Genomic DNA, 513188 nt, shown 5'->3' on the forward strand with positions numbered 1-513188 from the left:
CTCTTCCCGTTTGCGGCTCGTCAGGCTGAGAAATCCGAAGCTATGAAGGCCCGATAAATATTGCGCGGGGTCGAATGGGGCCACGATGTGTTACACTCACACCGATCAGGAAGGATCATTCGCTGTGTTGCATGCGTTTGGGATACGAATATGTTGTGTGCCATAAGAGTCGGGTTGATGGGGTTGTGCCAAGTGAGCCGCATTGGTAGAGCTTCGCTTGACGTAAGCGTGCGGCTCTGCGCAAGTAGAGTATGGACCCACACAACCTTGCTCTTTCTTGTAGTCTCAGCCTAGGACGCACCCCGCACAATTGCGAACTAAGAGTCTACCCCTCGGTGCTAGATGACCAGCTGACGGGTCGATGTGCTTTGCAAAGTTGCTTCAACATCGCTGGGTAGTTTCGGCCCCTATCATGCCGTGTGTATCAATGTACGCCTTGAGAAGTGCTCAGCCTTGCCATCGAGCCTTCAAGGATCCAACTGGAGTACTTCACCCGCCAGGCTAATTCTAAAACAGGTCAAGACCACTCCCTATACGTCCAGTGCCGCAATTATGCATGCTGAGGCACAGGCTCGGGCATGTAGACTTGATGCATGTTGATTGCCCTTGGCCCTGCTCGAGCATAATGTGGAAGTATCGGGGAAGCGGGACTATACGAGGCTATCTGCAATTTGTTGGGACCGTTTCACAGGACGTTGTGCGTTATAGCCCGAGAATGAAGGAGACTACCAATGGGCCTAACCGATAGTGGGCCATGTAGTACGCCATGGGGCAGAAACTACACGCGATTCCTCATGTGATCGATCCTCGCGATGTATTGTGCCCTTCCTGGCTGGCGCAGAAGATATTGAAAACCTGATTGCGGGAATCGATTGCGAGGGGACTATTCGAATGAGGTTTGAGTGGCCGTCCTTGCAGCTAGTTGGGCCCCATACCGACGAAGGGATGTGTGCCTCGTTGTTTCGACCGCGTCCAAACGGTGCTGGGAAATCGCGTCAGTCCATAGAGATTGTTGCACCTCTCGAAATTGTATGGCCTAACCAGCTCTTACAGCGCCCAACTGATGGGCTCAGAGCCTCGTGGCACGTAGCAACGTGTACAGCCGCGCAGGACTGATCGTCACGGTTGCTCATGTGTTCCGTCGCATCGGGCTAAGGCAATCAGTCGGCCCATGGAAACGGAAGCGGGAAAGTGAAGCGACGCGGCGGGGTCCAGTCTGTAGGTGTGGATGTTCGTCCTCCAGAGCAACGGGAACACGATAGCTCAGAGATAGCCACGCGCATCCACTCACTGCTCCGGACCGGCGCGTTGGCGTTCTTGACCTTCCCATCCGATGTATGGCCAGCCTTTTGGGAGACTCGAGTAGGGCGGCAAAGTGTATCGTCCTTTACAGCTTCCCGCATCCGGACATTCCAAGTCGCATAAGCCGAAGGTCTTGCAGTAGCAGTCTTTCGCGGTTGGGCAATGAACGGGAGGCTTGCCAAAGATCACTATCAAGCTTGTTAGCACACGATACGCGCCACTTGAAGAAGCAAAAAGCGCGCAGAGCCTCGTCACGGGCGGGGTCGTGGGGTAGGGCGCGAAATGCCAGCGGATGTCGACTTACTGTGCCAGGAGTATTCAAACACCCTCCCACTGATAGCATCCCCCAGTTCAGTCCCCATAATCCAATCGCGATACTTCTCATACTGCTCCTTGCTTCTCTCCCTAATTTTGTCCCTCGTCGCCGCAAACTGCGCACAGCAGCTCACCCCAACAGCATCTGGCACCTTCTCCCCCGGGAACAGGCTCTCAAAGGCCTTCTTATACTGTCCGCCTGCATGCACGGCCTCTCTGTGTTCGCCCGCTTCGGCCAGCGGCTTGATCTCGTTGGGGCAGCCGAGGGACCAGGCGCAGCGGATGTTGACGTAGCCTTCTTTCTCGAGGTAGGGCAGCTGGAAATGGCGCAGCATGGGGAGGCCGTCGTAGTCGGGGTCGTCGTTGTGCCATTGGTAGCGGTTGGGGTGGATGAAGAGGACGTTGTCGGGGAGGGACGCGTAGTGGTCGATTATGTAGCTGCGCGCGTATCCGTCGTTAGCATGCTGGACATGGGACGAAAGATAGTATAGATGGGGACGTACGTCAGATAGACCATGCTCTCTCGGCCCTTGTTCTTCGGCACCGTGAGCTCCGCGCTCGGATCGTCGACATGGTAGATATTCTTCTCCCAGTGCGGAAAGTACTCCTCGAGCCACGTTGCGTTCTCGGAACTCTGGCTGGCGACCACAAAGGCGGTCCGACGCGCTTTGATGCCATCGTTTGCTTTTAGCGGCTTCCCTTTCGGGTTGTGCGATGACTCGTCTGGCTGCTGCTCATCGTAGAGTTCGTCGGGAAGGTGCGACTTGGCCGATCCAGCTGAGGCCGCCGTCTTGTCCCAGAGCGCGAACTTCAGATGGACGAAGAGGGCGGTGAGTAGGACGATATTGACGAGTATGACCACATTGCGAGCAGTGATTAGACGAGGCATGGCGCCACAAAACAAAGTGCCCACGATGTTTGCACGACGGTTTCCAGGAACCTGGGGCATCGCATATCACATGCGAACACCAGGGGTGATCGGCGCTAGCCCGGTTCAAGCTCACATTAGCGTGGTAGCGTAGAAGAAGCCAAGAATACAAAGGACTATCACAACTCTTTTCTATTCTCTATGGCATACTATGCTCGAAACCGTTCTACACACTGCGTACTATCCGCTCCGCCAACGCCGTAATACTCGTGCGCGAATCCAATAGATCCACCATGCCAACCTTGTACCCCAGCGCAACGTGGAACCAATTCCGTAACTCGGCTGCAATCAAACTATCGACGCCATGGTCCGACACAGCACGCGCGCAATTCACAGTCGTTGGATCAAGCAAGAGCATAGTCGCAACTGCGTTGGATATGGCTGATGTGACGAGTGCGAGGGCTTCCGCGTGGCACGCGAGTTGATCTGGGCCAGGGGCAGCGTTGCGAGCCTTTTGCACAGCAGCACCGAATGCGTCGCGGACCTGCGCTGTGGATGAGCGTGCAGTGTCCTTTTGTGGAGAGTCGGCACCGCTCTCTTCCTGGTGCAAAGCATCTTCGAATGCACGGATTACGTGGGAGACGCGAGCGTCGCCATGCCAGCGAGGTGTTGCGACGCTTCGGATACCCATCTCAGCGTCGTCGCGCTCTTTCACGAGCATGTGTGCCGGATCCATGTACGTTACGTAGGTAGCGGCGGCGAGGGGGTCAGTGGCAGGTACATTGGAAGGGGGAAGAAATGCTGGCTCGAGAAGGCGGAGGAAGCAGCTTTCAGATTCAGTCAGGACTTTGTTGCGTGCCATCAAATCCAGTGTCGTGGTGTCGGTGCTTAGGTGGCCAACGTCGTTGACAAGGCCAAACTGGGCAGCCGTAGCAGGCAGACCTAGACGGCGGCGGTAGCGTGCGAACTGGTCCTGGAAGTTGTTGGCGGCCGTGTACGCAGCCTGAGTCGCAAAGCTCAGTACCGAGAGGATGGAAGTGGTCATGACGAAGAATTCCAACGGCAAGTGCTTGGTAGTGTCGTGTAGGTTCTGCGTGCCAAGTACCTTCGCGGCGAGGCCATCCTGCCAGCCAGGGGCTGTCACCTTGTCGAAAGAGATATCTTGGTAGGAAACGGCGCAGTGGACGATGCCCTTGAGTTTGCCAATGGTGGACGCGTACTCAACGGCTTTTGCGACACTCTCTCGAATACCGAGATCGCACGCAACGGGATGTACACGAATACCAGATTCGGCGAGCCTGTCCACAAGTGTCTGCGCTTCGGGCGCGCCCCCACCACGGCGGGACAAGATAACGAGCTCTCGTGCACCGCGATCACCCATCCACTGAATAATAGACCGTCCTAGACCGCTCAGTCCACCAGTGATGATGTAGCAGGCTGCTGGGTCGAAGGTGACGGCTGGTGGTGCCTGTACCATGCGTACCAGTGAGTTTGATGCGAATGTCACAACTAGCTTGCCAATATGTTTGCCTTTGGAGAAAGCCAGCAACGTCTGGTGGAGTTGGGAGATGTCCGAGGTAGCCAGAGGTTGGATGGGACTGATGCGCCCCGCACGGTAGTGAGCGTCCACCGCGGTCATAAGCTCGGCACCTAGTTTAGGGTCGCGATCTACGACACGGGCAAGATCGAAAGATGAGAAGCTGGCGCTCTTCTGAAACAGCTCAAGGCCGATTGCACGGGCATCCTCGACGTCTGCGCGGCCAATGTCGATTATATGGCCGAGTGGAGCGAGTGCTTTGGCTGTCTCATGGAGCATATCACCCTGAGCAGTGCTGAGAATGACATCGAAGCCCCCGTTGCGCGTGGCAGCCGCAGCACGATTCATTCTGGCCTTTTCACGTGCCGAAAACACATTCGCAGGGGGTAGGCCAATGGTGTCTACAAGGAATTGCAGCTTTTCTTGCGAACCAGCCATAGCAAAAACTTGGGCGCCCTTGGCACGGGCGAATTGGATGGTAGCCAGGCCGACACCGCCTGAGGCTGACTGAATTAAGACACTCTGGCCCTGACGCAGACGGGTAAGGTGTTCAAATGCGTAGACTGCTGTCATGTAGACAACAGGCATGGTGGCCATGTGAACAAGATCATCGGTAGGTCTTACTTTGCAAGCGAAAGCTGAAGGTACGCGAGCATAGTTGCCGAAATGGCCTTTCCCTAGGCCGTAGACTGGGTCTCCCACCGCGAAAGAGCTCGCAGCATCAGTGCCGACCTGAGTGACGATACCAGCGTACTCAGATGACAAGTTATTGCCGTCGAAGCGGCCAGTAGCCAAGACCAGGTCCTTCCAGTTGAGACCGACGGCAGTAACCTTAATCTCAATGTAGTCACATGGCAGGGGTTGTTTGCGCAGCTCTGTGTAGGGACGGAAGTACAAGGAGCTGAGGATACCCGGTGTTTCAAAGGCAGCGCGGACAGGGCCTTGCGTATCCAGTGGTAGAAGCTCAGCGCCATGAGTAGCTGGTGTAACGAGAGGCTCCGCATAAGCAGACAACGTAGGCTCGGGCAGCAGGCGACTTACCCACAGGCAGCCGCCATGCCAGGCAAACTCGCGATCTTCGCTCGTCTCACTATTAATGGGTCGCTGCAAGGCTAGCTCGCAGTCGGCCAGGACGCGAATGAGTTCGTCACTCTGCTGCAGATCGTCCAGGACAAAGTGGTCGGCGTCTATATCGACTGAGCAGAAGCGGCCTGTAGGTGCCTCAGTTGAGATGGTGCGTAGTAGGCCGCCAGCGATAGCGCCGTTGGGACTATGGCCGACTGCCATGCCCGTCGAGGTGAGCCATAGCATGCTACTGGTGTGATGAGTAAGGTGCTGGAAGAGCTCTAGCTGGCGCTCATCGGCAGCGAGCAATAGATGGTCATCATCCAGGAAAGCCACTACACGAGCGTCGACAGGCAATTCACGGACTGAGCTGTCAAGTCGTACCGTCGTCGTCGATTCTCCGCGATATTCCAGCAAACGGGCTAGTTGAGCGAGCAAAGGCGGTGGTTGTGCTGTGCTATGGAGAAGATGCACAGGCTGAACAGCCACACGCGCCGCATTCGCAGCCTTTTCAGTCATATCGACCACGCCGGCCACGACAACACTCGACTGGGTCCAAGGCGCGGGATAGTCGTCCAGCACGATTTCGGCTCCTGTAAACCCGACCGAACGCAGCGTCGCGTCCCAGCCGGCCACATCGAGAAAAGGCCGCTGCATGCGTCCGTCATCCACGCCGTGCCAGTATCCTTCTTGTGCACCGCCAACCATGTCGACCCACGCACTGCTGCCCGTCACTTCGGCCAGCACCAGTTTTCCCCCAGTCTTGAGTAGCTTGCGCGCCGTCTGCAACGCTTTTGCGACCGATGCAGCCGTGTGCACGGCCTGCGACGCAAACACCACATCGTACGCCGCCTCGAAGCCCGCTGGCAGCGTGTCTTGTTCCATGTCCAGCACCGAAAAGTGCACATCGCCGTAATCGCTGAGCTGCGACCGCGCCGCCTGCAGCGCATCTTCACTCGTATCTGCTACTGTGTAGTCGCGGTATCGCTTGATGCTGTTCCCACTGTTGAGCGTCTCGAGCACTAAGCGCGCCGTCTGACCCTTCCCGCCCTTGAGTTCCAATATCCGAAGGCTCGGATTGGCATGAGCCATTGAGTCGAAAACAGTAGATAAGTGAGTGTGAACCCCCGTTACGAACAGGCTCTTCTCAAAAAAGTCAGTCAGCAGCCCGCCTTCAGCCAGGACCGCTTCGCCACTTCTGCGCCTGTCCACGATATCAACCATGTGTGCGTGAAGCCGCTGCATACACCTGACTTCGACAAGATGACCGTGGCCTTCATATGCCTCTCGCAGACGTCGCTTGCGATCCTCCGCCGAGAGTTCTGTCGACTGCTCAGCTTGACCTCTCTTGGCCAACTGTCGAAGCTTTGCGATATAGCGATCCGTTGTTCCCAAACCATCGATTTCCATTGAGTCAGTGTCATTCAAAAGCGTCTCAGTCACGTCGATGGCGATGAGCGATGCCATACTATCGAGCTGAGCAAGCACTGGTCCTTGAGTGACATTCTCCGACGGTGTTGGGAATAGTAAACGAGCCTGCTCGTTACTGAGACTTCCGAAGTCTGGCTTGTACACCATACGTGTGAACGGGCTCGAAAAGCCCCTGGCTCCGGTCTTGTCTGGAGACGTTGCCTCTAAGCTGTAACTAACGCAACGGAGGTCCTCAATGTCCACAAGAACATCGCCTGCCTCATCCTGAAGCTGTAGCTGGAGGTACGCAGATCGGAGGCCCATGAAGTCGCCGTATGCGACCGCTGTACCCGATGCTTCGTCAATATTACTCTTGACACGCAGCTCAGATAAGTGAATGGGAACGAATGCTGTCGTCGTTTTGTCCGTTTGGCCTCCATGGGATGCGAGGAGGCCAAGTTGGATCATGGCGTCTAATGAGGTGGGATGGATAACATATTCAGATTCTCCACCTCTAACCATGCCCGCCGTAGTCTGTAGATTGAGTCTGGCAGCGGCATGATTCTTGGTCGGGTCGGCGCGTATCTCAGACAAGGCTTGGAACGCAGGGCCGTAGCCAAGACCTATCGCAGCGAACTTCTTGTACCAGCTGCGCGCATTCACCGCTCGAGATTCGGAAGCTACACTCATCGTTTCAACTTGCGAGTGCTCAGAGATGTCCACCTTGACCATTCCGGTGCAGTGTTCCGTCCATTGCTCCGTTTCACGTGTAACGGAGCTGACTGAGAAACTGACCCAAGCCGGCTCTTGTGCAGTAGCTTTATCGTCAAGCACCAGGCTGAGCATGATCTCGATACCATACTGATCCTCGGGGATGTTCAGTGCTGACTTGATATTGACGTTGCGAAGTGAGTGCCCAAGAATTGGCTGTGCGTCCTCGGTTGCCTGGTAGAGCTGCGTTGCCGCCACCATTGCCATACACATATATCCAGCAGCCGGGAATACAACATTGGGCAGCAGACGATGATCACTCAACCAGGGGAGGTCTTTCAAACGTAGCACGTTGCGGTATTGCGGTCGAAGTTTCGCGTTGCCAGCTACCCTTGATCCGATAAGGTCATGCCTGGGGATGGTACGAAGACGATATTCCTTGCTAGCCCGGCTCTCATAGTAAGCGACTGGTCCGTACGTGAACTGATATGGCGGAAGATCAATAGCGGTAGTGCCATGTTCTAGCGCCCCAGCACCTGCATCTACCGCGTTCACGGCAGCCAAGTCGATCTTAGCGTTGAGACCAAATAGTGACCCGGCGAGCTGTAGCAAAGATCTTGCATTGTCTTCTCCTCGCTTCAATGCGTACGCATATGGAAGTGGCTTGCCGATGCTCTTTAGAATCTGGTCAAGCGGGCTTCTCAGCGCCGGGTGCGGTCCGATTTCCACGAACGCCTTGACATCGAGTTCTTCCTGCCCTGCCAGGCTGGCGACTGCGTCTGAGAATTGGACGGGTGACTCAAGATTGGCTCTCCAGTATGAAACCGGAAGGTTCGCTCCTGCAAGACTCTTCCAAGGAGTGACCGACGAAGACCAAGGGATATGAGGGTACTTTGGGCGCTGGTCTTTCAGCCCGGACTTCTCGAGGTACGCCATGCCATCGGTGAGCAGTGTCTCATACGCATGGCCAAGCGCAATCATGTGATGTGAGTGATATGCATTTCCACCCGTCTTCAGAAGTCGGTTGAAGACGCCGTCGTGCGTGAGGGTCGTAGCGAGCCGCTTCACAGCCTCCTCGTCTCCAGAGAGCGTCAGGCTGCCGGGCGAGTTGACAGCTGCAATCTTGATGTATTGCTCGAGCCCCTCAAGGTACTCACTGGCCTGCTCACGATCTAGACTGACAGCCAGCATGACGCCCTTCTTCTTATTCTGCGCCACAGCTTGCCCGCGGAAGAAACTCGCAGCAATCGCTTCGGCGGCAGTAATGCGACCGGCCGCGTAAGCAGCTGCCATCTCGCCAGAGGAGTGACCCACGACACCTGCAGGGCTGACAGACCATGAGGCAAGGAGGTCAACGAGACCGATCTGTACCGCTGTGCAGACTGTCTGCGAGACATCCGGCATCTGCACGCGGTCCGGTTCGCAGTTTCCAGAAAGTATGTCTGCAATATTCCAGGACGGCGCTCCAGGTAGAGATTCGAGTACACGGTCCAGATAGTCGATTGACGTGCGGAAGACATTGTAGTCGAAGAGTTGGGCGCCCATGGCATGCCACTGGGCGCCCTGCCCGGTGAAGACGAAAGCTAGACGAGACTCATCGGGCGGACTTGAGAAGGTCTTTTCCACATTCTTCATCAGTCCCTGCGCAACGTCGTGTTTGCTAACGATGCGGAAAGTCCGCTGTGCAAGTTTGGAACGTCGCGTCGCGAGTGTGTATGCCACGTCTCCTAGTGAATGTTTATCGATGACACGAGCGAGTACGTCTATGTTGGCATTGAGGGAAGTGTCGCTGTGAGCAGCGAAAGGTAACAGCACTAGTTCACGTGTGCTGACATCTGCTTTTCTAGTTTTCGTAGGAGGTTGAGGCGTAGAGGGCTGAGATACCGCCAAGCCATTCCCATGGCTGTGAGTCGAGCCGTTCGCATGCCCATTCGCATGCCCATTGACTGGTCTGGTTCTGTTGACGATACCCGGCTTGACATAGTCCGGATACACGACTTCCACGTGGTCGAGAATGCAGTGCCCGATAGAACCGCCAAATCCAGCAGACGTAACACTGGCGCGTCGCAGCTTGTCTTCTGGCCATGGCATGACTTCGGTAACGACCCTGGCTTTGGCCTTGTCAAAATCGATCCTGGGGTTCAACGTCGTCACACCGATGCTAGGCGGAATCACCCCTGCTTCAAGGGCGAGTACGACTTTGAAGATGCTCGCAAGAGCTGCAGCGCCTTCAGTATGTCCAAGATTGGTCTTGACGGATCCAATCAACAAACGATCCTCCTCTGAGCTGGATCGTCCCGGCCCGAACACCTTACCAGCAGCCTCTACCTCGAGTGGATCGCCGACCCGTGTGCCCGTCCCATGGCACTCGAGAAATGGGGTTTCGGAAGGAGACAAGTTACCGGCATTGTGGTACGCCTTCCGGATGATGTCCTCCTGAGCAGTCCCACTTGGGTGCGTTATCCCGCTGGAGCGACCGTTGGCGCCAATAGCGCTGCCGCGGACGAGTGCACGAATCGGATTTCCGTCCTGCATGGCCTGTTGCGGCTTCTTCACGTAAATAGCTGCGAAGCCCTCGCCACGAGCGTAGCCATCAGCTGCGGCATCAAACGCATGGCTCATGGATGTACCAGACAGGGCTCCCAACTTGTCCATGGCGATCTGCATGCTTGGATCCATGATGTAGTTCGCTGTCGCCACAATCGCCGAGTCGCAGTCTCCATCGCGGATCGCCTGGATCGCCATATGGAGTCCGTACATGGCAGACGTGCAGGCACTGTCCAGCGTAACGCTTGGCCCGCGCAAGTTGAACACGTAGTTGATGCGGTTGCTGAGGATGTTGTGACACACCCCTGTGGTAGCATGTGGCCTGGCATACTCCCAGTCACGTGTCTGCGCATACGAGTTGTCGTAGGATATATCGGCGACATAGACACCCGTGCGTGTCCCATTAACACTTTCCCACGTCTCGCCTGCGCTCTCCAATGACTCGTACACCACTTCCAGTAGCTTGCGTTGAGAAGGGTCGATAGTCTCTGCTTCGAGGCCTGAGATCCCGAAGAAAGATGGATCGAATAGTCGTGGGTCTTCAGTCACCACGTAGCCTCCCTTTGCTGCCGTGGTGCCTGGTCTCTCTGGGTTCGGATGATAAAAGCCCTCTGCCGAAAAGCGTGGCGCCGCCCAATCATGGTAGCCGGAGCGTTTGTTTAGCAAAAGTTCCCACAAGTCCGTAGGATTACGGACGCCTCCAGCCCAGCGGCAACCTGAACTGCGTCAGCACAAGCTCATGTTATACAGGTTTTGCTCGATCACATACCCATCCCGACTATCGCCATAGGCTCAGGGTCTTCTGATCTAGCCATCTTCAATCGTCTAATAGTTGTTGTAAAAGTGCGAAGCTACAAACAGCAAAACGATACTGAACTATTGCAATGGTTCAAGCAAGCTAATGCACTTCAATTTGAGAGGATATATGTGTTGAATGGTCCTATCCATTCCAAGGCTGCCTCTCGGGAAACCCACACTCCGGTCTCTACAATCGATCAGCTACATGAACGGGCAGAAGATCGTGTGTAATCCGCTGATGTTGCGCCGATAGGCCTCATTACCAAAGAACGAGATAAGCCCATGCCAAGACAGCCTTCGCAGCTGAATCCCGTCAGCTTACTAGCCGTCAAAATTCGGCCGAAACCGGCTATGCAAACCGTCAGCATTTCTGCACAGATGTGGGGAGCATACGGGGGAGAAAGGCCATCCCTTGCGCATGAGCTCGAAAGGTGAGTATCGCCAACATCATAGACCGCTGCGGGTGGGGGTACGTATTGTAGTCGGCGATCAGCTGGCGGTACTTCCGAAGGAGAGAATAGCCAGGTCACTTGAACCGTAGTCCGTCGGGCGGAACAGCATAAATTCTCGGTGCAGATATCGGTTGAGCAGTTGGTTGTGTGCCAAATTGGCTATCGTGATAGCTGTGCCGAGGTGGCGTTTGCCCATGGAAGCCGCTGTGTTGAGCCGGTATTTGATAGACGTCTGGCTTGAACACTGGAACGCTTTGCAGACCGTGAACACGAATCCGAATACTACCTATCTTTCAATCTGTGCAAGCTGCGACCGCTTCTTGAAGTCATGATATTCCTTCAATCAATTGACGTCTCTGGACATGGGCTATTGTCAACCTCGTTCGGGGTCGCCGCTTGCCTGGGAGCTTTGTACGCCATCTATCGCAGCCTCCTCCCTCGACCACTCCCAGGAATCCCCTACAACCAGACGTCAGCACGTAGACTGCTGGGCGATGCACCAGACATGCTATGTGAAGTCAGCGTCACTCGGGAACTTAATGTGTGGCTGGTCAAGCAGGTCAACAAGCTCCAGGCCCCGCTATGTCAGGTCTTCGTGGAGCCGTTCTCAAAGCCTTGGGTCCTGCTCGCTGACCCTATCGAAGCGTACGACATCATGACCCGGCGACCAGATTTTGATCGGTCGAATTTCATCACGGACGGGTTGAGTCCCATGGACAACTTCCATGCGCGAATGAAGACAGGCCCCCAATGGAGAACGACGCGAGCGTGGCTGCAGGATCTGATGAGCCCGACTTTTCTCAATAACGTGGTTGGGCCCGTCATGTTCGATAATACGATGAATCTCATCAGGTTCTGGGATACCAAGACAAGGCTCGCCAACGGTTCCGCGTTCGATGTCAACGATGACTTGGATCATAGTGCGCTGGATGGGATGTTGTCATTCGTATTCGATCGCCATTTCAAGCACACCGCACTCGGCCCACAAATCGAGACACTGTCACGGATAGCCCCAAGCAGTTTGGCAGTAGGGCCCAAAGGGGAAGTGCGGTTTCCAAGGGCTCCAGTCCACGAGTTCATCTCCGCGCTGTATGAGACGGTCGACAAGATCGATGTTGTGACCAAAGCCATGTCGCCCAAACTCGCGATGTGGTTCATTCGTCAGACACCCAGCTATAAGAGAGTGACGGCTGTAAAGAGACAAGTTGTGAAGGAACAAATCCAGGGAGCTCTTCAACGCCTTGAAGCTACGGACGAGCCAAGAACCGCAATCGAGCACATGCTGGTGCGTGAAAAGAAGGCCGCTGAGAAGCATAACCGGAAGGCCGATTTCGGTAATCCTATCATGATGGACGAGGTAAGTCATGGATAGCCTAAATCTCTTTCAGGGTTGGATCTTAGCTAAAGCATCATGCTTCAGATCGCAGGACAATTCATAGCTGGTCTGCATACGACCAGCACGACACTTGCCTGGACATTCATCTACCTCACGCGTCTTCAGCACGTGCAGAGTAAGCTGCGGGATGCACTGCATCAGGCATGCAGCGATGCGCATGCGGAGAAGCGCGTCCCGACACTCGCAGAACTGACCGCGTCGCGCGTTCCTTATCTCGAAGCCGTGCTGGAGGAAACTCTGAGACTCCACGCGACGAGTGTCGCCCGGCAGGCCAAGCGCGACACGGAAGTTCTTGGCCACCGCATCCCCAAAGGAACAAATGTTGTTATGATTGCCAACGGGCCAGGCTTTCACGCGCCAGCTTTCGATATGGAGAGTGCGCGTCGTAGTGCAACGGTCGTCAAGTCGAGAGGATGGCGGGAGACGAGCGACATGCGGGTTTTCGATCCAGAGCGCTGGCTAATCCACAAAGCGGGTGCTGCTGCTGAGGTTGAGTTCGACGCAAACGCGGTACCGCAGATTGCTTTTGGCATGGGCCCTCGCAGCTGCTGGGGGCGAAGAATGGCGTATCTGGAGCTGCGCTTAGTGGTCTGCTTGGTGGTCTGGAATTTCGACTTGTTGGATGTGTCTCCCGACTTGGCTGACCCGAAGGCTAGCTACGGCATCGTCCATCGGGCGGACCAGTGTCATTTGCGATTGAGAGGCAGAAGAACTCTGTGAGTTGTCTAGATAGTTGGTCATTGTATGGGCACCTTGTACTCGATGGAAAGGTGATGGTCTTCGTGTCTTTGCTCCTGCGCGCTGTGCCGGCTGATGACGCGGGCGACCGGGCTGACTTCGGAACGCCATCTCACACGTGACTGAGCGTCATTCCCCGACCTCGGGAGGCCCTACAATCGCGCAAAAGGGATAGACCTCGGTGTGCATCATCGCGCATCACTGACCAACAAATCCATTCATTCCTCTGTTCGCATAAATACAGTATGTTCATCCCAATAGCAATCATTTCTACCTTGGCGCAATGTCCGACAGAGGACTATACAAGAAATCGTTAAGCGCACCCGCATCCAGAATTGAGGGAGACGCATCAGACGCCGGCCACGAAGAAGTGTCGCCCGTCGGCTGATGTGCCTGAATCAGATTCGCGATGTCCAGTGGTGATGATGCGTTTTCTGCGCTGAGGCTGGAAATATGCTGCACCATGCTTGTGGAACTGGACGCGCTTCTCTCATTCAGAAGGCAGGACAACGCATTTGCACCTTCTTCAGCCATGACGCTGACTTCAGCTAGGGTGCGTAGACGACCGAGTGCATCGCTAGTAGCCTGAATACACCGTTGACGACTGAGATGTGGCGTGCCTGACCCGAGAGGGTCGATCTTGGATGTATGACACGGGCCATCTACCCTACCAGCCGGGAACTCGGTGTCCTCACACACGCCGACCAGAATTACTGCAGCTTCGAATGTCGGTAATATAATGCCCGGAAATCTGGTATGAGACCCTCCCAGCTTCGCGTGCAGCTTTGAGACTCCGTCCAGCACCTTGAGTGCTGCCATCGCTAGTGCCTTCTTCTGCGAGGCTAGCAGGACTTGCTTGTACGCAGGAAGTCTTTGAACTTGAGCAGCTGTACAGAGCAATAAGTCACGATAGTTTTGGCATAGACTCTCGTATATGGCGATATGCAGAATCTGCCGCTGAATGGGTAAGCGTCGCGATTGTTCGTCCCACTGCTCGCTTGGCTCAAGAGCGAACGCGGCAGGCATATTGGCAAGGAACTCAGAGCAGAACTGCTCATACTTTTCCTCGGTCGCAGTCGCGTCATACTCTGTATACGATGTCGAGGGGAATTTCCGCCAGAAAGCGGCCAAGCGAGCCTGCAACATTCGTTCCGAGAATGCTTCTGGAGCACTGTCGTCGTCCAGAATGGGTGTAAGATGCATTCGCGGAAGATTGTCCGCATCTAGAGCGGCGGGAAGAAACGGGATGCGATCGAGTTGGCGTGAGAGCATACTACGGTTTGACCTTGTCAGAATAACAAAACGGACATGCGATCACTTCCACTGATAACAGTAAGATATTGTCGTACCTGTCCCAAATGTAGAGGTTACAAAACACTCTCCGTCGCATCTCCTGTTCCAGCCCATGCATCTCTGGCATATGAACTGTGTGATTTCGATGGAGGCCGGCCCTCTGAGCTACCAAAGCAGCTTTGTTGAGCGTTTCCCAGAAAGCCATGTTTTGCCCTTCACATTGAAGTCGCAGCCCCAAGAACGCCAGATGCTGCACGCGTAGTAAAGAGCCTCTGGCATCAAGTCCCGCACATAGACTAGATAGCTTCTCCGCGATGTCATCGCACAACGTGCGGATCTCAGACAAAGACATTCTGCGAATGCGGTCGATGGGATGTGACGGTGAAGGAAGGAACTGGGATGCGTACGAACACATTCGCATGATTAGTACCACGAACTCTACGTAGAAGACTGATGACACAGTTTCCAGGCTCCACAGTTGTTGATACTGTGCTAAGAACCATGGTGGGTGCACAAGCTGCTCCTTCCTATATTTATACATCAGCTTTAGCAAAAGTTTCCCTCATGTAGTGACAAAGATAAGGACATGAAATACTCCTCCTCGCAACTCATGGTTACGATTTCCGTACGATCGACGAAGAAAATACGAGCGGATACTTACCAGTGAATTTCGTCGATATAATACTGGACCAGGAAGTCGCAGATTTGACGATCAGGCAATCCTTTCATTTGTTGTTCGACCTCCGAGGACGCCTCTCGGGTAATGTCCTGATTGCCGTGGTGTTCGCCGCTATTCAGTCCTAGCTGTTTATACCAGTGCTGGTTAGATGGATGATGAATTGATCGGTTGCCTTATTTGTTCAGGTACAGTAACCACCTCATACAAGGAGAAAGTGGAACAGGTCTAGAGCTTGCACCAACACTAGGCCACTTACTTTGCGTGTGTCCATGTTAATGTAGGCTTTAGACCTGTCCAGTCTTTTCCTAGGTTGACGTGCAGTTGGAGGTGCGATCGACTTACCTTACGAATCAAGGCGATTGTATTGCGTTCGCTGTACTCGAAGTATCCAAAAGACTCCGCAACAGAGTTGCTGCTTGGGCCAGGTGTGGAACTTCGCGGTCTTGCGTTGTTCCAATTCGTTGGGGCGTTAGTGGCAGACCCACTGGCATTGCTGTCATGCGGCTGGAGATCGCCATCCGCGGTGAGTTGCTCATGTTCGTTCCCACGATTCTCTACTCTCTGGGTCCGCAGCGACGTGTGATCAGCCTGCAATGCCTGCGAGGGGTAGTATGCGCACTCCTCCGGGCGTCGGCGACGAGAACAATGATCGCAGGGATAGCGACGGTTGCACTACATATTAGCGATACTGAGTTAGCCTAAATTGCCCTCGTGCGTTTTGGTACGTCCTTCACCGGCCCAAAGTTGTGGTTCAAGGCACGTGAGAACAACAAAAGACGGTCGCACCTTTTGTTTCCGTGTGTAGCACGGAATGCACGACGAGACGATGCGTTTCTTTCCAGTGCTCTGCATCATAGAGACAGAAAAAGATGAGAAATGACCAGCAAGCGCGGAGAATCGAGGTCGAGTGTGGGGTGGTGGTGTTTCTTGTGGTCACTCCAGGGCCTGGCGCGGTACCCTTGCACCTGCCAAGCAAGGGAACGGCAAGGGAACGGCACGCATTGCAGCGGAAGTACTGGCGCTGACGGAAGGCGCACATCAAGCCCGTTATGGTGAATGGCTAGAGATAAGATGCACTACAGCGGCAGTCTAAAGATCCGAAAGCATTCATATCCAATAATCAATGCATAAGTATACAGTAGGGCTGACTACATACTGATGGTTGCGTACTCGCGTCATCAGCAGTGGTATGATCTTTTGAACCGGCTTCGTCAAACGTTACACACTATATCTAAATGGGACCACAGTACATGATTCACCGGAAGCAAGCAAGCAATTTTAGCGGTGGATATTCCAATTTTAAACTACCGCGACGCGCATGTATACCAAATCTACCTGACCCTGCAACTGCATTGCTTAGCGTTGCAAGTACACTTCAAGCAGCCCCATTAGACCTTCCGGACGGAAGCTGCGAACCTCGTATCTATCATCCGCTTGTTTCAACAAAGCCTCAAATTCATCCCGAGTGCGCACCTTGCCACCAAAGCTCACCAACATGATGAGGTCAATCTGACGCAGGCCACGCTCAAAGTCGCGTGTTACCGAACCCTGGGCCGGGAGAATCAGGTCATTGATGAGCAGTGGAGTGTTGGGCTCGCAGCGTTCGAGTCCAGGGACTAGAGAGCGCAACATGGTGACAACGTCCTGGTCGCACCAGTTGAGCGCGCACGCCCGCAAGATGTAAGCAGCTGCGTTGCCCACCGGCTGCGGCTCGAAGAAGCTATGCTGCATGAAAGAAACCCGCTTCTTGGTCTCATCAGTGAGCAAAGACTGACCCGCTAGGTGCATGTCGGCGAAGTCTTGCACCACAAAATTGAGAGCTGGAAAATGCTCAGCAAGGGTGACGGAGACTTTGCCGCTACCACCACCCACGTCCACTACAGTGCCCTTGAGGTTGCCCCAGGGAAAGGCTTCCTTAAGGACGTTGATGTTCAGATTCACTGGACACACATCAGCGTCAGACTCTGAGATTGATCAAGAGCAAAGATGACCTACGCTTAGCCCACCCAGCCATGGCTTTAGCAAAGCGAATGGAACGTTGGGTATCCTTCTCGTAGAACTCGAAGATGGGCAGGCCGTGTCGAGTGGTAAACGGCGTGAATGCACTGTTGTACTCAAGCGGCGATGCTTTCACATTATCAGCTGTAGAAGATGCAGCCTTGAGCATCTCATCGACCCTGTATTGAAGAGGGTCAGTGTGCGGACGAATATACCACAGCTGCGATTTCCGACATACGTGTAATGCACCGTCGAACGAATCTCTTCGTCATGGTGTAGAAGATATGAGCTGGGGCTGTGGGCGACATAGCCATGGGCGGGTTCTCGGAAGATGGACTCGGTGATCAGGAGGCGGACGATGCGGCTGGTCCTGTCCAGGTCAACACCTGCGTGTTTCGCCAAGTCTTCCAGCGAGATATTGCCATGCGCGGGAACTATGCTGAAGAAGTTGAAGTCCAGTGCCACTTGGATGGCTGCGAGCTCGTAGCCCTGGCAGCAAAGTGCGCGGAAGTGTCGTTTGGGCCCCTCGACAAGATATTGGAGGTCTTCCAGGGAACGCTTCAAGTTACCATGAAGCTCAGCGTACTCAATCGTTTCTGGGCGGTCGATGCAGTCTGATGCAAACGTAGGCGATGCATGTTTGTTTGCTACCAAATAGTCGGCGATTGCCTGCGTATGCTGAGTAACCTGTTGAGCAAGGGCGAGCAAGTCGACCGTTTCGGAGTTAGGAGCGGATTTAACGCCGACATCGTTTGCTTGTGTTGACATGATGGCGCTGCGCGTGTCGTGTTGATCAAAATGAATTACTGTCCCTCATGCTTTGAGAACGCATTCTCAAATTATACAAGTCGCCAGTCATCATTTCGGCCATCATGCTCTTGCTTGAGGTTGTGCAGCTGCCGCATCATGTCGGGCCCGGTTTGTTGTCAGACATCGGGCGCGTAATGTTTGTCGCTTGTCCGGGCCAGTCAGCCGATCGCTGCTGGTCGTCGGGTGGGAGTCGTGGGAGTGAAAGGGGGAAATTGGTAATCCCGCTGCTTACCTACATGACCGACGTTTTCGGCCGACATTTTACGGTCCTTGGCACTTTCTCATGTTGTGCATTACCAACCCCGACGCTGCTTGCTCTATTTGGGGGACAAAACATCTGAAAGAAACATGTAGTTACAGTACTCTAGCCGGCAAAATCACACTCGACCTACATCTCTGTTCCTATCTCTTTCTCATGGATTCCAACACCTCTTCGACACCAGTCGCGCGTTCAATCAACGACGAGAAGCCAGCGGAGCCGACCCTTGGCACTCTCGGCGATGCAGCGGAACCGGAGAAGCCTCCGCGCGACATCTCTGGCTGGAAATGGTACCTGACTGTAGTGTCTATCCTGTTCTCCACCTTTCTCTACGCACTTGACGCTACGGTTGTCGCGGACCTCCAGTCTGTCATTGTCGAGGAATTCGGCGGCATCCAGCAGCTGTCGTGGCTGAGTGTTGGCTTCCTGCTTTGCGCTACAGTAACCACTCTTTTTTGGGGACGCGTCTACGGCCAATTCGATGCCAAGTGGCTCTACATTTTCCATGTTGCGATCTTCGAGATTGGCTCCGCCATCTGCGGCGCTGCGCCGTCGATGAACGTGATGATTCTCGGCCGTGCCATTACGGGCTTAGGAGGATCTGGTCTGTACGTCGGCTGCATGACGCTTATTGCGAGCACTACCACCATGTCTGAACGTCCGGTCTACGTTTCTGGTACCGGCTTTACCTGGGGTCTCGGTATCGTCCTGGGCCCAGTCATCGGAGGTGCCTTCAGCGAGTCTGCTGTGGGATGGCGATGGGCGTTCTATATCAACCTACTCATCGGCGCGGCGTGCGCTCCAGTCTACCTGTTCCTCATTCCCAGCAAGGATCCTCGGCCCGGTGTCTCGTTCCGCTCGCGAATTACCGACATGGACTATCCAGGCACTATACTGCAGGCCGGCGCACTGACGACTTTCATCGTTGCCATCAACATGGGTGGTATCTCGTATCCGTGGGACTCAGGCCGGATTATCGCACTGTTTGTCGTATCCGGTGTTCTGTTCATCGTTCTGGGCATACAACAGTATTGGAACATACTCACAACGGAAGCGCGTCGCATCATCCCTGTGCAGTTCTTCCGATCACGGATGGTGCTCATTCTCTTCAGTATCACCGCTGCCGGTGGAGCGTGCTCTTTTGTGCCCATCTACATGGTCCCAATCTTCTTCCAGTTCACCCAGGGCGACGGTCCCCTCGATGCCGGAGTGCGGTTACTCCCTTATATCGTCGTCATGGTCGTTACCGTCTTCATCAATGGTGGCTTGATGTCCAAGTTGGGATACGTCATGCCTTGGTTCCTTGGTGGTGGCGCCCTGGTCGTGATCGGCTCCGCCCTCATGTACACAATCGATCTGGACACTGCTACGGCTCGCGTGTACGGCTTCACAATCCTGATGGGTGTTGGAGTCGGTATGTTCCTCCAGGCGCCATTTTCAGTTGCCCAGGCAGTCGTCGAGCTGGAAAACATTGCGCCAGCGATCAGCTTCATCACTCTGGCTCAGTCTGTGGGCATCACCTTTGCTCTAGCCATCGCCAACGCTATCCTTCTTAACCAAAGCCAGAACAGGATCGAGGGCATTTTGACTGACGTCTCTTCGGCCGATATCCAGGCCGCTATCCTCGGTGCTCGGTCGGATATCGTACAAAACCTATCCCCAGAGTTGAAGACTCGCGTTCTTGCTGCCATTGTCAGTGCCATCAGCAAGACCTACAGCCTTACTATTGCCGGTGGCGCTCTTGTCCTGGTCTTGAGCATCTTCATGCCTCGCAAGCGACTCTTCCAGAAGAATGCTGATAGCACTGCTCCCTAAGCTGGCTTTGGTCACCTACCGTTCCTGTCCTGCTTCTCCAATGTCAGTTTGCATTGCCAGCAGCACACAGCTAGCCTCTGTAGATCAGGGGCGGAAGAAAACGCGCGGATACTACAACACCAACACGGATGCAAGCATGCCTTGCACCGGTTAAAATGTACAATTACCTAATAGATTAATCAACAACCTTCCCTTCATACCACCCAGCTTGCTCCTCAGTGACACATCATGAGCACCAAATCTGAACTGTGTCTGTGACTGATGCTGAGTGTGGCGATACGGAGCACAAGCGTACAAGTAGAGTTCCAAGGTTGGTGATATGCCGGTTGGCCATGTGGGAGAAAAAGAGCGCTGACATCCATGGATGACATCACCAGACGCAGCGCCGAGACACTAGCCCGATTGGGCATCGGCCTTCCGCAACTGGTCCCCCGGCACCTGGGCGTTCAAGTTCGTGGGCCGTGCCACGGACGCACATCCACACGCGCCAATTACAGTCTATAGCATACGACGTGCGATAATTCAAGCTGTGCTCAACCCCCGTATCCTTCCCGACCTCAGGACTCTGTCAATGTCAATTCGACGCATCGTCTAAACTCACCTAGGTACCTAGGTATTTAGATTGTTGGTACATTCTCCATTCGGAGAAGGAATGGATGGACAACCACCTTGTGGTAGGCACTCCCCCGGCGTTGAACCGACAGGAACGCATTGTAAACAATTGTACTCATAACAATCGTCGCGCTCGTTGCAGATGGCACCTTCCACACATTCTGGTCGGCTTGCGATTAACGTCTTAGGCACTTTTAGGTTCTCAGATGTTCTAGCATTCGGTGTGCGTGCGACGACGCCGGCTGGAACAGCCCAGAGCTGAGCATCGGACGTCACTGCGCGGCCATCACTTCGTATGACATTAGTGCCTAGCCAGTTCACGGGACAGACACGGAGGAGGTCATGTTACTTACACGCCTGTGGCAGAACAGTTCCACAGGAATAAGTGCGCACAACTGAATATGTAAACGTTAGCTGACTCTCGATGCGATGGTGCCTAGACAGTGGTGGAACCCACCACCTGGCATTATTTTCCCTATGAAATCGAAGAATACGCGCGATGAGGAGATGAGGGTGTACCGTGAGGAGAGGAAGGCAAAGGAAGAGAAGATTGCAAGGGGGGAAATCGAAGCGGAAGTGCCTGTAGCGTGTAACAGTATCAAGAGTGACTATGATCTCAGCCCTCGCTAGGGGTGGGCTGCGGCTATGACCAGGGCGCTAGAGTTGCTGCTTGCTGGATGGTGAGGAACGAGCGTAGTTGATACAGAGATATCATTCTCATCCTACCTAATCATCAAAGCACAGGCCGTTACTCTCCACGAACCTAAGTGTAAAGCTCCTCAGTAAGCGCATTCAACCCCATTCCCTCCTGCGCAATATCCTCTTCCTTCAAGAAAAGCAACGGCATCTCCACCAGATTCCCCTTAATCGTGCTCAGCACCTCCTTGACCTCCCTGACGCCCTGTTCGCCCTGGGGAAAGTTCTCCGCAACAACGTGACCCCACTTGTACAAACTCGGCTTCTTGTTCTCCTTGGCCTTTTGGTCCTGGCCGAAGAAGCGCGAGTAGTACTCGTCGTATTGCTTCCAGTTCTTGACTTCGTCGCTGGGGACGGGGTGGAAGATTTTGCCAAAGGCTTGCGTGTTGGTGTGGGCACGCCAGTTCCAGAGGGCCTGAAATTCGTCGGAGATGGGGTCGGCGACTTGGAGGTCTTCGGGGGAGCCCCAGTCGTACTGATTGGGGACGCCGATGGGCTGGTAGTTGGCGTCTGGGCGTTCCATGTCCTGGGGCTTGAGTAGACCGAGGTGCTTCCTGAAAAGCTCTCTGCGGAGACTGGCTGCGAACTCAGATGCGCGGTAGGGTCGGCCATCCATGTATGAATCGACGGTCTTGGGGTCTTGGATGATGATTGCAATCTCGGAGTCGTGGTCGCCGAGCTGGGAGCGGTCGTTGAGGTTGGCAGAACCGCAGATGACGATCTGGTCGTCGGCAATGAGAAGCTTGCTGTGGATGTATAGCTCCTCAGATACGAAGGCGTCCATCTCATTTTCAGCAGAGCCCTCCCAAGGTACGCGGCGGATGTCCTCTCCACCAAGCATGTAGCACTCGCTGACGGTGTCCCAGCGCCCATCGCCAAGGCCTTGTCGGCCACCGATCTTGACAGCTTCCTGCTGGTAGCGGTCATAATCACCCGGTCTGCCCTGACTCTGGGGGCCACCGTCATACTGCTGGTGTCCAGAGGGAGGACGACCGGAGCCATCCATCTCATAGACGCCATACTCCTGGGTGGGTGGTGGACGGTAGGCTTCGTAGCCACGCGCGTTATCGTGTGCTGCATCGTAACCCTCTTGAGCTTGGTTGTAAGAGACACCGCTACGTTGCTCCGCCTCCTTCATGACCGAGCTGGAGTTGATACGATCGTAACTGCGGAGGTTGTAGAAGCGGATGTAATCCATCGGGTTGAATCCAGCCCTAGCAATCTCTTCATAGATGGAGTGACCGCCACGGTTGATGGAGTCGTACTGGACTGTGTGACATCATCGTCAGCATAACACATGCGGAAGAGACGAATCAAACTTACACTCCATGATGGCTCGAGTGCCCAATGCCTCGTCTAGCTTCAAGTCTCCAGCAAAAGCAGGCACTGCAGGAATCATAACGATCATCTTGTACTTCTCACCGTTTCGTGCAGCACGAACGATGCGCTCAACCATGGCCGCACCGATCTTGTTCTTGATCGGCTTCTGTTGATCGCCGGTAGCAGTGATGAAGAACTGGTTCTCAATGTAGATGAAGTGCTTGCTGTTTTTGATGATTTCACAGTAAGCATTTTGGATGGAATGCTAGCAAGCTTGTCAGTGTTTATCCTCTCACTCAGACGTACTACTAACCTCAGTAGTGACAAGGTTGTGGCTCCATTTGGAAGAACTGCGGGCAATCTGGCAGTCCACCCCACCCCTCTGAGAGCTGTGTTCTGCGTGCGACTGTTGTTGACCGTATTGTCCATGCTCTTGGCCACCGTACTGCTCGAATTTACTCTGCATCTTTTGGCGAAGATGCCCACCAGCGCCGTGTCCGAACAGTCCTCGCTCGCCCTCCTCTTCGTGACCAAATCCACGTTCACCCTCTTCTTCGCCTTCCAATCCTCGCTGTTGCATCGAAGGTGCCTGTTGAGCTCCGCTGCCGGTGTCCGGTAACCTGGTGTATCTGGAAGATTTGTGAGAATACTTCTCGTCATAGATGAAGTTCCAACGTTGGGCAAAGTGAGTACGAAGATCCTGTACTACAGGACCGGAGAGACACAGCGCTACATCAGACCATCCCATGCGAGAGCTTTGGGTCCTGTCGAGTTTGTTGTTCTCCCAGTGGGTCACGTCTTGGAAGTCTACCCAGTGTCAGCAAACATCACCGCCTCATGTAGGAAGAGACCGCCTATCTGCCGTCTGACAGCCCTAGAGTACGACGATGACTTACCTAGCATACGAGCGTTGTTGAAGTCTTGACCTGGGAACACGATTCGGTCGATGTTGCCGGGATGCGCGTCAGCAATTGCGTGCTGGTTAGTGTCCCAACGGCCGTAGCAAAGATCCAGTCCTCCCATGAATGCGATGTGACCATCAATGAGGCAAAGCTTCTCGTGATGAGCCCAGTACATGACAGTACCCTCATGAGCACCATAGATCGCCTTTAGGCCGTCTCCGGGAAGCTGGGCGAGCTTTGCTGGGGTGAAGGACATGTTCTTCATCGATGCGAAGAACGAAGACTGTAGTACCGCTGCATCTGGCAAATGGTCGGGGTGTCGGAAGACACCAATGTTGGGGTGGAGATCTTCCAAGTGGTGTTTGGTATGAGCTGAGGAGACTGTAATAGGAGGGGCAATCAGCGGATCTGTCTTTTCCCACTCTTCAAGACTTTTGAATATAACATCTAGGCCGACCCGCGTAAGGCCTTTGGTGAACCTATCCGTCGAACTCGGTAAAAGAGAATGAAGGTAGTCTGGTAACGTTGGATTCAAAAACTTACGAGTCAGAGCTTGCGTGACCTCCTTGTACACGATGATGTTGACCTTGACGCCACGTTCTGCTGCCGCATGTAGCAATCGGTCGACCCGGTACTGTTGGTTCTTGGCGGGCGGTCGGCGAAGATACAGCTCGGGAGAGAGCCACCAGTCGAGTATCCAGATAGACTCTTTGGCGCGCTCCAAAGCTATGGAGACAGCATACATGTAGCTACGGATGTCAATTGCCAACTCAAATATTCAATTGACCGCTCAAAACTTACCTGCACCCGTCAACATACCACTTGGTCTCGTTGCCATGTCGTTCAGGCGCGAAGCTCAAGAAGCGGTGTTGTTGATGGTACTCTTGCCCAGGCTGTGGCTGTCCACCCTGCTGGCCTTGCTGTTGATATGTACCCGGCGGGGGCTTCTGCGCGTTATCATCGCCGGATATGGCATCCTTGAGGTCGGAAACGAAGCCGTGGAGAGGGTCGTGGATCTTCTTGAAGAACGACATACCGCCGCTGCCCTGGTTTGAGGATGAAGAAGTGGGCTGATTGTTCTGCGATGCTAAAGTTAGGAATTTGTAGATCTAACACAAGCTTCTAGATACGCGTCCTGTCCCTGCAGCAAGCTAGGCGGTGTAGAATAGGAACGCAAGATACGCGAAGACAGTGAATGACGAGGCAGCCGGACGCTATGACTGTCGGGTAGTGGGGCAATTCCACTTCCTCAACAGCGCGATACACAGGGATCGTACAATGACAGCATGGCGTTTCAAAGGAATGTACTGACCTCTTTTCTGCCAAAGCCAAAACGCCGACCCATGTCACCTATAAGGCCGCGATCTCCCTCGTCGCCCTCCTGCCCATGGTAGTCGCCATATGCCAGATCATCGTCTCGGCGAGACATTGTGCCGGACTGGGGCTTCTGGTGGTTTGCCACTCAGCGCGAAGGATGTAAAGTGGACGGGGTGTGCTGGAGCTTCAGAGTTGGAGCTCGAGGCCGGATTGACCCCGCGTCATCATCTCAGCGCGACGGACCACGCACATGCAATGCAGGGAAGCCCGAGCGTGCGAGCTGAACATGTGAAACAGACACCAATGGTGTGCGCGCACCCTGATTTCCGTCTCTGCTGGCCAGGCGCGTACCGGCGCTAGGATGCAGCATGTAGCCCCTCATAGCCCTGGAGTACCCCACCATGTACGGAGCTTCCCCCTCTTTTGACAGCTTCGCCATGCTGCGCGACATGTGGTGGTAGCAGTTCAACCACAATATCGCATTGCAAACACCAAAGAGAACTGTAATAGAGGGTTCCTAGATGGTACAAAGCGCCCGCTCAAGAGTCCACACAACTTGTGGGCCGCATGGAGATGCGGCAGATGCACATGGATGACGTACCCTTGTATCATCGGCTGCTTGAGAGCGGTTCGGTAGCTGGAGAGCTCCTCCTCTTATCTGCCCACGTCGTTACACAACATCGTTGACATAGCCGTCTCCTCAATTTGCTATATCTTTCGCAATGGCTTTCTCATCTCGTCTTGCGCTTTCTGCCAGGTTGGCCTCTCGCACATTTGGATCTATACGACCTGCTGTCCCTCTCACAGCTACCCGCTGCTTCCACTCCACGCCTATCGCCATGGCGCAACACCCAATTGCTACTTTGAACGTAAGGAGAGAACGAATATTTGTCGGGCGACGCTAACAATCGCATAGGAAGAACTCATCCCTCGTCTGCCTCCCTCCTCCCCGACCCTCTTCGAGGCAAAGAAGAAGAAGAACCTATCTTTCGAAGCCATCGCAAAGCACGTCGGGCGCGATGAAGTAGCAATCGCCGCTCTCTTTTACGGTCAAGCCATGGCATCCGCCGAGGACATCAAGAAGCTGTCTGAAATTCTAGAGATTGACGCTGGGCTGATCGAATCGCTTGGAGGCTTCCCTAACCGAGGCAGCACGCTCGATATGCCACCAAAGGACCCGACCATCTACCGCCTATACGAGATTGTACAGAACTACGGACAGGCGTACAAGGCGGTCATGCACGAGAAGTTTGGTGACGGCATCATGAGTGCCATTTCCTTCAGCACCAAAGTAGAGAAGGAGACGGATGACAAGGGCGAATGGGCCAAGATTACGCTAAGGGGCAAATGGTACGTGATTGTGCATGTATCCTTAACGGTTACTGACAGAGTTCTAGGCTACCATATTCGCGATTCTAGTCGCATCGTGATAGCAATCAAAGATGTGATGCATGCCAAGTATAGTCTCTTGTTATGGTGATTCTTCGTGTCAATACCTGTAGTTATTGCTTCTTGTTCTATTCGAGTATCGTATCGTGTTTGGAGTGCTGCGATTCTTGCCGTGGGATCCATGCTTGTTGTCCATGGTGGGGTTGTTGTTGCTCTATGGTGCAGCTTTCTAGGTGAGAGCGCAAACCCACCGCTCTTGCCCATATTCTCCCTCACCTGCCATGCCTGCCTGATTCATCCTCACCCCGCTAGCTTTCCCCTCGCTACATAAACACCTCGAGCTACAAGAATCCATCCTTCCAACACCACCCTCTTTTCTGCACTCGCTCGGCCACGACCAAGCTCTCCCTTCAGCACACGGTCAATCGAAACAAACGTCTCTCACTCCTGGGAAAAACGCTTAGTCAACACACAATTCTCTACTGATATCTCGCGGCACGCTGCTCGTCCTCACAGCAGAGAAGCTTTGACGGCTGCGCACATACGTCACCTTTACTGGTACTACTATACACCCAGGGCTGCCCATCGAACCAGCGTAACCAAGGCGACAACCCACATTGCTCGCACACAGGTGAGCGCAGCTCTAATGCCGCGGTCTTTCATTGCCTTGAAACTAACTCCGCACATAGTAGGAGCGAGTCAAGCTCGTACATCCAAGAACCACCCCCACGAACTCACGAGAGTCGATCATAACCACGAAGCCAAGATGCCAGCAACACTTGAGCCAATCCGACGCGTCAAGTGTACTTACAAAGACTGCAACATGTCCTTCGAGACTGAGAAGATCATGAAGAATCATAAGAAGAACACTGATGAACACGAGTACTGTCACAAGTGTGACGAAGACTTCGATACCTTCGAGGACTACGCCATGCACAAGATCACGCGTCCAGAAGAGCACAACCTGGCATGCCGTGTCTGTGGTGATGAGTTCAAGAGCAAGTCAGGCCTGAAGCGCCACATCGAGCTCAACCACAAAGTCGACCAGAAGCTCACCTGCATCGGCTGCCAGAAGTCGTTCTACCGCGCATGCCTCTTCATCGAGCATCTTGAGTTCGGCCACTGCGACGTCATTCCAGCACAGCAGTTCCAAGGCCATATCGTCCACAAACATCTGATTGCGGATTTGCTGGACGGCGGCGAGCAGTACGTTCGCTTTCTGCAGAAGACATCCAAGTACGAGGCAGCCATCGACCATGATGATCCAACTGGAGTCGACCTCACTGATGATCATTTCGGCGACGAGTATGAGATTGGAGAAGTCAAGTACGAGGCGATCAAGCCGGATAAACCCGAACACGAGGATGTTCCAGTCTTCTACGGCCGGTATCCTCCTCTTCCCTCTCAAGCCAAATCCATTCCGGACGTAGATGCAGCAATCGCACCGATGATGGGCAGCATCTCTCTCAACGGAGCTGCTGATGACGACTCTGATGCTTCGACAGCCGTTGAATCCCCTGTCATAAGTGGCTTCCCACCAAGGTCCAGTTCTCATCCCGGACACTCTCATCAAGGCCAAAGTTGCTCTTCTGCACATGGCGAGTCCGCGGCTCAGAGCTCAAACACCCAGTCCTCCAGTCGCCAGACCAAGGTCTGGGGCTCTCGCAAGGGCAAGACAACGAGCTCAGTACTATTCCCCAACGCCAAGCCCAAGGCCCCTCCCAGCGACTTCTCCATCTCCGCCCACGACGAGATCATGGAAAAGGAACACGGTCGCAACATCTTCAGCTTTCGGTTCTGGGATCCCATGAGCGACGACTGGAATCCCGAGCGCTTCTGGGACCCCATCGTCAACAAGTACTACTGTCCCTTCATCTGCGAGTAAGTCCATCATGCCATCCTTAGCCCTCTTCCCTCGCTAACCCTTCCCCAGACAGTCTTTCCCCATATCCAGCGACCTCCACACGCACATCCTCGGCGACCATCGCATAACCCGCATGAAATGCCCAAAGTGCCTCAAATACTTCAAGTCCGCCACCGCGCTAATGGCGCACTGCGAGTCGCGTGGAGCCCGTTGCAACATCAACCAGACGGACAACTTCAACAATTTCCTCGACCGCATGTCTGGAGGCTTCCTTGGTGTCAATGAGAAGATTCGGCCTGATCACCTTAATACGCGTTCTGTTATGATCCAGAACTCGGAGACGGGCCATATGGAGCTGTACAAGCCGCCGGTTGCGAGCTATCTCCAGTATGAGGTTACGACGCCCCCGGATTGGAAGGATCCGGTTAGGCAGGGTGTGACGATTGGGGGCATGGGCGGGGGATCACGGTGGTGAAGTGAGGTGATGGTGGTGCGGTAGGGATGGGATGGAGTTTGTGTATGTGGCTTTGGTGACAAAAACCCTGGGACGAGCATGATTGCCTCAGGGACCAGTCGATATCTGCTGGATTGCACATGGCAATATCACGGTGGCACTAGATTTCATTTCTCATAATCGGAGTGCTTTACTGTGCTCTTCCGGCTCGATCAATCATGATGGTATATAGAGAAAAAGGTAACCAACTCAGCGGTAGAAAAATACAGTTCTCCAAAGCACCTCATACAAGAAAAAACCTAAACAGGTCTGGAGCCTACATCGACTCCAGGTCACCTATCTTGTATGCTTTCACGTTAATGTAGGCTGCAGGCCTGTTCAGCGTGTTTCTTGGTTGACGTGAAAATTGAATCTTTGGTATCTATGCTCCATCAATTCTGAATGCAGAGGCCGTTGATATGTAAACCACAAAATTCACATCTCATCTTGATCTCAGCTACCCACTTCCGCATCTACATAATCCGTCCCACCGCCATCTCCGCCATCATATTAGGCAAATGACTTGGATTCAGACTCCTCTTACTCGGCGCGTCCGTCGTCGTAAGATTGAGGCTTCCCATGTCGCACCATGAGACTCCGTTTGTGGTAATAGGCTGTTAAAAAGATGTCGTTAGCAAGCCGTACTTTCTGCCAGATACAACCCAAGATGGGGCATGGATAGAACGGGGGGTAAAACTTACCAAACAGCTTAAATGCTTGCACCAACTACACGTATTCCGCCACTCATAAAAGTTCCGCAGCAGCAGAATAAATCCGATAAACACTGCTACTAACCCCCCAGCACGGACAAGCCACCACGCCCACCAGAGCGGCTTCCTCCCCTTGAAGAACCCCACGGGCTGCTTCGCAAACGCCGTGATCTTGCTATTGCTAGTCTTTGGTTTACTGCCCTCATCTCCGTCCGCACCGAGCGATGCGGAATGAGCTAGAGGAGCCGTATCCACCGTCGCATACGGGGGTTCACTCTGGCCCGTGCGTGCGCGCAGAGATTCGGGAGAGTGGATAATACAGATACCTAGTACGATGCCCATGAGGAACCCGCCGATGTGGGAGAAATTGTCCAGGCCGGGGAGTAGACCGATGACGAAAGCGATGGCCATGTCGAGGAGGAGGAAGAGGAGGTCTTTGACGGGACTGCGGCGTGTAGACCAATTGTACAGCAAGTCCAGCATGGTGAGTGCGAGGACGCCGAAGAGGGATCCCGATGCGCCGACGGAGGTAATGCCGTCGGGGGCGTAGTTGCCGCCTAGTACGAAACCGAAGATGCCGGCGGAGAAGTATACGAGTGCGAAGCGGAGGGGACCGATTTCCTTCTCCATGTCGCGGCCTAGTGTCCACTGGAGGAGCATGTTGAAGCCGATGTGAATGAGTCCAGCGTGGAGGAAGATGGGCGTGATGAAGCGCCACCATTGGTTGGGTTCGTGGCTGCGGTCTTTGAAGTCTGTGACGGAGGTTTGGTCGGGGACGCCGCTGCCCATGCCGCAGAGTTCGGCGAGGGTGCATTTGTTGTCTGTGAGGGTGGTCGTGTTGGGGCAGGGCCAATCTACGACGGGGCCTGGCTGCGCTTCGATGACGCGCTTGATGTTGTGCATGCAGGGTGTGAAGCGCGCGCCCATGTTGATGAGGACGTAGGGCGAGGGGCCGATCATGATGTTGAAGTTGGGTTTCGTTTGGATGGGGCTGCCTGTTAACATGCCTGGGGGTTGTTAGTCTGTTTCCTATACTGACAGATGCCAGACGTACCATTCTTGATCAGTTCTCCCACGAATACACCAACTTGCACCGCCGTAAGAATATACACAACCCATGTCACCCGTCCACTAAACATGCCTTTCTTCTTTTTACTCTTTCTCCGCCTCGGTTCCACGCCCATGCCGTAGTACTCCGGGTCACCATTATACCGCGTCGGGCTGCTGCCATCCATCTTCGGTTGGTTCTGAAGCGGTATTGCGTTCTGGTCGGCAAACGGATCTGGTTGCCGCGCGTATGGGTCGTTGATGTGTGCCGTCGAGCTATATTGTGTGGGAGGTTGGTACGAGGTATTCGAATACGATGTATCGATGGGATAGCCGCCGAGGGCTCCGCTGCTTGCGGTTTGGGTTGGGTAGGGCCGGTCGCCAAAGGGCGTGCTGACGGGCGAGATGGAATGCTGGGTGTGGTTGCTGGGTATCGGTGGCAGAGGCCCATCGTTCCTGTCATGCGACTGCCCTTGGGTGTTGCCGTAGTAGTCGTTGGCCGCCATAATGGGCAGGCACTTGTGGTGGTATTAGGAAGGCGCAAAGGTGCACAACGTGATGCGCAACAGTAGCAGGTGTACGTCGTGTCGAAGGGCGCAATACAGGTGAGGTCGACTCTGTCGAACAATGAAGTTGTGGGGTAGACGAAGGGTTTGGCCTTGCTTAAGCTGGGGGGCGTGCGACGACTCGTCGTCTCCGGAACAAGCCTCGCGCAAGCCTTGTGTAAGTCCAGGGGTTCGTTCGGCGTCTCGGAAACACGAAAGAGGAACAGGAAGAACACGTTAACCCAAAAACCCAGGCACTCGCTGTTATATGACCAACGCCAGCACACAATGCAGCAACGAAGCGAATGTGGGAAACGAGAGGCTGAGGGTTGCGGTTTGCGTATGCAAAGACCGACCGGGGCTCAGAAAGCGAGTGATGCGCAACTCAGCCCCAGCTGTGGAACCGGTAAAGGATGCTGTACCCTACACCTAGCGTCTAAGCGGCGATCTGTGGCGTAGACGTGCTAATAATAACTGCCGCGCACCTTGGAGTCACTGACATACACTGAATTGACGTAGAAAGTGGCGATGTGAATGTACGATGTATCTAGTTTTAGTTGTCGCATGTTCGCGACTGCGCGCTGGCATGGAACCACGTGCAAACCCCTGGAGCTTGTGGCAGTTACCGTTGCGCTGCTGCTGCCACTGCGGAAAGTGGAGCTGGCATTCGCACTAACAGGTATAAGATCCACTTGTTTACGCGGACAGTGAGACATGCGTCACCTACATCATCAGGTATGCATGCTGATCCCAAGATCCTCTCCTGATGGTGCTGATGCAAGATCCGAAGAATATTACTGTATCCAATTCACTCTATCTAGCCTACAGCGGCGGTAAGCTCTCCCTACAATTCGGACACATAAGTCGATACCGCATCCACCCTTCCAGACACCCAGTATGGAATATGTGCCGACAAGGCGTAACCATGTACTGCCTTCTCTGTAGAATCATACTCGTCCCGCCCATGCCAGCCACGCTGCTCTCATCAGCGCCTGCGGGTATGACAGGGACTTCGATGTCGTTGGCGCAGATACTGCAGTCGAATACTTTTTTGCCTTTCGATTTGGATTCACCTGAGGCTTTCGAGGATTCGCCATCGGTGGCAGAAGCGTCGATCGTGGTGGGTGAGTCTGTGGAGGTGGTGATGTTGAGGGGCATTGTTGCGCCTTCTTCGTCTTCGCGCAGGATGGGGTGGTAATCGTATGCGGGGGGTGCCCATCCGTCTCTGATGAAGAAGCGCGGGCCTAGCATTTCCTGGCTCACCAGCACCACCACTTGGATCCACACCCACCCTGCCAGGAAACCCATAGCTCTCCAGTCTGTTCTTGAAAACAGTACATTGTCTTCTTTCATGTAAAAGTACGCTACAGGTGCGATGCGGGCCACGCTCGTTCCTACAACGTAGTCCCAGCGCAGTGCTCGCCGGCAGTTGCGCATGATGTTCCGGTAGATCTGCGGTGCCCAGAACGAGAGGTAGATGAAGGTGATGACGTCGAAGTAAATCGCGCGATACGTCGTGCGAGCTGTCCCGAAGTGTATAGTTACAAAGAACAGAACGATGAGCATAAGGCAAAAGCGGCTGTATAGTGCACCAAGCTCGGCCCGGGGATTCGCATTCGTTGTCGTAGCCCCGGCTGTAGTGGGCGTATTGTTTGGACTCGGAGTGAGGTCTTCGTCGGGGTCGTCCTGGTCTGGTGCGATGATGATGGGAGTAGGTGGACGTGGCGGTCGAGCGGCAGTAGCTGGCAAAGGCAAACCGCCATCGGTGGGCGGTGTTGGAGCTGCAGGCTCAGGAGCTGGAGTTGGGGTCGCAGTAGTAGTTGCAGGACTTCGTTGTCGCTCCTGACGGGCTCTCTCCGCTGCTTGCACAGACCAGATATCCATCAAGAAGCGTAGGTGTGTCAGTACAGAGAAAAGCGCTATGAACGCGATGCTGTACAGCGCCAACTGTGCCGTACCGAGGAAGAAGTACATGAAGATGAGAATTAAGAATGTGAAGCCATCTCCAAGGGCCATCATAGCAATTGTATAGAAGCTGACCCGGCTGCGCATGGACGGCGTTGCGGTCTCTTTCATCTGCTTAAGAGTGAAGGAAAGTTGGAACGCAAGACTGATGGCAAAAGCGAGGATGCCGTGTCTTGCGCGCACATTGAAATCTTCTGTCTTGGATCCAACCAGGTGCATGGCTTCTGATGGGGGGAAATCTGGAGGACCCTTTGACTCAATCACGAAACCACAATCTGGAGAGAAGCCCACCATAGACATGGCGTGAGGGATATCGTGTGGGATAGGAGCGCCAGTAGGAAAGCGGAGCTCGTGCTCGAGCCAGTCCATGTCGACGTTGGATTGGCTTGGAAACTCTTGAAGATACAAGACGAACTCGCAGTGGTGCCCTTGGAACATACCTTCATTGTTGCCCTCCGCAGCGGATGTCCAGGGGTTCCAGTTTGGGAAAGCTCTCTTCTCTTGCCGTTCTATAGCTTCGTGTATCGTCCGATTGAGGAACTCCTGGGACGTCGAGTAGAAGTATGGCGTAACCTGCAGGTGAGGCAAAGCGAAGATGCCCGCAAACCGATCACTCGTAGTAGTCAGAACAGCAGTTCCACTCTTCATAAAATGAACGCCGTGTGCCACGAACTCCCACCAGTTCCCCCCAAAGCTGTCTTTGTCTCCGATGACCACTTTCGCGCTGATCTCAGATATCGTCTTGTTCGCATTCCTCCGCATCCTGTCTTCCAGCTCTGTGACATGTATCCGCAACGGTCCACCTGCACCAGTCAGGTTCCTGTCGTATACCGCCATGTTTCCAAAGGGATCGTCGGGTATGGCTGAGGCGTTGCCCATATCGCTGGGATGCCGTATGCGACTCAGAGGCGAGCGCGTCCATTCTCCCTGCACGTAACCAGACAGGTTCTTGTATACCGGCATGCCAGCTTCCCCCTCCTGCAGCGGTCCATACAGCATACTCTTCCACCCATCTCCCAGTAGTCGCTCAGACTGCGCCTTTGCCTTCTGCCTCACTGGGTCCAGCAAGTCCCACGCAAAGCCATCCTCATCCCGCAGCCCAGTGACATTGAGCCACCTGTCCTTCCTTGGGTTGAAATCGCCGTATCGCGTCCGATTTAGGATATCGAGTTGGTAGTATTCGCGCTCGATGAGCTCTCGGTAACGGGTGCGCGCATTGAAGGTTGGCTGTTGCTGTTCGGGCGAGTTGATGAGCAGCAGCAGGATTATAAAGAAGAGAAAAGATCGGGGGTCTCTTCTAGTTTCCATCAGGGCGGCTTCGGTCGTGCGTGAGCCGCCATGGAGCGGGTGGATGCAGGCAGGCGGGAATGCAACGGTAGGTAGCGTTGGACGGATGACGTGCGCAGATCCGAGGTCTCGACTCACGCCTGTCTGCTATTAACGTGCAGGGTCCACGCACGACAGCTTGGCACAAGGTAGCTCTCACAATTATGATCACACCACATGTTCAGAGTTTGGATGTGTCTATCTATCGATTTCGGCCAAAGGGCAAGAGGGGTATTGGGTCAATTCTATGTACACCGAGAAAGCGGGCAAGATTACTTCATCATGGCCTATCCTAAACACCTGCAAACGCCTCCATGCTGATCCTTTTCTTCGTACGCGTAAGCCGTGACTCTTTCAAATAGCATAAGGGCATAACAACATCTACTGCATCGGGCTGCTAATCGCTGGTGGCGCAGCCTCCAAGTCAACACGCTGGACCGTCTGGCGCAGGTCGTTGCTGCTGCGGACGAGGTTGCCGAAGTACTTGCGAGCGATTTCGGTTTCCGCCTTGAGCTTCGTTGTCTCCTCCTTCTGCAACTGGAGCTTCTCGACGTTCCTCTGCAGACCGATGCGGACATCGTTAGCAGGGCCCTTGAGTGCGCGGCGAACCTCGGAGCTGATGCGAAGGGCATTAGAGTGCGTATAGTCGATCGCTGAGAGCTGTTGAGATAGCTTTGCGCTGAGGCGGTGAGGTAGCGACTTGGGCACGGAAGCCAGGACGTATGATACTCCGAGAGCAACTAGAGACGTTAGTATAGATCAAATAACAGCAAAAGGATGTGCTTACCACCAGCGATGAGACCGGGAATGATCAGTCTCCTCATGTTGCTCGTACCCATGACCTTTGCAGCACCAAGGGCACCGTCTAGCCAGCCGACGCCGCCGACTAACCTGCCACCTACTACACCGGCAACAGTCATGGCCATACCAGCACCGGCAGCCTTTTCTTGTCGTTCCCATAGACTGGCGACATCGAAGAAGTCCCATAGGTCGATGTCGATGTCCACTTGGCGCGCGAGAGCGTGCACTGACTTCCTAAACATCCTCTCTGGGCGGAACATGACATCGGCATACAGGTTGTTACCAAGATGTAAAACACCCAAGTTCTTGATGCCGTTGTAGCCTTGTACCGCTTGGGTTCGTGCATGTTCTTCGCACAAGCGAACCGCTTCGGTGATCTCGTGGAGCATGGAGTCTCTGATATCCTCGGCGTACTGGTAAGCTGAGAAGAGGCCTGGGTATTCGATGCCAAGATCCTGCTCCGCAACCCTAGCGATAGAGTTGTTGAGCGTGTCCCGGGTGTGGCCGTAGACGTCTGATGTTGTGTCTTCGACCATACGATCAACTGCCTCTCCGGCTTCTGTCCGTGACTTCTTTGACTCTTCGAACTCGGGCTCGAGCGCCTGGATCTCCTTGGTGACACGGTCCAATTCGCTCTGAGAGACATCCCGGTTGACAGTGGCAAGGTTGTTCATGTCTCCTAGCACGTTGAGGAGATAGGTCTTGGCGGGTGCCAGCTTGGATCGCGCCCTCTTCTCCAATACGAAACGTCTCAACGAGGCCTCGAGATCAGCAAAGTCGCGCTGCTTCTCTGCTTCCTTGCCCTTTCCTTTGTCAGAGGGGTCATCGTCACCGTCGTCATCCGGGGGGCTCCCTCCTCCACCCATGGGAATGGCGTTACTGGAGACGAAATGCACCAGTTCGCTGGACTCCTTGAATGTGGCGGGACTGAGATTGGCGACTTGCTTCAGGATCATTTCCTGGCAACGGTTCTGATCGCGGATGGTGTCGAAGCCGTTGACCACCATGAACATGTATGCCTTCTCTCGCGCAGCGGTGAAGATGAAGTTCTTGGCGGACTCGGTGAAGTGGTTGGCGGCAGAGACGACGAAGACGACAACGTCAATCTCTTCTTGGCGAGCGAAAACGGCGGTTGTCTTCAGAGAGTCGGCGTTCAGACCCGGGGCGTCAATGAGAGCGATGTCGACGACTCCGTTGTTGAGGAGAGACTCATCCACGTCCCGGATGTCCTTGACGTAGATCTTGCATTGTGAGAAGTGGTCGTTGTCGATGACGATCTTCTCAAGGTCCTTCAAGTCGAATACAACATAGGTGCTCTCGTCGTTGCGGTTGTATGTCGAGCCGATGGGAATCGCGTGGACCTCTTCTACTCCGCCGTTCTCTCTGAAGTCAAGCACCTCGCAGAATATGCTTGTGCAGGGCTGCTGGTCTTCGGGAAGGACCTTGCGTCGGAGGAGGGCGTTGCAGAAGGTTGACTTTCCGGCGTTGAGATCTCCGGTGACCAGGACCTTGCTCGATGTGTCCTCGATACGCTCTTTGAGAGAGAAGAGGTGGCGTATGCTCTGCTGGATCTGCCCGTCGAGGAGAGAGGCAACCGAGTTCTTCTCGAGCGAGTGTACCAGGTCTGTCTGGTTCCGGCCTCCCATGCGCAGTTCCAACTTCAGGACGGAGAAGTCGTGGGCCAGCTGTGGCGTGACCAGTCTGGGCTCCTCCTTGCGTTTCTGTTCGGCGGCTGAGCTCGATTCGCCGAAGTCGTCTCCAATCGTCGTGCCCGCCCGGCGGGGTCCTCGCGGTCGTTCGGGGGAGCGCATGTCGGGGTCGAAGTTGCCCATGGCCGACTGTGTGTGCTGCAGGCCGGGCCGTGATTCGTTGCGGAGATGTGCTTTTTGCTTTTCAGCCACCTGGACCGAGGGGTAGTGGGCCGGCCATTTCAGGTTCATCTCTTGGAAACTCTTCAGCGTCTCGATGGTGCCCGCAATGGCGCGGCCGAGGGCGTTCTTGTTCTGGTTGTAGCGCAGTTGCAGGACATGGCTGCGCTGGCGCTCGTGTTCGGCGTTCCCTGAGCCGGCAGACAGCATCGGTGATGGCCTGTCTTCGCCAATGTTAGACCGCCAATTCATGCCGCTGCCTTCGCCGTCTTGCATACTTCCGCCGTAGCCAGAGTCCTCGTCGAGCATCGAGACGAGGCGGGCGGCGGCGTCGCTCGTGGTGCTGCCGCCGCCGACCGTCATGTATCCGGGTCCAGCATTCCGGCGCGGGACGAAGTCGTCGGATTGGCCACGGCGGCCGCTGCTGGAGGACTCGCCGGGCGAGGAGGGGCGGCCGTTGCGTCGATCGGGATTCATCGAGGTGGTTCGGGTGGTTGCGCTATGAGGAGGGGCGCATGTCGTGATAGATGCGGAGGGGCGGGTGTGAAGTTGTGGAGAGAGGCGGTGTCGAGAAAGAATATGCTGAGACAACGTCAGAGTTGGTGTGCACACGCCACCTCGCACCCAAGCAGGGATTGGCTGTCGTGACAGCTACATACACGCCCACCAGGGCACTGCCGCGGCATACACGTGTGCAGCTATTTCACGTCAACCTTTGCACGTCTGGCTGGGCGCTGTTTAATGCGTGAATTGCTTGGGTGAATTGGTGTACTAGAATTGCGCTTGCGTACATGTGGGCAAGTGGTAGATAATTCCCTCGAGGCTCGGCATCGCCATACCTGCGTCTGCGTATCTTGCCCTCCACGCCTCAACCCGGCCGAACATCAAATGACATAATCGGGCAAGGCAGCCACTTTTGCAACTTGACGTCTCTGCCTCTTCCCGCACAAACACCCGCCTATCCAGAGCTGGTCTCTTCCTCTAGTCTTGTAATCTGAGCGAAGTGGTCGGTCGTATCGCGCTGCCCGCCGCACCCACATCTCCAAGTCTACCCCAGGATCCTCCACAAACCTCGCCCAATCTAGTCGCAACCATGAACGTATGTGTACCTGCTCTTATACATAGCGCATGCTAACAAACCTGCAAGATCGTAGAATGGGCCTTCGGAAAGCGCATGACGCCGGCGGAACGGTTGCGGAAACACCAGCGCGCACTCGAGAAGACGCAGCGAGAGCTAGACCGCGAGCGCGTGAAGCTTGAGAACCAGGAGAAGAAGCTAGTCGCAGACATCAAGAAGAGCGCAAAGAATGGGCAGATGGGGCCTCTGCGCATCCAGGCAAAGGACCTGGTGCGCACACGGCGGTATGCTGAGTCGCTGTCGCATTGCTGATAGGACATGGCTAACGTACGCCAGATACATCCAGAAGTTCTACCAGATGCGCACACAACTGCAGGCGATTTCGCTAAGGATACAGGTATGGCAGATACCTACTAGGGGCGGACATGGCTGACTCTAGGCAGACCGTACGCAGTAACGAGCAGATGATGCAGTCTATGAAGGGCGCGACAAGTGAGTATACATCTGCAAACTCTCGCTAGACTAGTCTAACATGCGCAGCACTGCTCGGAAGCATGAACAGGCAGATGAACCTGCCCGCGCTCCAACGCATTGCCATGGAGTTTGAGAAGGAGAACGACATCATGGACCAGCGGCAGGAGATGATGGACGACGCTATCGATGATGCCACTGGCATGGAAGACGAAGAAGAGAGCGAAGACGTCGTCAACCAGGTCTTGGATGAGATAGGCATCGATCTTGGCCAGGCTGTGAGTACTCTCTCACTACCAAGACCGCAATCGCTAACGTCGCATAGCTTGGCGAGACGCCCAGCGGACTGCAGAAGAACGCAGTACCTGAAGCTAGGGTGGCGCAGGCTGTTGGCGGCGGCGGAGCTGACCCTGATGACGACGACCTCCAGGCACGCTTGGACAGCCTGAGAAGGTGAGGTGAAGGGCTAGTACCAGAAGCAACTTCGCCATGCCCGCGCAGCATTCTTGGCTCGGTGTCAGCATGCATGTATATCAGGCCGACGGCTTGAATAGAGGTTCTTTCTTGATCACGTCAAGAGACAGTGCAATATGCGTATGAAGATCTGAAGATCTCAAATTTCCGCTGTTCATGTTGCGGGATAGTCATGGCCGGCGGTTGTACATAGACATGTTAGTCAATTCAAGCCGGCTCCACAGTACGCGCCGGTCTGCATGCGCGCGAGCCTAGATCGTGCTGATCCGCAGCCCAAAACCCTGGATTTGCTTTGGGTATGCTAGCCTTGGTTGATATAGCAGAGTCACAGGACCGTGTATTTGGCCTGCGCCGTCGCCTCCATTCACACCCGCGCAGTACCTAGCGGGGTCGCCTTCGTGAGTCGAGTACCTGCGCAATTGATCCCCGCACTTCCACAACAAGCAGTCGGGTTCCCACTGCGCACGCTGCCTGCAACTCACTACCTATCCGCCCACGCTATCTCGACGATCGTCCAATCTCAACCCTGGAACGTGCCCGCGCCTTGTCATCTTTTCGCAGTGTCAAGCCTTCTCTTGCGCCAATTGATATTTCCGGCTGCTCGCCCCGCCATACACCCTCGACGTCATTACACCTAGCACCGACGACTCTCACGACTCCTCCTCTTGCATCCGTCTACATCTTTCCTACATTCTTGTCCCTCGAGCCCCGCTTATCTCATCCGCGAATCCGCCGCCGCCTCGGCCGCCCCATCTGCATCGCCGCCACTGCCCAGTCACCAAACGCCAGCGCCATCCTCCAAGCTGGCAGGTAACAGGCGTCGGAGCGCCCAGGGAGGCTTGCTCTCGAAAATGTTTGGCAATGCAAAGGACGACGAGAGTCCCGCCGTCGACACCCCTGCCAACCATGACGCGCCCAAACCCGCAGCCCCAGTGGCGGACAACGCAGCTGCTGCACCTACAAACACAACCAGCAACGGCTCCGCTTCCATAGATCGCAAGCCCAGTGACGCTTCTGCCCCCACCGAGAGAAAACGACGGAGTAGTGGCGTATCGCGTGCCCGCGACATGTTCTCGAGCGCGAAACAGTCGCTGCACCTAGGCGGCTCTTCTCCCACCAACACGACCAACAACACCATGACCGAAAAGGCCGCCCCTCAGACGCCCATGCAGAAGCTGGGCAAGTCGGATGCTGCCCTCAGTGTCCCCCAGGGCTCCCTCAACAACTCGGCTGGCGAGTCGGCGCCCGGCCCACGATCTACCTTCCGCGTCGGTGTCACAGAGGATAAGAACAAGAAGTGCAGACGAACGATGGAGGATACCCACGCATACCTGTACAACTTCCTGAGCACCCCAGCGCCCTCGTATGCCGCCGACAAGGCCCGCGCCATCTCCGACGCCAGCTCCACTCAGTCGGACCCTCTGTCGCAAGCTGTAGTTGAAACAGACAACGGATACTTCGCCATCTTCGACGGACACGCCGGAACCTTCGCTGCCGACTGGTGTGGAAAGAAGCTTCACCTGATCCTGGAAGAGACAATCCGGAAGAACCCCAACACCCCGATACCCGAGCTGCTCGATCAGACCTTCACCGTCGTCGACCAGCAGTTGGAGAAGCTTCCTTTGAAGAACAGTGGTTGTACCGCGGTCATTGCAGTTCTGAGGTGGGAGGACCGAGTACCTAATGCGCAATCGTCCACCGGCTCAGTGCTCTTTGCACCCGCGGCTGTATCGGCTATCAAGCATGCAGGCGAAGGCGGCGAGGCTACCGATTCCGCTGTGGAGCCCGCAGCTGAACAGCAAGTCGAGGCGAGATTACGCAACGAGGCCAGCCGACAGCGCGTGCTGTACACCGCCAACGTAGGTGATGCGCGTATTGTCCTCTGCCGCAATGGCCGAGCGCTGCGCCTCTCCTACGACCACAAGGGCAGCGACGAGAACGAGGGACGCCGTGTTGCTAGTGCCGGCGGCTTGATTCTCAACAACCGCGTTAACGGCGTCCTTGCTGTCACACGAGCACTGGGCGATGCCTATATGAAGGACTTGGTCACCGGACACCCGTACACCACCGAGACTGTGATTCAGGCCGAGCAGGACGAGTTTCTCATTCTCGCTTGCGATGGTGTAAGTAATGCAGTCACGAGTTCATGACATTTGCTAACAGCTATAGCTCTGGGATGTCTGTTCTGACCAGGAAGCCGTCGACCTAGTCCGCCAAGTTCACGATCCGCAAGAAGCCTCCAAGAAGCTCGTCGACTACGCCCTCGCACGCTTTTCGACCGACAACCTCTCCTGTATGGTCGTTCGCTTCGACAACAAGGCTCTTCGGCAGCGCAAGAACGACGCCGCGATGGGTGTGGACGGTGACCAGTCGACCATGAAGGGCGGAATCACCGAGGCAGACGCCATCGTAGCACAAGCGAAGAAGTCAATTGGCGAGCCTGAGATACCGGTCGAAGCAGCGGCACAGGAAATTATTATGGAGGAGGCCGAGGCTGAGCCCGGTCCTGAGCTCAACTTGGACGCCGCAAAGGCAGCCAGGAAACACGACGCATAGTGTGGATGGGTCACGACTTGGCATATGGATACTATGAATGGAGGAATATCTTGGAAGGGCAGGCGGCGTGCAATGTTCATGGACAGATGGCGGCAGTGTATGATTTCTAGCGTACCTGAGGATCCTTTGGGACCAGGTTTCTTTCGGGTGCATTCCCTAAGGTTAGCCGTATCTCAGAACTGAGCGCTTCAATGTAATCAAAGCAAAGCAAGTAAAGATGAGCTTGTCACACGTATATGTTTGCTGTCTGTTGTATGCTGCATCATTGTTTGCCCCGCGTGTTTGCGCATTGACATTCCAGGTCCACGATGCGCTAATGACGATCGTGGGGCCTTTACCTGCACCGACTTTCACCGCATTCAAGAAATCCTGCGTCTACTAGCCCCCATTCCCGCTGCATCTACCCCCGAAGCTTGGATCACTGGAGTCACGCTCATGCGGCTCCGAGGAGCAACGCGATAATCATGTCGGGCGTCGACACGGCAGACTCTACGACCAACGCCCTCCCGAGCGATGCGCGACCCGCCTTTGTGACGCCGCGGGACCTGCTCCAACAGTCCCGAGCGCCTCTACCCCCGAAAGAGCAGCCGCGCCAACTTTCAGCTGTTGACCGCGAGCAACTGGACGGCCTGGTATGAAGTCTGGATCGCGGACAGTCGCTGCGGTAGCTGACAAGAGCTAGAGAACCATCAGAGCTTTCCTCAAGGCCAGGACGAGCTACGATGTCCTTCCTATAAGCTATCGCCTGATCGTCTTCGACACGGCGCTGCTCGTGAAGAAGAGTCTGAACATACTGAACCAGAATGGTGAGCTTGGACATTGTGTATGGAAGCACGAGCTGACGCTGTATGTAGGAATCGTTTCAGCGCCGCTATGGGATTCCAAGTCATCTACCTTTGCCGGACTCCTCACGACATCGGACTATATAAACGTCATCCAGTACTACTGGCAGAACCCAGACGCTTTGGCGCGGGTCGACCAGTTCCGCCTGAACAGTCTGCGAGGTAAGCGCTCGGCTTCGCATACCGGACACAAGCTCACACAGACAGACATCGAGAGATCTCTGGGCGTCAAACCCATAGAGACCATATCCATCCACCCCGACCGACCCGTATACGAAGCATGCCGCAAGATGCTCGAATCGCGCGCGCGGCGTATCCCCATTGTCGACAGCGATGACGAGACACGTAGAACCATGGTCGTTAGCGTCATCACCCAATACCGCATATTGAAGTTCATCGCCGTGAACGTCAAAGAAACACAGAAGCTGCGGAAGCCGCTGAAGGAGCTCAATGTCGGTACATACGAGGATCTCGCGACTGCATCGATGGACACACCGGTCATGGACGTCATCCACATGCTTGTTAAGAAGAGCATATCAAGTGTGCCCATTTTGGACAGAGCCGGTAGGTGGTAGTGTTGGATTACGGCAAACTTGGCTAATATCCACAGGTACCGTGCTGAACGTCTTCGAAGCCGTCGACGTCATTGCACTTATCAAGGGCGGTGTATACGACGACTTGAACCTTACAGTCGGTGACGCGCTACTAAAGCGCTCAGACGTACGTCTCTACATCCTCATTATTTACACTCCTCTAACAACGCCCAGGACTTTCCTGGCATCTTCACCTGTTCGCTCAACGACAACATGTCCACTCTATACGACACGATCCGCAGATCGCGCGTCCACCGCTTCGTCGTCATCGACGAAAACAGCAAGCTCAAGGGCATGGTGACGCTAAGCGACGTTCTCGAGCACACGCTACTGGAAGGCATGGAGGACGAGTAGAACGACGCTATCCTAGACCACTTGTCAGCGAGCCATGTTAAGAGTCTTAGACTGCATGAGCAGAGAATGAGGAGGTGCGATGATTGAGATGAGTGAACGTCTTGATAAGAGGACTGAGAGCATGTTTTAAGAATGATTCAAGATATCATATAAGGCGTCCTGGGAGGAAACAAGTTCGCGAATTCGAGTCATGAAGGAGGTCTAGCGAGTCAATATTAACATATTATAAATTCTTCTCGAGTCTCTAAAGTATCTTCGCGTCCAGCGCCCACTTTCTAATGGTATCTCGAGCAGCATAAACGCCGGGTATTCCCATAACAACAAAAACGAACTTTCCCCAGCCAGACGCCTCGAATCAATCACGATACCTCGACTCTACACACTCTCATCGTCATCGTCATCCCCATCCCCCACCCAACTAGTACTAGCCCCAACCAACTCCAATATCTGCGCTCCCCTCACCACACTAACCTCCCCCCTCTCCACACTTTCCTTTACAAACGCCTCAAACTCCTGCTTTCCCATGACGTCCTGCCCCTCCTCCGGAAACAGCTGCGCAGACACCTTTTCCGCAATGTCGGCTGGGATGCGGCCTGCGGCGCTTTGCACGGCGAGGCCGAGGACGAGGCGCGCAGTGCGGATTAGGTGCGTGTCTGTTTGGCTGGTGGTGGTTGAGGTCGAGAGGGCGCGGTGGAGGAGGAGGATTGTTGTGCGGGAGTCCGGGGAGGGGGGTGGACTAGTGGCGGTGGTGGTGGGGAGGGAGGAGTGGGTTGAAAGGGGGAAGTTGTCGATACATGAAAGAGGGTTTTCGAGTTCGGTTGTTGGTGTGGATAAGGGTGATGGTGAGTGACGAATAACAGTTGTCGTAGGCGAAGGTTGGGGTGTGATATCCGAAAGCGGGTTTTCGCTTTCAGTCACCGGTGTGGATAGAGGCGATGGTGATGGGGAAGGCCGTGAGTGCGAACTTCGGATGAAGAGAGTGGGTGTCGGTGTATCCGCGAGTGGGTCTCCAATCTCAGTTACTGGTGTGGATAAAGGTGATGGTGATGGAGTAGTCTGAATAGCGGTGCCAGGTCTTGAAAGAGGTTGCCGGATGTGGATAGTAGTTGGCGAGGCTTGCAGCATTGCTACGGCGGTTGCGGGGATATTCTCGCCTATGACTGAGGTGCTGGGTGTGATCTCGGAGCTTCTTGGAGATATGTATCTCGTGAAGCCGGTGAAGCCGGATGGGACGCGGGCACGGGATGGTGTTGCTGGACTGGTTGGGCGGGACGGTCGGTAGTAGGGGATGGGGAGGGAGTAGTTTATTGGACTTGTTGGAGGTGAGGGGCTCGCTGGGGTGTCTTGGGGGAGTGGCGTGGATTCGAAGAGGGATGGGGAGAAGGAGAAGCTGGAATGAGAGCTCGGTGTCGATGTAGATGTGGAGTCGCTGCCGGTATCAAGAGGATGAGGTCGGGTGGTGGAGATGGGGATGAAAGCGATTGGCTATAGCAAGTATATGTTAGTAATGTTCTAGGGCAAACGGATGAGGGTATAGGCAGACTTACATCAATCTGCGGTGCTTCATCCGAGATATCCAATGGTGAGGGTGCTCGCTCCGCCCAGTCTTCTTCCCGAAGTGACATATGCTTATCACTACATTCTTCACATCCAAAATCCCTGCAATGAAACCCCGATGTTAGCAATCCGCCATCAATGTACGGGAGTATAGCTTCGGGTAAATCGCACCTCTTGCACCGTCCGTGGTGGAACTTGTGACTGCAGCTCGTCCTCATCGAGGTCCTCGGGGTAGAGGCAGAAGACGAGGACTTGAGATCTAGGTGGAGAAGGTCGAGCAGAAATGTCTTGATGCGGCAATAACGACCGTGTGCTATGCAGTCTTGTAGTTCTAGGGGCGTCAGGGTGCAGTGAGATGCTGTCGCGTATGCCGGATGTGAAGCCTTGATTGGTGAAGGAGGGAGAGACGGTGAGTATAGGTCTAGGAAAGATTGCGAAGGCGATGTAGGGGTTGGCGGCTCCGAAGGTATCGAGCATAGTGTGTGTGCGCTTGCGACTGTGAAGACGCTGCTTCGATCCCGTCTATGTCGAGCATGTTTGCGGCGTGCGTCTTCTTTTGGCTCGAAGCCGTTGCCGAATCTGAAGTCGTATCGTAACTCGCCCTTCCTATGGTGTGGCCGGTATTTGGATTCTGGTGTAGTTGAGCCAGAAATTGTGCGACGAGGCCTCGTGGGTGTTGTGTTGATATGGTAGTTGTGATTCATAAAACTGTCTGAGCGTCGGAGTCGTTGTATGTCAACGTCAGACATACTCCGGATCTTAGGCTGCCGGTGATGATAATTAGTCTCTGAGATAGGTAGGGGGATGAGATGAGGGTATGTTGACAGCTGGTGGGTTGTGGCCTCCATGACTGCGGGGATAGAGGGTTCTGAGGTGGAAAGTAGCGTTGAGCTAGGAGTGTAGAGTAGAGTGTAAGTACCTTTGTTCGCCCGAGGTCGCAATGCTGGACTGAACTGATGGATGAATGAAGGCTCAGATGCCTTGTTTTGGTCCGATTGCACATCTGCTGACCCAAAACCACGGTAGAAAGGGCCCGAAAGAGGTCGAGACATTCACTGCCTTCATCCTGCTCCAAAGAGCACACATTGTTACCCTCACTAGCGTGTGAAAGATGTCCGCGTCCTAAGAAAATCATTTCAAAGTCGCTACCGTCGATTGTCGTTGTGAGCATGATGTCAAAGCAATAGCGTCTTTGTTGAGATACATCGCCTAGCCCATGGCGGCGGGACAATGACTTTATGAAGCGTACGTCGTTATTAAACTCGGTTCTGTCTTACTGCGGGAGCAGAATCTAAGGTTCGCGTCATTTTGCTGAAACCTGTCATCCTAAGAAGATTGATTGCGATCGTAACTTAGTTTGGGAGTAAGCTGAAGAGGCCGTGTTACAACACATTGCGCAGAGGAGTAAAGTTTACCGTTTGTTTCACCTCGTTCTGGAAGGCGGATGGAATCGGCGGCAAAGTTTGAACGTCGATGAAGCGATCGATTGCACCATTATGTGACGATAACCGTTGCTGTCACTGTCAAACTCAAGTGCTCGTTACTTCCTTGATGACCGGTTGGGTGGCTGGGTGGTTGAAACCCGACTGCCGCCTGCCGCCGGCAAACTGCCCGCCTCACTTCTCGAACACCCAACCACCGCTCCTCAAGCTTCACACGCTCAACCCTTATGTATATCTTGTATGTATACGCGTACAGTTCCCATCTTCTCTCATAGGCGAGATAAAAATGGAGATGGAGGGCGCGTTCTTTAGTGAGTGATGCCGCCCTTCGATGTGCGCGCGCCCTTCGCCTAGCAACTTCAACTCCTCACAGCCAACAATACCGACGGTGAATTTGCGCGAGCGGGATTGCTACGGTCAGTATCTAAAGTTCTTCGGGAAATTCTTGCTTCGAAACACACTACAATTCGTCGGCTTGTACTGCTCATCGATTAAACTTTACCGGTCGACACGTCGACAGCGCACGACAGCCACTAGACGTACGCTTGGACGTCTTTTCACCACCTGTCCGCCCTCCTCATCGCGACGCTTCGAAACACCAACACCGCCTCACCAAAATGAACGAACAAAACGAATCCCTCCTCTTCCGTCTCCCGCGGGAGTTGCGCGATGAGGTCTACCACTACTATGTTCTTGAGGAAGACGGTTACCACCACGATGCCACGTCTGACAAGCTTCGACAGGCTAGCGGACGTCCGATCAATTTAAGTTTGCAGTACACTTGCAAGAAGACTGCGACCGAGATGGAGGGTCTGGCTCTGCAGGTGAACAGGGTTACATTCCGTACAAAGCTCGAAGTACCCGAACCTGACAGCGAATGCTCGAACGCGCTTTTATGGAATCATCTTCTCTGTGAACGAGAACGACCTCTCCGACGTATGTTCGAGTGGTCCTATACTCTGATTACACTCGAAGCTATACAACGCCTACGAGAGCTGCACCCGGATAGTACCGCGGCGGAGCAGATCGAGAAAGCGTTCATCAGGATGGGCGACAGGATTCACTGGCTCAGCCCCGGTACACTGTTTAATGAAGGCGTAGTTTGGAGTATAGACTATACAGCGCACACAACTCTACTACAAGACTTGTTGCAAATCCTATCCACCCACCCAGAGTTCTGGCGGTTGACTTCCAAAGAGTATACCAAAGAGTCTGAAGAAAACGACAGTAGGCACGCTTCGGCTAGTCAAATTGAGCTGTTCTCTGACTTTGCACAGATGGTAGGATTGTACACGAAGATCCGGAGTACCCAAATCAGACGGTTCAGGCGTTGATGCTTGGATGGCGCCCGGACCCATGGCGAATGCCGGATCGCGCTGAGTTTGACACGATCTTCGAATTTCTTCCACGGCCTCCTGCAATAGTAGAGGACTTTGACCGAGGGTGGTATCTGGATGACACGTACTATTCGGCTACCGCGGTGACTATTCAATTCTTAGAGCGCTTGCCACCAGCCACTCGGACGCATCTACGCAATATTACCATCCAGGAAAACGAAATAAGCGAGGCACATAGGCAAACTCACGCTAGAGGCCTTATTCCTTTCTGCTGCGAAAACCTCAAGCTTCGGATTGAGAGGAGAGTAGACGTATTTCACCAGCACTTCTTGTCCGAGCGCATGGGTTTAGAAGACGGAATCGAGGAAATTGCGCCCTGGTTCGTTGAAACCAAGTTCCTCAAGAGGCTCGGGATGCCGCCCGAATCCTTTCGCTTGGTTCTTCACGGGCCCACACCTCGAGCGAGCCAACGGCTGAGCGACCTTCTCATCAAGCTTGCGATTTGGGACGAGGGCTGCACTGTACTCGAGCATAGATTAGGTCCCAGATCCGATTATGTCGTCTACCCAATGCGTAGAGGCTTTGCGGATGGTGTTAAGAAGATGGTTACAGGCGAGCTGCCTGCAAGAGTTGATGCCGATATGGGACATGTATGGGACATCAACCAGCTCCTGGACGACCATGTTGGCGAATGGCCTGCACTCAGCGAAGACGTATATGTGAAGACTGCCACTAGGCATGCTGGACACGAATTGTCACTTAAAGAGGAGGACTAGACAGAACGACGGGATGCTGCAGTCTTCTCATCATAAATCCCTCTGCGACTCAAAGAATTCGGCGTTCGTTATACCGCTCTTGGGGTTCGTGGTACCATGGTACGCCTCCGCCGTTGCGCCCTCGGCGGCGCCCTTGGCAGCGCCCTTCGCGTTTCCCCACGTAAAAGGTCTTGATGTCCCAGACCATCGTATTTCTAACACCCACTCGAAGCCTTTGCGTCGCCGCTTCTGTGTCTTGTCTTCAAAATCTCACCACAAGCGCTCAATCCAAAGAATACCTTCTCAATCATGGCAATGGACCCGACACCACAGAACGCGTTGGATCAGCACCAGTCTCTCCTCTTCCGCCTTCCACGAGAGCTGCGAGATGAGATCTACCACTACTACTCCCAAGCAACCGGCTATTACTACGACTCCACCTCTGGAAAACTTCGAATGGACGGCGGCGAGTGCATTGATCTCAGCCTTCAATATGCCTGCAAAAGGACTTTGGCAGAGATGAGGGGTATTGCCTTGGAGATCAACACAATAACCTTCCGTACGATGCTCGATCTCCCCAGGCCTTCCGACCAACTCATGAGATCCCAAATCTTCGGTCATTACATCGGTAAAGGAAGGCGTGCCATACTTAGTCGCATGCTCGAATGGACATATCCTCTAGTTACGGCCGAGGTCATGCGTAAGTTGTGCGAACGCCATCCAGCGAACCTGGCAGTCAAGAAGATGCGGGAATTGCATCGAGAGAGAGACAGTGATGGACCCCTAGCGGGCGGACACCTATGGGGTTCGTTCGAAGATGTTGTTACAGTCGACCATAACGAGTACTCAGCGGAAGCCATCGCAATTATCCGAGATTTACTGGATATCATATCCACCGATCCTGAATTCTGGCACATGACTGCGAGCGACTTCGATGTTAACGCGAGGAGGGCCTTTTTCCTGGCAACTCAGCATTGGGCTACCCGTTGGGAGGAATTCGAGGATTATCTCACGAAGCATGTTCCCGTATACACATCCAAGGCAGAACAGCAGCGAGTGCTACAGTGGCAACCTGACAGCTGGTTTATCCCAACAAATAATGACCTTGAGGAACTGGAAGAGCTTTTGCCTCACGACGGTGATTCTCATCCTTTCAACATGGCATATATACGGGGAGGAAAGCGATCCTACTTCTCTGCAGCCGCCGTCGCGATTCGGTTCCTTTCACGCCTTAGCGAGTCTACACGTAGCCATCTCCGCCAGATCACTATACTAGAAGATGAGCGCAGCGACCCCGAATCCTCCAGTCATGCAAGAGGCCTACTTCCCTTTTGCATCTCCAACACTCAGTTGAAAATCGAGAGAAGAGTAGACATGTGGCGTACCTCACTCATCCGTACTTCGAGAGCGATCCATTGTGGAGGGAACGAACTTACAATGAAGGAGATTGGGATGTGGGTTAGTGAGACAAAGGCACTATTTGTCTTGGGAATGCCGCCTGGTTCTTACAATCTAGTCTTACACGGCCCATCACCTCTTGCAAGCCAACAAATCTGCGATGCCACTGTCAGGGTAGCAATCTGGGAGGAAGGCTGTGCAACGATCGCAAAAGCCGACCCTTCCCACGGGTACTACTCTCTCCACGTGCTTGGTGAAGGCTTCGCAGATGCGATCAAGGGGGTCATTGAAGGGAATATTTCAGCTCGGTTCGACGCAGACATTGGAAAGATTTGGGATATCGATCAGCTGTTGAGAGATCAAGATGGCGATTGGCCTGAGGACTTGGATGATGTTTTCGAAATTCGCAACCTCGAAGAGCCAGCGGAAGGCTGGCGCGCTGCATATGAGGAGCGGTTTGGGGTGTGGAAACACAGAGACTCTGTTAGACTGGACTGGACAGAATACATGGAGGGGGTTGAGATGCTTTTTGAAGCAGAATGAGGTCAATGAATCCGACCAGGTAGAGAGGACGAATGGGTGGAATACACCAACATTGTCGGCGATGGCTTGATAACCTCATGGAAGGGGAAGTTGAGTGATCAGGAAGCTGTTTGGGCTGATGAATTCAGGACATCTCATCTTCGTTGTCCAGTCATTACACTCTACAATACTGTGTATCATCCATCTGAACTATATTACCTTCTTCTTCCAGATCTTCCTTGTACAATTTAATCAGTCACCGAGGTACTGTTGAGTCTTAGACTTACATGTATTGATATTCGCCGTACCGCTTCTGTGTTCCGGATAATTCTGGTACGCCATCGCCCTTGCGCCCTTGGCAGCGCCCTTTCGCTACCATGGGAGACACACTCTCAGCTTAACGTCAAAAGCTTCGCGCGACACATTTCTCCAACATACACAAACTTTCTCGCGCCAAGATGCAGTCGAAAAAGCCCATGATCATGGACCAGCATCAGTCGGTATTCTTTCGTCTTCCTCGAGAATTACGCGACGAGGTGTATTACTACTACGTCTGGGAAGATCAGGGATACAGTCATCGCACGACTTCAGAGACTCTTCGGGCGACTAATGGGGATGCGGTTAGGATTAGTCTACAGTATACGTGCAAAAGAATCGCGAAAGAGATGGATGGAGTGGCTTTCAGAACCAACAAGATCATCTTTCGTACGATTTGTGACTCATCGGACGTTGAAGAACAGCCATCGAACGCATGGCTGTATGAAGAACTTCTCGAAGATCGCGGATCACGACTGAGACACATGTTACTGTACGCATATAGCGTCGTCTCCACAGATGTCATGCAGGAACTAGGCTCGCGATACCCATCAAGCCCCTCGATACAACGGATGGTGGATATGATCTCGACGAATGGCAACACTGGACTACGAAGCGGATATTTACCCAAGGTGGAGACTCTCGACACCTACAATGACGAGTCGATGCTCCAGGACCTAGTCGAAATCATGTCGACTCAGGCAGACTTCGCCCACTTGAGTTCCAAGGAGTACGATTTGGAACTACGGGAAGCAACGAAGATCGAAGAGACTGACGAAGACTACTTCTCTGATGACTCTGACGACTCACCCGTCCCGCCTTGCTACACACCGGAAACACAGATGAATGTATTACGGTGGAGACCCAGACTGTGGTGGATTCCTGATCGCAAGGACCTTAAATCTGTCTTGGAGTTTCTCTACATATGGCCCACCGCACCTCCTGACCCGCCTGTTGACGACGCATGGATACCACGCATGTACTTCTCCGCAGCTGCAGTAGCTACCCGCTTTCTCGAAGGGCTCTCTCCGCACGTGTGCAAACACTTACGCAAGATCATCATCACGGAAGATCGACTGAGTGTAGCTTCTCCTATAGCCCATGGGCAGGCTTTTATACCGTTCTGCATCGCGAATCCTTCTCTCCGTGTAGAACGCAGGGTCGATATCTGGTATACCGAGTTCGTGCATAGAAGCGACTTTTTTCGGGAGGATACAAGCGGAACAATTGCGTGGATTGCTACATGGATCAACGAGGTTAAGATCTTGTACCAAAAGGGTATGCCCATCGGCTGCTTCAGTCTAGTTCTACACGGACCTTCCAAACGAGCCAGCCAATAGCTTAGCGATGCCGTTATACGAGCAGCGATATGGCAAGATGGCGCTATGGAGATTGCTCGGCGAGAACAGCGACAGTTTGATGACGATGACGGTGTGGCCGAAGACTTTGTCGACGTCATCAAAGATATGCTACGCGGGGAGATACCAGCGAGGTTCGATGCGGATATGGGGGAGCTATGGGATATCGAGAAGCTCTTACGCGAGAACGATGGCGATTGGCCTACTGATGTCAGAGATGTGTTCCGTCTTCAGGATTTCGATGAGCCCGATGGTGGATGGGAAGCGGCGCGCGAGGTATACACGGAAGACGTAGCCTGGATGGACAGAGTGAATGGGTGGAGACGTTTGGCTGGGGAAGAGCCGCTGTAGTGTAGGTCTGATCATGGCGGGCAGACCATTCCTTAGCAGAAGACATGGCATTATGCAGACTCAGTAATGCAGCAATGTGGTACCAGTAACCTGGCAGCCTGAGAACAATCCGCCGGTTACAAGTTCGGCTATTAGACCAAACGAGCCAATGACCTGCTACATGAGTCGTAGTGTGCATGCTCAACGAAATCATGCTACGCCACCACCTTACATCCTCCGCGGCGCCCTTGATCAGTCTAACACGTACCAACTTGCGCGTTTCCTCACACAAAAGCCTCCACCCTGCCCGGACGATAGTGCTTCAACATGATTCGGAGGCCTTTGCGACACCGGTCGCTTGCCTTCATGCTCTCAATGCAGACTTCCAACATCGCAGACCCTCTTCCTCATGGTGAGGGACCGAGCATAAACGATCAACATCAGTCTCTTCTCTTCCGGCTGCCACGAGAGCTGCGGGATAGAATCTATGAGTACTACACACATCAAGAGCAAGGGTATATCTACGATCCATCGGCTCAAAAGTTTCGGCTACATAACGGACAAAAGATTGATGTCGCGTTGATCTACACCTGCAAAAGAGCGGCACAAGAGATAGACGGTTTGGCGTTTGAATCGAACACGATCCGATTCAGCGTCCTTCCACAGATTCCTGGCACTGAGACTTCAAGCTCTGTAGCCTTTTTCTACCGCAGTCTCTTGGAAGGGCGCAACATGTGTCTCCGGATCATGTTGTCATATGCATATCCCCTTGTCACACGAGAAGCCTTGAGAGAGCTGCGATCGAGATATCCAGGTAACACGGCAGTGGAAGAGCTAGAGAAAACGATTATCAGGGAGGGTAGAGCGGGCTTGAAGGAAGGCCGCCTTTACCCTGTGTTTAGATTGGATTATCTCATCAAAGACGATATACTTCAGGATCTCATTCAGATTATTGCGAGGCATCCAGCGTTCGAACGCCTCGTTTTGGGAGAATACGATCCATCCGCCAAGACGAGTGCTCCATTGGACTATGACCCGGTTGCGGATGACGAGGACGAATCCGAGGACGAGGATAATGACAACGACCAGGGCAGAAGTCGCTCTCGGCCATCGGTATACACGAGAGACACCCTATACCAGATTATCGAGTGGAGGCCCACGTATTGGTGGATTCCGGAGAAAAAGGACCTTGATGAGGTCGCGAAATATGTTCCACAAGCACCAGAACTCGGGACTCGCCATAATGGTCGCGTCAAGAGATTCAAAAGATACTTCTCGGCAGCGGCAGCTGCCATTCAATTCCTTGAGCGCCTTACACCCAAAAAGCGCGCCCAAGTGCGCAAAATTGTTATCCAGGAAGATTACGCGAGCTTAGGAATCTCCCAGAACCACGCGAGCCACACGAACTTAGGACTCTCCCAGACCCACGCACGCGGGCTTGTTCCATATTTGCTCGAGAATCCTAGACTTCGGATAGAGCGACGCGTCGACATCTGGGGGACTGTGCTTATCCCTAATCGCGAACGTTCCTACGGTGTCGAGCGCTGTCTCTGGGATGTTGCAACGTGGATACACGAAGCAAGTATGCCATGGATCATGGACCTGCCAACGGGTTCTTTCTCCTTGGTCTTACATGGCCCTGACAAGAGAGCCAATGAGCTTCTCTGCAATGCCATGCGACAGGCTGCAATGTGGCAGGACGGCGCTGAAGAACTGACACGCCGGGGAACCATGCAGAGAATGACTTTTATAGCCGATGACTTCGTCGACGTTATAAAGGCGGTGGTGCGCGGCGATGTTCCGGTGCGTTTCGAGGCAGGTGTGCCCGAGCTATGGGATACAGACAAGATCTTGCGCGAGCAGTCCGACCAGTGGCCATGCGCAGTTGATAGATTGAGATGCGTTACTGTTTTCCATTTCGGTATGCATGATGGAGGCTGGGACTCGGTTCGCTCAGAGCAGATGGAGGAGATTGAGTGGACGGATGGAATGGTCGTTCGGGGTCTATTTGAAACGGAAGATTAGCAGGACAGAACTACAATGGGGGCAAGATTGCGATGTCGGCTGGCAGTTCGTCTAATCATGCGGAAATGTGTGTCTTCAATGTGAAAACGTCGAAACTCTTGCGTAGAGAATTGTATGGAAGGAGCGTTAGCCATGATCGCGGCACACGCGAAAACGCGCCAAGACCTAGGTTTCATGTGTTTGCAGTCAGCTATGACGTCAACCCAGCCGCGTCGCTTTCAACCCGCGCGGCCGAGATTTGAGCTTCCAGCATGGGCAGCAAGCTGATCACAATTACGAAGCCCAAGATCTAGGGTGGTACGCCTTGACCTAAATCCAGATTCCCGCACACGCCAGCCATTGGAGGCGCCTGGACGCTGCTCCGGGCCGCTGCAGTGCATGAGATTGATTGGTATGTTGGCGGCGTTGTCGAGCTTGATTGAGGTCAAATCAGGGTATACGCTTGAATTGAGCCCCACATCGTCGCTCGCTGTAGATTGTTCCGTTGGTGTTGATGTTGGCTGTGGCTTAATCCTGGGTAGAACAGGGACAAACGCAGGCACGGCAGGAACCTACGTCACTGCCCGCGTGCCTGCCTTCATAACGCGCCAACACGGACTCTTTGACTCCGCGCATACTCACGATACCCAGTTTCCCCCACTTCATCCTCTGTACTCTTACAATTGACCCTCATAAAACACAGTCAGAATGGAGACTATCACCAACCTCGCAAGCAATGCTGCTGGCGCAGCCTCCAAGCTCATCTACGGCGACCAGACCAAGGCGGACGAGGCAGTCGACCAGACCAAGAACAACGAAACTGCCGGCAAGGAGCCTATCTCCGGTGAGCAGGGTCAGGGCACCGTCACTCAGCCCTACGACCAGGGCAATCTTGGTGAGTCCCCTCCAACGCGCGCATTGGACGACATATGCTGACCCCGCTTCACAGCGACCCCTCTAGCAACTGCTGATAAGGGAACTTTCCTCGACTACTCGAACAACGAGACTGCGGGCAAAGAGCCAGTTTCTGGTGAGCTCGGTAAGGGCACTGTAACAGAGCCCTTTGACCAGGGCAACGATGGTAAGTATACGACAATGACGGCTAGTAGAACAGAATACTGATGTATCGCACAGCCAAGGCGACCGAGAAGGCAGCCGAAAAGACTTCTGGCACAGATGAGTTCTTGAAGCTCGACCCTACCACCAAGGGACCGACCGAGACCATGACCGAAACATCGACCGACCCCAAGATCTACTCGGATAGCAAGGACCCGTCCTACATTGGCATGCCCATCGTCCCCCTCAACCCCGACGCTGCTACGTCAAACACTGGCGCTACCTCCTCTACAACCCAGGCCACTGGCATCACGGACAAGGCTGGAGTAACGGATAAGCTTTGGAAGGACACTCCACTTGACGACATCAGTCGTTCAGGTGCGCCAGGTGCTGGTCCTACTGGTCCCAGCGATGTTACTCCTGCGGCTCCCAGTTCCACGGCAACCACAACTACCAGCCCTGATCCCGCCATTAAGACCACTGCTCCCGACTCTGTAACCGGTGCTTCAAGCACATACGCGGGTGGCGCTGATACCGACACTAAGACTGATGCCGAGAAGGCCTCTGCGAACCGCGACACTCCAGAGTGGACATCAACAGGCGTTCCTTCTGACAGCAGCAACTTCGAAGCGGCTGCTGCCAAACAGAACGCTGCCTCTGGTTTGTGGACACGGGAACCCGGACAAAGTCGGGGTAGTACTGACGGTGCCGCAGGTATGACTGGAGAGCACTCAGGTCGCAAGTCCGAGTCTGCCGATTTGACTACATCACCAAGCGGCGAGGAGAAGGGCGGAAAGATGTCGCACTTGAAGGAGAAGATGAAGAACAAGCTTCACATCGGCTCCAAGGACAAATAGGTGTAAGGCGGAGGAATGGACGATCTTAATGGATGATGGATGAGATATGATACCACGGCGATAATATGCCACCACGTACGAGGACTATACTCGTAGTCTACTCTTCAGATAGAAATCTACAGCGTTGAGCTCAAGTTTATCCATCTTCCATCTCGTCCAATCATGTGCCTGGTTCGGCCTCGTGGCACTAACCAAAGTTAGCGTCGCGCCTGCCGTTCGCGATCTGACGTGCATGACAGCGTACAACCGCGATCTTATCACACGCCTCACTTCTAACAGAATAGCATCACGTTGGCATTGCTTAGACAACTTATTGGCTTTTGAAACCGTCACAAGACCGATTTTGATGAGCCGCTTCCTCTTGCAGCCTGGACAAGATCCCAAGGTACGTGAACGGCTATCCGCGCTTAAAGGTACTGTGCCACCCAGTCTACCTTTTCTATAGTAGCCTTCTCGCCAACAAAAACACCTCTTCCAAACTTTCCCCCTGTCTTCTCTCTAGTTTTATCGGTTTGCAGCCAGCATAATACACTCTGCCGCACGATCTTCGCATTGCCACTAGCGCGGCAACCACACTGTACTTTCATTCTCGGAACAACGTTGCGCTGGAACTGATTTGGCAGCCTTGCTTGTGAAGATTGCCTTGGCTACTCCAAATCGCGTCATTCTCGGCCCCGTTCATCTTTCCTCAATACAGTCGTATCACTTTTGATTGCACACCACCAATATGGGAAACATTGGCAACGAGAACGCAGTTCGCAGGGCTGACATCGCGATTGTTAGAACAACGCCTGAAAGGCAGACTCGAATATCGAAAGACCTGTCTACTTCGCCACACAATCACGACTACATGGACGAGGCGAACATGATACGGAGTGCGGCGGGCAAGATACCGCATGTTTGCGTTGTGGGCGCTGGTGTCGCTGGACTAAGATGTGCGGATCTATTGCTGGAGCGGGGCGTTAAGGTGACAATACTGGAAGGCCGGAATCGGGTTGGTGGGAGGGTATGTCTAATCAGCTGTGTAAATTTTGACGCACACTAATTAGCTGCCAGCTATGCCAAAGCGATGAGCTCGGCCACAGGGTTGATCTGTAAGTTCGCAATTCTCGATGTAGCTTGTATGAACTTACCGTACTGGCAGCGGCCCGAACTGGATACATGGCACTGATGACAACCCTATCCTGGACTTGGCCAAAGAAACCAAGACTACTACCATGAACTGGGATGGTCGTCAATCAGTCTTCGACAGCCATGGAAACCACATGTCGGACAAAGACGCGGCAATGAACACCGAGCACGTCTGGACCATCATTGAGCGAGCTATGAAGCTGTCGAACGAGACCTCAGCTACGATTCCAGTGCACCAAAGCTTGTTTGACTACTTCCAAGAGCAGGTCGCCGAGATGTTTCCCAATAAGGACGATGAAGCAAAAAAGCAGCAGCAAACCATACTGCAAATGGCAGAGATGTGGGGCGCTTTCGTCGGCTCGCCCGTTCAGAGACAAAGCCTGAAGTTCTTCTGGCTTGAAGAGTGTATCGATGGCGAGAATCTCTTCGTCGCATCTACGTACGACAAGGTACTGAAGAAGATTGCTGAGCCGGCACTGAAAGACGCGACGATGCTGTTTGAGCATAAAGTGCAGCGGATCATATCAGGAGATAAGACCGAAGATACACGCGTCACCGTCGAAGTTGAAGGTCGGCAAAGCATGACCTTTGACGAGGTCATCATGACAGCTCCACCGGGCTGGTTAAAGCGTAATCTCGGGGCTTTCGTTCCAGAGTTACCGAAACGACTGACAGAGGCTGTTGGAAGTCTAGGGTATGGGCATCTAGACAAGGTGTACATCAGCTTCCCAAAAGCCTTCTGGAATGAGCCCATCACCAATGACTCAACCTCGCCATCCGCGTCCCGCGATCTCAGCAAACCAAACGTAACAGCAACTGCAGCACCCATCCACCAAGCGACAGACTCACCAGTCAACCCAGCTCACTACCCAGGCTTCACACACTGGACACATCCAACCTATGCATCTGAAACAAACCCCGAATTCTGGGACCAAGAAGCCGTCAACCTGGCCGCCTTACCGGAAGGCTCAGCACACCCAACCCTCCTCTTCTACACCTTTGGCCCAACCAGCCTGCACATCGCGCAACTCCTCGCCTCTAATCCCCAGACAAAGCACAACACCCTCCTAGACTCCTTCTTCGCACCCTACTACACCAAACTCCCCAACTACAACCCCAACGACCCCTCCTGCACCCCTACAGCCATCCTAGCAACAGCCTGGGCAAATGACGAACTCGCCGGGTACGGCTCCTACTGCAATTTCCAGGTAGGGCTTGAGAAGGGTGACGAAGATGTGGAGACGTTACGAAGAGGCGTGCCTGAACGCGGTGTTTGGTTGGCGGGAGAGCATTGCGCGCCGTTTGTTGCATTGGGGACGGTGACGGGGGCGTATTGGAGTGGGGAGGGCGTCGCAAAACGCGTATTGCAAGCTTATGGGCTTGATGGGAACTGAGATGGCAATCGATGGGGTTGCTTCAGGGTACTGTAGCCTCATTTTTTCGATATGCTTGCGATGGATGTGCTGGACCGTTTTTGCCTTTACTCGAAGCTAACACAACTTTCCTGCATACCAGATCTCTGTACATCTCCAATGATGAGCGCAAGCCAAGGCCAGACTCAAGTCTGAGTTTTAAGGCGCGCTCTTTTCTTCTCCAATACGAACAATCTCACCCAAAGTGCGAAGTTTTCCCCGACCAAGAATTATGCCGGTGGGTCATCTGCACGAGTCGTCGCAACCCAAGGCATCACCAAAGATCCTGATGATTAACTTCCGCTTCTGCGGACATTTCCATCCCCACTATTCCTCACCAGCTATTTCTCCATTCAGACAGACCTGCATATCCCCACTCTCGCATGCTACAGATGTACGCAAGCTAAACCGCGTTGTGGTCCTCGCACCGAATCCGAACTACAGACGGGGTAGGCCGTTGGCGCGCCATGCTCCGCGTTTCAGATTTTCCAGCTAGACGTGCTGGCCCTGGCCCCATCTGCATGTCCCTCTTTTGCTTTTTCGTTCGCGTGGAGGCGGAAAGGCGCGAAATACGGTTTCTAGCGGGTGATGCCGTTGGCGCGTTGGATGGATGTCGCGGTCGCGATTGGGTGGGTTGCTGACCCGAGGGTTGGAATAGAGTTTAAGGTTCAGAGAAATTTTGGTGCTGGTGGGTTGTAGATTGGTATCGCGACACGATAGGTGAGGATTGGCGCAGTCTGGGAGAGGCGATCAACCAAACTTGATGGCGAGTTGGGCTGAAGGTTTGGGTAGGTACTTGAGTATATATTCTGGGTTTGCGCAGTCAAGTTGAGGGAGTATCATCAAGTCATTCCTTCTTATACCACTATCCTTACTGCTGGACATACCGAGTCGTCTTTCCTTTTTTTGGACCGTTTCAAACACATACGAACTTATACACACGCGCATACTTAGTCGCCACACACAAGATGGAACGCACATCATCTCACGGTTCATCAACCTTCGGCTCATCGGCATTCTCATCAACATCGTCAAACAAGTCACGAATCTCGATAAGAGAACGCATGGGCAAGCCAAGCAAGGTATGTAAACTCGAAAATACGATGGTGATGGGGTACTGACGTTGAGCAGTATCTGTGGCAGACATTGCTGCAGTGCAAGATCCTATGATGGTTTGGCTGGGCTGAACTGTGGGAATATTGCATGTATAAAGCTGAAGTGCGAGAGGAATGCGATGGAGGAGAAAGAATGAACATAACAGCTGCTGGGCGGTCGGGCTATCAGCAGGCTGCTAGTCAAAACAGAATGAGTTCTGTCGTTACAGGAAGAATCAAATACTGTAACATCCTTTGCCACTTTACCCACATTATCGTCTTGATCTCTTCACTCCACTTCCATGATCACCTCACCCGTCGCAAACCTCCATCCACTGAACGGGCTGTCAGCGTAAGCATACAACTCTTCCTTCGTTACTTGATCCCCATACTTCCCCCAGACACCCTTCCATATTCCCTTCGCTTGGACTTTGTACTTCGCCGGCTTGCGCTCAGACATCCACGGCTTGTCAAATACAACCTCAACCTCTTCTTCCGTTCCAGGCGCAATCGTAACCAGTGACCCCTGCGGCGGTGGCATCTTGCGATTGACCTGCAAAACAGTCTGCTTCACCTCCTCCCCACTAACCGAATCGGTAACCGTGAAAATACCAGTGTTGAGTGCGGAGGCGTCCAGCGGCGTATTCCATTTCAAGATCGTGTAAGGAGTATCTGGACTCGTGTTTTTGAGCGTAACGAGCAGAGTAGGCGGAGACCGAGATATTTGGCTTAGTGTAAACTCTAATCCCGGTATGCTGCTTCGACTGGAACTTGGATGCGGCATACTGAAGTTGAGCGGCGTGGGAGACTGGTAGATGTAGAAAGCGCCGAGGAGGGAGATGACGAGGCCTGTTAAGAGAGCTGTACGAGTCGTCCAGATGTTTGCCATGTTAGCTTCTCATGTGGCTGGTTTGAGCAACGCGACACCAGTAGGGGGGGTTGGATGTATAAGGCTGCTGTCGCCGGGACAGATAACCGCAAGTCTGCATCCGCGACATCGCATTATGTTTACAGGCTGTCGCGTGACGACTGTGTTACGAGCGAATCATCTTGCCAGAGACAATATAAATTGCTATCAGCCTTTGTACCTCCTTGCTCGGTACCTGCCCTGCTGGGGAGCGGGGTGCGCGGCGCTATGCCGAACTTGGCTATCTGCCGGCGAGAACTCAATATATACTTCATTGCGTATCCGGGGTGAGACCGCCTATCGCTCAGAGGGATATCTTCGTTTTATATCGTGGAATGATGGAGGTTACTCGCAGCTTGATGACTTTCACGTCTCTCTGGTCCACGGGTGGGTACTGTGCTGTTAGTGCCTTGGCGTGAGGGTCTGCCTTCCCCGGGCCAGGTTGGCGGGCGTGCCAGGAGACTTTACAAGTCCTCTACCACGGCACTCGCATATGCGCCCACATGCCTATGCTCAAGTTTTGAGACAGGATTAACAGGAAACAGTTTCTGTACATGCGTGGGAACCCGTTCGGACAACCCAGCCGCCCAGCATGCTCGCTCTCCAAGATGATTGCACCGTTGCAGCTGCCTTTGTCGCCGGCGCCGCGATTTCATCAACAAGCTCTATGACGTACTCATCTCATCGACTTACTGCAACTGAATGAGACATACCGCCAGTTACTCAGCCCTTACGGAAAGAAAAGTTAATTTCGTTGGTAGGTATTTGGCCCCCAAATGCGGGCGCTGCGCCTTGCGCAAATCCCCGGACTGGCAGGACGCCTGAAAATACGCCCGATCTGCAAATCGTCTCAGATAAGGCTGATGTCGCCGCGTCCGCTCGTGATTTGTTTCCTTGGTATGCATCGCGCACTGCTTCGCTTCAGGGATGAAATCTACGACGCAATTTTCCGCCGTTCGCCAGGACGCTGATGACGATGCACGAAAGAGCGCCGAAATGCTCGCAATGACCGACCACCACAGCGACGCCAAGTCCGAATCGCCCCACGAATGGCCTCAAAAAGATCCCAGGACGACATTCTTCGAGAAGTGGTCACCTTTCCCTTGGCGAGTAACTATTATCTTGTTTGCACTCCCTCTTGCGCTCGCCTGCATTGTCGGCCTCGCTGCGGCGGCAGAAACGGTTTCGCAGGGCTACATCATGGGACGAGACTGTTACCCAAACGGCCTTTGGAAAGAAGCCACCGGGGCAACATGGCGCATCATGGATTCCTCCTACTTCTTTACACCGAACTTGAGCTTCGGTGCTCTCACTTTTACGCAGGTAAAGGTGATCGATGTCGCATGGGACCTGATTATTGGAAGAGGCGGACAGCTCTTACTAGCATGGGTGAATTACCGCGTTTTCAATGAATGGCTGGTGTATCACATGGAGATGCATCACACGTCTTACAAGTTATACGCTGCTGTAGCCTTCGAGACAACGACCATGGCCACCCTCGGTGTACTGGGAAAAGAGTTCTTGGCGTATGGGGCGGGCACCTGGAAGCGTTTCTTTCGTTGGCTCGCTATCCTTTCAATGCTGCTTTCCACCCTCTATGTCATCGCGTTCCCAACCTTGATGGCAGCCATGACGGGTTATGTTACAACTTACAAACCTTACATCGAAGATGTCGATGGTAATCTCATGGAGTGGAGCAAGGCCAAGGACGTGGCTTATATCATCCAGGACGCGGACAGGGTGGGCTTGAAAGCTCCTCTTATCGTCACAGCGGATGATCAGCCGCTTATTGATGCTATTCACCATTGTACGTATGCTGGAAGTGGCTCTGAGGCTCAGCTAACGTAGTATAGACAAAGGGCAATTTAGTAGTTGGAACGAGTCATATTTCCAGATATTCGGTGATGCAGTCGGAAAAACAATATCGGTTGAGCATAGTTCCGCCCACGGTTTCGGCATAACCAATGGAACCTTGCACAACATCACGGCAGACTTTATATTCGACGGCGAAAAGACATCTACGCCGTCGACATCTTACAGTTTGGATATCTTCAGCTTCAACACCACATTCTTTGGACTAAACTCAGGCAAAAAGGTCAGCGATTTTCTCGAGTTACAGTACGCCTTTGAGAAAAGACCAGATGCAAACCACTCTTACATGGGGTATTACTTACTGGACCACGGATCTTGCAAGCCCAGCGAAACGTACCAATGGGGCTTCTCATACATATTCCTCTTCATGGTATCGATATTCAACTTCGTCTGGGTTTGCATCATGGTCGGCATGTGGCTTGATACACGACGCGGATCCATGATGTATAGAAGCGGGAGGAGACCGGGGCTTTTGCGCAGTATCATGGATTACTCGGCTGCGATACGGGAGGAGTTGGGTGCAGAAGCGAATTACCTGGAGGAGGATGAGCTGAGGAAACGATTGATGCAGAGTAGAGGGGCGCTGGTCGTGGAGAAGAGGGAGCTTAGGGTGACGAGGACGAGTACGGGGGAGATGACGAAGAGAGGTTGGAAGCGGGGTTTTACGAGTGGCAGCACGTTTTGAAGAGCGAATAAGATAAGATTGCTATGAAGGCTTCATGGTATCATAAAAGATGTAACTAACTAACCCTCAATCTGCGGCGTTGCTCAGCCCCATTGATATCTCTCTTCGTCAATCATGGTGCTCTCTTTCCAGCACTTTTCAACCCAGGCGACGCCAACGATTCTGGCAAGTCCTGTGATTTTGTTCTTCGCGTCCCTCGTCGGAGATTGCTCATCCAGCACAACGACATGTGTGACGCCTTCCGCGTTTATGTCGTCAGTTACCACGCCGCCCCCAAATTGGATGTAGTTTCTCGCCAGCCGTACTCTCAGCATACCATCTGGTCGTTCCTGATCATTTCGAACGGCCGCTTTCACCGTACTAAACATATGTGTCTTGAGATGCGCAAACGACTCTCCGTGATCGTCCAGTTGATCCAGAAACCCCTCTCGTTCGAACGCCTCATTATCCTCCGGCACCGACACACCCTCCAACAACTTCCTCATCTCATCCACATCCGCTACATCGCGCGCATACGAATCCCCATGCTCATCAACATTATTCTCATAATCCAGTTGATCGTCGTCATGGAGATAAAACATGTGCCTGTTTGGCTCGAACGGGAGTAGGTATGGCAAGGGAGTGGCATCTATCTCGTTCTGCCTGATGCAATCCTGGATCCAGACAGGCTTGACGATGTTGTTCGTTGCGCGTTTCTCGAGCGAGGCCACTTTGATTAGTCGCTTGTCTGCGACGATGATGAGGTTCTTGTCCATGGAGTCGCGCTGTACGATTTTGCCGCCGTTGGCTTTGACTAGGGCTTCAAGATTGGCTTTGGACTTCTTTGATGGGGTGATTTGCTCGGTCATTATGAAGAAGCTTAGGCCTTCAAAGACTTTGGATGCTGGGCCTGCGTATGGTGTTGTGACGGTATCGTTGCCGACGACAGTCAGTGGCTTCTTTGTTGTCCTGACTTTCTTCCTTCGGGATTGTTCGATCTTGAACTCTTTTTCCTTCTCATTGACCTCTGTCTCCGCTCGGCTCTTTACTTCCAGCCACTCTTGTGTTGAGAGCGCCTGATCCCATCGCTTATCTTTCTTTAGTTTTTGGAAGCGGGGAAAGCGAAGCGTGTATCCCATGCTGAATTTGTCACTGTTCTCCACACTTGCTGCTTTGCACCCCAGGACGACGGAATTGCAGGGGTAAATATATTCATCTGGCCGCTCGTGTTGCCGATTCCAGTCGTCACCGCCCAGCTCGATGAACGGAGGCGGTTGTCGACGATCCCATTTACGCCACTTACCTTCCGTGCGACTCCTTATTTCAGCGTACTCTTCCTTAGAGAACCCACCACCGACCTTGAAAAAGGATTTACACAGTGGGTTTTTCGCCACTATCGTGTCCTTCTCCAACAATGCACAGAGGAAGGATGAGTGGGCGCCACCGCGATGCCCAGTGCCAAAATATCCGCCGATAACAATGCAGTCGAGCGACTCGCCGTACTCTGACATGTATTCTGGCTTCACTTTCATCCAGTCGTTGTTCCGTTGATTGAGAGAGTACATGGAGCGCGGATTCTTTAGCACCAGACCCTCGGATGACTCTGCAACGACCTTCCGTAACTCCGGTTCAATCTCGGTATGCGAGCGCGCCTCAATGTAAGGATGGATCTCCAGACGACGTTTTATGCCCTTGACGGCACTCTCAAGGGCGCGACGTCGATCGCGTAGCGTGTATTGTGTGAGTGATTTGTCGTTCAGATAGACGCAATCAAACACCCTAAACAGTGGCCGCTGACCAGTATCCTTGTCGGTTTTATTCTCTTTCTCAGATATAGCTGCCGTCTTGAGTGTACCGAAGTCCACGATGTGGTCCCTCGCCATATCCCAGGTAATCATCTCCCCATCAAGGATAATGTTCCGTACATTCTTTCCGAAGGCGTCCTCGATGAAACGTGTAAGTGCACCGGCCTCGTCGCCTTCGAAGTGTCTGCCGTAGAGGTATGCGTAGTCTTTGGCTTTACGTGACCAGAACCCAAAGGTCCTTCCGCCGGGTGCGTCGGGATCTTCAATCATATGGAGCTGCATGCGCTCCCCGTCGAGCTTCTCTTCAATCCAAAACGTGTCATCGTCCGGATTTGCTTGGAAACGGCTCACCAGTTTCTCAAAGTTGCCTACTTTGTCCTGAAACTGAGCTAGCTGTGGCTGGAAGCATTGCATCAAGCTCAGCTCAGTGCTCTCGCCCTCCAAACGAATCTCCGGGTCGAAGAGCTCCCAGCACACTCGCCGCAGGTTTGACGAGATATTGAACAGTGTCTCCGCGTCCGGATGCCAGATGTCGAGGAGTGTCTTCTCTGTAGCGCCGATCTTCATCTGACGGAGGATCATACGGATGAGCCAGGTCATCTCTTCCGCATTCATCCTTCGGTAGAACCGCTTGAAGATCTTGACTTGCTCCTCTTCGGCGCCAACCTGCGACAGCTTATCCAGAGCATTGTTGACTTCGGCGATGCTCATGTCGCTGTACTCGGTCTTCATCTGCCGCATTGACAAGACATCGTAACATCGTCCAGGAAAGTCGCCCGCAGATGCATTCGAAGCTGAGCTGAGCTGACTAGGTAGCTTCCATTCCGTTATGTGGTCGGCATCAATAGATTTGGGCTTCATGCTGGTGCACTTGATCAAAATCTTGGCAATTGCTTTCTCTTTCAGACCGTACATGGCTCGATCTCTGTCTTTTTCGGGAATCATGAGACGCATTGCGGGGTAGAAGTCGTTACCAACTTCCTTTCGCCAATTTGCAATATATCTTTCGATGATGTTGCGTTTCGCTTCATGGGGTGACAGGTTGGAGTGTCCGTGAGGCCCGACTCTTCGACGAGCTCCCACAGGCTGCTTCCTCTTCTGTGTTTCCATGAGCGGGTTGAAAAGGTCCGTGAACAGGGTATGGAAGCGGGGCGTCTTGTGGAGGTTCAGCGGCCGGGTAGGGTACTTGTCGTCGAGCTCATCGTCATGACCATACATGAGCGTGTTCTCCCTAACCGCCTCCTCATCCGGCATTGGTATATCTTCGGCCATTTTGGGTGCATTGGACGAGTGAGTCGACGGGTGTAAGGTTTGTTTGTATATGAAGGCAGGGTCGTGGTTGCCTGGAAGCCGCAATACGCGTGATCACGTGGCTGTCAGGCTGCAACGAGCTAGCGCATCTCCCAAGGCGTCACCCATGCCAGTGGGTACCTACGCCGTGATTCACAAGGCTGACGATACTAATCTTGGAAACTGGGGGAATTGCGACTCCACAACATTCGTTTTCCCTTTAGTCCTTCGTTTCTTTGCTTTCATGTCGCGCCAAAACACCTTTTCCAACCGCACTACTGTCCCCTAATTGTCCGTATACGTCATTATTACTCACCATCCAATGGACCGTAAATGAGCGCTGCACGTAAGCAGGGCTGGGTCCCGCAGTCGACCGGCGATACCCAACACAACGTACGAGATGCTGCGCTACAAGGTGCCGCTCGAGCCTTCTCCAAACCTCCCGCGAAACCGAAGCCTTTGGTGAACACGTATACTGGAGGAGACAATGGGGCTTTGCTCGCTGCAACCAAAGTCGGCACAGGCAATCCGGCATCCTTGCGGAGGGACCATACCGGTGGTTCCGTAGGCGTCGGTAGGCCGAACCTATCCCATTCGAACAGCACGACGTCGCTGAGCGTGCCTGACGATCACCCCGACCGCGTCTCGTCGCCTTCGAATATCGCGGCACGGCTTGCGGCAGCTCGACACAGCCCTCTGAGGCCTATACCCCAGGCCAAGGCCGTTGTTCCGCCCGCCATGAGCGAACAGCAGCCACACGAGCGGGATGCACTGCCTCCCTCGGGCAGCGTAGGGAATGTGCTTGCGAGACTCGAGTCTCAGAGGCCCACGCAACAGTCGCGGAAGAGGAGAGACAGCCTAGAGTCACCTGCAGCGGCGCGCAATGCCCGACGACCAGAGCCACAACACAAGGCTACTGACGAGACGCCCATACCGCCAACGAATTCGCTGGTGAAGATGTTTGAGCAGGCGCGACCCAGCACACCCACGAAGCAGCCTTCCGCACCGATACGCGTTGCGCAGAATTCACCACCCCCTGTGAAATCGCCCAAGCCACAACGTGCGTTCAAACTGCCTCCCGAGCCGAAAGATGATGCACCGCTGCAGAGAGTCAGAACGCAGACACCGCCGCCCGTCAAGCCGAAACCGAAGCACAAGATCCAGCTGCCCCCACAATATGCTGATGGCAGCAGCGACCAGGCATACTTCAATACACCCAAGAAGGACCCTCTCAAGTCTCCCCCAATCAAACAGAAGCCGGTGCAGTTGGCAAAAATCAACACATCCACGTCTCCGCCCTCGAAGCCGCCTCAGAGGGGTTCGCGGCAAACACGGCCAAAGTCGGAGGACACAACGCAGTCATCGTCCAAACAGCGCCGCAGAGTGTCTGCGTCTGTAGAAAGCTATCAGTCACCGTCGACACCCACGTCTTTCAAGTCAGCAAAAGAAGACCAGGAAGAGGAAGAGAAGCCTCGACCTGCTCTACCTCCGCCGCGACGATCGACCGCACGGAAAACCGACCCTGCGCCGGCTGCGAACAAACTCCAACCTTCAGCCCCGATACAAATCAAGCCTCGCACCCAGAGCCAGAACCCAGCCTCGATGGCTCCACTACAGAAGCTCTCGCCTCCGCGTCGACCAATGTCAGCTAACAGAACTGGGTCGCCTTCAGTGTACCATAACAACTACCAGCGAGAATCTGTCAAGCAGATCACGCAGCACATGACTGGCGAGTCTCTGTCGAGCGCCATAATGGGCGCCGCCCTAGCCTCCCATTCTCGCAACGTCTCGCCGGCCCCTCGACCTATGTCAGTCGAGCCTCTTTTCCCTCCGCGCAAACAGCATCATCACCACTCGCCCTTCCACCGATCGCCTTCGCCGCCCAAACAATCCCCTCCGAAGAGCGCCGGCAAGCTGCGAACTACAATGCGCAAAGAACCGTCATCCTCTGATGAGGAAGACAACAAGGTCGACAAGTACAAGAAGAAGGGCACACGCATTATGGGCATCAAAGGGCGGAAACACCCGAACAAGCACCATGAGGGGACACGAAAGCGATGGCGCGACCAGATAACCGAACGGGAGCGGAAACGTTATGAAGGTGTATGGGCTGCCAACAAGGGTCGTCACATACCCTCACCGGATAACGCTCCACCTGACGACGACCCATCAGCCGATGTGCTGAATCTCCTTGTCAAAGAGATCTGGACGAGAAGTCGACTGCCCACACACGTATTGGAGGAAGTTTGGGACCTCGTAGACAATAGAGGGGTGGGAAGGTTGAGCAGATACGAGTTCGTCGTGGGTTTGTGGTTGATAGACCAGAGACTCAAAGGACGGAAGTTGCCCGTCAAAGTTAGCGACAGTGTATGGCAGAGCGCCAGGGGCGTAGGGATTAAAGTCAAGATCAAGCATTGACAGTAGACGAAGATGAGAGTTAGAGAAGCATTGGCATGGCGTTGGACTTGATTGTCACTGTAGATCCTAGAGATACCCCTAATCGTAGTACAGTTTGTTTCTTTTGTTGATATACACACACCAATCATCTTTCGTCTTTTGTCTGCACTGCAGTCTTCTCTTCCATGCTCAGCAACCCGGCGTTCCGCACGAAATTCGCGGTACTCCAAAACCCGCCGCTGAAGTCGAGATCATACCAGTAGTTCACTGCGCAACAGATCCCTTCTTCGTTGCAGCTCTGGCTTACTTTGTGGTACCATAGTGCGGGTAAGTATAGCATGTCGCCTTCTTCCAGCGTGACTCGGAGTGGCTGCGAGTATTGGGAGTAAGGCGTGGTGTTGGCAGCAGGTTGATCCGGATCCCATGTCGCGAAAGGTACGTATTCCTCTGGCTCATCGACCTTGATAACCAGATCACCCTTCTCTAGCGCACTGTGAGACGCGCCATCCTCCCGTTTCGGAATGTAGGTCGCAGCTAAGACGCTCTTCTCATTAACACAACCCGCTTCTACAGGCGGCAAGAGAACGAAATGCTTCTGACCCAGAATCTGAACGTAAATGTTCTCGTAGTTGTCCTTGTGCAGAGCAGTCGTGGAATACGAGTTTCCAAGCCAGAAGTTGATGGCGTCTGGTTCTTGCTCAAGTGCTATGCGTGCGAACGGTATGCTCTTGGGTACATCGGCGAAGAGCGTGGAGTACTCGTTACGTAGATTGTCGTTTTGGGTTTGCGCGTAGCGTGTTGGACCGCTGTAGTCTTTTTCTTGCTCTTGCCGTTGGATCTTGTTGAGGACGTCTTCAAAGGGCTCTTCGGTCTCATACGGTTTGACGAATATCGCGCCGCCTGACGGGAGAGATACTACTGAATCGGCGTTTCCGTGGGGGGTGATTGCTACGTTGACGTTCTGGCCTTGCATCACGGTTTTTAGGTACGAGGCGTTCCATGTTTTTCTAGCTTTGAAGTCTTTGGCTCCGTTACGTATTACGAAGGGTCGGTTGTGGGCGACGTGGCGCATGAATTGGAGGGGTGAGGGTTCAGTGGTGAGAGTGTCGATTGTCGAGGGATTGAGGTCGTGGTAGGATGTTATTAGTTCTGATTGAGATTAGTATTAGTGGCAATGCAAGATCGCAAGATACATCGAAGTGCTCCATGTTCATTATGACATCTGGGACATATGGTATGAGATTGAGAAATCGTCAGAAGAACTAGCCGCGCGATTTGCATCGTGGTTTTAAGCACTGAGACAACAGAATGATATGGAATTTATAGTATGAAGAGGAAAAGGAAGCACCTCTTACAGCATCTTGCAATGTCCCTTCCGCATCGAGACCAGTTGGTGCAGGCCTTCGCACATGATCAGTACGAGAGAGCGCAATGATCTCATCCATGACACACTCACCGCAAAGCAGCCTGCTCGGGAAATTTCAATCCCATCACTTCATCTCTATTCTGACCCATGTTTGCGCGTTCATGCGAAATCGCGCAAAATTCGTGAAGTGGGATGCGTTATCAGGGTGCGTCTAATTTTATTAAGCAAAACACCAAATCTTGAGTTGTAACACCCAGGTAGCTGGAAAGCTAGTCCCAAAAGGGCAAGGATCCATTGCCAGTCCATGAGAGTTCATTTGGAGAGGTACAAGAACACGGCAAGAATAGGATAGTATGTATGCATTGCGGTTGAAACTAGGACCAGGTTGAGGCATTCAAAGGCTTAGAGAAGAGCTACTTAGTTCCCAATCGCCTGTGGATTCCAAAACACCTTGTTTGGATCTACTGATTCCTTAATCACACTGAGCTTTCCATAAGTCGCATCACCATAGTACAATTGATGCGCCTCCGCTGGTGTCAGCTCTGGATCCAGATAATTCGGGTATGCCAAAAAGTCGCCATCGGGCTGTGCGTCTGTCAAAGCAGTATTGAGTCCTTGTACGAACGCTTTGATGCTAGACTCGAAAGGTGGAAGCATATTGGCCGAGGAACCGATGTTCTATCAATAACGAGGTTAGCCAACTGCTTAGGGGATACTGCCCGATGAGTATTGTCTGAAGGGGAGGGGAGAGGAGAGGAGAGGAGTTTACCTGGAAAACCCAAAGCGAATCGCGATGCGAATATGCCGCACTGTCAGGCGATGGAACATTGATCTGGCTATCCCTCCCGCCATATAGCGAGATATAAGTCTCCCATGGGGACTCTGCGCTCAATCCCTTACTAATGACATACCCAGCAAAGCTCTCCAGTGCGCGCCGTGTAAGTGGCTTTGCCTCTCTCGTAACAATGGACTTGGTGTAGAAGGTCTGGTGGTTGTTGTAGCCAGTCAAAGGCTCAACAAGAGGTTCGCCTTCTGCGATATCCTGCAGCGCATCGAGCCACTTTCTGGTCGCTATCGTTGTGTTGTCGGCCTTGGGCAAACCCTCAAGCATGGCGGGAAGCACGGCGCTGGAGAAGTGTGTGCGGTCGCCAAAGTACCAGCCTCGGAGTTCGAAGGTGCCAAATATGTTCATGTAGATCTCAAGTGTGATGTTACGGTCCATGAGAGGAGAAGATTGGGCAAACTTCTGCAACTGGAGAAGGACATCGGCGACGGAAGATGAAGACTTCAGCGCGGAAGTGAAGTTCACGGAGTAGCTGACGATCTGTGCCGGGGCAGGCTGGGTCTGCAGATAGAAGGTAGTCACGACACCGATGCTATCTGCAGCTCCACGCAGCGCGTAGTACAGTTCGGGATGGGTAGTGCGTGTGACGTGAAGTTGAGTTCCATCGGCCAGTACGACGTCCATTGCCACGATCGTGTCGAGTGCAAGCCCTAAACAACATCAAGATTAGCTAGAGTCGTTACATATATTTGCAAAACAGCGGTACTTACCCCAGCGACGAGAAGAGTATCCGAAGCCTCCATGCGTATAGTGCCCTCCGATGCCAACGCCCGGGTATGTGCCATGAGGCAGTGCGGCCTGACCTTGTTTGTATACACCCAGTCCGAGGTTTCCGAGACGCACGCCGCCTCCCGCTCGAACGATACCACTACCTTGTGATCTGTTAGTAAAGATCATGAAGAAGCGAGTAAGCTGCCTGCCTTTGTCCAGAGATACCTCATTAAACTTCTGTAGATCGATCGTCAAGCTACCATTCTTGCCGCCGAGAGAGTAGCTCCCGTACGAATGTCCTCCAGACCGGGGCTGAACTTTGATGCCAGCTGCAGCTGCGCATGTTATCGAATCGGAAACTTGCTGCGGAGTTTCTGGTATTGTCACGGCCACTGGGGTGTACTGGAGACGGAGGTTGAATGCGGTGGTGAGAGAAGTCCAATCTGAGGAGGAATTGAGAGTAGTAGGGACGGCTTTTGCGTGAAGGCAGTCCTGTAAGGCTTGGTGTTGTCGATTGACCAGATGGTCTCGCGGATCAACGAAATCAGCGATGGCGTTCGATACGAACAGAAATAGTAGAGGTGTTGAAAGCATGTTTTCAGTCAGTTGCTCTTTTGCGACTATACCTCCAGCTTCCTCGTACTACATTTTATACAACCACTCCGCCAGCACTACATGCCAAGTCTACCGAAATCCGGAAACATAATGTTATACCAATATTATTCGGTCCTCATACTTGCGAAGCAAAAGAGCAAGCAATTGCCCGTTCCAATCTCGTAACAATTTCCGGGTGGAGCTATCTGCTAGGTTCGGCCAAGTGATAAACTTCTAACGAAAGCTAGCTAGAGCAACGCGTAAGACGATTGGTGAAATGCAGTGGCTTTGCCTGGGGCATTGCGACGCAAAATCCCTGTTATGACGCGGAATCGGTACTGACGATGAAGGCATGTCGGTTGATGCGATGCCAAGTCCTCCGACGGGAACTTCCGAAAACCCGATAGCTCTTTCCCATGCAAGACCAGCGCAAGTCAGCATCTCATACCTCGATGATGGTCTAACAACAACACCGCACCAGCATTGTGGATCACTGCGGGCACCACATCACAAACAAAAGATGCTAGAGCGATAGCAAAGCTCAGGATCCGATTGTAATGCCGCCACTATGGAGCACCCTCAACCGCTCCGGCTTTGTCCAAACCCTAGGCCGCAAGTACCTGCAACACTATGCTCCGAATCGATTTGCTAATACCCCAGTAGGTAGCGCGCTCACCGTCGCAAAAGGCTTTGTCTTCCTCCACGTATGCTCTTGTTACATTGGCGGCATATCCTCCACCAGCGGCATCTCTATGGTGCCTACGATCCCCCATCACTATAAGGGCCACCCGTGGATACTATACTCGTCGCTTCATCGTCGCGGTCGCAACCTCCGCGTTGGTGACATCATAACCTATAATCATCCCATATTTCCCAAACAGAGCGGGTGTAAGCGCATCATTGGGATGCCGGGCGACTTCGTCAGCATAGTCACGCCTGGTCGCGGGGAAGACGATGTGCACGCTGTGGATCATGAGGGGAAATGGGCGAGCGTAAGGGAAGAGGTCATAAGAGTGCCAGAAGGACATTGTTGGGTACAAGGGGATAATCTGGAGTGGAGTAGGGATAGTAGACTGTTTGGACCGCTGCCGTTGGCGTTGGTCAAGGCGAAGGTATTGGCTGTTGTGCGGCCGTTCGGGGAGGCAAAGTGGATTAAAAACGATCGTGATGTTGTGGATGTGAAGGAGGGGGAAAGAGAGTGGGTGTTGAAGTAGAAGGAAGTATCACGGGAGGAACAAAACAATACTGGGGGGTAGTATACAAGGGAAAGAGTTATTCAGTCGAGGCAAGCTATATACCCAAGGATCCATCTAAAGAGCAAAAGAAAAACCGACAACGCATCAATATGTCGAACAAGCTACATCATCAATTGTTGTCATTGGCTTGCCTTCCAGGCCAAAACAAGTTTCGAATCTCATCATCCTGTTCATTCATCATGTCCACAGTGGCCAGCTCAGCAGCAGCTTGAGCGCGAACGCGCATGCGCGCCAAGTTCGACATGCGTGTAAAAGTGGCTTCATCGTGCAGCTGAGTCAGACCAGGAAAGCCATAATACTCGGCGATCTCTTCTTCTGGGACATCGTCGCCACGACCGGCCAGCAATGCGACACGGCGGGCTCGTGCTAATCTACTCGGCGCGATATCGCGTGTTGGGGCGATAGGTTCGGTGGTGTTTCGAGGCGGATCCGGGTATACGGTTCTCCCAATGATAGGACCTCGAGCCGCAGACTGCGTAGGTTGTGGAGGAATGTTGTTGGTTGCTGAGGATCCTGGCGTCTGGCTGGTGTGTCCCCTTGAGGCTCCATCTAGCAGTGTCTGGATGTCTTGCTCTATTCGTGCTGTCCTCGCTCTGCTTAAATCCAAATCCGCAGCGGCACCAGCAAGTCGGCTGCTGAGGTTCGAATTATGTGGAGATCTGGCTTCTTCAGCGGCTCGTAAGTTCGCCATAGCTTCAATGCGTGTCATCCTGATGCTGGGGACATCTGACGAGGCATCCGACGAGCTGTCTTCTCTAGCAGCCTGTCTAGCTAACATGCGTTGGCGTATGCGTGCCCTGATATTGGGACTCGATTCATCTGACGAGCTGTCTTCTCCAGCAGCCCGTCTAGCTGCCATGCGTTGGCGTCTGGGCGTCCTGATACTGGGAACCGAATCATCCGACGAGCTGTCTTCTCCAGCTGCCCGTCTAGCTGCCATGCGTTGGCGTCTGCGCTCCCTGATAGTGGGAATCGAATCATCTGACGAACGGTCTTCCTCTGCGGCTCGTCTATCCAACTGTTGAAGCTCCTGTCTGCTGTCGCGCCTGATTCTGTTCAACTCTGCCAAGTTTCGCTCGAGGTGTACTGCTTCGGCACTGTCGTGTAGAAGCCCATCTTGAAGACGCGCCGCTTCCAGTTGTCTCATTTCTGCCACCGCTAAGTCATGCCTAGATTGCAGTCTAGCCCGTTCTTCTGCTCTTCCCGATGCCGTTGTCTGGTCGGCGGAGCTGGCTGCTGCTTCCAATTGTCTCATTTGAGCCACCGCTAAGTCTTGCCTAGATTGCAGACTAGCCCTTTCTTCTGCTCGTCCCGATGCTGACATCTGATCGGCGGAGCTGGCTGTTGGCCTACCACCTAAGGCGTGGTAAGCCGGTTGCCTACGAATTAGCTCTTCGATTTCTGGGGCTTCTCCATCCGCAACCATCTGTGACATTCTTTGCATAGTGTTCCTCCTATTTTCTGTGGGACGCTCAGGGTCCCCATCTTCAAGTGCCTCCTCCATACTACTTCTCCAGGTTGGTGTGCCCACAGACCGGAATAACATACGATCTGCACCGGGCGGGATCCTATCAAGCGCTGTGCGGGCCTCTTCATCCTCTCGTTCCTGCTCTCGTTCCTGAGCAGTCTGTCTCAGCCTTCGCATGAGTTCCCTATCTTCCGGAGTCATCTGTCTAGACATCTCAGCTTGGGTTCGCCTTGCCCATCCCCTGATGGACTCTGGTGTATTTGCAGAACGGATGTTGCGACGATCGAAGTTTACCGGTTCCGTATGAACCGATGTGCGGGTCGCGGCAGTCTGTCGTCCCAAAGCGAGCTGAGCCAATCTTAGGTCACCTTCCTCAACTCTTCCTGCACGCCTGAAGGCTTGGCGTTCTGCCTGCATTCTCCGCTCCATGATACCTTCTCGGGTGCGAGCATAGCTCGATGGTGCTGGAGCTGGCGCCGCATATAGCTCACAGCGGCAGTTGGGACAAGTGCGGTTTCGTCGTCCATCGCCTTGGAGCCAGGTGAGCAGGCAGACAGCATGGAACGTGTGGCCGCATGGGCGAGCTATCTGTACCACATCCTCGGCGAGGTGTTCGGCACAAATCGAGCAATCTGATTCTTCGGGCTGGGGCCCTGCTGGTACGATGCCAGTCATGAAGAACTCTCCTTGGCTGCGGAGAGCGGGCATGTTAGACGGCGGTGTGGTGTTGGTCTGTGGGACAGTACGCTCGTTAGAAGACGATGATGTATCACTAGGCTCCGGAATTCTACGCCCGACGTAGGAGTCCATGTTCACGGCTGGGCTGGTTGGAACTATCGGGTGGGACTGGAGAGTCAAGTGTGGGTTGAGGAAATTGTCTGTTGAAACCCGGCGGGGATCACACAATATAGGCTCCTCTTTATTAGACTGTGAACAGCATTGGACTGTGCCTGTACAGCACTGTGGCGAGGCAGACATTCACTGTGTAAGATCCCATGGACAAGATCTATGGCCTACTACTTTCACTGCTTCTGCTGTGGTCTTGGGTGAAATATATGCCACGATGATCTGGGCTTTCGCGTCCTCAGGCCTTCACTCCCGACATTAAATAGGAACCGGGGCTGACAAACAAGACATTTGATCAATGATTTCTATTGTATTTGTTCGATGTCTACATCAAACCGTTGAAGACCCGGTTAAGGTAAGCCCTGAATCAATGGCCAACTACCCATCATTAACACGAGCTGCATCATGAACATTCTCTTTTCACCCCACTTCAGAGCTCAAGGGGTCTTATGCATTGTCTCTTCGAACGCGCTCAAGCTTCAATCGTAACCAAATCGCCCAAACCGCGCTCATCTTTCTCCTCTTTCTAACACGCCTGATATCTCAACGGAACAAGTCTAGTTTGATTCCTCAGGGACTTCGGTGCTATTGTCATCTTCTTGGGGCGATGCAGACCGTGCTTCACGAGAACGAAAGCGCTGTGTTTCTGATGCAGCGGCCTCTTGTGCTCGCTGAAGAATAGAAGATGGCCTAGGACGCCCGGGGGGATGTTGCCTGAACGCAGTAGGATCTGTTGATGCGGCCCTGAAGGGTAGTGAGTCATCATGCACGTGCCTCACGATAGTGCTAGATACGCGACGTGGATTTTGTACTGACCTTGTGTCTTCCGCGGCTGCATTCTGGTTACCTTCAGAAGCAGGCGGAGCAGCAGCTACGGTATCAGAGCGTGTAGTCAAAGTAGGCAACGTAGGCAACGCAAATCGGTCATCGTTGAAGTTTCGTCCGTGAAGCATGTTGCTGTTCGTGGCGGTGCGGGGACCGTCTGGGGAGAAAGGAAAGAGTGGGCTATGGACTCTTGAGACGTCGCGGTGGAAACCTGGAGGGGAAGGATATACATAATCTGATGACCCTAACGATCCATCCGAAGCCGGATAGCGGTTGAGTATATACCGCATATCTGACGGTGGCGGATAGTCCGTCGACCATATAGTGTTACTATCCGTCGACCATATAGTATTTCCTGTGCCTATAGCTCTTGGATCAGGAGGCTCGCGAGATGACCGTAGGTCAGTAACCGATGGGTCGGCAAGTCGAGGAATCGCGATTGGCGGCGGCCGATGCGCAGTGTTATCCTGCGGCCCAGGCGCCGGCCCACCGTATAGATGGGCAGTTTGTGGGTTATTCCAGGCCATCGCTCGTATCTGTTCCCTTCGCTCAGCGGCGTTCATTGCACGCTCTCCAGATGCTTCTAGATTTCGGCCTATCTGTGTTTGTACCGCACGGAGACGATCCAACAACATGACCTGCTCGTCTCGGAGTTGATCAGTAGTGCGCGTAGCTAGATCAAGCCCTGACCCTGGTAACTCGCGGATTCTGACAAGGCGTGCAGCCTCTTGTGGCGAAAGAGGTGGGATAGCTGCAAATCCGGTGTTGAGGCCTGGTACTTCTGACAGGGGGCGACGCTCCGCGATAGCACGTGCTGCTAGATCGGCTCGAGACTCGCGTGGTTGATTGGAGAGTCCGTTAGATTGAAATGTTGATGTTGGAGGTCGTTCCGGGATGAATGTTGGAAAGGGAATATCATCAGCATCAGAATGTTCGTCCGACCGGTCTACATTTGCCGATCTATGTCCAGTTTCTGGTTCTCTAGCGGATGTAGTAGGCCGGCGCAACGCATCAGTCATTGCTATACCGGCCGCCGAACGAGCAAGTGTTTGGAATCGCGAGTTGTTGGATGCATCCCGTCGCTGTTGATTCAATTGCTGCTGGGCGAAAAGCTGGTCATGCGCCCTCACACGTTCTTCGAAATCAGCCATAGACTGCGCGAGACGGGACTCACGATCGGGACCACCAGTAACTCGGGGAGTATTCGTCTGTGGAGTCTCCGGAGGCACCAGTTCACGCTCTGAAGCACGTAGCAACGCATTCAACTGTTGAGGCGTCCGCTCTCCAGCAACAGGTTGCCGCGCACGTCCAAATCGCGCATCTGGCTCGTACAGCTCATGTCGACAGTTCGGGCAAGTACCTCGCTTCGCACCCGTACGCGGCGCGCTCTGATCGAACCAGCTCTGTACACAGACGGTATGAAACATGTGGCCGCAAGCGTGGAACTTGACCACGTCGTCTGAGAGAGGTTCAAGGCAAATCGTACATTCCGCGTTCTCGGGAAGAGGCTCTGCGGTAGCGTCGACGGCTATGACTCCGGTCATGTAGAACTCTGGTTGAGACCGCAGAGTGGGCATATGGCTTTTAGGCCGGGGAGTCTCAGCTGGCTCAGGGTTCAATATGTTCTGAATACGACTGACTGACGCTAGACGCGATTCCAAGGTTGGGTCTGACCATCTAGTTCGCTCTGTGACAGGTCGAATCTGAGGAACGTGTAGCTCATTGGCGTTCTCGGTTTGACCTACCGGCCTGTATCGTGGCGCAGGTAGAGGTGAATCTGGGCGCGGTGTAGTGGCGGCTCCTTGGCCCTCTGCTCCAGTGACGGTCGGATTACTGGGAGCGACGCGCGCAGTCTGACTACCGAGAGCGCGGCGAGCCTCGTAAGCGTCCCTTGCACGAATCAGGCGCGAGCTGTTCCGAAGCCTGGTATCTTGTTGCGAACGTTGCTGTATTTCGCCGGCGTCTGCTTCCGAAACCGACAATTCCCCACGACGGTGTTCAAGACCAGCCATAGCAGGCTGCAGAGGTAGGGGTACGAAGTCAGTATATGTCTCACATGCACTTCGTGTAGCCATAACTTACCATTCTAGCCCGAAGGTCCTCCCTTATCCGATCGTTTCGCTCCTCCTCGGTTTCATCTCGCGAATCACCTTGATCTTGCGGTGGAGGTGGCGACGCCATAGTCGCGGTGTAGTCAAGTCGAGTTGAACTGCGATAAAGATAGTCTTTGGTGCGTTCGTTCGCTCGTCAGTATTTGATGGTAGTACTCTCGGCCAAAGAATGTAGAGAGTAGATAGTGATGTGGTCGTTTATCAGTATTTTGTGGGGAGGTAAACAATCAAAGACCGACGAAGGTGGTGCAAGAGCAAGTGAGATACAGCCTAGCGCCTTGTAGCACAAACCGCCAAGCAACGAATGAAAGAGGGAGAAGGTGGGAGAGAGGTCGGCTGGAGCGTTTGTCCAAGTGCACGCTACTTCCTGAACAAGCGATACTTCTCATTTGATGGAGCTGATCGTACGGGTTGAAGTACGCGCTGCTTCCAGGGTTCTATGCAGAACTGTCAGCTACGCAAGGGGGGGCGGATTGTAAGGCACGAAAAGCAACACATACCATAGCGCAATCGCGCAGTCCCGCAATCTCAAGATCCAATATTCGCCACGAGCCATTCTGCCAATACAGATACTCCACGGTATGCAGCACTTATAAATTCGTAAGAAGGAGGTTACTTTACTCACAAAATTCCCAAGATGAAACCCATTCCCCATAACCTAAACGCCATTGGATGCATCCTCCCCTCTATCAACCCCCCAAACCCTCATCTAGTCCCAGCTCTTCTTCTCCACCGACGGCGTCCCCAGCACACCAACACCATCACCCCTCCTCCGTCTCTTCCCCATAACCTCACTTGCCCAATCAAACATCTGCCACGCCCAACTCCCCGCAACCATAACACCACTGACAACATTGACCAGCCTAACAATCAGTCTCCAGAAGCCACCCCACTCCTCCACCACCGCCAGCAGAATAGGCTCGATATCGAACTTGACGAAGATACCCGGTACGTAGGTTTCGGCGACCTTGTGGGACTGCGAAGTAACGGCGTATTGGTTGGTCTTGATGGCGTGGGTGGTGTGGAACATGTTTGAGAAGGGCGTGTCTTCTTCGGATGTGCTGGATGTGAGGTAGGGGATCATGGATGCGTCGTCGGTGTAGATGGTGGGAACGATGGAGACGTAGTATTGGAATTTGTAGAATTTGTCTTGGGGTGTTGGTGTCACAGCGATGGTGTTGTCGAGCGGGTTGACGAGCGAAGGGTAGTATGGGCCGAAGGACATTTCGCGGATGATGTGCGAGAAGTTGAATGCTGGTAGATGTTAGCAGGTGTTATCTTCGGGGTTCTTGATCCTTTGGACTTACTGGAATGGTCAAGATGCTCTCCAAACTCCATGTATCCGTGGCCCCTAGCCGTGATGTGGAAGTCGCCCTGTACCTTGTTTCCAATGATACTGCCGTAGATGCGGCAGCTGTCAGTCTGTCCGCGCACGCGCGGTGTCTTGCTGAACTTGCTCTTCCGCGCCTTGCCCAGCTGCTCATGTACGTCCTCGATATCATCCCATCCAACTTTTTTATCTTTGCCCAGTTCGTGTGTCCCACTCTCAGCGTTCTTGCCGGTCCATTGTGCCCATGATGTTGGGTCTTTGCGCAGAAGCTCGCCAGCCAGGGTGCGGTCACCGGCAGCATCTTGCATATTGACGTGAAGATCGGCGCAGCGCATGGCTACTATCAAGTCGAGGTTTATCCGCATGCCGTGGGCCACGCCCTTCTCGACGGCGAATGATTGTGTGGTTGTGCCGGCGAACCAGCGCGCGATCTCGGACCAGGCGAGGTAGATGCATGTTATGATGAGCGTCACTGTCCACGCGGAGGAGTTGCGACCTTGTACGAGGTACGTCTTCTTAGTTTTAGCTGTAGATATCCGTTAGCCTTGGGTTCATCTTGGATCGATCGCGGTGTCGCATGTGGCTGGGAAGTCGCATCACGACATGTATTGGCCATTCGAGACCTTCAAACTGCCTGCTATTCCTCCCTCCATCTCGACACCCGCACAAAGACACCACTTACGAAAAGCATCGAAACTGGACACAATGCCGCCCTTGGCTGGACCAAATGGGTCCTCGTCGTGCCCGTTGTCCCCGTAGCCGTTCATGGTGGGCAGTCAAACGAACAATCGGGGTGCTGCAGACCCAATTTCGATTCGGTGAACGGTTAGGTAAAAGAAAGAAGCGTGGGTGGGATAATGAACGACATTGATAGCTGGGGTTCATGCCGCGTCGCGAAAGGCCACCTTGAACTGCTGCAACGGCCCGCGTCCGTGCCCGCGGAAGAGGCCCGATTCGGAGGGCCCCGCCACGTGCTGCTTTTACATCACCAGAACATCGATAATAGCTTGCAGGTCATTATTTTTCTTTCATTAGGCTCATTACTCTATGGTGGATGTATATCGCCATGCATCATCAACACTTAAGCGTTGGTGTCACCCAAGTTGCTGAACTTGGAGTCGCCGCCTTGAGCCAGGTCCCTGTTCTCCACCGCAGCACTCGCCGCAGCCGCCTTCGCCAACTTAAGCTCCGCTTGCCTAGAAGGGTCATCCTTTGTACCGATCTCGCCAAACTTGGTGTTACCGCTCATGTTGGGGTCTTCTTTCAAGCTGGCACCCTTGGGCTGGAGAACACTGGGGTCAATGTTCTTTCCAGCAGCAACACCTGTAGGTGCTGTGCCAGCGCTGGCAGCGCCTCCTGATGAAGCACCTCCACCAGCAACTGCGTATGTAGGACCGACACCGGCCTCCTTACCCAGACCCTTGCCCGAGTTCATGATCTTCTCCTCGTTCCATCCTTGTTGCGCGTCGCGTGCCTCGGCATTGACGGCGGCGTCTAGCTTAGTGGCGTTTGATGTGTCGTGGGTGTTTGTGGTGGTTGATGCTGATGGCTGCTTGCTTGCTGCGGCTTTGGGGTTGCCCTCGCCGAATGAACCGTCGCCCTTCAGAGACTCGCCTGCTAGAGAGTCTGATGTGACGGTGCCGACACCCTCGTGGACGGGGATCTTAGACGCGGGGTCCGTGGTTACCTAGGAGCAGTAAGTTAGTGGGTGTTTCTGCGATTCCGTCATGGCAAATGAGGTCATGATTCAGTGATGAAGAATGAAGTATGAGAGCTCCAGACGGAAAACATACCTTCTGTCCGTGTGAAGCCGACATGTTGTTGTTAGGTAGAGTTCTTTTGTGTTGTGATTTTCGAGATTTTGAGTAAATCGATTGATTGGATTCGAAAAGTTGTGGTAGTTCAAGTGGTATGAGTACCAAAAGTCAAGTGCAAACTTGACCTATGTATACCGTCAGACTTCAAGCCCCGATATACTTGCGTCATGACGTCGTCACATTGAGACATCCCACCTTACTTCAGCCTTACCTAGGTGCTCAAAACAACCCCGCCTTTAGTCGAACGGCCGTAGCAGTGGTAGCTCGGAAAGCGGCAATTGGCCCACCCATACATATGCTAGAGTCGGGCATACGTGCATACTGCGGCTGACATGGCGTCAGGAACGGGCCATCCGGGCTGGTGCTGTTGGTGCGGCTGTAGCATGCGCGGTCCAATCCAGATCGCGTGAGGCGTTGGCACGAAGTCTAGCATGGTGCCATTAGATTCATTCATACATCATCATCTTCATCACGACATCACATTTCGATAGGTAGATGACATGTTTGTTTGTTCATTCATTTCATTCGTTGATCATCGTAAGACTGCTCTTGCAGTCTGCTACTAAGCGCAGTGATAGTAGCCATAATCATACAATCCCATGATGCTTCGGGTATCTCATTATTCTTCCTCCTGCAGTACTCTACTGCTTGGCGCCCGAGCTGGGGTCGTTCTTCTGTGGGTATCCGTAGTCCTTGTTGGTGGTGTCGGCAAGACCAGCCTTGTCCTTAGCCTCGCGCGAGACAGCGTCGTTGGGGATGCCACCAAGGCCATCCTTGGCCTCACGTCCGGAAACACCGCCAGCACCGACAGCGGGTTCGCGGATGGCACCACCGCCGGAGGCGAAAGAGGCTTCTTGACGACCGGAGCCGACGTTTACGGTGCTGGCATCGGCAGAGTTGAAGTCGGAGGCGACAGGGGGCTGCTCGGGGAGAGGGAGGTTGGACTGAACCTCGTTGACAGCTTGGGGGTTACCCTTCATGTCGACGGTGGTGGGAGCGTAGCCTTGCTGAGAAGAAACCATTTTGAATGTGTTTGTGCTGAAGATATGTTAGCAGCATGAACAGACGCGTGCTTGTGGATGGTTTGGGGGCGTCGCGCCAGGAACGGCAAACTGAACCCGTCCACCACACCACCTCTTGGAATGAAACTTACGTTGTGGGTATAGGAAGAAAGATAAAGTTTTCGAGAATGTGAATTTGGTCGTGAAGATGCAATTGAAGTTGTGGTTGTGATACTGAACAGAAAAGAGAGTTCAGGCGCGTCGTGGTTTTATTATGGCAGTGGGGAGCGGTTGCCCCACCGGTGACGTCGACCTGATGTAATTCCCCATCGAAGATTGCCATCAAACTCTGACAAGACCCTTCCTCACATCATCGCAGATCGGGTATGCTTCTGCAGAAATAGTTAGCGTTACTTGTGCTTCGGAACGAGCGAGCCGCTGCGTGTCGCGTGCGGTGTTGGCAGTGGAGGCGTTCCAGGTAGTGTCTCAGGCGTAAGCGACACAACCTTGATCAAAACCTCACAACTGCCAAACCCTTGTAAAATTGCAACGACTTGGGGATTGCAGACTTGGTAACATTACGAATATAACTGCATTGTAAGCTGCAAAGAGCATCCCATTGTCAACGCCTCGAAGCTTTGTTGCGACCCACAGACTTTAGTTCAATCGCCAACTCGATATTGGTACATAGAAGCAGTCTGAGAACGAAATCGAATCAGTATATAAGTGGAGAAGACGGAGCATGGAGCCCCATGAAATGTTGTCAAAATCCTAGGAACCGAACCCCTGTGCACGATCCAAGTATGACCAGTCCCGTGCGGATATTCTTCGGTCCCGGAAGTATCGTCATAGTACCGGATGATACTCCACAATGATATTGGTTCACGGTATCGAGGCCCAGTTGCGCAGGAACCAGTCTTGGAAACGAGTGACCTGCACGTCTGGGTAGACTGAGTTAAGGTAGGCGGGTACCGCAAAATCATAGCGCCCCTCCGCTGTCGCGAGGAGCGGTGCGAGCCGCCTCTGTCCGGCTGTGTCTCCTCCCAGTTGAGCCATCGTCATTTGGTACTCGAGATCTGCGTAGTCGGTCAGCAACTACATGAATGCTGTAAAGAATACCTGCGTACTGGCGGGGGCTTGGTAGTCAATGCTAGCCCATGGTCGGTCTAAGGACATGTTAGCAAAGTCCATTCATCAGACAGACAGTGATGATACTTACTACGGCACGCCTTGATAGCCTCGACCAAGGCATGGACGGTCATACGCTCACCACACATGCTCATCTCGGAAGGCCAAGTTGGCATGTCGAGGGCACGAACCACGAACTGTGCCACATCGTATGCGGATGTCAGGCAGATACAGGAGAGGTTTTGGTTTGCGTCGTAAATCGGTGCCATCGAAGTCATCTGCCGTGGGTCGGCGATGAAGTCTCCCTCGTTGCCATAGCCGCTATGAGTCCCAAGACGATGAGACATCATCCCGTTCACCGAGAAGCGCTCATAAAGTATGCCACAAACAAAGACCGTATACTGTATATTGGCGCGGTAGTGGTTCAGTAAGGCCAACGCAGAGTTGCGGCCACGATCGAGCAGCGCGTTCTGGCCTCGCTGAATTGGCTGACCTTCAAATTCCGCAGGTGCAAAGCGACGAACCCGGCACTGTACAGCCGCTTCTATTAGACGGAGTTGAGGGTTGCCCAGTACAGTCGAGATGACGGTATCGACACCCATCAATGCATGCTGCAGAGATGTAGGGCTGTTGTAGTCAACGACTTGACAGTTGTAACCAGAAGCGATCAGGCTCGTTTGATGCTGGTGATCGTTAGTTCATTACTTGGTACTCGGGAGATGAACTGTGTTCTTCCAAGGGGTGCTTACGGTTCGCGAGAGAATGATCAGCTGGTGGCTCGTCGAGTTGTTGATCTCTTGTGCTATCAGAAGCGCTAGACCAGAAGTGCCTAACAGTGTAAGAAGGTTGCCCGAGTGTAGTTTGCTTGGCTTTTGATAGCTGCCTTACCTGCTATTGCGACGCGCATGTTGCCAGACATTGCTTTGCTTGAGCTTGTTAAGTTAAAAGAAGATGCTGGGGCGTATGAGCTTATAAGTTCGATCCTGTATCTTGTGTAGCACAAAGCCGGACGTGAGTTGGGCTTTAAGACTGCCTCCGTCAACACCATCACATCGCTATGAAGGCCCGTGACTCACAAGGGTGGCACTGTATCGGTGAAAAGGGTGAATGTAACGCACAAGTTATCGTGGTCGGCCTGAAAGATTGCAAACAGGGGAAAGCTGCACATATGGGAACATCGCTTACAATACAGAGTTATGTGGAAGTGACGCTGCCAATGAGATTGACTTGTAGCGTAAAGAAACACAAACAAAGCCTGTTACATCAAGGAATTCCTGAAGCCCGGTCTAGTGCTAGCACGTAGGTAGAACGACTGCCACCGTCTTCTGCAACGTGCATGGGTGTTCGGAGGTTGGCGTGACAAGATATGATGAAGGGCTAACGGCGGCCCTCTTCGCCTCTTGGGTACAGTTGCCTGCTTTCGACGCCTTTCCCGCTGGGTCAAGTGTTCGCTAGTCAACAATCAGGGGCCGATTCGCTGGAGTGTTGTCCACGACAGCTCCCGTGACTCTTGGCTCAACATGTGATACAGTGGAAGAGATAGCACACTTGTTGCGGACGGCGGACAGAGACCGGGAAGAGAGGAATAGAGGCCTAAGCCCTGCATCCGATCAGAGGACTAGAGATGAAATCAACGGAAGAAACACCTGGCCCCGGCGAATCAAAGCCAAACGAGCATCGAGACCGTGCATAGTCATGTCCTGCGACAATAGCACTAGGCAGTGAGCTCCAACCAATTAAAGTGCTAGCTGAACGTTCAGTCACGGTCCGCGTTCCAGTGGTAGAGTGGCGGTTATATCGTGCGAAAGGATCTCAGACTCCAGAATCTTCGCGGCGGAAGCGGAGTTTGCGTACGAAAGTGGACCCATAGGGCTAGCCCTATACCACGATGCGACCGTATCTCTGACCGAAGTGTAGATTCTCGGGTGTGAAACCCTCATCCGAGGCTCGATGCAGTAGCTCGCCTACGCGAACAGGAACCTAGCGGTCGGGTTTTCTTGTTTCGTAGGGCTGTCAGAACAGCACACCGTTGGTAGCTGTGATTTGGGCAAGGGTGCCATCCGCCAATCATCCATCGTAATGGCAGGTTAGGAGGTAACTGGTGATGACGAGATAGGAAAATGGGGCCAAAACCGGTGAGGCTCAAGGATTGCACGAACGCCAGAAAGCCACAGGCACTCGGTCAGATCTCGATGGCCAATACGCGAATGTTGAAACTCCAGAAGTGCCGCACGCAGCACGTGGTTGCGGGATAGTAAGCTGTCTTACGAATATCTTCTGTCGGCTTCGGTCCGAGCAGTGCAACTCTCCTTGGCTCCTGAACACAGACATCGTCAGAGTGTACTGTACAAGGCAGAAAGACACCGATCAGTCTTGACGCGAAAGATCTGTATAATCAGGCCACGGAACCCTCCGACTCTTGCTCCAAAACCTTCTGCCTTGTATGGTTGTCTTCACCGGTGGATGTGGGGTACGAAGGTACGGAATAATGAGACCGCGACTAGACCAAAGTGCATGCAAAAGGTCAGATGCTAAGGAGGACAAGTGAGTATGCGCATCTGCGGGAACAGAGATGGAATGGTGGTTGAGCATCGTGCAAGCCCATCTGACGGTGAGAGTTACCGCCAAGAGAGTTAGACCGCAGGCCGGACTGGATAGTCGTTGAGTAGCGTGTCGCTGCCTAGATTGCAGTCGCAATGATGCGTACAGGCAGGGTAGGTCATCGGAGGATACCGATGGTAGAGAGTTTGTGTCAGAACGTTGTGATGAGCAGAACCGTGCATTGTTTGACTCGTGTTTCGCGGATGTGGCGGGGTGATTGGAAGGGTTAGCGCGTCACGTGCGGACGTGTTTCACCACTATCCTTTTTGAGTACTAGCTTTGTCAGTGCTACGCGTGTGGAAACAGAAGCATGGTTTTCGTCGCGACTCCTACGCGTCTTCATCCCGCGTGGAAGCAGATGATGTCGAGAAAGGGGCGGCAATACACCGCGGGCCAATACTGTTGGAGGAATCTGGTGCTCAATGGGCTCTGCTCACGCGCGTTCTTGGACGTGTTCCGAAATAGGGCTGAGAACCTTGGAAAAGCAAAACAGATAATTGTCGTCCCGCGTTCGCGTAGTTCCTTGCACGACGCCGAGATGAACCACGAAAGGCTATCGAAGTGATGAGATGCACGCGTTTTCGTCAGCGATGCTTAGATTGGGCGTGATAGAATGTGGAAATTTCTCAGCCTCATCATGCTCGTGCATGCGTGACCATCTGCCGCATGGATAATACAGGATATGAGGCTGGAGTGGTCGTGTGCACGGGCGGCAAGTTCAGTCAAGTGGTATGCACGACATAGGCAAGCGCTCGGCTCGGACCAATCTGATACGTACGCGACTGAAGACGCGCCTCGCACACTACTTTCCTGCCACCATATTGAACGCGTTATTCTTTCTACTATAACACTCTTTCATGGTAGCTCTTCTCTGATCGCCCCAAGTCCAATTACCAACATCCGTTGTTGTCATCCCATCATGTCCGCCTCATCGCCCTTGCCGTCGTTTTCCTCGCCTGCGTCATCGCGTCTTCCCACCGTCAGACGCGCCAGTTTTAGTGGTCAATTGGCCTTCCTCGTGCACTCGCAGGAAACTGTCGCAAACCACATGCCACCGGATGTCGACAACAAAGCTCTTGCTCGCCAGAAGAGAAGACGCACCAGGTATGCTCTCATTCCATCCAAGTTCTGCCTTTCCATCTCGACCGTGTCGACCCATGTTCAACGCGTTGGTTCGTGCGCAACCTACCATCGGGAGCTACTTCGGCCTACCCCGCGGGCACGACTCTCCATCACCCCATCAGCGCTGACCACGACATCTTGCAGCAAGGAAGACGAAGACGTGTTGAAATCGGAATATCTCAAGAACCCGAAGCCAGACAAGGCAGCACGACTAGAGATCGTCCGCAAAGTCGCGCTTGGCGAGAAAGAAGTTCAGGTAAGCGCCAATTTCTCCACGTCACGAGTGTGCGCGCCTTGCTAACATCGCGTCCTAGATTTGGTTTCAAAGTAAGTCAATCCATCTGTTGTGCGCGTCGATGGTGCTTGCTTTTCAATCGATCCGATTGAATCGCTCCGAAGTGTTGCGCGTGGCTTGGTTGTGCGCATGATTTTCGAAACACGTCCTGATCACGCTCTGCTTTAGATAAACGCCAAAACGACCGCCGTCGCTCACGGCCTCTCGAACCATCTTCCACGGCATCGCTGATGTCTTCTTCTTCCACCATGTCGGACCCGCCCACCGAGGACGAGACGGTAGCCATTGCGCGCAATATCGATAACGCGCCGGCGGACGAGTGCCCGAGGTCTGACCCACCCGAGCAGCCCGCAACGCCAGAACTCACTTCCGACGAAACGATCCCAGAGCCACGCACCATCGACACTGCCTTTTCTGCCAACGAACCAGAGAACGCGAATGAAGTTGTCGCAGAGCCATCTACCGAAACTCAACATACCGAAAATGCCTCCGCTGAAATAAGCAACTCGCAGCAGGCTGCACCATCTTCACAGGGCGCCGCGCAACAACGCACATCATGGATCTCCAACCGTCGCAGCGCGTCGTTCGTCCGCTATCTGGACGATTACACGCCCGAAGTCATCACCTTTCCGAACGCCCCTCCGAAGCCTTCAGTATCACCTGACCATGCGACCAAGACCCCTTCCCGGCCACTGAAGCGCAAGCACTCTTTCGTGCGGATAGCGACCAATGAGGACGGCACTGCGCGTATCGTCACCGACCTCGACAAGACGCCATCGCCGCCAAAGTCGAAGAAGACTCCATCTTCCTTCTCCCGTGCCGCTGCTGGCCTGCGACGAAGCTACAGTGCAGCTGGCTTGAACGACCGCCTAGCCGCCGCTGCGCGAGGCGAGCCGAGCCCCAAGGTACCAAGGACAACATCGAATATCGGAAGGAGCAGGGATTCGCGCGCATGGGAGTTCTGGTGTGATCCCGAGAGCCGGTCAACAACCAGCCTGACAACGCGTGCCGAACAAGAGGAGAGTGGCAGTGCAGCTGACGCGATTGGCATACTACGCGCGAACCGAAGGATATTGGCACAGAACCAGGCCCGCCAAAACAGCAGCCCGCTGATGGCACGCCACAGCTCACACAAAGTACAAAGCAGTCCACTCAAGAAGGCGCGCGGTTCCATGCAACGCGCGTCCACCATCAACGGCCGCTTCTCCAGCAAGGACTATGCCGACTACAAGAAGGGCGGCGAAAGCACCGAGTCGGACGAGTTCCCGCAAACGGAGAGCGATAAGGAGAACTGGGAGCCCAACGCGTCCAAGTCTGTACGAAGAGACCGCCAAGTCGCCGCTACGCCCCCTGCTTCACGAGCAGCTCGCAAGATACTGGGAGAGAACACAGATCTGATGTCGCAGACGTCAAGTCTCGGTGCCATGTTGGCCAAGGACAAGCGGAAAGCTGGCAAGGGTGTTGTCGACCCCGAGCAAGACGATGAGCTGCGACAGTTCATGCACGGTGACGACGCGAGTGGTCGCTCGAGTATAAACTCAGCAGAAGAAGCTGGATGCGTAGAGGGCCTGCTCAAGCTGAGCCAAGGTCAGTGGAAATGATCTTCCAAGCGCTGCATACATTCTTAACGTATCTTGACGACGGGTTGGCGCAATTTTGGTTCCTGGCTCTTCATCTTTATCGTTGCATTCTAGCGCTACGGCGTTTGTATTTGGTGTGGTTTAGATTAGGGAAGGCCTGCAATATGGCTAGAGGTGTTAGTGTAAGGGTCATCCAGTGTTGCATGTCAACGCTTCAGTACTATTTAGTCAAGCTTCCGAAAGGTTAAGCGACTTGTTTCAATAGAAGTCATGTCATTCTTCAGCTCTTCTCACTTAGTGCCATGCTAGCGAAATGCGAGTCTTATGGGGAGTTGCAATGGGTTTGCGGGTGAAACAGTCAATTGAGTAAGGAGATCTATGGGCAGAAAGCAGAGTCTATGGCAACGATGTAGGGAAACGCAACGACAGACGAAGGAAAGAAGGGAAATCCACAAAAGAGGAGAGAACGAAAGAAACCGGCCACCCCTATGGCACATGCCCATCCTCTTCCAGCAAACTCACACCTCACATCCAGTACATCGTGTCAAGGAACTCCCGTGCCCTGTCCTCACCGCCGATGCACTCTTTGTTGAAACGGTCCTCGTACTCCTCCTTCAACTTCTTGTTCAAGCGCTTCCTCACTTCCTCCTGGTCGGCATCTTGTTCCTTGACCTCTTCGGCAGTCTTCTTGTGACCTCGCGTGCGCTGCGGACGATTCGCTTTCTTGTTCGTCTTGTCTCGCTCAGCTTTGACGTCGTCTTCGATCTGACGCTTGAGTTTGCCCCAGTACTTCTTTGTGTCGGTGGTGGGATTGTACCAGGGGCGCATGTAGCAGCGACCTCGCTCGCACAGCCTGTCTGCATAGTAGGCTGGCGGTGCATACGATACACCCATAGTCGCGCGGACGTAGGTGTGACAGAGGCGATGGGTCTGTGAAGGGGAGTTGTAAGCACGGGTCAGGGCTTAAGGATAGGTCATGGGGTACTTACGAAGTCCTGAAGTTCTTTCATGGAAAGATTCATGCCGTTGTTCAACACATAGTAGTGGCAAGGACGTGCGGTGCCCTTGATCGCGTTGTGTGTCTGGAGGAAGAAATCGCTGAAGTAGGGATCCGTGATCGCGCTATCCACCAGTGTGCCGGGAAAACAATTTTCGTTCTTGTACATGGCATCTTCTGCGCGTGCTGGGAAGAGACGGGTGTTGTGACGCTTGGTGACGATGACCGTAGTCAGATTGAAGGACGGTGCTGGTACATCATATTCGGCAGCGTAATTCGTGAAGGCTCTCTGAATGGCAGGTATCTCTGTAGTTTCGAGCTCAGCGTATTGAGATTTAGAGACGCCGTCGCGGTAGTAAAGGACGTTCTTTGGGAACTCCTGGTGTTCGTCCCACCAAGCATTGAGTAGGTCTTTAACGGCAGCCTCGAAGTGTTCAATCATCTACAACGGTTAGCATGTCTTGTTGAGGCATGAAATCTCGAGACTTACGTCGACATTGTCCTGCAGATGCAGCACTCCACGAAACCTTCCAGCGTTGCTTTCGACGGAACCAACAACTGCTGCAATCGAAGGACAGGTCTCGATCGCACCACTTCCTGGATGCGTGATGTCCGCTCCAAGCACTAACGTGTTTTCGAACCATTGGTTCACTCCCACAACATTGTGGTTGATGCCTTGCACCTTGAGATTAGCTTTCATCGCGACATTTGCCATGTACTGCTCCATGGATTTATCGTTGTTCCAGCCACCGTCCTTGGGCTTGGGCTGGAAATTCTGCTCTGTCGCACATATCGCCTGAAAGCAAAAGATCTTGTCGGCAAGGTACTTGAAGTGGGAGTAGACTTGTTGATCCTTGCTGGGAAGCATCAAGACCACAATGTCTGGGACGCCAGCCTTCTGCTTATCCTCGTAGAGTCCTTGGAGCTTGTTGCGCAATTCAACCTCGGTCACGGCGTTCAACCTCAGAGCGTTGGGATCGATATGGGTAGCCGTGTTTGCGGGGCAGACACCCGTTGCTATCAACTGCTGCTTGAAATGCTCCATGAACTTGTTTGAAGCCTCATCGGTGACTTTTGGTGCTAGCAACAGCTTCCATTTGATGCCGTTACGAGAGCCGCGGACGAACTTCTGCTGTTCGAGATTCCATCTGCCGTTTTTCCACTTTGCCGAGTTGTTGTTCCCGTATTTGATGCTTGCGTATGGCAGCCGAGCCGCCGGAATTTGTAGCATAGTTGGGTTGATCTTAATCAATGGACATTTGATCTGGCAAAAAGTTAGTGGGGGTCATGCCTAGAAGAAAGAAGTCTCACCAGGGGTGCAAGCTGCGCATGAAGGTCGCTATCCGGAGGAAGAGCACTGACGTCACGCGCGAGCTGTGCGAGACCTTCATACTCTATCCGAGCTCGGTTTTGACGAGGCGACAGACAAGCCAGCTTGTGGAACTGATTGGCGACGGCATCTGGAATAATCCTGGCCCATATCTGATCGACGGGAATGACGAGGTGTTCCGGAGCGAACCACGACGGCTCACCGGTTGAGCTCAGATCAACTGCAAGTAGGTCCTTGTGTTTCAACTTCATGTGATAAGCTAAGTTTGTTAGTTTTCGTAATTAGATAGGTTCAAAAGAGGTACTTACTTTGCTCCAGATAATCGGCGACAGTAACACTTTTCGAGTTACCGGTCAGATTACCTTGCGCGTCCTTTTCGTGGAGAACGAAACGCTGCTTATCAATGCGTTTCCCGAATGCCCGAATCTTCTTGGTACGATTGTAGCCAGCATTGATGTCTGATGCTTGGGCCTTATCAATTCGACCTCGATTGTAGGTGATATAGACCTGTAAGCCTTTGAGCGCATAGGCATCACTTCCAAAGGTCGCAAGACCACGTAAGAGGATTTCGCTAACCACGTATGGGTTCCAGAATGCGCTATTCGCCGGGTTGACGTTTAACAGTATCTTGCCCATACCGGCCTTTATGGTGTAGTAGTAGCCTCTAAGAGCTCGGAGTGGATATTCGATATCTTTGTTTGCCTTCAAATCGTTCAGTGCATGCGATACGAAGAACTTATGCCCATTGAGTTGCAACGTTTCGCCGACATTGTCGAAACACTTCGCGAAAATGATGTTGAGGGCATTCTTCACTGGTTCTGGGTCGTATGCTGGCGGGTCTGGATGACTGCTAGCTATGTAGCTTTGGAAGGCTGCGATGTCCACTAATCCCATGAAACGGATGTTCAAGCTCAGTGTGACATTACGATCAACGACTTCCAATATGCGCCACTCATCCTTCGTATGGGGCGCATTGGGGTCGTGGGAGGCGATCTTTGGCGTTGTGACGAGACTGTGTATGTCTTTCCATGCGATGATAGTATCAACGTAGTTCGTTGCAAAGGAGTCTTGGTTGTTCTTCAGAAACGGAACGTTCTCCATGACAGTCTTCATAACTCGTCTCCTGGTGGCACGTTTTTCGTTGTCGGGAATACCAGTGATGCGATACTCATAGAATTTGGCATTCGTATCGATGTCAACTTCGAAATGATTTGTGAGCACGCTGTTCTTCTTGTCGTCTCGGAAGGCATCTCGGACAGGGTGCTTCATCTTGCCCTTCAGGCCGCTGAGGCGTGCGAGACTATTGCTGCCCGGATCATATTTGTTTCCTGCAGAATACGCGGTCTCTTCTGGCGCTTTCTCCGCTAGTTCATAATTGACAGGAGTCCATGAAACGCCTGGAGAGTCTTGAATCGGCACGGTAAGAACAGCTGACGGATTGCCGGCCTGGGTCGAGGTACGGGAGGTAGGATCCACTATGTCCTCACCAACCCCCGAGCTTTGGGCTGCGCCTGTTGTCTGAGTGGATGGAGGAGGGGTAAATACCACAGACGTGGGTGTAGAGGCGTTTGCCACAGGCGGTTGAGTAGACGTGCTTGTTACTGGAACAGGGGCAAGGACAGGAGCAGAGGCAACCGGTACAGGAGCAAGGAGAGCTGTAGGTGCAGCGGGCACTGGCACGACATACGCCCCCATCTGCGCCGGCGGCAGTCCAGCCATGAAAGTCGTAGCTCCATTAGCTCGAGGATGCTGCCTAAGCTGAGCATAGTGAATGTACGCAACTGCGGCGTCTTGTTGACCGGCGTTGAATACATCATTTGAGAGTGGGGTACGATCGTCGAGCGAGGGACGGGCGTTATGGCAGTCGATGAGAGCGTGGTTCTTCTTCTTGACTTGGCCCGATTTGCACCAGATGCATTTGTTGTACTTAATATCGGTGTTGATGTCGCGTTGGAATTGGTCATCGAGTGCGGTTTTGGCTGCGTCCAAGGTCATACCTGGGATCTGAGCCATGGTTGCGGTTTTGACGTGGAGGAGACCAGGAGTCGCGGGTGATGAATAGTGATAGGAAAGAGGCGTTGCGATGCCTTGAGGTTGAGTTCTTGTCTTGAGTAACCGGACAAGGTATCAGCTGCGTTCGCTGGTGTCCATCTCAACACTGTCCTCCAGCATCTTCATATACACATATCTAAGTGTCTCATTGCTTGTCAATACCTAAGACAAGCCAACACAATCGTGTTTGGGAGGCAGTTTTCGGAAGACAAAGAGTGCCCCTAAGCACTCTGAATTGTCTGATTGTGACGCCAAACCAAACAAGCCAGTCTTGGATGTCAGTGGAGCAACTTGGATATCGGCGAAATTAGCTAGACGTGAGTAAAGTGAGTTCGGAAGTGGATTACAGTCGTATACGGTACTGCACAGGCGGATTTCAAAGCGCTGCAGGGCCATCGGGACCGCTATGCTGATCTCCAAGCTTATGATGCTGTATCTCATAACAGTCAGCTCTCGTTCAGTCAAGAACACTCGGCTTGTTGAGGGCGCAACTCACCTCCATGCAAGCAATATGTGGAAGCTTGCTTGTCTAACATTCTTCAGCGCGTACACATCGCAGCAAGCGCTAGTACCCGCAAAGGAAGCATAGTGAGCTGTGATCATAACAAAGAAGTATCATAGGCGTATACCAGAGGAACGAGAAAGTTGCGGGGTCGATAGATCCGTAGGTTGTGAGTGCGGGGAAATGAAGTCGCAAGGACGGGTCCGGAAGGAGCATCAGAGGAGGTAGTCGCGGCCAACCTAGAAATTAGACGTCAAAAAGTCCACATCACCATTCACACCACCACCACCTCAACAAACACACAGACACGGAAATAAGTTCAGTATCGCTTACTTATAGACAGCCCAACCAGCCAACCAACCAGTCAGCCCAGCCAGGCACCCATCTGCGGACCGCAACAGGAAAAAAGATCTACACACAAGACAAAAAAAAAAGATTTGTACATATCTAATGTACAAGCCCCAATTAAGAAGATTACAAGACGATAAGAGTAAGTGCGACATTAAGTAAAGAGGACAAAACCGGGTATATGCAGGGAAGAGCATGCAAGTCGTTCAGGTATCGCGGACAGTGTGTGAGAGAGGGACGGGGATGCGCGGATCGCGGTGGGTAGGAAGACGTTTATTTGGCGCCGGGTGGTAGCTTGACGTTGTTGGAAAGCCAGGCCTAGATGGTCGTGTTAGTAGGGTATGCGCAAGTAATTGAGGCAGTTCGAACGTACCAATCCCTCAAAGATACCCTCTCCTGTTGTCGCGCAGCTGGGCTCCACCTTCCATACGTGGTCTTTGGCGATCTTGTCTAATTGCAGACGGTCCGAGACTTCCTTTGGTCGCATAGCTATGTCGTGTCAGCCCAATATCCTTCACATTGTACATCATTGTCTACGCACCTCCGCTGAGATCCTGCTTGTTCGCAAATACCAGCAACAGCGCATCCTTCATTTCTCGGTCCTGGATAATCCTTGTGAGTTCCTGCTTGGCCTCGTCGATACGGGTGCGGTCGTTGGAGTCGATGACGAAGATGAGACCTTGGGTGCCTGCGATTGCGATTAGCCACGTCGTTCAATTGATAGATGTCAGCAGGAGCCGGGCGAGGTAGAAGCCATGCGCATGCAGTCGCGTGCATGTCGACTCGCCTACCCGGAACCGTGCCTCCGCGGCCCAACATACCAGAGAAGTAGTGTCTCCAGAGGGGACGGATCTTGTCCTGGCCGCCGACGTCCCAGACGTTGAATTTGGTGTTCTTGTATGTGACGGTCTCGACGTTGAAGCCGACGGTAGGGATGGTGGTGACGTCCTGGTCGAGCTTGAGCTTGTAGAGGATGGCTGGGGGAGTTAGCGACAGTGTATGTGGTGTGATGGTGGTGCGTACTGGTCTTTCCGGCGGCGTCGAGGCCCAGCATCAGCAGGCGCATCTCCTTGGAGCCGAAGACCTTGGCCATCATCTTGGATATTGAACCCCCCATGGTGCTGATTTACGCGTTATGGACTGGGTGGTGGTGTCGAGTGGGCGGTATATCGGCGAAAGCGAGCTATAGCTAGTGCGCGCGACGGAGGACGGTAGACGGCAGGCGGTCGGGCGTGATAAGGCGTCGAGGTGAGATTCAATGGTGGTCGTGTGTGGGAGGAGACGTCAAGATGTAGACGGCACAGGAGATGCAAATGTGTAGCGACTCGGGACAGGGTCTCGCGTGGGCGCTGGCGCTGTTCATGAAATGAGGTTTCACGCTGCTCAGGAGTGAAACCGCAGCAGGCGCGTTGCAGATCGCAGCTGCCAAACGTCTGTGCTCCGCCCAACGGCTTGATCGTGACGGGTTCATCCTACACGCCAACCACACACCTCCATCACCGCCTCTCCTGCTTTTGCCTCAGTCGGCGAAAAGGGGCTCACAGCTCGACGACGCCCTTTGATTGCGAATCTTGGCTAAGATGAAGCAAAGGGTCTCCGCATGCGTTACTCGCTGCATCTGCATGCGCGTTGGCTGCACGATAGCTGCAGCTAGCCATATAGTTTCCAGCAGCCTTTCCTGCCGTGTGACTTTGCCGCCGCCGTTCGATTCACCGAATGCCGGCAAACGCAGGTACGCGGCGCTACTCCTGAGATTGATGAAGCCGTGGGGTCTGCGCCGTTCGCGTGGGAACTGGCAGCAGTTCACTCACTGCATCTTGCCTGTACACACGGCGTTACCGTGACGTATTCCGATCTTCCCGTTTGGCTAGCCCTCCTTCGGGATTTAGTCTCTGCTATAGTCGGCTCAAATATCGTCGAGGCCTGATGTCTCGGGCGAAATAAGCCGATGCAAGAAGTTTTCTGCGACTTGTTGCTCGAATCGTCCCTCCAACTGCCCGAGCATGACTGCTACAGTCGAATGTTGGTCCGCGTTACGAATAGTTCTTCACAAGGCCTGTACACTGACCACGCAGGGTTAGTACCGTCCACCATGACGTGGTACACCGTGCGGACCATGTGTTGAAAGAAGCATAACTACCGAGCTTGAGGGATTACTGAATCGGGGAGGAACCCTGGCGCCAAGCCTAAAGGAAACTTGAAAAACATCGTGTAGAAAGCCGTGCTACCGAAAAGGAAGGTGTTCGTGAGCCATACGTGAGCTGTTCAATAATCGGAACGTAATCTTCATTGGATGGAATGTATTCTTCCTCCATGGCTGCCATATACTTTTTATGCAGGGCATTATTCTCCCTACCCCACCGCTATGCAACGCCTCCAGGGCATCTCGTAAGATGCTCGCCCAAGTTTCTCGTACTACTCTACACCTCTACGCCGACCACTATGCAACAACCCCACTACATCGTGAGAGCTTAGAATCCATCATCAATCCCCCGGCTCTTCTCCTCCTTCCTCCTCTCGTTATTAACATCCCACCACCACTGATGCGTCTCCCACGTTGACTTCCCATCGTCCTCCTCCCAGGGCTTCGGACTAAGAATATAATGAATATTCTTGACATTCTCATCCCTCCAGATCACATCATGCACGCCCTTATTCCTCAGCGTCTTGAGCGCATTGTAGGTATACGGCAGCGTAACCCAGCGGCCGTTGAACAGATCGCCCAGCAGCGATTGGTCAGCGAAGTCGTAGTCGCCGGATGCCTCGTTGGAGAGCTGCTCGAGGATCAGGTTGTAGGTTGCGAGCGAGGGATTTACGACTTGGAGGCCGCCGTTGGGCATGCGGAGGCCGGCGGTTGAGGGGGCGCCTGTGTGTTGGGCGGTGGTGGGGTCGGCGTGTTGGGTTGTGAAGGCGCAGTTCTCTGGTATCCTGGAGTTGTGTTAGTCTATGTATCATATGTATGTATAAGGGAAGAGACATACCAGTCCTTGGGGTAGTGCGGCTTCTTGAGCGGATTGCACACGCATGCGTGGCTCGCTGCAAACACTCTATCGCCCTTGCCGCCTGTACTCGGTGCGTCCAGCTGCAAGTCCATGAGCTCGTCCATGTTCTGCAAGACCAACATGTCACTGTCTAGCTGTACCACCCTGTCATACTCCTCGAGCGAGAACGGCGTAAGCTTGCTCCAGCAGTCGTAGAAGCGCGGGTCTGCGGTGAAGTCCTTGGACTTGATTGGCAGCAGGTACTTGACATGCTGTTTTGGTATGCCGCGCTCATCGAGCGCCTTGTGGCCTTCTTCGGGGAAGGTATCCGTGTACAAAGCGATGAGCGGGTACTTTGTGCCATGCTTCTTGAGCGAGTAGTCGAGGGTAAGGAGACCGGTGAGGTATGCCGTGTTGGTGATGAGAGTCGTCCATACTGCGCCAACATTAGTATCTGGGTCTTCCAAACGCGCCCCGCCAAACATCCAACATACCTTTCTTCGACTCTACACCCGCAGCGGGCGCCGTCGTCGCACTCGTAGTCGCCGACATGGTTACCTAGAACACGTGTATCGAATGCGCGCGCGCCAACAAAGTTATCAAAAAGTTAGTGAGAGCGACAACAGTCGATTAGCAACAGAAAGATCAAACCGCGCCATCCTCGGTCGCACACGATCGCAAGTGCATATGGAGGGGCAGCCGCTAATCTATGAAGGAACCATCGTACCAATCTGGCAAGCCAATCTCAAGGGTCCAGCCCTGGAGAGAAGCTCAGAAGGCACTAAAACGCGACTTTCGGGGGTCCGAACACCGATCTCTCGGCCCTGTCGACATCGTCACCATATCGCGGGCGCTTGTACGTTTCCGATATGCGGAACCTGCAAGTTGCCTACTGACCGCTGCTGACAATTCCACCGAGAATAATGGCTTGAGTTGTTCGACGGCCCTGCTTCTCCCTACCTTCGCTTCTTCGTGATCTTTTTGACGTGTTGGGTGCCTTTTGTGCTTTTTCTTGGACGGGAGGCATGATTCCGATATTGTACCGAAGAACAGCGACGCGACAATGGCTACCTCAGCCCTGAACCTGAAAGCTAGCGACTCACAGCCGGCGGCCACCGCGCTGATAGCTACCTCTGATGAGCCGAAGAAGTCTCCCAAGCACTACCGCGGCTTTGTCGCTGGGGTGTTCAGCGGCATTGCGAAGTTGTCTGGTAAATTATCCCTCTCAAGCACATGCATTGAACAGGGCTAACAAAGATAGTTGGTCACCCCTTCGACACGGTGAAAGTCCGCCTCCAAACGACCGAGAAAAGCCATTTCCGCGGCCCGGTAGATTGTCTGATGCAGACACTCCGCAAAGAAGGCTTCGCGGGTTTGTACAAGGGCGCTACACCACCGCTTGTAGGATGGATGTTTATGGACTCGATGTACGCAGACATATACCCCTCCAAAAACTCACTGTACTAACACCACAAAGTATGCTAGGCTCCCTAAGCGTCTACCGCCGCGTCCTCAACGATCGCGTCTTCAATCCCCCCTCACACCTCCAATTCGGCGAACAACAGCGTAAACTGCCCGTATACGGTCACGCGTTAGCAGGCACAATGGCAGGATGGACGGTCTCCTTCATTGCCGCGCCCGTCGAACACATTAAAGCACGTCTGCAAGTCCAGTACGCCGCGGATAAGAAGTCGCGACTTTACTCCGGACCAATCGATTGCCTCAAGAAGATATACACTGGTCATGGAATGAGGGGTGTGTATCACGGTCTCAGCGCTACACTGCTCTTCCGCACGTTCTTCTGCTTCTGGTGGGGAACCTATGACCTTTTCACACGGCAGCTGCAACAGCGGACTTCGCTGTCTGCTCCCGCTGTCAATTTCTGGGCGGGAGGTTTGTCGGCGCAGGTTTTTTGGTTGACGAGCTACCCAAGCGATGTGATTAAGCAGCGTATCATGACGGATCCGCTGGCACAAAGAAAGTTTCCGAGGTGGAGAGATGCCGCGAAAGCGGTGTACAGGGAGCAAGGCTGGAAAGGGTACTGGCGGGGTTTTGTGCCATGCTTCCTGAGGGCGTTCCCGGCGAATGCCATGGCATTGGTAGCGTTTGAGAGTGTCATGAGGAGTTTGCCGGAGTAAGGCGACACTTCACTCCCCTTGTTGTTCTAGACTTAGCGACTCATAGCATTGTGATACCACTCATAGATGATAGATGTATTATGTAGCCAAACACAATATAGCAAGAAGACGTTTCTCTTGTCGTCATATCATCAAGTCGTTGTCGTACCCTTTTGTTCATATCTCATGTCTCATAGCTTGCCTTTGCCGTCTTCGAGCTCGCAGAATGCCTTGAATGTTACCAGGCCCTCTGCGCCCTCCTCGTCCTCGGCATCAACATCGCTCTTGATGACGACCTCAGCAGTGGCACCAACGAAGTAGACGTAGCCCTCCTTGATCTCCTCCTCCTTTGGTCCCACGCTAATCGTTCCTTTGCCCTTGGTGCAGAGGATGATGCTGGGCCCATCAATCGGATCAAACGTAGCCTTTCCTCCAACACGGTTGAGGGCCGTCCGTACTACGGCGAACTCGGGAATCGGTGGGTTGTACAGCTTGTTGCTGCTGTTGGAGCTATACGCCGGTGCGTTCAACCTGACCTGTGAGTAGTCTCTAGGCTCCATCTTTTGCTCGCTGATCGGCGCATAGCTGTAGGTCAGCATCTTTGTTAGGTTGTCCACGTCCTTAAACTTTGGTGTGAAGCCTGCGCGGACAACGTTGTCGGAGCTCGCCATGCACTCGATGATGTCGCCGGAGAGGTAGGCGTGAATGTCATCAGCCTTGAGGAACATGGCTTCGCCGATGTCGAGCTTGACGTAGTTGAGGAAGAACTGGACGAAGAGGCCAATGTCACCGGGGAATTGGGAGTTTAGGCGTACGACAAGGTCTGCGAGCTCTTTGCCGTCGTTGGAGGGTGGGCCGCCGTCCGCGAACTTGTCGCCCTCAGATTCCGCTGCCTTGACAAGCTCTTCGCTGGCAGAAGACAGCGCGTCCTTGTCCGTGTTCATGAGCTTTGTAAAGGCAGACTGCAGAGCCTTTTTGTTCTCCTGCATATCCTCTTCCTTGTCCGATGTCTCCTTGCCACTGATGGTGTTTTCAAACTTTTTTGCCTCTTCTTCGCCTACTAACTTTCGCAATGAAGGAACGGTCTTGAGGAAATGGGCGATTTCGGCGAGGGGTCGGAAGCCGCAGAGGCCGTCGAAGGGAGTGACCGCAATGGTCATTTCGGGCTTGTGGTTGTCATCTAGTGAGGTCAGTATTTCTGTTGGAAATTTCCGTAATTATGCTGACCTGGGTAGTTCTTAGGGTCGCTTGCATGCAGCTGTTCGGCAAGCTTCTTGTTCGGGTGTGCCTGGATGCTCAGGGCCTTATTGATCGACAGGACCTTGAACAGGAATGGGAGCTTGTTCTCATAGCGCTCGGCGATATCTGTTGATAGCAAGGCTTGGTTCTCTTGGAAGAGGTCGAGAAGTGTTCGCTGCGTTTCCTTGTCTTTGGAAGGGAGCGACGGGTGTGTGCCCATCCATAGCTAACCGTGTCAACGACGCGTCAATCGCAGACCGAAATTCCATACCTCGGCATATGGCTTCTCCTCTTCAATCGAGAAGTCTGAAGCATTTGCAGCGTGGAACTTGGCGGCTGCAGATTCTTTGCCGACTTTGCCTGGGTTGGTTCAGCATACTGCTGGGGCGAAGGTGAGTGATGACGCGGGGCACGCACCCCAGTCGTAGCTGTTAACACCTGGATTTAGTTAGCCAATGCTGGCTCAAATCAATTTCACTATCTTGACCTACCGCATTCTAGTCTGATAAGAGGGTTCCGCATCTTGAATATGGTTCGGTCGAGTGTGGAGGTTGCGTATGTATTGCGATGCTGCGAATTGGCGGAGGAGCTCTGGGCGGGGCCCACCCACTTGTTTGGTCCCGCACAATCGTCACCCTGCCGTTGGTTTAAGCTCATCCCCTCTCCCATGACTAGCGTACCCTACCCTGCATCCCGCCGACTACATGCCCCGACGTTGATCATCTGCAGCTACTTCCCTTCCTCCACCTCAGTCTGTCGCTTCCACACCACCACATGAACTACCTGCAGCGCCTTAGGTAACACGAAAAGAGCTGGGGAGTTGACGGGCCACAACTTCCTCAACATGGCAGCCCGCAGCAGGCCCCGTGGTCAGTTGAAGGAGGAGTTCGACGAGGAAAGAGCTCTCTGGAACTCGATCAAAGCTGACGGACGTCGCGTTGATCAACTCATGGTACGAATATACTTTCTTCATTAACACCAGCATTACAATTTGCATCTCCATATCTATCGCCAGCATTCCTCACCATGAGCGAAGTACCGCGTAATCTTCGCGATTCTAAAGGCTACGTGGGCCATAACCGAAATAAATATGGAAGAGATCCAGAGGAGGAGCGGGATCTCTGGAAACAGATCAAGACAGATGCCAGACGCGCCGACAAATGCGTGGTATTACACAGACCGTGCCTTGTCGCATGCATTACTTAAATCATCTACACATAGATCCGCTTCCTTGCTGACATGCCGCAGAAAGAGTCGGATGCCTTGCAAGAGAAAATCACCGCCCTCGTCGCAGAACAGTCTGCTCGTCAGCGTTCGTTGCCCAACTGACTACTACATATTCGTCCCACTGTGCTAACCCGGCTAGACCGCGGCGAGGAAACCTCAGCCCGTATTGATGACGAGCTTGAAGACCTTCTGCGCGAGAACATACGTAATCTAAACGAGGCACAGACCCTTCTCCAGCAGGTCGAAGGCGGCAATGATGTCTCCACCCAGATAGAACTCCTGGCTGCCCTCCGTCAGTCGGAAGAGGCCCCGCCCTCAGCATCACGAGCCACCAGTGTTGGGCACGGAAAGTCTGGACGCGACCGCCAAGGCAAGCGAAAGCACAACGACAACATCGACGACCGCGACAGCATGGCTGCGGACAGTCCTGGAGGTCCCAGCCCAAAGGTCGTTATCAGCAGTCAGAAAGATCGACTGGTAGCCAAGTCGGGCAGTAGCAGAGCAGGATCGGTACCTGTTGCGAGAGAGGGCAGTGTGAAGATGGACGAAGACGACTCGGGTAAGGGTAAGATGGTTCTTCCTCCTTCCAAAACCAAGCCCACAATCAAGTACAAGACCAAGCGTTGAGCTGTACTTTGCTATCGGCGTTCACCTTAGACGGCAGACGATACCCACTGGCATTTTTCCTTTCGGCTTGTTCGAGGTTTGTAGTCGGATAGGCAAGCTCATAATCTCACCTCATCTGATCTCATACTTCTTTTTATGTGCTCATGCCACCATGTACCATCTCTTCTATCACAGCGCCCTTTTTACACATCATCCCAAGTCCCTTCAGACACCACGTCAACTGACAATATTATTATAGAAATCCGACCACGTCTTTCGCCGCAGACAGAGGTCCTCTACCGAAACAACGCGAAGAATCGCTCTTCGGCGTCCTCCATGTCGTTCGAGGGCGAGGGCATCTTGTGCCGCGTGACATCCGTAATCGGCGAAGGAAAGCAACGTCGGTACGAGATCATCGATGCTGATCCGGACCCACCGACACCATCAGTACCATACCGTGCTTCCGTCAATCACCTGATACCCATCCCACCACCCTCATCAAACACCACATTACCAGACCTTAGCAAAGGCAAGAATGTTCTCGCTCTCTACCCAGGTACCACTACTTTCTACAAAGCGGAAGTGGTGGCTGTCTGGAAGCAGAGTGATGGTAAGGTTAAGAAAGAAGATGGTGGCAAAGAAGGAGATGGTGTGGACAATCTCGTTAGGTTGAGGTTTGAAGGTGAAGATGAGGCAGATCGCGAGATGAGTGTAGAAAGGAGGTATGTGCTGCCTGATAGATGAGCGGGCAATGCTCCAGCTCCCCAGGGAGGGATGGACTTTCGGTCATAGCAGGCTCGAATTGAGTCTCACTGTGGAGTGTTGGATACCATTGGGGGAGGTTGTTCTTTGGCATGGGTTGGCTGCGGATACCTCTTGTGGTGTATTTTTGCTTTTTATCCTCGCATACTTTAGTCACGCTTTCTTTACCTAGTACTATCGATACCTTATCACCAAAAAGTCATACCCATCTGCAATGGTTCGCTGTCTAGTCAAGCCATAGAGTGTGGCCAAGCCGCTAGCACCAAAGCAAGCAAGCGCCATCTGGACACGTCCCAGAGCGCATCGCCAACAAGCCTCAAGACTCCGCAACGCGAACCAACCTGACCCCGCACAAGACGCAGAAAAGCATTCTATACCCCGATCTAGTGTCGCGTCACTGAGAAGATCTTGGTAGGCGCCTACGATCCCACCCTCAGACTTCCAATCCAATCACAAGCCCGACTACCGAAGCCATCAAGCCCGCGCCGCACGCCAACTCCACCAATATCCGCAGCTACCTAATCTCCACCACCCACCCACACTACTGTCGCCATGAACAACTTCTCTTTCCTCGAGTCCTCCCAACAACAAGCCGCCCAGCAACAGCACAATCAAAATCGCCCTCCGCCCTCTCCCTCACATTCACAAGCCGGCAGTATTGCAGGATCGCAAGTTAACGGCGGCGGCCAAAACGGCGTTCCAATGGTTAATGGCCTACCCAGCGGCGGCCAGCAGACGGACATGAACCATCTGTGGGCGGTGGTGCAGCAGCTGAGTCAATTGCTAGAAGAGAACAAGGCGCAAACGAGGGGTATCGTGGAGGGTGTCGCTGCGATACAAGGGAGGGCTGCACAAGAAGAGGGAGGTGAGGTTGGTGGGCTCAATCCGAGAAGTGCAAGTGGAATGGGCATGAGGGAGGTCAATGGAGAGATCAATGGTATGTGGAGTCTGTATTGAGAGGGTTTGGACGGCGATATCTGTCTGGACTCGGATGAACACATACTAATACACATTACAGCAGCGACAGTAGCACACCTACAATCACAGCTCGCGAGCGCACAAACAACCATCGCATCCCTAACCTCAACCAACACATCGCTCTCCGCCCTCCTCACCGACTACGAATCCGCTTTGACCCTTCTCCTCGATAAACTTCGTCCGTACGCCTATTCGCAAACCTCCGCCATGCTTGCTCTGCACAAACACTACCAGGGGCTTCTTGACCAAGAACGCTCGACATCTATGGCGCTGCGGCTTGAACACGCTGACTGGCAGGCTGGGCTGAGTCGCGTGGCGGCGAACGCAAGGAGCGCATTAAGATGCCAGAGCGAAGTCGAACAAGGTTTGAGGGGCAGATGTAAAGAGTTGGGAGAAGAGAATCGCGTGTTGAGACGGATGGTGGGCTGGGAAGAGAGGGAAAGCAGCGATGATGAGGCCGAGGACAAAGCATAGTTGGGCTCCTGTGAGATGTCATAGGAGGTACATCTTTCACGCATTTTTGTTATGCATAGCGTTGGCGTTTGGGGATATCACAAGTCGGTCACGCTTTAGGAGGGGCATACCCACGGCTGGCGTATTCTTTCACCAATGGGCGACACTGGAAGACAGGAACGTCAAACATACTCAGTTGCAAGCTCCCACGTCACTTTCGAGCAAAGAAAACTCTGGATACATTTCCACACGAAAGTAATGACGTTCATCAATTCTTCCATTTGAACCCGCCCCGATATCTTACACAGGAAATTTAACTAAACAGGACGCAGCACCCGACCCCTGGAGCCACCAACATCTCCACCATGCTCTCCATAACGATAGAAAATCGCAATCCACCCCACGACATGATACGCATCCGCATCCCTCACAACTCCCAAAAAATCTCCTTCAAAACCATGCACGTCATAGGTACCATCGTCTTGATACACAACCGAGGCTACGTTGTGCATCTCGCAAAGGATGGTGTGGCCCTCTGATCGAAGCCAGGAGCGCGTGTCGGCCACGTCTTGTTGCGAGACTGTGGGATGGGCGGGAGGGAGGTCGGCTAGTTCCGTGGCCGGAGGGAGGGGAAAGAGAGAGTCTGTTGATGGAGATGTTGAGGGTGGAGATGGTGAAGATGGGGATGGAGATTGGGAGCGCGAATGACGGCGCTGTACTTCTCCATAGGGTAGTATTTCAGCGCTCCTGAAATCGTGTAATTCGTGCAAGGCTCCTACGACAATCTCTGCGTTTAATTCTTCCCGGAAACGTTGATGGATAGCATCGTTGCGTGCTATGATAGCTTGCTCGACTGTACTGCTATCCATTGGACTTGGTTCGGGATCGGAAACTTCGAAGCTTTCAGGATGGGGAAGCTCGGGGGGCTCTTGACTGGTTGCGTCCTCGAGGATTTCGCCTTCCTCTGAACCTTCCTGGTCCTCTTGGGAATGGCCAGATGCCCATCGCTCGTGAGTCTCTGAATCTTCGTCAGGCTGACGGTCGTCGTCGTGTTGCTCTTGCTGGTGATCCTCATTGTCCTCTGCATTCTCCGCGGCCCTCGCTTCAAATTCTTGCATATTCTGCGGGACCCAGACCTCGCCATTCATGTTGGCACCCCTAGTCATCCAGTTCACACAGTTCACTAGCCCAATGCGTCTCGTCTCAAGCTCCTGGCTTGCCCAAGAGTCAGCAAGACCGTCTTCGCTGAGCCTGTTCCGGATATGATTCGCTACGATAAGCTCAAGCCAGTTGTCCCCGATCTCTTCATGCCAGTCGCATATGAATTCGTACGCTTGGTGATGATGTTCACGATGCCATGCCCTCCTTGATTCGCATGGAATGTACACGAGATCCGGGTGATCAGTCCGGATTTCTCCATCGTAATATGAGTCAGCGTAAGCCATAAGCCAGTAGAAAGCCTCGCGGTTGTATACACCCTCGTTGTGCTCTTCTTCGTTATCGTGTATTTGTTCGGGTGTCAGAGCATTAAGGAGACAGAAGACCGTCCGGCACATGGGACAGGCGTTGCGGTTCTCACTGGCTGATTCCATCCAGTGGAGACAACATTCATTGTGGAAGATGTGGCCGCATGGAAGGCGCACTGCAACGCCATTGTCCCAGTTGAAGTCTTCCCAGCATATACTGCAGGACTCGGGAAGCTGCTCGGAGTACTGAACGGACCCATCCATGGTAGCTATGAATTGCCCCATTGCGGGCAAGTTTGGCATGACACCATCTTGTTGGTCAGGAACTGGAGCGGTAGTTTGCATCGACATGGTTGAGTTGAGTTAGGGGTTTTGCTTGCTTGACAGTTGGGGGCAAACGAGTGGAAGCTTATATACAGACTCCTTGGGGTTCATCGGGTCTTCCCCACAGGGAAAGCGATGCTCAGTACATGGCGCGGGTAGGGTATTTCACTTCGCGCATCGCCACGACTATATACCCCACATATACTGCTACCTATAGCCATTCACTATGAAGGCAATCACATGGCCATATATAAAGCACGACAATCTGAATCACCCACTGCTGCAGTTCACACTAAGAACACACTCGCACACCACACTCAACCAGCTCGCACACCCTGCGCTGACATGGCGTCCAACAACCTCCCCAGCCTCGAGCACTTCCTCGACGAGCGAATTCGTCAACAAGCACAAGACTTTGGGCTCACCGATGACACCAACTGCGCCATCTGTCTGGAGCTCCTGCAAGTAGACTCACAAGATCCGAGTACCCGCGTTGCTCAACTCCCCTGTCAACACACACTGCACCTCCACTGTCTACGAGACATGACAGAAGGCTACACCGACAACCGCAACAAGTGCCCGAGCTGTCGACAAGAGCTCTTCGAGCTAAACTTGCTACCACCAGCAAGGGAAGCGCTGGCGCGGAAAGAAAAGGAGACGTATTACGACCGTGATGCGTCTTTTGACACCAAGCGCTATACCGAGCTATTGACCATCACCGACAACCTTTTCGACGAGCAACTCAGACTCCATGGAACTGGTGCGGAGTGCTATGTCGGGATTCCAAAACGTGTATGCGCATCGCGGATCCAGGCGGGGCTTCGATGGGTTATGATATGTGAGATGCACGCTGCGGCTGAATCCGCATGGTTGGAGCTTGAGGTTGCTCGGCGTGTGGAGGACCAACTTAGACATGCTGATATGTTGGAGAGTTGGTCCGGCCGTATCTTCATGGGTGCGCTGGAGGTCATGCAGGATATGTTCGATGAACAGTTCCAGTGTTCGGATGATGAACGCGAGCTCGAGGACCGTGTTTCGGTAACGGACGACGAGGAGGGGAGTGAGGAAGACGAAGTAATGGAAGATGTTCGTGAACGACCAACCCCACAGCCGTTAAGAGGGTCCATGAACGAGATTTTCGGCGGAGCTCTTGCAGCGCCGTGGACTCCTACATCTCGAGATTATCGTCCGAACGAACAGTCTCCAAGCCCTCCGAGGGTTACACCACGGCGGTGGTCAACCCAGAGTCTCCCACTACCAAGCCCGGACACGACATTGATGGCTGAAGACTGGCACAGAGAGACGCAGTCAGCACCGTCAGCTGCAAGTTCACCTACGTTTTCACACACATCATCAGACGACATGTTCGCAGCCCACGTATTGAATAATGTCGGCCGACAAAACCAAAGCGCTCAGCAGCGTTTCCTCCAAACCCGTGAGAGACTTCGGCGAGATCGAGTCATCGTCCTTGAGATACGTAATGTGGCCTCGGCGGAAATACATGGGAACCGGGCGCGACGGATCAAACTGCTTTCTGGAATTGACATTGGGGTTGTGAGGGATGTTGACGGATATGACGTCGTGGGTAGTATGGCCATCTTTTGGCGTTGGAATGCGCAGGGTTGATGTGCTTCGAGTGCGTTTGGACGTCAGACTGTCGGGTGATAGGTTGGTTTGCGGGATACAAACGCTATTCATGCGTTCGAGTAGAGTAGTATCAATTGGTTTGTTGGCTTCGATCGTTTGAGGTCCGTGGCGCGTGACCTTCGCGCTGACTCTTCGGGACGACATGGTGTTTCGAGGAAGCTGATGGGGTCATCGACGAACGACGTTCACGCCGATAGCGCATGTTGGACGTCACGCTGATGGATACTTCGTCCCATGTACTCGCCCTTTAGCGCCATCTCAGATGTATAAGTATCTCTCCAATCCCCCCAACTTCTTCTTTCCTCATCACTCAGACATGGTCGGACCAAAAAATGACGATCCTCACATGGATGTCCGTCTAAAAACACGATTCTTACCTGGTCATGGGTTTGCTGGAGTTGAAAAGAAGATTGCGATGTCGATCGATATGACTTGAGATGGTCTATTGACATGGCGCACTAAGTTTTGATTTGAGAAGTGACTCTGAACATGACTTTCACATTGGACTTTTGTGACCAAGCATAAAAGATGACATGAATAAAAATGGGAGATTTTTGAATAAGCAATGATTAGAATAACGGACGAATAATCCAAACTCGCAACTGCATGCCCAGACGTCCGCTCGCTAACCCCCGTCCTTACCCCAGACTTCTACCTCGGCACAACTAGCAATCCCCCGCTTATCGCACCTCACCACTTTCACTTCCGTCCCCCGTCCGAGTCCACTTCTAACGCAATCGAGCTACCCGACGTGCTGTCTTAGACTAGTTGCCCCGTTTATGCAGCGGCGTCAGCAGAGATGCCTCGGGGTAGAGTAGAACCGGTGGATGGGTGCGCTGGGTTACACCATGCATGTATCGCGACTTCCCATCTCGAAAAGTGTCGTTGTTATATTTCAGACATTTTGATCACTAAGCAGAAGAAGGAGTCGGTAGAACGTAAGTTACTATTCCTGTGTGTACGTGTACTTGATTGAGTGGTCGCTGATGGATGCCGAGTAGGATTTCGCTGACGCCTATATCGCCGGGCGTCTGACTCTGCAAGCCATCAACAAGGGCTACGGCACAGAGCACATCGTGGATACCAATAGTGGGCCAAGAACCAAGAGTGATAAGAGTGGACCCCGTCATTACAAGTTGATTCTCCTCCTCGACATCTTTGCGACGTTTCCTCAGCCAGCACATTGAACCGCCACCATGGTGATCAAATCCCAGTACTCGGTCCCTATACCCCAGGTCTCACTACCAACGTACATCTTCGACTCGCCTACTGTGGAACTACCGAAAGAACCGTTTTATCTTTCAGCAAGCGAACCTGAAAAGTACAACATCTCCTTACACGATCTCCGTCTCTATGCGAAACGCTTCGCTTCAGGTCTGCGGCGCGCAGGCCTACAGCCAGGAGACCGCGTGCTACTCTACTCAGGAAACACGCTCTTCTTCCCAGCAGTGGTGATGGGTATCGTCATGGCAGAGGGTGTCTTTACCGGCGCAAATCCTACCTACATTGCCCGAGAGCTAGCGTACCAATTGAAAGACAGCGGAGCGCGCTTCATGGTATGCGCAGAGGGCAGTTTGGACACAGGAATCGCAGCTGCGAAAGAGATTGGCATGGGCTCTGAGCGCATCTTTGTCTTCGACGATGATGTTGCCACGTTCGAGGGCCGTAAAGTGGAGAAGAAGACGGAACTCGGAAATGTCCGCCACTGGACTGAACTCCTCGATACGCCAGATCGCGGCGACGCGTACTCATGGCCCGACTTGAAGACCCCAGAAGAGCTCGATCGCATAGTTGCGCTGAACTACTCCTCGGGTACGACTGGTGTCGCAAAGGGTGTCATGATAACGCACAGAAACTATGTCGCAAACTGCAGCCAACAGATACACATTCAGACCACCAGCCCCGACTACCATGAGAAGCTGAAGACGAAGAAGTACCTTTGCTTCCTGCCCATGTATCACGCTATGGCACAAGCGATCTTCTGTTTCGGTGCGGTAAAACAACGCGTACCGGTTTACATGATGCCCAAGTTCGACTTTGTCGAGATGCTACAGAACGTATCAAAGTACCGCATTACGGACATGGTTCTGGTACCTCCGGTCATCGTGGCCATGGCAAAGCACCCTGCGACGAAGAAATTCGATTTGAGCTCTGTAACGGGCGTCTCTTCCGGTGCTGCCCCACTCGGTCGGGAAGTCATTGAGGAATTCGAGCGCCTATGGCCAAATGGCCAGGTCAACGTCAAGCAAGGCTACGGCATGACGGAAGTTACCTGCGCAGCAACGACATTCCCTCCTTCAGCCTACTCGTCCAGCTTCTCTGTCGGCGAAGTTCTAGCAAACTGCGAAGCAAAGATCGTTGTAGACGATGACGGCAAGGTCGAAGCGCCACAAGGCGAGAGAGGCGAGATCTGGGTTCGCGGACCCAATATCATGAAGGGGTACTGGAACAAGCCCGACGCAACCAAGGAGACCCTCACAGAAGATGGGTGGTTGAAGACGGGAGACGTGGCCTACGTGGATGAACAGAACCACTTCTTCATAGTTGATAGGAAGAAGGAATTGATTAAGGTCAAGGGTCTACAGGTTGCACCGGCGGAGTTGGAAGCGCTGCTGCTGGACCACCCAGACGTGCAGGACGCTGCTGTTATTGGCGTTAAAGCGTAAGTTTACCCGCATTCTCTACAGTCTGTATCAACAGCTAACCTTTATCAGCAATGGCGATGAATTGCCTCGCGCGTACATTATGCCTCAGTCGCCCGACAAGGCGACTCCCGAAACTGCGGAGAATATCAAGAAGTGGCTGGCTGAGCGCGTTTCTAGACATAAGCGCTTGGAAGGTGGTGTGCATTTCATTGAGGCGATTCCGAAGAATCCCTCTGGCAAGATTTTGAGGAAGGAGTTGAGGGAGAAGGCTGCGCTGGAAGATACCAAGGCGAGGTTGTAGATTTGATAGAGGCGTTTATAGAGAGGTAGACCTTTAGCAAGACAGCGATTCAGCGTTCCGAGTCAGCCATCATCTGATCGGGTACGGGATCTAAGTCAGAGCTGGATTTCTTTCTTCAACGCCTTTCGTCCAGAATGTCAATTGGCCCCGAAACATGGATTTGATGTCTTCGTGATTCTTGCTGCTTTGATATATACATGCAGCATGCTCCACTCGTGACTGACACGTTCATCGACCATTCCCGCATAACACCTTAGTTGCTTCGCTGTCCGTTCTTGGCTGCCCTCAGCTCGTCCATCTTCTTGACCCGCTCCTTGAACTCGTCGTACTGGCACTTTTCGTATGAATGCCTCTCGTTCTAGATTTCTCGTCAGCCACCCGCTCTCGCCCTTCTTCATCCCATTCTCGCGTACCTCGCACTTCCATGGTAGGTAGTACTCCTCGTACCGACACCGGTTCAAGGGGATAAGAAGATGTGCGCATGAGTCTCGGTAGGAAAGCGGTAGTTTGGCGGCGCTCATTTCCTCGCGGGTAGCCTCTGCAGTCCCGTCAGTTTCTATTACTTGGATGCGTAGGATGCGTTAGCGGACGTACTCCTTGGCTCGCCGTCGAGGCCGACGGCATGCTTGATGGTTTCTGTGACAGTCATACTGGCGGCCCGGGGTGTTGTTTATCGTCAATGGCGCGCGGGGGGCTGGTGGGCGGAGGGTCGTCGGCGGGCGAGCTTGGTGAGGTTCACTTGGTGTCGGCAAAGGCAGCTGATGACCCCGACGCTTGGCAGGGCAGTCGCGAACGCGGACTCCAACGCGCCTTCCCCCAGGTCTGACGCGAACCGCAGACACGCCTTCACGAAATCACTTGACACGCCCCGAGACACCTTCTACAGCTAATCGAATGGTGAAGATGCCCCCCGCGCCCGATGGCAAGATTTACTCGGCAACATACAGTAATGTGCGCACTCCCCACTGCTTGCGACACCTCACCTTTGCGACGATGCACTGACAAAGCCCGCCTGCAGGTCCCCGTCTACGAGTGCAATGTCAACGGCAACCATGTCATGCGCCGCCGCGCCGACGACTGGATCAACGCGACCCACATCCTCAAGGTAGCCGACTACGACAAGCCTGCGCGGACCCGTATCCTCGAGCGCGAAGTCCAGAAGGGCGTGCATGAAAAGGTCCAGGGCGGCTATGGCAAATACCAGGGCACATGGATACCGCTGGAGGAGGGACGCCATCTGGCAGAGCGGAACGGCGTCCTGGACAAGATGCGCGCCATCTTCGACTATGTCCCTGGCGACCGCAGCCCTCCTCCTGCGCCCAAGCATGCGACTGCTGCGTCGAATCGCATGAAGCCGCCCAAGCAAACTGCGGCTGCGGCTGCTCGGAATGGTAAAAACGTCTATTCGCTTGAGTCTATGCAGTGTAGGAGGTCACTCTCATTGGTCGTCGTCAAGCTTGGATATGGGAGACAATGCTGACTGATATCGCAGCATTCGTAACCACCAGCGCGCAGTCGCAAGTTAGCGAGGAGCCGTACGAGGCCTCCCAGATCAGGTCGCAGATCTTCCGCGAAGAGACACCGGACAACGAGACTGTCATTTCCGAGTCGATGCTGGGCGACGCAGACATGCTGGATTCATACTCGACGGGCGGTAATAGGAAGCGCAAGAGGGGGATGGATCAGATGTCTCTGCTCGACCAGCAACACCAAATATGGGCCGATCAGCTGCTGGACTACTTCATGCTGTTGGACCACGAATCAGCCGTCTCATGGCCTGAACCACCGCAGAGCATAAATCTGGACCGACCAATCGACGAGAAGGGACATGCAGCCATGCATTGGGCGGCGGCTATGGGCGATGTGGGGGTCGTGAAGGAGTTGATACACCGGGGAGCGCGCATCGATTGTCTATCGAACAACCTAGAGACTCCCCTCATGCGCGCAGTCATGTTCACCAACAACTTTGACAAGGAGACTATGCCGAGCATGGTCAAGATCTTTCAGCAGACAGTTCACCGGACAGATTGGTTTGGAAGTACCGTATTCCACCACATCGCAGCGACAACGAGCAGCTCAAACAAGTACGTTTGCGCGAGGTGGTATCTCGACTGCATCATCAACAAGCTGTCGGAAACATGGATACCAGACGAGGTCACACGTTTACTGAATGCAGTAGACCAGAATGGCGACACGGCGATCATGATTGCTGCGCGGAACGGGGCGAGGAAATGCGTGCGAAGTTTGCTAGGACGTAATGTCTCCGTAGACATAATGAACAAAAAGGGCGAGACGGCAGACGATCTGATCAGGGAGCTCAACAGTCGACGACGAACGCATGGACGCCCGCGGCAAGCTTCATCGTCACCTTTCGCGCCACCACCAGAACACCGGCTCAACGGACACGTCCCGCATCTGGATGGAGGACCGCTAATCCCCGTGCCATTCCCCAGCATGGCTGTCCGAGAACCTATCCAGTACCGCTCACAGACCGCTTCAAATCTCATGAACAAAGTCGCGCCAACGCTGCTAGAAAAGTGCAAAGAGTTAGCCGAGGCATACGAATCCGAACTGCAAGAGAAGGAGGCAGAATCCTTCGACGCAGAACGCGTAGTCAAGCGACGCCAAGCCGAACTCGAAGCCGTACGAAAGCAAGTCGCCGAGCTCCAGCTCATGTCGAATGGCATACACATCGACCTCAACGACGATGAAGCAGATCGGCAGCAAGAAGAAGAACTACGGTTACTTGTGGAAGAAGCCGAGTCCCTACTTGAAATTGAGCAAAAAGCCGAGCTGCGTCGACTGTGCAGTAGTATGCCGCAGCAAAACGCTGATTCCTCACCTGTGGATGTAACAGAGAAGATGCGACTAGCCCTCCTACTCCACCGCGCGCAACTCGAGCGGCGGGAACTCGTCCGAGAAGTTGTGAGTAATCTCAGTGTGGCAGGTATGAGTGAGAAGCAGGGCACGTATAAGAAGCTTATCGCAAAAGCGCTGGGCGAGCGCGAGGAAGACGTCGAGTCCATGTTACCGGAGATTCTGCAGGAGTTGGAGGAAGCGGAGACACAGGAACGGGCTGAGGGGCTGGATGGGAGTCCGTTGTAGGGCTTTTTGGGGTGAGGTTTTGGGCTAGGTTGGTTCGGTGGATTAACGAGTATTTATGATCAAGATAGCGAGACATCTATCTCTTAATGTATACATGTATTCAAGTCTGGTCTACCGTTTGGCGATATGTCTTTCTCGCAAGCTGCTCGCCTTCATCAACATTGCCAAGAGGATGTCGTGTGCCAAGTTGGATCAACTTTCACGTGTCGCAAGCATGCCATGTGGGTACGCACCTGTCGGGGTGCATACGGCTGGAGTATCAAGACGAGGAAGGAACTAAACAGATGCGCTGAAGTCACAATGGTACAACAAACAGGTCTGTAGTTATCCGAAGACGATATAGCCTCCTTAGCTTTTTTCTATTGTTATACTTCGCGGGAGATACGTGCCCAGTCTTTTCCCTGAATGCAGTAATGGGTGCTTGCAAAGGCACGATCGCTTGCGAAGACATAGAGAGCCGAAAATGGACAAAGGCGGGCTGGACTGTAAGAGCATCACTCGTGTCTTATCTCTACAAGTCTTGTGCGCCTTCTATTCTGTTAGTTTTCAAGGCGCAACCACCACGTCTCTCCCCTCGACCAACGACGGCCCCCAGTTTCCAACCCAAAGTACCTAGGTTACCGCGTGTATCTCGAAAACATCCGGCCGCGCTCATGGTTCGTGAGTGTGGCGCTAATGCGAGACACTTGCTGGCACATGGGTGCCCAGGTGGTGTGCGTGGGGTTATTATCTCTCACATGACCCTAGATGCAAGGCGGCTCGCTCTCACGCATGAGGCTAAGCTATGACGTGCTCAGGCGGAACTGCGGTCGACACCCAACCTTGGTGACGGACGTGATGGAGCCGCAGAGGGTGTTTTTGGAGGATGGAGATGAAAGGGGGATCGTCTAAGTTTGTGGGCATGCTGGGACGCGTGGGCACGGAGGTAGCTGGCGCGCGATTGGACACTGGGCTCTTGGAGCGGAGTTCTCGCGGAGGTTACGGCACCTGGGGATGCAGGGGCCGCATCGCATTGTGAACACCTGGATATCGCCAGCTGCTTACCACGATCCAAGACAGCATAGTGTCCTGCCGCCCAAGACTATCACACGCGTGCAGCGGTCCCACTCACCTACCATCCGGTACTGTCATTCGCTTGCGCCTCCACTCACCTTATGCCTGCTGAGTCCATACCGCTGAGGAAGAAGCCTCCGCCGCATCCTCGCAAAACCCTCGTCCACACCCTCTCCGAAGACTTCACCCTCGAGCCCCCAAATAGAAGTACCTCGCCCGTCGTCGCTTCCGGCTCGAGTTCCCGCCAACTCTCTCGCACACGCTCTTCGTCGCGCCAACATCGCAAAGCCAACGGCAAGTCAGCGCTCCGAGAACCAGATAGCCCTGGCAATTCAGAACTCGAGTTCGACGACTGGGATGAACACGACGCGGCCATGCCGTCAGATCTGAGACCCTCATTGGACCATGCCGAGTATGGGCGCGCGAATGCGCCCTTGCTCGGGCGCAAGACGGAGGACGACAACATGGACGACGGGTTGCTGGGAAGGAGCACACATCACTTCCACGAGCGGGATCCCGAGATGCAAGCCAAGCATGAGACGCGGAAGAAGTACACTTACGCCGCGTTTCTGCTTGCGCTGAGTCTGGTGAGCTTCACAGTCCAGACCGAGACGGCGGTATACATCCAGCACCAGTTGAAATGGGAGAAGCCGTACTGCATGCTGTACATGACGCACGGCTCGTGGATAGTGCTCTGGCCCGCGACCCTCTTCCTGCTGCGACTCCAGCACTGGAACGAGCCGTGGCCGACCTTCTGGCGGCGCCACGTCCAGCTGCTGCGCCAAACCGCCCTCATGGTCCAGCACCAGAACCTACACCCCACGCCGCGTCAATCCCAAGTCTCGCCCGTCCGCTACATGCTCAAGATGACATCCTTCATCACATGCGCCCTCACCCTCGCAGGAGGAAGTTGGTACGTAGCCGTCAACCAGACGACAGCCAGCGACTTGACCGCAATCTACAACTGCTCCGCCTTCTTCGCCTACGCCTTCAGCATCCCCATCCTCCATGAGAAAGTACGCGCGAGCAAGGTCGTTGCCGTCGCCATCGCCATTGTGGGCGTCTTCGTCGTCGCATACGGCGACCAGTCCCCCGCAAAGCACGGTTCTAAATCCGGAGGCGGAGCCGGCGGCGACAAGGCGCCCCCGTCGCACGAAGCTGAGAACCGCGCTTTTGGCAACCTCGTCATTGGCATTGGCAGTGTCTTGTATGGCCTATACGAAGTGCTGTACAAGAGGCTGGCGTGCCCACCAGAAGGCGCCGCACCGAACAAAGGTGTTATCTTCGCGAATCTGTTTGGTAGTTTGATCGGCGCCTTCACTTTGAGCGTGCTGTGGATTCCGCTGCCGTTTTTGCATTACATGGGGTGGGAATTATTCGAGCTGCCGCATGGAGAGCAGGCGTGGATGATGGCAATCAGTGTTTTGGCCAATGCTAGTACGTTCCCCTCCTTCGCTCCTTCCCCAGCACACCGCAATACTGACTTCATATACAGCCTTCTCAGGAGCCTTCCTCGCGCTCATCTCCCTCACCTCGCCCGTCCTCTCCTCCGTCGCCGCCCTTCTCACCATCTTCATCGTCGCGCTCGTCGACCAGCTTCTACCCCCGCCGCTCAATTCGCCTCTTACACCCGCGGCTATTGTTGGAGGACTTCTCATCATCGGCGCGTTTAGTTTGCTGTCTTGGGCGAGTTACAAGGAGATGGATGAGGAGAGGAGACACAAGCTTGAGGAGGCGCCTAGTGAATTGGATGATTAGATGGGCGCGTCCAACCAACGACGATCCCGATTTCAAGCCTGTTTTCCAAGCCAAACGTACTACTGGAATTCCTCAATCTTTCTTGAAGAAAGTTGAAAAGCCAGTCGACGAAGAGGCTGCAAAGGGCATCATGTTGAACGCCGACGGAGAGTATGTTCAGGTCATGGCATGCTGGTGTTTTGTCGGCTTCGGCTGGGTAGAACTTCTTTTGTTCTTCTTTTTGGGAGAGTGCTTCGCACTTGCATTTTTTGGGTGGTTCATCTGGGATGATACATTTCGGACTTCGTTACGCGCCGCAGATGAGGCACCATATTGGTTTAGAATCTTCGGCATTGCCTGTCGTACTTTGGTTTGGCCATATTAGTATAGCATGCATAAATGGGCGTTCATTTAGGCGTTGCAGAGGGTAGACTATATCGTCACCCTGGATGTTAGAATGGAATTTTGGTTCGGTTTACTACGTTTGTTCTGTCGTGTTCACTTGTTTGTCCGAAGGAAACGGCATGACAGAAGCACTGTTTGGGTCGGAAGGGAACGATATCAGTATTATTACGAGTAGAAAGATGGAGAAGTAAAGGTGATGCAATGATAAGGGTGTCGTTGTAATATCGCTATCGGGATGTTGGGTGCGGCATTGGTTGACCCTTAACGCGAACCTGGGTAGGGAGGACTGGATGAGGAGAAAGGGTCTCTTTGGATAAGGACTTACGAGGGCAGAAGATGGTATATCAGTAGGTGTTCAGCCACTTTCTTGTCTTTTGAAAACATTTTTTGATATTTCAGCCAGTCCGTTGTGGTGGCCTGCGCTTACACTGTCGATCGCTGTTTCTTGTGAAGACGAGGCATGCGTCGTCCCTGAATTCCAAGGCTACATGAACTTTTGTGATCACGGACCGCCGCTGTCGGACGCATCAAGATGACTCAAAAGACTGCTTTCACATGCAAATGCACAGCATGGTCGACCCTGAGTCTCAACAGTACCAAATACATCAACACTGCAAGCGGAGAGCTGCTAACCTCCGGAGCTCAAAGACGATGCGATAGAGCATATACCTGCATCATGACTTGCTCGCCATTACAGCACGAGAACACCCTGGAGTATGTAAGCAGACTCAGTACAAGAGGGCCGGTGGACCTAGTACCTCAATTCCCCAAGATTCTCCTCTTTTGCCAGATACCCAGACGATTTCTTTGTCAACGACTCTCAACACCTTCTCTTCTTCATTGGCATGCGTTCAGCGACTTGATACCCATCTCCTCGTTCTAGCCATGCCTCTTCTACAGTCAGTACCAGATGCGAAGGATGTCGACGTACCCAGGCCGTTGCGTATCGACAGGTCAAGGTCAAGACGTTCGCCTCCTTCTTCGCCGTTGCCGGCGGCTCAGCAACAGTCTCGTCGGTTCGGGACGTATATCCCGCTGGGTGTTCCCCTTACTCCTTCACCACAGCCTCGTCCAGTATCAGAAGTTTCTGGCTCGCTGAGAGTAGCTCACAGTCCATCGCCACGAGTTCAGCCAGTGCCAGATCGTTCACCGCCGCCTTCTTCGATTCCGTCGCCGGTGGCTCAGCAGCAGCACCGCCGGGTAGAAGGCTCTGGCTCGCTGAGAATTTCCCAACCTCCATCATCACGGGCTTCGTCTTCTTCAAGTCAGCAGCAGCATCGTCTTGTAGAAGACCCAGCTTCGCTGAGAGCTCGTCAATATCCGTCTCCACAGGCTCAGCGGGTGCCAGTTCGTCAAGATGGCGAAGCACAGAACCGGTTGCGTGTCACCAACTCAGCAATTACTACGCCTTCGCCGTCACCATTTCCGCAACAACCTCGCCGATTAGAGCTGTCTACTCCGATACCCTCTCGCACAAACTCAACACCGTCACCACTTCTACAGCCGGTAGACACCCCTCATCGTGACTCTGAGACGAAGACTCCACTGTAAGTCCCCCTATACATCCTCCCCTTTCCCTACTACTGCTTTTCTCTTCCAGCTTGACTCTAACAACATTACTCCCCAGCAACACCCTAAACATCAGACGCAGACTCACAAGTCTCGCATTCAACGACCCAACCACGACCTCCACACCCCTAAGAAACTCCGTACCAGAACCCACCGTTGACACACCCAAGCCCTCCACCTCAGCCTCCACCTCATCCACCTCAACAGCCCAATCCGCCTTTCCACCCGACAAACAACCACCATCACCACCAGCAGCCCCAACAATAACCCTCACCCTCCCCGCCCCCCTAACAACCACACTCGCCAGCCCCCAAACCAGCACGCCCATCCCCCCCGACATCACAACCCCACCAGCACCACCCGGACCCAAACCGCGGCACCGCACCCCCCTCCAACTAACCCGCTCCCTAACGACCAAGCTCAAAAAACCGCTCGCCGCCCTCTCCCTCCTCACCACCCGCCGCTCCCCACCGGGTACCACAACCGTAAGCCGCGTAGCAGCCGCCACACAGAATTGGCTGTGCACCGCAACGGCCATGTCGCGGACTGGCGGCGGGTTTGGCATTGCGTTTGAGAGCAGTACGAGGAGTGCGTTGGGTGAGGTGTTGGATGAGAATGGGTATGTGGGACGGAGGGTGGAGAGTCCGGTTGGGGATAGGGTGGGGGATGGGGATGAGGAGGAGGAGGGGGAAGATGAGGAGACGGTGGTGCAGAGGGCGGTGCTGTTGGAGAGGTTTGCGTTGTTGAATTTGGAGGCGGGGACGAGGAGGAGGAGGGCTGCGACGGTTGGTCGGGTGGAATGATGGGCGTGAGGATGGGTAGAGATGGTGGATGGTGCGGGTGGAATTGTTGGGGGAGGTTTGGATGGTAGCTTTGGTTTGGGTTGTAGGTATGGATTTGTTGATTGTTAGACTACCTAGGTATACCCGACACCAGCAATGGAGTCTTACACCCATTTCTTCTTCTCGGATTTATAGTTTCTTAATGGAGTCTTTTTTTCTTTTTCTTTTAAAAAACACCCATCTGCATTCTTCAGGGTCTTTTTAAGACTCAATCAAATGGTACCCTCCTCAACCCCCTAGCACCGCCTTTCCTCGCCTCCCCCTCCGCGCCAACCGCAGCCGGCACGCGGATGCCACAGCAGTCTCCCCAACCCGCACTCGCATGTACATGTCTCTTCCCCGTCTCGTCGTCAAACACCTTGACCTCCCCACCCTCTTCTTCCTCTTCCTCCTTCTCCACACCCGCCTCCTCTTCCGTGCTCATACCCTCAACAGGGGGAACCAAGCTGCCAAACAGGAAATGTTGCATAACGGGTAGCTTCTCCAGAATCTCCTTGCGGAACATTTTCCGCATCCCAGATTCGATCTTCGCCCATGACTTCGCGGAGGATATGTCGTCGAGCATGGGTGAATGCCATCGCAGACCCTCGACGTTCTTGACGGAGTTGACGAAAGATATTTGATCCAGGTAGAGAAATTCCTTGCTCTCCTCTTCCAGTACCAACGCGTTGTGTATGCTCTTCGGTGTGATGTAGGGGTGATGAAGCAGTTGCGCTGCGCCGAACAGGAAGGGCAGGAACTGGTAGTCGTCCAGCCCCCAGACACCATGCGAACCCGCTGGCTCGAGGTAGTATGATTCCTGGACGCGACGCATCAGGCGGAGGTATGCGGGGAGGACGACGAGGGCGAGCGCAGGGAAGGTAGTGTCGGGGAGTATGCCGATGCGATTCAGACAGAGTAGCCAGAGGAAGAAGTTGAGTTCGTGGCCGGATCCGTAGTCTATTCTTCGCTTGTTTCCGAAGGAGTTGTGGAGGTACGTCGCTATCTCATCGACCTGCGCCTTGTCGCTCAACCCGAGCTTCTCGTGCCATAGCGGTAACACGGTCTCGACTTCATCGAGGAAGGTGCGGAAGACTGGGTTGCCGAAGCGCGAGCCTGTGTCTTCTGGTGGACATCTATCTAGCACTTTCTCCGCTTCTGCTAGTATCTGCACGACGGTCTTGACTGTGTCTGTGACTTCTTCATCTTTGATGCTCGAGATGCTGCGGTCGCGTACTGAGTCGGCGATGCCGAACACGAAGGCTTCGACTAGCGTGCATGTCTTGCTCTTGAGGAACAACTGGTGGTCTTCTGGGCTCAATATGCGCCTCGAGGGTCGCGTGTACGTATGTCTCTCTAGATTCGGGGGCGCGGGTAACGAGGGCGTCGGTGGGGGAGGGGCAGACGGCGGTTCTCGCGATGTGGGGGCGCGTTTGCGGGGGATAAGCTTGGGGAGTTTGGCGCTGAGGTCTGGCGGAGGCGACGGGATGGTTGGCGGTTGCGTCTGTGTCATCATGTTGTGTACTTTGTGTGTTGGTTGTTTAGGTGTGGATTGTTTAGGGTGCTCAGCGTCCGAGGCGCGTGGAAAGTGGAGGAACGGGCCGCGGCTCCGTGAGCGTCATTCGCGACTTTCATCGAAGGTTTGTTACACCAGACTAATCTATCGAAGCTTCCGTTGCATTCAGAGAACGGGATGTCCGACAGGACAAGATGACATCGCTGTATCACTACACATCCTCGCCATTTTCTCTGTTCAGATGAGATGCATATGCAGCCTTGTGAAAACCATGGATCTCACATCCTGAATTCGTCTCTACAGCACACAAGACGTCACTCATTACACAAAGTCTCGCACAAACGTCGTTACATGCGTCTTCGGAAGCAAGGGAACGCCTCCGTCGTACCAGCCTTATCGGCAGGGCGCAGCGTGATGTCAGGTCGTTGCAACCGACTCTATTGTGCAAAGTAAACGATGCACGTCTCGGCTTGATTGAGCATTATACAGGTTACAGTGAGCATGCTCTCATCATCTTCGGGAGCACTTCTGGTTTTTAAAGGAAAGACGATGTCATGTGGGGCTTGCGCATTCAAGTTCCATATGAGCTTGAGTTCTTCTCTGAGATTTCTCGGTGCGTTCGATTGCGCCGTTTCTTTCTTACTTTGAAATGGATTGCTATCAATTCATGTCAGTTACTCCATACCATCATCTGTTCCTGATGATGCTACTGTGTCTTTCTGTTTCCTTCGAGAAGTCCGCACGGCTTTTGTGTCTACATGGTGGATCTCTTTCTCATACGAAAGAGGTTCAGCTGGTGAGATGAGAAGTGAAAAGCAATGAACAAGGGAACGCGACATTTGAGCAGGACTTCATATACTCTTATCGTTTTGCTATATCCAAATATATACTTTCTATATACATCGAAATCGTCCCTATCCAAACTCGTCCTATCATCTAATCCGCGGGTATCAAACGTGCTCTGAACGTCTCTTCAGCCCTCCATATCACCCCTACAACCTACACAAGAGTAGATCAATGACAGCCTTACATAACCGTACAGCACCCAAGCTTCTTGAGCAACCTAGACAAGCCCTTCTTGGCCATCTGCTCAATCTCATCGTTCTGACCTTGCTGTTGTCCATGATGCTGCTGGCCACCGTGTTGCTGACCACCATGTTGCTGGCCGCCATGTTGTCCGCCATGCTGCCCACCATGTTGTCCGCCATGCTGCCCACCATGTTGTCCGCCATGCTGCCCACCATGTTGTCCGCCATGCTGTCCACCATGTTGACCACCATGTTGTCCAGGGTAACCACCATAGCTCGGAGCCTGAGGCGGTGGCGGCATCTCATGCACATCACCACCCTGCAAGTTCACAAAGATCCTACCCTCATTCTCCTCAGTGCGATACTGCAATCCCAATTCGCGGCACACCTGCTCGACTCGCGGCTTGATCTTCTGGACATGGTTCCTGCTGTGGTTTCCCTTGCCCACAATAACGTGTAGATGGCCTTCACCTCTCTGTCTTGCAACCCTAATCCTCTCTTCCAGAACATCCTCGGCCTCTTCTACGAACAAGCCGTGGAGATCGATGGTATCGCCTGCGACTCTGCCCTCGGCGTTGTTTTCACGGAAGATGTAGTCGCGCGCTTGATGGTTGTATTGGTCCATCTTCGCGGCGTGGGCTTTGCCTTCTTCGGAAAGCTCGTGGGCGCGCGCTCCATCGCCGGATTCGTACGCTTGGTGGGCTTTGTCGAAGCAGGAGGAGCGTTTTGCGGCTTCTTGGCGCGCGAGGTCGCGGAGACGGTCGTACTCGGCTTCGGTATCGGCGGACGCGTGGTTTAGGGCTGGAGATGTTTGTCAGGCAATGCGCATTGTAGGTTGTGAGCGGTAGTGATTGTTCGTCACGGCGTGTCAGGCTTCGAGTACGTACAGCGCGCGCCCAATGAGTGCATTTCCATGGCGGCCATCTTGTCGCGACACCAATTATAACAATAAAATTCGCGTGAGAAGCGTGGGTGGTGCTGTGTTATGTTGTTGTCGAGCGACAGCACACATTAAGATGAAGCTCGGAGCCGCTAAAGCGGGTACATGCAGATGCGCAGGGTCCAGATTTGACGTGGCTCAGCCGTGAAGATCGGGCAGCCCCATCGTGGAGTATCCAAGATTGAACCACTGACACGGTAACAATGCGTTGTACTGCATGTAGAGCGGTATGAATATGGACTCAATTGGATGGGTATAATAATCGTACGACGCTGCTTTGGTGCCGACAGACCCGCAGAGCTTGCGCTGTGATTCCGCCAACATATTCTAACCCCTGCAATGCGTATACGACTGTTCAAGGCTGATGGCTGCGACATGGATGGGCAGGATCGAGAGTCGCCCTAGAAACGAATCTTCGGCCCAACGAAGACGATCAGGAAGGCGACCACCCATAGCCCAGCGATCATGCCGTACAGCTTGATCCTGTCCCACCAACCCTTGCCTTCAGTCATCCGCCGCAGGGCACCCATCCTCCTGCTGGCAGCATCCATGTTCAACGTGTTCTTGTCTAGCCCTGCAAGTGCGCGATCCACTACGCCTTTGTCCCCTTCGAGCGTGTTCCCAAAGTGTATTGACTGCTCTTTCAATTGTCTTGCCATATCTAGCAAGTCCGTCGTGAGCTCTTCTTGTTCGTTGCGTTCGTGGGAGAGGAGCGCTTCTGTTTTCGCAAGCGAAGGGTTGGCTGTGCTTGAGGTAGATTTGGACGGAAACAAAGAGTTGCCGGATGCTGATTGAGTCCCTGCTGCGTTCGCCTCCGGCTTGCCTCTCCGGCGCAGTTCTGACGCGATGCCTTGTGCTGCATTCTGAAATGCTTCGTTGCCTTCTGTAGATGTCGACACATCGCGCCCGGCTTCCGTCTTTACTCTCGGTGCATACGAGGGAAACTGATCCGCGTCTTCTTCATCGGAGTCTACCGATCCCTCTGACTCCGTGTCATCTAGCTGATTAAGCTCGTATATCCGTTGGTTGAGTTGCTTTATGAGTTCGCGTTTCTGTTGTAGGTCGTTCTGTAGTTCGGCTTTCTTCGACTTGGAGGGTATCGTAGAGGCAGAGTGTTCGAGGCTGAGGAGTAGGGTGCGGGCATGTTCAATGTTCTATGATACCATCAGTGTATGCAATAGAATGTATAACTGTGTGAAGCTTACCGCGCTCACACGTGCGCGCTCGTAGGTGGACTTTCGCAACTGCGGTGACGGGTCGACCAGTACTAAACGGTCTAATCTGGACAACAAGCGATTTAGGTTGATGCTCGTGGTGTCGCCGAAGCCCGGAGAGCGAGTTCTTGTAGTCATCGTAAGGGTTGTGGTGGTGCGCTTCTAGGTGGATGCGGTTGAAAGCAGGCAAGAGTAATGAAGAGGTGACGTTGGCGGGGTAGGAACTGATACACGTTGTTTCTTAGGTCAAGGCGTGTGTATACAGCTTGTGTTTCTTCGAGGCTCTTGTTTCGTCAGGATAGTGTAGACTGGTAGCGCGTAGTTGGCGAAAGGTGTTGTTCATGTGAATTTACGTGTTCTCTCCGACGTCACCGACGCGAACACCAATCGTGACATGGTGGGTCACCCCGACACAAGCCTAAGCTTTTGCTAAGACAACATCACAACATCTGGTACAAGTCTCATGAGAACAATTGTTCATAATATGATACATCCTCTTGGTATAGTACAAGTCATGTGGTCGTCTAAAAACTGACCAATTCCATCGCTACGCTGTTTTTGCGCAAATGCGGCAATGCATGCTTCATCAAACTCCAGTCATCGCTATAACATGCTGAATGGATACACTCAAAGAAACAACAGAATGCTAATCAAGCTACTTCTGAGAAGGAGTAATGGGACCACGAGTGAAGCTGCAAATTGTTAGCAAGGTGTCATGGTTCATGGGAAAAGAGGCATGACGTACTTGTTCCAGAGAGTTCCAAGGAAACCTGGCTTTCCGTATGCGTCGTGGAATGACTGCCTGCGAGCCATGCTCTCTTCATCTTGACGACGCTTGAGGGCCTCTAGGTTGCCAAATCGCTGAGCTGCAGAAGACTGAGAGATGTTAGCAACTGTTGATTAAGGAGAATCCTAAGTATAAACCCAGAGAGGATGAACATACCCTACGACGGCCATCGTAATATGAAGAGCCAACTGAAGACTCAGAAGAACGACGGTCGGCCTCCTGCTTGGGTGCTTCGGGCATGGCTGGGGTGGTGTTGTCTCCAAAGACCTTGTGGTTCTGGGAAGAGTACTTCTGCTGGAATGGGGAAGGCATTGTGTGGTGGAGTTGGACTGATAGGGGTATTTGAGAAGGTTGGACTTGGTTGAACTTGTTGATTGAGGTTGACTGTATGTTTGAGCTGTGATACCGTCTTCTCAACGGACAGCAGCAGCTTCATATAGCCGTTGTTCAGCTGAATGTCTTCAAAGGTACGATCGCTCGTGGCCTGACCATTACGCAGACGATATATGATCGTACCAATCAGACGATGGTGGACTTCCCCCGCATTCCAAACGTGCAGCTTGGACCCTGATTTCTGTAACAATGACATGGAAAGAGCAGTTGCTGAACGCCAACCTGCTTACGAGCTCACTGATCAGAGCAAAGGGTCCTTATCCAGCGAATCAGGTCTTCATGATTCATACGCGTCATGTACGGCTCGGGGCTTCATGGGATGAACCCCCGCTATCATGTCCTCCACAACGTGACTTCGATCCAGGCTGACAGTCGTGGTCTCGAAGATAGTCTGGGAGATTCCAGAACCGGTTGGATTGTCGGCGGACCCTTGGGGGGCTGAGTCACGTGCTAGTACCATTCATAGTACATCGATCGCGCTAGCCTTTGGAAGTAGATCGGTCTTGTCCCGATCACTGCTTGATCCCGGGGTAAACTGGAACCATGACGGCGTGGTGGACGGTGTGTTTGAGAACAAGACCTAAAGCAGCCACGCGCGTTGCCCTGCTTCACGTCGAGCTCGACCAGCTCGACCAGACGGCTAACTCCGTTCAGCTGCAGAGCGCTGAAGCTGCCAAACCCTTATCGCCAGGTAGTACCTTGACATCTTGTGCATACTCCGGAGTACCGTATCGACCAGGTCATCGTTGTTTCTTTTTCTGCGAACGCTGTTGATGTCATCAGAGGACGTTGCTCGAACTACTCACCTTGCTTTGTGTTGCGTTCCACGGACCCTGTAAATCGTCCAGTTCACGGTCAACGGGCAGACGCGATCAAATCTCGCCCGGGCAGAGTCACTTGTATGACGTCAATGGCTTACTTGATGGCTGACTAAACACGACGCGTTACCCGATTAGATAAGCGAAGCTGGAAGAAAATGTCTTCCGCTCTTGCACTGCAGAACTTCTCCTCACCTACCAAGGTCACTCGCCTCTCCGATGCAGGCATCCACCAATCTTTTCGCGACACCGATGGCGACCGGCGCATCTTGAGTCAAAGGAACCGAGGTAGAAGCGACACGCGTCCTGAGCCGTGTCTTTAGAGTTTGAGGCTCCCCGCCGTTGGGTATCAGACTGGTTCTTACAGGTGAAGATTGGCAGGTACTGATGCAGATCTCTCGGCCACAGAAGAGCCGGGCCGATGAGAGAAAATCTCCCTCGTATCCAAGCTGTCCGAGTTTTGTCGCACAACACTCTCCTTTTCAATGCAGCCGCACACACATACACTCACACATGGCGCAAACTCAGTGCGTGTCATCGACTGCACTGCCTTGCCTCGACGTCCGCCTTGCCGTCGCCGGCCGAGGACCCTGACAACTGACAGGTCCACGAGGACGCCACCATGTACCTAGGTACCAAAGGTATGTTACATTCGTCCTTTGCCTCCCCCTTTCCTGATGATACCACAATTTTCAAAGCATAGTTCATCTTAGTCTTCGGACAGTGAGGAACGAAATCAGCAATGTCTTTCGCTCCTATCTGACACAAAAAACCCACAATTATTCACGTCTACCTTCTGGTCGAACACTTTCTAACAATGAATAGACTTTGCAGTATTCCCGCATCGCAGTGAGCATGCGCCACCAAGTAGGCCACAACCTGAGGCGCCTGCCAGACAACCGTCACCGGGTAAGCGATGTGTGGCCTGGTAACGTCTCAAGGCTAAATGCTGTGCGTGGTTTCTCAAAGCAGCCGCCGACGATGCCTGTGCCACAGCGCACGCTTGATAAGGCAATCTCAGTGGGATTGTATCACTGTGATGTATGCAGGTGCCGCCATGTCTGTCGTGAAGCGATGTCAGATCCGATTCAGAAGTCCGATTCAGAAGCAGCTCCCATCGCCGCATGTGTGCGCGCGCGCATCTCCTTCTCCTATGAATAAATAAGATTTCAAGGGGACAGTCAGTGCGGAACGTTGCGGGTGAGCCGGCTGAAGGGAGGGAGGGACACCGTTGTCCCATACACCACATGTTATCAATCAAACGCTATTGCTATTGCGCGTTCGCCGGGAGGTGCGCAACGCTCAGCCTCTCCATTTGCATTGTTGCCATGATTTGAGAGGATTATCCCCGGGGTAAAGTTTATTCATGTTGATCGCGGGACTACACGAGAATCACAACGATCTTGTGTACCTCCGGTGCAACAGGCCCTGATTTTGCAGGTTTGGCGGCGTTATCGAGCCGCCATCCGGCCTCGCGGTTGGTGGTTGGCAGCGGCGATCGCTTCCCACTATGCAAGCCCGGCAATCCCCCGGCAACAATTCAGTTTAGATTCCCACAATTCGTACCCATGAGCGACATCGATATTTCGCCGACTCGGAACGCTGTCCTTCCAATGTAAGTCGCGAGACGTGCAGGATAACTGGAGAACCGAGCGCCGTCTCTGTGACGTTAGCGTTTGACACAAATTGATAAGAAAGCCGCCTTCCCAGCCCGACCGCCGAAGGATTTTGGCCCATTGGTTTTTGTACCGCCGAAGCACCGCAACAAGATTTTACTCGTGGGATATGCTTGTGGGGCTGTCTCCTATGCGTTGGCAATCGAACTAAGCCACCAACCGGTCAGCACGCACGCCCTCCCACACATTATTGTCCCGCTCGTTTCCTCCCTCTCTTCTCAACTCAACATCACACACCTACCTACACACGACATCAGCAATCGCCTCTGCAAACCAGCACATTCGAGCGATTTTTCTGGCATAATTTGCTAGCAACGACCATCAAAGACGACACTCTCAAACAAGAGCCCTTGCTCAGGATGACAATTCGGAGCCCAGACGGAGCCCTATCCAGGTACTTACTGCCCAACGGTTCCCCCCCAACTCATGTTCTGCTTTACGCGTTTCTTACCTTTGACTACGACATCCTGTGTTGCTAGACTCATGTATTTCTTTCCTACTGTTTGTTTTTGTTTGCCGCCATTACAGCCCGCATGGATGCCCAAAGGATGCCACAGGATACCTTCCACTGGATGTGCCTCCCCGGTACAGGATCTCCACTTGGCCACTTTTCTTCAGTAACCCAATGCCGGATGCTTCCCAGGACAGCCTTGGATTCGAGAGACGTAGCGCACTGCCCTTGCAGTGTTTGTAGACACGACAACCACGAGGCCTCGCTGCCCCGACTTCAAAGCTATCATGCAGAGCTCTTGAATCGGCGGTCAACAGTCACGAGTGGATCCTCGCGCTAGTCACATGCACTACGACGCACTATCTGGAAGATGACCAACAACAACGGTATGCAACCCTGCACCGCCCCCAGGACAACGTAGGCAACTCTCAGCAATGTCGTTCATTTATGTTATGTTCGACTGCGCTCAGCGACACACGACTGGTAGTATCAATGTACGCAATCCACACCTACGGAGCCCACAAGGATGAAGCCATTATGGACCTGCCTTCAGCACCTCAAGCCACATGGACTTCTTATGGACCCTGCCACGGTTTTCCACTGGACGCTAACGAGGACCACCATGGTCATGGACTGATTTGGAAACATTTGGAGATACGAAGTACGTACTGTAGGCTGAAGCTTCAGCCTATCCACATCGACCTATTGATCCGAAACTAACTTGATTGTTGTTGAAGGAGCCTAAGATGTTCTGGATGATTTGCTCCGCTTTCATCTTTCCTGGCCTCATTGGACGTTACTGGACCTGACTGGATCATATACTGGATCACCAACTTCTCGCCAAAGGACTTGTGGATGTTTCAGCTCACCCACAATGCCCTCCCTACCTCTCCAGGAACCAGGTCGCTACCTCGCAGGCCATCCCAATCTTACTGGCTTCCTAAGGTGCGTGCTAACCACTGACGCCTCTGCGCTGCTTTGACTGACCTCTCTATAGGCATCCTCGGACATACTAACATGGCGTTTTCCTTTGTACATCTTCACGAACATGTTAGGTTTGCGCGTTTGGATACTAACTTTGGTGTCCAGCGACTCTTTCTTCGACTCACCACCGGAGAGTGCTTTCTACATCTCAAACATCACTGAGTGGAGGAAGGAAATCCCAGCCCCGGTCGTTTCCGCACCGGACTTTCCTTTCTCTTCAGACTTCCAGGACATGCACACAGCAGAATTCTTTGAAATCAAGGATACTGCTTCGGAGTGCAGCATGGACAGCGCATACCAGAGCCAGAGCGGCGCCAGCCGGCGCGGAGCCCAGAAGCCGGAGCTACACCACCAGGATAGCCGGATCAGCAGCCAGTTTGTTGGCAGCGACATCTACTCGCCGACAATGAGCTCGGAGAACTACAGCACATTCCCGGAGACCCTGGACATGAGCCACATGCAACCAGCCACATCCGGATCATGGAATGCCACAGAGGGACCCCTCACATATGCTAATTACTCTACAGCTCAGGACTACACACACTACTCGCCAGCGAACATGCCTCGCTTCGCACCGTCCACCATCGCCGACTCACCACAGTGGGCTACATCCGAGACCAACTTCCAGAACAACCCCTTCACCTTCACATCATGGCCAACAAACGACACCATGTTCAACTCGCCTCAGCGCAACTGGCACAGCGCCTCCTACGATGCCTCAGAGCGTCCCGCCACTCTACGCAACTCTTCATCATACTCTCTCCAAGAAGAGTCACGGCGAGCTTCAGCTCAAGATGCTGGCTTCGGCGCATTCGTCGGCACACCGACCAGCACCGCCAGCGTCCACTTCCCTCAGACAGTCAATGTTCTTGAGGACACCAAGCCCGCGTCTGTCGCCCACTCAGTGGAAGACAACGAGGACAGCCTCTCCCAGTCCGAGGCAGCTGAGACCAAGCTCGAAGAGGAGCGCACCAAGGTCGCCCGCAGCCACCCTCTCTACCAGCAGACACCAGACAAGGATGGAAAGTATCACTGCCCTGAAGAGGGCAAGGCCGGATGCACCCACAAGCCCACCGCTTTGAAGTGCAACTACGAGTATGTATCATTCTTGCACAACCCAACATGCACTAACACCTTCAACAGCAAGTACGTTGACTCTCACCTCAAGCCTTTCCGCTGCAACAAGAAGACCTGCGTCGGTGTGCAGTTCTCCTCTACTGCATGCCTCCTCCGTCACGAACGTGAGGCGCACGGTATGCACGGTCACGGCGCGAGGCCGCACCTTTGCCACTTCCGCGACTGTGAGCGCGCTGTGCCAGGTCACGGCTTCCCTCGTCGCTACAACCTCTTCGACCACATGAAGAGAGTACACCAGTACGATGGGCCCACTACTGAGCCATCGCCGCCTGTCCAAGGACAGGCTCCTCGCAAGTCAGCGTCTCGCAAGCGCAAGGCGTCGGCTGAGGAGACTGGTGAGAAGCGCGTCAAGGTTGTCAAGCTCACTGCCGAGCAACAACGCCAGCAGCGTCGCGAGGCCCTCACCAAGGAGTTCTTGAGCAAGAAGCAGCACATCATTGATGTTCTGACCAATCTCAGTGCCCCCAACGAGCTCGGCGACGACATCCAGTTGACGAAGGAGGTCGTTGGCCTTCACGACATCTGCACTCAGTACCGAGATGTCTTCGGCGGCTGAATGAAGCACACGTCTGGTAGACTCCGTCTGCAGAGACAACCGCCAGCAGGTTTGTCATCACAAAGCCGGACCCCTACCCTTGTTTTTTCAATGCATACACATCGCGTTTGATTTTCTGCGTTCTCCGAAAGCCGGATGGATTCCCGCATGCCTCGCGGATGAAGGACCATGACTTCCCACAAGTCTCGGATGGATGCCACTTGCCCTGGATGGCCACAAATCTCCGGAGAAAACCCAGGATACAGAGCCAAGGACATGTCCCAGCCGTGGACTCGGATGCCAAAGGATAGCTAGTCAGCTCTTGGAGCGACAGCAACCCCGCTGAGGGGGAGAAGGACTGAGGTCTACTCATTGCACTATGCATGGCATGAGTTGGTTGATGTATCAGATTGATCTAATGTTAACGGAGGAGTGTAATTAGTACAGTTGTATTTCTTTTGCTAGTTGTCAGTACTCGGAAGGATGACCATGGAGAAGAGGTCGGTCTTGTATAGCCATCATTACCCGCCGCGCGGACGTTGGTGGCTGGAGGAGAGATTGTTCTTGCTTTTGTACGTAGTTTTGCTATTTATATTGTTGTTGTTTTATCAAAATCACTCTTCATGTGCATGTGTGTGTGTGTGTGTGTGTGTGTGTGACCTTTGGTGTCGTTGATGGCAATAGAGTGCCTGAGCTGCTACGTCGTGGGCGCCCTCCCCAACTCCGGCATACTTCGGCAGCCCCTCATGCTTCCAAATACCTTCTACTCATCTAAAGAAGCCCATCGCGAGAAGTCCCAAATGTAGCAAGCAATCACCGAAGTCGTCAACGGCGCCCCACCGCCAGGTGCATTTTCGTCCGTAGTACGCAGTGGGTGGAACAAGCCGAGGTTGTATCTGACCTGTCAGGCCCGATGGCCAGAGCCAAAGATCGGGTCTCCATCAGGGTCTTATTGCGTAAGCCCAAACCGCCAGTCAAACAGTCGTGCCTGGCTAGACCGAATATTCGAGTAAGCAAAACACGGTCAACGGAGTTCCGCGTTTGCGTAGGATTTTAGGATTACGATTACGATCACATGCCATGATTCGATTGGGAGGGGCGACAAGCCGCACAGCCCCGCGTATCGCGACGAACTTCAGACCTGTTTTGCGACACGACTTAAAGCTCCGAAGCCTTACCACCACTTTTGCACCTTGCGCTTATACTACTTCTACACGCTCCTATATACCTGTTTTCGAGAAGAAGACTGTCTACGTAAAGAAAGAAGTACCAGGACGAACAGCACACTACACAACCATGGCCTCCGCAACGAGCTTCTTCGACTTCAAGCCCAAGGACAGTACGTCACACCTCTCTTTCCTCTCCCTCCCGCCCATCTCTCTTCGCAACAGCAACTAACACCCCCACGCAGAAAAGGGCACCCCCTACGACCTCTCCAAGCTCAACGGCAAAGTCGTCCTCGTTGTAAACACAGCCTCAAAATGCGGCTTCACCCCCCAATTCGAGGGCCTCGAGAAGCTCTACAAGGACGTCAAGGCCAAACACCCCAACGACTTTGAAATCATCGGCTTCCCGTGCAATCAGTTCGGAGGCCAGGACCCAGGCTCCAACGACGAGATTCAGGAGTTTTGCCAGTTGAACTACGGTGTTAGCTTCCCCGTGCTGGGAAAGATTGATGTAAGCAACGAAACGAACGAAACCACGGCTTATGCGATACAACGAACACACGCTAATTTACTTTCTTTCTGTTGCGCATAGGTCAACGGCGCATCCGCAGACCCCGCCTTCGAATGGCTCAAGAACGAGAAGCCTGGTCTCATGGGCCTTAAGCGTGTCAAGTGGAACTTTGAGAAGTTCCTTGTTGGCAAGGATGGAAAGGTCAAGGGCAGGTGGGCGAGCACTAAGAAGCCTGAGGATCTTAAGGCGGATATCGAGAAGGAGTTGGCTGGTAAATAAGCGCTGGATGATGGCGCGGCACATACAAGGACGGAGAGGTTTGATGCTGGGAAGGAGGGATATATGATGGAGTATTGATACCACTTGCATTGAATGGAATTGATGGCACTATGAATGGAGCGGCTGCGCGTAATTGTGGCCGGGCAAATAGCACGGTGCTCGGTGATGGCATTCTGCTGACCATAGGAAGGGCTGGAGTATACACCGAGTGTACTTCTTGCGTGCTCGTCGCATCACTGAAAAGACGTATCGAGCGCCAGCACCATACAAAGAGGACATTCTGAAAGCCATGATATCGACATGTACGAGCACGGTGCTGCAGCCGCTGACCGCACTCTAATTTTCCAAAACACACTTTTGCAAGCGCATGGGCGATACTTGCTGTTCTCCAGATGTCGCTAGCGGGTCTCGGCTGTAGGTATAAAACATCGCCAATCGACCTCCTCACTCACTTCCTTCATACCTTTCCACAAAAACTTTTTTTTACCAAAACAAAACATCAAAGGAAACATGTCGGTTCCTCCCTCTGGTTTCTTAATCACTGCATCGAAATCGGTGGTTCAAGACGACATGTCTGCGTCTCTGGCAAAGAAGCTGTTACCAACAATAATAAGTCGCAAGACATGTGTCGGTCTCGTCTGCATATATACCTTCGAAGATTCCCAAAACCGCGATTCTGCAATCTTATGAGTAGAGTGCCAGCCGACGGCACTTTCCAAAACAAAAGCAAGACTTGCTCTCATTCATGCGAGATCCAAAAACACAGAAATTGATTCGATGTTCTCGCTGTCCTTCCTCCTTTCCGATGCACTCATCTGCGCAAACTAGACTACTACTCGTTTATGTTTGGTCGTAGCCTAGGGAGCTAGATAATATATGGATAGTGTCTTCTAGACCTTTATTTCTTATTCTATGTTTTAGTATTAATAGTATTATGTACTTCGTATAGCTTATTGTTTGTATTGGATCGTGATCTGAGGAGCTAGATGGTGTGTAAATGATGTCTTCTACACCTTTATTCCTTCTTCTACAACCCCAACACCTTTTCAAAAGTTTATTCTTAAAGTTGCTACACTTGAGGACATGGGTGTGAGCACCCTCCGCTCGCGCGAGAGAACACCAAAACATGATACCTACACATGCACGATCAGACTGGCGACTCTCTGTCTTATCCAAATCAGAACACATTCCTATCTATGACTTCGGTTGTTTCAAAAAGTCCGCGGCCACACTCTTTCATGAGTTTTTCCTCGGTCCTGCACTTAGCAAGAGCGTGCATTCTACTGAGTTCAAGAATTCGCGTTCTAGACAGCAATGCTGCTACAAAACAACGTAAACCACTGCTCATGGAAGCAAGACCTTCGGCACTTCGCTACCCTCCTATACCAGAAAGAAATCGCAAACGTGTTGATGTGTCTTTGTCTGCGTCCCGCTCACTATAAAAGATGTGCGACTTCCCGCATAGTTCCTCCTAATCTATTACACAAAACTTCTGGTACTCTATTACAAAAAAACGATCGTGAGGCGTCAGATGGGCTTGTCGGTGCGTTGGTCCCTCCAAAACTTTTCCCAGGTTCCCTTATGCAACGAAAAAGAAGCCCCTTCCATCCTTTCCAGGATGCCGATGTCAAAATCGCCGAAAGTTCCAAAACAGCAACACTAAGGACTATTTTATGGGCGTTCTCTGAGTTGAAAGCAAGATGAGGAGCCCTCATGAAGCGGATGCACTGGCAGCCAAAGCGCATACCTTCAGTATCATGTGTCCACCAAAGACCACAACTGCGCAGATTTCCTTCGCCCAAATCAACACCAGCCTCTATATTTACCTTCACGCCTTACCCAGTTTCTGTGATGTACCGTCATTGCTCTTGGGAGGAAAACTGAAAATCAGAGGCTCAGCACGTATGTGTGGTGGGCTGGTCTACTGTTACGATTGCTGGGCCGGGGGCGCGGTGGTAACTATGCAGACGCCGGCGATCGACACCTTTCAAAAAGTTACCCGATTAGGAAAGTGCTCACCCACCAAAATCAAGAGAATGATGGTATATGAAAGCTGTTCTGGAGCACATGGAAGGTACTATACCAGAGACGAGTGGGTTGAAAATCGCAACGATCGCTCGTATGTGATCTTTTCCGCTGCCTGGCAATATAAACCTACCACAACCTGCTGTGTCTTCCCCCTTAATGTACACCTACCACCAGTTTTTCCAAATTACCGTATCACCTTATTATGTGGCGACTGCGGTCCTCCGCAGCGCTTCATCTCTACAAAAGCAACCTCCCACATTCCATGTCTGCCCTGGCGTTCGGGAGCAACAAAACATCCGCGAGAACAGATCATGTGTCTCCGTGACTACAACAAATATGGATTCACCGCCGTGATGTCTTCCTCGCCTCCACGAGCGTATAAATACCTGCTTCCCTCCTCCTGTCCTCACGCGTATCAACTAAAACACACCTTGGGTTCCTCGATTCTAAAAAGAAAATGGAGCTCGCCATGGTGTGAGTGCCTTTCTGGAACTACCTACGAAACGAAAATGCCTGAGATCAGCTACGTATGAAGATTTGGTGCAACTGCGTCCGTATTTGTCACTAAGACACCGTCACCGTGCAGGAACCTTCCACAATAGAGTTAATAGACAACGTATGTCTCTGTCTCGGATTGCAGGCAACATCAAAAGCCGCATTATTCCGTTGCATGCTTCGTGTGGAGTGACTTCCTCAAACAAGACATGATAACTTCAAAAGTGCTTCTTCTTTTCCCATGTCTCCTGCGTTCTTTCTTTTGGTCAGAACATCAGAACAGCTACTGAAAGCTGCAATAATTGTGCTCATGGCTTGTCCGGGTTGTCTTCTCGACATGATCCACTTCTACTCTTAAACCATGTGTCACGAGCTCACTCACACCATTTCATGTGCTAGATTTTGAGGTGGAGCGTAGTATAAATATCTACGCCAGCACATTATCTCTTGTGCTGTGCCTATTGTTTCTCTTCGCATTCCCATAAAAGAGATACCAAAAATCGCCATGTGTTCTTCGTCCTCCCTCGTTGTATTAAAAAGCCAAGCCGTTCGGAAAATGGAATGAGGAATCCTTACCTTAAAATCACCACGATACATCTCTCATCCAAAATCACTAAAGCAGTTGGCCATGAGTAGCAGTACCAACACTCGCGCAACATATTTAGCGCGAAACCAAGTCTACATAAATTTCGGGAATCTTTCTCTCTCCATCGCTATTACCCGAACTTTCCAAACAAAAACGAAATACAAGAGGTCCTATGTGTGCTGGAGTTCGGGTTAAACTTTACCTCCAACCGAAAGAATGAAAGGTCGCCAACGACGAATACTATGGGTGCTGTCGAGCGGGCTGTGATTCAACGGAACGAGAAGTGGCGATGATGATCACCGCCATCACCATTGATGACAGCATTCAAATGGACGGGCTATAGGTTTAAGCAGAGCCAGACATGCGACAGGTTTGTATGGATGCAAAGAAAACAGGAAGTATGACGAGAACTGACAGAGGGTAATGCAGGGTCAACAAGAATGTGACTGATCTAACAAACAGCGTGCCACATCATACCATCATTCGCAAGTCGCACTTCGACCACACGTATAGCTTCTCTTCATCAAGATCTTGCCAGCACAGCCTCGAGTCACCAACATCTGGCGTCGTCATAGAAAGGTCGACAGCTAGTATATATTCTGCTCTTTGGCACTTTTTCTTCTCCTCAACACACATTCCAGCTTCGCAAAGTAGCAACACTCACATTACCCTAACAAACTACTATCTAAGTCAATTAACAATGGCGAAGAAATCGAAAAAAAGACCAAGTCGGCAACACATATTAGACGGCGCCTTCGCAGCCAGTCCTCATGCTACTTCAGAAGGCCCATGGACACACCATTATGAGGACACAAATGGGCGCACATCCACGGCACAGTACTGGCTGCCAGGCCAAGATCCCCCAACGGGCGATATGCCACGCCACCCCAAAAAAGGATACAAGGCAGGCCGTGAGCGGGCTGAGAAGGCCGGCTGGGACCAACGTGGTATGAGAGAAGGATTCCCCATGGGGCATTTCCAGGGTTTTCATGATGCATATGATGACGTGGAAATGGGAGGGCAAGCTTATGCGAGGGGGTTTCAACGGGGAATGCCCGTTGGAGGAATGTTTGGGTATGATGATGGGTACGAGGACTATGCTCCTGGTGGGTATTTTGATGACTATGATGGAGGATTCGATGGGTATGGCGGATATGGCGGGTATGATGAAGGTTACGGTGGATATGGGGGAGGGTTTGACGGTGGATACGGAGGATACGATGGCGGATATGATGGATACGATGGGTATGGCGGGTACGATGATGGATACGGTGGGTACGGTGGTGGGTACGATGACGGATACGGAGGAGGATATGGCGGAGGATACGGTGGTTATGGCGGAGGATTTGGAGGCTATGGGTTTTACTAGGCATCTCGAAAAGCTCTAGCGCCCGAAGGCGATGGGTGCTTTATGTCGAAATTCGAATGACTCCTCCAGTTTGATACGACGTTATTGTCTGACAGTAGTCTCTCCAACTTGCTGTTTCTCCCCCACGTAGGGTTGCTTTGCTGAAATAGTTTCCGATCAAGAATGCTACCACCCAACGGTCATATCTGCAAAAAAGAACTTTCTGTACGTGAGCTGCTAACCTGACTGAATTAGTCAAGATGTGAGAATATTCGACTGCTGGTGTTTGCAGCGCATTCGGCCGAATGATAGGCTTTGCAAAGTCGCAACCTCGTGTACTTGCTCACGCTATGCAACCGGATCTCTTAATGCATCAACGCATGACTTGGTTCCATCGTCAAAACAACAATAAGCCATGAGATACCGGTGCACATATTCCAACCGGGCAATATCGATATCTTGAGGGCGTGCATCTCCCATTTCGATTATCGATTGCCACTTCGTGGCCCTACCGCGTCAACGGTGGCAATCTCCCGAACCAGGTGTATAGAGCGTGCCGTGCCGTGCCACCACATAAAATGCGGTATTCGAAGCCGTGATGCCGATCATGGCAACAAGCACGGTGGTAGTGTGGCAGGTGCGACATGCCAATAACTCGGGGCCTCGCGTTCAGCCTCGTTATCGTGCTAGTGCTCGGCTATACAGCAAGAATAGACATCGAGGTGCTTTTTGTCAAGATTGAGAGATGCGGAGACCGTGAGGCGCTGCTTGGCCGAGCTACAGCATTTGGCGAAGTGTTGATCAAAGATAGGAGGGGCACGAGCGAGGGACTGGCACGCAAGCATAAGCTTCGTAACTGGCGATCAGAGATAAGAGAACGCATGTTAAGGTAGTGTCAGGGTCTTGCGCAAGCGTTGGTGTTGCGTGCGGTTACAATGCGAGAAGACCGCAGTGTCAGGAGGAAGAGCAGCCAAAGAAAGCATTAGCGTTACCGCTTCAAGCCTAGACATCATCTGCACGCGGGAAGGGCCCACAGATCATCGTAGCTCCTTGTTCACGACATCAACTCGTGCGCCACGCTGTAATCGCACACCCAGCTCAAGTATTGAGTGATGGAGAACAGTATAGCGCTCTTCTCGTGTCTAGATCTAATGATGCCGACGACACTGACTACACTCTCGTGGTGTACCGCCGCAGAACCCCCTTGACTTTCTTTTTCTTCGCTTTTCTCAACTCAACTCAACGTGCAATCTTCGATGGCCCAACTCTCCTTAACTTCCTTTCCCAGGATGGTGGATCCTGGCTCGATTAGAGGAGTCACTACATACTGATCCGCATGCTTGGGAGTCAGCCACAACAGTCCCTGCGCCTGTCCTTCGTTTTGCGAGATACGCAGGATCTATCACATGGCCCATGCCTCATCAAACGATCGGTTCTGTTCTCATACGTCAACAACAATGTTTGATCGCTCTCTCCTTAAAGCATTCGAGATGCCTCGTCATCCGCGGAAGCAGGCTGGTCGAGTTTCCTTCCCAAGATGTATTCTCTCTTTGTCACTCGTTCATTTCTTTTCGTCGGCTGTTTGATACACAGCATACGTGCCACTCCTTTAGCCAACGTAACTCTGCCTTCACACATTCCAGTTCCTAGCCCGACCGGCGTACCACCATATGACACGATACCCTCAAACAATAAGACCGAAAGATGGGACAGCCCAGAATACACATGGATCTTCCAGTATCCCCTACCAGTACCTGCTGTGAAGGAGGCCAAATTGTAAGTACTCATCATGTTGGAAGTGGCCGAATGCTGACAGTGGGTAGCACCTACATCAATGAGACTACCGGTGCCGTTATCGACTACTACGAGGTGGAAGTCAAGGCTGCCACACAACAAATATACCCCAATCTACCAGCCACTACTCTATACACATATGATGGGTCGTCACCGGGACCGACATTTATGATGCGAAAAGGGCGAGGTAGGTCTCGGCTTACTTCTGTCTATGAAGTCAAAGCTGATTCAGTTATCAGAGGCAGTAGTGCGATACACAAACACCAGTCCAACAAACTCATCAGTCCATGTTCACGGCCAGTACAACCGTGCTCCGTTCGATGGCTGGGCCGCAGACTACGCATTCCCTGGTCAATACAAAGACTACTACTATCCGAACGCACAGAACGCTCGAACTATCTGGTACCATGTCAGTCTCCATTGATCTCTTTCTATCTTGTAAACCACATGTTGACTTTTAACAGGACCATACTGAGCGCCAGACCGGCGAAAATGTAGACAGGGGCCTCTCTGGCTTTTACATCATAACGGACGAAGACGAAAAAGCCCTCGGATTGCCAACCGGTGACCACGATATCCCGTTATCCTTGAGCGCGAAGACATACAATCCTGATGGCTCGCTACTTTTCGATACGAACAACAACACTGGACTGTGGGGTGATGTGATTCATGTGTATGTGTACATTACTCTGGATAGTTAATTCTTGAGCTGACCCAGAAACAGAAATGGTCAACCATGGCCGTACATGAATGTTGAGCCACGCAAATATCGCTTCCGCATCCTTGACGGTACTATCAGCCGTTGTAAGTCACCCCACAAATCCCCCAGTTGCAATCTTACTAACGGCATCTAGCCTTTGTCCTATACTTGCAAGACGATACGACTGAAGAGACCGTGGACTTCACCATGATCGGTTCGGATGGAGGACTTTTCTCCCACCCCGTGAACACATCGAACTTTGCTATCTCCGAAGGTGAACGCTACGAGATCGTCGTCGACTTCGCCGACTTCCAAGGCAAGAACATCACAATGCTCAACGAGCGCGGAATGGTAGGAAACCTCGACTTCGCCGCAACTGATCGCGTCATGCGCTTCGTAGTCGGCGACACCGTGACAGACTGCACCAACAACTACCCCATACCATCCGAGCTTCGCTACATCCCTCCACCTCCGGAGACGAACATCACCAAGAGCTTCAAATTCTCGCGAATCGACGGCGAGTGGCTCGTCAACGGTGTAGGCTGGGAAGACATCGAGAACCGCATCTTGACAAGACCTGTCCTGGGCGCGGACGAGATCTGGGAGTTGAGACACGGAGGTGGAAATGCCTCGCACCCTGTTCACATCCACCTGGTCGACTTCCAGGTGCTGTCTCGTACGGGGAATCGTAACGAGGTGATGCCATATGAAGCAGCGGGTACGAAGGACGTTGTGTGGATCGCTCCTGGTGAAGTCGTCAGGGTTGTGGCTCGCTACGCACCGTGGGCAGGTGTTTACATGTTTCATTGTCACAACCTCGTCCACGAAGACCACGAGTAAGTTTTCTCGGATACTGTAGTCACGAAGTTTCATACTAACAACACGCAGCATGATGGTGGCATTCAATGTCACGAACCTTGAGAAATGGGGCTACGACAACTCCACCATGTTCATCGATCCCATGGAGCCCAAGTTCCGACCGAAGAACGTTGATGACGCGGACTACACAGAAGAGGCTATACGAGACAAGCTGGACTGGTTCTACAGTCTCAACGCCTACGAAGAGCGCTCTGAGTGAGGAGACGTGGTTACATATCGCCAAGCCTTCCTCGTTGTCCAATCTTCTTCTTCCGTACATACCAATACCATCTATTTCTCTCATCTTCCGTGGCACTGAGACCTCCACAGTGGAGTGGTGTTTGAAACTAAACATCTGACGCGTGACAAAACAATCCACCGATGCACACGTGTATGGAATGTGATCTTTGTTTTCGTTGAGTCCTCTACACGCATGCTCGCCAATCGGATTCGAGAAGGGCAAGAAACCTACCATTCAGCCAAACCTTCACCAACATCTTGGCCTTGACTAGTGGTTCACACAGTACCACCCTCACGTACGACAATAATTTCCCAGCCCCAGCTTACCATCACATGGAACTCTGTACAAGAGCGTACACGTTGACTGCCGAGCGGACCATCGGCCATTTGCATTAGCGACCGCTTATCTGCAACCCTCAACTGCAGGGTCCAGCATACCTATCAGCGCAGGTCGAACAGCCTGCCGCAAGGCTTCATTACGGACCGACGAGAACCAAAACGCCTCAGCCAGCGGGGAGACGGTAAAATCTGCTCACTTGCCAGAAGGGGAAAATGAGACAGACGGGATCTTCAGTGTCAGATTGGCTGTCAATCAGGATCACTGGTCTCACGTTTGACCAGCTATCCCCAGCGTCTACATGCTTCAGCCTTGAAAGAACGCGCAAGGTAATTCCTCGTTATTTGACGTCCAGCATTGCCCGCAAGGCCACCCCAGATCGTCAGCGGCCGGCTGTTGTCAAACGAGTCGCGGGGTCCAGGGCCATGAGTCAAGGCGCGAACTTAGACTGTCAGTGTCGTGTCGGGCTCATGTCGAGAGTTTAGAATATAGCCGTATGTTTGTCTCAGAATTGTTTGTAACACAATTCCGCCGGTCGTCCCTCATCCACCCGTTGGAGAAACGATAAGATTGCGCGAAAGTGGGATGAGGATGGTTCATCCGTCGTGTGCCCCTCGCAATGAGGGGGGTCCACATGTGGCCCATGTTGCAACGTCGCCTCGTCGATCGATTCGAAACATGTCCGAGCTGCTGTGCTGTGCTCTACATACGGTACACCACGGCCGTTGGAAGATGTGTTATCCGTGCCGAGGACATGGTCCACCTATGCATGTCACATGCCGTCGTATCAGTATCTCGTAGTGGAGCCAGACACGAAATCGCGATGAGGGACCTAACCGTGTCTTTGCAACTTCCTCTTACAGTTGCGGAACACGTTCCGCCATTGACAGTCACGCAATCGACTCTCTCACAATCCTTCCAGCCCACAACGCCCACAATTAACTTCCCACAGTCTCACTCTACAGCTCTCTCTCATCGCGATCCCATCGGCAAGGCTGTTCTCGGCCGTTTCTCGTTGGTGACGTGGGCTGATATCATGGAGGCCGTCGTAATGCAAGTGGTCGCTGGTCGCACTAACCGGCGACTACGAGCGACCTCGGCCCGACTCAGGCGGTTCGCAATACAAGCTTCGCGGTGTTGAGCGCCGTGTGGAAAGTGCCGGGTAACGCGGCGTTGCGCTCCTCGTCATTCCGGGTGGGAATGATCGAATCGGAAGTTGCCGCCGACACTCGCTCGCTGCCTTTTGGTAGGATCTATCATTGAGGCATTTGTAGGCGAGGTGATGGGATGAATAAGGCCGGATCGACTTGCTTGCGAATGCAGACGTCGGTAGTTGATTCGTGTAGATAGTCATTTGGTTTGAAACACGCGATGCTCTTCGTTAGTGATCAAAGTGAGGATGTGCAATAGAGAGATTGGTTGATTGAAGTGACTAGGCAATTTGTGCCTGCCTTGTATGAATTGTGTTTGTGTCTACTATTGCGCGATCTAGCTATGTCTATCATCTATAGCGACTGCTGCAGTGACTCTTGCCGAAATCAGATGAGGTACTACCCAAACGCCGTGCTATGCAGAAAGGAAAGCAAAGAATAGAAAGAGAGAAGAGAGTCAAAAGACATCTACTCCTCGAGCACACCAGTCTCCATCATGCTCTCCCGGAGAGCCTTCTTGTACTCGCGCTCCATGCCGTGCCTGACGGCGTCGAGAACGTTCTTCACAATAGCCTTGGGCTCAAAGCGAGGTGTGGTGCCGCGCTGGTAGACACCAGTCTCGACTAAGATAGAGTACCAGTTTGCGGAGTCGGTGTGCTCGTTGTACTCGTTGGTACCCCTCACATCGGACTCGGGTGTGTCACCTACAAAGTAGACTGTTGAAGGAGCCGAGTTGATGCCGTGGGTGTCGCGACGCCACTCGGCAAGAAGGCGGGTGGCGAATTCGAAGGTGCCAATCTGAGGCTTGCCAAATGCGGTTGTCTTCAGCTCGCGGCCAGTGACAGCCTTGAACATGGCCTCGAGTGAAACACGGAGAGCGCCCATACCAATACGGGTAAGGTCATGCGAAGCACTCCAGACGACATCGTTGTGGGAGAAGAAGACTGGTGGGCCTTCGTCAAAGTTGGCAGATCGGGTTCCGAGACGACCGTTCTTCGACATCAGCAGGTCGAGGATGATCTGCTGATCCGATGCCCAATCGCGAGAATCGGCGAACACGAAAATGGCGTCAATGTCGACCTCAGCGAAGTTGCGGACTCGCGAGTTCTTGTATTCTTCCTCTGTGAGCTTGCGGAAGGGTGTAGTATCTTGGTTGTCTTTGATGATGTCTCCTGGAGTGACGCTGGAGCGGTGTTAGTCGATGTCATGAACAGGTGTTACGGGCGAACTTACACATCCTTAAAGCCGTAGCCCTCAGCGACAATGCGGCACTTCTCGCCCTCGCCTCCAACGACGAGGACGGTGTTGTACTTCTCTGCCATCTCCCTCATGGGTGTGTGGCCGCAAATGAATTGTCCAGGTGATACTTCCATCTCCATTTGCTTGCTGAGTTGCACGCATCGCTCGGCTTCAGTCTTGCCACCACCGTTTGTAACGAAGATGTATGGTACAACAATGCCGTACTCGTTCTCACCGTTGAGCATCTTCATGGCTTCAACGGCTTCTGGGATGGGTCGTCCACCTCGGATGAGGACACCATCGATATCTAGGATGCGTTAGAAAAGACATGCTTTACCATGGTGACTAACATACCAAAAGCGAAGGCGTATTTGTCCGTAACTGATGTCTCTGGGGGGGTGTAGCCAGGAGATCCAGGGGTGTTGGCAGCGTCAAGGTGATGTCTGGCGGTCTCGAAGGCACTGGCGATCTCTGATGCTTTTGATGAGGGAGCCATGAGATGTTGTGGGGGGACGACGACCGTTGGGCCCATCTTGATGTTGTCGCTGGTAGCCTCACTGGCAGAGAGGCGACGCACGCCCGTTGAAGGGGCTGCTAGAGAAGGTGCCGACATGGTGATGGAGTGTGTGGAGTTTGGGTTCGAGGAAGTTTGCAACGTGTGTTTGTTGCAAGAAGCTGTACAGTTGTGGTCTGAGCGAGTTCGAAAACGCTGGAAGTACAACAGCCTTTATAGTTTGCGAGCCCGATAGATAGGTAATGTCTCCAGAAAACCCCTCAAAGGAAGCGGAGAGAACTGTGGGTATGTGGGTAAGTGGATATGTGGAGGTGGGTTGATGGTTGGTTTACGCGCAGATACCCAGAGTTTTATACCGAAGAGACAAGGTAGTCTGTACTTCGCCCCCTACACTACTCAAACGTCCACTGCAACTCTAGCGGCACGGTACACTGCGCTTCTGCGTAAATGTGCCGGACCCTGAACGATAAGGGTATGGCTTGGGATTCTGTTGGATGGCATTGCGTAGATCTATGGCGTCACTCGGGCAGATTGAGGGCAAGGGACGGTTTTGCAACACCGGAATTCGATAGCGGTAGGGAGAGCCCAGGCGTGCGCTTTTGACATGTGGTGAGAGATTGTGGCATGTTTCTCGATGCCCATTCGACAAGTAGTCTGGTAATGTTGCAATAATAGTGGGTATGACAGTCACGGTACAGGGCCTCCTGCATCTCAGGCGGTCTCAAAGTATTGCCGTCCCATGCGCGCCATGTGGTAGACGGCCGCGGTTGGTGTTGCTGTGGAACTGTGTTGCAGAGTTTTGAGGGTCTTTTGCGCTAGTGATGTCATATCTGATTAGCTCGCATATCGCTTCGGCGCCTTGGAACAGCCATTCGAATCGGCTGGGGCATCCGCAAATGAAGAGCCTCAGGGACTCAGGGCAGGCGATGCTGATGAGTCCATCTGAAGTCTACCAGCTCCGATCGATAGCTCCTGGTTTCCGGCGAGAACCATCCGGCCGACAATTATCGCCAAGTATCGGAAGCTAGATGAGGCAACTTGAGGCTCAAACGTAGGCTATCTCGGCAGACATGCCAATCCGTCTTAGGCTCTTGGGCTCTTAGCCTTCGTCCGTCGTCACCATATTGAAAACCGACCTCGACTGAATAATACAGCATCGATAGAGACGAGACACAAGTGCGATTCCATGCGCGGGCCTTATCGCTACCTTTCACATGTCGAATGAGACGACTGACGCACCTCTCTTCCGAGTGTAGGCGCGTGCATTGAGCCATATCTCCCCAGCTTACATGCGGTGGGCCGCGAGTAGAACCAGTACCCACAGGCATAGTCTCAGGCCATAGCGCTTGACGTAACTGTACATGAATGTACACCGCAACTGGCGGCGCATGTGCAGTATGGACTGCGGCGCCAGGAAGCATGTATGCCATCATTCCGCATTATAGGATCGGGCTGCCATTGTGGATATGGGTGGTATTACCTCAAAACCAAGCTCAACACCTGGTATAGCAAATTACAAAAAGAACCCCTCGAGAACGAAAGCTGAACGACTGTTGACGATTAGTGGTTGGCGTAGTGGATGTAGATTGAGGCATTTGGGTGGGAACGCAACACGAGTGCCTGGTCAGTTTGGGAGAACACATTTAGCGGCCAGTCAAGTCACGCATCCTGTGCACATTGGCGCTTTCAGAATGCCGCAAGACCCGTTTAGGACCGGAATGCCCTCTGCAAGGGGCAATGATCTGAAGTAGCTCCAGCATTATGCAGGAAGCGCACTTATCGCGACCGGTGTTTTGGCTGCGAATTCTAAAGAGATGGATGAACGGGGTTTCGTTGGAGGTGGTGGACCTTTGTATGGGGCCATGGTCGTCGAGCACGTTCTTCTCCACCTCTCCACGATTTCCCCAGGAGTTGCCCCAAAGTTTTTGAGTTGTGGATAGCTCTAAAATCGGCTTTGCAGAACTCAAGGCCCTCGCATATGTTGCTGTATGTGTTGAAGATGGTGTAGCAGCGCGATGATCTTTTAGGTCCCTTCTCCACCACCCTCTGGCCATTAATGTAGAAGATTTTCTACACCCACGGGGTTCCCGTCGCAGGGTCTCGGCACATCTGCGGCGGTCCACTAGTTTTGCGGAGGGAAGATGGAAGAGGCGCTGATCGATCAGGAGATTGGACCCTCGCATCTGTAGTCGTTTTGCCGCCGGCACGACAGATCCGAGCATGAGTCGTGCAAGACACTCGAGCTGTACAGCTGAGTCTAACCGAGGAAGATGAGTAGGCCAGCGCTACGAGAGGCGGAGTGACGTGCTGCAGTTGTGTTGCAGCTTCGGGGTTCATGAGGGTGACGTGAGAGAGGAGCCGCTGAGGGGAAGGAGCAGCCCATCGCCAGTCGGCAAGCGCGCGCGCAGCACCTGGGCAACTGCAACGCGCAAAGTGCTCATCCCCCAAGCACAACCCAAGATATGCCCTCCATCGGCCCACACATATCCAGGACAGCGACAGGAAAACTTTTGACGCGTTCGAATATGAACTGGACAGGTGGCTCGCTACAGCGCACCAAGAAAGCCAACACGGGCGTGGTCCAACAGCAGAAAGCATACTTTGCCCGAGCGCGGACACAGCTTCAAAATGATACTAACTCTCCCGTCGCTCCATTTCGCCCTAGCTATTTGCAAGACGATGGAGACTCCTACCTTTTAGGCATAGCACCATCTGGCTCAGGCTCTCTGCGACACACGGGGCACGCAGCGAAACGTCGCAACGAGAGAAAGCAGCCTGAGCACACGCCAGGCAACTATCAGCCAACCGCAAAACGCCGTGAGACAACGCCCCATGGAGAATCACACCCAAACGATCGGCTTACTCATAAAGGTAGTAGTGACGGCTCGTCACTCTTGCCCAAGTGACCGCAGATACTAATAGATAGATAGACTTGCGTGACGGAAAACGCAAGGCCTCCGAAGCCGATACGGAACTGCACTTACTCGAAGCGAATAGGAAGAGGCTCTTAACACAGAAAGACTGGGTCGGCATCGACCCATCGAAGCCGGTCAGTCTGCGGTTCCGCTTGAGCAGAGAGAAGAGCAAGATCGGCAAGCGCAGAAGAACGACAAGAGGACGCGGTGCAGCCCCAAGACGAAAGAACAAGGATGAATTCAGGAATGAAGTCCATGACTTTGCAGACGATTCCTTTGCCCAAGTCCATGGAGATAGTGGTCCACGCCAGCGTCTAGATGATGTTCGAATCCGGATTGGCACAGATGCAATGACAAACACTTACTCTACACAATTGGACCAATATGCGCAGTCGCATGCTTCGTCTGAATCCATGCTTTTCGACCAGGAAGGACCGCTTGCACAGCTACGCTCAGCGAAGCCACCTGCCGACCTTGAGCTTCTTGCAGCAACTAGTGCTTTCGAGCAAGCTGATGTTGCTTCCCGTGCGCCATCGACCGGTGAACAACCTCAGCACTATGGCCTTGCTCGGCGCAGTGTAGCTAGTCCTTCTCCAGACGCTTCTGAGCAAAAGAGCTTTACGGGTGACCAGTTTGAGCTGCAGTGTCAACCTGCGACGATGACTTTCCGTGAAAACGAGAGCTCTACGCATGACTTCCGACTCACACATCATGCTTACGGGGAAGAGCGCGCATTTCGTCTCGCCTTCAGCGGCTCCAACTCTACTGCAGGTGCCCGTGGTCGCACTGCATCGGATGGCAACCAGATCGGTGAGACAAAGCCTTTTGACGATCCAGACTCGGTAGGTGAGTCCAAGACGGGATATGTGCATCAGCACAATATTGATAGGGAACGATCAGTCGGTGTTGACTTTTCTGCTGCCAATACAATCGTCGATGAGGGCCCCTGGAAGACGTATCTCGCAATCTCCGATGGTTCAAGCCACTCCGACAAATCCATTCAATCCAGAAGCAGCGTCCCGCATAATTACCCCGCCAAGAGACATAATAACGAAGCTGCAATGGACTGGTCACAGCATGCCACTCAAGGTCAGGGCAACGAGAGTCGCATTAGCTCGTCCTCCGTTTCCGCCTCTTTGCCGTCTTTGAAGAGAGGTGTAAGAAAACCAATATCGGCGCATGCCTCCGACATGGCCCTCATTCGTCGGGACAGACCGGTCAACGCTGCTGTGCAAAGTCTGGACGAAGACGAGAAGAATTGGCGAGCGTTTGTTTTTCAGACCGACGATAACGATCAAGGAATGCATGATCATGCATGCAAGACATCCCCGCTGGTTCCAAAGTACTCGGAGAATTCATCCTCAAGGTGTCTGCCACTATCTCGTGCCGTCAGCTCTGTGAGCCCTGCAACGTTCGAGTCTAGACCTCAAATTGCTTCTGGCACGGGCTATGACGCCTTGGAATCCAGAGCTTTAACGCCATCACCATTCCTCAACGACGATTCATTGGGACTTGGTGGATTTGTTGAGGGAGTGAGCGGGAATAAGCAGGGCGAGAAGATGTCGGGTCGCAAAGTGTTCGACGGGCAGTCCCATGCATCTCTGCAGAACCACGCTTCCTCAGACATCATCTCCTCAAGGGTCTTCAGTAGCACAAAAACGTCCCGGAACCTAGATGGACATGCCAGCGCCGTTGCACAGCATCCAACATGGTCGAACAGACGTATATTGCGCGGAAATTCGCAAGGGTCTTCCTCTGGCTGCGATATCCTGACGAGCGATGATGGGGCACTCCACCTCGTCGATCCTAACAAACGTTGACAAGGTACATGCTGGTTGGCTGTCTCAGTGCGGACGCGGGATGCCTGAGGCTGAAATTTGGTGGAACGTTTCGGCTCTTCCTGTAACATGGATTCGCCATTTCATGCCTATCGATATCGCAACGTAGTACCGTGGTAGGCTAACAATCGGCGTGCGACCTACTGCCATGAGCGAATCAAAATATTTTATGGGGCCTACATGTTCTCATTGGCGCAGAATGTGTACGATGGGCAGTTCATGCCGCAGTCCGGTAGCATGAGCTCAGCTCAGCTCATGGACACAATAAGATTCCGATCGTCCGCGCTGCTCAACATCCGGACAGCATCGGCAGCGCAAACATGGAGCAGCAGAGTGATGCAAAAGCTCAATGCAGAAAGCCATGTGAAGATAGCGATATGAATATGTGGAGGCACCCTTCGCACGGGGAATGGGTACAGGGCACTGGATGCATGGTATCTTGGCCAGAGATGCATGTCATCGTTGCAAATGTTTCGAGCAGGCTCAGAGCAGGTGGGGCTACGTGCAGCGCTATTTCGGGTGAGCCCTACGAGTTGTGACAACACAGTGCCGGCCATCCTTACTTAGCGAACGGCAACGACGACAACGGCGAGCCTACCGGATATGTGTCCGAAGGGCTACGAGAGGCCGCTGGTGCCCAAGGGCCGAATGCGGTGACACGACATCAGGGCATGAAAGGAATCAAGGCATGAAAGCGGCAGCTCAGAATACCTACTGCGCGTCAAAGAAACGATTGGACAAAGCGCAACGATGGACTTTGATGCATCACACCGCCCCAAGTCACATGGACAGAACGAAAGTGGAAAGCCCGGCACGTTGGCATCGTGTACTGTTGATGTGCGGGGGCGTCGTGGTTTGATTGGCAGCAGGGCGCCAGGGGCAGGAATCCTTCCTTCTCGAAGCTGTGGAAAGTTTGTGGAACAATCACGCGACTCGCAGTGGCAGGGCGATGCGGATACGAGCATTGGGCGCACCGCATTGTCGCGCCATTCTTTGTGAGGAGCGGGACGTGCTGGAATTGTGAAGCAGCCGAGTCGGCTGCAGCAAATTGAGGGGCCAGCAGAAGGTTGGAGGGCGTCGCCGGCGGATCCCTGACTCTGCGCCGGCCGTCAGAAGCCGGCTATGATGATGGAACCGTTGTGCCGGCTTCGCACTTGGGTTTCACTTGCCCGCGCGCCACGTGTGAGAGATGGGGGATTCCACCGCCACACATGGGGCGTTTGCACCGGCGATGCGACTGGCTGGCGGTTTGTTTCCAGCGACCGTGGGCGGAATGCAGTACACTCATTGCTTCGTGTGACTCGGACTCACCGTCTTGCTGTGCCAGGCCAGTCAGAGCTAGTATACCGCGCGCACACGATGTAGCAAACATGACGACGGCGCATCAAAGTTTTAACAGGCCAGCGCAACATACCGGTGAGTCAAAGTTGATCGACGACACACGAACCGAACAGCATCAGGGCCGCTGAGGTTGCTTCTTCGTGCAGCCATGCCATGCCCGCTCCGGAAGGCACGGCATCGTGACAATGGGCGATGGATCAGACTATGGAGCATGGCTCCCTGTGATGCAACTCGGTGGACAATGAACAAGAGCAGAACATGCACTGCCCTGTCATCGCATTGTGCCATGCTGCCGCGCTGGGTGCCTGTGGAATGCCGTGGCCGTGATCCTCAGGCGTCGAACGGTGAGACGTGATGATTGGCGGACCCCATAGTATAACCATGGGCTGCGTCATACAGGACACCGTTGCTCAGTGGGGCCTTAACCAGTGTCGCGGCTCTCGCAGTCGAGCGCTAGGCCAGGAGACAAACAGGGAAGTGCCCTCGGAGCCCGAATTGAGCGGAGGCGGATGGAAGCCCGAATGACTAGGAGTCAAGGGATAATCGTGTGCTTGTAAGATTTAGCTGAAAATTCGGTGAGCGCCTTGTCTGTTCCTGGCCCAAAGACGGCCGCCAAGCGCAGCCGTTGCCCATATACTACTACCTGTCTGCCCTACAGCCCACTCCTCTCGCACACTATCCACCAACTATCCACACTACGTCCAATTGCAGACGCACAAGACCCTCACACCACCGACAATTCACCACCTCACTCACGATACGCCGCCTCACCACACCCTTCTCCGCATTTCCTGCAGCGCCCACTCGCGCGCTGACTGATTTTCGCCCGCCCTGGTCTGCCGACGCGATTCGCTTGCAACCCCCACGACTGCTCCGGAGTACTCAGATCCTAAATTATCCATGCAGAGTGCATGCAAGTCAATTCTCCAGTAATCCCAGCTGACCTGCGTCTGCATCTTCGCGCAGCGCGCGCTTCCCAAGCCCGACTCGTCATAGCCCAAACGCATTCCGTCAGTCTCACGATGCGAAGCTGCTCCTAGCCTACGCTTTTCCACCAGGACCCAGCAGGCTGTTGATCCTGTCTGCTTTTATTACCCAGAGGCGCCCGCTCGCCGTTACGCTCCTTCTCCCTCACCACGGCCCGCGCCATGAAGATTTACTAGCCCGCCCCGTCACATCCTCTTGCTTGTTCCACACCACCAACCATGTCGCTGCTGCACGACGCCATCTCGCGACCGCGCATGCCCTCGCCCTCGCCCAGCTTCGGACGCGCCATCACCATACCCGCCCGCTCCAGTCCCGCGCTGACGGCCTCGTACCTCAATGGCTCTCTCAATGGCTCCCTGCAGTCCACGCCCGAGGGCATGGTGCCCGTCTCGTCCTCGCTGCCGGCCATTCCCTCCTACACCCTGCCCGAGTCGCTCCTGCCTCCACCACCCGTCCAGTCGCCGCCCACGTCCTCGCCGTCAGCCATGGCCGAGGCTCTAGGAAAGGGACCGGGCCTGATCCGCAGAGTGAGCCGCGGCGCGCAGGGCATTCCAGGTCGCTTCCGCCGAGGCAATGCGTCTGCGCAGCGCGACAAGAGCTCCGGCCCCGTCATCATGCGCCGCCGCAGCGACAGCAGGACTGCCGCCGACGCCGACACTGGCATCTCCGACTTCGACGCCTTTGAAGAGGAGGAAGCTGTAGAAGACCCCTTTGAGCCCATCCACGGCCTCGGCATCTCACACCCAACCCCCAGCTTCAGCTCGATACCAGACGCCGCCGTCGTCGCCCCCGTACGCAACTCGCGCCTTGAGCAAGGCACCGTTCTGAGAAAGATTACCAAGAAGGAGAAGAAGGAGATCAACCTGCGGCTCGATCTGGAATCGGCCAAGGTGTTCTGGGATTCCTCGCGCCCCTCCAAAGCCTTCTACATCGACGATGTCAAGGAGATCCGCTCAGGTCCGGAAGCTAAGCACTACCGCGAGGAGTGCAACCTATCCGAGAACTGGGCCCCCTACTGGTTTACCATTGTCTACACCGACACAACACGCTCCAAGGGCCGGATACGAACGATGCACTTGATTGCGCCTGACGTTGGCATCTTCAACATGTGGACCCAGACGCTCGAGTCTGTGTCGCGCAACCGCATCGACCTGATGGCCGGCCTCTTGGGCTTTGCCGACAAGAGCGCAAAGCTCGTCTGGCAACGCGCAATGAAGAAGCGTGGCGAGGGCGACGAGACACTTGACTTCCCCAGCACCGTCGAGCTGTGCCGAAGTCTACACATCAACTGCACCGAAGCCACCCTTCGCGCCTACTTCCAGAAAGCCGATACCCTCGACGCTGGAAAACTAAACCAATCGCAATTCTTGTACTTTGTGCGCCGCCTCAAGGAGCGCAAAGACATCAAGGCGATCTACAAGACCTACACGTCTGGCTCAAAAATTGAGATGGACAAGTACACTTTCTTCGACTTTCTGCAGCGCGAGCAAGGCGTAGACGTGAACGCCGATCTCGAATACTGGACCAACACCTTTGAGAAGTTTGCGCGTGCAACAAGACCCAGGATGGCTGCTACTCCGACCGAGGGCGGAGAGGTCCCATTGCCATTGGCCATGAACTTCCCCGCTTTCCAGACGTACCTGACTTCGGCTGCCAACTCCATCCTCAAGCCAGCCGGCCAGCCACAAGAACTCAACCGACCATTGAACGAGTACTACATCTCCAGCTCACACAACACTTACCTGCTCGGCCGTCAAGTTGCAGGCGAATCAAGCACTGAGGCGTACATTACTGCGCTTCAGAAGGGCTGCCGATGCCTTGAGATCGACTGCTGGGATGGCGCCGACAACATTCCGGTCGTCATGCACGGCCGCACTCTGACCAAGAGCATCCTCTTCCAAGACACCATCAAGGTCATCAACAAGTACGCCTTCACAGAATCACCCTACCCAGTCATCCTCTCGCTTGAGGTGCACTGCTCTCCGGTCCAGCAGTCTGCCATGGTCAAGATCATGATGCAGGAGTTTGGTGACAAATTGGTTCTCCAGCCACTAGACTTTGAGTCGCAGTCGCTACCCTCACCAGAAGAGCTGAAGCACCGCATTCTCATCAAGGTCAAGCGTGCTGCTGGCGATGAAATCGACACCAGGGCTCTCATGGGCGAGATCACCTCCCGAAGACAGCGCAGCTTCAGCTCTCCGTGGTCGAGACCCGTGATACTGAACGACAACCTCATCCCGAACTCGCCTCTTCTTTCCAGCCCGCCTTCAATGAGCCCACCAGAGCGAGCAGCATCCTTCTGGGCAACACCCCGAACTTCAAACAACACGCTACCCACCTCCGCAGCTGTGAGCTCAGCTGAAGACAGCGACAGCCCCAACGCAACCACTGCCGAGACTGCTGAGGTAGTAGATGATCGCCGTAAGCCGAAGAAGGCCAAGACCAGCAACATCACGAAAGAGCTCGGCAATCTTGGTGTCTACACAAGGGGAGTTAAGTTCACAGACTTTGGCAGCATTGACGCAAACACCTTCAACCACGTCTTCTCCATCAACGAGCGCGCCTTCGAGAAGCTCACCAAGCCTGGAGCCCGTGAGAAGCACTTGCTTGAGGAGCATAACATGCGTTGCCTCATGCGCGTCTACCCTCACGCCTTCCGCATCAACTCGTCCAACTTTGACCCCCTCAAGTTCTGGCGTCGCGGCGTCCAGATGGCTGCGCTGAACTGGCAAACTTATGATCTCGGTCAACAGTTGAACGAGGCCATGTTTGCTGGTGGAGAAGACCGCACCGGCTACGTGCTGAAGCCAGCAGCTCTTCGTCTTGAGTCACAGACCCCAGTCATCGGTCACAGGAAGGCACCTAAGAAGGAAGTCAAGTTCACTGTGCAAATCATCTCTGCTCAGCAGCTCCCGCGCCCCCGCGGTCTCGGACAGGAAGCCAACATCAACCCCTATGTTGAGTTTGAGATGTACTGTGCCGAAGACATGGGTGCGAATGCCACCGGTATCGGCGGACAGGACGCATCTGCTCGCAATGGCCACTCTGGCATCGGCAACCCCCTGCGCAAGCGAACACGCATCGTAGAGGGCAATGGTTACAACCCCGAGTTCGGCAACGAGATTGATATGACAGTTACGACCAGGTACCCCAGCCTTGTCTTCGTCCGCTGGACTGTCTGGAACTCGCTCGATGCCCGAACCACCAATCACGCCCCTCTTGCTACATTCACGGCCAAGCTCAACAGCATCCAGCAAGGCTACCGTCATCTCCCGCTTTACGACAGCAATGGCGAGCAATACCTGTTCTCCACTCTCTTCTGCAAGATCAAGAAGCAGGACATTGTCGACGCACCCGAGCCTGCCGCCAACGCTTCTTGCGGATCATCCATTGAGCCTGCCAGCCCGCTTCAAGAGCCCACCAACACCAAGGCAAGCCGCAGCTTCGTGAGGCGCTTGATCAGCCGTGCGCCCAGCGAGCGCAGGAAGCGCAAGGAAGAACAGCAACGCGCGGGTAGCGAGTCGCGCGAATCCGACCTAGACTCCATCAGTCGCTCAAGCACATTTGAGCGATAGCGTAGCATGACGCCACTGCTTGCAGCTGACGACGCGCCACGCGTCGATCCGGCTTGTATCATACATTCCATCCATACCGACCTCTACTCTGCTATCCTACGGCGTTCCGGTTCGGCATCTTCCATTGGTGCCTGGCGCCACGACAAGGGCCACGGCAAACAATTCCGACCGATCCTCAATCAAAATACCGCGCCCTGGCGCCACCGCATTGTGTTGGCAGGCCCGCTTCCGACGGCTATCAAAACTCCATCGAACCGCAACTTGGCCTCGGCACTCAAAAGTTATCGTTGATCATGTGTCCTCTTGGACACTGATCGCCTCGTCCCACTCTTCGCTTCTAGCATATACCCGTTTCTACAACCAATACTTTGTTTTCACATCGGTCATCGGCGCAACACTCAACCATGGGGGACCAACAAGGATAGTTTGCCGGCGAGCAAACTTTGACCTTAGTTACTGCATCTTGGCGATATCCCATAGACTTGCTTCTTGAGCTTCATCGCTCGATCATTACCTGTACAAAGCTTCTACTGTTCTCTCTTATTTCCTTTGTTAGCAAACTCTTAACGACGCTACGACAACATCAAAACTGCTTTGCATAGCATTGTTTTCAATTGCCGAGCCTGCGGTGCGGGGTTTTCGCATGGACGGTCGGCTGTTGACTTTTCGGGTTGTTTTCTTTCTTTCGTCTCCTCCTTCCGATAGAGGACGATCAATTTCGCTTCGATGCAGGACATGGTTTGGTGCAATCTTTTTCTCTTCACTTCTATACGTGGGCCGGCCCGGTCTTGCATGCTAGTCTTGCAAGGAAGAGGGGGTGGGCATTGGCGCATGTTCACTCTTTGGCTCTTTAGCTTGTTGTGGGTAATGGGCATGGCATTGGCGTGGGATAAGGTTAATCATCAGGAAGATACCACTCAACAAACATTTAGAAATGATACCACACGGCTTCAGCGCCACGATTGCGCAGATTTGGAAGTCAAATTTCCACACAACCCTCCTTCTCGATGCTTCCATGCTCTGACCACCGTGAATGATGACCACATAAAAAAAATTCCCGTTGCTCAGGAGACAGACTGGCTGGACTGGAACTGGCGGAAAGGGGCGATGGGTTGGGAGCGGGCTGGCCTTGCAGCCCGATCGACGCAGCCGTTCACGATCTTCGTCTCGAGAGCACGAGCTACGCTCCCTCTCAACCACTTCCTCGGAGCCGCACAAGGCCGCCGCAACGCATGGCGCACGGCAGACATGGTAATTTGAACAATGACATTTCCAGCTAACCTCTGCCTGCCACCACGGCCGTGGTTGACGTGGCTAGCTTCCGTCCTAACCTCGTGTTCTCTTCCAAGCTTTTAACCATCCGCACGCACACTACAGCTGCGCTTTACTATTGCAGTAGCTTCTTCGCGAAAATGAATGAATGACTTCTGTCTGCCAACACACCCCACACTCACTCTCCACATGCAGCACTAAACACGTCTTACTCCGCACCCCGGCTTCACTACATCATGACAACACCATGCACTTGCATCTGCAACCAACAGTACCGTACAGTACCGCTCTAATTAACGTGCGGAGAAATCCACAAGCCTAGCTACCTAATCCGTTGGCGATGACAAAAAAGAAAAAAGAGCAGCAAAAGCCGGTCGTCGATCTGGACCGCTGCTGTGGCGCACGGGTAGGGTTGATGAAAGCAAAAAAAGTGTAAACCTTGCGCGACGCCCGCTTGCCCGTAAACTGTTTTCGCTCGCTGGTTTCGTAGGTTCCCAGTGACGGCGGACGGAAGTGTGGGTTCAGAGTTCCCCGCAGAGCACGGGAACGCAAAAGCCACTATCCGGTCTTGCGGGTGTTGCGGATGTGGTTTGGGCGCAGAGGCTGGACTGGGCCATGGATTTGAGTGGGAGAGGTAGGCTGGCCAGCAGGAAGTGAGGCAAAGTGGTGAGGTAAGGGGAAAGAAGAGATTGGGTCTGGGCAGTGGGCCTTGCGCGAATGGATGGAGATGCGCGATGGTTGGTGTTTACTGTACTGATGATGTGATGATGCCTCCGTACCGAAAGTATGGAAGGAACCGTTCGAGGCTGGCTGCCTGCGCGTGGCAGTTGGGGACACGCGAAAAAGCAAAATCCAAGGGCGGAACCAGGACGGCACGATCCGATCACCGCGGTAACGTTGCACAACCTCCATGGCGTATTCAACCAAGTTCAAGCTCAAGTATACGAAGACGAGTCAAAATTCAATAGTCTTGCTGCCTGCCTGGCTGCGGCTGTGCCTGTGTGACGCGAACTCTGGTCTTTTGCGGCTGTGCGTGCGCTCTCCTCTTCGCATTCGTCCACCTTCCTTCGTTTCGTTCCTTCCCGTTTCTGACCTATGGCCGTGGATTACTACGGAGCAGTGTGCAGCATGCAGATGGGCTTGGATCATGTACCGAGTCATGAGCCATGTGTATATATGTATAGTATGTTACACAGCATGCACGCAATACGTAGTGTCCGAGCGCAACGCAGCGTTCCTTCGGCGTGAGGTGTTGCTAAGTCTCGCTGCACGTACGCACGCACGCAGGGCACGCATGTCGCGGGTAGGTAAACAAGGGCACGTGTTGGTTAGGTAAGTAGAGTTTCGGTTTCCCGCTGCTGGCGCTCTGCTCGCAACCTCTCGGAGGAGATCTTGGGCTTGAGGCACACATTGGGCATCGGAGATGGTGGATGCGAAAGCATGCAGAACATATGCGAGACATTTACGATGTGGATGTCACTGCCTCCGTACGTGAATGGCTCGCCTGGCAAGAGCTATCACGAATGCGACTGTCGCTTGAGCGAGAAAATCTTGGAAAGCATTGCGGGGCCGAGCTTTCATGTACGTGTTCATGTACGACTGCCCTGCGAGGCGGGTGGATGCGGAGCTGAGAACTGCCATGCGTGATTTGTTCGAATGTTTATTTGCTCGGATGGTGATCCGATGTGTTTTACATGTCACGAGTATGCTGTGTGATGGGTATGTAGCAGCGGGAAAGGCAGGTGGGTGTTGTGCCTTGCGTTTACGATGCTGTATGACCGTGGAGTAGGACCGATTACACTATCTATTGCGGAGGTTGCAGCATGCACGAGGCTGAGAGTGGATGTTCACTGCACCGAAAAAAGAAGATTCGAAAAGGTGAGGCATATCGGATTTGTGTCACCATGATTTCTGATCGGTGAAGATGATGCTCCGATTCTCTCGTAAGCATTAAGCTGAGTTCTGAGTTCGCACGAGCCTCGGGGCGTTTGGTATGGGTACCTCGCTTCTGCGGGGCGTAACTGTTCTATGTAAGGACTTTGCGAAATTGGTAAACTCCGCAATTTGTGAGATAAGCGCGCTCGACTCGGTGGTAGGTGCTGGGTATCCACTCTGTTCCTTGACTGCGAGGCTTGCAGCGTGGTGTTTACCGCACGTGGCGCCGTACTCCGATCGAACGTCAAGCCATTGACTTGAGGCTGGAATGTCCTTCCCGCGCCTTTCGCATTCGCCGATCAACTTGTGCAGGCGCAAGCCGCGGTTACTCAAGATTTCTTCATCAAAGTCTTCACCAAGCAGGGTCCCACAGTGGATATGCGAACCAGGCGCTGAACAACGTGGTACTTCTTGTGGGGGCGGCGCATGAACTGATAGCCGGTCAGATGTGAAATCTTCCGGTGGGCTGTTGATCTTGTGAATGAGGCGTCCTGCATGATGAAGGCGCAGGAAGTCGACGCCTGATGGAGTTGATGTGAGATCGTATATGCATGTGGAATTAAACATGAAGCTCAATGGTGCCGTGTCTCGCTTCGCATTGTCGGAAATATCGGATTGAGAGATGAGCGTAGTGCATAAGCTGCTGACTAGCAGGAGGCTTGCAGATGCGTGACATTATCATTGCGATAATGACGAGATGACCTACTTCGGATTGTTCTGCAGTACGGTGGTAGGGATCTTCGTGTCTCAATAGGCATTGTAGGTCAGAGAAGAGACTGCTTACTAACATATATCCAGGTAGCCGGTATATTTGTTCACCTCTTGAAGCCGCAAGTGCCGCGAGTAGGTGATCAATCAACATAGAGTGATTGATTCTGATGGCCCAAGTGTCGATCGACATTCTGAGTACGAAGCTCATTCGATGATGTTGATGTGGTTATCTATGACACGACTGTTCGAGCCGGCTGCATATGGCGTGGTTTTCAATGCGCCAGGTATCATTGGCGCGGTACAGTCGATCATGTTGCTTCACTCCTGTTACTTCAGCCCGCCGTAATATCGAATAGTCTGGGGCCTTATCCTTCAGCGAAGCGACGGAGTAAGCTGCGCGTGGACCATAACGTGTACACGTAGCCTCGCGGCATCATACGGAGAAGTTTCATGCCTCAGCCAAGACGTAACATGTGCTGTTTACGTATTTCGGGTCGCACGCCATTGTCGTTAGATATTGTGAATTTGCGATACACATGGACCGACGTACCTCGCAAAGTTTTCTGAGCCCATGCAGCCAAAGTCATGAAGTAGTGGCTTGCAGCTTGGAGGTAACGCCACCCCTGCTAAAACTATATCGCAGGCTGGCTGATACAGTGCGCGCATGCGGCTTGGAGGCAATGCCAGTGGTAGAAACGCATGCAAGTCGTGCCGCAAAATTGCACCCCGCATAAGGTAAAGAAGCGGTGATCGATTATTCGGCCAGTCCCGTGCGGCACGTTGTTGCCTTGTCTCCTGGAACCAACGAGTCTACCCGTGTGGATACTGCGGCTGCCGCCACTTCCAATGAGTAGGTGTGGGGCACTCGGATGCTCTCCGGCGATAGTGCTCGGCGGGTTGGCATCGTATCGCGTCGGCAGTACGCAGCATCGATGTAAAGAGACTGAATATATCGTCATGTATCAGTACATTGACGTTGTACCGTTACACAGACGTGGGGGTGGAAATGCTCGCTTCGTAGGAAAGGTGTCACTAGGGGTGGCTAGAATTCGTGTCGCATTTCCAAGTTGCTGGATACACACTATGATATCTTAGCAAGTAGGTAGTATGCAAGACGAGTTGTACTTCTACTTCGATTTTTTGTAGAATGCGACACGAACTGTGGTCGCACCTCGGGCTTTGTCGGAGTTGGCTAACGTCGTCGATGGTGTTCAATCGCTCTTGGGAATTGTTCTGCAAGCCGTGAAGACCTGTCTTTTCGAGTTGAATAGAGTATTCGGTTAACGTGAGCCGAGCACCATTACTCGACCATTGTGAAAGCCACATTTGGGTTGACTGGTAAGACCTCTGAGTTGGCGGATGGGGGAAGGCTATGATAGAATCTCGTAACTTACTGCCACATTTGACGTCATACAAGCGAATGAATGCGATAAATGTGAGTGATGTCTTCTGCAGCATGAGAAACCGGTCAAAGCCGTGAACCATTACTACAGACATGGTCGAGCAGCAATCACGGATTCCTCAGCTCGCACTGTATCGAACCTCGCAAGTAAGAAGTCCAAAGATGGCGTGCATGAGGGGCGTATGGTTTCGACACAACCGTACAAAAGACGTTGGCACTAGAATCAAGGGTCCATTAATGCGGCTCTGCTGCAGGTCATTCCAGTGACGATCAAAAGCCGTTGTGAAACCTAGCAGAGCGCCACTGCCACAGATGCAGGCCTTGAACTGACTGGATGTATGAAATGGCGGTATTGGGCGGTGGAAGGAGAAAGGAAAGAGACGAGGCTCGAGCTATGGTCTTGATGGCAGAGTGAGTGTATTGTGGAGGAAAGAGCGATGCCTCAGGTAAGAAACGCGCTAAGCCTTGTGCTCCGACGTTCCGACCCCGCTGAATTGCTGCAACCTTGAGACACAATCTTTCGCCGCCACCACCACTTGCGCGCGCAAACACGCCAAGCGCTACCACACAACCTCCCGCTGGAAATGGTGTGAGCAGTCGACCTGATCACAAACCACCCACGACATCCCCGGCAGCAACTGCGCCCGAAACTCTCAACCCGACCCCACAAATTTCGAATAAACCAGGGAGCCTTGGACGCGAACCTTCATCATGGAGGGCGCCTTCACGCACATGGGCAACCACCTGGTGTCCGACTCGGCTGCCACCATCAACGCGGGTGATGTAGACGAGGGCATCCTCGACGGCGATCTTGCACGCGGTGGTCTTTCGCGTAGGCGACGCGCTGATGATGACGAGGAGTACGATGAAGACGACCTGGAGAGCATGGCCAGCATGCCAGTCGGTGGACGCAACGGCCAGTCTGCTATGCGGGCGGAAGACGCAGAGGTCGAGCTACCAGCACACGCTTGTAGGTAATGATGGGTTGGGAGGGAATGAGAGGCATACTAATATCCCGACTAGGCGCATACTGTGGTATTCACAACGCCGGCAGCGTCGTTAAGTGTCTCGCCTGCAGCAAGTGGTTCTGCAGCGCCCGTGGCAACTCGTCGTCCTCGCATATCATCAACCATCTCGTCCGGGCCCGTCACAAGGAAGTCCAGCTCCACCCCGCCTCCTCGCTTGGCGACACGACGCTCGAATGCTACAACTGCGGTACCAAGAACGTCTTCCTTCTCGGTTTCATCCCCGCCAAATCAGACACCGTCGTCGTCCTTCTATGTCGCCAGCCATGCGCCTCCATGCCCTCGCAAAAGGACATGAACTGGGACGTGTCGCGTTGGCAGCCGCTCATTGAGGACCGCTCCTTCCTCCCTTGGCTCGTACCTGCCCCGACCGACCAGGAGCAGCTCCGCGCCCGCCACCTCAGCCCCCAGACGATCGCGAAACTCGAAGAGCTCTGGAAGGACAACGCGAATGCTACAATTGCCGATCTTGAGAAGGGCGCTGGTCAAGAGGAGGTTATCGCGAAGGTCCTGCTGCGCTACGATGACGCCTTCCAATACCAGAACGTCTTTGGTCCCCTAGTCAAGATCGAGGCCGACTATGATCGCAAGCTGAAGGAGTCGCAGTCGCAGGATAACCTCGTCGTTCGCTGGGACATGGCCCTGAACAACAAGCACACGGCTAGCTTCATCCTCCCCAAGCTCGAGCTGGGCGACGTCAAGCTCGCAGTCGGCGACGAGATGCGCTTGCGCTATACAGGAGAACTCCGTCCACACTGGGAAGGTGTTGGATACGTCATCAAGATCCCAAACAACCAGTCCGATGAGGTGACGATTGAGCTTCGCACCAAGGGCGACCACAAGTCCGTCCCTACCGAGTGCACCCACAACTTCAGCGCCGACTACGTCTGGAAGGCCACCTCTTTCGACCGTATGCAACACGCCATGAAGACTTTTGCCATCGACGAGATGAGCGTGTCGGGATACATCTTCCATCGTCTTCTCGGCCACGAGGTTGCTTCCGCACCCATGAAGATCCAGATTCCTCGCAAGTTCAGCGTTCCAGGTCTTCCTGAATTGAACGCCAGTCAGATCAATGCGGTAAAGAGCGTCCTACAAAAGCCACTCAGCTTGATCCAAGGTCCTCCCGGTACTGGAAAGACTGTCACCTCTGCCACTATCATTTACCATCTCTGCAAGATCAGTGGCAGTCAAGTTTTGGTTTGCGCGCCCTCCAACGTCGCTGTTGACCAGTTGTGCGAACGTATTCATCTTACTGGGTTGAAGACCGTTCGTGTGACCGCTAAGTCTAGGGAGGATGTTGAATCTCCCGTTGGATTCCTCTCCCTTCACGAGCAGGTCCGCATGAACGATACCAACGTCGAGCTCAACAAGTTGAACCAGTTGAAGAGCGATGTCGGTGAATTGTCAAGCCAGGATGAGAAGAAGTTCAAGCAGCTTACCCGAGCAGCGGAGCGCGAGATTCTGAACGCAGCCGATGTCATCTGCTGCACTTGCGTCGGTGCTGGTGATCCTCGTCTCTCCAAGTTGAAGTTCCGCACCGTCCTCATCGATGAGTCGACACAGTCAGCCGAGCCAGAGTGCATGATTCCCTTGGTACTAGGATGTAAGCAGGTCGTACTTGTTGGTGATCACCAGCAACTTGGACCTGTCATCATGAATAAGAAGGCCGCAACAGCTGGTCTCAACCAGTCTCTCTTCGAGCGTCTCGTCATTCTGGGATGCTCTCCTATTCGCCTTCAGGTTCAGTACCGTATGCATCCTTGTCTGTCCGAGTTCCCTTCGAACATGTTCTACGAGGGTTCTCTTCAGAACGGTGTCACCATGCAGGAGCGCATCCGTCGCGATGTCGACTTCCCCTGGCCCGTCGTCGACAGCCCCATGATGTTCTGGTCCAACCTCGGTGCCGAAGAAATCTCAGCTTCTGGAACATCCTACCTCAACCGTACCGAGGCTCAGAACGTCGAAAAGATTGTCACCCGCTTCTTCAAGGCTGGTGTACAACCTGGCGATATCGGTATCATCACTCCATACGAAGGTCAACGTAGTTACGTTGTCAGCTCCATGCAGGCAACAGGCAGCTTTAAGAAGGAAAACTACAAGGAAGTCGAAGTTGCCTCCGTCGACGCTTTCCAGGGTCGTGAGAAGGACTTCATCATCTTATCTTGTGTTCGTTCCAACGACCACCAGGGTATTGGTTTCTTGAGCGATCCTCGTCGTCTCAACGTCGCCTTGACCCGAGCCAAGTACGGTCTCGTTATTCTGGGCAACCCCAAGGTCCTGTCGAAGCATCCGCTATGGCACTACCTTCTTCTCCACTTTAAGGAGCGTAACTGCCTTGTTGAGGGTCCTTTGACCAACTTGCAGGTTTCGCTTCTGCAGTTCAGCCGCCCGAAGCAGACTTACCGTGGTCCTCAGCGCTACCAGATGGCCTACCAGCACGCCAATGCTATGACTTCCGGTCGTCAAGCTGGCTTCAACGGCAACAAGCCTCGCCAGGAGTACAACGACAACGGCTCAATCGTCGGCTACATCCCAGATGACGTCTCTTCGGTCCACTCTTCTGCTCTTGGTGGTGTCGGTGTTCCCTCCAACTACCCTCCCATGTTTTCCAACTTCCAGGAGTCATGGCCTCTTCCTGGTCGCCCCAACGGTAAGGGCAAGAATGGCGCGCCTGCAAGCGTGGCTGGTGAGTCGGTCGCCGCTAGCGAGCTTACCGATACTCGCAGCGATGCACCGGGCGGTATCAGCCTGTCTGGCCTGAGCTTGAACGACTACAACAAGCCGACCTCCCTTAGTCAGTCTGACCGTCTCAACCGCTACGTAGAGACTACCCGCCAGGGTCCCAACGTTGGCACTGGCTTCGGTGCTGGTCGCGGTCTGCGCAGTGGACTTGGTGGCTTTGAGGATGACGATGCTCGTAGCGTTTCTACGGCTTTCGCCAGTCAGATAGGCACTGGCAACAACGGATACGACTGATCTCTTGTCTTATGATACCGTAGGGATTATTCCTACTGAGTACGTACCACGTTTTGGCTGCGAGCCTCTCTTCCACCCAACGGGGCAAGATGCTTCACAAGGGGTCGCCCGACCCACAGTGCGCTCCGTCGGCAGGACCAAAGAAGGCGATCGCCAGTGCGTTAGCACAGATATCGATATTGGATCAGATTCGCCCTGCAACCTGGCTTGCCGTCTTACCTGCAGGTGCTATGTTGCATGCGTCTGCGCCAACACTCGGCCTTATGCCGATATCTGTGCCAGCAAAACATCGTACTTCAACGTCGGCCCGGCAGAGGTGTACAGAAGACGCAAAGCAGGATGAGGATTCCGGTCGCAGTGTAAAGGTCTTTATGGACTACATCGGAGAAGTAGCATTCGATTCTTCACACTCCTTGTTGCCCTCAGGGGCTTATCACGAAGCTTGCATGTAGAAAAAAAGGGAGAAAACCATACTACAGTCGTTGCTGGAGAATATAAAACATTGCTTTACTACACCTCAGTACCTGAGCTAAATGATGACAGATTCTGGAGATCAATGATTGACAACAATTGAGATCGCCCTGCTTATTAAATGAAGCTATGGATATCGAACAAGAATTTCGTGGGCTGTCTTTAACAGTCCAAACGCAGTACTTAACTATTCATATGAGATCTCAGTAATAGCTGTATCCGCCATATCCACCATGACCACCATGACCATCATGACCACCATAACCGCCAAACGCTCCATAACCGTCGTACCCATCATACCCTCCACCATAGTCATCATACCCCCCGTAGCCATACCCTTCATACCCCCCATATCCGCCGTGGAAGTCGTCATACCCACCATGCCCACCCATGCCACCATCAGTGAAGTCATCGTAGCCCCCATAACGACCATACATATCACCATGAAAAGCACCTTGCTGATACATGTTGTCGTATCCATAATCGGCACCCTCTTGATATCCATCGTACATCTCATCATAGTTTCCCTTCCTAAAGCCGTATTGTCCGCCTTGGACGTAGCCGCGGCCGTATCTAGTAAGATATACATGTCAGTATGGCAAGAAACAATGCGAAAGAAGAATCGAGATCACTCACCCAGCCGCCCTTCCGCCCATATGGTTCTCATAAGCCGCGTGTGCATACCCCATTTGACCGGCTTCGTCGTAGGTCGGCTGCCATTCTCCGCGACGACCACGGCGTGGTGCATCGATGTGGCCTGAAGAGTAGTCGTGGGTTCCGTCGTCGTGTGTTGTGTGACTCATTACATAGTCGCGGGGGTCGTTCGGGTCGTAGCCTGCGAAGGGGTCGGGGTGGTCTTCTGTGCGGCGGGATCTGCGAGAGCTTTTTCGGGGCATGATTGTTGATCTATGTAATTGATGGTTCTGGAGGTCGCTTGAGGGGTTGTGATGAAGAAAATAGTAGCTGTGAGAATGGGGGGAAGAGAGAGAAGACTCGACTTGACAATATAGACGATTTATATGCGCATTGCTACGATGTGTTCGCTGACGGCGATGTCGAGATCCTCTCGAGTGCGAATTATCGCCAATTCAACGACTAGTGACGACGTTGACATGTTGCAGAAGTGACTGACGCAAAGTGTTCCAGCGGATAAAGACGAACATCCTGGCGATGGCGCGCTTGTTGTACAATATAAAGCTGTACCTGGCCAGGGCATTGAGCAGACAAACTCATAGTGCTCGTCGCCAGGTGAGGCCACTGACGCACTCGCTGAGCAGAGTTCGGTGAAGCACACACGTTGCTGCCATCTGTTCGCAATGGCCGACACACCAAATCGACTTGAATGCAGAACACTCCAACACATTTTTTGTCACAACCGCCTCACCCGACCAGATGCTCATCGAAGTCCTTCGCCACCGCAACAGTACCCATACGCGGCTCGCTCGTCTACTCTTGAAGCCTCACAATTGTTCTACTCCTCCACATATGTCGTCTCCATATGTATCCATCAATATGGAGACCTCACCTCACCATCGAGCAACGATTACCCAGCCAACAAGCGAGCTTGCCGCAAACCAACGCGCGTCGCCATGGGCCTGTATCCTGCTATCCTCGAGGACCCCACGCAACCGTTGCAGCAAGGAAAGCGGGCATGCCCGACGGCCTGATCACCCAAAGGAAACTAATCCCGAGTCGCGTAGAAATTTGAGACGCTTGATCCCACGCGTGGTTGCCGCGAAGATATCCATGTCCCGTTCGTGCATGGCGGGTCCCTATACGGTCCGATAATAAAGGCCCGACGCGGCTGATCTATGCTGGCGATCGCGATCGTGGAGGAGCGGTACATGTGACTGTAGGAATACTGCGATCGAAGATTGCTCATTGATTTGTGTTGGGCTGTGGTTGGGTTTTCTTACTGTGGTCGTAAGCAAGGCTGTTAGTGCTGGTCAGGTTACTTTGACTATACCCACCTGGTGGATGAGGTACCTTGTCGGTTGCTCCCAATTCTTGGGTCAACATCCCACGCTGATGTTCTCGACGCTTGTCTCTTCATAATCCATGACGAAACAGTCTCCTGCGTGAGTTCATGCTATTGATGGGAGACCTGGCGCAGTTGCATATTGCAGGTTTCCCCGCTATGCCATGCCTAGACGAGAAAGGTTTCCATGCATGTAGTACTTGACCGCATCTAGGATGGACTCTTGAGCATGTGTCTTTTTCCATGCATTCCTTGTACCATTAATGGGAAGCCAGCGGTGAAGTGGCCCGCGCCCACCCGGGAAAACAACGGTGTTCCGTGATTGTACTTGTCCGCCTGTTGATGTCAACAATGACGCATAGGTGCAGGCGAAGATGACGATGCAATCTGAGCTTAACCTTCTGGATCAATCGTTGCATAAGTTGACTACGCACTGCGAGCCGACGGGTTGGTAAGACGAGAAGTCGGTGAGAGGATCTGACCACACCCTCCACAAAAGCCCACACGGCATTGCGGGGTCGCAGATGATGCGGCTCTCAAGTGGGGTTGTGGAAGATAGTTGTTGATGTGCGCACTGCATTTCCGTGGTCGTTATGATGTGGAGAAAGTTCAGCTGTGAGGCGGCTTAAGGGAGACTCCCGATGCATTGTTAAGATGACTTCGAGATTGTGTGGAGCGCCGCATCATCGAAGTGTATGTCCGGACTATCGCGATGGTAAGATTGTTGATGTTTACATGCTCTTGCATCTTGAGGTATCCATTATCTAAAGGAGCAGCGGAGAGCGGAGGGAGTCTAACTGCATGAGGACTAGCCTTGTTTGCGCATACCAGATCCCAGCGCGACCGCCGCTGACGTAGTTTTATTCAATCGTCATTTTGACTTTTCGATCCCCAGTGCCTTCCACATGCGAAATGATTGGCGTTCCTGAAACACATCCCCATCGCTCCCGGACGTTCCTGAATTATGTTCGACTTACAAATCGCGCAGACTGTGGAGTAAGATGTGGACCTGACTCTTTGCGACAATCGAGTCGACATTCTCCCAGACGAGGGTCCGACGACGACCCGATTCTTGGGCCTTCGATTCGTGTGTCGTCATATCATCCTGAAATAACACTAGCTACGGTTCGAACCAAATTTCGCAAGATTATGGCGTGAGAGGCGCAATGGGAGAGCAAGCGGTGAAAGAGCGGCAAACGTACGGCCACGTGCGTCGTACTTGGTATGCTAACAACTGACAGAGTTCAGCGGGTTGACTTGGGCAGCGTACGCTAATGCCTCTCGCGCCTCGTGAAGTGGAGGCAGAGTCGATACGAAATACCTATCGTGTGCCGTCTTGTGGAGTTTGAAAAATACCACCGGTTACTCATCATTACCTGGACATGCACGTACTACTGCACCAATCATGCTCTAACTCATTGTATAGTAACCGAACCCAAGGCATTGGACGATAGAGCAGCGACTTGCGACAAATGACGAGTAGCAGGCGCGGCTCTAATCTACCCTGGAGTACGAGCGATTGGCTCGAATGCAACTACTGCAATGTCGACTCAAGACGGACGACCAAGCGAGTAGTATCTTCGAGTTGATTTCCCTGATCTTCATGGACGCACGCACGTGATCTGCAATCATCTCGGCGGTCCACGAGTAAGAGGCTACAATCGCACCACTTCCTCTATCTCGAGGTTTCCCTGGCTCTCCCAGCATATACACGCGTCTCTCGCTGCATCACTTCCTTCATCACGCGTCATCAAGGTGCCACGACCGTTGCGCACCACATATTTACTGACAACAGCATCGATGCCCGGGAGCTCGCAAACAACCGATGCCGAATCCCTGCATAACTCTTGACCCACACACATGGCATTTACTCGGCATCTTAGATCCGTGAAGGAAGGCGCACGGGGCACAAGTCTACCACACCACACCAACCAACGGCTTTCGTATCAAAAGACGCAGGGAAGCCGGCCCCAAAACGAAATAACACGGCGATAAGAAAGACCCTTTTTTTTCTGTAGCATTCCTTTGCGATCTTGAGCGGGCTGTGCAAAAATAGCATGTGCTGGCAAACTAAACGCAGTCCAACTTTTATCTCTAGTGCAGCTTGCGTTGGGTAGATGTGGGTTTAGGACAACAAAGAGAAGGAGATTACCAGCACATTTGTTGTACAGCAAGGCCTTAACCTCAACAACACAAACAATATGCGCAACACATGCATATTCCCGCAGAAACAAGCACCCATGCGCAACATGCAACACATCAATCACGGTTCCCCTCGAAAGCATCACGTCCAAACCCCTTCCGGGCCAAGATCACCCACCCGGCACACTTCACCCCAAGCAGCAATCCACCATGAAGATCCTTCACAGCACTGCGGGGCACTTTGCGCTTGGCAAATCTCACATCCCCCATCACCCATTCAGAATAGAAGGATGATCTTTAGTTAGACCATCTTCCTTTGTTCGCAAACACATGCAGGTTTACGCGAACGGCGATGGCGGACCACGCCAATGTCGCCGTCGAATGATCAACATGAACAGCGATATCTCAGCTGATATATGGCCATGTGTTGGCGATGATCGAAACATGTGGTCAACGGGCCGTCTAAACCTGCTTTTCGACTATCCCTTTCCCTTGATTTTTCGAAATCACGATTGACCCGGAAATGTGGTGGTAAGTGCCGCTGGATGCGAAGCGAGAGTGCAACTGCAACCACAGCGGTAGCGGACCTTGGTCACATAGTAGTAGCCCATGATTAAAACTGCCAATGCAAAGCCGGATTGGATGCCTCCAGCAGATTAGGAGATTTCCAAACTGCAAAGAAAGAATCAGGGTCCGCTCGCACGGGTCTAGTGGACGCTACGATGCGTTGGCTTGCAACCTTAGTAACTATGGAGTTATGTGGGGAATATTCTGCATTTCTCATTGCCGTGGTTGATTACATTAGGAAAGTGCAGGGAATCACGTTAGCGGTGGTAACAGCGACTCAGTACACGTCTGTACACACGTCCGCTGGTTTCGGCGGCTAGCAGCTGATCGCGTGTTTCAGAGAGGCGAATGTGGCCGGCGCGCGCTGGCATGCTGGGTAAAAGGATACGGGGTGGGCAAGTGGAGGGGCGTGATTTTTTAATGGGGGCGAAAGAATGGGGAAGGGAGGACATGAGTCGGGTAGGTCGGCATGCTCGGGTTGTACCTCTGGATATGGCGGAGAGGGAGGGAGGAGGTGGCAGTGTTTCTTGGGTGAGATTTGTGAGATTGTAGATCAAGGCATTCTTGCATGCATCACGGAGGCGAAAAATGATATGATGAATGGGATAGAGTTGAATTGTCATTGCTAGCTACATGAGGAAACAAAAGAAGACCCGTCATCTGCCCAGCTCGACACCAACTGGTGGAGCGCTTACAGTGAAGCTATGGACAGGCGAGATGCATGCATGCGGTACGTTTGTATACTCCGAGGATGAAAAACGCATAGTTGGGTATTTGAGAAAAAGCGATCGGGTTGCCACGCTCCAGCACTTGGAGTGTGTGGTTGAAGAAGAAGAATGTTGCGAGTCCGTGTTTGCTAGAACGAGCCGTTCCATCCGTTCTCCGTCTATTGTTTGTGTACGATTCGTGTGCTGGTTTTTTATGTTTGTTTGTAATGGTGATGAGGATGATGAACGCCGTTGATGCTCCGTGCCGTAGGTGATATAACTCCGAAATTGCTTGACGAATAGAAAGGCGTAGAGCGGCTAGTTGTTTCGGTGCCGTGCCCGAGTGCCAGTGCTTGAGTGGTGGTGTGTTTGCTTTTGCTGGTGGCGGGATAGTCAATGGCCACCAACGGAGGTTGCACGGCCAGGAGAGTACTCTCCCCTTCGACGAGCCTCCTCGCGGATGTACTTCTCAACGTGCTGGTCGGCTTCGGCACGGCTCACACCGGCGGTAAGGTAACCACCAGCGTCTTCTTCGAGTTCCAAGGGAGTGACTACCCCAGGGCTGGCGAGTGGCTCCAGACGCGGGCTGGTAGGCTTCGGTCCAAAGCCCCTGTGTTGACGGCTGGTGTTGGCGAGGAGTTGTTGTTGGTAGAGGTACATCTGTCTCTGAACCTCGTACTGCCTGTTGGATGATCGAGGCGAAGCGGGCGAGTTGGGGCTGTCAGGACCAGCAGTAGGCGTGTTTGCATGACTTGAGCCTTGGGATGAAGCGTAGTTTGCTGGGTGGAAGCGGGGCAGAGAAGGAAGCCTCAGGTGTGCAGCGGGGCCGGTGTTGCTGGACTGTCGTGGGTTCATGGCTGGGCGACGTCGAGCCTGGGAAGGAATATCGAGAGGCTGTGATCTGGGCGAGAGAGGCGAGCTGATGGCAGGCATGCTGCGGTCGGCAGTTCGAGAAGACATGTTCTGGTGAGAGGTGTCGGATCTGAAGATGACTCGCGAAAGGGAAGGCGACGTTGGCGGAGATCGCATATGACGTGTGGCGAGTATATCTCGCGTTCACCTGGAGGAAGGAAGGGTGCGGCTCCGGTGAGTTGTTATATCAACTTCTCCTGAATGACAGCGAGGAGAGGGATAATCGAAAGATGGAGTACCGTGCTTGCAGGCAGCAAAGCACAGAGCAGCGGCGGTGTCTAATATATCTAGCAGCGGGAGGGTCCAGCAGAGGCTTGGGACTTGGTGGCAGGGCTCGGGGATGGTAGCCGATCTTAATGGAAAGGTACAGCGTTGATCTTCCGCTTGAAGGCGCACCGTCGTGCGGTAATCGTTCCTGAGAGGGTAACGAGCCTGATGCACGGCTCAAGTGGACCCCGTTTCAATGTGGTGGAAGCACAGGCGCCTGCTACTGGCAGCACACCAAGCCGGTGTCTATCAGTTGCAACAGGTGGCTGCGGGCCGGTTATGGCGGAGTACAGATGGCGCGTGTGTTTTCCCGAAACCTGGGTCCACAATAAAGTAAGATGGAGCAGTGCGTCGGCTAGTCTGAGGGCGGCGCAGAGGAGGGAGGGTTGAAAGCTAATCTAACAGTGAATAGGATAACTGGTACACAGCGGCCTTTACATAGCTAGTACCGACGGAGGACAAGGCCGCTACAGCGAGGCGCGCCATGATAGCAGGCGCTATAATCTCGTCATTTCACCGCGCAGGCCTTGGTTTCGCGGTTTGGGCGGGGCGCTGAATTCCTGCCTCGCTAGCCATGCGAATCGTCCAACACGCCTAAGCAGCTTGAGCAGCTTGTTCCGTTATGACGCAGTGCAGCATGCCCGGCTCATGATTAAGACCGAACACGTGCCCGCCTTAGAATGCCCGGCGCTAAACGCGTGGTGCGAAGACAGCATTGCAAACTGCCCTCCATTGCCCTGCAGCGCCGTGGAGGGTGTGATAGGGTACCGTTGCATCTGCAGCAGAGCCCTGCGCCAGGTTGCAGCAACGTCTTTTTTCTTTCACGTCCGCGCGCGTGCTCTCCAAAGTACGGTCTGATGAGACCAAACGGTAGCGCCTACAAGACATGACACCACCACATTGCGCGCAACGCCAAGCGCATTCCACCTGTGCAGCACAACTGCGACATTCTTCGCAAAAGGGCATGCACATATTGGCTGGATGTAACGACGTGAACCGATCGTGATCCATCATGCGCCTTTTTCTCTGTCTATCCCGAAGTTCACCCTAACATCGCCGAAGAATATACGTGCGATATTATCTGGAGGGAGAGCCGCTCGCACGGTACAAAGAACGCTGCACAATCCCATATTACCCAACATGCGGAAATACCGCCTGAAGGGACAGCCGCCGAAGCCGCTCCTACACACAATTCTTCCATGGTCTACTGAGCGCTGACCGATGACGCCAGCGCACGAACTTTAATGTATGTGATGTTCTTCTAGAGAGGGTCCGGCTTTGCTCGCCGCGATGCGATGCTGTCACGTAGTTTGGCTTGGGCACCAGAGGACAGAGCTTAGCGCGGCTATCAGAGCAGTTGTTTGGGTATCACGTCAATGCGTCAACTTGCGATGGAGAAGTTGTACTGTTGTACAGCTTGGTAGATCTCCCGCGTGCGGCTCAGGTAGATGAAGCAATGCAGCCGCCGGAGGAGCTCGGCCACAATGAGTCGGCGCACGCATTAGCATGGGAATAGGCAAAAGCAATGGAGATTGAGGCTGCTTATGGAACACCGAGGTAAATCGCGGCAAACAAGACCGCTTTGAGAAGGTGTGACAGGTAGTAAATCACCAGCGACATGTCTCGGGTCACTCATACTATTCGCGGTACGCAGGTCGTGTCGTGAGATATTTGGATTTGTTGGTTGATGTATGTCGCTGTATGCTTTCCCTAGTATCATCTCGCGCCCAGCTTCTCCAGTGCCTTCGCGCCCTGTTCCTCCCACTCTGCCTTTGATATCCACATGTTCTCTTTGTCGGCCATGATATGCGCGAGCACAGCTCCACCGAGGAACACCATGTGCCTTCGCCGTGGGGGATCTTCGATGCGGACCTTGAATTTCTGTATATGTGTTAGCAGAGTTTAGCCGGCATAGTAGGTGTGTACCCACGTTGAGTCGCTCCGGGTTTCCGCCCAAGACCTTGGTGAGCCACAGCTGCTTGAGCTCCTTCTCTAGCCGACTTGGCAGACCTGGGTACATGCTGCTACCGCCACTGAGCACGATGGCTTGGTATAAACTGCTCCTGACATCGACGTCGGCCGCTTGGATGGTGTTGAATAGGAACTCAGCGATACCGGGCTGCTCAACGTCCACAAGATGCGGCTGGAACAGACATTCGGGAGCCTCGAAGCGCTCGCTGCCAACCCGGATGACACGACCATCAGGTAGAGTGTAGGATTCCACCAGCACAGTTGTGTCTTCGCTAAGGCGCTGGTCCAACTCAAGATCGTATGAGACGTAGCAGAGCTTCTCCTTGATTTGACGGACGGTCTCGAAGTCGGCGGTTCGGTTGAGAGCGTAACCTCTCCGCAGGAGGAGGGCGATGAGGTTGCGGGTCACGTCGCGTCCAGCGACATCGAGACGGCGTGTGAGATGGTTTAGGACAGTGCTTTCGTATACAGGAACAATATGCGTGACACCATCTCCCGAGTCGACGACCACACCAGATGACAATCCCTGCGCGTATAGAGCTAAGACAGCCTGGATCGCCACGTATACACCTCCAAATCCGTATCGCTCGAACATGACTTCGCACATGGTCTCGCGGTTCTTGAGCGGGTTCATCGGCGGTTCGGTGAGGAGGATCTTGCGGCCGGTAGTGTCGAGCTTCATCTTGTCGTGGAAGGTGTAGTCCCAGACGTGTTGCATGTCATCCCAGCGCTTGACGATACCATTCTCCATCTACCGACAAGACAGCGTTAGCTCGGAGGCAGCGTGAGATCTCGACGATGCACATACAGGGTACGTGATCTGAAGCATTGAGCGCGCTGCCGCTGCTTCGTCACCGCACATTATGTCTTTGAGCTGGATGTCACCGCCATCTCGCTCTTCGGTTCGCAGGATGGGCCGGCCGACTATTGAGGGGAACTGGTGGTCGGGAAAGTTCTAAAGAGGGATCTGTTAGCTTTTGCCATGACCTGTCTGCCGCGTTGTATAGAACATACCTGTCCGGCGTAACCCGCCTTGAGGAAACCGGTACCGCCATCGAGGACTAATTGGAGGGTAAGTAGAGCTTCACATGTAGCTGAGGCAGCTGCGCATACCAATGGGAGCTTCAGCCATCCTGTGCAAAGCTCGAAAGGGTTGTTGGGGCTGAAGGAGTGGATGTTGGAAGCTGGCCGTAGCTCGGGGCTGCCTGCCTTGAGGTTGACGACGTTGGCGGGGCGCATGGTTGGCCAGGGGTCCGTGAGCACTCAAACGGGCATGCGAGGCTCACAACTTGAAATGCAGGCATTTGATGTCTTCAAGATTATAAGATCACTACATACAGGTAGTAGGAAGAAGATAGAAGTGATGCACACCATATAAGATATGCTACATACCGCATGGCGCTGCAGGTCTGGGGTACCAAAGAGGTTTCTTCCTCAACAGCTCATACATACGACGATTGACATCACTGCACTCGAAGATCATTCATAATCTAGGAACCCGGACACGTCTCTACAGCCACTATCTAGAACCAGCCTTGGAAGATGCTCAGGTGTGGTCACCCACCTCATGCTAGTCGCATGGTCACCCACCTGGGAACTTGGGGAAGTCGCGACTTGCGCATCGCTTAATGCATGGTCCAAGCGCCTCCTGCCCACTTCAATATCGTCGTTCTGCAACACCGAACTTTCTCTCCAGCCAGTTCAACTAACAGCAGGTCAAGATGCCTTTCGTAAGTACGCCCTGAATTGCGCCCGCAATGCACCCCTCCATTCCATTGCCATACGGCAACCCCGCTTCGACGAAAGTCGAGTGGAGTCTTTGCGAGATGCTTCGAATGCGGGTTTGAAGCGCCAATCGCTGACTCTGTCAAAAGTCCAAGCTCCAGAAGAACGATGCCTACTTCTCGCGGTACCAAGTCAAGTACAAGCGCCGCAGGCAGGGAAAGAGTACGTATCCAGTGAACTGTTCAAGCCGCGACTTCTCTGACAATCTGCAGCCGACTACTACGCCCGTAAGCGGTTGATCACCCAGGCCAAGAACAAGTACAATGCGCCCAAGTACCGCCTCGTCGTCCGTTTCACCAACAAGGACATCATCTGCCAAGTTGTCCACTCCGAGATTGGCGGTGACAAGGTCTTCATGGCTGCTTAGTACGTCCCGGCGACTCCGCTTCTGTAGACACTCGACTAACAACAATCCAGTGCCCACGAGCTCAAGGCTTACGGCATCACCCACGGTCTTACCAACTGGTCCGCCGCCTACGCCACCGGTCTTCTCCTTGCCCGCCGTGTCCTCAAGAAGCTCGAGCTTGACGAGGACTTCGTTGGTGTAGAGGAGGCTGACGGTGAGTTCACCCTCACCGAGGCCGCCGAGGTTGACGGCGAGGAGCGCCGCCCATTCAAGGTCTTCTTGGATGTCGGTCTCACCCGCACCTCCACCGGTGCCCGTGTCTTCGGTGCCATGAAGGGCTGCTCCGACGGTGGTGTCTTCGTCCCCCACTCCGAGAACCGCTTCCCCGGATACGACATGGAAGGCAAGGAGCTCGACGCCGAGACCCTCCGCAAGTACATCTTCGGTGGTCACGTCGCTGAGTACATGGAAACTCTCGCCGACGACGACGAGGAGCGCTACAAGTCTCAGTTCAGCGGCTACATCGATGACGACATCGAGGCTGACGGTCTTGAGGAGCTGTACCAGGACGCACACAAGCAGATCCGTGAGGACCCCTGGAAGAAGGAGGAGGGCGAGGCCCCCAAGAAGTCCAAGGACGAGTGGAAGGCCGAGTCGCAGAAGTACAGGAGCAAGAAGCTCACCAAGGCCGAGAAGGAGGAGCGCGTCAAGGCCAAGATCGCCGAGATCACTGCTTAGGCTGTTCCTTTCTCTTGTTCCTACTTTGTTCTATCATGACAAAAGCACGGCTCTGGCGTCTGGGGATGACATGGAAAGGATGCCTGCCTTTGCAGGATACATCTACTGTACTTAGCCTCACGACCTCAATGAGATGACGAGACGGCAAGCCGCGATTGGCTACCACAACAAGATACCCCCCAAACAATGTGCCCCTCCTGTTCAGCGTGTGTGAAGTGTTCTGAAATAGCAACATGTGACACGCGCGTGTGGTCGGTAGTGGCCGACACCACATGGCGTGCTGTCGCAGGTTTGACCATGTGGAATGACAAGCACGGGTTGCTGTTTTTGTGTGGCCATGACGGTCAGGTGTTTCAGCGGCACTGAGGGGACAGTCGGTAGTCAACGCTCTCCTCCGCGGAGGCATCAGCCAGCAGCAGAGTGAGGCATGTGGATATGTTGCGATTAGGTTCGTTTCAAGGAAGAGGGTGGACGGGTATATAGTCCATCCTCGCAGTCGATCATGATGTTCGGCAGGATTGAGTGCGCGATAGAGCTTGGTGTGGAGAGGAGAAGGAGACCCGAAGCGCAATCAGCCGACACCTTTCGTCATCGGCCGGCTCCCACAGCTTGCAGTGCACGTTCGCCATAACATCGCATCGGCCGAACTCGCACAGAGCAGCTCCCAGAAATCACGCAGCCGTCAGCCTTGAGTGCAGCGAGTCGTTGAAGTCGCACGAAACACGTTATCTGGAGAGTTTGCAGCATTTCCAATCGGCGGATTCTCGTGGAAGCAGAAACCCCGCTGACTTCCGTCCGCCTCACCGAGGCCGTCTGCAACCCTGACGCATGGCGAGAGGCCTATATACGCAATGACAGCCGTACAAACGCCCGGCGATACCGCGTCCGCCATGGAAGACATCCACGGTGTTGATGTATCATGGCTGCATCACTCGACTAGAGGTACGTGAGGCCCGCTTACCCTGCTGGGTGGAGACGTCTCGGCTTTGCGGCGCAACCCTGAGCTTGAGAGGCTACTAACATGTTGCGCCTGAGCAGACCATCACCATCGCCAGCAGGCGCCCTCGTCGCCCGGCCTGACCAGAGATGCGCCGCCCAAGACATCGTCGCATGGCGGCCTACCCGCCAGACCCCGCCACGACGAGCAGCAAAACAATGAGCCGACACCGGCGCCTGCGAGACCCGCATCGCCGCCGCGACCGCCCCCAGCTGCGGCCGCTGGCCCAACTCCTCCACAAAAGATACCGAAGCGTCCAGCGCTGCTTGGCCGCGGCAGTACCGACAAGAATGGCAGCGGCACGACGCCGCCCGACGCGAAGAACAGCTCGCGACGCAACTCGTGGATGAACAGCATCAGCTCCAAGTTCTCGTCGCAAAACTCGCCCGCCGCAACAACACACACCCAGGCCCAGGGCTCGCCCGCTGCTGCTAATGGCACAGCCAACGCGTCACCCTCGGCCAACGGCGCCCTGAACGGCATACAGGCAGCTTCGGGAGGCACTAATGGCGCCCCCGAGCCCTACATACCGCAGCAGCCTAAGAGCTCGTTCGTGGGGAACGTGTTGCGGCGCCTGTCATCCGGAACCCAGGTCGGCACCGCTGGCAAGGTCTACCCGAACGGCGGCGTGTGCCCGCGCAAGATCATGAACGTCGACCCCAACCGAGAACGATGTCTAGTCCCGGAGCTGGATCAGAACAAGTTGCGCAAGGTGGCATTCTGCGTGGACGTGGAGATTGCTGGTGGACCCAAGTACAAGGATGACGTCGAGACAGACGACAAGACCAAGCGCAAGGAAAAGAAGCTGAAAGAGCGCGGCGAGGGTGAGGCACTCAAAAACCCGGATGCCGTGGCGGAGGAAAAGGACAAAGACGGTGTGGTCTCCATCGCCCAAGAAGTCGTCGGCAACGATTCCGAGTCAAACCCAGAGGGCACAGTCGTGCACGAGGACAAGCAGGAGCCGAGCCGGAAGAAAGAGAAGAAGAAGCGATCTGAGGCTGAGCGCAAAGAGCGGAAAGAGAAGAAACGCAAGAAGGCCGAGGAGAATGGCACAATCCCCATGGAGCTTACTAGAGACGACGACAGCGCCAGCACTGAAGGCGTACCTGCTGCGACTGGAGCGCCGACCCCTCGCGCTCAAGACCGCCCGACGATCGACCCGCTGCGTATTTACCGAAGATGTTGCCAGCTCCGCGAATCTCCTATCCTCAAGCGCATTAGCGACCAACTCGCGGCACCGCGCGCATGTTCTGTTGTTCAACCGGGAGTTGTCACCTGTCTGGACCTGACAGGGTCGAGATTGCAGCTGGCTGACGTTTTGACGCTATCCGACTGGCTCGCCATCGTACCAGTGAAGAAATTATTCTTGGAGGACGCGGATCTGAATGACGAGAAGATACGGGTCATACTCGCTGGTCTCCTGGCTGCCAAGGTTCCTGAGCCGCCGAAGCGACGTGATCTATCCAACGACGGAACACAGGACGGGCTGTGCCAGCAAGGCTCATGCGCAGTCAAGAAGCTGGTTCTCAAGAACAACCCAAAGATCACCGCTGAAGGCTGGAAACACATCGCTCTGTTCCTATACATGTGCAAGTCCATCATGGCGGTCGACGTGTCGATGATACCGTTTCCCAAGTCTCGTCCGCAGGTGGCTTCCTCGCCCACGAACAGCACACAGGCGCCGTCACCCACCAAGGACGCTAAATCGGCAGATGTAGCCGAAATATTCTCCAAGGCCATTTCGGAACGACTGGGCGGTTCAGAACTTCAAGAGCTAGCCATGGCTGAATGTAACCTCACTTCGTCAAGCATCCGGAAAATCATTGACGGCTGCGTCATCAGCGGTATCACACGTCTTAGTCTGGCGACGAACGACATCGACGCCGAAGGCCTGGAACACGTCCTACACTACTTGCGCTCTGGTGTTTGTCAGGGTATTGACATTGGAGGGAACGACCTGAGATCATTGATGGACAAGATTTGCGAAAGTATCAAGGCCTGCCCGAACAGCCCACTCTGGGCGCTGTGCCTACAGGATACTAATCTCACTCCGGACGCTCTCAAGACACTTATTCCGACTCTCATCAATCTACCTTCCTTCAGATTCCTGGATCTCTCGCACAACAGAGGCCTCTTCATGGGCCAGACATCCCTGTCTCTCCTTAGGAAGTACATGCCTCAGTTCAAGGAGCTGAAACGCATACATCTCATGAATGTCGATATGAAGCCGGAAGATGCGATCGCTATCGCGGAGATTCTGCCGGATTGTCCACACATCGCACACATCAACATTCTCGAGAACCCTGAGATAACACGCGTCGCTAGTTCTACCGACGAGGAGACACAAGAAGAAGCTGCTGCGCTGTATGCATCACTCACTCTAGCGGCTAAGCTGTCCAAATCGCTCATTTGTGTCGATGTCGATATCCCAGCTCCAGAACAAGGCGAAGTCATCAAAGCTCTCGCCAAACAAGTCGTCGCATACTGCTTGCGCAACATCGAATCCATCAATGAAGTACCCGAGCTTCGAGCAGCACCTAAGGAAGTTGAGGTTCCAGACATCCTGCTGCATTTTGTCGGTACGGAAGACAATTACAAGGGTACTGACGACGTGTCAAATGCTGCAGATAATGACTACATTGTGGGAGGCACAGGAATTGCGAAGGCGCTTAGCTACTGTCTTTCACACAAAGAAAACGATCTCCGAAGGGTTTCAATGCCAGCAAGTGGCACTTCTACTCCTAGAAGCAGGAATAGGGTACCAGTGCTTGAAGAGCCAAGCAAGGCCAGAGCCATGTCCAAGGATCTTCTCGAGACTGCGCGAAACACACGGTCAAGGATTCAGCCTGCACTTATCAGAGAGGCGAAGAGTGACAATGACCTGAACTACCGTAAGTTACACAAACTTCCCAATGTGTCGATATGCTAACATCCTGACAGGTCGTTTACTTTTCCTGGACACAACACTCCAAGGCATGATCCAACGCTTCGAGGACGAATACCCAGAGACACGTCTCCAGCCATCCGATGCCGCTTCCACTACGAGCTCCAAACTCAGCAGCTCACCACCTACCTCCTTCGTACCGACACTCGAGAACAGCGTCTCAACAGACTTCACCGCCGATCAATCCGACGAAGACGAACCCTCCACCCTACGCTCACGCCACAACTCCGACGTCTCCCTCGCATCCCGCCACATGTCGCTCGAAGAAGGACGTCTACATCGCTTCGGCCACCGCGTCCGTACCGGTCTTTTCAACCCATCCCGCCCCACCACCCCTGACGTCTCCGAAAACCACGTCTCCTTCATCTCCGGTACGGCAGATGACCAAGGCCTTCCCGAACACCTTCGTACCCTGCGCGCATACTTCCAGAACTACAGCGGTGACGAGATGAGGCATATGATTGAGGGCAAAGGCTGGGAACAGGCCTTCAACAGCGTCGTGGAGAATGCGGAAGAGTTGAGGAATCTGGAGAAGGAAGACCCGGAGCAGTTTAAATTGTTCAAGGAGAGTCAGATTGCGGCGTTGAAGAATCGTAATCCTGATATTTTTGCGCCGGGCGAGAAGGGGAGGGAGAGTGTGGAGGCGGATGGTGGGGATGACTTTGCTATTGAGGATTGAGTTTTAGGGACGGGGCGTTGAGGTAGGGGTGGGAAGGCTGGGAGTATTAGGCGTGGAACTAGTGTAATATCCGAGTTCGCTGGCTTGAGCTGAGGTATAGTGGTTGAGGCGTTGAAGCGCGCTCGCCAGCAGCTCAAGTGTTCATTCTTTGTACATTTGTAACATAGAGCCGTGATGGCTAGCACAGCGTCTTCTATGGCGTCTCATTCGAATTTTCATTCTACATTACGATCACTCTAATTTCGTTTCAGACGTATACGATTGGAGATCTCTGAGCACAGCTTCTCGCCCGTTATGTGTGGATGGATGCATCTTCTCGCCCTCTATGTAAGTGTCCCGTGACGCAGTGTTGGGTATAAAAGCGTGCTCCTTCCTCCCAGATGCTTTCTTCTTCCCTCATCACACACTTCTTGCAATATTGCCAAAAAGTCAGAGGAACACCTTATGATTCTGCCGGCTGTCCTGCTCTTTCAAAACTTCATCCAGAAAGCTTGGAGATAACGTTCCCATGGTTTCTTCCTCGCCTTCCTCCGCTGTCTAACACCTACCACATCAAAAGACTATATTTAAGAGCTCATATGGCCACCAAAACTTATTTTCAAGCAACCTATGGACTTTGCTCGTTCGCAAAAAAAAAGAAGGGTGTCAACAAGAACATGAGAAGACTGCGGCTGTGCGGATCTTCGAGTAGGGATATATCAAAAGAGAAGCTACAAGTATGCCATGAGAGGTTCTCGGGTCTGAGAAAATCACGCTTGAAACCTGCATGTGCGGCTGCTCTTCTTGATTAAAATCGCCATGGAGAAGTATGATGAGAAGAGCTTCGGACCCGATCAAGCTACCAGCGAGCTAACTCAGGACGGGTATAAAAGCTGTCGTACGGCTGTTCTCTTCTTACTTCCTTCATCATCCTCCAGTCTGTTGTGGACACCAAAAATGATCCGACGCCTGTGCAATGTCCAGAGCGAGTCTGCGCTCTTTCTACACTCTCCAGAAAATCCTAACATGCGAACTGATGGACTCGGCTCTTGTGTGCGGATACGACGTCCAGGCGTGCTCTTCCCATTTTGAACACCAAAAGTACAAAACCAAGGAGTGACGCGTTATGAGCGACCTTCGGCTGCTGTTCCCAAAAACAGGTTTTGTCAGAGACATGTTGTTCTGGGTGGTGCTTTGCGACACCAAACCAGCTTCTGAAGTTTACATGGACTGTGCCGAATCCTCGAAAGAAAGTACGTATGTCGCCGAAGCAGTCTGGCCTGAACATCATTGGCTTGTCCGGCTTTCCCTGGTCTTCTCGTTGGGTATATAAACCCTCGATTTGGTTCTCTTCTTCTTCCTCATTACCTCACAGAAGAAGAAACCTTTACCAAAGATGTTTCACAACCACGAATGTCTGCGCGAGACTCTTTCCTCTCGACATAAGTCTTAAAACCAACGACAGATGCACGCATGACCTGTCCGTGCTGTTCGAGTCGGCAAAATGCGACTGCCGTTATGGATATGGGCAGAGAGGCCGAAAGAGCCGAATCGGACGCTATGGAGAGAAATCGCCGCGAATGATCAAAAGACCCATTGTCACTGCCCATGAAGTGTGGAGTGCTTTGGTGGTTTGACTTGCCCGTACACCTAAAACATAAACTCGGAATACCGATGGAGAAGACTTGTCAACGCTTCTATTGCGCACTTGCTCCCAAAACTTTCCTAGAAGATATCCATGTTGTGGGAGTCGCTTTCCCAAAATCGACACAAGATGGAGTCATGGGGTTGAGACCTTTTCCTACACTCTAAAAGATCCATATGTCGCCTTCATGTCGCTCCGCCTCAGACTCTGCCCACTCGCCATTTTGTTGTTAGCGCGAGCCGCTTATAAAAGAGTCTTGCTACCGCAAGTGCACTAAACTCTTCCTTTCCACCATCTTCAGCGAAAAGCTGGAACGCTACCAAAATAGCTGCCTTCTCGCCTTATGTTGTTCGGTGCTTTGGTTCTCTTCCCTGACCAGCACCCAAAATCAAGGATGTAGCAACACATGGTTCGCCTTTGCCAGTCGGCACATTCTTCAATATGTCAGAAAAGAAAAACTTGATACCGAATTATTCATGTTGAGGCCCAAGTGATCGGTCTTAAAGCGGTGATTGAATCGTTCATGATTTGAAGTGGACTGCGATTAAACCATGGAGAATATTTTGGGCATTCTGCAAAATTACACCACTTGAATGGAGTTTGAAAAGCCGCTAGCTCCAAAAACACCGAGTATGTAGATATAGACTGCGTCCACCAAAACATCGCTGACTAATTTCCATGTTGCGACTTCGAAATCAGCGACAACATTGATATGAACCCTTTTGGAGCACTGCGCAGGTGATGTATATACCCGAGTCGCTGATTTCCATGGATCTGAACGGTACTTCTACTTGAAGCATAGTCTGGCAAAGTCAGTGGGACTTACTATATAAGCCCAATTCTTTGCGCAGTCCTCTCTCCAACTTCAAAATCATCTTCTTTCTTTCCAAATACCAAAAACCTATCTCGACGCCCACTATGGAGCTTGCTTCTAGCTGGCGCAGTTCATGTGCTAGAATAGTGTTCTTTCTGCAGCAAAAAATCTCAGGAAACGTGTAAAATAGGAAGAAGATAGTGCCATGTTTGTTATGAATGATCTTTTGTAGCACCAGGATTAGGATTAGAGGCATGCAGGGACCTCATTCCGCTTTCACTGCTCTCCTTCTCGACACAACGAGCAACGTCCATGACATCGTATGCCTATTGCCCACCCTTCGCGCGCCTTTAGCTCTGGTCGGGACATGAATCTAGTCCGGGCTGGTTATCAAGAAGGAATCTTGGTATGCCGTACGATTGCGATAGCTTGGATAGGATTTTGTCATGGCTGGTTGAAGTGGGGATGTTGAAGCGCCGATGGGGTGTTGACAAATTCGCTGGACCGACTTGGTTGAACGTAGATCAGAACCACTGACGAAATGAACAGACAGATGAGGAATTCAAATTCAAATTGACGGTTCGTGAACGGGTCTACGCCTAGGTATAGTAGCATCAGGCACAGTCGTATTTCGTATTTCGCAAGACTCTTAGCATGGAGTAGTCGTTTGGTGGTGCTCAGGGTCTGACGAAAACACGAAATACGAAACACGAAGAACGCATCTGGTGATGGTAGTGAACGCGACTATACTTACCTTCACTGGCCTTCGGCGATTTATGCCGCGCCCAGTACATCGTTCTGGCGTCCTGGAAGACGGCCGCTAACGGGTTCTCAAATATTTAGCGACGGAAGCCGGAGTCTGGGTCCTTCAACGACTTCCTGTTTATTACGCCACCGATTGGTTTCCCTTCGTTCCAGGACGAATCAGCCACAGGCGGACATTTCTCCAGGATCTATCCGCATGCTCCAGCGCCACACTACGTTAGTGGGCTGCCTCTGGCGAGTCTCTACCACGTGAAACTCCAGGCACATACTGATTTGGACAGGGTTGACGTGCGTCCTGGAAGAAGACCCCGGATAGTGTCAGGCCGAGATGTGAGCCACCGTAGCGCGCCTCGGGGGTCCGATGGTGTACCTGATAATTGCTTTTCTGGTAGATTTTGAGCCTCAAAAGACTTTCAGGGGCCAGTGACTAGCAAAATGCATGATGATATCGTTGGGCTGCTGGGGAAAATAGCATGTTGCCCGGCTTTCCTATTGATGCCGAGTGACAGTTGAATGACGAGCGTTCAGGGTGGGAGCGGTCGAACAAGGCAACAGCAGCAGCAATAATATCATTATCAAGAGGTTTCTGACACGCCCCATCACTCAACTTCTCTGTTTGTTCCATTGCGCACCTCTAGGGTAGGTTGTAGGGTAGGAATGTAGACATTCATTCGACGGTGACGCTAGGCATTTGCCGACTGCCCAAGCCAAGGTCTCCAGCCACGTTGACCTGTCGTCATCTGGCAACTCCGACAATGTCCAATCTCTAGACTAATACCAGACTCGCGCCGGAGAACCCTCGATGCACTCATCAAAACTTTAAAGTCGTCCAGAGTACGCTCTAGACGTTCCCCAGCACGTGGCAGCGGATGTAGTTCCGATCGACGCTATATTGGCGAGATGCCGATTCCCGTCCACAGACACCATCATGATGGTGCATGTTTAAACTTCCCGCCCACAAATACCATCAAGATCGTGCATGGCCAAACTTTGTCGGAGCCAGGAACTCGGGAGCATCTCCGCAGGTGGTGTTTGAGATCCTTTAACTATGCCTCGCAGGCCAGCAGCTGTATTTTGAGCAGCACTCAGTCCAGTCTCGTGGTCGCAAACAACACTCATTTGCTACGAGAGCGCCTCCAGTACACGCCATGCTGAACGACCTTTACCGACCCGGCGTCGTGAGCGAGCCTTGGGGACCACTCATCTCACCCGATTACACAGAAGACGAGTTCACCAACCTCGATGTCCTTGTCGCTTCCATCCCATGGGCTCTCACATTGGCAAACGTCCTGCTCGCTTTGTGGCAGATCTACCACCAAACCAAATTGGCAAAAACCCCGGTCCGAAGTCCTTATTTATGGATGGCCTGGTTGGAGCTGGGGGCTTGTTTCGCGTTGGGTCTTGTTGGCTACCTGCATGTGCTAAAACACATTCCAGCGAGTGAGTATCATCCATGCCCTCGAAAAGACAGTGCTGATATTTTGCAGGCTTTGCTTTCTACTTTGGAATTTGTAAGTTGCATTTACCGAATTTATCCTTCCACTATTATACTAATGCTGCATAGTGGCCTGCTGGAGCTTCCAGGTCATGCTTCTTTTCCAGATTATCGTCAACCGCATCAGAGTTATTGATGTGAACCGCAAGCACGGTGACCATATCTTTATCGCAGTAACTGTCTACATCACGGTAGTGATCATCAGTGGCTTCATTATCTGGATCCCAGCCCGGATGCAAATTAGCCACTATTGGGAGTTCATCTCAGCGGCTTGGGATCGCACTGAGAAGTGCCTATTCCTCATTATCGATTTGGCACTCAACTGGTACTTCTTGAGAATGGTGAAGAACAATTTGATCCGCAACGGTCTCACAAAGTGTAAGCCAGTTCATGCGAATGTTATACTACAAGGTTAGCGCTGACAGTTATACTTACATGCAGACAACAAAATCGTTCAATTCAACCAGCGCATCATCGTTCTGTCGATTCTAATGGATGTTATGCTTATCGCCGCTACCGCTATACCCAAAGCCTTTGTGTAAGTCACTCTTCATCATTGCGTCTAGTCCTATCTTAACGATTTGCCATCTCAGCTACGTTCAATTCCATTCGCTGTGCTACCTCGTCAAACTCAACATCGAAATGGCCATGGCCAACCTGATCAGACGCATCGCCATCTCGAACTTCAACCGCACTGGTGCAGTACACGAGTTCAAGGACCCATCCACCCATGCATCGGAACCTTATAGCAATACTTTCGCCTCCACCCGGGGCAGCGTCCAGCTCGGCAACATCGGCAAGAGCGCCAATGCCTATGACTGCAACATCAAGGCCACAACACAATACACTGTGACTTCAGAGCCCAGTTTATCCCCAAAGGACAGTCGCCGGCCTTCACATGTCGAGGTGGAGATCTCGAAGGGGCACACGGACAACTATGGCGCGATGAACCGACCGGTGATTGTCATTGAAGAACCGGAAACGAAGAGCTTGGACGGCGCGACAGAGGTCGCAGAGAGTTACCATACTGACGATGAGGCTGTGCTCGTGAACAAGAGGGGCCATTGGTGATTCAGATCCTGTTGATCTCTTCGCAACACCTGCTCCAATGAGGATTGCAATACAACTCAACCTTGGAAACACTCGCATCGCGGCGAACGACCATACAGAAATACCTTCAATCGACTGGCTCTCCATGAAAACGTCCCTCGTACCAGTTGTGGCAGCTTTGAGCCTACTTTAGGGTTGCAGCATGAAGTATTTGTCCATAACTTCAATGAAACCAGTGGGTTGTGCCACCCCGAGGATGCTGGGATATGGTGTGCAGCGGATACAGGAGGAGCATTTTTGGTCATGTGATGAGGATGGCAGTGGTAAGACCATCGTGTTCTATAGTCTGACTAGAATGTCGTCTTATCTAATTGTAATGATAACGAGCGGTATCGCCAACGCATGATCATGCCCAAGTCTCATACTTTGACGAACAATATCCTACAGGTCCATGGCTCCATCGAGGACTGACATCATCGTTGTCAAACCGAACGATCGGAGATAATATTGAGTGCTTCTTGCCATACGCCGTATCGTTGAAAGTGACCATGTATCCATCACGGCGCAGAAGGTCCGAATGGCTTGACCAAGCCTCCCCAAGGATGTAGAGAAGATCTTCCACGTGCAGGTCTGGTGTCATGGGTTTGAAACCATACTTGTCCTGGATTCTCTTCACTGTATCCGGCGAATACAATCCAAATGCCTCTCCCAGTTGTATCACATCCACCGACGTTAGGACTGAGGTGGCGTGATACGATCCGCCCTTAGTTGCGCGATCACGTAGAGCAAGGAGAACGTTGACGACACCGACCGCGCCAGCTAGCATGTCGGCAACGGGAAGAGCAGGGAGCACACTGACACCGTCCTCGAATCCATAAGCTTTGCCACAGACATAAGAGCATCCAGAAGCGGCATCGGCAATCTGCTGGAATCCCGGGCGTTCTGCGTAGTAGCCGTCCGGTCCATAGGTATTGAGATCAATGTAGACGATTCCTTTGTTACGTTGCCTCGACATCTCAACCAAGTCCTGTAGCCCGAAGCCCTTCCGCTCGAGAGAGCGTAGCCTGAACGCTTGGATCATGACATCCGCATCCGCCATAAGGTCAGTCAAGGCTTGCCTGTCGTCCTCTTTCTGAAGGTCCAACGCATATGTACGTTTACCAGCGGTAAGCGTGATACTCAAAGGCTAGTGAATGTCAGATCGATGTAATTATAGAGCGTAGAGCGCCTCGTACCTGCAGATCGGGGAGGTCGGGGCTTTGAACTTTGATGACGTCCGCACCCAGGGCTGCAAGAGCCGCTCCCATTGCTGGACCAGCAATTACGCGGGCTAGCTCAACAACCTTGATGCCGGCCAACGGGCGAGCATCACCAGTCTGTGGAAAGGGTACAGGTGGCAATGCCGAAGTGCCCTTGACCTGCGCGTAGTCGATCAAAGGATGCGTAGCCAGTCGCTTGCCCATCGACGTTTCTTTCCAGTGTTGTGGTGTGAAGCAAGTCTGCCCGCAAAATCCGTTCTCCAAGTTTTTAATGTCAAGTTCAGCGGCTGAATACTTGGAGATGGTGGATTTGATCAGCTCATATGCCTCTTCTCTGGTACCAACGGGGGCTTCTCCGTCGATATCGTAGGCCTTGAAGAACGCTGGGGCGTTGAGGTTACTCATCACCTGATACCAGACGCGAGGATCCCGAGTCGGGTAGATGGCCCACGAGCGAATATACATGTGGTTCTTGCTGACGCAGCCCTTGTCAACATCCAGACTGGCTTTTGTAAGGGTGCCATCGGTCTTGACATCACCGAGTCCTTTACCGTCGATGTCGACGAGAGCTACGGTGGCAGGGTACAGACCACACTTGTCAGTGTCGATGTGAATTTTACCCGTTTGGATGCCTTTAAGTGCGCTGATCTCTTTGGCAACAATGCCGATCATGGCATGTAGAACGGCGGACTACGCAAAGAGAGTGAGCACATTGTGATTTTTGGAATTTAGGGAGGAATGAGTACGCACAAAGACCTGCGATTTCAAGGGTCCTGGGATGATGGGTAGTTCCCCCCCAGAGAATTCGACATCATTCAGGGCAGCCTCCTCGGTCGTGAAGCCAGGTGTGATACCAGCCAGGTGTTTCAGTAGCCTACTCGCATCGGCAGGCACACCAATGAAGTCGCGATCAACGAATGTTCCAGGGCCAAAGGTGTCCTTTGTCGTTTGATGCACAGCCATGACGAGGGTACAAGCGTGCTTGGAGAACGTTGATACTAGCTAAGCGGTGGAGGAAACGAAGAGAATGCTTCTCTGAGTGAGAAGTAAAAGGACGTGCAGGGAGGAAATCCGTAGACATTGATGACATTTATAGTGTATGGATGAACTGCTTTTTGAAGAAACCAGTGTGTAACGATGCCTGGAAGTCCGCAGCCAACCGTATTGGGAAGAGTAACAGTCCATTGGCTGCTGTGACTTACGCCCGTAGACGGTAGTAGCATCTTCGAACGCCGAAGTCTTGATGCCAGGTGCAGCGTCTAGGCTGCGCCTGCAGAACAGAATGTCGGCACGTTGGGTGAGGCCCGGGGGAGCCGATCGAACCACGTGAAGAGCTTTGGCCTCGGTTGGGCCTCTTTCCCGGCTCAACGTCCCATTGGCTGACGGCCAATCTTGCCTCGGCACCGCCAATTGGCTCTCATCCATGGATTGGTTGGGACGGTATTCAATCTGTTCTACTATCAAGTGATGATGATGTTTGGAGACCAAACCTTGCATGATGCAACGTGCAATGTCGTAGACTCTCTAACAGAACTCGGCCGACCTTTCGGGCGAGCCATGGGACCTCGGGAAGATCCGATGCGACACTGGTTGCAGCTCATTCGCAGGCAATACTCCTCAGTAGGTCTTTTGAGCGGATATACTATGTTGACGCTGTTGAACTTCGTGCGAAAAAGAAAGGCCTGTACTAACGCTGGTCGCAGCTTCCCGGCCCTCACCGTGTAGGCACACCATCTGAATGTACACCTCCATGTAACAGCCCGGCCGATGCGTACCAAAGTCGATTCAGTTCCTGCGATCGCATTAAAGGGACGACGGCCCCTATAAAGTAACCATCCAATCTTTCCTCACAGACCTTTGCAACCATCCTTCGCAGTCTTGGAACTCTGGTATCTTTCGAATATGTCCATTCGTACTGTCGGTATTGTTGGCACTGGCGTGATTGGAGCATCGTGGACCGGTCTCTTTCTCGCTCATGGCCTGCGTGTGATTGTTGCAGACCCGGCACCTGGCGCAGAGGAGAAACTGGCGTCCTATCTGGAGAGTATCTGGCCTGCGCTAGAGACCATGGGTCTTGATGAAAAGTAATTGCAACACTAGACTCATCCGGTGTGTCACAAGCTGATTCGAACTCTCCATCCAGCGCTTCGCTTTCGAACTACCAGTTTGTAGGCGCGACTTTAGGCAGACACTACAAAGACGTGGACTTTTTGCAAGAGGTGAGTGCATATAATCAGCTGCTCTCCAAGTTCACCAGCTAATAGGATGGCACAGAATGCGCCCGAAAGGCCAGATCTTAAAACTAAACTTCTTGCCGAGATCGACGCGGCTGTTCGACCAGATGTTGTCATCGCCTCTTCATCTTCAGGCATTCCAAGCTCGAAATTCATCAGCCAATGTCAGCACCCTGAACGAGTACTCATTGGCCACCCATTCAACCCACCTCATCTCATGCCACTTGTGGAAGTTGTCCCACATTCAAACACAAGTGCGTTAGCTGTCTCAAATGCGATGGTCTTTTACGAGTCCGTGGGACGGCGTCCTGTTCACATCAAGGAGGAAGTACCCGGCTTTGTCGCCAACCGTCTTCAAGCTGCCCTTTGTAATGAGGCATACAGCCTAGTGGCTCGTGGTATAGTCACCGCCCAGGACCTTGGTGAGTCTCTCGTTTTCCCCATGTCTTCCTTGGTTTGCTGACCACAGGTGGCCAGACGCTTGCGTTACTACTAGTCTGGGGCCTCGGTGGGCCATGGTTGGGCCATTCCTGGCGAATGCAATGGGAGGAGGCGGTGGCAGTGAAGGGTTCAAGCACCTTCTTGAGCATCTAGGACCTGCAAGCCGAGTCTGGGTTGAGGATATGCAGGAACACAAGTTCGACTGGTCACAGGATAGCATTGATGCCTTAGGTTCAAGTGTTTCCGATGAGCTTCAAGGTAAAGACGTCCAAGAGCTCGAGCAAAAGCGGGATGACGACCTCGTCAAGTTCTTCAAGATCAAGGGCGTGAGGCGTACAAGCTTCCATGGTATTGCGCTTTAATTACATCGATCCCGTAGCATGAGTACCATTTCTGTCCACATCACAATTGCGCAGGCAGCAGCGACCGTGCCGCATACCTCGCCCGTCCGGTGCTAACCCAGAGGCGAAATTGCAGGGATGCCCCCCATACTAGCGTCCTAATGTGCTGGACGAACTGCTTTATTTTACTACTTGGCACGGCCTTTCCAAAAGCCAATACCTCTACCAACGTTTACTCAAACTCATACGTACAAATCCACCCGAGCCACTCCTCACCTCTGCTCCCCCGACCGCTATGGAAAACATTTCAGATTTTCTCGACCACCTTTGCGAGGCGGAAGAGCATCGAGTACAGCTTCTGGTACGTTGGGGCTATACGATTTACAGAACATATTATGGCCCTGGCTCTGATGAGCAGTGGGAAAGGCTGCTGAAGAACATCACCGATGGTGTGGAACGAGGTCTCCCCAAGATGGAGGGGGCAGATAAGATGCCTGACGCTGTCGCAAAAGCAAGGGATCAGTTTCGACTTGATGCACGCTCACTTCCCACCACCTTGAACGACTTATCGATGGAAGACGTTCGTCAAGTCTATCGGGGAGGAAGTGGGGGTCAGCCGATGAGAGGGCTACAGTGTAACAACTGGCAGAACGCCATCTTCCTGTTGGCGGATGCTCAGGTGCTACAAGATCCTGATCTCAGCCTAGTTAAAGTTTTGGACGCGGACTACGACCCTATTCGTGCTGTGCCCACTAATCCACGGTATTGTTCACGGCGAAATTTTGAATGGTTGACTATCCCAACCACAGCCGTTTTGGACTTCTACAATTATGTGGACATGCCCTTCACGTTTGACGAGCTTGAAGGTCTGGCTGGGAAAGAGAGACATTGGGATCCATACGAACAGAAGTGATAGACTACATCTGTGTGCCGGAGACAGGTAAAAAAGAGAAAATGGAGTTATAGTCACTATGAGAGGGCAGTTGCAACGCTCACCAAGCGCAGGCATCCCTAGGGCAAAAGTGTATTTGAGTGAAGTGTATTAATGCAAGTCTACCAACCAATTCCACCACGACCACCGTCTTTACTGACTTCCATGTCTTGGTAGTCCCAATTAACATCTATATTACCACCTACTTCCATCTCTTCGCTCATAGCGATTCGAACAAGTACCATATCCCGATTGAATATATACCCAGTCCAAGCAAGACACAACGAAACGTCCAAAGATCCTGTCTCTCGTAGTCCATCTGTTTTATTTGCTTCTTCTGCCGTCCCTTCTCCCGCCGTTCCTGCAGCTGCGTCTGCTCGCGGACGCTTTCAACATCATGCACCAGACTCCGTACAACCTGTTTCGCCTCGCGCTCAGACACCTCATGTTTTGCAGCAAGTTGCTTGATGAGGAGTTTCTTTATCAAGTCCTCCCTTTCGCGGCGGGCAGCTTCGAGGCTTTGGGTACGAGCATTGTAGTTTTTCTCGCTGTCGGCGCCGGAGTAGTCTGTTGGCGGAGTGGCTGCGCGTGTGAGATAGTATTTTTCTATCGCTTTGACTAATTTGTCGTCTGGCAGGAATGGTCCTCCGGTAAGAGGCGCTTTGAGGTAGACCCGTTCGTGTGCCGTGAAGGGGCAGGTAGCGCAGTGAAGTGCTGGATTGTGGACGATGCGTTTTGCAACGGGTTTCGAGACGGGCGTTGCAAAAGAGGACGCCAGTCGTAGTTGTCGCGGAAGTAGGCTTAGAACAGGCACTGTAGAAGATGCCAGTAGTTGTCGCGAAAGTGGTCCTAAGGCGTTTAAGACGCGTGTGCGCATCATGGGTCGAAGAAGCGACATTTTGGTGAGGTTGAGTTGGTCTGATATTCAAGATGACCTCGTGAGATGATATGGCTATGTGAGTTATTTGAAAAGATTTTCTGCATGCCATGCAGGCAGCAGGATAGTATTTATCCGGTCGTGACAGTCATCTGGTTCTCTACGGTTTTCCGTTGTAGTACCACGGTTCCAGAGAAGACACTCCACCAATCTTGACACATCGGGAGGAACCGGCTTGAATACCGCCAACTCAGTCCCTCACACAGTCTTCTTGCTGAATAATTGCTGGTATTCACTTCTGTCTTCGCGACCTGTAGTTGCCACGGCGACTAGTCACTGTACTAGTAGAGATGTAAGAAGAAGCCAAGATAAGAACAGCCATTACGACTTGTCAAAGACTAGAGCGCGAATTTATCCAACGGAAGTAACAACAAGATGAACAGAAATAGGTTCCGGTAAGCCGCTTGCATCTACTTCTTCCCATCCATCGCTGACTCTACACCCAGCTTTCCCGAAGCCCCGGACGCAATCAAATTGTACATCATCGACGCCGCTTCTAAACCGATCGCGAGGTACATCGTCCGTCGCTCCAACCTAAATACTTCCGGCTTTCTTCTTGCGCTTCTACGAGAGACCAGCGATGGATCGATTCAAGTACCCTGGGACGGACCCGTACCACAATTTGAAATGTACTGGCTCTGGTCGATAAGCCATCAAGTTAAGACGACCTCGGAACTAAAGCGGACCATTACAAACAACCATACCGGAGGTCAGAGGACTGCGCCAGGCATCATCACGAAAGAAGACTACGCCGATCTGCTCCGCTGCTGGGAGATCGGCCTTACCTTCAAGGACACGTGCTTTATGGACATGGTCGCCTCCTCAATTATCGACCGGCTGAGGGCTTGGGCTGAAACTACTCCCTCTACTTCGTCGCCACCCTTCATTTACGCACTCTTCTCCGAACTCGTCCGTAGCGTCTACAGTCGTAGTAGTCCTAAGACGCCTATTCGCAGACTGATAGTCGACGCCGTGGCTTATTTTGGGCGAAACGGTGATTTTGTACATTTTGCTAGCGAAGTTGGGTATCCGATGGAGTTTGTCAAAGAGGTCATGCTTGCGTTGGGTAAGCGGAAGGAGATGCTAGAGACGCTGGCGCTTAGGGGTGGTGGGCAACCGAAGAGTATCTTGAAGCAGAGCTCTGGCGGTGGCGCGAAAGTGGTCAGGTTCGGGACCGAGCAGCAGGACGGCGGTGGTAGCAGTGGTCGCGTACGGAGAGAGGTCTTCGCGGAGAATGAGTGTGCGTATCATTTACACACAGAGACTGGGGCACCGTGTTGGCGGACGAGCGTATAGATGATGCGCTCAGAGACAAGGTCAGAAGTCAGATAGGCAAGATACGACACATATCAGAGCAATAGGAACATATCGTAGCCAACGGGCGGCAGGCAAACTCGCCAAACCAACCACATCTCCATTGATCACAACCACCACCGCTATCTTCTAACATCTACATGCTTTCTAAGGATATCATAGCTCTCGCAATATACGCTCACCAACAAACCAACGCAAGCGAATGACGTGAAAAAAATGCTGTGCGAAAGATGCATGCTTATGTGACTGACGTCTACTCAAACGGACCATCATATACACAGCCCAAAAAGGAAACCACCGGGACCCGCCCAAGCAGCAATGACGATGCGTGAGTGGATGACCAGTGGGAAGAGAATAGACAAACGTTCCCCTGTCATGTCATATACACATCCACCTCTTTCGCAGGCAGGCAAAGGGGATGACAAAGCCTACAAGAAAGGCAGCACCACGCCCTTCCTCATCGGACTACCCCTGCCATCCACCGTGCTGCCCTCAGCACTGTATCCAGAATCGCGATCGACGTCGTCGTTATCAAAGTCGATGTCGAAATCTGGTTCTTTTTCCTCCTCAGCCTCTTCGCCGTCCTCATCACCGTCCCACGCTTTCTGTGTCGCGCCACGCGAGTTCCAGCGTAGCGTGCGACTGATGCTATCGAACCACTCGGTGGGCTGGGAGAGGACGGTGGGGAAAGGGTATTGGGACGCGGCGATGGTGACGTGGTCGCCCTGGCGGAGCTCGACGCGGCCCTTGCCGTCGAAGGCGCAGTAGGCGGTTGCGCGCGACTTGAGGGGCACGGCGATGCGGAGGAGCATGCTGTCGTTGAGGAGCATGGGGCGGAAGGAGAGGGTGTGCGGGCAGATGGGGGTGAGGAGGATGGCGGGGATGTCTGGGTGCACGAGCGAGCCGCCTGCGGAGAGGGAGTAGGCGGTTGAGCCCGTGGGCGTGGAGAAGATGACGCCGTCGGCTTGGACTACGGTCAGCAGGTTGTTGTCGCCGTAGAGCTCGAGGTTCGAGACGTAGGGCGATGGGCCGCGGTCGATGACGAGCTCGTTGAGGACCTCGAATTGCTCGGCTTCAATGTGCGATGGTGAGCCTTGGGCCGCGGCGTTCTTCTGGTACCGGTACACAGTGCATGTGAAGCGCATGCGCAGGTTCACGCGCATACCCGTTTCGCACATGATCTTGTCGAGCGCGGGCCTGTACTGTGCGAACTCGAAGTTGGTGAGGAACCCGAGGCTGCCGAGCGAGAAGGAGAGGATCGGTGGCACGATGCGCTGGAAGAGCCATGAGGTGAAGAGGACGGTGCCGTCTCCACCGAGAGTAAGGACAAGGTCGAAGATCTCAGGGGTTTCCCAGCATAGATCTGGTGTCCACCAGCGGAGCATGTTCTCATAGCGCTTGTCCTTGGCCAACAATGAGGCTGCGTCGAAGCGCTTCGACTTGCGCAGCTTGTGGTCTACGTAGACGTTCACTCCCACGTCTGAGCCGTAGCGGGAGGTCGTCATGAGCCATTCTGCCAATTCGCGCGTGAGGTATACAAGGTTGTTATCGCGCGCCTTGGTGACAATCATGACATTGCGCACCGTCATCTTGATGGGTCGGCGCTGCAACTGCTTCGAGACCTCACGAACGCTGTTCGCGGTCTGCATGAGCCTCGAATGCGATATCGTGTCATCCTCGGCATCGCTCATCTCTTCCATAACCTTTCCTAGGTTCACGGCCTTGTCAAACTTCTTGTGGAAGAAGCATGGTGATGCGAGCGCAGCCATCTTGCTGGCGGAAAGGTCGGCCGAGTGCAGTTCCAGCTCATTGAGCGCCTTTGCGAGTTGCGAGTGCGTGATGCTCTTTGAGCGCGCACTCTTCCCTGCGCTCTCCATTATGGCGGTGTCCATGGACTGTGACGTCGACGATGGTGGTGGCCGAGACTGCAACGCCTTAAGAATGGTCTGGCGGGGGATCGCAGAGTCGATTGAGCAGGCGTTCTTGCGGTGCTTCCGGATGCGATGCTCGCCGAAAGAGGGCACGCGCGGGAGGACGGAGAGGTTCTCGATGGACGAGGACTTGGTGATAACGGTGGGGTCGTCGTTGCGGGAGGATTCGTCCGAGGTCAGACTGGCTGGATCTTGTGTTGCAGCGGGCGTACCGCCAATTTCTTGCGTTACTACCGATGCATTATACGGCGCGTCCTGGGGGCAGTGGACGCTGGTCTGCGGAGGCTGTGGAGACTCTGGGCGGGTGGGATTATTAAATGAGGCATCGGCATCGACGGGGTTAAGGTCGGAGAAACTTGAGTTGGGCGCCTGTGGGGACAGGAGCGGATGAACCTTGGCCGGACTAAACGGCTCCCCATTCTGGTATGTTGCCGATAACATCGTCGCTTGATTCTGTCTTAGTGATCGAGCTTCGTTAAGCGCGCTTGGTGTGCAGGCTGGCGAGTGCGATATTAATCGGCGTCGTTATTCGGTTGCGGCGGCAAGTATGTTCGCAAAGTATGTACAGCGAAAGATGAACGTATCCAGACGGTTCGGTCAAAGGTAATAAATGCTCCAGGCAAAATGAAAAGGAGAGGAAGGAAGCGAGGGATTGTACTACTGCATGGGCGCGAGTCGTAACGTGGTGTGATGGCTGCTAACGGTGATCGTGTAACCCGTCGTGGAAGTAAAGATTATATTGAAGGAAGAGCCCGGCTCGACCTTGTACAAAGAAGAAGAAGAAGAAGACGTGAAGTGTGCACGACAGTGTCGTGGCCGAAAGAGCGAAGGCGCAGGTGGGGAAAGAAGGTGGTGCAGCTTGAGGCAGGTATTAGGCACGATGCGAGACCTACTATATTCACTCTCCGTCTCAATGACATCTCTGCCACCGCCATTATGGAGCAGTGCCACATCACGATCCCATGCGCCAGCCTCAAACCAAAGATTCCGCTATCTGTAGCGGCTAGCCCGCCGGCAACGTTGTGACACTTCGCGTGTCACAAACTCGTGGGTCCACGCCGGAGCATCTGCCAAACATAGAACGACGCTTCACCCCAAACCGCGATCTTGACACAGATCACAACGGCCCAGAAGTTCCTGTCATCCTGTCTTCGCAGGCACGATCCACAGCATGGCCACACCGCTGGATTGACAGAATCCTTCGATGACCCTGAGGTTCATGGTCGAGAAGCGCTCGCTCACCGACGGGTCTCAGTTGTCGGATCATACCGACACCCTCCGTGTTTGATCCACACTTCGTTTACAAAGCCACAGCGGGTACTACGGTCAAGGGGAATTGTAATCGTGATTCAGTACGAATCGCATCACCGCAAAAGTTATGCCATCTGTCGGCTGTACTAGCGAAATCATTTGGAGGACGAAACGACCCAACATGGCCTAGTTCGCAGCCAACAGTAATCGGTTGCTTCGAATCTTCATCTGGTACAGGAGAGTTTTAGACGAGACAGCTCACTCCTCGCTAAATGTAGACCACTTTGACACGTCTACCGGGCGATTGCGGACTGCATAACATTGCTGCCGTTAGTACCGATGGCCCACAGACCTCATACGCCACGCATGGCTAAGACATGGAATGGAGATGTGGTAAGCGTGTAAGGCACATGTCGCGTGGAACATTGAGTGAAGTGGGCTCATAACCGCTACCGACATGGTTGCAGGGCCCGTCTCCGTGTCGTTCCCGTCCACTCACAGGCCAGCGACTGTGTGTTTGCCTCAGAGCTCAAGCTGGCTGCTGAAACTCGCGCATGATAACAGCCTGCCCAGGCACCATTTCTCACTAAGCGTCCGAGAACCTCAACTGCCGATGTCCTGGAAGCTGGACGCATTGTTGTGCGCTGGCAAGTGGGGTGCGGTCCGAAGCGCAAGAAGTAACCAGGCGCTTGTGGCTGTCATGTCGCCGGCTTGGTGTAAATGTTAGTAGTTAGCAGAACGATCATGCCTGAGCGTGTGCAGTCGGAAGTATCGATGTTTCGTTGGGTATGACTTTACAGTCTTTTGATATTCATCACATATCGTGGTATCTAGTGAGGTCGTAACGAAAAGAAATTCGACAAGCCAGACGCTTATTGGAGAGCCTTGCGAGCAAAGGTGGGCAGAACGAAAGCCGCCTCGTGGATCTCCTTGCTGTAGTACCTGCAAAGCTGCTCCTCCTCTTCGGTAGACCAGCTGCGAAGGGGCTTCTTGAGGTCGCGGTTGGCGTCCTTGCTGCAGACCATGAAACCGATCTGGCCGGAGGGGTAGGTGGGGATGGTGGTGTAACCGTACTCGACGTTGGGGAAGACCTCCTTGCAAGCCTTCTTGAGGTTGACAATGAGGGGCATGTGAAGCCATTGGTTCTCGGCTATACAAGAATGTTAGCCATTGACCAAAGCAGCACCTTTCCGGCGCATGGCGGTCGAAAAGTGGACGTGAACTGAGCGGACTAGGAGAGGGCTTACAACCTTGGGTGGTAATGACACCGCCTTCGCGGAGCGCACCGTTGAGCAGCTCGAAGTATGACTTCTGGAAGAGAGCCTCGGCGGGACCCTCTGGGTCGCTGGAGTCGGTGATGATAACGTCGAACTCGCCCTTCTTGTCCTCGAGGAACTTGAAGCCGTCGCCGACGATGGTGGTGGTCTTGGGGTGCTCGAAGCCGACAGACATGCCGGGGAGGTATTGCTTGGAGAGGCGGATGACAGCCTCGTCGATGTCGCAGAGGGTAGCCTCCTTGACACAGTCGTGCTTGACGACCTCACGGAGGACACCACCGTCACCACCGCCGATGACCAAGACCTTCTCAGGGTTGGGGTGGGCGTTCATGGCCAAGTGGGTGATCATCTCCTGGTATCTGCTCTACTATTAGCCATTGCCCGCGTTTTCCCATCCGGTTGTGACGTACGAGAACTCATCGCGCTCGGTGCATTGGATGACGTTGTCGAGGACGAGGACGGTGCCGTAGTTGGTCGACTCGAAGATGAGGACGTCCTGGTACTTGCTCTTCTCGTGGTGAAGAACCTCCTTGACCTGGAGGGTCATGGCCTGGCCGGGCCACATGCCGGAGATCTCGCGGAACCAGCCATCTATACCGAATGTCAGCAATTGAAAGGGCGTGGTTGTATGACTGCTGTAAAAGTCGAGTTTACTTACCCTTGATGGTAGGGTGTTCAATGGCAGGCATCTTGAAGGATTTGTGTGTAGAAAAAGGTGTATAGAGTAAAGGTGATCTACGGGAGTAAACAGAAGATTGACAGAGCTGTCGCCGGATATATATGGGGACCTTCAGGTTGGCGGAGTTTTTGCTGGTGTTTGCGTTGGGCACAATTTTCTAGGCCTATGCACGTCACTGGTCGCGCGCGCCGTACCTGCCCCGCCATCCCCCACCATCATCCCGGGAAGGTCCAGCCGCAAGGCATCTATATTGGGTAGCATTATCTCCATCTCACGTCTGCACTTCTTGCCTGCCATCCCACGTCCCTCCTTTGCGTGATTTTCGCGGGCAGACGGCGCAGATGCGACACCGAGTTGATGTAGAGGGTGGCTAAAGCAGTGCTGACAACGAGGGTGGTTGTCAGCCTGCAAGGTTCATACTAACACGCAAATGGGTGTAGACTGCAGGCAGGAGGAGCATAAAGAGCCGGGACGCAACGCTCACAATGAGATCAACACGTAGTTTCATTACCACTGGGTATCACTCAGAAGCGGCCCAAACATGACCGAAGTCGTCCCAGTGCAAGACCCAGCCCAGGAGGAGCGCAGCAGAGTAGAGCAAGTTGTCGCGACCAAGGCATATGTGAAGGATCCTGAGCTACTACCATGGTACACGAAGCAACTTGAAGAGCCCAGTCCAGAAACGCGAGATCTATTTGAAGGATACAGCAAAGTGCCATCAGCGGACGTCATCACGCACATTAAACGTGTGAGAGATGAAGCATTCTCGGTCGTGAGTCTAGTCTGCCATACATAACAAGAGCGAGCTGTACTAACCATCTTGTAGTTTCCGTATCCTTGCTTGGGAAATTGGGGCTTCTTGAACTTTTCCATCGAGAAGAACCCGGCCTACCAGGAAGTCCTCAGTCGCATCAAGGACGGGGAGCAGTTCCTCGACCTTGGATGTTGCATGGGCCAGGACATCCGCAAGCTGGTCCACAACGGCGCGCCCTCCGAGAACACGTACGCGTCCGATGTCAAAACAGACTTCTGGGGCTTTGGCTATGATCTGTTTCTCGACAAGTCAACTCTGCAGACACAGTTCATGGAAGCCGACATCTTCGACGCCAACTCGGAGCTGAAGCAGGTAGACGGTAAGATCGACATGATCAATGCCGCCTCGTTCTTCCACCTGTTCGATTGGGACGGTCAGGTCAAAGCAGCTAAGCGCGTGGTCCAACTGTTGAGGCCAGTGGCTGGAAGTCTCATCGTTGGACGCCAAGGTGGCAAGCCTGAAGCCGGCAGCTTTTCACACCTCATGAAAGAGCAGACTGCTTATTGGCACAATCCAGAGTCCTGGACGAGGATGTGGAAGCAGGTCGGTGAGGAAACTGGAACGGAATGGAAGGCTGAAGCCGTGCTTGGTGAAGAAGATCTATCGAAGAGGATGAAGACGACGCTTGTGCCTGCCGGTACAAGGTTCATGACCTTTACTGTACGTCGGGTGTAGCGGCTTGTCGTTAGGGGTAGTATTTGGTGTTGATAAATATAGTCATTGGTTCACATACATTGGTATGCATCTCCCTCTATATGATGACATGATGGTGGCTGCCACATGGGGATTGCGGAGCAGCAGCCAATGAGCGTCATTCAGGGTCCGAGCAGACAGGCCAAACTCAATCTGGCTTCAACACCATTGCATCTCCAATCCAAAGCCCATTAATACCATATCTTCCCGTCGCTCTCTCAATAAAGCCACCTCATACATACTTCAATCATGGACCCCTACTCGCCTGAAGGAGGTTCGTCAAAGCGCCGGCCACGCCAGCTCAAGCCCCGCTAACGACTGTCCAGAGCTCATAAGCATTCACTCGGCCTTCCATGCCGGCGCCTACCAGCAAGTCCTCGATTTCGACACGTCGTCCTTTTCCGCGTCAAATGCGCTCCCCGTTCGCGTCCTCAAACTCCGCAGCCAAATCGCGCTGGGCCAAGCACAAGCCGTTTCCAGCGAGCTTGCATCTGAGAAGACTCCAGATCTGGTCGCAGTAAAGCTACTGGCAGACTGTGAGCAGGGCAAAGACGTAGTGGACCAGGCGAAGAAGCTGGCAGAGCAACATGGACAGGAGAACCTGACAGTGCAGCTTTGCGCGGGCATCGTCTTGGAGAGGGCGGGCGAGACGGAGGCTGCGCTTGATGTGCTGAGCAAGCACCAGGGCAGCTTGGATGCGTACGTTGGAAATTCCCTCTACGTGGACAATTCTGGGAATCATGGCTAACATTCGGACAGCGTAGCACTCATTATACAGATTCACCTCCAACAAAACCGCACAGATCTGGCCGCAAAAGAGGCCCAACGCGCACGGAAATGGGCACAAGACAGTCTTCTAGTCAACATTGCCGAGAGCTGGGTTGGCATGCGCGAGGTAGGTCCCCTAATACATCGTTGTCACATGTCATGGCACTAACATCACTCAGGGCGGCGAGAAGTACCAATCCGCATTCTACGTCTTCGAAGAACTAGCCACAACCGCTCAATCCACCTCCCCACACTCGCTCGTCGCACAGGCCGTATCGGAAATCCACCTCGGCCGCCTCCCAGAAGCCGAAGCCGCTCTCCAACAAGCCATTTCTATCGACGGCACCTCAGCCGACACAATCGCAAACCTCATCGTCCTCAACACATTGCTTGGAAAGAAGGAAGAGACTGAGCAGCTGAAATCACAGCTGCAAACATCGGCCCCACAGCACAGGGCAGTCGCAGATTGGGCGAGCAAGAAGACCGAATTTGCCAGTGCCGCCGCAAAGTACACACCAAAGTTCGAGGTTGCTTCATAGGAGGACGACGCCTTTGCGCACTTGGTGTCTACAGGAGTGGCGTATCAAGACGTGGATGCTACTGAGCCCAAGATCAGGCCTGGAGAGACAACATTCGACGGCGCTACTTAGGATGAGCGGAATGCCACGACTGTGGAACGAAATATCACGAATATGTTCAAGCATCCGACGGTGCAAGACTTGAGGGCTGCCAGTACGTGGGCATCCGATAGCGATGATGAAAATGAGGAATATCGTAAAAAGAAATAGACGACATTACAAACATATTATATTCATACCTTCATGGGTTGAAGCGGTATAATGAACACAGAGAAGCACTCGTCGTGTCTTCAACGCGCTGATATTTCAAACAAAATAAGGTTGACGAAGTACAACTCGATGAGGATTTACACCTAGAAAAGATCGAGATCTACAACTGGCACAGAAGACGCACCCTCACCTAGCCCCTTCGTCATCTCACCATACATGATGCCATCGACATAAGTCTCGCCAATAAGCTGATACCCCTTCTCAAGCGGTCTCAACACCACCGGCACCTTACAACCCAGCAGCACAGCCACCTTATCCCCAGGCTCTACAGTAGAAGACCCAACCCCAAGATAACCCCCCTCAGTCGTATAAACAAACCTCTCATAGCAGACCTGCCCAGCACTATGCTCGAGCGCAGTCCACAACGGATGAAACGGCGCCGAGACCGAGAAATCAAATCCCCCTCTTTCTCCCGAGCCGTCTCGGGAACTCGACGCCTGCGCTTTCTTCTGTGCATCTACCAAACCAGCCTCGACGTGCTCATGTAACGAGACGCCATCCAGCTTCAGGTTTCGCATACTGCGCCACGCACGCTCGAAACCTGATGCTCGCATGTAGAAGGGAAGAGGCCGAACAAGAGATTCATCAGCTTCATACGGTGCCGTCGTGTCCCTCAGCTCATGCCACCGTTTCGCGAAGACGATTTTGAATTCAGGAGGAGGTGCGCCCCACGCACCCATGCGATTCGTATTCGCAGTCACTGTCCTGACCAACGCTTCAAACGCAGCGATTTGTGTTCCGTACGCGTTTTTCTTGCATCGAGATTGGCGGAGAGATGTTGGCTTTTCTGTCCACCATGGATCGCCTGCGACGCCATCTACCGTGTCGATGACGATTCCTTTACACCTCAGAAAGATGCCAGGTTCGATCCTATCGCTCGAAATAGTCGCAACAGCCGCCGCGCCACCCGCCGCATCGAAGAACGGCCACTGCTTCCCCGTGTACAGCGAAGTAAGCATATACTGCGGTTTCGAAGGCCCCCAATCCGGGAGCCAAGAAGGGAGCGCATGATACGCCCTCGGTTGCATACCCGCGAGGCAAACGACATAGAGATCTTGCTTCTGCTTGATAAACTCCTTGAGGAACATGAACCAGATGTCCTCGGCCTTGGCGTCGTAATCCGGCGGACACAACTCAATTAATTCGCGTCCACTGAGTCCAATCTTGGCAAATAGGTGATCCCGCGGGTCCGTCGCGTTGGTCAGTCTAGTCATCTGCAGTGTGGCCAAGGCGGAAAGCTGCTCCCCTTCTTGCAGACGCCGGCGTAGGTTCATTAGGTTTCGGGCTGGGTCGAGCACGCGCGGGTTGATGTCTACGGCTCGTGTGAGAGCGGTGACGCGCTCGTTCTTTGAGGGCGTGAATTCCATGAAGATGAGGTGGTCGGCTGCTTCTAGGGCGTCGGCGGAGAGGCGACGCGTGCCGCAGATGAAGACTACGTCTTTGGCTAGGGCGAACTCTTGTACTATCCTGAGGTGGGCGTACGAAGTCAGTCAATGTCTCATATGCTTTTCGTACAGAGATAGTACCAACCATGCTCTTTTCCACCAGTTTCGCGCCATTAGCGCCCGTAGGCCTTCCCATGTGGGGTATGTATCCGGATGCATGCCTTCGTTTCCAAGCCACGGTCCGATGCCCTCTTCTTCGGAACGACTAGCTAGGTTGGCGAGAAAGTCCATGGCCAGGTTACTGCCTTTAGCAGGCGGACCCAGCCACGCCCACACATTCGTCGCGTTGGAGAAGATTTGCCGCATGAGCGTGACTTGGATGTTGCGCTCAGGTATGTTGTTCTGGTCTATACACAGGGCGTCCGCCCAGATACACTGCGGGACTTCGAGACGGATAGACCGCAGTGCTTTGGCTAGGTTCTGGTGGAGGAACGTCTCGTGTCCGTCCACATCCACGGATTCGAGCAAATCATCGTTGTCGTCGTTGCCTTCTAGCTTGGACGCCCACGTGTACGAAAGTGCGGCGTAGGATGCTTCTGGGTGTTCCACATTGTCGTGGAAGACGTGCACTCGCAGTGGGGCGGTTATTGATACGGCAGGGATGAGGATTAGCAGCCGAAACTCTTTCTCCGCTAGAGGTCGGTACTCCAGTAGCGAAGACATGATGGCCGCCGCGGAGCTTGCGGTATGCTAGGGGTTGGTCATTGCTTCTAAACCCGGGTTTCTGGGAGGCCGGTCTTTAAACTAGGTCAAAGTCGTGGTATCGGCTAGCTGTTTGCGTAGGAATGCTCAAGTGCTGACGGGCGCAAGTGGTGTGATGTCACAAACTGGTGCAATACCAAGGACTGCCTGCGTTCAGCCTTACCAGCGTAGAAGGATCGTTGGATGAGAGAACACATGAAGCCACGGTTGCTATGACTAGGTACACCTAGTATTTTTCCGTTGGTTGACGTGAAGTTGATAGATTATGCTATCGTGATGTTTACCCCACAGTGACTGTGAAGGACCCTGGTGCACGAGCCACCCGGGTACGGATTAGACATCGCGCAAGGCTGAAGGATATCTTCGCCCCCACACTCTTCTTGTATCTGTATACAGTTTAGTAGGACGGGTTCAAGCTGCCGATGGAAGTGATTCGTCTCTTCAATTGGAGGGCTCGATACGAACACAGTCAAACAGCCTGCGCTCCATAGCTGTACGCGCGAGATGCTCCTCAGTCAGTACGAAGAGTACAAACTTCGATGGCTACCATTGCAGTCGGCTCTGAGGGCTAAACAGGCTTGACAAACTCAGACGATCAGTTCTTCTGTGAGCTGAGAGGCTCGCGTGATGCTTTGGAAGTAGTACCTGGGCAAGTTGAAAGCAAGATCTTAGCTGAACAATACATAATACACCAACACAATACGATGAGTGTACAAGGCCTTGGGACTATTTAGAGAGGTATCAGTAAGGCCACCTACTACTGGCCTATTTCCAAATTCCGCGCCCTCGCCTAAGATGGCCTCAGGCACGCCGCCAGAATACTAACATCACCACTCCATCGCGCGAACAAACACCGCATCGGCCCCGCGTCTGCGAAAAAAGGCGGATCCAGATAGACACACAAGATCCACGTGAAGCGATCAGATAGGTAATCTTAGAACATCCGCATGCCCGCGCCGCCACGCCCGAGCGGTCAACGGCATGCGCAATTTCTACCAAAACCCTTGCATACACAGGATGATATGTACGTGCCGTGCATACGGGAAAGTCATCTTCCTGACAGCAACCCGTGCGGCATGCGGCGTGCGCAGCTGCACGCAAGGCAAGCCAGCCAGGACCTGATCGACGCGCCACGCGCATTTAGCGGTAGATCAACCACGGCACCGGATCTGATGGAATTTCACCACCTTCGCCTCTATCACCGCAGTCCGAGAAGACCATTTCTCCGAGCGCTTGAAAGACGCATAAAGAGCGCGTAGGAAGGGATAATCCCACTTCTAATAACACATCATACAATCGCGTTATCTGACACGTATAACTTGCTGAGACAAGGGGGGTTGCATACCTGCAACTCCAACTGTTAGTGGCGCCCGGGAGCTGATACATCCGGAGCTCGACAGCTCCATCTTGGAACGAAGCTTAGCCTGGCCTGCCAGCCAATGCGGGACAGGCTGTGTCTCCATCCGTCTGCAATTTGCAGCTACCTATGCCCGTTGCGGTAATGTGGGTGGCTGATTCTGGGACGGATTCGGTATCCTGGAGTGCGGTTGTGTGGGTTGGGATGATGGGTCCTGCTGCACGGCGCATTTTTGCTGTGTGTTGCGGCCAGAGAGGGCGCGTTCGGCGGCCGAACGTAGGGAATGGGTCGTAGAGATCCCGCGCCGCAAATTTGCCTTGCGGGTGGATGTGTGGAGAGGGAGATTGTGTGTTTGTTTGCCGTTATAGATCTGTATCTTTTGTCCTCACGTTGAAGTCGCGCATACGTTCGTTCGTTGTCCTTCGCTGTACATTCCCCGAATACCACGCTACTCCAAAGTCTCCGCTCCGTCCGCTTTCGGAACCGCCACGCTAGAAGCATATCGTCATGTCTGAGGTCAGGATAGACACCGACTGCGCATTCGACGTGCAAACATCATTGCTCGAGAAGAAAAAGATGGTTGTAGGAGTACCGCCGGTGTTTGAGAGCCTCACGAAGCAGCTCGACAAGATTGTAGAGCAGCCACTACTCGGCCCGAAGACCAAGTTCCCCGCAGGTAGGAAACCTACTGAGTTCTGGTGGCGAATGTGAACTGACCAGCTGGATAGCTACGTTTGCGTTTGCGCGTAAAGATGTGTCAGGCAGGCGGCTACCTCAGGCTATTGCCCATCGAGGGTACATGGCTAAGCACCCCGAGAACACTATGGCCTCGTTAAGAGGAGCAGTCGAGGCGGGCGCAGATGCTCTTGAGACAGACATACATCTGACGAAAGATGGTGTAGTCGTATTGTCGCATGTGAGTTCATCAGATCTTACCCCGATCGTATACTGACCATTCTGTAGGACAGAAACTTGAGAAGATGCTTTGGCAGGCCCGAAAAAGTTATAGATTGCGACTATGAGTTTATAAGCAAGCTGAGAACGCTGCAAGCACCTCATGAGCCAATGCCTCGTCTTATTGATTTGCTCGAATATCTTGCGCAACCTGGATTGGAAGACATTTGGGTTTTGCTCGATATCAAGGTATGTTGTGCTAGCCCCGTTGTACAAGCACTTGCTGACGCGATACAGCTCGATAACGATGCCGACGATGTGATGCGCTTGATTGGTGAAACAATCAACAGCGTGCCTGCTGCTCCATCCAGACCGTGGAGTAAGCGCATTGTTCTCGGGTGCTGGGCAGCCAAATTTCTTCCGCTATGTTCGCGATATCTGCCCGGCTTCTCGATTTCGCATATTGGCTTCTCAACACTCATTGCGTCACATTTCTTCAGTGTGCCGAATGTCTCGTCCAATATGGCGCAGGCCATTCTCATGACGCCATGGGGCAGGATGTTCATTCGGCGAGCTCAGAGCGACGGTCGGCCCGTGTACGGATGGACGGTGAACTCGGAGAGCCGGATGCGTTGGGACATACGGCAGGGCCTTGACGGCGTGGTGACGGACGACCCGAAGCTATTTCTGGAGATTCGGAGGTCATGGCACGAGGGAACCAAGGACGGCGTGACGCTGCTGATGTGGCTGGATGTGCTGCGGTACAACTTCTTCTGCTTGATCTATACCTTCTTGTTCCAGTGTTATTTTGGATTTCAGGGCAAGTCGTTAGTCAGGATAAGGGAAGAAGAGGAGGAGCAATAGACAGCAGTATGTGAATATTGACAACTACCTTTACTATTGTGGGTAGTGGTAATGTGGTGATTATTCACAATCGTGGTGGCACCTCAACCTAGGGAAAACCTGGACAGGTCTAGAGCCTACATCGACGTTAGGCCACCTAATTTGCAGGTTTTCTTCTTAATGTAGCCTCTAGGGTGTTCAGTTTTTCCCTTGTATAAGGTGGTGGTGTCAGGGCAATGGTGTTGTGGAGAGAGCTATGACGGCAGGGTCCAAACATTTGGCGACCCGACGCGTGCACCCCGCCCAGAGCGCGTTCGCAGCCCACCACGTCGCTGACCACCACCACCATGCCCAGGTACGCGCGCGTATATCTCAGACTGCGGTCACATGGTGTAGCTAATCGGTAACAGAGAAATAATAACACTGCAGGCGGGCCAGTGCGGCAACAGCGTCGGGCAGCAGTTCTGGCAGCAGCTGTGCCAGGAACACGGCATCAACCGCGACGGCAACCTCGAGGACTTCGCGACCGAGGGCGGCGATCGCAAAGACGTATTCTTCTATCAGTCCGACGACACCCGCTACATCCCCCGCGCCATTCTTTTAGATCTCGAGCCCAGAGTGCTGCACTCGATCCAGTCGAGCGCCTACAAGAACATCTACAACCCCGAAAACTTCTACATACACAAGGATGGCACCGGCGCCGGCAACAACTGGGGCATGGGCTACAGTATGGGCGAGCAGGTGCACGAGGACATCCTGGACATGATTGACCGCGAGGCAGACGGCTCCGACTCGCTGGAGGGCTTCATGATGCTGCACTCCATCGCTGGCGGCACGGGATCCGGTCTCGGCTCCTACATGCTCGAACGCCTCAACGACAGGTTCCCCAAGAAGCTCATCCAGACCTACAGTGTCTTCCCCAACACGCAGGACGGCGACATAGTGGTCCAGCCATACAACAGTCTGCTGAGCATGAGAAGGCTGACGCAGAATGCTGACTCCGTGGTAAGCTGCCCAGTGTACTTGCATATACTCATACTGACCTCCCAGGTTGTCCTCGACAACGGAGCCTTGACCAGGATTGCTGCAGACCGACTGCACGTTATGAACCCGTCGTTCGAGCAGACCAACCAGCTGGTGTCCACCGTCATGTCCGCCAGTACCACGACCCTTCGCTACCCCGGATACATGCACAACGATCTCGTTGGAATCGTCGCATCGCTCATTCCCACACCGCGCTGCCACTTCCTCATGACTTCATACACCCCCTTCTCTGGCGAGAACGTAGAGCAGGCCAAGACCGTTCGCAAGACAACCGTCTTGGACGTCATGAGACGACTGTTGCAGCCTAAGAACCGCATGGTCTCCACCAACCCCACCAAGAAGAGCTGCTACATGTCTATCCTGAACATCATCCAGGGAGAAGCGGATCCCTCAGATGTATGTTCCTTCCTGTTGACCGCTTGAATCCAGCTCACTGACTATTCAGGTACACAAATCGCTTATGCGCATTCGCGAACGACGTCTCGCTACTTTTATACCCTGGGGCCCCGCCTCCATTCAAGTTGCGCTGACCAAGAAGTCGCCCTACGTGACCTCTTCGCACCGCGTCTCCGGACTCATGCTCGCAAATCACACGGGTATCGCCACGCTATTCAAGCGCATAGTCGCACAATACTCCACCCTCCGTAAACGTAACGCCTTCCTTGAAAGCTACAAGCGTGAAGTGCCCTTCAAGGATGGTCTCGGCGAGTTCGACGAAGCTAAGGAAGTCGTTCAAGGTCTGATTGCAGAATACGAAGAGGCCGAGGATGCCGACTACTTAACCAAAGAGACGGCGCCACCTGCAGACGAGGAAGCTGACAAGAGAGTCGGCTAGAAGTCACCTGAGCAATTATTGGATTTGGCATCGGCGTCATTGGATGGTGCAGTGGAGTCAAGGGTACCCGACTTTGAAATCTCTTTCGCGGCGTTGGCGGACACACGACGTAGGTCACAGATTTGCCGTCGGTGGGGAGTTCGTTCATCCCCGTTTTAAATCAATCGTTGTCCTGATCGTGGTCATCATAGCCGGATTTACCACTGGTATTGCAGTTTCTGTGAGCGCAGACTTTTAGGAGGAAGTACCCGGAGTTTGTACGTAAGAACTCTCATAAATCTATTCTATACAAAACTGATTACATTCCTCATGTTGTGACGCGCGCGGTTGGCCTTGAAATCCCCTTTGTACGGTAGCGAGCGCATGATAATCGATCCGTCGAGGTCTACCAAGGACCGCCTATTCAAGGCAGCCATTCACTGACTGTATGGTTGTAGGCGTGTAGCGAATGGACCGTGGTACCGTGACTGGAAAGCTGTGGTGATTGTCATTCTCTTGCATCTCTATCGCTGACCCAAATCACTTCAATGGGAACAACCACAGGTCATTGCGTTGAATCCCATGAGTGAACAGTAATGCTTCACTCCTACACGTATAAAGCGTACGCAGTTTTCTTCTCGCAAAAAAGACTGTTCGTAGCAAACCAACTGTACCTACCGATCTACGACAACGCTCACTACCAAGTCCACCAAGCACAAGCACACGCAACCCATAGTAGGAACAGCCCAAGCCACCAAAGCTTTCCCCCAAAATGTTCGCGTTAAGCATCCGCTCCATCACCAACTCCAGAGTCGTTGGCCCCCTAGCCATCTTCGCCCTCTCCACGCAAACCCGCACCCTTTACTTCTGCGGCCCCAAGCAAGGCGATCACGATGCAGACCTACCCATCTCCGAACACTACCACGCCCGTCTACGAGCATCATCGGATCTAAAACCAAGATCCACCGCAAACTCGGCACCAACCGCTACACCTACCCGTCCTACTACTCCTCCACCCACTCAGCCTACCACATCAACAGACACGATCCCCACTCTTCGCATCTCCGTCACGCACGCTCCACCACGAAACCTATCAGCTCGGCATACAATGCCGTCTGCCAACAAGCACGAGATCGAGAATTTTAGGAAGGCGTTTGGGCAGATGGAGGCGGCGACTCACGATGTGAACACAGACTACAACAACACCCTTGCCATTATCCAGGAGATTGCACGGTTACAGTTTGAGCTTCGGAGGGGCCAGGTGGAGGGGAAGCCTTTTGAGGAGTTGGAGAAGGTTAGGGGGGAGATTGAGGATTTGAGGTGTGTGTTTGAGAGGATTGGGAGGAGGTGGGGTATCTAGGCTTCACGTTGACCAAGGAAAGGACTTGAACAGGCCTGTAGTCTACATTGATATGTAAGCGTACAAAACAGATGACCTAGCGTTGATGTAGGCTCTAGACCTATTCAGTTATTTTCTTGTATGAGGTGGCTTGAGGAATGTAGGGCGGTGTTAGAGATTGTGGATATGTGTGGTTCTATAAAGATTAGTCGTACAGTAGCTTGGAGGGAGTCTTGAGATCACCATGAAAATTATATCTGAACAGGAATGAACGTTCTTCGAAACTAAACCAGAATACAAAACGATGAGTGGTATACAACACATTTCCCACGTCCTCCCAACGCAAGAACAACGCCTCTCCAAGCCTCACTGCCTCTCATATCCATGCAGCAATCATACATCCCCCTCACGCCCCATCCTTATAACCCAACCCCCCAGCCTTAACATCAAACTCAATCAGCTCATCCAACCCACAGACCTGAAACAACTCCCGCGGGCCATACCTCTTCCCATCCCCCTCCACACTCTCCACATGCCCCGCCTTCATCTGCTGCACCGCCTTCCTAACCGCGGGATACACAACCTCGCAAGCCAGCAGCGGGAAAATAGCAAGTTTATACCCCATAGCCTTGCATTCTTCGACTGAGAAATCAGGGGATACGCCGCCGGGGACGCTGTTGAAGAGACAAGGTGTGGGAGATAGATCGGAGCATATGCGCTGCGCGTCTGAGGCCGTTGTCACGCCTTCCAGGAACGCCATGTCTGCGCCCTGAGCGACTGCCGCACGGAGACGGCGCAGTGCTTCTTCGTACCCGAATCCTTGCAACGCGTCCGTTCGAGCGATGATGACGATGTCGCCGCCACTTGCCTCCCTCGCTAATCTCGCAGCCCGGATCCGCGCTTCAAACTCCTCGATGTCGACGAGTTGCTTGCCGTTGAGGTGTCCGCACCGCTTGCTCACGATTTGGTCTTCGAGGTGCAGGCCTGCGACGCCCGCGCGGATATACGACGTTACTGTGCGGCCGACCATGACGGGTCCGCCATAGCCGGTGTCTGCGTCGGCGATTAGGGGCGTCGAGGGCGAGAGCGAGGCGAGCATGCTGGCGTTGGTGAGCATGTCTGTGAAGGTGGCTATGCCCATGTCGGCGGCGCCGAGGCGGGACATTGTTGTTCCTGCGCCTGTCTGGACATGTGTTAGTTGGGTTGGTTTGGTGTAGTTTGATATCGTGAGGGGAATGTTGGTGGATATGGAGATGGGGAGTTGAGGGAGACGTACCATGTATAGACAGTCTACGCCTTCTTGGAGGGCTATCCGCGCTGTGAAGCCATCGTATACTCCGGGACAGGATAGGAACTTGTTTGGATCCGCAAGCATGCTTCGCAGTTTCTCGACGGCCGTCATCTTCCTTTCTGTTTGTCCTGCTTTGCTGGATCCCATATTGCCCTCTATTCTTTCGCTTTGATAATGCCGATAACAACGATAACCAGACTCTTTACTGTGTACGCGCAACCAACTCTTTCTTAATACCAAAAGCAGCAGATTCAATCAATTCAAGGGGTATAGTGTCCTCGTCAGGCATCAAAACGAGCAAGAAGGTACACCCGATAGCCTGACTTTAGCCCGCTGAGACTCGGCGTCTTGCGCATACACTGTGGCGGGCCGCAACAAGTAAGGCTGGGCTACCCACGAATAGTCGACCAGATGCGGAAGCGATGGCCTTACGTACCCGTCCTGCGAACTAGGATGCTGTCAACCCGAAAAGCGACCGCGGATTTGGGAACAGTATCTAATCATTACCAACCAACCGGACCTAACTCCTACAACCTTTATATAGAAAATCTAATAGCTAATCTCGAAATAAGCATGAAAGGGTAATAAGATAGTAACCACACCACTTCTTTTCAGTTGAGAAGAGGCTACGCCGCAGATAGACAGACCCGGGCATGCCCTCCGCCCGTCTTTCTCGGCCAAGTACTCCGTAGCCATCTGTTTTGATCAAAGATCTTCTTTTTTACGATGGCGAAAGCGAAAACACTTTCTCGGATGAACATTCAACCAACCCTATAACATTCAGAATAGTGAAAAGTGCACAACCCACAAACGTCATATCCACACCCCTCGAGACGACGCGCAAAACACCAAGCGAAAAGCCGCAGCCGTGGTGGTGACCACCCCCGCAACAAAGCCCTTGTTCCTGCTGCTGACGTAGTGTGGTGCCGATGTTCGCCGGCAGTTTGACCGGTAGGAGCACCATGCTTGTCCCTTCTCACTGGTCAGACAAGACTGCGAAATTCAGTTTCGCCGATATCCATGTTCGGCGCGTTGTAGGCGGGAGGCGATATCGTATGAGATAGGATTTGGAGGATGGAATGCCCCGTTGGGTATGCTGGCCGATGCCGAAGTCTCCTGGGTAGGCGAGCGAGCGCATGGGGGGTTGGTGAGAGGGGTAGACTGGGATTTAAAGTGAGCTGGCGGCCGGCATGGCGGTGTCTTTGGTGTTTTGTGTCGGTTCCTCTTTCCTCCTCCACCTGGGTACACGCCTTTGGATTGTGGTGCACAAGGCGCCGCTAGTGGCCCATCAGGGTCAGGCTGCGCGATGAAGGCACTACAGGTGATCGCACCCACGTTTTGCTTTTTGCTGCAAGGTTCGTCTTGTACCTGTCAGACTGTCCCCACTGGAAGAGAAGACCCTTTGTTATCATATACGCCTTGGTAATCCATCTCCATCGCGTTCGGAGTTCGTTCGGTCAGACTGGCACACCACCCCAGCGCTTTGGCGTCGCGCCTGTTCCCAGGAAGATGCAGCGTGCATCGAAGCGATCGAAAAATTTGCGCCACCGCGATCCGTTCCTGGACTATCGTCTAGCGGTGTTACCGATCCCGCGATCGCGATCCCGAATCCAGATGTCTACAATGGGGAGGTCTTCGTAGACCGTATGTGGCGTCTGCAATGGACGATCGGGGTAAAGTATATTCCATGGCATTGCGTATCTGAGTAGGTATACGGTATCTGAACGCTTCAACTCCCGCACCAGGCGAGAAACCGCTATTATTACTCGTCCATCGCGTCCGATTCATCCCCTCACGCGGACCCTACAACGTCTAACCGTAGGTGTATCCCATATTCGGTGCGCCTCCAGGCCCTGGTGCTGTCATCATTGGATTCATAGGGCCAACCGGCACATTGGGCATTTCCGCATTCGAGAATTCAAATCCGGCCGCCCAGTCGTAATCGGGAAATTGATCAAGCATTGGCGGCACTCCATAGTCTGGACCTTCCCAGGCATCGAAGCTCATCACGGACGGGTCCTGTTGCATCTGAGGATTCACCAAGCTAGGGTCGAATTTGGTCACTGGGAGTTGTTGTTGCTGTCTCATCGAAGGATCCGGAAGTTGCTGCTGGTGCTGCTGTGGGTGTTGTTGTTGTTGGGATGGATATTCTGACATGTTTGTTAATTAAGAGCCCGTCAGACTTGACGTAAGATGCTTACGAGGTGGGTTCTGCTGGACGTTCTCGTGCGAAAGAGTTACTTCGTCGCCGTACGGATTCTTCATGTTGCTGAACTCTTCTCGCCAGTACCAGAACATGTCGTAACTGATGCTCATGCTCAATCGTGTCCTCAGCCTCAGATATAGCGATTCCACACGGCCATCCTTCTTACGGAACACCTTGTCGCTACCCCACAAATCCTTCATGATGTGCGCAGTTCGGAAATGGATATCTCCTGGTTGTAAAGAGACGTTCTTAAGGAAATCATACGCCTGTGAGAAAGCTCGCTCGCCCGCAAGTACATCCAGATGTTGAGCAAGCGGACTTCGAACGAGTCTAAGAATGGTAAATCCAGCCAGAGTAATAGTTCGGTCAATGAATGATTGCGAGACGGAGGGTAGGAAGATCTTTTGTGTCGTCTGCATTGTCGAAGCGGACTGGATAACTGAGATGCAAAGGGAGTAGAATCGTGAAAGACCCTCGGCATCGGGTCCGGGGTTCGTGGGATGGGCGAAGAAATGGAACGCCATTACGTGAATACGTGCACAGCTGAGTTGCAGGGTATCTATTTCATTAGTTCAAGTTTTGAAAGAGTCGGGTCAAACTTACCGAGTTCACTTGGAGAAGATGGGGCCAAGCTGAGGAGTTGCGAGTCGAATATGCCAATCAATGATCGTAATACACGGACATCACAATGAATGGATTGTAAGTTAGTCTTGCCCATGGCAACCATGGCACGCATGAGGATGATGTAGACTTTGTGCAGGAACTGCAGGTCAGACGGGAGGTATGGAACCATGTCTTCACGATCTTGTTCATCGCCATCGAAGAATGACTCAGCAAGAGGTGGTATACCTTCAACACAGCTCGTTCTAGATACGGTTAGCGTATGTCGCAGTGTTACTTCTTTTGTGACCTCACCTTATGGAAACGATGACGCAACACAGCCAGAGCCTGGCGCGTTGCACCTTGAGCGACTGGTCCTTCTCAAGCGGCGTCCTAGCAAAATCCTGGCCAACACCTGCTATGTGCAGACCAATCTGTGTTGCTAGATGCACTGCCGATCCACACATGAGGTGTGTTGTATCTTTGTACATTGAGTTGGTGGGTAGTCGCCATGTGCACAGAATCAGTAGACCTTGGATGATCGGAACTTGTGAGGTGCGTAGCGCCATCGAAGAGAACGCGAGCTGGGTGATGGGCTGGCTCGTCCTCTCTAGGACTTCATGTTCAGAGTACCGCCGCGATCCCGTGACCACTATAGTCCAAAACAAGAACGGCGATTGGTCATAATAGTCATTCGGCCCTATTGAAGGGTCCAAGATAGGAAACAGTGGATGGTATTGGGTGAAGTAACTGCAGTCATGTTAGCATAGATAAGAATGATATCCTGAGTCAACGTACATGGTGAAGCAATCGTCGATTCTCTTTGAATCGAGCAGGTAGCCGTCAATCACACGCGGTACCGTGCCATGATGATCGGAACCTTTTCGCGTCGGTGGCCGCGAGTCGAAAGCTGGTGACATGGAATCTGATGCATCTGTCCTTCCGGAAGGATCAGAATATGTGCCCGAAGCGTGTTCGAGCGGACCGTAGTTTTGCATGTCGACGGTCGGTGATGCTGTCGATTGCGGGTAGTTTGCATCGCCAGGATTCTGCCCTTGCCTCATATTCCATCGCAACTCTTCCAATTCGCGTCGCATCTCTGCCTTTGTTTGGCGCAGGTTCCTGGTCGACGTGGGAAGAATGCGGCATTCGAGGCCCATCTTCTTGCAGCGGCCGCATGGGTCATGCGGTACCTTGTGCTGCTCGACATCACATCGGATCTGCCAAAGAAATGATCAGTAAACCATCTTCGCCATTGCGGACGTTGTCGCGATGCATTGAGGTGGGGAAGTACCTTTTGCTGTCGGCACTCGACACATGCCTTCCGTCGCGGAGTGGTCATGCTGGCCTGATTCATCTAGTAGGTATCCACAGGGAGTTGGCGAGCGGCAAGCATAGACTACTATAGTATTCCGCGTCTCAATCGGCGAAAAAAGGCATATAAGAAGGTGTAAGGTAGGAACTTCGCCATGAACTGAAGAACCACACTCGCGATTAGCACCTACGTCGTCATCAGGGCCTGTTGCAGCGGTGCGAATCGGATGGCGGGGGAATGGGACCGAGTAAAGGACCGATGGTGATCCTTTTCTCAGCAAGCACGTCTCAAAGTTTTTTCGCAGCGTCCCTTGGCTTCTCGCCCTGTGCTAAATGTTTCTCTTAATAATGTGCCATGCTAGACGACGCTCGTGCGCAATGAGGCTAACAGGCTTTGTTGTCTGTGTGGAAGGAATGCATGTCGAGACGCACGCGATTTTCATCGGGACCCACTTTGGCGCCTAAGCCCATGCGGACCTAGTGTTTTGCGTAATGCTGTCGGAGCACTGCACTACTTGCATGGCCGGCCGCCATGTCATGTCGAGTGAACGCATCTCTTACACTGTCACCCAAACAGTCCATCTGTTGGGCACTCAAGCTTTTGTGATCACCGTGGCGCAGCCGTTTTGCCACGCCTAGCGGGGGAGCCAGCCACCGCGGCCCTTCTCTCCGCCGCTGCTCTTCACCATCAACCACCTCACTCTGCCAGCCCTCAAACGTGTTTGGTGGGTCGAGTCAATGCAGTCGTACCTGATCCTCATCTTGGATGACACCCCTTGCCCAGATCGGGCCTAGCAGGCACGAACGTCCCAGTAGCTTCACTCCATGGGCGGGCGCTACCCATCCGGTGTCGACGGCTCAAGTTCGCGTTTAGAGTTCGTACGAAGCCACTTTGCCAGGCATTCGACTCCGGCATTGCACTCGTTGCGCCACATCGAAGCGAATGCGACGTGAGGAGGGTTGTGTGCCATGACAATGCGTCTGTGGCTGCCGCCTGATTCCGCCTCAAAAGCAATGAACGACAGCGGGATTTACTGACTCTAGCACCTTCACACGTGGACTACCGACGCTCATAGCTCTGCCTTGGCCTCCTGCAATTCCCAATGATCGTCCAACACATGATCGCTGTGCGCCGCCGCTTGCTCGGAACGGCAAAGCTGCCTCGCTATCATAACCAGCTCACAACACCCGTCTCGCTGTCCAAAACAGCTCATTCCACTTCACCGACTCCAAGCGCGCACATGGTTCCCCTGGTCCTGGCGAGACTCACCATCCCCACACACACTCCTTCCTTTCTTCCATACCTTCTAGCTCAGGGTCTCTCCGCAAGCCACTTCGCCTTCATAGGTAAGTCGAGCGTCCACCTCCACCAGCTCCGCGGAAGACAGATGCAGCGCAGATCGCAACGGACTTGCAGATCAGCTACACCAAGTAACCTCACCCTACCCATGGCCAATGAGCGTGTGACATCGCTATCTACCGCATATCGCGTACCAACAGCCAGCAGCGCATACAATTGCAAAGGCGGAGCAGGGCGGGGATGCCGGGGAGGATTCTCGGAACAGGATGTATCCATCCTGTCTGCATTAGATTAAGCACAGCCCGTGTGGTGAAGACGCTCGGTCGGGTTTTGCGTCCAAGTCCGCAAACAGAAGTCGTATCGTAGGACTTGCATGTACCTTGCAAGCTGCGACAACTCCAGACTCCGGAGATTTTCTCGTGACGTTGTCTGGCCACGTTCCTTTGTTTGCTTTTTTGAGGCGGAGTAACGGAACTCGGAGCCTCGATCGAACCCACATGGCACAATGTAGGGAACGGTACCGCTTGCTTTTCCCTCAGTTCTGGGCCACTACCTCGCCGTTCCTGGAGCTGTCGCGTGTCTACCGAAGTGAGGGTGTGGGTTAGGTCCCGTCGACCGAGGAGAAACACAGATACCGATAATCTCTCCCGTGGAGTAAGTGGTGCCACGAGACACACTCAGAGTGCAGCTACTTTCGCTACCACTGAACACACACATCCATTACATCTCGGAACATTTCAAAAGACTCCTGATCCACTGCAGTGGGAGCATTCTGCATGCGAATGCAAATCTCTACACAGCCTCCTCTAGATTGCATCTCGAGGTGCCTCCTACCACGATTATGGCACACGACGTTGTATGGAAATCTCCGCTTGCGCTGTTGTCCGGATGGCTCCATGAATCAGCTGCCAATGTAGGTGTACGTACATGGCGCAAAGAGCGCTTAGCGTACCCGGTGGGTCTACCCTTCAGCACCCAGATACTGCGGAAACAAGAAAACAAGTCCAGAACCACAACATGGTCGGCGTCCAGATAACGCCTCTCACTGCAAGATACTGCGCAGGCAAAGGAGGCAAATCTAGAGCCGACATATCGACCGTCTCGAATCAACGCCTCTCCCACTGGAATAAGAGTCTAGAACTATCAAGTCGGCGAAGGGAAACAGGAATATTGACAGTGTATCTCAAATACAGACCTCGTGATCCCTCAAGCTTTGCCTCCACCCAAGTAACGAGGAGAGGTTCGCTACCAGCAACCACAACGAGGCCACTCAAGACAAGGTATCTTACTGGAATCCGAGTCTAGAGCCACCAGGACGGCGAGGTAAAACATGAACATTAACAGGGTATCTCAAATTGCAGGTTTTAGCACCCTTCAACCTTTGCCTCCACCCAAGTATCGAGGAGACGCTCGCTACCAGCAACACAGCGAAGGACGTATGAACATCGGCGAGGTCTTTCGGAATGCAGACTTCAGCTTCCCTCAACTTTTGCCTCCACCAAGGCCACCGAACTACGTCTTCGATGACCAGCTCGAACCAAGGCTAGTCCCCAGTCTGGGTCAAATGCGCCTTCTCTTCTTCGCCTCCACCACGATGTTGAGGAGAGCCTCGGTACCAGCAACCGAATGAAGCCACTCAAGGAAAGCTTCAAGTATCCTCCAACAAACAGCCGATTGATACAAGGTAAAAGGACGTGCAAGAGGACTCAGAGAGACATAATTCGCACCTCACAAGCCAGCACCAGAGAAACAATAATCATCGTAACAGATTTGTTCGTCGATATCAATCTACTTGTCGTAAAACGCAAATGCAGTGGTATAAGAATACAGTATAAAAAAGAAAAAGGAAAAGTCGAGCCAACTTCTAACAACAGTAGACATCCAGCAAAGAAATGCGTACCGTTCACCCCTCCCTCGCATCTAGATTTCGTTTAGAGCACCACTCCCATCTTCTCTTCTCATACTCTTACTCATCTTCTATATCACAACCACCTTCCTACAACCTAAGACCACGGCGCATGCTCCTCGCCTTCGCCGCAGCACCAACATCCTCCGCACCACCATCCGGGTTGGTAACCGCACCAGCGAATCCAACAAGGCTGTTGAACTGATCGGCAAGCGCCTTGTTCCTGTCTCCGCCCTGAACAGCCGCAGCCGCGCTCTCGCAAGTAGCCACAGCAGCGTCGTTGGCTTCGCACACGTTGGTCAGCTGGTTGCAGAGCGCGTTGGTGATGATGTCCGGGTTGAGGGCTTCGCCTTGGCCGCCGCGCGCAAGGGGGTCCGCGATTTGGAAGGTGAATTCGTCAGCGGGGCGCCCGTTCTCGCCGCCTTGGAAGGTGATGGTGGGGGTGCAGAGACCGAAGTCTTCAGCGCCGCCGGCACCGCCTGCTGCTGCGTTGCCTGCGTCCGCTCCGGCGTCGGCACCAGCATCGGCTCCGGCGTTGTTGTTTCCGGCGGCGGCGTCTTGCTGGTTGTTTGCGTTGTTACCGGCGTTGGCGTTGTTGTTGTTGTTCTGGTTGCCGGCATTGGCGTTGTCGTTACCGGCGGCGGCATCTTGCTGGTTGTTGGCGTTGTTTCCAGCGTTGTTGTTGGCATTGCCAGCGTTGTCAGCTGCGTTGTCGTTGCCAGCGTTGGCATTGTTGTTCTGGTTCTGGTTGTTGTTGGCATTGCCAGCGTTGTTGTTACCAGCCGCAGCATCGTTGTTGTTACCGGCATTGGCGTTGTTGTCCTGGTTGTTCGCGTTGCCGTTACCAGCAGCGGCATCGGCACCAGCATCAGCAGTAGCGTTGCCAGCGTTGGCAGCTCCGTTACCAGCAGCGGCATCGTTACCAGCATTGGCGTTGTTACCAGCATTGGCGTTGTTACCAGCATTGGCGTTGTTACCAGCATTGGCGTTGTTACCAGCATTGGCGTTGTTACCAGCGTTGGCATTGCCGTTACCAGCAGCAGCCTGGTTGCCACCCTGAGCAGCACCGCCGGCGGCAGCACCACCAGCGGCAGCACCAGCACCACCAGCCGAAGCCTGGCTAACAACAAGGTCACCAAGACCAGCCTGGTCCATGAGATCAAAGACGCTCAGACCATCAGCAGCAAGAGGAGACGCAGCACTGCTAGCGCTAAGGGCAGCAGCATCACCGTTGACATCGACATCAGGGTCGATGAGAGGAGTGATACCACGAAGCTCAGCAGTAGCCGGAAGCGAAGCATCGCCACAGACGTTCTGTGCGTTGCCGCCAGCGAAGGGGTTGGTGTTCTTCTCCGCAGTCACCATGCCAATGGCAGCAGCAAGGGCATCAGCACCGCCACCGAGTTCGGTGAAGATCTGATCAGCACGGACGAGCTGGTGTGTTTGTTAGCCCGAGACCCGGAGATGTGGAGGTAAGGGTAAACAAGTGGAGAAGCACATACCTTATCGCAAGAGTTTGCTCCACCGAGAAGGTCAGAGATGGCCGCACCAGCAATGGTAGCAGCGGCACCACCATCACCACCCTGAACTTGACTGATAGCGTCGATGGGGACTTGCTCCTGACCGAAACGGGCCTGGACGTAGGCAATCATAGCCGCGATGATGAAAGTCTTGGAAACCATGTTTGCTGATTTGTTGTGGTTGTGATTTGGAATCGAAAGAACGATAATAGTAGTAATGCGTTAAACGTTAAAAGTGGAGGAAAACGAGAGACTAGCTCTTGCAATGAAAGAAGTAAGTAATAGGTAGATGGAAGTTGATATAAAGGCCGACCTGGGCGAAAGAATGGAAAAAGTGCTGTAAGAAGCGAAAGAAGGGGAGTTTGCTGGATGCTACTGTTGACTTTGCTGTTGTCGAAGTTGCTGGCCTTCCAATCTGTGGGCGAGGTATACCAGGCTTATATATCACATTCATCTGTGCCTCCGTTCCCGCCACTCTCTCTCCAAGGGACTCACCTCCAAGCGCCATGCCTGGGGGAAGGATCACTTGGACGTCTCAACCATGCGCCCAAGACGTGTATCCCGCCTTCGATCCGACGCCCAGAACACAGCGGGGTCGTGAAAACGCAGTGGAAAAATGACAGAGGGGTGTTCGTGCCAAGGCGTCATGCGCTCTTGAGCGTGCTGGAACGTATGATTGCCGGGCTGCGACTTCGCTACGCCTTAGGAGCCGTCTGTTAAGGCTTCCGTGCGGGGCATCGACTCAGTCGACTGACGTGCGTGCTGCCTGATGTTGGGGGTGTTGTGACGGCCTCAGTCGCGGTGGGGTTTCATGTGACTTTGCGACACGGGACTACGCCTAGAGCGTAGTATAGCCGCCGTCAACAAACGTCGCTTGACAGCGCCGATCATCAATGCGTTCGCATCTTGAACTTCCATTCGAATTCTCAGAGACTCTTTGCGATGCATGAAGAAACAGCGAGATGCTCGGGCAGAAACACAATGCAAGGGAAATGCACGTAATGGTGGTTATTGACGGTGGTATTTGGAAAGAAGAAGCGGCCCCGTCTGGCGTCATATGCGATCAAAACAAGCTGCTCAAAACACCAGGACAATGCGCGAGATTCGAGAAATGAGTCGAGTAAATTCGTAATGCCTTCTGTCAAACGAAGGACCGTAGGGAGGCGACCGTTAAGCCGCGGGTGTTATTCCTGGTCACTGCGACCGGTTTCGCACCTACGCAGGCGACATCGAAGTCCCAAGGCCAGCAGTCCGCGAGTCCATGAAGTGATTCTCTTCGACCTGGCCATGCATGTCTATAACGCCAACGCTATGTACTCACTACAACCTATCGAGCTTCCTCCGCAACAGCCTCGTCCTCTTCATGAGCTTCTTGTACTTGTGCTTCTTCATCTTGAGCTTCCGTTGCCTCTTTACACTAATCATGTACATGCCGTATCTTCGTCGCGCAACGTGTTGGCGAAATGTGCTTGGCTTCCTTTCTTGCGCGGGCAGCGGTACTTCGGTTATGCGCTGGTTGATGCTAGCGGAGAGGCCTTCAGCGGAGTGGGACTCGGCCTGAGGCGCGCTCGCTAGTGCATCGTACGGCTCGGGTGCCGCTGGTGCTCGGAAGGGAACAAGGCGAGACGCCCAGTCTTCTACGTTTTGCTGTGTGGGTTCAACATCGAGGTGGTATACCTCCTGCTCCGATTGTATCGCATCGGCTCGTTGCTCCTCTTGTGCATCGATCTCGGCGTTCACGCGGTCCAGGAAGCCAGCGAGGACGTTCTTGGTGGCTTCCATTCTTTCGACATCATTCGCCCGGGTTACGTCAAAGAAGGCGTCGAATTCGGCGGTCGACGTTGCGTTGGGGAAGGAGCGCGAGATGGAGATAGGGCGGTGGAGGCCGAAGAAGGCAGATAGTTTGACATCTACAGTACGTCAGCATATGCGTGGGAAGGTGCATCCCCGCGGCATCTTACCGTCTTCCCGAAGATGGTTTGTTGGCGGTACAAAAGGCACGTTGTTGCCTGTGGTAGCCGTCGAGGGCTCCTTCAGCTTCTTCGTCTCCTTGGACTTCTTGCCGGCGCCCTGGAGCTCTGCCGTCGCATTCTGATCTATTTCCGTGGGCTTCTTCTTGCTGTTCGGGGGTGTGGACGGCTTCGAGGACGAGTAGCGCCGCTGGTGACTGGGTCGGAAGGGTTGTTGCGGCGCCGTGCTGGTGCTCAGCGCAGAGCGGGCGCAGCGGGTGAAGACATATGACGTCGCCGGCGCAGTAGAGAAGGTATTTGCAGAGCGGGCGACTCTGCCAACAGCGGGCGAGAACATGGCCAGCTGGGTGGAGGGGTATTGGGTATGACGATGGTGTTGATGAGGCTCAAGGGCCGGCTATCAGGACTTGCTGCAGGTGCTCCACGCGCCGATGTTTCCCCGATGGCACTAGCACGGCACCCGTCACGGGAGCATTGCACATGTCAGAAGCGTGCAGCGATCGAGAGTACGGTGAACGTCCACGGATATTTACCTAGGTCTCGTGACAAGATGTCGGTGTGTGGTCTAGATCATATCCCCCATATATTCCAATGGTGTCTGTCGTTAGAGCATTGTGGCTAAGATGCATCCTCTGATACACGCCATCTGCAATGTACCTAGGTAGAATGAGTATTGTTCTGCCCATTATACAGCGCTGTTTGAACCGTCAAATCGATCTTGTCCACATACTTGCACAGCTTACAGTTTGCCTGGCTAGTCTTCTCTTACTTTCTCCCTAGACTAACACCATGTGTTAGCAAGCGCCCACTATTACCCTCTCACAGGCGTTATCCCCTCCTCAAAGCAAGGGATTCCCCCATCCGCACTACCTCACTTCGCATCCCTCCACAAACCACATTGCCCTCACCAACAGCACCCTTCTACTCACTCCGCCAACACTCTTCGCGTGACCTTACAATCCCATTGTGCGCGCCTGACCACCCACCCCGCATGTCCAATACATCGCACTGCACTGCACTGCACTACAATCCATCTCACCCTTTCTATACCTAGGTACACATCCACCCATCTCGTCTCTCTCCACCCCAAACCGACGCCACAAGTCCAGGCCAAGCCACCAGCTCAGCCACTCCCTCATTATGGAGGGATAGACCCTCCTCCCACTCTGCGACGCGACGTGCGAGTCAACGTCCCACGCCGGGTTGAAGCGGCACGGACCGAGAGCGACTGGTTCGGTCTGTAAGGCAACCACGCCGCAGAGGCGCATGATGCATGGGCGTTGACGAACCCCGCGGGATTGCGGCTTTTTACCATCCTGATCATATCTCCCTTCGCTTGCGGTGGGTAAATCAGGGTAAATATGATGTAAGTTGGGACATGGCTATGTAAGTGGCTGCATATGCAATGACACGGGAAACGGAAACTACGGGAACCGGAATACGTCAAGGTGAACATGTGTCTCGGAGGTGGGTAAGATGGTTTGTTGATATTACACTGCAGCAGCAAAATGTACCTCTTCTGCATTCCCCGCTGCACGTCCAATGCCATGTAATATGTTTTTTTGGACATGGCACTGCCCAACCCCAATCTATGATCCTGCCCACTCTCAGTGAGTAACTGCGCAGGATTACTAGGTACACAACACCCAATGAACGGTAGTTGTCCAAAGCCGAGATAGGGAGGGAGATTTTGTCAGCCTCTGTATCTTTCCACAGTCGAGTTCCAAGACATGCTCGTCTCCTCAGATCTGCAATACACTATGAATCTACAAAATGCGTTTATCCGCTTACTAAAACAAACCAAGAGAGAAGAAAAAGAGACCAAGATCAAGACTAGAATCAAGACCAAGAGATTAAGTCGTGAGATCGTCATGTACTGGCGAAGATGATGAAGAAGCGGAGAAAGAGGTATCGGGGGTATAAAATAGAAAAGGGCCGTGGAAGTCGTCTCTTCTCATCCACTAAAAGTCCGTTGCTACTCCGGTCCCGCCAGGCGGACTGTCCGTTTCTAGGGCAGGTGGGTCGACAGCGCGGGCGCGTGTGCGTTGTGCACCCCTGCTTTCGCGTGGGCGCGCGAGCGCTCTCGTGGGCTGTGTGTAAGACGGCGACGATCGCAACGCGACCATCCGTGATTACTATAGTATCAGTGCGTTGAGGTTGCGCTGGACGATCATGTCTTGTACAGACGCCATGGTGATCTTGAGCAGGTTGGTGTCGGTCGCGTTGGTGTAGTGGACGTAGACCTCCTTCTTGGGCTGGCGGACGAGGTTGCGGAATTTGTTGGCGAAGAACTCTTTGCCGGCCTCCACATCTCGGTCCCCGCCGGTGTAGTCGGAGAAGACCCTCCGGATTGGGCTCATGCCACTTGCTATCTTGTCGGTGAAGAGATCGATCTTGTTGAGGAAGAGGATAAGCGCCGACTTTTCGAAGTATTTGGAATTAGATATCGACTCAAATAGCATGAGAGCTTCGTGCATTTGGTTCTAGTGCTGTTAGTGGATGTAGCGTGTATGCTTAAAAGGCGACTTACGCCATTCCGGTCTTCTACTAGCACGTGGTCGTATCCGCTAATGGCCACGAGGAAGAGCACGACTTGCACGTTGTCAAAAACGTGGATCCACTTCTTACGCTCTGAGCGCTGGCCACCCACGTCGACCATCTTGTATGTCAGGTTGCCGAGCTCGAAGATGGTCTCGGAGATACCTGTGGTCCGTAATCGCGTGCGCAGGATGTCTTGGTCGGTGGGCAGGAAGTCCCGTTGGAACAGACGGTCGATGTTTTGGAAGAAGCTGAATTGTTAGCCTGGGAGTGGTAGAGATGGTGGAGGGGAACGTACTAGTTCAGGTTGTCGTGCAGCGCATACTGGTTGCCCTTGAGGATTGTGAGCTGCACGCCCTTGTCGGCCCAGAGCGAGTTGAAGGCTGTGTGGAACTCTTCGGGCATGGGCTCCTCGGTGCCAATGTCGGGCGCGGAGTTGACCATCTCGGAGTACCGCTGTCGTCGGTTAGTGGTGTTTGAGCAGGAGCCATTGGATGGGACATACAATGTTGTCGTCGTCCTCAAAGTCAATGTCGTCTTCCTGCATGGCCGCGTAGATGGTCTGGAAGGCCGAGACCAGGTTGTTGAAGATGGTGGCCCGCCATGTCTTGCGCTCGAGGCTCTGGAATCCGCCTGCGTTGATGATGCGCATCTGCTTGAGGACGGTCGACTTGCCGCTCTCTCCGGCACCTGCACTCTTGTCTCAGTCACGCTGTATCACCGGGGCCCGTTCAATGCATACCGAGTAGCAGCAGCTTCACCTCGCGCTCAGCCCGCTTCCGGTCGGCGCGGAGGTTCTTTTCGATCTCGACATTCTTCCTCGACTCGGGGTCGGTGGCAGAGGGTTTTCGTCCGAAGCACATGATTGCCGGTGCCATAAACTGCTATGGGTGACGTCGTGGAGGAGCTGAGGCAGCGGCGATGGAGAGGAGAAGTCGCGACACGCTAGGGATGGGCTACAGCATACAGCAGTAGCGAGGTAGCAGTCAAGGCCTACCATGTGTGTTAGCTGAGGTCCTAGCGGGCTGACTCGTGCAGCTAATTGGAATCTGAGGCGAGCGGGAGACGCTACCGGAGGTTGGGAGGGGTGCAGTAGAGCGGTGGTGGTGGTGGGTGGTGTACGGTGCTAGCAGTGGGCGACGCGACTGAACGAGGGACGAAGAAGCAAAAAAAGTATCTCAATGGACAGGCAGGAGGGCGCAAACGAGACACTATGCAGCACTAACAGACGACTGAACAGCCGGGACGGTATGCGACTGGCCTAAGAAATAACGTGTCGGCAAAGAATCCCTGATCTGCACCGTTCGCGATGAAGGCCCATGCTCGCAGCAGCAGCCGTGACCCAGCTGGGCGGGCAGGATGATATTAAATGTCTTCCCGCGACACGGCGGCCAAGGGCAGGTCAAGCGTGCACGCCCGACGTTCGGATGCCAGTCCCCCATGCGGACGCGATCGGCGCCCGCAACGTGATGGACGACGTGAAAGCCACGAGACACGGCAACCTGGCGCGACGATCGATTCCCGCTGCATCCAGTCCTACCACGGGCTAGGAAGCCTGCTGCCGCCGCTCGCCAACATGACTAGACATCTGCTCCCCAACCTGATGCTTCGGACCTGTACCGGTGCCTCCGCGTTTCACTCGTCCACCGTAGGGGGCTGCCTCTGTACGCTGCTGGCCCTGCCTCCGCTGCGAGTGCAACATCACTAGCTCCTTCTGCCGGCTCGTGCACTGCTTGCCCAACTTTCGCCTGCTTTCTTCTCCGTCATGATGCATTCCTGCGCGCCAGCTCGCCCGTACTGCTGCAGGACGGCCTAGGAGCAATCCCGACTATGTTTCAGACGCTGGATGGCGGCTCTTTCCGCGCCATACCTCCGAAAGTGGACCCACCCCATCACCTCCAATGCTTACCCAAGACGCCTCGTTTCGGCCTTTCTCTCTCGACATGTTTGTGATTGCTGCCTCTCCGGCCCTTTTCACCTCACTTCAACCACTTCAGCCACTGGAACCCGAGGTAACTCGCTGCGACCCCCACTCGCTTGGTTCAACGGCCGTTCCCCATGGCCACCTGGATAAATAGCGAGGAGCCTCTCAGGTCTAAGGGACCCACCGCAACATATTCCACGAGCGTCCAAAACCACAACGGACTAGCGCCGTTCCAACATCCTCAAAGGGGCGGACCGTCCTCTGCGCGGGTATTCGGCTGCCTGCGTGTCTGGAACTCTCCTGTTCCACACTGAACCCACTCGATGAAAATCAAAATGTGCCCTCTGCACGTCTGAACACGGCCAACGCGATCCATCGTGGTCCATCGCACGCCGACGTGACCGTCACACAGCATGCCGAATGGGAATCTGACCCGTCTTCCTGGTTTGACAGGCAAGCAGAATGGCGTGTCTTTTGCTTTTTGTGTTTCTGTCCCGTAACCGAGGCTTAAGCCGCGTTTTGCCATTGCCTTGTCAGCATTTCTTGTTCGTTTTGGAGGGGACGTTGATCCAACATCGTATCCTGAGTCAGCCAAGAGCCACGTTCCCGTTTCCAGGTCGCATGTCCAGCTTGGCGGGTTGTGGGGACCATGGGGAGCGCTGGAGTGGTTGACTTGTTCTCTCCACAAGTTACATCTTAAGTAATCAACATTCCGCGATCGCCCTGACAAAAAACTTGTATGACAATACTTCGGCGTGTAGGTAAGAGTTGCTATCGTCCGCGGGCTCTTGCTCAGCTTACGTTCCAATACCACGATGGACATTTGTTGCCCAGGTGGCAGCTCTAGTAACGACAAAGGTAACAGGTTCATGTCTCTTTCGAAGATCAATCTCTCGAATACTCCTGTAGTCATATCTCTTTGTTTTCATCTCATCGTCCACTTCTTCTGTCTTTCCTGCTTCCTTCCCGTTGAGGAAGAATGCAAAGAACTAGAAGTCTACATTATCTCAGGAAACTGTAAACTTTCGCTTCTAGCCGGGTGTGAATTGCGGCGTACTTGTTCATTTTCTCCTTTGTATGAGGCGTCTGCGTACTTCAGCATGCAGGCGACTGCCAATTACCCGTACCTCCTTCAGTCGCTGTTTTGGCGCGAGAAAAGGTGAAGGCAGCGACTCTCTCCGCGACCACGTGACCATATAGTCCATAATTATGATTTCTCACTTCACCGCGAACATGTCTTGATTGGATCCTGACTACCGCCATCACTCTCATCGGAAAGATTGACTCGGTTGGGTGGCGAGAGTACCTGCCTGCGTTGTTGCCCTGAGGCCGAGCGCGACTGCCCTCTACCTTCTGTCCACAAACACGGCGCCAGCTTCACCCCAACAACCAGAATACCGCACCCCCAACCCTCTCGAACAAAGCCATCCCGCACTCTCATAGTTGTCTACAGTCAATCGTAAGTCGTATTCCTCACTCATCGCATCCGACTGCATCGTGTGCGACAGCGACCTCACTTTTACACCCGATCGTAGTGATTGACAGCAACTCACATCAAGCACAGAACTCCGCGCTCTCTCCATCCACCACGCAACATGGCGTCCGCGAAGCCCTACATGGGCCCCGTTTCTCTCGGATACTCCAAGTATGCTGCTCCGCACTTGAAGAAGGCAGCTTTGGCCACGTCCATCAACCCATCTGCATCTATCGCTGCTGCTCCCCCCACTGTCGACAGCGTCATCGCCACCAAGGAGCAGATTACTACCCCAAACACCGGCAACTCCGATGTGGCCCTCAAAGACGCTCACCACAACGCTGACGCAGACAGTGGCGCTCACGTAGTCCTCAACACAGCCCAGAACAACCCCGATGCGCAGCTCGCCATCTCGCAAGGTAATGCTTTGAAGGAGCAAGTCGCCAAGCATGCCAAAAAGTTCACCAGGACTGTCTCGACCACGGTCACCAATACGCGCCGACTGTTGGAGCTGATCCGCGCAGAGTCACCGGATGCGACCAACCCAACTGTCGAAGCCCTGTGGAATGAACTGGAGGCGCTCTTTGCTGCGGCAAATGACGCCAAGGAGAAGCTGCCTGTGTTCCTCGAGAAGCAGCGTGACAACATGAGCTTATATCACAGCTCGATGGTGAACGAGGCCATCAAGGATTCGCAAGACGAACTCAACACTCAGCACAAGAAGGTGAGTCGCTCTCAAAAGGTCTTTCATACCGACGAATCAGTCACTAACTCTTTCACGTCATGTAGGTCAACATCCAGCACAACCTCATCCTCGAGCACCAGGAGGCTTTCCTTGCGCACAAGGAGCAGACTGCCGACAAGCTGAAGGAGCTCGAGGCCCTCCAAGAGCGCGTCTCACGCCTGACGCTGGAGAAGGGCAACTTCCGCAGCGAGATTGACAACTATGCGCACCTACTAGAGCAAGCGCGCTCTACAAAGGAGGAAGATCTTCGCAAAGTCGACGCTCTCGAAAAGGAGTTGGAGACTCTCGTGGAATCCAAGAAGCAGCTCCTTGCAGAAGCCGACACTCTGCGCAAAGCGCTCGAAGACGTCCAGGCTAAGACGAAGGCCGACGAGCAGGCGACAACCGATCGCTTTACCGACGAGCTCAAGTCGACCGCCGACCTTCTCGCGAAGGAGACACAGAAGAACACGGCTCTGAACACCATGATCAGCCAGTTGAAGGGAGGCGAGAGCACTGCTAGACTCGAGGCCGAAAAGGCAAAGAAGGAAAACAGGGCTCTGAACGAGCGCTACAGCAACCAGGCAACTGAACATGGAAAGGCATTCGCGGTAAGTGGCTTTGACATAGCAAGCAAGTCAAGTGCAGGTTGAACTAACATGGCTTTAGAAACTCAACGAGCAGACCAAGCAAGTTGAAGGCCTGAAGATCGACCTTGACAGTCGCCAGAAGGAGAACGCCGAGCTGAAGCAGCGTCTCACCAAGCTTGCCGACCTCGAGCCCCAGGTTACCGAACTCATGCGGGCAAAGTCGACTCTTTCCGAACAAGTCAGCACTCTCAGCGCCGATTTGGACGCCAGCAAGAAGGAAGAAACCAAGACCAAGACCCAGGTGGAGGGGCTTCTGAAGAAGCTCGAGGGTCTTGATGACGAGGTTGACCAGTTAGAATCGGAGAATACCGACCTTCTCGCCAAGCAGAAAGAGCACAGGATGGCCGTACAGACCTACGAGTCCCTCAAGGAGGAGAACGCCAAACTCAAGGCTGATATCAACGAGCTCAAGGCCTCTAAGAGCCCCACTTTCGCTGTTGGTGGCTCTCCGTCTTTCATGAACGAGGAGGAAGCACGTGCTCGGGAGGACAAGATCAAAGAGCTCGAGGGGACCGTGCTAGAATGGACTGAGCTGGCTAAGCGCTCCTACAGCGAGTACAAGGAGATGCTACCCACCTACAAGAAGGCCGATCAGTACCGCCAGGAGGTCGTTGACAGGGACGAAGTCATCCGGGGCCTGGAGCTCGAGCTTACTGAAGCCAAAGTTTCCAAGAAGACTAACGGTGTTGGAGCTGCTGCGCCTAGCAACGATGCTCTCTACTGGAAGAACAAGTATGAGGCTGTTCTGCTTGCCGTTGACAACTAGGCGCTAGCTCTGGTTCAAGCCCAACTGGAAAGTGGATGAGGTTTGCGACGGAAAGTGGACTGTCAGGGCATTTTGATATGCTCGACTGAGGTAGTCCCTTTATATGACATCAAAACATAGCTGCTATAAATACGAGATACTGCCATGATGGAATATCACAAGACGACACTGAAGACCACAGCAGAAGTGATGCAGTCTACATTAGTATTAGAGTGAACTTTTCTAAGATTCCAAGGCAATGTAGTCTCCGGGGTAAGTCCTTTTGGTACCCGATCGTAACGTACACCAAAACAGTTACAGGTGCGATGCCACTACGTTAGTATCAAGACGACGGTTGTTGAAGTACTAAGGCAATGCGGAGTCCTGGTATATTCTTATTGCGAGCTAACCACGACATGCACCTGAACAACAACAGGTGCGCTTCGGCATATATCAGCAGAAACGCAACCGTGCTCACAATGTCAAGGCAATGCAGACTCCTGGGTAACTCCCGTTGCTAGCTAATCATAAAATAGACTGAATATGACAACAGGTGCGCTGTAGACTACATTGGTATCAGAACCAAAGTTTACCAAATCCCAAGGCCATGTATACTTCTAGGTCATCCCTACTGTCTTTTAGAGAAGGAAGGTAGCGGCATACTCATATCAGAAAGCATACACACAGTGCAGGAATGTAAGCTGACTGTTGAGAGACCGGAGGTCTGATCTGCACTGCCAGGAGACCTCTTCCTTTTCAAAATGCAGTACGCGCCATTCCCGGGGTTTGGTATTGTATGTGAACGAGAGCTCGACGTGGATGTCGTTGTGGATGAATAAGGATTTCGTCTTTGGTGAGGTGTTGATAGTCTCCAGTCGGCGTTGTGGCCGCTTGGGTGATACCGGGTCCAGCCGCCGTGGGACAAAAACGGCGTATCGAAAAGTCTTCCAGAGTTTTTACTCCAAGCTTCCATAGATATACAAGCCGACGAGCCAGGGTTGCCAGGGTTGCCATGGCAAGGGTTGGCTGTAAGTATACACCCGGCATCCATCTTTCAATGCCCCTCCCGTTGCCTTTCCCACTTCTTTCCCCGTTGCTTCTCCCGTTTTCTCACCCCCTTGTTTGGAGGTCGGCTCGCTGAATCCATATCCGTATAACACTCCGACAGCTAGAAACGTTATACTGGGTGTGAACAGTAGAGCGAGGATTGAGTATCTGCGGATGTTGGACACGGGCTTCTTGTCCTTGGATGTGTGTCGATACCTAATCTTCCGTGGAGACGGAATAGAAGGGGTGATTCGAGGTATCGGTCTTTGGAAGCGGGGTGGTGGAACCTTTGGTGATGCTACGGTCTTCTTGTAGGGGCCCAAGGACTGGATAGACGATCGGAAGCCGCGAGATAGGGTGAGGCTCCTTCTTGAGAAGGTGGATGGCCTTGTAAGTGTATAGAAGAGTGCCATTCTTGTTGAACTGGTGGCATGACTGGTTTCGAAGCGCAGTGCGCTTGCCGGCGTTAGATATGGAGCCATCTTGCTGAACTGCGTATGCCGGGACCTGTTGTTGAATGTAGCTGTGAATAGTGTTCTCCTTTTTGAGGTGTGAGAAGAGGTTTGTTGTGCGATGGTAAACGCACAAAAATTCTAGGTTTTTCATGAAGAAATAGTACCGCCAAATCCATCCCTTGGTTCACCAGAAGGGCGCATTGGTAGTACCCATCATCGCGTAACCATGGGTAGCTTCGCGAACATCGTCGTATCCGCCAATGATGTCGCTCCTATTGCCAGACGGAGACAACAACTACTTGCTGAAGATCCACTCATGTCTGCGATGTGTTTTCACACCAAGTTGGATAGAGTCAGGCGATTACTGCGGATACCAAGGTACGATGAGGCCCAATTCCCGTAGGGCGTAGCTGCCTATGCGAACGTTGGTTCACAACCACTCCACCAATCTCGCTCACCCTTCTCAAGTCGCAAGGGCACGCGCCCTCAACCCCTTTAACAAGGGATGCTTGCTACATTGAAGATCATGTCCATCCACCCAAATCTACAACCAAGAGATCTGAGGTCGGCTAATAGACACGTTGTGCCGACAAAATTTTCCAAGCACGGACGAGCCAATCGCATCCGAGAACTTCGAGGAGGCACTGGCATGCCGCTTGGACGGCGATGCGCACCTGGCGAAACGGGTCTCTAACGGCGTCGAAGAAGGAGCGAGCCCTAGATCAACTCAAGATCTGGCGAACGGGATGAATGCAATTTCTCAATCTGAAATCGATATGCGCCTGAGTGTAGTTTGTTCTGATTCCTTTAGTCCTGGGTTCACGGCGGTTGCGCTACATCCAAACCTGAGATCGCGCGCCGTTGGAGCGTTACAGGATGTCGAACCATCGCGAAGTGGAGGGAGTAGGAAAAAAGGAACGAGCATCTTAAGAAATTACACAGAAAGTGAGATAAGAGCGAAAGAGAAGGAATGCCGCTATACATGCCCGATCATCTTCGCTCCAGGGTTTGGGTAATGAGGAAGTGTCATCGCGCAACCTTCATTTGTGAATGCTCTGAAGTCGTGTCCAGCATCACTCCTCCTATACTGCTAACCGATGTGTTTGTTATAGCATGGTATGTCGGAAATAGAGAAGGAAAAGGGAGGTGTTCGTCGCGCGCACGATCGAATGACGTCCTCGTTCATGCGCCCGGATATGCTTTACCCGTTTCGAAACAGCGCATCGGCTACTGACCCGGCGCTTCTCAATCTGAAACACTTCCTTCCACCCCCTTCCCTCGCGATTCATCGATTTCTTGTCCAATTCGTGTCCAACTCTGCGAAAAAACCCAACAGCAGAGTCTGCGCGCTGGGGATGCCAGTCGGTACCGGTCGGCATAACTGCGGCTTCCCGGGCCTACCCATTCCGTACCACACGCTCGGCGCAGCTGAGCTGATGTTTGCAATGCATCGATTAATATCGAGCCGTCCCCCAAGGATAATCGCAGTCGTAATTCTCCGCCAGTACACGGACGCAGTGGCGTCTCCAGCACGTGGCCTGTTTCGAACGACGTTGGAACGACTTTGGAACGTTGCGCACACCCAGGAGAAGCAAGCACGGTCGCGGCATTTGCCATGTTTCGCACATCTGTGCGACGTTGTCCCACTGTGTGGCAGCTATCTCAGTAGCCATGACCATCGCTGATCTGAATGTCGTCAAACCACCGCTTAAAGGGCACTGAGCAGCTTCTGCTTGCTTCTCCTAAGCGTACTAAATGACGGAGCCCTTCCGCGTCAGCACAAGCCATGGGAGGCTCGCCTACTAACGTCTATCTCAGTTAGCAAACACGAGCTTCCCCAGGATACATCGGAAGATACAGCTGTTATCGTGCGACGGCGCCCGGGGCTTGCCCACTACCGGCATAGTGGTTCCACCAACCACCCTTCGAGATGGGACTCATTTCAAAACCTCCGAGTCTGGAATGTCAAGCAGATTGTCGCTTGCTGGGCTGTGATCGATGCTAACAACAGGAAATCCCTGGAATCCTTGCACGGGGATGCGCAAATGTCATCTAGACCTCGTGCCGCTTCGCACTTTACGGCGTTTCTTGTTCGTCGTTTCTTCCACCCACCACCCCGGTCATTCAGTGTAGAGTGCCGGAGGCATTCGTTCGTTCGTTTCTTAACTTTGTCGGTCTGCGACTACATCTCACTCTTTACGGTTTCCTTCATTTCGCTTCTATGCCGCATCCCGTTCCGACCGCTGGGAAAACATGATCCGCCGGAACCACGATGATTCGCATCACCACTACGTGGATCCTTCGCTCGAGTTGAACATTGGGCTATGGGCGTTGTTTGCTGGTGCATCACTCTTCCTGGCGCTCCGGATATGGATCAAAGTCACTCGTCGCCACGGTCTCTGGTGGGATGACCACATCCTCCTCGTTGCATGGGTAAGACACCTGTTGGGCTTACAGATAGTCGTAGCTGACGATGTAACAGGTCTTACTTGCTGTCAACAATGCCATCATCACAACCGAGTATGCCACAGGCTATGTGACCGACACATGGGACGATCGAATGCACATACTCATCAACATTACTTCCTGTGGAACACTGATCAACCAATCGCTCACCAAAACTGCCTTCGCCGTCACTTTGCTCAAGCTGACTAAGAACTGGGGTCAATGGATATTATGGTTCATCATTGGCAGCATGAATGCATACATGATTGCCAAAGTCATTCTCCAATGGGCAAAAGTGTGTGGCAAAGAATCCTACGACGTCTGGTACCGCTTGGATTTCTGCCTGGACTCGAAGTTCAGGGACGACTTCAAGGAAGGCGGCAACGTGTACAACATCATTATGGACTTCATCCTCGCAGTCTTCCCCTGGGTCATCACGTGGAACCTCGACATGCGGAAGGTGGAAAAGATCGGGCTTTGTGTTGCCATGAGTCTGGTGCGTCGCTTCAAGTATGCCCCTATAATCCACCACTGACTTTGGAATAGGGAATGTTTGTTGCGATCGTATCTGCAGTACGCACAGGCTGGAAAGACGAGGGCAACGTGAAGGACGAGTGGTACTTCTGGCGCAACGCTCATTCCAACATTTGGTATTCTTCGGAGATCGTCGGCACCATCATCGTTCAGTGTATACCCGTGTTGCGACCTCTTCTCCGGGACATCAAGACTTCCCTTACATCGAAGAAGCTGGCGTCCACCGCGGAAGGAACAAGGCGACGCAGCCGGTACGTCCTCATCTTGTACTGTCGTTGTCGCAAAACGCTAACATCACACAGAGCTCCATCCCTTTTCGGCTTCGGTTTCGGCCCCGGCCCAACCATCGGCACCAAATCCACGCACAAAGCGCACATCTACTCCGATGGACGAACCACCCTCAACGATACGAAAAGCGAGAGCTCTCCCGATTCTTGGGACACGCAGGGTATCTACCAGAAAAGAGAGTTTGAGTTGACTACCATGGAGGTCAAAGCGCAGAAGGGGAACGAGATGGTGTAGATGGATGTAAATACGTTGGCCACCTACGGGCGGGTAATAGCTAGGATAGAGAATGGAGACGCTTCGCTGCGATCTATGTATACGTTTCATGGAGATTCTGAGTGATATGAACGCTACGGTTGGTACGGTCCATATGATGATTAGGTAGCGATATTCGAGGGCTGGCTTGGAAGTTACGATGCAGCGTCGTTGGTCGTCGCTGAGTTGCGCAAGTTCTGCGCTCGATTATCTGGCGCTTTTCGCCTTCTTTCTTGGTACATATTCGAGATGGGATCTGAACTACCTGTATCGTAGTTTGGTAGCTTCAATGAACCAGGAATAGCATTTCGCAATGTTCTGGAAGAATGCATCAACCCTCTCTGGATATCATCTCATTCCTCTCTTCGCCATGTTTCTCCTTCATGCCTATCTTCTCTCCACCCACGCGGAAATCCTACCATCATCTAATACTTCTAACCAGCTCTCTAAGATCGCCACCTTCCACCCACTTCTCTTCCCCTCCACCACCAACACCCAATCCACCACCACCACCTCCACTGACACCCCATCCCTCTCCTACGTCGCCTACTACCCTCGCCGGTTGACCGCCCACCACAGACCCCGACGCAATGACCATGTTCGCTGGTACAACGGTATGTGGTAATATCTTGACGTTTTCCTTAATAATAGCAAAAGGACCGATATTGCAGTGATGCCCGATGTGGACATGAGAAGAAATAGAAATAGCCTGAACAGTCGAGTTTGGTCCTGTTGTCACTCTTAGCATGACGTACACCACACCACACCACACGTCCTCTAATCCATTGTACCCCGACCCATCTTACAACATGACACGTGAAAAGAAAGAAAAATGAACAAAACGTACCAACAAACACATTATCCCCAATCTTCATCGGATAATAATGCACCTGGCCCCTACTAATCCTGCTCGGCGGCTTAATCACGCTTCCCTGGCTGATGACCGTACAGCGCCCTATGCTGATGCTCGTCGGCGTCACGTCCTTACCAGACGAAGAAGGTGCCGAGCGTGTGGGGTGCAGGTCGCCGCGCAGTTGCACGTCGGCCATGATGACAGTGCGCCCGCCGAGCGTAATGTTGGCAGTACCGGTGATCGCGCTGCGGCGGGAGACTTTGTTGCCGGAATCCTGGGGGTGGTGTTAGTGGGGAGGGCCATAGTTCGAGACTGTATTGTGATGAAGTGAGAAAGTGAGGAAGATTGTGATGGGGAGAGGAAGTGAAGTATGTCATGTTTTTCCGGTGTTTTGTCGATGCGGAAAGGGAGGAGAGACATACGGTCTCGATGTATTCGCCCTTAGGAGCGGCCTTACGCGCTGCTGGGCGTGACATTCTGACAACCGATACGCTTCTTATTATCTGCTATCCTTTCTGTGAATCGAGTGTGATGATAAATAGGCTATGTGCTGAAACAGAGACGCGAATGTGGTTGACGTGAAAGAGCGATCTGTAGCGGAAGGTGTACGCGACCCAAGCTCCGAATCTAGCCAATCAACGCGTCGCAGCCAGCTCTTCGCGTGCGCATGGCAGGTAGTCGCGAATGACAGCCCTTACACCTCGATTTTTCTGCCCATGTAGAATTCGTAAACGGAGGATAGCCAGGGCTGCAGATCCAGAGGGCTGAGTTTTCCGTAGAATTCCGTAGCCGACACCTACTCAAGTCTCTTGCACAACAAGTCCATGCTATCCATACATAGAAAGTACCGCGCTCTCACAGTATACACCAAAAACACACTCCATATCCCATGCCAGACTCCAATTCCCATCCACATATTCCTACTACCCCATCCTCACCCAATCGCAACCTCAGCCTCAGCCTCACCCCCATCTCACATCATCGGCCCTACCACCCCCAACACCATCGCTCAACATACTCAAAACGCAACACATCCCAAGACCGGCCTCTCACCCCAATCAACCTGCTCATCCTCTCAATCCAGGAACAGCAACACTCCCCCGATCCCTCCTTCCCCAGCCCACCCTGACCCTGACCCTGCCCACCATCCTTGATTGACCCGGTACCCTGCGCCGTCCCTCCATGTCATGTCCGCGCTATTCCCATCCACACCCAATCCCATGATCACTCCGGAGTTACCTCCGACACCGTACACGTTTTCTTGCGGCTGGCGCACCGGCTGCATCGCCGCCAATGGTGCCGGCCGTGTTCCATGTCATCCGAGCGCATCCGAGGGAAGGATGGAGATTTGCACGCTCGTATGTACACGTGGTTTGTGGTTGCATTTGGGTTAGTGCGTTGGTGCTTCGATCTGCGTACGAGTGGTTTTACGCGTAGGAGCTTGGCGAGGGCGGCGGCGGCGCTGCGTGGTGTGTTTGGGTTAGAGGTGTGAGGCTGTGAGGCTTAGTGTAGCTTGGGCTGGGCGCTGGGGTAGTGTGAGCATCGAGGTGTTGGTCATCGAGATGGCGGATTGGTTGGGGGGTTTGTGTGGTGTAGTATACCGTGGAGATGTGCGCGGGGATGAGGACATGTTCAAGTCACGCAATACATATTTTAGTAGCTAGATTTCATCTCGTTGAAGGGTCCAGATCTTGATCTTGCTCAGATGGCTTTTGGCTATCTTTAGGTACAAAACGGCGTCGCCGCTGCTTGGTTCGAGAACAACGCCGCAGTCGTAAGCCACCCGCTAAGATGGTGACACAGTACAACGAGCGAATCAGAATGCTTGGTGAACCTGAATCTCATTGTAGGGGTTGCACCGGAGAAGGCGGTTGAAGTATCAGCGGCACATCGCGGAGTCACAAGGCATAATGGAGTTTGGGGTGGTAGATTTTTCATTCGTGATGCAGGTATTCCCTAGCTGCGTGATCAAAATTGACTTTTTGACCCATTGTCCCATTTGCGCCGCCCATACCCTATACCCAGGTTGTCGTAAAGGATTGTTCGTAGTATCATCTTACTCTGCGCGTGTTACAGCCACCGCCGGGTCAGACACAATTGCTCACCAGCGATGTGCCTCGATACGTAGCGCCATGTGTACAAATTCCTAATAAAACCCGGAAAATCAAGAAGAGAAGGAACGCCCTGCGTCCTGTCCCTAACGCCTGAAGTGACAAAAACAGGAGTAGTATTGGCAGCGATGTCGTCAAAAGTGAGCAGACGGATGGTGACACCACGTATCTCTGGAACCATCCACACCGGGATAATATGTACCTGGAAGATGCGGTGCTCTAGCTGTCGCTAGGCGACCGAAGCAGTGCGTCTGATCCAGATCAACGAAGCAAGCTGTACAAGAAAGTCCATCAACGCATGAGGGTGTGGTCGTTGTTTGGGAATGTCGTAACCCGATGGAAAATGTGTGTAAAAAAGGGTATCCGAGAGGCACACGCGGTGCAGTGGGCATATCGACAGCCGAAGAAGTCTAGTACTGTACAAGCTCGAAGAAGGCAGATGGTTACTGGATATGAAGCGAGTTTTCTGCTCGTTGACTGATGTGCTGGGCATGCGCCTCGAGTGCACGAGCTTGGACGTGGGTTACTACTGTCATATTAGCAGACGTTGTACAAGTTTGAGCAGGCAGACTCACCAGGCCAGACAGCGGCCTTTGACAGCATGTAAGCCGTCACCATCAGCAACTTGGTTCCGTAACCGCAATGTCCGAGGTTGGAAAGACTACCCAGCATCGGTAGGTTGTTGGACGATATGTCGTAAGCCAGCTTCATATCAGCATGGTGGAGAATATCAGAGATCTTCTGTAGCAGCTTAATGTCTTCCTCTTCAAGGAGTACAACAGCTGGCACGCCCGCAAAATCGATTTCATCTCTACCGAGCACGCCCATATGACGGCCAACACGGTCTTGCACAGTTGCAACCCATTCAGCAAGGACCTGAGCGCAATCGAAAGTGCACAACGCGGATGAGTTGGGAAGCTCCCGGGCCGTGAAGTCAGCGTACGAGGCACCCAGTTTGTCTGCCATGGAAAGGGAGTCAGCAGCGTAGAAAGCGGCCTTTCGGAGATGCCTTTCGCGTTTGGACGATTGAGAGTTGGAGAAACCGTTTGCCGCATTTCCGGGACTGACGTGGTCCTGTGAGCCCATTTGGCCTGGAGAACCTGAGTTGAGATCCATCGATGCAAACCTCTCAGGTGTCCCGTCTGCTTGGCCGACGATGTCAATGCCTCTGGCAAGTTCGTTCGCCATGCCGTCAAAATCGCGCTGCCACAAGAGCTCCTTCGCGCGACCAAGGTTGACGAAGAGCCTGACATAGGCCAAGTCCAGTAATGGGATACAATCGGCGGAAAGAGGACCAAACGGGCTGGGGCGCTCAATACTGTGGTTCGGGTTGGCTCTCCACGCCACTTGCCAGGCCTTGAGAGCGGGCTCTACCTGAGCATGCATGGCCTCTGTCTCCTGGGCCTTCCACAAGCGACCGTTGTGTCTGTTCCGCGTTTCCCAAATGTAAACGTGCATGGCATTGATCAGCACATAGCAACCGAATGTGCTGGGCCTGATGTCGCTCTCAGAGGGTCCGTTCATTGGCTGCCCGCCTGCAAATGCCTGGGGGTAGGAGTTTCGCATCCGTGAGGTGGTATTCCGTGAACTGGCTTCGAGAAGGTATGTCATGGCCGAGATGAAAGACAAACCGCGTTGCTGAGCGATCATTGGTCCGCCCATAGCCACCCACGTCTGAGGGCTGTCAACAGACCAGAGATCCTCTTCGCAGGGTAGGTCTAGATGTATCTCTGAGTTCAGTATGCGTGGAGAATGTGCGTAAGCGGATACAAGCAGACTCGACATGGAGAAGATAGCAAAGTAAGTCCTCTTACGCTCTTCGATCTTCTTCCACTGGATCCACTGAGCATGCTCGTCCACACTATCTGCATGCTGGCCAAACTGCGAGCTCGATTCGTCGGACATGTCCACATTGTCGCCATTAGTATGATTGGGTGGACTGGAAGAAGTCTGCTCTGGAGCGGTTGGCTTATCCAAGCCAGCAGCTTTAGCAAGGCTTACAAGTGCTGCGCAATGGGTGCTCGCAACCTCAGCGGCCTGTCTATCGCCACAGCTGTGACCGAAGATCAGGTTGAGCAACATAGCTTGCACTAACCAGAGTGGTGGTTTGTTGATGTGGTCGTTTGCGGCATTCGACCCGTTGACAGCCGAGAGTCCAGCTTTGCGGCGCTCATCAAGGTAGAATAAAATCAGCTTCTTCGCAGCCTCAAACAATTCTTTTGCGACATTCTGCTCATATTCGTACAGAGCACCTATCGCGGCCATGGCAAGGATGAGACAGCCACCACCACCAACCATGGTATCTTGGCTGTAGTTTCCGGCCGAGCGAAGTTGGTATGTATACGCCGGGGTATCAAAAGAAAGTGTGGGGATGTGCAAGAAAGGTAAGTGCGGGTGGAAGTAGTGGATGTACGCATTGACGTAGCGCTGGATGTCGACAGTGCTAGGGAGTATACCAGCCTGGGCTGAAGGTTTCCCGGTACCATTGGACAGAGGCGAGCTTACTGCGGGTTGCGAGAATCTCCGTTGAGCTCCATGACCGTAGCCCATGGCTTGAGTCAAGTTGAACATCATAGCCTGCCGCGTAGAGTCTGTAATGGTTTCAGTGGAAAATGATGAGACAGAACTGTGCCTTGCGCTGCCGTTGAATGAGGAAGATGATATGCTGCGGGCATCAGAAGCGAAAGTCATGGGCGTCTGAAAGTACTGATTCGGCATACCGGGTATACCAGCTGAAGGGCTCATGGCCACTAAAGGAGGTGGAGTAGACGAGTAGAAATCGTTCTGAACACCCTGATCGCCTAGCTCTTGTGAAGTGTTGTTGTTCATCATAAGCTCAGGGAAGACGGGAGCCATGGCGTCGAGTGTGAAGGCGGTTGGGTTGATGCTGGTGTGCGCGACTAGAGGGTTGTGCCACATGGCTGCTGAGTTTTGCTGGCTTGAGCCGTCCAGCATCATGTCGTTGAAAGCACCCTGACTCGCAGTGCTGATGGCTGATGGCGAGGAGCCGTCAAGAGCCGACTCGTTGGCTCCGGTGAAGACCATGCTGCTGTCGATGCCCATGCCCCAGCCGAAATCGTCTTCCTCGATAGGGTTGTTGCCAGCGAAGGGGTTGGCGAATTGCTTGAAGGGCGATTGTGGAAGTGCGATGCCTGCATTGAAGTGGTGCAGCTGGTTCGGGTTAATCGTAGAGGCCGCTGACGAGCCGAAGAACTTCTCGAGCTCACGGTCATCAGAACCAGCCATGCCTGGGATGGGAGCCGTGCGAAGACCGCCCCCCATACCGAATCCCATATGGGTGTCTAGTCTTGGTAGACCGTGAGACTGGCCATGGTTGCCGGCAGCTGTCGACATGCCCCTGTAGTCGAACTGGCTAATTCCCGATAGGCTCGCATGGTGTGAATGACCTGGGTGGCCTCCCCTTCCGCCCGCTATCGAAGTTCCATGTGTGGCGAGAAAGCTGTTGAGGGCGGTCGGGTCGATGTGACTGATGGTGTTTGCGCGTGGCCTCATGACATTGCCCTTGGCGCCGCCCGCATTGCTTGAGACTGAGTTCTTGCGTACGCGGGCGGCAGGGTTGGGCGGCAGGCCGGTCGTGCTTTCCCTACGTCCATTGCGGGGTCTTGTGTTGGTCGCGCCTTGTTGGTGGAGCTTCTGCTGGTGACGTAGGAGGAGGTCGCGTCGCGCGAAGCATCTCGTACACTGGGGGCACTCAAAGGGCTTCTCTTTTGTGTGGGATCGTTCGTGGCGCTTGAGGTGCTCTAGGCGCGCGAATGAGCGTGTGCAAGTCGCGCATACGTGCGGCCGGGGCTTGTCGTTCTTGGGCGGAGGGAAGGTCTGGACGGTGGGCGAGGTTGCGGGCTTGGCTGTAGATGCGGAAGCTGCGATTAGCGATCTTTGTCAGCTATCATGGTGTTGTGCGGCAGTCGCTCCTACTTACAGTTGCTGGCGCTGCCTGAACCGTTGGAGTCGTCGCCCGGCGAGGTCGCGGGGCCTGGCAGGCTCGTGCTTTCCACTTTCGCCATGATCATGTATCGGATTGGCAAAACACCAATCACGTCCACAATCGAGTCGAAAATACACTTGCCTCAAGGTGACTGGAAGCGGACTACTGATGGTACTGCAATGAGAGCTGTCTTGGATCGAGCTCGTTGCAGCTCGCGGGGCAGCAAGCTCTCGGAGTAAACAAAGAATCTACTGAATCAGAGGCTGCCAACACACACAAATGTCAGCGAATGATGAGGTACGACCAGCTGGAGCAGACGAAAGTACCTTGTGTAGGCCTCTAAGGTGGAAAGAGCGTCTAAGAGCTTGTTTACGCAGCGTCTCGTGGCCGCAGCTCGTAGCAGTGGGATATCAAGATGGAATTGGATCTTGGGATGACAATGCTAATGTACAGCAAAAGCCAATTGATAGCTGCAGGGGACCTTGGTCGAAGTGGTCGGAGGTAGGCAAGCTGGGTACCTGGCAAGGGCTCGCAACAAGAGCAAGCCTACGCTGAGGGAAGAAAGGTACCAGGAAAACGGACGTGTGATGTAGTTGGATCGGTCCGTACATAGGTCGGCGTGCGTACGTGTCTACCGCTGGTCCCGGAGAGCGTGAAGCCAGTGCGGGAGGCCTGTGGTCAGCAGTAGCAGAGGCAGTGGCAGATGGTGGAGCTGGTTGAGCACGAGGGTCCAGCCTTGATGTAAGCGTCTGTACCAGCGGTGCTTGCTGGAGGCGCCGGCGGCTTTTGGCTGGTACGGCCCAAAAGGCTAGATTACAGCGCAGACACAACCTTCGGTCCCGGGCAGAGCAATTGGGCGACGACACAACGATTGGTCGGAGGTGCAGAGGGCAGGCCGAGTCTGGGGAATCGGGCACGGGCCAAGGTTCGCGGGACGATAGCTATTACAACGAGCAGCGAGAGTCAGGAAGCACGCAGAGCAAGTCGCACGCGGTCGAGCTGTGGCGAGGGAGCTGGAGGTGTCGAGATCAGGCACAGCGACGGCGACGGCGGCCTCGTCGAATTGTAAGCAGATCCCCAGACTTCACGGCTCGTAAAGCTTTGGAGCTAGGCGGCGAGTGTGTCATGCAACTGGCCAGCGCCCCAGGTTCTTCGACGGGCCTGCAAGCACCAGGGCTTCTCCCAAGTGGAGCCCCCAGCAAACGGCCATTCTGGCACAGGGGTCCTGTCCGGAGTACTTCCGTTGCGATGCCCTCGCCTCTACCTGCGCGTCTGAAGAGGCAGCGATGGGCGTCTGCGATCAGCAGCGCTGCTTTCAAGACTACTCGCGGCTTGGCTGCAGCAACTGCGCCAGGGGCCCACAGCTATGGCCTCGGCTCCCTGTAGCAATCGTCCTCGCTGCAGTACTGTACACTGCACACCACCCACCTCCGTTATTAGTGGAATCGGCCTCGAAGAGCAAGCCGCAGCATCTATAACATGCTCCCGACGAGGGCGGCTTCATTTCGCCTGGCGGAGATAGATTGTGGAGCTCCAATGGCCTGCCGGTTGCATATTAATTGGCGAGAGAGCTACTCGTCCCTGAGGATACCCAGAGTACCGCACGGGTCTAGAGGCACGACCATGCTCGGGCTTCCGAGAGCGAGTTTCAGCAGCCTGTCACCGATACTGGCGAACGATGCTGGGAGCTGCAAGATGCGCGCACAACAATGGGCCTCGCATACACGGCCCATGCAGCTGCGGCCGTCAAGCGCCTAACTATAGGAACGGGCAACTACTGACAGCACGCTATGCCGCCAGCGCTCCACTCAGCACCGCCGGGCGACTTCAATTGCTTTTACACAGGCGGATAGCTGCTTGCGCTGACATCGGTGAGGGCTGCAACACCTGCAAACTTCCCCAGGAAATCCAAGGTCGAGCCTGCAGAGCTTGGACGGCGGCAGCAAAGGCGGCTAGCCTGCTTCGAGATCTGGGGTAAAGCATGGACTGCCCAGAGACCCATGCCACATAGCGCCGCATGACCACGGCCTGCAAAGTTCCCATCGCCGTCGTCCTAGCCCTTGTCGCTGCTGCTCGACCCGCCCACCTATCACCGCCTCGCAGCGTTGATCCCGTCGTCTTTGGCCGTCTGTTGAGTACATACGCTTGCTGCGAGAACCGGTACTGCAACGTCGCGAACCACAGTTGCCCCGTCGTAGCAGCGGATGTGGAAAGAGCCGATGGCAGCGACGACAAAAAATCTCTCACGCCCTGTTTCATTCCGCAGGCCGCGGTGGGTATGCTACTGCACCTGACCTTCGGCAGCCCAGGACCCTGACGTTCTCGGTCTGTCGCGTCGCCCTCCTACGCGTACTGGAGCATCCACCGCGCATGACGGCATCGTCAGGCTACTGTCGTCTTTTCGGCCTCCCGCTACGCTCGCTTCGGCTTAAGCAACATGCTGCTTCGCCAGTCGGGTCTGCATTGCCAAATTCAAACTTCGGCTATGACCATGCTGCTATCTCGCAGTCGAAGTATTGCAAGAGACCCTAGCCAGTGACGTTGCGCTTTGTGGCAATGAAGATCGGCTGCTGGTGCACGACCACAGTAAGCTCGTGGCAGATCTACAATCGAACGGCCACATGGTGGAGCCACGGAGCAATCCTTCAGCGACACCAAAGCCATCTACGTCAATCGAAGCACTGTAGAAGATGTACCGAACGAGCAGGAGCAGCTTTCGACTTCCTACTGCTGATCGTGGCTGTAAATGTTCGCTGAGCCACTTAAGATCGTCTATGCAAATGCAGTTGTCAACGCACATACCACTCGATCTGCATCCCGGTCCTTGTCTATACTTTCTGACATCTCACGAGATTGCTCGCCAAAACGCAAGTATCGATGATCGATAAATTCCCCGGTGAAATAATTTGCATGGCTCTCCCGTCACTTCTGCCGACAAGCCCAGGTGGCTTGGCCATGGAATGAAACTTTAGGATTTGTACAATCCGTCGCGATTGGTGCGAGGAGAGCAAATAACCACTGCGCCATAGCTTGTGTAGGTACCAGATGTGCCATGTTCGCATCTGCCAATGCACGTCTTACCACCGAGCAGCATTCTCGCGGCCGCGTAACGACGACACGTTGGACTGCTCGTGCAGCATGACGTGCTTCCTTTGTGCAACCATCGGGACGAGTCTACAGCACAGTCGCGAACACGATGCCGACCGACCATGCAGATATCTAATGACGAGCGTCTGCTTCTTCCCGTTCGCTTGAAGCCCGCTCGAACCGATGACGCACGCCTAACCCGATAAGGTTATCCCGGCGCACTCCCCGGACAATGGCCCCTCGTACTTCATCTCGACGACTGCGAACCGCCAGCAGTGTTGCGCCCTGCAGCTCCACCTATCACACACCTGCATAAGGCACGTATGAGCCGTTTTCCGTTGCCATCCGCACTGGGAGCTGTTCGGAGTAACAGGTGCGAAAGCTGAGTCTGGAAGCATCACAAACACAAGCCCACAACAGATCAGCGTGCACGCAACGCAAAAGCATGGTGTTCCACTCAATCGCACGCAAGGTAACGGCACTACGTATTTTGCCTTAGGCGCACTGCCTCTCTTGTTCTAGTTCGCTTAACGCAGTCGAAAGATCACCCCATATTACTGCAGTCGTTTGAGCCTCGACGTTGAGCGCCCAAATACAACGCAGCATTGCTGACGCCCAGCAGTCTACCCACTGTATAGCACCAGGAGAAGCTAGACCAGGTGGGGCTTGACACACGATTTGAAGCGACGCTAGGATTCTAGTCTGCAGCTCACGTGCATGCTTGGTACGTACCTCGCCGCATCCTAGGATGCACTGCCGCTTCGCCACCTAGAGCTCTGTACCTGTGACCCTAAGCGCGAGCGACTACTTGACGCTCAACCCTTTCGATTGAGTTGTCAAAGAGTCAGACCCGACGTCATGCGCACAGCGACACGATCCTGCAGGAGCTGCGGTACTTTGCACCGTAGTCGATTATCACCTACCGCTTGGCTTTCATCGCCATCTCCCGATAGGTCGGACTAGACGTCTTCCGCGGTAGCCGATACAACCTCTTAAGTCCGCGAGTTGTTGTTCCTGTGACACCTCCGATTATGGTAAGCTTTCGGTCTTTCACTCACCCGGCTCCGCGACATCTTCAACATGATGTGTTGAGGCCGTGGGAGTACACTATTACGATTATGAGGCGTTTGTCCACACTCGAGCGCAAGGGTGGCTGTTCTTTCGAATGCAATCCTGCTGCAGCATGCAGATGAAGCCAAGCTCAGCGGTTCGTCGCAAGCTATCCCAGGTAAATGCGACTCGAGATCTAGGGTCTATCCTAGATGTCATTCCCGACCCTGTGGCTTGACACGTCCTCTTACCTGTTGAGTTCGTCTTTTGGCTTTATTCTCCCATTAAGTTGCGTAAGCACCGTTTAACTTTACGCATCCTTTCGGCTATTTGCGGTCGCCTCATCTTCTTCCAGAAACAAGTTCAGCCTCACGTGAATGAGGATTCCTTCACGGCGATGCCTATTTTCTCATCCCGCATCCCAACATCCCACGCCGCCGGGAAAAACCCTTTGCCTCCGCGCCCCAGAGTTCTCCACACAAGATCCACCCATCTATACCAGGAAAAGAAGCCCACTGCTCAACAGCGGCAGATGAACAGGCTACTAGCCATCCGCGAACCTACTAAGTGGATCGATCACGGTGGCTATGTAACGTCACGGCGTCCAGCTCCGCGCCTCCTATTGCGAACGGGAATTCGTTACGACGCGGATACTTACTCCGAGGTATTTTTGCTACAACCTATACTTGCATCGTGTGGCAAGTCAAGAAAGGACTCTTCACGGCAACAGGCAATCCGGTTACGGGATACCGTTCGCAGCTCCTGCATGCTGTTGTATGACCTGCATAATGTTACGCAGCCTGCTGACGCAACACCAAGTCCTTTTTTGCGCAGCCCTTTTCCAGTTTCACACGACCGTCATCTGGCATGCATGCGAGAATGTGTATACCGATGTTCGGGCGAGAGATAGGGTTTCGATCTGGGGTGTGAAGGCTAGGCCTGATTGATCGCTGTCGGGGCGGCAGGTGATGGTATGACGGCATGGCGCTGGGTGCGGAACTGGCCGCTCGCATCACGTACCGAGTTGCTCTCCCACCTTGCGATCTGGAGGGCTTGCGAAGATCTTCGGGACTTTATTCCGTTTCTTTGGGGACTAGTGATGTGGAGGTGGTGTGAGCGGGAAGTAAAGAAGATCACAGTGAGCTTAGATGACGCCGCATCACGAACAACGAGTGATGAATGCACCCTCATACACACCCCAGCATTAGTGTAGACACAGTCGTTTCGTTCCGACCTGGGTTCCTTTCTTCCACTTCTGCTTCTTCGTCTGACTTCTTCTCATACTACTTCACCGTAGTCAAACCAGACTTCTACAGTCGCGTTTATAACCATCAATCGGAGCGCAACAAGTATGCGCGAGTTCGTCACCATTCTCATTTTCAGTGTACTCCCTACCGAAATGTCCGCATGCAGTCTACATCTCGTTCTTGTCCTGTACGAAACACAACCGTCCGCCAAAACGATGGCTTGGCAGCTTAGAGTTCGCATATAAATTGATCGTTTCTACTCCTCTCTCTCTTGCTACTACAATTCATTTCTACGTTCCTCAAAAACAAACATGATTGAAGTAGATTTCATGGCTATCGGCGCGGTCTTGGGTTTTATAATAAAACTAACCTTTGGTTTCATTCGGTTGTCGCACCACCGCACTCTCAGCTTCTTGAAAACACGATCCCTACAGTGTTCAAAATTGTATGAACCTCAATCCATGTCTTCGCGTCTTTCCTCTGCTCCTCAAAACTTGAGAGGTCGGAATTTATGCGCTGCTGGCGAGCGCGAAAGCACTAGTGCATACACTCATGTGGACGACATCCATTCCGATTGTCCTTTATAGAATGATCTCAAAGTTCCTGTACAACTAAAAACCATAAGCGTCCCCTGTATGAGAAGCATCGGAAGTCTTCGCGTCTCTCGATGTCTCATGCCCCCTCTTCGCTTTACAACTCAGAACCAAAAACGCATTGAGCTTTTCCAAAAACAAGAAACCGGCTTCCCATGTGTGGTCTGTTCTGAGGCAGACCCACTACCAAAACCGCCATGTCGATTCCTCGATGGAAAGATCGTTTCCCAAATTTACATTCCCCGCGAGCCATGTGGCTCCTGCGAGTAACTGCGGCGATGCGAATGGCCAAAGAAAAGGACAACACTGATGCCTGATGTTGCGCAGGCGCAGGAAAACAAAACACATCTTCGCAACATGGGCTTGCTATGAATACCACAACAAGCTCCTCATGCTTCTCCCTTCCTCTTTCTCAAATCGTCTGGCTTGCGACTTCCAAAAAATGGATATTTGCCAAGATATGGTGCAGGAAATTCGAAAATACGCAGACATACTGAGAGTATCTTCCCGAGAACGCTATCAAACGACGACCCTCCACATGACATGTCTGCAGTCTGCGGTGGCTTTGAAAAACACCAAAAAGCTTATATCGACGATTTCATGACTGGAGAAGTGGTTCAAAAACGCACTCAAGATTCACTATGTGGTCGTTCTGCCTTTCTGAGATCACGAGGCGCTAAAAGTACCACGACATCCCCCTATGTCTGCGGAGAACGGCACCTCTGAGATGGCGTATATAAACCTTTTCATGGCGCTCCTTCTCTGCTATTCCTTGCATAGAGTTCCCCAAAATCTACATCCAAAAACAACCTAGGACAGCTTATGTTCTTGGGTTCTTCTTCCTTCTAAAATACCTTTTCTCTCTCGTGATGGTTCTGCGAAAAGTCGACGAGGATATCGCGATGCTCTCGGCGTAAATGCTGCCTACAGAAATACTGTACAATCTATCTTATGTTGCGCCAAATCTATGGCCTGCTGCTACATGGAAGCTAGCCATTTCGCCGCTCCGCACAGTGACAGCAATTGAGCTGTTTCCTACCTATATCGCATCAAAGGTCTACGCTTTCCGATACATGTGTGGGAAGGCTGCATGCGGATTTGATGCTATGCTCGTTAGTCCGGGTATATAATGCTCTTCCTCGCGGACTTCTTTCCCCTTTACTTCCTCTCAACCTTCGACACACTTATAGCGTTTCTTATCAAAACACCCAAACAGAAGTTGTATGTGTGTGTGTGTGTGTGTGTGTGTGTGAAATAGACAGCGTCCTTCACTCCAATAAAGTAGCTGTCTTACAGCTACACAAAACAGATATTCCACCGGAGTGTTTCTGCTCTGGTTTTACTCTCAAAACTACACGGTCGAACACCTGCCGAGTTTGTCCTCTTCTGGCCAATCACGATCAAAAGAATAAACCGTCGAGCCGTTGGCGAGCTTCGTCGCTGAGATACGGAGTTTCCATTTGAGTAACCAAATTGAGCGATGATCTCTGAATGACCGTAGGCTGGGCTGGAGCATATAAATACCTCCCTGCTGCTCGCTCTTCTTCCTTCCTCAACACACCAGGTCTTACCTAGGTAGCTTTATCAAAAACTTGAACTGGTCAAAGTTATGTTTCTGAAGTCCCAGAACCAAGAAATTATGTCTCTGGCTGTCCCCTCTTTCTGCTCTCTCAACCGAGCCTATTCAAAACCATCAAATGAATGCCGCATGGGAAGACAAGAGACAACAATTTCCTAACACACCACAAGACACATGGTGCCACCGGATGTCTTTCCGTCCTTCCACCTATAAATCTACCAGCCTTCCCGCGTCTTCTCTTGTCCTACTACAATCTGTTTGGCCAGCACTTCAAAAAGAGTTAAACGTCGTCTACATGTCTCCGGGCAAAGAGCACATAAACTTAACGTGGATCTTGGTTATTTCTTCCCCCTGAATTTACCCGCACCTTCAAACACTCAGACACGAAAGATAAGGACATACATCTCTGAACAACGACCAGCAGCCCCTATGAGAGACCTTCTTCTCTTCCTCTCAAACATTTGTAAAAAAAATATGACTACCTTTATGGACAGGCGGTACAAACGACAACTTTGGTATCTTCAAAATCCGAGGTCTATCGGCGATGCGAGCGAGAGGCGCGCGGCCTTCGTAGCAATTTCGGGCTACTCTCTAATGCTTCTTTACCTGATTACGCTTCTTTAGTTCCCAATCATCAGGACACGGCTGTCGCAGGATACAAATGTGATAAACAAAATTTAGTTGTCGCACCTTGGCTGTCAAGAACAAGAATCAAGAAGCTTTTCGCAGGCAGAAGTCGCGTCTCTGTTGTACCGGAAGCTACCAGTCGAGCATCAGACATGCACCCAATCTAGTCTAGCTCCTACTCGGGCTCGGTCGCCCGTCGCCGATTGTCTTTTCTCCACGTCGGTCAGCCCGCCCGATGCACCCCGCAAACCACTCCGCATCGTGAGCCGTCCACAATGACCAGACCCTTGCTCGGTAGATTTTGCAAATTCATTGCAATTTACTACTGACTCGTTGAAAAAGCTTTCGGTGATCGTCACCGACGCTTGTGCGTGTTGACATGCTACGGAAGTTACGATCGGGCCGAGAACCACGCGCCATAAAGAACAAATACTTCGCATGTTATCGTAAACGAGCGTCTCACTCCTTCTTACCATCCTGAAGTCTCTGTCATGCTGTACTTTGCTTACACACAGCTCACGTTTGCCGCGTTATTAGCGGCAGCACTTTCTAGTCCTGTGGACCATGACAGTTGTACTTCGTTACGACACGGTGTGGACTACGTTGTCAGCTCCAGTCGTGTAAACATTGGCGGAATTGCAGAAATATCAGCTGTGGCTGCTCAAAATATCACCGAGACAAACACAGCTTCCTTTTGCCGTGTTGTTGGACTCATGCCATATGGTCCAAATAACACACTAAATTTTGAAGTCTGGCTACCCGAAAACGAAAATTACAATGGGCGCTATTTGTCTGTCGGTACGTATTGAATCAGTCAGATCAGCGTTTGTGCCTCGTGGTTGCTGACATCGTCATGAAGGCAATGGCGGACTTGCCGGCGTGATAGATTACCAGGCAATGGCGACGAATCTCAACTCTGGCTTCGCTGTTGGAGGGTTTGTTTTTTGCCCCCTCTGTATCTTGCCATGTTGAGCTAACTTATAGGCCTCAAGGTGTGACTCTGGACATTTGGTTTCCGAGAACGGCGTTTCCGAGCCAGGAAGCTATGTTCCATTCCTTCACTCATATGCCCAGACCGCAGCGTGGATCCGGGATTCGATCGCCATGTTCACTGTACCAGCAAAAGCCATCACAGCGACGTTCTTCCGAAACCCGCCACGGAAATCTTACTTCTCAGGCTGTTCTACAGGCGGTGCTCAAGGGTATGCACTGGCCCAGTACCATCCCGATATCTTCGATGGTATTGTTGCAGGAAGTGCCGGCAACTGGTACTCGCACCTCATCCTTTCATTTCTTTGGAACGGCCTTCACGCACAGAAGCCTGGTGCATTTATAGCCCAGGACGTACTCACGTTTGCAAGGGATGCAGCACTGGAGAAGTGTGATGACATCGATGGCGTGAAAGACGGAGTGATCGACGATCCAAGCAAGTGCGACTTCGAAATTACATCACTACTGTGCCGGTCCGGGCAGGCTCAAGTTGAGAACAACAGAACGACATGTCTGAATGAGACGCAGCTTGCCACTTTTGAGGCGTTCTACTCTGGACCTGGGGCCGACATATACCCCGGGTTTGCAAAGGGATCGGAATCCGAATGGCTTCTGCTGGAAGAAACCCTCTACACCGCGTATGCAGTACCTATATTGCAGAACCTTGTCTTCAAGAACTTGAGCTATGATTACACAACTTTCGACTTCCAGAACGACGTCAAGATTGTGGACAAGGTTGCAGGTCCTTTAATCACTGCAACATCCCCAAGACTCGATGCATTCCGAGCTCGAGGTGGAAAGCTCGTCGCATCACAAGGTTTGTCGTCCACCAGATTCACGCAAGCACGAAATCAGACTGACGCGGATAGGCTGGGCTGACCCTTTTAACGCGCCTACTTGGCCTATCGATCAGCACAACGAAGCGAAAGCCATCTACGGCGAGGCACAACTTAACGATTTCTGGCGCTTGTTCATGGTCCCGGGTGGTGGTCACTGCGGCTCCGCTGCTAGTTATCCTCCGGTTCCTGGAAAGTACCACTCCCTCGAAGCTCTCATTCCATGGGTAGAGGATGGCGTAGCTCCTGAGTACGTTCTGGCTACGGAGCCTTCAGATGGAAGTAACAGGACAAGGAGGCTTTGCCCGTACCCACAGCATGCAGTGCTGGAAGGTCAAAACGCTGATCAATACGAAGCCTATGCTTGCATTGATTAGCGGAGCAGCCATGATCAAATAAAGGGGCATCGATGTGTTGATCAACGACCTTGTATATAGGAATAGTTGAGGCGCATCACTGTACTCGCGAATACATTTTGGAGATGGGAATCTTCCTCTCAATCGCTACACCAAAAATGCCGAACCTCTTTGTGATGTTCCTGGGAAAACAAAACCCCAAGAAGTCGTACATGTGGAAGTTTTGTCCTGTCTCCAAATTACTCTACCCTCCAGAGATAAGAGAAAGCTTGTGCAGATTGGCAATATGTCCTCGCCCACCAAGACACATCAGAGCTAGGTTATATCTTCCCGCTGTACGGTTGCGCTCACATATATAAATCGCCTCGGCTTCCTCCTACTTCGATTCTAGACATCACTCCTTCTTATCACTTCACCAAAACGAGATATGTGCGTATTGATGTTTGCGAAAAAAAAAAAAGGAATTCTACGAGCGCTATGTATCTCCTCCTGCTTCCAAGATACACCTACATGTCTTCCATGGAGATGGAGAAACAGACGCGTTAGCTCACCTGTCAAAATAATGCAGTCCGAAAAGATAGAAAGATTCATGACATGCTCTGGTTGAGAAATCTGTGTCTCTCTACTTGGACATATCAGCAGCGTCATCAGTATGGCGCTCGCTTGGCGGCTGCTGAGTATATAAACCTCTCCGACCCGCACTCTTTCTTCCCACTTCATTAACACATCTACACGCTTATTCTCTAAAATCAGATCAAGGAATTGGCATGTCTCCGAAAACTGTGGCATGAGTCACATCTACCGTCTTCCAACCGTCCCTCTTTCTAACAAACAAAATTCGCAACCTACGAAGTCATGAGTGCGGAGAAGAGTTGTCAAAAAGCCATTTTAGGGCTTATCATGGATACTAAAGTCAGTCTGGAATGATTTCATGTGAGAAAAGAGGACTGACATTCTTTCAAAACGGCAATCGACTTCCACATGGTCGACGAAACCTAAAAAAGTATGTTTGAAAAGGCATGTCTTCCGTTCCGGCGCGTACTGTGGAACCAAAAAGTGACAAAGAAAAATCAATGAAGAGTGAGCAGTGTCGCAAAATTCCAGGAGAGCTGTTCATGATTCTGTCAGAGAGAGCGAAGCCCCATACGCAAGTTCCGTTTCGGGGTTCTGAACACGTATATAAAGCCTTGTCCATCCGAGTCTTGAATACAACACCTCCTTCATCATTGATCGAAAAAGAAGTTCCCATCGGTGATGTGCCCAAAAAGACCGCTATCGCCACCATAGTGAGGGCGGTCTGTAGGGGAGTGGCTGGATGAACAAAATCGACAACGACGAATACCATGTGCTGTCTTTCGGTGCTGCGGAGTCTTAAATTAATGCACGTCTTGTCCCTGGTACATCACTTCAAAAGCACCGTTCATGGTGGTCATGTTGTTCATGTCTGCATTTCTCCTAAAGCCGACCGAAGTCTCGATCACACATAGTCTCCGTAACCATATATCTGTAATCTGGTGCTTATATCTCAAAGACACCACCCATCCCCACCCTGACGTCCACAAAGTCTGGTCGCCACCCCTTATACTGCACAAGCCCTCTCTTAACCTCCCTAACCCTCTCAAGTCTCTTCTTGCCCTCCTCTTCCTGCGCCTGCCTAAACGCATCCTCATCAATTTCGAACTCGTCCAAACTACCCAGGCTCTCTTGTCTCGGCTTCGGCTTGCTCGCTGCGTCGCTTCGTCGATGCGCGGGGTTCTGACCGGTGAAGGCTGAGATGCCAGACTGGATGACGTCTTGGAAGGACGAGTGTGTGCGGTTGGGGAGGGCTTGTCGGGATGGCGCGCCGGAGAGGTCGACGTCGTCGAAGCTGTTGGAGCTGTTGTAGGGGTGTGAGGCGTCCGCTTGGTCGTCGATGGGAGGTTGCATGTCGCGGCGGCGGTCGCGCCATACACCGCGGCGGAGTTCGAAGTTCTCCTCCTCAAGCTCGCGCACTTTGGCGAGGAGACGGTCGCGCTCTTCATCTAGGAGCTCTTGAACACTCGAGTCTTCGATAGAGCCGAGATCTGCCTTGCGACGCCGCTGCTCTGCCTCTCGAAGGCGCGCGTTCTCGTTGCTGAGGCCTGTTATGCGGGTTCGTAGCTCGGTGGCTTCGCGCTCGATCTTCTTGTGCTCTTGCAGACGCGTTTGGTTTCGTGAATCGTTGTCGCGGTGTAATTGTGTGAGGGTTTCGATCTTCTTCTCCAGTAGTTCTGCGCGCGAAACTGAGTCCGAAGCCTTGCGGTTCGCCGTGCCCAGCTCAGCCTCTAATTGTGCAATGCGTGTCTGCGCAGAGTCGCGATCCGAGCCATCCTTCTCTGCCTGGTCACCAGCCTTGTCCAGACTCGCCTTGAGATCCTGTAACTCAGTCTTCGTTGAGCTTGCTTCTTGTTCTGCCCTTTGTACTGCCGACTCCAAGCCCGTAATCTTCGACTGAAGCTCGTTGTTCTTGTTGGTTTGCTCTGACAGCTGTCTATTGACGTTCGATATCTCTAGCTCGAGTGACTCGATAGTCGCGGACTTTGAAGCGACTTGCGCATTCAGATCGTCGATGGATGCGCTTTGGCTGGGCGATGCGGTCGACGTACGGCGTATGGACTTGTTGCTCTGCGTTTGCGCCTGCGCAAGTTGTCTCTTGAGCGATTCGACTTCGGCCTTCTGTGCTGGATGTCAGTGACCTGTGCCCTATTCCTCTGTTCTCATATAGACATACCAGCTTATCAGCCTCCTTGCCTTTCTCTACCGCGAGTGCAACATCGCCTCTGCCTTCTCGCAGCTCCTCCAATTCTTCCTCACCCTTCTTCCATCTGGTCTGGTTCTCTTCAACTTCGCTTGCCAGTCGCTTGTTCTCTTTCTCGAGCTCCTCAATCTTCTGCGCTTGTTCCCGGTAAACCTCGCTTGCAACCCCTCCTCCAGGCGACAGAGGCCCACCAGCGGCTCCAGACCGGTAGAAAGATTCAGAGCGCTGTCGCGAATCAACAGCGACTGAAGGCTTGCGGCCGTGCGACGGCTTGGGTACGGCTAGCTCTGAGGGCTCGTCATCGTCCTCTGCTGGCGGCTCTGGCACGCTTGTGGCTTCTACGGGTTCTGGCGCGACCTGTTCGGGCTTCTCTTCGGGAGAAGTTGCTTCGGTCGGCGTTTCAGTCGAGGCTTCGGCTTCGGCGGGTTCCTCAGTCTTGTCTCCCTTCTTCTTTCCTCCACCTGCCTTCTTCGCCTTTTGCTTCTTCAATTGTTCGTACTATGCGTATTTGTCAGTTTCGTTCTAGCTGTGATGAGCCTTTTCAAACTTCAGCTACAGAAGACACTATTTCCGATTGCATCTGAGCAATGGCAGCCTTCAGGAAGTAATGAGACATGTAGAGGGAGGACGTACGCGTTTCTTCGCCGCTGCGATCTTCTCCGCCTTCTCCTTCTCTTCGTCTGCCATGTTTCTTCGCGACCGTGTTGACGGGGTTGAGGGTCTGGAGGTCGCTGTGGAGCTGTTGAGCTGTTGCGGGGAGCTCCAGTCGTCACTGCTCGGTGATGCCAACTTGCCCGCACCGCGAAAGCGCGCTAACACGAATCGAGACTAACTGCATTTCACGATGCTCGAGCCTGATGCGCATTCGAGGAAGGAACTTCACGATTGAGAGTCTTCTAATGTTTGATACCTCCCATGGACCTTGAGAAGTGTAGAACATTCACGCATCACCCAAGTCTGTTTTGACAGCGCTGACTGTAGTACTTCGGACCTACAAGGTATGTGTATCCCTCCAACATACCTGGAAACCGCTCTACATTGGGAGGCAGCCGTAAGATATGTTCTACCTCAACTGTACAATCTGATTTACATCAGGATTCATGGCAGCCCGTCCCACTTCATCTCCATGCTGCTCTAATCTTTCTCCTCGAGGTCATCAACCCCACATCAAAGCAAACCAAAGACACGTCCCGCCATCTCCCCTAGCAACGACCCCAAACACCATCGCCAACACAGCACAGCCTCAGCACCACCCTCGCTTCGCCATCCATCCCGCACCCCAGATTCTGAAACACCTCGCTTGACTCGTACCTGCATCGCGTCACTCACCTTGACTCACTAATCACCACCTGACACTCCCGAGGTCCATCTACAAATTAAATGATCACCGCCGCCCCTGCATATCCTGCCAACCCCACATGCACAACCTCCAACACAGATAAATGAAAGCACGGGAGCGAGACAGGAACAGGAAAAACGGTCGGTCCCCGGCCGTTCTAATTGATGAACGGCAGTCCTTCATACAACAGTGCGCAAACCTCGGCGCGGAGGTTTCAGCATGATGGGGGGCGGCTTTCGTAACGACGGTCGCATGTCCCTTCCCGCACTACTCTATGTCACTTTACACTTTACCGTTTAGACGGCGTGGTCTGACTAAGTCCCTGCCGTGCATGTGCGCCGTGGCGGCTCGCTCGGGGCAAGTGAGATGAAATCTTGGTTCTTGTCCCGCTGTCACGCGGGCGATGTGGTAGATTGTGAGGCCAGTGCGCGATAACGGCTTTGCATGAGCTGGTGGCCAGTTCGCGCTGGTTGTCCTGATAACGGATAGTGATGTGGACAGGCATGTTGGCGTCAGAGACATATTGCAGCGGCTCAAGGTAAGCGATGGATGAAGAAGCGAGATTTGCGTTGTCACGAACAAGCGGGAGACTCACTGCTGCAGTGATTTCGGGAGTCACGAGAGAACACAAGGCCATGTAGTTGATTCATAGTTTGATTGTTTTTCAAGATTGCAGCCATTCATCCAGCTCAACCCACTATCTATCCTTTCAAAAGTTCATGGTACAGATTGCCCAACGAGATTTGTGCTGCCATGTTCAAAATACATGTGTCCCGCCATCCTCAGCTTACTACAGCATACCGTGATGTATGTACTGCTTCATAATAAATGACTGTCAAGAAAAGGAAGTAAAGAAAGAGTCCTGTCGTGAAATGTCTGCCAAAGGGCAGATTCGACCGTCTCTGAGAGAGCGTGTGGATGGTATAAGCAAATATATACCTCCAATAGAGTGTGGAGCAAGGAAATTGTATGTGCGGTCGGTGTATGGCTACCGCCGCAGTGAAAACCAGTCAAAGTATGCCAGGTGAGGTCCCATGCAATGATGCAAACCACAGAAATCCTAGAAACTCGTCCTCCTAGTACTCATAAGGAAAGAGATGCTGTTCAATGAGAGTAAGAAAAAGTCCGGTTCGTGTATGCATCGCAGGTTGGTAATGCGCCATTAAATATTCATCGCTTGTAAACTCCGTGGTCATGCGAGAGGAAAGAGGTGATGTATGTGCTCATGGAAGCACAGCCATAATGTCATATGATGTGGAAACAGCTACTAGAAAGCAAACTGCAAATCGTCGGTTGAGGCAAGAGCCAAAGATGTACAAGTCGTGACAATGATGAACACTTCAGGTCTTTGATGGGGAGGAATCTCGGGTGTGCTGGAAGAACTTTTTCAGTCTGCTTCCGATGTTCTTCTTCTTCTTGTCCTTGGTGGGCTCGCGATGTTCTGACTGAGGACGCTGCTCAATGGAAAGCTTGCTGCGCTCGCTGAACGAGGAAGAAGAAGTTCCCATCAGCCTAGAGAGGCTAGCAATGCTAGAGCGCTTGCGACGGCGGGACTCAATCTCACTGGGATCAGAGGAGAGAGAAGAGGTGCGGTCGCCAAATCGACGGGGACTGACAAGCGGGAATGCGTTCTGCATTGCACTGGTCATCGTCGACCTGGAAGAAGTCAGAGACGGGACCTCCGTAGAGATGCGAACTTCAGGTCCAGGCTCGCCAAAGCGGGGAGAAGGCATCACGGGGTAGTCGGTCATCGAGGAAGCTGCAGTGCCTCCACGGCCATTATCGAACGAAATCTGACTGGATCGGCAGTCTGGCGAGGAAAACGAAGAAGTAACCGTGTCGGGTGTCATGAGACTTTGTTGACCCAGTGGGAGCGACAAGTTCATGGCAGGTTGATGATGCTTTGGCGAATCCTCCATTGGCTGAGCGGTGACAGTGGAGTCGGACGAATGTGTAAGTGATGATGTGCGGGGCTCCTCATGATCCTCCACAACTTCAAAGGGTTCCGAGGCCTGCGTTTGCTCAGAGACGTTCTCGCTGGACTCAGCAGGCACTGCTCGAGGAGACAGTGGCTCAGATGCATCAACGTCGTCGTGCTTCGCAGTACGCTTGATGCCAAGTCCGTCGTTGAAGTTCCAGTTGATAGCAGTGCCCTCCTGCTTCGCATCTGCCTCCACGACCGAGATCTTCGGCTCTTCAGGTTCTGCAGCAGTAGACTTTGCCTTTGCAGGAATCGCCAGAGTCAGGTCGTCTTCTGGTTCCTCCTCTTCGAACACATCGGCCATAGGCGAGGCATTAGCAACTGCTGATGGTCGGTTCTCAAAGGGTACCAATTCAGGTGCGCTCTCCGTCCTCCTGTGCGAAGGTGCAATGCCGCCAGCACTGTGCATGGCTCGTCGATGTGCCGAAAAGCCCCGCTGGTGGGTTCGAGGGCTCGTGCCGTTGGGAGTGTTGAAGGGTCCAAGTGCGGCATCAAGGTCGATCACCGGGCTCATGATGTCAGAATCAACCCGCTTCAGCTCACGTGGTTGCCACGAAGCGTAGTCGGTGTCAATCTTCGGCAGAGGTACTGAGTTCTCGGTGGGGGAGACGATGGTGACTGTGGTGTCATCATCAAAGTTGGGCTCAAAGTCCATCTCGTCTGATTCATCGGAGTCTTCGGTGTCCATGCCCGCATATGATGGTGGTGTGGGAGATCGTGCCTTTGCCTTTTTGCTGTGCTTTCCTTTCCTGGTGATAATGGAGTTTGCCCATGACTTGACTTTCCGGGGCTTGCGACCGCTTTTGCGCGACGCAGCTTTCGGCTTTTCGGCGACCTGTGCTGAGTCGTCATCTTTAGTGGGTGATGCTAGAGGTGTGTCGAAGGATTTGGAGAGGGCAGGATCGGAGGCACTGGTAGGAAGGGTAGGAACTGAGTTATCACTGCGATCCTTTTGGAAGAGACTGCGTCGCTTGGCTTGCACTTTCGGGATTGGCGCAGTTGGGGAGATGGGGGAAATGGCGGACGTGGGTCGCTTGCGTTCCATGACCTCACCATTTAGGCGGCTGCCCATGAACTTGTCGAGCACCATTCCAGCCGTGCTTGGTCGGTCCTCGTCTTCAACTGTGTTTAGGGTTGTGCTAGGGCGTCCTGGTCGCACAGGCGCCGGGCTGCTGCAACTGACAATCGAGGACAGGCTGTTGGCAGCTGAGTGTCCCCTGATGGTTGAGATTTCAGTCTCGGAGGAGATGGTGGAGAGCGGACGAATGGTCTCGATTCTATCGGAGAAGGTAACACGGGCCCTTGATGGTGGTCGCGCCTCATCGTCTGCGCCGTTTTCGCGTAGCGAGGGTTGCGAGACAGATCTGTTGAACTTGTGGCCGAAAGCGAACTGGTTGCCCTCGGAGGGTGTGTTGGGCGCACTGCCCGTTCGCGCTGGAGCAGGTGGGTTCATGATGGTTGTGAGGTCGTGAGAGGAGATGGCACCCGAGCGACGATGAGCGTGTCCGCGACGACCCGCTGGCGGACCCGGACGCAGTGTCGAACTTGGTGTAGGAAGGACATCTTCTCCCTTTGTCGGGCTGCTGCTCATCAGGGCGGTGCCGCCAGGTCGTACGTCACCGCCAATGAACTCGCTGCCCCCGCGTCTGTGGCCATGTGCCGGCTTTGACGGCGATACTGGTACAGGCAGTGTCGCCGGTGACTGTGGTGGTGAAGATTCGATGGTGGCTGGCTTTGCTGGTCCTGCCGGATTGAAGGAAAAGTCTGGTAGAGCGTTGATAGACTTCTGTCGGTAGTGCGGCATGGAGCCTCGACGACCAGCTGGATACGCTTGCAGGGACATTGGCCGCGAGTTTGTGGGTGCAGGCTCTGAAGAGGCGGTATCTGGTCCTCGCATGGGGAAGGAGAATTCCGGGTTGGGGATGAGCTCAATGGGGCCGGCATTGGAGTGTTGTCGACGCTGGTAGAGCGGTGAGCCGACACCAGCTTGCGACTGTGTAGCCCGGTGTCGTGGCAGGGCAATTTCGGCCATGGTGAACTACTAGCTGCCCTGTCGGACGCAGCGATCTGCGACGATGGGGCTTGACGAGATTAGAGATGGTACCGCCAACGGACGCGCAGCACAATGCTTAATGTGCGAGCTAGACGGGTGGTGCGTTCCAGGGACAGCTTGCCGGACGCGCGAGGACAGAGTGTGGTTGGACGGGTGGGGAATGGGGTGCTACAGGCGTGGGCACAGCGGGCGTGAGACGAAACAAGCGCTGTCGAGGTACAAGAGCTGACGCGATTACTACTGACACATAACAGTCAGCACGCGCAAGAGCAGATTGCAGGACCGGCTGTGAGGTTGTGCGAGGCGTACAGTATAGGTCGAGGTAGTGCTGCGGGTGGAGTGGGCAAGTCGGTAGGCTGCCGTGGTGGTAGTCGCAGTGAGTGAAGCCAGTACACCCAGGATTAAGGAATGACGGGGGAAATGAGCGGACAGATGCCTAGAGTCGCCTCAATTAGTGTGAGTAACGACAATGGGCTCCAGAGTGAGGTTCGGCAGGGCGCGACGGGGACGACGGCGAGGTGGTGACGGTGAATTGGCGGAGGTGGGTGGGAGACGAGCACCAGGGCAACTGTCGCTTTTGTCGGTCGTTCCTTCCCAGGCGGGCTCCACGCTAGCACGCACCACCACACCGCGCAGGGATCCCCGGTTCGTGCTTTACCCATGCTAATCGTTGTCTCCCTCGTAATTTCACGCCTGATCCACACGATGCCGCGACGCGCTGCCAGGTACCAGCCAGGCACCTGTCGCTGTACATTGCTTTTGCGCGCACGTCAGTCGACCTGTTCCCGCACAATACAACAGAGTGCGCCGTCGCAGGGCCATCCCTCCGCGGCAGCCTCACACGTGTAGGAGTCACGCCTCGATGCCGGGGCGACGTGGGAGCAAACCCTTCCAGCGCTCTGCACAACCATGATGTAGCAGTCCCATCGGTTAACCAATGCCTGCCGATAGTCTGCTAGAGTCGGCCGATAGCTGCTTAGCCTCGTGTAGTTTGCCAGTTCAGTTCCCACCAGGTTCCAAGGAATCAGCACTATCTGTACAGCGTCACGGCACTAGCGACAACCCGCTACAGTACAATCTCATAACGTGTGCGTGACAACTGTCCAATAGCTACGTGGTGCCTCGTGCAGTGCATGCGGCTCTCGACAAGTCTGCCGTTGCTGCCGTCGAGCTGCGCACCGCAGTCCTGGCTCATATCGTCGACCCTTAGGCGCTGCAGGACCCCTCTCCTTTGAGGCGGCTGCACGCGATATGCATCGTCTTCGCTCTGCTTGTCCATCTTCTCCCAGTGCGTCTTGGCTACATGCCGCCAGCCGACCCCTCTCCACTAACAGCCTGCCTTCCCGCAGCCAACCATCGGGCAGCGCGGCTAACAATCAAATCGCAGCGCTGCTGCTTCCGCTGCATGTACCGCAGCTGGCACTACCTGCCCACGCTCCCACTCTCCCCATCCGCACTGCCCGACGTGTTCACGCACACTCGGCCTCGAGACAGAAGGATGCGCACTCGATGTTTCACAGCACCCGTTCGAGGTGGGGCTGCGCACCCCGGCACATGTATGGCCAAGCGTGCATTTGATATGCAATTCGGACCAATTGACTAGACTACACCCGTTTGATCCTCGCTATGCAGGGGCAATGACGCCTCGCTATCCCCCTTTGGAGCCATGACGGACGCTCGTCCTCGCCACCATAAATAGGATGTGATAGACGAAATGCGGAGAAGCGGGATGCCAGAGGCAAGATGCAAGGCTTTGTCGCCGTCCGCCTGATGTCACGCTGCGGAAGACGTTAGGGCATGCCCGTAGGCTTATTAATTACTAGTCTACTTAATCTAATCTCTCTTATTATTTTACTCTTAAACTCTAACTAAAATATATCTTACTTAATCTTTAAACTTTTCTTAACTTTAGCTTTTAATATTAATAAGAAAGTTATTATTACTAGTAGTAGTAGTTTAAGTAAAAACTCTCTTATAAAGTTATCTAAAAGTGTTATATTTACTTTAAGTAAAAAATTTAATATTAGTACTAAGACTTATATTACTATAAATAAAATTAGCTACTACTATAAAGTAGAAATTTACTTATAAATTTACTTTTTTAAAGTAATTATAAGTAGTTTTAAAAAGTATAGTAAGATTAGTAAACTCTTACTACTTAATATAAAAGTTATTAATAAAATAAGTAGTATATATTAAATAACTAGAGTATATTTATAATATTAAGCTTACTTATTAAAAGATAGAGGTAGTTACTATCTTAGAGTATATAAATGTAAAAACACCTATACACTATAATTATTAGGTATATACCTCTATTATATAAGATATTATATATAAGTAGATCTACTTATATAGCTAAACTTTTAATATTCTACGTATAAGCTACTTACTAAGTAAGGTTATAGGTTTAATCTATAATACTACCTTTCTTTTTAAAAAAAGTAGGTTCTATTACTTAAAGTAAATATAGTATTCTTTTTAGCTTATATTATAAAGCTATAGTAAGCTTAAATATTAAGCGTAGTATAAAGAAAATTATATACTAAGTATATAGTATTATTATACTAAGTGTAGTCTTACTTACGTATATTATAATCTAGCTTATCTTATCTATATCTTTATATTACTATAGTTGTATAGAGTCTATAAGTTAGTAGAAAGAAAGTGTTTATAGAAGAGTATAAGTAATAATAGATAAGCGCTTAATAGCGCAATAGTTAGGTTTCTAACTATTAGTTTATTAACTTATAAGTATATTACTATTATAGTAATATATAATATATTAATATTAGGCGTATTAGTATTATTAACTAGGCGTAGCTAAAAGTCTCTAGTCTATATTACTAACTCTATATTCTTATATTATATATTACTTTTATAGTAATAGCTACTTACTATATAATTACTATACTATTATTAAACGCGTTTTTAAGAGAGGTTCTACTATAATAAATAGTAGAGGTATTCTACTTATTACTATAATATATATAATAAGGTATTACGTAAATACTTACTATATAATAGTTTAGGTAACTCTTAAGACTAACTACTAGAGTTAGACGCAGCACTTATTAGTAGTAAGTTCTACTTACTTATAAGTATTATAAACTTTTTATATAAGCCTAGCTTTATTAGCTTTAGCTTATAGAAGAAGTTAATAATATTAGTAAATTTTATAAGGTTTATATATAGTTTCTAGAATAGATTATTATTACTTTTAGAGTAGTTAGTCTACTTAATAAGGTACTAAAGAAAACTTTTATAAGTATAAGAGTTACGCTGTCTCTTATTAATATATAAGTCTAAAATAGCTTTAACTTTATAGTTTATACTATTCTTATTATTAGAGTCTATAAATTTAGTAAGTATAGTATTATAAGTCTAGTCTAGTAGTAGTACATTATTATATAAGTAAAGTAGCTATAAGTAGAAGATATTATATAGTTTACCTATTTCTAGTAGTAGTAATAGTTTATAGGCTATATTATTAATAACTTATATAATAGTAAAAAGTTTTTAGTTCTTATAATTAAGTAAAGAGCTTAGTTTTATTATATAGAAGTTCTTAGCATTAAGTATAACTTAGTTATCTACTTTAAACTCTAGTACTAGTAACTAACTATTATTTATATACTTAGCTTATTTAGCTTATAACTATTATAGTTCTAGTTAAAAAGCTTACTATAGTTAGTTAAGCTTCTCTATAAACTTATTAGTATTATTCTAGTCTTAGTAAGTAGAAGTAGTAAGTCTATTATTAGGTTTTAGTAGTTTAAGACTAGACTTTAGGTTATATCTCTTTATTAGATAGAAGGTAGTAGTACTAGTACTAGCGTTAATAGTGTTATTAGCTTTAAATTTAGCTATTAGTAAGAAAAGAGTCTAGTTATCTTATTTATAATTAATATATAATCTAAGATACTGCTTTAGCTAGATATTTATATTCTTAGTCTAGCTATTAGTTTCTAGATAATAGCCTATAAATAACTTTAGTTTTATTCTAAGACGTTAGTAAAGATAAGTCTAAAAATAAGAGAGAAACTAAGCTTTTCTATTACTAATAATATTATTTAAGTAACTTTTCTTATACTAAACGTACTTAATAAAAGCGTGTACTAGTATATTTACTTTTAGATTAATAATAGAAATAAACTTCTTCTTCTTACTAAGCTTATTTATAATAACTAAGACGTTAATATATATTTATTTATTATTAGTATATAGAGGTAAATAAGTTATATAATCTATACTAATACTACTCTAATATCTTTTAGAAACTAGTAAAGAGTAGAAAAGACTATATTTACTATTATAGTATAGTTTAAAGCGTTAATAAAATAGATAGTTCTTAGTATATTAAGTAATATTATTAATTATCTTTAGCTAGTAATTATTAGAAACCTATATTCTAGATAGTTAGATAACGTTATGTAACCTAACTTAGCGCGAGTATAAGTAGATCTAGAGAATTATTACCTAGAAGGTAATAATTTATCTATTCCTACTAGACAATATACTATTACTTTGCTATCTCTTACATTTTATATTAATTATTAGTTACTTATCTAATATTTAAATTATTTACTTTATAATACGCCTATGTTATATAATGTCTACTTGCAATACTTATAGTAATAGTTATACGCTAATAAATGTTAATAATAATGTAGAACTATTTAACGTAGTAGTATTAGCTACAAGTCTATTAGTACTAACTTCTATTAAGAAGAAAGTATATAAGCTAATACCTTTTATGTTTAAAATAAATAATAACGTTAGTAATAGCCTAATTTTACTACTATTACTATAAAATTATGTTCTTACTTCTAATAAAACTTAGAATGTTTTAGAAAAAGCTATTCTAGACTAGAAGCTATAACACTTTTATACTTAAAGAACTTTTTAACTAAAGCGTATTAAGCTAGCTAAGTTATAGAACTTTTACGCTAAGGTTACTATAGGTAACTTAACTACTCTTAAGAAGAATATAAAGACGCTATCTATAACTTACTTAGAGAATACTCTCTTTACTAGAGGCTTTCTAAGACCTAAACTTCTATAGTTATTCTTAAAGACTAACTAAGCATAATATAATTACTAGAAGTAGAATTATAAGTTATACTTTCTTTATATGCTATAAAGCTTTATAATAAAGATATAAAAAGTAGATTTTAGTACTATATATATCTCTAAGCTATTAAAGACTCTATAGTATATCTATTAGGTATTAAAGAAGTACTAGAACTCTACCTAGACACTATTATAAGTAGACTTTAAGTATATTATATTAAACTTACTTAGTTTCTTATAAAAGCGTAAATAATACACTTATAATTACCTTAAGCGTACTATATAGCGTAGTAATTAGAATTCTATAAACCTTTTAGATTATATAAGACTATTATAAAAGAAACTTAAATTAGACTAAATACTAAATATATAAGTACTAGAGTATACTATAGCCTTATAGAATAATATTAGAAAGAGCTTACTCTTACTTCTTATAAACTAACGTTCTACACTTCTATAAGTAGAAGAATATACTAACTTTATTTTCTAATAAAAGTTTTATATTATAAAAAATAAGCTATAACTACCTAAGAAGAATAGACCTTAATCTACCTAAGATTAATCTAATATTTAGAGTGCTAGTAAACTTCTAAAAAACGCTAAGTACGCTAGATTAGCCTAAAATAGATTAAAGAGAAGTAGTTTAGGTAATAATAATGTATTTAAAAAGTAAATTACATGCTATAAATATAGTAAAGTTAGTTATTATAAGAATAAATGTCTAAAGGCTAATAAGTCTAATACTATAGGTAAGTCTACTAATAAGTCTAAGTTAGAAAAAGACTAGAGGCAAAAGAATTAATCTTCTACCTTACTACTTATATCTCTTTAAATAAAAAAGACAAGAATATAGAAACGCTACGCAAGGCCTTATAGTCTACTTTATCTTAACTCTTAATAGTAAAGTTTACTCTTAAGACGTCTAAGCCTAAAGAGGTAATAATTAATAGTAGTTTATAACTAAACCTTATCTCTACTATATTAGTAAAGAAGTAAGAATTAGTTATTAATTCTTTACCTAACCTTCTTATAGAAGAAGTTAATAGTAGAAAGCTTACTATCTATAGAATAACTAAAGTAGATATTACTATTACTAATTTACAGAGCTGCGTAAAGACGCAGCGTATTCTATTTATAGTATCTAACTTAAATAGGTATACTATATATTTAGAATTACTATAGATTAATTACTATAACTCTAGGTTAAACTACGCTTTGTAGCGTATACTCTTTAGAGGTAATAAGGCTAAAGAGGTTAGCTCTTTTTAAAAGATTATAGTAGAAAACGCTTAATTATTTAAAAGAAGTATACGTAATTCTAGTATAAATATATATATCTATCTAGTAGGCGTAGTAGGTTAGAATAACCTATTCTTAGCTTAAATAAGTAATATGCCTCTACTATATATAGAGTTTATTAATATTTATTTTAAGAAGAACTTAGTAATTATTACTAAGTATAGCCTATAAGACCTAGCTCTAAACTTAGAACTTAGAATAAATCTACTATATATGCTGTTATATAATCTTTTTTAAACTAAGTTAGAGCTTCTTAGAAAGTACCTAGAAGAGTATATAGTATAAGAGTAGATAAGACGCTTAAAGTTACTAGCTAGCGCACTTATTCTCTTTGTTAAGAAGAAGAACAGCTTTATAAGGCTATATATTAACTATTATAGCTTAAATAAGATTATAATTAAGAATAGATACTTACTACTTCTAATTATAGAGTCTTTAGACTACTTAGTGTAAGCTAAGTACTATATTAAGCTAAATATATAAGAGGCTTACTATAGAATTTATATCTAGAAAGAAGATAAGTAGAAAACTATATTTTGCACCTAATATAGTTATTTTAAGTATACTATAATGCCTTTTAGCCTTATAAATGTACTTACCTAGTTTTAGGTATATATTAACTAGACTCTTATTAGTCTAATTAATATATTATATATTATTTACTTAGATAACATTTTTATCTTCTTAAATACTCTTAAAGAATATAAAGTATATATTAAGAAAGTCTTGTAGAAACTATGTAAGGCTAAGCTTTATTTAAAGCTTAGTAAGTGTAAGTAGTATACCTAACGCACTAAGTACCTTAGTTATATTATTATACTTAATAGAATTAAGATTAACTAAAACTATATTAAGACTATCTAGAATTAGCCTAAGCTGTGCATAGTTTGTAATATTTAAGTATTTATTAGCTTTATAAACTACTATTACTAATTTATTACTAGTTTTTCTAAATTAGCTCTACTATTAACTATTTTAACCTAGAAAAGCCTAGACGTAGCTAGAAGCGGCTACGCTATATAGAGAGAGAAGAGCTAGTTCTTAGATATTAGCAAAGCTGCTAGAAAAGCTTTTTATAAGCTTAAGAACTTTTTCTTAAAGAAACTAATCTTAGCTTACTTTAAAAGAGATTATAAAATAAAGGTTAAAGTTAATGTATTTAGAGGTGTAATATTAGGTATTCTAAGCTAATATATTATAGAATTACCTAAGCTAGACAACTAGTACTTAGTTAACTTCTATTTACGCAAGCTTATTATAGTAGAGTATAATTATAATATATATAACTAAGAACTATTAGCTATTATTAAAAGTTTAGAACATTAGTAATATTACTTTAAGAGTATCTATTTTAAGATCTTTACTAATTATACAAACTTTAAGTAGTTTATAGAAACTAAAGCTCTTAACTATTATTAAGTTTAGTCTTACTTAGTACTTATATAATATAATTTTAACTTAATTTATTATTCTAGAAGTACTAATCTAGTAGATAGCCTATTACGCTACTCTAATTATATAGCTAAGTTATAAAAGCTAGCCTAGAAGTATAATAAAGCCTTTATATAGCTTATAAGAGATATTATTCTTAATAAGAGTAAAAAGGCCTTCTTAGCTATAGCTGCGCTAATAAGGTCTAGTTCTAGGTTAGAACTACTAAATAAATTAAGTAAAGTGCTTAATAAGTTTAAGTAAGTTAATTAGACTAAACTAAGAGAGTAAGAGCTTATAGAAGATTAGAACACCTCTAATAAGGCTAGTAAATTCTTCTTAGAAGAATTAGACTTAGACATAGAATAGATAGACTTATTAGAACTTATTATAGGTTATAGTTACTTCTAAAAGCTTACTAATATAAAAAGTAAGTTAAAGGCACTTATAGAGTACTATAATAACTTACTAGTAGAATATTTTAGAGTAAGACGCACCTTAAAAAAGCTCTAACGTTAATATACTTAGAAAAGTATAAGAAAGAACGTTACTAAGTATTATTATAATTACTTAGCCTACTATAAGGTAACGCTAGCTTACTATAAACTATACAGCCTACTAGAACTTCTACCTCTTCTAGATTAACTTTAAAAGAAAGCTACTATAGATTTTATTATAAAGCTTTTTTCTAGTACTATATAAGGCTAAGTTTATAACGTAATACTAGTTATTATGTATAGACTTACTAAGATAGCCTATTATATTTTAGTAAGAGGTAATTAGAATAGCTTAGACTTTACTTAGGCCTAGATACGTAAGGTTATCTGCCTATATAGTGTTCTAAAGTAGATTATCTTAGATAGAGGCCTACTAATAAATATAAAGTATTAGAATATCTTTTAATACTATTTAAACTCTAGAAGAGTTCTTACGTTTATATTCTACCTCTAGATAGATAGTTAAACTAAGTAGTAGAACTAAACACTAGAATAGTACTTATAGTATTACTACACGCTAGAATAGAATAACTAGGCTCTATAGATATTTATTAGAGAATTTACGTATAATAATAGTATTTACGTAACTACTAGTATAACTCTCTTTTAAGTCTATTATAGTATAGACTTAAAAGAAGTAAACTAGCCTAGTATAGCCTAGAGTAATAAAGAAAGCTTTATAAAGCTCTCTACTATAGTAAAGGTACTTAGCTTATAAGCTAAGTGTAAAAAAAAAATTATTATAGCTAATACCTATTAGAAAGTATATACTAATAAGAAGAGAATACCTCTTCTATTTAAGGTAGAGAATTAAGTTTTAATCTCTAATTAGTATATACGTTTTACTAGGCTAAAGAAGAAGCTAGATTAGAAGTATATAGGCTCTAGGCGTATAATAGCCTAGATTAGCCTATCTACGTTTAAGATTAATATACCTAAACTAAAGATAGTTTATCTAGTCTTTTACGCATTACTTCTAGAACTATATAAGCTAACTAGATAATTATTACACCTACTAATGCAAAGTATTAACACTATATATAGATTTAGTAATAATATATATAATATTAACTAAATCTTAGATTAAAGGCGTAATAAGAATAATTAGTAGAAGTATCTTATTAAATAGCAAGGCTACTTTAATAAGAAAAACTTTTAGAAACTAGAACTAGAGATTAGCGTAGAAGCGCTATAGAAGTTTTAGAATAATAAGAGCATATAGCTCTAATATTAGTCTAAAAAGAAAAAACCTAAGTAGAGCTGTAAATAGTCTTCTAAAAAGAAGAGAGATAAGTTAAAATAATACTTAGAGAATAAAACTAAGTATATCTTTACTAGTTTTTTTTTAATTTAGATTTTTTAATATAGTGTTTAATAGTACTATAGCCTAATAGCTTACCTTAGCTATCTTTATAATAATTATATACTACTTATTATAAGTTATTATAACCTATTCTATGTTATAAGGCTTTACTTCTATTAGTTTTCTATAGATCTTAGACTTTAAAATAAAATATTACATTTCTATAAGTTACTTAGAAGATAGATTTTGTAAGACTTTAGTAATTCTTGCTAAGCTAGATATACGCTAGAGGATAAGCTATTAAAGCCTATTATAGGTTAGAATAACCTAAGATAAGCTAAAGGTTCTAAATATTATACTTAAAGGCTACTTTTCTGCTAGATTTACTACTAAATACCTAAACTAGTACCTAATACTTTAAAATTAAGCTATATACTACTAGAATAACTTAGAATAGCCTATTATAGAGTATTCTACCTATTCTTAGTATTATTATAGATTACGTTAGCTATCTTAATTTTCTTAGTAAAAACGCTTTTCTAACTTTAGACAGTATTAACTTTGCTATTCTTAAAAGTGTAGATTTTAGTAGCCTTATTTAATATAATCTTCTTAAGCTAAACCTTTTTAGAATTAATAACTATGTGCTATTATAGGTTAGAATAGCTTATAATAGCCTAGTATAAAGAAGACTTACCTTTTTAGAACTATTCTTTATTATGTTATTAAAGGTACGCTTTTACTTAGCTACGCGAACTTAATTAGAGGCTAAAACTAACTTTTTAAAGTAACTAGAAGTAGAGAAGTAAACTAAAGACGTAGTAGACTAATAATAATAAGTTTTACTATTATAAAGAAAGAGCTTCTTTATATAAGAATAATGTTACTTATTAGAGGTTAGAATAGCTTATAATAGCTTAAAATAGCTACTTACTTTTTAATAATCTTCTTAAAGGCTATAGCTATCTTTAGAAGTTTATTATTAAAGCTCTAAATTTCTTAAGTAGTATAATTATAAATAGATTTAATCTACTAAGCTAGAGCTAGAACCTTAGTGCTATTAGCATTAGTAGAAGGTATAATCTAGGCGCTCTAATTATTAACTTAATAGAGTAAATTATAGTTATAGATAGTAATAGTGCCTTAATTAATCTTCTGTAAAAGATTACTAATAGTATAATTAAAGTAACTATTATCTAATTCTACTTAAGAGAACTATATAATAAGTTAGTATAAGTTATAATAGTCTATTATAGAGTATTATAACTTACTATATAGTAATCTTAGTTAAGAATCTAGCACTTAAGGCACTTAAACTAATAGTAGGTCTTACTATTTATAACATAGAACTAGCTGCTTAGAAGACTAATATACTTAGCGTATTCTAGAATCTTTTTTTTATCTAGTAGGTAAATAAAGTAATAGCTAACTTTTTTAAAGTACTTAACACTACTAGTAAAGAAGAATATAATATAGTAGTAATAAGAGTTTACAGCCTACTTACTATATTCTATAAAAGTATTTAAAATATTAGTAGAGTTTATAGTAGGCTATTCTAGGCTATAATAGCCTTAGATAGGTTTTCTAGAAGCTAGATAAGGTAAAGTTATTAAGAGTAAGCGCAAACGTAAGTAGAATAAATAGTATAATATAGATAGTTGTCTACTAGTATTATATTAGCTTAGTTACGTCTTAGTAACTTATAATACCTTATAATAGCCTATAATAGGCTATTATAGGCTATCTAGGCTACTAGTAGAAAATATTAAGATTAGAAGTACTTACTTAATTATTATTAGTTAGTGTAGAAGTAATAGTTAAGAAATTTAAAAGATCTTAATATAATACTGCTAAGACGCTAGCTACTAGCGTAGGTAGTAGTATTTACTATAATATTCTATTATTGCCTATTTTAGTAGTAAGTAAGAAAATTACTAAGTAAAGGTAAAAGTAAGTCTAAAAAATAACTTTCTTATAAGATAGCGTATCTTATATCTACTAATATACGCCTTAATTACTAGGTAATAATAATCTATAAAACAGCCTACCTTAGCCTAGAATAACTTATTCTATCTAACTCTAGAAGATTAGAGCTAAAAAGAGAGATATTATTAGAAACCTATATTCTAGATAGTTAAACAATGTTATATAACTTAACCTAGCGCAAGTATAAGTAGATCTAAAGAATTATTACCTAAAAGGTAATAATTTGTCTATTCTTACTAGATAATATACTATTACTCTGCTATCTCTTGTATTTTGTATTAATTATTAGTTACTTATCTAATAGTAATACTATTAGTTAAGAATATTATAGCTTCTATACTTACTACTATACCTTTTATAAAAAGATTAGTAAGCTTATTTAATAACGTAGGTATATAATATATTAGAATTAGAAATATAAACTTTACTATATATATAAAGAACTCTATTATAAATAGAGTAGTTACTAAGCTTAAGATATATTTACTTTAGACTATAGATAAGATAATAGAAAATATATTACTATCTATTAGCTTTAGCCTTAAAGATATTATAAGTAATAAAGTTATCTTAGTATACGTAGCGTATAGTGTTAAGAATATTTACTTTATCTAGTAATATATCTTCTATAAAAGTGTTAGTTATAAGCGTATAGCTATTATTACTATCTATAAGTTCTAGAGTAAAAAGGTACTTATTACTAAAGTTATTAGCTTTATAGTCTTAGTATATTATTATAGTAAGACTAATAGGTAACTTACGTAGAACTTTAAAGAGAGCGTTAGCTAGGTATATAGCGTATTCTGCGCTACTATTAAAGTAAAACTATAGTACTAATACTTAGTATTTAGAGTTAACTTAAGAGAGCTTAAGTATAGTTTATATCTAATACTATTATTATTTATTATCTATACTAGTAGGTAGATTACTAGAACGCTAGGTAAGCGCGTTAGGCTTAGTGCTCTATTTCTCTAGCTAGTACTTAATCTTAAAGTTAAACTTTGCTAAAAACTTAGTCTAATATACTTATTATCTATTAAGTTATTTATTAGCTATAAACATTTATAATACTTAATAATTAGAAAGAATAAGAATAGAGTCTTTAGTTCTAGATAGCTTAAAGCGCTACTTCTTAAACGCTTAAATAATAGTAAAAAGCTCTTTATTATAAATTTTATAATTATACTCTACTAGGCTTATCTTATAAGATAGAAATACTACTAGACGTAGTATACTATTATATATCTAAGAGAGTATAGCAGCAGCTATAAAATTAGAAGTATTTATTTCTAACTAGATCTCTAAGTTAGCGTTAAAGTAGACTAGTACGCTAGCGTTTTTAAAGAATTACTTAAGGCGTTTAAAGGCCTTAGTAGTAGAACTATTAGTTACTAAAAAGAAGTATTATTAACTACTATTCTTTATAAGTTCTATAAGAGGTTTAGTAATATAGAAGAACTTTTTAATAAACTACTAATAAAAGTTATAAAAGCTAAGAAATAACTAAACGTTTTTTATAAAGCGCAGCATCTTCTAGTCTAGTATAGTAGATACCTTATCTAGATCTATTTTAATACTATTAGTAGTTAATATTAGTCTAAGATACTTAACTCTTTTAACTTTAAACTTATACTTAGTAGAATCTAATAAGAGCTTAGTATTTTATATCTTATAAAGTACTTAAAGAATATAAGTATAATAATACTAGGCGTTATTACTATAGATAAGAATGTTATCTAAGTAGACACTATAGATAATATTAAGATACTTATAAAGAATCTTATTAATAAAGTTCTAGAATGTTTTTAAAGTGTTATATAATCTAAATAGTATAATATTATACTTATATAGTCTATAGTAGATTAAGAATATAGTTTTCTTTTTATCTTTATTTTTAATTTAGACTATATTAAAAACTATAATAATATTAATAAGCGTTATTACTTATACCTTTACTATTCTTACTATTATTTTCTTAATAGTAGATAAAGCGTTTTAATTCTTTTTTATAACGTTATTAAGTACTTAGTAATCTATATAAATATAAAGACTTTTTTTTAGTTTTTAAATAATAAGTACTAAAAAAGCGTAAGGTAAATTACTAGTCTTAATAAGTCTTTTTTAAAGTATATTATTAATGTACTTTTTAACTACTTTAGTTTTAATATAAGTTAAACTATAGACGTAAAGCTTTAGAGTAGTAGTATCTAGTAATATATTAATTAGATAATCTACTTCTAGCTACTATAGTAGTAGTTAATAAGCTAAGTGTAGATTAAATAAGTTAGGTAACTTATTAAGCACCTATAATAGTACTATCTTACTAATCTAGTCTCTAGTTATAAGTAGTTACTTTATTTTATTTATATATTTCTTAAAGTTATTCTAAGAGATAGTAGCTATACTAATACCTTTATAGTTTTTATTAGAAGGTTTCTTACTCTTAGCCTAATAAATAAGGTCTACCTAGATAACTTATTTAGAGTATTTAGTAGCTATTACTACTACTATAGAGGTAGAGATTAGATAGATATCTACTATAGTCTCTTTGTTATTCTTGCTGTTAGCGCTAGGTTTAGTCTTATCTATTTTATATTCTTCTTTAATTAGATATACGTAACTATAGTATACTCTATTATTATATATAGTTTTAGGTAATCTTTTATAAAGGTAATTAAGCTTATAAGCTTTCTTAGAGAACGTAAGAGATTACTAATTACTAAAGTGTAAAGATAGTTAATAGTAATCTATCTAGTTTATCTCTAGAATTATATTATACTTACTAATATTTATAATATAATATAGAATATAGAATATATAACTTCTATATTAGATAGATAAGTTAACTACTTAAGTAAGCTTAGTAACTTCTCTACTATTAGCTAGAGATAAACAAATAGAGCGTAAAATAGATATAGTAAAGAGTAAATAGTTATTAGTTTATTCTTAGTTTATAAAGTAAGCGCTAGCTTTAGTGTTAATAAGAGAAAAGATTAGTTACTAATAATCTTATATAGTTATAGTAGAACCTAGAAACTCTAGCTATCTACTAAAATTCTTAGAAGGCTTTCTATTTAGAGTAGTAGCTAAGATAAAGTATACCTTCTTTATAGTTAGCGTCTAATAAGAAGTAAGTAGTAATACTATAGTAATCTTAGCTTATTAATAGAATTAATAGGTACGTTACTAGTAATAGCTTACTATACGCTAGTTAAGCTTCTATACGTAATTCTATATAAAAGTATCTAGTTTAAATACTAAAGAAAAGTATTATTATTAACGTAGAAGCTATTCTTATCTACTATATTATTATTATTAAAGTTCTTTTTATTCTTAGTTATAAGATTCTTATTAGACGCGTTAAGAGTGTTAATATAGATAGTAGTAAGAGTAGAGATCTATAAAGATAAAGTAAAGAGTTTACTATAATATAAAGTATTAGTGTAATATATCTAATAGTTATTCTTTCTATACTTAAAGCAAAGCTTTAGTTCTATAAAATACTTCTTATTCTTATCTAAATACTTAAAAGCTATCTTCTAGTAGGTATATAAGCTAGTAGTATTATTATATTCTCTCTAAGTCTTAGGTAAGGTAAAGAACACTAACTTAGAAGTGCAACCTATAGTAGAGAACTTTATAGTAGAAGTAACTTCTTTTTAACTAGTATTAATCTATTAATATTCTTAGTTAATATACTAGGCGTAGAGAAGAAAAAAGTTAATAGTTTTATTCTTATACAAACTAGTAGTTATAGTAATTACTAAACTAGAATATATAAACTTACGCGTGTAGTAAATCTATATAGTATCTTTATACTTAAGAATATATATATAGAATATAAACTTAGACTTCTATTTAATAAACTTTTACCTAAACTTATACTTTAATAATCTATTAGTAATTATTATCTTAGCGTTTGCCTTATAGTTATAGGTAAAGTACTAACTATCTAGAACTTTAAAAAGGTTAAGAAAGTACCTAGCCTTAATATTATAGATATATTTATATACTTCTTACTAGATATAGAACTTAAGGTAGTTTATAGCTTACTAATTCTTTAAGTATATTCTATACTTAGTAATAGCTATCTTGCGCTAATACTTATAGTTATTATTAACCTTACTCTTAAAGGTTTTAAGCTTAGATAGCTTATAGATATAACTACTACTACTAATAGTTAAAGTAGAAATAGATAGAGAATAAAGTAGTGCTACTATTTATATAGTTAGAGCGTAGAGATTAGAAGCCTATAAAGGTATTACTTATACTAATATCTTTTGCGTTAGTATATAACTACTACGTTAATAGTCTAAGCTAGTATAATTAGAGATAGATATTAGACGCTATAGTAGTAGTAGCGTAGAGTATAACCTAGTAGGTTTATATAAGCGCTCTTAGCAAAATAGAGTATATAGCTTATAGTGTAGATTAAACTAAAGAAGTTAATTAGTAATAGCTTTAGCTTTATAATAAGCTTTATTAAGAGTATTATTAAGATTATTATATACTTTATTCTTATTATTTATTATATTAGTATATTTAATATTATAGTTATAAAGCTTAATACTATACTAATCTACTTAAGTCTTATACTTGTCTTAGAATTTAGAAGTAGCTTTTACTTTATCTATCTACTAGTTAGCGCTCTTAGTTTTTTTCTAGAAGTTCTTTTTAAGCTATATATAAGTAGAGCTATTTTTAAGTTTATTACTATAATAGCTAAGGTCTTTAACTTATTACTTAAGGTTATTATATTTAGCATAAAGAGAGTTACGTTCTTAGATAATAGTCTTATAGGTAGAGTTACTATAGATATTAGATACACTAGAGAGTTTCTTAAGATAGCCTACTTTTAAAGTAAGGTAGTAGATCTTAGTAAGCTTCTTATAATAGACTATATTACTAATAGTACTAATAGACTAGCCTATAGTCTATAATACTTTATTAAGCGTAGCTTTTACTTTACTAAGTTAGACGCGCATATTCTTAATAGTCTTATTATACTTAGAGTTATAAAGTAGGTAGACGTAAATAGCGTTAGAATAATTACGTAAATTAATAAGCGTAGTAATAAAAAAGGTCTACTAGAAGTTAGATTATTATATAATATTCTTCTAGAGGTTTTTTATATTAGTAATAGTAATATTAGTTTTATTATTACAAATAATGTTACTCTTAGTATAATATTAGCCTATACTAATAGAATAAAAGAATATACTTATATTACTATTAGGCTTAGAGTCTTCTTAGAACTTATACTAGTTAGAGTTAGGTATAGTCTAGTAGAGATACACGTAGTTAGAATCTTATAAATATTCTAAAAGAGCGTTACTAATCTTAATAGTAATTAGATCTTATTTAGTAGTTATAGGCTCTTAGCTATTACTTTCTAATACTAAGAGTGTAGAAGAATAAGCTGCTAAAAGTAAGCTTTTCTATTAGAAGATGCGCGCTTATACTTATAGAGAAAGTAGTAGTAGATCTATTAATAATTAGGTTTATATATTAGTAAAAGTAGTACTAGTAATAGTAGTACCTTAAGTATTCTAGAATACGTACGCTATTATAATAGTCTTATAGTATTAGTTATAAGTTTTACTATAGAGTTACGCTTATTATAAAAGCTAGTCTTTACTTTCTATCTACTTATTCTTTTAGTAGATAGACCTATTCTCTACTAGCGTTAGAGATTACTCTTATAAGCTATACTTAATAAGCGTAGTATTTCTCTACTTATAGGCTTTTAGCGTAATACTTATATAATTTTTATTATTACATTAAAATACGTTATAGGCTATTCTAGTAAGTTACTTACTAACTTACTTAACTATTACGCGTAGGCTTAATACTTTATAGCTATTATAAGCGTTAGTAATAATAATCTTAGATATTCTACCTAATATAGTAAGCCTAAGGTAGCTATTACTCTATTAGTAGTAGTAGTAATAGTAATATTACGCGTAGACGTGTTACTAATAACTAAGCCTAATATAAAGTATTCTAGAGTTATAAAGTTAACGTAATATAGTATAAAAGTATCTATATACTATAATTATTAGGTATATACCTCTATTATATAAGATATTATATATAGATAGATCTACTTATATAGCTAAACTTTTAATATTTTATATATAAACTACTTACTAAGTAAGGTTATAAGTTTAATCTATAATAGTAAATAGAAATAGATATAGAAAGATTAACATACTAGTATAAAGATTTTATAATTCTATTCTTTTTAGGTATTAGTAGTATATAACTATAATAGTATACTTTAGTTATTAAGTTAAGATTTTTTTAAATTCCTATAGTTAAGATACTAAAGCTAAGGCTTACTTGGACACGTGATTGTCGCCGTCCGACGCCCACATCCTGCCGATGGGGAAGGTCGAGCGCAATAGAGTTGAGCAATGGTTTCCACGATACTGAACAGCTCAAGAAGTAAGCCATCTCGGATCCGGACCTGCGGACCTACTATAAGCACCTCCAAATGTGAGGAGACAAGGAGCAGATACAGATCTGCTCATCCCTACTGCCCCCATGCTGCACACACAACTTTCCCTCCATTACTGATAGGACTGATCTGGGCTTCGAGGGCGCAACAAGTTCAAGACCATGTGTGTCTCATGCCGCCACAATGGGGCTTGCAGACTCGGCTTCGTACCACATGGCCACTTCGTCCCGGTCTTCTTCAGATAAGAATCTGAAAACTCCCAGAGCTTCATTGCCTTCAGGTCAGGGCAATCTAGTCGACATGTCCCTGCATGCACGATACTGCATTGCTGCCCCATTCGACGCATCGACATTGCAACTCCTTGCGCTTTCTAGAAAATGTTCCGGCTCGCACCTGCATGTGGAGATAACGATGTTGCTTCGCACGCTCTAGGGTTTGTGTAATCTGGACATGCTCGGCCTCTCCACTCCTCATCGCTTCCCTTCCAACCAAGCAGACTTGCGAATCAGTCGCAATATCCTCCGACGTCATAAACATGGAGTCCCATGTCTCCCGCTGTCTGCATCATCTCCAATGATCTCCAGGGTCCATCTCTCATCGGCGCAATGCGCCGAGCTACGTCCCGCAATTGAAAAACTCGACTTCATTTTTCTTGATCCACGGCTTCCTGCCATTTGCAGACGGAAAACATTGCTGCCAAGGCCCCCATAGTGAGCATGTTTGCGAGGATACGACGATTCCAATCTTGAAACGAGTCCGAAGGTTACTACGTATCGCGCCGCTCGGTACTAACAACCCGATCTGTGGAGCGTAGTGCACACAACGGCTGTCCTTGTGACGACCATCGCAACGCTCATGCTGCGCCGTCGAATTTAGATCTGTCTTTCTTTTTCCCGATCGCGTGTCAAGTGGAGCGGTGAACGAAAAAGCATCGTGCAACAGAGGTCATACCCTCATTCTTGGGTACAGGACCCGATAGCTTCCTCAAGCATCCACGCACCGCGCCTCAGCTCTCCCGAAAACTCTACATACATGGAGTCGTTTGTATTATTCTTGGAATTGCGCAAGCGCGATCACTATTCAAGAGCTATGGCACTGCACAGCCACGGCGCTGCTCCACACCATGCGAACGTCTCCGGGTCAGCCCATTGGTTTGCACGCGCCAAACTCCCTGCACCAAACCTTCCGCTGGCGCCCGCCGACGCGTCGTTACTTGTCAGTGTCAAGCAGCGTCGTATCGTCAACAACGGCCTCTATGACGCGTAGCTACCAAACTGAAGTCAGGGGCAAGGTCGCGCCTGCCGATGTACGATGAGATGGACGACGGAGGTTGCTCCATCCGACCATCCACAATTCCCAGGCTACTCCGACTCTTGGAAGTATTGTTTTCGCTGGCCAGGTTGCGAGGCGTACGGAGACCCAAAATTGCGAATCTCGTTTCACGTCTGTTTTGATCCTCAGGAAGGACGAAATTGGCAATCTCCGGCCTGTCTTTTGCCCTCTTGCCCAAAGAGGGAAGCGCGCTGAGATTTGCCGGCACTACAGCCAATAAACATTCCGCCGCCACAGCTGCGCCTCCCCTGCTTGAACACCACCTGACAGCCACACAGACAAACTTCAGACCCGAGCGAAGCGAGCATTGTTTTTTTTATCCTGAGCAATCGTCATAATGCCACGAGCACCATCGGCACATTCGCTGGCTTGACGTAGCCCTGCAACCAAGGCAACGAGTACATGCGGGAAATTGCGCTGCTAGGTGGGCCGGGTAATTTGCTGGCTGTACACGAATGCAATCCCTCACCCAGCGACGTGTACACAACGAAGGAGCGCCGCCTGGGTCCGCAGAGCCGCACTCTCGATATGCTTACAGCCAACCACGCGCATTCCCAACAGAAAAAAGTTCATCGTGCTGTAAACCACTCAGATGGTCGTCCAACGTGATCTAAATGCCGTTCGTTGCCTCCCGCTCGCTTCCGGCTGTTCGACCGGTCCAAAGTCTAGGCCGCCATCTTCCCCAGACGAACCAGATGCTTCAACCCCACACCCTACTACCTCACCTGAAACCATCGCCTACGTACCGGCAGTTCCAGACGCAGAGAAAAGCATGGCTTCATATCTCCAGACCACTGCTCACCGGAATGGCGACTGAATTCCAACGATCAGCATCCTGCACTGCGGTACTAGCAGATCTAGACAACATCAGCATGCATGCAGTCTCTTCGCCCTATACCTGGCTATCGGAGCTCTGGTCAGTTATCGCAGGAGCTGATAGTTCAGCTTTAGCTACTACCACCGACCCCTCGATTGCGCGCCCCTCTTTCGCTAAGGCATACTGCAACGAGACGTGAGCGACAGCTGGTTGAGGCAGCGCCACTTCGTGACGACCTCTGACCTGGAACCCCGCAACGGAGTGACCGATGGTCGCCTCTGATGTTGTCCCGGTTAGGAACCTTATTGGTCGATTGTACACCTATACAGTTAGCAGGAAACCATCCGGCGCTCGATGTGAACTGCAATTCAGCTCACACCACCTGTTTGGTGATAAGCGCGATAGGTTTGTCGTTGGATCTGACTGTACGCTTCCGAAATGAATCCTTTACATGACAACTATGCAAGGGCAAAGCAGAGTTACCAGGACCCGCGCGCCAGTCAGCACCACGTTTCGTCCAGCTCTCGTCAGAAGTCTATCTTGCTTCCCACAGCTCGTCAGCCTGCATGAAGGATTGCAGCAAAGCGCCGAGCTCACTTGCGACGTGTACGAAGAACAATCCTTCATGCACATCCAACGTAGCGGGGGTGGGCAAGCATGCTTAGGCGAATTCAAGCATATTCAGCTAATTGGTTCTATTCATGGCTAGGTCACCCGACCCATCCTTCCCATCGTCACAATTTAAGGTTGACTCAGGGATCTTGCCCTAACTTTGCGCCTCTCTTTTCACGTCGTTCAGCTACTCGAAGAACAACGCGTGCCCGAACAATTACCGGATCTATTTGCTGGGCCCATCAGTAAGGCTTAACGAATGTCCACCCTATACCAGTTCTCTATTCGAGACGCGGGGCTCGCTGAAGGTGACGACTCCTTTATCATCTCAGTTTTTGATGCATCTCTCCCCTATCTGGAATCGATCGGGAGCCTAGCGCAATGGGGCTCAACTCCCTTTTCACAACGACCAGGTTGGGTTGAAGAAACGCAACGGCAGGTCCGAGAATCGAAGCACAGTCAAATCTCGGACACAACGGATGCCCTACGCATTCTTATTGTCGAAGCCGAACTCGTAGAGCAGGCAATTGCAGCTCCTGATCTGAAAGATATGCACTCGCGCGTCTCCGACGATGGGCGCTGTTTTGTGTCTGTCGGCTTTGCGTTCGTCCGCGGAAAGTGGTTCCCTACCTATCTTCCTGCAGCGACAATCCCACAAGCTGGACAATTCAAACTCGAAGAAAGTTTGTATGTTGAAGTCATGGTTAGCGATAGCCGTACGAAGGATCTATTTCGTGGGGTTGGAGCTGCACTTCTTCACGAGGTGCGGAACTATGGCCGTAGCCGGGGGAAGAAAGTTCTATACTTGGATGGCTGGGCAGGAAACGAGAGGAAGTTAATTCGGTTAGTCTCTCCTCCCTGTTGTCACTGGAGCGCACCATGTGGTACTGATTAGAGGTTCTTTTCTTAGGTACTACGAGCAACAGGGCTTTCACATAATTGCTGAGTTCAGCCTACCTCGACCGCACAAGGAGCCTTGGGTCGGTAACCTGATGCAATTGACGATCTAGTACGGAAGGATTATGGTACAACGCTGAATGACAGGCAACATAGGTCATAGCGAGTCACAATTCTTTTTCCTCTATGTGGTGGGTGGTTACGAGCACTCATTGGACCCTCGACCCCTTGCATCGAAAGCGCTCGGATGGGAACCAATAACCAACAGGGTCGTTGATCGTCCCCTGGACACTAAGGAACCGCACTCTGCTCAAGCTCCCGGATACCGGAGCGGGTCTCAGCGGTTGATGGGCTAGAAGACTTCGCTGCGACAAATTACATGTTTTGTTTGTATGCAAGTCGAAAGTCGGCGCGAACGTGGATTTGCGGTGAGGTAAACATCACTCTCGAATTTGGAGCATCAATCTCGATCCCCCCAATCAATAAAACTTGACTCTGCAAACCATTCAAAAAGTACGAATACGCTGCCGTCGGCTCCATGACGGCGATACTACCAGAAGGGTGTGTGGCACCTGACCATCACTGGCAGACGTTTTGGTCGCAGTAGCGCTGGGATGGGCGTCGCTTGTCCCATTCCATCGACCAAAAGAAAGCAGACATGCGGCACGGCAAACCTAATTCCTATCGATAAGGCGACCTCGTGGTTATACCTCCTAATCGGTGTACATCTTGACCCACGGTGGGACGTGTGCCTGGACTAGGGCGTTGCGCCACCAACTTTGAGTTTGCTGACACGAAAGACGATGATGAGGATATGCGTGTGATGAGCCGCTTCACGCTTAGCTGTCAACTTTGATGGCGCTAACGTATCTCGACATATGGGTACCAAACTTCTGGTGGCCTAACGATGTGCTATCGTACGCGAGGATGTCGACTTCGAAACGATGCGATAGCGTTGATAACATAGCGCCATGTTACTATCTGTCGTTGTCGTAAGCCTATACGCGCTGGCCAGACATAGCCAAGTCCCTATACCAAGATCCTCATCGGCGAAGACCAGAAGGAACACTTCATCTCAGACATGCGCATTCCTTCCAAAACCCTAAAACACGGTCTGATCACACCGGGAACTCTTTCTAGACCCTAACGGCCCGCATGGTTGGGGACAAAGGGATTTCCTCATGGGGATGTCGCTTGGATGAACGGCGTCTCTACCCAAGCGCTTGCTCCCGCTGGGTCCGCGCATCTAGTTCCAGCGGCCGTCCAACTGGGAATGAGGAGTTAAAGGGATGTCCTTTCTAGTCGTAGTCTGATATGACGAATTCCCGTTATATTGGCACCTAGGACACGGACTGGTGTCTACATCTTTGACCAGGTTCATGCGAATGATTAGACTACAACACATGTGGTTGTCATACTGCGGTAGACAGCACCATTCGTGATGCTTAGAGTCCAGAGACTGATATACCGTGCGCTTTGGGTCCATGACAGTATCTTAACGAGACATTAGAAAGACTTCCGAAGAGTCATCAAGATATGGGTAGACAGTACAACGAGTCAAACAATATCCATATACCTTGAATTGGTAGTCTCAAACTTCAACGGAGTACACCTCATCCATTGCCCTCGTGGCGCCGAATTCAATAAACAGAGGTCGCTACTACATACATGCAACATGCAAATCATCCTCGCGCACTACACAGCAATTACTTACACACATCCCACACATATCTCATCTCCCCAAAGTCTTCTTCACCGTGCTCTTCCTCTCATCCCTACTGAATCTCCCCACAATCCCGACAAATCAGCAGCCACGGGCCCTTAGTCGCCCACACCACATTCCCTCCGCAATCTTCACACGGGTCCTTTAGGATCATTACGTTCCCGTTCCTGTCTTTCTCTCCTTCGTCTCGGTAGTAGATGCCTTTGTCGGTTTGGACGTACATGCTGTGGTTGTGCATCTCGGGAGGAGAGGGAGAGTATTGCCCTGGATATGGTAAGGGTGTTGAGGCGCCGCTGGTTGATGCGAGTGGTGTTAGTTGTGAGGGTTTGGATGAGGGTGAGGGTGGAGATGGGGATGTGTACCTGGATGTGGGTATAGAAGGGGATTGAGGAGCAGGCATTGGGCATGTTGTACCAGAGATACTAAGTATAATCGGGTTTGTATGGGCAGAGCCGTAGACGGAGAAGTAAACTTCCAGCGGCTTGGATTGGCTTTGGGTGGACATGATGGGACTTTGATCTTGGTGGTGGAATTATTGGATCGTGCAAGCATGCGCGAGCTGGTTCGGGAGAACCCCCGAGTGATACGTTGATATAGACTACTGAAACCACGAAACGGGGTCTGAGGGTCCGCTGTGTGTTGGTCAAACACGGTTAGCTGACGATGCGGAAGAGTGAATGCGTAATGCTACTATCGTTTGAGTATGTTGACTAACCATGCGCGGATGCGTGTATGGGGAGTGAACCCCCTCTCCACACTTTCACCAGGATAACCACAAAGATCTCGAGAAGCAACTACTGGGGGCTAAACTGGCTGAATTAGACTACCGAGTCACTGTCGTAGCACAGACTGGATGAGAAATGGGTATCACTGCTAGGGTGATTTGGCTCATGGAGCAATACCTAGAATACTCTTGCATTGAAACAGAAACGTAAAAAGAAACCTAAATCACTGCGAATCTACCACCAGCATAGGTACACGTTCGATCTAGAATGCACTCTCGCGGCATATATTTCATAATGTCTCTTCTAAAGCGACACAAGGTCAATATTCAACGCCGCATCCCACTCCAATCATTCCGTGATTCCACTCAAGGTGGACCCAACCAGCCGCCGCATTGATAACCTAGCCAGATTAGTCGTTCGTCCGCCGCGCGAATTAGTTCGGAAACTGACATTCGAGACAGTCGACGTTGGTTTCATCTGAAGTGGGCAGAGGTAAGGGGGCATCGCAGTGCCAGCAGTGGCCGAAAGATCCAGCGTCGTTGTTGGAGTTTGCTTCGTCGTCGGAATCGTCGTCGTCGTCGGAGACATAAGGGATGAGAAGGTCGGTTTCGGATTCCGAGGTCTGCTCGTGTTCGTATGAGGTGTTTGGTGCAGTGTTGGCGGACTGTTTGGTTGGAGGGTTGGTTTGGGCTGTCATTGGAGGTTGTGTTCGCTTGTGTATACGGGATGTTTGTTAGAGAAGACTGGAGATATGGGGGCGGCATGACGGGCTACCGAAAAGCTTATGTATGTGGGTTTCGTGATGCACTCATGTATTCACAGTGGAGGCTTCGTGAAGCTGGAAGTCCAGCGAATAGCCGCATACACACTTCACTGTCGAAGTACTCACCAGTAGCGTAGCGTACGTAGCACTTCAGTCTGTCGAGGAAGCCCATGCTGTGGTGAAGCCTGGCGCCACTTTGATTCCATGAACGAGCAGCGTCCATAAGTTGAAGACGAATAATCAAGAGTCTTCTAGGAGGGTCATGTTGACATTCTACAACGCAGTAGAGTACTCGCAGTGAAGTGCACAGTATGGGTTTACATGGTGAATGGACATATTCTATTTAGCAAATACCCTCCGAAACCTTCCTCCCACCACCACCCGAATTAGCACACACGAAGACAACTCGACCAAACGCCGACTACCAAAGACACATACACTCATAGAAGCAAACGTCTACCACACCTACCGAACACTCGTACAACCCACAATGAACAATTACACTGAACCAAAGGGCAGGGCCAGCTCGGGCGCACCAGCGCAGTCATCAACAACATACCCCAAGGCAGAAGCTGGTGGAGTTGACCTGGCAAAATGTAAAAAGTGTGGAAAGCCACTGGTATGCTCGAACTTGGGACGCCGCGGAGAATTGCTGAACTGTAAAGTATGTGGCGCGCTTGCGCCGTTTCCATGATCGGTGCAAGGGACCAGGAGGCAGTAGCCAGTAGGTGAATACTAAGAGGCGAGGATGGGGTGATCTCTGTGCGCGTAATCTATGTATAATTATATCGTCATGGCCAGAGTCATCCGAACATTGTATTTGATTTGAGTGATTGCCTTTCTTCGTATGTTTATGAATCCCTCAGTTCCGCAACAGCAAAGTAGCCTTTACTTTCCACCACGCCTCTGTCTTTGACAACAGCCGTATATTTGACTACCCACTGCGGCTCTACATCGCCCTTAAGCCCATCTTGATTTCCTTCTCCTGCCAATACACCGGAGCCGTTCTCCCCTGAACCGAGTATTTGACGTAGCGTGCCACGGGGTAAGATGTTGGTGCAGTCATTATGTGTCAGAAGCTCGATTTGCTGTTGCTTCGCGTATAGTATTAACGGCTTTGGTACGACACAGCAATCCCGCACGTTGATCTGATTCACACTTGGTTTTATCTTGGTCTGCTCGAGGAACTTTGTCAAGCGCGCGACGCCGAATTCTGCGATTCCCAGTTTCGATACCAAACCCTCTGCGTGCAGTTTCTCGAGCGATCGCCATGTTGCTACCATGGTTTCTATGTCTTCTGGTGGCGCGCCGGCGTCGGGGCAGTCGCCCGTGGTGTTTTCGGTTGTGGATTGTGTCGCGGAGGGGGGCGAGGGCGGTTCGTCGTCGTCATCGAGGTCGGAATCTTCATCGTCGGCGTCGAAGGATACGCCGGGGAAGCTGACGATGAGGAGGTCTATCGAGGATGTGCCCAGCTCTTTCAGCACGAGTTCTATCGCTTCTCGTGTTTGTGCGCAGCGTCTGTCGGTGGGTATGTTGGGGAGGTAGAACAGTTTTACTGTGATGTCGTAGGACTCTCGCGGTTCGGTAAGGGGTGAGGGTGTGTGCGTGGGTACGTATAGGGCGGAGTCGGTCTTGGTAGTCCATGTTGTGTAGTCGGGTTTTGAGGGTGTTGGAGAGGGTTGGTGGGCAGCGAAGTTTGCGCGGAGGGAGGAAGTAAGTTCGGTGTTTGATTTCTCGAAGAAGGGTCGTCTTATCACGGAAGGACCACCGGACATGGTATTTCTGGGTTGTTAGGTAAGGCATTTGGAGAGATGGAGAGACATACGACGTCGATAGTACGAGCTTCATGATGGCGACCAGTCGTATCGCGCAATTATGACGCGAGATAGAACAGTTCTGACGAAAGAGCCTCCTATATTGTGTAGTGGTGACTCTTCGGGGGCATTCGAGATGCCGATGAAGGGTGAACGTTTGTCAGCGGGTGGGTCGTCTTAGGAGAGCAGTCGCGTCGGATGTGCAGTAGCGCAGATATTTCGAATCGCAAGGCTTTAGGCAATGATTACTAGGAATGGGCCGAGAGTAGAATTGCTGGCGCGCAAATGTCTACTGTCCAGACTTCGATGGTGATAGCGGGGATATGAGGGCGCATTGGCGTCTCAAAGTCGCGGGGCTGGCCTGTGACCGCCGATCGCCGAACCTAACATCTTTCCCCATTGCGCCAGACACAAGCTACCGCCATCTTCTCCTCACACGACACCATGACGATCAAGTAAGATGCACTTCCATACACTGCCCATAACGAAATATAGCGCTAACAGCTCAGGTACCTCATTCTGCTGTCCCGGCAGGGCAAAGTGGTTGGTCCCTCACCCTAGAATCCCTAGTCCCTTGCTGAAGCTCGCAGCGCCTAGCCAAGTGGTTCACCACCCTCGCCCCCAAAGACAAGGCCAAGATTGTCAAAGACGTCTCGCAACTCGTCCTCGCCCGCCGCACCCGCATGTGCAACTTCCTAGAGTACAAAGGTCAGTGGGTCCGGCAGGGGTAAGAGCTTCGCTAGCTCACACTTTCTCCAGACACCAAGATCGTATATCGCCGATATGCCTCGCTCTTCTTCATCGCCGGCTGCGACTCAACCGACAATGAGCTGATCACGCTCGAAATCGTCCACCGCTACGTCGAGCAGATGGACAAGTACTACGGCAACGTCTGCGAGCTCGACATCATCTTCAACTTCCAAAAGGCCTACTTCATCCTGGACGAGCTACTGCTTGCCGGTGAGATGCAAGAGAGCAGCAAAAAGAACGTGCTCCGGTGTATAGGACAGCAAGACAGCCTCGAAGATATGGAGGTGAGTGAGGTGTGATGACTTTCGGGTCTGTTTCGCCGCACGCACCCATAGCGCCAGCTGGCTGACACGCCCTGTCGTCAGGCTGAGGACGATATCGTTACCAAGATTATGTAAAAGTGTACGGAACGCACTGTCGCACCTCACCTTCTGGCCCTCCGTCACCGCCGTCCCAAGAGTTCCCACTGACCGCGCCTGATGGCTTCCAGAACGCGGATGAATTCAAAGGCCGACTTCGAGAGAGCGGCATCTTGTAGACCCGATCCGGCATCCGCATACGAACACACATTGTACGGCGTTATTGGAGTTTGGGGTAGGGCTACGGCACACAGTCGACTGTCACAGCACGGCTCATGCTAAACAACTTTCCAAGGGCAGGCGTCAAGAGCGAAACGATATCACACGGCGCAGGGGTTGGATCATCTGGAGAACGCACTACCTGCCATCCTGCCTTGTAGAGCGGATGGCGGTAGCTGTACTCTATCTACTACAATTCATACACCTCGGACTGGCGGGCTTGCTCGACACAGCTAGGTTTGACACAAGCGGTTCAAGGGCTCGAACGTGATCACACATCATGATATCGAGACTTCACCCTGATAGACTTGACAACTCTCTCTCCCTTTTTTCCTTTTTCCTCATGCTGGTACACTTACCTTATTCATCTAGCTACAGGTCTCCACACCGCCGAGACACTGCGCACCTGCACTTCGTGACAGCAATTGGTTCGGATCAGCGTTTGGTCCTTCATCCAGAACCTTGACATGCATTCATCAAATGATACGTTGCCGAATTCACGTGGATTCATCTCCAGGCATCTTCTATCCTTCACGTGCTCGACCATCAGATGACATGCCCCGCGTACCAGACACACTCGGTATGGCCGCGTACAACTAACATCAACACTCAACACCAGTCGCCTACCCATCCACTCTTATCGGCAGCTGTTGTTGGTTGAGAGGCAGGTTGCGCATCGACCAATCAGGAAGGACGACCCGACACACATGCCGCTGTTAGCTCGGCGACACCGCCAAGCTGACCTTCTCCGCAATCGCGACCACGTCGTTACAGCGACACCGACATCTCACACCACTGCCACGCCCAAGCCATACATATGTCCACTGCCTGCTAGACGATCGTCTGGCCGAACGACAGTACCCTCTCCTCTCCGCAGCCAGCCTAGAGTCGTGTTTACTTGTTGTATCGGTTCGCGCAGGCTACCCCCTCCCGACCACAGCCACACCCACGCCCAGCAGCCACGGCGCGCTGAATCATACCGTATCTCGAAGATTTCGGATCATACGCGAGATATTCTATAATAGGCACTCAGCCCAAACGAGTCCACATCAAGCGCAATGAAGGTAAGTGCTCGATGCGATAAGGCCAGAGTGACGACATAGCTGACCCGGTGGCACCGTAGTACCTCGATTTGTGCGCCCTCCACGAGGTCAACCTCGCCCTCAACTTCGACACACAAGACACAGCAATCATCGGCGGATGCGATCTCTGGACGATTAAAGCAGCGGGAAGCGACAAGAAGTTGTACAAGCGCATCGAGAGGACGCTCGAGGAGCGGCACAAGGACCTGCTATCAGCGGTTGCGGGGCTGTCCGAGCAGTCTGCAGCTCAGTTCGCAGACCAACTCGACATCTCCCGAGACACGCCGTTCGGATCCTTCAGCGAAGCAGCAAACCGTCACACCTTCGCATACCTCATCGCGACGCTCAATGCCACACACATCGATTACGACTTCGCGAACACGCTGAACCCCGATGAGTTCCGTCGCGAGACCATCCACAGCTTCATGCACAAGATCGACACTACAATGTACTATCTCCGCCCGCAAGTGTACTCCGCCGGACTACCAGCAGGCGCAGTCACACCGCTTGGGTCGCCGATATGGAGTCCGCGAAGTTGGCACCTGCTCGACACAGAGATGGACATGTCGAGCTGTGAATACTATGCATGGGAGCCGTCAGATGACCCCTTCGCTGATGACGGTGCGATTTGGAGTCACCACTTCTTCCTGTACAACAAGGAGCGGAAGCGAGTCGCATACTTCTATCTCCGTGGGATATCGGCTTTGTCGAACTCACCAAGTGTCGCCATGTCGCTCATGTCAAAATTCAAAGCATCGAAGTACGAGTCCAGTGCGAATGCGGGCAGTAGGAAGCGCGCGGAATACTGGCTCGGCGATCGTGCTAGGAAGGGACTTGAGGCATACGGAGACAGTGATGAGCTCGACAACATGGTCATTGATCACCCCGGTGATGTCGTCGACGCAGAACAACAGCGCTACCTGCCTGCCAGAGACATGAGCATGGACGCCGATTACTACGAGAGCGATGACGACAGCGACGTTGAGTCACTGGTAGACCGAGAGAGGGCCGTGAGTAAGATACGGACGATGAGCGAGGGCATCATTGAGAGGATGGACCTTTGAGCTCCCTGCATCGCCTTCGTAAGGCGTCCCCGCTAACAGCCCCCAAGTCTAGGTCTGCCACTATGATGGCACTCAACATGCCAGGCGGCTGATCACGAACTAATTTTCTTCTTACTTGTTTTGCATGCGGCATTTGAGGCGTTCTGTGGACTTTGCTGCCTGTTTCTACAGTTGTCTGGCATCTCTTCACCGGCTCGTGAGAAGACGACCCTGACTGACACAAGGCGTTACGGTCGGTGGGAGCGACGCGTTCTAACGTCCTTGTTGCATATCGTCTGAGCCTTGAGATACCCCTGATTGTTTTCCTGTTTTCGAGCGTTTTCGTCTGCTTTTGTATGCGTAATCGATAGATCGGGTGGTGATGAGCGGATGAGAGATGTGTTACGTGAGATGTGTGAGAAATCGAGGATATATTTTACATTCCATTACTCCATGTTCGTGTGCTGTTACTGACCAACATCCTTATCCACGCCATACAAAAAGAGTGTCCGTTTCTCCGCCTCAAGCGGAGTCGCTATCCGTCCCCACGCAAACGTCTGGTCCATCTTGCCCTTCCTTCCTACGAAAGCCTTACGATCCATCAGACGTCGCCCCTCCAACCCAAGGACACTGAAAGTAACAATCCATCTGCCTCTTCGAATCCTGAGCCGTACCGCTATCAAATTCATTACACAACGGCCCAGCCCTAGGGTCCCAGCCCCCAACCTTACAATACGTCGGCGCACTCTCATCGTTATCCTTGTTCGTCGCCCACGACTGGCCGCCCAGCGTGAACTGGATGTAATCCTTCTGGTTCTCCGGCGTTACCTCGAGCGTGTTTTCTAGCTTGCTCTTCATCATGAGTGGGTTTCCGGCTCCGGCGACGGTCCGGTCGACGTAGCCGATTTGGGCGCCGGAAACGTCCCTGCAGAAGTAGAAGTACGAAGTCAGTATATGTCTCACGGGCACTTTGTAAAGTCAAAACTTACCACATGGTGATTTCGACGCTGAGGTTTTCGTCGTGCGAGTCGCAGGTTTCGTACTCGTTGACGTGGATGTGGCATTGGCCCGGTTGGTCGGCGTAGGGGGCTACGGGTTCGGGAGTTGGGGTCGGTGTTGGCGTGGGAGTCGGTGTGGGAGTTTGCTCCGGACGCTTTACACCAGGGTCGGTGAAGTCTTTGTCTGGACATTTGTCGGACCAGTATTGCTCCTGGAAATATCTGCTTAGTTTGTGCTGTATATATTCAGGATGTCGAAAACTTACTGCACCGTTGAAGGCGTAACTCTGGGCATTATTGAGCTTGTCATCATCGTCAAGGTTGAAGCAATTGACAGAAGTTATGGCGTTATCAATGATACCACCGATCCTGTCGTCGGCCACAAAGTCGTAGTGCGTGAACTCGTGTAGCATGACAAAAGACAGCGTCCTCGCCGTGTTGTCGATGTAGTCTCGCTTGAAATCGGCACATTCAGTCTCCGAATTTTGCTTCAGGGCAATTGCTTTGGGACACAGGTGGAAGTGTCCATCCGTGGGAGTTGTGTACGCGAACCAACCGTCTTTCTCACAATGGTCGCCGAAGTCGGAACGCTCAAGGACCATTTTCTTAATGGTTTCCGTAGCCGAGTCTGCTGTGGTGTCGTACATGTTTGCCATGGTCTTTTGAATGGCTTCTGTGTCGTCTGCATCTTGCTTGCCGAAGAAGCGTTTGAAGTGCACGTTGTCGGGAGCGCCTCCGGCAGCCGTAATGCCTGCTTTGGCTAAGTCTGCCTAAATCGTCGAAGAGTTCTCAGCCATGCGCTCATTGTGAAATAGAGAAAAGTTGAAAAAAGAAACGGAGGTTGCTCTTCATGTGATAGATTACGTACCCATTGCTTGAAAGCTTCGTGTATCTTTTGCCCATCTTTCTTTTGGTCTTCATCGTCGGCGTCCCAGCCAAGCCACTGAAATTCGTTGGGGAGTGCATCGCCATAGGGGTAGGACACAGGATCTGCCCGCTTCACAGCGTGCACCTTTCTACGAAAGGTCAGTTCTGCATGATCGACAGATATGAAAGAGGTGTGACTGACCCATTGATGGGCTTAGCGGAGGTAAGTCCATTGATTGAGAGTACTATGGCAAGGATGCTCAGATTGCGGTACATTTTCGTGATGTCAGGATGTATTTAAGCTGGGTAGAAGTCGGTCTGTGGTATGATCAAGAGTCCAGTGTACAGAATGCCAGTGCTTTATACACATCCATTGGGGCTGTTTCGACTCCGTCAGATGGCGTACATCAACAACATACAACCTTCATAGAGACCAGAGTACGCCTGAATCCACGGAATAACACTGCCTTGCCTCAGGACTTTGGGGCCCTCTCGGGCCCTCGGAATTTCCGATCATGTAGAAGGATCTCGAGAGTGTCTTGAACGACTCCTCTCAATACATGGGAATGACGATTGTTAGAGACATTTGCCGTGGGGCTGGACAAGATGATCGACCGAGACGAGGGAACAGAGAGGATACAACGTCATGTCAATCTGCCTGATGCCTCTCTTGGGGCCAAGTGGCTATGACTTGGAATCCGCACAGATCGTCTTCGAACTTGAACCCGCAGCAGTTGCCCGGCATCTAGGTATAAAAAACCATCGTTGTTTCAGTTCGATCGTGATAGAACATGGTGTCCAAGGCAGAATCAAGGAACTATCGCCCCCCTGTACAACGCGGTCGTTTTGTTCTGGGGCGGCTTACTTTCTACATTGCCATGTAGCCTTAGTAATCGGTCCAACGAACTCTTCAGAAAACAGGCGGCCCGGGTCCTTTGACTACGTACAGCCATGATTACGGTACGGCGCGTAGAGACCTCGGGAGGTGATACTCCACGATGGCTAAGTCGTCACCTCGCCCCGTAAGCATCCCCATTTCGCCTTGCGCCTTCGTAAATGTTTCATTGGGGGGCGGAATGGAAAGAATTACTGCGCATGTTCAATGCGACGAACGAGAACAAGGTCTGGGGCGGTTTGGTGACGCCCGACCAGAGACTAGCGCCATTGACGTCACATCACCATGGGTGCCTGGGTAGGCAAAACCACCTACACATCGTTCCTTATATTCGTCGCGACTGCATCAAAAAACCGAGGAAGTTGATAGCAGAGATCTGGTAACGCGATTATCGTTATGGCTCCTTCCATATCTTTCACTCTTTACACCAGTGCGTTCTGCTACGTTGACTGCAACGATACGTTCGACATCAGCCTTGTACGCAATGTCGACTACCACTCTAAATTCACCATCGACACCAAACACACCATCTTTGATCCTGAGGCGGCATTTTCCAAGGACTTGTTCGAAATCGTCGATGCAGAGACTGGTGAAAGTGTGAACTACCTGCCTTCCAGCACTGCTAATCAAGACATTGAACGACGACTTTTCATATTGGACCCCGAAAAGCTCGACAGCTATACCATGTGGTCGACTCGTCCAGGCACTACCGTGTCGAATCCCATGCCCTATTCCTTCGATCCATCCTCGTTCGTAGCGGGGAAATCGTATACCATCCGTCTCCGGTCTCACGGCATAACGACATGGTACGCTGGTGAGCATCGTGACCCAGCCAATTTACCCGAGCCGGAAACAGAAAGCATACCGCAACCATCTCCGCCACTGCCTAGCTACACCTTCAAAGCCCTTGCGACGGTTCCAAAACCTCCGCCTATCCGACCGGCCATCCTCACTTCAACCGACACGATATCTGTCTCAGGCAACCCACCATGCACCATCACCCTCGCCTGGCGTCTAGATACTTCACGCTCCGACATCTCAATCACAAAAGGTATTGCCGTCCTACGCTCCATCCCCCACGGCCGCAACAAAGCCAGCGTCGAACTCCGGGACCTCAAAACCGGAAAGAAGCGCGGCCCCATGAAAGGCTACAGCCCTCCCGACGCAGACGTAGAAGGCGAAACTGATCCTTTCCCGCCCAACGAGACCGAACTTCTCGTTTTCGATGACAGCGAGACTGTGCATGAGAGGAGCTACACCCTGATTTCTGATCCCGAGGAAGCGGGGATTTGGGGGTCAGATACGAGGTTGTTGAAGGTGGGAGAGGAGGATGGGAGGTATGGGGTTGGCGTGCTGAAAGGGGATTGGGCTTGGGTTAGCAGGGAAGAGGTTGGGGAGGAGGTTTGGGGGGATCGGGAGAGGTTGAGGGGGGAGTTGGGGAAGGTGCCTATGAGGAAGTGGAGGGCGGATGAGGTTAAGGTTGTTGGGGTTGTTGAGTAAATGGATGATGGGCGATGAGCGGTGGGCTGTCGCGTTTGAGGTAAATGATTTTCAGAAGGTCAGCGGTTGTTGGTATGTATGTTCATAGTATAGACGACGAATTATCACATGTATTGGAGGACCGTGCCAAAGAGGTAGCCTTGAAAAATTATGAGACGGGCCTTCGACACTATCCGCAGCTAACCGATCTTTCTGACTCCATGAGAGCCACTATAGCCGTTTTTAGTTCCAGGAAGAAAACACACATCACGATAATGCATATGACTTTGAAAGGCTTGAGGGTGCAGGAGACTTGGTCTGCATAACTGATTTTGACATTCGCTTTGTGGTCTTTTATACCTCCCATACTCTTCAGGCAAGCGTCAAATCATCGAACTTGACGTTACCAGATTCCAGCAAATCCGTGATCGAGATTCCAATAACATATTCGATGTTATGCACAAAGATATTTGATTGCTTGTACCATCGAAATTGCGGCGACAAGATTTGAAGAAAAGAGCGGGAACTCAAATATCCTCATGGTGGTGGAGTGCAGTACTCTCATTTCGACCATATGCTTTGTTTCAAAAACAGGATAGCAGCATACTCGTAAGAGTGAAAGCTTAGGACTCTGAATAAAAAGAAATGCTTTGTTTCAAGTAGTTTGGAGGCAGCAATAACATGTCCTAGGAAGGTACAGTTTTTGATTCGAGCTTCAAAAGCAGACATTGAAGCGACACACATAGTTTTCATCTCGACGCCAGACGCATCGAATCTGCAGTCCTTTTTTTGTTGGTACTGTGAAGTAAGTGAGGGTAGAGAAGCATCAAGCTTCAAGCTTATATTTTATACAGCAGCCAGCAAACGTCGGTGCTCATGGGAATACCTAGTCATGACTTGAAGAACTTTCCACTTCGCCGACTCAGCAGAAACCAGCCATTCTGGTAATCCATGCTAGTTTCGGCAGGCCAACAACATAAAGGTGAGACTCTATCATTTTCTGGTGCAGCGGAAGGACATTCGACGGCTTTCATGACTTTTAGGTGGTATCGTATGAAAGATACGCTTTTCGTATTGGGAAGTTGTGGAAGCTCGGGAAGAGCCAGGACATGTAGAAAGCACCTTGTGTTTTTAAAACACATCAATGTCTTGCTGGTATGTTTTTGGTAAGAAGAAGATGGGTAGAGGTGGAAGGAAGTGAGAGCTCGCAGTCCTTGGACTTTATAGACGAGAGAGTACCAAGTGGTGGAACAGGCATTGCCATTATAGCGTGTAGTTTTAGAATTGCCGAAAGGCAGAACATCGAGCATGACTCAAGGCGTTTTGGTAAGCACCAGAAGAGATGTGCGGATAAAGAGGCAAGAAGAGAGTGAGCAACAGGAGCGTATTTATATGCCATCGGGTACTAGACACACTGCCGCCGCAGCCCATATTTTGCTGCAACGTTTGCTTTTTGGTAGCTGCAACGCATGGCGGCTTCATTATCTACGTTTGAGAATTTGCGCCAAACCAGTACAAATAGATTCGAGATCCGCGACTGTGTCGATCATATCCATATCTGGTAGAGGTTTCTTGGTGGTAATGTGTGAAAACATATGGTGATCGAGCGTATGTTTTAGTATGTCGCAACAGAAGACAGGACAGAACATAACGTATGCGATGGTTGATTTTGGTACCAGAATCTCCAGAGTCATATGTATACTCGAGGAGGATTTTGGGAGCGGAGAAGCGGCCATGACTCTGTCTCATACCTTTTTGGGTCAAAGCAGAGGAAGTGTTGGCGAAGGAGTAAAGGACAAAAGAGGGTTTATATAGTAGATCCGAGGTCTCAAGCCAGGAAAACCATCGAACAGTCGTGAGAGTATTTTGCAGGCAGCGCGCCACTTATCGAAAATAAAGGTCGGCAATGTCTGCGACATGAGGTGTATGCACTCGGCTTTTAGTAATGCCAGCGCAGAGGAGAAAGATCATGTAGACTATGAAGAATCTTTTTTTCTTGTTTCTCGAGGCAGACACAGTCATATACGCTTCGCTGATAGATTTTGGAGAAGAGCAGAGCAAGCCCACATGACTTTTTGAACCAGACTGTTTGATAAACACTCTTTTGAATAGGTAGAGAGTAGAATGATAGAAGTAGGAAGCCAGGAGGAAGACGGTTTATATATGACTACCCCGGCGAGGTGTCCGGAAAAGCATGGGAGCAGTAGATCGTCTTTTGGATGCATGCAACTCGCTAGTTGTGATTTTGTGAAGTAGCTCGGAGGCGAGAAAGAGACATGCCAACCAAGAATTGCTGGTTTTGAAGGAAAGCTGTCTCGCCGCTCATCTTTGGATTGATTGTTGCTTTTCAGAGGACAGACACATTGGCACTCTTGTATAGTGTTTTTGGAAATAGAAGCGGAATGTGTGATAGGGGAGAGGAGAAGAGCAGAAACAGAGTGGGAGACTTTATACACTCTCAGTCGCGTACCCGCTAATAGATCGCGAGCGCGGCCCCAGACACATGGCGTCTTCTTGTTGAGGATTCTGGACTTGCTTCACAGCACAACGATGCCGCATAGAATTTCCCCATCTTCTCTTGAGTATTTTCGAGAAAGCTCATGTAGCTGCTCAACCCAGTCCCATGACATCACAACATAGCCCACTCTTTTTGAACCTCGGAGCGAAGCAGCAGACCGCACATATGCCAGATAATTTGTCTTTTTGAGTGCTGGAGCCACAGAACCATCTATCGGTAGCCCGTTGTTTTTGGAAGAAAGAGCAAAGCAGGACCATAGGCCATAGCCTTCTGTTTTTGGTAAATGAAGAAGTAAGTTGGTGTACAAGAGACAAGTCCAGAAAGCGAAGTATTTATACGGCTTGATCGCCTCGAAAGCATGGGATTAAGTCTTGACGTCTTCCACCGCACATACTCCAGCTCGTTGTTAGTCTTGGAAAAGAGACACGCGCATATGCTTTGAAGTTGCGATTTTCGGAAGGAGAGAAACACCCATGGGTGTCGTGTTCTCAAATTTTTGGTAAAAACGAATGTAATTGTGTAGATAGCAAGACAACAACTCCGGCGTGAGAAAGGTGACTTTCATACCTCATCTCTCAGTCTTCTCGCGCCGCATAATGTTTTGATCAAGTCCACAGAGTCCGACGGAAAAAGACATGTAGTGAACATTGTAGTTTTTGGAAACGCACCGCACAGTCATGAAATGTTTGGAGTAGATTTTTGAAGAAGACGCAGAGCCATGTGGTTGTTGACAGTGTGTTTTTGGAGTAAAATGTAGAAAGGGTAGTTTTAGGCGCAACTCTCATACGATAGTCGAATCGAATTTTGAGAGGGCGCGCGACGACGGCTTGGAATCATAGCATTCCCATGCTGCGATTTGAACCGGCATTTTATAAGGGCGGGCAGCAGATGTGTTTTGGTAATGGTAGCTCAGAAGAAAGAGGCACACATGAGTCGCACCTTGTCGTTTTTAGGACAAAAGCGGAAACATGACACTCGAGGCGCGGGCATTTGGAAAAGCGAGCTGAGCTCGTGGATGTATAACGGAAGCAGGAGATCAGACCTTCGACATGAATTTATATGCAGACCATGGGGTCAGAGCGCCATGCCGACAACTTACCTTGCCCTAAGTCAACATCAAAGTACCAAGCGCATAACCATCTCAACCACCTTCACAACAAACCAACGTAGTTTTTTCAATGTGTTTGTATTTCCTGATATATACTGAGATACTTGAAACAAAGTGAACAACAAGAAAAAAACATGAGACGCCAGGCCGACAACAAAGTCAACCAACTCCCATCACAAAAGCGTTTCAAAGCCAATGCTACTTGGAAAGGAAGAACCAAATCTATCCCAATAACGTTGCCCGCGCTGGGTCGTTGCATTACATTGAAGAAACACACGCAGCTCTACTGGCAGACTCTTACAAGATGAGAGCACCACCGAAGAGCGAAGAGGCGAGGACAACGGCACCGCAGACGAGGGGAGCGAAGCTGAACTCGGGGCGGATGGAGGCGGCGGCGCCCTCGGAGCCGGAGGGGCTGCTGCCACCGGTAGCAGTGGGGACCTTGCCACCGGAGGTAACAGCACCAGAGCCGGCAGGAGCGAGGTTCTCGTCGGAAGAACCAGCCTGCTGGGAGCCAGAGCCAGAGAGACCAGGGCCGTCACCAGCACCCTTCTTCATGAGGTCGAGGGCACCGGAGGGGACGGCGGGGAGCTCGTCGCTCTTCATGGTGACGTCCCAGGTCTTGGACTGGTCGGGGCAGGTTGCGGGCTGGCCGTCCTTCTTGTAGCCACCGTCGCCGCTGGGGTTCTTGGTGGCGGAGAAAGCGTCCTTGAGGGCGGTGAAGTCAGCGAGCTCCTTGACGGAGTCGCCGTTGATCTCGACGAGACCGTAGTTGGAGTCTTCCTGGGAGTATTCGTAGACGAGACCGCCGGAGTAGACGCCGGTCATGTCGGTGCTGTAGAGCGACTTGACCTCCTCGAACTTTCGGGTTCCCTTGTTGCAACCGTACTCAGAGAGGCTGGGGATGTTAGCTAATAGCCATGTAGTGCGAAGGTGGGAGACTTACAAGATGGGGATGCTGTAGTTGGCAAACTTCTTGACCTTCTGGTCCCAACCAGAGGTGGTGTAGGAGGACGGGTCGCACCAGGAGTAGTCGTTGAAACCGAAGAAGTCGCTGCGGGCGGCATCGTCACCGCAGTTCATGTAGTCGGCCATCTCGTAGCGGTTGCTCTCAACGTCAGCGGCGGAGTAACCAACGGGGATCTTGCGGAGACCGCGGGCGTTCATGTAAGACTTGATGTCACGGGTGACAGCCTTGACGTAGGGAGCGCAGTTGGTGGTCTTGTCGTCGTTGATGACCTCGTTGGCAGAGAAGAACAACAGTGTGTTGTCGTACTTTGCGAACATCTCGACGGTAGCGAAGATGCTCTGGAGGTAGACCTTGTTGTACGACTTCTGGGGCTCGGCGCGGTTGATGGAGTACTTGGGGGTGTTGAGGTCGAGGGCGAGGTAGATACCAGCATCGGCAAGGAGACCCATGCAGGCGTCGTGGTTGGCGCTGTTGTCGACAGTGTAGATGCGGACGGTGTTGATGCCGAGCTCCTTGAACTTCTCAATGTCGCGCTTGCAGCCAGCCTCGTCGGCGATGGGGTCCTTTGCGTCGGAGGCGCCACCGGGCTGGTAGTCGACGCCGCGGATGTAGAAACGCTCGTTGCCAGCAAAGAAAGCTGTGGATGTTAGTACAGACTTGTATCTGTGATGGATGAGTTTACATACCATTTCCCTTGACAGTGACGGGGGTGATGTTGGCCCGCTTCTGGGTGGAGGCGGGGGTTGCAGCAGCGGAGGCCGCAAGGACGGCGGCAATGGCAAAGGTCTTCATGATGGTCGTGTGGGTGTTGATGATAATTACAGTTGAGCGATTGTTATAGCGACTGCGAGGCCGAAGTAAACAAGTAAAATACTTATAAATCCGAAGTAAAGAGCAACTCCCGTGAAACGAGTGTTAGAAGTTGCGATTAGAATAAAGGTGTAAGTAGCAAGAAGCACTTGGAGTCGTGAGATTGAAGAAGGAAGGATTCAACGGGGAACGCAGCAGGTTAAGCAGTCGACTGCGAGGGAGGCGACGCGTCCAATTCCCTAGTGGACTGCGCCTTCCGCCTGTGATAGGCTGCAACCCCGGTGGGGATCGGTCCTGGCTAGGAGACAAGCATGCAAGCAGCGCCAACCCCTGAACAAGCCGCACCAAGCCCACCTCCAAGCAGCCGCCAACGCGCATGAGCCCACCGTCAAGCCTAGCTAAGCAGACTGGCTCGCCGTGGCGATCATGCTTGGACCGACGGCAGTGAAGCGCGCTGAAACACGCGTCCGCCGTCAATCATTCACTGTTTTCTGCTGCGCAGACGCTGGCGATCGGTATCAAACGTCTCAACGCATGCCGCTGCCCATGTCGCGCAGGCGTGATGCCGAAATGACGGCCCACGGCTAAGATTGGATAGACGACGTCATGTGGAGGCATCGTGGGCTGCTGTTGCATCCATGGATCGCATGGCTGGCTGGTCGCTGCTCGCTTCCGAAACGGCGATACTGCCTACGCTGTGCTGTGAAACGAGGTAGTCGGTCCGCGCCTGGCACTGTTTTGACATCACGAGCGGTGAATTTTGGTGAGGCATTTCATTCATTGGCATTTCATCGGCTAATCATCAGCCTCCGTATCTCAAATGCTGGGAGGCGGTTTTCTGGCAGGCTAGTTCGCCATCGTATTATTAGAGCCCTGGCCAGCCTTCTCAACACAACATGTCCAGCCAGCACATCTGGGATCGAGTTCAAGAGCACGCCCTCTCCCCAAACGGATCCCCCGCTGTCTTGCCGCAGCTCTATCGATTATACCTGCGCCAGCCGGTCCAGAATCCCAGTAGCGGTCGAGACTTTCATGTTGGGAACGTAGTCTTTGTTTTACGGGCTTTTTGCCATCATACCACCAGCGCTAAGAACTATTCCTTGCCGACTTCCGTTCGCAAAGGCGCTCGTGTTTCTGGAACCGCCTCGTACCTCACGAACGGGTGTTCTAAAAGTAGACTTTATCTTGCATTGTGTTTACGGCTCGATAGAACCACGCGCATACCTTCAGATACAACCAAGAAAAACCTCCTTTGTATACACATTCGTCACTGCGGAGTGCAGCCCGGATCATTACTAATAATAAGAAAACAACGAGAAGTCATCCACTTCCCTATACAGAAACATAGTGCCAACATGATATCGCATCCTCCTCTTTTCACACCGCCACATGGTCATTACATCCTCTATTTGTCCTTGTTCTTCAATCCAAAGTATAGTCCAAGTACCAGCGCGATAACGGCCAGAATCAGGATGACGGTCAAGAGGATCCACCACTTGAGCCTGCGCGCGCGCCTGGCCGACTTGATGCCTTCGTCGAGCTGCTTGTTCGCATTCTCGGTATCGTCCTTGACTTGTACGGTTTGCTCCTCGGTCCGTTGGATGATCGGTTCTTGGTAGACGACCTGCTCGTTGAGCTGGGTGAAGAGGAGGGCAAGCTCGCCCATGGTCTTCTCGATGCGCTGGATGTCGTTGTGGCGGGCGCGCACGGCGCCAAGGACGCTCGAGGCTTGGCCGCTACGGTTGGACTTGAGCTGCGGATTGTTAGTGACGTATTTCCTGTTTCGTGCGATCTGTGTAAACTTACAGCTTGGGTGAAGATGCCCTCGTCACCCAGATCCGAGTTGGCAATCTCGTTGACCTCGGCATCCGTCGCATCCGGGTTGATGATGCGGTACTGGCGCCCGACAGCCTCGCGATACCTCATGGAGTAGTCTGCCTCCTCTTTCTGGAAGGCCTCGAGCTGTGTCTTAAACGTCCTCTTCAGCGCCTCCACCTGCGTCCTCTTGGTCCGGTCGTTGGGGTCGCGCACGGCATCCCTCTCGAGGAACTTGATCTCGTCCTTGATTTGGGTGTTCCTGATCTGCGTGGCGGTTACGATACTTTCGAGCTCGGCGGTGGAGCGGTTGTCGGGCGACGATAGCATGCGCTGGTGGACGCTTGCAATGGCTTGGATGTCGGATGTGAGCTGGCCGATGCGCCCCTTTGCGCCTTCGATGCGCGCGAAGAAGTCGTCGCGGCTGAGGGGCTGCGGTCCTGGCGCCTCCATGCCCGGGTTTCCGGTCGGCTCGCCGTACGCAGGCATGTTGTTCATGGGCACGTCGGTATGCGGTACGTTGGGTGGTTGTTGGTTTGCGCCGGGTTGCGAATATTGCGATGGCTGCGAATAGTTGGAGTCGCCATGACGTTGGAGGGGCGCCGGCGGGCTGAGCTGCTGGGCCTGGCCGTCATACTGTTTCGTCGCGTCAGTCTTTGAGTTCAGGCGGCGCGGTCGCGACTGCTTACTCCTCCGTCATAGGGGTTGGCTGAGCCGTAGCCGGTGCCTCCATATGGGTTTGATTGCGCGCCGTATCCAGCCTCGGCCTGGCCATACGGGTTGCCGCCGTATTGCTGATAGTTTTGCGACATGTTTGGTGTTGGCTGGGATGGATTGGCAGCGTTGGAGCGATGGTTTCGGAATGCCGCAGTGGAGCTTGAGATGAGCCGCGGAAGCTACGGAATCTTGCGCTGACCGACGGACGTGAGCGCGCGGCGATTAGTCCAACAATTGTTCCGCGCAACAAGACTAGTCTTGGTAAAATGAACAGCGGATGCTGGGTCGCTGGGACTGGCAGTGCTCAAAATCGATTAATTGAACCTTGCCGTGGCCTTGTTTTGATGTGGGCTGCGAGGGAAATTAAATGAAGGGACCCTGTTGAATCAGCGAGCTCTGAGCCGCGAAGACGCACGTCACCAACCGCACAAGAACGGGCAAGGCACGCCCTTAGTCATCGCTAGTGACGATCGCCCGGGCGTAGCGTGCAGTCCCGTGCGAGGCGCAGCATCACTGTCTCCATCGTCACGACAAGGCAGCATCGTTTTGATGGACCTCATTGTACACTCTCGTCATTTCAATACTGTGTGTTGTTCGCGCGATTGACCTGGAGTAGAAGTACAAGGCATGCAGCGTACTCAGGTCTAAATCTTGTCGCCCACGGTCATAACCCGAAAGAGGTAGTGTCCGATGCGATATCGATCCCGCCCTGCCGCCATCTTTGACTGGCCATGTTCAGAGACAACCGTGCAACCCGGAGAGCATGACTGCGCCCACAGCACTACTATGTCAGCGCCTACAACATAGAATATTGTTCTAAGGCACCCATTCGCAAGCACCACCCTTCTTGGCTAATATAGGATCTCGCTCGGCGTAACTCCTGGTGTAGACTGGGAACTATACAGGTTAGAGATGCACTTGTACACGGCGAAGCATATCAATGTCAATTCGCGACCAACACGTTTTCTACCACCATATACAAGGGAAAAGCTGAACACTCTAGAGCCTACGTTAACGTCAGGCTCCCTACTTTGCATGTCTTTATCTCAACATAGGCTCTAGGATCATCCCAAGGATTGAGCTAAGTTGCTAGATCGTTAGAAAAGAGTATCAAAGAGCGGATGTACCATCTTCTTCTCATTCTAGATAGACTCAAATGGCGCTTCTAGATGCAAGAGCGGTTAATTCTTGTCTGGAAAGAGCTTGTGAATCACGAGGCCCTTTCTACAGAGTGCATTATTAGGAGAATAGAACTAGATGCAGCCATGAGATCTGATCTAGTTCATATTCTTGGCAATAATCTTCTCCTCTTCGAGTATGCACAAGACTTGAGCGACTCAGCTCGCGGCATGATTGAGAAGTTCCCTCAAGACACCATGAGAGGCCTACGTCAACGTTTCGCCCCCCAGCATATCAAGATTTGACTCGTCAATTTGGTGCTGGGGTGAGCGCTGTTCGTCGAAAGCCGCCTGCGTCGAGGGCAATGCCAGAGGAGCCGGCTGGTCTTCACCAGGCTGACGAGTTCCATCCTGATGAGTTCCATGCTGACGATTTACATCCTGACAATTTTCATCCTGACGACCAGAGGTGCCCTCTCCTCGTTCGCCGCCTCCTCGTCCTTCTCCTCGCCCTTGCCCTTGTGCTTCCGCAACTCCCAACGAGTTAGGGTTCTCCGTCCGGCTGTAACAAGGTCTGCGCCGTGCGGTCATAAAAGGCGCAACCTCGTCCGGTCTATGCCGTTCCTGTAAACCCGCGACGAAAAACGATGCTTGGCTCTCGTAGCCGCTCTGAACTATCCAAGTACGTAAAGGAGCGCGCCATTTAGTTAGCTGGCCAGTGCAATCAAGCAAGCAGTGATAGTGATCTCCGCACCAGCTACAGGGGAAATGTTCTCGGTTTGCGTATAGGCGTTGTTGAAGGACGTCCCATGGAGCTGTGGGATTAGTGGATGAGATTTGATTGTGTCGGGCTGACTTACTTTGCTGACTTGACCTGGCTGTTCCTCTGAAGGGTGACATAGGTTTCCCATGGGTGCCTGGATCAGTACCCGTTCCTGGAAAGAACGGATATCCCGGGGCATCATTTGGGTAGTATAGGCCTGGCTGGTTCACACCTGGGCTTGGTATGTATGCCATTGTTGGATAGCCGAGGCCACCACCGCAATCGTCCCAAGTTCCAGAACCATAACCGCCGTTTGAAGCGGTAGAGCGTCTACCTCTTTGGCTAAAAGAACTGCCACCACCACCGCGGAAGTTGCTTCCTCGTCGTACAGGGCAATTAGCGCAGTCTTTTCCCGCGTGAGTAGAGTTGGGGCAGCCCACACAAAGTAGCTCACAATCCTGCTGATAGTGCGGGCCAGCGCAGTTGAAACACCAAACCATCGTTGCTGAGATTAGACTGAAGAGGTACCTCGAGCGGGTCAAAGATTGAGAGTATGCTACTCAACAAACAGGAAGCAATCTCAGATCTGGTGAGATGCAGTAGAGGATGAAGTCGAGGAACTGTTGCCGGTGTCTATGGAAGTCTTTATATCCTTCTCTTGACATCTCGCAAACTTATGTCGGATTTGCTTTACCGTGATTTCCACCGGCAAGCCGGCTTTGCTACAGTATGTTCATTGTCATAGTAGAAACCAAGCCCAGCCGTGCAGGTACCAGGGGTCGTAAGCGTTGCGTGACGCTACAGCCGCGGAACAATGCGACATGCTTGCTGCTTGACGCTTGTCGGCATCTGTACTGCCGAGGAGATTTAGTGTCAAATACGACGGCTCATTAATGATTATTGAACACGTTGGAGGAAGATGGCAGTAGGTGATTCCCAAGTCAGTTTGCCGCTTACATGATGTTGTGTCTCACCAAGTAGACAGTACTCAAGGTCTTGACTCATCATTCTCATAGTACGTGAGGGCGCTCCCCACAAGACGTGCGTTGAATGGAATGTACGCGTGCGAACAACAACTAGAAATAGACCATAACAACATTTACCACCCCATCCTCAGAAACCCATTCCTCGAGATCCCTCTTCACAGCCAAAACATCGTATCGTTCAAGGCTCGGTGCCAAGGTCCATGATCGTTCTGGGCCACCGCCTTTCCGTCTGCGTCAACTCCTCCTCCATTATCATCATACCTCTTCTCCCACGCCGTATCCTTCTTCAACGCATTCAACTCACGGTCACCCAAGCCCTGATCCTTACCCACATCTCTGAGCCCAGGGTCTGCCGGATTGAAGAAGTCGTGGAAGTAGCACCGCACTCGTTCGCACAGAAGATCTGCATAATACGCCGGTGGCGCGTACCCCACAGGCAGCGTTGCGCGGGCATATGTGTAGCAAAGCCAGTTGGTGAAGTTTTGAAGTTGCGCCGGGGTGAAGTTCATGCCGTTCTCTAAGACAAAGTAATGTGTTGGGCGCGCGGTTCCTGGTCCGGGGATATGTGATTGCAGGAAGAAATCGAAGTAGTTGGGATGTGTTACTACGGAGTCGACGACCGTGCCTGGTTTGCAATTGGGATTTTCCCTGTTTTGAGGAGGTTCCCCAGGAAAGAATCGAGTGTGATGGCGCTTAGTGACGACGACGGCGGTGATCAAGGGAGACTTGAGGTTGGGGATTTGTCGCGCTTCGGCAACGCTGGCGTAGGCTGCTCTAATCTTGCGCAATTCGTGAGCACGAACCTTGGGGTACTGTCCTGGGTCAACGCCGTCTCGGTAGTACAGGATGTTGGCTGGCATTCGTCCTTTGTTCCTTGCGGCAAAAGCATTGAGTCGCTGCTCAGCCATGCCTTGCAACTCATCGATGATCTAATCGCCAAGTTAGCTGAAGCCTGTAGTTCTATGGGAAATGCGAGGAATACCTCTTGGTTTTGAGTCTGATAGCTCACTGAGCCAGCATATCGGCCAAACGTTTCATCCACGCTACCGACTAGAGCAGCTAGAGAGCGAGTGGTCTCTTTGCTGCCCTTCTGTGCGTGAGTAACATCTGCGCCAAGGATCATGGTGTCAACCAAACCCGCTTTGTTGTAAAGCATAGGTATCAGTGCTCGACCGTCGTCTTCCTTCAACTTGACTATGTGGTTGACGTTGCCCAACTTGATGTTGACTTTCATGGCGATGTTGGCGAAATAGGGCTTGGGTTTCGAAAGAAAGCGGTCGCAGTTGGCTTGCATCACACATGTAGTGTGCATCCCATAGGCTTGGTCGGCAACCCGCTTGAACTGGTTGTAGAGTACCGTCGTGCCGTATCGGCTTGTCGACGGATTGACGAGGACCACGATGCCAGCGCCGAGGATCTTTGCCTTCTTAAGGCTTTGCTTGAGCTCAGCAACTATGTCTGCAGCGTTCTCGTTGAAGTTAATCGATTCGTCAAGGTGGCCGTTGGACGTACGCTGAATGCCAGTCTCGGAGAATTGCATCAAGAGCTGATCCACAACCCACTTGCCGTACCATTTGTCCACTTTATCGAAGATTGTTTGTGGAAGTAAGACCACAACCGGGCCAACGAAACGTATCTTCGTGTCATAGAACCGTCTCTCATATAGGCCCCAGGTCTTGGACACGTCCTGTACGAGCTCCTTTCCTTGCACTGATTTTGCACCATAGCACACATGGTGAAAGGTGGCCTTGTGGAAAGGTATAGAAAGCGGCTTCTGGCTCACTTTGATGCCTGCAGCACTCAAAACTGAGTTTGGGTGCTCTTGAGTCCCTACACCTAAGGTGGCGAGACCACGCTGGACGATGTTGTTCAAGGTTTCCCGGGGTAGTTTACTGGCAACTTCGAGCATTTTTTCTGTAGCTTCAGGGGAGAGCGACTTGACGTTCTGATGCTTCGCAATCTTCAGCGCTTCGACAGGATACCATTCTGGTGAAGTGTATGTGCCCATATCGGCGCACCGGAAGTCCGACACCGCAATCTGATCTAGGAGAATTCCGTCGATGGCCTTTGATCGCAGATAGTCGAGAACGGAGATCTGTGAGTTGCCAAAGTCGAAGAGCTGATCGCGAGGAGGCCTCCCAAATTGCTTGATCGTTCTCGTCTTGCCTGGAGTGTACGAGATTTCAACCTTGACGTTCTTGAGTGAGTTGTAGCTGTTGTTCGTCTTCCTCAAGTATGTCGATACGTTCAGCGGTTCGTAAAAGGCACTCGTAGCCGAGCTGACGTTCAGCAGTGGATATCCCATTCCAACCTTGACATTTGAGAAGAAACCGTGATGAGCGAAGACTCCAGGAGATAGCTCCTGCTTACCAGCCTCGGTAAAGATCTTCTTACTTCCGACGCGGAAAAGATCAGGATCGGAGGCCATGGTTGCCTTCGTGATGATCATGTTAAGTGCTCGGTCGATTGCAATGGTTTGAGCGCGTTGCAGGTCGATAGTGAACTGAGGAAGAACGCCGTGCGCAGCTTCGGTAAGGTCTCGAACGGGTATCTCGCCTTTGTATTGGAGCTTCAGAGTCTTGACGATCGCATCTAGGTTTTTGGATGGTATAGCTGGGCGGACTGTATACTCACACTCGGCCACGATCTTGTCAACTGGGACGGAGTTTGCATGGAATAAAGTAGTCGGTTTCGTCCATGAGACAATCTGCTGCATTGCATCGCTAGCATAGAGATGCTTCTGGGATCTGAGGAGTTCGTTTGAGTTGATAAGGCTTTCCATCATCAACCGCTGTTTTGCTGCCGGTGGAAGTTTGGTGTTTTCTTCATGAGGTTGTGTCTCGCCTGTTGGCTCAGCGGTGGAATCGGTAGGGCTTTCTTCAGCAACGGCTTCGTCTTGTTCTTCTTTCGTGTTGGTCTCAGCACCGGCTTCATCTCCTTCTTCTTTCTTGTCAGATTCAGAACCGACTTCGTCGTCTTCTTTTGTAACGGGTCGAGCGCTCTCAGCGCGGTCTTCCATTCCATTGACAACGAAATAGTAAAGCACCTCTGGTAGCTTGACCGTGAAATGATTTGTGAGGACGTGGTCGAGGCTGTTGAGACCTTGCGGTCCAACGAACGACGGGCGAATCTCGTGAACGCTGAGGCTATCGGCAGCATCTACACCTTGCTTCGCCTTTGCGAATAGACTGATGGCTTTTTGTCCAAACTGGGCACGGGTGTCAACTTGTTCACAGTCATTGTTGTTTCGTTGATTGCTGTTCGAAGGACCAGTGGACGGGGCGAAAGATTGTCCTGAGCCCCTGGGGGGTGCATTGAGACCAGGCGGCGCATTGTTTGTGGGTGGTGCATAACCTCTGGGTGGTGTTGGGCCTCTGGACGGTGCATAACCTCTAGGTGGCGGAAGACCTGTGGGCGGTGGTGGGACTCTAGGCGGTGCATAACCTCTAGGTGGCGGGGGACCTGAGGGCGGGGGTGGAACTCTAGGCGGTGCATAACCTCTGGGCTGTGGTGGACCTCTAGGTGGTGGAGGACCTCTGGGCGGGGGTGGACCTCCGGACGGCCTTCTACCTTGCGACATGATATTTCTCGTTACTAACTGAGAGTCTCACACTTGAAGAGCTGTTTTGAAAGCGAGACGTAGGTATGATGAAAAGCTTCCGCATACTGGAGAAGCGATACTCATATAATCGCATCCTGCACCTTGACAATCGTGCGTCATGTTTGGTATTCCCTAGACAAGTTGTATTAGCAAGCCAAACTATGCTCTGAACAAAAGCTCATGGCAGCAAGCTGTTAGATCAATCGCCAGATCAACGACAGCATGTCGGTGCTTGGAACACCGTTGCCGCTCCTAATATGTGCTTGCCACGCCCGTCGTGATTAATACAGGGTGTCAATTGCTATAATCCAGATCAACCCGGTGACTTCATGTAAACGTGTCTTTGTTAGACCTTGCATGCATCGCCTGACTCTACAATCCCAACACAAAGCGAAGCGCCAGGCGTCTCTGAGATCGCGAGAATTTGTTTACCAAAGCAAAATTTTGATAATCTTGATCAACTTGCGATTTCGGGTAAGTGGTAAGCAGTAACTCCGTACATTTGTGGACTGATGGCCGCGATACGCGTCGACCGATGTACTTGCAGCTTACGTCAAGCTGCTCCGCAGCCAGCATCATAGCTTTGCGCGTTTGTAGGTTTCGCACGATAAATTCATTGAAGCTAGATATCTGAAAAAAGAGAGACATCGCGCATTAGGCGATGTGGAGGTTAATGAGGAGCGTGGTGTAGGCGGGACGGAAAGACAGATGGAGTGACGCGTCTTGGGGAGGCTGGACGCTAGTGACATATTGGGTGAGTGTATTGCCTCATTGAGTGGATACCATCCATACAGCAACTTCGATACAATTCGCCATTCTCAATGCAGATTTTCGATAGCCGGTAGAAGAATATAGCCCTAGCTTATGAAGCCATACTATGCAAGAGACAGAACATCGCCACCAAATACGTTTCCGATAACTCCCGAGGTCACCGCGACCAAGAACCAAAGTCTCTCTTTCGACCCTCATGTCTCAAGTCTCATAAATACCAAATGCCGACACCCAATTTCAGCCCCCTCACTCCAGCCTCTCACTCGGAAACAGCCTCCTCTTCCTATTACTCCCACTAAGCAAATGCGCAAACTCCGGCGCCACAAACCCCCTATTAGCATTCCCTCCACCGCCTACCGGCATCGGCACCGAATACTTACTCACGCCCCCATCACCCCTATAACTGATATGCTGGCCATACGCGTCCACTGTAGGTCTACCCATCGGCCCATTAAACATGGGTCGGTTATGGTTGACCTTCATATCCCTAGCACGCAATAGACCTGCCTTCCTCTTTTCAACTTCTCCCGCGTCGGCGATAGCTTGGAGACGGGCTTCTTCGGCTTTGCGGGCGTCTTCGGCGTCGCGGTGGATGGGGCCGCCGATTATGCCGTGGCGGGTGAGGGGGTAGGATATGGAGGGGAGGAGAGAGGTACCACGGATGTAGGTGTCGGATATGTCGCCGAGGACTTCGAGGCCGGTTGTTGTGCCTGTGTACATGCTTGGTGCTTGGGGTAGGCGGCCTGGTATGAAGTTAGCACGTGTCTCATGTCTTCTTGTAAGTGGATGCTACTTACCCATTGGCATGCCCATTTTCGGTTTTCCGTACCAGAAGGGCTCGATGTTAAGGATTTGGGCGCGCGCTTTTTGGAGGGTTTTGTCGTCGTCGAAGCGTTCTTCCCAAGAGAGGAGGGTAAGATCGCGGAAGGCGTGGCGGAATGAGCGCATGGCGGTAGAGAAGTCACTGCCGCGGGGGCATAGCTCGCCGTTGTACGGAGCCTCTGGTGTTGGGGCTGGCTTGGTGATGATGGACAGCAGGCGGCTCGCTTCGGGTTGCTGAGTGATGTCGTTGTTGTTGGGAGATACTTGTTGCTTCACATCTTCCTTCTCTTCTTTCTCTGCTGCCGGTAAGATCTTGGCAGGCTTGTACTGTACAAGCGACCAGTACACATGCGGCTTTGTATGACTCTCCAATAGCCCAATATGGTACTATAGAGGCAGAGATGCGAGGTCAGTACATGTATCGCAAGCATTTCGTGGGTTCAGAGCTTACGTTTGCAGAGCCGTAGGGAGGATTGTCCACGCGTACAAGCAGGATCTTGTACTCGAAGCCGTCCGTATCTTGATAGTAGTGATAATCCTCTTTCCAGTGAGAGATCTTAGCTTGTTGGACTTTCTTGGAAGTAGAAGGGGGCTTGGATTTCTTGAGAGGTGTCTGGATAACAGCGACGGGCTTTGGAGAGTGGCTGGCCGGGCTTGGAGTGTCATCCATGACTTCAATAGAGTTCTTTGCTCGGCCCTCACAAGCTCCAGTTCCAGCACCCTCAGCCAATGCAGCTGCTCTCTCCGCCCTCCTACGCAAGAGGTCTTCCTTTGCAGAAACAAAAGGGATGGGCGCAACAGCCGGGGCAGACGTCGCAAAGAAGAAACTCTTGCTCTTTCTCGGCTTTCTCGTAACAACGGGAGATGTTTTCGACGTACCTGATCCAGTCAACCCTTCGATGTTCTCACAACCTTTCCTGAACTTACTGCCATCCGCCAGAGTACCTATCCTCTTCAGCTCTTTCTTCTTCCTCCTCTCTTTCATAAGTACTTCCCATGTGTACTTCCTAGTACCGAGCTTCTTCTTTGCTTGCAACGAGTCGTCAAACCAGTCATAGCTGACTACGTGGATGTTGAGGTCGGTGGCTTGTTGTACAGCGTCGGCGGGTTTCTTGTATGCCTCTTTACTGGCGATGAGGTGGGTGACGCTCTTGTTGATCTTCGCAGAGTATTTGCCGTCGTTTCGCTCGATCCAGGCTTTGATCTGTTTAGCATCATGGGGATGGGTACCAACAACGGCAATAGTAAGCTTGTCCAACACACCCATTGTAGCGGCGCGGTGGTCGGATTGTAGACTGTAGGAGTGATGGCGTGTAAAGTTGCTTGACGGCGTAGATGAGGGCTTATGATGTCCAGACTGAGGGTCTAAATCTGGCGAGTCCCTCGTTGGTCTTACCTTGTGGTGGTGGGCAGCGGTTGAAGTGATATAGCGTTTGCCGGGGCCGTGCGGCTGCCATCAAGAGGTAAGAGACGCCGACAAAGCGACTCCAGGCCGCTATTTGCGGCGGCACAAACCATCATCGTCGGAATATTGAGCTGCCTGACTCGTAAGGAGAAGAGGACCAAAGAGAGTATTTCAAGAAAGATCAGAAGAATGCTGGGCCATTTTTGTTACATTTGATAATTCCGAAGATCACCTTCAGCTTCGGTAGTCGTATTCTGAACCGCCACTACTAGTTCTTCGCTGCCTTGATGAATGCCCGTATCTTATCCAGACTTTGCTTGCCATCTTCTTCCACACCGCTGCTGACGTCGACAGCATGCACGCGGTCCCGGTACTCATCGAGTCCAGCGAGCGTAGCTTGGACGTTGTCGGGGTTCAATCCTCCTGCTAATATGACCTTGATACCGTCATCTTTCGCGAATACTGCCTTGACATCTGAGAGATCTAGTTGCTGACCCGAGCCGCCGGATCCTGCATCCAGAAGTGGTAGGGCGTGATACCCTCTTGAGCCAATGCCAAGGTTGTGTGGGTTGAATGCTCTCAAGACAGGGACAGGAACAAGCTTTGCCCACTCTAATGGCTCCTGACCATGGAATTGTACCACGTCTAGATTCAGCAGTCGCTGCTGTTCAAGTACGTACTCCAGTGACTGATTTCGGAACACGCCTACGAGAAGCGCGTGACTGTCACTTGACACTAGTCGTGCTGCGCCGTGCTCAAAGAAATCGGTGGCGGACTTTGATTCGGCAAGCAGCCCAGATTTCGAGACCACAGGCTTTCTGGTCTTGTGTACGGTTTCCGAGATTTCCAGAGCTGTCTCAGCCGTGACTGTTCGCTTGGTTCCTGGTGCGAGGATCATGCCGATAAGGTCAGCTCCTGCTTCGATTGCGACTTTCGCGGCCTCAGCACTGCGAGTACCACAGATCTTCACCATCGGACTTGATGCTGTTCCCGTCTTCTTGGTAGATGAGCCACCCAGAAGCTCCGCGATGAACTGAGCGGTGTCGGATGCGCGCATCAGCGCTTCACCCACCAAAACTGCGCCAACTCCACTTTTGATGTATGGTTCGACATCCTTTGGCCCGGCAATACCGCTTAGCGCACACAAAATCGTCTCTTTTGGAACCATGTTGATTAGACGGTTGGTAGTTTCCATGTCGACCTCGAAGTTCACAAGGTTACGGTTGTTCACACCAATGACCTGAGCGCCCAGCTTGACCGCAATCTCCGTTTCTTCCGCGTTCTGGACCTCGACGAGAGGCTCCATTCCAAGTGATCGGGAGTAGTCGTAGAGTTTCTTCAAGACTGCTTCATCCAGCATCTTGACGATCAGCAACACTGTATCGGCACCCGCGAGCCTAGCTTCCAGGATCTGATACTCCTCGAAGATGAACTCCTTGCGCAGGACGGCAGGACGGTTCGGCATGCCTTCCAAGCTTTGTCGAACAGCTTTGAGGTCGTCGATGCTACCCTTGAACCATTCCGGCTCAGTAAGTACGGATATCGTGCTTGCACCGGCCTTTGCGTACAGCCTTGCTTGAGCGGGAGCGCATGCGGACAGTGAAATTATGCCCTTGGAGGGTGATGCGCGTTTGATTTCGGCCATGAGTGACAGTCGGAAGGGCGATTGCCTGAGACGCTCGGGGAAGTTGATTTGAGGAGGCGCTAGGTTGAGATCGTACGCAGCCTGTAGATCACTGGGTCGTTGGGACGGAATCTCCTTCTGCTTAGCGACCGAGGCCCTGCGATGGTCGTAGATCTTCTCCAGTATGGATGTCTGCTTGTCCTTCTTTGCGCCGGTTGCTGTGCCGTTCGAACCAGCCCCGACTGCTTGGGCATGTGCCTCTTTCTGTAGTCGTTCATTTTCGGCCCAGGTGCCTCCCTGCATCTTCAGGAAGTTTCTCACCATGAGCCGGCCATCCTCTGTCAGGATGCTCTCCGGGTGGAACTGTACACCCTCCATGACGTATTCCTTGTGTCGCACACCCATAACGACTTCCTTGACTTCGGCCTCTTCGTTCGCGGGTATGGTCGCAGTTACCTCGAGGCAGTCTGGGAGAGTGCCGTGGGTGCCGGCGAGGGAGTGGTAGCGCGTCACGGGGACGTTTTGCGAGACGCCTGCGAAGACGCCCTTGCCGTCGTGCTTGAGAGGCGACGTTTTGCCGTGCAGGACCTGGCCTGTGACGTCTACAGTACCGCCGTAGCTGTAGAAGATGCACTGTCTTGATCGTGTCAGCACTGCCCCGCCTGTTGCGCCCACCGGAAACCGAGAACTCACTCGCCCATGCACACGCCGAAAATCGGGATCTTGCCGCTGTAGTGCTTGATGGCCGCATTGCTAATGCCTGCATCCTTCTCAGGGTGTCCTGGACCTGGGCTGATTACCAGTTGTGTAGGGTTTTTTGCGATGAGGTCTTCGAGGGTAATCTCGTCATTTCGGTACACGGTCACTTTGGCGCCTTCGAAGACGAGGTACTGGTAGACATTCCAGGTGAACGAGTCGTAGTTGTCAATGAGTATAACGTTGGAAGCGGTGGGGATGGGCGGAGAGGGCGTGGGATTGCTGGGCGAGTGGTCGATTAGTTCGAGGGCGGGCATCTTGGGCGGTGTTCTGCGTCAGCGTTGCCGTCGCGTTGGAAGCCCGGTGGCTGTTATGTAGCTTCGTCTGAGTACCCTCCGGCGGTCAGATGGCAGAAAGCGCGCCGGCCCTTTGACGGCGAGGTCAACGTTTGGAATATATTAGTGGCCGATTAACGGAGTGCGCGCCGGGAGATGTGAGTGCACTTTGGGACGGCAAGGTGGAAAGGAATGGCTGTCAACCAGAGTGGTGGGGTGACTCAATGATGCACTATTCAGATATTGAGGCTGCGGAGTTAGCACGGAGGTGGCATGAATCGGTCCTTAGTGCTACGGCACCGTACTTCGTGTCTGGTACAGCAAGGCCGCTATTGCGCGACCTCTTGGATGAAGAAAATGTAACAGATTATGCAGACTCTGGATATACCAAAGAACGGGTATGTTTCTGCGTGCAGGCAGTCCGCGGGCAACTTCCTGCTGCATTGTTGGCAGGAGGTAATTGGAACTCAAAGAAAACCCATTGCGACGCGAACCAACACGCGCGAAAGTATATGGCGATACCATTTCTATGCGAGTCTGAGGTTTTTGCAAAACATTGAAGCGTGTGTGTGATAGGTGTCGGGGAGGGATCGCAAGAAAGAGCCCTTGTGATGATCCCTGCACGTACTAGCTCGACTTTCGCGTGAGCTTTGGCTTTCGCGACTTTCGTAGCCATTGACGCCAAACATTCGGCAACACGACCCCCACGCCTCTCCAGCACCTTCATGGCCTTTGGGTAGCTGATTAAACACTCGCGCACTGCAGCGCAACCATGGCCCCCATCCAATCCCCCGAGTTCGACCTGGGCAAGTGCCTCAAGGGCGAGCAGCAGCTTGTGTATGTTTACCTGCATCGAGCGCAGCAACGTAGCTGACGATAGCAGCACCTGGGACATCGCATACCGCGCCCTCTGCGACCCCGAAACCGCGTCCAAGAGCGACGCCCTACGCGCCTTCCTCACCGCCAACGAGAACAGAGACATCCTCAGCCACCCGTGGAAGCCCTTTCCCGACCCATCGTCGCAGGAGAAGAGCAAATTCGAATCAAAGACCGCGCCCATCAGCGTCACTCCCGCCCAGAGCGAACACTACGATGTAGCAGAGATCAAGGACGACAGCCTGTGGCTGGCCAAAGAGGCGCAGATATCAGAATATGCAGCGCTGCAGTTGGTCGTCCAGGAATGGCAGGGCAGGCCAACCGCACAGCTGTTGAGTGGACTCACTGAAGAGGAGGCCCTCAGCGTACAGGAAGCCGCAGGAGTCGGGAATCTAGGCGCCTCGACTTTCGTCCCAAACTCATCCATCATGGCCTCACCGCTCGCTTCCAAGACCGCGCATCTCGATGCAAAGGACCAGCGCCGCCTCCACATCCTTGACGTCTACCACTCGACGTGCGCGTCCATCATACGCATCAGCCAGCTTCTGGTCTCGTGGGGCTGCGCGTCCAACTTGCGCAGCCAAACCATCTACGGCAACGACTACCTAAGCATTGGCGCCGGCTGGATTGAAGAGCTTGGACAGGCTATCGCAGCGGCGCAAGATGGCCCCTCGGGCGGAAAGGCGCTAGACGAGTTGCTCAAAGCGTTCACCAAAAGATGCGACGCTTTAGACACCGGCTACGGCTGGGACGTCGACGAGTCGATACTAGAGCCTGCGTCGGAGAAATGGGTCGTCGCGCAGACTACAGAGATGCTGCATATCCTTCACCTGGCCTTGGTACATGCAGACTTGGTCGCGAAGGACTTCCTACCTGCGGCTACCATCGAGGACTGGCTCAAAGCCTTCAGTTTCCGCGGCTTTTTCCGCGAGTTCCCTGCAGTCACCGCTCGCCAGGAACCTCTCATTCCGGTGATACAACTGCTGACTTCACTCATGTCTCTGACCATCTTGAAAGTGGACAAAATTATGGATGATCTCGAATCCGGTAACTGCAACGCCTGGGACTCCTCATCGTATATTCTCAACGGCACAGTTGTCGAGAGCATTACCACCATCTTCGGAGAGGCCAAATTGTTGGGCGCGAGTCCGGCCACACCACCTACATTCGCCTGGGCTATCCTGACTTGGAGGCTCACCACCCGTGCGAGCTACGAGGAACAAGAGCGTGACCGTCTCATCGAAGCGTCGAACGACACAGGGAACACGGAACCTCAGACTTCGCCACTGGAAGAGGCTGCTTTAGTTGTGGCTAGACTTGAAAATCATGAGCTCTTCGACGGCAAGATGCCTTATGAGGAGCTGGCCAACATCAGCTCAGCAGTGGGTGTGCTAGCTATCATCAACCAGCTAGTCGAGACCAGTCTGCCTGCATTTGGAACATCGATCGACCAGATATCACAGGATAGGATTCGTCTACTGTTCCTCCAACTCATCCGCGCCGCAGTCGGCAGTGACATTGTTGCGTACAGCCCGGATCTGATAGTAACAACATACACAATTCTCACCGGTGACAACTCCTTCCGTAGATGGGAGAATGGGGAGATTTCTCGTCACGCTGATCCGGTTGTTGCGTATTTCCTGGAAGACGAATACATCCTTCGACCACTACTGCTCAACGAAGCTCGCCTACGCTATCCCTACGAGATGACGCCCTTCCTCAAATTCTGTAGCGCATTGACACGCGGGGACAAGACCATGCAGAACGGCATGCCTACATTCATTGAGAAGCTTGGGAACCACAACCGACTTATGCAACGCCTCCCAGAAGGCTTCAGGGACTATGCATTGACGCGCGAGGAGGAGAATGCCAACTGGGTTGAACTTACAGCCAATCTTCCACTCTTCTCGACTGGAACCCCTTCAAGCTTCCGTGGGCAACGACGATTATTAACCTCCGGCAGATCGACACAGTCTGACGGCCTGTCTGGAATACCTGCTGGCACAGAAGGAATCATCGTTGATGATAGCTCACAGCCTTATGTGGCGGTATGGCATCATCATCACTCTACGCTTTCGTACCTAGTCGAGCTGCTTTCAACATACCCTGTAGGCAGCAGTAAGGTCGAAACCGCCACGCAGCAACCCGCATCTCGCGAAAGCGTCATCGAGATCATCGGACTCTTCGCCGACTTGATGCATTCTTCTTTACATGCTTCTGAGGGCATCTGTTCAGCGGAACTTCTGGAGGCGATCAGCATCGGTGCTGAAAGCAGCCAGGATACTGTCAACATTGTGCTTGCCATTTTCGAGGAAGAGCTGCTTCACCTCTGCCAGGAGCCTAGTAACGAGGCTTCTCTAGAGCTTCTGGTCAACTGCACCCACTTCCTAGAGGCCTTAATCATCGTCTCACCACATAGGGTATGGCCCTGGCTCGCTAGGAGCAGGTTGCTAGAAGGCGACGGCAACGGAAGCTTGGCGACTATTCTGATCGGAACCGAGATGGTTCTTGGGCGATATGACTTCCTCATAGGATGCATTCGACTCTACAAAGGGCTCGTCAAGGATGCCGTTGAGCGATCGGTGTCTCGCAAAGTGCCGACAAAAGCACTTAGCCGCTTCAATGCATCCGCGCCTTCAGAAAGCGGAACGTCGGATAAGATCATGAGCACCATCCTCTTTACGTTCGGCCGGACCCTTGCCAGCATATACGAGAGCTCTTTGAACTGGAAATACTCCCAACCCAACCACCGTCCTGAGATCAATATCGCTATCTGCGAGGTTTTCACAACGATCTTGAACCTTGCGTACAGCGTCGACGACGAGCCCAAGCTATCTGCTAAACTTGCCAAATCTATCGCGCCCATCGCTGAGTACCTTACCCAGCTATACCTTACGCGATCTGGTGCAGATCTTCCAACGAACCCGCTGATGACATCTCTGGTTACTGGTGTCAGCCCCAGTGACATCACGTTGCTCACGACCTCGAGTGCTTTGTGGATGCAGCAGACGCAAACTACTGTGGCCTTCGCCGATGTCCTTGTCAGGGTTGCAATACTACTTAACAAGCCCTGGACACACCTGGAGCAGCAGTTGTTCAAAGCTACGCCATTATTAGCACGACTATATGCGACCAGTGACAAGTGGAAGTCGCAGGTCGTGCTCCTTTTGGAAGCTCTTGTACGCGGTGCTGTTCGGGTCGCTGGACAAGAAGACTCAGCAATGGCAGACGGAGACCCAAAGCAGACTGCCCGGAAACAGATTGAACAGCAAGAACCGCCTTCCCTACTTGGTCACCTTGGACCACGGACTGCAAAGAACTTCTTGAGTGTGCTGTCACAACTAGATGAGCCATTGCAAATAGTCGACATTCAGACGAACGTCTGGAACTTGCTTTCGGCTGTAGTAACGTGCAAGCAGCAATGGTTCTCGTTGTACCTGCTCACTGGTAGCACACCTCGCGAGTCGATTCGCTCCAAGAAGGATGCGACCCATGACTCAAGAAACAAAGCTCTCCTCACGCGAGCACTCGATTCGCTTTCTAGCATGGCTTTGCCCGAGAAAGACGCGAGTGGGATTTCATGGCCTCTTTACACTGCCATGCTTGAGTTTGTTTCATCAGCGCAGAACAACTGGTCGTGGGCGATGGGTGACCTAAGGCAACGGAAAGACTTGATCCAGAAGCTGCTTGCTTTCCTGAAGTGGATGGCCAAGCAACCCAAACAACCAAAATTGAGCAGCAATAGCGAGACACTGGAGCGCTCTTTCCAGAACAGGTTTGCGTCGTTAGCATGCGAAGTCATCGCCATGTACCTCCACAGCTCGCGGCAAGTGGGCGACATCACTGTGCTCAAGGATGTCGTGCCGAGTCTGACATACCTGGAAGATACTGCTTTGGAGCTACCGTCATACAGTACATCCTTGCACGGCTATCTCAAACAGAACCTCGAGCAACAGTATCCTGGTGTCTCATTAGGAAACCTCAAGCGAACCACACTCTACCCGGAGACCTTTGGGCGCGCCTTCTTCTACGACATCGACCTTGCTCAACAGCTTTTGGGCTTCAACAGCAAATGGACAGGTCCTAGAGAAGGTACGGGCTTCGCTGCCGAAGTGGAGAAGGCCAACTACAACCTTGGCCTCGTTGAGTCTCAAGTCCTACTGCTCCAAGGCTGGAAGCTACTGGCTCTTGAGCTGAGCCAAGTCGTAGCAAAGGATGAGCGCATAGTCAAGGTCCTTGTCGGTGTCATTCAGAAGTGCATGGTTGCCAATCAACAATCGAATCTTCCGGAAGCGTTGTTTGGCCAGCTCATGGTCCTGCGAGCAGATCTGGCTTTCGCACTGCTTAAGAAGCTGGTGGAGGCTAAAGTACGAACAAGCGAGGCACGCCAATTACTCGCTCCAGTATGGAACGCCATCCGCACTTCTACGCCCGACTTCGAGAACGTGTTTTCGACTGACGCTGTGCACTACTACCGGTCTCTGCTACGGATCCTGTATCTCGCTCTTCATTTCCATCTAATCGAAGACACCGACACATCAGACGACGCATCATTCCGCTCCTCTTTCCGCGGCACAATGCCCACAAGCCACAACAAATACACGGAACCCATCTCCACCCAACTCCTCGAGATTCTGTCAGACACGGTTGCAAAGGGCTTCCGCAGCCTGGCTAACCAACTCCACGCCGAACCCGCGTCCGTCTCGCCATCTGACTTCGCCCTCCTTACTGCGCTTCTCCAACGTATCATTGCGATACCAGAGATGTCGAAGTGGCAACAACAAGCCGCTCTTCTCTTCGCCAACAGCAACACCGTGCGCTACGCCACCAGTCTATTCTCATGGGCCGACCGCCTAACAATCTCTCACAACGGCGTCGACGACCCCATCTACGGCGAGCTCAGCGTCCTCTTCCTACTCTCCCTATCCAGCATCTCAGCCCTCGCCGAGACCATGGCCGTGGAAGGCATACTAAGCCAACTCAACACCGCAAACATCATGAACTACTACCGACGCGCCAACGGCATGGGACCCTTCGACAACCCATCCCGCATGTACAGCATCTGGACCAAGGGCATCCTTCCCCTCTGCCTCAACCTCCTCCTCTCCGTCGGCCCACCCATCGCCGCGGAAATCTCCTCCTTCCTAAACCAATTCCCCGAGCAACTCGCCCGTTCAGCGCTAAGCATAAACTCAAACCCTTCGTCCCGCACATCCGCCACAAGAATCACACTGACCGTCGCTTCGGAAGTCCACTCCTTATCCCTCATCGCCAGCATCCTCGAAAACGTCCGCAAACAAGGTCCCAAGTTGGGTATCCAAGCCAACGAAGTCGCCCTCCTAGACTGGGATAAGGAAAACATCAAGGAAGACGTCGAGAGCTGGTTGAGTCGCAAGAGTGCGTTACGCGAACGTATCGTTGCTGTCGACGAGCGCGAGCTGGAGATGCTGAGTAGCCGGAAGGGAGCAGGTGAGGATGCGCTGAGTGAGCTTGAGATGCGCGTTCTGGGTGAATTGGAAGACGCGGGGAAGTGTCTTGGTGTCGGGAATGGGAATGGGAACGGGAACGGGAACGGGAACGGGAACGGGAACGGGAACGGGAACGGAAATGGCAAGAAATAGATGAGAGGGGGATGTGTGGGATGATTTGTAAAAGCGCTGGAGTTCTAGAGCGTTTTGAGATTGGTTGCTCACCTCTTGTGTTAGATCTAGCTGGTGGTAGTGTATTGTACTTCTAATGTTACTTTCTTGCATAGTTATCTGTCTTTGGTGGTATGATTTCATGGTGTCGCTGGACTGGTGTACATGTAAAGTCGGGCTTTCCAACTCTGTTTCATCTCATCTCACATCAAACTCCTTCCTAAACAAGTAACTTGTCGCAAAAACCGTAGATTGTGGTGGTTTTTCTATTCACCCTCCCGGCCTGTCACCATCACCCTACCTTACGGGGCACATTGACATAGTGCCAGTTAGATAAGTTTTCTAAGAGGTGTAGATTGTTTCAATTTTCACTGGCTTCCAACCTTGCAACCATCTCATCTTCATGCTCGACATTTCTGGGTATCATGGTCACGAATGGGCGGATAACATGAAATTATCATTTATATTGATCTGACACTACTAGTAGATACCGACAGCCGTTGAGGCCGACATCGATCGAGAAGAACCATGTTCTTGTACATATACCATACTTGCACCACACGTGCCAGACGAAACAGCTCTAGCGCTGACATGCCTGACAACTCCCATACTACATGCCATCAGACAACAACCGTGTCATATCCCATACTAGCTGTTCAAGTCAGTCTTAAGCATCCACAATAGACCAGCCAGATTCCACATCGCTGACCTGAGGCGTAACGCCACAGGCCAGGTCGACGAAACTTCCATGCTCGTCCTCAGACTCGGTCTCGCTGTCAGTATCGACGAGGGATCCGATATCGGGAACATCGATATACTCGGCCGGCTGAGATTTTGACGCTTCTTGAACCTTCTTGAAGTGTGCCTCAGCACCTTCTTGGACCTTCTTGAAGTGCGCCTTGGGACCTTCTTGGGGTGAACTGCTCGGAGCGGCCAGACCCTGGTGCGATGAGTGCGACTGCGCGTGCTGTTGGCGGTTATCAGATGGGGAAGACATGGTTACTTTGACCGTGGCCGGTTCCTCCGTCGGCTTGGGTTTGGGGTCCGCGTATTGATATTGAATTCCGCACCGATAGAGCATCTTGTCCATCGCGCCAGTAGGTGCCTCCGGAAGCTTGAATTTGGAGTCCACCGCTTCAAAGCGAATTCCGTTCCAAGCGAGTATGTTATCCATCGTTCCACCAGGAACCTCCGTAGGCTTGGGCTTGGGGTCCGCCGGCTGAATGTGAACTCCGTACCAAGTCAACATGCTGTCCATCGCTCCGTCAGGTACCTCCCACCCTCGGGCGATGAAGTAGAGCTCTTTGATCTGTTTGTATACGAGGTTGATATTCTCGAACCGCGGACCGCTAATGATGAAGAATTGAAGAAGCATCGTGTTACCAACGAACAGGAAGTAGAGCTGGAAGGGCGTTGCCCACCGGGCGCCATACGGGAGCTGTATTGGGTACGAAAACAACAGCTCTGATATCAGTCTCCCTACAAAACAAAAATGCAGGGATGCGGGCATGATTTTGATCTGTTCCGGCTTGCGAGAAGGGGGAGGAGGGCGAAGGGCCTTGGGTATGACGAACGGTGCCACACTGAAGATGATCGCAAACATGACCACCAAGATAGAGGCGTGGATGTAGTCGAAAAAGATCACAACCTGCTCCGTAGCCCATTTAGCTTTTTTGACCTTGCGGCTGGCGTCCCGCATTTCTTTGATCTCGCGTTTAAGCTTCGCGAGGACCTCGCGTGAGACGCTGACTTTATTTGCACGCTTAGAAGAACCGGATGGGTAGACTAGGCGGCATGGTTCGGTGGACTCGCAGCGCAGAGCGAAGCCGAACGGTACTTTGGGCAGGGCTCGACTCGGAGGAAGCGTTCCGCTAGTTTTGGCACTAACAGGAACGTGTTCGGTGAGGGGAGATGGTTTCCTATTCGTGAACGCGCTCGAAAGTAGCTTCAAGAAACGACGAGCCTGCTGCTGCACGGCTCCCAGAGCTCCCTCAAGCATGCGGCGAGAGCGATAGCTCGCATCCGCCCAGTATGTCAGCACAGCCTGCTGTGGGGTTGGATCCTGTATCACCACCTGTGGCGTGTACTGCAGTCTACCACAATTCTCCATTGTCCAGTCCATGACCTGCGTGCGCATGTCAGGGTACTGAAAGCCGAGGCCGTAGAGTTCGTAGTTGGCCTCCTTTAGACCGCGGACAAGACAGTCTTCATGAGTCTCCATGAAGCCGCGGTTTAGTTGACTAGAGAGAAGTGTGTCCAGATTCTTGTATAGTGCATCCTCTGTGTACTTGGATGTTGAAAGCACTAAGTACTCGTCTACCGCTTGGTTATGTCGAGGGTTTATCATGTTCGCGATGCCGTGGAATCCGACGTAGACAGCTGCGAATGAGGATGCGAGGTAGATAACGCATGTCAGTAGGATCGCGACGCGCGGAAAGGCGCGTTGCAGTATGGGGACGTATGCAGGATCGGATTCTGTTGGCTCGGATGCAGTGCAACGGCCCTCACGTTGTGACTGACTCCGAGTAGGCGCCTCGTATTCTGGTCGAGATGGCATGGTGCTGGCTCCCAAAGTGGTGAATGGCGTCGTAGTGGGTGCTGGTCGTTGAGCCTTGTGGTAGTTAGCTGCTGTGGTGTAGGTGCAGCGGCGTTGTGGGCTGCGTCTGCGGAAGTGAGATCGGTGGAATTTCTCTTCTCAGGTGCGGTTGAGGGGTGGGCCAATCGCGAATCCTAAAGTAGGCGTGGGGGACCGTATTTGAGTACCACGGATGAGGTCGCAAGGGACCAGAGACCGTGCTTGACCCAGGCAGCACTTGGCTGGTACGCAGTGAATTGTCTGGACAAGGATGTGAAGAAAGGGCTGTCGGCACTCGTTTGGGGGCGCTCGCAGAAGTTCACGGTGAGTAGATTGAGGAATGAAGACAAGAGCTCGACCGCGTGCTGTTGCCTGGTGAAGACTGGAAGGCGCGATATGGTCCCAATGTCTGCATGACGAAAGGACCCACTCCAGGACCGTACCAGAGCGTTTGCTGCTAAACACCAAACCAACGCGACAAAATGTAATACTGTATTCAAGGTGTGCGCTTCTGATTTGAAGGTCAGACGCCGTGCCATGGCTTCAGTATATGTTTTAGGACTACTTACTACTTCTTTCTCTGCGGCCTCCTTCGTGGCGCCTGCCCAATATCTTCTATGTCTATCGCAACTTCCACATCTTCTGCTTTGATCTCATCGACTTCAGCCACCACCTTCTCTTCTTTCACCACCGCCTCTTCGCTGCCATTGGGAGCTTCTACTTTCACAACAGCTTCTTTCTTGACTTTCGTGCTCTTGGCTACGACTGCCGAGGGACAGAGACCTCTCTCCGCCAACTTGCAATCGCCACACTTCCTACCCACGGGCAGGCATATTGTTTGCCCAAAGCCCACCAGCAGGTTATTAATGTCATGCCATTTGTCTTTTGGTAGCCATGACTCCAGTGCTGCACGCGTCTGTTCTGGCTGCTGAGTCTTGTGCCAGCCCCATAGGTTGGTGATGCGGTGGACGTGGACATCGACACCAATGCCCTCTGTTTTGCCCCAAGCTGCGCTCATCGTCAGGTACCCCATCTTAGGTCCGACACCCGGTAGCGACACGAGCCCTTCGATAGTATCTGGAATTTCGCCGTCGAATTTGTCTCTCAATATCTCGGCTGTCTGCTTAATGTACTTGGTCTTGAGGTTGTGGAAGCCGACTTTGTTGATGAACGCGTTCAGTTCGGGGGGTTCTAAGGCGAGGACCGATTCGAGGTTGAAGCCCTGCACTATGTTAGCTAGGAATCGCCGTATAGCCTTGTATCACATACCCCAGGCATCCTCTCCTGCATGCCTCGCATGACAGGCGCTAAGACAGTGTCTTTGGTCTGGCTGCTCAGCATCAAAGCTATGAGCGTCTGAAATCTTCGATCGCGAGGCGATCTGATGTCCTTCGCCAGGCTCTCGCAACCCATGGTATCCACCGGTGCAAGGTTCTCGTTCCGCATCTCTCTCGTCAGGGTATATATCTCCTCCCAATTCGCAGGTGGCTCCATCGTGACAGTTCCATCGCTGGTCTTGGTCTTCTTCGCAGGCGCACGACGCGCTTTCTTGACCTTGGCGACTTTCTTCGGGGACGCGATTGCAGTGATTGATGTCTCCTCTACCTCCTTCTTTACAAGGATTGGCATATCCTGGCCTCTTTTCCTCTTCATAGGCATTCGTCGCGTCTCGCCATCCGAGGCAGAGTCTGCTGGCGCAGAGCTGAGGTCTGAATCTGATCCAGCATTCTCGTCGCTGCCTGATTCGCGTTTGACGGGAGCTGGCGCATTGGTCGCGTTTCGTGTCTGACGTAACGCTCGTTGCGTGCGACTCGCTGCGACAACGCGGGACGCGTCTCGGGAAACTCGTGATGTTCGCATTGGATGGTCAATTGGAATGCGCAAACAGCAAGCAATGAACGAAGGATCTTTGCGACAACTTATCTGAGCTTGCGGGCTGATGCGCAGCTCATAGTGATGACGAAGACGCGGCCCCTGGAAGTGGAAGCAGCCAATCAGCGCGTTTCAGATGTAATGGGCTACCGCGCTGGCACGTGAGAACAAGTTCCCGCACATGACGTCAATTCCAGATTTCGATTGAAAGCAGATTTACGACAATCCACGTCTCTACAATTTAACTAATCAGGAAACTGGCGTCTGGACTGAGATGGCGCCTGCCATGGGTACGATTCAACTTGCTCCCATTGGATTCTTATGGCTGGATTGACACCTCTAGAACCAAGTTTCTAGAGGCCAAACCCAGAGTATCTTCGTCGCTTTCAACGTGGTACTTACCTCCGCCTTGAGATGCAGCATACACAGTGCATGGCCTCCTATAGTCCGGAAAAGTCTGAAGTATGTAGGCTTTCAAATGAATAACATCAGCCTCCTGCAGGTTAGCTAGAATTCCCGTGTGGATGGTTGCGCCGAACAGATGGGCCGTGCATCAAGCAAGCTAATTTGGCTCATGTGGAGACGTCACGACTTCACGCGACAACACCAGCTGTAGCTCCCACCTTGTGTCACCCATTGGCTCAACCTCTTGCAAATTATAACATCCAAACAAAGTATCTCTTGTGTATGCTGCATATCGCACGGCAACAATCGCCACACCCGCAACACAGAATGCTGCGCGAGCAAATGAAAGAGGTGGACCTACTGATTCTGGGCGCTGGATGGACGTCCACGTTCCTGATTCCGCAACTGGAGGACACCGATATTACGTATGCCGCGACCACCACCACCGGAAGAGACAAGACGATCCCGTTCAAGTTCGACCCGGAGTCTGGTGATGCGGAGCCATACAAGCGCCTGCCAGCAGCGCAAACCGTACTCATCACTTTTCCATTGGTGGGGCACTCGCAGTCAAAGACCATCGTAGGTCTCTATCGTTCGGTTCACGGCGCAAAGAACAATTGGGTGCAGCTCGGATCCACTGGTATCTTCAATAAACTGCCCAATGACTGGAGCGCTGATGACGCGCCATACGACAAGGAGGACAAGCGAGCTATTGCGGAAGACGAGTTGCTAGCGCTCCACGGCTGTGTGCTGAATTTATCGGGTCTATACGGCGGCGAGCGCGTCCCCGCGAAATGGCTGCCTCGCCTCGGCCAGTCCAAAGACGATGTGGCTAAGCGAGGCGCTGTGCACTTCATCCACGGCGAAGATGTCGCAAGAGCGATAATTGCAACTCATCGGAAGTTTACCCCGGGAAAGCGCTGGATCATTGCTGACATGCGCGTGTACGACTGGTTCGACCTCATCATGAGCTTCAGCTCCATGACTGAGTCGTCTATGACCAAGGAAGAAGTGGAGACGCGCCAGGAGTTCGCTAAATGGGTGGGCGAACTCATGGAAGAGCAGGGTATCCGTGCTTTACCGCGCGATATGGGTGCCTTGGGTCGGAAGCTGGACTCTAGGGGATTTTGGTATCATCACGGGTTGTGGCCCCGACACAAGCGGCTAGCATAGTGGCTCGGCTCGGCTCGAGGAAATTTTGAGAAGAGTCACAAATCAACCATGTGTGCGAGGTCGTGCGTAATGGACATCGACTCGATAGGCTTGTTCTTGTGGTCTAAGCGACAAATGGATGCCTTGGAGGACGGTTCCGTGTATTCTCAGGTAATCGCAATGCTCGCTACTGGCCTGATTGCGCCTATGTGCTCGGCTTCCAACACCGCTGTTACATCCATAGCATACAGTCATGAAAACACCTCAAAATGAACCAAGGTTATGATATATCGCAGTCCGAACATCTTCTTTCCTGCGCTGCAATAAATAGCTGGTATCCCCTTCCGTCTCTCCTAATATCTCAAACTCTCAGACCAAATTACTTTCACCATCACAACTTTCAAAAGTATCTTGAACTACCAAATTCTCCACCCACCCACGCACAACAAACACCCTCCACATACACCAACATGTCTTACTCCGCCTATACCGCAACCCAACACCAGCGCATGTGGAGTACAAACTTGCAGCAGTGGATCACCATCTCCGCTCCAAGGCCAACCTACCCACCCCAACAATTAAGCATGCCACAGCAGATGAGCATGCCGCAACAAATGAGCATGCCACAACGAATGAGCATGCCACAACAGCTCCCTCCTCCCGGCGTCGCTGCCACCAACTGCTTTCCTGCTGGTTTCGTCCCCAACCAGCAATACCCTTATCACATGCAGGGTATGTCACAACCCGGCGCCGTGAATGCTCCTGGCGTCGCTGCCACAAATCGCTTTCCTGCTGGTTTCGTCCCCAACCAGCAATACCTTTCTCACATGCCGGGTAGGTCACAACCCGGCGCCGTGAGCACTCCTGGCGTCGCTGCCACTAATTGCTTTCCTGCCGGTTTCGTCCCCAACCAGCAATACCCTTCTCACATGCCGGGTAGGTCACAGCCCGGCGCCGTGAGCACTCCTGGCGTCGCTGCTACTAATCGCTTTCCTTCTGTTTTCGTCCCAAAGCCTATGTTCCAGAATGTTAGGAGGAACTTCACGCCTGGGTTTCAGCAGCAGCACAGTGGCATTATCGATGCTACTACACATGGTCAGAGTTTCGACCTCACACGGGATGATGGCGGGGACGTGCCTCCAACATGGCCAACAACTCCTAACGTCCCCGTTCCCTCCGCGCCTACCAAGAGGAAGAGGCAGTCAGGAGAAGAAGACGAGGTACCAAAGGTACCAAAGAAGAGGGGCAGGCCTCCTAAGGCGAAGCCTATGGACGAGGTGCCCAAGGTACCAAAGAAGAGGGGAAGACCTCCCAAGACTAGGCCGGTCGTCGTAGCCCAGGAACCAACTCCTGACACCACCACGACCACCAACTCCTCATTAGAGGAACAATTCGCGTTCGAAGCGACCCCGTTTGCCGACTTCAACGAGTACACCATCGACGCACGCGTCGAGGCAGGAACCCCCTGCCGCCTACAAGAGCGTGGGCAAGACAGCATCGAAGCTGTAGAAACCGTTGACAACCTCCCGGCCTTCTCTTTCCCCGCGTTTTCAGCGGCTGAGAGTATATGGGCGGACGCCCCGATGGTCCAAGAACCTTGGATCATGGATGTGGCGCCCGCTGACGACCTCCCGGCTTCCTTTTTCCCGGCGTGTCCAGCGGTTGACAGTATGCTGGAGGACGCCACGCTACCGCAAGAATCTGAGATCGTGGAGCGGGGTTCCTTTGAGGAGCTCATGGATGCCTTTGAAGCTAGAGCTGCAGCGGATGATTTGGCTGCGAATGCGGCAACAGACGAGTTTGTGTGCGGCTGGAACGATAATCTGGAGGATCTGATATTTTGAATAATGGATGAGGTCTTATACCTCTAATGTTAGGTAGTTATACGGAATAGGTAGTAATAGTCTTAGAAGAAGACGAATGCATCTGATGCCCCCCCAATGCCATGAAACTCCACGCTATGCTTGTATGCTATAAAGGGTGCCGCGAACGGCTAACATGAAAGAGAAAAGAAACGACACCCACACCGCAATGATGATACAACAAGTCCACCTCCCATCTTTCTGAACAACAAACCGTTTAAACCTCAATATTCTCAAACGGATCCCGATCCGGCGGCAATCCCCTGTAAATCACACTGCCACTCGCATCCAACCGCGCATTCACACTCGTGATCCACACGCGCTTGGTAAATGCACTAGTACGCTGGATCTCGTCCTTAGCAACACCCAGGTCATCGTGCGGGATCCAAACAGCGGGCTGGATGGCGCGGGTGGCTGGATGTTGGAAAGAGCGCTTGATGAGCTTCTGGCGGGCTTCGGGCTCAATGTCGGCGAGCTCGTCGTCGACTTCGTCGAAGAGGTTGCCGGCGGGTAGTACTTGCGCTTCTGCGTCGCGGATGGGCTTTGCGACGTCGTCGAGACCCTTCTTGAGTGCGTTGGTCATAATGTCTAATGGGTCCTTGCGCTTCTTGTGGTGGGACTGCGAGCGCGAACTGCGACGGGAGCGTTGTGAGCGGTCAGCCCAGCTTGAGTTGCGCGCACGATTGTCGGGTCGAGGTGACTGCCCGTAGCCGGCGGGTGGCATGTTACCATCCAGATTGCTGAGCTCGTATGATCCAGGGCCATGGGCTGCCTCGCGTTCCTTCCTTTCCTCGAGGCGGTTTTGTTCGTCTAGGTGGGCTCGTTCGCGCTCCTCGGCTGTCCGCTGGGCGTCTTCCTGCGACATAAGACCTTGGTGTTCGTCCTCCCGTTCCCACTTGCTGGCCTGTGCCCGCTGCCACTCTTCGTCGCGCAGGACCGCCTCATCTTCGAATGTGATTGGCAAGTACGTGAAGAGAGGCCCGAACGCTCTGTTCAGCACGACCTGGTAAAGCACAGTGAAGACCATTATGATGATCATGATAATAGCCTGAGGGAAACACGATTGCCTCCCCTGCTCGTCTTCCTGTAGGAAGAACAAGCCGATCATACAGAGCTCGAGGAAGTAGAGTCCAGTGAACAGCTGGTTGACCGCTTTGGGGAAGATGAGACCGTTGGTTTCGGCCTTGGCGTAGCTGACGTAGATCATCTGGTACCTGTAGGTGAACCAGAAGAGACTGAAGGTAATCAACATCATGATTAGGATCAAGGGCGCGACAACTGAGTAGATGAGACCTGGGCATCGTTAGTTTATGTAAACGTTTATCTCGATAGACAAACTTACCAATGGCGGCAAAGTTGGTATAGACCGGGATCATGGTACCCCAGTTGATACCCGGCCTTTGCAACACCCTTGAAACCTTCTCGCGCGGTGTGGTGTCCAGGAAACGCAGGAAGATGATAACAACGACGGCACCAATTTGCAGCAGAGTACCGGAACTGATACTAAGCGCTTGCAGAATCATGTAAGAGAAGAAGTAGTTGGCGGCCTTGGGGAGGTTCTGCGCCAATGTCTGGGGGACACTGAGTGGATCGTTGAGCAGATCGTCAATGGTCGAAGTGATACCGGTAGAGATGGAAACAACCAGGAACAGTTGGACAAATACGAAGGCGAAGTAGAAGTTCTGCACAAGCAACTCGCGTTCGCCAAATGTCGTCGTACCGGTAAGACCAGCCAGGAAGCGCAGGAGTAGGGGCAGAATAGCGAAGAGAATGGCCAAGAAGGCTGGTGGCAACACACCCTGAATCAAACTAACGACCCAGTCGGGAGCATCATTGATGAAACCAAGCCATGGCAATGTTTCGGTCAGAGAGTCGACTTGGGACAGAGCTCCTGTAAAACTGACAGGAATACCCCAGAAGATGATCAGACCGACGATGAGCAGAATGACTCCAAACATGCGTAGGTAGCGCTCCCACCACTTCATGGTCAAGTTGTCCCAGATGACGTAGTTGGGGTTAACCTCGACGGTTCGTGGGTTCATTTGCCGGGGAATGTGGTGACTCAATGACTGACAGGCCATGTGTGCAGCGACCTGGTGGTTAAATTGAATAAAGGCCGAGTTCATCAGTGGGAAGCGCTCTGGGTGAGCCTGGTCGTCGGCAATCTCAGCGTTGAGGCGGGCAAGCTCCTTGCGGCAATGGTAGATGGTGTCCACCTTCTTGCCAATCAGAGGCAGCGACGGCCACCACGAGAAGTTCAAGATGGGCAGACGCATCGTTTCTCTGTCCTTTGGCTTCATGTATTTTCTCCAGAGAGCGTCCTCGCCATCCTCCTCCATAGACTCGTCGTACAAGCCTGATAGATCGTACTTGATCTTACTGGCATCCTTGACTTCTAATGGTAGCTCTTCTCCCTCTTTCACGAATGGACTTGGGCTTATGAAGTCACCCTGACCGACGTACATAGCCTTGAGCTTATTGAGCGGGTGCTTCCACGCAGGTTGTACAGGCTTGTCGTCTTTGGTGTCCGTCTCGGCTGCGGGTGCTTTCAAGTTCGTCTGAGGAGAGTTGGGCTCTGTCACAGTACCTTCAGAATCGTACTTCTCTTTGGTGGCCAATGGAGTGTGGGTATCGCTGCTAGCGGCCCTTTGGTGGTAGTCCGCAGATGTGGGTGACGATGCTGGAACCTCATCGCTGCCGTCGAAACTTGGCTGTGCTTCCTCAGGGTTCCGCGCTTGACCAGCCTGACGGGATTTTCCGCCGAAAACTCCTCGCATTCCACCATAGACGTTCTTGTTGAAGCGATCCACACCCTGGCCGACATCGCGGAAGCCTTTGCCGACAGCGTGCATGCCTTCTCCTAAAAAGGGCAATGGGTTCATGTTCACGCCGCGCTTGCGATCAGGTGAAGTCGACCGCGAAGAAGAGGATGATGATGATGCAGACTCTGCCAGGACCTTTTGGAGTTGTTGCTCGATCTCGTGGGGGTTACCGGCGTCCACACCTTGTTCGTGAGTCTCTTGGTTGATTGCGTGGTTCTGCATGGCCTCGTCGTGCTTCTTTTCCGCCTTGGACTTCTTCTTTCCAGCTTCCTTGGCGGCCTTCTCCTCCATCTTCTTGTGCTTTTTGGTGCATGTGATGATGAGATTTGTTTCGGCCGCTTCAAGGCTCCGGGCGATCTTGGTTCGGTCGTTGACCTTGTCCATAAGATCGTCGTAGTTGCGGTTGATCCAGATGTCTTTGATACCGCCGGGGAAGACATCGTAGAGGGCGTCGAGCGCAGGAACCGTGAGCCACTTCTCAGGGATACTTTGCACGAGAATAGTGGTAGCAGAGGCTCGAATGCGATGCTCGGGCCTGGTGAGAACGGTCTGCCTGAGGCGCACGAATTGCCTCAGCGCCAAGTAGAAATTGAAGCACACCCAGCATACAACGGATACAGCAATGATGCAGTGCGCCCACAGGCGGTGTCGCTTATTCGGAAAGGCGACATTGGGCCAGGCGAAGGAGTCCAAGCCCGAGACACCGGGCTCGTCGCCCTTTCGGTTTATGGGCAGGAGGACAGGCAGGATGATGAGGGCCATGGGTATGAAGATGCGGAGCAGGAGCTGCAGGTATTGGAGGAAGAGGTAGCCATCGACACCGGCGACGCGGATGAGCTCCTTGTCGCTGATGGTGAAGACATTGCGGAATGAGTCGATGGCGGTCGTGGGCGCTGCGATGCGCTTGGCTACGGGAACGAAGGCGGTCTTGTAGTAGCTGGCAATGGTTAGCACATGGGGGGTATGTAGGCAGGGAAGCGGCGTCGCATACTATATCTTGTGGAACAGACTCTGTCGTGCCGCCGCCTTGTCGGCCTGGTCTGCATCATCTACGGTCTTCTTCTTGGTGACTCCCTTGTGCAGCTTCCAGTTGCCACTCAGAATCAAGAAAACAACAATCTGGATACCAAAAATGGCGGCGGCGGTGGACAGCGAGGCGGCGAAGTTCTCGATGCTCTGGTTCCGCCGCGACTCTGGCGATGGCTTGTTGGGGTCGGACATGGCTCAGAGCGGTGCGGGTCGCGTTTGCGGTCAAGTTGTGAAGCGGAACCCCTGTCTTAAGCGCAGATGGCCATGGAAGAATGGCAGGGAGAAGCAGCCGCGGTTGTTTGCGGTTGCAGATAAATTATTAGGGCAGTAGAGTCGCACAGAGGGTGTGAATGACAACGTCAAAGAGAGGGTTCATTATGAATTTGGAGGTGACTGGCATGGCGCACACGGCGACGTGTTTCAACCCTCGCATTCCCTGATACGCGGTCAGTCGGGGGCTTGGCGGCGTCACTGGCGCTGGTGGGCGCGCTACTTCGCCAACCGCCCGCCGTTTGAGCCAAACAACCGCTGGCCTGGTCTTTAATCTGAAACTACAGACGGCCGTTTGGCCTAGGCCTTTTCTCTTTGAGGCTGACAGCGACACAGTGATTTTGTTACGCGCAGCAGAACAACACTGCTTTCACGATGGCATCTGTTGTACGACCGTCTCTGTGGGTAAGGAGCATTAAGATTGAGGCACATGCATGGACCCGATCTGAGCATCCTCCCCGTACTCGATGACGTTCTGCTACCAGGAATCCGCTCCGTATTGCCGTATTAGACTGCGCACGCGCCAGGCTGTTCCCACCTTCTATGAAGAGCTACGCGCCAGCGCCACACTGAGGCGCACGTCGAGCCCTTGACTCAATTGGCCGAACTTTCAACACTCACGCCACACGTGCAGATCACACAGCCCATGGCTTGCACTTGTCTGTCTTTCGCGCTCGAGCCTGAGGGTCTTTTCGTGAGGGCAACCTTGGTGCACTATTCTGAAGACATCCAGTATTCGTCTTGACACTTGCGCCTTTTCTTTTGTCTTAATGCGTGTACATTTGTATTCGACTATTCCTCAAGGCGTCACCTCATTCCCCAACAACCTCCCAATCTCCTCCGCAATCGCCAAGGTCTTCTCCTCGCTCAACTTCTTTCCAATGACCTGCACAGCGACTGGCGCCCCGTGGTACGCAGCAGGATCGTATTCCGCCTGCACACTTGCATCCAAGTCACTCAATGGCTTGTAATCCGCCCGCTTGCCATCGACCTTGCTATCCGCAAAAGTGACAGGGACAACGACGCTGGTGAAGTCAAGCAAGTTGATGGCAGACGCATAGCCATAGTACTTGAACTGGTTGTGTCGGATAGCAGCTGTTGGACTGATGGGACCGATTATGCAGTCGAGCTCGCATCCAAGCTCAGCCTCGACCTCTCGCCATTTGGATAGATATTGCATTTGGTAGTCCCACTTTTGCAGATGGATGTCCCACACGTCGTTCAAGTCGGCTTTTTGGATATCCGGGTTGAGGAGTTCTTTGATGTTGGGGATTGGCGGCTCCCCGGAAGCTTTGATGTCCCTCATCACATCCTGTTGAGCGATTAGCTATGCGTAACCGCGCAAGACCAATCACGGGATCTTACCGTGCTACCATCTGCTCCGTAGATCTTGTTAGCGAGATCATGGGCAAAGTCGTGTTTGTAGGGAGTCCACGGCACGACTTTGTGCTTGTTTTGTTTCAAGACGTCAACCACCTGCTCTACTCCGCGCAGTACCGGAGGATGTGGGAGAACCTATACTTTTAGCGAAGGCGGTTATGCCGTGATTCTATGAAACTCACGTTGCCGTCACAATTATAGTATCCGATGGTAAGGCCAGATGAACCTAGCTTTGCTTTGACAGCATCTTCCAGGTCAGATCGCCAAGGCATGGGGACGACTTTGGAGTCGTAGTTCCAGGGTTCTTGTTGAAGGACCGAAGTAAGGAAGAGCCTCAAGTCTGGATAGTCAGTCTATCCGTAGACATGAGTTTACCTTAATCCACTTACCGGCTGCCGAGTGCGCTATGGGTCCGACAACACTGTGTATAGTCTCCTGTCCCTCCATACTATTCGCCATCTTCGCATACGGCATACGACCATGACTCGGACGAATGCCATATAAGAAGTTGAACGCCGATGGAATCCTAATGGAGCCGCCAATGTCAGTGCCAACACCAATGACGCCTCCACGGATGCCAATCATAGCTCCTTCACCACCTGAGCTTCCACCGCACGACCAGTTCTTGTTGCGTGGGTTTGTCGTTCTGCCGATGATGTTGTTGACGGTTTCGCAGACCATCAATGTTTGCGGAACACTTGTCTTGACGTAGAAGACGGCACCGGCCTTGCGGAGAAGTGCTGTGAGGACAGAGTCTTGTTCGTCATACTTCCCTAGCCAGGAAACATAACCCATTGATGTCTCTTTTCCCTGATCGAGCGTATCAGTTGTGGATTAAGTGCTTACGCAGGTAAACCCGCACAGATGAGAAGATAATCATTCCATACCTTGACCCGCAGCTGATCTTTTAGCGAGATAGGAAGTCCATGCAGAGGGCCAATGGGCTCGTTATGCTTAGCATAATACTCATCCAGCCCACGTGCCTGTGCAAGAGCCTCTTCGGGGAAGAACTCATGTACACAGTTCGTCTACGATCAGTCGTTAGCTTACACACTCGGACCTGCCATAAATTCTAATCTCACCAGTTGCTGTGCTATAGCAGCTCTTTTGCAAAACGCAAGCGTTACATCGACCGATTTCAGCTTGCCATGCGCCAATTGAGCAACGAGGTCGGTCGCCGCTGATTCGGTAATCTCGATTTCTTGTGCAGAAAGCAGGCCTGATTCCTTCGGATATGTGAACGGATTGTTCTCGCTCGGAGTTGTTCGGATCAACCAGTCTGAGGGGATAGATTCGGCAATACGCTTTCGTTTGTCGGCAGCAAGCTGCTCCCAGTTTGAACCCATTGTCGATGTACGTACGCTGTTTGCAGCGATGACTGAAGTTTGGTATGAAATACAGTCTGTCTAATGTTCAGAGAGACACCTGTACCGATACTTACTGGCGCCGGACTAAAGGGCGATGATAACGCTCATACGTACTGCGTTTATCAGGATAGTCGCTTGCACCTACCGCATCAGGACTCAACCCCACCTTACGTGCGGAGCATTTCCGACAACACGGCTCGGTATTTCGCTTCTTGACATCTACGATACTAATTGTACTCAGGTCTTGTAGACCCGATCGAACTGTCAGACTTGTAGCGATAAAGTTTCGATAATCCCCGGTCAGTATACGAGGCAGGACGCCGTATAACGTGCCGCTTTGTACAGTGCTAACGAGGGCTGCATGACGTCACCTCGATTACACCTGCTACGGTTGCAGTACTGAGTACACAACGCGGCTTAGGTCGTCGCTATCGCATACTAGTTGTGTTCTACTCATCTGAACTTCTCACAATGGAAAGTGTTCCCAACGTGGGTATGTTTACCGTACTACAGCTGAACTCTCGCCCGGCAAACAGCGGATACACACGCTTCGTTCTTTGGTCGTCGCGATCTAGCCCTCACGTATTCCGTATTGTCAAACAATCTTTGGCTGGGTCTTTTGGATACACGCCGTAGACGCCATGTCGTTCTTTCCACGCCCTATAACGCAACGAGAATGTCTACGTATAGAGAGCCCAGTACATCTATATCACAGAAGAGACCTTAAATACTCTCAATAGAACTTACGTCCTAAGGCCATTCATAATCAACAATACTGACATTGTCAAAACTTCAACATTTCCCAGTAAACAATATCAACAACCACTAGCCACCCACGATGTATCTTCGTGCCGTTCACGCCGAGGCAGATATTGCCAAACTACATCAATTCATCCGCGCAAACCCATTAGGCATCTTCACCACAGCCATCGAATCCAAGTCACATCCCTTCTTGCAATCCAGTCACATCCCCTGGGTCCTAGACACCGAAGAACCCAAAGCCGACTCGACCCATCTCGGCGTCCTCCGCGGCCACATCGCTCGCGCCAACCCCCAAGCCAAAGTCCTAATCGAACATCTCAAATCGCAAACCAACTCCGACACAGACCAGCCTATCCAAGCCCTCTCACGCGACATCATGATCCTGTTCAACGGCCCAGCCCACCACTATGTGACCCCAAAATTCTACACCGAGACGAAACCAGTAACCGGAAAAGTAGTCCCAACATGGAACTACTCCGCCGTCCAAGTCTACGGCCGAGCCACCATCTTCCACGACACAAAAGACCCTTCCACAGGTACCTTTCTCGACAAACAGATCCGAGATCTGTCGCTGCAGTCTGAACGGGATATCATGGGCTACGAGAAGCCGTGGGAGGTTGATGATGCGCCATCGAGTTATATTGAGATATTGAAGAAGGCGATTATTGGGGTGCAGATTGAGATAATGGATTTGGGAGGCAAGTGGAAGATGAGTCAAGAGATGGGGGTAGGGGATCAGAGGGGTGTGGTTGAGGGGTTCAAGAAGATGGGGTCGGATGTGGGAGATGAGATGGCGAGGACGGTGGAGGAGAGGGGGAAGGTGGGGGTCGGGTCTTAGCAACGTAGATGTTTCTTGGGCTGCTGAAGCGGATGGAAGGGTCTTGGCTGTATCAATAGCTTCGCGATACCTATTTCTTTTGTAAACGTTGTCTGCCAATGTAAGAGGTGATGAACCGGGGGTATCATATCCAAACGCCAAACGAAAATACAGAGTGGAAGGGGCCACGGCAGTTCGCCCATTGTCACCAACTCGCCAACACCGCATCCACTTTCCCCCTCCCTTCATTATCCAGCCCCTCCATATCAACATCCTCCTCATCCTCCGCCGTAGAAGGAACCTGCACATCCCCAAACTTCTCTTCCACACGCGCCGCAACCCGTATCGCCAGCGTGCGCGTCTTTGCCAACTCCGACGCAAGCGGCGCATCCTTCCACACCAGATTCGGCTGTATATTCTCCTTGGGGTTGCGGTACGGCTCTAGCAGCGAAAGCAGTGTACGATACGTATTCAGCCTGTTCTGAAGCGTCTGCCTATGTGCAGAGAGTTCTTGAAGGCGGGAGACGGAGGAGAGGTATTCGTCCTGTGTGACTTGGGCGTCGCGGTCGGGCCATGTGGTTGGTAGCTTTGCGATGTTCTCGTCGAGGGTTAGGTCGTCCTTTTGGTAGAGGGTGTGCGCGTCGTTTTCGGGTAAAGAGGAGGAAGTGTGCGCGTCTTCGTTGTCGTCGTCGGCGTGTTGCGCGCCGGAGTCCCAGTATAGGATGTCTATTTGCTCGACGACGTGCTCGATCATCTGGCGGCTGTAGACTTTTCGGGAGTGTTGTTTGAGGTCGCGGTTGACTGTTCGGTAGCCATTAGTGCTAATACGTAGAGCATGTGAGTGAGACGACTATATACCTTTATCAAGCACGCCTTTCATAACACTGAGTTCAATGCCACCATCTTGCGCAAGAGTGCGTAACCGTTCTGACGGCGGTATTGGACGCGATAGAATGTGTTTCCTGGTCTGGAGAAACCTTTGCTTCTGCTCAACGACAGTGCCTTGTTTCGATCTCGCATTTGGCACGCGTCGGTCCATTGTGAGAGCGTTGGGTAGGGTTGACCATCATTGCGGACATGGACATGTGCAGGCAATGTTGGATCGCGGGGACTAGCGCGACGCGTGGAAATCAGACTTACCCCATCTAGATAGCGCGCTCGTCAAATCTCACCTAGCCCTGGAGGTACCTTGATCTATCCCATCTCCATCACAACCGCAATGTTGCTCCTCGTACTCATACTCGCCCTCCTAATCATCGCACCTGCGTTGACTTACTATCTTACAACATTCATTTTTTACTCAGTCGTGAAGGACAAGGAGTCGTCCGGGAAATTACCACCATCGATTCCCTACTCTGTTCTAATAGCTTCCCATTATCTCGGCTTCGTGTTCAATGGAACGCAGAAGTACTTCGCGAAGCTGATGTAAATCCATTTTGGTAGTGGTTGGAAAGTACTGACACATCTCAGTGAAGAATATGGACGGTTCGCGCCGTTCCTCATCTTGAATTTCGCCGTTCTTCGAGACCCGGAACATGTGAAGAAGGCCATGCAAGCATGTAGGCCAGTCATCACAAGGAGGAATATGCACGAAGTAATTGTGCTCTCTCGCAAAGACCTTGAGAAGAAGTATGACGACGCCGCTGCCCACATGCGAGATATCAGCTTTGAGCGTGGCGTGACAACATGCAAGTATCTGGAAGGCAGCTCGCTGGCCACCATGACCAACCTGTATACCGATATCTTGTCGCGTAACATGAACGATAAGATGTTTCAAGTCAGCAGCTGGACCCAGATAGAAGACGTCTGGTCGTTCCTCGAGCAAGTCCTTACAAGGTGCTCTGTGGAATTGCTCTTTGGCTCCGCCATCCTCAAGCAGTATCCTGGCCTCATAAAAGACTACTGGAAGTTCGAAGAAGCTATCCAAGGCTTCCTATCAACAGATGATTTGTTCAGGACCCCACCTTACAAAGAGTCGCTCGACCGGCTATGGCAGGGCGTCGAAAAGTGGCTGAAAGTCAACCACAGTGGCACCGAGTTCGCGAAGACTGGACCTGACGACGCAGATCTGGATGAGCATAGGGGTTCGAAGTTCATCCAAGAACTTGATAACATGATTGCGAGCAGCCAGCTACCTTCTGAGGCAAGAATCGCGGAGATGTTAGACGTATTGCACTAGTAGGCATGCTCCGTGAAACTATACTACCCTGGCTCGCACAGTCGTGCTGACCTGCTTATAGCTCGAATGTGGAATTGGTCCCTTGCGCCATTTGGACCACGATCGAATCGCTACGCAAACCATACCTAGCCGAACAAATCACTGCGATGGCCTCCGCAGGCAAGCCGACAAAAGCGGCCGCGTATGATGTGAATAGGATTCTAGCTAGGCCCCTCTTCCAGTCTCTGCAGGCAGAGGTCAGCCGTCTCCGCGTGGCAAAGTATATGATATCTATCCCAAGGGCTGATATCGCCCTTGACAGCGAGTGGATACTTCCCAAAGATTGCAATGGAATTTCGTTTTCGCGAGATCTCGCACTGAACACGAAAGTGTGGGCAAAGGCGCGGCCACGCACTGTCGAAAAACCACTGGAGGAATTCTGGGCTGAGCGCTTCTTGATCCCTGAGAAAGACACTTCAAAGGCACAGGGTCAGCGAAAGAGCCGCAGTAGCATGAATGAGGCGAGATTCGACGCGCAAGATCTCGAGCTGCTGGTCCCTACAATCGGTGACAAGATGGCGTTCGACCTTGCTAGCCATTATTTCAGAGCCATGCAAGCAGCGACTATGGCTTTTCTATTCAACGAGTTCGAGATACAGCTATGCGATCCGGATTTGATCGATGCAGCGATGCCTGAGTTGCGGGAGTCGGCTTTTGGACTGGTGCGTCCGAAGGAGAAAATAGCCGTGCGCATACGCAAACGCAGGGCTGGCAAGGAGCAGTGAAGGGAGGGACCTTCCTTTTTCGGATGTGGCGCAGTCTTGCCGTGTGATTGTCGTGTAACCCCCAAATTTTTTATCTACCGTTCTTTCGACCACGCACGTTAAGCACTTTGTGTGTCCTCCTTACGTTCTCAAACACTAACGCGATCACGACGACTGTCGATTGGCCTCGAGTATGGAGCTTGATCGACTCAGCATACTCACAGGCTTGTTCGCACTTGCCTTGACGTACTGGTCCAGCAAAATTTTCTACAATGTCTTCTTTCACCCATTGGCTCACTTTCCCGGTCCGTGGTGGGCGACGGCGTCATATCTGGCGGAGTTCTACTACGACGTCCTGCAAGGTGGGCAGTATCTCAAAAAGGTCATTCAAATGCATGAGAAATATGGTAGGTACTAGACACGAGACGCAATCCACACAAAAGGCATTGGCTAATGGCATGCAGGCCCCCTCGTACGAGTCAATCCGGACCATCTCTCATTAAACGATCCCTTCTTCTACACCGAGATCTACTCAGGCGCTGGACGGAAAATGAACAGTGAGTTTTGACTGTACGAAGTGCACGTGAGACATATACTGACTTCGTACCTCTACCTCTGCAGAGCACCCCGAGCTTTCACAAACCGTAGCTACGTCTGTGGTCTCCACCAAAGATCACGACCTGCACCGCCAACGTCGGGGTTACATCGCCAACATGTTCTCCAAGAAGTCCATCTCTGATCTCGAAATTGTTGTCCAGTCAAAAGTCGATAAGTTGGTCATGCTGATGAAACAGGCCTACCGTACAGAAGAGACACTCATCGGACATCTCATGTTTGGCAGCCTCGCGGTTGACATCATCTCGCACTACGCGTACGGAGAGAGTTTCGGCGACCTCGATAAGCCTGGATTACCATGTGAGCTCCAGCGAGACGTCAAAGGCGTAGCGTTGACTCTAAACCTGCGCAAATTCTTTCCGGCCATGGATGCGGTTCTGATGCGTATTCCGGCCTGGTTGATCACCCGTATCAACCCGTCTATCGTCAGCTGGTTGGACTTTGATAACCGAATCACGAGATACTCCATCGAGGCGCTGAAGAAGAGCCAAGAAGGAGTGGAGCCGGCCAAGCCTAGGACGATATTCGATGCGCTACTCAGCTCTAAAGTTCCTGAAGAAGAAAAGACGTTGCAGCGATTGAAGGATGAGGGCACGCTCATCTTGTTTGCTGGGGTGGATACTACAGCTCGGTTTCTGACTTGTGCAATGTGCTACTTGCTCACGTATCCCGGTATATTGGCGAAGCTGCGAGTGGAGCTGGAGTCTCATCCTACATCGACCTTGACTGAGCTCGAGGCTCTGCCGTATCTGGTAAGTCGATCGCCACACTCAGTCGTAACGACTAACAAAGACTAGACAGCCGTCATCAACGAGTCTCTCCGCTTCCAGTGTTGCTTCACAGGCCGCTTTCCACGCGTGGTTGTGGAGCCTATTCCCTACAAGGACCTGCTCATCCCATCTGGTGTAAGTATGACACTCATTTTGGGGCTTCAATTGTCTAACACTACCAAGACCATCATCGGCGCATCCCCGTATCTACTCAACAACCACCCCGACGTATTCCCAGATCCTCATATCTTCCGACCCGAGCGATGGATCGAAGCCAAAGCCCGCGGAGAATTTCTCGACAAGTATCTCGTTACCTTCTCGAAGGGCAGCCGAGCTTGCCTTGGCATCAAGTAAGTCATTATACCTTTGAGTACATTAGACTTATACTAACGGAGTCTAGCCTAGCATACGCAGAGATGTACCTCACCATCGCGGCTATGGTTCAGAACTTTGACCTGGAGCTTGTAGATTCCTCCATCGAGAACATCACGCCTGATCGAGACTTTGGTCTGGCTTTTGACAAGGACTACAACTTCGGCGTCAATCTGAGGGTCACCAAGGTATTGCAGGAGTGAAGGGTGGGTGTTATGCAGGACGATTGGTATCTTGATGTATCGGGAGTACGTGCAGACTTTCATCATGTAAAGCGACTGTCATAAGCCTGTATCATGGCGGGATTTGTTGGCTCTCAAACAGAAAGGGATATCAGTGGACGATTGCTTCATTTCCCTCATCTCTTCTCGATAAGAATGCAGAACAATCAGGGTCAAGTCAAGATCCAACATCTTATAGTCTCTTATCTCCAACATCAGCCGATCTAGTCCACGCCACAACACCCGAAAGCCACTCGTTCATATACCAAAGATGCTGCCCGCGAACTTCGCACTCATCCTCTCAAACACGTCGAACAGCACCGTCGCAACAACACTATGTTGACATCAGCTCATTTCCCATTATTCCTTCTCTACAGCGTCATGCTATATCCTTACCTGGCATCGGAACACTACGAGACTCACTCTAGCAGTTGTACCCGGTATGATATCTGCATGTGTGCGCCTCATGTCTAGGGACATTCGCGACCGGACCTTTGTGATAGATAGGTGGGAAAGAGGGTGGATTCGGGATTGGCTGGTCGAGAGGAGGGGTTGCCGCGAGTGGGTGCGCTACGACGATTGTCGTAACGAAGAGGAAGAAGAGGGTTGTTGAGGATGCGAGACGAGCCATGTTCAAGACAGCGGTTCTTGAAGATTGGAATGAGATAGAGATATGAAGGGAAGTGGACTTGTAGATCAGGGAACGTAGATAAATGGTAAAAGGAAAGCTATATCCAAGCGAGCGAAAGAAAGTAACAAACAATCCGTCAAGATGTATCAATCACATCCTCATCACTATCACAATCACCCACCCTAGATACCCATCCGCCCATCTCACCCAACCATACCCATAAGCTTAACAAACGAGTCCCCTACCAATCCATTGGAAGCTACTCCGGACGCACACGTGTCACCCCTTGTACAACAGCCCAACCCCTCACACGCTCATACACGAATACCCGCAAGCGCCCTTGCACAGCAGATTCTTCTTAACAGCCTTGCACACCTGTTCATCGTAACAAGCACCTTGTTTCTTCCTTATCTCATTGGGGAGGCAGTGGTTTACCTATGGAAGGATTGTCAGATCGGTCTTTGTCATGCAATGGGTAAAGGGAGGAGTTGTGATCAAGAAACTTACCTTGGAGTAGAGATCGATGACGAGAGCACATGTTCCGCAGATGTTGGTTGGGTTGTCGGTCATGATCTGGCGTTCTGCTAGTTCGAGGGAGATGATGGGGGTCGCGCTCGCGACGGTGGTGAGGGCTACGAGGAAGAGGGTTGGGAATTTCATGATGCCGGTAACTGGTTGAGTGCTTTCTCTGTGGTGGAGTAGAGTTGAGTTGAGTTGAGTAGAGAAGAGTGAGAGTGGTTAGGTGGAGCTGATGGGCCGCTGTGCTGGACTATTTCAATAGGCACGATGATCCGAGTATTTATCTACCTACAGTGAATGATGGAGTTGCGAGTGCATTTCCTGTGTTGGTTAGTCGTGGTTTCTTTCATGTTCGTATCGTCTGGTAGGTCGTTGGGTAGGCCGCATGGACTTTCCTTTATTCGTCCCTTGCGAAATGTTTTGGAATGTAAGAAGCGACAAAACATACAGCGGATAGTACGGCGAGCATCGCCGGATCAGTATCGGTATCCGATTCTGAATGGTAGTGATGCATTTTGTAGTTATCCGATACTTCACACCAACAAGCCACCATGGTAGGATCCGCAGACTTGGCAATATCTCTTCGTATTATGTTGATTCCTAGACCTCGATCAACACGCTCTGCCTTCGTTCTAGTCTCGTCCTCCAATGCGGTTTCTTTGTATGCACTTAGGCGTCTCAACGAATGTACTCATCTGACTGGTGTTGTGTTCGATCAAGATCACAGGTTATTGATCTTCGACCGAACATCATAACCTGTGATCTTGATCGAACACAACACCAGGCAGACGAGCAGACTTATCGAAAAACGTAAGCACACACGCTCGAAGACTACATCGTACCCCGGCACGCCTAGGCGCACTTAACCACCCCGTCCACCCCTCTCATCCTGCATACCAATAGCTGGGTCGGGCGCCTCGGGGAACTCTTTCTTCGCCTTCTCCTTCCCACCAGCCGAGTCCTTTCCTTCAGTCGCATGACCACCGCTGCCCTCTTTTTGTGCGCTGCTTCATGGTATTAGCCGTATGTTGCGATAAGCCACGTTCTTTGCCTTCCGTCCCCGTATGTATGTTGCTGGAAACCACTCACTCTATGCCTGCCTTTGCATTGCTCTCCTGGACGTTGTGTGTGTCGCCCTGCTTGACCTTCTCTTGTACCGCGTGCGGGCTATCGCTGTCGTATTTGTCCGTCTTGGTCTTTGAGTTGGTGCTTAGGTTGTTGGGGTATTGCTCGACGCGTTTTGAGGCTGAGATGGAGAAAGGGCGTGCGGATGGGGCGGTGAGGCGGAGGGTCCTGGTGGACCGGATCATGCTGTTGCGAAACATGGTGGGTTGGCTCGTCGAGCTTGGAGCTGTCTATTACGTAGGTGGTGAGGGTTGAAGGCGAGGTTGTGTATGTGTCAATTGGGTCGATTTGATGATTGAAGTCAGGGTGGATGGATATAAGGAAGCAAAAATCTAGAAGAGACCGAGGTATGCAAAAGCAAATGACGCATGACGCGATTGCACATTTCAGCTAGCAATGATGATGTATGACGCTCTCTCCAATTGTACCTGGCATGGCTGGCGGCATGCGGGTCATAGCTCCACCGGACGCGCCTTACCGCATGGGGGTGGCATCTACCCCTCCCCCACATTTCGCGATTTGAGCCTCATCGCGAAGACGGGCCCAGGCTAGCATCCTTGAACGCGCATCGTGCCGAAATCGACATCGAAGACTGTCAGAGAACCCGACTAGGTATATCATACTCGAACACATATTCGTTCGGCGCCACAGACGTTGCAGAGCAGACAAAGACCACGAGCGGCACAGCAACATGGCAGACCAAAAAGATTGGAAAGCAGAGGACTTCCCCTGCACCCTGTACGCTTTCAGCCCATATCAAATGCAGTTAATCTTACTAACACCAGCACAGCACCCTAAACATCCCCTTCCCAACCCCCCACCTCGCCTCAACCGCCTCCCGCGCCCTCTCCGTCGACGCCGAACTCTCACCCCTCGTCCGCCGCGCATTCACGCTCATCACACCACCCTCCCCCTCATCCTCATCCACAGAGCAAAGCGTCCTACAAGTAAACTACGCAGCAACCACAAACCGCATGTTGCGCGTCGCGGTGAACGGGTTCATCGAGAGCATAGGCGTTGTGATAGGGGTGATGAAGGATCTAGATACAGATGTTGTGTATGAGGCTACGAAGGAGGGGTTGGACGGGGTGCAGGGGTTGGATAGGGAGAAAGTGGGCTGAGGAGAGGTATGGGAAGTAACAGTATTCAAGTGCAGATCTGCAAGGCTGGGAGGTGCGATGCGGAAGACCGGGGAAGAAAGGGAAGACGAGAGAAGCGTTGAGGAGGCGACGAGGACGACGATGATGATGATAGACGAGCCCAGCACACGCACTAGGGGGAGACTAAGAGATCGACAAGGAAGAATGCAAGTCGCGGATGTATAAGGGCTAGGGCTGCTCAAGAAGGTGGTCTATGGGATAGCTACAGAATGGGGAAGTCATCCCGCATTTCCACACCAAAATCATACTTCCTGCCCCACCGCATGCTAATGCGGGTGTCCTCTCACTACATCAAAACACGTGTGCGCTACCACCTCATACAAAGAAAAAGTTAAACAGGTCTAGAGCCTACATTGACGTTCGGTCACCTGCTTTGCACGCTTTTACATTGATGTAGGCTCCATAGTATTCGGATTTTTCCTTACATGAAGTGCTATGCTGCAATATAATGCATATGTACATAACCAATCATATCACCCTTCCGCTCATCCTTGCCTCTGTTTTCGCACGCCAGGAACCGCACTACCACCGCATACTCATCCCTGCTCCTTCGCCTCCGGCTCTTCGTCACCCTTCTCATCTTCCGCCTTCCTCTTCTGCGCCGGATTTCCTTCTAACACCGCCATCTTCGCCTCTGGCACCATGGATGGCGCCACTGGTACATGCTCCGGCGGCTTCTCAGCCGGCATAGGCGGATAAACGCCGTCGTCTCTAATCTGCCAGCCGTCAATCTTGAGAAGTTTCCACCTCTCCTTGATCTTGCATCGGACTAGTTCGCCCGTGGTGCGCGCATCCTCGTAGCTGTCGTGACCGGCAGCGCCTCCTTGTTGGATTTGCTCGCCAAGATGATCTGACGCTAGTTTCCGCAGGCCGAATCGAAAGGGGAGACCGCTGGGGTTTGGATATAGGAGTACGGTGTCGATGATGGTGGGGTGGACGAGGCGAATAGTGTTGAGATCGTTTTCGAGGGCATGACCAAGGACCGGGGTGGTGGGAGAGACGTGAGAGAGAAAGAGTTCTCTTGCTGCATGGGGAGAGTTGACGATACGTAGGTCTTTGCGGACGGGTTTTGGGTTGTCTGAATCATATGGTTTCGCGTTCAGGAACTGGTCTGCGGTGATGCCAGAGAAGCGGGTGTTGAAGTCCAGGACGTGTCCAAGTGGGCGGACCAGTACGTCGACAAGAGGCTTGTGTTGTGGCCATGTGATGACTGTGAGACGAAGCATCTCAAGGCCGTTGGTGGTATAGCCCATCTCGCAGTCGAAGCAAACAGCGGTGTCCTTCGGGACCTTGTCGTTCTCCGGCGTTTCTACAAACGGCATGATAAGTGACAGTCGATTTGGGTCTTTGACGTTGTACACGTGGGTAGGATGTGTAGTGCAGCCCGGTGACCCCACCTCCCCATTGCAGCAACTGAACTTTGTAGGCTCTGGGGCGACCCCTCTTGTTTTCCTTGGAAAAACGCGCCTCCCCCAGTGATGCTTGCACTGCCCTCCCGTTGTGAGCGCTCCATCTTCTTCTCGCCGCTCCGAGAAGACCTGGAAACGGGTGTTGCAGCGGTCACACTGCTCCCAGCCGCCAGCTGCTTCGAGCGCCAACTTCGTCTCGTTGAGATCGGCCTCAGCAGGTACCTTGGTCACATAGCCGTGCTGGTCTAATCCATCCTGCGGGCACACAAGCCGGGGGAGGAACGTCACCTCTTCTTTCGCTGTAAGACTCGTGTCTATCTTCTTAGGTGGTGCTTTCTTTGGTGGCTCTCCACTCTCCTTGGCTACCGCATCGCGCCGTTCCTTTACCCATTCCTCTGCCGGCATGCCTTTCAGCTTGACCAATCGCTGCTTGAGTATGTTCTCGTATACCGAGGGGTTTGATGTAGCTATCCTTTCTTCTTCGTCAACTGCTAGCTTGTTTAGCTGGTTTGCGGATAGATGCAGGGCTTTGATCTCAGGCTTGACTGCTTTGAGAAGCTTATCGTTCTGCGGCTTCATGTAGGAGTGTAGCGCCTTAAGCAGAGCGACCCGTTTGGTGAAGGTGGCTGGTTCTTTGTTGAGTTTGCGTGGCATCAAGGCAACAGGAGCATCGGGTTTGACGGTAGCCTTGGGCGCAGTTGTAGCCGGAGGCGGTGATACTGGCCGTGTGGCAGACTTAGGGAGAGTAGAGATAGTGGCAACCGTGACAGATGCTTTAGAAGGGGCAGGGTTAACAGCCGCAGCCCCATTGTTTGTTGTCGGTGTCTTATTTTTGGGTATGTCCGTGCTGACCGAGACATCGGGCGTGTTCTGGGCTGGCGTAGGCTTGGTGATAGTGGGTGCTTTATTGTCGTGGTCAAGCTTCAGTCTCTTCGCGATTGGCTCCGGATCATATGTTGCTGCAGCTGGCGGTGGAGATCGTCGTGTTGTAGTGGATTTTGTAGAATCGTGACCGAAGATGCAGTGCGGCAGCTCACACTTTGCACCCGAAGGACATGCTACGTTGGAAAAGCTTCTGTAAGCTGGTACTGAAGGCCACATGATTGGTCCGTTGCGACGTATTCTTTTCTGTGAGTAAATCCAATGCCAGGCTGTATGCGCCTGTGACCTACCAGCACGATATTAGGAAAAATCTGAACACTCTAGAGCCTACGTTGACGTTAGCTGACCTACTTTGCAAGTTCTTGTTTCAAGGTAGTCTGCAGACCTGTTCAATTGTTTCTTGTATTGGGTGCCAGGCTAGAGCTGACGAAGAGTTATACAGCCAATGGATGCGGTATACGGGAAATGGCCTTGGGTCTGACACCAGCCACACGGTTGATTGCACGAATTGGCAACGGTCTGATGGAGTGATGGTCAAGCTTTCAACATCTCATTGCGCAGGAAAATATTGATGTAGATGCAAAGGCGGCTGGTACGACAGCCTGCGCGTTAAGAGTCTTCTTGTAGCTTCACGAAGGGCAGTGTTGTAGAGATGCGCTGCACCCAAAATTACCAGCAAGCTTCAGTACGAGCTCCAGCTATCCCGAAAGAGCTAGAGCGGGCTAGACGGTGAAGGTGAGGGATGAGGTGAGATGCGCATCTCAGCCCTGTAGATGTTTAGCGCTAGACGCAGGGTCCACGGACGCGGGCGGGCGAACTTGCGACGGCGATCCGCCTTAATTCCGTCATGACGCGGTGATGCAACCCGTGCGCATCTCAACGCCGCCTCCCTTTCACCCTCCAGCCAGCCTCAATACCCATAAATGTATGCGCAATTTTACTTGAGTGAACCTGCGCATCTACACATCATATCCTGACAAACTCGCCACTTTCCGCGACATCTCAAGTGTCCTCGTCGCATAGGAATTGCTTTTCGGACCGCGCGCGTCTCGGGTCATACTGCGCCTTTCGGACGACTTGTGGACGCCCGAGCGATATACAAATACTGCGCCTTCCACCGTAATACTCAAGGCAGCCAAGATCGATATCTCTCGCCATGTCTTCCTCCACGAACACCTCCAAGAAAGCCGACCACCTCTGTGTCCTCGTTCATGGGTACGTCCCTGTCTCTGTCGCACGCTTATCGCCTCTTATCATGACAAGAAGGAACACTGTCGCTGACCACACCCAGCCTCTGGGGCAAGCCTGAGCACCTCAAATACGTCAGTACCACTCTGGGCGAACGATATCCAGAGGACAAACTGCACATCCTCGTGGCCAAGCGCAACGCCGGCAGCTTCACGTACGATGGCATCGATACCGGTGGCGAGCGAGTGGCAGAAGAAGTAGAGAGGAAGCTGGAGGAGCTGGCTGAGGCTGGACACGACATAACGAAGATTAGTGTCGTCGGATACTCACTAGGAGGCTTAATAGCACGCTATGCTATTGGCCTGCTGTTCCACAGAGGCATCTTTGAGAAGATACACCCAGTCGTATGTCTACACGGCCATCCACGACTCTCCAGCCCATTTTGCTAACGCTACCAGAACTTCACAACCTTTGCGACACCACATCTCGGCGTACGAACACCCCTCAAAGGCTACCACAGCCACATATGGAACGTCTTGGGTGCCCGAACACTCTCCATGAGCGGGAGACAACTGTTTGGCGTCGATAAATTCAGGGACACGGACCGATCGCTTCTAGCCGTACTCGCGGACCCCGAAAGCATCTTCATTCGAGGCCTTGCCCAATTCAAGCACCGGAGTCTATACGCGAACGTCGTGAACGATCGAACGGTCACATACTACACCGCCGGTATCTCGCAAACCGACCCTTTTGTCGACCCAGACGACATCAAAATCAACTACATCCCAGACTACGAAGATGTCATCGTCGACGGGCAGCACCCAGTCTCGCACAAGGAGCCAGAGGAACCACCGGCGTTGTCGCAACGACTGGTACAGGGTACATGGACAATACTGGGACGGACGGGCATTGTCGCTGCCTTGACAGTCCTCGTACCAATCGGCGTGTCAGCTTTCCTCATCAACTCGGCATTCCAATCGATTCGCAGCCAGCAACGGATAAGACTGCATGAGGAAGGCAGATCTGGCATCGACTACGCGCGCTATCGCATACCGCTCATGATCAATGCCGTACGGCGCGAGGCCGAGGGCATGTACGAAAACGCAAACCACGTCCAGAGCCAAGAATATTTGAGCGAGAGCTACGAACACGTAGGGTCTGCTTCTCCACGCAAAGACGAACCCAGATCCGACGTCGACTCGATACAAGAGCAAAAAGAGGCCGCGACTCCCACCTTCCCCACGCTGGCTCTTACCCAAGAGCAATTCGGGATGATCGAAGCGCTGGACAACGTTGGCTTTACGAAGCACCCAGTCTACATTCATAACCATCGACACTCACATGCAGCGATTGTTGTACGCATGAACAAGCCTTCTTTCAATGAGGGCAAGGTGGTCATTAAGCACTGGCTTGACAATTTCGAGCTATGATCGACTCTCATATACCTTTCTGTCTGCATTTACAGCGTGGCGCATGGAGTATCTTTGGGACGGCATTCTCAGGATATAGAAGCAATTTCCTTTTCGGCGAGTTATACCTTTGTCATTCTGTTTATGTACGTGTTCTTCAATTACGAATGTTTAATGTGTTACTACACCACAACTGCTGCGCTACTCACTCATCTTCATCCTCGTCCGACTCCCCCTCATCCTCATCCAACTCCCCCTCCTCCCCCGCAAACCGAAACGTCAACCCCCTCACAAACCTCGCTCGAAAATCCATCCGACACATAATCTCCACCCTCACAACCTCATACTTTGCCGTCTCATACACCCTTAACGCGTCTTCCTGTTCCTGCGATACAACCTCGTACGCGCACCCCTCAACACACGTGCCAGGGTTGTCGACCAGCGCTTTGTACTTTCCACTCCACGTCCTGATTTTTCCCGAATGTATCATAGCTGGATAAAGTGTGTGTTGTTGGCCTGGTGGCGAACCGAAGAGATGGGCTAGGTGGGAGCTGTTGGCTAGGGTGCCGTAGAAAAAGTACCACACGGGATATTGGTTTTGTGCTGGGAGGTAGTCGGAGGGCGTGATGGTTTGAGGGCGACGGTGGGGGAGTGTGGTGTCGTAGCCGAGTGTTGGGTATGCAGAGATTGGAGAGAGGTTTTTGCGTGCGATGTTGATGGGGATGAACGTTGGTGAGATCGTGGGGTATGCCTCCGCAAGCCATTCTTTGATTGTTGGGATGTCAATGTCGCAGATTTGACAGAATTGCGCAGCGCCGTCTTCGCCTTGCCCTTGGTGGATTTTGGGTTGGGTGGGGAGGATGGCGGCAGAGGCGAGGATTGTGGGGGTGATGGGTGCGGTGATCTTGAAGAGGTAGTCCATTTTGCTCGATTTGCGCTTGGGGGTTCCATTCGCTGGAGTATGACACTTGGTGGCTCGGATGAAATCTTCTAGCTCGGACGACAGCTTGGGGGCGGCAGTGGAATCGAATGGCGCGGTATCGCCGGTCAGTTCGTCCAGCGCGTTCATGCCTTCTAGATCTAGATCGTCGGGGTATTCCATGGTATTTGTGAGGGTTGAGTGTATGAGAGATGAAGTTCTTTCACTGCAGGTCGCGCCTTCACATGCTTTATGTAGGTATGCTTTTACTCTTTTTGAGTCACAGCCACACGTTTTGTCGCACCTTGGTTGCTGTTTGATGTATCCAGTGGTACTGCAGTGAGCCAATAGACCACGACGAGTTACTCGCAGCACCCACACTTTATACCAACACATACTTTGAGGATTACATTGTTCTGCGTCACCTTAGCCTGTCAGTGTGGAATCTACTAAGGTCCTCCTAGGTGTCGCAAAGCTTGTGAAAGCTTTCGTTCTCCCATGCTTTTACACGCCAGCCTGATGTTCGTCGCTTGCAAGATTGTTTCTATCTGCATGGGTAGCGAGGGGGTACGACTGGCTTCGCGCAGCCAATGCACCAGTACTAAGCCTACACCCACACCGAATTTTCATACTGGACTTCAATTTCTCTTGAATGACTAGAAAAGACCCCATCTCGAGTGAACAGCGACCCAGATCACCACTTGAAGTCCCCGCCCTCGATCGTGGGAAAGTGTCCCGAAGTCTCCTCCCTCGTAGCCTTGTCAATCTACGTATCGTCAGCACGAACTCTGCGCAGTAGACGAGCGATCAAGAACTTACCGTCGATACTAAAAAGTTGGCACTATCCTCAACAGTGATAAACGCCTTCTCCATACCAAAAGTCTTCGCTCCCTCGTTACCCATGTCCGTCTGCACAAACCCAGGGTCGAGCACAAAGGCGGTAAGCTCCGGGTGATCAAAGTGCGCCTTGCAAACCATCCAGTGCAACATGACTTTGGACATTCCATACGCAGCCATGGGGAACGGACGGCTCTCCATACCGGTGATACTGGCGATTGGCGTTCCGAGCGCAGCGAACTTGGGGTTGGATGATTTGAGGAGCAGGGGCAGCACAGCTTGGAAAAGAAGGAGGGGTCCGTAGGCATTGACTTCGACGTGCGACTTGAGCACGTCGAGAGAGACTGAGGCAACGGGGGCGTAGTCCGAAGAGACGCCGGCGTTGGCAATGACGGTGTCGATGGTGGTGATACCTTGGCTCTTGAGTTCTTCGATGGCCTTCTTCGGGCCTTCGGTGTCGCGGCTGTCGTAGGCGGTGACGATGAGCTTGCTGTCTTTGCCGACAGGGAGGGACTTGAGTGGCTCCGCGGAGCTGGTGGTGCGTGCTACGGCAATGACGGTGTTGTTTGGGCGCGCCAGGTAGGTCTCGACCATTGCCTTTCCGAGGCCTAGAGAATGGTTAGTTGAACATCGAATAAGATGCTAGGTCAGCCAGAAGTACCTCTAGCAGCGCCAGTGATGAGGTAAGTTGTTCCTGCCATAGTGGAGAAATTGTCGCTGGGAGTTGACGAGTTCGAAGTCTTTTTGCTGGTAGATTGATCTGTGTTGGAGCTGTCGGACTTGAATCAGGAGAACAATGCAGAGAAGGGTGACATGTATGGGTTGTTTGATCAGCACAGTTGTCTACTTAACCGTAGACCTACGATCATGTTTGGCTGAATTGATAAGCCAAACTCGAAGGAGCGCGCACGTGTGACACAGTTTGCATCTTTGTCAGCTCGGTCAATCGCAAGCGCGAGCAATTGCGGCTGAAATGTCAGCAGATACAAAGACAAAGACAAAGACATATTGCGTTGCAAATGTGGACTTGATGCACGGACGACGCCGCAATTCCATGGGATGCTGACCTTGCATGATTAGTGTAACATAATCGACGGCCCGCTCTCCACGTTTCGGGTGAGCAACTTTCGACGAGTTCCGCTGGCCTGGAACGCTAGAAACGCCACACTGGTTGCCTTTGCTGATTGCCTTATATCGACCTCGCTGGGCGTTCAGCCGCGCATACCTTCGTCTGCAACCCCCAATGCTCACAGGCACTTATTGCCAATGAGTGTGTTTACAAATCGACACGCATATGGAAATACGCGCCTGCGGTCTTAACAAAGTCGCCTGCTATTGCACGGAAGACAATCAAATTCAGAATTGGATGATTCTCCTATGGTGTACGGAGAGTAGTTTCCGAGTTCGCAACTCTACTTAGGTACATCACACAAGATAGCGATGTGTTGAATAGTCGTCAGTATTGCTTTGAAGCTCTCACCGTGTATGTGTACATTGTAATCTTGTGGATAGAATAAGATATAGCATCATGCGAAGTGTGTTGTATACCTAGGTAGGCAGTTGATTGACGGCGTGGCTATCACGTGATCAGTCTAGACCGAAACAAGGTTAGCTCTCGGCGCTAGACAGAGTAGTGCCAAACTCCGAGCCGGGCTGAGATCACCCACAGCACTCGGCCCTGTCTTCAGCGGGTGCCTCAGACCCTGCACGTGTGCGCAGTCATTAACGTGAGTCTTAGCCATTCTTGCTCGCTATATAGCTCAAGCCACCTGCCCGTGCCGTAACAATGCAACCCTCCATGGATGCCGTGGAACGGCGAAAGATACAGAACCGACACGCACAGCGACGCTTTCGCAGTAAGTGATTTAGACTGCTAGAAGGCCCGAACCAAGGCCGGGCCCTAGTCCGAGTCAAAGGCGCGCCTTCTATTATTATTGAGGCTTCTGCGACTACTCGGCCCTTTGATACTGACCGTTCGGGCACTGCAGGCAAGAAGGCGACTAAAAATGGAGGAGAGCCATTCACGACAGCGGCGGCACCGTCCGCTGCAGCTACAGCGAGCGGGCCAATTATACAGCCGCGCCCGCAGTCAAACCACGATGTGCTGGCATGGGGCAGCGAGGGAAGGCTATCTCACCCTCACGCAGCTGGACTACAGACGTCGGAGCAAGACCCGATGCCCCCATCGACGACCCCCAATGACGGCAACACACTACGAGGGGACGTCACAATTACAGGGCTGCTCCGCCAACTTCAAGATTCGCCTATTTCGCCATCGTTGCGACCACGGTAAGATACTCTCAATGCTATGGCGTGGCGATCTGGCTGAGTGACATGCAGCTCGCACATGAACATGACCGACTTCAACTTCCCACCGTCTATGACACAGTCACGTCACGCTGTGCTATGGCCCCACGACCCTCCAGCCGAGGCCATGGTCTTCAGTACTGACGACGCTGGGGGCTTCTACTCCAATCAAGACACAAACAGAACCGCGTGGCCTGACATCGGAGCGAGCCGCGCCCAAACTGGGTCTGAAAGCAGCGGTGATGCGGTAAATTTCGAGACGTGTCATAAAGCTGGCGAATCACTAACATGAGCGCAAGTCACAAATCAACACTCGTATAATCACCCCCAACCTCTTTGTCGATGGCCGCATTGGAGAAGACAACGACCTCGACGACGACGAGCCCTTTCAGACCAACCTCCACATCGCGGCCGAGGCCGGTCATGACAGCCTCGTAGGTCTTCTGCTGGGCTCGGGGTACACCGTCGATGAACCCGACAGTGACGGCAACACAGCTCTGCATAGGGCCAGTCTTGGTAAACATGTGAAGGTGATGTCGAGGCTACTCAAAGCCGGTGCAAATCCCAACGCGATGAATGTTCACGGCTGGACTCCCGTGCATATGGCCTTTTCTCTCGGCTCGATGGAGGTAGTAGAGGTCCTGGTCCGACATGGTGGTGATCTGAACAAGCGTGCGAAAGGTAAGTTGAGCTGTGACAGATTCAAGGAAGCTCTCGTAGCGAAGGATCGAGGGCTTTCGCCCGAAAAATAGCTAGGATTTGTTATCGCTGTTGTGAGCATTGGCAAAGGCTAAAGTACGGTGAAGCAACACAGAGTCTGTTAAAAGGACTCATGGCTTTTCGGGCTAATAATAAACAGTAACCGCTGTCTGCAACTTTCCTCATAAGGCGTCGGGTGCAAATGATTTATCTCGATATGCCAACTACAATACTAATTCGTAAGACCAGTTCCACGTCGCACAGTCGTCCGATATGCCCATCCTCATATTGTCCAGACACGATCCTCCCTCTACCATCAAACATTTCGTCTCACCAAGGGTAGCGGCGGTCAATGGTCTCGTTGAAGAATTGCTCAGAATGCTCCTTCTTGGTGGCATTATCGACCTAGAGCCCCGTTAACGACAGACAACGCTGTAGAGAAGTTATCAAACTCACAATGTGCGCAGTGTTCTTGCTGCTGTCCTCGAGGGTGAGCGGTGCCTTCTCCAGACCGAAAGCGCGTGCGCCCATGTTGCCCATGTCTGTTTGAACGAGGCTATTCACACGACATGTCAACTTCGGCATCACACGACAAGCTTGGGGATATCTTACCCAGGATGGATGCACAGCGTGATCAGCCAGTCGTTTTCCATACCCATCTTGCGGACCATGACGTTGGCGAGCGCCTTGGAGCCGGTGTAGCTGATATTGGGATAAGGAAACTCAGGCATGTTGTTGATACTGCCGCCAGCAGCGCTGATGAAGGCGAAGCGGGCCGAGTCTGACTTCTTGAGCAAGGGCAGGGTCGCCTTGTACAGTATCATGATAGAGATGGCATTGACCTGGAGGGCGTTTTCGAACTCCTCGAGTGGCACATCGGCGACGGTGTTGAGCGGCGCAATACCAGCAGCTGACATGACGACGTCGATCTTGTCGATGCCCTTCACGGCCTCGTATGGGTCTGTCTTGGACGCCGAGTCAATCTTGACGATGAAGACTTTGGTGTTCTCGCCTTTGGAAACACTGAGCAGGGCTTGAGCACCGGCAGGGTCGCGCACGGCAGCAATGAGGGTGTTGTTTGACTGTGCGACATAATGGTCGAACATGCCGCGGCCGATGCCTGCATATCCAGTCAAATCAGTTTAGCAATACCAAGTAGGTCAAAGGCACGTACCGCGGTTAGCTCCCGTGATGAGATACGTCTTTCCGGACATGTTTTCGGAGGTGCAGCGGGTATGGTGAGAATGGTATGTAGGTTGCAGTTAGATGCAGTCGGTTATAGCGCGAGCCGGCCAATATCATGGTTCAGATCCATGGCTGTTACTCCCTGAGTTGAGCAGCCACGTGACACTGCACGGTCACCTGCAGTCTTGTCTAGCAGGAAGGCACCGAGCTGCCATTTCTAAGCAGCGTGCACGAGCGTGGCACAGCTTGATGTTTACATTTATGATTATTTTGATGACTCCTGATTGGCTGTAGCACACCCACCCGCGGCCCGTCACACTAATGCAAGGTCAGCATCTTGTAAGATTGCGGCCGTGTATTACATTCTTGTGTTCGCGCTCGTCTCATGATGATCCGATTGCAATGACTTTGCATGGTCATCCTCACCTACTCCGCAACCACCAAACGCAGTGAATTTGCCAGGCATGCTTCAAGTCAGCACTCTGCAGCTTCAGGTGCACGTTCGTACAGCTCGAAAGCTTTGATACAATATGTCTGCGCAAACGGGCTGCGGTTGAGAACCTCAGAATCCTGTCATGAATCAACTCTTCCACAACCTTGTGTCCTCGACCTACGGGCGGATCGGACTTGTGTCTAGCGTGTTCCTCACGCTATACGTACTTTACGTCTCCATCTATCGTCTCTACTTCCATCCTCTGCGGAGCGTTCCAGGTCCTAGACTTGCTGCTTTGACGCAATGGGTCGAGACGTACTATGAGTGCTTCAAGGCGCCCGGTGGTCAATTCATGTGGGAATACCAGAAATGGCATGAGAAATACGGTATGTCTACATGGTCTAGGAAGCAAATACTTTTTGCTCATCACTTCGTTGCAGGGCCTATCGTGCGTGTTAGTCCAAATGAAGTACACATCCAAGATCCCACCTTCTACGATACCCTGTATGCGCAGTCTCGTCACTCGGACAAGCTCAAGCATCTCGAGCACCGCTTCAACAATGAGATGTCCTCATTCGCTACTGCTGAGCACAGTCTTCATCGTCTGCGTCGTAGCGCGCTCAACCCCTTCTTCTCTAAACGTAAGATTACTCAGTACTCGCCTCACGTCCAGAGTCATATGGATCGTCTCTGCAATCGCATTGATTCCGAATTCGTCGCCAACGGGAGGACAATGAACCTGAATAATATGTGGGGCGCCTTCACCTCGGACATCGTCGTCGGATACTGTCTCGAGAAGCCGTATGACTTCATCCTGAACCCAGACTTTCGCGCCCAATTCTCTGACGCCATGTATGCCATCTTGAGTCAAATCACACAAGTAGGATGACTAACACGCTCCAGGGTTGATCTCCTCGACCCTGTTCACTTCATCACACAATTCCCATGGATGATCAGATCCCTGAAGCTGCTCCCAGACTGGCTCGTCGTGCTCCTGTCGCCGCCAATGCGCTCTGTCATGACCTTCAACAAAGAGATGGAGACGCAAATTCAGCACGCCAAAGCCGTACACGCCTCTGGGGAAAAGACGATGGCCATCCCATCTCTTTTCACAGCTCTCCTCGAGTCCGACCTCCCACCTAGCGAACTCTCCACCAAACGCCTGCAGCACGAAGCCATCTCCGTCATCGGCGCGGGCATCGAAACAACAATGTACACGCTGTCGACATGCTCGTACCACCTGCTCGCCAATCCCCAGACGCTGGCCAAGCTGTGCACTGAACTCAACGCAGCGATTCCAGATCCAAATCACATCCCGAATCTTGACGCGTTGATGCAGTTGCCGTACTTAACTGGCGTGGTCAACGAAGCCCTGCGATTCGGCTACGGCACTCCTCAGCGCATCCCTCGCCTCTCACCAACACCCATAGTCTACCACACCCCCGAAGTAGACTACCAGCTCCCTGTAGGCACTATCGTGAGCATGGACCATTACACCGCCTCTCATGATCCAAGTATTTTCCCCGATCCTTTCGCGTTCATACCGGAGCGTTGGGCAAATGATGCAAAGGCACCAGATGGAAAGGCGCTAACCAAGTACCTGATTGCATTTGGACGTGGAACGCGAAGCTGTGTGGGCATGCAGCTTGCGTATGCGGATTTGTACATTGGCATTGCGAGTTTCTTTCGGAGGTTTGAGTGCGCGCTGTTTGAGACTGGGCGCGATGCTGTCGATTTGTACCTTGATAGCTTTGTTCCGCGCGCGAAGCCGGGGACGCAGGGAGTGAGGGTTGTTGTTCAGAGGAAGCGATAGCGTTCTTTTGTTGTTGCGCCGCGGGGGCAGTTGGACCTGGCACAGGCCCCGGGGGCCGACGATGCCCGGGGCTGTGCACGCTAGAGGCTAGGCTGCAGCACTTCCACCGTCCTTCTTCGACGCGCTGAATGCCACACAGCCTCGGTCTCATCTTCCTGTGACAGTAATTTTGACCCTCACGAGCGCGACAGTGTTATGGATATCGCTATAAATACTGCTACAATGCCTGCTCCAACCCCACCTCCTCTTCCGCCTGCCCCAAAGCCCGCCTCAAAGGCCATAAACCTAAAAGTATCCGCGCCAACATCTCAACCAAAGCATGGTCACAATACGAATGCCTTAAAAGTATCATTTGATCAACCCTTTAGTCCATGCTACATGTTCCTATACGGCTCACTTATGGACCCGGAAGTCCTACAAGCGGTCCTGAACCTCCCCAAGCTCCCCACCACACGACCTGCAACCATTACCGGGTTCAGAGTCAGAATGTGGAGTATATATCCAGCACTCGTACTTAGCTGTTCCGATGAGAAAGTGTCAGGCGTGGTGTGGAAAGTATACCAAGAAGAACACTTCAAGCGTTTGCAGGAGTACGAGACCGGTGCTTACATCTGGACCTGGTGCGAGGCGACTTTGGCTGATGATAACACGGTGCTTGAGAAGTGTCGCACATTTTTTTGGGCCGATGGTCCGGATAGTAAAGAGCTGGAAGATGGGAGTTTTGATCTGGCGCGATATCAGAGGGTACTCAAACCGTCCATTGTCAAGAAGCGACCTGCGGTGCCATGAGCATAGAATGGGAATAGCGTGTAGAGACGGGATCGCTAATGCATGACTGGTATTGGCACATATGAGAGAGCCCCATCAAGGTGTTGTGCAACCTGAAGACCGACATGCTATCGGTGTTGTCTACATACACCCGTCTTATCACATCGTATAATGCAGGCAACGCCTAGTTCTTCCACCTCCTCATGTTCGCCATCATTCACGACGTCTACTATATTAGCAAGGTCTGCGTCCGCATTCGATAACCCGGGGTGTCTGCATCCCAAAACGCTTTCCGAAAATTCGAGCGATCGACCGCATCTACATGAGGACGCTTCGCGCTGAACTAGATTCTCCTATCCATATCGAGTTAGTATTGGATATATACACGTGAAGGTGTGCCAATGTACATCTCGACTCATGATGGTATGCAGACGCCATATCTTCGAGCATGATGGTTGTGTGTAGCGACCACGTATGCGAACGCTGGTGTTGGAGTAAGATGTTCCGACTTCTGATCGGTGTATTTGGAGGAGGTGTGTGTATCGGAAGAATAGCGCTCGTTTCTTAGGCGTATTAGCTGCGGGCGAATATGGTGTGAGAGGATGTATACACACCAAGGTCCTGCCGAGCTCGGCGCCGCATATATAGTTTGTAGAGAAGCCATATAGTTGGTGGACATGTGACGAAGAGAGCGACGATAGCAACGATGCTTTGGGTGTCGAGTGCCATGCTCTAGAAATCGAGTACAATGACGATAGAATTGGCAGAGCGCTCCCTGTCGTATGGAAAGATCTCAAATCAGTGGAATCTTGCGGCTGCTGCTTGATCTTGGGCATGGGAGCGAGCGATGACTGTTATATACTTCCTGCTACTGCAGGAGTCCAACATCAAGCAAGCATGCCTGACTGTATGACACCGATTTTATTTCCCAGCCTTCAAGACAGAGCGACAACATCATGCACCCTTGGTCGAAGATTGTGTTGACGGCCAACCACTTTGGCGACCCATTTTCGCCTGATCAATCCAAAGAGTATCGGGACGCCAGTCTGCACAGCACTGTCTGAACATCCGCCCATCGTCGCTTGTATCAGGCGTAGGATGGCGACCCAGAGTGCCGGATACGAACCGTCGGAGTGAGGATTTTGATTGCGACCAATCGTTCCTGCGCAGCCAGATGGCGCCGGCCGGAGCGCTGTGATGGTTCAATTCAGCCTTAGCGGGGGTTGCACACTCGCAACGGCTGAAGCGCAAAGCAAGAAGGATTCTGATCCCAGCCTCTCAGGACGTCTCATCGAAAGCCTGGCGAAGCCGTGAATGGTACGCTATGACCGAGCCGCAGGGGTTCGGGACGACTGCAACCAGCCTGTTGGTCGTGTAGGCACGGTACTGTGGCAGTCCGTGGACCGTTAATGTGGCGCGCCCAGCGGCGTTCGTGGACGGCGGTGCTCAACGTGGAATGCTGGTGTGCAGCAAAACCCTAGCCGCGCAGGGGGATGTGCAGCAAAACCCTGGCCGCGCGGGTGTGAATTGCTCGAACTACCTAGGTAGAGATGGAGGGACGGAAGACTGGTCAGACCCCTATGCGCACACACCCACTAACATGCATGCCCTGCTGCCCATCTCGTTTGCAGGATGTAGCATATTGATCTACTCCAGTTGAATACGTGTCGAATGCGTCCAAAGATTCTGGCAGTTACCAATCATCGAAGGCCTGGGATGACGGAGGCGCAGTCTTTGCACGATGGCCATGACCGCTCCGTCGGGTCTGACCCTGCGATGGCTCTATGCGGGTACAGAGCGCTGTACAGTAAATGATTCTGAAAGCGGCCAATGGGGTGCCGCCAGCTGCATTCCTTCTCGAATGCCTTCCAAGGTTCGCATTCGCACCTTCCATCCGCCGAACATGACAATCAAGGATACGCTCGAACATCACACGGCCTTCTCAGCTATTCTTTTTGCAAGAATTACTACGTTTTCATTCAGACCATTGCTAAGGTTTACGCTCATTTCAGCTCTGCGTCGCTTACAGCTGCCTTGCGACAGGGAAGCAGTCGCTCCAAAGTCTTACTCGCAAAACCAATACTACTTTGGAAAGCCTATGGCGTTCGCCCATGAGCTCCAAGATGCCCAGAAGACTTGAAGTAGACCGGTCAGAGTGGAACTCACGAAAAGACGACATCCTCAAACTATACGTGGAGCAAAATGAACCGCTGTCTGAAGTTATGCGTGCCATGGCCAAGCAAGGCTTTACTCGAACGTGAGCGATTCCCGACCCCAGAATTTACCTCGCTGACTCGTCAAAAGAAAACCACAATACGAAAGATCTTTCAAGAGATGGCGCGTCTCGAAAAATGTGCGGAAAAGCGAATGGGACTTTATCCTCGGTCGCCTGAACGAGCGCAATCGCCCAACCGTCGTCAAAGTCCGGGGCGTCGCAATTTCGCAAACGAGAATTGAACTGCAAAGGCTTAGGCAGCGCGAGACGACTCTTGGTCGATGCATGTCGCGTAAGTCGATAGATTCTTCGGTTATTACAGCCAGCTGAGAAGCTATACAGAATTCCATCCACAGCCTCGTTCTCCAACACCCGACGGTATCGCGATATCCTCACCTGCACCAGACTCAAGCATCGAAGAGCATCAGCTGGGCGAAAGACGAGATCACGAGTTGGAACCTCGCGAGCCAAATGCGGAATCCAGTGGCGACTTCGTCGAAAGCTCAAGGATACTTGAGCGTGATCCTTCTCTGCAACCGGTTAGCGAGTCTATCGCAAACGCTGTTTCCACTACAATTTCGGAGTCTGGATTCGAACATGTAGACTCGACCTTAGCCGTAGCGGCAGTAGGTCATCCTTCTCAATCCAAGACGACAGCATCGTTCTGTCCTGGGCCGCTCCATGATTACATTCGGCATCGGATCCTCGAATATGCCTCTATTCAGATTGTGTTGGGTAGATCCAAGGAGGATGTTTTGCGAGATTACCTGTCATTCATAGATCAAGACTTCAGTTGTGTCGGCCATCCGGTTCTCAAGGCCTTCCTATTCTGTGTTAAACCGCAGAAGAGGCTCCAGATGATTGCAATGGATTCCAGCAACAAGTACGAGCTACGTTTACTCCAGTCCCTGCTTTGGTCCGGTCGAGATATTCCCATATGGGATGCGTTTAGTTTGAGCCTCTTACATGCTGCAGTGGTGGACGGAAATCTACTTCTGGTAGACGTAGTCGGCCAAACAGTGAGACATATCGACGCCCGGTTACCGCTCGAGTACCGGCACGACCTTCGGGGGAAACGCGTTCTTGTACATACCATTCCTTGGGAACTTACGCCACTACAGATGGCGGTCGTCTGCCGTCACGAGACTATTGTCGAGGCCTTGAGTAGGCTTGGCGCTACGATACTGACTGGAAACCGAGATTGCGACTGGAGATTCCTCCAGGATGCATATGGACAGAGGGAAGTATTGCAGCCACTTCTGTCAAGACTGGCGGCTTCAAAAAGTCCTACAGCCGGACGTGGAATCTGCCTTCTCGCCACCGCAGTAGTACTTGCAAACTTCACATTAATCGAAATCCTTCTCGAGGCTGGCTTCAACCCCTATCTGTCTACAAACGGGAGCACGGACTTTTCAGGAATAGTGACCTTCGAGGATGTGTCTCAAAGGGTCCACACTCCTTTCATGGTCGCCTTCGACATGTACAGAAAGTACTGCGTGCATGTCGATGGGGATCTAATGTCGTCATCAGAAGGATCCGTAATTGCAAAGCTTCTCAGCTTCTCTACCCACAAGCTCGACGAGGGGCAATGGTCGTCGCAACTCCATCAAGTTGCACTGGCTTATGCGTTCTCAGGGCTCGCAAAACAGTATGAGCTTGAGACTGCGCTCTACGAGATGTCTGGATTTGACCAGACAGACATAGAGAGGACAATACGCGACCGCAGATGGGATTTGATACGAAGTATTGAACCAATGCCATGTCCATGGGCCGCGCTAAAGTTGAAGCGCCCTGGCAGGATGGAATCGATAGTACGGCTCGAACGATAGTGAGCAAGACTGCGACACGAGTCGATCTGGTGTGCACATGGTGTACAACCAGAAGGACCAGCCTTCACACGGAGCGGCGGCATACCAAATCCATCCCCTACGCAACGCTCAGAAGTCCTATCCAGAAGCTCGCAGTCTCATCAAGTTGCTTCGATGACGAACAGATGGAGACGTACCTGGACGCAACAACACCATCCTCACACCCCTCCCACGTACAACGCCTACCCAACCCCCCCTCAAATCTCCCTCTCCCCCTCCCCTATCACTCACACGTGGCCATCGGCCCTAAAAAAGCTTGTTTCACGCCCAGACACACCTACACGTCGCTGTCCCAAAACGCGGGCAAGGATCTACATGTCACTTCCGTACTAGGATAAGGCTTGCTTTGTCCGCTGTCCGAAACGAGCTGGACAGATCGACAGGTACGGCGAAAGTGAACCGACGCGTTGAGGACGCGATGAATGGATATGGGATTTGCCGTGCTTATTTCACCGTGGAGAAGTGGTGGATGGTGGATGGGAAAAGTTTTCTTGGTCATCGGGGAGTTTGGGGATGATCACTGATTGTGTTGGTGGTTTCGCTGTGACGTCGGTGATTGCGCGGTGGTTGAGTACGGCCCCACCTGTTGCAAGTGGAGAAGATTAGTATTGCGATCGTTGGTGTTGTGCTGCCGTGTACCGAATGAGCGGTGCTACTTTTTGTGGTCGATGCATTGGAGTTCTGAGGGGTGCATGTGTGTACGTCACTAGGCAAAGAAGCATGAGAAAATGCAATGCGAACCTGTTTCATGAAGCGCTCAAAGTAACATCGATAGAAGCTATCGTAAATTGTGACAAAAAGGTGGTTTCCAAACCACGCTCTCGCATACTGCGCCTTGGTAGATGAAATCGCCGCTATGGTATAGTGCCCTAAGAAGTGTAGAGAAGAAAATCCAGAAAGATCATGTTGCGCCTTGTCCTGAGGCTTCATGTCGCCGATGAAATCCTAGTTGATGCTCCTGCTAAACGCCCGTAAATCCCGTGGTGTCTATAACGCCGGGTATCCTGTTAAGATGTGCTCGTCGTGAAATCTAATATGTACATGGAAGGTGACATGCGATGTTGTGCTGAGGGTTTCTCACGTCATCGCTTTTTGAGGCGGGTATGTGATCTCGTCTCGGTCTTTGCCTTCTTTGAGGCAGTTGCCCTGTCTCCCGACCTTTTCTTGTAGGAAGTGTAGCCGTTCGGTATCGTCCTCGTCGAATGCGAAGGCTCCGTTCCAGAATCCGCAGTCGATGTTTGTGGTCTCGTTTCGGTATACGACCTGCGCTTGGGCTGCCAGGTCCACTGGCGGCAGGCTATGTTCCTCGCCAAGTTTCTCTCCAATTGAATCAATCTCGCTTTTACCAGGCATGTGATGGAATAGCTCAGAGTTCAGTGTCCAGCACCGTAGTCCCGGGCTCGGGTATTTGCTTCGACTTCGAGGGTTGGCTTTCTGCCACTCCGGTGTGGGAGATGGCGTGTTCTCTCCCTTGTTGCAGGCGTGAAGAAGGGCGACGTCGAATGCGCGGGCTCCTGACTTCTTCAGTTTCGGCGGAGCGAGATCGTTGAGGAGACGTTCGGCGGCGCGGCGTGTGACGGCGTATCCGAAGGAGCAGAGGGGGAACTTGGCTCGGTGCATGACGCGCGTTTTCTCGGGCATGCCTAGAAGGCGGAATAGGTCTTGCGTAAATGGGTGCAGGTTAATCCACGATGGAAGCGTAGGATCTTGCCATAGGATGTGTGGCATAGCGCTCAGGTTGAAGGACTGGCGGTCAGTCTTTGGGCCGTCCTCGGTGACGATATCAAAGTAGTCACCGCAGTGACCGAGATAGAGCAGATCCCAGGCATCTTGATCGCCCCAGTATTGTGTGTGGTTGCTGGCGGCGTTGACGCCCGGGTGTTGAGCGCGTGGTGGAGGAAGGAGCTGGCGGGCAGCGCTTGCCGCAAGGGGTATCTGGACGCTGCGCAGGCGGATATCCCAATCGACGTCGTCTTCGAGAATGAGAGCCGTCTCGAGGCCTGAATCCAGAAACCTAAATCATAGCGAATCAGCAGCTGCTCGATGTGGCTGCATGCACGCCAAGACGGGTGGCATGCCGGCGTCGATATAACTTACCAGCGCAGCGCGTTGTGGTGCCCTAACCACGCTAGTATCGATCCCTTCTGCGCCTTTTCCTGACCGTTGATGAAGCGCTGGACGTCGCCTTCAGTCCATTCTGGCTGGGTCGGGATGGTAAGGTCGATGTCGGTGACGTTGGCAGCTTGCAGGAGTGGCTTGCGGCGCGAGGAGCCGTCCTTGGACACGACTACGACGGCGCCGAAGCCTAAGGTCTTGTTGGAGGGTATCTTTGCAGGGCGCGACTCAATCGAGGACATCCATTGCAGGTATATGCGGTCAGTGTCTCTGCTGTGGTACCATATTCCGATGAGGACGAGGACTGTGAGCAGCAGCAGCGGCGTGGGCCGCTTCCTGGAGGCAAGCATGTCTAGCTAAGGTAATGGGCCAAAAGTTGTTGCTGTTGAAGGAGAGTTGCTAGACATGTCCGCGAAGTCGAGGAGGTGGGGGCACGCTATCGCAAGAACAAAGTAGGCATTAGGACGTTGTGTGGCAGGACCGAAGCAGATCGCGCTGGGCGAGGGCCATGTCTAAATGTCGCAGGTTGCGGCGGGAGCAATACGGGAGCATGCCGGGGTGTGGCACCGACATTGCGTCTTGTAACCACTGTATCAGGCTACCTTAGATTATCGCGCATGCACCCGGGATTGCCGTTATTTTACGCTCGCCCGGGTGGATATAGCTTGTAGAGGACGCGGCCGTCGCAGGCTGAGTGTGCGACGGCGCAGTTGAAACGGGCGACAGCACCCAGACGCCTCCAAAAGTGGAAGTACTCCAAAATTGAAAGGCGCGTCTGACCTGCCACCTGTCCGGACGTGCTTGAGCCTTGCGGCTGACTTTTTGTTTTATGACATGCATACGTACCGTGTCCGCGCTGGCGGTCCCAACAACGGCGTCACGTGGTCGACGTGCCGAGTCGATGTGAGCTGCGTACTCTGGGACACGCTACCCTTTGCGCTACCCATCATGCGCCTCATTCAACCACCGATTACGACGCCGACGCTTACAACATTGACTACGACGACGATTAGACATTGACGCTCCAAAGAATTGCACACTCGGCCCTCACGACTGCCACCCGTGACCCTGCGCGACTTGTTTCTGCAGCACTACATTACCTATTCCATCTCTCAAGTCCGCCCTGTTCGCTGCTTGCTAGTTTGTGTCATGCTGTGCGCCGCTGCACCCTGAAACTAGTCGTGCGCCGGCTGCTTGTCCTCCGCAGCCTCCCCTTCTCCAGGCCGCCCGTCCTCGATCTGCGCCGTCCACGGGGTGACCCCAGGCACAAACATCCCCTCGCAGTCCACCGCACCACATGCCCGCCCACTCAGCCAGCCCATAGACATGGCCACGCTGGGCTCGCCCTCTCCCCCGACTTCCCCCTCGCGAACCATGCGCCGCCGCGGCTGGGCCAGGAAGGTGGAGCGCTACTGCTGCACCGCCGTCACCTACTTCCCGCTGCTCTTCGTCTACGGCCTGACGTCGTGGGCCGTGTGGGTGCAGGCTGGCATCGGCTTTGTCCCCTCGAAGAATGTCTGGACGGGTGCGTCTCCCTCTGTACAATACATCCAATGCATATCTGTCCATGTCCAATGAGACCACTTTGAACAAATACATGGATGCGACTACTGACACGTCGCATAGGAAAGTTCTCGTCTGCCCTCGGCGTCTTCCTCTATCTCATGCTCAACTGGAGCTACACGACCGCCGTATTCACCGACCCCGGATCGCCGCTCAATATCAAAAATGGCTACAGCCATCTGCCGTCGCAAGAGGGAGGAGAGATGCAGTACACGTCCTTCACTGTCAAGGCATCGACCGGTGAACTGCGCTTCTGCAACAAGTGCCAGTCCAAGAAGCCCGACCGCTCCCACCACTGCTCCACGTGCAAGCGCTGCGTCTTGAAGATGGACCACCACTGCCCGTGGCTCGCGACTTGCGTTGGCCTGCGCAACTACAAAGCCTTTGTCCTCTTCCTGACATATCTGTCCTTCTTCTGCTGGGTGTGTTTTGCGACGTCTGCGACCTGGGTCTGGAGCGAAATCCTCAGTGACGGACAATACACCGAGTCGTTCATGCCTGTCAACTACGTCTTGCTCGCCGTGCTGTCTGGCATTATCGGGATTGTCATTACAGGCTTCACTGCATGGCATCTGTGGCTTACAGTCAGGGGTCAGACCACGATCGAGAGCTTGGAGAAGACGCGCTACCTCTCACCACTCCGAAGCACGATGAAGCACCAGCTCAACGACCGAAACTATGTCGAGGCGCAAGCAAACGGGCGATTGAGCGTTGGCGACCAATTACGCGAGATCCATGCCAACGCTCTCCCAGGAGTGACCAGACCCGAAGAGGGTGAGCAGCCTTCGCGCTCCGCATCGCGTTCTCCCGTCCCAGGCCACGCGAACGGCTACTCCCACCCGCACTACCAATCCTACGAATACCGAGAACGCCAGCAGAACCAAGACCGCTACGACAGCTACCTCGACGAGCGCGACAACGAGATGCTACCAAACGCATTCGACCTGGGCTGGAAGCGCAACATTGGGCATGTTTTCGGGCCTTCGCCGTTGAAGTGGTTCGTGCCACTGGTAACAACAACTGGAGACGGATGGTCGTGGGAGCCCAGTCCGAAGTGGCTGGCAGCTCGGGAACGGATAAAGCGTGAAAGAGAAAGGGAAGAGCAAATACAAAAGCAGCGTGAGCGCGCGGCTGGCTGGGGTGTGGATACTCCTACGGAAGCAGAGTTTACACGTCCCACTCGCGGTCCGGGTGGGTGGATGCCCGGCCAATACAACCAGCCCCCACCGCGAGCCACAAGACGACCGGAGTGGCAAGCACCCACTCGTCAAGGCGAGCCGACCCAATACCTCACCACTCCGAACGGCATCGCCAAAGGTCCAATCGACGGGCGAAGAAGTCCGAACAAAGCCGACCAAATACTAGGACGAGAACGCGGCATGTACGCCGATGGCGACGTACAACTCCAGAATATCGACAGGAGGAAGTTCGACCAATACAATTACATATCCGAAGACGAAGACGACGATTACGAGGTCTCGAGTGACGAGCAAGCGGTAGACCAACGAAAAGCACGAAAAGCGCAAACCGTATCTGCACCTCCGAAAGGGACGCAAAACTGGAATGATATCCCAGACGGGTTCTTGGACCCAGCACCAAAAGCGAAGAAAAGCACAAGTCGAGAACGGCCGCGGAAAAATGGAGAATGGGATGATTGGGGGACGTGAAGATATGGCGAATATAACGGACACGAAGGCATGTTGGTTATGTTGATATGTACATCTCAATGTTGCATAGCATGGCGTTTGTTGCATAGGAATGGAGTTTATGTCTAGTCATTTGAGGAATGGAGATATTCTTATCCATGGCTTTTGGCTTCTGCTGATGCGATGCGCTGGGTGCAGATTCTAGCTCTCGTGTACGACAGTATAGTATAGCTCAGGTCCAGGGTTCCGATCCCCATCATCCGCTTCGGTCTCCACCCCCTCTGCCTTCGCGCCTGCTTCTTCTAGCCTTTCTAATCTGGCCTGTTGTTCCTTCCTCACCCAAGCCTCCGCCCTTTTCTTCCTGACCTCCTCTTCTCTTTCCTTCATCTTCTTCTTCGCCATCTCCCTCGCTAACACCCAGCTCGCATTCTTCCCCTCAACCCTCGCCATTACCGTCTGCGCCTTTGTCTCTAACAACTCGATTATCTTCATCATCGCCTCATGACGCGTACGTCCTTCTTGGGGCGCGGTACCAAACTGGAGTTCGTTATCGTCGCCGATGCCCACAACGGCACAGCGGAAGGGCTCGACGGCGCTGCGGGGTTGGTGACGGCCGATGAAAACTTCGTGATCGTCTGGGGTAAAGAACAGAACGGAGAGCTCTGGGTGGTTGTTAGTTTTAGGGAGTTCAAACGATGAAGAGGCGGACTTCTTAGGTAGTTGTAGGTTGCTTCGTCTGTGGGCGTTATTGCGGATGTGGGAGATGGTTGGGACATTTTGGTGGTATGTTGGTAGAACGGTCTTGTAGTGTACAAGGAAGGGTTCGAGTTGATGTGCAAGATTCGTGGTATATCCAGATGTTAAGACGGTTTACTGTCATATGTACTTGCTTTGCTTTCATGAGACTGGCTGTAAGCAGCTAGTCAAGTCCCGTTGATTCTGGGAACTGACTAGATAAGCAAACTTGTACTGTTGTACATACTATTGACTATATACACCTCTAAGAACTTGCATGTTGCTCTGGTTGAACTCACACACCCGCCCTTTTCCGAAAATCGACATAGATCCCACGAAATCAAAATCAGCACACATGCCTATCACGGCCGCAGAGTACAACACTTTCTACTTCATCGCCAAACTCATCCGCCAAGTATTCCCGGGGCACAGATTGTATGTCGCACGTGAAAAGAACCTAGCCGGCAAGGTTCTCAGCTACCACGCCGGGGTAGCGAAGTATGAAGGCAAGGTGATGAAGGACATCATCATGGCTAGCGGTAATGCGGGGAAACGCGTCGATGCACTAGACACACTTTTGGGAGATCTGGAGGACTACGTGCACTATAACTTTGAGCAGATCGAGGCGGAACGGCGGGCTAGGGATGCTGAACTTGATGCTGAACTTGATGCCATGGAACCCTCCAGTGAAGAGGAAGACGAGGGGGGGAAGAGAAAGGGGAAAGCACCAGGGGGAAGAGGTGCTGATACAAAGCCCCGGTTAGACACCGACCAGTCTCTAGAGAAGGGGGACGCGGAAATGTCTGGTAAACGCAAGTCAAGTGAGGACTCTTCACCAGTTCGGGTGAAGGCAAGAGCGAAGCGAGAGGATAGAGAGTTGAAGGAAGGGACAAGGGGCGGTCAGGGTGATGTGCAGACTTCGTAGTGTGTTACATATGTGACATGTTGTTCTGCTGCAAGTACCTGTGCGGCTATCATAAGACTGGGATTAAGTTGGCTGGGTGATGCTAAGTTTGATCACTGTTCTGGTAGACAAACTTATACCTGCCTTCTACTTATATAACTTCACGCACACGCATGCTGACATTCCAACACTTACGCTATCTAACAACCCGGGACCAGCACCGATGTCCAGTAGCATCACAGACCTCGAGTTCCAGACCTTCTACGTCGTAACCAAGCTTCTCGACGCCGTCTATCCAAATGGCAAATTGTACCTTTCCCACGGCTTGAGCACTGAAAGGGATTCTTACCGGTATCGTGCCGCTGTAGTAGAGTCAAAAATAGAGTCTTCGGGTAGTGTCAAGAGACGACTACTCTCGCAGGTCGAAACAGCCAAAACTCGGATTGGTGTTCTAGAAGCCGTGCGGAAGAGGCTTGAGGAAATCGCGTCCTGGAGACTCGACGTGATCATGAGCGACAAGGAAAGAGATGATGTGGAAGAAAACGAACGGAAGAGGAAGAACTTGGTGAGTTGCGAAGCAGCGTATGAAGAAGCTAGGAGGAGAGCGGAGAGCGGAACAGGGCTGGTCTCAGCTGCAGGAGAAGCTTTGACGATGGAAGATATCGCCAGAGAAATTGGGGTAGAGTTTATTCCACAGAAGCCTTGGTAGATAGGAAAACGTAGAGGCATGGTTAAGCAATGGATGGCATGTTTGGTAGATGTGGTCCCTGGTACCTGCTGGTCGAGAAGTCAGGGTCCTCACTAGCGCCGCGCGCTAATCAGATTGAAAGTACATGTGCACCTGCCCAGGTGGACATCTCCATCACATCTCATCACCAGAAACCCTACCAAAGTTTTGCCCTACTACTAACCGATCTCAACTTTACAGCCGTCTTTGATCGATATGACTAATGTCATAACCTGCTTCTCCACTCCCACCAGCTCGGCAGCTTCTCCTTTGGGAAGTCTGATATCCGCGAAGCTCTGAAGAAGTCGCACAATCACGTACCCAGCTTCCGTTAGCGCGAAGTCCACTAGAATTTCAGATTAGCTTAATGACGAAAAGCGTAACCAACGCAGGTACTTACTGCCCAGACAGGTCCGCGGTCCACCATGGAAAGGAAGATATCCCCACTTGGCGTTCGTCGGATCTTGCTGCAAAGGCATCTCTTCATCCCACCTCTCTGGCCGAAACAGCTCTGCATCCATCCCGTAAAGGTCCGGTCGGCGGTGCATGGCATACACACTGAAAGCTATCGCGCTCCCTTTGGGTATGAGGACTGGGGAAGTGCGATCCGGACCGCCACCTGTGGGGAGTACCGTGGTCCTTGTAGCCATACGGATGTTGACAGGTACAGATGGGTATAGTCGCAGGACTGATCTGAGGGTGAGAAGCTCATTCGAGAGGAAAACTCAGGGTTGAGACGTACCTTCTCTGAGTACGTTTTGCAGGTACGGCAATCGTCTTAAGCTATCGCGGCCAAGTTCCGCATCAGCGCCACAGGTCGAGAGGAGTTCCTCGCGCAGCTTCTTCATCACGTTCGGATGACGTACGAGTAGAAAGCTGTTCACATTAGACGCGAATCCCAACACCAGAAAGCACGACTCACAATGTCCAGGAAAGAAGGCAGGCTGTGGTGTCCCTCCCAGCGACCAACAGACTGATGATTTGACCTCTTAATGCAGCTCGATTCGACGCATGCTGCGCAACGGCATCCAGAAAGACATGTTTACCCTCATCATCTGTCTTACATCGGTTCGACGAAATGTTGCGATCGATAATCTTGTCGGCAAACTCGCGAACATCTCGGCAAGCTTTCCTGAACCCTCTACCGTCAATCATCCAGTACAGGTCCTGGAGTCGATATCTGATAACGGCCCATTGTTGGGCGGTATTGAATGCATCCGCAAAAGTCCGCTCCCCAATAACCTCCGGGTTTGCGAGACTGCGAGTGGACTCGCCAAACAAGAACGCTGTTGTAGTATCGAGAGTCAAGCGGAAGAAGAGCGGCTGCAGATCAACGATCCCGTCGCGTTCTCGAACCAACCGGATGAGATCATTGGTCGCTTCTTGGAATATTTCAAGGCTCTCATAATGCTTGTGCTGCAATTGCGGTCGCAGCATATCCCGGGAGTGTTTCCAGTCAGCGCCTTCCTGCGTGAAAATACCGTCACCAAACGCCGGAAACAGGATAGCTCGGCGAGGCCCAAGACCAAAATCTACCTGTAAGTCAGCGTTCTAAAACACCCACCACCTCATCTTCTTCATTCCGTACCTTTGAAACTGGTAGACAAGATAGCCTCCAAATTAGCCGGCTCGACCGTTCCATACGCCTTCACTCCCAAGAACTTGTGCTCTAGTGTCTTTCCCGTTTGCCGAAAATGGAACAGGAAGAGCTCCATCAATCGCGATTCAGAGTCTGCGCGAAAGATCTGCTCAAGTCGATCGATACCAAATGGCCTCTGGTTCTTCAGTCTGGGGGCTGGAAGACATCCGTGGCGGTCGCTAATCGCTTGATCTGACTTTGCAAATTTAGTAATTTGGGAGTGTGTAGGTGATAGATTGGACCTACGAGGCATTGTCGTCGGTAAGAAAGATACTGGATTACGAGCGCAACCAATGAGACAGTTGCTACAAGAAGTGCCACCGGCGTCATCCTGTCGACGAGATCGGAAAAGGCAGCAGCCAGATCATGTAAGAGAGTCGGCGAAAATCCGAGAAGTAACTGGAAAAAACAGATTGAGCGTTTGCGCGTGCGCCACAAGGGTGGAGTACTCCTTGTTGGGCGTTCGTGTAACGCAACACCAACGCGCTATGATAGAGCAGCAGGCGTTGAATGGGCCGTGCTTTTGACTTCCATCCTCCTAGAACATCCTTTTCTGTCGCAAAGTCGTCTTCAACATCTGCAGGCTTCTACGCCGCTGGAATATCAGAGATTGTTCTGTACGTTTGGTTTGCGTTTGCTGCCATGACGAACAAACCGTCTCAACATCTCACTATCTAAACATCGTACTTCGCCTTGTCTTAACTAACTCACCAAAACTCCAAGCCATTATGGAAGTGAACTCCACAGTCATGGCCAAACACGTAACCGAAGCCGATCACCGCACTCTTAGCTATGTGAAGATGCTAGCCGATAGCCTCTTTGGCGATGAATTCAAACCATCCATCGTCGTCTATCCAAACTACAACGCTTTCGGTCCCGATGGATATCTGACTAACCTTGCTGCTACCTCAACCAAAGATCCCTCGATAGTATGGGCAGCATTTGGGTCGTTTGGGCCACATAAGGGATCGACGAGGGAAGAAGCATTGCTAGGACTGTTACGCAGCTTGGAGGGGTGGGCGGCGCAGAAGATTCGGGAAAAGAATCGAGTAGACTTTTGGGAGAATGTCTATAACGGATGGGCTGCCAGGGACAGGGCAAGAGCAGAGCGCGCTGCTCGAGATGCGGCGACCGGGGCGACGAATGATGGAACAGATGGACGAGGTGACCTAAGAGGCGCAGGATAGAGAGGCAAGATATTTATACGAAGATTGGAGAGAGGTAGAACGGAAGAAGCTGTTGTACCGAGATTGGAAGAGCCTTGCGTCTAACCGTGTTAGTGCTCGTCAATAGCGATGTACACTCCAGGCATAACAGAATTATCTCTTGACGCAGATATCGCACGTGTTAGGCGACTTCAACTAGCGCGGATCATACAAGTGACGTACTACACACTATGTATCTATCGCGCATTCTTATGAGGGTCTCGTACGGAGGATATGCAATCGTATCGAATCGCTTCGACGGTTCCACAAAGTTTGCTTCTCCAAATGATCTCACCCACCTGTTGACCTTCCCGTCTCACTGTACAACTAAACAAACACGTTGGTACACCACTGATCCTAGTCGATGACGCGGCTTCTTCACCGGTTTCTCGCCATAATAGACCGTCTTTAGATGTTCTCAATGTCTACACACTTAAGTCGCAAAGATCAGACATGGATTCATTGGCAGCAAGTATGCCTGAGCGCCTCGGCCGACCTTGCGAACCTCTTCCAAACTTGCGAGGTGAAGACGAAACGGAAATTAGATACCTCATCGACCTAATCGAAAGTAAGTACCAAAACCCCTTAACCCCATCCCTCCCACCCACTCACCTCCCTCCCAGCACAATCATGGATCCTCTCCCCCCTCAAACCCCCCTCCTGCATCCTCGGCCGCCACCCCCCGCCCAAAGCCTCCGCAAACTCCACCTCCAAACCGAAATCCGTCGACCCCTCTCTCGCTTTCTGCGCGTCCCTCTACAGCATCGAACAAGGCGGGGTCAGGAGCTTGGAACTGGGACCGGAAATGGGTGGGAGCAGGAAAGAGGCGCTGGAGCATTTGTTGGGGGTTGTGGAGATGGAGATTGGAAGGATGATGCTGAATGATGATAATTATCAGAAGAAGAAGGCGGCGAGGGATGGGGGTGGGAGTGTTGGGAGTGGGAGTGTGGGGAGGGGTGAGAGGGGGTGAGTGGTTGAGGAAGAGGGATGAGATGGGTTCTGGGTTCCTTGAAGTCTTCGACGTATGCATAACGATTTTGACCACCTCGAATAAGACACTTCGCTTGGCTTTATAGTTCTGTCCATTGTCGTGCGCTTCTAAATGTTCATGAACGTCTTCACACTCGAACCTCCTCGCAGTATCGTATCCCTCGGAAGCATCTCTATGATCCAATCCATCATGATCATTTCCATTTCCAACTCCAGCGTCTCGAATATTCGCTCCCGTCTCTCCGCTCTTCGAACACCCTGGAGTTCAATCTTAACTTTATGGAAACCGCGCTGCATCATAGTTCTCCACTGCCTCCAACAGTTTCAATAGCACCTCACTACGCGAGTTTGCTACTTGCATTGGAATGAAAACCGTCTCTTGAATTCTAGCCTGGGAGACAACCATCACCGGATATCCTATGACCATGGCACAATATTCGAGGTTGCCATTTGTGTCGCGACGACGAGCTATCTTTACAGCGGCGTGAAAATTAGGTAGGAAGAGGGATGTAACCAAGAATTTGAGGAGCTTGAGGTTGTTGACATCGTCTCGTGTTACTGGACGGCTGGCCATGGTTGGATCGAGAGGTGGTAGAAGAGGATGGGTGTGAGAACGATCTTTCATACTGGGAAGAGGATCACACGCAATAATACTCTAGGTGATTGCCTATACAATTGCTAGACGTGTCAGCAATAATAGGATGCATGGCTTGCTTTGCCAAACCCATGGCCTCTTGAAGATAATTGCGATGTCAGAGAGCAAGCAGCCCGACCGATACATAGCCTTGAAGGGCAAGTCTCCAATAAAGCTTCGCAGACTGTAGTCTTCATGAGTACCATGGCACATGAATCGAGCAATGAGAATCGTCCCCACGTACCAGCACCTCCCAGCGTTCCTGCTACGCCTCTCTTGGATAGCGATGAGAATCACTTGAGCTATCTCAGCAGTACAACACCCCTTTTCACCAAACCTTATGTTTCTACTAACACAATCACAGAGTTGATCACGTCCACGTATCGCCCGACGCTAGAGCCACTGCTCCTCATGGGTAGATACGAAAGCAGAGGAGAGGGCATCGAGAAGTTCCGCGCGTGCGTCATTGGCTGGAACACCAAGTCAGTTGGCGGGGCAGAAAGAAAGTTCCTCATTGCGCCTCAGGAAGGGCTGAGTCGTCAGTCTGCGCTGTTGGCTGTCATCAGATTGGTGGAGAGTGCAGCGCATAAGAGAATGGCGGATTTGGAGGCTAAGGAGGCGTGTGATCTCTGAAGCAAGTGGAATTGGGTGACAGAGTCTGTATGATCAGAAATAAGATTCATGTCGGCTTTCATAGCTTAGATTTCTCGTCCAACAATGGTATGCCAACCGCCTCTTCGAGCTCTTTCACAGCGTCCTTTGTCTTGCCCAGATTCACCTTGATTGTCCTTAGTCCCGTCTTCTTCGCAAACTTCAGATTTATGCCGATATCGTCCAAGAAGAGAGTGTCACCTTCTGTCACACTCCCCATGCCCTTCTTCCTCGCGATCTTGTCCATCTCCCGTACAGCCAGCTTGTATGCCTCCGGATCCGGTTTCCTGACGCCAACCACCGCCGAGCCGAGGAAGATGTCAAAGCATGTTGTGATATCTGTGGAGTCGTTCGCGTAGGGATTCGGGGCGGGAGCGTGGATAAGCTCTTTGGTGAAGAGCTTGCCTTCGTCGTCGAGAATGCCCGTGGGAAAGGTAACGTTGTTGCTGAACGCGCCCAGGACAAACTTTCCGCTTTCTCCCAGCTTACGCAGCGCAGGATACAGGTACGGGTCTGGTGCTCGGCTGATCTTCATCATGCGCCAGAACAGCTTCTTCGCGTCGATGTCTGGTACTTGTGGTTTCCCGCCCTCAATCGCCTGCCCACCACCGACGCTCTCTTGCTGCGCAAGCTTCTGGAGATATTGCGACCATACTTCCGGTCGCATAAGCTGCTTCTTAAAGGCCGCGAACCAGTCGTCATTTAGTTCGACTTCACCGCGTTCGATGAGCTGCCAGGCGCCGGTGTCGTGAGGGCCTTTCTGGATCGCGAAGTTTATGTAGCCATTCGGGATCTTGTTCTCAATTTCGTAATCGAGGATGGCTTGGAAAGGGCTTATGACCTGTAATGAGACACGTTAGCCAACGTGGTCCTGTCGCGCATAGTGATGGATGGCTGGGCAGGTGGCAGTATGAGGAGGTACGTACGACAACCCCGCCAATGTCGAACAGGATGGCTTTCGGTGGCTTCGAGGAGGTCATGATAGATAGATGTTGATAGAGATGGCAAGCATCGCTATGAGACTGTCATGGTGGTTTGTAGCGCGTCATCATGGTCGGCAGTCGAGGAGTCGTGAAGCCTCAAGGAACCTCGGCAATGGATAAGCTCTATCGGTCAACGGCGCTAGCCCCCGCAAACACTTCAACCTCACAGGCATGCATTATTTATCTTGTTTGTGCGCTTATCTTATAATAATCTAATTATAATAACTTTAATAGTACTTTAAGTAGTTAAGTATATAATAACTATAATTTACTAATAAAGTCTAAGCTAGTATATCTTTATATATATTTATAGTATAGTAATAAGTTTTTAAAATAACTTTAAAATAAAATAGCTTATACTATAAAACTATAGTTAAAGTTTAAGTATATAAAGTACTATTATTATTTTTTATTATAGTATACTATTTTTATTTAAACTCTTTATAATTATTAATATATTTACTTAGCTTAAAATCTTAGTTTTAGTTTTTAACTAAAAGTAAGTATACTTATTACTACTACTAAAATAGTACTTTAGTAGCTAGTTACTAAAAGTAATAAAAATAATTATAAAAATTAAAGTACTTATTAAAAAATATAATAATACTAAAGTATAAAATAATAACTAAATAATTAAGCTAGTTAAATTATATTACTAAAAAGTTAGCTTAAGTAATATAAGTAATAATAATACTTAAAACACAACTAATAGTATATAGTAATTAACTATAATAAAGTTAACTTTATTTAGCTAGAAATTAACGTCTTAAACTAGCTACTTATAAAGTATATTAATAGTATTTTTAGCTAATATAAAATAAAGTAGCTTAAGTATATATATATAAAAAAAATTAGTATTAGTAATACTATTATTACTAAATATAGTAAGTACTTTAATTTACTTAAATAAGTATAGTCTAAAGTAGTAAGTATAAGTTAGTAAAAATAATAAAATACTAAAGTAAAATTATAAGAAAAAACTTACTTAAAGACTAGTATCTTAGTAATAAAATTATGTTAAAATATTAGAAATATTAGAGTTATTATTTATTACTAAAGTTAACTTTTACTAATCTTGCTATTTCTAATAATTTAAGGTATTTTAGTCTGCTTTCTTCGTCTCCGACGCTTAGGCGGTGTTTGGGCTTGGGATGAAGGCTCTTTAGGTGGAAGTTTCACGACAATCTTGTCGCTCATCTCCATCCTCGCATCCTGAAACTCGGGGGTCGATCCGGTCCTCGTCGACACATCACAATGCTCGACCTCCATATCCATTCTCGACACTGGCAGATTGGGTATCACGCTCACCTGTCGTGTATCATTGGGCGGCAGCCGGACCCTGGGATACTTCCGATCCGTTAGGCCCGGCCCACTGTGCAGCCTGGAACGAGAAAAGTCGCCAATAGACTCACAATGCTGGACATTGCTCCTTAGTCTTCCCGTCTTCTTGAGACCCTTGACATCTTTGATCCGGGTTTGGCGCTGCATGCGCTCGCAGTGTTGATAGCGGAGGCGTTCCAGTTCAATCCGGGCTTGTGTTGTTTCGTAAAGGTAATGCTGTTCGTCACCTACAGCGAGGATATGGATAAGCATGTGCTCGAGGTCAGAAGACAATATCAAGCCTCTAGCATTGAAGTAACCAATGTTTATGACCATCTGGTCCATGATCTTGTGTCTACCGATGAGTTCAGGGACCAAAGCCTCGACATCAGCGAGGGTCATCGGATGGCGTGAGATATGTTGCAGGAGAGGACGCTGGCCTTTGACAGGCAAGTTCCTCATCATTTGCTCCACACGAGTTGGGAGTGGGGGTGGCGTGTATTCTTTGACGCTACTTCTCAACCCCACTGCATCGCTTGCGCCTTGGTGTAATGTATCATCTAAGCTCGATGGATCGAGAGCTGGGGAAGGAGTAATGGGAGAAACTGGAAATACCAGATCAGTCCGGCTTTGCCACCCGAAACAGCCGCCTAGGCTCAGAGATGCCACTCGAGACTCGAGCGTTGACACGACCATGAGATTAGTTGAGCAGAGGTGGGAAGGGGTGCTGAAGCTAGAGTACTGATCGTGATGGACCTGTAGGTAGTGAGCAGTTGCTCATGTCCCATACTGAGGGACTTCGCCTAGGCATATGTGGAACGGAGTGAACAGTGTTTCGCGCGGTGTGTTGGCATATCGCAGCATACCCAGCGGGATGTGAATCTGTTCTGCGTGCCTTGTGAGTCTATCGGTACAATCATACACTAGAAGAAGTCACAACGTGTTGTGCAATAGAGCCCTCTTCACGCTCCCGCAACGCACGATGTGAGACTGTAACGGAGTACGTACACAATGTCGCGTAGAAAGGGGATGTGTTAGAATCAGTGAACAAGATATGCGAGGTAAAAGCTGGAAAGGCATTATGCATACTATACGTGTACCGCTAGATGGCTGAAAGCCCGCAAAGTCAATCCTACGCATGTTTTGCCGACCGTCTTCAAAAGCAAACACGACTTACTGTAGTCGCATTTATGGGTCTTGCTTGCGTAAGGCTATTGTGTCAGACACGATGGCAAAAGTTCTGCTCACACGATTGCTGAAAGCTTTATGGCTCTCAGAACAAAACTGAGCAGTTGCGTACCAAAGTTCTGTTGCTTCAGGACTGGTACCCACATATGGCGGACGAGTACCATGACGTATTGATCTGGCCTGCGGGAATCATTGTGCTTTACTCGTTACTACTCCGAAAACAAGCCTCATGCGTTCCAAGTCAGCTCGTAGCCGAAGACAGTCCGACGAAGACGTTCATCCTAAGTTCGGTCAGTGACGTCTACAGAGTAAGCGATCCGCAAGACTTACACCAGGATCTTCCTCGAACATGACCTTATCCATGACCTTCTCGAACGTCTTAGCGACGGTAAAGCCCGCTTCCTTGGCCAGATCAAAGAAAGCCAGGTCTTTCTCGTACAACCACGGGCGGTATGGTGTAAAGAAGACGTAGGCTCGGGAGTTCGGCGATTTCTTGAGGGTCAGCTGGACAGTCTTGATGAGTTTGGCATGTTCCGAGTGGTTGAATAGAAGGTCGGCCAAAATGAGGACATCAAAGCCCGAACCATCAGCCAGATATTTCGTCAAGTCACCGGTAGGCGCACCCCAGAGATACCCCTGTACATACATTAGTGATGTTTGCCAAGGTTGAGCACAGTCACAAACCTCCGCCACAATCTTGGGTGGCTTAGGCAATAGTTCGCAATGGTCGACATTGTATTGCAGGTTTTCGACCAACTCAGCATCGGGATAGTCCGTAACGACCGTTTGAGCGGCACCGTTGAGAGCACAGACAAGGCTTGGAAGACCTGCTCCGGCGCCAAGCTCGAGAACCGTCCGGTTTTCTACGAGCTCTTTTGCATTCTCCTCCAGGTATTCAGATATAGTGCGCCCTGCATTCCATAGAAAGTGCCCCTGAATGTGTCAGTGAACGTGCCAGGCGCAGTTCAAGTACGTCAGAACTCAGCGAATGTATCGAAGCATTTCCGAAAATTCCACGGGCTTTCTAGAAGTCTTCTAGAAGAACGGAAGCCAATAGTGGTTGCATTGACAAGTTCCATACAGTGCTTCGGCATGTCGGTGATCAAATGCATGACTTACCCACAAAGGGTTGTGACCAACCAAACGAACAGTGAGCTCTTTGCCGGAAAGCAGCTGATGCGACGCGAATGTGGCCTGCTTTTCTGGTTCATAGAAATCGGTAGGCTCTTGGAACAGGTCCAGGCCCTCCTCGTCGGCTTCTGAGGACATGATGAAAGGAAAGTTGTGACGAAACAATGGTCTTGGCGAAGATTGTATTTTGGGTGTTCGAAGAGCGGAGCCACAAGTGGCACGTGCCTAGATCACCAGCCACCACCTTTCCTATCTCAGCTGCGTTCCAGACAGACGCAATCTTCGAAACAGCGGATCGCCGTCATCAACGGGGTCTGAAGGCTGACCAGGCAGGATGCGCTACAAACGGCCGCAGGGTCTGCCGCTCGCTCGTTGGCTGTGGCAGCGAGCGTTGCACCAGCCCGATGGCGTGGGACGTGATCCAGGTGGCTTCGAGCGACGCCTCATGTATACCACGGCCTACCAATCGCGCCCACACCGATTGAATTATCGCGGTACTCATCTGAGCGCGCCAGGGTCCGCTCGGCGCCAGATTCCCCACGCTCCAGTGATATACCCGGCGGCCGCAGCATCGTTTCCACGGTTCTTCTGACCATGATCTGAGCAGGCACAGGTGCTGCTCTCCGTAGGTCACGTTTTCATAACTCCCGCCTTGCACGTACTTTATCTCAGCACTTCCTCCGCTTACTTTACCGCTGAGACATCGCCTGGCATCTATTTCTCCATCATCGCACCTTCTGCTTGTGCCGCCCTGAAGCGACTAAGACCGCTTAGTAAGAAACTTGCTCAACGCTAAGGCACTAAGCCTAATCCAACCCTCCGCCAAACGTCGCATCCATTCAATCCACGACAAACCTTCGAGCGCCGACCAGCAGATCCCACGCCTTGACAACTGGAGACCCGAGTCATTCATCCGTCTAGTGGGGAGAGGTGACGGCGGTGTTCTTTCTGCGGTTTCGAACTGGTATCTCACGTCCCCACCAACGCTGGGCCCTGTCAAGGCAATATTTCTCCAGACCGCATCCTGGGAGGTAATCCAGTACAACCGGCGCCCTGATTCCGCCGGCTCTCAACTGAGGACCCTGCCGCTGTTGCCGTGTGCATTTCCGACGTGCGCCCGCCTGCATACGATCCACCATTCATCCGTTCCGCGCTCAAGATCGCTACTGCATCAACCAACGCCTGTGCTTATACAGTATTATCACCGACACTGTGGGAAGCCGGTGGCAGCGCTCAGGGTTATCAACGCTCCAGGCGCTCGGAGCTGGACCCTTCACAGATCACTTAGCCAAGCCGAGTACCGAGTCTACCTTCTCTTTCGGATAGTTACATCGCACCACATTGAAGCCTGTCGGCCACTTTCCTATCCAACGAGAGTCGTACGTTTAGCCTAGACTCTTGCCACTGCACTGTCTTCCGTGCCGTACGCCACCTCACCCCTCCGCAAGACTTTCACGTGCGCGGTGTACAGTAAGCTTGGACAAAAGCTGTTTCCATCAGCAGTCTTACTTCGTCCCCGATACACGGCGCATTTGGTGGTAACCTGCCGCGGATTGAGCAAGTTATTTCGACCTCATATCAGCCCCGCATCATGTGGGCCGAAGTCAATGGAGAGCGCAAGAAGGTCGCCTGGTAGGTACTCCCGCTTATTCGTCTTGCTCCTTGTTCTGCATTGTCCTACCCTCTCGTCTTCGCTATCTGTTACGCACATACAGCAGGTACCCGAGAAATTCTTTAGCGACTGCGGCTTGCATCGCATTGCGCAGGCTGCTCATTCGCTGTGCACTTTAACTGACTTTCAACAGCGGTCCGTGCATCCGCGGCCATCGCTCGTCGAAATGCGACCACAGAGATCGGGTGCTTGTCGAGGTTCGAAAGCCGGGTCGACCTTTGAGTAGCTGTCCACATCCGACTGGCTCATGCAGTTGCGAACGTGTCGTCATCAACTACACAATTCCCAAAGCGTCTGAATGTGCTTGCCCTTCGGAACGAGCTGCGCCTACAGCTACCGTTGCAGGAAACAGTCGAATCCAAAAAGGCAGGCGTAAGTCTGCAGCCGTCACCCCGTACAACCTCGAGAAGGCCATTCAGGCTGGTTTTGACGCCAAGACTGATGCCTCTTCCATCACGTATACGCCTTCAGAGACAAGTGGTAGCAACGCAGCGTCACTCCCTTCGAGTGCAAGTTCAACCCCACGTTTACTCCCTGCGCAAAACGAGCCCGTCTCAAGTTGCTGCAAGCCGAAGCCGGTTCTATCGCCAGTTCAAGAAGGAGGTTGTTGTGGTAGCAAAGCCAAGCCAGCACCAGCACCAGCACAAGGAGGCTGCTGTAGCAGCAAAGCCAAAGCCAAACCAGCTCCAGAGCCGCCAGTGCAGAAGAAGTCTTGCTGTTCAACGAAGCAGGAAGATGCACCCATCAACGACCAGTCACACGCTTATCAACATATGGGACATCAATTCCAATTTCCAGCTCAAGCGGTGATCCCACAGTACCAAAACTTCCATGCGCAAATACCATCGCCTGCACCGAACCCCTTCGGTCTCGGCACTCCAATCTATAATCATGCAGCGGCAGCCTATCATCGCCAAAATTCCATATCGATGAGCCCGTCAACGAATCCTCCCATGTCACCGTCTGTTGCAAGTCCTCACATCGGTCAACACGTCCCCGAACACAACTGCCATTGCGGAGAGTCATGTAGCTGTTTTGGATGCGCAGCGCACCCGAACAACGCTACAATGATGGAATATGTTAGGATCATGGCACACTTCCAGTACAACGGCGGCTTCGGAGGGATGCCTCCACCTCTCTACGACATGCCTACCTACCCTCATCAATCTGGCTACGGAGCGGAAGCCGGTCACAACCTGAACTTCGGCCCAATGCAACAAAGCTTGGCAACACCCACACCAACGCAGATGAGCTTCCAACAGAGTATGGACATGGCGACCATGCCCCAGGTACCAATGGTGTTGCCCAGGGATTGGCCACAGCAACTGAACCCCGTGCCAAGCCAGCCGCAAGCCCAGTTTCCGACCAGCCTTGGTTACACACCATCTATGTCAGCGCCAAGCGACACGTTGCAAAACTCGGCCGACACCATAGGATCACCCGCAGCCAGCAGCCCGAGCGACGTCAAAGACGAAGACACCGTAACGCTATCGCCATCATCCTACTTCTGGAACGAGATGACCCTACCAAGCTGTTCAGACGCGTCTGGTACCTGTCAATGCGGAGATGGCTGCGCATGCGTCGGCTGTCTTACACACGGTGGTCATACCGGTGAACCTCTGGAGGACCCAACACCGACGACGACTGCAGAGCATGGTTCTTTTCTCGGTTTCGACCCGAGTCTGGCGCTTAACATGAATGACCCGACCGACTTCCTCAGCTTCAATCCGGACCCGAGTTGAGGCAAATCATTCACACGGGGTTTCTCTGGATCGAGTGACTTCGCTTTCGAAGCGGTTGCTGCTCGTACTAAGGACCTCTCGATTGTTTCACGTTATATCACAGCGACGCGCACTTACGCGCAAGTCATCGACACGGATAAACGATACGCATCAACATCATCAGCTTGTACGCATCAAGTTGCGCTATGAATGACAGGTATGACGACGTAGCCTTTTACGACCCGTTGTCCATCGGCACATAGATTAGCGCGCCTTCACGCCTGCTATACGTTACATCTCCATTCAGTCTAATCCACCTTCATCTTCTATACATTCGCCGCCGTCAACAGTGTGACAGGTGGGCCGTTTACCTTTGCATCGTCATGGGAGGGGGAAATTGTGTTTTAGCAGCATTACAAGAGTTGGAAGTTTGGCCCACGGAGGATTGCACTTTGCATTTTTTGTTGTTTCACCGATTGGTGTACTGAGACTATACCCCGGCATCGTGCTGATGGAGACTTCGTTGCCGTATGATAGCATAGTGAATCGATGTTTACACTTCATGGGTTACCTCCTGAATATTGTTCGACCCATTTGTGTCACCTTTCTTGCAATCGTTTAGAATATCAACGTAAGACATTGAAGTCAACAGGCCATTGGCTTTAACGAACGAAGAGCTCTTCTCGACATAGGAGTCCAAGACAACTGTGCATCACGACTGGCACGTGGATCACCGCCCATAAAGATCCCGATACTATTGCTGACAGAAGAGAAAATGTGTACATATCCGAAGAAAGGTAATTGGTAATCCGTTCAAGAAATCCGAAACCTCCTCCAAAAGCTCCGTCGAGATCGTTGCCGCAGTCCGCCGGGCCTTCGACATTGTGAAAGTATTGACCAGGAATACATGAGCCTGCTGAAATAGGCTGACGTGGAAGTGGGAAATAGTGAGAACAGTGTCGTGAGAGCCGAGAATCTAATAGAGACAGACCAAGGAAAGTGACAAGACAGCGGGGTACATGCGTTTGACGCAACACAAAGACCGGGTGTGCTAGCCATCCGATAGTACAACAGTGAGATCGCCATGCATAACAGCAGCCTATCCAAGTTAGCGATCGTCTGGCTTTGCCTCAGGACAGTAGAGCAACATACAGTGCAGCCGCGATCTGGGTCTTCCCAACACTTGTCACCTTGACACCACTGGTTTGTGGCGCTCTTGTACCGGCAAGGAGACACGACGCCATCGCCGATGAAGGTGATGTCGTAGCCAAGTCGCTCCTTCTTGCATAGCTCATTTTGTTTCAGGCTGGAGAAACCTTCCTGCATTGGACCGTCATCGAAAGATGTTCCAAAGACCGCTGGCGCCCAATTGCCCTTGCCTCCCATTTCTGTACCCCACGTACAAGCCTCGTCTTCAGGTACGCCCTGTTTGTTGACGTAGTACTGAGCTGAAGTCTTCTTGCCTTGCCAAAAGAAATACTTCTGTTGATCGGGATTGGCTAGGAAGCCGGTCTCACCAGGGCCGACGGTGACTGGGAAAGTCATGGACTCGGTCCCTGCTACGTGTAAGCAAGTGCATTGGGAGGGTGGGTGTTTATCATACCGGGATAGTCTGTGCGACAGAAAGAGACAGACTTTGAGAGTTTGTTCTGCACTTTCACACCCATGTGCTTTGATCCTTGAACGCAGAGGGTATTGGCGATCTTGCCGTCGGCCATCTCCAGGAACCCGTCTTCATTGCAGTACAAGCCACCAACACTCTGACCCGTCCTACCTTGAATCGAGGGGAACGAAGCCTTGAGATACGGATTCGGACAGCCATAGGAACAGAAGCTGCCAGACGTGCAGCAGGTACCATCCGAGCATGAACCTTTCGGAACGGTTGTGATGTCATCGAAACCATCCCCTCCGGAATATTGGGGATCTTGGATACCGGACCAGCCTCCCAATCCCTCATGGGCGATAGGCAAGGCGCCATATCCGTGAGGGAACTCAGTGCAACGTATCTTGCCGTTTGGGAATTCTTTGTCGCACTCAGCACAGTGACCATCCTTGTCGACCATGTCTATCCAGGGACGCGGAGTGCCGGAGTGCTGAACAGGTGTCGTATCCTGGGAGGGACTCGGTGTAGGGTCGCTTGGGGGCATTTCGGGTGTTGGCGCGGGCTTCTGCGGTTCGGGCGCAACAGGCTTGGGCTGTTCGGCAGCCTTCTTAGGAGTGGGTTCTGGTGTCGGATCGGCGGCTGGAACTTGATGCTTGGAAGCTGGAGGCAGAGTAGGCAGTGCGACAGGACTACTAGTCGATGTCGAAAGAACACCATCAGTGCCCCACTTCAGAGTGCCGTTAGCGATACCTTCACGGGCCTCTTCTTCTGTGATTGAATGATCATCGAGCCAGTATACGATATGAGTCTCGGTCGCTGCAGGCGTGAACATGGTACCGCGCTTGACCGGATCGTGAGCATGAGCGTGGCGGTGCATGTGGTGCGGCTTAGCTGCAGTGATCACAGCAAGCGCTGTGGCGGTAACTATGTGGCCAATCTTCATGGTAGGCTAGAGCTTGCAACACTTTCGTGGAAGTCGCTAATAACTTCTCCGGACGTTAGCCAATGCGGCAGTAAGTAGTGTGACGCAGAGCGACTGACCGTTTCTTCCCTCTAATCAGTTACTTCCTCCAAGTTCTTGACAGAACGATCGGTGTCGCGGTACTGCTTTCGAATTTGTCGGCTTTTTTGTTGTTGTGAAGTACGTGGGGAAGTAGCGGAGAAGGATACTGGCAGTGCCTAAGGAGCGAAATGGAGACGAAACTCCGGGTGAAGACACGAAAGAATGACCGGTGAATCGTGAAGGCGACTGAGTCGGTTCGGACTTATAGGAAACGAGCGTAGTGGGAAGACACAAGAGCGAAGGTGAGGTGAGTATTGTTTGTATCGTGGCGCCAAGACAGGGTCTCACTAGCGTGGCTGCTCCGTTTGGGCAAGAAGGAGCAATGAGTTAGGTATGCGCCTACTGCGTTCTGGAGCTCCTCGGCAAATAGACAAGGATCGATCGCTGAACCGGGAAAGAGTGTGTGGTATGGCGAAGAGAGTGCATACACCGCTTACATATCTTAGCTGTGGAGGAAAGCGTGCAAAAGAGTGAATGTGAATATAGCAATCGATTCAACAACACAAACGGCGGAGACGACAATCAAAAGGGAGATTACCATTCTCAAAGGAGGCTCGCTCATATGACCTTGCGGACTAGTGAACGAGCTGCGTGGCATAGGTAGCTGGGTATAATCTGAGCAGGCTATCAGTCTGTGCCACATACGTACGTGTCCCGAAGGGACAAGAGCGCGCCTTTGCTGCCAGTTTGACATGCGTCCAGACATAAATTACGCCGAGAGCAAGTGCGAGATACGTGGTGTCTCCAGGGCTAAAGCGCTGATTGACTGAGAGGCACCGAGTTCCTGAGGGTATGTTGATCTGCGCATGGCATTGGTCCATGCTCAGAATGGTTGTTCCTGTCAATATGCAGTGCGACATCGAAGTTCTGGTTAGACTTGGAAGAGCCGAATGCGCCCGCATTCTGCGAGAAGACACGAGTGGCGCAGGGAACAGGCTGAACGTGCGTGGAAGCCGAGAGATAGTCAAATGGTCGGACTGTACCAAGGATGGACCAAGCCAGTTCTGACAGTAGTGCGGTCCTCCGTATGAATAGGCGCTGGCTTGCTCTGGGGTCTTGGTATAGGCCATGATGTTACCCCGATGTTACTGTCGCATAGAATGTATACAGAATACGCATATCCTCACGACGATTTGCGCAATTTGGCCGTGCAATGGGAGACTCCGAGAATCAGGGCGTCTGTGTGAACAAGCTGAAAGCCCAATGTCTGCGTGTGGGCGCATACGTAACCTGCTTTGTCTTCTCTTTCGACATGATCCAGTAATTGGCCACTATCGTGAGTGTCAGTACTCCGGGTTCATAGGACGACTCAGCAGCCATGTTGTAAGCGACGTAGCAGCGCGCTGGTCACCCGAAGCTCGTGTTCTATGCAGCCCTGTTGTCGTGTGTTACGGGTTTTGGCGCAGCAGGCCACATCGGGTATAACATGATCATGGGACTTTCTAGTAGAACGCGAGACTCATGCGATGAGACGTGATGGTGAGGTTGATGGGGGAAAGATGGAGGAAGCGACGTGACGAGATGGAAAGGCTTTGCGCTAATAATCAGGGCCCACATGTTCGTCCCGAGATGCAGGGGCTCGTAGTGCCACAGCGTGACCGACAAGTTTTGTGACTGCGACAACTGCACAAGTTACAGATGCATAGAAACAGACTAGGTAAGAATAATGCCTTTAGGTATGTACAGATACTTTAGCGATACTCCATGCAGGTAGCTCTTCTCCAACACTCCCACGCTGTAGATAACGAACTAATCAATCAGAAGAAGCTCATCTCGCGAACTGCTGCTAGACAAGTGATCTAGACTTGCTGAACATAGTTGGCTGGTACACTGCGTACTACACCGTCTTTCTCGACATCTGCCCAGCCGTCACCAGCCTCCATGTTGATGAGAACAAAGCGATCTCCTTCTGACATGGAATGCTCTGCGTCGCTTTGCGCAGTGTAGTCATACAGTGCTTCGACGTACTTCAACTTCTTCGCGCCACGCTTCGGCGCAACGGCGGGTCCCTTCTTCTTACCGGGAGCGGCAGCCGCGGCAAAGTTGGTGGTCGATGCCGACGATGCAGAGTACGTCGAGTCAGGTCTTGCTGATGAGAATGTAGAAGCAGTGGTAGGCGGTGTCGCGACCGTCATCTCGACATACGCTGCTGGGACAAGACCCTCTTTGAAGCCAGCACGGACTTTCATCCATCCAGAACCATCTGTGGTAGAGTGTTAGCAAAGTGACGAAAGAGACCTGAGATGTGAGAAGCGTCTACTACATACCATCGGGTTCTACAATGGTAACATCCGTACCATCTGCAACAGTCAATTCGCCCTCTCCATTCTCTTGATAGGCGTAAAGCATTCTACCCTTCGCTTCTGCAGACTTGGGTGTGGGCGGAGGCATGTCCTCGTCGTTCTTGACGTATTGCGTCGGTGGTGGAGCAACTAGCCTGTTTTTCCTGGCACCCGGTACAGTCGGCGCCTTTTTCTCTGGTGGTGGTGGAGTTTCCTCAGCAGTAGGCGACATACCTCCAGATATTGACCGGTGCGCAGTGGCCGAGTAGCCGGAGCTGAGGGTGTTCATAGAGTTCACCGTGTCGCTTCTCCCCAGTGGGGGTAGATTCGTACTAGAACTCGTCGCGGCGCCGTTCGTCGCGATCACTGCGTGCGCGGCCTTCTGTCTTTCTTCTTTCAACTTCTTCTTCTCTACCTTGGACTGCTCGCCGGGACAATCGGCTGGAACCTTCATCTCGCACTTGCTATGGCACGTATAGCCACAGTCTTGACAATCGTACCCCTTCGCTGACAGACCCCATATCCGATCTCCACATAGATCACAGTTCGTCGGTATTTTGAATGTCTGCGACTTGAAGTTGTGGTTTCTTGCGCCAATGCTCAAGTCACCGACAACTGAAGTGATGGTCGAAACCTCCACCTCGGCGCTGACTTTCTGTCTCTCCACCTCATGCATTTGTTCCTGTATAGCGAAGACAGCGCGAACGATGTCCACTTCATCTCTCTTGTCTTTTCCGTCCCTTATGTTCTGGCGCACGGTTTTGGCGTTCTCAACTTCTTTACGTTTCTTCTCGAGCTCGCGCCGGTACTCCCCCAATGACGTCTTCGACTTCGTGAGAACGTTGCGCAGAAATACCGTCGCGGAATCGTCGACCGCGATACTACTGTCGTCTAGCCAAACCGGGCTGGGCTCGAATTGGAAGTCGCCAGGCTCCTGGAATGAGCCAGCGTTGTGCCGTACGAACATCATCGAGTCGAGAAGAGGGTTGTTTCGCGGGATCTCGGCAGAGAGATGCTTCAGATACTCGGTACTTCGCGTAAGTGTTTGGGTTTCGATTTGAGCGGCGAGTGACCATATCGTATTCAGCTTGTTAACCCGTGTTTCCGAAAGATCCTGGAGGCTCTGTGACTGTTAGCCATACGTCACTGATGTTGCGGCTTGACTTACGTCTAGTAGCTCAGGGACGTATTCATGGTAGTACATCTCCTTTTGCTTGTTGGTTACGTTGATACTGATGAGATAGGTGTTCTGCGGTGGTCAGTTTATGAGATGTGAGATTCGGCATGCTACGTACCTTGACGTTGCGCATCTCGACCTGCTGCTGTTCGAAAGCATTCCGCGCCTTGGCTTTTCCGTGGTCAAATGCGCCGTCCGCCTTCTTGCGCCGGCTCTCGACCTCCTGGCAGACGCTGTCATATTTGCCCTTTTGCTTGCGCAACTCGCCATACTGGTTGTCGCGCTCTTTCTCTAGCTTAGCAGCATAGTCTCCGTGCAACTTGCGCAGCTCCTCGGTGCGGGTACCAAGGACCTTGAGGGGGTCAGCGAGCTGGGTGATGAGAGCGCCAGCGAATTGTTCGTGTTCGGAGGCGCGGGATTCGAGGGTGCTTAATTGAACACCCCATGTGGTCATAGAAGCGCTGTGTGGATGTGTCAGTAACGCCCAAACCTCATGCGACGGCCGTCATACCTCTCGAGCGAGCCTGGAGTAACGGTAGGCGTGTCACCAACACTGAGGCTGCTCTGCTTCTTTGCCTTCTTCTCATAGTACTTCTTCGCAAGCGCGCTGAGTTTTGCCGAGTATTCCTTCTCGATAGCGCTTCGTTCTCGGTAGAACTGTTGGATGTCATCCAGCCAGGAGATGCCGCCGGAGACCTGCAGTCGCGTGTCAGTAACTCGAAGCGCAAGGCCCGTAGCTGGCAGCGCATGTGTCTTTCCCCCTCCGGAAGTGTATGAGAGTGTGTATGACGTACCCAAGCGTTGACGGTCTTGAAGCCATCCTGTGATCACCCGTCAGCGCATGCTCGGAGGTGCTGCTCCAACTCCGCATACCTTCAGTTCGGCGCCAAACTGGGGCGCAATGTCGACCTCCATGATTGCTGAGATGTGTATGGGTCGTGCACGTGGAGAGAGGGGACTCGGGCCCCAGACATAGAGGGTGAAGGAGTGCTGGGGCGAGGGCGGGAAGGGATACGCGGAGTACACCAGGCGTCTTGGTTACCGGCAGCCCAATTAGTGGGGCAGGAGGAATGGCAACGAGGCGGTGCGTGCCGAGGAGGGAAACCCGGGATCTGAGCCGGTGACGCTGGATCTTGGTAATCTTCTGCTCGTATTGTATTATGTGGTGTTGTGAATAGTAACACCCGCCGACTACAATGGCATGCAGGAACAGGGCTATTCAGCGCTTTCACTCGGTCGCGCCTGCACACATGCTCGGGGCCTGTTCATGCGGCCTGCGCGCTAAAGCTGCCTAGCGTCTCAGCCCCGCCAAAGTCGACAACTGGAGCTCTCACAATTTCCAACGCGTCTCTTGTACCTGCAACAACACAGCTACCTCACACTTTGCGCCAAACCACCTTGAGCGAGCAACGACGTTGTATTCATAGCAATCCGCTCCGCCCAGCAAACTCCCGCGACTATCTCCAAGGTCGCAGCTTCCTCACCTCACCGCCCGCAACGCGACCCGTACTCGCCCACCATGTCGGCGGCAGAAGAAACCCCCATCAAGCAGGAGCCGACCGAGGAGACTCCCGCGCAGGAACCCCAGGAAGCTCCGGAGTCTTCGCTCGAAAAGGCTCAGACCGATGGCAGCGGTCCACCTGGAAACGGCTCTGCTCTGGCTGAGCCCAAGTTCAACGTCGAGGTCAAGCTCGCCGACCTGCAGGCAGACCCCAACAACCCGCTCTACTCCGTCAAATCGTTTGAGGAGCTTAATCTGTAAGTGAACTGCGCTCACCGACCGGGCCAGCTAACAATGTCAGCTCCGAGGAACTCCTCAAGGGCATTCGCAGCATGAACTTCACCCAGCCATCCAAAGTTCAAGAGAAGGCCTTGCCTCTGCTTCTGATGAACCCGCCCACCAACATGATCGCGCAGTCACAGTCTGGAACTGGTAAGACTGCTGCTTTCTCGCTCAACATCCTCTCTCGCGTCGACCTATCGAACCCCGAGCCGCAAGCGCTGGCACTCGCGCCTAGCCGAGAACTCGCCCGTCAGATTCTTGGTGTCATTACACACATGGGTCAGTTCATGGACGGTCTCAAGACTATGGCTGCCATTCCCGACCCGTCGCGAAGGGGACAACAGTTTAATGCACAGATTCTCGTTGGCACACCGGGAACTGTTCAGGACATGCTGAGGCGGCGTCTTATCAACCCAAAGAACATCAAGATTCTGGTTTTGGACGAGGCCGATAACATGTTGGATCAGCAGGGCATGGGCGAGCAATGCACTCGCGTCAAGTCGCTTCTGAACAAGGACATCCAGACAGTCCTCTTCTCCGCTACCTTCCCACCCACCGTCATCGCATACGCCAAGCGCTTCGCACCCAACGCAAACACGATTACTCTAGCGCACGAGGAGTTGACCATCGAGGGCATTAAGCAGCTGTATATTGATATCGACAAGGACAATGACAAGTACGCGACATTGCTCAAGTTCTACGGTCTGATGACACAAGCCTCGTCCATCATCTTCGTCAGGACCAGAAGGACTGCTGAGGAGCTCGAGAAGCGCATGGTTGCCGAAGGCCACAAGGTTGCGCAACTCAGTGGTGCCCTGGAAGGCCCTGAGCGTGATCGCATCATCGACCAGTTCCGCTCCGGAGAGGCCAAGGTCCTCATCACCACCAACGTTCTCGCCCGTGGTATCGATGTGCAGTCAGTCACTATGGTTATTAACTACGTAAGTTGTGATTCAAAAGAATATTTACAAGGTGTACTAACTGTTCTGCCAGGACGTCCCGACCATGGCAAACGGAGTGGACGCAGACCCCGAGACATACCTCCACCGCATTGGCCGTACCGGTCGTTTTGGACGCGTCGGTGTCGCCCTTACTTTCGTACACGACAAGAACAGCTGGACACAGCTGAACTACATCGCGAGCTACTTCAAGACGGACCTAGTTCCCATCGACACATCGGACTGGGACGCTGTCGAAGAACTGATTCAGGGTGTCATCAAGTCGTCGCGAGCGGGCAAGACAACGGAGGAGATGAAAGGCTAGGGCATAATTCAAGGACTATGTGTGGGGGAACAAAGCTTTTGAGCAATAGCGAACACATGACAGGGGCAACGCAGCCGTTGACCTCTATGAAGAGATAAAAGAATCACGTACGATGGAAATGAATCAAAGATACCCATGCTTAGCAAAGTAAACCAAGTCTTCTCTTTTCAAGTCTCAAACGCCCCCGGCGCCGTAACCACTATGATGATGAGTGAACTCGCTATCAACGCGCCTGCTATGGCGCTGACAACGATGATGCTGCCTCTCGACGCGGGGAACTTGCCCCGTATAACGTAATGCTGCGCCTCGAAGTACCGATGAAACCCTATCAAAAGCATGAGAATGGCAATACCGATAAACGTCGCGCCAAGCGGTTTCCCCAAATGCCGTAGTTTGGCCTGTGGAGAGGTCGTAGAAGACGAATCCGGCGAATTCGCTATCGAAGTGTTTAGTCGGAAGAGTTGCGTTATTGCTATGCCGATCGACGCGAAGGAGAGGGATGTGCGGAGCCAGGCTAGGAAGGTCCGTTCTATTCATCACGTTAGTATCATCATTCCCATTCTCCCCCATTCACATCCCCAGGAGGCAGTCGGGAGGAACGGAATGTTCTTACCAAGCGCCAAATGATCCCTAGCAACACTCCCCTTATTATCCAACTCGACACTCCCGTACTTTTCCCAAAACGCGCTCCACCACCCTTTCTCGCGCTGTTCCACCGCTGCTGCTTCTCGCTCTGCACTCCTCGCGCGGTGGTCTACACTCGCATGCCCGTTTAGCCGGCGCTGGTCGACGGCGGATTGCAACGTCCCCGATGTGCCTTCCTGCGGCGCACCTGAATCTGTGGCGGAGGGCCCTTGCGGTATGGAGGACGCGCCGTTGGGGTCTTGGGATGGGTTCGCGGGTTTCGTCGTTGTGGTGGACGTGGAGGTGGAGTGGTCGCGTGCGCGGATATCGGGGGAGATGGAGTTGTAGTCTTTGGTGTGGGATTTCGAACTCGTTACTATAGGTGAAGTTTCCGAGGCGCCGCTGTGGGTTCGTGGTGGGAGGGCGTCGCGTTCCGAGGTGCGTTTACGGGGGCCGGCGATTTCGGCCATGGTTTCCTCCTTTTTCTCGTGTGGTGGAGTTTACGAGACTGGTCGGTGGGGATTGTGTGAAATGTTCCGGTCGTCCCGTATATGTTCAGTCGTGGGAATAGTTATGGTACGGTCGAGGGAATGCCTTCCGAGGCGTCATCCCGCACCGAGGTGGATCGGGCGAGGTACCGGAGCTCTGGCACGCGACGATCCGTTCGCCGCGGGGTTCAGTGTCGCATGCGCCTGTCGATGCATGCTGCCTCAATATTCAGATGCTTGTAGAGTTTCTTGATTAGGCATGTTAGATCTAAAGATGGGCGTAGCGTGATCGCGCCTGGTCGTCACGCAAGACCCGCATCTGCCACTGGCCTATTGGAACGAAGCGTGCTCCGCAGCCCACATAGTCGAGGCTAAACGCTTGGAAACATCTTGGATATATGGGTACTAATTCATGCCGCAATGTTGATCAATCAGTAACTTCAAAACGTTGCAGAAGAAACTTTCGTAATCCAATTCAAAGATGATGCTGGTATATCTCTTGCCAGCAAACCTTCTATACCCCTAATACATGACTATTTTCGTACATGCAATGCTCATGATATCAACAGTGTGGCAGTCGGAAACCCCTCTCAAACGCCGCCCAAGACCGCCAAAGGAAGCAGTCTGCAAATAGATTGTACATGGCTTCGGATCTTCTTACTCGTTGTAGTGGTACACCTGGGACCCATGTTAGCAAGCAATGTCTGTGAAGCAGGATAGAAAATAACTTACGAGGTAGTTTGGCAGTCCAAAACTTTCCCAGTTCAGCCGGTTCGCCATCTTGGCAAAACCTTCCGTCTCAATGAGGTTGTAAAAGGCGAACGGTGGGAACATGGCGCCGTCTCGGTGTACCTCCGCCTTGACGAGCAAAGTAGCGCCGCCGACTCCGTCGAGCTTGATCTTTGCCTTGGGGTCCGCCGATGTGTCGTGCATCTTAGCCATGAGGCTACGGTATGTAGCCATCTCGGCGTAGCCTTCGAGCAGAATGTCGTCCTTGCCCATCTTAGCAGCAAGGTCCTTGGCTGTAGGGCTATCGATCCAGTTGTTGAAGTCGTACTCCCGGATGTCCATGCTCTTCTTATCTTCATTGTAGTATCTCTGGAAGCAGTTGGGGACGATGATGGGCACGTCGTAGTCGGCCAGATCCTGGATCAGAGTGGGTGGTGTCTCGACGATGTCTGCGTCCATCCAAAGGACCCACGAGGTTGTGGGACCTAGCGTTGTGAACAGGAGCGAATTGCGCGCCTTGGCCATGGCTGCGCGTCGCGCCTTCTGATTCTCCATCTTGTGGCGCTCGGCTTCGGTTTGCGACTGGAGGGGGGACTCGGTGTCCTGGCGGAGGATGGTAATGGCGGAGAAGCGATTCTTCTTGGACCCAGTTTGTGTCTTGGTGACTTGCGCCTGTAGCGCTGCGTATGCGGCATTGCCCTCCTTTGTCTTTGGTATTATGAAGCCCAGGGAGATGAGGTTGTGTGGGTAGTTGAGCTTGAGCAGGTTGTCCCAGTATTCTTGGTAGAACTTGGCCAATGGGGTGAGGATAAGGACCGTCTCCTCGTTTTCGATTGGCGTGCGGGTGTTGGTCACGTTGTTCATATAGTAATGTACGACGGGCGGCGCGGCCTGTGGAGCATTCGCCTTGGACTTGCGGAACGGTAGCGAGGGTGGCGAGAGGGGGTTCGAGGCTACCTCTCCCCCTCCTTTTCTGGTAATGGATGGCACATCGGTCCCAGAGAAGAAGAAGACGAAGAAGCCGATGCAGAGGATGCCCGCGAGGATTATGGTAATGGGATTCGAGCGTCGGAACGAGCGTGACATGGTGGGTGGACGATTAGGAAGGAAGGCGAACCGCGGCTGCCAAATGGGAGGGGTCTATGAAGGGCGCATCAGAAGCAGAGGCAGGCGGTGGTGATGGTGCGGGCGTGGGTCGGCGCAAGGAGGTGTGTGCGAGACGTGGCCTGGCCGGCGCTCCAAAAAGTGTCAAGGGCGTGTGCAGGCGCCCGAGTGGATGGCAAGCGTCCGGAGGGCTTCCAGGGAGTATAGACGCGTCGGTTGACAGGCTCAATGCTCGGGCTGGCAGGTGACAGGAGTGCTTGCCATGCTACCACGCCCGTTGTCGCGAGATGCGGCTCTGCTTACGTACGCATCTCGTCTCCAGGCCCTGCAGGCATCGCGGGTAGTGCGATCTGCTAGCTGCGGATGGTGCGTCATGACCACCTGCATCTGCATCTTCAACACCACGTCCATGCTTCACTATGGTCAATTGAGCTTCGACAAATGCCTCTACTGGTTGCGCGACAATGGCCACTCTTGAGGCGCGCCGCTGCCGCCGCTCGCCCTCTGCGCTGTCCCTCAGTCATACCGAATAGACGCGCAAACTTCGATCAATTCAAAGCATATCACGCGCCCGTTCGTCGGCACTGCGGCATAATTGTACCACCGTCTGTGGAATCCCATGTAAGGAAACTGCTCCAAACCACTGCCATAATCTAATAACGTCTCCAGCCACACGATCTTGTTCAGCACATCGCTCCTCCACCACTGGACGTCGCCCGTCAAAGGACCTTCTGTGTCTTCTTCGTCACGCCTTCGTATGCGCACTATTTGCTGGACGATGACGCTTTCCTCCGCAACGCTCTTCTGCGCGCTTACGAAAATGCGGCCGACATACCGGACCTCCACATAGATGCACTGTGTGCTGTCGTAGACAAACTCCCCGTCAGCAGGGTTGGGGAGAAGAACCCTACTCAGCCGCCTCTTGCTGGCGCAGGGTTCGAAGGAATATCCTACGCCATTCTCCCGTCCGATGTTTCTGTACCATCCCACGAACTATCGCCATTGGACAAGAGCGCTATCGATTTCATATTTGCCGAACACAACGTCAAGGACACCGTCTATCGTGACACTTTGCGGTTGCCTCTTGCAAATACTGTCTTCCAGACAGGCTCGCCATCCACGATGATCCTATCGACTTGGACCCTGAATGCGAATCGTCAAATGACCCCTGTATCCAAGACCAACGTTTCTCATCATGGAATCCGCTTAGTCAAGCAACAGAAAGACTCAACTCCCGTTCTCCACGTTCCGTTAATTCCACTCACAATGCCCCGCACAGTCAACGGCTGCATGGGCAACATCATCCGCAGGGTTATCGGGCCTGGTGGTAAATCTCTGCAGGCCTCGTCGGAACTTGAAAACGTTGTTCCCAGATTCTTCAAATCGCGAGGACAGCCTGCGCAAGCGACTGTAGCTTGGGCATTAGTGATACCCGATGAGTTGAGGGCCATCATTGCCGCTCGAACAGATGAAATCCTCTCTGGCTTGCCAACAGACAATCAGATTCCGGTCTCCGAGCATACAAATGCATGGGAGCGTCTATGGCGCAGTGATCCCCCTCTCTATAACACGCTGGTGTCGCAAGCACTTACTGAAGGAGCACGTCTCCATCGAGTCTTGAGTGGTGGAGGCGGATGGGGAAAGAAAGCTGGCTTATTATCGTTGGATCCTGCAGCGGCCAGTCCAGCGGCAGACCCACCAAAGGATGACGATTTTCTCAGCATGATCAGTGATCCCCAAAACTTCGAGTCAACTCTTACACCCGTGGTGCGAGACGGTGACTCGATACAGTTCTTCATCTCTCCGAAATCAGATCTCGAACAGTTGGCTCAAAAGTCCGGTCACAGGGGGACGATCAGATGGGCTACATTCGGGAAAAAGATTAACTGGGGCTGGGAGGTGGGCACTATTCCTAGCACTGTGGACTCGATCCCCGGGGATTTGTCGCAAGACAGTCAGACCAAAGGAGACAAGATATTGTTTCTTCCCGGCTTTGGTGCACTGAGTGAAGGAGCGATGACGCTCACACAGCACTCTCGGGTAGACGAAGGCATGCCCCACAGCGTCACTACTACGGTCGATGTTCCCTTTTCTCGTTTCCGGACGATGCGTAAGAATGGAGCTACGCCTGATGACAAGAACGAGGACGAGGACGTAGGTGAGCCTGATGTGGACTCGACCTTTCCATGAATTTGTTCTGATAGCCTAGGTAGTCAAAACATGAGAAAAATATCCCGAAATCCGTGCCATCCATCCGTGCGCAAGTGCCGACTCACAATCTCTCAACTCTGAAAGTACCGAACACGTCTCCGTCTCAGCAAGAAGAGCAATCGCGGACCCCTCCAAGACTAACAGTAGCGGAACTGGTTCGCAAGCTCAAGATAGAAGGCCAATCTACTTCCGGTCGGCTCCGTGTCCGGACAGCGAACGCAATAATGCGCAGATTCGAGAAGCTCTTCGATAAACAGAAGACGAGGCATACAGCTGTCATGTCAGAAATTCGACAGCGGCACAGTCTATTCATGGCTGTGAGGTTCCGGACGCTTATGGTTGATGTAGCGGAGCTGATGGAAGAGGCTGATTCCGTTTTGGACGACATCAATCGCACACTTGTGAGAAGGATTCCAGCTAAGGAGAGAGAGAGGCCAAAGGAGGAGAGGCTAGCGAGGAACGCAGAGAAGAGGGAGAAGAAGAGGGCACAAAAGGCTGAAAGAGCGGCACAGAAAGAAAATCGTGCCAGGAAAAAGGACAAGACGAACGCGGTACCGCCTACAGAGACAGCGGCGCCAATCCGCAAGTTTACCTCCTACGGAATGTCCACAGCGGTCGAGATCAACGAGAAACTCAAACCCGCCATCTCTGAAGTCTCCCGCCTGACTGAAGAGGCGAGAGCCATCATGGCTGCCATTCAACACACCAAACCACACATCCGCAGAATGCCCGTCTCAAAGCTGGCAACAGCTCAAGCCTTCAACCAAACGCTAGGATACGCCGTTCAAGACATCCTCCGTCTGACAGAGGAAGCACGCACTGTAATGTCTACCATCCAGCAACGCAAACAACAACACCAACGGCAACGCACCCAGCAAACGCAATGGCGACACCTGCGCCGATGGGGCCGCGACACTACGATCGTATCCTTGAAGCCTGATACTTCACCCAAACTCCTCCTAGACATGGCATACAAAGCGCGCCGGACATCAATATCAATGATGCGAGCCTTCAAAAAGCGCGTCAGGAGTATCAAAGCTCTCATCCGGCAGCGTAAACATGACCTCCGCAAACTGATCAACGCCAACTCGGGCATCGTGCAAGACCGGCGGCGCAGGCGCATTCGACGCGTCAGCCAGTCTGTACACGTTGTACGCTACCCATCTGGACGCCGGACAGTGCGGAATCAGACTGTCCCTGCGTTGCAGAAAGGTAAACGGTTTGCGAGGTTTAGGACTGTGATGCAGCGGCAGCCTGGGTTTAGAGCAGTGACGCAGCAACGGCAGTCGGTGATGGAAGAGAGGAAGCAGAAGAGAGATGAACTTGCGGCTACGGTGGCGGGTTGGCTTGGTGGTGGTGGGAGTGCTGGTGGTGATAAAAGCGGGAATGGGTCGTTGCTTGCTACGGCTGAGAACGAAGATGGGAGGGATGGAAGGGGTGGACGGAGGAGGCGAAGGTGAGGAATGGTGGAGAGTGTTGATGAAGAGCGAGAATGTAGTTACAAGATGATTTACATACGTCTTCATGTTACAGAAGAGTAGGACAATAGCGATGCTCGGGAAACTTATTGCATGTCCGCCCCATTCTCATCTTTATGCGCCGCATGCAAACGATACTTCTCCAGCTATCTCATCTGACGCCTATTATGCTTGCTAGCGCGGGAGAGGTATAAATACCAGCTTTCCTTCCGCCCTGTCGTTCTTCTCATACCAAACCTTCTTTCTCTTATTCTCGAAAAGACATTGCGACATCGTGATGTCCCCAAAAAACAGCCTTACCCACAGTCATGATTGGTGCTGGCTGTCGAAAACAAAATATATCGGTCAACGAACAATGTCTTCCCTTCTTCCGAAGCTTCCAAAAAAACAGATGCGAACCCGACATGCGTTTCTCGGGTCGAAAGATGAAAACGATTTGTACATGTCTTTCCGCTGGACTTCTCGAATCTGCACATAAAGAATCTATGGTTGCGCAGCCAGAAGACTACAAAACACATTAGACAACTATTAATAGTCGTCTGTTAAGCTATTATTAAATAATAAGGTTAGTTAAATACTAGATACATAATATTAAACTATAATTAGGTATATTATTTTAAAAAGACTAAAGATAAATTACTACTAAGCTATAATAGTAATTCTAAAGTATTTATAGCTAATACTAAGTTAGCCTAGGCTTTTTAAAGCTAAAACTTAATATTATTTTCTCTTTTAGAGTAGATTACTTTTAATTTACTTCTAAAGTTATTTAATAAGCTAGATAAGGTAACTATAGCTTATAATAAGCTATTTTAGTCTATAATAGCCTATTCTAAGCTAGTGTAGATATATTATATTTATAAAAAGGTAGAAATTTATTATAAAAAGTAGTAGTTCTAAAAAATTACGCATAAACGCATGTATAAAGCTACTACCTACGCTAGTAAAGCTAGCGTAGGCTTATACGCTTTAGGTATTTCTAGCTAGTTAGATTTTTTTTTTTTATTTTTTACTTTCTAATTACTCTATAATAGTAAGTATTAGCTTTTTTTACTTATTATTTTTAAAATTTTAAAAAAGTCTAAAGTAACTTATTATAGCCTATTTTAAGGTATAATAAAGTAGTTTAGTCTAAATTAAAAGTTTTTAGTATAAATTATACTAAATTACTACTAACTAGCCTCTAGTACTTTAACTAAGACTATTAATACGTACTTTATACTAATTTACTCTCTTTCTACTTATATTTACTCTTTATACTTTATATTACTTTATTTTAAGTTTTAATAGTCTTTTTTACTTTAACTTAACTATAGTTAGTAATAATTAAATTACTATAAGCTACTTCTATATACCTAGGCTTTTTAAGATTAGTTATATACTATATACTAGTTACTTATAGTTATAGAAGCTTAATAAGCCTTATATATTTAACTACTATAGCTATACTTTTTTAGTTTTTAAGACTAAGAAAGAGTATGCTATTTTTACTAGTATAATTAAAAAAGTTACTAGCGCACTATCTAGAGATACTATTACTTAAACTATTTTATATAGCTAGTATTAAGCTATAAATAAGTAGTGCTTTGCTATAAGTACTTATTTTACTCTTTTCTAGCTACTATTACTTTTTATTAGCTTTTATAAAGCTAATATATAGTAAATAGCTTTAGAATAGATAGTTTTAGTTTATTTTAGTCTATTTTAGACTTTTTTATACTAATACTAACTAATATAGCCTCTAAAGAATTTTATTAACTTAGAAGCTATATTTAAAATTATCTACTAATTATTATCTAACTAGAAGCTTATTAGTAAGAGGCTTATTATTTTATATTCTTAAGCTTCTAATAATATCTTAATACTTACTTTACTAGCTATAGAAAACTTTAAGTATAGTAACTTACGCTACTTAAAGATAGACTTAGTAAAGAAGTATAAAAGCGTTTGTAATAATATTATTAAGTAAGTTTTAACTTATTTTAGCCTATTTTAGCCTAATTTAGTATCTTATAAGCTTTTCTATTCTCTCTAGAGTTAGTAAAGTCTTTATAAAACTTAAAAGAGCTAAGTTAGTCTATAATAGTCTATTCTAAACTCTTTTAACTAACTTTAGTAGTAACTACTTCTCTAATTAAAAGTACTTATAATTTTATTCTAGTATACTTTATAGCTATACTACTACTAAATCTAGTACGCGTTTTAATAATAAAACTAAGGCTAAGACTATAGTTACTAGCTTTACTAATAGTACTTTCTATATATTTAAAAAGAGAGCTAATAAAGTTACTAGTGCGCTTAACGCTAAATTACTATTTAAGTAATTAGTAAGTTCTAAAATACTTTCTTTTAGGCTCTTATAGCTTTAATTAGCTCTTTATAGGTTACTAGTAGTTACTTTACTTTTATTTACTTTCTTTTAGTCTTTTATAGCCTATTTTAGCTTATACTAACTTTTTTTATAGTATTCTATCTTAAAGTTTACTAAGTAGGCTATTATTCTTATAGTTAAAGATCTATAAAATACTATTTAAGAACTTTAGATAAAGCTTACTTTTTAGCTAAAAAGTAATAAAGCTACTACTAAGAAGAGCTAGCTTAAGAAGTAGATTAAAAGTAAGAAAGATAAGATTAAGTGTTTTAGAGCTAGTGTTCTCTAAGTTACTCTTAGATAACCTCTAATAGTCTTTTATAGCTTATTTTAGCCTATTTTAGAGTAGTATAAACTTTTTTAGTATATTTAGGTAGAGTTTAATAAAGTTTACGTAGAATTAACTAGAGTTAAGAGGTATTAACTAAAACTAGCTTCTTTTAGCTCTATATAGACTATTATAGCTTAGTCTAGTCTAGATTAATATTTATAAGTAAATCTATTCTTATAAATATAAAAAGATTTATATTTATAATTAAAGTTATTTATCTATATAAATTTACCTAAAGTGTAATATTTAAATTCTTTAAAACTAATTATAAGGCTTAAAAAACTATTAATTCTTACGCTAAAAAGTAAGTTAGAGTTAGATAGTTATAAGCTATTCTAGTCTAAGGCACTATTAAATACTTTAAAAAACCTTATATAGAGAAAAAAAGTAAAGATATACTCTAGTTTATACTAGAATAGCCTATTATAGCTTAATATAACTTATCTTCTCTCTTTATAAAGCTATCTATAGTATTACTTTATAGGCTGTACTTTTAAAAACTTTTTACGCTACTAGATATCTTTCTTATTTTAAAACTTCTATAGCGTATTAGCTAAGATATTTAGATCTAGTTTTTATAAGTTTTCTTTCTTTAGGTACTTAATCTATTTAATTAGATACTTTTATTAGTTATTCTTATTATACTATTTTTTAATAATATATTCTACTTTATATATATTATTACTAAATTTTCTTAAAGTATTCTATTTAGGCGCCTTAAAGTATAGAATAGTGCTTTTTAGATTAAAAAGCTTTAAAAGTAATATATAAAATACTAAATAGACACTATTAAGTTCTAGAAGATTAACTTAGAAAGCTAAAAGACTAATTTAGTCTATAATTTTTCTAAGTCTAAGAAACTTTTAATTTAGCTTTTTTTTTAGGTAAGTACTTTTAATATATTAGTTAAAGACTAGAACTTAGTCTTTTACCTTAAAGAGTATTAGCGCGTAGTACTTATTAGTATACTTTTTCTAGTAAGTATTTACTACTTTAATTTTTTTATAGCACTTTTACTATAGTTTAATTACTTATTTAGTAAGGCTAGCTTTTATAAAGCTTTCTCTTTTACTAAGAGCTAAATTAGGCTAATCTACTTTATAAAAGTACTTTTTATAGTAAGTTTAGAAAAGAGTAATTCTAGTAGTAAAGTAGATACTATTATTATATATAAACTCTTTAATAGATATTTAGCGCGCTTAATTATTTTATTCTAAAGAGTAATAGTAGTAAAGATACTACTCTAAAGTCTAGTTCTATTTTTTAGTTTAGCTATTAGTCTAAGAATAGAAAGTAAAAGTAAGAACTTTTCTAGTATTAAAGTAGTAAAAAAAAAAATTCTAATACTTAGAGTTTATTAAAGAGCTTTAATTTAAGATAATATACTTTAGTACGCTATAAAGCTAGATAACTTTATATATCTAGGCTTATACTAAGTTAGTACTATTCTAATTAGTTTATACTAGCACGTAATAGGCTATTTTAGTTAATTTATTTATAATAACTAGTATAGTATTATACTTTATACTAGAAACTATACTAGATAGTAGTTTTATAATAAAGTCTATTATTACTTTCTTCTAAAAGTAATTAGATATTAAAAAAGACTATAGTAGGCTATAAGGCCTATATTTTATAGAAGTAGACTTTCTATATATAAGGTAATTCTTATAGTATTACTTTATATTCTTACGTATACTCTTTTAAAAGTAGCGTCTCTATAGCTTTTTTAGAGTATATCTTACTTTAAAGTAGTTTACTAAAAAGTTATTATAATATTTTTAGAAAGCTTATAACTTTTCTTTAGTAGTTACTAGCGTTCTTACTATATAATAGCGCGTTTTAGCTCTATTTAGACTAAACTAGTTAACTTTAGACTTAGACTTATTTAAAGTATCTAAGAAGGTATAATTTATTTTATTACGCTTTTCTAAAGTCTAGAGCTCTAGTATAGTATATTTACTAGCTTAGTTAAAGCTTTCTAAACTCTTAGTAAGATTTTATTATTTCTTAGTACACTTAGTAGAGCGTATTTATACTATAGCTACTAAAAGAAAGGTTTTATTACTATTAGTTATAAAATCTCTTATAAACTAGATAAAAGCTTTATTATACTTCTAGGTAGATTTCTAAGCTTCTACTATATAGTTAAAGTAGTAAGAAAGTCTATTTATAGAGTTAGTAGACTTTACTTTATAGTAGATATTAAAATTAAACCTAAATAGTATAATATAAAACTTAACTTATTAATAGTTAAGAGTCTTAGTTTTTATAAACTATTTTAAGTTCTAATAGTTAGTCTAGAGGTTAAAGTATATACTCTCTAGATATTAGCGCTAATACTCTAGGCTCTTAACTATTATAAGTAGCTTTTAGTTATACGTATTATAATTATACTCTACTATAATAAGCTTACGTAAAAAGAAGTTAACTAAATACTATTAGTACTTTCTAGCTCTATTTAGTATATATTAGCTTAATATACTTATAATTATACTATCTAAAGCGTTTATTTTAGCCTTAGTCTTTTTATCTTACTTAAAGTAAGTTAAAATAGAAATACTTAGAAAAGAGTCTTTTAGCTTCTAAAAGACCTCTTTAGCTTTCTTATTAAGGTTAAGAACCTAACTTTTTTCTCTTTACTAAGCGTAGCTACTTTTAGCTACTTTTAGCTTCTTTTAGATTAGTTTAGTTAATAGTAAAGTAAGTTAGAAGAATTTAGTAATAAACTACCTATAGTAGTTTATAAAACTAATAAATACTTAAATCTTACGCACTATACGTAGTTTAGGCTATTCTTAGATTATCTTAATTCTATTTTTATTAATTTATATTCTCTTAGAGAAAACTACGTACTTAAGGTACTTAGTATACTAGATATACTACTTATACTTTAGAAGCTTTAAAAATAGCTTTATATTACGTAATCTACGTAAGACTTCTTTAATATAGCTTTTATACTTCTTTTTAGTATTAAAGAAAATAAAAATATTATCTAAGTATATAATATAAGTTATATTAATTAATTCTATAAGAACTTAATAGATATAAGTTTAAAACTACGTAAAAGCGTTTATAAGGCTAAAAGGTATTATAGTATACTTAAAACTACTATATCTTATATAGAAGATAGTTTTCTACTTATTACTTTCTTTAATATATACTTTATAGTAAGCTTCTTTTATATTAAGTTTAGTATAAAATTTAGCGCTAGCTAATCTTTCTAAAAACTTTATAATAAGTAGTAAAAAGTACTAATTCTTAATAGTAACTTTATTAAAGCCTCTATAGTTAATATATAAGTATATACTACTATCTTTCTTTTTAGTAAAGAGTATAGGCGCCTTTACTAGAGACTTACTATACCTAATCTACTCTTATACTAAGTACTTATTTAAATACTTATATAAAAGCTCTAACTCTATTTTAAAAAAGTTATATAATAGCTAATAAAGTACTATAGTTCTAGGTAGTAAGTTAATAGCTAAGTCTTATAAACTATAGTTAGTAAGAACTCTTAAGTTATTTTCTAACCTAAAGTATATAAACTTAGTATATTATAAAAGTAAACTACTCTCTTTAGCTTTTTTTAAGCTAGACTAAAGCGTTAAAGTAATAAGATAGCTATATATATCTACTATAAAATTACGTATAGTCTTTTTAAACTTCTTAGCTTTTTTTAGCGTAATCTTTTTATAAATAGTTTTATTTTTAAACTTAGTACTTTAAAAGAGTAGCCTTTATATAAAGTAGCTAATCTTTAAGTAATACGCGTTTATCTAGAGTAGACTTAAGTATATTTAATACTTATAAACTTCTATAATAATATATAGAATGTTCTAAGTTTCTTATTTTTTATAAAAATCTACTACTTTTATAGTTACTATAGTAGTACTATAAATTTTTAATTCTTTACTATTTACTTTATTTACTAATAGCTTAAGTAGAGAGTAAACTAGTAAGCTTTACTTTATAGTAAGTAACACTAAAATAAGGTTTAACTAAAAATCTCTATTTACTAGAGCTTTAATAAGCTCTAATTAGCTAAGTAATACCTTTACTATTAGTAGCTTTACTAGCTTAAAGTAAAGCGCGTTATAAAGAAGTTCTAAGTTCTAGAATACTAGGTCTAGAGTAATATAAGTAGCTAAGAAGAACTCTAGCTTCTCTACTTACTACCTTTTTCTAATCTCTAACTAAATAAGCTCTTAGAGTTTTTTTTAGACTTTAAATAGTCTTTTTAGAAGTATTTAGTCTTATTATACTTTTAATAAGTTATATTAAAGTCTTTTAAACTATTTTAGTTTAATTTAGCTAGTTATAAGTTAGATTTTACTAAACTAGCCTTCTTAGCTTTTTTTTAAGTCTAAGAAAGCTTTAAAAAAAAGTTCTAGGCTTAATAGCTATAAAATTTATTTTTATAAGCTAAATACTTAAATAGTATAGTAGTATACTTTATTTTACTCTAATAGTAGTAAGCTAAAGTATTAAGCTTAGAAACTATATTATAGTTTTCTAGGTCTTAAAGTAAGAGTTCTTTCTAAATATTAAAAAGAAAAGTACTTATAAAGTCTATATAGTACTACTTTTTAGCGTAGTTACTTAGTTTACTCTAAAGCGTATTAAAATAAGCTAAAAAAAAGTTAGAATTCTAATTTAGCTTCTATTTAGTCTATTTAAGCCTATTATAAGCTATAAAGTATTATAATAACTTAGAACTAAGCGTATTAAGTATAACTATTTTAAGTTTTTTTTAGATAAATATTTAAAATACTTTAAGTTTTATATAGTTTTAAAAGTAAGCATTCTAAGTAAAGTAAGTAGTTTTATCTAAAAACTTTATAGTAAAGTTTACTTTCTAAGTACTTATAAAGAAAGTAAAAAGTACTTCTTTAAAAATAGTTTTATAATTACGTATTTAGTAGTTATACTATAAGTAGTTACGTATAGTAAATATCTCTAAGTTCTTAGAGTATAAAGCTTCTAAGTTTAACTAAAGCTTACTTCTTAGAGCTAAAATATAGTAAATAATATTCTTTTTAAGAGCTAAGTAGTTACTTATAAGTACTTTACGCTTTAATTCTTTAAGATAGACTATATCTTAATAAGTACGCTCTAATTATTTTTACTTATATAACTTCTTAAGTTTATAAGTTAAAGTAGCTTATTTATTTTTATTTTTAGTAGTAGTAGCTTATAAAAGTCTAATTAGCTCTAAAATAAACTCTAATAGTATATTACTATCTTTAATAATTAAGGCTAAGTTAGTAATATCTAAAAAAGCTTCTAATAAGTTTATAAGTTTCTTAGTAAGTAGTATTACTACTTTTAAAAATATAAAAGCTAATTTCTTTTAGTTATTATTTATTACGCGCAAAAATAGTATAGCTTACTTACTACTATATTATATTACGCTAAAAGAATCTACTTTAGAGCTTATTATATCTAAATAGTATATATAAAAGTATTATAAAGTAGAGTAATTTAAATATTAAATAATAGAGTTAGTTAAATACTAAATATATAATATTAAACTATAATTAAGTATATTATTTTAAAAAGACTAAAAATAAATTACTACTAAGCTATAATAGTAATTCTAAAGTATTTATAGCTAATGCTAAGTTAGCCTAGGCTCTTTAGGGCTAGGACCTAACAGCTATTCTCTCTGCTAAGGCTTCTTCTATACAACAGCATTCCTTTCTCTTCTTTCTGCAGAATATAAGAAGAGACATTAATGTCTTCCAAAAAGCCTACGGTCGTTATTATGACCAGTCCTGGCTGTCCAAAAACGCAGATGACGTTTCTATGTGTTTCTGCTCTTCCGATCCTCAAAACACCATCACACGGTCTGTATGATTTCTTCGGGTCGAAAGCTGGCATCTTAGTGCTTGTCTGCGGTGTTTCCAAAATAGTCGCATGCATATTACATGGTTGCGCAGCTACAAACAGAGCGACCAAATATCGAGGGCTGTCTTCTGTCTAGCTTTTCCTCTACCTGACCTTCTCTCCTTTAGACCAAACTTTCTTTCTCTTTCTCTTAAAAAGACGGATGGTTCCTATCATGTCCTCCAAAAAGCACAAGAATTTGCATTATGGCCAGTGCTGGCCGTCCAAAAAGAAGTACGAAGCTCCGATCTGTTTCTGCGCTTCTGATCTTCAAACGTATACCCTGCATCACTATGTTTTCTCGAGTTAACATCCGCCACTGCAATGTACTTATCAGTTTTTCTGCTGGACTATCCAAACTTCAACATGCGAAAGCTATGTCTGCACGATCCAAAAAGACGGCCTCATGTTCGATGCCGGTTCTCTGCCGCGCCTCGTCTTGTTCAATAAAATCCGACCCTATACTTTGCTACATCTGCATCTCGGGCTTTTTTGCTCGACTAAAACATGTTTGAAAGAATTTGATGTCTGCCTCTCCGGTCCTTGCGTTACTTGGGTATTCCTTCAACATGGCAGCCAACTACTCACATGGAGTTTTGAAAGGGGCACAAACTCCACTGTATGAGTTCAAAGTCTAGAGCGTCGAAACGCATGATCATCAAAATCGACTTGTCAAAAGTGTCAGACAAGAGGCCCATGGTGTCTGTGTCTCCTGTATGATGCTGCATACATTTCTCCCGATCTGTCCTCCTTGAGTGGTATAAAAACACACCCTGCCTCTCCGGAGTCCTTCTTCCTTCTAACATATCTATACCGGCTTTTTCTCAAAACTTTTTCGCGTCTCTTTTATGAAACCGAAATCTTCAAACCAGAACGGGCATGTCTGGTGCGCTGGGTGCTCCGACAGGCCAACAATTAGCACCTTTTGTTCAAAACACAGTCCGAAATTCTCATGTCCCAAAGTCGTTGACGTACCGACTTACTTTGCTTCGAGGATTTGTTTAGGCTTAAAGCTGCCACCACGACAATGATGTCTGGCTCGAGGACTAAAGGATATCTTCTACTTCCTCTCCGACCTTCTTCTCTTCCCACCACTCATAAACATTACTTCCAAAAAGCTCAGACGAGTTACTTATGTGTTTGTCGAGCCAAAGAAAGAAAGCATATACGACATATTATGTCCTCCTCCGAGTCTAATCAGGAAGTGTTATGTATGATGTCTTCCGCCTTCTTCCAACTCAAAATTTACATGATTCCGTTCGATGGCTTCGGCGAGTCTCCTCCCCTCATTAACAGACCGAAGATCGAACACAACGCTAGGCGCAACGCCGTATAAAAGGCTCTTCTATCCACCTTCCATGACCTACTCTCCAACTCCTCCGGGATATTTCTGGAACGCCAAAAAATTCCTATCGCCAACCTATGAAAGAAAAAGAGTGTTGAACAACTCATGTGCATTTTGCGCGACCCCCAAGGCTACTGAAACAGTTGTCGACTTCTCGCATGTGCGGACGAACTCTGCTTACAAAGTCAAGAGACTACATCGATATGGTTCTTTGCCTGCTCCGTCCAAAAAAGACGAGATAAAACAGCTGAATGTCTGAGAAGCTCTGCTGTGCCAAAATCCGCTAAAACACAATACATGAGTTCGAGAAGAAGAGCGACTCCAAAACCCTGAAGTACAAGGACGCATGTGTGAGCAAAACACTAGAGACTCACGTATAAAAGCCTCTGGAGCTTGCCTGAGATTGCTTCTCTTCTTCTCAATACCAGAAAGCTTCATTCTTCTTCACTTTCACCAAAAAAAGGGAACCTTCCATTGTGATGGAGTGTAAGTGAGAGCACACCCAAAAGACGTCAGGTCAAAGCCATGTCTGGCGGACAGCCCCTCTCTCTTCTTCTTACAAACGTGTCTCGAGCCTGTCACTGTGTTCTCGATGATGATGATGATGATGATGATCGTCATCATCACTTATCCTCTCTTCCACGCTCCGTTGAGCAGTCCAATAGCTACCACCACGCCCCAATCCGATATTCCATCGATATGAGAATCTGAACTTGGTTCATACTCTACGCCGTGGTGGTACTGACTCTGGAATGAGTCAGTAGAAGCTTGGGAAATTGCTGTGCCGATGAGGACCGATCGGCCGGGTTCTGAGTCTATGCCAGATATGCATTACTCCTATAGCGATGCGTAGTACTGTCCTTGTCGTGCAGTCGTGGTCGGCATGTGGGAAATCAGCTTACACGCGTGTACTGAAGTCGTGAATCATGTAGCATATAGTCAGTAACTCTTGCTCGCACTCCCTCCGAACGTCAGAATCAAGGCTGTTAGCACCACACAATGATCCACTCTCAAATTTACACAAAGAAAGTAGAAACCAAGAATTAAGTAATCTCATTTCTCGCCCATGCATATCCACCTATAATAAGCCTGTAACCCTCCCAGCGCCAATCAATATCAAAAGAAGCTTGCCATGTATGCATAGCCACCCAGCTTTTGCCCTTTGTAAAACTCCGAGGCTCATGAAGAACGAGAAAACAGGAACAGAAACATGGGGTGAGTGATATATTCGTTCGACGTTGTGTCCGGCCACTGAGAGTTAGGGTAACTCAAGACATGGACCGCACGATCCCCTCCGCTACGAGGATGAAGCAAGCGAGCGTGATGCTGCTATGTTTCTCGAGCATGAGGATGCTGGGAAGGATCGTGGACGTGCGAACGAGATATCGTGTTGTGTTGGTCACTCAGGGTCGAATCGACGCAAGATAGAACCTCTGGTCGCGAAACAACCTATAAATCGACTTTCGAGGACGTGAAGTCCCAGAGCATCTTGACTAGGGAATCGGGTAGGGTGTAGAGGTCGACGTGGAACTCGCCATCTATCATTTGTTAGCACGTGCCTTGCAATAGGAGATGATCGGAACTTACTCTCGACGTCATTCTTAGTGTACGTCTCGCTGGTCTTGTTGTCGTGGACCAAGGTGACCACGTGCAGCAGGTCGTCCTCACCCAGCTTCTGCAGTCCATCGGCCAGCTTCTCCATGTCTACGTTCTTGTCTCTCCGGCCCTTCTTCTTGGCGGCGTCCTTGTTGCGCATGCCGTTGGCCTCGGCGGGACCAGACTCGGCGAGGAGGGCGAGGAGCTCAGGCTTGGGGTTGCGGAAAGTCTGCAATGACGGGTTAGCAATGTTCTGGCTGATGAATAGCACGCGTCTGTGGTACTTACAACTTGGTGCTTGGCCTCATAACGCTCCGACTGGAAGTTGAGGTCGTGCTCGAGGGTGTGATCACCGCCCTTGCCAACAGCGGACAAGACAATGCTCATGTCGAACTCACCCCAACCCTTCTCATCGATGCGGAACGGCGGCTTCTTGATGACTTTTGGCATGTTAGTGGGAATGCTTGCTGACGGCATGCTGCTCAGCGCAGTGTCGGGCGCACTTACTGTGCTTGTTCTTCTCGAATGAAGGATGCAGGTTGTAGACGGCCTTCTCGAAGACGCTGGGCATGACCTCGTTGCCCTGGTCATCCAGCAGCCAAACCTCTATGCTCCATGATCGCATGGGGTATCCCTCAACGGGCGAAGGCTCCGCGCTGTGAATGCGTATTAGCGGCTGGCGACGTGTAGACGCTTGAGATGGGCAAGCGCATGCGATTGCGCGCGGATTGTACGTACATGGGCTTCTGGTGAGTGATGAGCTTAACCCATCGCTTGACCTGCGCGGTTGTTAGCATTTGCGCGATGGTTTTGAGGGCATCTCCAAGCCGCAACTTACGTCAGGCATCTTGTCTGATTTGCGCCGCGAGGACTGCGTAGACGGGCTGCTGCGAGCGTGATTGGTTCCGGCCTGGCTCAAGAATATATACGCGAGGTATGTAGAGGCGGTTCACGTCGGGCGCGGTCTGGCGTGTCGGTCTCTTGCGACAAAGCCGGGGCGCGTGTAGTAAAGGCGTGGCTGGTCTCGGGTCGCGAGCTCTGATTTGGCGAGTTAACTGAGAGATGGTCGCGGGGCGGCGGAGACGGAGACTAGTTGCGCTGGCTTGGCGCAAACCATCAAGCTGTAAGAAAAGCTGCACGAGCACGGAAGCCTGCCTGACAGGGGACTAGCCTTCTGCCAGGTGAGAGACGTGATACGGCATCAGCACACGTTTGCATTGCAGGTGAGACTGCAGGCTATGCAGGGTCATTTTCGCGATTTCTTCAAAGTAAAGCCATCACTACCAAATCGACGCAGTTCGTGCCATCAGGTCTTGCATGGGGGGACGCCGTTGACTACAGTAGTCGGGCCATTTAGTTACTATCTAGTTATGTGCAGGGTGTGGGTAATCTCTTCTACCACCATCTTATCATGCCGTCCCAATTCCTCATTCACTGTTCGTGCAATCCATCTTTTCGTATCTCATCCCGTCCTCCAAGCTGTTATTATCCGGCAGCATTTACTGCTCCGACTTGCCGAAAAGCGCCTCGTTCTCTTGCTGGGCCTTGATGAAGGCCTCCTTGAACTGGTTGGCATCTAACAGATATAGTTAGTGCTCTGCTGCGCGGTTTCGTGGATCTTCTTGGACTCACTCTCGCTGTTGGCGAACCGGATGGCCAGGGTCTGAGCCTCGGGCTCGCCCTCGCTGACATCGGCCGCGGCGTTCCAGACCCAGCTGCGGTCGCTGCCGACGTTGGGCGACAGCTTCATGTCGGGAACAACTATGCACTTCTCAGTATCCGCTTTCACATCCGCCTTCCATGTATCATACCGTAGTGGTTGGCGCAGACCTTGAGGGTCTTGTCACGGCGCATGACGAGACGGGTCTTGCCATTCTCCTTGTGCTTCAGTAACCGGACGTCACCAGTGCCGCGCTCCTTCCACTCTCGCGATTCCCTGTCGAACTTGAACAGCTTGGCGCGCATCTTGAACACTTGCTCCTCGAGCTCCTCGTTGGTCTTGGTGTCGACCTTCTCGGTGAGGTGGACGACGGGCTGGAAGTCGACATCGGGCTCTTCGTTCTCGGGGTCCTCGTCCTGTCGCCTTGTCAGTACATCTTCGAAAGCACCGTAGCACATACGCACCTCGCCCTTGGGCTTGGAAGCACCTGATGGCTCGTCGACATCGTCGGCCTCCTCCTTCTTGACCTTTGCGGGGCCGCCACCGAACATGGAGAAGACGTTGTCCTTCACTGCGGCCGCTGCCTCTGTCGCCTTCTCTGTGATGGGCTTGTCATCCTTGCTCTCTGTGGTGGTCTCGGGTTTGTCAGACGCCTTGTCGGTGGTGACCTTTGCGGTCTCGTCCTGAACAAGAGTCGCCGCAGGGTTGGCGATCTGCTCGGCGGCGGGGTCGGGCTTGGCTGCTTCAGACATCTTCTTCTATGAATGCGGAGTATTCGGGTCTGTGTGTAATAAGAAGAGAGCTGCGTTTGTGGGGGAGATGTGGTGTGTTTGTGGGTTCTTGTGTCAACAACTGCCTGTAAATTGGGAAGTGGGATGCCCCTCCAGAACGCGCTTTACCCGGTTCGGCTCAGGGGACGTGCCCAACGCGCCTGCTCACACCTGACGCAACGTGCACCCTACCAGTCTGTCCTAGATGATGAGTCAACGTGTAAATACGTCAGTACAGAGCCAAGGGCATGTGCGCATCTACAAAGCTGCTGTAGATGCATCGTGGTATGAGATGAATTTGACAAGTCCTATAACTCCCAAGTTGTCCTACTGTCCACACCAGGTCCCAGGGGTATATCACTGCACCCTTGTGTCTGCCCTCCTGTCCGTATACGCCGCATAATCAAAACAAGACAGTGCAGAAAGTCACATGAGATCCTCCACTGCGTGCCGCCTTCCCATGTTCGCTAGACCGCCCCTCCCACCTTTGCACATGCCCAGCTCTGCCCCTCACCGCCTTCCTTTGCAGACAGTCCCGCCGCTGTCTCCATCTTGCACCTCACGCGAAGAGCATTCATCCTGGCCCTTTGCATCGCTGACGATGTCCGCACCGGTGCGGTCACCTTTCGCAACCCCATCCACGTAGCATCCGGTATCTGTCTTGCCCGATGAGCCTTCATCTCCAGCTGATGCTTAGTCTCCTGAAGTTGCTTGGAAGCGTAGAGATCAAACCCGGCCATGTATTCTTGCAGGTGCTGTGCAGCTACAGCGGAGACGTTGCGAAGGGTGTTTTGTGTATCCAATATGTTGGACATGGCGGTGTCGAGAAGTTGATCTAGCGTCGACTTGTTGTGTCCGAGCATCACCTCGAAGGATTGCCGCAAAAGAGGCTTTGAATGTGTGGCAATGCTGACATTGAACTTATCGAATCGATACTGCTGATCCAGGTCGACAATGTACTCGCCAGTGGTGGTCCGGTTGTAATGTGCTGGAACCTCTTGAGACTGGCGAGAAACTTGAACCTGAAGTTGGGGTTTCTTCCGGTTCGAATTGAAGGATTTAGAAGGACGTAGTACAAACTGATGGTCTCCGGTTATCTGGATTTCGAAACCTCCAGCCTGACTGTTCTTCGCCTTTGGCTTCTGGGGAGCCTGCTTTGGCTGGACTGGTACAACAGTGAGGCCTCGGGCTTCGTGTACCATGCTCGAACGACTTAAATCTGGGTATCGAGCCGCACTTGGAGACACTGACGCTACGGGTGTGATCGTTGCGGTGTTGTTCTGAATCTCTGAAACGGCTGGTGACACTGACCGCCCTTGTGACACTTTTTGGTACAGCATAGGGGTGTAAGCCGCACCCATGAGAAGCGCGGGGATGAGCGCGAAGAGGACGAAAGCAGATGCTAGCAACTTTGCAGTTGGCCATGGTGAGCCCATCTTCTTCGTAGACGTCTTGGTCTTGTCACTAAACCATGATTTGCGGGCTGTCGAGGCAGCCTTCGTGCCCTGTGCCTTCGCTAGATGAGGACTAATGAGTGCGAGATGGCGATTAAGCTGCGATGGCTCGAGTTGGTCGAACTGGTGGATATCGAGAGGCAGTACTTCCTTCAGCTCGTAATCAGTGTTCGGGTTGTCTCGCCCTTCTACGCATACCCGTAACGCCGTAGTGTTCTCATCAACGGAAGATCCAGCTCCGAAAGGATTGGTCTCAGCAAGTTTGATGCATGGGATTGTCTCGCGTTCGAATACTTCCTTGGCAGATGCAAGATCTTGTTTGTCAGCAGTGCTATCAAGGACGCTTGGGTGACAGAGGACCACAAGGTCTGGTCGATCTGAAGAGTGAGCAGACAGGCCGGAGCCGAACATGAGCTGTCGTCCATCTTCCATGATGGCGAGAACGTGCCTCTTCTCGCGCGACTTCTGAATCTCCATTTTGGCACAACGATCAGCGTGCGGGACAGGGGCATAGGGCTCGATGTGACCGCGGACCATGACCGACTTCGAGGCGCTAGGGTAGGCAGCGAGCGCTGCGCAGATCTTAGAGGTGATGGTGCCCTCTGCCCACTTTCCGCTACCAATATACAGTATTCGGTACGCGTCTGGGGTGGCGAGAGGGTCCTTGGACAAGGCTGCCTTGACCGACAATCTAATCTCTTTGCAGCCATAACGGTCGAACACCGGTGGTAGCTCGTCCGTATAACCTGCCGAGCTCTTGATGACGCTGCTTCCATGGCTTACATCAGAGCTGCCCGTGTGCTGCTCTTGGAGTACGAAATGCCTTGTGCTCATGCTCCCACTCAGGTATGGCGGAACCTCTGTCAGAGAGGAGTCTTCCCCGGATAGTATAGGGTGTACGTGGGTTTGCTGCTCTTGGGATTCGCCGTGCGAAGAGTATGTGCTATCTTGTAAGTGATGCTCGCCGGCTTCGTACTCGACGTCGTCATCACTGAAATCGTCAGACGTGTCATCGGGCGTGGGACCGTCGGTGGACGCGATCGACTCGGTGTGGGCTTCGTCGTCGGACATGTCCATGACGCCGTCGCCGAGCAGGTCATAGCTGCTGTCGTCGAGAGAGCTGCCCGCCTCTTCTGGGGCTCGGCGTTGAGTCGACCTCATCATGAGCGTTTCAAGATCAAGCTTAGTGAGCGAGTGGGCCACCTGCACAGGGGGGAACTTGAGATCCTGGGAGGAGTTAGGCTCGCTGGAAGACATGTCAGCCTGTTTTCATGCGAAATCCAGTGTGATCAGAAGCTCAAAGCGATCCGAGTGTTGTGGAAGGAGAGAGGGGGAAACGGTCAAGGTGAGGTTGTGGTGGGCACCAGGTGGACGCTGCCTAACTAGCTGCGGGCGAGGCGCGTATGGGGGCCTTCGGGAGGAAGTGGGGACCAGCGGGAGCAGGTGACAGCACATACCAGATTGCACACTGATAGCCCGATAAGTGAAGTGTAGGACTACCGAAATGCTGTCAGTGAATGCGAGAGATGAGCGACTGTTCAAACTGCTGCGAGTTGTGGTGACGACAAGGTGCTGATGGACGGTCGAGCTTAGGTGGGATGCGTATGGGGGTAACCCCGCATAGTCTCGTAGTAAGCGATAAGATACGGAACATGGTTCACATGTCCACAGCGGGCCACCTCATTCAATGAAACCGAACAGGCGCGCTGCAGTCTACATCAGCACAACAATAAGGCTTAGTGAGATGCTGAGGCGATGCAGATTCCTGACCAATCTATTTCTATGATTCTTTCAAAAAGTTGATGTTCAACCTTGCCCTTGAATGGGGTGGGGCCGTCATCTAAAGCAAGCAACCCCATGACCAAACAACGAAGGCATTATTCAGGAGCAGAGCTGTTTTCAACTTGTTCGTATTCGTTCTCATACACTGTGTCGCCAATGCGCAGAAAGTAAGTAAGCCTGCAACGACGCCAGCGTAGTCCTGATGCTCTATTGAAGGGCGGCCCAGCCCATATGCAATGCCAACACCTGACGCCTTACTGGAAAGAGGAGTAGATGCTAATGTTCCCGCAAAATGCTAGCCTGAAGCTGATAGAATATCACGCGAGAAGGAGAGATCATGGTCCGTCAGGCCCCGGTGATGCCCAGCCACCAGCCACTTCTACCCATTCCGTGAGGCAGGACCCTTCTTTGCCCTCTACGTCGACAATATCCTGGTCGCATTTGCAGCGACAGCCGACACCGTTTTCCTTGACTGGGTCATATGACGCCCAGTACTTGTCCTCTTCCAGTCGCTCCTTGTCGTCGAGTGTCGTCTTCTCAAGATATGGCTCTCGGGCGAGTTGTCGCGCAGGTGCGTTGGCGGGACAATGTTGAATGGTCGTATGTCGGTATCCAAAGTCGCGGAAGTAGTGTATATCCTCAGGGCCAAGTAATGCACCGACAGCTAGCGAGTGGATGGGCGCATCTCCCCATCTCTCCATCCAGAAGCCGCCACTACGATCCATCAACTCGAAAAAGTCGTTGTACTCTTTGCTGCGGAACCAGTTCAGGTTGGCGATTTCGAAATTGCTCCAGAAATGGCACATGTTGTATGATTCGCCCTCCATGTTCTCTGGGTGGATTTCAGGCATGGCCTCTGTGCCGAACTCGGCATCCATTATATCCTGGGGGAAGAAATTCTTCTTCGACTTGGGCTCTGTCTTTGGCGCCTTCTCGTCCTCCTCTTTCGGCTTCTCCACGAACATCTCCCACATGCCCTTGGAGGTCAGGTTGTTGTTACGCTTGTAGGCCGAGGCATATCGCCAGATGTTGGGGACGGTTTCTCGTAGCTCCTTCACCGCGATGGTGAAGCCATATGTCTTCTTGTTCCGGATCATGTGGATAAAGGGATCGTATGTGATGTCGCAGAAGTACTTGATCTCAGGCTCGAGGCGCCAGTACCAGTCGTATTTGGCGAGTAGTTCGTGTTGGTAGAATTTACTGTCCGTGTTAGTGGCAACCAGAAGAAAGCATGCTAGGTTACATACCCCGAGTAGAACCTGCACATGTGATGGTAGCTCTCCATACCACCGTACATGATGGCCCTGTCACCCTGCTTGGCGATTCCTTCCTTCGCAACATCGGGATCTACCCAGTCGGGGAAGCCCCATTGCTCGGGAGGGATCTTACCCCACTCCACTGGAGCACTGACATGAGCCAAGACCGTCTCCCTGAACGTCTCGTTGAAGTCTCCGTCGTTGAGGAAGACGTATGGGTAGTGGAACCACCGATTGAAATGTCTCTCAATCGACTTGACCGACTGTATGACACCATCCAACTCCTTGTTTCGCGCTAGGACTACGAATGCAGCGTTTGCTCGGGGTCCGTTGACCTGCGGCTCGAGGCAGCCTACCGCGAATGGCTTATCGTACTTCTCGCTTATCCGTCTGCGCATTGTTAAATGTTGTTTGGATGCTGTGGTGATAGGATCTCACGTACCTTATCGAGGGAGGGCCGCCGGCGGGCATGTTCATAATGCCCTGTGAGTCTGGAGACCTTACGAACAGAATTATGATTATTATTATAACGAGACATGGAAACAGCAGCACCAGGCCCAGAGGTATCGACACGGAGGAACTCCCCTTCAGCCGTATCCTGCGTCGAAAGAAGGACAACCGTGGGGAGTTCTTTTCGGCGCGGCGCGGTAGGTCGTCCAGCTTGTCTAGACTGTCCTTTGAGGTCGGTAGCCTCCTCGTCATATCTTGCAGGAAGCCCATGGTGGTGCCCAAGTGGTGGCGTGTCTGGTATGCGATTTCCTGCCAATGGCAGCCCTATTGCTCTTTGGCCCAGTCGCAAGCGGTGCGGAGCGAATTCGAGGGGTCTAGAGGACGTCGACTGAATGCGACGGTTGTGGATGAGGAAAGGGCGACGTGTTCAACCCAAGGAGCTTGGTCGATAACGAGCGTGTGGGTCGTGACTCCAGGTGGGTGTACGACTATCGAGATCGGTTGGCGATTGGCGTGACGGGCTCAAGCTTGTAACCCTGAGGGAGTGAAAGGAGAGAACAGGGTCGTTGAATGTAAATTATTAGCGGCCGATGATTGCGTATGCGTTTCGAGATCTGCTAGTTGACATGTTCCCTGTCGGCGGAACGCGCCAAGCCCTTTAGCACGCATGCCGATAGCAGGTGCAGCGGACCAATACGTTTCGGGATGGGCTTTCACCCGCCATATCTAGGCACCCGACTAGACATCTCGATGGAGTGAATTCTGTTTGGAACCAGGAGTACACTGCAAGTGCATCGTAAACTATCCGCAGCTAAGGCGGCGAAGGAGCCGCACGGAAACCCGCCGCTAAGCGATCGACACGACATTCAGCCAAACGACTAATCTAGACCCTTACGTGCATGCCGTGTCAGCACATCCCTTGCACTACAACCACCATGAGCTTCAAAGCAAAAGACCTCCATTTCGGTAATTTTGCATGTAACGCAATCGTATCGTTCGCTAACTCGCGACAGACAGCTCACAGCCAGCCTTCTTACAGCGGCTGCGCGGGCAACTCACCAGTGGAGACACAGCCCGTCATGAACATCCAATCGCGCGGAATAAGAGGATGAAGAAAGACGACGACGAAGATGACGCGCCTACGTATGTCATGGAAGAGACGAATCAGTCGCTGAGTAAAGAGGAGTATGATGCGCTTGTCTCAGGCAAAGACGACAAAGAGGGAGGGGAGCCGGCTGCAGACGAGGCTGGAAAGAAGAAAGACAGTGATGCGACATCGCAATCCAAAGATAAGATTGCTGAGGTTGGTGCATTCTCAAAGAAGCGCAAGGCGGCAAAGATCATCGGGGATGGCCAGGACGAGAGCAAAAAAGGAGAAGAGGCAGATGTGAAGAAGCCAGAAGCAAAGCCAGTGAAGAAACCGAAGAAGAAGGCCAAAGCTGTCAAGCTCACTTTCGGCGAAGATGAAGACTGAAGACGGTCGCATCTCAACCATCAGACATTACCCGCTTGTTAAAGACGATGCATCGAATCACAAAGCTATCGTGGTCCTCTCTACTTGACGCCAACGTCAACTCAGGCTGTGCGAGACCATCGGATTTGCCGGTTCCTCGAGGGCAATGATCGCTTTCATTCATCTGCAGCTTCCTCGCGTGGTCATGCAGACTGGTCCGCAACGGACAGTAACAGCGACGCGATGCATATGGCGCAAAGGAGAAGAGGAAGCTTCAGCTGAGTCGTGTGTACTCTAGCGTAAAGCTCACTTTATGGCATGTAATGTAGCATAAGAGGGCTACGAGGCCCCAAGGTCCTACTATTCAAAACGCTAATGAGCACATGGGGCACTATAGTGAGATTAATACAAATCAAATTTGACCGTGATGGTATACCATTACTTCCCACCGCACAATTTCGATCTCCTTTTGACTAAGCTAAGCAGTATGTCGTGTCTGAACTATCACAGTGGCCCTTCGTGGTAACGAGGCAAGATCCCAAGATGCTGCCAAGGTCGGAACGTTCCGATCGGAACGAGGATGTCAACCCAAGCGCTCGGGACTCCACAAGGAAGTTGAAGCCTCCTGCATGCGGTTTCCCTTGTCTGTCCACAATTCTGCCATACAACATGGCGAAGTTTTCGCTCGAGGTAATTCACACAATTACCTGTTCTATCGCATTTCTCATCCATTCTTCAGGACTTTGATAAACACATCGAGAATCTACGCGCGCAACTCCTGTTTCTCAATGAGACGCTCGATGCGACGGATCACAATGCCCCCGACTGGCTAGCTACGGACTTGATCTCGCTGCGAAACAAGTCGGGAAGATTACAGGACGACATGAAGAGATTTAGAGACCAGCTCGAGGACGAAGGTCTAGCGGAAAAGAAGAAGGTATGCTGTGCCGTCTACGCACGCGATGCCAAAATGCTAACAAGCGACAGGTCAAGACTTCCAACAAACGTCTTAGTATCGAGGGCGCGAAACATGCCTCTACTACACCGACTGCGCAAGCCCCGAACTCCAACCCGCATGCCATATCTCCTCTCGTGGATCAATCGCCCACTCCACGCGCAAAGCGAGCCAGAATCGAAGACGACTACGTTGTTCAACATGTCGATGTCACCGAGGAAGTGAATAGGCGGTTACAAGAGAGCCGTTTGCGGCGCCTGATGCAGACGCCGAGCACTGCGCAGAAGCGGAAATTCGATGCATACGAGGATGGACCCAGATCAGACGGGCCGGCTGGGACAGATGAAGAAGGGCAAAGAGGTGGACAAAGTGGGAGCGAGTACGAGAGAACCCCAACGAAACGGCTGAGGAGTAGTGGGACTTTTGAACATCTAGGAAACAGGACAGAGGACAGGCCAGGGAGGCAAAGTCCACGCTTTGAGGACAGAGTCGACGTGAAGAGGAGGAAGTTCCAACGATAACCAGCGAGAGATTTGCGCGTCTTTATGAGGTCGTTTATGCACGATCGGTGCAGATTGGGGACAACGGCGTAACGGGCATGGGAAATCGAGAAGAGCATATCAATAGGCGCATTTGAATCACGAGCAGTTTAAACCAGATCACCTTGTGCACTGAGTACTGTTCGCGTGGCTCCAGATCTCCGCAGCACCTCCGCTCCGAAGGGGAAGCTACAGCCGAGGCGGGAGCTAGCCGCCGTCTTTGCATCATTGAACTTTTTGACATTGCGACCACCGAACTACCCTGACATCACCCCTTCACTCTATTTGCTCGAACTCCTACACGCGCAATAAATCTACTCCGACACTCGCTGCCTTTTCAGAATCGACTGGGCGCACACATACTCCAAGATGGCGACACCGAACCCCGTCCAAAATATGCCCATCCCACCAGAAGAGCGCCTCGCTCTCGAACAACAAGCCCGATACCAGCGCATAACACGTAACCTAGCCATCGGCGGCCTCGTAATATGTCCAATAATAGCCATACTCCCACCACGAAAACTAGACCTCTATACATTCTCTCTAGGCATCGGCTTCTACCTCTCCGCCGATCATCTCATCACACTACGAACAGGCCGCGGCCTCGTACAAAACCTCAGTCCAGTGCGAGCCATGGACCTACCGACCGAACGCGCAAAGGAGATGCAGAAGATATTGCAAGAGGAAAGGGAAAAGAGTCGGAGGACACTGGAGCGGAAGGAAGGGCAAGAAAAGGGTATACTTGGGAAGCTGTGGATGGGTGATGAGGAGGAGGGTTGGAAGGAGCGGCGATTGGAGGAAGAAAAGAAAGCCATTGAAGAAGGAAAGAGTTATGGTGATATGATATTTGAACAGATCTGGGAGGTTTGGAACTGGGACAAGAAGAAGGGAAACGACGGCGAGAACAAGAAGGAGTGAACACGTCTTTGTGTCTGCAGAGCCGCATTCTCTTGTATAACACGGATGTACGATATCGCCTTTGGGAAGGACTGCCATCCATTGTGCCCTACGTTAGGGTCTCCGGGGCCGACCAGTTGCGGGAACACGTTTATGAGGTGATGACCTGGATGTCTTAACGAATACAGAAGACCTGAATCTTTGACAGCAAAGTGTCTTGAGTCAAAAAAGACAATCAGTGAATTGTCTCTCATACAGAGCCTTCAGATGCGATTCGGATCTGCAACACTGTTGCGAGACAATGGATGCGCAGTGCAGCTGACTGGCGAAATCAACTTCTGACAAATGTCTCGAGCATGTCGCAACTAATTCTATATTTCCCACCACAGCAAATAGTCCTCTTATGACAAGATAGCCAAGGATTACGCGAAACGAGCCTGAGCACTGACTGTATGCACAGGAGCGATGTTTGCCTATCGACCACGTACTCAACGTAGGCATCCGGCCATTGGCCTACTCCAGCGCCACCATCTATGCTCACCAAACTCACCGCGTCGTGTTTCAGCTCAGGCCAACGGAAGGACCAAACAGTAATTATATCTGGACATCGTTTACGCAGCCTCCCATTTCCTGTGTAACATCCTTCCCGTATCGACAGAGCCGCAGATCTCGGTAACAATACGCGCTTTACTCATTATTACAATCCTACTGGGAACCTACAGAATGTCTCAGCCAAACGCGCCACTCAGTCACACAGCCGCCGATCTGTTCCTTTCATCCATGGACGAGGAGGAACAGCTCTCTCAAGCCGACTTCAACGAACTATTCGGATCAGATGGCTCAGGGCAACCTATCTTCTCGACGAACAACAGCGATATACTCGATGACTTCAGTCTTACATATGAACACGGTGCTTTTGCAGCTGTTGACTCACCAAACACCTCCACAACTTCGACTCCCAACTTCTCAAATTACGACTTCGGCCAAACCGCCGCGGCATACCCGACTCCCGGACCAAGTACACCCCATCCCTACCCGCTAGATCTGCAACGAGCCTTCACAACAACAACTGATGATCCAGACCTCAACGATCGTCCTCGGCCTATGCAATGTCAAACAAACCATGCATACCTCCAATCAGGACAGCCATCGCAAGGCTACGGTCGTCGTCGATCTTTGAGCACTGGAGATACAGATCGCATTGCCGCAGCCAACAGCATCACCAATCCCACTTTCGTTCGGCTCCAAGCACCACGTGCGAGATCAGCTACACCAGAACACAAGAGAAGGCATGCCGCGCACTTCCAACATGGAAGGAGTGTGAGTCAAGGTCCGGCGCCGAGAGGAAGGCCACTTAATCCAACAAGCGTACCGTACTATACGTACAACGATACATTCGTCGCCGACATGTTCTCTACTCCTATCGGTACGCCGCTGAACGAGATGAGAGATCGCCGGGATCTGAAACATGGGACTGGTCACAACAGTGCCGGCATGACAGATGTTGCAGTGCGCTCGGATAACCCGGTCATTCGGCATATGACACGACCTGATGAACTTGCACGAAGCAGACAGATCATCGAGATTGGCGCTCTAGCGGTTGCCAGTCACTTGACGCTGGATCCTAGACTTGGGCTACAAAGTCCGACCACAAACCGCGCCCAAATCCTCAAGAAGCTCGCCGATATCGAGGAACATCTGGAAGACAAAGAAGCAAAGGAGGCTCTTTCCGCGTGTAAGACGATCCGAGACGCTTTGTCGAAGAGGATTGAAGCTGAGTTCATCGATACAGCAGACGAGGCGGCAGAAGATTATCTGGAGGCTCCCAGTAGAGTACTTGAGGGAGCGCAGTATGGTATATACGACGGTCACGATGACAACGAGATCATGGGGTTGTTGATGAGAGAGAATGGCGTTGATTGCCAGGAGACTGGATAAGATTCAATAAAACATCCAACCCCGATAAAGCTGGGCTTCGAAGGAATAGATCCGAGGCGTAGCGAGATTCGGTCGTTATTAGGCTGAGTGTATACATGGTTGATGTTGGGCTATACATAATGTGAATAAATACCTAGGTACCTCTGATGCACAAGAAACTAGTCGTGCTGTACATTGGTTCTTCAAAATCTTACCTGGCACAGAACCTCGTACCCCGATTCTGCTGCAAATTCGATTGGCAAACAGAGCCTTACTTCTGTGAAGACTGGGAGCGATGTGAGTGCTGTATCTCGTATTCCAAACACGCTAGCTCGCGACTTCACATGACCCATGGAAGCCGCCCCACCCGCCCCAGCTTACATACATACAGACCCAGCCACATAACCTCAAACGTGTCAACACGGGTGACCCTACTGCAATTCATCATCCTACCTCTCATCATGATATTCCGGATAGCGCCTCTCGCTGCGATTCTCGCGTTTGCGCGATGCGGAGCTGCTGAAGTCGCACCGGAAATTACGACAGTTGCGGAGGGCTACAACGTGATTGCCAAGATCCCATGTGTTGGGTGCCCTTTCCTATACCAAGACACATCAGAAGGCAACGATGCGCCATGGGCTCAGAGAAAAGACGACAACGCTCTGGTAAACCATCCCTAATGCCAAGGGGACCGAATTACCCGCTAACGTGCCCCAGCTTCTGAACATCTCCCTTCCCTACGACTCAGCGCATCTAAGCATCAACAATGCCCCACTTTTAGGAGACTCCAAGATTCTACCGAAACTATATGTTAACCAAGTCTTGTTGGACACATCGAAAGATGATCTTGACAAGCTCGTCGCATCTGATCAGCTCGACAGCCTTGGGGGCGCTTACTTTGGCGCTTCATACGCCTACTCCCTGCGCCACGTCAAAGACTCCAATGCATTGGTGTTGCACTTCGATATCATGCAATTGTGGACTGATCTGACTTCCCCGGATCTCACAATCGTTATGGACAGAAAAGAGCAGAAAATTCTGGAACTCGTCCTTCTGCAGCGTCCCCTGCTGTCCGCCGGTGACCCAGCAAGCGCATACGAGATTATCCGCGCTGCACTCATCCCGCGCTCACAGTCAAGCATAAACGGCAAGCGCATACAAAAAACGGCAATGTGGTTCCATGATTGGGACGACAATGGCAAGAAGGGTACAGCGACTCATGTTGTCAACTCGGCTTCTGCGTCCTTCGTAACGTGGCTTAGTTCCGGTATCTGGTCCCTATTCATCTTCATCCTCGCAGTCATGGCGTTGTTCGTTGTCGTGTGCATGTTTTGCATATTTGGGTGTGGATGGCACAAGGATGAGTATGAAACAGCACAACACGGAAAGCGCAGCAGTGGGAAGGGTGCTTGGGGCGGAAACGATATTGAGGCCGTGCGGAGGTTCATGACGCCTGAAGAGCTGGGACTCCGAGGCAGTGGGAAGGTTGTCGGGGTTGGGAAAAGCGATTGATGGACTGCGAGGTGAAAGAGCAGTGCGTGGTCCATCTTGATTGACATCCTGACCTCGCTTCGATCCTCGTGCGTTCGATGCGCGACCACTTTTATTATCATCGTCGTGTTCTTGAAAGTCTCGAAAAATCCTGCTGCAGAGCCCACTTGGCAATGGCACATCATGTTCCCGACCGCTAGCGCGTCACCGTCGAGCCCAGAAACAAGAACACCCCTGGGCAGATCATCACGCCAGCGAACACATCTCCCGCGCTCACGCCTCCACGATGGCACTACCGTGACTGCGACGATCTTCGGCGGTCCAAGCCAAATATCTCAAATAACCGTTCACGCAAAACGAAAAAGCAACCGGCTGCGACGGCCATGTTGCTTCTGCTAGCGACGCGCGACGTCATTCCGTTACTCTCCGCGCGCCGCTAAACGTCATTCACCCAAGCTCATTTCAACGTCGCGACTCGCACCGAACCCTTTCATTGCTCGATCTTCGTTGAGGCCACGGTTAGTCACATGGCTAATTCCAGGCCAGGGAGCTGTTGGTCTCGATGCGCGTCAACGTTGGTAAAGTTTGACAGCAGTTCGTCGCAAGGCATCGTCATGGTCTGGGCTTGTGAGGTATGACCGCATAGGTTTGGTTGATATGATAAAGACCCTCAAGTTTGCATGTTGGTAGAGTATCATCAGTATAGTAATCAGTTTCATCACTTAATTCACAAGGGTGCTGTCCTGCACACCCACCGAACACGCATAATGGCCATCACCAACACCACATCCACCGTCCAGGCAATTTTCGCCCTTCATGTCGTTACAGCAGGCGGGTCCATCATCCTTATTCTGGCCGCTCTTGCGTTGTTCGGTCGCCAGCTCGTCGGCGGCCCTGGACGTCCCCGCACATTCAAGAAGTTTAACAGGTCAACTCTGAACAGGCACAGGTACACCTATCCACGCCCCTTCTATCCAATGCCAAGTTAACTAACACACAACAGCTCCACAGGCACGCAACTCTTCCTCATCACGGGTCTCACCACCCTCATGATCGCCTACGCCGCGCAAGCCTCCATCGTGGCCCTCCAATCCCGCCTCCCCTCCCCCTTCTACATCACCTCCGCCTACGCCTACCCCCAATACACGGAACCCTTCGGCAACAACGACTCCATCAGATATGGAAAGATCATCTCCATCCTCTCCTTCACCTACCAAGGCGCCATGATCATCATGAACGCCTGCATCGTCGGCGCCATCTGGATCCACGCCAACCACGTTCAGAACAACGGCACTGGTATCAAGGAGCCTGGTGTGCTGTCTTGGGCTTTGAACGGCTTCTGGATGTTGGCTATCCTTGCTCTTGGCTTTGCTAGCTGGGCTGTTGGTCTTGCGCGCCGTGGTAGTGGGAACTCCGCGTTGGCTTACCCGAGTTTGATTGCTGTTGACTACATGGTGAGGACTCTTTACGTTGTTTACGTAGCAACTGTCATTGCTGCGTCGACTAGTGCGACGCTTGAGGCCATCTTGTGCTGGATTGGTATCAAGAAGAACGGTGTTGTCGGTGTAAGTTCACTCCCTTCCCTACTGCGCACGACCATATACTAACGACATCTAGAACCGCTCCAAGTCAGCCCTCACCCGCTTCGTCATGCTCGTCACCCCCATCGTCTGGGTCCGCAACGCCTTCTCCATCGCCCAGCTCGTCCTCATCTACCGCAACACAAACAACTACTCACGCACCACCAACCAAGCCCTCGCCTTCCTCTTCATCATCTTCGGCGAGCTGTGCGACCTCGGTATCTTCGCTCTTGTTCTGCTCGGCGCCTGGAGCTTTGGCCGCAAGGATAACCAGAGGCCTGAGGTTGTCAAGGAGGCTAGGTACAGCGAGAGCATGAGGGATAGCGCGTACATTGCCAACCCTAATGCTGCTTATGTTGCCGACCACGATACCGCTTATGTCGATGGACCTGCTGGACCTGCGTTTGAGGCGGGTAGGGGTCCTACTTACATTCCTCACGTTAACTAGGGGAGAGATGTTGTGAGTGTATGATTCAGGTGGTAGTGGTGGGAGTGATTTGTTTTGAAGCGTACTAGCGAGTTCACAGTAGTAATGATTAATGTTTTATTGTTTACACACATTCTCGATATTTGTTTGCACTTCATGACAGCTGATCTTGTACGAGTATTGATGACGGTGCCAGACATTGTCATATCTCATTTGAGAAAAGGTCCTGGTGATAGGTCTACTGACTCATGCCGCTCCTCGATGGTTGTCTGCGTGCATGTGGTTTGCGATAAACAGTATTGCATCCACCGAAACTTTCCTAACAGCCTTAAAGCCCTCCTCGAAGTAGACCGCTCACAAATGGCTACTATATATCAATCTCTTCGAAACTCTTCGAGTGTCTAAGTAGCTTGCATGATCCTAACCCCCACGTCCACCTCTCATACCACGGCCGCGCAGACCGCCGCGTGGGCGTACACGAGGCGTATAATCTCTCAAACCGTCCTCACTAAAACTGTCTCCTGAATCAGGTTCAGTATATAGGCTTGTGAAAGGGTCTGGAGAAGGGTTGCTGATTTGCGGTGTCCTGTCGTTATGTCAGCCCACATCTTACACATCCATTGATGCTGTCCTCACTTCGCCTTCTCAGTGACGCCGCAAGGCTTGTCTCCGTGCGAGTGATATACGCAACTGCTGATCCCTGGACGCAGTGGGTTCTTAGCGCCTGCAGCTTTGTAGCGTGCAGATAGACACAGGCAAACGTCTTGAACGTGGCTAGCGGGCATCTTCGCGATCACGGAAGCCCACCAATTGTGTGGGGCATCCCAGACGGTAATATCCACCAGAAGCTTCTGAAGCGGGTTTCCTTCTCGGGTTTTGTCATAGACAGTGTTTGTCCAGGATGTAAGGAAGCTCGCTCGCTGGGCAGCGTCTGTAGTTCTATTCCACTCGATCAGGGCGTCCATGATGGTGTCTCTATAGTTCCCATCTTGAAGGTAGTCCCCGAGAAGATAGCCAGATACAAGACTCGAGCTTACGCCGTTGGAACTGCTAGCTCCCGATGGTATTGCGCAGAGTAAGCCGGAGTAGAGCCAATGGGTGTAAATCTGGAAAGCTGTCGCGTCGCACTCTGGAAGTCGGACGACGCGTTCCTGTGACTCGAGCCATTCGTGACGAAAGGCAGTCTGGAAGAATGCGGATGATGCTCGGATGGGATCTTCGTGGACAGTGAAATCGGTATGGTTGGGCTCACGACCAACGCGCACAGTGATGACTTTGGTTCCCATGCTGTTACTGTTAGCTACTAGATCATCTGAGTATGATGGTGATTTACTTCGGCATCTTGGATTGGGGGTAGAGCGGCATTATGGCGACCTTTGGCTGGAGGTTGAGCAATGCTACTGCAGTATTGTTACTGGCGCCGCTGCAGTCGGCGTTGTGTTGCAGCTGTGCAGCTCAATCGTGTTGTCAGTAGAGGTAGAAGGATTGGAGCTGGGGTTCCGGACAGATTATCTGAGTGGGGGTAGTGCTGTACCTTGGATAATTTCTCACGAATTAGGCAAGAGCGCCCTACGACTGCCTCACCTTCACCTCACTATTCACAGCTTTAAACATTTTTCATGTTGAACAATACTTTTTGTACGCGCCTTGTAACTGTTTTAGTAAATCATAATTTCGCCATCGATGATGACGAGTAGTCCACATTGATACTACGTGGTCTTCATCACCCTCCGTTTCACCCAAACACCGCTTGACAGTCACGCCACACGTCTAATTATACCAGACTGTACAACATACGAAGAGTCTTCCACACAAAACTCATACTGTCCTGAAGCTTGTCGCTTTGCATCCGGTGACTGGGCTTCGTTAGAAGCTGGGCGTTTCGTTGGGATAGTGCGAGGCCTAGACCAATTTAGCTGCGGTCATGTCATGAACAGAACATATTACGTACGTTTCAGCTTTCTTCCTGTAGCAGGTCTTCTCATTACCGTGACAGTGGTACTTGCAGCTATTCTCCCAGCGATGAAGCGGCGATTTGCCAGACCCTCGAGATATGTATGTTTCACCGACAGTCTGGAGGATGTTCATGGCCAGATCCGGGTCCATCTTGTCCTTTCGTCCAACTATGAATTGCAGTTGACGTTTGCCCATGGTCCATGCAATGAGGTCTGCAACGAGCTGTCTGATTGGTGATCCATCAGGTACGTTTTGGTAATACTTCGACCCGTAGCTCGGCGGAAATTGCGATTTCTTAGACTCTAATGCACTTGTACATTGAAGTAGGCTGTCGCTCAGGGCATCTTGAAAGTCGGTGTCAAGTAGGTACTGACTCAGTTTGAACAATCGGGGTAGCTTCAACAGCTCTAGCTGTAACGCTGATAACTGATCATCAGCGCGTTGTCGATTGTGGATAACGCCTGTGAGAAGCCACCGGTGATAAATGCCAAAGGCGCTTCTATCGCATTCGGGCAGCGAGATGGTGCGCTCTTGCGATTCTTGCCATGGTCCTTTCATCGCGGCATCGACGAACTCGGATGATGCACGTATAGCATGTTCAGAGACCATGAAGATAGCCTCACCGACTTTCACAGTGATCATGCTTTCGTTCGCACTACATATAGTCAGTTTGGTTCATACTCCTTCACAGTATACTTACAAGGCGACCTCGTCTTCGAACCCTCTCTGCATCATGGCGAATGTCCTGTCGCTCGATTGCCGTATGCGCGTTGGTGTTGGAAAGATCAAGGCCGTCGTTGAACAAAGTGCGAGGTGCCGTGCGATTTCCTCTCGAATGAGCCCGGACGCCGTGGGGTGAGAGTAGGTCGCGCCTTCCACAACATCTAGCGCGAAACTTCGCTTCCGTCGCTGCCTAACCTCACTGGCCGCAACACCTACATCATGTCTGCGTTAAACAAACTGTACACAAGTGATGAGGAATGGATGCATTTCAATACGCTCGCTCGCTAAACCAAACAATAGACACAAGAAATAATAAATCGCTCAACGACAGAAGCGCGCGCCATAGCAACGCACACGCTGGGTATCTTACAAACATCCAAAGGGTCATGCCATGCCCGGCCGTATCCAGAAGGAAAGAAAACCTTACCAATCATTCCACGTCTCGAGACCGCATCAAGCGACCTAAAAGCCTCAAGCATATGCTCCTACCCGGTCATCGCCATGGAAAAACCCACTTCCATCGAACCCTTCTTCCTTCGGCGTGGCCCATACCTCTGGCGAGACATCGTCGTAGCTCGGCTTGCGGGCCAGGTCTTCAGAGTAGACGCTCGCGTCGTCGTTGGCCCAGCGCTGGTTCCTGTCGTGGCTGGTCTGGCCGTAGACGACATTCCGGTCGTGCGCTGGGGCGCGCGGTGTGGAACAGCTTATCCGCTGATCGCCTTCGCGCGAGATGATCAAGGTGTCGGGCGACGGAGTAGGATACGATGGCGATGTTGCAGTCGCCGAAACGATGAGCTTGTTCACCAGGGCATGCAGGTCCGACACATCGTGCTGCAGAGTGCGAACCTGCTGTTCCAGGGCCTTCCTCGCGCTCCTCTCGTGTCTGAGCGCCTCATAAACGTTTCGCAACGCGCGCGCATGCTCCTCGTTACTTCCAGTGTGGGGAACGGGAGGTGCGGCAAGCGTTGGAGAACCAGGCGCAGGCTCGGGCTCAAGAGTCTCACTACTTGATTGAACGATGAGCTCTTGATGAATGCTCGGTGCTGATCTTGAGTGAGAGCGCGATGCAGATGCGGACGAACTCCGGTTCCTTGATCGCAGGTTGCGAGGTGCGTTTTCGAGGATGATGGTTTGCCGGTTGTTACGGGATGACATCCGGCGGGTGAGTGTTTCGAGATTGGAGTACCTGGATTCAAGATCCTGAACGCGATCCTCAATGGGTATGCGATGTTGGCTCTTCGCTGGTGGCGGAGGCGGCGGCGAAATGCTTCGGACTTGCGGTGATTCTGGAATGGTTTCCTCTTTGGGTCCAAACAATGCGTTCTTGAGATCACCAAAGTTGAAAGCCGAGACCGGGGGCTGAACACTACGTTCTTGCTCTCGGTTCGGCTCTTCCGTAATCGGTGTCGCGGTCTGCGATTCGTCCGCCTGGACGAGCGTCGCGCTCATCTCGTTGAACGACTCGTTGTCGGGTTCCCGGATCATGGGTTCTTGCATCGGCACGGTGCGGACCGTCTCTACAGTCTTCGCTGTTTGCGGTCTACTATAGATGCTGCCAGACATGTAGCTCTCCCTCCAGAACTTGATCTCCGCACTCCTGCCTCTCTCCGTCGAGGCGCGCTCTTTTGCGAGATTGTGAAGAGCATCTGCACTTCTTGATCTCCGTCTGTCGTGTTTGGACGTTACTGTTTGAGTCGGGCTGGACAGTGCGATACCGATACCGGGAGACATCTCATCTTCTTCAGCCTGTTCGTCCCACGCTGCCAGCTTTTCCCGAGGCTCGTCGAAACTGTGTCGATGAGTAATGGCACTTGGTACAGTGGGCAGCGTGGCTCTTCGGCGACCGAGATCCGGCCTGTCCGTATCGAATGTAAGGTACTCTTTCGGTGGACTTGCTGGCGGCGCGTTCACATTCATGGGGTACGGGAGATGTTGGCCTAGCGGATGTAATGGCTGTAGCTCCTCCACTGGCAGATCAGATATCCGAGGATTGGACGGGGGTGTCCTTGGTTCTCTTGGTGGTGTTGATCTCAGCATGGTAGTGTCCTGTTGTTCGTCAGATTCCATTCGTCACGCTGTTCTAGACAAACTTACACTATGGTGGTAGCTGTGGCCACGCTGCATTGGCTCTTCTTCCAGATCATCCGCTCGGTCCGGGCCTTTTCGCCCGAACATTTTCCGGAACACATTTCTGAGACCGCTCTTGCGCTTATTCTTCTTCTGCGCAGCTTTACCGGCGCTCTCTGGCGTGGAGCGAAACGGCGACGGGGAAGCGATCGAAGTCGATGGCACAATGCTTTCGCGCTGTACTTCGTCCAAGTGTCGCACTCTTGGCGGGGATCTTGAAGAAATCGGGCGCTCGGGAACAGCCGAATCGCGCTGCGGCTGCTGCTCTCCCACAGGATTTGATCGCAAGGCTGACATATGCTGTTCAGGCACAGGCGGAGGAGACTGAAGTGGTCTTGGCGGGGTTTGCGGCCTTTCATACTGCTCTTCTGGCGCGTCCTGCGGCTGCAGTGTCCGGTCCAGCGCGCCATTTGCCGCGTACTCCTTCTCTTCCTCTTCATTCAACGGCACATCCTCGGTAATAGGGATCGGCCCGCTAATTTTTAAGTTCCCTCTTCTGATAGCCTCAGCCTTCCAGCTGGAGCGCTCAAGAGGCGAGGGTGAGGGCGTCGACGCACTCATATCGGCGACGACAAAGCCTTCTCTTTGAAGCATATGGATGCTGCGATGTTTTGGATTCCGAGTGTTGGCGAATGCGCTTCTGCGGACGAGTTCTGGAAATTGCGCTTAGGCGAGGTTTACCGGGATGACCCAGCGAGCGTGAGGATCTCGACTACCATCACCGATGTTGCGAAAGCAGTTGATGGATAAGAAGCAAAGCAAAGGCGGACCGAAGCGACAAGCGCGGCAAACGTCCCTCCTCCGAAAATAGATGCAAGGCAAGAATAGGCAATAAGGAATTAACAACGATAGCCCCCAAGACTCGAAAGAAGCGAACTCGATCAGAAAGAGCGACGAGGTTAAACAATAGAGAGACGTGCCACAGACGACGTAACGAGAAGAGCAGCAAAAGAACGGGGGGCGGCGCTCTTAGGGTCTATGTATCAGACCGAGAGCGTCATGTACCCTTTGGACAAGGGTGCCAATAGAGTGGGGAGGGTCAGTCGGATGGGGGGCGCGGCGGGAAGGAGGAGGCTATTATTGATGGCGCATTTGCGAATCAAGCAGTATGACCGGCATTACCTTTGACCACAACACAACGGGGGCTGGGGGGCTGCAGCAACAAATAAAGGCCTGATCGCTGCTGCACAAGCGTTGCATGAGAGGCCAACAAGTCGGACCACTGCGCGAACGAACGACGTGCAGGTTGTTGGCGATGGGGCTGTGGGGTTTTGCGTCCAGTACAGCTGCATGTTTTCGCCAAAGCGGACTGTTGCAATCGATACGTTCGTTGGCTGCAGCACGGCACGCGCAGGCGCGCTCGGCCACTGTCCTCTTCAGCCCTTCTGAAACATGCGGCTAACACGTCTTGGACCTCAGCTTTCCTGTCGGCCCCTCAAACTTACCACTCGTCCAGAACCGCCATCTCAAATCCCAGTAAAGCCGTCGCAGAGCTAATCCTTCTGCGTCTACAAATAGCGGCTTGCAGCACTGACCGAGGCGTTCCACGAACCCTCCTCTTGTCGCGTCAGGTCTGAGCGCGAGAAGACATGGGGTCGCCAGGACGCATGTCATGTCATGGACCCTCGGCCGTGCAGACTAACAGGAATCCTTGCTCCAGCCTGCATTAACGCGTTTGAGGCTGTCCGCGGACTAACTCCGACGACGGCCTGATTGGAGCTGATTACTCTGGCCCACACCACACCGTCTATCACGACTGTTTGGTACTCTACTGCACGCGTTACCTGTTGACGATGTACGTTGATGTAAACATGATTAATAGGGGAGGCTGGTCGACAGTAGCCGAAGGGTCTCGAAAGACGTTGACAGAAGCGACGTCGCAAGCGCTGGGCGCCGTTTTGATGAAGTTTCCGGCCTGCGCTGATTGCTCGATAGTATTGCGCCATGTATTGATGGTCACGACTCGCCACCACACACACTTTATCCTGCACGACACCGTTCAGCATAAAGAGTTTGAGAGAATGAGCGCATTACTCGCTGCCTATTCATCGCGCTCTTCTTGCCCTTCTCGTTTCTCTTTTGCGCATATATGTAATCGCATGCAAGCCCTGCTTCGCCGTCTTACCACCGTAGTCTCATGCCGCATGCCACTTTGGCGATGACATTCGGCGTATGTAGGTGTTTTGGCGCGAGCTGTCTCGACTCGCGACTTTGACGCGGGACTACTGCAGCTAAAATCACGCCGCATACCATGGCTGCAGTATCGCGCTTCGCTTGCGAACCAAACCATAGCGCTGAGACCATGTCCTCCCCACACCACTCCAACATGTAGTAGCGAACCACAACTCCGACATTGTTTGTTTGGGAGCCCGTGACAGCGCATGTGTTACAGCCTCGCTTGCTTACACCCCTCATCCGCCGTTTTCTTGGTCCACGTAGACGTCCGCCAAGTTCGGATACCTGAGATCGGCGTGGTCTTCTAGATGCTGCATCCAGGCTTTTAGAAACTTGGAGCCCCTGTGAATCAATCAAGTCAGCAACAATGCATGGCGCTGCCGTGTGATGGGCGTATAGAATCCTCCGCCGTATAGCAGGGTGCCGAGGGTCTGGTCTCGGTGTGGGTGACGAAGGGTTCCCGTGTGACAAAGCAAGGGGGCGTGTCACGGCAGTTTCGAGTTACGCGGGTTTCAGATTTGCTTGTTCGCAAAGACCACATCCCGACGCCCACGTTCTCGGGTATGACCGATGTCCGCGACTCCGCGATGACGATGAGGCATCGGTTATATGACCAACAAGGAAGGCCAGTGGTGCTGGGGACATGAATTGGGAATGAAGAGGGTACGTACTTGCTTATTGTGTCTGAGTCTCCGATCACACAAAGATGTCGCTTTGGGCGTGTCATTGCAACTGCGCCCTTCATTAGCACCTGCAGCCACGTGTTCATGCGTAGATATTGCGGCGAGTCGGCAGAGTAGGAGCTGACGTACCGTTGAGCCGTCTCTTCTCGCCCAAGAAGCCCACCTCATGCTCTGGATTGCTCCGTACTGTGCTGACAATGACGGCTTCCTTCTCGCGGCCTTGGAAGCCATCCACGGATCCTAGTTCGATACCAGGATACGCCTCTTTGAGCATTCCAGCAAGCAATGCGAGCTACCATTGTTAACATTCAACCCCACAATACAGAGTTGACGCGCATTGCACACGCATGATGGGCAGGGTAGAGAGACGCGTACCTGTGCATTGTATGGCGTAACCACCGCGATGTCTTCCGCTTTAACGCCGGCTTTGATCAGATTCGCGACATGCATCTTCACCAACGCGGCTTCTGCTTCATTCGATTTGCTATCGCCAAGGCTCATGCCTTTCCCGCCCTTGCCTATCACACCCTCGTCTTCAATCTTCTCGGGAAAGTCACCGCCCTGAGTGTCCCAGAAGACGAGCGGCTCTTGTGTATCTTCAGTTTCTTCCACGTCGTACTTCAAGTCCTTCAGTAGACGGTCCTTGACGAAGTCTGCTGCGATAAGTTTTGAATCATATAGTTCGTCCGATGGAAATCGCATTATCTTCTCATGCATGCGATATTGCGTCGTTAGCATCCGCTTGATCGACGGTCCATGTAGAGAAAATAGCCTGTCGAAAAGAGTTGTTTCGAGCGTCATGCCGGTAATCAGCTTGCCAACGGGATTCTCTGCGCTATCCTTACTCTTGCTGGCTTCCTTCTTGGCCGCTTTCGTTTGTTTCGAGTTGAGAGACTTGATAGTGGGTGGTAATTGGAGGTGGTCGCCGGCCAACACCAGCTTACTTGCCTTGACCCACAGTAAAGGCACCCAGCATTGAGCCTCCAAAGCCTGACTGGCCTCATCTACGATGACGACGTCGAACTCCTGACCTTTTAGATGGAAGCCACCCGCGCCATGCAGCGTCGCAAGGACGACCTTGCTGCCAGTTACTAGATTGTTTACACATCCCTTTTCTCGCTCTCTGTACTCTTGTCGGAGCTCCTTCAGCTCGGTGTAGATCTGACGGCGCTCTTTGGCGTTGCGTGTTTTGCGGATAGAAGACTGTTTGTCATCCATTTCTTTGCGAACGTCCTGGACTAACGCGGCTGCTTCTGAAGTTCGTGTGAGAACGTCGAGAGAATGATTCAAGACGGATGGTAAGAGGCGTGCTGGGTGCCCGAGGCGCACCATGGGTACCTTGTGAGATGCTAGACGCTCGACAATGTTATCTACGGATATGTTCGATGGACCGCATACCAGCAAGCGAAGCTTCTGCTTGAGCAATTGGAGGATAAGCTCAATCAGGGTGTGCGTCTTGCCTGTGCCTGGAGGGCCATGGATCAGCGCGACCTCTTGGGACGCTAGCGCGAATCTGATGGCTTCTTGCTGGCTGTCATTGAGAGATGGATCGTTCCACTCAAGCTTATGGAGGGGATTTGATGGATCATTCAGGTCCGAGGGTAGGGGCGTAGGCGATGCCTGTCCAAAGAGTACGCGCATGAAGGGAGTGTACTCTTGGTCTCCGAGCTTCTGCAGCCTGTTCATCGTTTGGTTCATCCTATCATGAATGAGTTCAGGTAAAGATTGAAACAGTGGATTCGGCCAGGACGTACCTCTTGTAGGTGACGTCGTTCGCCAATTTGACTCTAGTACATGCATCAGCCTCATTATGCCCGACACAGCCGCCCACAATGTGTAAACTAACATCCATAGCTTGCCGCCAGTAGGCACATCTGCGTCCTCTTTGTCCAGTACAATTTCCACATTCTCCCTACGTACCCTGAGAACTACGCCCGAGGCGCCTTTCTTCTCGAGCTCTTTCTTATCCGTCTTCTTCGCGCTCCCGCTGGGCTGGTCTTGAACCGCGACTATATCGCCCACACGTATGCCGTGTTCTGGGATGTCCGGCTTCTCGCCTTTAGCGACAACTGCCGAATCCAGTCCTAGCTCGACCACGGTCTTGCCGCCCAGCCCTGTCCGTATAGAAGATATGTTAAGGTTCAGGATCGCGAGACCGGCGCGTGAGAGGGCGGTAGGCGTGTGTGACGAGAGAAGCGCGTTTGTTTCGGAGAGCTCGGCTTGAAGCTCGGCATCGAGCAGTGTGAGCTGCGAGGCGGCGAATGACGGAATATCTGTAGGGTTCGGCATCGCTACTGGTGGCTGAGCGTGTACCTAGATAGACGTGGGGTGGTAAGTTCGCGTCAGAGTTGATCAATTGCTGATCTGAGAAGCTTCGTTGGAATAGCAGAACGTCGTGCTACTTCAAGCAACTTGGGACATTATACTCGCGTAGCAGTTCGCGCGACAATTTGCTGCTGGCCAAGGGAACCGCAATGGCTGTTGTATATCGGCAGTGCGCGCAGGCTGCGAGAATGTTCAGGCCGAGCTGCTATTACGTCATGACTCTAACCCGTTTCGGCTTGTCACTAGCGAACACCACGGGCCGACGCGCAACGAAGAAGTGAATTTGTGCTTAACTCAGAGAAGGCTTATTTACGCACTCTTCTGAGCTCTACACTCATGTTCAAGCCTGATTGTCGTACTCGTGAGCAAATTTGTTTGGCTATCTGGGTACTTCAAATGGTACATACGCACGACCCCATCGCATTGCTCAAATTCTACTTGGGTAGCCTTGAAAAGTCCAGATACAGTCCAAAGCTTTCTGATACTACATAGGTACAGACCGCGCCAGCAAGTGTAGCGCAAATTCAGCGCCTTACATATCGTCGACATGTCCCATGCAGAAGCCAGTGAAGTTGTACAACCAGAATTCCGTGTCTTGGGCACCCTTAACAACCAGGCTGGTCTGATTCCGCTTCAGCCACCTTCCATCCAGTTCTTTGTCTGTCGCAACTCCTATCCACCGACTGGGAGGCGGTAATTGCCACCACTGGCTGGAGTCCGCGCACGCCAAATTCGTTCCCAAGTCCGCACTAGTGTACAACCCCGTGGGACTCTTGTTCGTTTCTATACTTGCAATAACGATGAGGACCATCATAAGACCCATGAGCAGTAGAGTATAGATCCGGTACCATGTGCTCGAGATACAGGGTAAAATCGTAGTCGTCGTTTGGCCGCGAATGAAGTAGAAGACGTACAATACGAGGGAAACGGTGATAAAAACGAAGTAAAACAATCCGAGCAGAAAAGTTGTTGTGGTGAAAAACGTGTCTCCTAATACTGGTGTGAAGATAAGGAGTGCTAATGTCCAAACTCCTCCGAGGAGAAGAAGGAAGAAGATGCGAAAAAGACAGCTTTTCCAGGATTCGGTGGGCGACTTGAATCCAGCTGTTTCATATGGTGCTGTTATGAGCGGTTCCAATGCTGTCGGTTGTTGATCGGGTTCCATGTCACTGTCCTTGGGCAAGAGAGTCCCGTGCGTCTGCACGATTGTCGTGACGTTCCTCAAGCCGCCTCGCTGGTATACAAAGTCCTCTGTTAGCCAAGTTGCAGCGCATAATCGCAAAAGGCCCAGAATGGCCAACGGGAAGAAGACGGCGTCGATCCCGAATCCAATGGCGACGCCGGGAAGTGCGGCTCCGGACATGGCACCAATGAGTAAATAGAGTGCCGACACGCCTTGAAGTGTTGTGATGACGGTTTTCAACGTTGTCAATGAGGCTACTTCAACGTGGGTGTGCTCTGGCAAACGTAAGCAGTGCGGAGCACAAGCCGTTACCATCTCTTCCCCGCCATTCCATCCGTTCGAAGTCCAGAATATCGCGTTGGTGGCTGCTAGATCATGACGACTCCACTGGACAGCGCGAATGCGCCGATCGGCTATCGCAGCGTATCTCCAGATTATAGATGTCGGGTTGCAGCTGCACAGCCGATCGTACCATCTCGGGCGCCGATCTGTCAGATACGATATTGTAGGCGTACCAGATATGATATGCTGAACCACGACTTCCATCAGCACTTTATCTTCAGACAGGAGTATAGCGCAGGTTAGACTTACCGCGATCAATGGGGCAAGACACAAAGTGAACAAGGAGACCCACTCGGTAAAACTAACACATCGGCTGTTGTAGCGAATGGGCTCAACCTCGATGTTGAAATACGACATTGGAGATGATGCGGCCGAGACATTCGCGCAGAAGAATTCGCTAGGGATATCTGAACCTATCCATCAGGCCCCCGGTGGCCGGGAAATTACTTACGCACGTAAGCACGCACAGTGACACCTACCACCGCGTAATATCGGATGCATGTAAGCGCTGGTTATATGTACCATCCCTTGTGGGACCATTACTCCGCTTTGTTGGACCTCAAACCTTGAATGTGTCTCGATATGGACACAAAATTATAGCCAGAGATGTGCCAAGAAGTTGTCCAACAAGAAGTTGCGTCGTAGCGAAGTCCCATGTGTCGCCTCAGCATATAGCTACCAAGAGAGACAGTGGCAGCGCTCATCCTTGATACCGTACCTAGGTATACGTAGCTCAGACATCGGAAGCAGGTGTTCTCAATCGCAGCAGTTTGAGATTGCCGTGTTCCTCCGCCATCTTAAAGATGAGTGAGTTGCTAGAGATGAGGCCAAAACGATGGAACAGTCCTGGTGGCTGTTTTGATGCTGGTTACGTGTTATTTGCGACTGAACATGAGTACCGACCTGTTTATATCGTTTTGATCGCAAGTCCAGATGGCTCCGACAGTCGTGATAGAAATTGAAGTATTAGTGTTGCGTTGCGATCAAGCCTCGATTGAGTGGGAGATAACGCTTAGTAATCCCGCACTGGCCCCCAAAGCTGAGATGGAAATCTGAGGTACTCGCGTGCCTCGCATCTGAGCTTTGTACACGGATGCGACTCCCAACATGCGGACTCGCATTGTTGAGAAATTCGAGAGCATTTTCCTTCTCCCTGCATTCCTTTGCATGCGATCCTACTGAGTCTGCGGGGCGTATGGCCGCGTCACATCAGTCTTTTCGCCTTTTATCACACGAGCTCAGCGAGTGTGCCCATACCGAATGCACGGTAAATTCCATTCCGAGATTTGTCAAAGCTTTCGATACGGATGAATACGCTCCGCTAGCATCAACTACCGTTACCGGCTCCACGTCCATCAGCCATCGGAGTGCACCCGGGCGTTGGCGCGGTGCGCTGAGTTCTCGAAACCCCTCAGAGTCTTCTCACATGCAATTTGAGTTTGCGTAAGTTTGTGGCGCCTCTCTACTACCGAGGCGTCAGCCTTGCCCGCAAGCAAGGCGCTGAACACCAATATATCGAGCGATGGATTCGCCGAGATCGTGGGGAGACCCATCGTGGATACCCCGCATTTTGTCCACGCGGGGCGAAGTAGTTACCCCTTGAAAGGTAGCATCTCCGTCATCAGAATACAAGCCAACGGTTTATGGCTGGTTCCCGAGCTGTTAACAACGATGGCGATTCAGTCGATACACCCACCCACAGACCGGGAGGATGCATCCGTTTGCGGTCCGGCAGTCAATGCCACTCTTGGTGTCGATATCCTACCTTGCACGTCCCTCCACCACACATCTCATAGTCAGTGCACTCGGGTCAGTCGCATTTTGTCGAAAGCGCAAACAGAGAACGTTCCGAGGATGGCTTGTGTAAAGACTGATGTGGCGCAAAACCATAAACTCTGGATTACTACTCGTCCGCTAGATGCGCCGACACCTCATGACCAGCTGCCTAGACAATACGCGCCGGAAGCTATCCACCAACGATCCAAGCCTATTGTGGTTCTTTCCCCTGGCTGACGCTCTGAGCTGCGAGGTCGGATAGGTCAGCGCACGATGTTCTTCATGCACCGTGTCACCTCACAAGGCTGTCAGACCCCACTTCCATCAAAATGAGAGCGATCTGCAACCCAAAATTCCGGGGGGATGCTATTGAAGCATGGGTGTATCTGCAGCCACGGCGGCCTTTGAACTTACGTTGAATCTTTCCAAATCGCTCTTCAGGAGACCTCGACATTGTCCGAGGTTCGTTGTGAAGCATAGTCTCTGGCTTGTGACATCTGTTCCACCGGGCGAGTTAAGTATCGTGCGTTGCACAGCGATGGTAGAAGCAGTCACCAGAAGGGAACACTTCATTTGATTCGACAACGACGAGTCGAACGCACAACTATTCACTATGAAGCTGGCAACCTTTCTTTCGTTGCTTCCTTTGGCTCTAGCAGTCCCAGCACCGCTGGAAAAACGAGCAAACCCTACCGTCGTTGCTCCCTCGCCTCAAGCCACGGTTGCTGGCATCAACGTATTGGGTGTTGAGTCCTTCAAAGGCATACCATACGCACAGCCTCCGATTGACCAGCTACGACTGAAACCACCCCAGCCCATAACTTCCTCTCTCGGAAAGGTCGATGGAACCGGCATTCCAAAAGCATGCCCACAGTTCTTCTTCAGCATCGACGAGAGAAATATTCCCACCAACGTCTTAGGCACTATCCTAAACCTACCACTTCTCCAGACCATCACTAATGCTGGAGAGGACTGCCTTACTATCAACGTACAGCGCCCAGCTGGTACCAAAGCTGGCGACAAACTTCCTGTACTTTTCTGGATCTTTGGCGGCGGTTTCGAACTTGGATCCACTGCAATGTACGATGGAACAAGCCTTGTTGCCGAATCAGTCGCTCAAGGCAAGCCCATTGTATTTGTGGCAGTCAACTATCGCGTGGGCGGATTTGGCTTCATGCCCGGGAAAGAGGTACTAGCCGATGGCTCCGCCAATCTAGGGCTGCTGGACCAGAGATTGGGCTTGCAATGGGTTGCTGACAACATTGCCGCATTCGGTGGAGATCCTGAGAAGGTCACGATTTGGGGAGAGTCTGCCGGTGCTATCTCCGTGTTGGATCAGATGATGCTCTACGACGGCGACAACAACTACAATGGCAAGCCGCTGTTCAGAGCTGGCATCATGAACTCGGGTTCGATAGTTCCAGCTGATCCCGTTGACTGCCCCAAAGGTCAAGCTATTTACGACAGAGTATGTGTTCGATCCCACTCCCTGCCGCATAACACGATGCTAACCTCTCCCAGGTCGTTGAAGCAGCTGGATGTGCCAGCTCTGCCGATACCTTGGCGTGTCTCCGCACAGTGCCGTACACCAAGTTCCTCAATGCCGCGAATACTGTCCCGGGCATCTTGGGCTACTTCACGGTCAATCTTTCCTACCTCCCTCGCCCCGATGGAAAGGCCCTCTCGGATTCTCCCGATGCTCTTGTCAAAGCTGGGAAGTACGCCAAAGTACCCTTCATCGTTGGTGACCAAGAAGACGAGGGTACTCTCTTTGGTCTCTTCACTTCGAACTTGACTACGACCAAAGAAGTAACGACCTATCTCTCAACCATCTTCTTCCAGAATGCTTCACCAGCGCAAGTCGAACAGCTAGTAGGCAGCTACCAAACTATCACCGAGGACGGCTCGCCCTTCCGCACCGGCCTGCTCAACAACTTCTACCCGCAATTCAAGCGCGTCTCCGCTATTCTCGGCGACGTCACCTTCACCCTCACCCGTCGCCTCTTCTTGGAAGTCACTGGTCAAGTCGCACCCGATGTACCATCCTGGTCCTATCTCGCGACATACGATTTCGGTACACCCATTCTAGGAACGTTCCATGGTTCCGACATCCTGCAAGTCTTCAATGGCATCTTGCCCAACAATGCCGCAAAGACCATCAGAGGGTACTACTACTCATTCGTCTACAACTTGGACCCCAATGAGGGCAACACTCTTATGGACTGGCCGAAGTGGAGTGAGGGCAGGAAGCTGATCAACTTTGGCGCGAACAAAAACAGTTACCTCGACGATGATTTCAGGGCTGATACACATGAGTTCTTAGCACAAAACGTAGCGAGTTTGAGGGTTTGATCTCGATGATCTACATAGCGCCCGACCTGCATGTATCCTTCGAAGTTGGGCATAGCAGCAAAAAGAAAAATGAACAAAGTTTTACTCAATCACCCCTTTCGCTCTCATGACCCACCGGCTGATGGTTTGTTGTGAGCTGCATGACTCAACTACGTTGCTGTCCCCATTGTTTTTTTCACAGGCCACAAACCGCTAAGTGCGTTTTCAGGCCTTTCGCCAATCTTTCCTTCGCGAATCTCGAATACCCTTTCGTTATGATATCAATCGTTGGCGGCCTAATCTTCTATCACTGGGCGGCATCGAGCATGCGCATCGCGGAGCTTTCGCCCATGGAGCAGCGCGGACCCGCAGATTTTCGTCCTTACAGCTTCCTCCGTGGCTGCCCAATCATCGAGGATGCTGGCGTGCATCGCACTGAAGAATGACGATCGTGGTCGCATTGATGGGCGGAGATACCACGGATTTACTATGGAGATTGCACGGACGTTCTGTGGATCCAGCTCTGAGAGCCGTGCACACGCGTCACCTTCTCGCATTACCGCGTTGAACGGAGCAGCCACGCGTACGAAGATGTCAAGTGGATTCCACTGACGGCGTAATGTGGATTTCTTTGTACCGGCTTATCATCCTTATACCAAAGGTGTATGTGGATAGGAAGCTAATCTCGAAATTTCTGGGCTCATCTGCACACAAGCAACGCTTTGACGTACGTGTTGTATTCAGCAAGAACATAGAGCTAATAGATGTCGCAAACAAAAGCGAGCGTGACTGAGGATCAGGTACCGAGAAGGAAAAGACCGAACCAAACAATCCAGCGAAAGAAATACCGAGGAAAGCTGTTTCGCATCCCTCTACCGCATCGTTGGCGATAGCTACCAGTCACACGTAACAACGGCATGACGATAGATGCCCATCATGGATTCTGAACAGCCCTCAGACCCACTCTTATATCTCACCTCCTCCGCTTTACACTTGATCTCTCGGTCCTTGGGCAAAGCGGGTTCGCCTTGCTTTGTAGGTGGTGCATCCCAATCTTGGCACCAAAGAGATCCAGGATTGGTTCCATCGTTGAGATAGTCGCAACTACTGCTGTCGATGAGGTTGCCCAGTTCGTACGTACCAGCAGGCCAAGGTGGGTTATCGACATTGCCTTCTGCTGGTACATTTTTCATGGCTTGCGTGTCAAGACGACATTCGGAGGACTCGCCGTAATCGCTATTGAAGAACAACCAGGTGTTCTCGTTCGAGATGTCATCGATGTAGTTTTGGTAAATGATAGAAAGCGCTTTGTTCTTGCGAGATGGTGTTGCCGAAGGCATAGGGCTCGATGAAGTTGGACTCGAGTCGTTCGGGCTTTCATCGTCATCGTCATCGTCGTCGTCCCCATGGTCGGCCTTTGTCGCCCCGTTCCAGATGACACGGATGTTGCTGTCAGAACCCCTCGCCCAGCTCGAATCGTCACTGGTAATATAATCACGAATAGCTTTGACGCGCTCCACACCAGTCTTGCTGTCGTCCCAAGGTTTGGTCGAGTAGGACAGGTATGTAGCAATGAGGCCCGCGACCTGAGGTGCAGCTATAATGAAATCGCAGGTCAATATCAAGTGCTTCTCAGCCGCATTCTTGGGAGAGATCGCTTACCTAACGAAGAGCCACTTGGAACTGTCCGCTCCTTGTCCACCTTTGATTGGCAATCAACTCGATCACCCAGCGCATAGATACTGACAAGTGGACCGGCTTGCGAGAAGTCGGCTCGATTACCCTCATCGTCGCAACCGCCGACGATGATGAGAGGGATGTCATCATCCTGAAGAACCATTGGAATTTGGTCGACATCTTTTCGGTTCGGCTGCTTGGCTGCGTTGCCTGCGGCTGCGACAAAAGGTACCCCAAGTTTGGACAGTGTACGGAGATCATCTCCGTACAGTTCTTGCTTCTGTTTGTCGTTCTTAGCTGCCTCAGGTGTGATTCCGCCCAAGCCGATGGCAATTGATGTGGTCACCACGCTCCGCGAAGCACGGCCTGGGTGACTGTTGATGTCTCTCAGAATCAAATACATGATGTTTTCCCAGTCGCCAGATTTGGGGTACATTTTTGATGACACAAGATTCGCCTGCAGGATGTGACCAGGATGTTAGCGAGCCGTTCTAAATACACAGTAGATACCTAGATGGACATGGGAGACCATGAAAGAGAAGATCATGCCTAGGAAAGCTCGTCCGACAAAAGACAGGCACGAGAAGACTTGATAAAGTCGTAAAGCGTCAGCAACGTACCTCTTTTGCAAGCCCATACTTCTTGCCCACGGCTTTTGACGCGACATAAGTCCCGTGCGATGGCTTGTCAACATTGTCATCCGAATCTGGACTTTGGTGGTTTTCGATAGATGATCTGGATTGGAGTACGAGGTCGTTATCTGTCTTGAACTCTAACTCATCGTCACGCTGCGATGACATTATTAACGATGTGAAAGACTTGGGCTCATGTACTCACGTTCTTGACTTTGATCTGGACGCCCATGTCTATCAAATATACGTATACATCCCTGCCAGGATTCTCGGGGTACACAAAATCGGTGGCCTGGCTGAGTGAACCCCCCCTAGATCGTACACTTTTAGTTGGCTAATGAGACCTGTGGAGATATATCATACGTACGGATACAGACTATCCATCAGCAGAGCGTCATCGGCGTTTTCCTGTTTCTTCCATGTCAAAGCTCTGGAAACGAGCTTCTCTCTTCTGTCGATCGCCTCTGACCGCTTGTACACTGCATCGAGTGACTGCTCAGCCGGGAGAGCCCGGAGAGATACCACGGGAAGCTCTTCCGTCATACCGGAAGTGTCTTCGTGATCCTCTACTTCTTTCTTTGCCTCCTGTGTCAAGTTGAGACTTCCATATCCGAGGATCTTGTCGTCCGGTCCGATCTGGTACATCCAGGAACCAGGCACCACCTTGCTTTTCAAGAAATCGTGGTAGTTCTTGATGTCAATATCTTTCTTTACCAGAGCTATGTACTCCTTGATGTCTCGGCGGGAAATAGAGTGTTCTTCGCGGGTTGGTGGAGGATCATGGCTGGCACCCTCGCCTGCGTTACCATGAACTGCAGTGCTACCGTGATGCGTCGGCTCATGTCGCGACAAGTGGTTGTCGGTCAGTGCGGGAGCTGTGGCTGTGCCGGTTTGTTGCTCGACAGGAGGGACGTCTTCCCTTTGCTCAAGCGCAGCATTGTTCTCAGCGTCTCTAGTTGTAGCGTCAGCTAGATACGTCGGGATAAATGCCTGCGCAACGCAGAGCAGGAGGCTGAGATAAAGAATGCGCATTTGTAATTATGCAAGAATTGGTTCGAAGAAGTAAGCAAAAGATAAGATGTGAAGTCTGGTTTGTGTGCAGATAGTGGGACAATTGGTGCAAGCAATGGAAATGTAGTTTAGCCATACTGAGGACTGTCATGTCTCTTTGTACCCACTTCAGATGTCTCTTCAGCCCCAGCGACTTGGGTTTTGGGTCCGAATTTGCGTAATGATGCAACCAGCGCCCTCATGCTGTTGAGCGGCGTGAGTTCACCAGGGCCTACTGTCTTGGACCGAAACGCCTGTCGTGTAACTATTTAGATCAAAATGCCATGAAGTTCACATCTGGGGCGACCCTCAACCATGCAAGGCTCTATTGGTGTGCGGGTAGGCCATTACGGAGACCATCAACTGTGCCATTTCTGGGGCAGGCGCACATATCCACTGAGTTGTTTGATCGGCCTGTAGATGCTTCGATAATCTGGGCGGAAAGTTGCGGCACCGTAATGTTTGACACAGTAGGTGGCAGTTCTTAGAAGGGGCCAGATCTCGACACGAGGCCATGATGTCGTCGGCGAGGTGATGCAGCATGAGTGGAGTTTGGTGGTAGTACGACGAACAAAGGATTCTAACAATTGACAATGAGACATAGTCGAAGGAAGCACTATGAAACACGATATGACCAAAGTTGGGACGCACGTCTACGTACTTGTTGGTTGGGGTCGCCATGATGGGGCAGCGTGTGGGAAGAATGACGTCGCGCAATGATTTAGAGATGACACGAGAGATGCGGCTTAGCGGCGCGTCGCTAACTAACTCAAAGTCGATTCGTGGTGATGAGGATGTTGGTAAGACGGCAGCGCGGGGCTAAGGTGACGAAGTTCGGCTGATGACCGATGACGTATGTTAGAGAGCTGTGCCACAAGATATTGCAGGTACGCGCTTCCCGCTGTAGATCGAATGCTTCGATTAGATTAAATAGAACTTCGAGGGGAGCGCCACCAGCATATGACAGTTGGGTAGACACGATCATGACACAGTGTCGGCGTTTAAGCGGGGGCCAGCCTCGCATCGAATGATGGCGCAGGCGATGATGGATGGAAGCGAAACGGAGGTAAAAAATGCCGTCACTGGTACGCGCGAGTATGCATCAAGAGGCTGAAACACTGGATGAATCTTGTGTGTATTATAAGTGCCAGAAAGCTAGACTCGCATGGAAGGTGAGCCCGAGGACTCAACCACGTGACAGAATGGCACTACACCTCATACACCAGAGTCATCTTGCAGGATACCAACAGACCCGCTATGAGCCTTCCAGCTATCACACTGGCTCTCCAACGCATCCTTGTCGGTTATCCCCGCGATCTTGTCATACTGCTCGACGAACTGCATGGCGAAGCCCTCGGATGTGTGCCAGCCCTGTATGGATGTCAGTAAAGTGATACAAGTGCAAATGAAGAGGGCTACGTACGATGTGGCAGTGCATTAGCCACGCGCCTGGGTTATCAGTCTCGAAAGCGATGACAAGGTAGCCCGATGCTGGCAGCATCGCGGTATCACGGCGCGGCGGGTTGTCTAGCTTGAGAGCAACGTCGTCGGTATACTCTCCCGTACCCTGAGCGATGACGAAGAAGTCATGGCCATGCAAATGGATGGGATGGGGTACTCCGATGTTGGTGCTGATGACTACGTAGACGAACTCATTCTCGCGTGGTAGGTGGAAGACGGCGTTGGAGGCCTCGAACGTCCGTTCTTTGCGCATAACTTGCATGAGTGTGGGATCGTCCCAGTACACGACCATGGATGTGCTGTTCAGAGCCCATTTGAACACGTTCTCGTCGTTGCGGCCGACAGAGACAGGCTCATCGGCTGTGGACGATGTTGCCCCGACAGTCTTTGGGATGTGCGGCACGAGGTTCTCGGTCTCATCGGAGCAGCTATCTTCGTAGTCGTATGCGGAAGTGGTAGGCGTTCCAGCTGAGTCACCATAGTAGACGATACCGCGAATGTCGTCTTCGTTGTCGTTCTCGGAGCATGCGGACTGAGGGATCGCTCGCATCCAGAAGTTGTCAGCCACGTCTCCCTGATCAGCTGTTACAATGACGTCGTATCGTTGACCCATACCGATGCTGACAATGGTAGCTTCATAAGGTTCGATAGGTACAAGATCGGATGCAATGACAGTCATGGTGTGGTTGTCGATCATGAACTTCCAGTGGGTGTCGACAGCGGCATTGACGAGGCGGATACGGTAAGAAGTTCCAGCTTCGAAGGAGACGTTGTAACGATGGCCGCCGTCTCCAAAGGTGTTGGTACCGTTGATCAGACCATTGTCCAGAACTGGCGGACCATCCATCTCGGCGGAGAGGTAGAGCTCATCAACCGTTTGGTGATCCCAGTCGTTAAGGAAGAGCATACCCAAGTCCTCGTCGTAATTTGCCGTGGCAGGTCCATTGATGACAATACCGCCAAAGACACCCTGCCAAGCCTGCAGCGCAAAGTGCGAATGATACCAGGTCGATCCGTGCTGGGTGGCTCTCCAGGTGTAAGTCATCGACTCGCCTGGTGCTGTTGGACATTGGGTAATGGAGCTCACACCATCCTGGTCGTTGGTATTCTTCTGCCAAAGACCATGAAAGTGTATGCTCGTGCCGTTGTTGGATGTCGTAAGAGAGTTGGTGACATGAACAACGACCATGTCGCCCCAGTCTGCGATGAGCGTTGGTCCTGGTATGGAGCCATTGATGGCCATCGCTGTCCGAGATACGCCATCAGGCGCTACAATAACATCGGTGAGTTCGAGCCAGTACTCGCGGGTCACGCCAGTGTCTGGAATCTCGATGGACGCGTCGGTATCGATGGAGTGATCACACCACTCCGAGCGTGTGGAAGCAGTGTTGCCATCGCATGCTCTTCTCGGCACTGGAAATGGGTTAGCCAACATTGCCTCTGCATGAAAATGAGGTGCAACTTACTCAAGTTCGTAACGAAAGGCGAAGAGGCCGCAAAGCCAGTCAAGGCTGCAAGACAGAAAGCGCCTCGGAACAACATGATGTAGATACCTGAAAGGTTTTTGGTACTCAATGAAGATGATATGTAGAGACAACGAGCAATGACCGTGTAACGAGTGGAAGTGAGTCTAAAGTGAGTGACAAGATACGAAAGACTTCCGAAAGAAGCTCCCAAAGAGTGATCTGAGCTCAGTCAAACGAAAGTAAAGACAAGCTGATGGTTTTCCACAACAACAAGTCTTCGCTTCCTTTATATCGCCCTTGCATTCTACCCTCATGGCCTGTCTTATCCGAGGAATCTATTAGGGGCACATCCTGTGCAGTCTTCAACGACTCAAGGACGTCATGATAATCGAAACTTTCGCTCGTACTCTTCTTTCGTTCTCCTCCGTAGATAGTCTCATTGTTTATCGTGGGTCAAGACTACCCTGATCCCTACTCCAAACTCCAGACGCCCCTTAGGGCATCACTTGGCGTAGGTACACCGGCTGCCCGGTGATCTGCTAGTGGTATTGTGCATCTAAAAACGGCCGTGGGGTTACTGAGTAGGATGCGCAAAGTTTACCAGCGCATCAGGTGAGCCCCCACTCGATCGGTGCCATTCCGCCGCATCTGCCCATGGCATTATCGATTGTTGAGAAATCTTCGCGCATGGTCGGAGTTTGCTGACTCGGAATCGGAGGACGGAAGCGCCGCGGAAGGGCCGTCCATGATGACAGGTCGGCGCGCCGTTGTTGCTGGGTTGTGCCAGGTACTCAGTGGAGCGAGGTACATGAAGTCGAATAGACAAACTCTTCGTATATCCACTGAAAAACGGGTAGAATCTGCGTTTGAACGGTTCGATCGGTACCTAGAGAGATACGCGACAGTGGGGACGACAAGCATTCTCTAGCTTGAGCTTGGCAGTGCCAAAAATAAGACCCGCTCCGACTCGCACTACGTATCGCATCTGTGCTTTGAGTGGCTGAGGTTACGCGACGCCTGAGCATTGAAACAAGTGAAGTCAGGCAGCATGCAACCCTCGATAGCGCAGTTCGCATTGTACGAGAGCGGGTCCTTGTAGTCCTTCGGAGACCTCCCAATGTAGTATACCAAGAGATATGGTTTTCACCCGAGGCGTCATGAATATACGTGGAGACGTCGTAATGCATCTGAGTCGCTCAGGGGACTGTAGAGATAGAGACTGACTCGGCCGATGTATCGAGTGTAATAAGGACATTGGGACTGCTGATTGTTAACTGTTGCCACCACTCTTCACACTCTTGCTGCACCTCTGACGCTCTTTAAAATATTCTTCAACGTACACTCCTTCATCATGCATATCGTCATGCGCAGCGCACTGCTGGCTCTGCTCCCGCTCGTGGTGTTGGGCGCCCGCAAGCGTGATGTCGCTTCTACGCCTTTCCAGCTGTATGCATACAGTGAAGACATTGGTGGCTTGCCACTCTTCTATGCCGATGGTCTTGCATACCTCGGAGAGCCTGCTCTTTCCAACAGTACCGATGCTGCTGTCGTAACCTGTAAGTTCGGCTTCTTCGAGCCATCGCGTACCCAAGTTCATCCCAACTAACAGACACAGTCACAATCGATGTCAGCAAACACTTCATTGGAAACCCCAACGCTACCACCGCTACCGGTGAACCCACCTGGTCAAACACAGCTCTCTTTATTCCTTCGTCATCATCGATCGACAGGCGCGTGGGCTTTCTCCCACCCAACAACGGCACTGGCAACACCACGACACAAACATCGGGTTTCGCTTTCTACGGTTCCACGGTGATGTTGTATGGTGAAGATGGTACGGTCGCCACGTCATTTTACGGCATGAAGGCTGAGAACGGCCTGTATGAGTTGCATTGGAATGACACGGAAGGCAAGGTGCCTTTGACACTTCGGAGCATGGCGCCTAGTAGTGAAGCGTCGAAGCGACGTTGAAAAGATGTTGTTGTGATCTGGAAGGCTCTCGCAGAGTTGTCGTTCCAAGAGGCGTTAGGCAGGGAAGCTATGGGTAGTAGTAATTCTATATCAGCGGACTACAAATGTGATCGGTAATACACCAGTCTGCAACTCCAGGGCTGATACTTTAGATCGTCATTCTGCTTCGTTCCACTCGCAAGTTGCCAACAATCAAGTTCTCATCAAGTTCTGCGAGCGGTTTAATGCTCACAGAAGCTGTAAGTCGCCCTCTGCCATCCTTTCTCTGCGGTCTGGACAAACGCGCCCCTTTCCTGCATAAGCTTTTTGCGATGCTCACTTGCCTCTTGAAAACCCATAGGAAGGGAGTGCTTGGCTTCTTCGAAGTATTCGCGCACGTAGGCCATGAGCTCTTCAGGCAGTCGACCTTCCGTAGTGACAGAAGGACTTGCGAGTCCCTTCTCGGCTAGCAGATTGATGAGGTCTGGGGGGAACTTCGACAACGCTTCTTGGCGCGTCTTGTCGCTTGGTCCAAGTAGCGAGTCGACGTACCAGTCCATTTGTTGAGGCGGAATATTCGCCGTAGAGATGATGCGCTTCGTCGGATCGACAAGCCAAAGTGCAATAAAGCGACGATGTCCGGGCTTTGTAGGATCGATGAGACTAAAAGGAGAAACACGATGTTGACTAACATACGTTAGCCCAAGGCAATGTCCGAACAGAATCTTGACCGACTTACAAGACATTGGAGAAAGCTAGCAGCCGACCCTCACGCGTTTGTACGTTCCCGTAATTCTGCAAACATGGCGAATTCCCACACCCAAAGCCAGTGCCGTACACGTGCTCCATCCAGTGATAACAGTCTTGTCCAACGTCGAAACCCTCGTCATCCTGTAGGTAAGCAGACGTCTGCATGCGGAATGAGAGGCTGTTGTCAGTGATGTTATCACTGTCCAGGTAGTACAGGGCAGTTGCGCAGATGTTTTCGTTCATCTGCCCCTCGATGTGCCATCCACCCACAGGAAAGTCCGGCTTCTCGGGCGTGAGTTCAATCGAGGCCATCTTGACAATGATCTGAAGTCCCGTATCGCGAAATCTATCAGCAAGACGCTTGCCTGGTTGCGGTGCGTAGGATACGTCGTTGAAGGGAATTGGCATGATACGAGGTTTGCGGACGATCTTCCACTTGGCCTCCAGCAACCCTTCCTGGCGATCCTTATCGTTGTCGTAGTAATCCTCGTACCCTTCTTCCTCCAGGTCTTCTTCGCTGGCTTCCACATCACCACACTCTTCTTTATTGGGCGTCCAATTCTCTTCGTTCTCGTCACTACGCAACGGGACATTAGCAGCTGCAAAGTTCGAAGACATTACTTTGACTTACTCAGGATTCTCGGGTTTACCGGTGCGAGTCACCATACGACCGGCCCCTTCAAACTTGTGATAGCCGACTGCAAACCGCAAACACTGATCCCACATGGGTACGGATGTTTCGACCAGCTTTTCGATGGTATGATATATGTCGGGATATCTCGTAGGGTGAAGATTGTTGATGTAGCTGGTAAACTTAACAGACCCATCATCCTGGAAAGCCACATTGGCCGGCAACCATTGGTATTGATTGGACCAGTACTCCGGCGGGATGCTGCTGCCTCCAACGCTATAATCATGTCGGTTTTGCGCTGTAGTCATTTCGAGCCCCTGCTGGGGGACGACCTCGCCCTTGCCAGCCCAGCGCGCTACAGCGTCCGTCACACCAACCTGCTCCTCACGAAAGCCAGAACTGCGCCCATATACCAATGGGTACATAGACGGGTGTACCAGATCCTGCACCATACTATTCGAGTTGGGATGCCAATCAGGAGATGCAGCGTGGTCCGACTTGAGCTGGTCAAAAGCTTTGCGAAGCTTGGCGTGTAGCTCGCTTGTAACGAGCGTGTCAGACTTGGCTACGGAAGCGCTTGCGTCGAGAGAAGGTATGATGCCCGATTGTTCGAAATATTTGGCTTTGCTGCGAAGCTCTTGAACACACTGCACAGCGTTAGTGATGAAGACTATTTAAAAGCAATAGTAACGTACAGTATCGAATGTAGCTTCATCCAAAATGTTCTCGAGTATGCAAGACTGCCTGTCGTCATGAAGCTCGAGCCGGTCATCGTCGTGGGTCCAATACTGGCTCTTCGCAGCGGTAGCTAGGTGCCAAAAGTGTTGGTCAGGAATGGCGAGGGCCTCATTACGCCACTTGGCAACGATTTCATCATCAAAGACCTTCTGATGCCAGTCGGGCTTGTCGGTGAGTTTTTCCAAAACATCCATCACGGCAAGCTCTCGCACAGGGATGATCTCTGATTCGCTTCCATAGGCATTGTGGTGGGAGCCGATCGGATAGAAGCCGTAGTTGCTCCATTCCCAATTGCGAAGAGGTAGTCCGAATCCAGGATATTCGTTCATGGGTTTGCCAGAAGTCCCAGTCATTGTTGTCTTTGAGCGAGTGGAGAGTTGTGATCTTATGAATTCCGTGTTGATGCTGCGCTGAAACGGGGCGTGAATCCTCATTGCTTTATACAAATGAAGATTAATGGCCATATCGCAGGACCGCCAAGTTTTTGATGCGCTAGCGCAGGCAACCTCGTGCTGCCTGAGCTGTTAGAGCGAAACAGAGCGAGATGGGGTATTTGGCGTATTGGAAGCCTAGCCTTTACCCGTCGAGGATGCGCCACGGAAACGAACGGAACTACACGAGAGGGGATCCGCGACTCGTGCCATCGATGCATTGCGACGATGATGTTCGCTTGAGAAGACTGGCATCAGGGCAGACATGTCGTTTAGCTTAGGGCGAAATGCGAAGCTGATGTCTGCGAGGCAATCGTGGAGAGTTCGCGGCACTGTCGCGTCACGCGTTCCGAGATCTGTGCGTTAGTGGCCCCCGCATGTGCGCTAGATGTCTTGGCACCGCCGCAAAATGCTGTCGCTGCAATGCGTCAAGCACACCTACTTTCGGCAGCATCGGCCTCTGATAGGCCTTTATACCCGTGATCTTCTTAGAAACATCGAAAAGTGTTCGAGTATACCTGGTAAGACTCCGACACACCACTGTACCGAAAAGGATGTCATACCTACAATAAAAGCAAGTTTGCACAGATGTGTGCACCGCTGTAATTATCTCCATAGAGTGCGGCACCACTACAGCCAAGTACACCGGCATGATGCATCAAAGACCAACTTACTCAATCGTGCTTTGTGTATACCTTCACATACCTCACATGCTCATTACCCTCCGCATCCTCATAGCGTTCACTAACGATCTTATATCCTCCGAGCTTTGGCCAAATCTTCGTCCAGCAGAGCCAGTAGAACCCACCTAGAAGCAAAACGCTCACACCAACAACGGGAAATACGTAGTACGGGTAGCCGTCTGCGTTCCAATCGCCATCTGGTGGAATGAAGGGGACCAGTGCGAGGAAAATGTTTGCAGCCAGGTAAAGAACGGCAATAGGAAGATAGGTGTGCCATGGCGACTCCCAGCGTTCGCGCTTTGAGTAGTGTAGGTAGATGAGACCGGCGGTGACGAAGCCGTTGATCCAAGCGCCGGGGTAGGTATACAGATCGGTGATGAAATTGTACGCAGGACCAGCAGGGGGCGCAAGCAGTACGATGACTGTAATCAGCCAATGCAGGAACAAGGCTGTCGCCGGCGAATTGAATGGCTTATTCGACGCCCAGAATCTGCTCCACGGAAGTAGACCCTCTTTCGCGAACTCCTGGTTGAGGCGTGAGTGGGCGAAACTGACGGCGAGTACGTTGCCCAGATTGCTGAGGGCAACGAAAGCGGGAAGACTGCGCGCTCCAGCACTATTACCGAAAACGTTGCGGAAGAATAGACCAGCCACTATTACCTCACTCTTCGCAAGATCGGACTTGGGGATGGCAGCGAAGTAAGCCACGTTCGCGAGGACGTATAAGATGGTAGTTCCGCCGATTGCCAGGGGTGCAGACCAAGCCAGGGTTTTCTTCGGGTTCCGAATCTCGCCCAACACATAGTTGGCGTTCTCCCAGCCTTTGTAGGAGTAAATAATGCGCAACAGAGCTTGGCAGTACGCATAGGCACCGCCGCCACCATAGCCATCACCGACTTCCAGCGCGAAAGCGTTGTCGAAGTTGTGCGGCTGTTCGATCTTCAAATGGCCAGCCAGAGCAGCAAAGCCCGAGAAGACGATGAAGAGTAGGATGAAAACCTTGAACACGCCGAGAACGCTGAAGAGGCGGATGCCCCATTTCGGCAATGTGGCATGGAGCACAACCGAAAAAGTGACACAAGCAACGGCTATGCCACGCGCCGCCCAGCCATCGGGTGCTTCCGAACCAGCTGCAAACAGTACGTAGCGACCGAAAGCGAGCGAGTTACCGGAAGAGAATCCGAGCAACAACATCTGCGCAGCAAGAACGCATGTCGCAACGTATTTAGGGTGACGGTAGACGCGCTCCAGATAGTTCTTCTCGCCGCCTGAACGTGGGATTGCGAGACCAAATTCCAGAAACACGGATAGCCCACAGAATGTGAGAATGCCGCCAATGATCCACAGGAAGAGTGACACGCCGACCGACCCTGTTGCTGCAAAGATACCAGAAGGAGTCGAGAAGACTGCAGCAAGTAAGCAGCCGTTCGAGCGTATGAGCATGAAGAGTACGTACTACCAGTGCCGATCATCTTATTCAGGATGACAAAGACTGTGGCCGTATAGCCCAACTTCTGGGAATCGTCGTAAACATAGGCGTTGTCTTCCTGCACGCTGCCATCTTCGTAGACCGGCGGGGAAGGCGAGGTTTCATCGTTGGTGTAACGCGCGACCTTTGCGTCGTCGTCAGCGACAGCGGCCATGCCTGGGCTTTGCTGGGAGTACCAGTAGCACCAATAGCTTGCGTTTCGTTGGTGATCAGAATACAACCGAAGCGGTCGCTACGAACAGTCCGCGCAGAAGATAGACGGTTACGCAGTGGCCGGGATCTTGTAGGGTCATATAGCCGTGTGCAATGGCGCGATAACATGGTTGTAGCATGCCACGCGAATTAAATTGCGAATGCACTCCTTCCATGTCGCGATCAGCAAGCACTGCAACATTGCGAGGCTTGAGTTGCTTGTGGTGTCCAAAGCTGGTGGCTCCCAAGAACCCTGAAGAGGAAGGTGAAGCATGTCGCTGGTTGGAATGTCTTGGAACATCCTCTCAACGATGCGCAGAAAAGGTAAGGGCGATGTCGTGATCGCTGGGCATTATTAGCCTACCACCAAAGTACTTGGCGCGTACTGAATGCCTTGGAATGCACTTCAGGGCGCCTCATGTCCGTCTTATGAAGATTTGGCAGTCTTGTAGAGTAAGGAACCGTTGTCATGAGTGTTCGCGGCGCGAAAGGGACACTCCCGAGGTCTCTAGGGAGCGGTATCGCTCGAATATCGAAACTGGTTCACATGGTCAAATGCGCGCGCCGCGGCGAGGGCTTCAGGTATTAGCTGACGAGAGTGAACAGAGCCTGACGTGTGGTTGAGGTTGAGAGCAGCTGGGGATGTCTCCGCGTGTCTTGTGCCAAACCTCGGAATTCCCGGCGACGTAATTTCCGGGTTGGCGCCGGCAACAGAGGGGGCTCACGAGCTTACTCTTCTTCAACACCATAGACGGCTGACTCTTTCTACAACCTTAGCTCAAATCCCATATATGCCGTAACGCACCAGAGGCCTCGATGCCGGAAAACTTCAGATGGACGTCTTCGTCGCAACTACCCAGGTACAACGTTGGCTGGACTCCCGCTAGCGGTGTCCTGGCTGGAACAGAATCATCATCGCATCGCTTTGAAGCGCTTGCGAGGCAGCTCAGCTTCGACATTCATGCAGGCACTAATCTCTGCTATCCTAGACATCATCACAGTTTCATCTCAGGCCGTCTTTAGCCCACGATCTTACGCGTCATTGCGTCACATAAACAAGCTTCAGTAAGCTCTGTGCCGAAGCTTGACCAACGCCACGGAAGCCTCACAGACAGCACGGTACATGCCTACTTAATGGTGTTTGACCATGGCTCGTTGCTCGCTCTCCGCGTCGGTTTATCGGCTCTTCTGGCGATGTGAGATCATCTCCGAGGCTTGTCAGTGATCGGCTTAATTGGTGGATAATTTCCTCCACGTTCCCCACGTTCTCCGGATCTCTCTGGGTGGGTACTCCCCGCGCTCGGTATACCTGGTAATGATGCTGATTGGAGGCATTGAACGGATAATTGATACTAGAAGTGCATTTGCGGCTGATGATGATGCTCAGGGCACAACGGCAACCGGGCATTGCGAATGTCTTGAGCCACATGGGAACCCCAACCCCAGGAGTGCGGATGCGATGAGTTGATATAAAATGCAAGCCAAGCCTCAGTCCGCCAAAACGGTGCGCATCCTTTTTCGGGCCGTGCGGAAACTCCAGCCTCTCACCATGCATTGGACTACACTCCTCTTTGGCCTGTTCGAGGCATGCGCTGCTGTATCGACTGTCAACCGCAAAGCGTGCCAGTATCCGACAAAGAAGCCACTGGACGGTTGCCCTCAGAACACGATTTTGGTTGGTCCTGGCCGCAACTTCTCGACCATTCAGTCCGCAGTACTCAGCTTGCCAAACGACACCACGCCCCATCACATCCTGATCCTTCCTGGCAACTATACTGAGCAAGTCAACGTCACTCGGCCAGGTCCCGTTTACCTTTTTGGTCAAACAAAAGCACCCAACGACCAAACCAAGAACACTGTTAATGTAATATGGCGCAATGCAACTGGAGCTGGGCTATCAACATTGGACAACGCCTATACTTCGGTTCTCACCGTCGCGCCAACCTTTAACGCGAGTAAGACTGGAAGCGGGCCAACTGGTGATCCCGTACCTGCAGGTACACCATTCGGAAACACCGATTTCCGCGCATACAACATAGACTTCAGCAACTTGTATGCGCCCTACTCCGCCGGCCCAGCCCTGGCAGTCTCAGTGAGCTACGCAAACACCGGCTTCTACTACTGCGGATTCTACTCGTACCAGGACACCGTGTACGTCGGCAAATTAGGCAACGCATACTTCTACAAGAACGAGATAGCAGGACAAACCGACTTCTTCTACGGTTTCGGCACCGCGTGGATTCAGTCCAGTCTTGTCTCCCTTCGAAACTGTGGCGGTGGTATCACAGCATGGAAGGGCAGCAACACAACCTTTGTCAACAAATACGGCGTCTACATCCACGACTCCGACGTCAAGAAGGCCAATTCTTCCCTCTCCATTACCGGTCAGTGCGCACTAGGCCGCCCTTGGAACGCCCAACATCGCTCGATCTTCGCAAACTGCTATCTTGATGATTCAATCCAGCCCAATGGGTACATCAAGTGGGGTACTACGGATCCAAGAGTGAACTCCAACACCACGATGGCGGAGTACAAGGACTACGGACCTGGGTGGAATGAAACTGCAAGGCTGGCAAGTAATGTCAGCATTGTTATGGATCGGAAGCAGTATGAGCCGTATTCCACGCTGGATAAGGTGTTTCAATATCCGTTTTCGGGGGAGTTTGGGAACACGGCGTGGATTGATAGACACCCTGAGAGGTAAAGTGGATAGTAGGAACCTAGAAAATGCAGATTTACTGAACAACCTCATGCGCTCTCATACCATTCTCTATCTACGGTAATCTGCTGGGTCTACCACTTCCATCATCCGAGGCAATACTGTCGGTTCGCTTCGATCGGATTAAAATAACAGTTGACGACCTCTTGCCATCGATCACGTCCAGTTAAAGTTCGTGCCGCATATCGTACCTTTTCAGATTAGTAAGAAACATCTATCAGCTTGAATGCGCCTACTCACAGAGCATGTGAGAACAACCGCCATTCTTCTGTATCCTCGCGTTGCATTCAGGATTAGGGCAGGGTTTGGTGAGACGATTGATGGCCTTTAGGGATTCGTCTTCCTCCTCGACGCGGCCCTTGATGCGCACTTGGTACGCTTCGCACGTTTCGCCTTCATGGTACGGCCTATTGCAAGGTATGCAGGCGCGTGCTCCGCACTTGGTGCATGTACATATGTTTTGTTGTTCATTTTCCCCATCTTCTTTGGAGACACTGTCGTGAACTTGTCCGGCATCGCAAGCTGGATTCAGACACCAACGCCACCCAGTTGGAGCGGTCCTATTGGCCTTGTATGTTCGCTCTAGGACTTCGAATTTGACATACATGGTTTCTGTTGTGGCGATTTCGATGTTGACAGCTCTCATGACCGCGTCACATTCTGGACACGCGATGCCCAATGTCTTCTCTTCGTCGGCGGTAGTTGCTGTTTGCGCGTTGTTGATGCAATAGTCCACATGCTTCTGAAGACATTGTTTACACGTGTTTATGCGATGGTTGTCGCATTCAGCGGAAGGGTTGTAGTTTGGGAAGAATTTGGCGAGTCTGTTCATACCGCATATTACACATCCATAGCGGACCTTTGGCGCTCGTTTCTGTCTTTTTACCGGTACTGGCTTGACACTTTTGGTGTCTTCGTCTCGCTTCCGTTTGGCCATGATGGTTTGCTTGAGGCTTTGGGGAGCGGTGGGATAAGTAGAATTGATTGAAGCCTTAAAAGCTCAGTTATTACAGTTCCACAGATTCAAGAAGCTTGAGGAAGGAGCAAGAGTGTTCTTGAAATGCGCAACACAAGCAGAACAAATGAAGTAGCGAGTCTGCAACCTTCTCGCTGCCTCTCACCCAGTCTTCGCAGCACTATCATACTCCTTCCAAATCAGCCCCTCAGGCAGCACCTTCCACTGCCCCTCCGCATCCAGCAACCCCCCCATCTTCGCCCACTCCTCCCTCACAACCGCTTCCCTCCCCCCATCCCTCGGCACAATCCTCGCTTTGAAAGGACGCGGCTGCACCAACATACCCTCCGTCAAATCATCCGCATCAGGCAAAACAACATTCCCATCCACATCTTTACCAGGATGAAACTCAAACGCCCACAATAACCGCGCAATAGCCAAAAACAAACTCCGCTCCGCAATATGCATACCCTGACACAGCCTCCTCCCCGCCCCAAAAAGAAAATGATCCCGCTCCGCCGCATCAGCATTACACGCCGCCTCCGCCGCCGTCTGCGCATCCTCGTAATACCGCTGGGGATCGAATCTCCGTGGATCAGCATGCCGCGCCGGATCGTTATGGATGGCCCAAACGTTCCACAGCACACCCGCGCCTTTGGGGATCTTGTACCCCATGTACTCGTCGTCCCGGATTACGGCGTGGGGGACGCCGAGGATGGCGGTGGGCATCCAGCGCATGCTTTCTTTGACGCAGCTGCGGATGTAGGGGAGGGAGGGTAGGTCGGAGAGGGTGGGGAGGCGGGGGCCGCAGATCGTGTCGAGTTCTGAACGGGCGGTGGCGGCGACGGTGGGGAAGAGGATCATTGCTTGGATGACTTTGCGGGGCGTTAGTTGCAATGACTTTTGGGTATTGAGGGAGGGTGGGTTTACGTACACCCGATGAGTGTGGCGGATGTAGTGTCTGATCCCGCTTCCAGCAACGAACCGCTCACGTAGCCTGCGAGCTCGTCTGAGAAGTTCTCGTCGTCTTGGGCGCGGACTAGGTCGACACAGAAACATGGTTTGGCAGTCCCGTTTTTTATTGCTTTCTTCACGTTTAGCCAGTGGCCGACGTATAGCTCGCTCTCCTTTTTGTGCAATTCCTTTGCGTATTTCCGTAGGGGAAGCGCGAAGTCGGGTAGTGAGCGCAGTATTGGGAAGAGGTCGACTAGTTTGGCTGTGGTCTCGCCCATTAGTTCGGAGAACTTCTCGAAGCCCTGGGGTGGTGTTAGAGAGATGAGAGGATCTAGAGGTCCGACCTACCGAGTAGAGCTGTTTCAACTTGGGGTCGTCGATGCTTGTAGTGCGAAACCCGAAGATCATCTGCGTGGTCAAAGAGTTTGTGTAACGGCGGATGTGGTCAATGAAGAGATCTGGACTGTCCAAGAAACCGACAAGCATGGCCTTGTTCTCCAATTCTTGATATGGCACATATGTGCGCGCCGCCTTGACATTGAGGTTGAGATGAACAATCTTCCGAATCATGCGCCATGTATCGCCGTATGGCTACCGCTGTCAGCTCAATCACGGCTCGAAAATAACGAAGAACCTTACCATAAGCAACATACGACACCCACCGCTCACAATCTGTCCAAGATACATATCCGGACGCGACGAATAGATCCCGCTTCGCTTATCAAGCAGATCCTTCACAGCCTGGTCCGACGACAACACGACCATGACCTTCGTACCGAGAATAAGTGAATACACGGGACCGTATTCTTGAGCCCACTTTTGGAATTGTAGATGCGGCTTTTCCTTCGGCATTAAATGCAGGTTTCCTATGATGGGGAGTGTCGGTGGGCCTGGAGGGTAGTTGGCGGGCCTGCGACCGACGTTGCGGAGGCTGTAGGCTGCTACTGCTACCAGGGCAGTTAGTAGGGCGTAGAGTGCGAGAGACATCTTGATGGGGAAGAAGTTTTGAATGATTGCAGAGTGTTTCAAAACTGCCGTAGGAGTCGAACGGCAAGTGACCTTCCACGCCAGAGCAACCTTCCTCCGAGGGGCTTGTCTTTATGTTCCGACCCATCTCATCGGTCAAGTATGTTGTCCATGCAAAGGCCAGCATCAGATAACACTCCGCATACCAAGCTCTTTCCAATTCGCTCATCTTGTCTCCCGTCGAACGAGGCTGCAGTCATCAACATGGTAATTTACCGGGGCCGGAGAGATTATGCATCCACTGAACGGTTGGGGTAGTTAGCCGAGACCCGCCTTTGTAGCGCTGACATGTACCCTGGCCTTGGATATACCTTTCCAGCGAGATGCTGCGAACCTCTTGTATATGCCTCCATGCTCGCGCGGGGCATGCATATGCGGTGCTTGGCCGGATGAAGACTTTCTGTCGATGATCCGAATATGCTGCAGCTCCCTCAATGTCTTGACCCCCATCACCGGGCTCCTCCATCTCTTTGATACATCATCAGACAATGAAGCAGGGTATCGAAATGCGGTATTACATTTATTGTATCAAACAGATTCAACCATCTAGACAGGATACATGTCATAACCAGAAGACTGCGGGATATAGACGATAAAGAGGAAGGAAAATGTATGCACTATACACAAGACGACGAGGGGGAGTATGCAACCCGTCTCACCCCTGTTACCCCAGTACACAAAACTACAAGACCACAGGTATCGAACTAAACGCCAAGGATAGACAGACAGACGGACATGAGAAAAGGGCATAAGGCGGTAGAAGAAAATACGGGTAATGCGATTATAACGCGATCAAGCCCATGATGGCGACGATGATGGCAAAGACAGATCCTCCCATGCGTCCGAGGCCTGGCTGGACGACGGATCCAGCACCAGTGCTGCCAGTTGTACCTTGGACGAACTGGCCTTCAGCGGTCGCACCACTGCCAGACGAGGAGCCCGTCTCTTGCGCAGGCGAATTTGGTTGTACGGCAGCTGATGTCTCGGCGACTTCTCGTCCAGCACCTCCTCCAGGATTGCCACCAGGTACCATGGCAACATCGGTGGCCTTGGAATCGTCGTCTTTGTCCTTGGCCTCTCCTGGGTTCTCGCCGGTGCCCATGAGCGAGCCCAGAACGACTACATCGTCCGTGATGGCGACGGTGTTGTTAGTACCGGCTTCATCCGTGTACTTGTACGTCTTCTTTCCCTTGATCTGCGCACCCTCCGGTGGGTCGTAGCACTCGACGGTGACTTCCGAGAAGCGGGCGGCGTAGTATCCGTTGGTCATGTAAGGCGAGTTCCAGTCGATCTCTCCTCCCGCCCACTCTATGGTACCCTTTTCGTTCGAAGGCAGACCGGCAGGCCAGAGAGAAAGCATGATGCGCGCGGGTGTCTGGGGGTAGTCGAAGCGGCCGGATGTCTTGTTCCATGTGTCGGAGCGCTCGAGTCTGCGTTGTTCCTTGCCGTTGATGGACCATATCAGGGTGTCTTCCTTCCAGTCAACGCAGTATTCGTGCATGGTTTCGACCGTGTTCGCGTCCGGGACAGTGAGGTTCTCGCCGTTGGTGTCTGAAATCGCGTTAGTCATGTACGAGGGTGGCTAAGCCCGAATGTCGGATTACTTACACACTGTGACACCCTGCGAGTAGAAGTTGGACTGCACGTGGCTTGTGTCTACGCCAACCCACTCAAAGTCGATCTCGTCCTTAACATCCGACATAAGAATGAAGGCAGTGACGACACCCTTGCCCTGCGCCGTGGAAAGCTTGGAGCAGATCTTGCCGTACCAAACGTAGTAGGTAGATGCCAGTAGTGTCCCGACTGTCCCTTGCGCCATAGTCAAGAGCGTTGACTTCTCCTTGGTCTTGGGGTCTGTGTATATCGTGGGCATGCCCTGCGACTGCCAGTTAATCTTGGAGGCATCGCCGAGGTACTTGTCGATGGTCTGCACATCGTCGAGGTTGTCTAGTGTGTATTTTCCGGATTTGCACACGGGACCGGGAACGCACGAGTCGAAGCTGTGTGACATGAGGGGATCGCAGCCACCGAGGCAGAAAGCGCCGACACCGCAGTCGCCATATACTGAGAGTTTATTAGCACCAACCCCGATGCGACAGAATTTTGCGACACGTACGAGAGCAGCAGGGTGTGTCCTGAGGGCAGTGGCTATCCTTTGTGCATTTTGCTCCGGCAAGCGCTGTGCCTACAAGTACTGTCGCCGTAAAGGCGGCGGACAGCAGACTTCGTACCATCATGTCGGACCGTTTGCGGGATCGTCGATGTCGTGTAAGCACCTTATCGTCGGCAAGTGGAGTAGCGCAGCGATCAAGATGATGGTATCACGACCTCTCTTGTACTTATCGTGGGCAGGTACGCTCGATGGTTGGACGGAACAGCAGGTGTAGGGGCCCGGGCGGTTGTGCGGCGAGCAAGGGAAGGGCGCACGCGTGAAATTCGTGGTATGTGTTCCCCTGAGATGGTACGGCGAAGAAGTTTCGAAAAGCGAGAGTCTTTAGGAAACGAAAGATTAAACTGCCGGGTTAGTAAAGCGAAGGTGGTCCCGAAGGATAAGAAAGGGCACTGAGGGAGTGAATCGAGGCAGGAGCGAGCGGCGACACTCTCTTTGAAGAAGGGGTGGCCCGCCGCGCAGATACGGGGCTCCATCCGCCTACGATCACGCTAGGCCGTAAATCACGGAAGGGCTAGCCGTTTGTGTCGCGTGTTAAATGCATCCGCGGCAGCGTTGCACTTCAAACATTGTTTCCGGCGTCCTCGTGAGCACTTCCATCGTGCTTTAACTCTTGAAACAGTCGTGACGCCCACCCTTCGAAAAGAAAAGTTGACAGCTAACATCGTCCCTGCATGGCCTGCCCTGACGATCCTGGTGTTGCGCTCCGCTATCGCCACCCTGCATCTATCGATAACCGCTAGTGGCTATTCTTGGACCACCGTGCAGAACCCTTCGCGCCCCACGTGCTTGCTTGCCCCATTGTCTCCCTGGACAATTGTCGTCATACTTCACTCGCGAGTTTGCTTCACAAATCGAAATGCTGTCGTACATTGCGCTGTTGCTGGGTATCGTGGAACGCTGCTGATGTTTGCGGGGTTGTGGACCCGTTGACGCAGGTCCGGGGCAGGCGGCTGAAAACGAGCACGTACACGTCGCCTGACCATCACTATTTGCATCATGATTAGGTTACATCCACCAGCCGACAAAGAGCCGCTCAGACCATCACAAGGCCAACCAGCAGACGGCCTCTACACATCACAGCCTCGTGGCGACCTTCAAAGCTTCACGACAGACAATGTGCTAAAAACATCGCGCAGGCTAGTAGTATTGAACATTCTGCGTTTTGACATGGTGTAATCAAACTAGTACCGTCTGTCCACGTCAATACTTCCAAGCCTTGGTACCCAACGATCGCCAGAGATGAGCGGCAGATTTGTCACAAGTCCTCCAATCGACCCCTCCATCCCAAGCAAGTAGGCTACTAACGCAACTCGAGTGTCGTCGCGGAAGCCCGACGTGGGTTTTGCAGTAGGCGTGCTTGTAGTGTCTAACTCCTACTCCTACCACGACACTGAGCGCAGTCAAGTACCTTAGTCCTCTTTCAACTGCGGGCACAACTGCCTGTGGCCATTCTTCCAATCTTTCTTCTGACAACCCTCGGAACAGTAGTGAGCCACTTTGCACGCGGCGCATTTGCTCAAAGCCCCACCGTTCTCGTGGCGCTTAGCACTGCACTCCCAACACGTGCCTTCCTTCGCACCGAGGTCTACCAGACGAGGCTCAGGTTTATCCACAGGTGCTTGAGCTTGAGGCTTTGCTGGCGGCTTCGCAGGAGGCGAGGGCGACGGTAGAGAAGCAGGATCATCGGTGTTGATAGGTGAAGCAAAGATGACCGGGACTGCGACACGGACGGCGTGTTTGAAGAGATCTTTAGATTGCTTGAGATCTTTGAGGTAGTTCGCGGGGAAGACGCCGTAGCCACAAGTGCACATGTAACGCTTGTCGGGGTCAGTTGAGATTGGGATGCGTCCTGCGACCTTGTACTCGCAAGTTGGCTTGTGCTGCCACTGGCGGCATCGCTCGGCAAATCCTGGTAGTAGATGCTTCCAGAAGGCAACTTCATCCTCCTTCATCTTGATGCCCACGGCGTCGTCCCGACGCGCTGCGAGAACAGCGGCAAGCGGCGCCATGTCCGCGCTTGTATGGAAAGGAACATATGCAGCATCGACGAGAAGAGTTTGGTTCGACAGATCCATACGGACCGAATCAATATACAGTATGCCGAAGAATGACGTGGGTGTACAGAATTGGATGATCTTTGCCTGTGCTTGGCCTTCTGCCCCAACAAGGTGTGCATAGATACTCTGTAGGGTCTCCTTCACACCAAGGCGTCCAGGCATGGTTGATGATACGTCAGCGAGAGACTTCTGGTAGGCTTTCAACTCTCCTGCCGACATCGTAGCCATGGGAGAAGGGTGTAAGCCGATCCACTTGGCAAACGAGGCCTTCTGACCAAGGAGAAGTTTTGGTAGAACATCAGGTTGAACGTAGTGTAGTTGTTCGAGAGAGACCCCATGCCTGTGTTGTGTCAGGGGATGCCAAACAATTCTCTTGACCCACTTACTGCTCATTAAGATGGACGGGCATCATGTTATCTGGGCGTCGAAGGATTGCTGCTCCACTCTGTACGGCAGCCGTGTACTCTATCCATAGCGATTTGCGTGCGATCTTGGTCTTGGCACTGGCCGCATTTGGTGGGAATGGAAGTACTACATCCATCAGATACGTCTTCCCAATGGAGAGCCTTAGTGTAAATGCCGTCGTAGTTTCGAACGAGACGATGGCTCCACTTTGCAGAAGCTCTTTTGCTTTTCCTGAGATTACAGAGTAATGTACTCGCAGTGATTCGACTTCATTCCTGTTGCTACTGACGAGCGGATGTATGGTAGCGATGACATCGTTTACTAGACCCATGTTAGCAAAAGCCGCGATCGTAGAGATGTCCGACCTACCATCAGTCGCCTTGGACGTGGTAACCTTGTTCACGGAAACGAATCCTTGGAAGCCTGGCCGATATCGCGAAACAAAGACGTCTTTTTGGCCGAGAGCAGATCGGTGCACATGCAGAAGCATGCCAAACATGGACATAAACTGCAGCTGAGCTGTTGGAGTACTCTTGAGTCCAAAGGTAACACCACAAGCATCATCTTCCTCTTCGGTGAGGGTGCACGTGGAGACCATAGTGGATACGATCAATGGCGACTTTCCCTTCCAGCCCTTGTCATCTTCTTGGACCATTACTCGATAGTCATTCGTGAACGCGGAACCAGAAGTCTCGATTGTTCCAAAACCCATCTGTATGTCCGTGTAGAGAGCCTCTTTCGGACTGATCGACGAGTTGAGCTGGAGCTGGCATAACGGAGTACCGTGGCCGTTGGCAAGCTCTCCGAACATCGAGACCTTGTCGTGAGGAACGACAAGTGTAACGCACATGAGTGTAGGGATGTCCTCCCATTTGCGGAACGGACCGCCCAATTTGAAGGTTCGTGGATGCCACCACTCAAAAGAATCTTCTACCTTCCATACCCCGAGCATGTCAAGGTAGACGAGAAGAGACTGCAAGTGGTGTGGACCCATGTTCAAGGTTGTGTCGTTCATGATGCCTACTTCGACCAGAGCATGCATAAATGGAGACCAGTCAACGACGTTTGATACCTTGATGTGCTGAAGCAGCGACACGAAGCTTGCTCGAGTGTACAGTTCGTATGCGGTAAGCTTCTTCTTCTGCAATTCTGCATTGCCTAAGCCCAGGATTGAGAACTGATTGGCCCATCCTTCATCCTGGAACATGTTCAGATACATAGACATAAGCAGTCTAGCTAGCTCAGCTGCATCGTAACGAATTTTAGAAGTATTGACCGGCTTCCAGAGTACAATGGGCCTAGACGTGGCTGCAGCGAACATACTGGTCTTGTTCAAGTCGGGGGAATTGGCGACGTTCAGGTGCCAAACGGAGGTTGCATTTGTCCAGTATTGAACGGGCTTTAGACCGAGTAGTAGAGCGATTGTTGGAAGGTGTCCACAAAGCAAAGCGCTGGCTGAAGCTGCCATGTCGATTTCAGAGGGTATGAGCATTTCTGTCCGCAGGATGGACGAGGCGTTTTGGCGAATCAACGACGCAGATGCTGCAAGGATGTTGAGACAGCCCACATAGTCGAGCAAATTGGATGTGTCGATAACATCGAAGGTTGCCGGTGCAGATCCGCCCAGCTCGTATTCAGGCGCATCTAAAACTAGTGGGGTGTATGTCCACACGTTGCGATACCAACAAGCTGTGCGTGATTCGCCGTGTGCTTGTTGATGTTGAATAACATGACAGAACGCGCCAGCGTCAGAGTTAACATATCGAATGGTGAGACGCATGGATGCTTTCCTGAACGCAAAGCACCAGGCAGATAGCTGGTCGAGCGCTATCTGCATTGGTTTTGGCAGCTTTCCCTTTGTCGTCTCGCTTGATACGAACAATGGTGAGTCCGCGGCGAGTCGAGCATACATGGGCGCAAGGTGGAAGCCGGTGAGCGGGCTCGTACCGTAGTGGAGCACGAGGCCACTGCGATGGCAGACGAACATAGGATTGGCGATCGAGAGGTTCTTGATGGCCTTGTTGTCCTCCAAACATGTCCCAGTCTTCCAATATGTCTTATAAGCTTTGTCAGCCTCTTCGAAGCCTTGGGTCAAGAGCGGGGCGAATGCGCGAATGCCGTCTCCCACGGACGCCGTCCCAGATGTCTTGAGGGCCTGCACCTGCTTGGCAGCCTGCCATTGATCTTTCAGCATATCTTGTGTCACCTTGTACGTCTCGTCTTGAACTGGCTCTAACGCATATAGCGCCCAGAGCTTAGTAACGTTTTCGAGTGTGGTGCTGTCACAGAATCGGATGGTTGAGCCATATGGACCTTCATTCCAGCTTTTTAACGAATGCGCAAGCTCCAACAGCTTTTTCGACTGAGAGCGTAGAACACCAGCGGATTCGCCATCAATAAAGATGTGATAGTACAGGTTCCATAGCTGTCGTACGCGGGTGCCTTTCGTGTCGTCAAGGATGAGTGTCAAGGCGAGTACGTTGCGCGCAATGATCTCCGCCTCAATGTCGCAGCATGTGAAGTCAAGCTTTCTGTCGTCTGCGTCCCAGTCAGTATAAGCAGGTGAAATGTATAGTCGAGGAAAGGACTTACCAGCTCCAGCTCCACTATAAGCAGTGAAGAGGATATTTCGGATATCTCCACAACCGAGTAGTAGCAGGGCGGCATCTTGTTCGCGCGGTAGGGATTGGGTCAAGCACACAGCTGGGGTGTTGCCGACGGGGTAGAAGAACGGCCCTTGCGTGATATGAACTGGCTTGAGCGACATTTTGCGGGCAGTGTCAATGGGGAGAGACTCGGAGACGACCGAGCAACATTTGTGTCGAAAATAGTTGTTTGCTTGGACCTGTATCTGGCTGCGGCTAGCCGGTTTAGGACAATCGGTTTCCTGCTTCCCTTCACTAGACGAGAGTCGCGGGGACTATATTGGTCGATTGAACGCGGCTGGGCCCTGTAGCGTTACACAAGACCCTCACCACAGGCACCTATGCATAGGATAGACCAAGTTTGCGTATCACCCGTCTACTCCACGCTCTTCTGAAATGCATGCATGCAAGCAATTCCTGCGTCGAGCTTGCGACTTCTCGATCTAAACAACAGAAAGATTGATGGAACGAAAACATGGTGATACTCATGGACGGGTAGAGAACGAAGAGTAGGTCCTCGACGCCATAACACCTGAGCGACGCTTTGCTAGTAGAAATTAGTACGCGGATATACCATCTTCCCGTCAGCCTGTATGGGTGAGCGCATGATGGTGTTTCCATCAGTTCGATAGAGTCGCGTTGACGTCATGTCTGAGCCCGCGCGCACAAATATCGTTGGAGCTCATGCCTGCGGTCCAGTCGCATAGTGGTCCGCGATGTACGGGCTACGATGTCGAGAAGATATCGCGCGATCTTTGGAAGTGAGCATGATGATGCCAGATAGTAAGTGTGAAGTTTGACGCGTCTCATGGCGAGGCTGGAAGGCGCGTCCGCCGTCTAGCGCTCCACGCAGGTGGGACCCTCTCTCACCGGCTGTCATTGGCCGATTGCGGGCAGCACCTCTCACGCAATATCATTCGAACATTGCAGCGACGATACCCATCGCATGTCAATATAAAGATGCGAAAGAAGAGGGCAGGCTCGTACGAAGATGTGTAGATATGGCATCGAGAAGAAGACGATGCACTGTTCCAATCGTACCTCGGTACTTTCTCCGCGATCGTACACTCTCGTCCTCCCATAGCCATCAACTCCATCACACATCCATCGCTCTACCCACTCTACAGCTCTTCACCTTTCCTTTCCTAGTCATCTAGCTTCCCAACTACATGTCCTTCCTCCTCCACGGCAGCACAGGACACACAGGCATGGGCTGGGTCGACCTCGTCCCTCGGGCGGGTAAACTCTACATCGGCGGTCTCTACGCCCTATACCAGGGCGACTTGATAGATAAAGCAGGCATAACGCACGTTCTATCTGTGATAGATTATGACCCTTTACTACAGGAGAAGTTTAGGCATTTGAAACAGGTAACGTGCAATGATTGTCAAAACTCAGCTCATATATATAAGTGTGCTAATCGATGTGTATAGTATGTATTGTATTTGTTACAAGGGTGGTATCTCGGTTTACTAATGTAATCTTCATCTTCAGTTTCCACATCCGCTCAGAAGACCACCCAAACACCAACCTGCTCCAAGACTTTACCCCCGCCGTCCAATACATCGACTCAGCCCTAACCGCCGAAAAAGGCGGCGTCTTCATCCACTGCGCAATGGGGAAATCCCGCTCTGCAACACTCGTCTGCGCATACTTGATCTGGAAGTACAACATCACCCCTGCCGCAGCGCTGGAGCAGCTATGTGAGGGACGACCGGTGTGCGACCCGAACCCGGGGTTTAAAGAGCAGTTGGAGGCGTGGGGGGAGATGTGTGGGGTTAGTGGCGAGGAAGAGAAGAGGAATGTGTACGAGGCATGGGAAAAGGATAGGTTTACGGGGGAAGTTTGGGAATGGGAAGCTCGCTTGGATAAAACGCGAGAACAGCAGTCACACGACAGCGTGGCGAGGTCAAAGTTGTAAGATGATAAGACTAACAATTATCATGACGTCTAAGTAAGGTGTGGCAGGGAAGAACAATACGTAGCAATGCCACCTCTTCTACCCGAAGCAAGGGGACGGCCCTTTCCCAGACCTGCATACTGCATCTAGGCATTCCACGGCTTCGATTGGCCCTTCTTGGGCTTGTAGCACTGCAGCCACTCGCTTAGCGCTTTCCTGAACAACGTCCGACTAACGGGTCCATCGGGCACGGTAGAACCCGTCGTCCTGAAGTCGTAGCAATGCTGCGCGTCCTTTAGGACCAAACCAAACAGCTCGTTCCTGCTGGTCTTCACTCCACACTTGGGTACGTCCTGGATGACTTGGACGCCCTTGGGGGCAAAGGGCTCAGCGGAAGCGGGGGAGAGAGTGCGCCAGGGATCGAATTCACCGTTGGACCAGTAGGTGTTGGAAGGACGGATATCCCAGCCTCCGAAGATCTTGTTGGTGCGGGCGGTGTTTGGCCACTCAGGGAAGAGCGACTTGGGAGCGTTGGGGAATTGGCGGTGACAGATGTCCTTTTGGTGTTCAAGCGAGTTGTACTTGGAGACGAGTTGCTGGGATCCTAGGTTGGCGGATTGGAAGTATCCTGTTGGGTAAATTAGTATTATGCAAGGAGGGAAGTTGGGTTTGAGAGGACGAAGACTTACCCCACTGTGTGCAGTATTGCCACGTCCAAGCAATCGAAGCGGGATCTGTGAACCTCTGGTTCAGGTCACAGTTACCGGTCACGTTCAACTTGCCCGAGCACTCGGTTTCCAAGTAATCATTCGTGTTGTTGGCAAAGACAGGGTAGCTCGCCCATCGATCAACCGTCCATTTCGCACCCTTGCTCTTGGACCAGCCCTCCGCGGGAGCTGTAGTGTTCGTCTTGGGGTCCTTCTCGAGGTAGTCGCAGAATTGACGGAGACCCAGAGATCCACCTTCCATACCGTAAGACTGCCATAGGTAGAAGGGAGTCGTAAGAGCATCGGCAAAGGTTGGGTTAGAGTTGTTGGCAGCTCCAAGTCCAAGGAACTGCTCCTTAAGCTTGGCGGTTGCGCGTGAGTCTGTGTCCATGATGTTGTCCATGTAGTTAACAGCAGCGTGGATATCCTCCGAGCAGTTTCCGAAGCCCTTGGCATGCATACCGCGCCAGATAGGTGAAAAGTAGAAGCTTTGGTCAACGGAAGCTTCGACGGGAGCTGAAGAGGCCCAAGACGCGTGGATGGTGTCGGGGTACATGTTGCGCATGAAAGCGGCCCTCATACCGGGGTACGAGCCACCAACGAAAACCCAAGGAGTCTTGTCGGGTGTGAGCGTAGCATTGACACCCTTCCTGCTGAACTGCCTAGCAAAGGCGTCGACATCTTTAAGCGACTGCTCCGTGTTCAGGAACTCGAATGCCTCGGCTGGCGTGTTGAGGTCGATGGGGGTGGGTGTTGAGTTTCCGTAAAACCGATGCTCCCAAACGATTCCGATACCGTTATAATCATCGACCAGCTGCTTGAAAAAGCTGGTTTCGTTCAGCAGCCTGGTCAGCGCACCCGGCTCTGCATCTGCCTCGCCTGTGTCGTAGAGGAAAACGGGACCGCCAGGCTTGTACGCATCCATGTTGACCCAGTACCTGTTGAAATATGTGCCATGGTACGAAGGATCCTGGCCTTTCTTGTAGGCGAAATGGTCCAGTGGCAGCTCGACATATTCCGGAGTGATGTTTCTGAGCGGCGCGGCAGCCAACACAGCCGGGCTGTTTGACGTAGTCGCAATCTTGAGGGATTTGAAAGCCGTGGCATCGAAAACGCTGTTTTCGGCATCGTCGGAGAAAGTAACCATTGCCGAGCCATCTGGATTCATGCCCATATCGGCAAGCAGATTAAGCTTGCGCTGAATGGCCGCATTCAAGGCGTTGGTGCCCTGCAACAGGGCGAGGGCCACTGCCGAGACGGAGACCGAGGACCGCATGCTGAGGATGAAAGGAGTAACGATGCGTGGATAGGAACTGTTGTACCCGGATTACCTCCGCAAGAGATCCGCGCGAGTGAGGTATGGGTGTCGGGAGAAGAGCGAAGATATTCTTCTGCGCAGCTTCGGTACCAAGGTTGTCAGACACACAGCCCAATCGACGGCACAGACCACGACAGCGACTCAAGGACGAAAGAACGGCGTAGAGATCCATCTTCGCCATCCTCAGGCCGCCCATATATACATAGCTAAGTTCGACGCTATACCGTTTTGCCGCCCATCCTGCGGCCCTTGGTAAGGGCCACAGGATCATCGGCTGCAAGGCTTACCGAGTCATTAAACTCAACGCCTATTAAACCACGGATGGCACCGAAAAAAGCTTAGGAGATCTGTCGTGCTTGTCTGCACCGCCAGCTCCAAAGCAGAAGGAGGTTTACGTAGTGACCAAGCGCGGTGGATCGAAGTACAGAAGCTTATCGGGCTTGGTGCTCGAATGGAAGGTCAATTGGTGGGGTCTTGCCAAGTAGTCAAGTCGGCTTCCTACTTTAGCCTAGGTGGCACGGGTTAGTGCTGCTGCTAGATTGATGCGCGCACTCTCCAGGGTCCGCACTGTAGCACCGAGGCGGCGGGTGGCCAATTTACCTGGCTATGGTCTGGACGAAGAGTAGATCTTGCGGCGACTATTACGGCCGACCCGTCGATGTTCGCGGGAAGAGAATGCATGGTTTGTGGAAGTTTTGTTATCAGACATGCTACACCAGAGAAGGGCCTACTTCGATATTATCATTATCTTCATTGTTTCGACTGCAATGGTCCTTTGTTTGCAACTCGGCAAATATCCCGTATCCCTTCAACAACAACAAGACATCTATCCCTTGCTGACCAACATCAGCCGGTCGTCGTGTCGTGTTCGGCCGTTCGTTCTCCGACGAACGGAATCTGGCCTCCAACCGAAGTATTATACATAAGAAAAGATCTTGCAATTAAAATTACCAAACACATGCAGCTCGCAGAGAGCCGCTTCATATCCGTACATTAACCCCACAAAGTGTTCCAGATGCCGGGTATCGAAGGTTGCCACTACGCCGGACCATAAAGATTAAATACCCATGTAGATTAGCCGAAGGTACACAGCCTTCTATATGCCATGTGTCGTGTTTCCCAGCTCAATGTTGAGCCATGTGGCTGCCACCAGTCGCGGCATTCGGGAATGCGATATCTGGCCAATGGCTGGGAGCGTGTCCCTGGACTCCGGATGTTTGGACAAGCCCTTGGCCGTCGCTCCCGGTTCCCTGGGACCCTCCGTCTCGACCCAGGGTCATGAGAGTGGTTGCTGTATTCAGATATTCACCGGGCTGGCTGTGTGGCTGCATGTATGCTCTTGTCCACTGACTCCAGTCTTGAGGAGCATAGCTATTAGCCGCGTACGCGGGCTGGTGGCCGTTGTTGGCAATTTGCGCATTGCTGTAGGCATACGCATCAGTTGAGGGTTGCGACATGCTACCTGAGCCTGCTCCTGCCAGTGCTGCTGCATGATTCGCATGCATGCTTGTCTCATCGCCGTTGCTGTATGTGTGTTGTTCGTACGTCCTATTCGTATGCTGAGGGAGAGCCACCGGGGTGCCAAGACTGTATGGATGTGTGCTGTTTCCCGGAAGACCACTGTACGGGCCTACCGATTGTGAGGTGAGGGTAGGGTCAGTGGGTGAACTGGATGAGGTTGTGTACTGGTCGCGGTACCCACTGTTGTCATACGTGGGGGCAGTATTCGTCGATCGGGGTGGAGCATGCATCGCTACGCGAGCGAGAGACTCGGTCGCAGTTCGCTTGACAATGTTATCGTTGATGTTACTAAGCGACTGGTCGACGATCCTTGCGACGGCAGTTTTGAGCTTGTTCCCTGATCCCAGAAACTGGTCGCATTCGCCGAGCACATTGACCCAGGCTGCCATGTCGCCTTTGAGCTTTGTCATATCCACAGGCGACATTTGCTCTTGCCGCATAGACGAGATGAAGAGAGTGGTGAAGGCAGCGGCAATGTAAACGACCGTGTTGATCCAGGGAATATCCAGACTCTTTTTGTTCATCATCGCCGTACAGTTGTGCAGCATCTTCTGCGATGCAGTCAAGCACTTGTCCAGATTAGAATTGATTACGGCCGTGTCAGTGGACCTGCAAACAGCTGGATGGTGTAGAAGCAGGTTGAACGCCTGATACCAGTACTCGAGATACAAGGCGAATATGTGGTCATCTTCGGACGCATGCGACGGGTCGCGCAACTCGTAAGGGAGGTCCTCTTTCCACTGTTGTATGCCGACTTCGAGGCGTTTCAAGCCCTCCAGGTATGATTTTGGCGAATGTCGAACAGCATAGATGATCTTGTAGAGTTCCGTTTCCCAGACAATGTATTTAGCCATTTGTATGCCAACTTGGAACGAGCATTGATGGAAGATGTCCAGCTTGCCTTCCTCGCCAGGCAGACAATCGTTCATTGGCTCCGGGAATTCGACATCAATGTCACTTATGCTGATAGGTATCGGCCGTCCAAGCTTTCCGCTAAGGTTGACCAGCAGCGCGTGCAGCGTCCAGTAGACTCGTTTCCTCATCTCGATGTCCAGCTTGCCGAGTTCTCCGGTGCCGTCTACCCAGACTTTGACAGATCTATGCAGACCCAGTTGGACAGCAAACAAGTAGACGGTCGAGGTCATGATCCACGCCGCACCGGGCTTGGGGAAGGTCCGGAGATGGTGGCATATCATGGCCATGGCTTGAACGTCTTCCCAGCCGTGGTCTCCGCGAATGAGCTCCTTGTAGAAACTCAGCGCGTACATGTAGTGGGCATGCGAATCGTCCAGCATCGTGCTGCCGCTGTGTTGGCTGTTCCGGGTCGCAATCTGGTAGGTGATGGTCGCGAGCATCAAATGAACCGTCACGATCTGAGGGGCAGTAGGAACGAAGCTGGAGTCGTTGCCGAATCTCCAAATCTGTGGGCATTAGCGGAGCGCACTGTGGTAATGGGTGGTCGGCCTACCAAATCCATGAAGACCGGCTTGTGGACAAGCATCGTGTAGGGGTTCAGTGAACGCAGATACCAGATGGCATACTCTTGCAGCTCCGGGTATGGCGGTAGTTGGGGCTCGTCGACATGGCGACTGCCGATTGCAATGTCGATCAGTGTCGTGTAGGACATGGGCGAGCTCTCGTACTCTTCCTCGCCTGCCATGAAGTCGGTAATGTTGATTTCGGTGCCGAAGATTGACAGCGAGGTGCCTTTGATATGGCTCAAGAGCGAGTCTCCCGCCGCAACACCGAGATAGTTGTCGCCAATGGAGCCGTGCTTGAACTGCGGCAGCGTCTCGATCTTGCCTGGAGTGCCGGCTGGCACGTAGCCCGGCAGAGGTGAGGTGCTGGTGCGTCGCGGGCCATCGTTCCACGCCTGGCTGTCGCTGGGGGCGGACGACCACGGGTGGCTGGGCGGCTGGAGGGCATTGTAGGCGGGCGGCGCGCGGGGCTCGATGTTGTGCTCCTTCAGCTGGGCCTGGAGGTCAGCGATTTGGGCGCGCAGGTACGAGTTCTCCGACTCCATGGCCTCGGCATGGCCGCGGACAGTGGCGCGGCCGGTGATGCGGTCGGTGGTGCGGCAGGGCGTCCTGTTCTGCTCGCACGGTGTGCAGCCCTCGGGGCGGCCATCGCAGCGTATCTTGCGCACCTGCCGTGGTGGTTAGTGGTGTCATGGTGTTTAGGAAGGCGCGTCCAGGCAATGACGTCGCTGGCGCAGTGGTTGCCAATGTTGTGAGACGACGACCGTCCACACCAATTGACATGCACCAAGACTCCTTCATCGCGTACGACTAACTACATCACGTACCTTGCATCGATCGCACGCCTGACCCGTCCGCTTGGAGTCGGCGAGCTTCTTCTTGACAGAGCCGGAGAAGTCATTGTTGGAGGGCGGGCGGTGTTGTGGGCTCAGCGGGTCGGCATGCTCGATTCGCTGGATCTTGTTGACGAGATTGGGGTCATCGTCCGGGGGTCGCTTGGTGGCCATACTTTTCGTAATGCACGTCGAAACAGGCACGAGACGGGAAATGCCGATGGAGAAGACCGATGCAAGTAAACCCAGCAAAGGTGGTGCGCCTCGGGTGGCTTGCGACTATCACCTGTCAAACAAAAGACACATGACTTCTAGCGAGGCTTGCGGCTGCGCGGGAATTGAGCGTCGCTGCACGATGCGCGACCTCTGTGCAGTCTCGTCGGCCGGGTTGCGAGAGAGTGGAAGAGGAAGTGAGGGCTGGCTGCGCTGGGAGTCAAAGGGTGCGAGTGAAAGCGCGTTTCTCGGCGATGCGTCCAAGGGAACAGGCCCATTCTCCGCAAGCCCTCCAGCTATCGAGTCCAGTCCGCCCTTTATTGGCCACATGGCGCTCAGAAACCTGGACCTCTAGACGGCTGTGACGGTGCCTGCCCTGACATATTCGGCGAATTTAGTTTGTTCTCTGGCGATCGACACGATGATCCGTCCTGATTCGCCGTGCCACCTTCATTCTCTGGGACTAAATCTAGCTTGGCCGTCCCCGCTCCTGCCCAAAGCGGCCGTCGAGCTTTAGACTCACCCACGATCTGATATCCTTGGAGATTGCCAATGCAAATCGACAACTGGCGAACCGCCTAGCAGCGTCCATCTCCATGATCACCAAAGACCATCATCAACGACAAAGACGCCACTAGAGTTTCCATCACACGACGAAACACGCACGACGACATCACATCGCCAACAAGGTTCCGCCCCCGCGACGTGGTGCATTTCAACACCCAAACTTACGCCAACACCAATCCCATCTAACATGGCGTCCGTGCGAACCTTCACAATCCCGCACTACGAGGCCTTCCCTGTCCACGTGGCCTTATTCAAGGATGTCAAAAACGCCTCCTTCCTAAGGCGCCAACTACTCGAGGCCAATCCAGAGTTCGACTATGCCTTCTTGGATGCATCCATGGTAGGTCGTGGTTCACTACCTGTTCATTGCTTTTCGCGCCTCCAGCAACCCCCGCCTGTCAGGGTCCGCTGAGTCACCTGGATCAAAACAACACCCCACAAGTCAATAAAGTTTCGTGATAAGAGATTGCGAGGCGTGGATATTTTCCCCGCGGCATCTTTGCACCATGGTTAATCTCATCACACCGCATGAGTAAATCAGTCTGACATCTGATGAGGCTGGATAACCCTAAGCACTAACTTATCCCAACGACAAAAGCCATGCCACATTTCAGCCCTACCCTGTTGTCACGGCTCATTTGAATCGCCATCTACGATGGATCGACATTCACCCTCGGTACTAACAGATCACCCCAGATACTCTCACCACACCACCTGCTCTCGGCCACATTCCTCGCCTTACACGCTCACCTGACCAACCGTGCCAAAACGCGCACTCCACATTCCGAGCTAGTATTCCGCCTCTCGCCCAACAACAACATTGGCGAATCATATAAGAAATTCGGTATCGCTGATACCACGACCGCACTGATTGCTGTCAAGCTACCCTTGTCTCCATCAACATCGTCAACGGGTGAGCAGCGCGCTTATGACAAAGATGAGACCATCACGAATGAATCTGTGAGTAAGCATCTGGGCAGTGCGGTAGAGGGGACGAATGTGGAGATGGGTGAGCATGGTGAGGAACTGGGTGAATGGTGTGATGTTGACAAGGTGAAGAAGGTGTATAAGCTGGGTGGAGGAGATAGTGGGAAGAAGGGAAAGAAGGCTGGTGGCCTTAACGGGGATGCGGATGCAGAGAGGAGGACAGCTGAGAAGAAAGATATCGAAAGCGTTGTTCTGGGTGTTATCGCGCTGAAAGGGTCATAAGCTAGGGTAGGGTTCGTTGCAATGAACCACTAGGGGTGATCAGATGTTGAGAAGCCTCGACGCGTCGGGCTGACATGCGAGCCTGACCCGAGGGAAGAGAGAAGAATATTTGAAATACCAGGCAAACGGGTCGGATGCATGCATTCAACTCAAAAGAAACTTCTCCACCATACTATGCTACAGGTTTAGCGACCATATAGATACACTCTATAATTTACGAGAAAGTCGCCCAAGCTTATAACTCCCTGTACTCGGGCTTGAGGAAGTCGGCCATGTTCTTGGGCCTGGGGTATTGGTTCTCGGCGTGGTGGTGGTCATGGCCGTGGGCGTCGTCGGCCGGGCCAACGTACTTCATCTCGTATACGGATCCGCACTCCATGCAGCGGGACTTGGGCTCCTCGCGGGTAAGGGTGATCCAGAGGACGTTGTGCGAATCGGCGGGGAAACCGGTGCAACCAACGTACTGCTCGTTACCGGCCGAGTTGACGGTGATGGGGTCCTCCATCGTACCTGCATTTCATCAGCATCACATCACGCCACTGGTAGCCCAAACTCGCGCAAGCTCTTTTTTCCTGATCTTTCCGGGGGCGGCATCACGTACCGAGACGGCTGGCGTCCAATGGCCTCATGTCGAAGATATCGATACCCTGCATCTTTCCGAGAATTTCGAGACGCTCAAGACCGGTCGCCTGCTCGGCATCGGTGGGAACGGTACCGGGCTGCGCACCAGGGGGCAGAAGGTCCTCCTCGGTCTTGATTTCTACAGAAGTGAACTCGTCAGCAATTGATGGTTTTGGCCTATCGTAGCCGCGGCAATGCGGATGACGAAGTGCGGGCGCAACATACGGTCGAGCTTCTTGAAGCCTGCGAGGACGCTGGGGGAGTTGGCCGAGTGACCTGTCTCCTTCTGCGCAATGTTGCTCTCCTTGGCCTCCTTGCTCTCGGTGGACTCCCCTGCTATGGTGTCAATGGCACATCGTACGATAGCTCCTCGCGAAACATACAGCGGGCAAAGGTGGTGGTGAAGGTGCGGCGGGTCGCAATGGCGCGGGGGGCCACACGCCTTGCTGCGGCGATAGCAGAGCGCTGGACGAACATGGCGGGACGATTGGGGTGGAGTGGAGAGGGTGGGCGTGGTTATCGAGCTGGTGATGTTCGTCAGTCGTGAATTGACGAGCCGACGGCAGACGGCTTGGCGCTGTGATTAGGTAAGGCAAGCCACAGAACGCTGGTGACGCTGCTGGCAAGCTTCTGCCTCGTGGTCTGCGATCGTTGATTCATCAACGGCTCGTTTCTACGGCTTGCGCCATGCACCTGCAGCATCATGACCTACGCTGCATTGATCTTAGACATTGGTGATTATTTATAAGACGGTGCTACGCACGACTGCTCTACCTTACAGCCTTCGCTACTCTGCTCTCAACCTTGGGACCACTCTAGACATCTTCACCCACTAACGCACTAACTTGATAATTTTGGTTACTTACCCAGCATGTCTTTCAAACCAGCGCTCGTCATCGTCGACGTACAGGAAGACTTCTGCCCGCCAGTAAGCACCCACCATTCGCATGGGTGTCTCCGAATTAACAAGCTTAGAACGGAGCGCTCGCAGTAGCAGGTGGACGCGACATCGTCCCGACCATCAACGAGTTCCTCACATATCCCTTTGCTCTCAAAGTCGCGACCAAAGACTTCCATCCCCAAGACCACGTCTCCTTCGCCTCGAACCACTCTCCGCCGAACAACAAGCCTTTCGAATCCACCTTCACCATCAAGAACCCGAACAACCCAGACGAGACGCAGGAAACGCGATTATGGCCAGACCACTGCGTGCAGGGCACTAAAGGCTCCGAGCTGCTGCCAGAACTGGACGTCGGCAGGGTGGACCACATCGTCGAGAAGGGCCAGGACAAGCGCGTGGAGATGTACTCTGCGTTCGCGGATCCGTTCAAGCGCCCATCTGTGGCCAGGAGCGATCTTGCAGAGACATTGCGCAAGGCCGAGATCACCGACGTCTTTGTCGTCGGTCTCGCAGGCGACTACTGTGTCAAGTACACTGCGATCGATGCACAGAAGGAGGGCTTCAAAACATGGGTAGTCGGCGATGCGACAAGGGCAGTCGATCCGTCAGCAATGGAGGAGGTCCACAAGGAGTACGAGAAGGTTGGAGTGACGGTTATAGCCAAGGATGATGCACAGGTCCAGAGGGTCAAGGAGCAAATTCAGCGGACTCAGGACCAGGGCGCGAAGGATGCAAGCAGGGCCGGCGAGAGTGTGCTGGACTAGACGACAGTCATGAACGTCTGATAGTAATCGAATATAAGGTGTCTCGTCAGATCTTTGGCGATGTGCACCCCTTGACAGCGACGTCATCGCCATGAATCCTTCTCGCGCCCGGTTCTCCCGGAATGCGGACGCGTAGCATTCAAGATTATCATCGCGCGACATCCGGGCCGGCCCCCACTGTATCTGGTGGCACTGTTCCTGGAATCGCAGGTCCTGGGTATTCGGAAGAATAGTCGTGCTCCGAGCCGTGCCGCATGCGCGTGTCGCGTACTGTGCTTGGTATGTATGGCGGCGCTTTGGCATGTGCCGACTGCGGGGCATGGGGCAGCAGGCCTGCAGAACACAGCCTGGCGATCGCTATATTAGGGCCAGTCAGCTGGATGCTCAAAAGACTGCATGCTGTGTCGCCTGGCGCCCTGGACCCCTCACTGCACGCCCTTCCACGGTACAGCGTTGTCGATGTTTACAGTTTGCTGCTAAACAGGTCCAACGCGCGGGGTCGCTAGTTTTTGTGAAGCCCCCATCGTCATTGCTGCGACTAAGCTCACCCTCGCCGGCACCCGAAGCACCAAGACATCCTCTGCCGGTACTTCGCTGCCTGCTTCTGCCCGCCTCACCTCCACCACTTTTCCCTTTCTCTCCCTTTGCGGCCTGTATTCACCATGCCGCACCTACCTATAGTCTCCAAACACCGGCGGTCGTCGCTCACCAGTGCGTCATCTCCCGAACTCCGGCCGTACCGAAGCTGATGCAAGTTTGAATGTTTAGGTAGCCGCGGGTCGTCCATAGACGAGACACGACGACACGAGGGCGGCGACGAGACGACCAAGGAGGACGAGACCGTCATGGATTCCGAGCAGGGCAGCATGCTCTCCCACATCATATCCCAACTGCGACCCGGCGCCGACTTGAGCCGCGTCACGCTTCCTACCTTCATCCTTGAACCGCGGTCGATGCTGGAACGCATAACAAAGTGTGTAGCGCATCTAGGCTTGGCGACGGGTGCATAGGCTGACTATCAGGCAGCTTCATGGCACATCCGGAGACACTTCTCCCTATAACCAAGGTGGAAGACCCCGTACAGCGATTCGTAGCAGTGACAAAGTTCTACCTGAGTGGTTGGCACATCAAGCCCCCGTATGCATCTCCGCCTTCTTCTTGCGCCCACAAGCAACAACTGATGTGACTTAGGGGAGTCAAGAAGCCGCTCAACCCCATCCTGGGTGAAATCTTCACAGGCTACTGGGACTACCCGGATGGCACCAAGGGCTACTACATCTCCGAACAGACGTCGCACCACCCGCCCAAGTCGAGCTACTTCTTCATGGCCCCCGAGCACAACATCCGCATAGACGGCACCCTCAAGCCTCGCAGCAAGTTCCTCGGCAACTCCGCGGCGAGTATGATGGAGGGCATCGCAGTTCTGCGGCTACTAAATACCGGCGAGCGATTGTAAGTCTAGCGCATGAACACCACAGCTTGAGGCTCACGACAGGTAGTTTCGTCACTCAACCCAACATGTACGCGCGCGGTATCCTCTTCGGGACGATGAAGTACGAGCTTGGCGACCACGCATACATTCGCTGCCCCGAGACCGGTCTCACTGCCGATCTCGAATTCAAGACCAAGGGTTACTTCAGTGGATCCTACAACGCTATCGGTGGCTACATCAAAGACTCCAGCGGCAAGAACCTCTACGAGCTCTCGGGCCAGTGGAACGAGGAGATGTACATCAAGGATCTGACAGTAAGGTTCTCACTCTTGCAGGGTCAGAACATGTACTGACCATTTGTAGACTGGCAAAAAGGAGCTCCTGTTCGATGCAGCACATACCAAACATACCCCACCGTCGGCTCGGCCTCTCGAGGAACAAAACGACCGAGAATCGCAAAAGCTCTGGCACGATGTGACCGAGGCTGTGAAGCGGAGAGACCAGGACGTAGCGACCGATGCCAAGGCTAAGATTGAAGACATGCAAAGGCAGGAGGCTGCGAAAAGAAACAGCGAGGGTGTGGACTGGCACCCGCAGCTCTTCAGACGCGTAAAAGGCGGCAGTGGCGGCAGCGAAGAGGGCGAAGAAGACCTCGACTGGATCATCAATGCAAAGATGTCAGTACCCCGCAAGCCCTCTGTATGCGTTTAGTGCTAACAGGATGTAGTGATGGCAAGACACCTGACGAGGTCGTCAAGCAGATCCTGCAGATCTACGCGATCCTCCCGGGCCAGAAGCCAGACAAACAATTCAACATCCCATCGCGAGCGAGTGAAGCGCATCTACCACAGGCACAAGGAGCTGTACAACTAGCGGAACCTGTGCCCGCTGGACAGTCAGCACAGTCTACGGAAACGTTGCAGCCAGTACCGTCCGAGCCTACAAGCGTGCAGTCGCAACCAGTGACACAACACGAACAGCAGAGCGTAGGTCCTCCCAGCAACTTCGACGGAACATCGACTCATGCCCCGCCTTTCAAAAACAGCAGCATCCCCAGCAATCCTAGCAACCCACCCATGCCACCTCTCGAAAAGCCCTATTCGCAACCTAGTGCGATCTCACCCGAGAACCGTGAGGCCTTCGCCAAGGAACTGCCTCCCAGCAAACTCCTTAATTCCAACCCCGAACCAGAGCCACGAAAGGACGATCTCCTGCGGAGGACCGATAGTGAGACTCAGGAGGACGATGAGTTCCATGATGCACAATCGTGAGTTCTTTTTCCGAGCTCTCGTTGGCTCCGCTATCGATACCTACCACCATAATTTGGTATCTTCTTTCTTTTTGTTGTCATGGGTCAAGGCTCACGATCCTATCTATAGAGTTCTCGAATTGAAAGAATCCAAGAAACGCTGCGGCGGCGGATGCTTTTCAACCTGCATCCCATCATAGAATTACCCCATTGCGGCCTTCGTTTTATCCCGTGTCTCTAGCCTGGTAATGGGTTGTGGTCAGATGGTTTGTGGCATCAAATGCATTTCTGGAAAGTACTAATCCATGTTGGCTTGCGCAATAAGCTAGTTTGTGAATGACGCAACTTGGGCGGTGTTGCCTTGGGATGCCTAGATCATGTCCGGGGATGGCAAGGCTGCAGCCACGTTTTTGGACAAAGTGGGGTTGGTGGCGTTGCACCAAGGGTGCACGCCTAATCCGAAGACCCCATAATCCCGCCGTGCCGCCCTAGATACTCTACAAACTTCTTTCCATAAGAGCTCGAGTTCCAACTTTTTATCCTGATACCAGCTTGTGTTTCATACGACTTTGATCATTCATCATGGGATCCTTCGATTGTTACTGCATCTTATGCTCTATCTGCATGAACATTGGCGCCATCAGGATTGGATCGAGAAATGGCAAGTCTTTGCGCAAGCGAGATCGCGCAATGGATATAAGAATGGGGAGACGTACTGGGAAGAAGGTGGGACGCGGGATTGTCTACAGTGACGATGAGGACGAAGAGATGGAGGACGCGATCGACCCGGAGGTCGTTGAGAACCAACGCATCGAACAGCAAGAACAGGAGAAAGACGATGCAGATCCGGATTACGAATATTCCTCGGATTCTTCTTTCGAAGGCACACAATCGATTGATAGCAACGACTCCGACTTACTTACGAGATCATCCGAGATTCTTGACGTCGCTCTTCGACCCCGTACCCCCGAGCCTGAGCCTGTGGAAGAAGTCGATGATGGAAGCTGGTCGCAAGATCCCGAGTTGGACATTAGCGAAGAGTGGGGTCTTGAAAATTATGCCAGCACCGAGAACACTGAGGACAACAGTTTTGATCCTAGACTCATCGGACTCGACGACGTCAAATGGATTAATCGGGTCCGCGCACTGGCACTCAATCCCGAGCGGAAAGCCTACATATCCGGTAGAGGCCGCTACTACGACTATGGCTCTCTAGATATCGAAGGGCCTGGAAGAGATCCCAATGATCCGGGCGAAGGTTCTTTGAACATCACGAGCTACGCGAGTGGGGACGAACCACAAGCTTTTCCATTCCACGAGGCATGCTTCGACATTCTCGCAAAGAGCATAGGACTTGAGAGCAGAGATATTAATAAGCATGTGATGTTGAGAACGTTTAGCGCTCTTCTTGCAAACGAAAGACCAGTTTTGGATGTGGACTATCAGGTCTTTTCGGGCAACGAGCAATTTTGGCATAATGGAGCGGGATCGGAGTATGAAGTGTGCGATCCTTCCCCCCGACCTGCTCTCCAAGAAAGTATACAAGACATCCTACCCGCCAACATTTTCGGTGGGAGTCCGCAGTTGGCAAATCTAGCGCACAAGGTGCGAACGGATCCAATTGCAGTCCTCCCGTACGACCTGCTTCTCGAAATCCTTGGATATGTTAACTCCAAAGACATGCTTTCGCTCATGCAAGCTTCGCATCACGTCAACAGCGTCACTCGCGAAGCCGCATTCTGGAAACATATGGTACGCATGCGTGTATTGCCATGGTTCTACGAGTTGCGTTACTTCGTGGAGACTGCGACCACCGATGCGCTCGACTACAAAGGTCTTTTTCTCTGGGTGGATTCATCGACTCGTCCCAGGTTCGGCATCCAGGGACCCCTCATGCACATAGCAAATCGACGCCGGATCTGGGGCTGCTGCCAGCCAGTAGCCTCGCTCTACAAGAAAGCAACTGGGCCGGTCGAGCCCGCTGAGCCGGCAGACTCGGACGAAGCAAAGGCGATTCTAGACAGCTCCGCATGCTTGCACATGCCCATGACCATGTATCCCCCGCCAGCTCAGACCGAGACCTTTTCGGCACAGTTTATTCACTCTTGGAATGAGATTACTCATCGTGCTTGCGTTTTGGACACCTACTGGCGCCAGATTAACAACAGCCACGACTACTTAGTGGGCATCTCCGTCACCTTGGGTGACCAAACAAGACTTTTTGGCAGCTCTGATGGATTTACTGGACTTCCGTTTCATCTTGATCGTGGGGAGTGGATCAAGGAGATCGTCTGCTGTATCGAAGATATTGTGAATCAGACCGGGCCTCATGGGAAGCCTGAGGATCCTTGGCCATCCAAGACTGCTATGATCAGCGGTATCTCTGTACGCTGGGCTCACCATCTCCGAAGAAAACTATACTAATTAGAAGTAGGTGACACTGAATAGTGGGAGAAAAAAAGGCTTGCACCAGAGTTACGCTGGTGTACGGAGGCCGTTTCAAGTGTTGGATGGCATGCATTTAGTAGGAATGACGGGTCAAATTGCTCCGGTGAGTTGCCAAATGCTGCAGCCGTCTGCGCTACTCTACAGGCATCTACTGACCTCATTGCAAGAATGGAGCTATCTCACGTCTCGGTCTTCTTCAAGCATGCAGACCGGACTCAGCACCACTCGCTCAGCCGCGATACACATCCGTTCAGCAGATGGCATGGGGAAAGCTTGGATCATCGCTACCCTACGACCGTATTGGTCAAAGGTATCCTCAACAGGCTTCAGTCTGGGCGCATCCTACGATCCATTTCGAGTCCTTCCCCACTCCCATTCACCCCATACCATACGAACTCCCCGAGGATATGATGCCCAACGATGTGTTCATGTGGAGCAAGAAAAACACAGGTATTGAATGCTTTCAGCCCGTTGCAACGAGTATCTCCATGCCTCACGATTCGACCGAAGAATCCATGCAATCGACCAGCGCAAGCTCCGCAACGACCGCTCTACCCAGCTCTCTTCCTGCAACCAACACGTCGCCACCGTCCTACCAACTCCACACCGGTATCGATATCGTCGGCATCAACCCCGGCCCGCACGACATGTGGGGTAATCGCGGCCGCAGCGTCGGCTCTCGCGGACCCGTCCTATGTCAATCCCCCAAATGGGCGCACGACATGACTGAGCCTCTCCAAGAATCCCTCAAAGCCGCATGGCAAGATATGAATAAGATAGGCGGCGGTCCACACCCTTACCAACTACAAAACACCGTCACATTCCCACTGAACCAGGAAGACATCACTGAAGTCCACGTCGAGCAGCAGTACCGCGCTCTGAAACTCGTTACGCAGAGTGGTCGGGTTGGCTACTTCGGGGAGCCGGATATGCGCGATTGGTTCGTGAGGAAGGCGGTGGGTGGAGAGCGGATCGTGGGAATCAGTGCGTGTTTTGGGGCGTTGGGGGGTTGGAGTGAGTCGGCGAGGATGTGGGGTCATCTGAAGTTGAGTCGGGTGGGGGTGGTGTTTGAGAGGGTTGATGGGGAGGGGAGGGTGATTGGTAAGGAGGAAGAGAAGGAGATGAGGGAGAAGGGTGTGGTGTTTGAGGAGGGTAAGGTTGTCATGTGCTCAGAGTAGAAGTGTGTTGGCGTGGTAGTAGAACTCCAGTATGGTATTTTGCGCAACGTGATGCCGAGCTAGTTTACGCATTTGGGTAAATAGTTCTTTCATAGATTTAGTAGGTACGTTTGTCTCGGTCAATTCCAATTCAGCATCATAACGTGTCCTTCCATACACCGCGTTCCAACGTACGATCGAATTGTGCTCATCCAGCATTTCGAGATCACAACAAGGAATACAGAATGCAACGTAGGAGGCGGTGACAACGCACATATAAGCCCATCAGACGGAGTTCGATATGGATGATCCTAGTAATATACCTAGGTACCAGGGACGAACCTCATCGCACGACAAATCCAGGCTCTTATCACAACATCTCCGGACCGGCACGGAAACAACTTACAATCTGCCAACTCCTCACCGTTCAGTACCTCAAGCCAATTGAGAACGTCGCGGACCTGAAGATCAATGTTGTCGCGTCCACGATGATGCGTCGTTCCCCACGCGCGATAAGGTTCGTGCTTGAGGGTCAGTGACATCATCCCTCGCGAAAATGCCTGGGCAGCGCAGCTAAACACAGCCTACTTCTGACAAGGTTGCGCTATCCAGATCTGCCACGTTGATCCGCGCTTTCTCTTGGTACGCGTCTTGGACAAATACCGCAAAGTATATACATTGCGAACTGCAGCCGGAATGAGCTCGTCGTGGTTGCCGCTCGACGACAACGACGCGATGCACGACCCGCTTGAGGAGCTGCGCAACCCGCGTCAGGCCAAAGATGACTTTTTGAAGTATTTGAAAGAGGAGGTGCTGAAGTTGAACTTTTATCGCGCGCATATGCTGTATTTTGTCGTCGTTATTGCGATCTCCTCGGTTATTGTTTACGGGCAGGGTCTTGCTGATGGACCCAAAGAGTATGGAGATGCGCATGTGACGTACACTGACGCGCTGTTCTTGTGCACCAGTGCTATGACAACTACAGGTAAGTGTCTCCCCCATCTGCTAGGCTTGTGTGAGCCGAATACTAATCGATGCAGGGCTCAATTCGGTAGACCTCGGAGATATGTCCGGCTTCCAGCAAGCGACCTTCGCCGTGCTGCTAATGATCGGCAACATACCATTTGTATCGACAGCTGTGGTACTCATCAGAAGAGCACTATTCCGGAAAAAGATGGCAGATGTCGTCAAACATTCACACACAATGCAAAGACTCGTACAAGATATCGAAAACAGCCATTCAGATCAAAACGAAAGCAGCAGCAGTACCGGAAGCTTGCGCCAGCGACCGAATGCAAAACAAGGCCAGACAGGAAAGAAAGCAGCAGAAGAAAACGAGGAGCCGCAGCAAGCAAAGATGTATCCCAAGTCTAGAAGACGCACATATCACTACGAGACTGGATTCGGCTTCATACCAACACCCTGGGAAATGAAGTCCGCGCGCAACTTTTTCAGCCGCATGCTGGACCGCTTTTCGACAGAGTTGAAACCCGAGAAACACGACTACGTCTCCTTCAAACCGCATCTCGACTCCAAGGGTCGGTTCCGCGAGCTCAGTGAGCGAGATCGCATGGAACTTGGGGGTGTGGAATATCGTGCACTCCAAGCTCTGTTGCTTATCCTGGTGGGCTATCAGATCTTCTGGTATCTGCTTGGTATCACTTTCCTGATACCGTACGCATATCGCGACGATACCAAGAACACATTGTATCAAGAGCAGCCCGGTGCTATCAACCCAGGATGGTGGGCATATTTTGCGACGGTGACGGAATTCTCCAATGGTGGACTCAACGTACTCAACGCTAATTTCGTTCCCTTCAGTGGTAATGCGTATGTTCTACTTGTGGCTGCTTGTTTGGCTTTCGCTGGTCAGACGCAGTTCCCGATTCTACTCCGCATCACGATATGGGTATTAAAGAAGATACTGCCAAAAGAGTCTCGTATCAGGAATACGATGCAATTCCTTCTACAGCATCCGCGACGTTGTTTCATATACCTTTTCCCCAAGCGCGAGACAGTATACCTCTTTCTTGTTCAGCTCGGCATCGATATCACTGCCTGGCTTTGCTTCGAGATATTGAACATCGGCATGCCAGATGTCGAAGCTCTATCCACTGGCGCTAGAGTAGTAGACGGACTCTTCATGGCCAGCGGACTACGTACTAGCGGCGCATACATCATCAACATGAGTTCGTTGGCACCTGCATGCTTGGTGGCTTATCTGGTCATCATGTACATCTCCATCTATCCCATGACGTTGGTACTGCGGAAGACGAACACGTACGAGGAGAAATCGATCGGACTGGAAGAGAATGACAGCAGTGCTGCTGGCGTAGCATCACACTTGCAAAAGCAGCTCGCCTACGACATCTGGTTCCAGTTCTTTGTCTTCTTTCTCATATGTATCATTGAGCGAGGTCACATTCTCAACGCATCGCCAGGATTCAGCGTCTTCTCGATATTATTCGAAGTCACATCGGCATATGGCACTGTCGGCTTGAGCCTCGGTGTACCGGGCAAGAATACCAGCCTGTGTGGCGACTTTGCAAGCTTAAGCAAAGTCGTTCTGATGGCTGCGATGCTACGAGGTAGACATCGTGGACTACCTTTAGCGATCGACAGAAGCATTCTTCTACCTGGCGAAGAGCTCATGCATCGTATGGATCAAGAGTACAGCTCGAGGGGCACAGAGAACCCACAAGAAGAGGCAGAGCTAAGAGATGACATTGAATCAAGTGGCGAGCAACAAAAGAATGGTGGAAAGGGCGACCAAGACCCAGAGGACAGGAGAGGGTCGCAACCAGACAACGAGGCTGGTCAGGAAGGGGCGGGAGAGACAGTCGCAGAGTCCAACCCCTGATGAAGAAGGGCCGCAAGCACAGTGCAGCCGTGGTCCCCTCGGGAGTACTGTCGGCCAAACATCACCCCAGATAGCCACAACGATTACGTTGATACAGTCACGAGAGTCAGCTGACCCAACGACTCTACGGTCCGACACAATCCTTTGGGAGTCACGCGTTACACACGCATTAGGCGACTACACCGACGCAAGCTTTCCTATCGCCTTATGCACCACCAAACCTTCGGTCACACTTCCAGAACCCCTCACTCATGCATGTCGCGGATATGGCCGAACCCACGGCTTCAGCCTGCGACGTCATCTTCCCCCCTCAGCCATGCATACACAGATTCTATCAGCCCTACAAGGCATGCGAGCGAATCCATCGCGCGCATCCATCGCTCACACGCCACAGTTATGCGCCTCGAAACTAAGGCGCTCACAGATCTCCACCAGGTCTCAAACCCAGTTCGCATGAATACCGCCAATGCGACCCTGACCGACTCCACTGGACCGGAATCCAACGCACATCCCTGACACTTGCCGGAGCGTAGATCTGCATTAGGACTTCGGCATATGCGCTGACCGGGGACATGGAAATTGACTCGTTTGGTTCCAAGCCAGGGGGGGTGTGGTGGGGATTGAGGGAGGATCTCTGGTCGATGAGATGGCGTGTTTGCAGGGGGGGGCCACAGGAAAGGGATCATGGAGGAAGGGTAAGGCAGCAAGGCATGAATATCGGGAAATTAGCAACAGAGCACTGGTAACTTGTAGATGGCTGGGATGCCGTCTAGTTGGACGGATGGACGGGCTGTGGCGTTGTGCGTTAGGATCGGTGGGATGCGAGTCAAATGACGTTCGCGGGATGGGCGGGAGATGCGCAGGGCTGACATGGGGTCGAGCGTCAGACCAGCACACAAGAATAGGAACACGGGATGCCGATTTTTCTGCTCTCTCTCGCAAACCCGTCGCAGTCTCTTAGTAAGACGGTTGTGATTTGGAATTCTCAATGGTCCTACTCCGGTCTATGACGAGGCTGTCTATATGCACATCGCCAAAGACGACACACGCGTGTATTGCATGCACCCCTGCTTACGTGTGCGAAATCCACCAACATCACGTCAACTTCCCACTCTGCCGTTTCGCACTCCGACCACGTCGTGTGCGAACATCGTCAAAGCGAAATCGCCATCTACAAGCACACACACGATCTTGACAGGTGCATCTGCCGCCCACGCCCACCGTTACCAAACCGTTGTGCCGCGCAAAGAGCAACTAGTGCGGTACCAAACGTTTCACCTACCAAACACGCGACCAGTCAGGCTTCACCGCACCCACCGGCACTGGCAGCGACAACGGCAGCGGTAAAGAAGGAAATCATCCGACGATTACAACGGTATGCTAGTTGAAAAAGGACAGAGAGTTCAGAGGCGCGTTCGCGTTCGCTTGGTAAGTTCCGTGATGTGGTGCCTGGGGTTTTCGGCACCGGTGGATGTCATGGGCGGGCCTTGGAAGCAAGGCTGCCGCTGTCAGATTAGTTATCTGGACGAGGAATCAGCTCATCAGCGGGTAAATGTGAGTAAGAGGTTGATTGTGCGCAAGGAGTTCGTTGCTCGAGTGTGCGAAGGTGGAAAAGGTTACGTTGTCATTGATGCTGTGATCAAACTCCAGATTTTGCGAATATCTTCATGTCCAAGGCTCAAATGTCTTAACATGCCTCTGATATGATATCAGTAATACTACGGACAAGAGGAAGTTCACAAAAGGTAAAGGAGCAGAAGTCGTGTTTGACATGCTCGCTTAACCGCCTGTATTAGGCACATATCAGGCGTAAGCGAAATGTCAGGAACATGTGGTCGTCAAGGGTATGCTCGTTGAAAGTCCATACCATGATGAAGTGACTTGAGCAATGTGAACTAGTAATGTGGATATTCTTCTGTATTGACTACCGCTACCATCTACCGCGTAGAACAATGCCGCAAAACTCTTCAAAAAGTGAAGCGCCCAGATACCCGTTGATGCTATGCGCCAAGACCAAAATTCCAAATGCTGAACGCCTGAGTAAAAGATCCGAAACATCAAGTGTCTCATATGCCATGCTAAACCATACCGCTCTTGACATATACCACCGAGGACGTTAAGACAGTAATGTGAAGAAAAGGGTTGATTGAATAGCGAATTAACGAAAGTAGAGAAGAGGAGAGAAAGAGTCATTTGCCAATGCCATAACCGCATTCCCATGCCTAATGCCACGACCCAGGAAGTGATCTAACAAGTACAGGAATGTGATGATAATGGACATTTATTTCCTATCGTCGTTGAGGAGGCTAGCGATGGGCATGTTGTCCCTGGGCGCAGAGCTCCACGTACCAGCCCTTGGGCGGCCAGAGGAAGGGACAGGCATGGGCAGAACGTAAGGCATGCGCTCTGGGGCTGAAACGGCGCTAATGTTCATGGGGTTCATCGGGCTGTAGTGCTTGGCTTGCTCGCTGTGGGCGGGCGAGATGTAGCTCGGGAAGGGAGAGGGCTTGAACATGGGGTTGTGCATGATGCTACCATCGGGCGAGGCATCGGGAGTAGGAGGGCGGACAGCGTTGGAGCCGTTGCGCCAGATCTCCTCGAGCTGGGCGGGCGAAACATCCGCACCGTAGTCGGCAGCGACGGTAGCCCAGAACTGTTGGCGGCGGGCTTCGTAGATGGAGCGGAGACGGTCAGTGTCAACGATCTTGGGCTGGTGGGCCACTTCGGTGTTGATACGGAGACCGTTGTAAGGCTCTGGGGATCCACGGGGAGTAAGGGTGCGGGGCTTGGGAAGGAGGATCTTGTGCTGGGAGCGGCCGGGAGAGGTGGTGATGGAGTTGGCGCGGACATGGGGACTGCCAGTGTAGCTCATGGGCGAGCTGTGGCGGGACGATTGAGAGTACGCGTCCTGATCCATAGTCATGGAGTAGACCGGAGCAGTACCGGAAGAGCTGCAAGAGGCGTTGGAAGAGACCGAGTTGTTGCGCTTGCGGCGGTGGCTACCGTGCGAGAGCTGATGGTAGTGCAGGCGGCATGCAAGCTCGGTCTTCTTGAGGTGAGCTGCAATGTGCTTGTAAGGCATCTTTTGCATACGGGTCTGAAGAAGGTAGTTCTCCTAGATATTGTAAGTATATGGTGGATGGTGATGAGTGCAACTGGTCAACATACCTCTTCTTCGGACCAAGACCTGTTACCACCGGCTGACATCTTCCTAGCGCGGAGGCTGGAAGGGTCAGGAGACTGAGAGTTCATCTCAGGAAGAGGGGAGAGAATCTGGGGCTGGTGGTGAAGCATGTTGTAATCGTTGTGTTGCTGAGCTGATAGTATGTTGATGTTGATGTTGCTGATTGGAGTACTTGGCGTAGAAGAAGTCGTTGATTCGTGTCCACTAGGGATGTCTGTTCGTCGTGATCGAGGCTGGCTCTGAAAAGAAAGTATTACACGGTGTGTCGGTAAAAAAGTAATTGCTCAGCAATGTTGGTAAAGTTGATTAAGTGAATGTAGTGCAGCCCAAACCAGTGGGAAGTAAAAGAGAGTATTACAAGGCTGCTAAAAAACAAAAGACAGATGCCGATTGAACAGATGCGGTTGAAGCCTCGAAACTTGGGGCACTCGGGCAGTTATAGAGTTTGGACAGAGGTCAAGAAACGGGTCGGTCAGTTGTCACAGACCAGGTCGATTAGCAGTGGCAGTTTCTGAGATTGGCAACGTTTTCAAACCGTCGCTTCTGCAACTCGATTCCTGATCGGCATCATGGGGCAAAGACGGTGTTCGCAGCCAAAATGTTTAGAAGAACCTTGACACGAGACATGTTAAGCCGGAAGTGGAACGGACATGAAGACGCATACGAAATCGCTGCCTGGGGCTCTGAAGATCTAGAGCGGGATGCATAAGGTCCTCAGCCTCATCGGGACCCACGGGGGCAGTTTCAAAACCGCGCGCGTCGGACTTGGTGCAGTTTTGACGGAGCGCGAGGTTTGACAATGTTTGGAAAGCTGGAAACAAGCAGCGACCAGTGCCGAAGCGACGGCGGGCGCTAACGCAGAACGTGCTGTGACAGGCTGCGGGGGGGACTGTGCGCCGGCGGTCGCCCATTGCAGAGACAAACAACATTGGCAACGAGCTTTGAAGCACCTCTCAACGACGATGCCTCAGACACTTTGCTACGAATCTGCTCCATGTGAATAGGGCCGAGCAGACGGTGAGTGGAGATGATTCGCAACACACAAGAGTGCAGATGACGACGCTGTGAGACAGGCGAAACGAGTACGTTCGGATGGGTCGTGTTCCGCCTACAGCATCAACACGTCAGGCAACTCGTAAGGCCGAAGCGCTTGGCAGGCCATGTGTGCTGCTATAGGTCGTAAGTGGTAAGGCTGTGGCAGAGCGGTTCTGATCAAACGCTTGTGGCTTGTAGTGATACTGGCGCTGCGTCAGGCGGCTGGAGAAAGAGCTTGGCTTGAATGCGGAGCGGAGCCTGGGTTGAAAAGGCATCCAGGCCCACGGCGAGCAAAGTACTCAGGACGGTCCGGCAGCAGCATATCGATTACCTCACTCCTCTTCCCCGCGCCCAGCGGTGTTGCTGATGAGCGCAAGAGGTCCTTGTTTGGTACCATCGTTGCAAGCCGCTGCTGCAGTGGCCGTGTGGAGAAGACAGGGATGGCTCGCACTCGGCGACGACTGAGGCCGGGCTAAATAGCAGCACAATCTCTGTGGTGGTGAGGGCGCCATTGGCGGTCAAGCGGCCGGTCGTGAGATAGATTGTCGAGCAGAGCAGCCGTCTGACGTGGTCGTGTTTGTGCGACTCTCGCCATGGCGACTTCCCGCTGTGTTGTTGACCGATGATGAGGTTGGAAGGCACGAGCACCACTCGAGGAAAGAGCGGCCGGTCCATGCACGCTGCCCCGCTCCATCTGCCAGCAACTCCGTCACCACTACGGCACGCCATCTGGCCTGGTAGCGACTCCACGGTGACCTGATCTGGAGTCACTCTACTCGACCCGGCATAGGAATCGCCATGACACTCATGACAACATGCGCTTGTCTCGCCCACTACTCCGCCGGTGCCGTGGCTGTCTGTATACACAGTCATCATGTCGCGACACCCGATCGGGGGCGCTCCGCATCACTCGCATGTATGCTGGACACGCATGAAGCAGTCACGCGCTGCGCACTCTACCTCCGCTGCCCTCTAAGCACTCGTCGCGCTGTCCCCGTAACCTCAAAGCCACCTGTTCATCAGAGCCGGGCCCTAGAGCCTGTTACCCCGCTTCTTGTCTGCAGCGCGTCCCCGCGTATCTATACCTCGACCACCACGTCCAATTCACTAGCGGGCAAGTACTAGTACTTGCCCTCCCCATCTTGGGCGCCGACCCCCGCTAGCATTCGGCCACTTAACCTCACAGCGTCGCCCTCGTCCTCCACCATGATGCCTATGCCTCCCTCCCATTCGCCCGTCTGCTGCCAACCTGACCCTCTTTGTATCCCTTGTACTTGATCAGCGCTCGCACCGACAGGCCATCTGCTTCCTTGGATATCATGATGATCTACTGCCTCCAGTCTGGCCGTCGTACCCTCTGAAAGTGGTCCTGAAGCTGTAATATACGAGCATGACACTACACTCTATAGGCGCATCCTGCTCTCCCCAGTGAAGCTGTCTCGTGCTGCCGCCTGCCTGGCTTAGGTCTTATCGCCCCGTCTGCCGCCATGTCGTGAGTCTTTCCACTATATCCGTCTCGTCTTGTCCCCATTCTGCGACTCTGAGATACTTCCCCTACTCGACTCGGTACCTTGCCGCGCGCGCTGACGTTGTGGCCCCCGACAGCTCCTCGCCCTCCACCAAGCGTAGCCTGAAACCGTCGCCCATTGCAGCGAACCCCCAACCGAGCGTTCAGTACTCTGGACCGCCAGAGCTGCCCAGTTTACAGCCAGCGGCGTCATTCACCACGGCGAATCCAGAGGCTCACACTGGCGCTCAACCGCCACTGCCATCTCCTACGAGCCGAAAGCGCAAGTCTGTGACCCTCGGACAGTCCCAGGAACAGATGGCAGGTACTGCAGATAGTGCAGAGGCGCAAGCGAGTAGTGCTGTGTTGCCACCAACGGCTGATGTCGATGCTGCACAGGAGCCCAAGACCAAGAAGAGTCGGACAAATACGCCTTGGACGCCAGCTGAGGAATTGAGATTGAAACAAATGAGAGATGCTGGAAACAGCTGGAGCGAGATCGCAAAGGTGAGGAGAGCGCTTGCCGGATCAGACAACTGCCGTGTTCCCGGAGAACAGTTAGCTGACCTGGCCTTTGGTAGACGTTCCCGCAGCGGACAGAAGGGAGTGTAAAGAAACATTGGTACAAGGTGGGCATGCGACCAGTACTGTTCCACTGCGGACCCTCTAACTGACCTTCAAGGACATGCACTATGCCGAGTTCGCTGAGGACGAAGTGAGTTAGAGGCTATATCCGTCCCTCTGAGAGTGTGCTGATGAGTAAGAAGAGCGCCGCGCTGCTTGCCGCCATCAAAGAATACGATGCCAACAAATGGAAGGTCATCGGTCAGAAGGTTGGCAAGCCTGCAAAAGTATGTCTTGATCGTCTCCAAACGTAGTCTTCGTGTGCATGAGCTTGTACTGACGTGCACCAGGCATGCGAGCAGTACGCAAAGGAGAATTTTGGCGGCAAGTACTGAACGACACTTATGATCACAGTCTGCATCTTTCCGGAATTAGTGCGGTGGGGCCCGCTTATGATACCAGCTTTCCTATCTTGATCGAGCATCGCATGCGCAAAAGTGCTGTGGGCATCCGTTCGTCCTTCTTGGTGTTTCCGGACGTGGTTCTCGGCAGCGGAGTACACAAGGCATTAGTCGCCTTCTCTTTCCAAAAGATGCTTAGCAGTTTTCGGCAACGCTGACCAATGTTATTGTGTTTCTCCGCGGTCATCCTTTCGCTTCGGGATTTGTTTGTAGTCCTGAGGGAGCTTCCACCCTGGATATAATGTCGAATGTCTTTACTTAGCAATAGTCGGCAATGTATCCATGCCATAACGGGATATCGCATGTGGGGAGCATCTCAAAGTCTTGCCTGTCGAAGCGGCGATTGGCCGATCTTGCTTGTGTTATCGTTTCACGTCAACGAACAGTTGGGAGAGTTGGTTTCGGTAGCCTGCAGCGGTTCGTTGAATGTTTCAACCCCTCGCCACACCACACCTCAACGTTCCGCCTCACCTACTGCCGCACGCAGATCGGCAGAATCCGCCTGGCTATTTGTAGCACACATAGACGACGCGCCTTTGCCGTCAGTGTAGCAATCATGGCGCAGAGGACGATCGTTGTTTTCTTTTTCGTGCGATCAACGGTGTCGTTGGGGCGATCTCAGTCGCGACGCCCGCGTGTAACGGCATGAGTTACCCAGAGTCCCAGACGAACGCTCCGGCTATGCTACCGAACCATATCAACGGGCGCGAGATGTCGCGACGCGCTTGCACGAAGCCGTGCCGTAACGTCGACAGTAGATTGCGCGTCGGGGGAACTTGGTCGCCCACAATGCGCCGCAACGCGCTTCTACTCACCGTGTACATGCGCTGCACGCGCTCCGCTCACGACGCAGGCCAGATGACATGGCGGCGTGGCCGCGGTGAAGGGCGCGGTCTGTTGGACGGAGCGTGGTGAGGGCTGCATCGTGCAGTTCCGCGAGCCTATAGTTCGCAATGGCGTGCATCAGCCTAAATGGATAATGCGCCGTTGGTCGAGTACTTGAAGATTGGCAGACTATCGCTAGGCCTGAAAGTCGTACATGGCGACGGCGGTGAGGTCATAGCGAGGGCTGCAGATGCAGGGAGATCCCAGCCTCCAGCCGGGGAGCGCGTCTGTCGTGAAGGCGTCACGTGACAGCGGCTGGTGGTGAGGGCGCGCCAGGAGGATGCGGTTGCCTCTTCGGCGAGCGCTTCCGTCGTGGCGCACATAGGGCGACCGTGTAGGCAGCGGCACGACGCACTGGACTCGCGATGCCTCATCTCGCCCATGCAGTCGAGAGATGACCTGTATGCGAGGCTTGCGGGCCAGAAGATCGCGGCCGGCTGCGATTCGACGTCGACGCTAAAATCGGGAACTCGCTACTCAGGCGAGCCCGCTGTCGTCCTCGCTTGCTCCTTCTCCCCACAACGCCTCACGCAGTCGCCCTCCTCAAACACCTGGCTGCTGTCTCAGGTATACTTTCTAATTGCCACCAGCACTCCGTACACCCGCTGCGTCTGCAGCAGGCCGAAGTGCGTCATCCAATGCGGGCGTCGGGATATTTCTGTGGCTGGTAGATCCCAACTCATGGGGGGTGACGAAGCGCATATAGGGCAGGGTCTGACTCTATACCTTGAAACGGCCCACGCATGAGCCAATCTGAGGCCGTCATGCCTATGCGTTAGAGAACCATGACCGAGAGCCCTGCCATCGCTCGGTCCCACTGCTTACAGGCGGGTGCTACGGCTGCGTAAATGCCGGCATCGACAGCTGTCCTGCCCTGATCCGAGTACCGCTTCTTCGCCAGCACCATCATGCTTCATGGGGCCCTGAGCCCGGGTAAGGCTCTTCCAGGCATGAAGTGCCGTCGACTGAGGCACCGGGCGTGTATGCCATTGAGATGCCATGTAAAAATGCCATCATTGTCACAGCACCCCTCTGCCAGGCCGTTTGGAAGCACTCGCCTCCGAGCATGACCCGAGCATCTCTCCCGCGCTCCTGGCTCCGTGTCTGGTATACTGTGTCTCATCAATCTGGCAGACGGCGCTCGCTCGTGGCGCTGCCTCTTCGGGGAATCGCCTCGAGCCCCTGCCGTGTTGCTAGCCGGTTCAGAACGTCTTCAATGCACATCTCCTGGCCACCACGCTGCGCCAGGATCCCTCCTGCAGCGCCTGCAACGGCGTTGGAGATCTTTCTGGCGGCATTCTAGAAATAAACGACGATGGCATGGACCGCGCACGCCCCGGGCCCCACCGACCCTCGCAAGCCGGGCACAGTACCTCATGCCCGTCTCATTTTGCATCAGCAGCCACTCACGACCCACGTCTGCGAGCATTGTACTCGTCCAGATCGCATGCCGGGGGTCCCCTCCTTGTCATTGATCACCGCATTATACTTGACGTAGAATCAGTTCCTGGGCCTTCCCTACTAAGCTCATTTGGTGCTCCTCAGGAACAGAGCGTCTCGTGGGGACGACCCATTGCTGTACATGCTTGGATCCTGTGTCCGTGTGGCAATCGCACAAGACGGACCGGGCTTTTGAAGGGACCTACTGCCCGAGATTTTTAATGCCTTCTCCCATCAGGCAGGAATCTTATATTCCACGAGCATCCCCAGCCATACGTACTTTTCGTTTGTTCCCTACAAGGCTACAACCTATATTCGACAACCCAGACGCTTAACACACGCGATAAGACCTCGACCGATGGCGCGTTCCCCTAGGCCTTTCTTGCTCCAACATTTGTCAATATAACAAAATTCGAAATACCCAAACGCGTGCGATACAGCCATCGCAACTCCGAACACCAACTCAAACCAGGCATCCTTTTTCTGGCTCAGGTCTCACTGCGGCGGCCTGCCAGAGCAACCTAGCTCTGGTAGTCTCCATGCGTGATCGCAACACTGGCGAGTCCCTATCGAGGCCCTTTCCTCGACTACAGCGTACCAGGCGATGCCGGGGAAGAACATCACATACCGACCTCAAACGTCGAACATCAAAATGTCCTCCATTCCCATACCGGATTGCCTCCGGGATACCACCCTCACTCCTTCCTGCAGCCACACCAGTCTCAAACGCTGCAACATGCCGGCGCCGGCCACCACCCTACCTACACAGACATCGACACACATTCATTACATCAACCCCATCTTCTGCGCCACCACTCCATGTCGCAACACTCGCCATCTTCCTACAACGTGGGCTACCCACCGCCGCCCCAGCAGACCGCCGGACGCAAGCGCAGCCACCAGGACGACTTGCAGCACGAACTGCCTCCGAGCTTAGAGCAGCAGCTCAATCCCTACGCACAAGCAACGGGAAGCGTCTCACTACAACACGCGACCCAGGGTTACTCCCTTCAACAGTATCCGCCGCCCGCTCCACAGTCCTCTTTACCTCCCACACATCACCACCATCTGCCAAATACTCATCGCAGTAAGAGACATCACCCGATGGAGGGCCAACCTCCCTCTCCCGCTCAACACCATGGCCCTCCTAGCGTAGTCGGTCAAGAAGGGATGCCCCCGCCAGCGCAACGACCCCGCGGCCCAAAGCTCAAGTTCACGCCCGAGGACGACCAGTTACTCGTCGACCTCAAAGAGAAGAAAAACCTCACATGGAAGCAAATCGCCGACTTCTTCCCTGGCCGCAGTTCTGGCACACTCCAAGTACGGTATTGCACGAAGCTCAAAGCAAAGACCACTGTCTGGACGGATGATATGGTAAGTCGCAACCCTAGTCATGAAACGCGCGACGTCGTGCATCGCATCCACAATCTCCGACATGCTAACCATAACCGGCAATACAGGTGGTAAAGCTTCGCAACGCCATGCAGGAGTACGAGAACGACCGATGGCGCATCATTTCCTCGAAGGTTGGCAGTGGCTTCTCGCCCGCCGCGTGCAAGGACAAGGCCGAGGCACTTGAGGCTGTGGAGTTGGCTGCGCAGGAAGAGGAGGAGGAAGAATCACAACATCGACAACATCAACACCAGGGTGCCTACTCCTCGTCTCAGATGGCAGCTGGTCCCAGCGATCCCGGCGCAAGTTACCAATGACTGGCCGACTCTAACTGCGATGGGCTGGCTGGCCAGTTCGAGGGCTTGCGTGCATGGTGAGAACAAAAATATGAACAGCAAGCATGCGCGTATGCGGAAGGGGGGCAGTGTTGCGGGGTTTGTGCTGGACACAAACCTGCCTCTCTGTGGTCGATTTCGGCATTTGCAATACTCTTCTGAGGCACACACCAGCCTCCTAATCACTAAACACATTTCCTTTACGACGTACCACGATTTGGGCCAACGGTATACCCTTCCTCTTCCAATACACACTCCTTTACAAATTACCTGCATACTTTGGATACTACGAACGATTATTCCTTCGACGCGCGACACATTCCAAGCGAGTCCAGCATTGCGGTGGCGTTGGGAAAGAGACGGCTCGGGCTGGTATCACATCATCCAGGGAGCTGTTGGAGGTTTGAGTTGACATGGACGGCATTGAGAAAGAGTCGGCCAGCGTTCCGGATACACAACAAGGGTGTAGGGAGTGAAAGAGAAGGAAACGATACCCAGGCAGAGTCGGAAGGGGCGCATTCTCATTGGTCTTTGTTTTACTCGTCACTACATCTTTTCCTTTGTACATCACTGGCGGTATCGTCATATGCTTTTGCTTATTTACATCCACGCTTTGCATCTATTCTCTTCTATACATAATCGTTGCTTCTTGCTACGCGACACAATCTTGCCAGATATCTCCTTCACACTCTGCATGTCTTACTAGACTACGGTATTCGAGCCAACAACTGCATTTTGCGCTTGGTTCTCCGAATACCCATTTGTAATCTGTGGCCCTCATTCATCTCCTACGTCTATCTCTCAAGGCATGACACCCGTCATCTAATGTCAAATACCTGTATCCGGGTCTTCCATCGCAACTTCGATACGCGATATGCGATCGCATGTAAATCATAACCCGCACTTGATATCAATAATTTGGAATGCTATTATGCGCATCATGTTCGCTGATGACCGTGTGTCAATGCCGGGGTTGTGGCTTGTGTCTCAACCACAACTATGGGTTTCAGATCAAGCAGTTTGAGATGCGCATCTGAGACGAATATGGCCGCGAAGATGAGATCAGATGCTTAAACGTCATGTTACATGTCGATGTTATCATGAGATCTGGATGCGCATGGCATGATGCTTTACAGGTGGTGGTGGTGTCATCGGAGTTGCGGCCGGTCGCGGATGCAACAAGTCAAACTTCATGCTGTTGTGGTGCTGGCATCATGCAATGAGAGCTACAATGACGAGCTTGAAAGAATTAAATTCCAAATCATTGCGCTGATACTCATTCAGCAACCGGATCAGAGTGTATTCAGACAAGCAGTCCATCCCTATCCAAACGCGATGCCTCAAGACTCAGCTCGATGCCTGGTCCACAACCAACACCACTACGTCCCGAACTACCGTTTTCCAAATACCTCCATCCCTTCCCCACGCCGCTTCCCAGCCGTCTCGAACTAATGACACCAAGGCATTATCACCCATTACCAAGATACACATGAGCCCTCGCCAACCGATCATACTTTCGATATTAAGAAAGCGCGGGCTGACCATGCCGCATGCGGGAAGGGGACAAACCTTGTTCATAATATCCGGGTTAGTGATATAGTACATTGTTCCCGCACACACCTCGCTACTGTTGCGCCAAATGGCGTCCTTTGGTCAAAGTAGGATATGCAGAGCGGATGCGGGCGCGGGAGGCGAAGAAGGCGCGGTTGTTTGTTTTGGAGGGTAGTGAATGCGACGCGAACTGGACGTTGGTCACACCGGTTTGATAGACAAACGACCTATAGCACCCTATAAAACGTGCGCCTAGCTTTGCGACTATTGCCTACTAGTCTACGGAGCAGAAGAAGAAGAAAAAGTCTTCAAGTTGGGCGTTCACGATATGCGCTGGTTTGCATCCGACTCGTCCAAATCCCGAGCCAGTAGTGACCGTTTGTGCAGCACGATCCGACGAACCCTGTCGTAAGATTCCCTCTTGAGCACCCAGCTCGTCGTTTACTGGCCCGTACCAAGACGACCCTGGTCCTTAGCAGCCAGCTCGGGTGTGGCCACACGCACGCAACGAGCATGCCGCGGCAGGCATATGCTGGATTGGGGTTGAACCGGGGCGAGAGGGAAGTTTTGCTGACCCTGTGCAGGACGATCTCTTGCCAAAGACATCCACCCGATGGGCTGATGATGATGATTATGATGATGAAGCTTTTCCGACGTGACCACTGCCATGGGCGCAGGCACACATGTCTCTCGCTTACACTTTCCATGGACCCTGACCGTGCAATCCCTTGCCTGTTGCGCCTATGCCGCACCCCCCATGGTGGTGGATGCTCCCTTTCTGCTCATCAGCTGTGCCGTAGCAGTAGCGATCTCCTTCTTACGTGTACTCCGCTTTCTTTCGGGAGCTAGCCACTGTTGATCTAACCGACGAACGCAGAGGGTGGAGGTCACGAACGGAATACGCCGAAGGCGAAAGCGGAAGAGAAGCATCAAGGATCGACACGCCGCTGCAGTGGATATTGGGAAGCCTCACGCTGTGCCTTTTTGCTGGTAACGGCATCCTCGTCGGCCATGTGGCAGTGGCAAGACAGCCGTTTCATGTTTAGATGTTGAGGTGGCGATTGCTATGTTTACCATTTGATGATGGATAACGAAGTGATTGCGAGGCGGAAAGCGGAGATCGTGTACTCGTGATCGACGAGGACCTGTGCTACCGAGAGACATCGCTTAGAGATGCATCGCGGGTGTAGGCTTCATCGGGATGTGGGGAGAACGATAGAGTCACGGCAGGTACTCCGGAGTAGAGGTGGAGGCCGTTGGGTGAAGGCCCAATTTGGCAATGACTTCGCTTATCCGCGGCCATCGATCTGGTGAATGCTGAATTCGCTAGTCATGCTCATCGTGCAGAGAGGCGTCTCAACAGATCGAGGGCACTGACGCGTGAGGCGGAGGTGTACTTGCTGATGTGGGGAGATTTACTGAGCCCAACGCTGCTATACACATATGGTCCGCGTCCTTTCCTTCGAAGACCATTAAGACTACGTCATCTTCATCGTAACGTGCTTCTCGCGATACTTGAGCTTTCAATGAACTTGTGTTTCAATATTCACAAGATTCACCGAGGTTTACCCATACGTGATGCCTGACCGGTCACCTCCAAGCGTCAATGTATGCATCGCACCACCGCGGCGGCGATTGACAACAAGGGCTTGCTAGCTCGGTGCCTTGCTGCGCGATGCTGCACCGGCGCTGTGAACACCTGCATGTGCGCAGTACCCTGTCAATCGGTGAAGGAATATATCGAACGGGCGCGAGTAATACTCCGGCGCAGTGAGCGTTGTACCGTGCCGTCGCCGCATCCCGCCTTTTCGGTGCACTGTCAGAGAGGCAAGAGGCAACAATCCAGGAGCCCGGTAGATGGTCGGCCAGTTTCGAAGCAACCGGCTTTTCTTGCTGCTTCTGTGTGTCGCATACGATCTTGTGCGCCGCAGTGCTGTCCAGTCTTGATGACGCGCCCAAAGCTGTAGCCCACAACATAGCGCAATGCGTGTGCCAGCTCCGCCGCCAACGGCCCGCAAATCTATTGGACGATTGTGAAAAATAGAAAGTGGAGTCGTAGCCAATAGTGTCGCCGAAAGTTGCTTCTTTTCGGGTCGCCCGTGAGGCGAGGTACATAGGCTATATGCGGAGCTGATATAGCTCCGCTTCCCACAACGGCAGAGCATGGTATCTGCGCAAACGCTTGGCAAATTTCGCAAGACCCATGGAAGATGCCGTTTGTATCTTTGTACGTAAGCGAGCGCGGATGTTGTTAAACTTCCGCAAGATAATCGTGAAGGTGAAATCACATGATCAAGGCCATCGTAGTGTAACTACCATCATAACATGACACTGTGAGGCGCTTTTTACTAACAACATCAACGATTTCATTACCTTAGAATTGCGGGCGACGGTCTTTTCGATGTTTCAACTGCCGTCAGTAACCCGTTGTTATTCACCTTTAGCGTTGCTCGCGTATGCGTAATGACAGTGAATTCCCAAGGGCACGGCGACAGAGATAGCTTCTTGACCAGTGGATGTAGCATTGTTACTTCATGCATGAGGCGTGTCGTCGCTGTTTTTACCCGATACGTGATCTAGACCACAGCATGGTTTGGCAGCCCGGGTGACGTTGAGTGACAACGAAGGGTTACAGTCTGGCGGGTGTCGACGCCGCATACATGGAGGTCGGTTGGAACAATTCGTGACAGTCTCGCTTATACATGTTTCGAACAGATATCTCGAAGATTTCTAGGTAGGATCCATGAGTACCAGAGAGGACAGAAGCTAGACCGGCGCCTCAGGACGATTTGCTGCTTGTCGCTGCGAAAAGGGGTAGCATCGCGTTCTCTCCTGAGTCTTCCAAAGTTCAGGTCAAAGGAGCGAGTACCGAAGCAAATCCAGGTTTTCGTTAAGGCGAACCACTTCGCTGGCCAAGGACATCTCACTGCCACACCCTCACCCGGAGACGCTCGTGGCTGATCATCAAGGGCGCGTGGGTATGCTGTAAGGGTCCACACTCACTGGATTCTGGATGATCGGGTGCGCGTACTAGCAGACAGCGGCGTCGTGGCAGTGACGTGACGCTATTCGAGGGTACCCACCTACACTGCAGCAGCGCCGTGCCAGCAGTCAAGCCGCGGAGACACTCGCTCAGCGTCTTTGTTCCCTCTGGCACATCCGACGGCAATGAAGGCTACGGCTGAGCAAACGCGCGTCCGGGTTGACCGAGACATCACTCACCGGAGGCAAGCTGCGGGACTGATCTGGTAGCGAGCGATCCAACACACTCGCCATCCAGTTCAAGCCTGGTCGATAGTGGCCCAACGCTGACGATAGCACAATCACGATGCGTTGTCATATATTATTCGCCGCGCAATAAGACAGCGACTATAGCCAGGTGGACATTGCCGTGCACGCGCTGTTGGCTGAGAGACTTAGTGATGGGGTGTTATTGGCAACGCTCGCTTCCCGTGCCAGAGTCCCAACGGTGTTGGGCTTGCGACGAATCTCCCGAGTTGATCGGCACTGTTGTGCATGTTGTTCTTGATGCGCTTCTTACAGCGTAGACTTTGGTTCCGGGGACAGCAGTGAGAGCCTCTTCATCCTTCAGGGCATCGATCATGCTGACAAAACTTCGCCCCGCTAACATCCTCTTGCTTGACTTTGGTCGCGCCCTTCTTCCTTCTCTTTGCGGTCCAGCGTTGGCTGATGTGATCGCTACCAAGAATATTCAGCCGGCTGACGGCTGCCAGAGTGGTTCAAGCGGCTCCACTGCGATCCGCGCCTCTGGTGGTATAGCCATGGTGTCGACGTACGGCTGGTGGTCGGCGCCGGTAGGCGAATAGAATCTGGCATGCCTGCTGTTAGTATAACCCGCCATTGCCGTGATGCAACTGAACACCAGTTCAGATCGGCGCACACTGCTCACTCCAGGCGCAAGTCCAACTCCGTCTACAGAGACACTTCTCCAAGTTCTTTGCTCTTTCCTTTTGGTATATGGAGTAACTCACCAGGACATGTGCGAGACTTCGATGCCCAGTGTTCAGCTTTTGCTATAAATTATCATGGGCCGACCTTGATGCCTGAGACATCAGGCCAAACGATGGCGCGTTTCAGAAGCGGTACCGCCGGCCGATGCTGCCACCGGAGTAAGCACCCGCATCGCCTCGCCTTCTGCCCAGATACCATGTACCTTCGAGTCGCATAGTTCATCTATTTGACAAATCGTCTGGGTGCAAAGCGCTGCGCTGTGCAAAGCTTTGCGAAGAAGTTTCCGAGATGTCATGTTGTGATGTTTTGTCTGTCCAAAATTTCCAGCTTGATCCGAGTCATCTCCGGATGATGTCCGTGCTTTGCATGACGTAAGAGCGGACATCCCCAGCCACTTTCTCCCATCATCACGTTGAGGAGCTTTCTTTATACGTGCGCTTGCATTTGACTACAGTCCTCGGTGTTGCTATGGTCTCCTCCACCCATTGAGTATATCCACAACATTCTTCTAAAACTGCTTATTGGTCTGTTCCTTGGCCAGCGGACCCATCATCGTGTTCTCCAGATCGATATCCAATCTCTACGGACGCGTCGTGACCTCAGAGGACATGATCACGTACTCAAAGCAACTAACGGTTGCCTACAGTTGAGGCGCTATCTTGAATTATTGAGCCTGAGTCTCAACACAGCCATCGCGAATGGTGAGTAGTATCCGTGTGTATCTCATGGTTTCACCTTATCTCATCGCGACACCTGGCTAGCTTCCTTAACGTAGCATCTTCTCCAAAGAACCTATCTTTTGGATATGCTTCACGGCGTCATGTTCACCATCGAACCAACTGATCTCAACGCTGTTCCTGCATCTCAAAACCTGTTCATCGAAGCATAGATTTCGTCTTTCTGTCACTTCATTCCACTACTAGGTGACTGCTATAGTAATCTCAGCATCCGCTCGACTTTTCATTACCAATATCACCAGTGCGATCTTTGTCCTTCTCAAGTTTTGCAGCAAGAGTAAACGGGATGGTCCGCGAAGGCAAAAAGGCCTTGCTCAGGCAGTTGCCAACGAGAAAGTAGTCACTTTGCAGTCGCGCTCAACTCTTGCGACGACAGGCGCCATGCTGAGCCGGTGAGTCTGATGGAAGGAGTGGCTGCACATCACCAGCGCGTACACTACCGGCATGGGCTATGATCAGCGCGGTGCAATAGCGGATAGAAGAAGACAGGAAGAGGCGGTCGATCCTTACCTGCGGGGTTCGTGAGGATACAAACTGTAAAGGTTGCTGGACCCACTGGGCTGCTCCAATCATTGCGACGCCATATCAAGACCCTTATCTTGTGACCTTATCTCTCGGCGCGTTTCTACCACCTTCTTTAGCCGAACATCCTCACAAGACACATATTCTGGCACACCTTGAGACCGAGAGAAAAAAGATACTCCAAATCCGCATCCGAGGCCGTCACCGACCGCGCGCGATGGACCACCAGCATCACCAGCCGATATGGCCTTTACTGGAAGGCGCTTTCGACTACACGATGAACCTGGCAAGCGAGCTCTGGACAATGATCTGGAAACCAGCCGAGCAGCCGCGTGCGCAGCCTATGAGCGCGGTGGCTGCGCAGAGCTCCCATATTGAGGTCGCGAGAGTGGGTAGTAGTCTGCGCACGAAGAGGTCCGGAGATATCGCGAAAGCTTGCGCAGCTGCGCAGAGAGAATTTGAGTGATGATGAATTCATGCAAACACGTATGGAGCAGAATACATCTTTGGTAACGTGGAGCACCTATTGGACCAGGGGAGAGGCTAATGTCAACATCAGCGAAGATTTGTCGTCACTGCTACCGACACGTCAACGACCAGAGCTGACTAAGGATAACCGCGAGCCGGAGGTGAGTGACCATGTAATTGGGAGCGGTTGATGACCGATGCGCTAATTACCTTGCCATTATGAAGGTCACCAAGTCGAAGTCCCATGCGAATGCAAATTGGGTAGCCCAGCCAGGCGCAAAGGGCAGTTGCGCACAATGAGCATTCTGACGGTGACACTAATTCCCATATCTGGAGCCCGAATGCAATAGCATTGGATGTGTATATATTCGAGAGAGGAGATTGGCTGTGCAACAGAAGAGATTACTTCTTTTGTCGAGTAGAACCAAGGTATACCGAGTTGCTCGACTTGTTCGCCGTTTCCACTGCAAAACTGGTCAAGAACCATGGTTCAGAGACTATGCGGCGACATCAGATGTGACTACTTCTTTCGGCGCACACAGCCATCTCCCACAACCATCTCCCACGTCCATCTCCCACATCCATCTCCCACATCCATATCCCACATCCATATCCCACATCCATAACCCATGGCCATCTCCCACAACAAAGTCGCCCGACGTGGCAGCATACGCGCAGTTCATCGTGCGGATCCAGCCGCTTCTCCCACAACGTCTGACGAAGACCGATATCATGCCTTGACCGGCGACCTCACAAAGTCAATCATCAACTCCGGCTTCGCCAACTGGGATGCATTCACAAAAGCGACCGGCCAACTCCTCGCAGACATCAACGCCGCAGAGAAAAAGTACACTGCAGCACACGAGATCTCCGGGATCAGGGATCTTCAGCAACGAATTCGCGAAAACAAGAACGACGCCCTCCAAAGCGTACGCAATGGAATCGACTTCCCTCCAACGCTGCTTCAAGCTCATCGCTTTGCTGCGTACTACAAGTCACCGGAAGCGTTTCTGGAAAGGAACAAGAACTTACGTGGATTTGAAGAATGTGCTGTGGACAGCAAGAAGAACCTTGCTTCCGCACTAAAGTTGGGTATACGCATGAAGAAATTCGATATTGCTGTATTGGAGAAGTTCCCGAAGCTGAGCGAAGAGTATCAAGTTCTCATTGCTTGTTTGAGTGGCCAACCGTAAGAAGAAGCCCGACCCAAGAAGTCTGTCATTCTTGAGGAGCACCTTGTTCCTCTTTGCGCAAAGAAGATATTTGTCGAGGACGTACATTTACAGGGTCATCGTCACGGTCGCGCGATCTGATATTCGCTCGGCGCAATATGCCATTCTGGATTGCGCATCTTTGGACTGGGTCTATCACTGGGTAGCACCACACAGCCGAGCTTTGAAAGACTATGCGGTGGTCTATGATTTGTGTACAGGCTGATATATTTCGGAATCCCCGAAAGGTTTGACTACAAGGAAGTGTGGTAGTCCTTGTGTATCTCGAAATCCAATTCTCCGAACCGTCTGTTTCCTGCAAAGTGACTAGCGACTCGGCATGACGGCTGTGTGCTTGCGCGTGGGGTTCATTCTTCCAATTCTGCTCGATCTTGTGACTGATGCTCCAGAGACCTCGAAGGCAGTGGCCCGGTCCGCCGAAGCTCCTCGACACCCTGAATAATAGCAACAAGCCGCGCTCGCCCTTGTTCAAGATTCCAAGAGCATGGAGAATAATTGGGGTCAAGTATGCGGATTAGGTATTCGAGCCGGTGATCTGCAAGAATGGCTGGTCAGCTCTGCACTTGTCAATAGCCCAAGCCACAGCTTGTACTTACCCCCCATGGTGTCAATACATTCCAAAGTCTCAGGAAAACCACGGATGGGCTCATT

At 51.7% G+C, this 513188-nt stretch overlaps 154 protein-coding genes across 154 annotated transcripts; 69 read left to right on the forward strand and 85 right to left on the reverse strand.

The window, feature by feature from the left end:
* Positions 1 to 1287: 1287 nt before the first annotated feature.
* J4E78_001298 (Type I Iterative PKS) lies at positions 1288 to 10570 on the reverse strand (the record flags this gene model as incomplete). Its single annotated transcript, XM_049361957.1, has 5 exons — positions 1288 to 1490; positions 1607 to 2055; positions 2121 to 2557; positions 2727 to 10471; positions 10525 to 10570. The coding sequence occupies 5 exons, from the start codon at positions 10568 to 10570 to the stop codon at positions 1288 to 1290; spliced, it is 8880 nt and encodes a 2959-aa protein (XP_049227240.1).
* Positions 10571 to 11510: 940 nt separating this feature from the next.
* J4E78_001299 (uncharacterized protein) lies at positions 11511 to 13121 on the forward strand (the record flags this gene model as incomplete). Its single annotated transcript, XM_049361958.1, has 2 exons — positions 11511 to 12362; positions 12426 to 13121. The coding sequence occupies 2 exons, from the start codon at positions 11511 to 11513 to the stop codon at positions 13119 to 13121; spliced, it is 1548 nt and encodes a 515-aa protein (XP_049227241.1).
* A 3346-nt stretch (positions 13122 to 16467) lies between these two features.
* On the reverse strand, positions 16468 to 17877 carry J4E78_001300 (uncharacterized protein; the record flags this gene model as incomplete). The annotated part of the gene is made up of 3 exons (XM_049361959.1): positions 16468 to 17051; positions 17107 to 17288; positions 17348 to 17877. The coding sequence occupies 3 exons, from the start codon at positions 17875 to 17877 to the stop codon at positions 16468 to 16470; spliced, it is 1296 nt and encodes a 431-aa protein (XP_049227242.1).
* A 3491-nt stretch (positions 17878 to 21368) lies between these two features.
* Positions 21369 to 24952, reverse strand: J4E78_001301 (uncharacterized protein; the record flags this gene model as incomplete). The annotated part of the gene is made up of 6 exons (XM_049361960.1): positions 21369 to 22570; positions 22625 to 22886; positions 22935 to 23428; positions 23518 to 24272; positions 24325 to 24602; positions 24836 to 24952. The coding sequence occupies 6 exons, from the start codon at positions 24950 to 24952 to the stop codon at positions 21369 to 21371; spliced, it is 3108 nt and encodes a 1035-aa protein (XP_049227243.1).
* Positions 24953 to 25679: 727 nt separating this feature from the next.
* On the forward strand, positions 25680 to 28568 carry J4E78_001302 (uncharacterized protein; the record flags this gene model as incomplete). The annotated part of the gene is made up of 4 exons (XM_049361961.1): positions 25680 to 25709; positions 25757 to 26190; positions 26806 to 28110; positions 28163 to 28568. The coding sequence occupies 4 exons, from the start codon at positions 25680 to 25682 to the stop codon at positions 28566 to 28568; spliced, it is 2175 nt and encodes a 724-aa protein (XP_049227244.1).
* A 558-nt stretch (positions 28569 to 29126) lies between these two features.
* J4E78_001303 (uncharacterized protein) lies at positions 29127 to 30849 on the reverse strand (the record flags this gene model as incomplete). The annotated part of the gene is made up of 3 exons (XM_049361962.1): positions 29127 to 29181; positions 29382 to 30303; positions 30351 to 30849. The coding sequence occupies 3 exons, from the start codon at positions 30847 to 30849 to the stop codon at positions 29127 to 29129; spliced, it is 1476 nt and encodes a 491-aa protein (XP_049227245.1).
* An 861-nt stretch (positions 30850 to 31710) lies between these two features.
* Positions 31711 to 34161, reverse strand: J4E78_001304 (uncharacterized protein; the record flags this gene model as incomplete). The annotated part of the gene is made up of 1 exon (XM_049361963.1): positions 31711 to 34161. One exon carries the CDS (start codon positions 34159 to 34161, stop codon positions 31711 to 31713), a length of 2451 nt encoding a protein of 816 aa, XP_049227246.1.
* Positions 34162 to 34560: 399 nt separating this feature from the next.
* On the reverse strand, positions 34561 to 37325 carry J4E78_001305 (uncharacterized protein; the record flags this gene model as incomplete). The annotated part of the gene is made up of 2 exons (XM_049361964.1): positions 34561 to 34919; positions 34967 to 37325. The coding sequence occupies 2 exons, from the start codon at positions 37323 to 37325 to the stop codon at positions 34561 to 34563; spliced, it is 2718 nt and encodes a 905-aa protein (XP_049227247.1).
* A 616-nt stretch (positions 37326 to 37941) lies between these two features.
* J4E78_001306 (uncharacterized protein) lies at positions 37942 to 41427 on the forward strand (the record flags this gene model as incomplete). Its single annotated transcript, XM_049361965.1, has 8 exons — positions 37942 to 37947; positions 37996 to 38210; positions 38263 to 38323; positions 38370 to 38418; positions 38467 to 38675; positions 38723 to 38850; positions 39689 to 40994; positions 41041 to 41427. 8 exons carry the CDS (start codon positions 37942 to 37944, stop codon positions 41425 to 41427), a joined length of 2361 nt encoding a protein of 786 aa, XP_049227248.1.
* A 464-nt stretch (positions 41428 to 41891) lies between these two features.
* Positions 41892 to 43216, forward strand: J4E78_001307 (uncharacterized protein; the record flags this gene model as incomplete). The annotated part of the gene is made up of 6 exons (XM_049361966.1): positions 41892 to 42059; positions 42110 to 42233; positions 42282 to 42431; positions 42477 to 42833; positions 42880 to 42989; positions 43037 to 43216. 6 exons carry the CDS (start codon positions 41892 to 41894, stop codon positions 43214 to 43216), a joined length of 1089 nt encoding a protein of 362 aa, XP_049227249.1.
* A 3616-nt stretch (positions 43217 to 46832) lies between these two features.
* Positions 46833 to 48328, forward strand: J4E78_001308 (uncharacterized protein; the record flags this gene model as incomplete). The annotated part of the gene is made up of 2 exons (XM_049361967.1): positions 46833 to 47442; positions 47493 to 48328. The coding sequence occupies 2 exons, from the start codon at positions 46833 to 46835 to the stop codon at positions 48326 to 48328; spliced, it is 1446 nt and encodes a 481-aa protein (XP_049227250.1).
* Positions 48329 to 48616: 288 nt separating this feature from the next.
* On the forward strand, positions 48617 to 50248 carry J4E78_001309 (uncharacterized protein; the record flags this gene model as incomplete). Its single annotated transcript, XM_049361968.1, has 1 exon — positions 48617 to 50248. One exon carries the CDS (start codon positions 48617 to 48619, stop codon positions 50246 to 50248), a length of 1632 nt encoding a protein of 543 aa, XP_049227251.1.
* An 866-nt stretch (positions 50249 to 51114) lies between these two features.
* Positions 51115 to 52251, forward strand: J4E78_001310 (uncharacterized protein; the record flags this gene model as incomplete). The annotated part of the gene is made up of 2 exons (XM_049361969.1): positions 51115 to 51820; positions 51908 to 52251. The coding sequence occupies 2 exons, from the start codon at positions 51115 to 51117 to the stop codon at positions 52249 to 52251; spliced, it is 1050 nt and encodes a 349-aa protein (XP_049227252.1).
* Positions 52252 to 52962: 711 nt separating this feature from the next.
* Positions 52963 to 54255, forward strand: J4E78_001311 (uncharacterized protein; the record flags this gene model as incomplete). The annotated part of the gene is made up of 2 exons (XM_049361970.1): positions 52963 to 52966; positions 53045 to 54255. 2 exons carry the CDS (start codon positions 52963 to 52965, stop codon positions 54253 to 54255), a joined length of 1215 nt encoding a protein of 404 aa, XP_049227253.1.
* A 687-nt stretch (positions 54256 to 54942) lies between these two features.
* Positions 54943 to 56147, forward strand: J4E78_001312 (uncharacterized protein; the record flags this gene model as incomplete). The annotated part of the gene is made up of 3 exons (XM_049361971.1): positions 54943 to 55129; positions 55184 to 55315; positions 55369 to 56147. The coding sequence occupies 3 exons, from the start codon at positions 54943 to 54945 to the stop codon at positions 56145 to 56147; spliced, it is 1098 nt and encodes a 365-aa protein (XP_049227254.1).
* Positions 56148 to 56874: 727 nt separating this feature from the next.
* J4E78_001313 (uncharacterized protein) lies at positions 56875 to 58672 on the forward strand (the record flags this gene model as incomplete). Its single annotated transcript, XM_049361972.1, has 3 exons — positions 56875 to 57153; positions 57204 to 57241; positions 57292 to 58672. 3 exons carry the CDS (start codon positions 56875 to 56877, stop codon positions 58670 to 58672), a joined length of 1698 nt encoding a protein of 565 aa, XP_049227255.1.
* Positions 58673 to 60073: 1401 nt separating this feature from the next.
* On the reverse strand, positions 60074 to 60673 carry J4E78_001314 (uncharacterized protein; the record flags this gene model as incomplete). The annotated part of the gene is made up of 1 exon (XM_049361973.1): positions 60074 to 60673. One exon carries the CDS (start codon positions 60671 to 60673, stop codon positions 60074 to 60076), a length of 600 nt encoding a protein of 199 aa, XP_049227256.1.
* Positions 60674 to 61696: 1023 nt separating this feature from the next.
* On the forward strand, positions 61697 to 63248 carry J4E78_001315 (uncharacterized protein; the record flags this gene model as incomplete). Its single annotated transcript, XM_049361974.1, has 2 exons — positions 61697 to 62498; positions 62545 to 63248. 2 exons carry the CDS (start codon positions 61697 to 61699, stop codon positions 63246 to 63248), a joined length of 1506 nt encoding a protein of 501 aa, XP_049227257.1.
* Positions 63249 to 63331: 83 nt separating this feature from the next.
* LIG4 (DNA ligase (ATP)) lies at positions 63332 to 66304 on the reverse strand (the record flags this gene model as incomplete). Its single annotated transcript, XM_049361975.1, has 1 exon — positions 63332 to 66304. The coding sequence occupies one exon, from the start codon at positions 66302 to 66304 to the stop codon at positions 63332 to 63334; it is 2973 nt and encodes a 990-aa protein (XP_049227258.1).
* A 351-nt stretch (positions 66305 to 66655) lies between these two features.
* On the forward strand, positions 66656 to 68740 carry J4E78_001317 (uncharacterized protein; the record flags this gene model as incomplete). Its single annotated transcript, XM_049361976.1, has 1 exon — positions 66656 to 68740. One exon carries the CDS (start codon positions 66656 to 66658, stop codon positions 68738 to 68740), a length of 2085 nt encoding a protein of 694 aa, XP_049227259.1.
* Positions 68741 to 68864: 124 nt separating this feature from the next.
* Positions 68865 to 71826, reverse strand: J4E78_001318 (uncharacterized protein; the record flags this gene model as incomplete). The annotated part of the gene is made up of 5 exons (XM_049361977.1): positions 68865 to 69868; positions 70068 to 70120; positions 70176 to 70220; positions 70997 to 71579; positions 71640 to 71826. The coding sequence occupies 5 exons, from the start codon at positions 71824 to 71826 to the stop codon at positions 68865 to 68867; spliced, it is 1872 nt and encodes a 623-aa protein (XP_049227260.1).
* A 7623-nt stretch (positions 71827 to 79449) lies between these two features.
* On the reverse strand, positions 79450 to 80837 carry J4E78_001319 (uncharacterized protein; the record flags this gene model as incomplete). The annotated part of the gene is made up of 3 exons (XM_049361978.1): positions 79450 to 79994; positions 80048 to 80596; positions 80753 to 80837. The coding sequence occupies 3 exons, from the start codon at positions 80835 to 80837 to the stop codon at positions 79450 to 79452; spliced, it is 1179 nt and encodes a 392-aa protein (XP_049227261.1).
* A 314-nt stretch (positions 80838 to 81151) lies between these two features.
* J4E78_001320 (uncharacterized protein) lies at positions 81152 to 81887 on the reverse strand (the record flags this gene model as incomplete). The annotated part of the gene is made up of 2 exons (XM_049361979.1): positions 81152 to 81757; positions 81864 to 81887. 2 exons carry the CDS (start codon positions 81885 to 81887, stop codon positions 81152 to 81154), a joined length of 630 nt encoding a protein of 209 aa, XP_049227262.1.
* Positions 81888 to 82528: 641 nt separating this feature from the next.
* On the reverse strand, positions 82529 to 82909 carry J4E78_001321 (uncharacterized protein; the record flags this gene model as incomplete). The annotated part of the gene is made up of 1 exon (XM_049361980.1): positions 82529 to 82909. One exon carries the CDS (start codon positions 82907 to 82909, stop codon positions 82529 to 82531), a length of 381 nt encoding a protein of 126 aa, XP_049227263.1.
* An 861-nt stretch (positions 82910 to 83770) lies between these two features.
* J4E78_001322 (uncharacterized protein) lies at positions 83771 to 84935 on the reverse strand (the record flags this gene model as incomplete). The annotated part of the gene is made up of 5 exons (XM_049361981.1): positions 83771 to 83964; positions 84016 to 84054; positions 84108 to 84699; positions 84766 to 84845; positions 84905 to 84935. 5 exons carry the CDS (start codon positions 84933 to 84935, stop codon positions 83771 to 83773), a joined length of 936 nt encoding a protein of 311 aa, XP_049227264.1.
* Positions 84936 to 87536: 2601 nt separating this feature from the next.
* On the forward strand, positions 87537 to 89635 carry J4E78_001323 (uncharacterized protein; the record flags this gene model as incomplete). Its single annotated transcript, XM_049361982.1, has 4 exons — positions 87537 to 87721; positions 87884 to 87995; positions 88054 to 88066; positions 88203 to 89635. 4 exons carry the CDS (start codon positions 87537 to 87539, stop codon positions 89633 to 89635), a joined length of 1743 nt encoding a protein of 580 aa, XP_049227265.1.
* Positions 89636 to 90139: 504 nt separating this feature from the next.
* J4E78_001324 (uncharacterized protein) lies at positions 90140 to 93954 on the reverse strand (the record flags this gene model as incomplete). The annotated part of the gene is made up of 5 exons (XM_049361983.1): positions 90140 to 90544; positions 90604 to 91053; positions 91102 to 91875; positions 91923 to 92200; positions 92250 to 93954. The coding sequence occupies 5 exons, from the start codon at positions 93952 to 93954 to the stop codon at positions 90140 to 90142; spliced, it is 3612 nt and encodes a 1203-aa protein (XP_049227266.1).
* A 1162-nt stretch (positions 93955 to 95116) lies between these two features.
* Positions 95117 to 95960, reverse strand: ARF6 (ADP-ribosylation factor, Arf Arf6; the record flags this gene model as incomplete). The annotated part of the gene is made up of 5 exons (XM_049361984.1): positions 95117 to 95161; positions 95217 to 95332; positions 95385 to 95531; positions 95635 to 95820; positions 95867 to 95960. 5 exons carry the CDS (start codon positions 95958 to 95960, stop codon positions 95117 to 95119), a joined length of 588 nt encoding a protein of 195 aa, XP_049227267.1.
* A 1354-nt stretch (positions 95961 to 97314) lies between these two features.
* J4E78_001326 (uncharacterized protein) lies at positions 97315 to 98376 on the reverse strand (the record flags this gene model as incomplete). The annotated part of the gene is made up of 3 exons (XM_049361985.1): positions 97315 to 97771; positions 97825 to 98260; positions 98319 to 98376. The coding sequence occupies 3 exons, from the start codon at positions 98374 to 98376 to the stop codon at positions 97315 to 97317; spliced, it is 951 nt and encodes a 316-aa protein (XP_049227268.1).
* A 511-nt stretch (positions 98377 to 98887) lies between these two features.
* On the forward strand, positions 98888 to 99962 carry J4E78_001327 (uncharacterized protein; the record flags this gene model as incomplete). Its single annotated transcript, XM_049361986.1, has 3 exons — positions 98888 to 99035; positions 99086 to 99251; positions 99302 to 99962. The coding sequence occupies 3 exons, from the start codon at positions 98888 to 98890 to the stop codon at positions 99960 to 99962; spliced, it is 975 nt and encodes a 324-aa protein (XP_049227269.1).
* A 170-nt stretch (positions 99963 to 100132) lies between these two features.
* J4E78_001328 (uncharacterized protein) lies at positions 100133 to 101702 on the reverse strand (the record flags this gene model as incomplete). The annotated part of the gene is made up of 5 exons (XM_049361987.1): positions 100133 to 101121; positions 101169 to 101406; positions 101452 to 101540; positions 101598 to 101618; positions 101672 to 101702. 5 exons carry the CDS (start codon positions 101700 to 101702, stop codon positions 100133 to 100135), a joined length of 1368 nt encoding a protein of 455 aa, XP_049227270.1.
* Positions 101703 to 102024: 322 nt separating this feature from the next.
* J4E78_001329 (uncharacterized protein) lies at positions 102025 to 103757 on the forward strand (the record flags this gene model as incomplete). Its single annotated transcript, XM_049361988.1, has 4 exons — positions 102025 to 102132; positions 102429 to 102492; positions 102547 to 102972; positions 103273 to 103757. 4 exons carry the CDS (start codon positions 102025 to 102027, stop codon positions 103755 to 103757), a joined length of 1083 nt encoding a protein of 360 aa, XP_049227271.1.
* Positions 103758 to 104327: 570 nt separating this feature from the next.
* Positions 104328 to 105227, forward strand: J4E78_001330 (uncharacterized protein; the record flags this gene model as incomplete). Its single annotated transcript, XM_049361989.1, has 2 exons — positions 104328 to 104712; positions 104794 to 105227. The coding sequence occupies 2 exons, from the start codon at positions 104328 to 104330 to the stop codon at positions 105225 to 105227; spliced, it is 819 nt and encodes a 272-aa protein (XP_049227272.1).
* Positions 105228 to 105813: 586 nt separating this feature from the next.
* On the reverse strand, positions 105814 to 107023 carry J4E78_001331 (uncharacterized protein; the record flags this gene model as incomplete). Its single annotated transcript, XM_049361990.1, has 2 exons — positions 105814 to 105849; positions 105986 to 107023. 2 exons carry the CDS (start codon positions 107021 to 107023, stop codon positions 105814 to 105816), a joined length of 1074 nt encoding a protein of 357 aa, XP_049227273.1.
* Positions 107024 to 107341: 318 nt separating this feature from the next.
* Positions 107342 to 108282, forward strand: J4E78_001332 (uncharacterized protein; the record flags this gene model as incomplete). Its single annotated transcript, XM_049361991.1, is given in 3 exon segments — positions 107342 to 107346; positions 107365 to 108182; positions 108197 to 108282. 3 exon segments carry the CDS (start codon positions 107342 to 107344, stop codon positions 108280 to 108282), a joined length of 909 nt encoding a protein of 302 aa, XP_049227274.1.
* A 1557-nt stretch (positions 108283 to 109839) lies between these two features.
* J4E78_001333 (uncharacterized protein) lies at positions 109840 to 111589 on the forward strand (the record flags this gene model as incomplete). Its single annotated transcript, XM_049361992.1, has 2 exons — positions 109840 to 111305; positions 111358 to 111589. The coding sequence occupies 2 exons, from the start codon at positions 109840 to 109842 to the stop codon at positions 111587 to 111589; spliced, it is 1698 nt and encodes a 565-aa protein (XP_049227275.1).
* Positions 111590 to 111842: 253 nt separating this feature from the next.
* J4E78_001334 (uncharacterized protein) lies at positions 111843 to 112238 on the reverse strand (the record flags this gene model as incomplete). The annotated part of the gene is made up of 3 exons (XM_049361993.1): positions 111843 to 111947; positions 112003 to 112127; positions 112184 to 112238. The coding sequence occupies 3 exons, from the start codon at positions 112236 to 112238 to the stop codon at positions 111843 to 111845; spliced, it is 285 nt and encodes a 94-aa protein (XP_049227276.1).
* A 245-nt stretch (positions 112239 to 112483) lies between these two features.
* J4E78_001335 (uncharacterized protein) lies at positions 112484 to 114694 on the forward strand (the record flags this gene model as incomplete). The annotated part of the gene is made up of 3 exons (XM_049361994.1): positions 112484 to 112540; positions 112608 to 113013; positions 113082 to 114694. 3 exons carry the CDS (start codon positions 112484 to 112486, stop codon positions 114692 to 114694), a joined length of 2076 nt encoding a protein of 691 aa, XP_049227277.1.
* A 1154-nt stretch (positions 114695 to 115848) lies between these two features.
* J4E78_001336 (uncharacterized protein) lies at positions 115849 to 117505 on the forward strand (the record flags this gene model as incomplete). The annotated part of the gene is made up of 2 exons (XM_049361995.1): positions 115849 to 117184; positions 117243 to 117505. 2 exons carry the CDS (start codon positions 115849 to 115851, stop codon positions 117503 to 117505), a joined length of 1599 nt encoding a protein of 532 aa, XP_049227278.1.
* Positions 117506 to 120508: 3003 nt separating this feature from the next.
* Positions 120509 to 121795, reverse strand: J4E78_001337 (uncharacterized protein; the record flags this gene model as incomplete). The annotated part of the gene is made up of 1 exon (XM_049361996.1): positions 120509 to 121795. One exon carries the CDS (start codon positions 121793 to 121795, stop codon positions 120509 to 120511), a length of 1287 nt encoding a protein of 428 aa, XP_049227279.1.
* A 1026-nt stretch (positions 121796 to 122821) lies between these two features.
* On the reverse strand, positions 122822 to 123747 carry J4E78_001338 (uncharacterized protein; the record flags this gene model as incomplete). Its single annotated transcript, XM_049361997.1, has 2 exons — positions 122822 to 123624; positions 123711 to 123747. The coding sequence occupies 2 exons, from the start codon at positions 123745 to 123747 to the stop codon at positions 122822 to 122824; spliced, it is 840 nt and encodes a 279-aa protein (XP_049227280.1).
* Positions 123748 to 124164: 417 nt separating this feature from the next.
* On the reverse strand, positions 124165 to 125115 carry J4E78_001339 (uncharacterized protein; the record flags this gene model as incomplete). The annotated part of the gene is made up of 2 exons (XM_049361998.1): positions 124165 to 124917; positions 124969 to 125115. The coding sequence occupies 2 exons, from the start codon at positions 125113 to 125115 to the stop codon at positions 124165 to 124167; spliced, it is 900 nt and encodes a 299-aa protein (XP_049227281.1).
* Positions 125116 to 125632: 517 nt separating this feature from the next.
* Positions 125633 to 126076, reverse strand: J4E78_001340 (uncharacterized protein; the record flags this gene model as incomplete). Its single annotated transcript, XM_049361999.1, has 3 exons — positions 125633 to 125669; positions 125723 to 125853; positions 125921 to 126076. 3 exons carry the CDS (start codon positions 126074 to 126076, stop codon positions 125633 to 125635), a joined length of 324 nt encoding a protein of 107 aa, XP_049227282.1.
* A 3900-nt stretch (positions 126077 to 129976) lies between these two features.
* J4E78_001341 (uncharacterized protein) lies at positions 129977 to 131779 on the forward strand (the record flags this gene model as incomplete). Its single annotated transcript, XM_049362000.1, has 3 exons — positions 129977 to 130047; positions 130192 to 131181; positions 131230 to 131779. 3 exons carry the CDS (start codon positions 129977 to 129979, stop codon positions 131777 to 131779), a joined length of 1611 nt encoding a protein of 536 aa, XP_049227283.1.
* A 1275-nt stretch (positions 131780 to 133054) lies between these two features.
* On the forward strand, positions 133055 to 133714 carry GPX1 (glutathione peroxidase gpx1; the record flags this gene model as incomplete). The annotated part of the gene is made up of 3 exons (XM_049362001.1): positions 133055 to 133097; positions 133170 to 133435; positions 133517 to 133714. 3 exons carry the CDS (start codon positions 133055 to 133057, stop codon positions 133712 to 133714), a joined length of 507 nt encoding a protein of 168 aa, XP_049227284.1.
* Positions 133715 to 139661: 5947 nt separating this feature from the next.
* J4E78_001343 (uncharacterized protein) lies at positions 139662 to 141743 on the forward strand (the record flags this gene model as incomplete). Its single annotated transcript, XM_049362002.1, has 8 exons — positions 139662 to 139668; positions 139815 to 139947; positions 139995 to 140152; positions 140205 to 140374; positions 140430 to 140638; positions 140690 to 140769; positions 140820 to 141501; positions 141554 to 141743. 8 exons carry the CDS (start codon positions 139662 to 139664, stop codon positions 141741 to 141743), a joined length of 1629 nt encoding a protein of 542 aa, XP_049227285.1.
* A 1976-nt stretch (positions 141744 to 143719) lies between these two features.
* On the reverse strand, positions 143720 to 145103 carry J4E78_001344 (uncharacterized protein; the record flags this gene model as incomplete). The annotated part of the gene is made up of 3 exons (XM_049362003.1): positions 143720 to 144434; positions 144485 to 144797; positions 144845 to 145103. The coding sequence occupies 3 exons, from the start codon at positions 145101 to 145103 to the stop codon at positions 143720 to 143722; spliced, it is 1287 nt and encodes a 428-aa protein (XP_049227286.1).
* Positions 145104 to 147836: 2733 nt separating this feature from the next.
* On the forward strand, positions 147837 to 150449 carry J4E78_001345 (uncharacterized protein; the record flags this gene model as incomplete). Its single annotated transcript, XM_049362004.1, has 3 exons — positions 147837 to 147875; positions 147931 to 149060; positions 150305 to 150449. 3 exons carry the CDS (start codon positions 147837 to 147839, stop codon positions 150447 to 150449), a joined length of 1314 nt encoding a protein of 437 aa, XP_049227287.1.
* Positions 150450 to 152303: 1854 nt separating this feature from the next.
* On the forward strand, positions 152304 to 155660 carry J4E78_001346 (uncharacterized protein; the record flags this gene model as incomplete). The annotated part of the gene is made up of 1 exon (XM_049362005.1): positions 152304 to 155660. The coding sequence occupies one exon, from the start codon at positions 152304 to 152306 to the stop codon at positions 155658 to 155660; it is 3357 nt and encodes a 1118-aa protein (XP_049227288.1).
* Positions 155661 to 173744: 18084 nt separating this feature from the next.
* On the reverse strand, positions 173745 to 175238 carry ARP2_2 (Arp2/3 complex subunit, actin nucleation center; the record flags this gene model as incomplete). Its single annotated transcript, XM_049362006.1, has 4 exons — positions 173745 to 173909; positions 173959 to 174750; positions 174808 to 174954; positions 175014 to 175238. The coding sequence occupies 4 exons, from the start codon at positions 175236 to 175238 to the stop codon at positions 173745 to 173747; spliced, it is 1329 nt and encodes a 442-aa protein (XP_049227289.1).
* Positions 175239 to 175720: 482 nt separating this feature from the next.
* On the forward strand, positions 175721 to 176868 carry RPL5 (60S ribosomal protein L5; the record flags this gene model as incomplete). The annotated part of the gene is made up of 4 exons (XM_049362007.1): positions 175721 to 175729; positions 175874 to 175946; positions 175997 to 176150; positions 176202 to 176868. 4 exons carry the CDS (start codon positions 175721 to 175723, stop codon positions 176866 to 176868), a joined length of 903 nt encoding a protein of 300 aa, XP_049227290.1.
* An 890-nt stretch (positions 176869 to 177758) lies between these two features.
* J4E78_001349 (uncharacterized protein) lies at positions 177759 to 181488 on the forward strand (the record flags this gene model as incomplete). Its single annotated transcript, XM_049362008.1, has 3 exons — positions 177759 to 177810; positions 177907 to 180756; positions 180806 to 181488. 3 exons carry the CDS (start codon positions 177759 to 177761, stop codon positions 181486 to 181488), a joined length of 3585 nt encoding a protein of 1194 aa, XP_049227291.1.
* A 4351-nt stretch (positions 181489 to 185839) lies between these two features.
* Positions 185840 to 187257, forward strand: J4E78_001350 (uncharacterized protein; the record flags this gene model as incomplete). The annotated part of the gene is made up of 4 exons (XM_049362009.1): positions 185840 to 186131; positions 186256 to 186564; positions 186628 to 186724; positions 186780 to 187257. The coding sequence occupies 4 exons, from the start codon at positions 185840 to 185842 to the stop codon at positions 187255 to 187257; spliced, it is 1176 nt and encodes a 391-aa protein (XP_049227292.1).
* Positions 187258 to 187642: 385 nt separating this feature from the next.
* On the reverse strand, positions 187643 to 189458 carry J4E78_001351 (uncharacterized protein; the record flags this gene model as incomplete). The annotated part of the gene is made up of 3 exons (XM_049362010.1): positions 187643 to 188422; positions 188472 to 189185; positions 189246 to 189458. 3 exons carry the CDS (start codon positions 189456 to 189458, stop codon positions 187643 to 187645), a joined length of 1707 nt encoding a protein of 568 aa, XP_049227293.1.
* A 4296-nt stretch (positions 189459 to 193754) lies between these two features.
* On the forward strand, positions 193755 to 194740 carry J4E78_001352 (uncharacterized protein; the record flags this gene model as incomplete). Its single annotated transcript, XM_049362011.1, has 3 exons — positions 193755 to 193774; positions 193826 to 194619; positions 194643 to 194740. The coding sequence occupies 3 exons, from the start codon at positions 193755 to 193757 to the stop codon at positions 194738 to 194740; spliced, it is 912 nt and encodes a 303-aa protein (XP_049227294.1).
* A 381-nt stretch (positions 194741 to 195121) lies between these two features.
* On the reverse strand, positions 195122 to 197065 carry J4E78_001353 (uncharacterized protein; the record flags this gene model as incomplete). The annotated part of the gene is made up of 1 exon (XM_049362012.1): positions 195122 to 197065. One exon carries the CDS (start codon positions 197063 to 197065, stop codon positions 195122 to 195124), a length of 1944 nt encoding a protein of 647 aa, XP_049227295.1.
* A 1682-nt stretch (positions 197066 to 198747) lies between these two features.
* On the reverse strand, positions 198748 to 199841 carry SPE3 (putrescine aminopropyltransferase; the record flags this gene model as incomplete). The annotated part of the gene is made up of 4 exons (XM_049362013.1): positions 198748 to 199025; positions 199123 to 199511; positions 199563 to 199743; positions 199811 to 199841. 4 exons carry the CDS (start codon positions 199839 to 199841, stop codon positions 198748 to 198750), a joined length of 879 nt encoding a protein of 292 aa, XP_049227296.1.
* Positions 199842 to 200372: 531 nt separating this feature from the next.
* Positions 200373 to 201320, forward strand: J4E78_001355 (uncharacterized protein; the record flags this gene model as incomplete). The annotated part of the gene is made up of 2 exons (XM_049362014.1): positions 200373 to 200603; positions 200658 to 201320. The coding sequence occupies 2 exons, from the start codon at positions 200373 to 200375 to the stop codon at positions 201318 to 201320; spliced, it is 894 nt and encodes a 297-aa protein (XP_049227297.1).
* Positions 201321 to 201587: 267 nt separating this feature from the next.
* J4E78_001356 (uncharacterized protein) lies at positions 201588 to 202645 on the forward strand (the record flags this gene model as incomplete). Its single annotated transcript, XM_049362015.1, has 4 exons — positions 201588 to 201612; positions 201665 to 202037; positions 202098 to 202233; positions 202286 to 202645. 4 exons carry the CDS (start codon positions 201588 to 201590, stop codon positions 202643 to 202645), a joined length of 894 nt encoding a protein of 297 aa, XP_049227298.1.
* A 561-nt stretch (positions 202646 to 203206) lies between these two features.
* J4E78_001357 (uncharacterized protein) lies at positions 203207 to 205062 on the reverse strand (the record flags this gene model as incomplete). The annotated part of the gene is made up of 3 exons (XM_049362016.1): positions 203207 to 203219; positions 203273 to 204421; positions 204485 to 205062. The coding sequence occupies 3 exons, from the start codon at positions 205060 to 205062 to the stop codon at positions 203207 to 203209; spliced, it is 1740 nt and encodes a 579-aa protein (XP_049227299.1).
* Positions 205063 to 206965: 1903 nt separating this feature from the next.
* J4E78_001358 (uncharacterized protein) lies at positions 206966 to 208216 on the forward strand (the record flags this gene model as incomplete). Its single annotated transcript, XM_049362017.1, has 4 exons — positions 206966 to 207134; positions 207187 to 207374; positions 207422 to 207601; positions 207650 to 208216. The coding sequence occupies 4 exons, from the start codon at positions 206966 to 206968 to the stop codon at positions 208214 to 208216; spliced, it is 1104 nt and encodes a 367-aa protein (XP_049227300.1).
* Positions 208217 to 208542: 326 nt separating this feature from the next.
* TUB4 (gamma-tubulin) lies at positions 208543 to 210074 on the forward strand (the record flags this gene model as incomplete). Its single annotated transcript, XM_049362018.1, has 4 exons — positions 208543 to 208550; positions 208606 to 209200; positions 209246 to 209635; positions 209685 to 210074. 4 exons carry the CDS (start codon positions 208543 to 208545, stop codon positions 210072 to 210074), a joined length of 1383 nt encoding a protein of 460 aa, XP_049227301.1.
* A 751-nt stretch (positions 210075 to 210825) lies between these two features.
* J4E78_001360 (uncharacterized protein) lies at positions 210826 to 211413 on the forward strand (the record flags this gene model as incomplete). The annotated part of the gene is made up of 2 exons (XM_049362019.1): positions 210826 to 210833; positions 210864 to 211413. 2 exons carry the CDS (start codon positions 210826 to 210828, stop codon positions 211411 to 211413), a joined length of 558 nt encoding a protein of 185 aa, XP_049227302.1.
* A 385-nt stretch (positions 211414 to 211798) lies between these two features.
* J4E78_001361 (uncharacterized protein) lies at positions 211799 to 212794 on the reverse strand (the record flags this gene model as incomplete). Its single annotated transcript, XM_049362020.1, has 2 exons — positions 211799 to 212575; positions 212669 to 212794. The coding sequence occupies 2 exons, from the start codon at positions 212792 to 212794 to the stop codon at positions 211799 to 211801; spliced, it is 903 nt and encodes a 300-aa protein (XP_049227303.1).
* A 1701-nt stretch (positions 212795 to 214495) lies between these two features.
* On the reverse strand, positions 214496 to 216649 carry J4E78_001362 (uncharacterized protein; the record flags this gene model as incomplete). Its single annotated transcript, XM_049362021.1, has 5 exons — positions 214496 to 214833; positions 214885 to 215448; positions 215493 to 215755; positions 215805 to 216239; positions 216288 to 216649. 5 exons carry the CDS (start codon positions 216647 to 216649, stop codon positions 214496 to 214498), a joined length of 1962 nt encoding a protein of 653 aa, XP_049227304.1.
* Positions 216650 to 220099: 3450 nt separating this feature from the next.
* On the reverse strand, positions 220100 to 221691 carry J4E78_001363 (uncharacterized protein; the record flags this gene model as incomplete). Its single annotated transcript, XM_049362022.1, has 2 exons — positions 220100 to 221443; positions 221512 to 221691. 2 exons carry the CDS (start codon positions 221689 to 221691, stop codon positions 220100 to 220102), a joined length of 1524 nt encoding a protein of 507 aa, XP_049227305.1.
* A 1158-nt stretch (positions 221692 to 222849) lies between these two features.
* J4E78_001364 (uncharacterized protein) lies at positions 222850 to 223836 on the reverse strand (the record flags this gene model as incomplete). Its single annotated transcript, XM_049362023.1, has 2 exons — positions 222850 to 223439; positions 223491 to 223836. The coding sequence occupies 2 exons, from the start codon at positions 223834 to 223836 to the stop codon at positions 222850 to 222852; spliced, it is 936 nt and encodes a 311-aa protein (XP_049227306.1).
* A 1798-nt stretch (positions 223837 to 225634) lies between these two features.
* Positions 225635 to 226915, reverse strand: J4E78_001365 (uncharacterized protein; the record flags this gene model as incomplete). The annotated part of the gene is made up of 5 exons (XM_049362024.1): positions 225635 to 225982; positions 226030 to 226288; positions 226336 to 226493; positions 226543 to 226727; positions 226780 to 226915. The coding sequence occupies 5 exons, from the start codon at positions 226913 to 226915 to the stop codon at positions 225635 to 225637; spliced, it is 1086 nt and encodes a 361-aa protein (XP_049227307.1).
* A 2641-nt stretch (positions 226916 to 229556) lies between these two features.
* J4E78_001366 (uncharacterized protein) lies at positions 229557 to 231575 on the forward strand (the record flags this gene model as incomplete). Its single annotated transcript, XM_049362025.1, has 3 exons — positions 229557 to 230159; positions 230225 to 230770; positions 230829 to 231575. The coding sequence occupies 3 exons, from the start codon at positions 229557 to 229559 to the stop codon at positions 231573 to 231575; spliced, it is 1896 nt and encodes a 631-aa protein (XP_049227308.1).
* A 3734-nt stretch (positions 231576 to 235309) lies between these two features.
* J4E78_001367 (uncharacterized protein) lies at positions 235310 to 236557 on the forward strand (the record flags this gene model as incomplete). Its single annotated transcript, XM_049362026.1, has 4 exons — positions 235310 to 235489; positions 235539 to 235997; positions 236048 to 236286; positions 236338 to 236557. The coding sequence occupies 4 exons, from the start codon at positions 235310 to 235312 to the stop codon at positions 236555 to 236557; spliced, it is 1098 nt and encodes a 365-aa protein (XP_049227309.1).
* Positions 236558 to 236996: 439 nt separating this feature from the next.
* Positions 236997 to 237904, reverse strand: J4E78_001368 (uncharacterized protein; the record flags this gene model as incomplete). Its single annotated transcript, XM_049362027.1, has 3 exons — positions 236997 to 237304; positions 237423 to 237702; positions 237851 to 237904. 3 exons carry the CDS (start codon positions 237902 to 237904, stop codon positions 236997 to 236999), a joined length of 642 nt encoding a protein of 213 aa, XP_049227310.1.
* A 2078-nt stretch (positions 237905 to 239982) lies between these two features.
* On the reverse strand, positions 239983 to 243570 carry J4E78_001369 (uncharacterized protein; the record flags this gene model as incomplete). Its single annotated transcript, XM_049362028.1, has 3 exons — positions 239983 to 240065; positions 240115 to 243420; positions 243480 to 243570. 3 exons carry the CDS (start codon positions 243568 to 243570, stop codon positions 239983 to 239985), a joined length of 3480 nt encoding a protein of 1159 aa, XP_049227311.1.
* Positions 243571 to 252381: 8811 nt separating this feature from the next.
* J4E78_001370 (uncharacterized protein) lies at positions 252382 to 253871 on the forward strand (the record flags this gene model as incomplete). Its single annotated transcript, XM_049362029.1, has 4 exons — positions 252382 to 252466; positions 252528 to 252603; positions 252661 to 253475; positions 253528 to 253871. The coding sequence occupies 4 exons, from the start codon at positions 252382 to 252384 to the stop codon at positions 253869 to 253871; spliced, it is 1320 nt and encodes a 439-aa protein (XP_049227312.1).
* A 1497-nt stretch (positions 253872 to 255368) lies between these two features.
* On the reverse strand, positions 255369 to 257313 carry J4E78_001371 (uncharacterized protein; the record flags this gene model as incomplete). The annotated part of the gene is made up of 3 exons (XM_049362030.1): positions 255369 to 256544; positions 256600 to 257124; positions 257260 to 257313. 3 exons carry the CDS (start codon positions 257311 to 257313, stop codon positions 255369 to 255371), a joined length of 1755 nt encoding a protein of 584 aa, XP_049227313.1.
* A 1992-nt stretch (positions 257314 to 259305) lies between these two features.
* On the reverse strand, positions 259306 to 261978 carry J4E78_001372 (uncharacterized protein; the record flags this gene model as incomplete). Its single annotated transcript, XM_049362031.1, has 1 exon — positions 259306 to 261978. One exon carries the CDS (start codon positions 261976 to 261978, stop codon positions 259306 to 259308), a length of 2673 nt encoding a protein of 890 aa, XP_049227314.1.
* A 24609-nt stretch (positions 261979 to 286587) lies between these two features.
* Positions 286588 to 287089, reverse strand: J4E78_001373 (uncharacterized protein; the record flags this gene model as incomplete). Its single annotated transcript, XM_049362032.1, has 2 exons — positions 286588 to 286818; positions 287024 to 287089. The coding sequence occupies 2 exons, from the start codon at positions 287087 to 287089 to the stop codon at positions 286588 to 286590; spliced, it is 297 nt and encodes a 98-aa protein (XP_049227315.1).
* A 679-nt stretch (positions 287090 to 287768) lies between these two features.
* On the reverse strand, positions 287769 to 288765 carry J4E78_001374 (uncharacterized protein; the record flags this gene model as incomplete). Its single annotated transcript, XM_049362033.1, has 2 exons — positions 287769 to 288699; positions 288743 to 288765. 2 exons carry the CDS (start codon positions 288763 to 288765, stop codon positions 287769 to 287771), a joined length of 954 nt encoding a protein of 317 aa, XP_049227316.1.
* A 410-nt stretch (positions 288766 to 289175) lies between these two features.
* On the forward strand, positions 289176 to 292205 carry J4E78_001375 (uncharacterized protein; the record flags this gene model as incomplete). The annotated part of the gene is made up of 5 exons (XM_049362034.1): positions 289176 to 289186; positions 289241 to 289274; positions 289322 to 289439; positions 289491 to 289765; positions 291183 to 292205. The coding sequence occupies 5 exons, from the start codon at positions 289176 to 289178 to the stop codon at positions 292203 to 292205; spliced, it is 1461 nt and encodes a 486-aa protein (XP_049227317.1).
* Positions 292206 to 292651: 446 nt separating this feature from the next.
* Positions 292652 to 294325, reverse strand: J4E78_001376 (uncharacterized protein; the record flags this gene model as incomplete). Its single annotated transcript, XM_049362035.1, has 6 exons — positions 292652 to 292860; positions 292931 to 293109; positions 293174 to 293394; positions 293449 to 293952; positions 294051 to 294198; positions 294252 to 294325. 6 exons carry the CDS (start codon positions 294323 to 294325, stop codon positions 292652 to 292654), a joined length of 1335 nt encoding a protein of 444 aa, XP_049227318.1.
* A 1015-nt stretch (positions 294326 to 295340) lies between these two features.
* Positions 295341 to 296444, forward strand: J4E78_001377 (uncharacterized protein; the record flags this gene model as incomplete). The annotated part of the gene is made up of 1 exon (XM_049362036.1): positions 295341 to 296444. One exon carries the CDS (start codon positions 295341 to 295343, stop codon positions 296442 to 296444), a length of 1104 nt encoding a protein of 367 aa, XP_049227319.1.
* Positions 296445 to 300346: 3902 nt separating this feature from the next.
* Positions 300347 to 301811, reverse strand: GEL1_2 (beta-glucanosyltransferase; the record flags this gene model as incomplete). Its single annotated transcript, XM_049362037.1, has 3 exons — positions 300347 to 300947; positions 300996 to 301656; positions 301706 to 301811. 3 exons carry the CDS (start codon positions 301809 to 301811, stop codon positions 300347 to 300349), a joined length of 1368 nt encoding a protein of 455 aa, XP_049227320.1.
* Positions 301812 to 303234: 1423 nt separating this feature from the next.
* On the reverse strand, positions 303235 to 304456 carry J4E78_001379 (uncharacterized protein; the record flags this gene model as incomplete). The annotated part of the gene is made up of 3 exons (XM_049362038.1): positions 303235 to 303582; positions 303636 to 304280; positions 304334 to 304456. The coding sequence occupies 3 exons, from the start codon at positions 304454 to 304456 to the stop codon at positions 303235 to 303237; spliced, it is 1116 nt and encodes a 371-aa protein (XP_049227321.1).
* Positions 304457 to 306186: 1730 nt separating this feature from the next.
* On the reverse strand, positions 306187 to 306441 carry J4E78_001380 (uncharacterized protein; the record flags this gene model as incomplete). The annotated part of the gene is made up of 2 exons (XM_049362039.1): positions 306187 to 306294; positions 306340 to 306441. 2 exons carry the CDS (start codon positions 306439 to 306441, stop codon positions 306187 to 306189), a joined length of 210 nt encoding a protein of 69 aa, XP_049227322.1.
* A 965-nt stretch (positions 306442 to 307406) lies between these two features.
* J4E78_001381 (uncharacterized protein) lies at positions 307407 to 310808 on the reverse strand (the record flags this gene model as incomplete). The annotated part of the gene is made up of 3 exons (XM_049362040.1): positions 307407 to 307437; positions 307490 to 308157; positions 308211 to 310808. The coding sequence occupies 3 exons, from the start codon at positions 310806 to 310808 to the stop codon at positions 307407 to 307409; spliced, it is 3297 nt and encodes a 1098-aa protein (XP_049227323.1).
* A 1038-nt stretch (positions 310809 to 311846) lies between these two features.
* On the reverse strand, positions 311847 to 313689 carry J4E78_001382 (uncharacterized protein; the record flags this gene model as incomplete). The annotated part of the gene is made up of 3 exons (XM_049362041.1): positions 311847 to 312343; positions 312398 to 312749; positions 312874 to 313689. 3 exons carry the CDS (start codon positions 313687 to 313689, stop codon positions 311847 to 311849), a joined length of 1665 nt encoding a protein of 554 aa, XP_049227324.1.
* Positions 313690 to 314095: 406 nt separating this feature from the next.
* On the reverse strand, positions 314096 to 316464 carry TRP1 (bifunctional tryptophan synthase trp1; the record flags this gene model as incomplete). The annotated part of the gene is made up of 2 exons (XM_049362042.1): positions 314096 to 316088; positions 316145 to 316464. The coding sequence occupies 2 exons, from the start codon at positions 316462 to 316464 to the stop codon at positions 314096 to 314098; spliced, it is 2313 nt and encodes a 770-aa protein (XP_049227325.1).
* Positions 316465 to 317254: 790 nt separating this feature from the next.
* J4E78_001384 (uncharacterized protein) lies at positions 317255 to 322979 on the forward strand (the record flags this gene model as incomplete). Its single annotated transcript, XM_049362043.1, has 2 exons — positions 317255 to 317319; positions 317366 to 322979. The coding sequence occupies 2 exons, from the start codon at positions 317255 to 317257 to the stop codon at positions 322977 to 322979; spliced, it is 5679 nt and encodes a 1892-aa protein (XP_049227326.1).
* Positions 322980 to 323664: 685 nt separating this feature from the next.
* J4E78_001385 (uncharacterized protein) lies at positions 323665 to 325554 on the reverse strand (the record flags this gene model as incomplete). The annotated part of the gene is made up of 1 exon (XM_049362044.1): positions 323665 to 325554. One exon carries the CDS (start codon positions 325552 to 325554, stop codon positions 323665 to 323667), a length of 1890 nt encoding a protein of 629 aa, XP_049227327.1.
* Positions 325555 to 326140: 586 nt separating this feature from the next.
* Positions 326141 to 327432, reverse strand: J4E78_001386 (uncharacterized protein; the record flags this gene model as incomplete). Its single annotated transcript, XM_049362045.1, has 2 exons — positions 326141 to 326794; positions 326842 to 327432. 2 exons carry the CDS (start codon positions 327430 to 327432, stop codon positions 326141 to 326143), a joined length of 1245 nt encoding a protein of 414 aa, XP_049227328.1.
* A 744-nt stretch (positions 327433 to 328176) lies between these two features.
* On the forward strand, positions 328177 to 329022 carry J4E78_001387 (uncharacterized protein; the record flags this gene model as incomplete). Its single annotated transcript, XM_049362046.1, has 1 exon — positions 328177 to 329022. The coding sequence occupies one exon, from the start codon at positions 328177 to 328179 to the stop codon at positions 329020 to 329022; it is 846 nt and encodes a 281-aa protein (XP_049227329.1).
* Positions 329023 to 329726: 704 nt separating this feature from the next.
* Positions 329727 to 330845, forward strand: J4E78_001388 (uncharacterized protein; the record flags this gene model as incomplete). The annotated part of the gene is made up of 1 exon (XM_049362047.1): positions 329727 to 330845. One exon carries the CDS (start codon positions 329727 to 329729, stop codon positions 330843 to 330845), a length of 1119 nt encoding a protein of 372 aa, XP_049227330.1.
* A 235-nt stretch (positions 330846 to 331080) lies between these two features.
* On the reverse strand, positions 331081 to 334906 carry J4E78_001389 (uncharacterized protein; the record flags this gene model as incomplete). Its single annotated transcript, XM_049362048.1, has 3 exons — positions 331081 to 332156; positions 332206 to 334622; positions 334677 to 334906. The coding sequence occupies 3 exons, from the start codon at positions 334904 to 334906 to the stop codon at positions 331081 to 331083; spliced, it is 3723 nt and encodes a 1240-aa protein (XP_049227331.1).
* An 877-nt stretch (positions 334907 to 335783) lies between these two features.
* On the reverse strand, positions 335784 to 337710 carry J4E78_001390 (uncharacterized protein; the record flags this gene model as incomplete). The annotated part of the gene is made up of 6 exons (XM_049362049.1): positions 335784 to 336296; positions 336350 to 336499; positions 336547 to 336704; positions 336754 to 337174; positions 337252 to 337392; positions 337447 to 337710. The coding sequence occupies 6 exons, from the start codon at positions 337708 to 337710 to the stop codon at positions 335784 to 335786; spliced, it is 1647 nt and encodes a 548-aa protein (XP_049227332.1).
* Positions 337711 to 338569: 859 nt separating this feature from the next.
* On the forward strand, positions 338570 to 339331 carry J4E78_001391 (uncharacterized protein; the record flags this gene model as incomplete). The annotated part of the gene is made up of 1 exon (XM_049362050.1): positions 338570 to 339331. The coding sequence occupies one exon, from the start codon at positions 338570 to 338572 to the stop codon at positions 339329 to 339331; it is 762 nt and encodes a 253-aa protein (XP_049227333.1).
* A 184-nt stretch (positions 339332 to 339515) lies between these two features.
* Positions 339516 to 340349, reverse strand: J4E78_001392 (uncharacterized protein; the record flags this gene model as incomplete). Its single annotated transcript, XM_049362051.1, has 2 exons — positions 339516 to 340111; positions 340169 to 340349. 2 exons carry the CDS (start codon positions 340347 to 340349, stop codon positions 339516 to 339518), a joined length of 777 nt encoding a protein of 258 aa, XP_049227334.1.
* A 180-nt stretch (positions 340350 to 340529) lies between these two features.
* J4E78_001393 (uncharacterized protein) lies at positions 340530 to 342253 on the forward strand (the record flags this gene model as incomplete). The annotated part of the gene is made up of 3 exons (XM_049362052.1): positions 340530 to 340735; positions 340781 to 341488; positions 341551 to 342253. The coding sequence occupies 3 exons, from the start codon at positions 340530 to 340532 to the stop codon at positions 342251 to 342253; spliced, it is 1617 nt and encodes a 538-aa protein (XP_049227335.1).
* Positions 342254 to 342623: 370 nt separating this feature from the next.
* Positions 342624 to 344192, forward strand: J4E78_001394 (uncharacterized protein; the record flags this gene model as incomplete). Its single annotated transcript, XM_049362053.1, has 6 exons — positions 342624 to 342639; positions 342697 to 342789; positions 342854 to 343599; positions 343645 to 343752; positions 343801 to 343967; positions 344018 to 344192. The coding sequence occupies 6 exons, from the start codon at positions 342624 to 342626 to the stop codon at positions 344190 to 344192; spliced, it is 1305 nt and encodes a 434-aa protein (XP_049227336.1).
* Positions 344193 to 345147: 955 nt separating this feature from the next.
* Positions 345148 to 345501, reverse strand: J4E78_001395 (uncharacterized protein; the record flags this gene model as incomplete). The annotated part of the gene is made up of 2 exons (XM_049362054.1): positions 345148 to 345276; positions 345349 to 345501. The coding sequence occupies 2 exons, from the start codon at positions 345499 to 345501 to the stop codon at positions 345148 to 345150; spliced, it is 282 nt and encodes a 93-aa protein (XP_049227337.1).
* Positions 345502 to 346222: 721 nt separating this feature from the next.
* Positions 346223 to 346685, reverse strand: J4E78_001396 (uncharacterized protein; the record flags this gene model as incomplete). The annotated part of the gene is made up of 2 exons (XM_049362055.1): positions 346223 to 346367; positions 346450 to 346685. The coding sequence occupies 2 exons, from the start codon at positions 346683 to 346685 to the stop codon at positions 346223 to 346225; spliced, it is 381 nt and encodes a 126-aa protein (XP_049227338.1).
* Positions 346686 to 348181: 1496 nt separating this feature from the next.
* On the reverse strand, positions 348182 to 350155 carry J4E78_001397 (uncharacterized protein; the record flags this gene model as incomplete). Its single annotated transcript, XM_049362056.1, has 1 exon — positions 348182 to 350155. One exon carries the CDS (start codon positions 350153 to 350155, stop codon positions 348182 to 348184), a length of 1974 nt encoding a protein of 657 aa, XP_049227339.1.
* A 937-nt stretch (positions 350156 to 351092) lies between these two features.
* On the forward strand, positions 351093 to 352554 carry J4E78_001398 (uncharacterized protein; the record flags this gene model as incomplete). The annotated part of the gene is made up of 3 exons (XM_049362057.1): positions 351093 to 351151; positions 351228 to 351528; positions 351583 to 352554. The coding sequence occupies 3 exons, from the start codon at positions 351093 to 351095 to the stop codon at positions 352552 to 352554; spliced, it is 1332 nt and encodes a 443-aa protein (XP_049227340.1).
* A 184-nt stretch (positions 352555 to 352738) lies between these two features.
* Positions 352739 to 353635, reverse strand: J4E78_001399 (uncharacterized protein; the record flags this gene model as incomplete). The annotated part of the gene is made up of 1 exon (XM_049362058.1): positions 352739 to 353635. One exon carries the CDS (start codon positions 353633 to 353635, stop codon positions 352739 to 352741), a length of 897 nt encoding a protein of 298 aa, XP_049227341.1.
* Positions 353636 to 354146: 511 nt separating this feature from the next.
* On the reverse strand, positions 354147 to 354990 carry J4E78_001400 (uncharacterized protein; the record flags this gene model as incomplete). Its single annotated transcript, XM_049362059.1, has 3 exons — positions 354147 to 354218; positions 354272 to 354897; positions 354951 to 354990. The coding sequence occupies 3 exons, from the start codon at positions 354988 to 354990 to the stop codon at positions 354147 to 354149; spliced, it is 738 nt and encodes a 245-aa protein (XP_049227342.1).
* Positions 354991 to 356597: 1607 nt separating this feature from the next.
* Positions 356598 to 357316, forward strand: J4E78_001401 (uncharacterized protein; the record flags this gene model as incomplete). The annotated part of the gene is given in 4 exon segments (XM_049362060.1): positions 356598 to 356602; positions 356630 to 356843; positions 356896 to 357277; positions 357297 to 357316. The coding sequence occupies 4 exon segments, from the start codon at positions 356598 to 356600 to the stop codon at positions 357314 to 357316; spliced, it is 621 nt and encodes a 206-aa protein (XP_049227343.1).
* Positions 357317 to 357625: 309 nt separating this feature from the next.
* Positions 357626 to 358509, reverse strand: J4E78_001402 (uncharacterized protein; the record flags this gene model as incomplete). Its single annotated transcript, XM_049362061.1, has 4 exons — positions 357626 to 357700; positions 357752 to 357851; positions 357908 to 358415; positions 358470 to 358509. 4 exons carry the CDS (start codon positions 358507 to 358509, stop codon positions 357626 to 357628), a joined length of 723 nt encoding a protein of 240 aa, XP_049227344.1.
* A 546-nt stretch (positions 358510 to 359055) lies between these two features.
* Positions 359056 to 360726, forward strand: J4E78_001403 (uncharacterized protein; the record flags this gene model as incomplete). The annotated part of the gene is made up of 3 exons (XM_049362062.1): positions 359056 to 359299; positions 359354 to 359765; positions 359817 to 360726. 3 exons carry the CDS (start codon positions 359056 to 359058, stop codon positions 360724 to 360726), a joined length of 1566 nt encoding a protein of 521 aa, XP_049227345.1.
* A 5928-nt stretch (positions 360727 to 366654) lies between these two features.
* On the reverse strand, positions 366655 to 368042 carry J4E78_001404 (uncharacterized protein; the record flags this gene model as incomplete). The annotated part of the gene is made up of 2 exons (XM_049362063.1): positions 366655 to 367591; positions 367675 to 368042. The coding sequence occupies 2 exons, from the start codon at positions 368040 to 368042 to the stop codon at positions 366655 to 366657; spliced, it is 1305 nt and encodes a 434-aa protein (XP_049227346.1).
* Positions 368043 to 369018: 976 nt separating this feature from the next.
* On the forward strand, positions 369019 to 370922 carry J4E78_001405 (uncharacterized protein; the record flags this gene model as incomplete). The annotated part of the gene is made up of 2 exons (XM_049362064.1): positions 369019 to 369217; positions 369319 to 370922. 2 exons carry the CDS (start codon positions 369019 to 369021, stop codon positions 370920 to 370922), a joined length of 1803 nt encoding a protein of 600 aa, XP_049227347.1.
* Positions 370923 to 371102: 180 nt separating this feature from the next.
* On the reverse strand, positions 371103 to 371677 carry J4E78_001406 (uncharacterized protein; the record flags this gene model as incomplete). The annotated part of the gene is made up of 2 exons (XM_049362065.1): positions 371103 to 371563; positions 371611 to 371677. 2 exons carry the CDS (start codon positions 371675 to 371677, stop codon positions 371103 to 371105), a joined length of 528 nt encoding a protein of 175 aa, XP_049227348.1.
* A 314-nt stretch (positions 371678 to 371991) lies between these two features.
* On the forward strand, positions 371992 to 373190 carry J4E78_001407 (uncharacterized protein; the record flags this gene model as incomplete). Its single annotated transcript, XM_049362066.1, is given in 3 exon segments — positions 371992 to 372541; positions 372759 to 373105; positions 373122 to 373190. 3 exon segments carry the CDS (start codon positions 371992 to 371994, stop codon positions 373188 to 373190), a joined length of 966 nt encoding a protein of 321 aa, XP_049227349.1.
* A 995-nt stretch (positions 373191 to 374185) lies between these two features.
* Positions 374186 to 375159, reverse strand: J4E78_001408 (uncharacterized protein; the record flags this gene model as incomplete). The annotated part of the gene is made up of 2 exons (XM_049362067.1): positions 374186 to 374799; positions 374856 to 375159. 2 exons carry the CDS (start codon positions 375157 to 375159, stop codon positions 374186 to 374188), a joined length of 918 nt encoding a protein of 305 aa, XP_049227350.1.
* A 3267-nt stretch (positions 375160 to 378426) lies between these two features.
* J4E78_001409 (uncharacterized protein) lies at positions 378427 to 379366 on the reverse strand (the record flags this gene model as incomplete). Its single annotated transcript, XM_049362068.1, has 2 exons — positions 378427 to 379227; positions 379313 to 379366. The coding sequence occupies 2 exons, from the start codon at positions 379364 to 379366 to the stop codon at positions 378427 to 378429; spliced, it is 855 nt and encodes a 284-aa protein (XP_049227351.1).
* Positions 379367 to 380461: 1095 nt separating this feature from the next.
* On the reverse strand, positions 380462 to 381091 carry J4E78_001410 (uncharacterized protein; the record flags this gene model as incomplete). The annotated part of the gene is made up of 1 exon (XM_049362069.1): positions 380462 to 381091. The coding sequence occupies one exon, from the start codon at positions 381089 to 381091 to the stop codon at positions 380462 to 380464; it is 630 nt and encodes a 209-aa protein (XP_049227352.1).
* A 1013-nt stretch (positions 381092 to 382104) lies between these two features.
* J4E78_001411 (uncharacterized protein) lies at positions 382105 to 383146 on the reverse strand (the record flags this gene model as incomplete). The annotated part of the gene is made up of 4 exons (XM_049362070.1): positions 382105 to 382158; positions 382208 to 382513; positions 382562 to 382810; positions 382997 to 383146. 4 exons carry the CDS (start codon positions 383144 to 383146, stop codon positions 382105 to 382107), a joined length of 759 nt encoding a protein of 252 aa, XP_049227353.1.
* Positions 383147 to 385747: 2601 nt separating this feature from the next.
* J4E78_001412 (uncharacterized protein) lies at positions 385748 to 386422 on the forward strand (the record flags this gene model as incomplete). Its single annotated transcript, XM_049362071.1, has 1 exon — positions 385748 to 386422. One exon carries the CDS (start codon positions 385748 to 385750, stop codon positions 386420 to 386422), a length of 675 nt encoding a protein of 224 aa, XP_049227354.1.
* Positions 386423 to 387452: 1030 nt separating this feature from the next.
* J4E78_001413 (uncharacterized protein) lies at positions 387453 to 388947 on the reverse strand (the record flags this gene model as incomplete). The annotated part of the gene is made up of 3 exons (XM_049362072.1): positions 387453 to 387500; positions 387554 to 387957; positions 388005 to 388947. The coding sequence occupies 3 exons, from the start codon at positions 388945 to 388947 to the stop codon at positions 387453 to 387455; spliced, it is 1395 nt and encodes a 464-aa protein (XP_049227355.1).
* Positions 388948 to 390866: 1919 nt separating this feature from the next.
* J4E78_001414 (uncharacterized protein) lies at positions 390867 to 393441 on the reverse strand (the record flags this gene model as incomplete). The annotated part of the gene is made up of 7 exons (XM_049362073.1): positions 390867 to 391270; positions 391335 to 392472; positions 392518 to 392598; positions 392645 to 392987; positions 393038 to 393222; positions 393321 to 393347; positions 393400 to 393441. 7 exons carry the CDS (start codon positions 393439 to 393441, stop codon positions 390867 to 390869), a joined length of 2220 nt encoding a protein of 739 aa, XP_049227356.1.
* Positions 393442 to 394045: 604 nt separating this feature from the next.
* DBP5 (RNA helicase required for poly(A+) mRNA export) lies at positions 394046 to 395572 on the forward strand (the record flags this gene model as incomplete). Its single annotated transcript, XM_049362074.1, has 3 exons — positions 394046 to 394284; positions 394329 to 395250; positions 395303 to 395572. 3 exons carry the CDS (start codon positions 394046 to 394048, stop codon positions 395570 to 395572), a joined length of 1431 nt encoding a protein of 476 aa, XP_049227357.1.
* Positions 395573 to 397341: 1769 nt separating this feature from the next.
* Positions 397342 to 398499, reverse strand: J4E78_001416 (uncharacterized protein; the record flags this gene model as incomplete). The annotated part of the gene is made up of 2 exons (XM_049362075.1): positions 397342 to 397362; positions 397417 to 398499. 2 exons carry the CDS (start codon positions 398497 to 398499, stop codon positions 397342 to 397344), a joined length of 1104 nt encoding a protein of 367 aa, XP_049227358.1.
* A 437-nt stretch (positions 398500 to 398936) lies between these two features.
* On the forward strand, positions 398937 to 400707 carry J4E78_001417 (uncharacterized protein; the record flags this gene model as incomplete). The annotated part of the gene is made up of 2 exons (XM_049362076.1): positions 398937 to 398939; positions 399187 to 400707. The coding sequence occupies 2 exons, from the start codon at positions 398937 to 398939 to the stop codon at positions 400705 to 400707; spliced, it is 1524 nt and encodes a 507-aa protein (XP_049227359.1).
* Positions 400708 to 400952: 245 nt separating this feature from the next.
* J4E78_001418 (uncharacterized protein) lies at positions 400953 to 402188 on the forward strand (the record flags this gene model as incomplete). Its single annotated transcript, XM_049362077.1, has 1 exon — positions 400953 to 402188. The coding sequence occupies one exon, from the start codon at positions 400953 to 400955 to the stop codon at positions 402186 to 402188; it is 1236 nt and encodes a 411-aa protein (XP_049227360.1).
* Positions 402189 to 413591: 11403 nt separating this feature from the next.
* Positions 413592 to 414585, reverse strand: J4E78_001419 (uncharacterized protein; the record flags this gene model as incomplete). The annotated part of the gene is made up of 6 exons (XM_049362078.1): positions 413592 to 413680; positions 413730 to 413967; positions 414027 to 414178; positions 414246 to 414394; positions 414477 to 414517; positions 414577 to 414585. The coding sequence occupies 6 exons, from the start codon at positions 414583 to 414585 to the stop codon at positions 413592 to 413594; spliced, it is 678 nt and encodes a 225-aa protein (XP_049227361.1).
* Positions 414586 to 415237: 652 nt separating this feature from the next.
* On the reverse strand, positions 415238 to 416150 carry J4E78_001420 (uncharacterized protein; the record flags this gene model as incomplete). The annotated part of the gene is made up of 3 exons (XM_049362079.1): positions 415238 to 415314; positions 415371 to 415499; positions 415550 to 416150. The coding sequence occupies 3 exons, from the start codon at positions 416148 to 416150 to the stop codon at positions 415238 to 415240; spliced, it is 807 nt and encodes a 268-aa protein (XP_049227362.1).
* Positions 416151 to 416635: 485 nt separating this feature from the next.
* J4E78_001421 (uncharacterized protein) lies at positions 416636 to 418879 on the reverse strand (the record flags this gene model as incomplete). Its single annotated transcript, XM_049362080.1, has 1 exon — positions 416636 to 418879. The coding sequence occupies one exon, from the start codon at positions 418877 to 418879 to the stop codon at positions 416636 to 416638; it is 2244 nt and encodes a 747-aa protein (XP_049227363.1).
* Positions 418880 to 419739: 860 nt separating this feature from the next.
* Positions 419740 to 421380, reverse strand: J4E78_001422 (uncharacterized protein; the record flags this gene model as incomplete). Its single annotated transcript, XM_049362081.1, has 3 exons — positions 419740 to 420604; positions 420652 to 421050; positions 421103 to 421380. The coding sequence occupies 3 exons, from the start codon at positions 421378 to 421380 to the stop codon at positions 419740 to 419742; spliced, it is 1542 nt and encodes a 513-aa protein (XP_049227364.1).
* Positions 421381 to 422045: 665 nt separating this feature from the next.
* Positions 422046 to 422584, forward strand: J4E78_001423 (uncharacterized protein; the record flags this gene model as incomplete). Its single annotated transcript, XM_049362082.1, has 2 exons — positions 422046 to 422076; positions 422124 to 422584. 2 exons carry the CDS (start codon positions 422046 to 422048, stop codon positions 422582 to 422584), a joined length of 492 nt encoding a protein of 163 aa, XP_049227365.1.
* Positions 422585 to 423232: 648 nt separating this feature from the next.
* J4E78_001424 (uncharacterized protein) lies at positions 423233 to 424975 on the forward strand (the record flags this gene model as incomplete). Its single annotated transcript, XM_049362083.1, has 4 exons — positions 423233 to 423253; positions 423303 to 423500; positions 423551 to 423897; positions 424399 to 424975. The coding sequence occupies 4 exons, from the start codon at positions 423233 to 423235 to the stop codon at positions 424973 to 424975; spliced, it is 1143 nt and encodes a 380-aa protein (XP_049227366.1).
* A 702-nt stretch (positions 424976 to 425677) lies between these two features.
* J4E78_001425 (uncharacterized protein) lies at positions 425678 to 426892 on the forward strand (the record flags this gene model as incomplete). Its single annotated transcript, XM_049362084.1, has 1 exon — positions 425678 to 426892. The coding sequence occupies one exon, from the start codon at positions 425678 to 425680 to the stop codon at positions 426890 to 426892; it is 1215 nt and encodes a 404-aa protein (XP_049227367.1).
* A 440-nt stretch (positions 426893 to 427332) lies between these two features.
* J4E78_001426 (uncharacterized protein) lies at positions 427333 to 428383 on the forward strand (the record flags this gene model as incomplete). Its single annotated transcript, XM_049362085.1, has 2 exons — positions 427333 to 427536; positions 427589 to 428383. The coding sequence occupies 2 exons, from the start codon at positions 427333 to 427335 to the stop codon at positions 428381 to 428383; spliced, it is 999 nt and encodes a 332-aa protein (XP_049227368.1).
* Positions 428384 to 429129: 746 nt separating this feature from the next.
* On the forward strand, positions 429130 to 430390 carry J4E78_001427 (uncharacterized protein; the record flags this gene model as incomplete). Its single annotated transcript, XM_049362086.1, has 3 exons — positions 429130 to 429311; positions 429366 to 429927; positions 429980 to 430390. The coding sequence occupies 3 exons, from the start codon at positions 429130 to 429132 to the stop codon at positions 430388 to 430390; spliced, it is 1155 nt and encodes a 384-aa protein (XP_049227369.1).
* A 611-nt stretch (positions 430391 to 431001) lies between these two features.
* J4E78_001428 (uncharacterized protein) lies at positions 431002 to 433060 on the reverse strand (the record flags this gene model as incomplete). Its single annotated transcript, XM_049362087.1, has 4 exons — positions 431002 to 431656; positions 432167 to 432271; positions 432321 to 432980; positions 433026 to 433060. 4 exons carry the CDS (start codon positions 433058 to 433060, stop codon positions 431002 to 431004), a joined length of 1455 nt encoding a protein of 484 aa, XP_049227370.1.
* A 459-nt stretch (positions 433061 to 433519) lies between these two features.
* On the reverse strand, positions 433520 to 435769 carry J4E78_001429 (uncharacterized protein; the record flags this gene model as incomplete). The annotated part of the gene is made up of 2 exons (XM_049362088.1): positions 433520 to 435094; positions 435143 to 435769. The coding sequence occupies 2 exons, from the start codon at positions 435767 to 435769 to the stop codon at positions 433520 to 433522; spliced, it is 2202 nt and encodes a 733-aa protein (XP_049227371.1).
* Positions 435770 to 438115: 2346 nt separating this feature from the next.
* On the reverse strand, positions 438116 to 440322 carry J4E78_001430 (uncharacterized protein; the record flags this gene model as incomplete). Its single annotated transcript, XM_049362089.1, has 4 exons — positions 438116 to 438325; positions 438409 to 439732; positions 439788 to 439820; positions 439880 to 440322. 4 exons carry the CDS (start codon positions 440320 to 440322, stop codon positions 438116 to 438118), a joined length of 2010 nt encoding a protein of 669 aa, XP_049227372.1.
* A 3950-nt stretch (positions 440323 to 444272) lies between these two features.
* On the forward strand, positions 444273 to 446011 carry J4E78_001431 (uncharacterized protein; the record flags this gene model as incomplete). Its single annotated transcript, XM_049362090.1, has 2 exons — positions 444273 to 445127; positions 445181 to 446011. 2 exons carry the CDS (start codon positions 444273 to 444275, stop codon positions 446009 to 446011), a joined length of 1686 nt encoding a protein of 561 aa, XP_049227373.1.
* An 872-nt stretch (positions 446012 to 446883) lies between these two features.
* On the reverse strand, positions 446884 to 449552 carry J4E78_001432 (uncharacterized protein; the record flags this gene model as incomplete). The annotated part of the gene is made up of 6 exons (XM_049362091.1): positions 446884 to 447587; positions 447653 to 448124; positions 448288 to 448455; positions 448505 to 448610; positions 448667 to 449251; positions 449449 to 449552. The coding sequence occupies 6 exons, from the start codon at positions 449550 to 449552 to the stop codon at positions 446884 to 446886; spliced, it is 2139 nt and encodes a 712-aa protein (XP_049227374.1).
* A 1012-nt stretch (positions 449553 to 450564) lies between these two features.
* Positions 450565 to 452352, reverse strand: J4E78_001433 (uncharacterized protein; the record flags this gene model as incomplete). The annotated part of the gene is made up of 3 exons (XM_049362092.1): positions 450565 to 450720; positions 450773 to 452223; positions 452277 to 452352. 3 exons carry the CDS (start codon positions 452350 to 452352, stop codon positions 450565 to 450567), a joined length of 1683 nt encoding a protein of 560 aa, XP_049227375.1.
* Positions 452353 to 453627: 1275 nt separating this feature from the next.
* Positions 453628 to 454247, forward strand: J4E78_001434 (uncharacterized protein; the record flags this gene model as incomplete). Its single annotated transcript, XM_049362093.1, has 2 exons — positions 453628 to 453832; positions 453892 to 454247. 2 exons carry the CDS (start codon positions 453628 to 453630, stop codon positions 454245 to 454247), a joined length of 561 nt encoding a protein of 186 aa, XP_049227376.1.
* Positions 454248 to 454468: 221 nt separating this feature from the next.
* Positions 454469 to 456698, reverse strand: J4E78_001435 (uncharacterized protein; the record flags this gene model as incomplete). Its single annotated transcript, XM_049362094.1, has 4 exons — positions 454469 to 454913; positions 455047 to 455553; positions 455608 to 456254; positions 456303 to 456698. 4 exons carry the CDS (start codon positions 456696 to 456698, stop codon positions 454469 to 454471), a joined length of 1995 nt encoding a protein of 664 aa, XP_049227377.1.
* Positions 456699 to 457450: 752 nt separating this feature from the next.
* J4E78_001436 (uncharacterized protein) lies at positions 457451 to 459102 on the reverse strand (the record flags this gene model as incomplete). Its single annotated transcript, XM_049362095.1, has 2 exons — positions 457451 to 458865; positions 458916 to 459102. 2 exons carry the CDS (start codon positions 459100 to 459102, stop codon positions 457451 to 457453), a joined length of 1602 nt encoding a protein of 533 aa, XP_049227378.1.
* Positions 459103 to 460689: 1587 nt separating this feature from the next.
* J4E78_001437 (uncharacterized protein) lies at positions 460690 to 461844 on the forward strand (the record flags this gene model as incomplete). Its single annotated transcript, XM_049362096.1, has 1 exon — positions 460690 to 461844. The coding sequence occupies one exon, from the start codon at positions 460690 to 460692 to the stop codon at positions 461842 to 461844; it is 1155 nt and encodes a 384-aa protein (XP_049227379.1).
* Positions 461845 to 462976: 1132 nt separating this feature from the next.
* Positions 462977 to 464755, reverse strand: J4E78_001438 (uncharacterized protein; the record flags this gene model as incomplete). The annotated part of the gene is made up of 4 exons (XM_049362097.1): positions 462977 to 463689; positions 463749 to 464070; positions 464117 to 464359; positions 464438 to 464755. 4 exons carry the CDS (start codon positions 464753 to 464755, stop codon positions 462977 to 462979), a joined length of 1596 nt encoding a protein of 531 aa, XP_049227380.1.
* An 820-nt stretch (positions 464756 to 465575) lies between these two features.
* Positions 465576 to 467031, reverse strand: J4E78_001439 (uncharacterized protein; the record flags this gene model as incomplete). The annotated part of the gene is made up of 3 exons (XM_049362098.1): positions 465576 to 466345; positions 466403 to 466858; positions 466911 to 467031. 3 exons carry the CDS (start codon positions 467029 to 467031, stop codon positions 465576 to 465578), a joined length of 1347 nt encoding a protein of 448 aa, XP_049227381.1.
* Positions 467032 to 468376: 1345 nt separating this feature from the next.
* J4E78_001440 (uncharacterized protein) lies at positions 468377 to 472196 on the reverse strand (the record flags this gene model as incomplete). Its single annotated transcript, XM_049362099.1, has 4 exons — positions 468377 to 469364; positions 469411 to 469750; positions 469799 to 471967; positions 472022 to 472196. 4 exons carry the CDS (start codon positions 472194 to 472196, stop codon positions 468377 to 468379), a joined length of 3672 nt encoding a protein of 1223 aa, XP_049227382.1.
* Positions 472197 to 474120: 1924 nt separating this feature from the next.
* J4E78_001441 (uncharacterized protein) lies at positions 474121 to 475957 on the reverse strand (the record flags this gene model as incomplete). The annotated part of the gene is made up of 2 exons (XM_049362100.1): positions 474121 to 474602; positions 474664 to 475957. 2 exons carry the CDS (start codon positions 475955 to 475957, stop codon positions 474121 to 474123), a joined length of 1776 nt encoding a protein of 591 aa, XP_049227383.1.
* Positions 475958 to 477123: 1166 nt separating this feature from the next.
* On the reverse strand, positions 477124 to 480005 carry J4E78_001442 (uncharacterized protein; the record flags this gene model as incomplete). Its single annotated transcript, XM_049362101.1, has 3 exons — positions 477124 to 478941; positions 478989 to 479666; positions 479826 to 480005. The coding sequence occupies 3 exons, from the start codon at positions 480003 to 480005 to the stop codon at positions 477124 to 477126; spliced, it is 2676 nt and encodes an 891-aa protein (XP_049227384.1).
* A 793-nt stretch (positions 480006 to 480798) lies between these two features.
* J4E78_001443 (uncharacterized protein) lies at positions 480799 to 481820 on the forward strand (the record flags this gene model as incomplete). Its single annotated transcript, XM_049362102.1, has 2 exons — positions 480799 to 480951; positions 481308 to 481820. 2 exons carry the CDS (start codon positions 480799 to 480801, stop codon positions 481818 to 481820), a joined length of 666 nt encoding a protein of 221 aa, XP_049227385.1.
* A 235-nt stretch (positions 481821 to 482055) lies between these two features.
* J4E78_001444 (uncharacterized protein) lies at positions 482056 to 482918 on the reverse strand (the record flags this gene model as incomplete). Its single annotated transcript, XM_049362103.1, has 4 exons — positions 482056 to 482330; positions 482422 to 482580; positions 482667 to 482774; positions 482825 to 482918. The coding sequence occupies 4 exons, from the start codon at positions 482916 to 482918 to the stop codon at positions 482056 to 482058; spliced, it is 636 nt and encodes a 211-aa protein (XP_049227386.1).
* Positions 482919 to 483312: 394 nt separating this feature from the next.
* J4E78_001445 (uncharacterized protein) lies at positions 483313 to 484106 on the forward strand (the record flags this gene model as incomplete). The annotated part of the gene is made up of 2 exons (XM_049362104.1): positions 483313 to 483369; positions 483417 to 484106. The coding sequence occupies 2 exons, from the start codon at positions 483313 to 483315 to the stop codon at positions 484104 to 484106; spliced, it is 747 nt and encodes a 248-aa protein (XP_049227387.1).
* Positions 484107 to 484768: 662 nt separating this feature from the next.
* On the forward strand, positions 484769 to 486809 carry J4E78_001446 (uncharacterized protein; the record flags this gene model as incomplete). Its single annotated transcript, XM_049362105.1, has 7 exons — positions 484769 to 484817; positions 484875 to 485079; positions 485133 to 485243; positions 485298 to 485558; positions 485606 to 485852; positions 485902 to 486215; positions 486266 to 486809. The coding sequence occupies 7 exons, from the start codon at positions 484769 to 484771 to the stop codon at positions 486807 to 486809; spliced, it is 1731 nt and encodes a 576-aa protein (XP_049227388.1).
* Positions 486810 to 487369: 560 nt separating this feature from the next.
* Positions 487370 to 493252, forward strand: J4E78_001447 (uncharacterized protein; the record flags this gene model as incomplete). The annotated part of the gene is made up of 5 exons (XM_049362106.1): positions 487370 to 489172; positions 489469 to 490387; positions 490756 to 490923; positions 491084 to 491377; positions 491433 to 493252. The coding sequence occupies 5 exons, from the start codon at positions 487370 to 487372 to the stop codon at positions 493250 to 493252; spliced, it is 5004 nt and encodes a 1667-aa protein (XP_049227389.1).
* A 2281-nt stretch (positions 493253 to 495533) lies between these two features.
* J4E78_001448 (uncharacterized protein) lies at positions 495534 to 496546 on the reverse strand (the record flags this gene model as incomplete). Its single annotated transcript, XM_049362107.1, has 2 exons — positions 495534 to 496367; positions 496421 to 496546. 2 exons carry the CDS (start codon positions 496544 to 496546, stop codon positions 495534 to 495536), a joined length of 960 nt encoding a protein of 319 aa, XP_049227390.1.
* Positions 496547 to 498958: 2412 nt separating this feature from the next.
* On the forward strand, positions 498959 to 499937 carry J4E78_001449 (uncharacterized protein; the record flags this gene model as incomplete). Its single annotated transcript, XM_049362108.1, has 5 exons — positions 498959 to 498963; positions 499077 to 499485; positions 499661 to 499693; positions 499743 to 499829; positions 499893 to 499937. 5 exons carry the CDS (start codon positions 498959 to 498961, stop codon positions 499935 to 499937), a joined length of 579 nt encoding a protein of 192 aa, XP_049227391.1.
* A 3210-nt stretch (positions 499938 to 503147) lies between these two features.
* Positions 503148 to 504037, forward strand: J4E78_001450 (uncharacterized protein; the record flags this gene model as incomplete). Its single annotated transcript, XM_049362109.1, has 2 exons — positions 503148 to 503702; positions 503789 to 504037. 2 exons carry the CDS (start codon positions 503148 to 503150, stop codon positions 504035 to 504037), a joined length of 804 nt encoding a protein of 267 aa, XP_049227392.1.
* A 7487-nt stretch (positions 504038 to 511524) lies between these two features.
* On the forward strand, positions 511525 to 512498 carry J4E78_001451 (uncharacterized protein; the record flags this gene model as incomplete). Its single annotated transcript, XM_049362110.1, has 2 exons — positions 511525 to 511530; positions 512064 to 512498. 2 exons carry the CDS (start codon positions 511525 to 511527, stop codon positions 512496 to 512498), a joined length of 441 nt encoding a protein of 146 aa, XP_049227393.1.
* Between the last annotated feature and the right edge of the window lie 690 nt (positions 512499 to 513188).

This window comes from Alternaria triticimaculans (genome assembly GCF_023758025.1).
Source record: "Alternaria triticimaculans strain BMP 0046 chromosome Unknown scaffold_1, whole genome shotgun sequence".
In the NCBI taxonomy this organism is placed as follows: domain Eukaryota; kingdom Fungi; phylum Ascomycota; class Dothideomycetes; order Pleosporales; family Pleosporaceae; genus Alternaria; species Alternaria triticimaculans.